The sequence below is a fragment of the Pseudophryne corroboree genome, chromosome 4, assembly GCF_028390025.1.
Source record: "Pseudophryne corroboree isolate aPseCor3 chromosome 4, aPseCor3.hap2, whole genome shotgun sequence".
NCBI lineage: Eukaryota > Metazoa > Chordata > Amphibia > Anura > Myobatrachidae > Pseudophryne > Pseudophryne corroboree.
This window is the reverse complement of record NC_086447.1, coordinates 584909538-585486253: the sequence shown is the minus strand read 5'-3', so window position 1 is coordinate 585486253 and position 576716 is coordinate 584909538. Positions and strand designations below refer to the sequence as shown.

General features: G+C 46.5%; 3 protein-coding genes across 10 annotated transcripts in view; 2 read left to right on the top strand and 1 right to left on the bottom strand.

The window, feature by feature from the left end:
* Window positions 1–110703: 110703 nt before the first annotated feature.
* AGPAT4 (1-acylglycerol-3-phosphate O-acyltransferase 4) lies at window positions 110704–398412 on the top strand. 2 transcript variants are annotated; one of them, XM_063919737.1, is made up of 9 exons: window positions 110704–110835; window positions 154534–154771; window positions 259731–259900; window positions 316795–316956; window positions 338067–338220; window positions 366550–366652; window positions 392292–392367; window positions 394066–394264; window positions 398040–398412. In XM_063919737.1, exons 2-9 carry the CDS (start codon window positions 154594–154596, stop codon window positions 398129–398131), a joined length of 1134 nt encoding a protein of 377 aa, XP_063775807.1. In that variant the 5' UTR covers window positions 110704–110835; window positions 154534–154593; the 3' UTR covers window positions 398132–398412. The 2 variants fall into 2 exon arrangements, with proteins under 2 accessions (XP_063775807.1, XP_063775808.1); XM_063919738.1 differs by lacking the exons at window positions 394066–394264; window positions 398040–398412 and adding an exon at window positions 393001–393604.
* Window positions 398413–465068: 66656 nt separating this feature from the next.
* Window positions 465069–465826, top strand: LOC134910002 (splicing factor 3B subunit 5-like). The gene has a single exon (XM_063917530.1). It carries the CDS (start codon window positions 465381–465383, stop codon window positions 465639–465641), a length of 261 nt encoding a protein of 86 aa, XP_063773600.1. The 5' UTR covers window positions 465069–465380; the 3' UTR covers window positions 465642–465826.
* A 94146-nt stretch (window positions 465827–559972) lies between these two features.
* MAP3K4 (mitogen-activated protein kinase kinase kinase 4) overlaps window positions 559973–576716 on the bottom strand; it is a 219894-nt gene continuing 203150 nt past the window's right edge. For all 7 annotated transcript variants that reach the window (XM_063917525.1, XM_063917526.1, XM_063917523.1 and 4 more), the window contains 6 exons: window positions 572331–572447; window positions 570767–570926; window positions 570165–570287; window positions 569227–569333; window positions 561053–561232; window positions 559973–560528 (listed from right to left, as the gene is read on the bottom strand). In XM_063917525.1, coding sequence (XP_063773595.1) covers window positions 560508–560528; window positions 561053–561232; window positions 569227–569333; window positions 570165–570287; window positions 570767–570926; window positions 572331–572447 — 708 coding nt within the window. In that variant the 3' untranslated portion in view covers window positions 559973–560507. The remainder of the gene's footprint in view (window positions 560529–561052; window positions 561233–569226; window positions 569334–570164; window positions 570288–570766; window positions 570927–572330; window positions 572448–576716) is intronic.

The window sequence follows — 576716 nt, the reverse complement described above, 5'->3', positions numbered from 1 at the left end:
CAGTGCTCTCTACCTGGCGCAATGTGTATAACGTGCTCTGCCTGGCGCAAAGTGTAGAATGTGCTCTGCCTGGCGCAATATGTATAACGTGCTCTACCTGGTGCAATGTGTATAATGTGCTCTACCTGTCGCAGTGTGTATAGGAGGTTCTACCTGGTGCAGTATGTATTAGCTGCACTACTGTGTGGTGTAATGTGAATTTCCACTATTATGTGGCCATGCCCCTTCCCCACGAAAAACAACGCCCCTAAATTTTTGCTGCGCGCCTTTGGTGCGCACTGCCCATTCTTTATCATGTGGGAATGGGAGGACCAAGCATTATAGTATGTACCTAATTTTGCCCTTCTAGCTGAAAAATGTGCCCTCCCGAACGAAAAATGTGCCCTCCCGAATGAAAAATGTGCCCTACCCGTGATCAGCACCCTGCCCTAAAAAAATCCTAGAGTGAACACTAGTATACATACACACCCTTCATATGTAGCTATCCGGCACTCATGTTGAACAGTAGTAGCGTGGTCAGGTGCCTTTCCAAATAGTGGACGGCACTCCAAGTCAGTCATCACAATAATAGACACCAGCATACCTTTATAGCACACCTACAGTACTCCCTCACCCAACAGTGTGTCACAATGTAGATGCTTTGGCGCAGTGGTGTGCCGATATACAGTGTATATATATATATATATATATATATATATATATAAACAACACACAAACGCCTCTTTCACTTAAACACACACACCTCTCACTTACACTCACACCTCTTACTTACACACGCCTCCTTAGTTTAAACACACACATGCCTCCTTCGCTTAAACACACACAATCCTCACTTACACACACGCCTCTCACTTACACACACACCTCTCACACACACGCCTCTCACTTACACAAACGCCTCTCACTTACACATGCTTCCTTCACTTAAAATCACACACACACACGCCTCCTTCATTTAAACTCACACACACACACACTTCCTTCACTTAAACACACAAACATGCCTCTTCCACTTACACACACATGCCTCTCTCACACATACATACACATACACACACACACATCTCCCTTACACGTACACATGCCTCTTTCACTTAAAAACACACACACACACACACACAAAAACAAACACATGCTTCCTTCACTTACACACACACACACACACACACACCTCGCTTAAACCATGCACACATAAAACACAGTGCTGCCAACATTCATTAAAGACCCCCCAGCACCCCTCCCCTTTCCAACTACACACACCCCCACAGTGCAGCTTGAGGCAAGTTCTGCCAGTGCCTACCTGCTGCTATCAGCCCAACGGAAGAACAGAGAGCATCACTTGGCCAGCTCATCTGGAAGGGCCTGGCAGGAGCTGCGTTCTGGAGCTCCCCCTAGCTGTAGCCACAGCCAGCTCTCTGTATATACTAGGACAGGTGTGGCCAACCAGTCAGATGCAAAGAGCCAGAAAAGATCTGTAGTCAAGGGCAAGAGCCAGTATCATGCGCGCGCCGAAGGCGCGTGTGCAAAAATGGGGGCATGGTCTAGTTTTCACAAAGCCACACCCCATTTTGTGCGCACACCTTTCGTTATGACGTTTGTAGGAGTATGACCTTGTGTCATAACTCCGTTTTTAGTCATGTTGTACAGTGCCAAATACATATAATGCCCGGGTGAGGTATGGTATGCCGGCGGCCGGGCTCCAGGCGACCAGCATACCGGCGCCGGAAGCCCGACCGCCGGCATACCGACAGCATGGCGAGCGCAAATGAGCCCTTGCAGGCTCGCTACACGCGCCACGCTATTTATTCTCCCTCCAGGGGGGTCGTGGACCCCCACGAGGGAGAAAAAATGTCGGTATGCCGGCTGTCGGGATTCCGGCGCTGGTATACTGTGTGCCGGGATCCCGACAGTTGGCAACCTGAAGACCACCCATAATGCCCCTGTACAGTGCCACATACATATAAAAATGTCAAAAAATGGGTGCCTCCACACTGCCAGGAACATATGTCCCCACAGTGCCAGATACATATATGCTCCAAAGTGGCAGATACATATATGCCCCACAGTGCCAGATACATATATGCCTCACGGTGCCAGATACATATATGCCTCACAGTGCCAGATACACATGACCCCCCAGTGCCAGATATACATGTCCCCCCAGTGCCAGATATGCCCCCAGTGCCAGATATATATGTCCCCACAGTGCCAGCTATGCCCCTAGTGCCAGATATATATGTCCCCAAAGTGCCAGCTATGCCCCCAATGCAGTGTCCCCACAGTGCCAGATATGCCCCAGTGCCAGATATACATGTCCCCACACAGTGCCAGCTCTGCCCCCAGTGCCAGATATACGTGTCCCCCTAGTGCCAGCTATGCCCCTGTGCCAGATATGCCTCCAGTGCCAGATATATATGCCCCCACAGTGCCAGCTATGCCCCTAGTGCCAGATATATATGTCCCCAAAGTGCCAGCTATGCCCCCAGTGCCAGATATGCCCCCAGTGCCAGATATATATATGTCCCCACAGTGCCAGCTATGCCCCCAATGCCAGTGTTCCCAGTGCCAGATATGCCCCCCAGTGCCAGATATATATGTCCCCACAGTGCAAGCTATGCCCCCAATGCCAGTGTCCCCACAGTGCCAGATATGCCCCCCAGTGCCAGATATATATGTCCCCACAGTGCCAGCTATGCCCCCAATGCCAGTGTCCCCACAGTGCCAGATATGCCCCCCAGTGCCAGATATATATGTCCCCACAGTGCCAGCTATGCCCCCAATGCCAGTGTCCCCACAGTGCCAGATATGACCCCCAGTGCCAGGTATACATGTCCCCACAGTGCCAGCAATGCCCCCAGTGCCAGATATACATGACCCCCCTCCATCCCTTGTGCTGCTCACCGCGCTGCTACTGCTGTATGTGAGGCGGCTGTGTCCCTCTTCAATTATGCACCGGTCCATGAGCCAATCAAAGCTCGCGGATCGGCAGCCTTAGCTGCCGGTCCGCGAGCTCTGATTGGCTCACGGACCGGCGCTGAATTGAAGCGCGCCGCCGCCGGAGAGTGAGGGGCAGGGGAGGCGCACGCTGCGCTCTCCTCCCCTCACAGACAGCAGCAGCAGCGCGGTGAGCAGCAGTGGGAGACAGTGGAGGAGATGTGCCCCCTTGAGGCCAGGAGGCCGGCGGCAGCCGACTCCACTGCCTCCCAGAGTTCCGCCCCTGGTTATTTTCTGTTAATGCATTATTAAGTAAAAGTTACTATTTACATCTGTTTCTTGACTAGACTTTTTTTAATATATCTCCATTTACTCAGGGTTGAAACTAGGATTTATGGCACCTGGGGCAAGGCAGTAACTTGGCAAACCCCGCCCCCCACCTCCCCTCTTCCCCCATGCACGCACACACTTTGGAAATGTGTCAAAAATACAGTAATAAACAGTTGGCAAAGTGACAAACAGCACCATCAGGGTGCATCCAGCACACATTCCCTAGGAGAATAGATAGGAACACAAGAAAACTAACATGCACTTCAGTGACACTATTGTGGGGAACTCTGATTGGCCAACTGCTGTAGGACTACAAAGCCCCGCATGCAAGTTGGGACGTAGGCCCGCTCTTTGGGAGACAGCAGCTGTCCTGGCGTATAGAGACATCACTCAGTGCACAGACTAATTATCTGCTGCTGCTTCCTCTCGCCCTGTCCTCCTCTGGTGGAGCTGCCATGCAGGAAAGGGGAGGCCCTGAGTAACATGGCCAGGGGCAGACATAATTTACACAGGAACAGAAGAGTGTGAATGGCCACCTCCGCCCCATTCATAAGTGTTCTAGTTGCCGGGAGGGTTGATTTCCAAGGAGTCCACATTGGTGGTACTGAGGAGCAGGGACCTGCAGCGAGGGTTCTGGGACCTGGCAGTAGGTAGCCCCTTAGGGCCCTGTCCTCTTCTAGTGGAGCTGTGTGCATGAAGGGGATGGCGCTGGGGAACAGGCCTAGGGGCAGACATCGCTTACACAGGCACAGGAGTGTGCGAGTGGCCATAGACCAGCGCTCGGGAAATGAAAGGGGGCAGCTGGAGAGTCCTTAGTCACCTCCTCTGCCCCATTCAATAGCTTTCTAGTTGCCAGGGAGGGAGGAGTTTCATTGGTGGAGCCTGCAGTTAGGGTTCTTGGACCCGGAAAAAGGTAGCCCCTTAGGGCTGAGAGGAAGGAGGGGTGGCAGAGTACCCATCTCTTTGCCCTCTCAGATTCTGCACCCAGGGTGCATACCCCCTTATTTCCCCCCTAGTTGCGGCCATGATTTACTGTTTATTCAAAAAGCCTGTTAAACTTTGTTAATCATTGTATGAATGCTTGAGTTTATGTGATGTGAGCCAGCTTTCACAGGGTCTGTGTGTGGTAGGTTATCTTCTTGGAGCTTGATTCTGGACAGTTTTCAAGTTCAAGTATCACTTTGGGTAATGTCTGAAGAAGAAATAGATAATTCCAAATTCCCTGAAGAAAAATGCTGGCCTTAGATAGTAGAGTGTGAAACACGTATGAGAGAAGATGGTTGACAGGGGGTAACAAAGGGGTGATTTAACATAAATATTTAACATTTTGAAAAAGAAAAAGTTCTTATCAGATAAGGATCTTATCAGCACCACAGGCAGGGATCATACTAATTAGGATAAGTGGCACAGGAGACAATTCACCACTGCGCAGTATATGGAGTAAGAGAAGCAGTCAGAGATGAAGCTGATTGTACTTTTTGGGGGAACCCACGCTGTTTTTTCCTAAAAATAACCCTTTAATTCACGTAAAACACAAAAGCCTGCATGTATGACACTGATCTGTGCAGGCTTCACAACAAACAATTTTTTTTATAAGTATTTTGTTTAGTGAATTGTGTTGCAATTTTGATGCAAGTTAGATCAATTCTGCAAACACGAATCTTAGCTAGCCATACATCAGACCAACTTTTCTCCAACACTCCAATCTTCCAACCATCCAACTTGTCTGTTCAACTAAAACAGTGCCCCACACATCTCACCAACTTTTTACCAGTGCTCCACACATCTAACCAACTTTTCATCAGACCAACCAACCTTCCAACTTCTGTCCAACTTGTGATGTCACCGAAGTAGGCGGACAGTGCCTGCCTACAGTTCTTCAGTTTTGTTTTGTTTTTTCATTTCAAAACATGCAGAAGTGACTTTTTTTCAGTGAAACTGGGCTTTTCTTTCACCACCATACATTTATTAGATTTACTTATTTTTATACTGAGCTATGGATACCAGCATGGTTGGGCTGCCAAGGCAAATATATATATATATATATATATATATATATATATATATATATATATACCAGATGTAGATATTCGGCACTCCCAATGTAGTAAAATGTAGAGCTTGCCTGGTGCCCTCCTGAGCTTCAAAAAGCAAACATATCACAATCGATAGGCGGCACTCTAGGACTTTTCAAAAATCAAGAACATACGTGACCCTGTTCTGACAGCTTAACGTTTCGGTTTAATGTAACCGTCGTTTTTTGGTAATAGCATATCTATTCATATTAGAAGGGATTAGGTACTTGGTTTGTCTTTTTTGGAGGCACAAGTATTATTTGTATATTTTTAAAAAGATTATTATTATTATTATTTTTATTTTTTTAAATGGAATGGGAAAAACCCGAAAAAAAATTGCGTGGGGTCCCCCCTCCAAAGCATAACCAGCCTCGGGCTCTTCGAGCCGGTCCTGGTTCTAAAAATCCGGGGGGGAAACGGACAGGGGATCCCCCGTATTTTTAAAACCAGCACCGGGCTCTGCGCCTGGTGCTGGTGCAAAAAATACGGGGGACAAAAAGAGTAGGGGTCCCCCGTATTTTTTACACCAGCATCGGGCTCCACTAGCTGGACAGATAATGCCACAGCCGGGGGTCACTTTTATACAGTGCCCTGCGGCCGTGGCATTAAATATCCAACTAGTCACCCCTGGCCGGGGTACCCTGGGGGAGTGGGGACCCCTTCAATCAAGGGGTCCCCCCCCCCAGCCACCCAAGGGCCAGGGGTGAAGCCCGAGGCTGTCCCCCCCATCCAAAGGCTGCGGATGGGGGGCTGATAGCCTTGAGAAAATTTTAAGAATATTGTTTTTTCCAGTAGTACTACAAGTCCCAGCAAGCCTCCCCCGCAAGCTGGTACTTGGAGAACCACAAGTACCAGCATGCGGGAGAAAAAGGGCTCGCTGGTACCTGTAGTTCTAATGGAAAAAAAATACCCAAATAAAAACAGGAGACACACACCGTGACAGTAAAACTTTATTTCACACATGTCGACACAAACATACTTACCTATGTTGACACGAAGCAGTCGGTCCTCTTCTCCAAGTAGAATCCACGGGTACCTGAAAATAAAAGATAATTATACTCACCTGATCCAGGGTCCAGATTATAATCCACGTACTTGGCAAAACAACAAACCGAACACCCGGACCAAACGGACTGAAAGGGGTCCCATGTTTACACATGGGACCCCTTCCCACGAATGCAAAGACACCCCCATGACAGCTGTCACAGAAGTGTCTCTTCAGCCAATCAGGAAGCGCCACTCCGTGGCACTCACCTGATTGGCTCTGTGCGCGTCTGAAGTGACAGAAGCGCATCGCACAGCTCCCTCCATTAGTTTCAATGGTGGGAACTTTCCGGTCAGCGGTGGGGTTACCCGCGGTCAGCCGCTGACCGTGGGTGACCTCACCGCTGACCGGACAGTTCCCACCATTGAATATGTGTGTGTGTGTGTGTGTGTGTGTGTGTGTGTGTGTGTGTGTGTGTGTGTGTCAGTGTATGTGGGTGTGACAGTATGTGTGTATACCAGTGTATATGAGTGTGTCACAGTGTACATACATGTGTATCAAAGTGTATATGTGTGTGTATCACAGTTTACATATGTGTGTATCAGTTATATATGTGTGTGACAGTATACGTGAGAGTGTCCATGTATATAGGTGTGTCTCAGTGTGTGTGTGTGTGTGTGTGTGTGTGTGTGTGACAGTGTGTATATATGTATATGTCAGTATGTGTGTGTATCTCACAGTGTATGAGTGTGTCACAGTGTCTATACAGTACGTGTCTATCACAGTGTATATATGTGTGTCTATCACAGTGTATATATGTGTGTCTATCACACTGTATATATGTGTGTATCAGTGTACATATGTGTCAGTGTATATATATATATATATATATATGTGTGTGTGTGTATATCAGTGTACATATATGTGTCAGTGTGTGTATATATGTGTGTGTCAGTGTATATATGTGTGTCAGTGTGTATGCGTGTCACAGTGTGTATACATGTGCGTGTCACAGTGTGTATTCATGTGCGTGTCACAGTGTGTATACATGTGCGTGTCACAGTGTGTATACATGTGCGTGTCACAGTGTGTGTTTGCATCACAGTGTGCATGTGTGTGCGCGTGCGAGTCACAGTGTGTATGTGTACGTGCGTGTCACAGTGTGTGTGTGTGTGTGTGTGTGTGTGTGTGTGCATGTCACAGTGTGTGTGCGTGTCACAGTGTGTGTGCGTGTCACAGTGTGTGTGCGTGCGTGTCACAGTAGGGGTGTGCACGTGCGTGTCAGTGTGTGCGTGCGTGTCACAGTGTGTGTGTGCTTGTCACAGTGTGCGTGCATGTCACAGTGTGTGTGTGTGCGTGCGTGTCACAGTATGTGTGTGCACGTGCGTGTCAGTGTGTGCGTGCATGTCAGTGTCTGTGCGTGCGTGTCACAGTGTGTGTGCGTGTCACAGTGTGTGTGCGTGCATGTCAGTGTGTCTGTGCGTGCATGCCAGTGTGTGTGCATGTCACAGTGTGTGTCTATCACCATGTGTATATATGTGTCTATCACAGTGTATGTTTGTATCACAGTGTACATGTGTGTCATATATGTGTGTGTCAGTATATGTGTGTATATCACAGTGTATATGTATGTGACAGTATATACGTGTGTGTCAGTGTATATATGTGTGTGTATCAGTGTATGTATGTGTGTGTGTGTGCATATCACAGGAGGATGGAGGCTGTGCCCTCTCTGCGGCCGATGGAGGCTGGAGGCTGGCAGCGCTGTAGCTGGAGCCGGTCCCAGCAACTGAACGCAGCGGCGGGATGGACGAGGCGGCGGTGAGGAGATCCCAAAGCAGGACAGAGGCTGGAGACCAGAGGGGGGAAAATGAACTGTGCGGGAGGCTGGAGGGATAGAGGCTGGCGGACGGTGCGTTGAGGGAGGCTGGAGGGATGGAGCTTGGCAGCGGAACGCGATGGACGAGGCGGCGGTGACGGCTGTGAGACAGAGGCGGCGGTGACGGCGGTGGGACAGGCTGGCGGCAGGAGGAGGATTGAGTCTGGCGGCCAGTGCAGACACGGACGGACGGTGCGGTGGGGCTGGCGGCTGGGCAGTGGCGGGTCACTGTGGCTGAGGCGGGTAAGGTGGCCGGAGAGGTATGGAGCAGAGAGGGTCCTCTGCAGTCCAGAGACAGAAGTAGGCGGACACTAGCAGGCAGTGTCCGCCTACTTATCGTTCAGTTGTGGGGACAGTTCTCCCTACACCTGAACGATTAGTTGGGAAAATCAAACAGGTTTGATTTTCCCAACTAGTTGGACAGACCGTTTCTGGCCGTTTCTAAGCGTGTGAGAGCAAACGGCTGATAATCGTTTGCTCCCACACACTGCCAGATTATCTTTCCAACCAGCCAAAAAGTTGGCTGGTTGGAAAGATATCGTCCTGGTGTATGGCTACCATGTAAATTTGCGATTTGCATTGGAACCAATGTTATTTTGATGACATTTGTTCCAGTGGTGATTTGCCATGATTTAGTCTTCGATGTTGAGTTTGACATATGGGCCCTCATTCCGAGTTGTTCGCTCGCAAGGCGATTTTAGCAGAGTTACACACGCTAAGCCGCCGCCTACTGGGAGTGAATCTTAGCTTCTTAAAATTGCGAACGATGTATTCGCAATATTGCGATTACAAACTACTTAGCAGTTTCAGAGTAGCTTCAGACTTACTCGGCATCTGCGATCAGTTCAGTGCTTGTCGTTCCTGGTTTGACGTCACAAACACACCCAGCGTTCGCACAGACACTCCCCCGTTTCTCCAGCCACTCCCGCGTTTTTTCCGGAAACGGTAGCGTTTTTATCCACACGCCTATAAAACGCCGTGTTTCCGCCCAGTAACACCCATTTCCTGTCAATCACACTACGATCGCCGGAGCGAAGAAAAAGCCGTGAGTAAAAATACTATCTTCATAGCAAAATTACTTGGCGCAGTCGCAGTGCGAACATTGCGCATGCGTACTAAGCAGAAAAACGCTGCGATGCGAAGATTATTTCCGAGCGAACGACTCGGAATGAGGGCCATGATTTCCAATTGAATTGACAATTAGTAAATTAGCAATTTTCTAAATTATGGCTTTATTGCTGAAAAACACCAACTCAACCAAACACGTCTGTTTCATGTTTTGCAAAAAAATCTTTATAGTGTAGCAAAGATTATATTTTTTTTAAATACTAGCGGTTGTTGCATGGAAACACTGACATATGTTTTCAGCTTTTTTTTCTTGATAAAGCAACAATGGGGGTAATTCCAAGTTGATCGCAGCAGGAATTTTGTTAGCAGTTGGGCAAAACCATGTGCACTGCAGGGGAGGCAGATATAACATGTGCAGAGAGAGATAGATTTGGGTGGGTTATTTTATTTCTGTGCAAGGTAAATACTGGCTGCTTTATTTTTACACTGCAAATTAAATTGCAGATTGAACACACCACACCCAAATCTAACTCTCTCTGCACATGTTAAATCTGCCTCCCCTGCAGTGCACATGGGGGGTAATTCCAAGTTGATCGCAGCAGGATTTTTGATAGCAATTGGGCAAAACCATGTGCACTGCAGGGGAGGCAGATATAACATGTGCAGAAAGAGTTAGATTTGGGTGGGTTATTTTATTTCTGTGCAGGGTAAATACTGGCTGCTTTATTTTTACATTGCAAATTAGATTGCAGACTGAACACACCCCACCCAAATCTAACTCTCTCTGCACATGTTATATCTGCCTCCCCTGCAGTGCACATGGTTTTGCCCAATTGCTATCAAAAATCCTGCGCGATCAACTTGGAATTACCCCCAGAGTTTTGCCCAACTGCTAACAAAATTCCTGCTGCGATCAACTTGGAATTACCCCCAATATGCGAAACGTACATTGGCATCTCCATGCTGCACACTGCTCTCATTCCATCCATACTGATGTACTATAATTTAGACTTGCAATAGTAAGAAACTAGGCCTAGCCTTCGATATTTAGCAGTCTCTTTTCTGTTACTCACCTGTAGCCAGGGCAGGAGAGAGCCTGGCTGGGACCAGGTACACTTCATGGGGTGTGGCCTAATCACAGTTTACGTGGTCATGTACCCTTTGAAAAATATACAGAAAAATGTACTTTAGGTGCCTTACTGGCCACACTGCAGCCCAGCACACAGTAGTGTGCGCCACTGGGCCCCACCATCAATCAGACCTGGGCTAGGGTAATTTGTATCCCCCCCCCGCCCCCCACACCCTCTCTCGGCACCACTGCCTGTAGCTCATTATATTTACCTTCCACTTAAACTTTCAGATAGTGTCTATGGTATAACTCACTGCTAAATAAAAGCATACAGCTAAAGTAAGCATAAATGCAGTACAATAACAGAGAATATAATGTAGACATAGTAGTCGCTAATCAATACTGCCGTATTCCTACTAAAATCCTGGATTTATATAATCCATAAGAATTATGCGCACTATGTACCTGATTAAGATGCTAAAGTATACTTGCCTACCCTCCTGGAATGGCCGGGAGGCTCCCAAAAATCGGGTGGCCCTCCTGGCCCCCCGGAAAGGTGGGCAAGCCTCCCGCTTTTCCTGCAGCCCCTCCATGACCCTCCTCGGCGACCCACAGCAGAGAACAAGTGGGCAGTCCGAGGGGGTCCGATGACGTGATTTGTGCTGAATCGCGTCATCATAGCTCCGCCCCCCGCTATATAGCGCCTTTTTTCTCAGCACTGCATAGCGGGGGCGGAGCCACGATGACACAATCTGATGCCACGCCCCCCAGACTGTCCACTTACCTGTCGGCCATGCCCCCAGACCGCCCATCCTGCTGTCAGCCACGCCCCCATGCACCTACAACACTGCCTCCTCCTGGAGGAGGGGGCAGCAAAGTAGCTAAGTGTGTGCTAAAGTGGTATCTTAAGCTGTACCCTTATAACTATGATGATGTGAATGGCTCTTTATACAAGAACAAATTTTATGTGATACTATATAGCATACTCAACTTTTAGGTAGTATGTAAGGTATATTTATTGTAATTCCAAATGACACAGCCCGGAAGTGCTATATACAGTATCCTGTATAAACACAAACACTCTGAAATAATAGAAAAGAGAAGAATTTGTGCAGCTACAGCAATGGCTTATTATCACTGCCATGATTCTATGTTACAATATCGCACTTTATAAAATGTATATGAACAGTACATACAATATACTTGACAATTCTGGGCAATGCTACAGTGGATAAGCTGTACTCCTATAGCCACAATAATACTTGATTATAACAACATAAACCGAATTACAAAACTTGATATGATTTGAGTGGTTCTTGATTCTAGTACGGAAGTCATGTGACATATATATATATATATATATATATATATTATAACACACATAGACATAGCAGCAACGAATTGTTATAATGGCAACTTCCTGCTATGATTCTTTCAGCAAAATCACATATGCAGTGTACAAGGTATATCTAAGAAACCTTAGTAGATTATTCTGATCTTTTTATATACAACTACAATAACCTTTTAATACAAACAGGGCTGGTGCTAAGGTGTTCAGCGCCCCCCTGCAAACTATAAATTTGCGCACTCCCATACTTTAGAAAGAGAAAGCACACATAATGCCCCCAGTAGCAGTGATGCTTATACACACAATGAACCCTGTAGTAGTGTTGCTTATACACAACGCCCTCTGTAGTAGTGCCGCTTATACACAAAATGATCCCTGTAGTAGTGCCACTTATACACACAATGAACCCTGCAGTAGTGCTGCTTATACACAAGGCTTCCTGTAGTAGGGCCGCTTATACACACAATGAACCATGTAGAAGTGCTGCTTATACACACAATGAACCTTGTAGTAGTGCCACTTATACACAATGCCCCGTAGTAGTGGCGCTTATACACACAATGAACCCTGTAGTAGTGCCACTTATACACAACGCCCTCTGTAACAGTGCCGCTTATACACACAGTGAATCCTGTAGTAGTGCCGCTTATACACAACGGCCCCTTTAGTAGTGCCGCTTATATACACAATGAACCCTGTAGTAGTGCTACTTATACACAATGCCCCCTGTACTAGTGGTGCTTATACACACAATGAACACTGTAGTAGTGGCGCTTATACACACAATGAACCCTGTAGTAGGGCCACTTATACACACAATGAACCCTGTAGTAGTGCTGCTTATACACAATGCCCTCTGTACTAGTGGAGCTTATACGCACCATGAACCCTGTAGTAGTGGCGCTTATACACAACGCCCTCTGTGGTAGTGTCGCTTATACACACAATGAACCCTGTAATAGGGACGCTTATACATACAATAAACCCTGTAATAGTACTGCTTATACACAATGCCCCCTGTAGTAGTGCCACTTATACACAATGAATTCTGTAGTAGTGCTGCTTACTGTATACACAACCCCCCTGAAGTAGTGCCGCTTATACACACAATGAACCCTGTAGTAGTGCCACTTATACACAATGCCCCCTGTACTAGTGCTGCTTATACACACAATGAACCCTTTAGTAGTGCCGCTTATACACAACGAGGGATGCTTTCACACATAACACCCACTGTAGTAGTGCCACTTATACACATTATGCTGCACAGTCACACATACATACATACATACATACATACATACATACATACATATATATATACATACACACACAGATACACACACCACATACACATATACATACATACATACATACATACATACATACACACACACATACTGTACTTAAAATACACACAAACACAGTCACACATACATATACACAGATACTGTGGCCCTCATTCCGAGTTGTTCGCTCGCTAGTTGCTTTTAGCAGCAGTGCAAACGCTAAGCCGCCACCCTCTGGGAGTGTATCTTAGCTTAGCAGAAGTGCGACCGAAAGGATCGCAGGACGGCAGCAAAAAATTTTCATGCAGTTTCTGAGTAGCTGCAGACCTACTCCTTCCTTGCGATCACTTCAGTCTGTTTAGTTCCTCTTTTGACATCACAAACACGCCCTGCGTTTGGCCAGCCACTCCCCTGTTTCCCCCGGCATGCCTGCGTTTTATCTGACACACCTGCGTTTTTCAGCACACTCCCGGAAAACGGTCAGTTACCTCCCAGAAGCGCCCCATTCCTGTCAATCACTCACCGATCAGCAGTGCAACTGAAAAGCGCCGCTAGACCTTGTGTGAAACTGCATCAGCTTTTGTGAAAGTACTTCGCGCGTGCGCAGTGCGCACCATACGCATGCGCAAAAGTGCCGATTTTTGCCTGATCGTTGCGCTGCGAACAACGGCAGCTAGCGATCAATTCGGAATGACCCCCTGTGTACATATACATACACACACACTTTCGCTCACTCACTCTCTTTCCATCCACTTACCTAATGAAGTCTGGCAGGCCGGAGCTGTAGCAGCTCATCCTCCTGTGTAGCAGATTTCAGCATGGTCCCATGTAGCTCCACCCCCTTTATAGGTCTTGAATAGTCAATCACACTGCACTGTCACAGGGGAGGAGGAGAGGAGGCTTCATGCTGCGGCGGCGCCGCCTGTAACAGAGTGTGACAGGTGCAGCAGCCAGCAGCAGCAGGGACATCAGCTCAGCACAGGGATGCAGAGCAGGGAGAGTGTCTCTCCAGCCTGGCGACTCCGTGCTTGGCATCCCTTTGCTGAGCGCATAGCGTCGGGCCTGAATATAACTACAGTAAAGTTGTGATAATATAAAATGCTATAATATCTGAGAAACAATAGCTGTAGAGTAAGACTATAGGTATTACGTGATGCTGGGGTCTTATATAGGATGACAAGATAAGATGCAGCATACTAGCTACATCTGAAGTTTTAGAATATATTAGTGATCACTTTGTAAACCAAATGAGAGAGAATCTTTAGCATACCTTTGTGTATATAAATATTATCCTAATTGATCCGATTTGCCCTGATTGCCCTGAGAAATCTCTGAAATGTTTGTCAAGATGCTTGGCATGTTTATCTTTCAATATGAGCAAAGTAATAATGTGAACATACACTTTATTTGAATTCTATGAGACATATTGTATATAAACACCATTAGTGCCAATAGAAAAATTAGCAAACCTCGTCTTGCTAACAAATTGCAATATGTAACAGACCAAACTTGTGTCAATTATCATTGCGTATCCGTTTATAAATATAATACAAGGATTGTGCAACAACATTGTAACAGGATTATAGTACAGAACTGTTCCTTGAATTTCTGCACTGATTGCTGCATAAGAAAATATATATAGACATAGAATCGACACACAGGTTTTATGACACATTGTTTATTTAAATAAATAATTAAGAATACATAAAGATACTGGCTACAAGTGAATATATTTATAGTCATTAAAGTAGCCAAGGGCAGCATGGGTATTTTGAAACACTATTTATAAACTTTCACATGGCCTGCTATATCCAATTTTAATAATTTGTTGACTTTATATTTTGTGCACATCTAGAGGCACACACAAGAAGATTTTGCCTCAATAAAGATAAAGATTTCACTTGAAATGTCTCCAGCAGCAGAATGAACGATATAGAGTATACACACTGAATGATATAGTGAAATATATCGTTCAGTGACGTCATCCCTCCCATTCTTGAACATGCAGTCATAAAAGATACAGTCTAAATTGGACAGCATGTTCAGTTGATAAAGACAAATGGTAAAGACCCACGGGAGCACGCATCCAGGCCCGGCGCTTACCGCTCAGCAAAGGGATGCAAAGCAGGTAGGCGCCAGGCTGGGAGAGGCGTCCTCCCTGCTCTGAACCCCCTGGTGCTGAGTACCCCTGCTGATGCCGGCTGCTGCGCCTGTCACACTCTATGACAGGCAGTGGCGTCGGCATCATGAAGCCTCCTCTCCCCCTCCCTGTCACAGACACACCTCAGGCTCACAGCGCAGTGTGCTGGGTGGATCTAAGGGGGCAGAGCTACATGGGAATAAGGGGCAGAGCTACAAGGGGCCAGGCTGCCTGCAACACAGAAGGACGAGTTGCCAGAGTTCTTTATTTAAGTGGCTGGAATGGAAAGAGTGAGTGAGTGAGTGAGTGAGTGAGTGAGTGAGTGAGTGAGTGAGTGAGTGTATATTATGTATACAGTGTGTGTGTGTGTGTGTGTGTGTGTGTGTGTGTGTGTGTGTGTGTGTGTGTGTGTGTGTGTGTGTGTGTGTGTAATGTATGTACAGTATGTGTGTGTATGTGGTGTATGTGTGACTATGCAGCATAATGTGTGTGTAAGCATCACTGGTACAGGGGGCGCTACGCGTGTAAGCATCACTGGTAGAGTAAGCATTACGTGTGTAAGCATCACTGGTACAGTGGGTGGTACTTGTGTAAGCGTCATTGGTACAGGGGGCGTTACGTGTGCAAGCATCACTGGTACAGGGGGCATTACGTGTGTAAGCATCACTGGTACAGGGGGCGCTACGCGTGTAAGCATCACTGGTACAGTTAGCGTTACGTGTGTAAGCATCACTGGTACAGTGGGCGGTACTTGTGTAAGCGTCATTGGTACAGGGGGGCGTTACTTGTGTAAGCGTCATTGGTACAGGGGGGCGTTACTTGTGTAAGCATCACTGGTACAGGGGGCGCTATGCGTGTAAGCATCACTGGTACAGTAAGCGTTACGTGTGTAAGCATCACTGGTACAGTGGGCGATACTTGTGTAAGCGTCATTGGTACAGGGGGCGTTACTTGTGTAAGCGTAATTGGTACAGGGGGCGTTACTTGTGTAAGCGTCATTGGTACATGGGGCGTTACTTGTGTAAGCATCACTGGTACAGGGGGCGCTACGCGTGTAAGCATCACTGGTACAGGGGGCGCTACGCGTGTAAGCATCACTGGTACAGTAAGCGTTACGTGTGTAAGCGTCACTGGTATAGTGGGCGGTACTTGTGTAAGCGTCATTGGTACAGGGGGCGTTACTTGTGTAAGCATCACTGGTACAGGGGGCGTTACTTGTGTAAGCATCACTGGTACAGGGGGCGTTACTTGTGTAAGCATCACTGGTACAGGGGGCGCTATGCGTGTATGCATCACTGGTACAGTAAGCGTTACGTGTGTAAGCGTCACTGGTACAGTGGGCGGTACTTATGTAAGCGTCATTGGTACAGGGGGCGTTACTTGTGTAAGCATCACTGGTACAGGGGTCGTTACGTATGTAAGTGTCACTGGTACAGGGGTCGTTACGTATGTAAGTGTCACTGGTACAGGAGGCGTTACGTGTGTAAGCATCACTGGTACAGGGGGCGTTACTTGTGTAAGCGTCACTGGTACAGGGGGCGTTACTTGTGTAAGCATCAGTGGTACAGGGGTCGTTACGTGTGTAAGCGTCACTGGTACATGAGGCGTTACGTGTGTAAGTATCACTGGTACAGGGGGCGTTACTCGTGTAAGCATCACTGATACAGGGGGCATTATGTGTGTAAGCGTCACTGGTACAGGAGGCGGTACGTGTGTAAGCGTCACTGATACAGGGGGCATTATGTGTGTAAGTGTCACAGGTACATGGGGCGTGGCGTGTGTAAGTGTCACTGCTGCAGGGGGCGTTACGTGTGTAAGTGTCACTGCTGCAGGGGGCGTTACGTGTGTAAGTGTCACTGCTGCAGGGGGCGTTACGTGTGTAAGTGTCACTGCTGCAGGGGGCGTTACGTGTGTAAGTGTCACTGCTGCAGGGGGCGTTACGTGTGTAAGCATCACTGTTGCAGCTGGCGTTACATGTGTAAGCATCACTGTGTCTTGTATGAGCGTCATTGGTACAGGGGGCGTTACGTGTGTACGCATCACTACTGCAGGGGGTGTTATGTGTAAAAGCATTATGTGTGCTGTCTCTTTGTAAAGTATGGAAGGGGCGCAAATGTATAGTTTGCAGGGGGGCGCTGAACAACCTAGCACCGACCATGTACGCATGGGCAGTATGGATGGTGTAATGGTTAGCATTACTGCCTCACAACACTGATGTCATGGGTTCGATTCCCACCATGGCTCTACCTGTGCGGAGTTTGTAAATTCTCCCTGTACTTGCGTGGGTTTCCTCCTGGTACAATATACTGGTAGGTCAATTAGATCCCAACACAAAGTTACCCTAGTATGAATGTGTGTGCGTGTACATGTGGTAGGGAATATAGACTGTAAGCTCCACTGGGGCAGGGACTGATGTGAATGGCCAAATATTCTTTGCAAAGCGCTGCAGAATATGTGTGTGCTATATAAATAACTGATAATAAATAATCTTTATCTTTATCATGCATACACACTGGACTATATGCACGTCTTTATCTTTATCGTGCATATCATCCACTTTTATCTTCTCGTGTGTATGCCCCTTAAGACTGACAGCTTTTCTCCCTTTGTCCAAATTGCATTGCTAGTTTTGTTGTCATGATAGCACCCCCTAACCTAAGAGAATATATAGGAGGAGACACATTAGCATACTAGGGGATCTCTTTCTGACATTGAGGAATGCTAGAAATTACCAAATATACCTGTTCCTTTTTCTAATTCCTATAAAGGGGACACAAGATTACAATTGTAATAAAGGGTGTATATGGTTACTATTCTGTTAAAGAGGGTACATATTATTAGTAAACTAAAAGAGGCACAGACTATTATAAAATGATGCTGTGTCACTAGTGGGATGGCCACGCCCCTCTAGTTGATGACCACACCTACCCAATGGCTGGTCATGCCACTGCAGGCCCCTTCCTTTGCATTCCATTGGTGGTCCTTTCATAGCCCGGTCCAACATTGCACACATGTGCAGTAACACTGCCAGGTCAAATAAACAGATGGTTAAAACATTAAATTAATCTTGGCTAAAATAAAATATATAGTTAAATTGTGAAAGAAGTATTTCATATAAGAAGTGTATTTCCCAACATTGTCCTCTATACATGTTTAACTTGAGAAGTTTTCTAGTCTTACCCTTTTATAGTCATACTGCTGTCCCTGTTTATGTGGGGCCAATGTTACAAAATATCTTGCTTATTGCCATGAAGGGCCACTTACTAATAATTTAGGCCCACAGATTCTGATGCCGAGTGAGTATTGCACAAGTTGGTCTATGGTAACTTGCGTGAACTTGTCCTGTTCATGCATAAACACACTGGGACACAGTAATTCCGAACACATGTAGATTTGGACAGTGGGCGTGATTTAGAGCTGATCATAGATGTATCTAAAAGGTATATGTGCAGTCCGACACAGGAGAAAGATTGACTCAGTGAGGCTTGGATGTATTATAAAACAATTTATATAGTATCTCTTAAGAAAAACATTTATAACACACAATTCAACAGACAATTAATGACAATTAATACGTTCTCTCATACATACTGTAATGAATGAGAATTAGGATAGCATGCAACATGCAATAAAAATAATTAATATAAACTCTTTCAAGTGGTGATAATAAAAGTCAGAACACTTGCGTCCCAGTGTGTTATTATATATTTGTAGCTCCCGCAATGAAATTTTCACAGTCTCAATTTTTATATGAATAACTGAAGAAAGGATGCAACCTGTAATCAATGCTCCCGCGCTGGTTCCTGTGTTAGTATGCCGTCAGGGTCCTTTATAAAGGTAGAATACACGTGGAGCAGAAATATATCATTCAGTCACTGTTTTAGTAACAACGGATGACTGCCGCCTTTCCCAGAGTAACATTCGTTGGTTTGAATGCAAATAGCACTGTTCATAGAAGGTAAGTGTAGCCGCCGTAAGAGTGGCTCCTGGTAACAGGTGTTAGGCCCCACAGCGGGGGTCAGACGGAACTCACCCGACCAGTATTGAAGAGACGTGCGGCAATGTTGGATCCGGCGTGCGGCAATGGGCTGCGGCTAAGGCTGTCACGGCTGTGCTGAGCCGGAGACTGTGTCAGTACGGCGGGTATCACCAAATGGAGAGCGTAGCAGAGAGTGGGCGTCAACGCGTTTCGTCTCCTAGCAACCGGAGACTTCCTCAAGACGAATACTTCCCCTCTCCATACTCACGAATATATACCTGTCTTAATGACTCTCAGACCAATCAGTTGTGACCTATTTATAATTAATAGTATTCTAACCATTTAAACTCAAAAATAAACATACTAACAATATTATAAGTTAAATAATATATGAATAAAACAATCTTTTAATGCGCAAACCATATACACTGAGTCAATCTTATATGATATAATAAAATGTAGACATAATAATTTAATTTAGATCAATTTGGACTTAATATGTAGAAACCCTCCTAGGTATTTTCCTCACTTAGTATCTAGATACTTTGTATCTCTAACATTAATCCACGGCTTGTATTTAACTGCTTGTTATATAATCGTACAAATGCTACCTAATGATTTTATTTTAAGTAAGACAGCGGCAACAATTAGATCTAATCCAATGGACCAAACGTGAGTTAGTACAGTGAGTAGTAAACGTATATATAGGCATATATCCATAAATATTCAAAGAATATGCATAGATACATAAGAGTATATACAAGAAAAAAATATATATGAACAATATATATATATTAATTAATACTGAACCTAAAACAATATAAATAAAATACATATACTATCTAATTCCCTATAGGTTATTTTCAGGGACATAGTATATATAAATAAAATGCAAATAAGAAAGAGATAATATTGAATAAAATTCGAAAAATTTATAAAGTAACAAAGAAAAATAAAAAGAAATCGTATATAAAATAATAATGCTAAAAAAATAATAAAACACAAGACCAGATAACCAGCATCTAAGGATTATCTAACTTTAATATTCTAAAGGCATTCTATATTACTTAAACTATAATAAATTTCTCAGGACAGACAAGCTGGTCTATTTTGTTTATAATGTATAGATACATATGGTATAATTTGTTTTTTATTTGTTGTAAATAAACATGCACTGATCTCTATACTATTAGAACTAAAAGCAGACCTTTCTGTAGATTTAATCCAGGCAAGAATAATCTAAAGCTTCGTTAAGGCCGTTTGGATAAAGAGTGTCCAATTTAAAAATCCACGAGGATTCCCCCAAGCAGAGTTTCCGAAACCTGTCCCCCCCTCTTTTTGTACTAACAAACTGTTCTAACCCAAGAATAGAGAGGGATGATGGATCACCATTGTGTACTCTAGAGAAATGACGGGACACACTATGAGTCTGGAGTTTTTTAATGATATTAAGCCTATGTTCTCTGAATCTCGATTTAATCGATCTAGTGGTTCTCCCCACATACTGGAGAGAACATGAACATTGTAATAAGTACACACAATATTCTGAGTCACAGTTAATAAATTGTTTAATCTGAAATGTGGTACCATTAGTTTTGGAGGTTACACATGATACTTTATTATTCATATATTTACATGTTAGACACACTTTTTTTATTACATCGAAAACTACCTAACGGTTTCTTTGATAACCAAGTGGGATTTATGTCCGTATCTATTGGTCTCAGGTAGCTAGGAGCCAGCAACTCTTTTAAATTAGTGTTTCTTCTAAAGATAATCAATGGTTTATCCAATAGATTTTTATTCAGGATTGGATCTTGTTTAACTATCTCATAATTATTTTGTATTATCTTTTTTATGGCACTTGATTTGTTGTTAAATTTAGAGATGAATTTAACAGAGTCTCCTGTCGAAAAACTACTCAATTTACTCTTAGATTTTCTTGTTTCATAATTGAAATTCTGAGAATTATCTGACAAATCAGGACTGACCTTCAGAAGTGAATTGGCAAACACCTGTGAATCCTCTAGGAGATGAGGTGGATAGCCTCTTTAGCCAAACTGTTCCAAGAGAACTTTAACTTGAGAGAGAAATGCAGAATCCTCAGAACAATTTCGTCTTATTCTAGTAATTTGGTTTTTTGGAATATTTTTTATCCATGGTTTATAATGACTACTTGAGTAGTGAAGATAATTACCTGTACCTACCGGTTTAATGTAATTGGTGGATATAATTTTGTTATTATCAATTGAAAACGTGATATCCAGGCTATCCACCTCATCTCCTAGAGGATTCACAGGTGTTTGCCAATTCACTTCTGAAGGTCAGTCCTGATTTGTCAGATAATTCTCAGAATTTCAATTTTGAAACAAGAAAATCTAAGAGTAAATTGAGTAGTTTTTCGACAGGAGACTCTGTTAAATTCATCTCTAAATTTAACAACAAATCAAGTGCCATAAAAAAGATAATACAAAATAATTATGAGATAGTTAAACAAGATCCAATCCTGAATAAAAATCTATCGGATAAACCATTGATTATCTTTAGAAGAAACACTCATTTAAAAGAGTTGCTGGCTCCTAGCTACCTGAGACCAATAGATACGGACATAAATCCCACTTGGTTATCAAAGAAACCGTTAGGCAGTTTTCGATGTAATAAAAAAAGTGTGTCTAACATGTAAATATATGAATAATAAAGTATCATGTGTAACCTCCAAAACGAATGGTACCACATTTCAGATTAAACAATTTATTAACTGTGACTCAGAATATTGTGTGTACTTATTGCAATGTTCATGTTCTCTCCAGTATGTGGGGAGAACCACTAGATCGATTAAATCGAGATTCAGAGAACATAGGCTTAATATCATTAAAAAAAACTCCAGATTCGTAGGGGTATATTTACTAAAATTCGTATTTTCCCGATTGAGGTTAAAGTTCAATCACGAATGACATCGAAAGTGTAAAGTTGCAACTTTTTGAATTTATTACGACTAATTTACTAAGCTGTCGTATTCTGCATTTTCGTATTAACCGATGTCGATGTCATTCGTATTTTTTTTCAGTGTTTTACGGGAGTGACTTGTAAAACACTGCCGACTTTAACACAATGAATCTCGGCCGGATCTGTGAGATCCGTGCTGGGCTTCATTGTGCACCTTTATCAAAAAATAAATCATTGTTAAAATCTTGAAAAAAAAATGCGTGGGGTCCCCCCTCCTAAGCAAAACCAGCCTCGGGCTCTTTGAGCCGGTCCTGGTTGTAAAAATATGGGGAAAAAAGTGACAGGGGTTCCCCCATATTTAAACAACCAGCACCGGGCTCTGCGCCCGGTCCTGGTTCCAAAAATACGGGGGACAAAAAGCGTAGGGGTCCCCCGTATTTCTGAAACCAGCACCGGGCTCCACTAGCCACATACATAATGCCACAGCCGGGGGACACTTTTATATTGGTCCCTTCGGCCCTGGCATTACATACCCAACTAGTCACCCCTGGCCGGGGTACCCTGGAGGAGTGGGGACCCCTTCAATCAAGGGGTCCCCCCCTCCAGCCACCCAAGGGCCAGGGGTGAAGCCCGAGGCTGTCCCCCCCCCCCCATCCAAGGGCTGCAGATGGGTGGCTGATAGTCTTTGTCAAAAAATGAATATTGTTTTTAGTAGCAGTACTACAAGTCCCAGCAAGCCTCCCCCGCAAGCTGGTACTTGGAGAACCACAAGTACCAGCATGCGGTGGAAAACCAGGCCCGCTGGTACCTGTAGTACTACTACTAAAAAAATACCCCAATAAAAAACAGAAGACACACACCTTGAAAGTAAAAGTTTAATACATACATCCACACCTCCATACACACATACTTACCTATGTTCACACGAGGGTCGGTCCTCTTCTCCATGTAGAATCCATGGGGTACCTGTTGGAAAAATTATACTGACATAATCCAGGGTAGTTCGGTCCTCTTCTTTTCTATTTGTAATCCACGTACTTTGGAAAATAAAAAAACGGATACACGACCACGAACTTTCGGTTGACCGAAAGTAACCTCACCGCTGACCACAAAGTTCCCACCATTGGCTATAATGGAGCGCATAGGCGCTACATTGTAACACTGCCGTGTGCTGCCTGACATACACTACAGGAGCACACAGCCAATCAGGAGGGTGCCACAACGTGGCGCTCCCTGATTGGCTGAAGGAACCCTCTTAGACAGAAGTCAGGGGGGGGGGGTTCCTGGCAGTCGGGGAAAGGGGTCCCATGTGAAAACATGGGGCCCCTTTCAGTGCGTGGTCGTGTATCCGTTTATTTATTTTCCAAAGTACGTGGATTACAAATAGAAAAGAAGAGGACTGAACTACACTGGATTATGTGAGTATAATTTTTCCAACAGGTACCCCATGGATTCTACATGGAGAAGAGGACCGACCCTCGTGTGAACATAGGTAAGTATGTGTGTATGGAGGTGTGGATGTATGTATTAAACTTTTACTTTCAAGGTGTGTGTCTTCTGTTTTTATTGGGGTATTTTTTTAGTAGTAGTACTACTACAGGTACCAGCGGGCCCGGTTTTCCACCGCATGCTGGTACTTGTGGTTCTCCAAGTACCAGCTTGCGGGGGAGGCTTGCTGGGACTTGAAGTACTGCTACTAAAAACAATATTCAATTTTTGACAAAAAGGCTATCAGTCCCCCATCCGCAGCCCTTGGATGGGGGGGGGCAGCCTCGGGCTTCACCCCTGGCCCTTGGGTGGCTGGAGGGGGGGACCCCTTGATTGAAGGGGTCCCCACTCCTCCAGGGTACCCCGGCCAGGGGTGACTAGTTGGGTATGTAATGCCAGGGCCGCAGGGACCAATATAAAAGTGTCCCCCGGCTGTGGCATTATGTATCTGGCTAGTGGAGCCCGGTGCTGGTTTCAGAAATACGGGGGACCCCTATGCTTTTTGTCCCCCGTATTTTTGGAACCAGGACCGGGCGCAGAGCCTGGTGCTGGTTTTTTAAATATGGGGGAACCCCTGTCACTTTTTTCCCCATATTTTTACAACCAGGGCCGGCTCAAAGAGCCCGAGGCTGGTTTTGCTTAGGAGGGGGGACCCCACGCATTTTTTTTGGAAAAAAATAACACTTTCCCACCCCTTCCCACTGAAAAACATGCACGGATCTCATGGATCCGTGCATGCCTATCTGAACACGGTAAAAAAAAAAGCAGGTCTGGTTTTTTTTAGCACTTTTTCACGATTTGTATTTTATCACGGCAGTGTTTGGCTATTGTCGGCAGTGTTTGTGATTTGCACTTTTTAGTAAATGACCGATTTCTACCAAATTCCAGGCGTATTTGACCGATGGTGTATTCATTCGTAATTTTTTCCTAGGACTTCCAAAAAAATACGAATGCCCTCATCACTGCCGTGATTTGAGTTTAGTAAATTCCCGAGATGACACTTTGAAGAAAAAACACCATCTCGGTCAAAATCGGGACCTTAGTAAATATACCCCATAGTGTGTCCCGTCATTTCTCTAGAGTACACAATGGTGATCCATCATCCCTCTCTATTCTTGGGTTAGAACAGTTTGTTAGTACAAAAAGAGGGGGGGGACAGGTTTCGGAAACTCTGCTTGGAGGAATCCTCGTGGATTTTTAAATTGGACACTCTTTATCCAAACGGCCTTAACGAAGCTTTAGATTATTCTTGCCTGGATTAAATCTACAGAAAGGTCTGCTTTTAGTTCTAATAGTATAGAGATCAGTGCATGTTTATTTACAACAAATAAAAAACAAATTATACCATATGTATCTATACATTATAAACAAAATAGACCAGCTTGTCTGTCCTGAGAAATTTATTATAGTTTAAGTAATATAGAATGCCTTTAGAATATTAAAGTTAGATAATCCTTAGATAGATGCTGGTTATCTGGTCTTGTGTTTTATTATTTTTTTATCATTATTATTTTATATACTATTTCTTTTTCTTTTTCTTTGTTACTTTATATATTTTTCGAATTTTATTCAATATTATCTCTTTCTTATTTGCATTTTATTTTTATATACTATGTCCCTGAAAATAACCTATAGGGAATTAGATAGTATATGTATTTTATTTATATTGTTTTAGGTTCAGTATTAATTAATATATATATATATATTGTTCATATATATTTTTTTCTTGTATATACTCTTATGTATCTATGCATATTCTTTGAATATTTATGGATATATGCCTATATATACGTTTACTACTCACTGTACTAACTCACGTTTGGTCCATTGGATTAGATCTAATTGTTGCCGCTGTCTTACTTAAAATAAAATCATTAGGTAGCATTTGTACGATTATATAACAAGCAGTTAAATACAAGCCGTGGATTAATGTTAGAGATACAAAGTATCTAGATACTAAGTGAGGAAAATACCTAGGAGGGTTTCTACATATTAAGTCCAAATTGATCTAAATTAAATTATTATGTCTACATTTCATTATATCATATAAGATTGACTCAGTGTATATGGTTTGCGCATTAAAAGATTGTTTTATTCATATATTATTTAACTTATAATATTGTTAGTATGTTTATTTTTGAGTTTAAATGGTTAGAATACTATTAATTATAAATAGGTCACAACTGATTGGTCTGAGAGTCATTAAGACAGGTATATATTCGTGAGTATGGAGAGGGGAAGTATTCGTCTTGAGGAAGTCTCCGGTTGCTAGGAGACGAAACGCGTTGACGCCCACTCTCTGCTACGCTCTCCATTTGGTGATACCCGCCGTACTGACACAGTCTCCGGCTCAGCACAGCCGTGACAGCCTTAGCCGCAGCCCATTGCCGCACGCCGGATCCAACATTGCCGCACGTCTCTTCAATACTGGTCGGGTGAGTTCCGTCTGACCCCCGCTGTGGGGCCTAACACCTGTTACCAGGAGCCACTCTTACGGCGGCTACACTTACCTTCTATGAACAGTGCTATTTGCATTCAAACCAACGAATGTTACTCTGGGAAAGGCGGCAGTCATCCGTTGTTACTAAAACAGTGACTGAATGATATATTTCTGCTCCACGTGTATTCTACCTTTATAAAGGACCCTGACGGCATACTAACACAGGAACCAGCGCGGGAGCATTGATTACAGGTTGCATCCTTTCTTCAGTTATTCATATAAAAATTGAGACTGTGAAAATTTCATTGCGGGAGCTACAAATATATAATAACACACTGGGACGCCAGTGTTCTGACTTTTATCATCACCACTTGAAAGAGTTTATATTAATTATTTTTATTGCATGTTGCATGCTATCTTAATTTTCATTCATTACAGTATGTGTGAGAGAACGTATTAATTGTCATTAATTGTCTGTTGAATTGTGTGTTATAAATGTTTTTCTTAAGAGATACTATATAAATTGTTTTATAATACATCCAAGCCTCACTGAGTCAATCTTTCTCCTGTGTCGGACTGCACATATACCTTTTAGATACATTGTTTCAATCGCAGAGTATTTTTCTTTTTTCCTATAGTTTCCAATTGTTGCAACCTGGCAAGTTGTTTTTACTCAGCTGCTGAAGCAATCTTTTTTAATAAATATTATATTAACTATAGCGCCGGTTTATCACAATTGGTAACTTCCTGTACTGATTTGTGATTTTTCTTCTTGCTGATCATAGATGTGCTAAATTTGACAGATCTACAATTAGTTTCACTGACATAAGGGGACATGCCCAGAGCAGGGCTAGTCTGTCCCGCATGTAAGGCCCTGTCCCCCCCCCCCCCCCCCCCCCCCCCCCTGCACGGGAGCAAAATCATCTCATGGCGGCAATGATTTCACACTCGCCAAGTAGCTTCCTAGCTGCGCAGGCGAGTGGCTACCCAATGCATTCTGAATCGCAGCAGCTGCTTGTGACCTTACGCAGCCGCTGCAGCCCACCCCTGCAACGGTACACATCTGTGTTGTCCGGACCACATGCCCCCCCTCAACTGCATTCTAATGCCATTGGTATGCCCCGTACCCGCATCTGCCTGTCAATCAGGCAGAGGTGATCTCACCAGTGAGATGCTTTTGCTTCTCACTGCTTCTTACTGGGTGCACACGCTGCACGTGCGCACTCCAGGAAGGACATCAGGCTACCATCGCTATCGCTGCAGCGATCGGGTCTGAATTAGGCCCAAAGTCACTTATGCACCTCACAAAGACATATTATTTGTGGGTCGTCAGGGAGTCTCGCAAATAATGGTTGATGATAATGATGGTGCGTAACATATCGCATTTTTATTTATTTATTTTAAAGAAAGCTCCACTGATTCTGATTGTTACTATATTCGTCATTCAGGCATTAATTATTCTTCTATATGCATGTTTAAGCAAAATTAATTTTAGTTTTCCTTCACAAGATGAGGAATTGTTTATACCATATTAGAGGTTCTAACCATTTTCTTAATGCCTAATATCGAATGGTTTTGTTGCAAATAAATTAAATTGTTAAAACATGGGCGACACATAAGTGTGACGTATGACTGGCATAAACTAGACGCATATGCTGCTGTTGCAGACCGGCCAGTAGTACAAGTAGAAATTTTTTCTTAGTGGTGCTGATAGTAAAAATGGGCGTGGCCACATGTCATGAGGGGGCGTGGTCAAACAAAACTAGGGGGGGGCTACATTATGCCACACACCATAATGCCCCTTACACATTATGCCAAACACCATAATGCCCATTACACATTATGCCACACACTGTAATGTCATACCCTCCAACATGACCCACCCCACTAGGTACAAAATGCTCTGTTTCTGGACTTCCCTCTTAATTTATTATTGCCATCTAATCATTTAACTAGTACAACACAGGTGATGGAAATCATAAATTAAGACGGAAGTCCAGGAACAGAGCATTTTGTACCTAGTGGGGCGGGTCATGTTGGAGGGTCTGTAATGTTTACTTCACATTATGCCACACACTGTAATGTCCATTACACATTATGCCATACACCGTAATGACTCTTACATATTATGCCATACACTGTAATGCCTTACATATTATACCACACACTGTAATGCCTATTACATATTATGCCACACACAGTTATGCCACTGACACCATTTTATGTCCCACACACAAAAATGCCCCTTATAAATTATGACACAGCTGTGGGCTGGTGGTACTGAGTACCACCACCATACTTCTTAATGGTACTCTGTACCACCCCGTACCACCCTACTTTCAGCACTGAGACTGGTACACATCTTATGATACTGTAGTTGGCATATGGTTGAATTTGTGGCTACTTTTATGAATTCTAAGTGTGCATAGGATTGGGAAGTAAATGCAGACAACACTGCATCAGACCAATGTTATCAGTCTCATTTGCTGTGCTCTATGAAATTTCAAATTAGAATGAAAAAAAAGGATGACCATTTATGTTATTAGCCAGAAGATGGCGCTACAACATTCCAGATAAAATCCAATATTACAACATTACAGATAAAATCAAATATTGAGATTTCTGCTTATTTTCTTGTATACTGTGCTACATTTTACTTTTGGACTTTAGTTCTCTTTGAATGATGTTTCTTTCTATGGCATTCAACTTAAGATATTCAGGGAGGTTTTTTTTTTACAATGTATGTCCAAGTGCTCCATAGAGGTAATAGGCTCTACACACTGGAAAATATGCTGATGAGGTGTCCGACGGCCGATATGGCCGACGGATGCCCCAGTGGTGGGGGTGACCGGGGGGAGTGATCATCCGTCTAAGTATGGCCTCCAATGTCATCGATTCAGTGTCTCTGTACGCAACCACGTTCAGTAACACACCTGCACTACGATACATCTGTGTGCTATTAGCCAAACCCCTGTAACCACCTAGGAATTCCCACACATTTCTAATACATTACTGCATGCGTCTGAATCTGTATTACAGCTCTGCACATCCGGACGCATGCATGGTGAAACGAAGAGACATGTGCAGACAAAAAACTTTGCAAAAAAATAAAGCACGTTGGCTTTATCACACATACCAATGCCTCTATCTCTACTAGTTATACTAGGCATGCCTCTCAGCACACTATTATAGCAAGTCTATACACCATAACATTATTACTTATATGAGTGCAGTCCCTGTGATCTGGGACTTCCCCCGGCCTCCTCTACACAGCCTGCCCCTGCTCCCAGCTAATGGCACCCGACAGGGCCCGATAGCCGGACCCATGACAACTTCTGGTTTGTGTTCCACGGAGTGGACAGCAATTCCCAGAAGTGCGCCAACTGGCCGGGCAGACTAGTTTGTGTACATTCTGACTATAGCTGTAAAAGATGTAGTCAAGTTGGTAATAATAGGTAATATATTTACTGTTTATGATGATACAGGTGCTTTAAAACAATTCCTATCCTTAAATAAACAGGATGGTTTATATAACTTAAGCTGGGCATACACAGGCAGATAAAATACCTATCAGACTGACAGGCATTTCAGCTGACCCTGCAGGGTGAGACTTAGGGTTAGGCTGTGGGTGGTGATGGTTAGGGTAAGGCACTAGGGTTTGGGTTAGGGTTAGGCTGTGGGAAGGAGGGTTATGCTGCAAGAAGGAGAGCTAAGGATTAGGCTGCGGGGGGGGGGGTTCGGGTAAGGCTGCGGGGAGAAGTTAGGGTAAGGCCAGGGCTGTTTGGGTTAGGCACTAGGGGGAGGGTTAGGCTGGGGTGGAGAGGTTAGGGTTAGGCTGTAGGAGGGGAGGTTAGGGTAAGGTGTAAGATTAGTTTTGTTAGATAAAAGTGTTGGGATTACGGCGGTCGGGATGGCTGTGCCGGTATTCTGACTGCCGGCATCCCATACCCAATCCCTCCACCTAGATCTATGTAAAAACACACTGGAAGCAGACATAGCAGGAAACTATCCCTATGTTATACAGGCTATATATGAGAGCACTGAGTGTGAGTGTGAGTGTGAGTGTGGTTATGGTTGTAACCACAGTCTGGGCTTACAGGGCAGGTTCCAGGATGTCTGTCATGGGGAAGACATGCTGAGCCATGTAGTGCTACTTGTCCCATGTTACCTCTCTAGCGGACCTCTCCCTGGTGTGTTCTGACTGCATCCAGGGTGATCCAGTGACCAAGCCTCCACCCGCCATTTACTCCCCTCACACAAACACACACAGTCCATGGTCAGTTCTACCCTCTGGTTACCTGCTCCCAGGAGCCGCCTCCTGCTCTTTTCCTTAGCCGTGTGCACCGTCCTCTGACATTCCCTTAGCAGCAGCACCAAACATACACGATCATCTGGGTTGTTAGCGCAGTCAGAGACGGCCCTAACCAATTTGATACCGTAGGCAAAATTTTGGCTGCTACCCCCTAGTTCCGCCTCTGACCCAGCTCCCCTTTCCATTATGTCACACAGTAGTATCCGTTATTCACAGTACACCGCATCATATCGCTCCTTATACACATTGCACCACACCGTATCACCCCTTATACACATTACACCACACCATATCACTCCTCATTCACATTACACTGCACCGTATTGCTCCATATTCGCATTACACCGCACAGTATCGCTCCATACACATTACACCGCACCGTATTGCTCTTCATACCCATTACACCACACCGTATCACTTCTTATACACATTACACTGCTCCTAGGGGCATAGCCAGAACTTTGTGGGCTCCATAGCAACATATTGAAGGGGCCCTGTCCCATTGCTTGTAGAGAGACACCTCCCTGCAGCAGTTGTTAATTGTATGCCCAATAATAGTGTCCTAGTTTATTTTATGTACCATAGTAGTGCCCTAGTTCATGTTATGTATAGTAGTGCCCTAGTTCATGTAGATATATTGTAGGCCCCAACGCAAAAGTTTGTAAGTGCCCCTAAGTATCACTCAATGGGGAAAAATGTATATAACACATGTATTTTTGACAGGGAAGGTGGGCCCCTCTCAGCTCTGGGACCCATAGCAGCTGCACTCCCTGCCCCTATGGTAGCTACGCCCTTGACTGCACCATATTGCTCCTTATACACATTACACTGCACCATACCGCTCCTCATTCATGTTACAATGCACTGTATTGCTCCTTATTCGCATTACACCGCACCGTATCGCTCCATACACATTACACCGCACCATATCGCTCCTTATACACATTACACCACACCATATCGCTCCTTATACGCATTACACTGCACCGTATTGCTCCTTATACACATTACACCACACCGTATCTCTCTTTTTACATATTACACCGCACCGTATCACCCCTTATACACATTACACTGCACCGTATCGCTCGTTATACACATTGCACCATACTGTATTGCTCCTTATACACATTACAACGCACCATATTGCTCCTTGTTTGCATTACACTGCACCGTATCGCTCCATACTCATTACACCGCACCACCCCTTATTCACATTATACCACACCGTATCACTTCTTATACAAATTACACTGCACCATATTGCTCCTTATACACATTACACAGCACTGCAGTGCTCCTTATTCACATTACACCGCACTCTGGGGGTCATTCTGAGTAGATCGCACTTTGCCGATTCTCGCTGCGCTGCGATCAGGTCTCTACTGCGTATGCACCACAATGAGCATGCGTGTCGTATGGGTACAATATGGATCGTTGCTGAGCTTTGGATTTAATGAAGAATCCATACGCACAGCCGATCGTAAGAAGATTGACAGAAAGAGCGTGTCAACTAACCGTTTTCTGGGAGTGGTAGGGAAAATGCAAGCATGTCCGGGCGTTTGGAGGGTGGGTGTGTGATGTCAATTCCGGCACCAAAAAGACTGAAGTGATCGCAAGGGCTGAGTAAGTTCAGACCTACTCTGAAACTGCACAAAATGTTTTTGCAGAGCTCGGCTGCACAGGCATTCGCACACTTGCAAAGCGAAAATACCTGCCAAGTGTCTTCTCCCAGGTTAGTACCTAAGTCTGATTCCCAATATTGTTCATGGGCCTCCAGAGGCGGAGAGTCATGTATTGGAATGGAATTATAAATATGAGATATGATGGCTTAGTCCAAAAGCCTATATACAGTATGCATAGGCATTCCATCGCCATGCGGTTTTGTAAGGAGTCTGGAGATGAAGTGACAAAGTGTCAAAATTTGAGGTATTGGTAGAAACAAGATTGTGGAAGAGAATGTTTTTACAACAATTCTGAGAAAGATTGTGGTGCAAATCTACCAAGGACGTGGTGAAAACAAGTGATACCAGCCGCTGTTCAAAGAGAGACCATGTAGGGGGAATAGCCGAGGAGGAAGGAGGGATGTAGCCACAGGGGTGTTTGAGGGGATTGGTGATTAGAAAGAGTGAGTTTAAAATCAAGAGGATCCCAAATGGATAAGGTAAGTGTAACTGAGGGGACCAACAAACTGAGGGGGGTCTATGTTTTCAAAGCAGGCACGGGAGGTCTGAGATAGAGGAGACCTTGCTAAGAGTGGACTCAAGGTCAACCCATCATTTGGTACCTTTGGGAGGAATGCCAGGCAACCAGCTGGCTCAATCTAGAGGCTTGGTAATATTTAGCTAACAATAGGAGACCGAGGCCTCCACCAGTAATGCTTGAAGAGAACATCTCTACGTATTCAAGGTCTCCTGTTTTGTCAAATACTGTAAATTTACCATAGAGCGATTGGAGAGGGGAGAGAACATGGGGGGGGGGGGGGGGGAACTGGCACAGGGAGAGTTTGAAAAAGGTTCAAAAGTTTGTGGAGGACATTTATTTTAATCAAATTAATGCAACCAACCCATGAAATAAAAAAGGTCCTCCAATGGGAGATGTCTTGTTTTATCGCCCTAAACAGGGGAGTGTAATTAGCTTTAGGGGGACTGCATTATTTAAACACTTAATATTGCATCACTGCTTAACACTTGGTCCTGATATTGAAGAACACCTGTGGTAAAAAAAATTGTCTGATTGTATTTGCTTAGCTATACCAGGAAGATGGACAGCTGTCATGGGTGTCCGTAGATATGAGTATGTGTGGGGCATAAGCAGCAGGAGGGTTCACATAGTACCCAGTGAGATACCACTTAAGAGTTGAAAAATTTGAGATTCTGCTTTATTAGATTTACCGGCATTGCATGTACTATATGTGTTGTGCAATCATGCTGTGTAATTGACTTGTTTATATTAATCATATTAACTGTTATGATTGCATACTTCTCAACTGTCCTGTTGGGGGAAGCGCACAAATCGCTGCTCTGCATGGCAGAGCAGCAGGAGAGGAGTAGAATTGATGCACACAGTGGCGGAGCAAAGTCATGCTCCTTTCTTGAAGCTCCACTCCCTTTTAGCTACACCCGAAGGGTCCCGAATTACCATATTACAAAGTTGGGAGGTACTGTATGTGATTGGGAGTTTATGCAAAGTGATCATACTGCTAACCAATTGCCTCAGTAGCTATACAGAAGTTGGCCATAGTTATTTAATACCATTTGCTTAAATCCACCAGCATATGTTACCTTTGTGCCCTTATAAATTCACTAGATGACTTTACCCCTAGTCCAGTCTCTGTTTAGTTAGCTTTACAACTGCAGCCCAGAAGCTGGCCCCTTGTAGAAATCAGAAGATTTTATTGCCCTTAGTAAAGCAAGCAAAATCAGGTTAGAGACAGAAGTTAAAAATAATTATATACACAACTGCTAACCTGTAATCCTTGCCGTAGAACACACAGGTTCCAAGGACTGCATATACTGTACATAACATAACTAGCAGAACCCAGTAGGGAAAATACAGAGTGTGTCAAATTGGGGTAGAAGATGGTAAAATGGGTGTGTGATCCTCCAACTTCAGAGCAAAAAGAATGTACTCAACTGTCCATAATTTACAATCCTTGCATCCTCATTTCCCAAATGGTGTAACAGCAACACTTCATACAGCATACACTCTAACTCTAGATATGAGACACATTATATCACAATATACAGTATATTAAACTATATATAATACTTGTGTTTGCCAGATCATCGGTTTCTGGTCCAGCTCATATATTCTACAGATTTCCTGCATCATTTTGACCAGACCCTCATATCACCATATTGTACTACTGGGGTACTGTATTTTTTCCACTGTCAAACAGTCAGTCTGGGACATACCTCAGTTGCACTGCACACATAAAGATATTGCCTCTGTTAGAGGCAGCATTGACTTCAACATAATACATAGCTCGAGTCGAGTGGGCAACTCAATGTCTCATCTGCAGGAAAGTGTGTGCATCTGTGATTCTGTGGATAAGTTCTAAGTTGCTCCTTCCTGCTCACTATAAAACTGTGTAACTGTGAGCAAACAATAGACCATAGTTAAATTCACCTTAGAATACTGTAATGTGAAGTACTTTTTGTTCCCATGGCCATATAACAATTGAGCAAACTTATTATCATGGCCATACCAATGACATTTGTGCATAAAGAGTGTTTTCCTATATTTTATTCCAAGTTGTACAGATAAAATTATACCATTAATTATTCATTGAGCTGATTAATGTTCAAGAACCATTTTTCTCATGCAATTCAGTTATACATCTAGTAAGAACTAAATGTATCATAAAAAGTGCATTGAATTATTAAGGATATCGTTTAAGAAATAAGTATGCAAATCACAATGGAAAGTGTAATTTATTCAAGAGTAATGCAATTCTCTGATGATAATGTCTACTACAGCAAAAGGTAATGAAATGCATTTGACTACTATTTTGTGAGCAGAAATAAAAATCATTTCTGATTAAACATGAATTAATACACAGAAACAACAATTTAATATTTCTTGTAGACACACATATCATACAGCCTGATTACACAAACCACATTGCCAGTTACTTTTACAATAACTCCTTTTACAAGCATTAACACAATCCCATTTTTTTCTGTGTCCCTTTCTCAAATGTACTTGAAGCAGGTATGGATTATTAGATCTACACTAAAGAGATCTACAGTCAATAGGCTTACCACTAATGGTAGACATGCATTAGGTGGAGAGAGTCAAAAGGTCGACAGGGTCAAATTGTCAACATAAAATAGGCAGACAGTAGAAAAGGTCAACAGAGTCAAAGGTCGACATGGAAATGATCAACAAAAAAAGTAGACACAAATTCTTTCTTTATTTTTTGTGTTTTGTTCACTTTTCTGCCACAAACAAGTGCCATTAGTGTACCGCTTCGCTCGTCATGCTTCGGGAAAGTTACTATTCCCAATTGTATTCCATGTGGATGGTAAATCATAAAATAGCTGACATTAAAAAAAAGATGTGTCGACCATATGTGTGACCTTTTGACCCTCTCGACCTATTGATCTCTCTACTTTTTACATGTCGACCTTTTGACCCTGTTGACCTAATGCATGCCTACCGTTAGTTGTTGACCTATTGACTGTAGACCTTTTTAGTGTAGATCTATAGACCGGATACCACTTGAAGCATTGCTGCAGTATACACTGTTTTGAATCCTGCCTAGCTATAACGGCCTAATTCATGTTTGTGTGCAATGTCGATGTTCAAGCAAATGTGCGATTATCAGCAGACTGCACATGTACTGTGATCGCATTGCTCCCACCAAAGTACATTGGTAAGGGTGTGGTATGCAAGGTCGACCACACTTAGGTCAACAGTGTCTAGGTCGACTACTATTGGTCGACAGTAACTAGGTCGACAGGGGTTCTTAGTCGACAAGGTCTCTAGGTCGACAGGTCAAAAGCATACTTGCCTACCTGACCCTCTTCATGAGGGAGAAATTGCTCTGTTCCTGGTAATGTATGATTGCCATCACCTGTGGTGAAACGCCTTTCTTATCAATTATTTCTTATCATACATTACCAGGAAAGTCCAGGAACAGAGCATTTTCTCCCTTATGGAGAGGGTCAGGTAGGCAAGTATGGTCAAAAGTGAACAATTGGTATTTTGTAGCGCTCAGCCTATATGGGTATATAAATGATGGTGCTATGAAACGGGCCGAGGAATCTTTTCACAGCAGCCGAGCGGGGGTCACGTGGCACCCCTACCCGGAAGAAGCTAGCAGCGATGGAGAGAGACCCGAAGGAGACGAGGTAAGCCGGTGGGGTGTTTTGAGCCGATCAGCGGAGGAGGGGGGAGAGACAGGTAAACTAGAGTCTCCGTTCCCGGCGGACGGTAAGCAGTGACGGCTCTGAACAAGCCCACACTAGCTGACCGCCGCCAGACCAATCCCTGTGGTGGCCGGATCTCCCATTGCTGTCCGTACCAGGACAGACACGGGAGTCGTTCCCTTCCCGCAGGGCCAAGTCGGTCCGGAGCTCCCTATCCCTCCCTATCCCCTCACCCTCCCCGCTCACGGCGCACCTTGAACCCCGGGGGAACACCGCAATCACCGTAAGCCGACATTATCATCAGCACGTGTAGATAGTCAGCGGGACGCTGGTTGTGAAAAGTCCAAATAGCAGTAAGGAATAAAATCACTTTCAGGATAGTCAGCGGCATCCCGCTGACTATCCTGAAAGTGACTTTATTCCTTACTGCTATTTGGACTTTTCACAACCAGCTGGGTCACAGCTGAATAGAACTTTTTCTTACATTGAACTGGACTTTTTTACCACCAGAACTATATTTCCAAGCAGGCTTAGTGACCTGCATATGCATCCCGTTATCTCGTTCTAGTATCTCAGTATACATTTACCGTCCCTAACAGCAATTACATCATTACCCAACACATATCCTCAACAGATTAGTTCTTGATCGCCATTTCGTTTATGCATGCATGTAATTTATGCACTTGTCTTTTTAATAATAAAACCAGGTAATTTTCGATATTTCACCTTGTTTCATAGCACCATCATTTATATACCCATATAGGCTGAGCGCTACAAAATACCAATTGTTCACTGTTCTCCATAGGTCAGTCACCCTACTTTGTATGCAGCTCGCCGACCTCATTATAACCCAGTGCGCTGGTATACCCCCCTTGAGTTACGACAGGTCAAACGGTTGACATGAGTTTTTTTATTTATTTTTTGTATCGTTTTCAGTGTACAGTGACTGGGAAACCCAATTAGTGCTCGCCATGCTTCGGGCAAGGTTACCGTTCCCACTCGTAGTCCATGTGTATCATAAAGTATGAAAAAGTTCCAATAAAGAAAAAAAATTGAAAAACTCATGTTGACCTTTTGACCTGTCGACCTAGGACATGTTGACCTAGAGGCCATGTCGACCTAGAAACCCTGTCGACCTAGTTTAGCAGTTCCATAGCCTGAAAATCACAGCATATGCATACAAACATGAATTAGGACCTAAGTTTATTACTATAAACTAACACATGAGGGCACAAAAAGAGGAGATACTGTATGTAAGATGATCTGCAAAATCTGTCAAAGTACAGCCTTTCACCATGAATTGTCTCAATAACAGTGTCAGGCTCACCTGAGGCTGAGGGCTGATTGCCATGAGTGGGCTGACAATGTAGGTGAAGTTACCACCAGTCAGTGGCAGTGTAATACAGCCGCATGGGTAGATATTACTATTACCTGCATGCTGTAAAGACCCTGGAAATTAGATCAAAATCCGTTTCTGTGGTGCCATGATGGCAGGTAGAAAGGTAGAAAGTGGCAAAGGAGAAGGTAGGCATGGCGCAGTTGGGTGGGCATCAATAGCCCGAAGGTCTATTGGTAGTAGGACAGTAGAAGATCCTGAGCACTTATGAAAGCATTAAATGCCATAGCAGCAGATGCCAGACTGAAACACAAATGCAATTCACAACTTAAACCTCTAAAGAAACTAATCCACAAATGGTCAGCCTTCAGTCAAAAATATATATGGTGGCTGAAAGAAAGAACGACCAGTTGATCAGTAAGAGTGATAAAGTGGAGAGAGATAAAGTACCTGCCAACTAGCTCCTAACTGTCATTTTTAAAAGACCGTCTGTAACATGACAGTTAGTAGGTGATTGGCTGGTACTTTATCTCTCCACTTTATCACTCTCCAGGGCTATACTACATCTGCCACTTGTCTTTAGTCAATTTAAAAACTACCCTTCTCAACGGCAAGTTTCCTGAAGTAAAAACCTGAAGAATATGCTGAAGTATAATAGTCAGTCTCCGTACAGCATATTCTCCAAAATAAAAATTTGTCATTAAAGAAAAATAGGAAACAATTATTATAACAGAGGGCAAGTTGTGGTCGCAAATCACACTACTGAACGTAACGTTTGTACATGTCTGACTTCCAACATCCAAGCGTCTTAATCTCAGGCCCGAATAACCTAGTGAAGTAGCAGTACTAGCAGCCGCAATTCTGAAGGAATGCTATACTCACGGAGAGGCAAGTCAAGTGACCAGACGCAATTCTGAAGGAATGAATGCCATACTCACGAGAGGCAAGCCTAAGTGACCACCTGCAATTCTGAAGGAATGAATGCCATACTCTAAGAGAGGCACACCAAGTGACAATAGTAAAATACCCACTTAAGTTGATACATCTTTAATGGACAGCTACATGGTACCAGCTGCATAGCAATATTAATGCCATATATGAATATTTAAATAAAATTAAAAAAAGTGCTCGACACCACCAATGAAATTCTGCATGTACTGTACCTAACAAATTAATTCATGAGCAATTAGTTCATAGGGGGTCATTCCGAGTTGATCGCTCGCTAGCAGTTTTTTTTTTTTTTTTTTAATTAATATTTTTATTAAAGAAAAGTCGAGCATGCAGGAACAGAACATACAAGAGATGACAGCTCCAAGCAGATGCTTAATCATATACAAATTAACCCCTACGGGGGGTAACCAAGTATTACAGAAACAAGGGTATCGCTAGCAGTTTTTAGCAGCATTAGTTCATAGGGGGTCATTCCGAGTTGATCGCTCGCTAGCAGTTTTTAGCAGCCGTGCAAAGGCATAGGCGCCGCCCACGGGGGAATGTATTTTCACTTTGCAGGAGTGCGAACGCCTGTGCAGCAGAGTGCCTGCAAATACATTTTGTGCAAAACAAGACCAGCCCTGTAGTTACTTATCCTGTGCGATGATTGCTGCGATGCGTGACACATTAATGACGTCAGATACCCGCCCAGCAAACGCCCAGCCACGCCTGCATTTCTTCAAACACTCCCAGAAAACAGTCAGTTGCCACCCATAAATGCTCTCTTTCTGTCAATCTCCTTGCATTCAGCTGTGCGATTGGAATCATCGCTAGAACCAGTGCAAAACCACAGTGGACTTCGTACCCGTACGATACGCATGCGCATTGCGGTGCATACGCATGCGCAGATTAGCCATTTTTTTCACTGATCGCTATGCAGCGAACAACGGCAGCTAGCCATCAACTCGGAATGACCCCCATAGTTTGATCAAAACATTGAAGCTTGCAGCCCAGCGTTAAATGTTCCTCGTCTTAGGCAAATTCCTTCAGTGTCATAAATGCTTCAAGCATTAGTAAATTGCAGTAAAAGATAAGTTGATTCAGGACAAAACCTGAAGTACTGTATAGTACTAGCTGCCAATTTACCCTCAGAAAGTGAAAATCCTTCATGTGCAAAACAATAATGCCTTGGATCAATCAGCTGAACATGTTCATTTTCTCATTTAAAGACTGATGAAGTGTTGTATGCCCTTGTACATGTGAATGTGTACACAGAGAATGATACATAGAAGAAAACATGCATATGTTACTGTAAGTTGGATGCTCAATTCGCCCACATCCAATGGCCATTACCAGCATTTATCATCATGCATATTCCTATGGGATTCTCCTTTAACCCCACTCCTATCCCTCCCCTCCTTTCATCTTTCAAAGGACGGGATGTACTAAGCCCTAAAACGCAGTCAACCCGTAATATATAATTCTGTGCATGCACAATAATCTGGCCTTATCTTGGAAAATATGGCACCAACACCATAAAGCAGTGGTTCTCAAACTGTGTGCCGTGGCACCCTGGGGTGCCTCAGGACACTTGCAGGGGTGCCTTGGACTGGAATCCAGACTCTAGGTCGACAGTGTCTAGGTTAAAACCCATTAGGTTGACACCTATTGGTCAACAGTGAGTAGGTCGACCCAGGAAATAGGTCGACATGGAAAAAGGTCGACATGAGTTTTTCACAATTTTTTCCTTTTTTTGAACTCTTTCATGCTTCATGATCCGCGTGGACTACGCATGCCGAACGCAGCGGTAGCGGCACGAGGTACCTTGCCCGAAGCATGGCGAGCGAAGCGAGCCATGTGAGGAGACACGGTGCACTGATTGGGGTTCCCAGCAGTGGCATCAGAAGGTGGATGCGAGGGGTGCTGGACGCACCCGGGTGTCCCCCTCGGAAAGGGTGACAACAAAGTGCCAATTCTTCTGTAGTGACAGAAGCCGAGTGCTGCAGTGAGATAAACCCATGCAGCACTCGGCTCCTGTCACAGATAAGAGCTGGCACAGCACGCTGAGCAGTCTCCAGGGGAAGCCAGCATCTTCGGGGAAGCTGGACATGCCCCTGGAGCAAAGAAAAAAAGATCTGCAAGGCCACGCCCCTTTTTGATTAGGTCATGCCCCCTTTTCAGCCGGTCGTGGCTCCAGCGGGAGGGGGGTGATAATACAGAGGGTACCCCATTCATCAGTGCTTGTGACAGCTCACCCTATTCTGCAGCTGTTGCCTCTGCACTGAGCCCAAGTGCTGTGAGCTGTCACATAGGGAACCCTGCAGGGAGATGTCACAATGTCTGAACCCGCTACTGCTGCTGCTGCTCCAGTAAAAAGGGATAAAAGTAAGAAAAAAGAAAAGAAGAGAAATAAACACGTTTAAAAAAAACTGAGCGTCTTTATGGTGTCTGTCCTCTATAATAAATGTCTATGTATAAATCCCTAGTATTATGTGTCCACTTTTGAATTGATATCAGTGGATTCACTGGGATGTAACAAAATTGTTATAGGCCCTACACACATGCCGATATCACTGCACGATATGAACGATCTTGTTCATTAATGAACGAGTTAACGTTCATATTGTGCAGTGTGGAGTCACCAGCGATCGTTCATCGCTGGTGACATGTCGGCTGTGCATGCAGGCCAATATGGACCAGATCGTCCATATTTGCCTGCACGTCTATGGAGCCGGGTGATGGGGGGAGTGAAGAAACTTCACTCCCCCGTCACTGCCCCCCCCGCCGCTGGGTCGCACCTCGGCGGCACATCGCCTAATGTGTAGGGCGCCTTACTGTTATGCTCTCATTAGAATCTTGGCACATTGCCCAGAGAAATATTTATGTTTCAGTAAGACTATGTAACAAAATAGTCACCAGGATAACCATCATACGTGTTATGGAATATACTGTAGCTGCTTTGTTGCAGTATCTCAGGGGAAACAGTTAAGTTATTAATACAAATCACATTCAAAATCTCAAATGGGATATCATTTAACAGGTGGTCATTGTTCTATAATCTCATGCACAGTGACAGGTGTAGTATTCAGCATATTGTGTAGTATATAATAGTAGTACCATGCAAGGTGCCTTATCTTAACAAGGGAGAGTTTGTTTAATATTTTTTTTATATATATATATTATTGGGAGTACCTCTCACATATAGTGTCAGGAATGGTAATGGGAGACCCCTCATATATAGTTTCGGGTATGTTGGTAAAGTACCTCTCACATATAGGGGGTCATTCCGAGTTGATCGCTCGCTAGCAGTTTTTAGCAGTCGTGCAAACGCTAAGCCAACGCCCTCTGGGAGAGTATTTTAGCTTAGCAGAAGTGCGAACGAAAGGATCGCAGAGCGACTACAATGCAGTTTTAGAGTAGCTCCAGACCTACTCCTAGCTTGCGATCACTTCAGACTGTTCAGTTCCGGATTTGACGTCACAAACACACCCTGCATTCTCCCAGCCACGCCTGCGTTTTTTCTAACACTCCCTGAAAACGGTTGGTTGACACCCAGAAATGCCCATTTCCTGTCAATCACTCTGCGGCCAGCAGTGCGACGGAAAAGCTTCGCTAGACCTTGTGTGAAACTGCATCGGCCGTTGTGAAAGTATGTCGCACTTGCGCATTGCGCCGCATGCGCAGAAGTGCCATTTTTTTGCATCATCGCTGCGCAGCGAACATTTTCAGCTAGCGATCAACTCGGAATGACCCCCATAGTGTCAGGTATATTGGTGGAACACCTCTCAGCCTTTTACATACAGTATGATGTCAGATCTATGAATAGAACACCTCTCACATATAGTGTCAGGTATATAAGCAAAAGATGCCTCTCATATATAGTGTCAGGTGTATGATCATATATAGTCTTAAATATGTTGGTAAGGTACCTCTCACATCATAGGTGTGCGCACTGGGGGGTGCCTGGTGCGCACAGGCACCCCCTAATGTCCGGCACCCCCCGCACTCCACGCCTGCGACAAGCCGCCTGTCTCAGCCTGCTGCACTGACCAACTGTGCTGCTGCGCCTGCTGGCTGCCGCCGCCGCGCACATGCTGCTGTCACTAGTTACTGCCCAGTGGCTGCAGAGGGGGTGATTGAGGTAAAGTTCCGCCTCCCGCCCGCGCTCACCAGTCTCCTCCCACGGCTACGCGAACGCTGGGGGGTTTTCATGAGGCTGGACTGGACGAGTCGGATGCAGCGTCTCCTCTCCTGTCTGCGAGTATGAGACGCATGTCAGGGGTGCCGCGCTAGTGGCGGGTCCGGTGGGGGGGGATCAGTAAGCGGGCAGCTTTAATTAAATATGCTGGCCAGACGAACTCTCGCTGACCCGACAGGGGCTGGCAGCAATTATGGTGGCTGTGTTTAATTTTTTTATGAAAGGTGTGTGTGTGTGTGTGTGTGTGTGTGTGTGTGTGTGTGTGTGTGTGTGTGTGTGTGTACAGTATGTATAGTGTCTGCTGTGTATCTGTATGCTACTCTTTGTCTACTGTATATGCATGTTGTGCACTGTGTATGTTAGTATATCATGTATGTGTATGTATACTATTATATGAGTCTCATATGTGTATGTATGTATGGTGTGTGTGTGTGTGTGTGTGTGTGTGTGTGTGTGTGTGTGTGTGTGTGTGTGTGTATATATATATATATATATATATATTAGTGATATATTAGTGATTTCTCGGAAACCGAACACCCCCGAACTTCACCCTTTTTACACGGGTCCGAGCCATACTCCGATTCTCCCGTATGGCTCGGTTAACCCGAGCGCGCCCGAACGTCATCATCCCGCTGTCGGATTCTCGCGAGATTCGGATTCTATATAAGTAGCCGCGCGTCGCCGCCATTTTCACTCGTGCATTGGAGATGATAGGGAGAGGACGTGGCTAGCGTTCTCTCCGTTTATTGTAGAACACAGTTGACTTGATTGGTTGTTTTTTATTGCTTAATTGTGGGGAGGATTGGGGAGCAGCTGTTAGGAGTACAGTGCAGAGTTTTGCTGATAAGTGACCACCAGATTTTTATCCGTTCTCTGCCTGAAAAAAACGCTCCATACCATATCTGTGCTCAGTGTGCTGCATGATATATCTGTGCTGAGTGCTCACACTGCTTAATTGTGGGGACTGGGGAGCAGCTATAGCAGGAGTACAGTGCAGAGTTTTGCTGACAGTGACCACCAGTATACGTTGTCTGCCTGAAAAACACTCCATATCTGTGCTCACAGTGTGCTGCTTTATTGTGGGGACTGGCGGACACCAGTATAATTAATATTATATAGGAGGAGTACAGGTACGGTAGGCCACTGCTGTACCTACCTCTGTGTCGTCACTCGTCATCCATTAAGTATACTATCCATCTACATTGTATACCTGTGGTGCATTTTAGACTAGTTTAGCAGTTTGCTGACAGTGTCCACCAGTATACTATATATAGCAGTACGGTAGGCCACTGCTGTACCTACCTCTGTGTCGTCACTCGTCATCCATTAAGTATACTATCCATCTACATTGTATACCTGTGGTAGATTTTAGACTAGTTTAGCAGTTTGCTGACAGTGTTCACCAGTATACTATATATAGCAGTACGGTAGGCCACTGCTGTACCTACCTCTGTGTCGTCACTCGTCATCCATTAAGTATACTATCCATCTACATTGTATACCTGTGGTGCATTTTAGACTAGTTTAGCAGTTTGCTGACAGTGTCCACCAGTATACTATATATAGCAGTATGGTAGGCCACTGCTGTACCTACCTCTGTGTCGTCACTCGTCATCCATTAAGTATACTATCCATCTACATTGTATACCTGTGGTGCATTTTAGACTAGTTTAGCAGTTTGCTGACAGTGTCCACCAGTATACTATATATAGCAGTACGGTAGGCCACTGCTGTACCTACCTCTGTGTCGTCACTCGTCATCCATTAAGTATACTATCCATCTACATTGTATACCTGTGGTGCATTTTAGTTGTGCGCAGTATATATAGTAGTAGGCCATTGCTATTGAAACTGGCATATAATTTCACACTATTAAAATATGGAGAACAAAAATGTGGAGGTTAAAAAAATAGGGAAAGATCAAGATCCACTTCCACCTCGTGCTGAAGCTGCTGCCACTAGTCATGGCCGAGACGATGAAATGCCATCAACGTCGTCTGGCAAGGCCGATGCCCAATGTCATAGTAGAGAGCATGTAAAATCCAAAACAGAAAAGTTCAGTAAAATGACCCAAAAATCAAAATTAAAAGCGTCTGAGAAGCGTAAACTTGCCAATATGCCATTTACGACACGGAGTAGCAAGGAATGGCTGAGGCCCTGGCCTATGTTCATGGCTAGTGGTTCAGCTTCAAATGAGGATGGAAGCACTCATCCTCTCGCTAGAAAAAAGAAAAGACTTAAGCTGGCAAAAGCACAGCAAAGAACTGTGCGTTCTTCGAAATCACAAATCCCCAAGGAGAGTCCAATTGTGTCGGTTGCGATGCCTGACCTTCCCAACACTGGACGGGAAGAGCTTGCGCCTTCCACCATTTGCACGCCCCCTGCAAGTGCTGAAAGGAGCACCCACAGTCCAGTTCCTGATAGTCAAATTGAAGATGTCAGTGTTGAAGTACACCAGGATGAGGATATGGGTGTTGCTGGCGCTGGGGAGGAAATTGACAAGGAGGATTCTGATGGTGAGGTGGTTTGTTTAAGTCAGGCACCCGGGTAGACACCTGTTGTCCGTGGGAGGAATATGGCCATTGACATGCCTGGTCAACATACAAAAAAAATCAGCTCTTCGGTGTGGAATTATTTCAACACAAATGCGAACAACAGGTGTCAAGCCGTGTGTTGCCTTTGTCAAGCTGTAATAAGTAGGGGTAAGGACGTTAACCACCTCGGAACATCCTCCCTTATACGTCACCTGCAGCGCATTCATCATAAGTCAGTGACAAGTTCAAAAACTTTGGGTGACAGCGGAAGCAGTCCACTGACCACTAAATCCCTTCCTCTTGTAACCAAGCTCCTGCAAACCACCCCACCAACTCCCTCAGTGTCAATTTCCTCCTTACCCAGGAAAGCCAATAATCCTGCAGGCCATGTCACTGGCAAGTCTGACGAGTCCTCTCCTGCCTGGGATTCCTCCGATGCATCCTTGCGTGTAACGCCTACTGCTGCTGGCGCTGCTGTTGTTGCTGCTGGGAGTCGATCGGCATCCCAGAGGGGAAGTCGGAAGACCACTTGTACTACTTCCAGTAAGCAATTGACTGTACAACAGTCCTTTGCGAGGAAGATGAAATATCACAGCAGTCATCCTGCTGCAAAGCGGATAACTGAGGCCTTGGCAGCCTGGGCGGTGAGAAACGTGGTTCCAGTATCCATCGTTAATTCAGAGCCAACTATAGACTTGATTGAGGTACTGTGTCCCCGGTACCAAATACCATCTAGGTTCCATTTCTCTAGGCAGGCGATACCGAAAATGTACACAGACCTCAGAAAAAGACTCACCAGTGTCCTAAAAAATGCAGTTGTACCCAATGTCCACTTAACCACGGAGATGTGGACAAGTGGAGCAGGACAGACTCAGGACTATATGACTGTGACAGCCCACTGGGTAGATGTATTGCCTCCCGCTGCAAGAACAGCAGCGGCGGCACCAGTAGCAGCATCTCGCAAACGCCAACTCGTTCCTAGGCAGGCTACGCTTTGTATCACCGCTTTCCAGAATAGGCACACAGCTGAAAACCTCTTACGGCAACTGAGGAAGATCATCGCAGAATGGCTTACCCCAATTGGACTCTCCTGGGGATTTGTGACATCAGACAACGCCAGCAATATTGTGCGTGCATTACATCTGGGCAAATTCCAGCACGTCCCATGTTTTGCACATACCTTGAATTTGGTGGTGCAGAATTATTTAAAAAACGACAGGGGCGTGCAAGAGATGCTGTCGGTGGCCCGAAGAATTGCGACCCACTTTCGGCATTCATGCACAGCGTACAGAAGACTGGAGCACCACCAAACATTCCTGAACCTGCCCTGCCATCATCTGAAGCAAGAGGTGGTAACGAGGTGGAATTCAACCCTCTATATGCTTCAGAGGATGGAGGAGCAGCAAAAGGCCATTCACGCCTATACATCTGCCCACGATATAGGCAAAGGAGGGGGAATGCACCTGACTCAAGCGCAGTGGAGAATGATTTCAACATTGTGCAAGGTTCTGCAACCCTTTGAACTTGCCACACGTGAAGTCAGTTCAGACACTGCCAGCCTGAGTCAGATCATTCCCCTCATCAGGCTTTTGCAGAAGAAGCTGGAGACATTGAAGGAGGAGCTAAAACAGAGCGATTCCGCTAGGCATGTGGGACTTGTGGATGGAGCCCTTAATTCGCCTAACCAGGATTCACGGGTGGTCAATCTGTTGAAATCAGAGCACTACATTCTGGCCACTGTGCTCGATCTTAGATTTAAAACCTACGTTGGATCTCTCTTTCCGGCAGACACAAGTCTGCAGAGGTTCAAAGACCTGCTGGTGAGAAAATTGTCAAGTCAAGCGGAACGTGACCCGTCACCATCTCCTCCTTCACATTCTCCCGCAACTGGGGGTGCGAGGAAAAGGCTAAGAATTCCGAGCCCACCCGCTGGCGGTGATGCAGGGCAGTCTGGAGCGAGTGCTGACATCTGGTCCGGACTGAAGGACCTGCCAACGATTACTGACATGTCGTCTACTGTCACTGCATATGATTCTCTCACCATTGAAAGAATGGTGGAGGATTATATGAGTGACCGCATCCAAGTAGGCACGTCAGACAGTCCGTACGTATACTGGCAGGAAAAAGAGGCAATTTGGAGGCCCTTGCAAAAAAACTGGCTTTATTCTACCTAAGTTGCCCTCCCTCCAGTGTGTACTCCGAAAGAGTGTTTAGTGCAGCCGCTCACCTTGTCAGCAATCGGCGTACGAGGTTACTTCCAGAAAATGTGGAGAAGATGATGTTCATTAAAATGAATTATAATCAATTCCTCCGTGGAGACATTCACCAGCAGCAATTGCCTCCAGAAAGTACACGGGGACCTGAGATGGTGGATTCCAGTGGGGACGAATTAATAATCTGTGAGGAGGGGGATGTACACAGTGAAAGGGGTGCGGAATCGGAGGATGATGATGAGGTGGACATCTTGCCTCTGTAGAGCCAGTTTGTGCAAGGAGAGATTGATTGCTTCTTTTTTGGTGGGGGCCCAAACCAACCAGTCATTTCAGTCACAGTCGTGTGGCAGACCCTGTCACTGAAATGATGGGTTCGTTAAAGTGTGCATGTCCTGTTTATACAACATAAGGGTGGGTGGGAGGGCCCAAGGACAATTCCATCTTGCACCTCTTTTTTCTTTCATTTTTCTTTGCATCATGTGCTGTTTGGGGAGTATTTTTTTGAAGGGCCATCCTGCCTGACACTGCAGTGCCACTCCTAGATGGGCCAGGTGTTTGTGTCGGCCACTTGGGTCGCTTAGCTTAGTCACACAGCTACCTCATTGCGCCTCTTTTTTTCTTTGCATCATGTGCTGTTTGGGGACAATTTTTTTGAAGTGCCATCCTGCCTGACACTGCAGTGCCACTCCTAGATGGGCCAGGTGTTTGTGTCGGCCACTTGGGTTGCTTAGCTTAGTCACACAGCTACCTCATTGTGCCTCTTTTTTTCTTTGCATAATGTGCTGTTTGGGGAGTATTTTTTGAAGGGCCATCCTGTCTGACACTGCAGTGCCACTCCTAGAAGGGCCAGGTGTTTGTGTCGGCCACTTGTGTCGCTTAGCTTAGTCACACAGCGACCTTGGTGCGCCTCTTTTTTTCTTTGCATCATGTGCTGTTTGGGGACTATTTTTTTGAAGTGCCATCCTGTCTGACACTGCAGTGCCACTCCTAGATGGGCCAGGTGTTTGTGTCGGCCACTTGGGTCGCTTAGCTTAGTCACACAGCTACCTCATTGCGCCTCTTTTTTTCTTTGCATCATGTGCTGTTTGGGGACAATTTTTTTGAAGTGCCATCCTGCCTGACACTGCAGTGCCACTCCTAGATGGACCAGGTGTTTGTGTCAGACACTTGTGTCGCTTAGCTTTGCCATCCAGCGACCTCGGTGCAAATTTTAGGACTAAAAATAATATTGTGAGGTGTGAGGTGTTCAGAATAGACTGAAAATGAGTGGAAATTATGGTTATTGAGGTTAATAATACTATGGGATCAAAATGACCCCCAAATTCTATGATTTAAGCTGTTTTTTAGGGTTTTTTGAAAAAAACACCCGAATCCAAAACACACCCGAATCCGACAAAAAAATTTCGGTGAGGTTTTGCCAAAACGCGTCCGAATCCAAAACACGGCCGCGGAACCGAACCCAAAACCAAAACACAAAACCCGAAAAATTTCCGGTGCACATCACTAATATATATATATATATATATATGTGTGTGTGTGTGTGTGTGTGTGTGTGTGTGTGTGTGTGTGTGTGTGTGTGTGTGTGTGTGTGTGTGTGTATGTGTGTGTATGCAAATATATATATATATATATATATATGTGTGTGTGTGTATACATACTGTATGTGTATGTGTGTGTATATATACAGTGTGTGTGTGTGTGTGTGTGTGTGTGTGTGTGTGTGTGTGTGTGTGTGTGTGTGTACGGAACCCCCCTCCCCATAAAAATCCTGCAACTGCCCCTGCACCATGTCCTCGCTGTCCTGCAACTCTCAGCCGCAGCCGGAGCGGAGGACACAGCTGAGCGACCCTGAGACAGTTCAGCACTCAGCAGCGAGGGTAAGACACGCTATCTGTCTGTGTCACTGAAACAGCTCTGTTTAATATATGTTAAACTTGGATTTTTTATTACTATGGATTATTTATATCCCTCAAAATATTTATTATTAATAATGTGTTATACTTTCATAATAACGGTGAGCAATACGGGGGTATTATGTGTATCTGGCACTGCTGGGGGCATACTGTGTGCCATAATGTGAATTCCGGGTCATAATGTGTGACATAACATGAGTTTTGGATCATACTGTGTGGTGTAACATTCATTTCAGCTCATACTGTATGTCATAAAGTTAATTTCAGCTCATACTGTGTGGCATAATGTGAGTTTCGTCTCATACTGTGTGGCGTAATGTGAATTTCGACTCATACCGTGTGGCGTAATGTGAATTGCGTCTCATACTATGTGGCATAATGTGAGTTTCTTCTCATACTGTGTGGCGTTATGTGAATTTCGGCTCATACCTTGTGGCGTAATGTGAATTTCGGCTCATACCATGTGGCGTAATGTGAATTTTGTCTCACACTGTGTGGCGTAATGTGAATTTCGGCTCATACTGTTTGGCGTAATGTGAATTTTTACTCATGCTGTGTGGCGTAATGTGAATAAGGGGCACTACTGTCAGTGGCTGGTGAGCATGGGGACATTTGTGACAAATGCTGGTGTCCTGCAGAGGTGGGGTCTGATGGCATAGAAAGAGGCAAATGTCGCTCTGATGGCACAAGTGTGAATTATAAACTTACTTGTGTTATATTAAAATGGAAATGTTCATCCTGGAATACATACAGTACCTCTTACAGGCTGTCATGATCCCGACAGTGGGATACCGGCCACCAGTATGCCGGCAGCGGAGCAAGCGCTAGAAAGCCCCTTGCAGCCTTGCCGGGATCACCACGCTAGAAGGCCCCTTGCGGGCTCACTGCACTGGCCACGCTGTGGGCACGGAGGCTTGCTGCACTCTCCGCAGGATCTATTCTCTCTCTGTGAGTGTCGTGGACACCCACAAAGGGAGAAAAGCCTGTGGCGCCGTTATTCCAACAGGCGGTCTCGTGATTGCCTCCCATTTGGCTCAATAAATCTCCTGTACTTTTCAGAGTGGCCCACTCAAATTTAGGGTGTAGTGCTGGGGGGTGCAAGAGGTGTGTTTGGGGTCGGGGGTGGGGTGGGAAATGCATATGCACCTAGGCCCATCACTCTCTAGTTCCGGCACTGGGTCAGGGATATATTGGGGAAGTGTAAGCAGTGATAGGGTACAGCGGCAGCTAGCACTCAGGGTTATGTCGTAGTAGACCGTCAGTACTGCCTGGTGGTCGCACCATTAATGTTTCTTTTTTTTTCTCTGGGGTGTATTATATCTACTTTATTATTAGGGAGAAATTAGATTAAACCATGTGATTTTACTGAAAGAATGTAAAATAGTTTTAGACATGTCCCTGGGTGCTAGACAGTAGACACGCCCAAAAGGCGGTGCTAGACATGCCCCTCTGGGGGTGCACCCCCTAATAAAATTAGCTGCGCACACCTATGTCTCACATATAGTGTCAGGTATGTAGGTAGAACACCTCTCACAGATATATTAATATGGTACCTCTCACATATGATGTCAGATATATGAATAAAACACCTCTCACATATAGTGTCAGGTATATACGCAAAACACCTCTTATATATAGTGTCAGAAGTATGATCAATTCACCTCTCACATACAGTGTCAGGTGTGTTGTAAATTCACCTCTCACTCATAGGTATCAGGTATGTATGCTATTCAGATGTACCATTCAAGAGTGGATATAATACCTGTATCATCTAAAGATCTAACACATAATAGTGTCAGACCTAGGTGATAATCCATAAAATGGAGTAACACCCATTTACCTAATTCAGTATCCAAGCAGCCTTAGTTTTTAGTCTTAAATGTATAATATGTCTAATGTACAGTTGCATATGTGCAGTATGAACTCATATGTGTAATGTTTGTAATGTATGCTACGTTTTTCCCTCCATGTTGCTGCTTGGCGATGCATTGTACCACAAAGAATTCCTAGTGTACGTGAGTACACCTGGCCAATAAAGCTGATTCTGATTCTGATTCTGATCCAGTGATTTCTTGCCTATAGGTGTCAGACCCTGCCAAATAGTTATTGCATAGGGTGAGTTCTCTTCCTCCCTTAAAAGAGTGGCAGCACTATAATTGCTATGATGGTGTATGGACAATATACTGCGCGTAGAAACCTAAAATGCGGTGTATAGCACAACATACCTGCTGTGCAGGAAAACATATGTGTGCCTGTAGAATACAGAGACTGCATATATATGCAATCCACTATTATCATGCCATTACTGATCTTCTGTGTGTTATTTCTTATAAAGATGGTAGCACTTGTGATGATATCTGATACTGGTCTAATATATGTCCTGATCCGTTATACACCTTTCATATAGGGAGGGTGCACAAAATGTCAGTTTTATTAGTTATTACTATCTTGTTATTACACCCTTCCTTGCATGTTACATTGTACACTTATCACATAAGGTTGATACCCACAGTTTCAATGTGTAGTGAATATGATAATAATCTAGAAAGCTAATGATTATTAACCAATGTGTGCCAAGATTCTATTGAGAGCACAACAGTAACAATTTTGTTACATCCCAGTGTATCCACTGATATCAATTCAAAAGTGGACACTAGGGATTTATACATAGACATTTATTATAGAGGACAGACACCATAAAGACGCTCAGTTTTTTTTTTTTAACATTTGTTTTTATTTCTCTTCTTTTCTTTTTTCTCTTCTATAATTCACAGTGTTGTTATATTCTTACACAATTTAATATATGTTTTTTTAATATTTCGCACTAATCTTCTTGACAGATATGAGATGACAAAACATGTCATCAATTTTTAGTGAACGAATTAAAGGTTATTTTTTACACATATAAAAAAAAAATCTTTGTGCACCACGAAAACAGATCCTTTCCCATCCCTCTTTTCTTGTACAATTCCATGATCTGTGGTAGCACCCCCTATATTTGATCAATCAATGGACACTTGAATAATATTAGGGGCACTTTTAAGTCTATACGATATAGATTTAGATATCCTTTTTCCTGTGCAACAGACTCCCCCTCTCTCCCCCTACCCTTTATTACCCCCAGTAGTTGTGCCTCCAGTAATTTTGCCCTCAGTAGTTGTGCCCCCAGTAGTTTTGCCCCAAGTCCTGTGCCCCCTGTAGCTGTGACCAGTAGCGGATCTTGCCACGGGCAAGCAGTACTTTTGCCCGGGGCGCCGCCTTCCGGAGGGCGCCGGCTCCATCAGGAGGGTGCCGCACCAGGGCAAGATCCGCTGCTGCTGTGCCCCCCGCTGCCCGCTGCCCCTGGCCGCTGTGAAGGGAAACTAGAGTTTCCCTTCGTGGAGAGGTCCTTTAATGTGCGGTGCGGATGACGTCATCGCGCACCGCACAGCAAAGGTCCTCTCCACGAAGGGAAACTAGATGCTACGCGTCTAGTTTCCCTTCGTGGAGAGGACCTTTGCTATGCGGTGCGCGATGACGTCATCGCGCACCGCACATTAAAGGACCTCTCCACGAAGGGCTTCACAGCGGCCAGCGGCCCCTGTATGAAGCCACGCCCCCATTGCCGCCCGGGGCGCGCAAAGCCCCAGAACCGGCCCTGTGCCTCCAGTAGTTTTGCCCCCAGTACTGTGCCCCCATTAGTTTTACCCACCAGTAGTTGTGCCCCCAGTGCTGTGCCCCCTGTAGTTGTGCCCCCTGTATTAATGCCCCTAGTAGTGCCGCTTACCAAAAAATGAAAAAATAAATAAATAAATACTCACCAGCCCCGCTCCTGCTTCCCGACCGCTGCTGTCCTCCATCTCCAGCCGCCAGTGCCGCTTCTCGGATCTATGGGAGAGACGTCATGATATCTCTCCTATAGCACCGCACAAACACTAGTGGTCAATTACGACCTCTAGCATCTATAGCCGCTTCCACAATGCCATGGGGTGTGCCTGATGTCATCGCAACAGCACGGCACCAGTAGTGGATCTTGCCACTCCATTAAATGTACTTGGCATATGCGTACTTACCCCTCCCATCCACCAATAAGCTTCTCCAGGTAAAAAGTGGTTGTAGTAAGATGCTCAAACATCTGTATATGGATGTACAAGGGGTGTGCAATGAGTTTCCAGATGTACAGTACATTGGTAGAGTAGACACAATCTGACTGGTTGTGAAATGTTATCTCTGACTAAAGTTCCTGTAATATGTCAAGGCACAAAACTGCATATAAACAGCACTGCATCAGAAGACGTCAACATGTTCACTTCCTTTACAAACTTGTTATGGAGCTCAACAGAGGCCACTGAAGAGCCATGATCTTCTACGACTTCCAGAGTGGTCTGTGTCATGATTGGACGCCAGAACGTGCATAACTGCAAATAATATTGTATTGATCAATCTCTGCAAATGCCCTGAGTGTGGTTATGTATAAATCCTGTGTGCAAAGGTCATAGGAGACTTTGGCCTGATGTGCCACTGCTCCCATGCTGATCTTTATAAGTGGAGGTGTCATGATCCAGGCTATTTCAAGTAGGAATAGGCCTGTTAATAAGTAGTGTGATATCAATATAGATGATACCAGGATATCCGAGTGACGTATCAATGGATTTGATGCCAATGCATCTGGGTTATATTGAAATGGGCATGATTGAAATTTGTATTATTCCAATTGATGTATCAATGTACCATTGTATTATACCAGTCAAGTGTCTTTGCATATTAAATGGTAGAGACTTAATTGATCTGCTTGTACAGAGCTGTTTACTCACCGGCCAATGTGGGAGAGATGTGTGCTGAGCGAACCGCTCAGCACACATCTCTCCCTCCGCTTAGCACAGAGCGATGTGTGCTGAGCATGCGGGGGGAGCAGGGGGGTGCTCATTTCACCCAGCGGGACAATCTAGCACCAGCGATAGCAATGCACGGGGCTGCGCATCGCTATCGCTGTGAGGGGTACACACGGAGAGATCACTGCTTAAAATCTAAGCAATCTAGTTAGATTGCTTAGATTTGAAGCAGTGATCGCTCCGTGAGTACCCCTCTTTATTTCTGCAGTTGTAAACACTAGCTCAGAGCTTCAAACAAGCAATTAAAAGATACGTCAATTTGGCCTGCTAGTATTTCTAAGAGTCCCCACAGTATAAGTTATAACAGTGCCTTAGTATGATTGACAAATCTGTTTGCCCAGCTTCAAAAGGAATGGGAAATGTAATTAGCCAGCCCCTGCGTATCTGACCAAGAGACCCCATGTTACAGTTGAATTTACACAATTAACTCTGATCTGGAAAGTGTTAAAATGAACTCTCCAGGGGGAGGGGGCTGAAGGGGCAGCCTGAGTTTTAAATAGGAGAAACACAGGCTGCAAAGTGTGCATTATCAAGGAAGCGAGTCAGGAGAGCATCCTGGCTCTGTATTGTCCCGAATATCTGAAGAGGCTTCACTTCAGTCCATCGTTCTACTCTGCATGTGTGCTAGGATCGGTGGGTTTATCTCCCTATTTTTATTTTCTTGAAATTGTCTTTCTGATGTGACTTTGACTTTTTATCATTATATTCTTGTAACTTTCTCTTTTCTATAACATAAGCTTTGAAGTGTTTTACTTGAATTAAATAATCAATTTTAGATCTGGTATCTGTTGTGTATCCAACCCAACTCTCTGAAAGAGGCATTACCAAAATATTAATACTTACAGGTGCAGGCAAAAGCCATAAGTTTGCCTTGGGTCATACCCTAAACGTTTGTACTTTGGCTGGTGGCAGTGATTGTGTTGAAATGAACGCACACACTCAGGTATCCAGTAGCGGTGTCACGTGGCAGGGATTCGCAGATTGGCGTATCTGGGGAATCGCCGTGCCTAGGATTGTGACAATCTGTGACAGCAAGAAAGTTTTCACTGGCTGCAAGCTGTTTCTGGGGAGGTACCACTGTCCCAAACCACTGTGAGTGGTTTGCAGATCTTGGAACCGGCCTGTGTCCGCCATCACCAATGACAATGTTGCTGCCGTGCAGGCCACAGTTGAGAAGGATGCCAGAGTGACCGTTGCCCAGTTAGAGAAGGAGATAGGCATCTCATCCATTGCCCAGTTAGAGAAGGAGATAGGCATCCCATCAGTATCCATCCGCTTGATATTCCATGAAAAAACTTGGCCTTAGCAAGGTTTCTGCATACTGGGTGCCCCATCAGCTCACTCAAGAGCAGAAGGAGGCTCAGGTGACTTTGTGCCACAAGATGCTGGCCAGGTTTGAATGCAGTCACGCAAACTCTGAGATAATCAATGGCAATGAATCTTGGATCTACACATTTAACACAGAGACCAAACAACAATTGGCTCAGTAGACCCCAGTTGGAGGTGTTCCACCACAGAAGTTCTAATGTGAGCATACCATGGCAAAGCAGATGGTGGCTATTTTTGTGGCTAAGATTGGTCATGTAGCTACTACTGTATACCACTCATGCAACAGTGCACCATCACTGGGGACTGGTACGCCAACCAAACCATGCCACAAGTGCTTGAAACTGTTCCCAGGTACCATCCAAGAACTCGCCCTCATGGTGCCATTCTACATCATGACAATGTACCTGCCCACATGTTCAGGAAAGTGGTGGATTTTCTGGCCCATGAATGTATCCAGGAGCTTGGTTATCAGCCTTACAGCCCAGACCTGGCCCCTTGCAACTTTTTTGTGTTCGCACAAACCAAGTACAAGTTGTGTTGGATTCGTTTTGAGTCACCAAAAGCTGCAGAGGAGATCTTCATCAAGCATGTTGAAGACATACCTGCTTCAGAGGAGTCAAGATGCTTTAACAAGTGGTTTGAGTGTATGCAGCTTTGCATAGGCTCCTCTGGTGAGGATGTGATGTTCACTCTTTTTGTAAATACAATACTCTTTTGTAAATATAATACTTTTTGTGCATCCGGAAATTTATTGCAAACCCCTTGTATGCGTATACTTTTTGGTGCGAATGTGTATCTTTAGCGAAGCTAATTTTGCACTGTGGAGGCCAGTGCTGAGCAGTACAGAGAGGGATTCCTGTCAGAGTCTTGTCAAGGGAGGGTGCAGCAATTTCTTTTAGAAAGAGGGCGGGAATACTGTCAAGAGAGAAGGCTGGATTCCTGTCAGAGGGCACATTTATCAATAATCGCATTTGCAATGCAATCTGAGCATGATATTAGCACCCAAAATTGCATATAATAGAAAACAAAAATACAAGGGTGCTGCCTAGTGCAATAACGTGTAAACTCCACCAATACGTGTAATAAACTAAATGGTGGACCCATACCAAAAATAAATAAATACTGGCTTATCTGTCTGCTTGAAAATAATCTCACATGAATCCCAGCAGTACAAGTGTTCGTATTTTGATAAGACTTCAAATGACATAAAAAAACATACATAGGGCAATCCAGTTTACAAAAAAATGAACATTATAAAAGTACATGAATGCTCGTACAATGGGGCTAATTCAGACCTGATCGCAAGGCTACATTTTCGTACAGCAGGCGATCAGGTCTAAACTGCGCATGCACAGTAATGCGTAGGCGCGTCGTATAGGTACAAAGCGGATTGCCGCTCAGCAATAAGGCATTTGTGGGTGTCAACTGACCATTTTCTGGGAGTGTTTGGAAAAACGCATGCGTGCCCAAGGGGTGGTCTTCTGTTTGCCGGCGGTCGGGCTCCCGGCGCTCAGTATACCGGCGCCGGGAGCCCGACAGCCGGCATACCGACAATTATTTTCCCTCGTGGGGGTCCACGACCCCCATAGAGGGAGAATAAAATAGTGTGGCGCGCGTAGCGCGCCACCGTGCCCGTAGCGTGGCGAGCGCAGCGAGCCCGCAAGGGGCTCATTTGCGCTCGCCAAGCTGTCGGTAAGCCGGCGGTCGGGCTCCCGGCGCCGGGATGCTGGTCGCCGGGAGCCCGACCGCCGGCCAGCCGTAGTGAACCCTGCCCAAGCATTGCAGGGAGGTTTCCTGACGTCAATTCCGGTCCCGGACAAGATGAAGTGTTTGCTGCTGCTGAGTAAGTCCTGGGCTGTGCAAAGACTACACAAGATTTGTTTGTACAGCTCTGCTACACATGCGTCCGCACACTTGCAATGCGAAAATACACTCCCCTATGGGCGGCAACTATGCGAACGCAGGACTGCAAAAAAAAACCTAGCGAGCGAACAGGTCTGAATTAGCCACAATGGGCGTAATTCAGAGTTGATAGCAGCAGCAAATTTGTTAGCAGTTGGGCAAAACCATGGGGGTCATTCTGAGTTGATCACACGTAGCAACTTTTTGCTGCCCATGCGATCAACTAGACGCCATCTATGGGGGAGTGTATTTCCTGTAAAAGAAGACCAGGCTAAGAGTTACTTACCCAGTGCGATCGTTCCAGCGATGCAGGTCCTGGAACTGATGTCAGACATCGCCCTCCAAACGCCTGGACACACCTGGTTTGGACTCACCACTCCCCGAAAATGGTGAGTTGCCACCCGGATCCGCCTTCCTCCTGTCAATCTTCTTGCGGTCGCCACTGCGACCGCTTCCTTCACTAGCGGCATCGCTGCCTAGCGACGGCCGTCACCGGGCAATGATGCGCCCGCCACGCATGCAATGTTCCAACCCGATCGCATGGCTGCAAAGAAGCGCAGCGTGCGATCGGGTCGGAATGACCTCCCATGTGCACTGCAGGGGGGACAGATATAACATGTGCAGAGAGAGTTAGATTTGGGTAGGGTGTGTTCAAACTGAAATCTAAATTGCAGTGTAAAAATAAAGCAGCCAGTATTTACCCTGCACAGAAACAAAATAACCCACCCAAATCCAGTGGTGCAAGTAGAAAAAATGTCTTACAGGTACTGTATGCACGTGCCAAAAAATGGGTGTGGGCAAATGCCACATGGGGCATGGCCAATGAAAATGGGGGCGTGATACACATATGGGGGGGGGCAGATACACATATGACCCCAATAGTGCCAGATACACGTTGCCCCACAGTGCCAGAAATACATTTCCCCACAGTGCCAGATATACATTGCCCCACAGTGCCAGATACACATTGCCCGACAGTGCCAGATACACATTGCCCTACAGTGCCAGATACACAAATGCCCCCACTGTGTCAGATATACATTGCCCCCCAGTGCCAGATACAGAAATGCCCCCACAGTGCCAGATATGCCCCCAGTGCCAGATACATATATGCCCCCAGTGCCAGATACAGAAATGCCCCCAGTGCCAGATACACGTCCCCACAGTGCCAGATATGTCCACAGTGCCAGATACAGAAATGCCCCAGTGCCAGATACACATGTTCCCACAGTGCCAGATATGCCCCCAGTGCCAGATACAGAAATGCCCCCACAGTGCTAGATATTCCCCCAGGGCCAGATACAGAGATGCCCCCAGTGCCAGATATGCCCCCAGTGCCAGATACAGAAATGCCCCCAGTGCCAGATACACATGTCCCCCCAGTGCCAGATACAGAAATGCCCCCACAGTGCCAGATATGCCCCCAGTGCCATATAGAGATGCCCCCAGTGCCAGATATGCCCCCAGTGCCAGAGATGCCCCCGCAGTGCCAGAGATGCCCCCAGCGCCAGGTACACATGCCCTCCCCCCTTCCCCTGCTGCTTACCGCGCTCCTGCTGTTATCCTGTTCCTGTGTGTGAGGGGAGGAGAGCGCAGCGTGCGCCTCTCCTGCCCCTCAGTCTCGGGCGGCGGTTGCGGGTGTCACTCTACCTTCAATTAGGCGCCAATCCTGCGCATGCACCCTCATTTCCTGTGGGGGTTGCAGAAAATGCATTTGCCTCTGCCTGTCAATCAGGCCAGGTCGGTCGCGGAGCGGAGGTAAAGGCAGCAACGCTCCTTTTCCTAGGCAGAGACGTCGCATTTCCGGGGGAATGGTGGCCAAATGAAAGCAGCGTCTGTGAAACGGTGGGCATGATGGCGGCAGCTTCGCGACGTCACACAAAGCCGCCGCAATCAGAAACATGGCAGCGAGCCTTCTGCAGGCGCAGCTAACCTTAATTTCTGCTATCAAGCAGAAATTGCAATGTGATCGTAATTTCTGCTTGATCAAGGTGGGGAGGCGGCGGTCAGCATGCTGGGCGGCCTTGCACTGCGATGGGCGGCACCTAGCATGCGTTCAGAAGGATTGCAAATACTGCATATTAGCAGAATTTACAATCCTTACTGAATTAGGCCCATAGCTCCATCTTGACGAAACCAATGTCCAGACGAGGAGTTTGGCCCTATACCTGTATAAATACTCCACACAACATAAGCCACAAGATTCTAAAGACTGGAATACAAGTATAAGTTGCGTATCACTTGGCATCAACCATGTTTGCATGTGTGTGTGTACACATGTGTGTGAGTCGTCCCCTGGTGGAGGATTTGAAATTCACATTCCTACAAGCAGAAAAGACTCAGGTGAGAGTACTACACTCCCCATTTTTCCAAAGAGAGATTATGGGCGGGATATACTAACAGGTAAATGCAGTAAAACTCCTGTTTTCTGAGTTTTACTGCATTTCCCGTATGTACTAAGCCCCGGACACTGTGGCCATGGAGGGTAATGTCAGCTACCCTATAGAGGCCTATGGCTTTTTTTCACATCGGTGCTGTCAAAGGAATTCAATTGGATCTCTCCCAGCATCCCCAGAAGCCGCCACGTCCTTTTGCGCATCGCAAACGAAATCCTTGGTCATAAACCAGGAAGTCCAGGGACCAGCGGCCATCGCAAAGGGCAGCTCTTATCATGAGAGCTGCGCTTTGTGATACTAATAGCATATGTTAGTACTATGTGATTAGTATCAATGCAATGGCGGATATAAAGGGGAGCAGAAAGGGTGATCACCCCTGTACACTTGCCATGCATATTTGAGACCTTATAAGTCTCCGCTGAAGCGCTGGGTCTCACACTTCCGCCGTGCCGCGATGATCTGACTCAGTCCACTGCCTCAGCCCACCATACTCATTAAGCCACATTAGTGAATATGCCAGCACCATAGCCCCTGGCTCTCTGCGTCAAATCTCTGGATCGCCACCATCCCGGGCACCCTGCTTTTCACCCTGGCTCGACACCCTTACTTGCTGTCTCTAATCAACGGTTCCCCAGTCCTACTCTTGCCTGCAGCTCCTCTGCCTCTAATCCTCGGCTCTCCGCCCCATCCATCCATCCACAGTGGCCCAAGCCCACTCCTCCTTCTCCTGTCACAAGATCCTTTCAATCTCAAATCACCGGAGTTTCACCTCCTCCTGTCCCCAGGTCCACTCCACCTCTAATCCTTGGTTCACTTCCCCCTCCAATCACCAGCTCTCCTGCTCCTTCCTCATTTGGGGCGTCGGCTGCGTTCGGGTGTTCTTTCAGTAGGTGGGCTACAGTGGGTGGGTCCCGGGTAGACGGTTTGATGGTTTCATGTTCGAGCGTTATCTGGGAGGTAGGTCCTAGGCTGCCCGGTATCCTGCCCTTGCGGGCATTTCCTTCCGTTCTGGGCTGCGCGAGCTGGTGGACCCCGACTGGTCTTTCGCCCCCTTTCGTGAGCGCTTAAGGGTTGGGCTAGGGTGCGCCCCGCGCCTGCGGATACCCGTAGTCCTGCTACGTGGCAACTTTTGGCGTAATTGCTGGGTGTGCTGCCTCCTGTCGCTGAGTCGGTGTTGGTGGTGGCCCCGGTTTGAGATTAGCCTTTGCTTTAGCTTTCTTCTGGGTTTTGTGGGTAAGCGATTAGTGGCGTGCAGCAGGCATTTTTGGGATTCCGGGGCCTTTTCTGTAATGCGGGTTGCAGGATGGTCGGTTGCTTTGCAGGATGGTGTGATCCAAATCGGATCAAGCAGCTGGGGGTCGCTGGGTGTCCTTGGAGGCCCAGGAGGTGGTGGGTGTCTGCCCGCTGCGCCTGGCGCATGAGTATAGATGGGCCTCCGGGGGGGCGACCAGTTGCTGATACAGGCGCTCGCTGGTCCTCTCACTAATGTACAGTGTTGCTGCTGTGTTGGGTTCGGTACCCATTCCTTGCGGAATGGGGCGGCTGACCATGCGGCAGCCACAGGGTCCGTCACGGCAGCTGTTCAGGAGCGGGGGCGTTGGGGGTATACTTCTTAGGTCCTATTCCTTGCGGATTGGGGTGGCTACCATGCGGCAGCCACAGGGTCCTCCATGGCTGCTGTTCAGGAGCGGGCCCGTTGGCGGTATACTTCTTAGGTCCTATTCCTTGCGGATCGGGGAGGCTGCCATGCGGCAGCCACAGGGGCCTCCGCAGCAGGTATTCAGGAGGTGCGCCGTGGAGGGATGCTTACTATAAGCCTTTGAATGAGGATAATGTTTAGTTGCGCCTGTTGCGCTAACCCAAAAACGTGTTTACCCGTCGGTTTTTGAATGGGTAGCGTTCAGGAATCGAGGGTGTGAAGTGAATTTTTAAATTTTCCTCTGAGGGGGCCTAATTACAATTGGCTCATCAAAGGTCCACGGGAGGTTTTTGAGTTTTCTCCTTCACTTGGGTTAATTCGTTTTTTTTGTCACTTGGTTTTCCTGTGTGATGTATGTCAGTGTGATGGTTTTAGGGTGTTTTTTCTTTTGCAGCCGTCGATGGTTTGAACAGGAATGGCTGGTTTGGCCACTCTTACCTTTTTGGGCGGCAGGGCATTACTTGGCGCGGAGGACAGCTGATGTTCTGGGTTATGGCTTTTAGGTGGTCAGGCATCCGCTTCCTGTATGGCGGCAGCCGCAGTTTCGACAAGGAGGAAGGGGTTCGTCTTCTCCAGCTGGAGTGTTGTAGGTTTTTCTTACCTGGGGTTTTGGTCCTTTCAGTTAGCCTTCTTGTTTTCTTGGTTTTTATTGGTTTGGATGGCGGGGCGGTTTGTTAAACCTTTGTGGCGGGAAGTCGCTACCAGCCAGCGGTCAGATGGGCATAAGTGGTCATTGTGGGGCACCCTCTTTAGAAGGACGGCAGGTGTGTCCTTACCTTGCGGTTGGACATTTAGACGTTCCCCTGCGGGAACCGAACGTTTGCCAGAGAAAAGAGTGGTGAGTCCTGCACAATGCGGGTTATGCAGGGAGGAGGCGGGGTTTGGGTACTCCCCTCCTTGGTGGTTGGATTTCATCCAAGGGACTGGAGCTGGTGTCTGGTAGCGACTTTTCCTTTGCCATCCTCCAATATAAAATCAATTCAATTACAATTATAGTTTAAAGAACAGGTCAGCGATCAATAAATATCGTCTGACCTTTAACTACAGCTAACCGTGTCCGTGTCGTTATTTTAGTGTGTCTCGTTATTTTAGTGATAAGCTAGTTTAAAGAAGTGTTTATGTCAATCGCAATAAAATTATGGGCGCCTTAGATAAACTGAAGGCTGCATAAGCCTGAGGCCATATAAGAGCCCAATTTTTTGTGATTGGTTGTAGGTGACTAAGCAGTTGCTAGGCAGATCAGTGTTTAGTGGGTATTTTTCCTATAGGATTATAGGGCTGTCCATCAAGGGTTTAGGGGTTGGTCTTGGAATAATATATAAGCCATGGTCATGTGCCTCAGACTTCCTCTTGCCATGTTGGAATGCCCTACCGCCTGCCCTGATTATATAATTTTTTTTTTTTCCTGCATCTTGTCTTTCTCGGTGGGCTCTTGACAGCCAGATTGGCGGGAAGTCGCTACCAAACAGTGGTCAGATGGGCATAAGTGGTCATTGTGGGGCACCCTCTTTAGAAGGACGGCGGGTGTGTCCTTACCTTGCGGTTGGACATTTAGACGTTCCCCTGCGGGAACCGAATGTTTGCCAGAGAAAAGAGTGGTGAGTCCTGCACAATGCGGGTTATGCAGGGAGGAGGCGGGGTTTGGGTACTCCCCTCCTTGATGGTTGGATTTCATCCAAGGGACTGGAGCTGGTGTCTGGTAGCGACTTGTCCTTTGCCATCCTCCAATATAAAATCAATTCAATTACAATTATAGTTTAAAGAACAGGTCAGCGATCAATAAATATCGTCTGACCTTTAACTACAGCTAACCGTGTCCGTGTCGTTATTTTAGTGTGTCTCGTTATTTTAGTGATAAGCTAGCTTAAAGAAGTGTTTATGTCAATCGCAATAAAATTATGGGCGCCTTATATGATATATAGGACAATGTGGATAGCAACAACCATCCAACTGTGTGTACCCTTAAATTCACCTGGATGATTTCGGTGGACAAATCGTCTCATTGGATGTGTTACATGTCCAATGGGCCAATTCCATGGCCAACCAATGCAGCATGTAATACATCACTCCGTCATACAGTGGAACGCGCAGTGTGTACGACACCATTATGTATCGTTACATCACATTGCTGGGATGCACAATCGTAAGGTCCAGAGGTGTAACTGTGGGAGGCAATGGAGTTGGCTATCGCTGGGCTCCTGCTCTGTAGGGGGGCACCTCTCCTGCTGTTCTTTGTTTAGCGACACTATTCAATAAAGTCAATTGACGGCCGCCACTATCTCTTCTGTGGCCATCTTTCCCTCACTAGTCCCTGCACCTTACAAGTCACATCCTCTTTATTATAGATACACATTTTACAAGTGTCATACCCAGGATTAGAACCCACGACCTATTACACTGGAAGCAGGCACCTTATTGATGGAGCTATTTACTCCTGTATAGGAAGTATGAGAATTCTAACTAAATTAAGTTACTTCTCTGACAATTACAAGTAACTTCATATAGTTAGAATTCTCACATTTCCTATACAGGAACAAATAGCTCCATCAGTGAGGTGCATGTTTCCAGTGTCATAGGTTGTGGGTTCTAACCCTGGGTATGACACTTGTTAAATAATTGTCAGAGAAATAATCAGCATTGCGAGTGACTAAGCAGATCTATGTAGTGTGTGGCTACACACTACATAGATCTGCCTAGTTGCAATGGGTTCAAATTGACAATTCAAGTAGCTTTATATAATTAGAATCTGCAGGCTTGCTATGCAGTAGCAAATAGCTTGATCCATAAGGTGTCTTCCATGTAACAGGTCATGACTATAGAATGTAAATATACTTTTTTTTTTCAGAACACCACACACACACACACACACACACACAAAATCAAGAGTTTCCCAGTAATCTGAAAATGATTTCTGTAACATCAATATCATTGGTATAAATTGGATGGGTCTGACTCCTTATTAACTAATTGCTGGATTACTGCTATTCATGTCCTAAAATATTGGGGGTCATTCTGAGTTGATCGCACCAAGCAACTTTTTGCTGCTGGTGCGATCAACTAATCTCCGCCTATGGGGGAGTGTATTTTAGCATAGCAGGACTGCGATCGCTTGTGCAGCCCTGCTATGCTAAATAAATTTAATTCAGAACAATACCAGCCCTGGACATACTTACCCTTTGCGATGGATCCAGCGATGATGGGGCGGCTTTGACGTCAGACATCCGCCCTCCGTTCGCCTGACATGCCTGCATTTTCCTTACCACTCCCCGAAAATGGCCGCCAACGGACAGCTGGCGCCCCGAAACGCCTTCCTTCTGTCCATCTTCTTGCAGTCGCCGCTGTGACCGCTTTCTTCATAACCAGCGTCGTTGCCCGGTGACCCCTGTCACCGGGCAATGACGCGCGTGCACAGTGCGCATGCCACTCATGCGCATTCCAGACCCGTTTGCACCACAGTGAAGAACCGCTGCATGCGAACGGGTCAGAATAACCCCCATTGTTCTGATTTTATGGAAAACAAAGCGCCTTGAGTCCTATTGGAGAGAAAAAATAATAATAATTATTATTATTATTATTATTATATAATTATGTATATTCTTTTGATTATAGTTGATGATCTAATTATCTGGTATATGGTGTATAGAAAATCAGTTGATCAATTCTGGTTCTATTAGAGCCCTCTTAAACACTATGGGCCAAATGCAATAGAGTGAAAGTTTCAGAAAGTGAGAGATTTGGTAAGGTTTTTCAGTTTTTTTTAAAGTGGCAATCATTTACATTGCAAAGCCAGGTTGATCTTGCTGTGTAAATGATCGCTACTTAAAAAAAACCTGCAAAACCTTACCAAATCTCTCACTTTCTGAAACTCTCACTCTATTACATTTGGCCCTTTATCTTTGTCTCTATTGTTTGGTCCTTGCTAACAAGGGACCTTGGGGGTCATTACGAGTTAATCGTAGCACTGCAAAATTTTGCAGGGCTACGATCATGTCCCCGCAGAAGTGCATAAGCATCGCACAGCGGCGATGCTTTTGCACTTTAGGAGTAGCTCCCGGCCACCGCAGCTTTAGCATGCTGGCCGGGAGCTATTCGTTGCTCCCCGGCCCACAGCGGCAGCGTGTGACATCATGTGTGATGTCACGCAGCCACTGCGGCCCGCCCCCCGCACGGTCCAGCCACGCCTGCGTTGGCTGGACCGCGCCCCCATAACAGCGACCAAACGCCGCTGTGCCGCCCCCTCCCGCCCAGAGCAGGGAAACGACGGCCTTCGGCCATCCGGCATGCGCCGGTGCACTGTGGAGCCGGCGCATTCGCAATTCTGACCCGATCGCTGCACTACGATAAACTGCAGCGAGCGATCGGGTCGGAATGACCCCCCATATAAGAGGTGCTGCTTACTTGATTACTGGTGCAGGATAAGAGCATTTTGTTTATTCTATATATGGGGGCCACCATTATTTATCATGCCTACGGGCAACTGGGACAAACTTACGTCACTGGTAAGGTGTGTACCCAGCTGAACTGTACCTGATCCTCCAATCTATTTCTATAACTGATTATCTACTCATACTGTACAGTATATTTCCCTACTTCTACTACTTTTGCCTTATATGCAAATCTCTTTTGTTTAATTGTATCAAATCACAAAATACAAATGAATCAGACAATTGCCAAGATCCAGTTTATAACTTACCTTAGCAACTGATCACTTTAGCTTGGCATGGTGGTTCTGTACAGAGGTGCCATGGGAAGAAGGGTGGGTACTATTTACCAAGGCCTGGTAAAGGGTACTGGCGAGGACCCGAATCCGCCACTCACCCCTCCCCCTCGTCCTTACATGTCAGCTGCTTCAGCCTGCTGTCTCCCATGCCCAGTACACAGCATGTGAGCAGAGATGCAGCAGCAGTCTCCTCTAGCTGTGTTGTGGGGGGAGCAATTGCACTGATAGTGCCTCGCCCACCCACCACCACCTTGATCTGCTCCTGGCTAAGGGACACAATAGTGCCCCCCTTTATACCTGGTGGCGTCACTGTGCAACACTGCAAAAGGTGGGGGGGTTTAAGGAGGCATGGCCATGGATCCTTACACTAAGCTACGGCCCCCAAAATGTATCTGAGCCCTGCCAGGCTCTCTACGTCCCTGGTTCTGTTTAAAACCATTTTGATTCTGTTATTAGTTTAAATTAAGGAATATATACTGTATTCAGGGCCGCCAACAGAAATCTTGGGGCCCGGTACAACAGAAATCTTGCATGTCCAGCTCCCCAAAAGCCCAACTCCATGTGGACCAAACCCCCCTTGACCTCCTAGAGAGCTGATATGATGTAACTTTAGCTCAGCCACTTATATTTGTGGTCCAGTCTCCAGAGGATTTTAAGGGTGTGCAAAATAAAAAATAAAAATAAAACCCACTGCAGCACACACACTTACCTTCAACAGCCACCGCTAATCAAGACCTGGCTCCGAGAGTCCGAGTCCCTGCTGCAACAAGCTGCCAGCATGCCTGAGTGTCTACGTTCCGACCTGGCACTCTGTGTAGCCGCAGTCCTGCTCGGCCGCTCCTCACGGAGCAGACACAGGGCTGGGAGGAGAGGACGAGAGTCTTACATATAGCCATGCAACGTCATTACACACAGGGTCTGGCTGCCGGAGCCCCGGAGAGCTGTGGCTGGTGTGGGGGGGTGACCACAGGGGTGCTGCTGCGGCTGAACCACCAAAATTTCCTTGTACTACATAGCTGGCAGGCTGCAGCTGGCGCGGTGCAGCAATGCCGCAATCTGTATAATTATTTAAATCTGGATCCATGACATGCTGCTGTTGTACCTTGGGGCCCCTCACAGCATCGATAAGTGTCCCTTTTGATCCCCCTTTTCGCCGGGCCTGACTGTATTTCTTGTATTCTCTTTGAAAAATCTTCAGCCTCCACTGATGTAATTTCCACTAGTCTTCAATATCCTGAATTTGATATTGATGCCTGTTTAAATATTGGGATCACATCTCCCTTCTCTCAGGTTTGTGTTACCAGTCAAGTTATGTAAGAGTCCACAAATATAAGAAATAATGGTTTCCCTATAACAGAATCATTTCTTCAGCAGACATGAGTTGATACTATCTGGGATAACTGCTCTATCTGGAAAAAGTGCTTTATCAGTTATACATTTTGTTTAGTCAAAAATACTATATACTGCTTCTGCCGCTAGACAAATAATAAGAATTTACTTACCGATAATTCTATTTCTCGGAGTCCGTAGTGGATGCTGGGGTTCCTGAAAGGACCATGGGGAATAGCGGCTCCGCAGGAGACAGGGCACAAAAGTAAAGCTTTCCGATCAGGTGGTGTGCACTGGCTCCTCCCCCTATGACCCTCCTCCAAGCCAGTTAGGTACTGTGCCCGGACGAGCGTACACAATAAGGGAGGAATTTTGAATCCCGGGTAAGACTCATACCAGCCACACCAATCACACCGTACAACTTGTGATCTAAACCCAGTTAACAGTATGATAACAGCGGAGCCTCTGAAAAGATGGCTCACAACAATAATAAGCCGATTTTTGTAACTATGTACAAGTATTGCAGATAATCCGCACTTGGGATGGGCGCCCAGCATCCACTACGGACTCCGAGAAATAGAATTATCGGTAAGTAAATTCTTATTTTCTCTATTGTCCTAGTGGATGCTGGGGTTCCTGAAAGGACCATGGGGATTATACCAAAGCTCCCAAACGGGCGGGAGAGTGCGGATGACTCTGCAGCACCGAATGAGAGAACTCCAGGTCCTCCTTAGTCAGGGTATCAAATTTGTAGAATTTAGCAAACGTGTTTGCCCCTGACCAAGTAGCTGCTCGGCAAAGTTGTAAAGCCGAGACCCCTCGGGCAGCCGCCCAAGATGAGCCCACCTTCCTTGTGGAATGGGCATTTACATATTTTGGCTGTGGCAGGCCTGCCACAGAATGTGCAAGCTGAATTGTATTACACATCCAACTAGCAATAGTCTGCTTAGAAGCAAGAGCACCCAGTTTGTTGGGTGCATACAGGATAACAGCAAGTCAGTTTTCCTGACTCCAGCCGTCCTGGAACATATTTTCAGGGCCCTGACAACATCTAGCAACTTGGAGTCCTCCAAGTCCCTAGTAGGTGCAAGGCACCACAATAAGCTGGTTCAGGTGAAACACTGACACCACCTTAGGGAGAGAACTGGGGACGAGTCCGTAGCTCTGCCCTGTCCGAATGGACAAACAGATATGGGCTTTTTTGAGAAAAAACCACCAATTTGACACTCGCCTGGGCCAGGCCAGGGCCAAGAGCATGGTCACTTTTCATGTGAGATGCTTCAAATCCACAGATTTGACTGGTTTTAAACCAATGTGATTTGAGGAATCCCAGAACTACGCTGAGATCCCACAGTGCCACTGGAGGCACAAAAGGGGGTTGTATATGCAATACTCCCTTGACAAACTTCTGGACTTCAGGAACTGAAGCCAATTCTTTCTGGAAGAAAATCGACAGGGCCGAAATTTGAACCTTAATGGACCCCAATTTGAGGCCCATAGACACTCCTGTTTGCAGGAAATGCAGGAAACGACCGAGTTGAAATTTCTTTGTGGGGCCTTCCTGGCCTCACACCACGCAACATATTTTCGCCACATGTGGTGATAATGTTGTGCGGTCACCTCCTTTCTGGCTTTGACCAGGGTAGGAATGACCTCTTCCGGAATGCCTTTTTCCCTTAGGATCCGGCTTTCCACCGCCATGCCGACAAACGCAGCTGCGGTAAGTCTTGGAACAGACATGGTACTTGCTGAAGCAAGTCGCTTCTTAGCGGCAGAGGCCATAAGACCTCTGTAAGCATCTCTTGAAGTTCCGGGTACCAAGTCCTTCTTGGCCAATCCGGAGCCATGAGTATAGTTCTTACTCCTCTACGTCTTATAATTCTCAGCACCTTAGGTATGAGAAGCAGAGGAGGGAACACATACACCGACTGGTACACCCACGGTGTTACCAGAACGTCCACAGCTATTGCCTGAGGGTCTCTTGACCTGGCGCAATACCTGTCCCGTTTTTTGTTCAGACGGGACGCCATCATGTCCACCTTTGGTATTTCCCAACGGTTTACAATCATGTGGAAAAAACTTCCCGATGAAGTTTCCACTCTCCCGGGTGGAGGTCGTGCCTGCTGAGGAAGTCTGCTTCCCAGTTTCCATTCCCGGGATGAAACACTGCTGACAGTGCTATCACATGATTTTCCGCCCAGCGAAAAGTCCTTGCAGTTTTTGCCATTGCCCTCCTGCTTCTTGTGTCGCCTTGTCTGTTTACGTGAGCGACTGCCGTGATGTTTTTCCCACTGGATCAATACCGGCTGACCTTGAAGCAGAGGACTTGCTAAGGTTAGAGCATTATAAATTTACCCTTAGCTCCAGTATATTTATGTGGAGAAAAGTCTCCAGACTTGATCACACTCCCTGGAAATTTTTTCCTTGTGTGACTGCTCCCCAGCCTCTCGGGCTGGGCTCCGTGGTCACCAGCATCCAATCCTGAATGCCGAATCTGCGGCCCTCTAGAAGATGAGCACTCTATAACCACCACAGGAGAGACACCCTTGTCCTTGGATATAGGGTTATCCGCTGATGCATCTGAAGATGCGATCCGGACCATTTGTCCAGCAGATCCCACTGAAAAGTTCTTGCGTGAAATCTGCCGAATGGAATTGCTTCGTAGGAAGCCACCATTTTTACCAGGACCCTTTTGTGCAATGATGCACTGTTTTTAGGAGGTTCCTGACTAGCTCGGATAACTCCCTGGCTTTCTCTTCCGGGAGAAACACCTTTTTCTGGACTGTGTCCAGAATCATCCCTAGGCACAGCAGACGTGTCGTCGGGATCAGCTGCGATTTTGGAATATTTAGAATCCACCCGTGCTGTTGTAGCAGTATCCGAGATAGTGCTACTCCGACCTCCAACTGTTCCCTGGACTATGCCCTTATCAGGAGATCGTCCAAGTAAGGGATAATTAAGACGCCTTTTCTTCGAAGAAGAATCATCATTTCGGCCATTACCTTGGTAAAGACCCGGGGTGCCGTGGACAATCCAAACGGCAGCGTCTGAAACTGATAGTGACAGTTCTGCACCACGAACCTGAGGTACCCTTAGTGAGAAGGGCAAATTTGGGACATAGAGGTAAGCATCCCTGATGTCCCGGGACACTATATAGTCCCCTTCTTCCTGGTTCGTTATCACTGCTCTGAGTGACTCCATCTTGATTTGAACCTTTGTAAGTGTTCAAAAAATTTTTTAGAATAAGTCTCACCTAGCCTTCTGGCTTCAGTACCACAATATAGTGTGGAATAATACCCCTTTTCTTGTAGTAGGAGGGGTAATTTAATTATCACCTGCTGGGAATACAGCTTGTGAATTTTTTCCCATACTGCCTCCTTGTCGGAGGGAGACTTGGTAAAGCAGACTTCAGGAGCCTGCGAAGGGGAAACGTCTCGACATTCCAATCTGTACCCCTGGGATACTACTTGTAGGATCCAGGGGTCCTGTACGGTCTCAGCGCCATGCTGAGAACTTGTCAGAAGCGGTGGAACGCTTCTGTTCCTGGGAATGGGCTGCCTGCTGCAGTCTTCTTCCCTTTCCTCTATCCCTGGGCAGATATGATCTTATAGGGACGAAAGGACTGAGGCTGAAAAGACGGTGTCTTTTTCTGCAGAGATGTGACTTAGGGTAAAAACGGTGGATTTTCCAGCAGTTGCCGTGGCCACCAGGTCCGATGGACCGACCCCAAATAACTCCTCTTCCTTTATACGGCAATACACCTTTGTGCCGTTTGGAATCTGCATCACCTGACCACTGTCGTGTCCATAACATCTTCTGGCAGTTATGGACATCGCATTTACTCTTGATGCCAGAGTGCAAATATCCCTCTGTGCATCTCGCATATATAGAAATGCATCCTTTAAATGCTCTATAGTCAATAAAATACTGTCCCTGTCAAGGGTATCAATATTTTTAGTCAGGGAATCCGACCAAGCCACCCCAGCTCTGCACATCCAGGCTGAGGCGTTCGCTGGTCGCAGTATAACACCAGTATGTGTGTATATACTTTTTATGATATTTTCCAGCCTCCTGTCAGCTGGTCCTTGAGGACGGCCCTATCTATAGACGGTACCGCCACTTGTTTTGATAAGCGTGTGAGCGCCTTATCCACCATAAGGGGTGTTTCCCAACGCGCCCTAACTTCTGGCGGGAAAGGGTATACCGCCCATAATTTTCTATCGGGGGGAACCCACGCATCATCACACACTTTATTTAATTTATCTGATTCAGGAAAAACTATGGTAGTTTTTTCACATCCCACATAATACCCTCTTTTGTGGTACTTGTAGTATCAGAAATATGTAACACCTCCTTCATTGCCTTTAACGTGTGGCCCTAATAAGGAATACGTTTGTTTATTCACCGTCAACACTGGATTCAGTGTCCCTGTCTGTGTCTGTGTCGACCGACTAAAGTAAACGGGCGTTTTAAAAACCCCTGACGGTGTTTTTGAGACGTCTGGACCGGTACTAATTGTTTGTCGGCCGTCTCATGTCGTCAACCGACCTTGCAGCGTGTTGACATTATCACGTAATTCCCTAAATAAGCCATCCATTCCGGTGTCGACTCCCTAGAGAGTGACATCACCATTACAGGCAATTGCTCCGCCTCCTCACCAACATCGTCCTCCTACATGTCGACACACACGTACCGACACACAGCACACACACAGGGAATGCTCTGATAGAGGACAGGACCCACTAGCCCTTTGGAGAGACAGAGGGAGAGTTTGCCAGCACACACCAAAAACGCTATAATTATATAGGGACAACCTTATATAAGTGTTTTCCCTTATAGCATCTTTTTTATATATATTTCTTACGCCAAATTAGTGCCCCCCCTCTCTGTTTTAACCCTGTTTCTGTAGTGCAGTGCAGGGGAGAGCCTGGGAGCCTTCCCTCCAGCCTTTCTGTGAGGGAAAATGGCGCTGTGTGCTGAGGAGATAGGCCCCGCCCCTTTTTCGGCGGCCTCGTCTCCCGCTCTTAACGGATTCTGGCAGGGGTTAAATATCTCCATATAGCCTCCGGAGGCTATATGTGAGGTATTTTTAGCCAAAATAGGTATTCATTTGCCTCCCAGGGCGCCCCCCTCCCAGCGCCCTGCACCCTCAGTGACTGCCGTGTGAAGTGTGCTGAGAGGAAAATGGCGCACAGCTGCAGTGCTGTGCGCTACCTTTAGAAGACTGAGGAGTCTTCTGCCGCCGATTCTGGACCTCTTCTTACTTCAGCATCTGCAAGGGGGCCGGCGGCAAGGCTCCGGTGACCATCCAGGCTGTACCTGTGATCGTCCCTCTGGAGCTGATGTCCAGTAGCCAAGAAGCCAATCCATCCTGCACGCAGGTGAGTTCACTTCTTCTCCCCTAAGTCCCTCGTTGCAGTGATCCTGTTGCCAGCAGGACTCACTGTAAAATAAAAAACCTAAGCTAAACTTTTCTAAGCAGCTCTTTAGGAGAGCCACCTAGATTGCACCCTTCTCGGCCGGGCACAAAAATCTAACTGGCTTGGAGGAGGGTCATAGGGGGAGGAGCCAGTGCACACCACCTGATCGGAAAGCTTTACTTTTGTGCCCTGTCTCCTGCGGAGCCGCTATTCCCCATGGTCCTTTCAGGAACCCCAGCATCCACTAGGACGATAGAGAAAATGTATTACTGTGTGCATTGGTTATTGCAGAACTGCATATTTCCTAGCACTGTTTCTGTCTCAGTAACACAGATGTAAAGAAAATACTAAATGGCCAATTTATCACCATCTGCATCTGAGGATGTGGATGTGAGGTGATAAAATCGGCCAAACTCGCAATGCGATTATTGATGCCATTGCATGGATATCAGTAATCGCATGCAGGAACAGGAACAGTTTACAAGCAAGCTCTGCCCCTACTATGACACCCTGCAGCACTATCAGGGTATTTTTCATGCCACCCGTCATCACCAACGCTACCGTCGCCAGCACCACCCTCCCCATCGTGACAAGACCCTCCCTCATGCCGTGACCCCCCCTGACCGCTAATCATACTCACCGGTGGTGATTGCTGCTCCGGGGTGCGCTGCCGGTCCTTGGAGATCCCTGGTGCTGTGACCTCCGGTGCTGTAAAGTGAGTTGCCACTTTGCAGCATCACTTTACTGCACCAGAGGTCACAGGAGCAGCAGGGAGCCCAGATGATTTTTTTTTTTTTTACATAGTGATCAGCTTCTGTGTCCATCGGACACACAGAGCTAATCACACTGCCGACTCCCCGCACAGGTTTCTCTGCCTAGGGCCAGAGAAAGCTGTGCAGAAGTACTGAGGGGGTCATTCCGACCTGATCGCACGCTAGGTTTTTTTGCTGCGATCAGGTCAGAACTGCACATGCGTATTCACCGCAATGCGCAGGCACATCGTACGGGTGTAAAACGGATTGTTGCTGAGCGATGGATTTAACGAAGAATCCATTTGCACAACCAATCGCAAGGAGATTGACAGGAAGAGGGCGTTTGTGGGTGTCAACTGACCATTTTCTGGGAGTGTTTGGAAAAACAAAGGCATGTCCAAGCGTTTGTAGGGTGGGTGTCTGACATCAATTCCAGACAAGAACAGGCTGAAGTGATCACAGTGGCTACTCAGAAACGGCAAAAAACTTTTTTGTACTGCTCGGCCGGACAAGCGTTCGCACACTTGCAAAGCAAACATACACTCCCCTATAGGCGGCAACTATCTATTCGCAGCGCTGCAAAAAAATAGCTAGCGAGCGATCAACTCAGAATAGAAACATAGAAACATAGAATTTGACGGCAGATAAGAACCACTTGGCCCATCTTGTCTGCCCGTTTTTTAACCATAGTTTTATCTCAAAACTTATTTGATCCTTATTTCTTTGTAAGGATATACTTATATCTATCCCATGCATGTTTAAATTGCTCTACTGGCTTAGCCTCTACCACCTCTGATGGGAGGCTATTCCACTTGTCCACTACCCTGTGTGTGAAGTAATTTTTCCTCAAATTTCCCCTGAACCTTCCCCCTCCAGTCTCAGTGCATGTCCTCGTGTCCTATTGCTTCTCTTCATTTGAAGAATGTTTCCCTCCTGGACTTTGTTAAAACCCTTGATATATTTGAAAGTTTCTATCATGTCCCCCCCCCCCTTTCCCTTCTCTGCTTCAAGCTATACATATTGAGATTTTTTAGTCTTTCTGGGTATGTTTTGTGATGTAGGCCATGCACCATTTTAGTTGCCCTTCTTTGTACAGTCTCTAATGTATTAATATCCTTTTGAAGATATGGCCTCCAGAATTGAACACAGTATTCTAGATGAGGCCGTACCAATGACCTATATAATGGCATTATTACTTCTTTCTTTCTGCTGCTGATTCCTCTCCCAATGCAACCAAGCATCTGATTAGCCTTCCTCATTGCTTTGTTAAATTGCTTACCTGTCTTTAAGTCACCTGAAATAGTGACTCCTAGATCCCTTTCCTCCTCAGTAGTTTCCAGTATAGTGCCATTAATACTATATTTAGCCTTTGGATTTTTGAGACCCAAGTGTATGATTTAGCATTTTTTGGCATTAAACTGTAATTGCCACACTCTTGACCATTCCTCTAGTCTACCTAGATCCTCAGTCATTTATTTTACCCCACCTGGTGTGTCTACCTTGTTGCATACCTTTGTGCCATCTGCAAAAAGGCATACTTTCCCTAAAAAGCAATTTGCAATGTCACCAATAAAGATATTAAAAAGCACTAGTCCAAGTACAGATTCCTGGGGTACTCCACTGGTAACATTTTGCTCCTGTGAATGCACTCTGTTTACCACAACTCTCTGTTTTCTATCCTGCAACCAAGATCTTATCGATTCAATAATCCCAAATAGATTCAATAATCCCAAATAGTATTCAAATCCCAAATCGATTCAATAATCCCAAATAGTATCCAATCCCAAACTTCTAAATTTATTTAGCAGTCTGCGATGTGGAACAGTGTCAAAAGCCTCACTAAAGTCTAGATAAGCTATATCCACGGCTCCACCTTTATCCATCACTTTAGTCACAAAGTTAAAAAAGTCAATAAGATTTGTTTGACATGATCTTCCCCTAGTGAATCCATGCTGTTTGGGATCCTGTAAATTGCTGGATTTGAGATAATCTACAACTCTTTCTTTTAAGAGTGTTTCCATCAATTTCCCTACTACTGATGTAAGACTCACTGGTCTATAGTTGTTTGCCTCTTCCTTGCTTCCACTTTTGTGCAGTGGGACTACATTTGCTCTATTCCAGTCCTCTGGAATTACTCCTGTAGCTAATGACTGGTTGAATAATTCTCTCAATGGTGCTACCAGCACATCTTTAAGTTCTTTTAGTATCCTTGGATGTATCCCATCTGGCCCCATAGATTTGTCCACTTTCAGCTTTGAGAGTTCTGTTAGGACCTTCTCCACTGTAAATGTTTCATTTTCTTGAATATCCCTGCAACTTAACTGTGGCCCCTTCCCCTCTCTTTCAGTAGTGAATATTGAGCAAAAATAATTATTAAGATGATCTGCTATTACATTGTCTCCCTCAACAAAACTCCCAGTCTCTGTCTTTAGTTTTATAATTCCACCTTTTGTTTTTCTCCTTTTGCTTATTTACCTAAAAAAAGTGTTGCCTCCTTTACCCACTGACTGGGCCATTTTCTCCTCAGCTTGTGCCTTTGCACATCTGATTACCTTCTAATTCCCCCTACAGACTCGGCAATCCATCGCCGAGCTGCCTGACAGCGGATACGGTCGACGAGTGACCCGCCGGCAGGGGGAGTGAAGTTTCTTCACTCCCCCTAGTCACCCAGCGCCATAGCAATGCATGCTAATATGGACGAGATTGTCCATATTGGCCTGCATGCATAAGCGATGGGGCACCAACGATGAACGAATTCGGGGCCGCGCATAAAATGTCTCTACTTCTAGTGCAGTGGCGTGCGGTGAGGTCAGTGGCTGGTGAGGCACTACAGCCATAATGTCTGCTGGATTCCTGCTGATGACCCCTACTACCGCTGAGCCAATGCCCGCTACTGCCTCTGAGCCGAAGTCCGCTGCCACCGCCAATGGCTCACAAACTCGCCCACCATCAATTGACCCAGCCTTCCGCCACTAATTTGCATCTCAGTCCGATGCCGCCAATGCCCGCTGCCTGCCTGCTCATCATACTTGTGATATATTGTACATTTTTATAGAAAAAATATAATAATAATTAATGTTTGGGACTGGGAAGGGAGTGGGAGGAGGACATGAATGCAATTTTGTTGTCCAGGGCTTCCATTAACTTAATGGAGAAGGGTCTGAATGGGTTAAAAAAATGCGTGGGGTCCTCCCTCCTAAGTATAACCAGCCTCGGACTCTTTGAGCCGGTCCTGGTTGTTTAAATACTGGGGGATAAATTGGACAGGGGTTCCCCGTATTTAGACAACCAGCACCGGGTTCTTAGTCCGGTCCTGGTTCCAAAAATATGGGGGACAAAAGATGTAGGGGTCCCCCGTATTTTTAAAACCAGCACCGGGCGCCACTACCCAGAGAGATAATGCTACAGCCGGGGGACACTTTTATCTAGGTCCCACCCAAGGGCCAGGGGTGAAGCCAGAGGCTGTCCCCTGCACCCCTGGGCGGTGGGTGCCAGGCTGATAGCCATGTGTGTAAAAAAAGAATATTGTTTTTTGTTGTGGAACTACAAGGCCCAGCAAGCCTACCCCGCTTGCTGGTACTTGGAGAACCTCAAGTACCAGCATGCGGGGAAATAACGGTCTCGCTGGTACCTGTAGTTCTACAACAACAAAAATACCCAAATAAAAACACAATACACACCGTGAAAGTAAAATTTTATTATAACACACTTACGCACTCACACATACTTACCTACATCCCACGCCGGTCACGTCCACTTGTCCAGTAGAATCCAATAGGGTAGGGGGACCTGTAAAAATGAACATTATACTTACACATCCACAGGGGAGAGAGAGAGAGGCATCTGAGACAGCATAGATCAGATCACAGAAGACGAATGACATCAGAGGAGGGAGAGAAGATGAATGACATCAGAGGAGGCAGACAGAGAAGACGAATGACATCAGAGGAGGAACACGGGAGGGACGGGGAGAGGAGAGAGAGAGAGAGAGAGAGAGAGAGAGAGAGAGCATGTGATCTGTTGATGTAAAATGTATACATCAAATACCGCTAAAAATTAATAAATGCAGCATAACCCAGTAATTAGTCCAACATGATGCACAGAAAACTAGTTTTAGAAAGGAATAAATAGCCTTAACTAATCATTTACCTCCCTTCACCTAAAAGCCACTGCTCAAGAAAATAAACACTGTGTTAATGTAACAATTTAATCAAAAGTACTACAGTTATATTCCAGTACTATAAATATTAAATATGGTGTAATATTGCAAAAATGTTTTAAAGAGTATACATCTTTTATTGATCTATTCGCAATGAATATAAGATGGTGGATTATTTTAGATACTTGAACAATGTTAGACCTTAATGTACACAGTACTTACTGCCAAGGTTTTGCTAAGTGGAATTGAAACAAAAGCTTGTATTGCTGAGAGGATCGAGTTTGGAAAGAGTAATTTTACTCATTGTGGAACATTAAAGAAACTCAACTATATGGATATGTTAGCTAATTATGGGGAGGAGAGGATAGGGGAGAGAGAGAGAGAGAGAGAGAGAGAGAGAGATCTAACCTGCTGCTGCTGGAGGACGGAGCCGCGGAGAAGGACGGTGGGAGAGCCGAACGGATTGCAGTGGCTGTCAGGTGAGCACACCGCTGCTGACTGTGCGGGAGCCGGCATAGGAGGACGGGGGGAGAGCCGCACACACTGCAGGCCCACCGCTGCTTCCAACTACCTCCAAGGCACTCACCGCCGGGACCCGCCGCCTCCAGCGCCACATGTGGGTGATTGGACAAGCGGTTCCAGCCCTGGATCCGCTGTCCAATCACAGGTGCCTCGCTGACATGGGGGTGATGTCCCTGTCAGCGAGGCACTTGTTTAAGTGCCGCTTTTCATATATTTTTTAATGGGCTTTTACAGCCCCGTGCTTGACCCCGCCTCCCGCTCTGTCCCGTTCCCATTATCCACGGGAGGCACTGCTATCAGTGCCTCCCAAAGTACTTGAAGGACCTACAATTATTACAATAAAATAAAGAAGATACTTATGACACAGAATATGTGTCATAAGTATCTTCTTTTTATTATTTTAATAATTAATCACAGGGGAGGCACTGCCTCCCCTGACTGCACGTCCCTGCTCTAGTGGAACAAGCAACAGACACCTCCCAGTTTACATCAGGAAGATTAAAGTCTCCCATGATTATTACCTCTCCTTTTAATGCCATTTTAGTTATGTCCTGCAAAAGGTTCTTGTCCAGTTCTTCCTGTCCTGGTGGCCTGTATATCACGCCAATACGAATAATCGACTTCTCCCTGTTTCTATGGTCACCCAAAGGGCCTCAGTTTTTTCTTCAATACTTTGTATTAAGCTAGTATTTATATTAATTTTTTTACATTCAGGAATGACCCCCTGAATCCGCAGTGAGCCCTGCTGAGGCTAGTGTAATTATCGCTGGGCTCACAACTGTATTATTATTTATTTTATTTTTTAAGTAAATTCGGTAAGATTGCATTTCCCATTATAATTATGGCAAAAGCGATCTGGGTTACTAAAAAATAACAATTAATGGGTTTGAAGCAGTTTTTCATGAAAACTGTTCCAAAAGCCCTTTAATACATTCAGGTGAAACTAAAAAAAATGTGGAAAGGGTGTGAAAACATCCTTTTCACATTATTTTAGTAACAAAAAAAGTTAATAAACAAGTATTATTCTCAATCTTCTAAACTTCACCTTTTTTCGCCAATTTATTTTTTTTGTTAATTTTTTTTTTTGCTTTATATGTAATTGAAATCCATTTTGTAAACAGAGATATCATAGAGATGACCCCTATTTTTCCAAACCTACAGTATATGAATTTGCATGCACTATAATTTACTTACAATGAGTGTTATGCTAGGTACACACTAGGCGACATATCGGCTGTCCAAGCAAATTGGACGATACATCACAAGGAAGTCACAATGTGTGTACACCCAATATGTCTGTGAACAATGGAGGTCATTCCGAGTTGTTCGCTCGCAAGCGGATTTTAGCAGATTTGCTCATGCTAAGCCGCCGCCTACTGGGAGTGAATCTTAGCATCTTAAAATTGCAAACGATGTATTCGCAATATTGCGATTACATACCTCGTAGCAGTTTCTGAGTAGCTTCAGACTTACTCGGCATCTGCAATCATTTCACTGCTTGTCGTTCCTGGTTTGACGTCACAAACACACCCAGCGTTCGCCCAGACACTCCCCCGTTTCTCCAGCCACTCCTGCGTTTTTCCCGGAAATGGTAGCATTTTTTCCCACACGCCCATAAAACGGCCTGTTTCCGCCCATTAACACCCATTTCCTGTCAATCACATTACGATCGCCAGAACGATGAAAATGCCGTGAGTAAAATTCCTAAGTGCATAGCAAATTTACTTAGCGCAGTCGCAGTGCGGACATTGCGCATGTGCATTAAGCGGAAAATCGCTGCGATGCGAAGATTTTTACCAAACGAACAACTCGGAATGACCTCCAATGTTGTTTACAGAGATATTGCGTCGGCTGTGTAGCACAGATGATTGCCAATATATCTTCAGACGGTATCAGTATGATTTACCGATGGATGGGATGCTGGCGGTCAGTATACCGACTGCGGCATCCCATCAATCAAAATACAGAGAGCCCCCCATTAGGGCCCCTAGCCCTCCTCTTCTCCCTAACCTAACCTCCCTTGTGGGTGCCTAACCCTAACCATCCCCAGTGTTGCCTATACCTCCCTGCTTGGTGCCTAACCCTAACCCTCCCTTCCGCACTGCCTAAACCTAACCCTCCCCACTTGATGCCTAACCCTAACCTCCCCTTCTATGTGCCTAGCCCTAACCCTCCCTCCCCGGACCCTAACCCTCCCGGCACTGAAGCCTAACCCTAACCCTCCTTCTGCAGCTTTAAACCTTACCCCCCCCCCCCCACCACCACCCCTTGCGGCAGGATTGCAGTGCGTCCCGCTGTGAGGACAATCGGGATGCCGGCTGTCGGTAATATGATGTTGGCATCCCGACCGGCGTCAGTATCTTGATGCCAGCATTGCATCCTCCCTCGGGATCCCGGCGTCGGTATATTGACCGCCGAGATCCCGTATGTCGGTAAGCTAACTGCTTCCCCTTTAGACATATCGGTGCATCTGTCTGTGTGTACGGACAGTCCGCCGACCACCCATACACTTACTGCAGGGGCTGATGTTTCCATTTTTCAAATTTTCCAAAAAAAGCAAACATATGTAACAGCTGTTAATTATACTACATATTTTTTTTATTAAGTATGCTAAAGGGCCTGATTGATGAGTTCTATGAAAATACTATTTTATTTCTCTTACGTCCTAGAGGATGATGGGGACTCCGTAAGGACCATGGGGATAGACGGGCTCCGCAGGAGACATGGGCACTTTAAGAAAGACTTAAGGTCTGGGTGTGCACTGGCTTCTCCATCTATGCCCCTCCTCCAGACCTCAGTTTTACTACTGTGCCCAGTGGAGACTGGGTGCATTTCAGGGAGCTCTCTTGAGTTTCCTGACAGAAAGTATATTTGTTAGGTTTTTTATTTTCAGGGAGCCTGCTGGCAACAGACTCCCTGCATCGTGGGACTGAGGGGAGAGAAGCACACCTACTTCTGTGAGTTGAAAGGCTCTGCTTCTTAGGCTACTGGACACCATTAGCTCCAGAGGGATCGGTACGCAGGTCTCACCCTCGCCGTCCGTCCGAGAGCCGCGCCGCCGTCCTCCTCGCAGAGCCGGAAGATAGAAGCCGGCTGAGTATGAGAAGAAAAGAAGACTTCAGGCGGCAGAAGACTTCATGATCTTCACTGAGGTAACGCACAGCAGTAACGCTGTGCGCCATTGCTCCCATACACCTCACACACGGCAGTCACTGTAAGGGTGCAGGGCGCAGGGGGGGCGCCCTGGGCAGCATATGAACCTCTTTTTGGCAAAAATATATATGTATACAGCTGGCTACTGTATATATATAAGAGCCCCCGCCAATATTTAGAGTATTTGAGCGGGACAGAAGCCCGCCGCCGAGGGGGCGGGGCTTCTCCCTCAGCACTCACCAGCGCCATGTTCTCCACAGCACAGCTGAGAGGAATCCGCCCCAGTGGGGGCACGTCTTCGAGTTTTCAGCCACATCGGGGTTCACTCGCAGGTGAATCCCTGGGCAATAGAAATTGTTTCTCAGGGTTACAAGCTGGAATTCGAAGAGGTGCCTCATCGCCGGTTTTTCAAATCGGTCCTGCCAGCTTCTCCCCAGGAAGGGGAGATAGTGTTAAATGCAATTCACAAATTTTATCTTCAACAGGTGGTGGTCAAGGTTTCCCTGCTTTAACAAGGAAGGGGATATTACTCAACCATATGTGTAGTCCCGAAACCGGACGGTTCGGTCAGACCCATATTAAATTTAAAATCCCTGAACCTATAATTGAAAAGGTTCAAGTTCAAGATGGAATCGCTAAGAGCGGTCATCGCCAGCCTGGAAGGTGGGGATTTTATGGTATCTCTGGACATAAAGGATGCATACCTTCATGTTCCCATATACCCACCTCATCAGGCGTACCTGAGATTTGCGGTACAGGATTGTCATTACCAATTTCAGACATTGCAGTTTGGCCTTTCCATGGCCCCGAGGATTTTCACCAAGGTAATGGCGGAAATGATGGTGCTCCTGCGCAAGCAAGGTGTCACAATTATCCCGTGCTTGGACGATCTCCTCATAAAAGCGAGATCAAGAGAGCAGTTACTGAACAGCGTATCACTTTCACTGAAGGTGTTACAGCAACAAGGCTGGATTCTCAATATCCCGAAGTCGCAGTTGGTTCCGACGACTCGTCTGACTTTCTTGGGCATGATTCTGGATACAGACCAGAAAAGGGTTTATCTTCCGATAGAAGAAGCTCAGGAACTCATGACTCTAGTCAGGAACCTATTGAAACCAAAACAGGTGTCAGTGCATCACTGCACTCGAGTCCTGGGAAAGATGGTGGCATCATATGAGGCCATTCCCTTCGGCAGACTCCATGCGAGGACTTTCGTGTCCGGGTCACATCTACAGATTCACCAGTTGATCTCCCTGTTCCCCAGGGCCAGGGTATCTCTCCTGTGGTGGCTGCAGAGTGCTCACCTTCTAGAAGGCTGCAGGTTTGGCATTCAGGACTGGATCCTGGTGACTACGGACGCGAGCCTCCGAGGTTGGGAAGCAGTCACGCAGGGAAGAAACTTCCAAGGTCTTTGGTCAAGTCAAGAGACTTTTCTTCACATCAACATCCTGAAACTGAGGGCCATATACAACGCCCTACGTCAAGCGGAGACATTAATGCGCGACCAAACAGTTCTGATCCAGTCAGACAACATCACCACAGTGGCTCATGTAAACCGCCAAGGCGGCACATGGAGCAGAGTGGCAATGGCGGAAGCTACCAGAATTCTTCGCTGGGCGGAAATTCATGTAAGCGCACTGTCAGCAGTGTTCATTCCGGGAGTGGACAACTGGGAAGCAGACTTCCTCAGCAGACACGAAATACATCCAAGAGAGTGGGTACTTCATCCGGAAGTCTTCGCACAGATTGCAAGTCAGTGGGGATTACCACAGATAGACATGATGGCGTCCCGCCTCAACAAAAAGCTACAGAGTTATTGTGCCAGATCAAAAGACCCTCAGGCGGTAGCTGTAGACACCCTAGTGACACCGTGGGTGTTCCAGTCGGTCTAGGTATTTCCTCCTCTTCCTCTCATACCCAAGGTGTTGAAAATAATAAAAGAGAGAGGAGTGAGAACAATTCTCATTGTTCCAGATTGGCCACGAAGAACCTGGTATCCGGATCTGCAGGAAATGCTCACAGAAGATCCGTGGCCTCTTCCTCTAAGACAGGACCTGTTGCAACAGGGGCCCTGTCTGTTCCAAGACTTACCGCGGCTGCGTTTGAAGGCATGGCGGTTGAACGCCGGATCCTAGCGGAAAAAGGCATTACGGATGAGGTCATTCCTACGCTGATAAAGGCTAGGAAGGACGTGACTTTTAAACATTATCACCGTATATGGCGAATATATGTTTCTTGGTGTGAGGCCAGGAATGCTCCTATGGAAGAATTCCATCTGGGCCGTTTCCTTCACTTCCCACAAACTGGAGTGAATTTGGGCCTAAAATTAGGCTCCATTAAGGTGCAGATTTCGGCCTTATCCATTTTCTTTCAAAAAGAATTGGCTTCTCTCCAAGAAGTACAGACTTTTGGAAGGGAGTGTTGCATATTCAGCCTTCTTTTGAAACTCCGGTGGCGCCTTGGGACCTTAACGTGGTGTTGAGTTTCCTTAAGTCGCATTGTTTTAAACCACTTAAAACGGTGGAGTTAAAATATCTCACTTGGAAGGTGGTCATGTTATTAGCCTTGGCTTCGACTAGGCGAGTGTCGGAATTGGCGGCTTTGTCTCATAAAAGCCCCTATCTGGTTTTCAATATGGATAGAGCGGAATTGCGAACTCGTCCTCAATTCTTGCCTAAGGTGGTGTCATTTTTTCATATGAACCAACCTATTATGGTGCCTGTGGCTACACGTGACTTGGAGGATTCAGAGTCCCTTGATGTGGTCAGGGTTTTGAAAATTTACGTAGCCAGAACGGCTAGAGTCAGAAAAACAGAAGCACTGTTGTCCTGTATGCAGCCAACAAGGTTGGTGCCCTGCTTCAAAGCAGACTAATGCTCGCTGGATCTGTAACACGATTCAGCAGGCACATTCTACGGCAGGATTGCCGTTACCAAAATCGGTCAAGGCCCATTCCACTAGGAAGGTGGGCTCGTCTTGGGCGGCTGCCCGAGGGGTCTCGGCACTACAGCTGTGCTGAACTGCTACTTGGTCGGGTTCAAACACCTTTGCAAAGTTCTATAAGTTTGAGACCCTGGCTGAGGAGGACCTCCTGTTTGCTCAATCGGTGCTGCAGAGTCATCCGCACTCTTCCGCCCGTTTGGGAGCTTTGGTATAATCCCCATGGTCCTTACGGAGTCCCCAGCATCCTCTAGGACGTAAGAGAAAATAAGATTTTAAACCTACCGGTGAAATCTTTTTCCCGTAGTCCGTAGAGGATGCTGGGCGCCCGTCCCAAGTGCGGACTAATTCTGCAAGACTTGTATATAGTTTTGCTTACATAAGGGTTATGTTATAGTTTTCATCGGTCTTGGACTGATGCTATGTTGTTTTCATACTGTTAACTGGTTAGTATATCACAAGTTATACGGTGTGATTGGTGTGGCTGGTACGAATCTTGCCCTTGGATTAACAAAAATCCTTTCCTCTTACTGTCCGTCTCCTCTGGGCACAGTTTCTCTAACTGAGGTCTGGAGGAGGGGCATAGAGGGAGGAGCCTGTGCACACCCAGACCTAAAGTCTTTCTAAAAGTGCCCATGTCTCCTGCGGAGCCCGTCTATCCCCATGGTCCTTACGGAGTCCCCAGCATCCTCTACGGACTACGAGAAAAAGATTTACTGGTAGGTTTAAAATCTTATTTTTTTAAGTTGAGCGATTATCAGCCAACTGCACATGCATCTGAGTTGCACTGCACATGTTCCGCAATAGTCTTACAACTGCGTTCACAGACAGGTTTTATTTAAAAAGTTATTGACAGTTAGGGACCATTTGAGGGAGGTAACGGGGAGTGGAAGCTAAAATGCAGGTGTGTCTTGGAGCGTGTCTCAGCATGTGTCTGCAATCCCTTACACAGTAACAGTTGCTACAGTGTCTCACTTCCTGAGGCCATGCTGCATGATAATAGGGCTATTTAGAAACCCGATAATCAATTGATTAGCGAGTGACGCTGTGTCTTTGTACGCAGCCACTGGAACTCGCAAATCCATCAGTGGCCGTCTCAATACAAATCCAGGTGGCTGCAGCATTTGCATATTTTTACATAGTCACTACGTACACATTTGCAGCTGCAAATGCATTTGCGCACATATCTGAATCAGGCCCAATGTTAAATTTTGCAAAACTGATATGACAGGCACAATATATAATACAGGTTGAGTATCCCATAACCAAATATTCCGAAATACGGACTTTTTTGAGTGAGAGTGAGATAGTGAAACCTTTTTTTTTTGATGGCTCAATGTACACAAACTTTGTTTAATACACAAAGTTATTAAAAATATTGTATTAAATGACCTTCAGGCTGTGTGTATAAGGTGTATATGAAACATAAATGCATTCTGTGCTCACACTTAGGTCCCATCACCACGATATCTCATTATGGTATGCAATTATTCCAAAATACGGAAAAATCCCATATCCCAAATACCTCTGGTCCCAAGCATTTTGGATAAGGGATACTCAACCTGTAGATGGAAAATATTGTGTTGTTAGATTTTGTAAGATTTTGGATTAATGGTCTGACTTTTTGGAAAAGAAGAACCAAATATTATTGTTACAAATGGGCCTGATTCAGAATTAGACTCTAGGCTGAAGTTTTCACAACTGAGTCATTATCAGCAGACTGTGCACTGCGCATGTGTAAAGGTATCTTTGCAAGTCCGCTTGAAGTGAGGATTTCCTTGCAGAGTGCTTGACAAGAAGTGACTGTTTAGGGGAGTTAACGAGGAACATGCCACCTGCGTCGGCAAAGAAGAGTCTGCGTAGCCATAGACCTACTGGAGCAGGTTTGGTGGGTGTCTTATTTCATTTCTGGGCGGCAGCTTCACTTGCTAACATTAGCGGCAGGGCCGGTTCTTGCCCTTTTGGGCCCCGGGCAGGAAATATGGGCGTGGCTTCATACAGGGGGTGTGGTAAGTTACGCCCCCTGTACAGTAGAGTAGCGCCGCTGAAAAAAAAAATTAATACTTACTATCCCCGCTCCTGACCGCTGCAGACCTTTTCCGGCGCCGCTCCTCTCCTCGGATTTGCCATAGACAGACACTAGAGGTCAATTATGACCCCTAGCGCCTGTCAGTCCCACAATGCTGTGCGGTGCACAATGACGTCATCGCGCACCGCACAGCAAAGGTCCTTTGCACAAAGGGAAACTAGAAGCGTAGCGCCTAGTTCCCTTCACAGCGGGGAACCAGCGAGGCGGCGGGGGACACGGCGGGCAGCGGGGGGCACAGCAGTAGCGGATCTTGCCAAGGAGCGGCGCCCTCCGGATGGCGCCAGCACCCTCCGAAAGGCGGCGCCCCGGGCAAAAGTCCTGCTTGCCCGTGGCAAGATCCACTACTGATTAGCGGTTCCATAGCCTAGAAAATCTCTATTGCAATGGTATTAGCGTACAACTCTGAATCAGGTCCAATATTTGTAAACTATCCCTTTATTTTATTTTTTAAGTAAGGATTCACATTGTAATTATACTGAAGTGTGAATGTCTCTATCAATGGGACAAAAGATCAATGTGATTAAAATAAAATATAAAAATAAAATATAGCTTTAGAAAGATAATTGCAATATCACGCTTACATTGTAATTGACAGCATTGAGTATCGCATAAAGAGCAGATAAAAGCACTTGGCAAATCACAAAATCAAGGTTTATATCTAGCAAGTGATTTGCTCAGCATATACTGTACATACAGAAAAAAAACTTAACCAGCTAAGCAATACAGAGCTCTATGAACAGTTTTCTTTCATTAGATTCTACAAATGCTCACTTGATCAACTTACAACTTTGCTAAAAAGAGAATTATAGACATTAGCATGCAGGGTCGTTTCTAGATAATATGGCTCCCAGTGCGAACAGTAAAAATGCAATCCTCCCCCCCCCCCCCCGACTATTTAAAAAATGTAGCATACCGAGAAACATTTGTGCAAAAACAGGGTGTAACCTCATTGCAAGGGGCGTGTCCTTGCAGGAAAAGTCTACCTAACATGCCGGTTTTGCACCCTGCACCCACAGACATTGGCCACCACAGGAAAATAAATCCTGATTTATGCCCCTTATACTTTATGTGCCACACTGTAATGCCCCTTTCACAATATTCCACACACTATAATGCCCGTTAAACAATATTCCGCACACTGTAATGACCTTTACATGTTATGAAGCACACTGTAATGCGCCTTACACAATATTCCACACACCATACTGCTCCTTACACAATATTACACACACGGTAATGCCCCCTACACATTATGCACCACACCATAATGACCCTTACACAATATTCCTATTCCACACACCCAGAGCCGGCCATAGGCATAGGCAAACTAGGCAATTGCCTAGGGCATTTGATATGCCTAGGGGCATCAGCAGCTTCTGCTGATTAAAATGATATGTGGCATGCCTATATTCTGTGTGTAGCATTTCATATGCAGATACAGCCACAATCTCACACAGTATATAGGCATGCTGCATTTCATTTTAATCAGCAGAAGCTGCTTGTGCATCCTAGCCACATAGCAATGCAAATAAGATGCATTTTCATTAAAAACGTGCCCATCGTTAGCACTGAGGCAAGATTTATGAGGACACATCTGTATCCAAGCAGAGGCAGAGGTCACAGTGCTAGTGGCAGTGTGAGTGCTGTGTGCATGTGAGTGGGTTGGTTGTGCAGTAGTGTTCGGAATATGTGTAAGGAGCATTATGTGTGTTATGTAAAAATGCATTAAAAATGTGCAACATATGTGTAAGGGGTAGCTGGGGGTGTGCTCTGCGCTCCCTATAATGGTTACTTGTATATTCAGGTATCCGTGCAGCCCAGGTTAGAGTAGGAAACTCTTTTCGGTTGTTTCCTTGTTTTGCAATCTCTAGGGGGAGGGACCAACCTTTGGCGCTACTGGTTAATACTCAGAAATGGTAGTTTATTAAAGAGTGAATAGAATGCAGTTTCGTGCAAAAAAATTGTTAAATTGTTAAAAAATTATTAAAAAAGTCTTGAATGGTGGTTGGTAACAAGAAAATACAGTGAAATTCTGTTATCGATTTGAGGTATGTATAATTATACACAATGTATATATGGGTGTAGTAAATATTAATAAAGAAGGCAATGGGATGTGTCTAAATAACTTGTTTAATAGGCTAATAATTCGTTAAAATGACAATGTTATGTTATACCTTTTTACCTGAGCGCGCTCTTTGCGTTATTACCACTAACATACAGTGGGAGTAAAATGAAATGAAATAAAATAAAATAAATTGCAATAAAACAAATGACACTTTATATATGAATATAAAAAGTAATGGAGACCGGTCTCCTGCTCTTTGAGAAATTGGTGACTTGTTATGCAAGAGTTCTGGCAGGACAATATATGTCCGCAAAGGTCCGTTGTTACTGAGTTCCTGGTGATCCGTAATCCCAGGGTAGAGTAATCACAGTACTTCGGCGTTCAGGTGAAAAAGTTTTTAGTATCGCTTACGTGTCTTCACCCTGTCCGGGGCTGGGGGATCCGTTTGTATCCTTCGGTGCTGCAGGTGTCTTTCTCCGTAGCCGCGGTGTGTTACAGGCGCCTGTAACTCCGGTCCTCTTGGTGCTTTCTCGCCAGCGTCTTCCAGGAGGTCGGGATCTCTGGGTTTCAGGTGAAAGAAGGGGGCGTGGTCCAACGCGTTTCACTTGGCCAATGATGCCGTGCTTCGTCAGGGACAATGTGGTGACGTGTGCCTTGGGCTCCCTCAAGTAGTATTGAGTTTGCTGTGATTGGTCTTGCATAACAAGTACATCTCCTCCTCCCCATGAATCTGAATAAATAATTTAGCCTTTGGCTATTTTGTCAGCAATGATAGTTAACAGGGTTTTAGCGCTTTTGTCCAGCACCTCAACCAAGAAGCCATTACAGTTGAACGAAAAAGTGGACGATTCAATTGTTTAATGGGGCCAAAATTGCATTTTGCCTGCCCATTGTTTTATCGCCCAGAAGTGTCCTGAGTTTTGCTGTGCAAAATGGCTAAACCCAACTAAAGTGCTGGGCACAACACTTATTTTCTAGTACTTTATCTCTCACCACCTCATCTCTTTCCAAGACTTGACTCAATGGTCATTAAAGGAAGTCTAGGAAGTTAGAGCAGGCTTGAGGGACACAGAAAGCTGGGAAATCTGCTGGAGGGACATAGGCATGGAGCTGCTGGAGGGACATGGGCAGTGAGCTGCTGGAGTGACAGAAGAAGAGATGTATATAAGGGTATTACTGTGGACATTATGTGTAAAGGGCACTACTATTGTGGGCATTATGTGTAAGGGGCACTTCTACTGTGGGCATTGTGCATAAGGGACACTACTGAGTGAAGTAACATGAATAAGTGGCACTTCTGTGTGTTGTAATCTGAATAAGGTGCACTACTGTGTGATGTAATGTGAATAAGGGGCACTACTACAGGTATGTGGTGTAATATGAATCAGTGGCACTATGTGCGGTGTAATGTGAATAAGATTGTTCTACAGTGTGGCATAAATTGAATTTGGGTACTATCATGTGAACAAACCCATCATTGTGAGACCACGCTCCGTTTTTTGCAACCAGGGGGGTGCCTAAACCCTAGCACTGGATATGGCTCCGCCTAATGGGAGGGGGGGAAATGAGTTCCACCATCTCTCCAGGACCACTTTAAGCACTGACGGTACACCACTTTGTATTATCTTATAAGGTTGAGGACAAAGTCACTGTTTAGACATCCTGATTTGGATTCTCATTCATGACTAAGGGTGTTAAGATTCTTTTTCAAGATTTACATCCCAACCACCTCACAGGAATTATATATATGACAGACTCTTTGCCATTTACCTATGACATTAATCTAGTTTAGTAAGCACTTGTGATCACATTGTTATCTATTTCTACATATCCCCCTAAAACCCCTTTCAGACAGAAATGTCTGAAAGTCCTGGCAATTACCCTGCATTTCAGTGCCGGGTAGTTTTGCCGGGACCTGCTTGACCCCCCCTTTCACACAGACATGCAAATTACCGGTAATTTGCAGATCAACACGGGTATTTTGTCTGTGTGAAAGGGTCAACTCATGTCATAATTCCTGTGTCTCCAACCCTGGTAAATTCCAGGGTTGAAGTCTTGGGAATTACAACACGGGTTGACCCTTTCACACAGAAAAAGGACCAGCGTGTTACATGAAATTACCGGGTGGAACTGCTTCACCCGGTAATTTCATTTTCTGTCTGAAAGAGGTATAAGAGAGATGGAAGGTAGCACAGTGAGTCAACAGTCAATTTCTTGCTCCAGGAAAGCAACAGCTATTACCGGGCCTAACTCACATGCGGTTGTTCTTGCTGCTGCCGTACACAAGTGTGGTTATATTCTAATATGGGCAGAAGCTAACCTGAGCGTAGGGACGCCCACTGCAGTCACATCATTTCTGTCCAACAGCATATAAATTGCCGATACATTGGTACCATTGTCGCACATCAGAACATGTTGCAGAGTCTAAGTGCCTCTGAAGACGTACAGGCTGAGCTACTCTCCCAGGATGCAGAGAGCTCTCCAAAAGCAAGTACGATCGCAGCTGCTACCATCTGAATGCCAATGACATGCCTGCGTTTGGCCAACCACTCCCCGTTACCACCCCCAAACACTACGCTACAGCAATTCAATCACTGCACATACACATGCGTAGTAGGAACATATTGATCGATTTGAATCCAATAGATGCCTTGCGACTGCATTTGAATCAGGACCATTATCTGCATTAAAAAAGACATTTAACAGCAAAGTACTTACTTTATATATTTTTTCTGTTTTTAAAGTATATTATGGTTGATTCATGTTCTTTACCATCTTTCTGGTGTCAATCGAGGAGTCGAATCTTGTTTTGGAGTCTACATAAGCGCCAATTCTGGCGCCGTTTCACACAGGACCACCAGAGCGGAGGAAGTATTCACAGATTCAAGCGAGGACACTGTTTGATGGGCACACACATGTCCCTAGTGTTTACACTGGATGTAGGTGATAGAGAAAGTTATTAGATAAATGACTTAAGCAGAGATCAAATGAAAACAGCATAACAATTTATTTGTCCGGAATTACATACTTGTATGGGTGTCCTTTCCCCAGGGCCGTCTTTTCGTATGGGCTCATTGGGCTCTTGCCCAAGGGCCCCAGGAGTAAAAGGGCCCTAGGCTGATAGCTGAGGTTCCCCTCTTTCCAGCGGTACCAGGTTTTTGAAAATCGGCCCTGGGGAACCGGAGATATCTGACTTCAAAGCAGTGGTCCCCATCCATGCCTGTTAATTGTTCTTCCCAGCCAGATATCTTGGGTTTTGTCTAACTTAAAGTTTATCTGAGGATATAGACCAAAAGCTGGGACTCTCCCCTTTCAGTAGAGATGAGCGGGTTCGGTTTCTTTGAATCCGAACCCGCACGAACTTCACTTTTTTTTTCACGGGTCCGAGCGACTCGGATCTTCCCGCCTTGCTCGGTTAACCCGAGCGCGCCCGAACGTCATCATGACGCTGTCGGATTCTCGCGAGACTCGGATTCTATATAAGGAGCCGCGCGTCGCCGCCATTTTCACACGTGCATTGAGATTGATAGGGAGAGGACGTGGCTGGCGTCCTCTCCATTAGAATAGATTAGAAGAGAGAGAGAGAGAGAGAGAGAGATTGTGCAGACAGAGTTTACCACAGTGACCAGTGCAGTTGTTGTTAAGTTAACTTTTATTTAATATATCCGTTCTCTGCTATATCCGTTCTCTGCCTGAAAAAAACGATACACAGCAGTCACACAGTGTGACTCAGTCTGTGTGCACTCAGCTCAGCCCAGTGTGCTGCACATCAATGTATAAAAGCTTATAATAATTGTGGGGGAGACTGGGGAGCACTGCAGGTTGTTATAGCAGGAGCCAGGAGTACATAATATTATATTAATTTAAAATTAAACAGTGCACACTTTTGCTGCAGGAGTGCCACTGCCAGTGTGACTAGTGGTGACCAGTGCCTGACCACCAGTATAGTAGTATATTGTTGTATACTATCTCTTTATCAACCAGTCTATATTAGCAGCAGACACAGTACAGTGCGGTAGTTCACGGCTGTGGCTACCTCTGTGTCGGCAGTCGGCACTCGGCAGGCAGTCCGTCCATCCATAATTGTATAATTATATACCACCTAACCGTGGTATTTTTTTTTCTTTCTTTATACCGTCGTCATAGTCATACTAGTTGTTACGAGTATACTACTATCTCTTTATCAACCAGTGTACAGTGCGGTAGTTCACGGCTGTGGCTACCTCTGTGTCGGCAGTCGGCAGGTAGTCCGTCCATCCATAATTGTATTATAATATATACCACCTAACCGTGGTTTTTTTTTCATTCTTTATACCGTCATAGTGTCATACTAGTTGTTACGAGTATACTACTATCTCTTTATCAACCAGTGTACAGTGCGGTAGTTCACGGCTGTGGCTACCTCTGTGTCGGCAGTCGGCAGGCAGTCCGTCCATCCATAATTGTATTATAATATATACCACCTAACCGTGGTTTTTTTTTCATTCTTTATACCGTCATAGTGTCATACTAGTTGTTACGAGTATACTACTATCTCTTTATCAACCAGTGTACAGTGCGGTAGTTCACGGCTGTGGCTACCTCTGTGTCGGCAGTCGGCAGGCAGTCCGTCCATCCATAATTGTATTATAATATATACCACCTAACCGTGGTTTTTTTTTCATTCTTTATACCGTCATAGTGTCATACTAGTTGTTACGAGTATACTACTATCTCTTTATCAACCAGTGTACAGTGCGGTAGTTCACGGCTGTGGCTACCTCTGTGTCGGCAGTCGGCAGGCAGTCCGTCCATCCATAATTGTATTATAATATATACCACCTAACCGTGGTTTTTTTTTCATTCTTTATACCGTCATAGTGTCATACTAGTTGTTACGAGTATACTACTATCTCTTTATCAACCAGTGTACAGTGCGGTAGTTCACGGCTGTGGCTACCTCTGTGTCGGAACTCGGCAGGCAGTCCGTCCATCCATAATTGTATTATTATAATATATACCACCTAACCGTGGTTTTTTTTTCATTCTTTATACCGTCATAGTGTCATACTAGTTGTTACGAGTATACTACTATCTCTTTATCAACCAGTGTACAGTGCGGTAGTTCACGGCTGTGGCTACCTCTGTGTCGGCACTCGGCAGGCAGTCCGTCCAACCATAATTGTATTATATATATACCACCTAACCGTGGTTTTTTTTTCATTCTTTATACCGTCGTCATACTAGTTGTTACGAGTATACTACTATCTCTTTATCAACCAGTGTACAGTGCGGTAGTTCACGGCTGTGGCTACCTCTGTGTCGGCACTCGGCAGGCAGTCCGTCCATCCATAATTGTATTATATACCACCTAACCGTGGTTTTTTTATACCACCTAACCGTGGCAGTCCGTCCATAATTGTATACTAGTATCCAATCCATCCATCTCCATTGTTTACCTGAGGTGCCTTTTAGTTCTGCCTATAAAATATGGAGAACAAAAAAGTTGAGGTTCCAAAATTAGGGAAAGATCAAGATCCACTTCCACCTCGTGCTGAAGCTGCTGCCACTAGTCATGGCCGAGACGATGAAATGCCAGCAACGTCGTCTGCCAAGGCCGATGCCCAATGTCATAGTACAGAGCATGTCAAATCCAAAACACCAAATATCAGAAAAAAAAGGACTCCAAAACCTAAAATAAAATTGTCGGAGGAGAAGCGTAAACTTGCCAATATGCCATTTACCACACGGAGTGGCAAGGAACGGCTGAGGCCCTGGCCTATGTTCATGGCTAGTGGTTCAGCTTCACATGAGGATGGAAGCACTCAGCCTCTCGCTAGAAAACTGAAAAGACTCAAGCTGGCAAAAGCACCGCAAAGAACTGTGCGTTCTTTGAAATCCCAAATCCACAAGGAGAGTCCAATTGTGTCGTTTGCGATGCCTGACCTTCCCAACACTGGACGTGAAGAGCATGCGCCTTCCACTATTTGCATGCCCCCTGCAAGTGCTGGAAGGAGCACCCGCAGTCCAGTTCCTGATAGTCAGATTGAAGATGTCAGTGTTGAAGTACACCAGGATGAGGAGGATATGGGTGTTGCTGGCGCTGGGGAGGAAATTGACCAGGAGGATTCTGATGGTGAGGTGGTTTGTTTAAGTCAGGCACCCGGGGAGACACCTGTTGTCCGTGGGAGGAATATGGCCGTTGACATGCCAGGTGAAAATACCAAAAAAATCAGCTCTTCGGTGTGGAGGTATTTCACCAGAAATGCGGACAACAGGTGTCAAGCCGTGTGTTCCCTTTGTCAAGCTGTAATAAGTAGGGGTAAGGACGTTAACCACCTCGGAACATCCTCCCTTATACGTCACCTGCAGCGCATTCATAATAAGTCAGTGACAAGTTCAAAAACTTTGGGTGACAGCGGAAGCAGTCCACTGACCAGTAAATCCCTTCCTCTTGTAACCAAGCTCACGCAAACCACCCCACCAACTCCCTCAGTGTCAATTTCCTCCTTCCCCAGGAATGCCAATAGTCCTGCAGGCCATGTCACTGGCAAGTCTGACGAGTCCTCTCCTGCCTGGGATTCCTCCGATGCATCCTTGCGTGTAACGCCTACTGCTGCTGGCGCTGCTGTTGTTGCCGCTGGGAGTCGATGGTCATCCCAGAGGGGAAGTCGTAAGCCCACTTGTACTACTTCCAGTAAGCAATTGACTGTTCAACAGTCCTTTGCGAGGAAGATGAAATATCACAGCAGTCATCCTACTGCAAAGCGGATAACTGAGTCCTTGACAACTATGTTGGTGTTAGACGTGCGTCCGGTATCCGCCGTTAGTTCACAGGGAACTAGACAATTTATTGAGGCAGTGTGCCCCCGTTACCAAATACCATCTAGGTTCCACTTCTCTAGGCAGGCGATACCGAGAATGTACACGGACGTCAGAAAAAGACTCACCAGTGTCATAAAAAATGCAGTTGTACCCAATGTCCACTTAACCACGGACATGTGGACAAGTGGAGCAGGGCAGGGTCAGGACTATATGACTGTGACAGCCCACTGGGTAGATGTATGGACTCCCGCCGCAAGAACAGCAGCGGCGGCACCAGTAGCAGCATCTCGCAAACGCCAACTCTTTCCTAGGCAGGCTACGCTTTGTATCACCGCTTTCCAGAATACGCACACAGCTGAAAACCTCTTACGGCAACTGAGGAAGATCATCGCGGAATGGCTTACCCCAATTGGACTCTCCTGTGGATTTGTGGCATCGGACAACGCCAGCAATATTGTGTGTGCATTAAATATGGGCAAATTCCAGCACGTCCCATGTTTTGCACATACCTTGAATTTGGTGGTGCAGAATTTTTTTAAAAACGACAGGGGCGTGCAAGAGATGCTGTCGGTGGCCAGAAAAATTGCGGGACACTTTCGGCGTACAGGCACCACGTACAGAAGACTGGAGCACCACCAAAAACTACTGAACCTGCCCTGCCATCATCTGAAGCAAGAAGTGGTAACGAGGTGGAATTCAACCCTCTATATGCTTCAGAGGTTGGAGGAGCAGCAAAAGGCCATTCAAGCCTATACAATTGAGCACGATATAGGAGATGGAATGCACCTGTCTCAAGTGCAGTGGAGAATGATTTCAACGTTGTGCAAGGTTCTGATGCCCTTTGAACTTGCCACACGTGAAGTCAGTTCAGACACTGCCAGCCTGAGTCAGGTCATTCCCCTCATCAGGCTTTTTCAGAAGAAGCTGGAGGCATTGAAGAAGGAGCTAACACGGAGCGATTCCGCTAGGCATGTGGGACTTGTGGATGCAGCCCTTAATTCGCTTAACAAGGATTCACGGGTGGTCAATCTGTTGAAATCAGAGCACTACATTTTGGCCACCGTGCTCGATCCTAGATTTAAAGCCTACCTTGGATCTCTCTCTCCGGCAGACACAGGTCTGCTGGGGTTGAAAGACCTGCTGGTGACAAAATTGTCAAGTCAAGCGGAACGCGACCTGTCAACATCTCCTCCTTCACATTCTCCCGCAACTGGGGGTGCGAGGAAAAGGCTCAGAATTCCGAGCCCACCCGCTGGCGGTGATGCAGGGCAGTCTGGAGCGACTGCTGATGCTGACATCTGGTCCGGACTGAAGGACCTGACAACGATTACGGACATGTCGTCTACTGTCACTGCATATGATTCTCTCAACATTGATAGAATGGTGGAGGATTATATGAGTGACCGCATCCAAGTAGGCACGTCACACAGTCCATACTTATACTGGCAGGAAAAAGAGGCAATTTGGAGGCCCTTGCACAAACTGGCTTTATTCTACCTAAGTTGCCCTCCCACAAGTGTGTACTCCGAAAGAGTGTTTAGTGCCGCCGCTCACCTTGTCAGCAATCGGCGTACGAGGTTACATCCAGAAAATGTGGAGAAGATGATGTTCATTAAAATGAATTATAATCAATTCCTCCGCGGAGACATTGACCAGCAGCAATTGCCTCCACAAAGTACACAGGGAGCTGAGATGGTGGATTCCAGTGGGGACGAATTGATAATCTGTGAGGAGGGGGATGTACACGGTGATATATCGGAGGGTGAAGATGAGGTGGACATCTTGCCTCTGTAGAGCCAGTTTGTGCAAGGAGAGATTAATTGCTTCTTTTTTGGGGGGGGTCCAAACCAACCCGTCATATCAGTCACAGTCGTGTGGCAGACCCTGTCACTGAAATGATGGGTTGGTTAAAGTGTGCATGTCCTGTTTTGTTTATACAACATAAGGGTGGGTGGGAGGGCCCAAGGATAATTCCATCTTGCACCTCTTTTTTCTTTTCTTTTTCTTTGCATCATGTGCTGATTGGGGAGGGTTTTTTGGAAGGGACATCCTGCGTGACACTGCAGTGCCACTCCTAGATGGGCCCGGTGTTTGTGTCGGCCACTAGGGTCGCTAATCTTACTCACACAGCTACCTCATTGCGCCTCTTTTTTTCTTTGCGTCATGTGCTGTTTGGGGAGGGTTTTTTGGAAGGGACATCCTGCGTGACACTGCAGTGCCACTCCTAGATGTGCCCGGTGTTTGTGTCGGCCACTAGGGTCGCTAATCTTACTCACACAGTCAGCTACCTCATTGCGCCTCTTTTTTTCTTTGCGTCATGTGCTGTTTGGGGAGGGTTTTTTGGAAGGGCCATCCTGCGTGACACTGCAGTGCCACTCCTAGATGGGCCCGGTGTTTGTGTCGGCCACTAGGGTCGCTAATCTTACTCACACAGCTACCTCATTGCGCCTCTTTTTTTCTTTGCGTCATGTGCTGTTTGGGGAGGGTTTTTTGGAAGGGACATCCTGCGTGACACTGCAGTGCCACTCCTAGATGGGCCCGGTGTTTGTGTCGGCCACTAGGGTCGCTTATCTTACTCACACAGCGACCTCGGTGCAAATTTTAGGACTAAAAATAATATTGTGAGGTGTGAGGTATTCAGAATAGACTGAAAATGAGTGTAAATTATGGTTTTTGAGGTTAATAATACTTTGGGATCAAAATGACCCCCAAATTCTATGATTTAAGCTGTTTTTTAGTGTTTTTGGAAAAAAACACCCGAATCCAAAACACACCCGAATCCGACAAAAAAAATTCGGTGAGGTTTTGCCAAAACGCGTTCGAACCCAAAACACGGCCGCGGAACCGAACCCAAAACCAAAACACAAAACCCGAAAAATTTCAGGCGCTCATCTCTACCTTTCAGTGGACACTGGCAGCTTGTCTCTACTATGCCCAGAACCAGAGATATTAGCCTTCAAGCAGCTGGTCCCTGCTCTAGCTCCACACGCCTAATATGCAGTTTTATATTTTTGTTGGTGGATTGCTCTAGCTCCTGAAGTCTGATCCCCAAGTCCCCAGTACCTCCTGAAAGGTGGAACTCTCTAGGTTTTTCTTTATCAGAATCAGAATCAGAATCAGCTTTATTGGCCAGGTATACTTGCGTATACTAGGAATTTGTTTTCGGTTTACAGTGCAGCAGACACAAAGGGAACAAGTAAACAGGAAGGGGGGACATGTGCAGTCTTCAGATAAAGGAACCATAGGGACCAGAGTGATCATCATTACATGCAGATTACATTATCTGTCACAATCCTGACTGTAGGTTTTATATTTGGTGACTTACCCCTGCCATCTGTCCTGGATCCTGTGTCTTTTCACTCACGGAGTTAAACAGCTTGTCAGCACTGAGTTTTCCTGAGTTCTCTGCCTGAGAGGTCATAGTTAATTAGCTCCACCTGTGGTGATCTCCTGTGTGAGGCTGAATTCAGTAATCTGAACTTTAGGTCTAAAAGCCAGCATCCTGTGTTTTGCAGAAGTCCAGGCTTCAGTGTTCTCTCGGCCTGCTAGGCCTCATTCTACATCACAGCCTTGGCTAGAGTAGTCACATGACAGTGACTGTTCACCTGACCCAGAGTTGTTCAATCCTCTGCCAGCCTGAGACTCTCTGCATCACCTAATCCTGCTCACCAATCACCAAGGACCAGGAAGTATAAATCAGGAGGCTGAATTAGAAACGGCGCCAGTTCCTTGTGTCACACACAGCTATGTGTGAGCATTCTAGCTGAGCTCCCTAAGGTTGTGATCTCCAGAGCTCCCGTATCCCAGTACCTCCGTGCCTCAGTACCTCAGTACCTCCGTGCCTCAGTACCTCCGTGCTTCCAGCGCCTCCGTGCTTCAGCACCTCCGTGCCTCAGCACCTCTGTACCTCAGTACCTCCGTGCTTCGGTACCTCCGTGCTTCCAGCACCTCCGTGCCTCAGTATCTCAGCACCTCCGTGCCTCAGCACCTCCGTGCTTTCAGCACCTCCGTGCCTCAGTACCTCCGTGCTTCCAGCACCTCCGTGCCTCTGCACCTCCGTGCCTCAGCACCTCCGTGCTTCCAGCACCTCCGTGCCTCCGTGCTTCAGCACCTCCGTGCTTCCAGCACCTCCGTGCCTCCGTGCCTCAGCACCTCCGTGCTTCCAGCACCTCTGTGCCTCCGTGCCTCAGCACCTCCGTGCCTCAGCATCTCCGTGCTTCTAGCACCTCTGTGCCTCCGTGCCTCAGCACCTCCGTGCCTCTGCACCTCCGTGCCTCAGCACCTCCGTGCTTCCAGCACCTCCGTGCCTCAGCACCTCCGTGCCTCAGCATCTCCGTGCTTCCAGCACCTCCGTGCCTCAGCATCTCCGTGCTTCCAGCACCTCCGTGCCTCAGCACCCCAGTGTCTCTACGCACCCCAGTGTCTCTACGCACCCCAGTGTCTCTACGCACCCCAGTGTCTCCACGCACCTCAGTGTCTCTACGCACCTCAGTGCCTCCAATCACCTCAGTGCCTCCACGCACCTCAGTGCCTCTTCGCACCTCAGTGTCTCTACGCACCTCAGTGCCTCTACGCACCTCAGTGCCTCTACGCACCTCAGTGCCTCTACGCACCTCAGTGTCTCCAAGTACCTCAGTGTCTCCAAGTACCTCAGTGTCTCCAAGTACCTCAGTGTCTCCAAGCACCTCAGTGTCTCCAAGCACCTCAGTGTCTCCAAGCATCTCAGTGTCCCCAAGCACCCCGTGCCCTTTAGCACAGTTGTACCTGTTATTCTTCACTGATTCATCAGCGCCTTTCCAGTTCTGTCTTTCAGGAGACCTTCAGCGCCCACACGTGCTTCCTGTCTGCCGACCTCATCCTGCATGAGGAGAACCTGGATTCGGCCATCTCTGCCGCGGTTCCTCTTCCCAGTCACCGGAAGAGACCCCGAGTCCACAACACTTCCAAACCAGGTCAGTGGTGGTATTCGTGTAGTCCTCCAGTCGCCCGCGCAGACTTCGCTAGCACCGGGTTCACAAAACCTTAGTCATGACAGTAGGAACTGGCCACATGGACCCGGCCGAAAGTGTTTGTCTGACGCAGGACCTCCTAAGCAATATTGCAGGACGCTTGGAAGGTCTGGAGTCGACTCAGCATCAAATGGCACAGTGTCTGCAGCGGAATTCTTTCTCCAGAGATTCTCTGACCTTCTGCTCTAAGACTCCTGACCAACTGCAGATTTTCTACCAGATGTTACTACAGTTACAAGAACTTTTGCCTAGTATTCTCTCTGTGTTGCCTGATCTCCTCAGGAATACTACCAACGTTGTTGATCCTGTTTTGTCCCATCCAGTTAATAGAGTCTCTTCCTCTGCGCAAGGGAAAGTTTTTCATCAGAGCTATCCACGGCCCAAGCTCTCTGAAGCTGAACGTCAGCGGCGTAAGGAGCTACATCTCTGTCTTTACTGTGGAAATTCTGGTCATTTTGTTAAAGACTGCATTCTTCGCAAGCCAGGTAATAGTGACAAATCTCAGTATCATAGTGCTCATGTCTACAAGTCATCCACAGTATCCGATCCTTCTGCTGCTGACGGGGGTATCAAGAAGGCTACTCTTCTGAGAGAGACTCAAATTTATGACTGGGGTCCGGTGGTTAAAAGACCTTATCCCAAGTTGGGTGTCCAGAGAAGAATGTTCAAGCCATTTACAGTCACAGAGGAGTCCGTGTCCACAGCCCCAGGAGGGGCGTCTTCAGAGTGTCCAGCCCCAGGAGGGGCGTCTTCAGAGCGTCCAGCCCCAGGAGGGGCGTCTTCAGAGCGTCCAGCCCCAGGAGGGGCGTCTTCAGAGCGTCCAGCCCCAGTGAGGGGTTTAGAGCGTCCAGCCCCAGAGAGTCTTCAGAGTGCTGCCCAGCCAGAGAGTCTTCAGAGTGCTGCCCAGCCAGAGAGTCTTCAGAGTGCTGCCCAGCCAGAGGGTCTTCAGAGTGCTGCCCAGCCAGAGGGTCTTCAGAGTGCTGCCCAGCCAGAGAGTCTACAGAGTGCTGCCCAGCCAGAGAGTCTACAGAGTGCTGCCCAGCCAGAGAGTCTACAGAGTGCTGCCCAGCCAGAGAGTCTACAGAGTGCTGCCCAGCCAGAGAGTCTACAGAGTGCTGCCCAGCCAGAGAGTCTACAGAGTGCTGCCCAGCCAGAGAGTCTACAGAGTGCTGCCCAGCCAGAGAGTCTACAGAGTGCTGCCCAGCCAGAGAGTCTACAGAGTGCTGCCCAGCCAGAGATTCTACAGAGTGCTGCCCAGCCCCGTGAAGTGGGGGCTCTTTCCTCAGCCCAGCCCCGTGAAGTGGGGGCTCTTGCCTCAGCCCAGCCCCGTGAAGAGGGGGCTCCTGCCTTAGTTCAGCCCCGTGAAGAAAGGGCTCAGTCCATCCCGGTTCCAGCCGGTCCAGCCATACTCCAGGCCCAGCCTGGTCAGTCCGTCCCGGTTCCAGCCGGTCCAGCAATACTCCAGGCCCAGCCTGGTCAGTCCGTCCCGGTTCCAGCCGGTCCAGCAATACTCCAGGCCCTGCCTGGTCAGTCCGTCCCGGTTCCAGCCGGTCCAGCAATATTCCAGGCCCTGCCTGGTCAGTCCGTCCCGGTTCCAGCCGGTCCAGCAATACTCCAGGCCCTGCCTGGTCAGTCCGTCACGGTTCCAGCCGGTCCAGCAATACTCCAGGCTCCGCCTGGTCAGTCCGTCCCGGTTCCAGCCGGTCCAGCAATACTCCAGGACCAGCCTGGTCAGTCTCCTTTGGCTCCAGCCAATTCAAGTATCCTCGGATCCAATCCAGTCCTACTCGTCCAGCCAAAGCTTTCTTCAGTTTCATCCTCTAAGCTTTCGTCTGATGGTTTTCCATCTATTTACTTTGATGGAGATTTATTGCAATATGCCGCTCTGGTTGAACAATTTCTCTCTCGGATGGAGTCTGATCCTTCAGGTGCAGTAACTCCTTCCAACATTACTCGATATCTGTTCCTGGCATTCAGAGGAAGAGCTTTGGAGTGGGACAACATGCTCTTTGAGAGTAATGATCCTGTGTTCCATGACTTACAGACTTTTAGTAACGCTGTAGTTAAAGAATTTAGTCCTAAACCTTTGGAATCTGCATCAACGAAGGTCCTAAATTCTTCTGTATGAATTTCTCAAGTTCCTCTAAGATTCAAGATGGGTGTCCGGAGTCCACCCTTGAAGAGGGGGATACTGTCACAATCCTGACTGTAGGTTTTATATTTGGTGACCCCTGCCATCTGTCCTGGATCCTGTGTCTTTTCACTCACGGAGTTAAACAGCTTGTCAGCACTGAGTTTTCCTGAGTTCTCTGCCTGAGAGGTAATAGTTAATTAGCTCCACCTGTGGTGATCTCCTGTGTGAGGCTGAATTCAGTAATCTGAACTTTAGGTCTAAAAGCCAGCATCCTGTGGTTTGCAGAAGTCCAGGCTTCAGTGTTCTCTCGGCCTGCTAGGCCTCATTCTACATCACAGCCTTGGCTAGAGTAGTCACATGACAGTGACTGTTCACCTGACCCAGAGTTGTTCAATCCTCTGCCAGCCTGAGACTCTCTGCATCACCTAATCCTGCTCACCAATCACCAAGGACCAGGAAGTATAAATCAGGAGGCTGAATTAGAAACGGCGCCAGTTCCTTGTGTCACACACAGCTATGTGTGAGCATTCTAGCTTAGCTCCCTAAGGTTGTGATCTCCAGAGCTCCCGTATCCCAGTACCTCCGTGCCTCAGTACCTCAGTACCTCCGTGCCTCAGTACCTCCGTGCTTCCAGCACCTCCGTGCCTCCGTGCTTCAGCACCTCCGTGCTTCCAGCACCTCCGTGCCTCCGTGCTTCAGCACCTCCGTGCCTCAGTATCTCAGCACCTCCGTGCCTCAGCATCTCCGTGCTTTCAGCACCTCCGTGCCTCAGTACCTCCGTGCTTCCAGCACCTCTGTGCCTCTGCACCTCCGTGCCTCAGCACCTCCGTGCTTCCAGCACCTCCGTGCCTCCGTGCTTCCAGCACCTCCGTGCTTCCAGCACCTCCGTGCCTCCGTGCCTCAGCACCTCCGTGCCTCTGCACCTCCGTGCCTCAGCACCTCCGTGCTTCCAGCACCTCCGTGCCTCAGCACCTCCGTGCTTCCAGCACCTCCGTGCCTCCGTGCCTCAGCACCTCCGTGCCTCTGCACCTCCGTGCCTCAGCACCTCCGTGCTTCCAGCACCTCCGTGCCTCCGTGCCTCAGCACCTCCGTGCCTCCGTGCCTCAGCATCTCCGTGCTTCCAGCACCTCCGTGCCTTAGCATCTCCGTGCTTCCAGCACCTCCGTGCCTCAGCACCCCAGTGTCTCTACGCACCCCAGTGTCTCTACGCACCCCAGTGTCTCCACGCACCTCAGTGTCTCTACGCACCTCAGTGCCTCCAATCACCTCAGTGCCTCCACGCACCTCAGTGCCTCTTCGCACCTCAGTGTCTCTACGCACCTCAGTGTCTCTATGCACCTCAGTGCCTCTACGCACCTCAGTGCCTCTACGCACCTCAGTGTCTCCAAGTACCTCAGTGTCTCCAAGTACCTCAGTGTCTCCAAGTACATCAGTGTCTCCAAGAAGCACCTCAGTGTCTCCAAGTACCTCAGTGTCTCCAAGCACCTCAGTGTCTCCAAGCATCTCAGTGTCCCCAAGCACCCCGTGCCCTTTAGCACAGTTGTACCTGTTATTCTTCACTGATTCATCAGCGCCTTTCCAGTTCTGTCTTTCAGGAGGCCTTCAGCGCCCACACGTGCTTCCTGTCTGCCGCCCTCATCCTGCATGAGGAGAACCTGGATTCGGCCATCTCTGCCGCGGTTCCTCTTCCCAGTCACCGGAAGAGACCCCGAGTCCACAACACTTCCAAACCAGGTCAGTGGTGGTATTCGTGTAGTCCTCCAGTCGCCCGCGCAGACTTCGCTAGCACCGGGTTCACAAAACCTTAGTCATGACATTATCCCATTAAAGCTAAGATATCTATTTCCAGGTACTGGAGATATCTTCAGTAAAGCAAGCTGCCAGACCCCTGGAAAATGATGAATAATAAGCCCACTCCACTATCCACCCCTCCCCTGTTTATTAAACACCCCCTACCACCCTGGAAGTCATGTACCACGGCCCCTATATTCAGCACAATGTCCCCTTCTACAGTTTAGTGTTCTCCTTCCCGCCTTACTTGTGCAGTAAAGGAGTAATTAGCAGAAATGATTTCTCCGGGTCCTACATGCTGAGCGAAAGATAGAACCCCCCGCTGGACATCAAAGCTGCTGCTGATAGCACCCCCCATCCCTACCGCTGATGGGTGGGTGGGGCCCCAGTGCATTGCTGTGCCCAGGGGCCTACACTGCTGTTAAGACGGCTCTGCCTTTCCCTCTTAAAGTCAGAATGAAAGGAGACACTTTTAATCGTAGTACAGTGAGCTTAAATAGGCAAAGTTCCATCCACATATGGTAACAGTTGTGGGTATAACTATCACACATCATACTGTAAGAAGAATTATTACTTATGCTAGGCACATTACTATTTCTACATATGGGTACTAGACCCCATGGACGGTCACACAAGGGCCACATGTCAGGAGGGAGACACTATTCATCATTTCCTATACATCTGACCCCTGAGAAATGTCATGTAAGTCTCCTTTAAAGGAACATTTGCTAGGTACATTTCATATTTGCCTACTTTTGAAAAAGCATTTCAGGGAGATTGTGAAAGTAACAACTAAAAGCATGGGCGCGTACCGCTACATCGGAGAGGCGCGTTATGAAAATCACTTACATCCAAATGTAAATGAGGCCCAAACTTAGTAATATCTATTTGTTGTAGAAAAGACACTGATACTTTGCAGGATGTGTTTGTGTATTGTGTTTTACAAGAGGTTCCATATACTGTAAGTGGCCACAAGAAACCTTATTTAAAATGCATGTAGCCATAGGGATCATTGTGCCTTATAACCAATGCAGGGAAATGGCATTGGATGTTCCCATTTGAATGAATTTATCCCTGATTTCTCCCCCCCCCCCTTCCCCCCCTCAAGAATGTAATAGCTACTAAGGTGAAAACAGGGAGATTGCTGGACTATTCAGGGAGTGAGGGAGATTGCTACTGTTTCAGGGAGTCTCCTGCAGAATTAAGGAGGGTAGGCAACTATGGTACATTTACAGACATAAGTAAAATGATACTATTTGAACATGTGCTGTGGATATTTCTATCCACAGGTCTTATCACTACAATTTAAACAGAGATAAACCTTTACTTCATTCAGCTTCATACCATGAGATCCATATTTCTCTGACATAGGCAGTTAGCAAAACATTATTTTTTATTTTTAGAGTGCAGGAACATTTATATTACTTGAACTTTGGCTAAGCGTGTCACACTGATGCTGTAACCTAACTGCATCATTAACCCTTGGTGCACACTGCTGTTTTTTGTCACTGCCCACAGTGCGGCCCAAAGAACCTAATACAGGGCAGCATTAACCCTTTACTGGTGCTGTAACTGCCCACAGTGCAGTCCAGAGCTCCTAATACAGGGGCAGCTTTAACCCTTGGTGTACACTGGTGTTTTTTTGTCACTGCCCACGGTGCAGCATTAACCCTTTATTGGTGCACACTGGTGTGTGCCATCATTACTATAATATAAGTGCAGTGATTCGCTTATAAAGAAAAAAGCTTGTGTTTTAGTAAATATACCCTTTACGGCAGTGCCACTCTGGATGATATTTTAAACTGTATTGCTCATTTTCACCCTTCTGAGTGACATAGTTTAATATATAGCCCATTGTGGACGTTGCAAACGATGAACGATGCGCGCTCCTGCGGGTCATAAACTAGGTAGTCTGTCGTTTGTCCCTGCAGCTCAGTTCTGGCTATATAATTGAAGAAACGATGCATATCATTCAGTCATTCATGAAATCACTCAGTGTGGCTGCTCTTGTTCATTATCTTTCATCTGGGAGTCCGGAAAATTTAAGGAAATATAATGAACGATATCGTTCATCGTTCACGTCGTCCAGTGTAGCACTGCCTTTAGTGTTAGAAGACATAGGGAGATATGTACTATGCAGTGAAAAAAGTGGAGAAGTGAGCCAGTGGAGAAGTTACCCATGGCAACCAATCAGCACTGATGTAACATTTATAATTTACACACTATAAAGTATACAGTGCAGCTGATTGGTTGCCATGGGCAACTTCTCCGCTGGCTCACTTCTCCACTCTTATCACTGCTTAGTGCACCTCCCCATAGTGATGCAACAGTATTTTTCTGTGAAAGGGATATAAGAGTGGTATTAGGGAACCAACTGGATGCATATTGCACAGAAGCCTACCTCTGCTCTATTCTATAATGCTGTTCAGCTTGAAGACAGAAAGCTTAGGGTCATGAGATGTAACATGAAAAAAATATAATTTTAAGGTTCTCGAAGGAACCTATCTCTATAGTGCCAACAAATCAGTGAATTATATGAGGATAGGGGGTACCACCAATCAGCATTAGCCCAATGCAATTGCAGTACCTGCTCCCCTCTCTGTCATCCCTTTGTGTTTGTCTCTCACCTATTTTGTATGTGTACCTGTTTCACCTTGTTTGTATGTGTATGTTGTCCTCCCATCCCATCTCTTCCTCCTTACCGGTTTTTCCATGTGCTGTCTACATGCATCACCCTATCACCTTCACCTCCCCCTTCTCAGGTATTCATGCCTTTCATTACTCCTCTTCTGCTTTGTTTTGATAAGCAAAGCCAGTGCTGTTAGCTGCCGATGAGAAATAGAGAGGGATTTACTAAAGCTCCAGACTGGGGCTTTGATGCGGTGGGCAATGCAATCTGTAGCTGGTGTTAACCAATAGAAGCCTATGGGCTTCTTTCTGCATATTGCACTGAGAGGAATCCAAACGGATATACCAGTTACCTTCCTGCATGTGCAGCCAGGCTGCGTATGCAAGTGCACCGACGCCATGTTTCCCATCACAGGGATCCCACCCCCTTCACAAACGCCCCCGAATGTCTGGCAGCTGTTTATCATTATGCAATCATTATGCAATTGTAGAGATGTGCCCAGTATCACAGGGCACATCAGAGCGGCAGAATGCAGGGGATTTGTGTCCCCTGCAGTTCCAGGCCATAGACAGCGCGGGGGCACCATGTCTGTCCCCAGCGCTGTCTGTACAGTGGTGGCGGGTGTCCGGTGCCGGGACTGTGCATTGGTTCCCTCCACCAGACCGGTGACGGGCAGTGCCGCGGAAGCAGCGCTTCAAACTTGGGGCCGAATCAGCAGCCAATGAGAAGTGCCGTCCGCGGCATTTGAAATAAGGCGCCATCCGCGAGCCAATCACGGCTTGCGGGGTGCCGGACAATCACAGGCGGGCGCGGCAAGCCAATCGGCGCTCGCCGCATCATAGGCCCCGCCCCCTTGGAGTGATGTCAGATGCCGCCGGGACCCAGGGGAAGGAGGAGACCGTGCTGAAGAGCAGTGAAGAGCCGGACGGGGAGAATAGGCGGCGACGAAGAAGAAGACGGCAGCCATGGGGAGAAGAGCTCTGGTGGCCGCTGAAGAGGCCAGAAGATGCGGCAAACCAGGAGAAGAATGTCCAGCGGCAGATGGATGCAGAAGGACGGCGAAGGCGACGCCGCTGGCCAGGACGGGTCAGCGGCAGAAGAGCACCTCTGGAGCAGTAGAGGCCTCGATGAGGCTCAACCCTCCCCCACCTTCCTCCCTAGACCACCAGGGAACAAGTATTAGGCCCGGAGGCACAGTCAGGCCCTCTCGGCCTGTGGGCATATAGTTGGGCCCTCCCGGCCCGTGGCCACATAGTGTCGGATCCGCTAGGCCCGTGGCCCCATTAACCGGGCTCTCCAGGCCCATGGCCCCATTAACTGGGCTCTCAAGGCCCGTGGCCCCATCAGGTAAATAAGAGTGATCTAGGCGTTAGGCCCAGATTATTCCAACCGCCTGCATGTTAGGCGGAGGCTAGGCCCGTGGGCAAAGTCAGGCCTCCGGCCGAGTTGTAGCTTGGGGGCACTAGGCCCAGCATAGACAGTGTGTGCCCCCAAGGTGAATAAAGGTGGTACTGGGCACTAGGCCCATGACCACTTTGGTGTGTACAGGTAGGCAGGCCCGCTTGGCCTGATCCCCTGGTAAGTTAGTGAAGGGGGAGGTGGGTAGGCTGTGTGGCGCCCACTTCCCAGTAACAGTAAAGTAGATAGGTAATCAAAGGGACAGCGCCGTTGGATATTCTTGCACCGTACTGTTTGGTGATGTGTGTTGTTTCCGTGCAGGGCAAAGTTTGTTAAAGTTGTGCATAGAGTTAGTGTTGCACCACATACACCTGAGCTAGTTTGAGGGCTCTGTTTAATGAAGCTAGTGTAGCGGATGCACACTAGGGTAGCTTGTGGCCCCTGCACAGCTGTTGTTTGTTCTGCCTCCTTACAGAAACCTGTAAGTGGAGAGGAAGATCACAGTGCAAGATTGGCAATGATGAGTAACATTTGTCTCTCTCTATCCCTCCTGTCTGTCCCGAGCGCCGGTTCAGTGGACCTTGCACGGCCATGCAAGGTCCAAGGTGCACCTCAGCGTGAGAGCGCTGATAGGTGAAAGTTGGGTGGCTGTGGCTTTGTGCCTGTGATGACATTTTACCCAATCGGTAAAGGTCACCGCCACCCCTGGGGTATCCTCTTTTCCGGTGGGAGAAGAGTTGATACCCCTTAATTGGTTCACCTCTCTTCCCAGTTCGCCCGTCGTCAGCTTCTGGATGGGGATTGCCGTATCCGGGTCCAGGGGCGGATTGGGAGCAAAAAGCGGCCCTGGAAAAATTTGTACTAGTGGCCCGACATGGGCAGCACCAGAGGTGTAAGGTCTAGCCATGGACCATGGCAGCAGCACCCTCCCCCCAAGACTTTCCAGATAGTGGGCATGTCCAGCATCAAGGGGGAAGTTAAAAAGAAATAAAATTAATTATTATGAGAACATTATATGATACACCTTCAGAATTTAGGAAACGATATCATTCTTTAGAAAGATATATTTTCTTGCTTATTACACCAACCGTATCCCAATCACTATTCACTCAATCTTATATGTCAGCCAAGCAGGCAGACAGAGCATACACTAGATCATCTGCAATCACAGGCTAAGTGGCAAAGTTATTTTCATATATGCAAATTATCTTGCATCTTCATTATGTCTATAAAAAGGACCACATGTCCTCAAACAAAACAGGCCCCACTGGTGCGTCGGCCCACCGGAAATCTTCCCTGTAGACCCTATGGCCAATCCTCCTCTGTCCGGGTCCAACTGAAGGTTCCAGGTCCATCGATGTTTCCGCGACCTGAAGGTGAGAGTGCGACGCGAGGTAAGCAGCAAGACTACACCTGCACGGCAGCAGGCACTGCACCCGCACCATCACTCTTACACAATCGCATCATGCCAGGATGCGATCACATTGTGAAGGTCACATTGAAAGTCGCATTGTGAAAAGTCACAGTGCATGCACAGATGCTCGATAATCAGCCGATCTGTGTTTTCCCAAATTTGTGACTGATGCTGAATAACCCCCAAGTATCCTATGGAACCTTGCCCTTAACTGAATCTCCCCTTTGGCTTGGGGTGCCATGAAAAAATTGCTGATGGCTTAAGGGTGCTGTGAACTGAAAAAGTTCGGCAACCACTGTATTACTCAAAAACAAGGGCAATTAAAAACAAATCAAGGACATCAACAAATATTCAAAATAAAATACTTTTTCTAACACAGCATTTTTTCCTTTTTAATACCACATTTGAGAGCACTTATTAATTAACACAAAACCATGGCTGTACGAAACTGGATGTAGGGGAAATCTGAAACTCTGTTCTAAACAACTAAGGACATAAAAAAAAGTAGATATTTGGCGGAATCAGAGACATTTGAGACTGCTGCAAAAACTGTTAATTTTTGATATTACAGTATATTGCAGATTGGAGGGCGAATCCTAGTGTCACTGTGTGACAACATGGTTAGAACCATGCTATGACTGAAAGCACACAGGCACAATAACAAGAAATCCAAACACACCAGAAAGTAAAGTAGTAGATTAGGGACACTTTGATGAAATGGTTACAGTAGTATTGAGTCATACTATATACACACGAGAGATTTGTTGAGAAGGAAAGTAATATGCTATGAATTGTATCTTTAAAAGGAAGTGACACACAGGGTGGGGAGAGACGTCAGATGAGGACCATTCTTGCCTCCCTTTTTTTTAGTGTTGTAAATACCACCCTATGGGCGGGGTCTGGCTCTCTTCCCTGATGCCTGGCTCCCCTACACCAAAACACAGCAGCATCGGGAAAGTAGTTATACTAAGTAGGGGCTCTGCCTGCCCTCCCTATTGCACGCACATGTCCTGCACTGGAACACAGAGGTACGTGCTCTGATCTATGGGAATAACCCGAGTTATCACTGCCCTGAGGCTAATGGCTGCTTCTGCTTCTTAATGATATTTTCCACCTGTTGAGCGAGGAGTCCGAGCAGCGGAGAAAGAGGCGACTCTCCCCCCAGGGGGTGACCCGGGGGAAGGAGTATGATGTGCCTCTCTCCAGGGGTGTGATGTGGAGATTACACTAGGGTGTCAGACTATGTGCACGCCAAGTCCTCAACCCGGGCTCCCAGCTCTGTGAATGAATAGAGGAAAGTTGTAAAGCTGTAATAGCAATGTTGCAATCTGTTGCTTATCCAGCCCACCCCCTGTGTGAGCCTACCCGCTGGTGTAAGGGGGGTTTTATGTGATCATTTCCCAGCATGTTGGGTGTTTGTCATCAGCCCGTGTTGTGATGCGCTCCAGCAAGCGAGGCCGCCTTTGTGCCACACACAGCATCAGGCTCTCCTGCACATCATCTCCATGGTAACCAGGGGAAATGGCATGGGTATCTATCTTCCCTGTGTTCCACATGTCATGGGGAGGGACAACATGGAGCATGCTGTTGCTTTCTTACATCTGGGGGTCACTGGGCTTGCAGAATAATAGGGGGTGGTGAGAGGCACCTGTGCTGTTTTGTCCACATCTGCTAGGAGGCTGCAGAGGGTGTATGTACAGTATACAGTAATACGCTGTGTGTGCTCTGCCTGCAAATATTTACCATGCTGGGTGCCAGGGGGCAGAGGAGCTGGTTGGGGAATACAGACAGACAGACAGACAGACAGAGCAGGGGCAGCTGCTGGTACAGGAGTGTAGCCAGTGATTCTCAGCCTTGTCCTGAGGGTGTGCTGGCCATACTGTGCTGTACATGTTAGGGAAACCATTTCCCAAGAGCACAGTGGCTCTCACATCAGTGTTATTATGGTCAGTCCGGCTGTGCTGCTGTGGCAGCTCCTCTAAAAGTGACTGTTTGTGTTCTGGAGGACAAAGCCCAGAAGTGCTGCATACTGTATGTTAGGTCTGAGACTGTAATCAGCCCTGTGAGACGAGAGCCTCATTTTCCCTTTGAAAACATGCATGAGATGAGAGCTCTGGCTAGCACCCTTGCTGCTGGTGATAGCAGGAGGTAGGAGTTGTATTATTAGGTTCCTGTCACCTCACAACTTCACATGGTCCTTAAGATTTGACTGCCAGCATGGGTCTATCAATGGGAACGTTAAGGGTGTGAATTGGGCGCAGTCACATATGCTGATGGGTGCAAGCTGCAGCAGAACTAGGTATTACAATTACTCTTGACAGGTATCTATGGAGGCTGCAGTCTGGCCCCTTTCTACCAAGCCCCAAAAAGGGTAGCTTTATAAACGCTTGGTCCTGAAGGCTATCGCCATCCTCAGACAGTAGGTTCTTTGTGCCTGTGGAGTTATTTGGGGGGAAAAGGATCTTCCGTTCCCTCTCCTACAGTCTCTTTTATAGACTTTCAGAAACTGAAACAGAGTACATGCACAGTATCAGAAACTGTGGAGGGGCTTTTTGAAAATGTGAGACTTCCCCGATGTGCTGGGATATATAAATCTGTTACACATAGCAGGGATAATAATGTAAAAAAATATTATTTCTGCATCAGTAGGCACGATTCAATTCGATGATAGTTGAATAGCGCCAGGAATTAGCTCCTGGGGCTATTCAATACAGCGCAGTGGTAAGTTGGAGAATGACCGTTCTCCCGGACTAAACAGGGTGTTTTGTCGGGAGAACTGGCATTCTCCGACTTAAGTGCCTGGCACGACGTTGTTTCTGTCGTTCTAGGGGCAGAAATCAGCATTGCACTGGCACTTTTGTCAGATGTCTGCTTGCACCCCTTGGAGGGTGCGAGAAGAAATCCCAGCGTTGGGTGTCACAGGGCGCTGTATTGAATAGCCCCAGGAGCTAATCCCTGGCACTATTCAACTGTCATCAAATTGAATTGTGCCCAATTTGTGCTGATAATAATCACAGCACTGCTACGATTATATATACCCCATGATCTAACTATAGAGAAAGAGCTGTAAAGCAAAAAACAAATTCTGTCTAAATAACAGCTGAATGATAAGTGATATAATTTGGAACTCATTTCAGTAAATGGTAACTTTTATAGCTTAAGAAAACTGCATGTTTACAGGCGCGTTACATAGGGACAGGTTGTTCAACACTGCTGTAATAAGTGCTGTAGTATATGTCTTAGCTGGAATATGGCTTTTTCTCTAAATAATATATATTCTTATCGCAAAATAAAGTGTACTGTATGTTCACTAGTTTGTGACCGTGAAACTTCCAGCTCATCTCATTGAGCAGAGTTGGTTATCATATACATTAAGGCAGAGGTTCCCAAACTGTGTGCCGTGGCTCCCTGGGGTGCCTCGGGACACTTGCAGGGGTGCCCTGGGTTTGTGGTCCAGGATCAATTCAAATTATTCATGGTCAATATAATAGGCAAAACCAGTGCTGGTGGCTGTCAATCATAAAATATGTGGCCAAACAGAAGCAAATCTTGTCCCTCACCACACAACTGACCCTAAGGATGACATATAAACGCAATCTACTTAATGTAATATTTCTTTCTAAATTTCTCAATAAGAAATTTTTGGACTAGGGGTGCCGTGAAAAAAATTCTGTTATTCTAGGGTGCCGTGATTCCAAAAAGTTTGGAAACCACTGAATTAAGGTGTTGAAGCTGAAATCTCATTGAACATTGTGATTTATTTTTAGAACTTGTTATTTATTTGGGGACCATATGGACAAGTGCTGAGTGGTTGCTGGTGTCTGAGTCTCTCCGAACTATACCCAAAGATTGGCTTTCCATGTCCTTTATCTTAATAATCCCCTTTCTCAGCAGCAGTGCCCACCAGGAGGTAAATTTACTAAGATGGGAGTTCTATTTAAAATGGGATGTTGCCCATAGCAACCAATCAGCTTCTACTTCTCATTTATCTAGCACCTTCTAGAAGATAATGCCTGGAATCTGATTGGTTGTTATGGGCAACATCCCATCTTAAATAGAACTCCCATTTTAGTAAATTTACCCCCAGTTGTCTAATAACATTGTGAATGAGTTAGAGATTGGATGGAGGAGAATATGATGAGGTGACTTGGAAGGTTTGGTGTGGGCTCAGGGAAGAGAACCACATCGGAGGATTTCATTCTCAGGGACAAATTAATTTAGCTATGAGCACCCCCGGAATGGGTTCCTGTGGCTTTGCTGGATATGTTTCCGATGCTGATTTCTGCTTACAGGCGATGGAGGTGCAAGCAGAGCTCAGTAATCTGTACTGGCATTTATATGCAAAGCGGGATTATTGTTCTCGTCTTCAGTGTCCTTTACTGAATGAACAATGGGCGGTCTCTAAAGTATCTTTATTTCATTTTAAAAACGTGCATGATTGTAATTACCGTTAGGATTTTGTGTGTTAAGATCTGTGAAGAATTTTTTCTCATAGGCTAAGCATTCTCAGCTTTAAAAGTAGAGGTAGCTGCTTTTAAGTAAATAGGAGAATAAGAATAAAATAACAGCTAGAATGAAATCGGCATATCTGTCTAATTAAAGCTCAGTTCTGTACAACATATTTAACAAATGTATCTTGATGGTTTTTTTAAACTTTTTTTGCTATGAAGTCTTTGAGCCGATGATGTCACAGCAACTACAGACAGGCAAGAGGTGGTAATTCCCATTAATAAGATTGTTACCAATTGAAGGTGAGATCTGAAAAGAAAAATATACCAGTGTGCAGTGTATATGTTGCACATTTGTGCATGCAGTAAGCAGGAAACAGACAAGTGCTCAAATGCCTAAAATGTATTGAGAAAACATGTGCTAGCTTTTTCCAGTGTTGCTCTGCAAAGTAATAAGCTCAGTGATGTCACAAAAGAACATGACATGGGATTTGTGGGGAATGAACCATCCTTTACTACTATAGGGCTAAAATTCCTAAAAACGCTCATGGCGTACGCTTTACACAAAGCAGAAATTTGGAAAAGTGATGGCCGTTCCTGGGCAGTGACTGGGAGGTGGCTGGAAGTATGTGCAAAAAGGGTCTGTTCAGTGTGCATTATGGGAGTGTCATAAGCATGTCATTAAAAGCAGCTGCTTACACAGACACACAGCCACATGCATAGGAGGCCATAGTCAGATGGAAAAACAGCACCTACAACACAAGTCTGGGGCATATTTTGATGATGCAACCAATGGTGTTATCTAAGAACACACCAGCCAGTATTACTGCGCATACAAATGCTGAAAGTGGGCGGCGTCTCAGCCCATTAACATTCGGCCGCATAAATGTACACTAGGGAAGGAGTTTGTAGCATCATTTGTATAAACTTGCAGATGGGTGACCGCTAATAGACACTGTGCATGAATCTCAGAATCAGGCCCTTAATGTGCTATGGAAATGTCTATGACCTTGCAGTGTAAAAGGGAGATGTACAGAGTTGAGTAGAAAAAGAAAATAGTGTCAGAACTGGAAATACTTATTCTTCAGGAAATGTGGAGATGACTAGGCTACTATACTTCTAGCATGAAATATGTTTTTAAAGATTTACTGTCCCTGATCTCTTCACTTTGGGAAAAGGGGGATTTATTAATGATAAATGTGGGGTAAGGGGAGGTATTTATTAATAACAACGGTTATGGGGGGGGGGGGGGGGGGGCTGTAAGCTCTTTTGCAAAGCCGTCATCCCTAGCAGGACTTCTGGTGTCTTCACCTGGAGGGCGGCAGCCTTTAGGCCTCATGCCGTCGTCCACCAGGGCTTCTCCAGCATCTTCAGGATCTCTTGTCAGTTCCTCCTCTGCCATCAGACTGTCTGCCCTACCCTCGTGCTGGATAATATTAGCCAGCACAAGGGGGTGGGGCGATGAAATGACGTACCAATTAAGCCCATCTTAAATAAAAAAAATGCCACTGCAACATCATTTTTGAAACAGGAATACAGTACGCCTACTGCAGAACTCTTCCCTTCCAGATCCGGTACGCTGATGGTGTGCTGGGCTGCGTGGACTGGAGATCAATCGCCAGCTATGGTCTCAGCAGCCTACACACAACAACATTGGCGTAACTGCTGATGGGGAGGGTAGTTCACATGTGGATGTTCCTGATCTTTTGGAGGCTATTAAGTTCATTTTACAGATTACGGATGATCCCGAGCCATCCGACCCTCCTAAGAAACCAGATAGGTTCAAGCGACAGAAGGTGGTTAAACATGTTTTACCTCACTCTGACCACCTAGTGGATATACGTCAGGAACCCTGGGGAAACCCGGGTAAGAAGTTTTTGCCTCAAAAGAAGATGCTGGCTTGCTATCCCCTCGCGCCAGAGCTGTCTAAAAATTGGGAAACGCCTCCTCCAGTTGACTCACATGTGGCTAGGATGGTGGTTTCCTCAGCTCTACCTGTCACTACCGTCACGTCTCTAAAAGAGCCTACGGATAAACTGTGGAGGGTTGTCTGAAAGCGATTTACACCCTCACGGGTGCTGCACAAAGGCCCACTATTGCAGCAACATGGGCTGCTGGGGCTATTGAAGCATGGGCCCTAGAGTTAGAAGCTGAAATCGCTTCTGACAATGCTAGACAATGCTTGTCATATATTGTCACAGCTTCTCACTATATTAAAGAGGCGGCTTCTGATGCCGGTATCCTGGCAGCCAAGGCCTTTACTACATCAGTCCTGGCTCGCCGGATATTGTGGCTGAGATCCTGGTCTGTGGATCTGGACTCTAGAAAAACCCTGGAGGCATTCCCTTTCAAGGGAGATATTCTGTTTGGGGAGGACTTAAATAAGATTGTGGCTGACTTGGCTACTGCCAAAACTGCCTGTCTGCCAAGTACCGCTCCTTCTGTGTCGAAGGCTAAAGGTACTTCCTTTCGCCCCTTTTGTCCTTCAGGTAAAACGAAAGGTCAGGCGTACAACAAGCAGGCCCGCACTTCCAAACCTGGTAAGCCGAAGCCCAAAAGAGCCTGGGCTGCCCGTCAGCCAGCTTCCAAGACTGATAAGCCTGCCGCATGACGGGGCGGGCCTCCCCCTGGGGGATCCCATGGTGGGGGGCCGGCTTCTAGGGTATACCCAGGAATGGTTGAAGACCACTTCAGATGCCTGGGTACGGGAAGTCGTCACTCGAGGTTACGCCATAGCCTTCAAAAACCGACCCCCTTATCGATTTTGCCGGATAGACGTCCCGTTGGACCAGACAAAGGCAAACACTCTACATTTGGTGGTAGAGACCCTCCTGGATACAGGAGTCGTAGTACAGGTGCCTCTTGCTCAGAGGGGCCGGGGGTACTATTCTCCACTGTTTCTAGTCCCGAAACCGAATGGGTCCTCCCGGCCCATTCTCAACCTCAAGGCATTGAACAGGTTTGTGAAAGTTTCCAAGTTCCGTATGGAAACCCTTCGCTCTATAGTTCTGGCCTTGGAACCTGGGGACTACATGGTCTCTCTGGACATACAGGATGCTTACCTGCATATTCCTATAGCAGTGTCACATCAGCAATACCTGAGGTTTGCGATTGGCAACCTCCATTACCAGTTTCGGGCGTTACCTTTTGGTTTAACTACGGCTCCGCGAGTCTTCACCAAAGTTATGGTGGTGATGACGGTGGTACTCCGCCATCAAGGGGTCAGGATACTGCCATATCTGGACGACTTGTTAATCCTGGCAAATTCCCCAGAACTTCTCCTTCGTCATCTGGATATGACTGTCCAGTTTCTACAAGCCCACGGGTGGCTCATCAACTGGAAGAAATCCTCCCTGGTCCCTGCTCGGAGCATGGTGCACCTGGGAGCGCTATTGGACACTCACAACCAGCGGTTGTTCTTGTCCCAGGAGAAAGTCCTGAAGCTTCAGGACAGGATTCGTTGCTTCCTTTCTCGTCCGCAAGTGTCGATACATTCGGCAATGCAGGTGCTGGGCCTCATGGTATCAGCATTCAACATGGTGGAGTATGCTCAATTCCATTCTTGCCCCCTCCAGAGGCTGATTCTAGCCAAGTGGGACGGCCTGCCTCACCGGATCAGGTCTCACATGATCTCATTGACTCCGGAGGTCCGTCTGTCGCTGCACAAATTTTTCGGGTTTTGTGTTTTGGTTTTGGATTTGATTCCGCGGGCGTGTTTTGGATTCGGACGCGTTTTGGCAAAACCTCACTGAAAATTTTTTGTCGGATTCGGGTGTGTTTTGGATGCGGGTGTTTTTTTACAAAAAAAACTCAAAAACAGCTTAAATCATAGAATTTGTGGGTCATTTTGATCCCATAGTATTATTAACCTCAATAACCATAATTTCCACTCATTTTCAGTCTATTCTGAACACCTCACACCTCACAATATTATTTTTAGTCCTAAAATTTGCACCGAGGTCGCTGGATGGCAAAGCTAAGCGACACAAGTGGCCGACACAAACACCTGGCCCATCTAGGAGTGGCACTGCAGTGTCAGACAGGATGGCAGATTTAAAAAATAGTCCCCAAACAGCACATGATGCAAAGAAAAAAAGAGGTGCACCAAGGTCGCTGTGTGACTAAGCTAAGCGACCCAAGTGGCCGACACAAACACCTGGCCCATCTAGGAGTGGCACTGCAGTTTTCAGACAGGATGGCAGATTTAAAAAATAGTCCCCAAACAGCACATGATGCAAAGAAAAAAAGAGGTGCACCAAGGTGACTAAGCTAAGCGACATAAGTGGCCGACACAAACACCTGGCCCATCTAGGAGTTGCACTGCAGTGTCAGACAGGATGGTAGATTTAAAAAATAGTCCCCAAACAGCACATGATGCAAAGAAAAAAAGAGGTGCACCAAGGTCGCTGTGTGACTAAGCTAAGCGACACAAGTGGCCGACACAAACACCTGGTCCATCTAGGAGTGGTACTGCAGTGTCAGACAGGATGGCACTTCCAAAAAATTGTCCCCAAACAGCACATGATGCAAAGAAAAAAAGAGGTGCACCAAGGTCGCTGGATGGCTAAGCTAAGCGACCCAAGTGGCCGACACAATTGGACTCTCCTTGGGGATTTGTGATTTAGAAGAACGCACAGTTCTTTGCTGTGCTTTTGCCATCTTAACTCTTTTAAGTTTTCTAGCAGGAGGATGAGTGCTTCCATCCTCATGTGAAGCTGAACCACTAGCCATGAACATAGGCCAGGCCCTCAGCCGTTCCTTGCCACTACGTGTCGTAAATGGCACATTGGCAAGTTTACACTTCTCCTCAGACGATTTTGATTTAGATTTTTGGGTCATTTTACTGAGCTTTATTTTTTGGGATTTTACATGCTCTCCACTATGAAATTGGGCATAGGCCTTGGCAGACGACGTTGACGGCATTTCATGGTCTCGGCCATGACTAGTAGCAGCAGCTTCAGCACGAGGTGGAAGTGGATCTTGATCTTTCCCTATTTTCCCCTCCACATTTTTGTTCTTCATTTTTTAATGTGTGGAAATATATGCCAGTAATATATCAATAGCAATGTCCTACTACTATATATATATATATATATATACTGCGCACAAAAACCTTAAATGCACCACAGGTATGGATGGGTAGTATACTTGACGACACAGAGGTAGGTAGAGCAGTGGCCTACTGTACTGTACTGCTATATATTATATACTGGTGGTCAGCAAACTGTGCAAAACTGAAATGCACCACAGGTATGGATGGATAGTATACTTGACGACACAGAGGTAGGTAGAGCAGTGGCCTTCTGTACCGTACTGCTATATATTATATACTGGTCGTCAGCAAACTGTGCAAAACTGAAATGCACCACAGGTATGGATGGATAGCATACTTGACGACACAGAGGTAGGTAGAGCAGTGGCCTTCTGTACCGTACTGCTATATATTATATACTGGTGGTCAGCAAACTGTGCAAATCTGAAATGCACCACAGGTATGGATGGATAGTATACTTGACGACACAGAGGTAGGTAGAGCAGTGGTCTACTGTACCGTACTTCTATATATTATATACTGGCGGTCAGCAAAATTATGCACTGTACTCCTAGTATATAAGTATATATACTATAATGCAGCACAGATATGGAGCGTTTTTCAGGCAGAGAACGTATAATACTGGTGGTCACTGGTCAGCAAAACTCTGCACTGTACTCCTCCTATATAATACTGGTGATCCCCAGTCCCCACAATAAAGCAGTGTGAGCACAGATATTTGCAGCACACTGAGCACAGATATGGAGCGTTTTTCAGGCAGAGAACGTATAATACTGGCGGTCACTGGTCATCAAAACTCTTCACTGTACTCCTTCTATATAATACTGGTGGTCCCCAGTCCCCACAATAAAGCAGTGTGAGCACAGATATTTGCAGCACACTGAGCACAGATATGGAGCGTTTTTCAGGCAGAGAACGTAGATATTTGCAGCACACTGAGCACAGATATTTGCAGCACACTGAGCACAGATATTTGCAGCACACTGAACATAGAAACTGAGAGGACGCCAGCCACGTCCTCTCACGATCATTTCCAATGCACGAGTGAAAAATGGCAGCGACGCGCGGCTCCTTATATAGAATCTGAATCTTGCGAGAATCCGACAGTGGGATGATGACGTTCGGGCGCGCTCGGGTTAACCGAGCAAGGCGGGAGGATCCGAGTTGCTCGGACCCGTGCAAAAAAAGGTGCAGTTCGGGCGGGTTCGGATTCCGACGAACCGAACCCGCTCATCACTAGACGCTTCCAAGTTTAGTACAGTTAAGTTGTTGGCCTTTCTTCAGCAGGGCCTGGACTTAGGCCTGCGTCTGGCCTCTGTGATGTTAGTGTATTAGAATGCTTAATATTTGTAGACACTCCCTTACTAATCTGTGTAAGCCTGAATCTTCAGTGATGGTCCCTGGGACCAGGGGGATGCTGTGAAGTGGGTGGTCCAGTGTGCAGTGTGTCTGGAGTTGGTGATGGAATAAACAGCACAGCAGTGAACTCACATGTCTCTGTGTCCTGATGACTGGATTTACAAACGTATGAACAAAACATGGTCTCAGAAGAAGTGTAACTTGGCCTGCTAGTGCTCTCAGAGTGTGAAAGATTCCTGCAGAAGTCTGTAAGGCTGTGATAATGAGTGTCTGCAAAGCCTGCCGTGTGCTCCTATCTTCAAACAGTGAGTAACCATGGATAAACTAGCTACTCCAACCGGCATGCTGATGTCTGGTAACTTGTCTGAAAACTGGAAAAGATTTAAGCAAAGGTTTAATATATATCTTGCTGCATGTGGAGCTGATTCAGAGGCTGACAATACGAAGGCATCCATTTTCCTCCATGTGATAGGAGAGGATGTGCAGGACATTTATAATAGTTTTCAGTTTGCTGAGGGGCAGAATATGGTGCTATCTTCTATAATGCAAAAGTTTGAAGATTACTTTGTGCCAAGGAAAAATGTGACATATGAAAGTCTGTATATTGATTTGATCAGTATGTTACAGAGCTGCAATCACTCAGTAAAACCTGAGAATTTGGTGATTTAAAGGATTCACTGATTAGAGATCGTATTGTCTGTGGAATACCTGATAATGGACTCAGAGAGAGACTGCTGAGAGAGCAAGACCTAACACTAGAAAAGGCAGTGACTATGTGTAGATCTGCAGAAATAACTAGATTTCAAGCCAAAAAGTTACACAAGGACACTGATGCTGCTGTATATGTAGTGCAGACAACAGAGCCAAGCAAACCTCCATTCTCAAGAATGAAGCAGTCTAAGCCACAGTCTAATAAGGAAATGTGTAGTAGATGTGGAAATGCTCACAATCCTAAAATGTGCCCTGCTTATGGTAAAACCTGCATTAAAATGTGGTAGACTTCATCACTTTGCCAAATGCTGTAAAATTAAAAGTAAAACAACCAAAGTGCATGCTGTTAAACAAATAGATGAATTCTTTGTGGATTGCATTGAACTTTGCAGTGCAGATAAGAAAGTATGGATTGTCCCTTTAACTGTGAACGAGATTGTCATTCAATTTAAGCTTGATACTAGCGCGCAGGTGAATTTAATATCGTTTCAAGACTATAAGACTTTTAGAGTGAAACCTAAAATTCATCCAGCCAAAGTGAAAGTTACAGGGTACACTGGGGAGAAAATTCCTGTGAAAGGTACATGCTTAGTCAGAGGCGTCACCGGGTGTGGTGACACCCGGTGCACGCCCCTGATCTCCTGTCGCGATCGCGTCAAAAAGGGGGCGCGGCCTTGTACTTGGGGGCGTGGCTTCGTGGGGATCCCGGAATCGTCACTCTGGGGGCGTGCCCAGCATCTCCGGAGATGCTGGGCTTCCCCCAGAGCCAGTCTCCGTCCGCTGTCGGCTCCTCTTCTGTGACAGGAGCCGGGTGCTGTAGGAGACTTTCTCACTGCAGCTCCTGGTTCCTGTCAGTGCGGAGGAGCTGACATTTGGTGTCACCCTCCTCCAGGCGTCACACCCAGGTGCGGGCCGCACCCCCCACACCCGCCTTGTGACGCCACTGTGCTTAGTGACACTGAAATATAAGGGACAACAGTTTAAAACATCTCTACTGATTGTGGATAAAAGTGTGCAACCGATTCTAGGATTAAGTTCCTGTGAGAAACTAAGCTTGCTAAAGAAAGTTTTTATGGTGACATCACAAGTAGAAGATGACTGCAAATCGATGTTTACAGAATACAGAGACTTGAAGGTCTAGGTTGTTTGCCTGGAGAGCATAAAATAAATATAGACACGCAAGTTTCTTCAGTGATACACCCCTGTAGAAAAGTGCCGTTTGCGCTGAGAGAAAAACGGAAACAAGAGTTAAATCGCATGGAAGCCTTGGGTGTGATACAGAAAGTTGATGAGCCTACTGAATGGGTAAGCTCCTTAGTAATTGTTGAAAAGAAAAATGGACAACTCAGAATATGTCTAGACCCCAGAGATTTAAAACAAAGCTATTAAACGAGAACATTTCAAACTACCAACCAGAGATGAAATCATGTCGCAATTTGCGGGAGCAAAATGGTTCAGTAAATTGGACGCATCTTCAGGATTCTGGCAAATGAAGCTAGATGAGGCCAGCTCAAAGCTTTGTACATTTAATACACCAGAAGATAGATACAGATTTCTTCGACTACCATATGGAATATTGTCTGCTCCAGAAGTATATCACAAAAAGATACACATGATTTTTGAACATATTCCAGGTGTTGAAACAATGATGGATGACATTATTGTCTGGGGATCTACAAAGGAAGAACATGATTCTAGATTGAGACAAGTAATGGAACTTGTCAAGAAAGTGAATCTAAAGCTAAACAAGGACAAATGTGAATTTGGCATGAATACACTTACCTTTATGGGCGACGTGGTCTCGGATCAAGGTGTAAAACCAGATCCAAGGAAAATATCAGCCATAGTGAACATGAAATGTCCTAACAACACAGACGACGTCAGAAGATTCCTAGGAATGATTACTTAGGAAAGTTTATTTCTCAACTCTCTGAACGAACAGCATCTCTTAGATGGTTGTTGGACAAAGATAACGAGTGGATGTGGTAACATGAACAAGAAGAAAGTTGGCAAAACTTGAAACAGATCATTACAGAGCAACCAGTGCTAAAATTCTTTGATCCTGCGAAAAGAATAAGAATTTCAGCAGATGCTTCGCAATTTGGCCTAGGCTCAGTGCTGTTACAAGAACATGAGGATACATGGCAACCAGTAATCTATGCATCAAGAGCACTGACAAGTGCTGAAACAAGGTATGCTCAGATAGAAAAAGAACTTCTAGCGATCACATATGCATGTGAGCGATTTCATCAGTTTGTGTATGGTCAAACATTTACAGTGGAAACTGACCACAAGCCATTGGTAGCTATCATGACTAAATCATTATATGACTGTCCCATGAGAATTCAACGAATGCTTATCAGACTACAGAAATATGATGTACACTTGCTGTACTGTCCCGGCAAATACATGTACATTGCTGATACACTTTCTCGTGCTGTGGACAAAAGTGAAGGTTCCAAAAGTCTGATGGATGAAGAGATAGAAGCCTATGTTAATTTGATCGTAGCTTCTCTACCAGTGTCTCTTGCAAGACAAGAACAGATTAGGAAAGAAACTGAGACAGATGACACAATGAAAGTGTTGAAAGATATCATTCTGAAAGGTTGGCCAGCAGAAAAACATGCGTGCCCGCTGTCTATCCATGATTATTGGATGTACCGCAGTGACCTTACAGTTGTCGATGGTATTATTTACAAAGGCAATAGGTTTGTCATACCTGCACGACTAAGAAAAACTATGCTGTGCAAGATACATGAAGGCCACTTAGGAGAAGAAAAATGTAAGCGGAGAGCGCGTGAAGTTATGTATTGGCCAAGAATGAACCAAAACATAGCACAGACTACAGCTACATGTGAATTATGTCTTACGTATAGACCGAAACAACTAGTCGAGCCACTGAGTCCTCACGCAGTGCCAGAGAGACCGTACCAGAAAGTTGGCGCAGATTTGTTTGATTGTAATGGGAAAACGTACATTGTCGTGACTGATTATTACTCTAACTACCCTGAGGTGAAGACACTACATACAACTACTAGTAAAGCCGTAATCAATTGCATGAAGTCAATCTTTGCAAGGCATGGTGTTCCTATGGAAGTGTTCACTGACAATGGTCCTCAGTTTTTCAGTGCTGAATTTAGACAATTTGCTGATGAGTGGGAATTTGTCCATACTACGTCAAGTCCCCACTATCCACGCTCAAATGGGTTGGTGGAAAGTTCAGTAAAAACTGTAAAGAGTCTCATGAAAAAAGCTCAAGAAGGTAAAAAAGATTTCTGCAAAAGTCTTTTAATCTACCGCAGTACACCCATACAGAATGGACTTTCTCCTGCACAAATGCTGATGGGAAGGATGATTAGAGCAAATCTCCCGATACATGATGAACTGCTTAATACACATAACTCAGCGTTGGTCAGACTGAGTAAGGAATGTCAACAGGCGAAACAGAAACTGTTCCATGACAGGCGAGCAAAAAGCTTATCTGATCTAAAATCGGGTGACCAAGTCCGTCTCAGAGATCACGAGAAAGGTATTTGGGTGCAGAAAGGTATTGTGCAAGCACAAGTAGCACCAAGATCTTATACTATACGTGCAGAGCGTGGAACGGAAGTAAGAAGAAATCGGGTGGATTTAAGATCTCAACCTAACCATGAAGACAACATGACTGAAGAATACCCTTCATCTGACATGTATGATGATCCTGATAATGGTGAACAAACCACGATTCTAGAAAGGTCCAATATGGTTGATGAAACGCAGACTGTGTATGAAAGACTCAAAAGGGAAATACGCAGACCTGAGAGACTCATTGAAACGTGTTAGAGGATGTTCTTAATGTGACGTTGTTAATTGTTGCATTGAAGCGTACAGGGCTTATCTTTAAAGAAAAGAGGATGTGATGTTAGTATATTAGAATGCTTAATATTTGTAGACACTCCCTTACTAATCTGTGTAAGCCTGAATCTTCAGTGATGGTCCCTGGGACCAGGGGGATACTGGGAAGTGGGTGGTCCAGTGTGCAGTGTGTCTGGAGTTGGTGATGGAATAAACAGCACAGCAGTGAACTCACATGTCTCTGTGTCCTGATGACTGGATTTACAAACGTATGAACAAAACCTCAAGGTTCAAACATCTGCCTTATCGGTATAGTTTCACAGAAAGATTGCGACCTTACCTGATGTGCATACCTTTACTCAGGGTGTGTTGCGTATCCAACCTCCTTATGTCCCGCCTGTGGCTCCTTGGGACTTGTCGGTGGTTTTGGAGGCGTTACAAGAGTCTCCGTTTGAACCTCTTGGTTCAGCTGATGTTAAATGGCTTTCCCTTAAGGTGGTGTTTCTGCTGGCTTTTGCTTCAGCTAGACGAGTGTCGGATTTGGGTGCCTTGTCTTGTAGTTCCCCATATCTGATATTTCACCGTGACCGGGCGGTTCTTAGGACTCGTCCCGCATATTTACCTAAGGTGGTTTCTTCGTTCCACCTTAACCAGGAGATCATGGTTCCGGCACTTGTTTCTCCTGATCTGTCTCCCAAAGAGCGGTCTTTGGATGTGGTACGGGCTCTCCATATCTCTGTGAAGAGAACTGCTTCTATTAGGAAATCTGATTCTCTCTTTGTGCTGTTTGGATTTCACAAACGGGGCTAGCCTGCTCACAAGCAAACTTTGGCCAGATGGATTAGAATGGTGATTGCACATGCTTATGTGAGGGCTGGTCTATCAGCTCCTGCTCACATTACAGCCCATTCTACTCGGTCTGTTGGACCTTCTTGAGCGGCCCGCCGTGGTGCGACCCTTGAACAATTGTGCAAGGCGGCTACGTGGTCTTCAGTGAACACGTTCATAAGGTTCTATGCCTTCGATACTGCTGCTTCCCAGGATGCTTCCTTTGGACGCCGGGTTCTTGTGCCCGCCACAGTGCGTCCCCTCCCATAAGGAACTGCTTTAGGACATCCCCTATGTCTTTCCTTGTGGAGTCCAGTGTACCCCGCAGCAGAAAACGAGTTTTATGGTAAGAACTTACCTTTGTTAAAACTCTTTCTGCGAGGTACACTGGGCTCCACAAGGCGCCCACCCTGACGCACTTTGCTTCTTTGGGTTGGTATGGCATTAGCCGCTGACACTTCTCCTGTCGTGAGAGTATGGTGTATGTGGCTACTAGCCGTTGTCGTCTCTTTTCCTGCTACTGCATTGGGCTGGTTAACTAAAAACTGAGCTCCTGTGCAGGGAGGCGTGGTTATAGAGGAGGCGGCGCTATGCATTCTGGGAACAGTCAAAGCTTTTGAGCCTGTTGGTGCCTCGGATCAAGATCCTACTCTACACCCCTATGTCTTTCCTTGTGGAGCCCAGTGTACCTCGCAGAAAGAGTTTTAACAAAGGTAAGTTCTTACCATAAAACTCGTTTGTTTTTTTTATGTTTATTAATTGTGTATATATTGTAAAAAACTAACACCCCCTTCTTGGTACTCCTGCAAATAACTGTTCTCTCCTTCATTAATAAACAAATCTTTGTAGATGGTGTTCTTTTATCTTTTGTACTTGGCTTTAATAAATTATGTTGGCTAGAATTCATCAGCTCAGACTTAGTGTACTGAGGATAAAGTGCTCCTGGGTGAAAAGATATTTTCTTGGACGTATTGAATTATGGCCCTCATTCCGAGTTGTTCGCTCGTTGCCGAGTTTCGCTATATTGCGATTAGTCGCTTACTGCGCATGCGCAAGGGTCGCAGAGCGCATGCGCTTAGTTATTTTACTCAAAAGTTAGGTATTTTACTCACGGCATAACAAGGATTTTTCATCGTTCTGGTGATCGGAGTGTGATTGACAGGAAGTGGGTGTTTCTGGGCGGAAACTGGCCGTTTTATGGGTGTGTGCGGAAAAACGCTGCCGTTTCTGGGAAAAACGCGGGAGTGGCTGGAGAAACGGGGGAGTGTCTGGGCGAACGCTGGGTGTGTTTGTGACGTCAAACCAGGAACGAAACTGACTGAACTGATCGCACTGGCTGAGTAAGTCCCGAGCTACACAGGAACTGCAAAGAAATTTCTATTCGCAATTATGCGAATCTTTCGTTCGCAATTCTGCAAAGCTAAGATTCACTCCCAGTAGGCGGCGGCTTAGCGGGTGCAAAGCTGCTAAAAGCAGCTAGCGAGCGAACAACTCGGAATGAGGGCCTATGTGCATATGAACACATCATTTAAAAAAGATAAAGTTACAGTATGATCAAATTTACTTTAGAGTACACTCTGATAAATAATGAATGCACTTATTTTTTTGTTGTATCTATAAGTTTGGAGTAAGAGTGTGGTTAAGCTTGCTTGCATCACCTCTCACCAGTATAGGCAATTTGTTCAGATGTTGAGACTTACCGTTGTTGAATGTAGGGGTGTAGTAGGCATCTCGACATTGAAGATGCCGGCGGTCAGTACACCGGTGTCGGAATCCCAAACATAAGTATGCCGGTTAGGGTTAGGCTGCAGGGTGGGTTAGGGTTAGGCACTACGGGGAGTGTTAGGTTTAGGATGTGGGGAGGGAGGGTTAGGGTTAGGCTGCAAGAGGGGAGGGTAAGGGGTAGGGTTAGCTTACCTTCAAAAAAGTGTTGGGATGCCACTGTTGGTATTCTGACCATTGCCATACACTTTCATTTGTGTTCTATCACATACCTCTGCATGATCCTACCCTTCTTCCCTTCCTACTCTGCATATCATAACACATGCTCTCGGACCTTGGAGACTGCAGGTCATCTACCCTATCACATACACAGATACACGCGCACACAGATCTTGCAGAAGGTCTCGTATTGAGGACTACAGTTATTGGCAGCTTTCTTACATGCCCCAGGGCCTAGATCATTCCTGTTCCAGCAAGAACAGCTGTATCTTAGAAACTGGTTTCTGCATCCCTGGAAATGGAGCAATACTGCATATAACATTGAAAACTAGGAGAATATATCTTGGAAAAGGGCCCAAAATATTGCCTATTCGCACTTAAATTAAACCCGGTTTTACTCAAGTAGTGATTTAGCAATGATGCTGATTTCTTTTTTTGTAACACTACTATGTTTTTAGTAAATTGTGTTACAACTTTGTGTTTAGTATCCTTTCTGAACATGAGTCCATTTGACCACTAAACTAGCTAATTTTCTTTTTAAACTCCACTCAGATTTTATAAATGTTTTATTTAAACTTAGAACATAGGTGGTCATTCCGAGCTGTTCGCTCGTTGCTGATTTTCGCTATGCTGCGATTTGTTGCTAAATACGCATGCGCATGGTACGCAGAGCGCATGCGCTAAGTTATTTAACACAAAACTTAGTAGATTTGCTAATGTTCTTGCGGCGCTTTTCAGTCGCACTGCTGATCGGTGAATGATTGACAGGAAAGAGGCGTTTCTGGGTGGTAACTGAGCGTTTTCTGGGAGTGTGCTAAAAACACGCAGGCGTGTCAGGGAAAAACGCTGGAGTGTCTGGAGAAACGGGGGAGTGGCTGGCTGAATGCAGGGCGTGTTTGTGACGTCAAACCAGCAACTAAACGGACTGTGCTGATCGCAATCTAGGAGTAGGTCTGGAGCTACTCAGAAACTGCAAGGAAATATTTAGTAGCAGTTCTGCTACTCTTTCGTTAGCTATTCTGCTATGCTAAGATACACTCCCAGAGGGCGGCGGCCTAGCGTGTGCAATGCTGCTAAAAGCAGCTAGCGAGCGAACAACTCGGATTGACCACCATAGTTTCTCTTACGCCCTAGAGGATGCTGGGGACTCCAAAAGGACCATGGGGTATAGACGGGATCCGCAGGAGCTTAGGCACACTATAAAGACTTAAAGCGGGTGTGAACTGGCTCCTCCCTCTATGCCCCTCCTCCAGACCTCAGTTAGACTTTGTGCCCAGGAGTAGCTGGACACACACTAGGGGAGCTCTACAGAGTTTCTCTAAAATATTTTTTGTTAGGTTTTTTATTTTCAGGGAGACCTACTGGCTACAGGCTCCCTGCATCGTGGGACTGAGGGGAGAGAAGTCAGACCTACTTCTTCTTAGTTAAGGGCTCTGCTTCTTAGGCTACTGGACACCATTAGCTCCAGAGGGTTCGATCACTTGGTTCGCCTAGCTGCTTGTTCCCGGAGCCGCGCTGTCAACCCCCTCACAGAAGCCAGAAGAAAGAAGCCGGGTGAGTATGAGAAGAACCAAAGACTTCAGTGACGGCAGAAGACTTCAGTAACGGAGGTACAGCGCGGCGGTATCGCTGCACTCCATGCTCCCACACACTTCACCAACGGCACTCACAGGGTGCAGGACGCTGGGGAGGAGCACCCTGGGCAGCAGTTACTGAGGTTTTGGCTGGCAAAAGAAGGGCTATACAGTGTCCGATCACTGTATAGAGTACCCACGCCAGTTTTCAGATTCAAATTTTAGCGGGCTACGGGCTACAGGGGGCGGGGCTTAGCCGCACATTGCTCACCAGCGCCATTTTCTCCTATCTCTACAGCGCTGCCGTACCTCCAAGCTCCCGCAAGTACATGGGGAGGAAAAACAGGGGGGGGCACATAAAATTGGTGTTTTTCCATATATATGGCCGGCGCTGAGCATATTACTAGCTTCGGTTACTGTATGGGCGCTGGGGGTGTGAGCTGGCATACTCTCTCTGTGCTCTCCCTAAGGGCTTCTCTGTGAGTCTGTCCCCGGGTTTGTGGACTGTGTAAGTGTGAGTGTGTCGGCACAAGGTGTCGACATGTCTGAGCCTGGGTGTTCCTCCCCGGAGGAAGTTATGGGGGCTGCAGAAAAAGATTTAAGTATGTGTCTGTTGGCACAGCCGACGGCTGATTGGATGACTATGCTGAGTACACTGAATACAAATGTGGCTTTATTGTCAAAGAGACTGCATAAATCTGATTCTCAGACACAAACACGGAGACAGTCCGTGGAGGACGCATTGTCTCAGGTACAAACAGTCTCAGGGTCACAGAAGCATGCTTTTAACCAGATGGCAGATACAGGTACCGACACGGACTCTGACTCCGATGTCAATTTAAATGAGGCTTCTTTGCATCCGCGGGTTGTCAAGAGTATTCAGTACATGATTATAGCCATTAAAGAGGTTTTACGTATATCTGTCAAGAGTATTCAGTACATGATTATAGCCATTAAAGAGGTTTTACGTATATCTGAGGAACCTGCCGTTCCTGACACAAGAGTTTGTTTATTTAAGGGGAAAAGACCTGAGGTAAACTTCCCCCCCTCTCATGAAATTAATGCGCTTTGTGAAAAGGCTTGGGAGTCGCCTAAAAAAAGGTGGCAGATTCCCAAGCGATTTTTGATGGCATATCCTTTTCCCTCTGACGATAGGGAAAAATGGGAGTCGTCTCCAAATGTGGACAAGGCTCTATCCCGATTGTCCAAGAAGGTGGCGCTTCCGTCTCCGGACACGGCTGCCCTCAAGGATCCGGCAGATCGCAAGCTGGAGACGACTTTGAAGTCCATTTTCGTCAATACTGGTGCATTGCTCAGACCTGCTGTGGCGTCGGTATGGGTGAGTAGTGCTATTGCACAGTGGGCTGAAAATTTAGCTTCTGATATGGATGCTCTTGATAAAGATAATATTCTTCTGACTCTTGGTTATATTAAGGACGCTGCAGATTACCTAAAGGATGCGGCGAGGGACGTTGGTCTCTTGGGATCAAGAGCCAATGCCATGGCGATTTCGGCTCGGAGGGCGCTGTGGATTCACCAATGGAATGCTGATGCCGACTCCAAGAGAATATGGAAGCTCTTCCTTTTAAAGGTAGTGTCTTGTTCGGTGACGGCCTGGCTGACCTGGTGTAGACCGCTACGGCGGGTAAGTCATCTTTTCTTCCTTATGTTCCCACACAACAGAAGAAGGCACCCCATCAGCAGATGCAGTCCTTTCGGCCTAATAAATACAAAAGAGGTAAGGGCTCGTCCTTCCTCGCTTCAAAAGGTAGAGGTAGGGGAAGGAAGTCGCCTGCAGTACCAGGCACCCAGGACCAAAAGTCCTCCCCTGCCTCTACCAAGTCCACCGCATGACGCTGGGGCTCCCCTGGGGGAGTCCCTACCGGTGGGGGGCCGTCTCCGATCCTTCAGTCAGGTCTGGGTTCGTTCGGCTCTGGATCCTTGGGTCTTAGACATAGTGTCCCAAGGGTACAGGCTGGAGTTTCAGGAGATGCCCCCCAACCGGTTTTTCGTGTCGGCCTTGCCAACTTCTCTTCCCGAAAGAGAGGTGGTAAGAGATGCGATACAAAAGTTATGTCAACGGAGGGTCGTGGTGCTGGTTCTCCCGTCAGATCGGGGGAAATAGTTCTATTCGAGCCTCTTTGTGGTGCCGAAGCCGGATGGTTCGGTCAGACCGATTCTGAACCTAAAATCCCTCAATCCATACTTGAAAACTTTCAAGTTCAAGATGGAGTCTCTTCGAGCGGTGATCTCCAGCCTCGAAGGGGGAGATTTTATGGCGTCAGTCGACATAAAGGATGCTTACTTACACATCCCGATATTCCCTCCTCATCAAGCCTTCCTGAGGTTCGCGGTACAGGATTGTCATTACCAATTTCAGGCGTTGCCGTTTGGGCTTTCCACGGCCCCGAGAGTTTTCACCAAGGTTATGGCAGAGATGATGGTCCTCCTGCGCAAGCAAGGGGTCACAATTATTCCGTACTTGGACGATCTCCTGATAAAGGCGAGGTCCAAGGAGCAGTTGTTAAGAAATGTGGATCTCTCCCTGTCGGTTCTGCGACATCACGGTTGGATACTAAATTTGCCAAAGTCTCAGTTGATCCCAGCCACTCGGCTGCCCTTCCTGGGCATGGTCCTGGACACGGAGATACAGAGAGTGTTTCTTCCGGGGGTCAAAGCTCTGGAAATCCAGACCATGGTCAGGGAGCTCCTGAGGCCGACAAGTGTGTCGATTCATCAATGCACTCGGGTACTAGGGAAGATGGTTGCGGCTTACGAAGCCATTCCGTTTGGCAGGTTTTATGCCCGGGTGTTTCAGTGGGATCTGCTGAAAAAAATGGTCCGGGTCTCACCTGCGCATGCACCGGAAAATAACTCTATCTTCCAGAGCCAGGATTTTTCTCCTGTGGTGGCTGCAAGGCTCTCACCTTCTAGAGGGACACCGATTCGGAATCCAGGACTGGGTCCTCCTGACAACAGATGCAAGTCTCCGAGGCTGGGGGCAGTCACGCAAGGAAGAAATTTCCAGGGAAAATGGTCAAGCCAGGAATCTTGTCTCCACATAAATGTTCTCGAGTTGAGAGCCATTTACAATGGCCTACTGCAAGCAAAGAACCTTCTTCAGGGTCTCCCTGTCCTAATCCAGTCGGACAACGTAACAGCAGTGGCGTACGTAAACCGCCAAGGCGGAACAAGGAGCAGGGTGGCTATGGAGGAGGCCACAAGAATCCTACGCTGGGCGGAACAGCACATGAGCGCTCTGTCAGCAGTCTTCCTCCCGGGAGTAGACAACTGGGAAGCAGACTTCCTCAGCAGACACGATCTCCATCCGGGAGAGTGGGCTCTTCATCAAGAGGTGTTTACAGAAGTGGCAAAGTGTTGTGGACTTCCTCTGATAGATATGATGGCATCTCGCCTCAACCAGAAGCTTCCGAGGTATTGTTCCAGGTCGAGGGACCCCCAGGCCAGCGCAGTGGACGCCCTGGTGTCTCTGTGGGTGTTTCCGTCGGTGTATGTGTTCCCTCCGCTCCCTCTTATTCCGAAGGTGCTGAGGATCGTTCGACGTACAGGGGTTCAGGTGATACTCGTCGTTCCAGATTGGCCACGGAGGGCCTGGTATCCGGATCTTCAAGAATTGCTAGTGGAAGATCCCTGGCCGCTTCCTCTACCAGAGGACCTGTTGTTGCAGGGGCCCTGTGTGTTTCCGGACTTACCGCGGCTGCGTTTGTGACGGCGTAGAAGTTGAGCGCCAAATCTTAGCTCAGAAGGGTATTCCAGGGGAAGTCATCCCCACTCTCCTTAAAGCTAGGAAGGAGGTTACGGCAAAACATTATCACCGTATTTGGAGGAAATATGTTTCATGGTGTGAGACCAAAGCAGCTCCTGCGGAGGTGTTTCACTTGGGTCGGTTTCTCCATTTTTTGCAGGCTGGCGTAGATGCAGGCCTGAAATTGGGTTCCATAAAAGTGCAGATCTCGGCTTTATCTATTTTCTTTCAGAAAGAATTGGCCGTCCTTCCCAAGGTTCAGACTTTTGTGAAGGGAGTGTTACATATCCACCCTCCTTTTGTGCCGCCGGTGGCGCCGTGGGATCTTGAAGTGGTCTTGCAGCTCCTTATGTCTCACTGGTTTGAACCTTTGCGTAAGGTTGAGTTAAAGTTCCTCACTTGGAAAGTGGTCATGCTTTTGGCTCTGGCGTCGGCCAGGCGAGTTGGCGGCCTTGTCTCACGAGAGCCCGTATTTGATTTTCCATTCGGATAGAGCGGAATTGAGGACTCATCAACAATTCTGCTGAAGGTGGTTTCTTCGTTCCACATTAACCAACCTATTGTGGTGCCTGTGGCTATGGATGCTGTGACGGTTCCAAAGTATCTTGATGTTGTAAGAGCTTTGAAAATTTATGTCGCCAGAACGGCTCGTACCAGGAAAACAGAAGCTTTGTTTGTCCTGTATGCTTCCAACAAGATTGGAAATCCTGCTTCTAAACAAACTATTGCTCGCTGCATTTGTAATACGATTCAGCAGGCTCATTCTTCGGCTGGGCTACCATTGCCGAAGTCGGTAAAGGCCCATTCTACTAGGAAGGTGGGCTCTTCTTGGGCGGCTGCTCGAGGGGTCTCGGCACTTCAGCTTTGCCGAGCAGCTACGGGGTCGGGTTCAAACACATTTGCTAAGTTTTACAAGTTTGATACCATGGCTGATGAGGACCTCATGTTTGCTCAATCGGTGCTGCAGAGTCGTCCGCACTCTCCCGCCCGGTCTGGAGCTTTGGTATAGACCCCATGGTCCTTTTGGAGTCCCCAGCATCCTCTAGGACGTAAGAGAAAATAGGATTTTAATACTATCAGTAAATCCTTATCTCCTAGTCCGTAGAGGATGCTGGGCGCCCATCCCAGCGCGGACTGTTACTTGCAGTTGTAGTATTGCTGGTTGTATTTGTTTACACATGGGTTGTGTATTAGTTTATTCAGCTTGTTGCTGTTGTTAATTCAAACGGTTATCTGGTTTTATACTACTCCAGTTGTACGGTATGTTGTGGTGTGGGCTGGTAGGTTTCTCGCCCTTAGTTTAAACAAAAATCCTTTCCTTGAAATGTCCGTCTCTCCTGGGCACAGTTCCTATAACTGAGGTCTGGAGGAGGGGCATAGAGGGAGGAGCCAGTTCACACCCAGTTTAAGTCTTTATAGTGTGCCCAAGCTCCTGCGGATCCCGTCTATACCCCATGGTCCTTTTGGAGTCCCCAGCATCCTCTATGGCAGGGGTGGGGAACCTTTTTTCTAGCGAGGGCCATTTGGATATTTATAAAATCCTTCGGGGGCCATACAAAAATTCTCAATTAAAAAAAATGACCCTGCCCCCCAGTAGGTCCGCCCCTTCGAAGTACTGTGTGTGCGCGCCGGAGGCGCGCGCCCAAAAAAATGGGTATGGCCAGTTAAAATGGGACGTGATACACATATGCCCCCAATAGTGCAGTGCCAGATCCACAATTGCCCCCACAGTGCCAGGTATACAAATGCCCCTCACAGTGCCAAGTATACAAATGTCCCTCACCGTGCCAGGTATACAAATGTCCCTCACCGTGCCAGGTATACATATGCCCTTCACCGTGCCAGGTATACAGATGCCCCCACAGTGCCAGGTATACATATGCCCCCCACAGTGCCAGGTATACAAATGCCCCCCACCGTGCCAGGTATACAAATTCCCCTCACCGTGCCAGGTATACAAATTCCCCTCACCGTGCCAGGTATACAAATGCCCCTCACCGTGCCAGGTATACATATGCCCCTCACCGTGCCAGGTATACATATGCCCCCACAGTGCCAGGTATACATATGCCCCCACAGTGCCAGGTATACAGATGCCCCCCACAGCGCCAGCTATACAGATGCCCCCACAGTGCCAGCTATACAGATGCCCCCACAGTGCCAGCTATACAGATGCCCCCACAGTGCCAGGTACACAGATGCCCCCACAGTGCCAGGTACACAGATACCCCTACAGTGCCAGCTATACAGATGTCCCCACAGTGCCAGCTATACAGATGCCCCCACAGTGCCAGCTATACAGATGCCCCCACAGTGCCAGGTACACAGATGCCCCCACAGTGCCAGGTACACAGATGTCCCCACAGTGCCAGCTATACAGATGCCCCCACAGTGCCAGGTATACAGATGCCCCCACAGTGCCAGGTATACAGATGCCCCCACAGTGCCAGCTATACAGATGCCCCCACAGTGCCAGCTATACAGATGTCCCCACAGTGCCAGGTATACAGATGCCCCCACAGTGCCAGCTATACAGATGTCCCCACAGTGCCAGGTATACAGATGCCCCCACAGTGCCAGGTATACAGATGCCCCCCCCCCCCCGTGCTGCTTACCGCTGCTTGCTGACAGGGAGGAGAGCGCGGCTATGTCGGGTGGTGGCGGCGGCGGCGTGTAGGACTTCAAACCAGCCGCCGGTGCGAGAGCCAATCAGAGCTCGCGGGCCGGCAGCCGCGGCTCCTGATTGGCTCACGAAGCGGCGGCTAGTTTGAAGTCCTACACGCCGCCGCCGTCATCCAACATCGCCGCGCTCTCCTCCCTGTCCTGACAGCTGAGACACGCTGCCGCCGTACTGAGCGGCGGCGTCTCACTGACAGAAGCAGGTGGGCCGGAGCAAACGGCTTTGCGGGCCTTATACGGCCCGCGGGCCGGAGGTTCCCCGCCCCTGCTCTATGGACTAGGAGAAAAGGATTTACCGGTAGGTATTAAAATCCTATTTTTTTAATTATATATATCTATATGTATATGTATGTATATATATATATATATATATATATATATATATATATATATATATAGAGAGAGAGAGAGAGAGAGAGAGAGAGAGAGAGAGAGAGAGAGAGAGAGAGAGAGAGAGAGAGAGAGAGAGAGAGAGAGAGAGAGTTTGCTGATAATATGTTGTCCTGACGACGGAGTGTGTTGCTCCGAAACAATTGTTGACATTGGAACATAAAATCAACTTTAAACATTGCTGTCTCTGAGTGCCGTGCTCTATTGGACTCTCTCTATTGTTATGATTCTGGCACCTGAGCACGTTGTACAGACCATAGGAGTGCCGGCTGCTGCTGTGTATATATACACTGCTCAAAAAAATAAAGGGAACACTAAAACAACACATCCTAGATATGAATTAATGAAATATTCTTATTAAATACTTTGTTCTTTACGTAGTTGAATGTGCGGACAACAAAATCACACAAAAATGATCAATGGAAATCAAGTTTATTAACCCATGGAGGTCTGGATTTGGAGTCACCCTCAAAATTAAAGTGGAAAAACACACTACAGGCTGATCCAACTTTGATGTAATGTCCTTAAAACAAGTCAAAATGAGGCTCAGTAGTGTGTGGCCTCCACGTGCCTGTATGACCTCCCTACAACGCCTGGGCATGCTCTTTCTCCCCTCTCTATCTTTCTCTCTTCCTCCCTCTGATAGGGTTGGGATTTATTTGCCAGTTGCTGGGATGCCGGCAGTCAGAATACCGACCACAGCATCCCAATAGTTAGAATCCGACCCTATCCGCAGCCTAAACCTCCCCTCACCCCCCTCCTCAGCCTTCCAGTAGCCTTCCCACCTCCCCTCCACCACCTTCCCACGGCTTAACCCTAACCCTCCCTGGGTGGTGGCTAAACCTAACCCCCCTTCCATGTAGTGTAGAGACAGCGGCAGGAGGTTATGTGTGGGTGAGGGGTTGAGGTGTGCATGGGGAGTTTGCACAGAGATATATCGTCCCCACTGGTGCTGCCTCATTAGTACTACCTCTTCCTCACCGCTGGCTTCACCCCCAGGGGCGCCAAAATGAGGATCTTCCTCACCCCCCAACCTATAAATGTTCTGACGCCCCTGCCCCCAGCCACCAATGCCCACCCCCTTACCCGTACCATGTGTCCCTATATGTATAGTACCCCCCCCCCCCCCCCTTCCCTCCCCTCAGGGCAAATAACCCACCACCTGCCCTGCCTGTGGCAATAGATCTCATTCCCCTCCCTCTCTTCCATGGTATTAATACCCCCTTCCCCTGTGGCATTACCTCTTTCCCATCAAACAGAGCGTGATGATCAGCCCCCCTGCTGCAGCTGCCAAAATCAGCCTTACAGTGCTTGAGGGAGACCTACTGTAAGTTCCCCTTGCACTTTGTTAGAGGACTATGCATCCTAGAGTGCCTTCTGGGATGCGACTTTGGCAGTGGTGTCAGTGGTCAGAAGCCACTGCTGGATTTCCTCAGTAACAGTCGGGGGACAAACATAGAAGGTATGGTCGCATGTCAGTGAAAGCCCAGCTTTCATGTGGCTTTGCCAGTTAACTGATTAAAAGGCCAAAGCCTACCACTTTCATGAAGAAAGGGCCTTTTATTTTTTTTTTCTCTAACGTCCTAAATGGATGCTGGGGACTTCGTAAGGACCATGGGGATTAGCGGCTCCGCAGGAGACTGGGCACATCTAAAGAAAGCTTTAGGACTATCTGGTGTGCACTGGCTCCTCCCCCTATGACCCTCCTCCAAGCCTTAGTTAGATCTCTGTGCCCGAACGAGAAGGGTGCACACTAGGGGCTCTCCTGAGCTTCTTAGTGAAAGTTTTAGTTTAGGTTTTTTATTTTCAGTGAGACCTGCTGGCAACAGGCTCACTGCATCGAGGGACTAAGGGGAGAAGAAGCGAACTCACCTGCGTGCAGAGTGGATTGGGCTTCTTAGGCTACTGGACATTAGCTCCAGAGGGACGATCACAGGCCCAGCTTGGATGGGTCCCAGAGCCGCGCCGCCGGCCCCCTTACAGAGCCAGAAGGCAGAAGAGGTCCGGAAAATCGGCGGCAGAAGACGTCCTGTCTTCAACAAGGTAGCGCACAGCACTGCAGCTGTGCGCCATTGCTCTCAGCACACTTCACACTCCGGTCACTGAGGGTGCAGGGCGCTGGGGGGGGCGCCCTGAGACGCAATAAAAACACCTTGGATGGCAAAAAATGCATCACATATAGCTCCTGGGCTATATGGATGCATTTAACCCCTGCCAGAATACATAGAAAAACGGGAGATAAGGCCGCCGATAAGGGGGCGGAGCCTATCTCCTCAGCACACTGGCGCCATTTTCCCTCACAGCTCCGTTGGAGGGAAGCTCCCTGGCTCTCCCCTGCAGTCACTACACTACAGAAAGGGTTAAAAAAGAGAGGGGGGCACAAATTAGGCGCAGTATTAACTATACAGCAGCTATAAGGGGAAAAACACTTATATAAGGTTATCCCTGTATATATATATAGCGCTCTGGTGTGTGCTGGCAAACTCTCCCTCTGTCTCCCGAAAGGGCTAGTGGGGTCCTGTCCTCTATCAGAGCATTCCCTGTGTGTGTGCTGTATGTCGGTACTTTTGTGTCGACATGTATGAGGAGAAAAATGATGTGGAGACGGAGCAGATTGCCTGTAATAGTGATGTCACCCCCTAGGGGGTCGACACCTGAGTGGATGAACTGTTGGAAATTACGTGACAGTGTCAGCTCTGTATAAAAGACAGTGGTTGACATGAGACAGCCGGCTACTCAGCTTGTGCCTGTCCAGACGTCTCATAGGCCGTCAGGGGCTCTAAAGCGCCCGTTACCTCAGATGGCAGATATAGACGCCGACACGGATACTGACTCCAGTGTCGACGGTGAAGAGACGAATGTGACTTCCAGTAGGGCCACACGTTACATGATTGAGGCAATGAAAAATGTTTTACACATTTCTGATAATACGAGTACCACCAAAAAAGGGGTATTATGTTCGGTGAGGAAAAACTACCTGTAGTTTTCCTGAATCTGAGAAATTAAATGAGGTGTGTGATGATGCGTGGGTTTCCCCCGATAACAACTGATAATTTCTAAAATGTTATTGGCATTATATCCTTTCCCGCCAGAGGTTAGGGTGCGTTGGGAAACACCCCCTAGGGTGGATAAAGCGCTCACACGCTTGTAAGGGCTCTACCTTCGCCTGAGATGGCCGCCCTTAAGGATCCTGCTGATAGAAAGCAGGAGGGTATCCTAAAAGGTATTCACACACATACTGGTGTTATACTGCGACCAGCAATCGCCTCAGCCTGGATGTGCAGTGCTGGGTTGGCGTGGTCGGATTCCCTGACTGAAAATATTGATACCCTAGATAGGGACAGTATATTTTTGCCTATAGAGCATTTAAAAGATGCATTTCTATATATGCGTGATGCACAGCGGAATATTTGCCGACTGGCATCAAGTCTAAGCGCGTTGTCCATTTCTACCAGTAGAGGGTTATGGACACGTCAGTGGTCAGGTGATGTGTATTCCAAACGGCATTTGGAAGTATTGCTTTATTAAGGGGAGGAGTTATTTGGGGTCGGTCTTTCAGACCTGGTGGCCATGGCAACAGCTGGGAATTCCACGTTTGTACCCCAGGTCGCCTCTCAACATGAGAAGACGCCGTATTGTCAGGCGCAGTCTTTTCGTGGACAAGCGGGCAAAAGGTTCCTCATTTCTGCCCCGTGACAGAGGAAGAGGAAAAAGGCTGCAGAAATCAGCCAGTTCCCAGGAACAGAAACCCTCTCCCGCCTCTGCCAAGCCCTCAGTATACGCTGGGGCTTTACAAGCAGAATCAGGCACGGTGGGGGGCCCGTCTCAATGAATTTCAGCGCGCAGTGGGCTCACTCGCAAGTAGACCCCTGGATCCTTCAGGTGATATCTCAGGGGTACAAATTAGAATTCGAGACGTCTCCCCCTCGCCGTTTCCTAAAGTCGGCTTTACCGATGTCTCCTTCTGACAGGGAGACAGTTTTGGAAGCCATTCACAAGCTGTATTCCCAGCAGGTGATAATCAAGATACCCCTCCTGCAACAGGGAACGGGGTATTATTCCACACTGTTGTGGTACCGAAGCCGGACGGCTCGGTGAGACCGATTCTAAATCTAAAATCTTTGAACACTTACATACAGAGGTTCAAATTCAAGATTGAGTCACTCAGAGCAGTGATTGCGAACCTGGAAGAAGGGGACTACATGATGTCTCGGGACATCAAGGATGCTTACCTTCATGTCAAAATTTACCCTTCTCACCAAGGGTACCTCAGGTTTATGGTACAGAACTGTCACTATCAGTTCAGACGCTGCCGTATGGATGGTCCACGGCACCCCGGGTCTTTACCAAGGTAATTGCCGAAATTATGATATTCCTTCGAAGGAAGTGAATTTTAGTTATCCCTTACTTGGACAATTCCCTGATAAGGGTAAGATCCAGGGAACAGTTGGAGGTCGGTGTAGCACTATCTCAGGTAGTGTTGCGGCAGCACGATTGGATTCTCAATATTCCAAAATCGCACCTGGTTCCGACGACGTGTCTTCTGTTCCTAGGGATGATCCTGGACACAGTCCAGAAAAAGGTGTTTCTCCCGGAGGAGAAAGCCAGGGAGTTATCCGAGCTAGTCAGGAACCTCCTAAAACCGAGCCAAGTCTCAGTGCATCAATGCACAAGGGTTCTGGGTAAAATGGTGGCTTCCTACGAAGCAATCCCATTCGGCAGATTCCACGCAAGAACTTTCCAGTGGGACCTGCTGGACAAATGGTCCGGGTCGCATCTTCAGATGCATCAGCGGATAACCCTGTCACCAAGGACAAGGGTGTCCCTCCTGTGGTGGTTGCAGAGTGCTCATCTTCTAGAGGGCCGCAGATTAGGCATTCAGGACTGGGTCCTGGTGACCACGGATGCCAGCCTGCGAGGCTGGGGAGCAGTCACACAGGGAAGGAATATCCAGGGCTTATGGTCAAGCCTGGAGACATCACTTCACATAAATATCCTGAAGCTAAGGGACATTTACAATGCTCTAAGCTTAGCAAGACCTCTGCTTCAAGGTCAGCCGGTGTTGATCCAGTCGGACAACATCACGGCAGTCACCCACGTAAACAGACAGGGTGGCACAAGAAGCAGGAGGGCAATGGCAGAAGCTGCAAGGATTCTTCGCTGGGCGGAAAATCATGTGATAGCACTGTCAGCAGTATTCATTCCGGGAGTGGACAACTGGGAAGCAGACTTCCTCAGCACGACCTCCACCCGGGAGAGTGGGGACTTCACCCAGAAGTCTTCCACATGATTAAAAACTCGACAGGTATTGCGCCAGGTCCAGGGACCCTCAGGCAATAAGCTGTAGACGCTCTGGTAACACCGTGGGTGTACCAGTCAGGGTATGTGTTCCCTCCTCTGCCTCTCATACCCAAGGTACTGAGATTGATAAGATGGAGAGGAGTAAGCACTATATTCGTGGTTCCGGATTGGCCAAGAAGGACTTGGTAACCGGAACTTCAAGAGATGCTCACGGAGGATCCGTGGCCTCTACCTCTAAGAAGGGACCTGCTCCAGCAAGGACCCTGTCTGTTCCAAGACTTACCGCGGCTGCGTTTGACGGCATGGCGGTTGAACGCCGGATCCTGAAGGAAAAAAGGCATTCCGGATGAAGTCATCCCTATCCTGATCAAAGCCAGGAAGGATGTAACCGCAAAAACATTATCACCGCAATTGGCGAAAATATGTTGCGTGGTGCGAGGCCAGTAAGGCCCGACGGAGGAAATTCAACTGGGTCGATTCCTACATTTCCTGCAAACAGGAGTGTCTATGGGCCTGAAATTGGGGTCCATTAAGGTTCAAATTTCGGCCCTGTCAATTTTCTTCCAAAAAGAACTAGCTTCAGTCCCTGAAGTTCAGACGTTTGTAAAAGGGGTACTGCATATACAGCCTCCTTTTGTGCCTCCAGTGGCACTTTGGGATCTCAATGTAGTTTTGGGTTCCAAAAGTCACATTGGTTTGAACCACTTAAATCTGTGGAGTTAAAATATCTCACATGAAAAGTGGTCATGCTGTTGGCCCTGGCCTGGGCCAGGCGCGTGTCAGAATTGGCGGCTTTATCCTGAAAAAGCCCTTATCTGATTTTCCATTCGGACAGGGCGGAATTGAGGACTCGTCCTCAGTTTCTCCCCAAGGTGGTTTCAGCTTTTCACCTGAACCAACCTATTTGTGGTGCCTGCGGCTACTAGGGACTTGGAGGCCTCCAAGTTGCTAGACGTTGTCAGTGCCCTGAAAATATATGTTTCCAGGACGGCTGGAGTCAGGAAATCTGACTCGCTGTTTATCCTGTATGCACCCAACAAGCTGGGTGCTCCTGCTTCTAAGCAGACTATTGCTCGTTGGATTTGTAGTACAATTCAGCTTGCACATTCTGTGGCAGGCCTGCCACAGCCAAAAATCTGTAAATGCCCACTCCACAAGGAAGGTGGGCTCATCTTGGGCGGCTGCCCGAGGGGTCTCGGCTTTACAACTTTGCCGAGCAGCTACTTGGTCAGGAGCAAATACGTTGTAAAATTCTACAAAATTGATATCCTGGCTGAGGAGGACCTGGAGTTCTCTCATTTGGTGCTGCAGAGTCATCCGCACTTTCCCGCCCGTTTGGGAGCTTTGGTATAATCCCCATGGTCCTTACGGAGTCCCCAGCATCCACTTAGGACGTTAGAGAAAATAAGAATTTACTTAGCGATAATTCTATTTCTCATAGTCCGTAGTGGATGCTGGGCGCCCATCCCAAGTGCGGATTGTCTGCAATACTTGTACATAGTTATTGTTACAAAAATCGGGTTATTATTGTTGTGAGCCATCTTTCAGAGGCTCCTCTGTTATCATGCTGTTAACTGGGTTCAGATCACAGGTTATACGGTGTGATTGGTGTGGCTGGTATGAGTCTTACCCGGGATTCAAAATCCTTCCTTATTGTGTACGCTCGTCCGGGCACAGTATCCTAACTGAGGCTTGGAGGAGGGTCATAGGGGGAGGAGCCAGTGCACACCAGATAGTCCTAAAGCTTTCTTTAGATGTGCCCAGTCTCCTGCGGAGCCGCTAATCCCCATGGTCCTTACGGAGTCCCCAGCATCCACTACGGACTATGAGAAATAGAATTATCGGTAAGTAAATTCTTATTATTTGTTTACAGTTCACTTTATTAATGCTTATAAGCAAATGCATATGTTGGATCAGCAATGGTAGCAGTTCTCTAGCGTAGTTGAAGCCTACATAATATTTGCTGTACCTATTTTGCAATCTCAAACAGCGACTGAAGCATCCATTCATATTGCAAAGGTTTTAGTAAAACATAAATATTTTTTAAAGATTAAAGATGACCTTGTACAAGCAATGTAAGACATGTCTCTATATTGCTAATCTACAATGAGACAGGGAGTAGTAATACTGAAGGTGAGGATTTTGCAGGAGGAGTTTTTAGCTATCATGCATACTTGCCTACTCTCTTGGACCAGTCCGAAGGTACCTGTATTTCAGGTGGTGCACCTGGAAGAGCATTTAAGTCTCCTAGAGTTGCACCGCGGCCGCCCACTTCCTGAGTAAAGTGGGCAGGCCATCTGCCGATTGCGTGATTCACACTGAAGAACATCATTGTAGCCATGACCCTTGCTTTCTAATACTGGTAATATCGGCACTGCCCACTTACACCCCCCAGCACCATCCACTGTGCCAACCTATATAAAGTCGGCAAGTATGCTATCATCCCAATGAAAGGAAAAGCTATTGATGGAGACTGTTTCCAAAGCCTTGTCAGTTTTGCTAAAAAAGGAAGAAAAAAAAAGAAGAAGAAGCTTTCTTTGTGTTGCTACAGATGTGGTCACAGTCATGGGTTATAGAACAGGTTTAACTTTCCTAGTTATACAGCAATCCCTTATGTTATCCATCAGACTGTAATGCGTTCTAAAGTTTTAAACAATGCAAATGTGATGGATATTACTGCCAACATAGTTAACTTAGTTCACACAAGCAGTTTATGAAAACTACTTTTCCAAACTCAGCTGGAGTTAATGAGGTTGAGTATGATGACTAGCTGTTGTGTAGTGATGTCAGTGGACTTAGGTGGTTATTCAGAGATGAACACAGATTGCTGCGCACACAGCCGGATCAGCGTTCATCTCTGCACATGCTGAGGGCGGCCCAGCACAGGGCAAGGCCACCCAGCATGCGAGGGGCCACCTCCCTATGCATCCGCAATCTAATTGCGGACGCATTGGAACTAGAGTTGATGCCTGGCAGCACAGCCTGGCTGCACTGTCAGGCAGTCAGTGGCCATTTTTATCGGAGCGCCTGCGTGTGACGTCACGCAGCTGCCCTGAAAACGGTTCCGTCCCACCCCAGTTTTGTGCGGCCCGCCCAAGCAACGCTTGGTTGCCTCCCCTGCCCGCCCCCCAACCTTCCTGAACTATCATTCAAAGTGCTGCCGCATCCTTCAATGATGCGGTCGCAGTGTGAACGATTGCACACGCGCACTACGGAAAGTGCGCATGCGTAGATCCCCCGAATGCAGTTGCTGCGTAGGAATGCGCTGTTGCGTTCAGTTCTGAATAGACAGACCCCTTAGTCGGGGATTGTTCTTAGAAGTATTCCTGTCCCTGTTGACTGAAATAATTCTGTTCTTGGATCATTTGGAAAAAGAACATGCATCATGGTTGAAAAAGTTAGCATTTTCACAGATTTAGCAGCTCACTGCAATGCATTCAACCTTAACTGCAGGGTGAAGATAAAATCCAATTAGTTTGTTCTTTAATTCTATCAGGTCAAAATTCCTGTTTCTAAAATTGCTGGTTGGAATGGGAGTTTTTAAGTTTTTCCTAATTTAGAAAAATGACAGAAAACTATGATGAAAGCAACTGCACATCTGTGCTAAAGTCCTAACTCTTTGGCAAAAAACTTTATTTTAGTATATTTCCAACTTAAGCCAATATTAGTTTGTCATTTTTATTTACCAAAGTTAATATTGAATCTCATCCACATTATATATAAATGTGTCTAAATTAGAGGCAGAAAAAAATTCTGGAATCTACTCCGTGAAGTACAGAACCCCATCTTGAAATTAAGAACTGTCTGACAACAATTTTGGGGATCAGCCATCATCCTATCTTAAGTTATCAATTCCAGTTTTTGCTTCTGATTGCAGTGTAGTCCTTTCCACAAACTCTCCCTCTCAAATAAATAAGTAAAATAAAAATGAGGTTTATTATAAAAGTACTTCATGTTTAAGTGAGCTTTCCGTTATAACCACCTTATGTAGTTACTGATAACATTTGAATAATGTAATTGTTCTGCATGAATGAGTTAGCTACCAAATGTGTATTTGGTAATGTAAACTTGCAGGGTTCTACCCACCACCCAACCCTTGTTAATTGAGGCTGTAGTCTTTACCGTAGTTTCCATCGCATGTACTGTACTTTTGTTAGGGTCTCCTGCCCTGTGCTGCCACGTCGTCATGGCAACCGGGAGACAAGTGCTAGCGGAGTGGCCTGAGCGCAGCTGATACTCCGGTTCGGGTCTTTTGCTGTGCAGTGGTTACAGGCTTTGTGCACGGCAGGGGATCCGGTGCTGGTTTTTGTGCTCACAGTCTGTGAGGTCTGAGTGGGGCGTGGACAACACCTGCTATATAAGGCCTCTTCTCAGGTTAAGCAGATGCTGCTGAATCTTTGTTGGTTAGTCAGTTACTGAAAGTTAGCCAGTACTGTGTAGCTTTGTATTTGTTGTTGCTTACTGCAAATAGGCCTTGGGGTTTGGTACTACACTCTGCCAATCCAGACCTAGCAGTAAAACTGGAGTCAGTCGTTTAACTTGCTGGGGTTCTTTTGCTACTCTGTGAACTTAGCAAGTTTGCGGCTGTATTCTCAGACTTGCCTGCCTAAATCCTTTCTCACTGTGCAAAGGTGTTCAGGTGTCAGTTTAGTGGCAGTAAGCTGAACCTGTGCACTGCAAGTGAGGATTAGGATTGTGGAGACTCTCCTTGTGTCTATCATTCCATCTCTGACCAAGGAGTTTACTGCCACACCCGTTGGTAACCCTTTAGGGTTTTGCTGTTGCCCTTAGCAACAGCATTTCGGGTTCTCTACGTATTAAAACACAACATCTTGCTTTTTCCATCTGAGCATTCCTAATACTAGGGAGACACCCAGTTTCTTAGCCTCTGGGCTTATCTGTTCACTTTGTGTTTATTTTGTTACCCTAACACCTTCTGTGTACGTAATGTCATATTCCCCAGTCTGTCTGTGAGTTCATTTGTTTTGCATCCCTATCCGTTCAGACACCAGTACATTCCTGCAGGCACTGGTGTGCATAACAGTTCAGACACCAGTACATTCCTGCAGGCACTGGTGTGCATAACAGTTCAGACACCAGTACATTCCTGCAGGCACTGGTGTGCATAACAACTTTACAATGTTTCTTGATTGAAGATCTGATCCAAAATTGTACAACTGGGAAAACAAAATTCCCTAAAAATTCATTTTTTTTTAAATCTGCTATAGTCACTGTATAAAATCTAAATTAAAGTAGGGACATTTCAAATTTGTTTCCCACACTATGCTTAGTTTCTGGTTGAAGCTTCAACCAATCTGAACTTGAACCTTAAGGGCCCCATACACTAGGATGATACTGTCCGATTACATCCGATTTCGGGCATTCGGCCTGATATATCGGATGAATCGGGCATTTTGGAGGCGTTTCCGATCCGATCCGATGCACATTCCGGTGAGCATCGGATCCTCCAGATTGAGTGTGCTGCACATTCAATCTGGTCCGACCCCGCAGGCATGGCTGGGATCGCCCAAGATACATTGTATGCAAAAGGTCAGCATACGATGTATCTTGGGCGATCCTGCCCCCCGGGAGGCTGCCTGGGGTGATTGCCGTGACATGTCAGACGGACATGTCGCGTTAGTGTATAGAAAAAACATAATAAAATAAATACTTTTTACTATAAAATTATATATAGAATGCCTATTCTAAACTGATTCAGTATAATTTTTAGCTATTTTAGATTTAATAAATAAATGCATTTAATAAAGTCAATACATTTTGGAGACATATTTGTAAATAGTTGTTTTACAGTTAAAATTGTGTGTGTTTGTATAATATAATTAATTATTCAGTTAAGTAAGGTTTGCTTTCGTGCCCGACTTTGCATGTGGTCATATCTAATGCAACCGCACCAGGCAAGAGGTTAACTACCACATGAAGGTTGTCAGAAAGATCCCTTTCACTTTGTCAGTGCTGAGACTTGTTCTAAGTACAGTAGTAGACAGGAGACTGCCCCCGCATGCCTTCAGCTCTATCAAAAGTAGTCCAGCCCTGATAAACCCAATAGCATTGGTTTCATTGGTAATATACTAGACAGATACAAACAAATTGCTAATGTTAATCAAGCCCATGTTGTGCTATTCTAAGTGCACAATAATGCACTGTTCTTTTGGGTTGATATGCCGGGGGTTTGGGATGCCGTGGTCAGAATACCGCCTGCGGCTTCCCGATGGTTAGAATCCCGACAGGGGATGGGTAAGTATGTCAATCCTCCCATCCCTCTCCCCTAACCCTCCCTTGCCGCAGCCTTAACTTAACCCTCCCCGTTGGTGCCTAAACCTAACCCCCCCCCTTTCCCTGCAGCCTAAACCTAACCCTCCCTACCACGCAGCCTAACCCTAACCCCAGGGGTGCCTAAACCTAAGTCCCCGTCCCCACAGTCTAACCCTTATCCTCCCCCCAACGCCTAAATTTAACCCCCCCACACACCTCCGTCGGCCCAGCAACAGTCACTCAGGATGCCGACGCCGGCATTCTGGGCTGTGTTGGGATTCTGACGTCGGTATTCTGACTGCCGGGATCCTGGCTGGATTCTTTTTACTACGTAATATTAGTATGATTGGATTAATCAAAATGATTGTAACTATGCCATAGGTGTTTTGTGGTGTAACTGCTCAATGATGTAATGTTGTAAATGTGTATGGCATTATCAGTCTACGTATTATCGGTAATGTTAGTTACTGATTTTTGGGAGCACTTTCACAAAATCTTGGTGTTTGTGTAAGAAGTACAGTAGATGGACAACTATATGGAAACACGAGACAATATAGGGATTGAAATTCTTTATGATGGCTACACGGCAGGAGCATTGTGCTGGGTGGAAGATCGACACTCAATAGGTCGATACCAGATAGTCCACAGGGTCAAAAAGTCGACAGTTGATACTAATTGGGTACTACTTCACTGTTTCTGGGTCCCATCACAATTTATGCCTTTGAGCTTCCCATAAGCCTCCTCACAAAGCATCAGGACACCCCACTTGCCCTACACATACAACATGGCAAGTCACACTCATATTTGCAGTACTGAACATTCTTGTATATACACATTGCCTTGATCTCTCATAGCCAACAAGTGCAGTAGTGGGGACAGAAAGGGGGTAAGGGTATCTAGCATTGGGGTAGTACTTGAGGTAAGGAGGGAGTTAGGGGCAGGTGGTACTGGGGCCAGTGCTAGGGTTAGGTAGGGATTATCCCAAACTGTGCTGTTACCAGACCCTATACGCCAATATTGTCAGACCAGGGCTCATGGAATAAGTACTTCAATATTGCCATACTTTATGTCCAGGTGTTAGGTACCCCAATATTGTCAGACCAGGGGGCTGGTCATAAGTACTACAATATGACTATTTATCCCTGGGGTGTGTGCGTATGATGGACACTGTGTGGTTATGGGAGTTTTTTATAATGGGTACGGTCAGTGGAGGTTTTAGGTGCGGGCTGGCAGGGTGGCTGCCAGGGGGAGCGGGCTGCACCCCGCACCTCTTCTCGCTGCCTGCTCCAACTACTTTTTTTTGCTTACCTGAGCAGACATGCCTGGGTTCTCTTCTAGCATCCAGCCTTCCATCCCCTCAGGAGAGAAGCTCCCGCACCGCACCAACTGCAGCACCCTGAACTAACTTGGGCCACTCCCTGCACCCGGAAGCATTGACTGGGACCCGCCGCCACCATCTACCCACACTGACCACCCTCACGTGCCTGGGGCCTCTAGCCACTGCTGCTGATGGGGCCCAATTGGAGCAGAGGATCTTTGGGACCAAGACCCATGCAAGGACCAGCGCCTGTCTGCAAGCTGCCAGCCTGTATAACTCCGGTCTCCCCAATGGAGTGGAGCGATCGGGGACCTCTGGGATCTGCCCGCGGTCACCATCTAGCCACCTCCACGTGGGGACTCCTGCTTGGTTCACCATGCGGCATCTTGCTATACTTCCCCGGGAACATTCTTCCTTGTCACTACCGCGCTGCCCTCCTGCTGCTGCCGAGAGCTGCCCGCTTTCCTGCTGGATCTTACGGTGGCTGCACCAGGCCCGGGAGGAATAGTCACTAACATTGGCTCACCATCGTGCCTCCCAACTCCCTGCTTTGGGGCTGCATCACCCACTGGGACTCCATTCCTGCACTGCCTAAGGCTGCCTGCTTTGTCAGCAGCGCCTGTGTACAAGGCTGCTGGACTCTCCCCTGATGGATCCATCATGGGTGTCCTTCCTGCAGCGGTGGCTGCAGGCTGCTAAGTCACTCAGCTGCCTAACTTACTTGGACTCCTTCCTTTGATGACCCTGTTGCTGCCTGGCAGCTGAGAGGCTTCATTCCAGCTCCCAGCCTCAGTATGTATAAGAGGCTGTACCTGGGGTAATGTGTATAAGAGGCTGTACCTTGGGTATTGTGTATAAGAGGCTGTATCTGGCATTACATGGATAAAATGGGTTCTTCCGGGCATAACGTGTATAAAAGGGGCTCTACCTGGCGCAATGTGTATAAGAGGCTCTACCTGGTGTAACATATATATAAGGGGCTCTACTAAGCATAACGTGTATAAAAGAGGCTCTACGTTTGTTGCTTACTTACATGAATCCTCGAGTTCAGGGGCTGCTATTGAAGTCCAGCCATGTACAGGCGACTCTTCTTCTCAGCTTCTGTATGTGCCAGGTGCTGGAGTAGCCTTCATAGTGGCCGGGTTCTGGGTCTGCCTTCTCATACAACATGTGCTAGAGCCGTCTTCCATGTATATGGCGGGTGCTGCAGCCAATGGCTGGTTCCTCTTCCACTCCTTATAGTACTCCCTGCAGCCCAGCTATTAGATGGACTTGAGAAACATCACACGAGAAACGGGATTGGCCACTGTAGAGTGCAACCCAGAGGACCCAGCCATTCTGTAAAAGTGAGACCCCGGTCCTTTATTGTAAGATACATATTTGTGATCACTGGTCAGCGAAACATGCACAAATGCAATCAGCAGTGGCTGTCAGCCATTGATTTCTTGATAAAGGTTAATATTATAAAGTTAAAATCTCTGTTCTCCAATCACTTTTTGACCTGTGTTTTTTCAACTCTTCATTAATAACCTACAATACATTATTTTAAAATGGTCTGGGGACATTAGGACAATAACATTTTCATTCCTTGGAAATATTTTATTAAGTAGAACAATTAAAAGCATAGCTACCACTGACAAAATGAATGGCACACGTTGATTTTTGTAATGATATTTTTTTTATGTGCTTCCAGACATTAGAGGTCATTTAGCTCATTTTGTATTTATGTGAAAGTGCTGTTACGCTAGATTCACATTCACAATATATCAGATACACAGACACATCGCAATTATAGTTCATTTAGTTATACATAAAGTCACATTATTTCAGTCTTGTGCACTGGGGCCTGTTCTCATTATGCTGTGTAAGTTTGTTCATATATTTGCTCTGTCAGACAGGTGTTTTTGTTTTGTTCTTTCTTTTCTGGAATCCTTTATCTGGAAGGTCCAAAAAAGCAAAACATACATAGCTGTTGCATACCTCCCAACATGACCCGATCCAGGAGGGACACAATGCTCTGCTTCTGGACTTTCCTCTTAATGTATGATTGCCGACACCTGTGCTGAACAGCTTAATGGATAAGAAAGGTGTTTCAGCACAGGTGATGGCAATCATGCAGTAAGAGGGAAGTCCAGAAGCAGAGCATTCTGTCCCTCCTGGAGAGGGTCATGTTGGGAGGTATGCTGTTGTGTATTTATAATTATTGTACATACTTATTACAGGTGGAAACAGAATAACTGTGTAAATAGTAAAACCAGCAGCCTACAATACCACATTAACAAGTACCATCAAAATGTGTATATACGGGTTGAGTATCCCTTATCCAAAATCCCACATTTTTGGGTCCCCTACCGAGATAATGACATATACTGTATATTATGTGTATATATAGATATATTATAGAGATATATAATATATATGCATAAGTGTCATTATCTCAGTAGGGGAACCAAAAATGTGTGATTTTGAACTTTGGATAAGGAAGTGTGTGTGTGTGTGTGTGTGTGTGTGTGTGTGTGTGTGTGTGTGTGTGTGTGTGTGTGTGTGTGTGTAAAAAAACAATAGTCTAGTGCTATTTGTGACCACACCATTTAAATAACAAAATCATACAAATTCAGCACTCACCTAATATTAACACTTCATACTGTAATTCATCTGAATTCAGGGAATGTTAGTTCCACAATCATACTTGCCTACCTGACCCTCTCTATGAGGGAGAAAATGCTCTGTTCCTGGACTTTCCTGGTAATGTACGATTGCCATCACCTGTAGGGAGCTAGTTAATTGATTAAGAAAGGTGTTTCACCACAGGTGATGGCAATCATACATTACCAGGAAAGTCCAGGAACAGAGCATTTTCTTCCCCCTGGAGAGGGTCAGGTAGGCAAGTATGTCCAAAATATTGCAATAGTTTGTTAAGCTGCGCAGCCACTTCACGGCCATTCCCATTTGGTCAGTCCCTACATTGACTTTCAAAAATCTGAGCATTGCTCTCAGGCATCTTTTGGATTTTAGATACACAGTATGCTTCTATCATGGGTTTAGGCCCTGTCTCACTCTTTTAAAGAGACAGGAACCACACCCAAGCATAACGAGTACCATCAAAATGTGTATATACAGGTTGAGTATCCCTTATCCAAAATTCAAAATCCCAGATTTCTGGGTCATATATATATATATATATATATATATATATATATATATATTTATTCCTTCCAGTGATTAGAATATTGATCCTGCAATGGCAATTGGCATGAAACAAAATAATAAACTTTGGATATAAGATAGTGTAGTATTATTGAAAGGTCACTGTGTAACTACAGTACCTTGTGTTAACGCGGTACACAGGGTGATCAAGGGTCTCCACCTTTGAAACAGCACCTGTTGCCACCCCAACTGTGAAGCCTTACTTTATAAAGGAATTAGTCGCACATCTTGATATGATTCTCTCAGGTTTTCTTTTATTAAAACCTAGAAAATGGAGGTAAAAGAAAAGAAAACTTAGGACCTTATTCATGTTTGTTAGCAAACAAAACAAGGCACGCTACTGGGAAAACCATGCTGCACTGCAGGTGGGGCAGATGTAACATGTCTGAGAGATTTAGATTTGGGTGGGGTGTGTTCAAAATGAAATCTTAATTGCAGTATAAAAATAAATCAGCCAGTATTTACCATGCACAGAAACCATATAAACCGATTATCTAACAAATCTAACTCTCTCTGCAGATGTTACATCTGCCACACCTGCAGTGCAACATGGTTTTGCCCATTAGTGTGCTTTTTTTGTTTGCTAACATACCTGAAATACCCCCTTGGTGCATTACCATTTAACCACTTAACCTACATTTCTTTTCTAAAGTGTCATTTTTATTTAGGGGTCTATGTACTAAGCCTTGGAGAGACTAAAGTAGCTGGAGATAAAGCTCCTGTTATTTTTCAAACACAGGGGCAAATGTATTAAGCCTGGAGAAGTGATAAAGCAGTAATAAGTGCAAAGTGATAACACACCAGCCAATCAGCTCCAATATGTAAATTAATAGCTAGGAGCTGATTGGCTGGTGCATTATCACCTTGCACTAATCAAATCACCCCTTTATCACTTCTTTATGCCTTCTCCAGGCTTAATACATCTGCCCCACAGCCTGTAACATGACAGTTAGGAGTTGATTGGCTGATACATTTATCTTCAATCACTTTATCTGTCTCCAAGGCTCAGCACGGGTGTGGTATTGAAAGTCGACAGTAACTAGATCGACAATGTCTAGGTCGACCACTATTGGTCAACAGTAACTAGGTCGACAGGGTGTCTAGGTCGACAGGGTCTTTAGGTCGACATGTTCTAAGTCGACAGGTCAAAAGGTCGACATGAGTTTTTAATGTTATTTTGGTGTCGTTTTCTTCGTAGAGTGACCGGGAACCCCAATTAGTGCACCGCGTCCCCTCGCATGGCTCGCTTCGCTCGCCATGCTTCGGGCATGGTGCCTTTGCTCCGCTAACGCTGCGCTCGGCACAGATTACCCTTCCAATCGTTGTCCATGTGGATCGTTAAGTATGAAAAGGTTCAAAAAAGAAGAAAATTGTGAACAACTCATGTCGACCTTTTGACCTGTCGACCTAGAACATGTCCTAAAGACCCTGTCGACTTAGTTACTGTCGACCAATAGTGGTCGACCTAGACATTTTCGACCTAGTTACTGTCGACTTTCAATCCGGATCCCGCTCAGCACATAGACTCCTTAATGTAGTTATAAACATTTAAATATATTAGTCTAGCATTACCCCCCCCAGTATCCGTGAGTTGCTATCATATTACGCCTAAAGGATCCAGTAGCAACTGATCCTCTGATCCTCTCTAGCAAATTATAACACCCCCCTGTCTGTTGCTGAATAACTTAATAAAAATAAATACAAAAGGGCCAATTAGATGGATTATTTTAGTTCTTTTCAACCATTAAACTCTGTTTTTATGTAATGATAGTTCAATTTGTAAAGTGAAGGGAGTGTCAGTGGTTCTTTTATACCTATTTCCTCCATGTTATCTTCTGTCTTCATATAGAGGGTGGGTTGTACTAAGCCGTGAAAAGTGATAATTTCACTGTGATAAAGTACCAGCCAATCAGCTTCTAACTGCCATTTTTCAGCATGTGACATGGCAATGAGGAGCTGATTGGCTGGTACTTTTTCATCCTGCCCAGTATATCTAGTATTTGGCTTTATAACATTTTTTTATGTTTATTTATTTTTTACATAGGTCTCATTCTGTCTACCTGAATGGTTTTGGGAAACGTCTCTCATCAGTTCCTGGTGAAAAATGACCATCATTGGCTTCCTCAAGTCCCAGTTCCTTTGTCATCTTTTTATCAGCTATGTGTTTATTGGAACTGGACTTATCATTAATTTTATTCAACTTTTTACTCTTCTCATTTGGCCTTTTAACAAGAAACTCTACAGGAAGATCAACTGCAGACTGGCATACTGCGTATCAAGCCGTAAGCAACTTTTTATATACTGTATGTCTTAGTAAATATATTGTAGTTTTGATTTAATGCACAGTTTATGCAATCATGTATGTAAGAATGTTTACACTTGAACAGCGTCGGGCATAAATGTTTACATTGTGTATACTAAGCATGTCCTTGTATACCTTAACATCATTTAGACTTCCAAAAGAAAATTATCTTTGTGAGTGTACTGATCAGCAAGGCATAAAGGACCTGGTTCATATATCCCAGGCAAATTGAGTATATGTGGTATCAATGTATTCAATATATTCGTAATTTTACTTATTGTTCTGCTTATTTGCATTTCTGAGTGGGTGTGATGACTATGGCCGGACATCCTCCTCTGACTTCAGTGGAACAGTGCTTGTCGGTTGTAAAGTCATTATAAAAAGTAGCGTAATGGAAAGGCATTTGTTTGCAAACAATGCATTCTGTTGCAAATCTATAACACAAGTAATTGCTGGTTAGTTGCTGCAATTATTGTGCATATTAACACAAAAAAAACATCTTTAGCATCTACAGTAAATGATATTTCTAGGGATTATATGCTGATTTGCCACTGCATATCCATACAAGATGCAGAGGTACTCGTTCATACTGTAGGTGTAACTACAAACTGCTCCGCCTTATAACTCCATGGTACTGCTTACATTTTGTTATCTCCCTTCCATATTAGGTAGTTGGAAATGCCCCATATGGTAATATATAAGGGTGCTTCGTCTCCTCACTGTCTCTAGATTAGACAGGCAGGTAGTGCGACTGATTCTGCGTTGCACACTGCTGCAAGAGCTTTAACGTCTATTGCTGTAGTCGTATCTGGGACTGTTAGCAGCCCTTCCCCTGGTGTACAAGCATGCGTCTGCATGTACAAGGACTGGTAAGCCCACTTTGAGTGTCTTTAGATGCAACCATCGGTCTCACCATCAAAACTCTCATCAGCCACATGCTGGTGCAGAACCTCTGTCCCAGTATGGCATCTAATGGGAGTGCTTAAGTTTACCAGTTCAGAGACACATCTATTAGACAGTGCACCTCTGTCCATTTGGATACATCCAGTCACTGCCTGATTCGTTTCCAATACATTTTACACACCGTGCACCTCAATTGCTATTGTGTGCACCATAGGAGTTTTCTGGGATATTTCCACATGTGCATTAGAAAAGATCGCTAAACATTGGCATTGTGTTTGACCCAGAATCAGGCCCAGTGTATGTCATTTTCTCATACGTCCTAGAGGATGCTGGGGTCACATCAAGAACCACGGGGTATAGACGGGATCCGCAGGAGACATGGGCACTTTAAGACTTTCAAAGGGGTGTGAACTGGCTCCTCCCTCTATGCCCCTCCTTCAGACTCCAGTTTAGAATTGTGCCCAGGGAGACTGGATGCACTCTGAGGAGCTCTACTGAGTTTCTCTGAAAAGACTTATGTTAGGTTTTTTATTTTCAGGGAGAACTGCTGGCAACAGTCTCCCTGCTTCGTGGGACTTAGGGGAGAGAAGTTAGACCTACTTCTAGTAAGTTTAAAGGCTCTGCTTCTTGGCTACAGGACACCATTAGCTCCTTAGGGTCTGATCGCTAGGTACGCCTAGATGCTCGTTCCCAGAGCCGGCCGTCACCCCCCTTGCAGAGCCAGAAGTCAGAAGACAGGTGAGTAGAAGAAGCAAAGAAGACTTCAGTGACGACTTCTGAGGTACCGCACAGCGTTCGCGCTGCGTGCCATGCTCCCACACACAGCGGCACTACAGGGTGCAGGGCGTGAGGGGGGGGGGCACCCTGGGCAGCATATAAACCTCTATATGACACTGGCAACAGGGGACATAGTGCCAGGGCACAGTGGCGTAACTTCATCCCAGTTGCCCGGAGGCAAGATAAATGTTGGTGCCCCCCGCCAATTTTTTGTTTACCAGTATATTTTAGGATTGTGGGAGGAATGTATATAGAAGGCAGATACGAGGGCACTCCATTTATTTTGGTAGAACTGGAGGCGTACCTAATCTATCATACAGACATTATTACACTGTCTTACTCTTTAATTATATGACTCCCGTAATATGTGTTTAAAGAGCAAGAAACTGTAAAGATGGTGTAATAATGTCTTTATGAGAGATTAGGTACACCTTCAGTGCTACCAAAATAAATGTGTTTTTATATATATATATATATATATATATATATATGCACACAAAACATAATTTGGTTTTCCACAAATGACCAGGAATATGGAATGCACCTGGACACTACCCCCCCCCCCCCTTTCTCCCTGGGCATGATGACTTTCCCTCTGAATTTCAGGCTCCGGTAGTTGCAATTAACACTTTGGGTGGCACTATTAAACATAAAACAAGTAAAGGATCTAAGTAGATGTGAGGAGGACATACTGGAGATATAAATACTGTGTTTATATACGTATTTTGTTTTTTTTATTCAAAAGTGACCAGAACTATGAAATGCATGCCAGCCCCAGCAGCCCAGCCACCCAACATGCCCCCCACGGACTTGCACTTACTAGGAAAATATTGTATTTGTCACTGCTTTTTTCAGCCATCGCCGGCTGCTGCTGCTCTCCCACCCTCTCTGTCACACACTGATAGACGCGCAGCCCTCCTCTGCATGCGCGCTGTCTCCCGGCTCCTGTGTCATGGTTAGGCCAGGGTCGCACTCCTATGTTAGGTTACATCCGCATACCGCGACCTAAGCGCTTGGTCCAGGTCACGGGGGAGGTGCGCCGCTGATGATCATCAGCGCTCGGCGGATCCAGGTGGAAAGACACGGGACGGGGACAATGGAGAAAGTGCCCCCTTCTGGGCTGGAGCCCGGCGGCTGCTGACTCCATTGACTCCGGGAGTTCCGCCCCTGCCAGGGCACTGTCCTAACCCCCGCCAGTATAAAAGTTTTGGAAAAATAGCGGGACTGAAGCGCGCCATTACGGGGGCGGAGCTTAGCCCTCACAGCTCACACAGCCAGCGCCATTTTCTCTACACAGGCTGCAGAGACGCTGGTCCTTCCTCTCACTGCTGCATAAGTATCAGGGTGAAAATGGGGGGGGGGGGGGGGGGGGCACAGTAAATTTGGTGCAATATATGTTGATTATAAAAGCGCTGCAGGTCTGGGGCATTATTTAGTGTTTTCAGAACCGTTGGTGAAGCGCTGGGTTGTGAGCTGGCAAACTCCCTCTGTGTCTCTCTGACAGACTTTAGGTGGGTCTGTCCACTATATGCCCAGTGTGTCTGTGAGTGGTGAATACACGTTTGTCGGCATGTCTGAGGCGGAGTGCTCTTCCCAGGAGGAGACTGTATTAGGGACACAAATGGCTGTGGGAGTGACCCTGTCGGCACCGCCGACTCCTGATTGGGTAAATGTGTTGAATGCTTTGAATGCTAATGTGGCTCTTATTAATAAGAGATTGGATAAATCTGAGTCTCAGAATCAGGCATGGAAGAAATCTGTGGAGGATGTATTGTTACAAGTCCAGACACCCTCAGGGTCACAAAAGAGATCATTTGCCCAGTTGGCAGACACAGATACCGACACGGACTCTGACTCCAGTGTCGACTATAGTGATACCAGATTAGATCCGAAATTGACAAAGAGCATTCGGTACATGATTGTGGCGATAAAAGACGTATTACATATCTCTGAGGACCCTCTTGTACCTGACAAAAGGGTCTGTATGTATAAGGGGAAGAAGCCTGAGGTAACGTTTCCTCCCTCTCATGAACTGAACACTCTATTTGAAAAGGTTTGGGAAAATCCTGACAAAAAGGTTTCAGATTCCCAAAAGGATTCTGGTGACGTATCCGTTTCCCTCTGGGGATAGAGAAAAGTGGGACTCACCACCCATTGTGGACAAGGCTCTATCACAGCTGTCCAAAAAGGTGGCTCTTCCGTCCCCTGACACGGCAGCCCTTAAGAATCCTGTGGATCGTAGGCAGGAAACTACATTGAAATTCATTTATGTCACCACAGGTACGCTGCTCAAGCCAGCCATTGCATGTGCGTGGGTGAGTAGTGCTATCGAAAAAAAAATGGGCAGATAACTTGTCATCTGATATAGATACCCTGGATAGGGATAGCGTTCTATTGACACTAGGTTATATCCGGGACACTGCAGCCTACCTAAAGGAAGCTGCGAGGGATATTGGCCTTTTGGGTGCAAAGGCCAATGCTGTGGCAGTCTCAGCTAGGCGAGCATTGTGGATTCATCAATGGAATGCTGATGCTGACTCTAAGAAAAATATGGAATCTCTACAATATAGAGGTGGTGTCTTGTTTGGTGACGGCCTCGTCGATTTGGTATCTACGGCTACCGCGGGTAAGTCGTCCTTTTTACCTTATGTTCCTGCACAACACAAGAAAACATATCAGATGCAGTCCTTTCGGCCCAATAAATACAAGAAAGGCCGAGGTTCTTCCTTCCTTGCTACTAGAGGAAGGGGGAAAGGAGAAAAGTCACCGGCAATGGCAGGTTCCCAGGAGCAGAAGTCCTCCCCGGCTTCTGCTAAATCCACCGCATGACGCTGGGGCTCCTCTGCGGGAGTCCGCACCGGTGGGGGCGCGTCTCAAACTGTTCAGTCAGTTCTGGGTTCGTTCGGCCCTGGACCCATGGGTTTGAAAATAGTGTCCCAGGGGTACAAACTAGAGTTTCAAGACGTTCCCCCTCGCCGATTTTTCATATCGGCCTTACCAGCTTCTCTTCTGGACAGGGAGGTTGTATGCGACGCAATACAAAAGTTGTGTCAAAATCAGGTCATTATCAAGGTTCCCCCGTCACAACAGGGAGAAGGATTTTATTCGAGCCTGTTCGTGGTCCCGAAACCGGACGGCTCGGTCAGACCAATCCTGAATCTAAAATCCCTCAATTTCTACCTAAGAAAATTCAAATTCAAGATGGAATCTCTCCGGGCGGTGATCTCCACTCTGGAGCAAGGGGATTTTATGGTGTCGGTAGACATAAAGGATGCCTACTTGCATGTTCCCATTTATCCTCTGCATCAGGCTTACCTGAGGTTTGCAGTTCAGGAGTGTCATTACCAATTTCAGACGTTGCCGTTGGTCTGTCCACGGCTCCGAGGGTTTTCACCAAAGTAATGGCGGAAATGATGGTTCTCCTGCACAAGCAGGGAGTCACAATTATCCCGTACTTGGACGATCTCCTGATAAAGGCGAGATCCAGGGACCAGTTCCTGCAGAGCATTACGCTCTCCCTGACAGTTCTGCAAGAACATGGTTGGCTCCTAAACTTGCCGAAATAACAGTTGGTGCCGACGACACGGCTGTCGCTTTTGGGAATGATTCTGGACACAGAATTACAGAGAGTTTTTCTTCCAGTGGAAATAGCTCTGGAAATTCAGAACCTGGTCAAACAAATTCTGAAACCGACAAGAGTGTCATTCCATCAATGCACTCGGTTACTGGGGAAAATGGTGGCGGCCTCCGAGGCCATTCAGTTTGGAGGATTCCATGCCAGAGTGTTTCAGTGGGACCTGTTGGACAAGTGGTCTGGATCCCACCTGCACATGCACCAAAGAATAATCCTGTCTTCCAGGACCATAATCTCTCTCCTGTGGTGGCTGAACAGCTCTCACCTCCTAGAGGGGCGCAGGTTCGGGATCCAGGACTGGATCCTGGTAACCACGGATGCGAGTCTCCGAGGCTGGGGTGCAGTCACACAGGGGGAAAACTTCCAGGGAAGATGGTCAAGCCAAGAAACTTGTCTACACATAAACGTTCTGGAGTTAAGGGCCGTTTACAATGGCCTTCTTCAAGCAGAGGTGACAAGTCGTTGGGGAATTCCTCAAATAGACATGATGGCGTCTCGTCTCAACAAGAAACTGCAGAGATATTGTTCCAGGTCGAGGGATCCTCAAGCAATAGCAGTGGACGCACTAGTAACACCTTGGGTGTTTCAGTCGGTGTATGTATTCCCTCCGTTTCCTCTCATTCCAAAAGTGTTAAAGATCATAAGAACAAAGGTTCAGGCGATCCTCATTGTTCCAGACTGGCCAAGGAGGGCTTGGTATCCTGATCTTCAGGAATTACTCATAGGAGATCCCTGGCCTCTCCCTCTACGAGAGGATCTGTTACAGCGGGGGCCGTGCGTGTATCAAGACTTACCGCGGCTACGTTTGACGGCTTGGCGGTTGAACGCCGGATCCTAGCCCGAAAGGGTATCCCCTGTGAAGTCATTCCCACACTTCTTCAGGCTAGAAAAGGGGTAACGTCTAAACGTTACCACCGTATTTGGAGGAAATATGTGTCTTGGTGTGAATCCAAGAAGGCTCCTACGGAAGAGTTTCAGTTAGGACGTTTTCTCCATTTTCTACAAGCAGGTGTGGATGCGGGCCTAAAGTTGGGCTCAATTAAAGTACAAATTTCAGCCTTATCGGTTTTCTTTCAAAAACAATTGGCCTCCCTTCCAGAAGTTCAGACTTTCGTGAAAGGCATGTTGCACATCCAACCTCCCTTTGTGCCCCCAGTGGCTCCATGGGATCTTACCGTGGCATTGCAGTTCCTTCAATCACATTGGTTTGAACCTTTACAGAAGGTAGAGTTGAAATTCGTCACTTGGAAAGTGGTTATGTTGTTGGCCTTGGCATCCGCGAGGCGGGAGTCTGAATTGGCGGCTTTGTCTTACAAGAGCCCTTTTTGATTTTCCATGAGGATAGAGCGGAGTTGAGGACTCGTTAGCAATTTCTGCCGAAAGTGGTTTCATCATTCCACATGAACCAACCTATTGTGGTGCCAGTGGCTACTGACGCCTTAGTGGAATCGAAGTCTCTCGATGTAGTCAGAGCTTTGAAATTTTATGTCGCCAGAACAGCTCGGATTAGGAAAACGGAGGCTGTTTGTCCTGTTTGCTCCCAACAAGATTGGGGCTCCTGCTTCCAAGCAAACTATTGCGCGCTGGATCTGTAATACTATTCAGCATGCCCATTCTACGGCTGGATTGCCGTTACCGACTTCGGTGAAGGCCCATTCTACCAGAGAAGTGAGCTCGTCCTGGGCGGCTGCCTGGGGGGTCTCGGCATTACAACTTTGCCGAGCAGCTACTTGGTCGGGTTCAAACACCTTTGCGAAGTTTACAAGTTTGATACCCTGGCCGAGGAAGACCTTTTGTTTGGTCAATCGGTGCTGCAGAGTCGTCCGCACTCTCCCGCCCGTTTTAGAGCTTTGGTATAACCCCATGGTTCTTGATGTGACCCGAGCATCCTCTAGGACGTATGAGAAAATAGGATTTTAATACCTTCCGGTAAATCCTTTTCTCTTAGTCCGTAGAGGATGCTGGGCGCCCGTCCCAGTGCGTACTGTATCTGCAGTTATTAGTTGTGGTTACACACATGTTGTGTTACGTTTATAGTCAGCCTGTTGCTGATATTGTTCATGCCGTTGACTTGCGTTATGTTAAATGCCACTTTGTACGGCGTACTTGTGGTGTGAGCTGGTATGTATCTCACCTTAGTTAAAACTTAAATCCTTTTCCTCAAAATGTCCGTCTCCCTGGGCACAGTTCCTATAACTGGAGTCTGGAGGAGGGGCATAGAGGGAGGAGCCAGTTCACACCTCTTTGAAAGTCTTAAAGTGCCCATGTCTCCTGCGGATCCCGTCTATACCCCATGGTTCTTGATGTGACCCCAGCATCCTCTACGGACTAAGAGAAAAGGATTTACCGGTAGGTATTAAAATCCTATTTTTCTGCTGTAAGCAGGAGCTTATCTTCTCAGCGTGCTTTTAGGATGCACCATTCCTGCTGAACCACAAACAGGCCTGCACTCCAGTCTGCTTCTGCATTAGCAGTTTCTGGAAGCAAAACTCAAGCAAAACTCATATATTAAATTCCTACCTAGATATCGATGCATCAGCACATACACATTCATAATATGACCTTTCAATCCAGACACAGCCTTTTTTCTTCCTGTGTAAAACATCTGAAAAATGGAATCACAGCCAGAACCAGAGCCTAAACATAAGAAAAAGGTTCCACACTTGGTAAAAGACCCTAAGTAGAGGGAACTCTTTATTCATGTTCAGAATAAATATATTAATAGGTAATTTCTACAGAATTGTTGCAGGATTTCCAGAAAGAAAGATACCTTAACATAGAATATGTGCTGCATGTAACATGTTTTTTTAGTAAAAAATAAATAAAAAATATGAAGCATTGGGGCAGATGTATTAACCTGGAGACGGCATAAGGAAGTGAAAAACCAGTGATAAATGCAAGGTGATAAATGCACCAGCCAATCAGCTCCTAACTGGTAATATACATATTGGAGCCGATTGGCTGGTGTGTTATCACCTTGCATTTATCACTGGTTTATCACTTCCTTATGCCGTCTCCAGGTTAATACATCTGCCCCTGTATACTCAAAATATACAATTGGTGTAATGATTAGCATTACTGCCTCACAGCACCGAGGTCATGGGTTCAATTCCCACCATGGCCCTAACTGTGTGGAGTTTGTATATTCTCTACGTGCTTGCGTGGGTTTCTGGGTACTCCAGTTTCCTCCCACAATGCAAAAATATACTGGTAGGTTATTTGGCTCCCAACAAAATAGACCCTAGCATGAATGTGTGTGCGTGTACATGTGGTAGGGAATATAGATTGTAAGCTCCACTGGGGCAGGGACTGATGTAAATGACCAAATATTCTCTGTAAAGCGCTGTGTAATATGTGTGCACTATATAAATAACTGGTAATAAAATAATAACTCAATCTGAGGATATCGTCAACTACAGCATACTCCTGGATGCTGTCCTCTTTTGCAAGATTGCATAGTGTGTATGCACCATATCGTTTGTCCGGCAGTTTAAGGGAAATCGTTGATGAAATTGCATTGTTTGCTGGTCGTCTAATGTGTTACCAGCTTATGGTGATGGGGTGGAAGATAAAATAAGCAGTATTTCATGGGACTGGCAGAAAACTCATCTTGCATACAGTAACAAAATGATGGGAAGAAGAAGGAAATCACTCAGGATAAAATAACAGTTTATAGTAATAAAGAAAAAAATTCCAAATAATAAGACTCCTACTTCTTTGTCTGCATTCAGGTTTCCAGAAAATAATCTTCCATAATAAACAGATCAGCTACTTTTAATGGCTTGGAAATTTATCAAGAATTGATCAAAAGCGAAGAAGGTTTCATACTCATTCATTAAAACTCTAATGTGGTCAAGGGAAAATGCATCTTCAATAATTTATTATAGAGTTTGTAAAAGCTTTTTCCATGGTGTGGATCTACTTCTATTACAACTAAAGTCACTATTCCACAAATTCTTAACTTGCTATAGGATAGAATGGTATTCTTTGAGCAAATAAAATAATTTGCTTCAGAAAAGAATCTGCCCATATATCAGCTCATTCCTGGCTCTATGGGATCTCTCTTTAATACTTAAAAGCATTACTGGGTCCACCATTTGTACCTATATCTGAAGTTCCTCTGAGATGGATTTTGCTGGTGGTAATAACCTCTGCTGGAAGAGTCGGAGAATTACAGGCACTATGCTACAAAGTAGTCTTAAGTGCCAATACAAGTTTCTTAATTAAAGTAGTATCAAAATTTACAATTAATATGGAAATTGTGTTGCCATATTTTTATCCTCATGGGGCTACTTGGTGTATTGGTACACTCTGGACACTGAAAAAAGCTCCCGGATTTCTCACAGAGAAGCACAAATTATATTAAAAAGACCTGTTTATTCTTAAAATTTCACAATAAAATTTGATCACAATAAATCTGTTAAAAAACATGAAAAAATTACTGTATGAAATAATGACAAAAAAGCATATGAAAGCACAGTGGAAATCAATTCGTGGGAACCATATGTGATGAATGAAATTCCATACAGATGATATCGCACTACTGAGTATGGCTATGGACTGAGGGTGTTCCTGTAGTATAGGATGAGTCTCACCATGCATTGGTGCTGCGGTGTACTGGCTGGCCCAGGCTGGAATGCTCGGCACCACTGCCGACTGCTTATCCAGACCATCCAATAGGAACCGCTCCTCCTTCATCCCAGCAAATGAGAGTACAATGTCCAAATGATGCGTTTCGGGTGTCAAGCACCTTTTTCCACAGCAGCACCAATGCATGGTGAGACTTTTTTATCGTTATTTCGTACAATCATTTTGCATGTATTTGAACAGATTTATTGTGATCGAATTTTATTGTGAAATTTAGGAATAAACAGGTCTTTTTAATATAATTTGTGCTTCTCTGCGAGAAATCCAGGAGCTTTTGTCAGTGCCCAGAGTGTACCAATACACCAAGTAGCTCCATGTTCAAAGGGAAACACAGTGCTCGTTTCCAAGGTGCACGAGGGCTGTGATAAAACTCCTAACTGCGCAGTAATTGGTGTATTTACCATTTTTTAGAGATATTTTTATCCTCAACCAGTGATTGAGAAGGAGAAGAACCTGCACTCACTATTTTAAGTGCAAGCACTCACTATAGGTCTTTCTAGACCTAAAATCTTAAGAAAGCTGAACAATTATTTATCATTCTTGCAGGATCTAGAAAGGGTCTTGCTTTATTAAATCAAGCATATCTACATGGATAAGAGAAGTATTAACTAAAGTATATATGATAAATTAATTTAAGGTACCAGAATTTCTAAAAGCACACTCTACCCCAGCAGTGGAGACCTCATCTGCAAATAAGGGGCCCTACACACTTGGTGATTTGGGCGATGTTACCAACCAATGATATTATTGCTGGGCGATTTTTCATCACCTATTTTTAGCATACTCACTGGACAATATCTATGGGCGATTTGGACGATATGCCATTACATACACCAATATTGTCCAAATTGGCTTGCATGTTTAAATGATGATCGATCAACGATGAACGATTGTGGAGACCCGCATCATTCATTGTGGTTGCATACACACTGAAAGATATGAACAATTTATCATTCATTTTGAACAATATCTTTCAAAGATTCAAAGTGTGTAGGGCCCATAAGGCTTTGGCTTCTGTGACAGAACTCTGCAAGGCAGCAGGCTATACCTCTTAGTACTTTCTTTAGTCACACAGCCAATTAGATAAATGTGTGATTATGCAGTATACAGTATACATCTTCTATTCACTACCTTTTGTCTTAAAAATGGGTACATCTAATTGTAAGGTTGGGCACAAAGTATTTAAGAGGAAAATAACAGATTATTCTTACCAATAATTAATTTTTTACTAAATACTCCATGGCAGTCCAGTCTTCTAAGGTTTGGTTTTTACATTCAGTATGGAAAGTCACTGAAAGACGTTAGGAAAGAGATCACTTATTTACCATCACTTGGAGTTTTTTCAAGTACCTGTCTCTGCCTAAATTGGTAGGGAGCCATTGTAAGGACCCCCAAGAAGTATTTCAAAGAAAATATACAGTATGATCCATTATTTCTAAAGGGTCGATCTAGCATTAAACCACTAAGTACACCTTTTAACATGAAATGGTTATGTATTTCAAGCATTCATATCCTATTAATAAAATTCCATTTCAAAATCTGGTTGTGTCTGTATCACACAAGCTCTTTAAATACTTGTGCTTTTCTCGCTAGAAAAGCACTAGCATTCATAATAGTAACTCTCCTCCCAGGTGACGGATGAGGGGGAGCTGGAGTGCACTTTCATTTTTATTCAAGACTGATAAAGCAAAGAATAGGTAACATACAGCATCTTCAGGCATTAATAACTTGTCTCTGATAGAAGAGGAGCACTCTCATTTCATTCTGTAACCAGAGGCACAAATCGGCGCTATGAACTCTACGGGGTATATTTACTAAAATTCATATTTTTCTGAATTAGGTTAAAGTTCAAACACGAATGACATCGAATGTGTGAATTTGCAACTTTTTGAATTTTGTACGCCTCATTTACTATGCTGTCGTATTCTGCATTTTCGTTTTTTCCGATGTCGATGTCATTCGTATTTTCGGCTAGTGTTTTACGGGAGTGAATAGTAAAACACTGCCGAAATTAACACAATGAATCTCAGCCGGATCTGTGAGATCCATGCAGGGCTTCATTGTGCACCTTTAAAAGAAAAATGTAAGTATTAAAAATCAAGAAAAAAATTGCGTGGGGTCCCCCCTCCTAAGCATAACCAGCCTCGGGCTCTTTGAGCCGGTCCTGGTTGTAAAAATACGGGGGGAAAATTGACTGGGGATCCCCCATATTTTAACAACCAGCACCGGGCTCTGCGCCTTGTCCTGGTGCAAAAAATACGGGGGACAAAAAGCGTAGGGGTCCCCCGTATTTTTTGAACCAGCAGCGGGCTCCACTAGTCAGAGAGATAATGCCACAGCCGGGGGACACTTTTATCTTGGTCCCTGCGGCCCTGGCATTAAATCACTAACTAGTCACCCCTGGCCGGGGTACCCTGGAGGAGCGGGAACCCCTTAAATCAAGGGGTCCCCCCCTCCAGTTACCCAAGGGCCAGGGGTGAAGCCAGAGGCTGTCCCCCCCCCCCCTCCCATCCAAGTGCGGCGGATGGGGGGCTGATAGCCATAGTTTTTAAAAAAAGTATTGGTTTTTGTAGCAGTACTACAAGTCCCAGCAAGCCTCCCCCGCAAGCTGGTACTTGGAGAACCACAAGTTTAAGCATGCGGTGGAAAAATGGGCCTGCTGGTACCTACTACAAAAAAAATACCCAAAAAAACAGTACACACACACACCGTGACAGTAAAACTTTATTACATACATGCACACCTACATACACACATACTTACCTATGTTCATACGAGGCTCGGTCCACTTCTCCACGTAGAATCCCGGGGTACCTGTAAATAAAATTATACTCACACAATCCAGAGTAGCTCCGTCCTCTTTGTAATCCACGTACTTGGCAAAAAAACAAACCGAAAAATCCGATCCACGCACTGAAAGGGGTCCCATGTTTACACATGGGACCCCTTTCCCCGACTGCCGGGACACCCCCGTGACTCCTGTCAAAGAGGGTCTCTTCAGCCAATCAGGGAGCGCCACGTCATGGCACTCTCCTGATTGGCTGTGCGCTCCTGAGCTGTCAGTCAGGCAGCGCACGGCAGAGATACAATGTAGCACATAGGCGCTACATTGTATCCAATGGTGGGAACTTTGCGGTCAGTGGTTGACCGCGAGTAACCTCAACCGCTGACCGCAGAGTTCCCACCATTGGATACAATGTAGCGCCTATGCGCTACATTGTATCTCTGCCGTGCGCTGCCTGACTGACAGCTCAGGAGCGCACAGCCAATCAGGAGAGTGCCATGACGTGATTTAGTAAATTACCGAGTTGTATCAAATAACAGGCGTATTTGACCGATGGTGTATTCATTCGTATTTTTTTTCTTTGCCTTCCAAAAAAATACGAATTCCCTCATCACTGCCGAGATTTGTGTTTAGTAAATTCCCGAGATGACACTTTGAAGAAAAAACACCAAATCGGTCAAAATCGGGACTTTAGTAAATATACCCCTACATCTATTCTACCTGCAAAAGAACAAGCGTTTCAAAAGTATGTTTGCTGTAAGGATATCAGGGAAATGTTTTGCTCTTTCTGTACTTGCCAGACAACTGGTCTGCATGTAGGTCTGCCTTATGAGTCGCCTCTGGCTTACCCTGTACCTATTGTGCATCCGGAAAGTATTCACATCGCTTCACTTTTTCCACATTTTGTTATGTTACAGCCTTATTCCAAAATGTAATAAATAATTTTTTCCCCTCAAAATTCTACACACAATACCCCATAATGACAACGTGAAAAAAGTTTTTTTTGAGATTTTTGCAAATTTATTAAAAATAAAAACTAAGAAATCACATGTACATAAGTATTCACAGCCTTTGCCATGAAGCTTAAAATTGAGCCCAGGTGCATCCTGTTTCCACTGATCATCCTTGAGATGTTCCTACAGCCTATTTGGAGTCCACCTGTCATAAATTCAGTTCATTGCACATGATTTGTAAAGGCACACACCTGTCTATATAAGGTCCCACACTTGACAGTGCATGTTTAAGCACAAACCAAGCATGACGTCAAAGGAATTGTCCGTAGACCTCCTAGACAGGATTGTCTCAAGCACAAATCTGGGGAAGGGTACAGAAAAATATCTGCTGCTTTGAAGGTCCCAATGAGCACAGTGGCCTCCATCATCCGTAAATGGAAGTAGTTCGGATCCACCAGGACTCTACCCAGAGCTGGTAGGCCGTCTAAACTAAGCGATCGTGGGAGAAGGGCCTTAGGCAGGGAGGTGACCAAGAACCCGATGGTCACAGCAGAGCTACAGCATTCCTCTGTGGAGAGAGGAGAACCTTCCAGAAGGATAACCATCTCTGCAGCAATCCACCAATCAGGCCTGTATGGTAGAGTGCCCAGGTGGATGCCACTCCTTAGTAAAAAGCACATGGCAGCCCACCTGGAGTTTGCCAAAATGCACCTGAAGGACTCTCAGACCATGAGAAACAAAATTCTCCGGTTTGATGAGACAAAGATTGAACTCTTTGTCGTGAATGCCAGGCGTCATATTTGGAGGAAACCAGGCACCGCTCATCACCAGGCCAATACCATCCCTACAGTGAAGCATGGTGGTGACAGCATCAAGCTGTGGGGAAGTATTAAAAATCAAGAAAAAAATTGCGTGGGGGTCCCCCCTCCTAAGCATAACCAACCTCGGGCTCTTTGAGCCGGTCCTGGTTGTAAAAATACGGGGGGAAAATTGACTGGGGATCCCCCATATTTTAACAACCAGCACCGGGCTCTGCGCCTTGTCCTGGTGCAAAAAATACGGGGGACAAAAAGCGTAGGGGTCCCCCGTATTTTTTGAACCAGCAGCGGGCTCCACTAGTCAGAGAGATAATGCCACAGCCGGGGGACACTTTTATCTTGGTCCATGCGGCCCTGGCATTAAATCACTAACTAGTCACCCCTGGCCGGGGTACCCTGGAGGAGTGGGAACCCCTTAAATCAAGGGGTCCCCCACTCCAGCCACCCAAGGGCCAGGGGTGAAGCCAGAGGCTGCCCCCCCCCCCCATCCAAGTGCGGCGGATGGGGGGCTGATATCCATAGTTTTAAAAAAAAGTATTATTTTTTGTAGCAGTACTACAAGTCCCAGCAAGCCTCCCCCGCAAGCTGGTACTTGGAGAACCACAAGTACCAGCATGCGATGGAAAAATGGGCCCGCTGGTACCTGTAGTTCTACTACAAAAAAATACCCCAAAAAAACAGTACACACACACCGTGACAGTAAAACTTTATTACATACATGCACACCTACATACACACATACTTACCTATGTTCACACGAGGCTCGGTCCACTTCTCCACGTAGAATCCCGGGGTACCTGTAAATAAAATTATACTCACACAATCCAGAGTAGCTCCGTCCTCTTTGTAATCCACGTACTTGGCAAAAAAACAAACCGAAAAACCCGATCCACGCACTGAAAGGGGTCCCATGTTTACACATGGGACCCCTTTCCCCGACTGCCAGGACCCCCCGTGACTCCTGTCAAAGATGGTCCCTTCAGGGGGGAGGGGGGGGGGGCTTGACTGGAGAAGAGAGCAGACGTGTATCTGCTGGCCTCCTCTCTCCAGTGTACTATCTTCTTTATTTTTACAAGCTTACCCTTTGTTAATCCTCCCCGGGGGCTCCCCTTCCCTCCCTGCAGGCCTCCTAAGCCCTGCAGTGACTGCCGCAGAGCCGGGGAGCAGTTTTCACTGCTCTCGCAGGTTGCGGCCTATACATCCCCGGAAGCCGGGGACTCGCGTACTCCCGGCGCCCGCGATTCAAGCTCCACGGCGGAGACGCGGCGCCGGGAAGCGGCGCGGACCCCCCACAGGAGCCCCGGACCATCAAGGAGCCTTCCCCTGACCCCCTGGGTGGATACCCCCTGGGGCAGCAGGTTGGGGAGACGCCTGGCAGCAAAAGAGAGCAGTGGATCCGAGGCCCAGGGAGAAGCGGTGCCCATCTTGGATTCAACTAAAGAAGCTTAACCTGAGGTAGCTGTGTGCCTGTGTATCTGTGGGGGTCTCTGGATTAGGGCTACACCAGGATTGGTGGCCCTCTGGCACTGTTCTCCCCCTGCTCCCACTCTGGGGCCCCTGTTGAGGGATTTGTGCATACACCTGTGAGGGGAGAAATAGCCTTTTACTTGGCACTAATATTTTATACTGCAACTGCACCATCTAGTGGCCTCTGGGTGTAATAGCACACATTTCTCATACAGTGTGCTGGATATAAAATACATATTGCTCTGCAGAATTTATAGGACCGCAGATATCCCGTCACCCGCCGAGACGATCGGCCGTGATGTCCTTATGGTTGAATAGCCAAGATATTATGAAGTGATCGCTCTGAGATAACTCTGCCTACACCCGAATGCTCCTATGACATGATATGACAACTTGACTTTTGCGTGGACCCCTCCTCGATTGATACCCCAGAAGCCGTGTGCCTCCCGTTCCTCTACTTCTGTCATTCAGCGCTGCCATGCCTCCCAAGAAATATAAGGCCGCTAAAACTGTCTCCCAGGTGGCGTTCTTTAAACCTTCTCCTCAGGCCGCTAAAGCAAAGCATGCACGGGGTGGTACCTCTAAACCTGCTGTCCCGGTGCCCTCGCCATCTAGAGACATGTCTGCCCCTACCACAGCACATCCCCGCTCCATCAATGATGGTGACTCGCTTACGGTGGGTGCTATGAAACATCTCCTGACACAATTTAAGGATGAAGTCGCGTCAGAATTCAGAGCGACTATGAAGGAATGTCAGAGATCTATCGACGAGATAGGTGGCCGCACCGATCACCTAGAAACGAAAATGGGTGAGGTGGTGTCGTCGCACAACTACCTGATCTCTTCTCATGATCTGCTCCAAAATGAGGTCACGGCACTCAGGGACAAATTCTCGGATATTGAAGACAGAGCGAGACGTAACAACATAAAGCTACGTGGTGTCCCGGAAGCCGTCGCTAATAGCGCTTTAAAAGATTTTGCAGTTGACCTCTTCAGCAAACTCCTTCCTTCGTTCCGTTCAGCGGACTTTCTACTTGACCGTATCCATAGGCTCCCTAAAGCCAGGAACGCTCCTGACGGGGTCCCCCGGGATGTCCTTATGAGGTTACACTACTTCCACGTGAAGGAGGTGATCTTGAAAGCTGCTAGACCCTCGGATACTGCATCGGAGGCTTTGGGCTCACTTCAGATATTCGGAGACCTGTCCCCCGCAACTTTAGCGAAACGGCGCTCTCTTTACCCCATCACATCAGTGCTACGTAAAGAGAACATTCTATACAGATGGGGATATCCCACTAAGTTGCTTATCTCCAGAGAAGGTTCTACTGTTGTCATAACGAATGTCGAGGAGGGTAAAAAGATCCTAGCATCATGGAACTCTGCAAGTTCTTCTACACACACCTCTCCCGAGCGGGGCCTTCAGCGGGACTGGGCCTCTTCGGCTGCAGAACTTTGAGTATTGTTTGATTTACTACACTTGCATTGATTTCATGTCTTCTGATTGGATTGTAGTGTCGTATTTCCTACGTTGCATCAGTTCCTTGGCAACTGTTTGATGAGGGTGTCTATGTGATAGCTGTGTGTTATTAGCATGTTTTTCAGTGATGCCTTCTCTCTGCCGATTTACTGTTAGTTGCCTGTCTCTGCTGCCCCGTCTGCCGCCCGCATTTCGCTGTCGGCTAGGAACTCTACCCGAGTCTCCTTTAATTCCGGTGGCGGTTGGGGGGACCAGAGATGGAGTGCCGAGGAACTACAATTTGTTTAATCTTGGTTCGGGTGCGGGCAGATTGACCACTACCCCCCACAGTTAAACTCTGAGTCGCCATGGTTAGGTGTCCACATGTGCCCCCGAGAGGGGTTATTGTTCTGTTTCTTCTTCCTGTCATCCTTCATCTTTTGTGTCCTTTCTCTCCCTTTCCCTCTTTATTTTTCCGGAAACGTTACATACACTTTTTACTTGCCAGTTGGTTGTCGATAGTTATGCAATCCCCGACAGTTCTACAAAATGGTTAACATTGTTTCTATAAATGCAAAGGGTCTTAATTCCCCACACAAGAGGAGATTAGCACTTAATTATTTCCATAAACTTAAAGCTTAAATCATAGCCGTCCAGGAGACTCACTTTATTAAATCAGCCCCTCCTAGGTTTACTAATGGGAGATTTCCCCATTGCTACCTAGCCAACGGGCCAGCAAAGAAGGCGGGGGTGGCAATCTTGATATCTCAGCACTGCGCGTTTTCCCTCACTTCGCAATACTGCGACCCTGAGGGGAGAATTCTAATTTTGGTTGGCACACTTGAAAATAAAGAGGTGACGTTAGTTTCTTGCTACGCTCCCAACAACAAGCAACTAGCATTTTGCAGGAAACTTTGCGCTAAGGTGCAACAATTGGCTAAGGGCGCTTTACTCCTAATGGGGGACTTTAACTTGACCCTGGACCCTCTAGTTGATAACTCTAGCAAGCGGCCCTCGCTCTCCAGTCAGCTCCATAGGAATGCAAAGGGCTTTAGCCAGCTACTGGCGGAATATAATCTCTTAGACCTCTGGCGCGTTAAACATCCAATGGACAGAGATTACACGTTTTTCTCCCCGGTGCACGACTCCTATTCTAGAATAGATCTAGCATTAGCAGACAAGTGGACTCTACAGTCCATCCGTAAAATCTCCATCCTCCCCATGTCCTGGTCGGATCATTTCCCACTATACATCGAATGGGACATAAATAGTAGAAGGGTTTCCCCGGCCCCCTGGCGCTTAGGTAAACTCAGTCTTCTTCAGCCAGAGACCACGCAGGCGATCCAAACCAACTTGGATCATTATCTCTCTGAGAACTCTCCTCGGGAGACATCTATTTTCACATTCTGGTGCGCCCTCAAAGCAGTAACACGAGGGACGGCGATTCAAACTGCGGCTAAGCTTAAAAGGGCATATCGTAAGAAATTAGAACAAGCTGAGCTCACGGTCGCTTCCCTGGAGAGTTCTCACAAGGCACATCCGCACGATAAAGCCCTCCTTAAGTCATTGAAAGAAGCAAGGGAGGCGGTAAATGTTTTCTATCTAGCGGAGGTCCAACGCAACCTACATAGACTGAACCAAAAATTTTATGTTTATGGCAACAGAGCTGGTAGATTACTGGCGAGGAAGCTGAGGGGTAAGAGGGCGAAAGAAAAAATCCATATTGTCCACTCAGATAGGGGTAAGAGAGTCTACGATCCTGACGAAATTGCAAATGTTTTTGCATCCTATTACTCTAAATTATACAACCTAAGGGGGGATCCTTCTACTTTTCAACCTACAGGCATCGATGTTCAGAATTTTCTGAGTAACTTTCCTCTCCCCTCGCTGTCGTCAGAGTCATGTAGCTCACTCAGTGCGCCTTGGACTTTAGCCGAAGTTGAAAAGGCTATTGACTCCCTTCCAGCAGATAGGGCCCTGGGACCTGATGGTTACCCCTCCGGTTTCTATAAATCCTTTAAGGAGAACTTGGCCCCGGTGCTCTTGACAGTGTTTAATGAAGCCTCAGAGGCTGGCCACTTCCCCAAAGAGATGCTGGAAGCTCAAATCATCACCATTCCCAAACCGGGAAAAAGCCCTACCTCAGTCCAAAATTTTAGACCAATTGCTTTATTAAATACGGATCTAAAAATCTATGCCAAATTAATTGCTAACCGTATCAGTCCCCTTCTCCCTTCCCTTATCAACCCTGATCAAGTGGGCTTCGTTTTAAACCGACAGGCCCCGGATAATACGCGTAGGGTGATTAATGTCATTGAGCACTCTGCCTGTAGAGGAGAACCCCTCCTAGTTTTGTCTCTGGACGCCGAAAAGGCGTTCGATAGGTTGAACTGGGATTTTATGAGATTAACCCTGGACAAATTTGGCTTTTCTGGAAGGATCTTAGACTCTATCCTGGCTCTCTACTCCACACCCAGTGCGCGGGTCTTTGTTAACGGATGCCTTTCTTCACCCTTCAATATTTCTAATGGCACGCGACAGGGCTGTCCGCTATCTCCTCTTATTTTTGCATTGGCGATAGAACCCTTGGCTGCCTGCATTAGATCCCGGGACTCGATTAGAGGCCCGGTTATAGGGGGCATTTCCCACAAAATTAGCTTGTTTGCGGACGATATTCTGCTATGTCTTTCTGACCCCGAGGCTTCCTTGCCAGTTCTTCATGACGTCCTACAAACTTACTCGGATGTTTCCTTTTATAAATTAAATACGAATAAGACTGAAGCCCTCCCACTCAATATAACCCCGACTGTGGTCTCTAGGTTGAAGGACTCGTACAAATATGCCTGGAAGTCCTACTCTTTGAGATATCTAGGAATTAATTTAACCAGAGAAGATAATTTGATTGAGTGTAATTATGCCCCGTTATTAAAAGCATTTACGGAGCTGACTGGGGAGTGGATGCTACAGGAGGTGTCTTGGTTGGGCAGGATTGCTGCTGCCAAAATGGTCCTGTTGCCGAAATTAATGTACCTGTTTCGCGCTATACCAAGGCCCCTTCCCAGACTCTTCTATAATAAATTTAATCAGGTCCTGACCAGATATGTGTGGGGAGGCTCTAGACCAAAAATTGCAAAAAAAACTCTCATTCTGCCCAAACTGTCTGGTGGGGTAGCTTTCCCAGATATAGAAAAATACCATGCTGCATGTCTGATGAGTCCGTCTAGAGACTGGTTCGACACCTCGAGCCCGAAACCTTGGGTTATCCTGGAAGCTTCATGCTTAGACGCTGTTTCTCTCCCTGATCTGTTTTGGTTACCACTGTCTGCTGCTCGAGGTAGGGCCGGATCCTGCAAGTCTATTAAAACGACCCTAGATTCATGGCATAAACTAGTGCTCTCTTCGGAAGAGATTAATTTACCTGCCCCCTGCCTGTCGTTATCTGCTCTTATGTCATCGATTCCTAACGTCTCCCTAGAGGAGTGGATTCGAAAGGGGCTCTTTACTGTGGGCGATTTATTTGTAGGCGACGTCTTGATGTCCTTCTCTCAACTGCAAGAGAGATTTGGGATTCGGACTCAAGATTTCTTCAAATACCTGCAGGTGAGAAGTTGGTTACACTCATTTACTCCCCCACATCTCCACAAACCTTCTCTTCCGGCTTATATTATAAGCCGATTTAAATCGTCCTCGCATAAATATGGGATTACGTGGTGGTACCAATTTCAATTAACTAATGGCCCACAGACAAAACTAAAAGCTCAGACTTTATGGGAAAAAGATTTGAACAGGTCCTTTGTTGATGCAGAGTGGGACAGTATATTTAGATCCTGTTTTAAAGTCTCCAAATGTGTAAACCACTCTGAAATGTTCTACAAGCTTATACAGAGGGCCTACTTTACCCCTGCAAAACAACACAGGATCTGGCCTTCACAATCTAAATCATGTTGGAGGAAATGCGGCTCTACGGGGGATATCTTTCATATCTTCTGGGCATGCCCAAATGTACAGCCTCTTTGGAGAGAGGTTTTACATATGACTAGTATAGTGTTAGGGCTCAACATCCCCATGGACCCAGCTCTAGCGCTATTCCATTTATGCGTTGATCGCCTCTCCGTAAGTGATCGTTACGCCTTGGGACATATCTTGATAGCCACTAAAGCTGCTATAGCACAATTGTGGAAGTCTGAGAATATTCCTACCTTAGAGTTTATTCAAAATAAAATTCACAAACATTTCATTTTCGAAACAGCGGAGGCTAAATACTCTTCCTCGGCTAACTCTATTCACCTGAAATGGTTAGGATGGTCTGACTATAGGAGTAGAGAGGGTAGGCTAACTGTTTATAGCTCTCCAATTGATGTGTCTGTGCTTTACTCATCCTAGACTGACCTCTACAAGAATGTTGTGCTATCAGGTATTCTATGTGTTATGCACTTTAATCCACATTGTTCTTTTTTTCTCTCTTCTTCCATCTCTTTTCTCAATGCTTTCTCCTCCTCACGTATCTGAAAGCTTAATGTAGCCAATTGTATATTCATCCAACTGTGCACTGTTTATATTCTGTATATGGTAACCATTCCGGACTTCCCCTGTGTTTCCCTTACCCCTTTTTTTTTTCTGTTCCCCATTTCTGTGTGTAAACCCTTCAATAAAAATTTAATGTTTAAAAAAAAAAAAAAAGATGGTCCCTTCAGCCAATCAGGGAGCGCCACGTCATGGCACTCTCCTGATTGGCTGTGCGCTCCTGAGCTTTCAGTCAGGCAGCGCACGGCAGAGATACAATGTAGCGCATAGGCGCTACATTGTATCCAATGGTGGGAACTTTGCGGTCAGTGGTTGACCGCGAGTAACCTCAACCGCTGACCGCAGAGTTCCCACCATTGGATACAATGTAGCGCCTATGCGCTACATTGTATCTCTGCCGTGCGCTGCCTGACTGACAGCTCAGGAGTGCACAGCCAATCAGGAGAGTGCCATGACGTGATTTAGTAAACTACCGAGTTGTATCAAATAACAGGCGTATTTGACCGATGGTGTATTCATTCGTATTTTTTTCTTTGCCTTCCAAAAAAATACGAATTCCCTCATCACTGCCGAGATTTGTGTTTAGTAAATTCCCGAGATGACACTTTGAAGAAAAAACACCAAATCGGTCAAAATCGGGACTTTAGTAAATATACCCCTACATCTATTCTACCTGCAAAAGAACAAGCGTTTAAAAAGTATGTTTGCTGTAAGGATATCAGGGAAATGTTTTGCTCTTTCTGTACTTGCCAGACAACTGGTCTGCATGTAGGTCTGCCTTATGAGTCGCCTCTGGCTTACCCTGTACCTATTGTGCATCCGGAAAGTATTCACATCGCTTCACTTTTTCCACATTTTGTTATGTTACAGCCTTATTCCAAAATGTAATAAATAATTTTTTCCCCTCAAAATTCTACACACAATACCCCATAATGACAACGTGAAAAAAGTTTTTTTTTAGATTTTTGCAAATTTATTAAAAATAAAAAACTAAGAAATCACATGTACTGTACATAAGTATTCACAGCCTTTGCCATGAAGCTTAAAATTGAGCCCAGGTGCATCCTGTTTCCACTGATCATCCTTGAGATGTTCCTACAGCCTAATTGGAGTCCACCTGTCATAAATTCAGTTCATTGCACATGATTTGTAAAGGCACACACCTGTCTATATAAGGTCCCACACTTGACAGTGCATGTTTAAGCACAAACCAAGCATGACGTCAAAGGAATTGTCCGTAGACCTCCTAGACAGGATTGTCTCAAGCACAAATCTGGGGAAGGGTACAGAAAAATATCTGCTGCTTTGAAGGTCCCAATGAGCACAGTGGCCTCCATCATCCGTAAATGGAAGAAGTTCGGATCCACCAGGACTACCCAGAGCTGGTAGGCCGTCTAAACTTAGCGATCGTGGGAGAAGGGCCTTAGGCAGGGAGGTGACCAAGAACCCGATGGTCACAGCAGAGCTACAGCATTCCTCTGTGGAGAGAGGAGAACCTTCCAGAAGGACAACCATCTCTGCAGCAATCCACCAATCAGGCCTGTATGGTAGAGTGCCCAGATGGAAGCCACTCCTTAGTAAAAAGCACATGGCAGCCCACCTGGAGTTTGCCAAAATGCACCTGAAGGACTCTCAGACCATGAGAAACAAAATTCTCCGGTCTGATGAGACAAAGATTGAACTCTTTGTCGTGAATGCCAGGCGTCATATTTGGAGGAAACCAGGCACCGCTCATCACCAGGCCAATACCATCCCTACAGTGAAGCATGGTGGTGACAGCATCAAGCTGTGGGGATGTTTTTCAGCGGCAGGAACTGGGAGACTAGTCAGTATAGAGGGAATTATGAGTGCAGCAATGTACAGAGACATCCTGGATGAAAACCTGTTCCAGAGCGTTCCTGACCCCGGACTGGGGCGACAGTTCATCTTTCAACAGGACAACGACCCTAAGCACACAGCCAAGATATCAAAGGAGTGACTTAAGGACAACTCTGTGAATGTCCTTGAGTCGCCCAGCCAGAGCCCAGATATGAATCCGATTGAACATCTCTGGAGAGATCTGAAAATGGCTGTGCACCGACGCTACCCATTCAACCTAATGGAGCTTGAGAGGTGCTGCAAAGAGGAATGGGCGAAATTGCCCAAAGAGAGGTGTGTCAAGCATGTGGCATCATATTAAAAAAGACTTTAGCCTGTAATTGCTGCCAAAGGTGCATCAACAAAGTATTGAGCAAAGGCTGTGAATACTTATGTACATGTGACTTCTTAGGTTTTTATTTTTAATAAATTTCCCAAAATCTCCCCAAATTTTTTTTAACGTTGTCATTATGGGGTATTGTGTGTAGAATTTTGAGGGAAAAAATAAATGTATTCCATTTTGGAATAAGGCTGTAATATAACAAAATGTGGAAAAAGTGAAGCTGGGTTGGCTTGGTCGAATTCCCTGACTAAAAATATTTTATTGATATAGAGCATTTAATAGGATGCATTCTATATATATACTGTATGCGAGATGCACAGAGGGATATTTGCACTCTGGCATCAAGATAAGTGCGTTGTCCATATCTCCCAGAAGATGTCATGGACACGACAGTGGTCAGGTGATACAGATCCCATACGGCACATGGAAGTATTGCCGTATAAAGGGAAGGAGTTATTTGGGGTCGGTCCATCGGACCTGGGGGCCACGGCTACAGCTGGGAAATCCAACCTTTTTACCCCAAGTTACATCTCAGCAGAAAAAGACACTGTCTTTTCAGCCTCAATCCTTCCGTTCCCATGTGGGCAAGCGGGCAAAAGGCCAGTCATATCTGCCCAGACATAGAGGAAAGGGAAGTAGACTGCAGCAGGCAGCCCCTTCCCAGGAAAAGAAGCCCTCCACCAGTGGGGGGGTAGTCTCAAGAGTCTCAGCGCGCAGTGGGATCACTCGCAAGTTGACCCCTAGATCGTACAAGTATTATCCCAGGGGTACAGATTGGAGAGTCGAGACATTTTTTCCTCGCAGGTTCCTGAAGCCTGCTTTACCAACGGCTCCCTCCGACAGGGAGGCAGTATTGGAAAAAAATTCACAAGCTGTATTTCCAGCAGGTGATAATCAAAGTACCCCTCCTACAACAAGGAAAAGGGTATTAGTCTTCCACACTATATTGTGGTACTGAAGCCAGAAGGCTTGGTGAGACATAGTCTAAATCTGAAATCTTTGAACACTTACATAAAAAGGTTCAAATCAAGATGGAGTCACTCAAAGCAGTGATAGAGAACCGGAAAAAAGGGGACTATATGGTGTCCCTGGACATCAAGGATTACCTCCATGTCCAAATTTGCCCTTCTCAACAAGGGTACCTCTGGTTCGTGATACAGAACTGTCAATATCAGTTTCAGACGCTGCCGTTGAATTATCCACGGCACCCCGGGCCTTTACCAAGGTAATGGCCGAAAAGATGATTCTTAAAAGAAGAAAGGCATCTTAATTATCCCTTACTTGGACGATATCCTGAAAGGGGCAAGTTTCCAGAGAACAGTTGGAGGTCGGAAAAGAACTATCTAAAGTAGTTCTACGACAGCACGAGTGGATTCTAAATATTCCAAAAATCGCAGCTGTTTTCCGATGATACGTCTGCTGTTCCTAGGAATGATTCTGGGCATAGTCCAGAAAGAGGTATTTCTCCTGGAGGGGAAAGCCAGGGAGTTATCCGACCTAGTCAGAAACCTCCTAAAACCAGGCCAAGTATCAGTGCATCAATGCACAGGAGTCCTGGGAAAAATGGTGGCTTCTTACGAAGCGATTCCATTCGGCAGATCTCACGCAAAAACTTTTCAGGGGGATTTGCTGGACGAATGGTCCGGATCGCATCTTCAGATGCATCAACGGATAACCCTGTCTCCAAGGACAAGGGTGTCTCTTCTGTGGGGGCTGCAGAGTGCTCATCTTCTAGAGGACAGCACATTCAGCATTCAGGACTGTGTTCTGGTGACCACGGATGCCAGCCTGAGAGGCTGGGGAACAGTCACACAGGGAAGAAATTTCCAAGGAAGTGTGGTCAAGTCTGGAGATTTCTCTCCACATGAATATACTGGAGCTAAGGGCAATGTACGATGCTCTGAGCCTAGGAAGAACTCTGCTTCAAAGTCAACCGGTGCTGATCCAGTAGGACATCATCACGGCAGTCGCCCACGTAAACAGACGGGGCGGCACAAGAAGCAGGAGGGCAATGACAGCAAGGATTCTTCGCTGGGCGAAAGATCATGTGATAACACTGTCAGCAGTGTTCATTCCGGGAGTGGACAACTAGGAAGATTTCCTCAGCATGAATGAATTCCACCCGGAAAAGTGGGAACTTCATCTGGAAGTTTCCACATGTTTGTAAACCGTTGGGAAAGACCAAAGGTGGTTATGATGGCGTCTCACATGAAGCGCCAGGTCTAGAGACCCTCAGGCAATAGCTGGGACGCTCTGGTAACACCGTGGGTGTACCAGTCGGTGTATGTGTTCCCTCCTCTGCCTTTCATACCCAGTGTATGGAGAATGATAGGAAGGAGAGGAGTAAGAACTATACTCGTGGCTCCGGTTTGGCCAAGAAGAACTTGGTACCCGGAACTTCAAGAGATACTAGAAAGGATCTTGATTCAACAAGAATCATGTCTGTTCCATGACTTACCGCAGCTGCGTTGACGCCAGGGCGGGTGAACGCCGGATCCTAAGGGAAAAAGGCATTCCGGAAGAGGTCATCCCTACCCTGGTCAGAACCAGGAAGGAGGTGACCGCACAACATTATCACCGCTTAGGTGAAAATATGTTCCATGGTGTGAGGCCAGGAAGGCTCCACGGAAGAATTTCAACTAGGTTAATTCCTACATTTCCTGCAAACAGGAGTGTATATGGGTCTCAAATTGGGGTCCATTAAGGTTCAAATTTCGACCGGTCGATTTTCTTCCAGAAAGAAATTGGCTTCAGTTCCTGAAGTCCAGAAGTTGTTAAGGGAGTACTGCATATACAACCCCCTTTTGATGTCTCCAGTGGCACTGGGCGATCTCAACGTAGTTTGGGATTCCTAAAATCACATTGGTTTAAACAACTCAAATCTGTGGATTTGATATATCTCACATGGAAAGTGACCATGCTGTTGGTCCTGGCCTCGGCCAGGCGAGTGTCAGAATTGGCGGCTTTATCTCATAAAGCCATATCTGATTGTCCATTCGGACAGAGCAAAGCTGTGGACTCGTCCCCAGTTTCTCCCTAAGGTGGTGTCAGCGTTTCACCTGAACCAGCTTATTGTGGTACCTGCGGCTACTAGGGACTTGGAGGACTCCAAGTTGCTGGATGTTGTCAGGGCCTTGAAAATATAGTTTCCAGGTCGGCTGGAGTCAGGAAATCTGACTTGCTGTTTATCCTGTGTGCACCCAACAAGCTGGGTGCTCCTGCTTCTAAGCAGACTATTGCTCGTTGGATTTGTAGTACAATTCAGCTTGCACATTCTGTGGCAGGCTTGCCACAGCAAAAAATATGTAAATGCCCATTCCACAAGGAAGGTGGGCTCATCTTGGGCGGCTGCCCGAGGGGTCTCGGCATTACAACTCTGCCGAGCAGCTACGTGGTCAGGGGAGAACACGTTTGTAAAATTCTACAAATTTGATACCCTGGCAAAAGAGGACCTGGAGTTCTCTCATTCGGTGCTGCAGAGTCATCCGCACTCTCCCGCCCGTTTGGGAGCTTTGGTATAATCCCCATGGTCCTTTCAGGAACCCCAGCATCCACTAGGACGATAGAGAAAATAAGAATTTACTTACCGATAATTCTATTTCTCGGAGTCCGTAGTGGATGCTGGGCGCCCATCCCAAGTGCGGATTATCTGCAATACTTGTACATAGTTATTGCTAACTAAATCGGGTTAGTGTTATTGTGAGCCATCTTTTCAGAGGCTCCCCTGTTATCATACTGTTAACTGGGTTCAGATCACAGGTTGTACAGTGTGATTGGTGTGGCTGGTATGAGTCTTACCCGGGATTCAAAATTCCTCCCTTATTGTGTACGCTCGTCCGGGCACAGTATCTGGCTGGGGTCTGGAGGGGGGTCATAGGGGGAGGAGCCAGTGCACACCACCTGATCGGAAAGCTTTACTTTTGTGCCCTGTCTCCTGCGGAGCCGCTATTCCCCATGGTCCTTTCAGGAACCCCAGCATCCACTACGGACTCCGAGAAATAGAATTATCGGTAAGTAAATTCTTATTTTTTATTTCTGCTGCGGGGTACACTGGGCTCCACAGGGAATGACATTGGGTTGTAGAGTAGGATCTTGATCGGAGGCACCAACAGGCTCAAAGCTTTGACTGTTCCCAGAATGCCTAGCGCCGCCTGCTCTATAACCCAGCCTCCGTGCATAGGAGCTCAGTTTTGTAGTTGGTGCCATGCAGTAAGCAGGCACTTAACAGAGGGGCTGCTCCAGCAGCCCTGAGAGAAGCTTTTAAAGAATATTGAAGACTTCAAGGGCTGCAGCAGAGACACTGACTGTGTTAGATGTCAGTCAGACGACATCTGCTGCAGTTCCATCACCTTCCCCAGCGGCGCTATACACTCCCGCGCCCTGGTTGCCGGGTACCTACAGCGGAGGCTCCGGTTTTCTTCCATGTTAGTCACACACACGACCGCTGCTCTCCCGGATCGCGTGGCCTTACTCAGGGAGGAGGTAAGGGGTCCCCTCGACAGGACCCGCTGTAAATCGCGATCCCGTGCGGCTGGTGGGAAGCGGGCCACGCGCGCTGGCGTGGACACTGTGGTAGTACAAGGACCCCACTAGACCACCGGGTCATGGGCACAGGTCGGTTTTCTCTCATAAAACAATTTTATTAAGCCCCCAGTACCCGGTGGTGAAGTCCAGCACGGGGATAAGGCTTTGACCTGTAGCCCCTCCCCAGGCCCCAGGGTGCCATTTAGAGTAAATGTTCCCGCCCTGGAGCTGCATATCTCTCTCTCCCTCACTCCCTGTCAGCGTTTGGGTGCCATTATAGCAAGCAGAGCTGATCCTGGGACTGTTTGGGCAAACCCTCCTCTGTAAAGCCGCCTGCCTGTCAGCGCTGTGCATTTTACAGGACACTTAAGTATTCTACATGTCTGCTGACAGTGTTAGTTAAGAAAAAGTGCATTTAGTCAGGGTTATTTAGTACAAGTACCCTGTGATATACATCCAGTCTTTACTGTGCATTGTTATATCCATTAAGTGTATAGCTATACATAGTACTACGCTGTATTGCTAGTCCAGTGCAATTTTATTGCATATCATAATTTCTGCATTTGACAAACTGTGACTCTGTGTGTGTGCATATTATTTATTATTTATTTATTAGCAGTTTCTTATATAGCGCAGCATATTCCGTTGCGCTTTACAATTAGAACAACAATTATAGAACAAAACTGGGCAAAGACAGACAGACAGACATACAGAGGTAGGAAGTCCCTGCTCGCAAGCTTACAATCTATAGGGAAATAGGCATTGATACACAAGGATAGATGCTACCTGTTACATAATGGTTCCCTAGGTTGCTAGGTTCTTAATGGGTTGTATATGATATGATCACCTAGCAATGTTGGAAGACAAAATGTGAGTTTATGTGGACTGTACAGAGGGGATGTAACTTGATAGGGAAGCTGTTAAGGTTATGTGTGTGAGTCTGAAATTTGGTAGGCTTGTCTGAAGAGATGAGTTTTCAGAGAACGTTTAAAGGTTTGGAGACTAGAGGAGAGTCTTATTGTGCGTGGGAGTGCATTCCACAGAGTGGGTGAAGCCCGGGTAAAGTCCTGTAATTTTGAGTGGGAACAGGTAATACATGTGGATGAGAGACGCAGATCTTGTAGGGAGATATTTTGAGATGAGTGAGGAGATGTATGATGGTGCAGTTTGGTTAATAGCCTTGTATGTAAGTAAAAGTATTTTATATTTGACACGGTAGAAAACCGGTAACCAATGGAGGGACTGACAGAGCGGATCAGCAGATGAAGAACGTCTGGCGAGGAAGATTAGCCTCGCAGCTGCATTTAAAATGGATTGAAGTGGTGATAGCCTATGTTTGGGAAGACCAGTAAGAAGACTATTACAATAATCAATGCGGGAGATGATGAGTGCATGGATTAGAGTTTTTGCAGTGTCTTGTGTAAGATAAGGGTGTATTTTGGATATGTTTTTAAGGTGCATGTAAAATGATTTAGGTGCATGTAACATGATTTAGAGACAGATTGAATTGCATATAGCTGCTGTGTGACCTACATTTCGTGTCTCTCACTCAGATTGCTATCCCTATATTCTATAACCTGAGGGGGCTAAGTGTGTCAGGTTTATTATAATATAGGCAGTTCACAGGATATTCTCAGGGTGTATTTTTCTCTGTGATTTGAAGTCACCATATACCTCTTGATTTCCCTGTTTGTGCTGATACACTACACAGGGGGTTCTTGTCAGGTATTGTGCTGATGATATCGTACTGTGTTGCCTTGCATTGAACTTTTGATTGTCAGCTACAAAGGGCAATGGAGCTGGGGCTGATCCCACATTGCGTGGTGTTGACGCTACAGACACATCTGAGGATAACATAGCAGCTGAGGGTTCTGGTTCTGGGGGTTCCTTGCCCCCCAGTGGGACTGTAGCAATGGGGGTGCAAAATGACCCACCTTGGGCTACCTTCTCCACGCTATTAAATACGCTGGTTACTAGACTAACGCCCCCTATGGGACCTCCTGTGCCGGTACAGCCGCTTATGGTCCCCGTGGTTAACCCGCCATGGGCAGATCAACTGTCCAATCAGTTACAGCAATTGAACCAATCACTGACTGCTCAAAAGTCTAACCCTCTCCCGCCTAAGACCAAGGGGACCTCTAAGCGGGCAGTTACTTCCTCACAATCCACCAATGTCCCAGACACCTCGTCTGATGAGGATGGCGTTTATACGGACTTGTTAGAGGCTATCAGGCTCATTCTTCAGGTTGATGATGAACCGGAACCTGACACTGCCCCTAAGAAACAGGACAGGTTTAAATGTCAGAAGGTGGTTAAACAAGTTTTACCTCACTCTGAACATTTAGTTGACATATGTCAGGAGTCCTGGGAAAATCCAGGAAAGAAGTTCATGCCTCACAAGAAGATGCTGGCTCGCTACCCCCTTGCTGTGGAGCTTAGTAAAAATTGGGAAACACCCCCGCCAGTGTATTCGCAAGTGGCGTGGTTGGTAGTATCCTCAGCTCTGCCTGTAACTACCGTCACGTCCTTGAGAGAGCCGACGGACAAGCGTGTGGAGGGTTGTTTGAAGGCAATCTACACCCTTAACGGTGCGGTACATAGGCCCACTATTGCAGCGACATGGGCTGTGGAAGCGTCAGCTCAGGAGCTGGAGGCGGAGTTGCCTTCCAATGCTTCGGATCATGCTAGACAATGCCTGTCGTATATTGTTATAGCTTCTCATTACATTAAAGAGGCGGCTTCTGATGCCAGTATTCTGGCAGCCAAGGCTTCTACTACGTCCATTTTGGCTCGCCAAATTCTCTGGTTACGGTCCTGGTCTGTGGACATGGACTCTAGAAAACCCTGGAGGTACTCCCCTTCAAAGGAGACATTCTTTTCGGAGAAGACCTCAACAAGATAGTGGCTGACTTAGCGTCTGCTAAAACAGCATGTCTTCCTAGTACAGCTCCTTTGGTGCCGAAGGCTAAGAGTACTTCCTTTCGCTCATTTTGTCCTTCAGGGAAAGCAAAAGGTCAGGCGTACCCAAAGCAGGTTCGCACTTCCAAACCCAATAAGCCCAAACCCAAACGGGCCTGGGCTGCCCGTCAGCCTGCTTCCAAAACTGACAAGCCTGCTGCATGATGGGGCGGGCCTCGCTCTGGGGGATCCCAGAGTGGGGGGCCGACTTCTAGGGTTTACCCAGGAATGGTTGAAGACCACTTCCGATGCCTGGGTACGGGAAGTCGTCACTCGAGGTTACGCCGTATCCTTCAAGAATCGTCCCACTCATCGATTTTGCCTGACAAACGTCCCTTCGAATCAGGTGAAGGCAAAGACTCTTCAATCGGTGATACAGTCCCTCCTGGACACAGGAGCAGGGACGTGCAGTCAGGGGAGACAGTGCCTCCCCGGTCAGTTATGATTAAAATAATATAAAAGATACTTATGACACAGATTCTGTGTCATAAGTATCTGCTTTTGATTTTATATTATTTAAGTCATTTGTAGCATGAAAAAATAATAATTCACTATGCCTGGAGGCACTGCACTTGGTGCCTCCGGCTGCCTATAAGGGATGGCCAGAAATGGGGGGTGGGGCCAAACATCGGGCAGGAAAAGCCCATTGAAAAAAGGACCATATGCGGCACCTAATAGCAGTGCCTCTGTGACAGGGGCGTGCATTAAGCCCATACGAAAGCACGCCCCTGTCACTATGGCTGGTGTGATTGGGCAGTGGGTAGGGCAACAAAGCACCTATCTCCCGGGGCTGGCTGAAGCGAGCATTAGCTGGCCGGGCGCCGCCGCTCCCCCCCCCTCCCTCCGCGAGCTTATACCAGCCGACAATGCATACCCCCTGCTGGAGTCTACAGCCGCAGACACGGTGGGCACATCATACGGCGGGAGGGAAGTCATATAGCAGAGGTCCCCCCTCTGCTACCCTGTGCTGCTGGGTCCACCAATGTTACTGCCGCTGCACTTGTCAAACTGACAGGCAGCGGCGCGGGCAATGTGAACAGCGGCGGGTTTCAGCGCCGGGGTATGTCATGTGGTGTTTAGCAAGCTGCAGCTGCAGGGTTTCCAGAGGCAGAGCCCCGAGCAGCATTAAAGAAGACTGGGATGGGTGAGGAGACTTGCAGTCCGCCGGCTGCGGAGACTCTATTGCGGGATGTTGTAACTGCCATGGCCTGGAGGGACTCTGCTGGAGCTTATGCTGCATGTGACAGAGGATGAACTAAAGTACCCGGGCTTCAGGCTGAAGGTGGACTCCAGATAGCAGCAGCCAGAAGGTAATGTAGTGTAACTCTAATCCTACCCCCCCACACCTAGCCTAACCCCAACTCCCCCGAAGGCCTAACCCTAACCCAACCAGCCCCGCAGCCTAACCCTCCCCGCAGCTTAACCCTCCCATTCTGCAGCCAGACCCTAACCCTCCCCTCCCGCTGCCAGACCCTAACCCTCCCCTACTGCAGCCAGACCCTAACCTTCCCCTCCCGCAGACTGACCCTAACCTCCCCCTCCCGCAGCCTGACCCTAACCTTCCCCTCCCTCAGACTGACCCTAACCTCCCCCTCCCGAAGCCTGACCCTAACCCTCCCCTCCCGCAGCCTGACCCTTACCCTCCCCTCCCGCAGCCTGACCCTAAAGGTCCATACACACTTAACGATAAAATGAGCGACGTCGCTCATTTTCCCCCTCCTTGAGCGACGTCGCTCATTTTATCGTCAAGTGTGTATGCCGCCAGCGACGACCGATGCGCGGCCCCGCGGGTCGGCAACGATCGTCGCGGTCGGTAGGGCATGCATGAAGGATGTGGACTGTCGTCCACGTCCTTCATGCAGGGCTGGCGGGGGCGTTACGTCACTGAGCGATATGAGCGGTCATATCGCTCAGTGCGTACAGGCGGCCGCCGACCGGCCGGACCGGGAGGGGGAAACGTTAGACGATGTCGCTCACAGAGCGACATCGTCTAATGTGTATGGGCCTTAACCCTCCCCTTCCGCAGCCTGACCCTAACCTCCCCTCCCACCACCTGACCCTAACCTCCCCCTACCCTCGCGCAGCCTGACCCTAAGCTCCCCTCCTGCAGCCTGACCCTACCCACACCCTCCCGCAGCCTGACCCTACCCTCGCCCACCCGCAGCCTGACCCTACCCTCGCCCTCCCACAGCCTAACACTAACCTCCCACTCCCGCAGCCTAACCCTAACCTCCCCCTCCCACAGCCTAACCCTTCCCCTCTCCCCCTTCCCCTTAACAGCCTAACCCTCCTCAGCATACTTACGTTCAGGATTCCGGTTCCGGCATTCTGACAGGTGTCAGGATTCCGGCGTTGGTCTCCTGATGGCTAGCATTCATACGTTGGGATGCCAACTACATCCCGTTGATATGATGTTTGTCCTTACTACTACCCCCAACCAGTACCTACCGCTACTATGATTATATATAGATTATTTCTGTTGAAGTGTTGGTAGGGGCAGCGGCAGTAACGGGGATTAAGTAGGCGGTAGTAGGAGTCATTGTCGGTACTCAAATGACATTTTGACTGCAGTGCCTCACCAGCCACTGAACTCACCGCACGCCACTGCACAGGAGTGGTAGTACAGGTGCCTCTGGCTCAGAGAGGCAAGGAGTTCTATTCACCGCTGTTCCTAGTCCTGAAACCAAATGGGTCTTCCCAGCCCATTCTCAATCTCAAGTCCTTGAACAAATTTGTGAAGGTCTCCAAGTTTCGTATGGAAACTCTTCGCTCTATTGTTCTGGCCTTGGAGCCTGGGGACTATGTGGTCTCACTGGACATACAGGATGCTTATCTGCATATTCCCATTGCAGTGTTGAATCAGCAGTACCTGAGGTTTGTGGTTGGCAACCTCCATTACCAGTTTTGAGCGTTACCTTTTGGTTTGACCACGGCTCCGCGAGTCTGCACCGAGGTCATGGCGGTAAGGACGGCTGTACTCCGCCGTCAAGGGGTCAGGATCCTACCGTACTTGGACGACTTGTTGACCCTGGCAAATTCCCCAGAGATTCTCCTACGTCATCTGGATCTGACTATCTAGAGTCTGCAAGCCCACGGGTGGCTCATCAACTGGAAGAAATCCTCCCTGGTCCCTGCTTAAAACTTGGTGCACCTGGGAGCGTTGTTGGACACTCACAACTAGCGGTTGTTCTTGTCTCAGGAGAAAGTCCTGAAGCTTCAGGACAGGATTCGATGCTTCCTATCTCGTCCGCAAGTGTCGATACATTCGGCAATGCAAGTGCTAGGTCTCATGGTGTCGGCTTTCGACATGGTGGAGTACACCCAATTCCATTCCCGCCCTCTCCAGAGGCTTATTCTTGCCAAGTGGGACAGCCTGCCTCACCGGATCAGGTCTCAAATGATCTCATTGTCTCCGGAGGTCCGTCTGTCACTGAGCTGGTGGCTTCAGGACCAACGATTGAGCAGGGGTCGTCCCTTCTGGATCTCCAACTGGGTCCTTCTGACGACGGACGCCAGTCTGAGGGGTTGGGGCACGGTGTTGGAGCAACACTCCCTTCAGGGTCGGTGGACCAAGGAGGAGTCTCTCCTCCCGATAATTTAAACAAGAAACGGTTGCGCTGTATGCCAGGAGATAATAAAAAGATGAGAGCCGACGTGTACAATATATAAATTTATTAACAATGCATTAAAGAATTAAAAAACAATTATGAGAATATCATAAGTAAAATGGATAAGCACACCTTATGTATCTTATCGGTCTGATGTATCTGGCCGGAGCGGCGTGAGAAGCGGCAGCAGCCAGCAGCAATAAGCGGTTCAGATGGAGATCACGCTGGATCAGTGCGGATGGCTACAGATGGAGACCTGTACAAAGGTGCACTAGGAGGCGGGATCCTAGGATCAGCCTATTGCTGCTGGCTGCTGCCGCTTCTCACGCCGCTCCGGCCAGATACATCAGACCGGCGGCCTCTTCATTTCATCTCTCCACCGCTGCTTAGCGTTTGTGGGCATTGCAGGACACTTGACCGAGGACGCTCGGTTCATGACCAGCCCACGAAGAGAGGTAAATACTACATTACATACCTAGCATGGTGATGCCAATTATTTGAAATTCCGGGACTGTAGCAACTGTTCTTTGACTATTAGCTACCATCTTCAATATCACCAGCACTTTGTGATTGCGGATTTCTGTAAAAGGAACTTATATCAGCTTCTGTTTACATATGCTGAAAGAGATACCTGATACATGAGATAAATAAGGTGTGCTTATCCATTTTACTTATGAAATTCTCATAATTGTTTTTTTAATTCTTTAATGCATTGTTAATAAATTTATATATCATACACGTCGGCTCTCATCTTTTTATTATCTCCTGGCATACAGCGCAACCGTTTCTTGTTTAAATTATATTCTATACATCTCTCACATAGTGTGTACGGCTGTGCAGTCTCTCAGGAGAGCTTTTTATTAATATTAATTTCCATTTATATTGTTTTTGAGGCGCTTTTAAGCAGCTAATTGTTTCTCCTCCCGATAAACATTCTGGAATTGCAGGTGGTGTTCAACTCATTGAACTTGGCCCAGCGTTTAATACAGAACAGATCTGTTCAAGTACAGTCAGACAACGCCACCACGGTGGCGTACATCAATCATCAAGGCGGCACTCGAAGCCGCGTGGCAATGAGGGAAGTATCACGGATTCTTCAGTAGGCAGAACGCCATCTGCCAGCCATATCGGCAGTGTTCATTCCAGGGGTCCTAAACTGGGAAGCTGACTTTCTCAGTCGTCAGGACATACACGCTGGAGAGTGGAGCCTCCATCCAGAAGTGTTTCAACTCCTCGTGGACAGGTGGGGCCTTCCAGATGTGGACCTGATGGCGTCTCGACACAATCACAAGGTTCCGGTCTTCGGAGCAAGGACAAGGGATCCTCAAGCAGCGTTTGTGGTCACACTGGCAATTCCATGGAACTTTCGGCTGCCATACGTGTTCCCTCTGGTATCACTCCTGCCCAGAGTAATAAGGAAGTTCAAGCAAGAAGGAGGAATCCTACTTCTGATCGCTCCAGCCTGGCCCAGACGGCATTGGTTCTCAGACCTTCAGGGTCTCTCGATAGAGCGTCTCCTTCTACTTCCGCAGCGCCCAGATCTCCTCGTTCAGGGCTCCTGTGTATATCAGGGTTTAGCCCAAATTGCTTTGACGGCGTGGCTCTTGAAGCTTCCGTCTTAAGGGCCAAAGGATTTTCCGAGGCAGTTATTCAAACCATGTTGAAGTCCCGGAAACCGGCTTCTGCTCGGATTTATCATGGGGTTTGGAATTCTTACTTTGCTTGTTGCGCATCTAACAATCATGACGCTTACAAGTTTAGTAGGGTCAAACTTTTGGACTTTCTACAACAAGGCCTGGACTTGGGCCTTCATCTGGCCTCCATCAAGGTTCAAAAATTGCGAACTTACCTGATGTGCATACATTCACTCAGGGTGCGGATATAACTTCCTTATGTCCCGCCGGTGACTCCTTGGGACTTGTCAGTTGTTCTGGAGGCTTTGCAAAGGACACCTAAGGTGGTGTCTTCTTTCCACCTTTCCACCTTAATCAGGAGATAGTGGTTTCGGCCTTTGCCTCTCCTGATTTGTCTTCCAAAGAACGGTCTTTAGATGTGGTACGGGCTCTCCGTATCTACGTGAAGAGAACTGCCTCCATCAGGAAGTCGGATTCTCTCTTTGTTCTGTTTTGGTTTTCACAAACGTGGCTGGCCTGCTCACAAGCAGACCCTGGCCAGATGGATTAGAATGGTGATTGCACATGCTTATGTACAGGCTGGTCTTCCAGCTCCTGCTACCATCAAGGCCCATTCTACTCGGTCTGTTGGACCTTCTTGGGTGGCCCGCCATGGTGCGACCCTTGAACAATTGTGCAAGGTGGCTGCGTGGTCCTCAGTGAATACTTTCATAAGGTTCTATGCCTTTGATACTTCCGCCTCCCAGGATCCTTCCTTTGGACGCCGGGTTCTTGTGCCCGCTACAGTGCCTCCCTTCCCATAAGGAACTGCTTTAGGACATCCCCAATGTCATTCCCTGTGGAACCCAGTGTACCCCGCAGCAGAAAACGCGATTTATGGTAAGAACTTACCGTTGTTAAATCTCTTTCTGCAAGGTACACTGGGCTCCACAAGGCGCCCACCCGTGACGCACTTAGCTTCTTTGGGTTGGTATGGCATTAGCCGCTGACACCATCTCATGTCGTGAGTGTGTGGAGTTTGTGGCTACTAACAGTTGTCATCTCTTTTACCTGCTACTGCATTGGACTGGTTAACAAAAACTGAGCTCCTGTGCACGGAGGCAGGGTTATAGAGGAGGCGGTGCTAGGCATTCTGGGAAGAAGGTCAAAGCTTTGAGCCTGTTGGTGCCTCGGATCAAGATCCTACTTTACACCCCAATGTCATTCCCTGTGGAGCCCAGTGTACCTCGTAGAAAGAGATTTAACAACGGTTAATTCTTACCATTATTCTCGGGTTTTTTTTCACTAAAATCATGTGGGATAGGGTTAAATTCATGTTCTTCACCTAATTCAATCATAAAAAAAATCCGACAATTTCGGAGCGGGTTTTGGTGAAATAAATCATCAGTTAAGTGGTTAATGTGCACATTCTTTATTTTCTTTTTTTAATGTATGGAACCACCGTTGTTTGTTATATAAGATACCTACCTGGTTTGCTGTTATTTTGTTATTTGCTTTCCTAATTAGAGGATACATTTTTAACCCTGTATTACTTAGTTGAAATATTTTATATCACAGTTGCAACTCAAAGAGAGCGAGCCCAGCATATACTCAAATTCCACACAGGGGACCCTTAATCAAGTAAATAAAACATTCCCGTCGTAATGCAAAAACTGCTTTGGCTCCTTGTTTTTTTTTTTTTTTTTTGAGACAGCACCAAAGATTCTGACAAAGTGCATAGTTTGTGGAGCTAGATGACAGGGCATGTAGTTGTCATCCTGATGGACGGGATACCGGTGATCAGAAGACCGTCATCATAATACCGACACCTGTCAAAATGCCTACGTCGGAATCCTGACAGCCAGAATCCCAACATAAGTATGCCGGAGAGGCTTAGGCAGCGGGAGAGGAGGGTTAGAGTTGGGCAGTGGGAAGGGAGGTTTAGCGTTAAGGTGTGTATACGGTGCGATATGCTATATAGTCAAAATCGTATGGAAAGTTAGTGCATATTGCACCGTGTGTACACAGCTTACGATGCCGATGCGCGGTCCCGCCGGATCGACATCGCAAGCAAAAATAGACTGTGCAGACCAGTCAATGTTGACTATCATGTAAAAGATAGTCAAAATTGTCACTTAGCCAAAATCGGTATCGCAAGCACAGTCATCTTTGCTTGCCATACCGACCACAGTCCATGTCGCATAGTGAGACTCGGGCATAGCCCGGATCTCACCGTGTGTATGGACCTTTATGCTGCTTTCACATCGCAAAACCTGCTTTTGAAATGGTTCTTTAAACCGTTCTTAAAACGGGTCTGAGCAGTTAAACCCCCTTCACATCGCATGTTGTAATAACCAGTATATTACCATTTCATTACCGTTTTGGTACCTTTCACACTGAACCCGTTTCACCCATACAAAACAGTGGTTGTCATTTTAAATGTTTATTTCCTGCTTCTGCCTGGTGACATCACACATGGAGACAGCCTATCACCTTCTGGGGCTTGCAAATACCGTTTCAGACCCTTTCACACTGCACAATGAAACGGGTCTGAAACGGGTAGGACCCTGCTTTTTTACCGTTTCAAAATACCGGTATTTTGAAAACGGTAAATTGAAGGTGACCCTTTCATATCGCAGCTCGGACCGTTTAGTAAGCCTTAAAAATCGGCAGTTTACCGGGTTCAAGCTGCGGTGTGAAAGGGGTATATGTTTAGTTGCTCTCACCTGTATGGATTTTGGTAGTCGGGATGCCGGTGGCGTTTTTCTGACCTCTGGCATCCTCACTTCTGGTATCCTGTACCCAACCTGATGACAGAGTTTGTGGAGGAGCATAAGTTGCACTATCTGATGGGGGGAGTTGTATAGAATGGTGGTGTTTCTTGCAAAGTATGGCAGGTTTCTGTTCTTTACAAACTGTTTATTATCTCTGAGGTTTGAGCATCTGCAAATTGATATATTACCTCATGCTTTTTGGACCTTGAAATTCCAAATGTAAATGCATTCTAAATAAACAATGTAGTTAAAACACATTATTCAGTGGCAAATTGACCCTGATTCTATTAAACAGCTTAAGTGTCCCGACATGTTTTTCCTGACAGGATGTCATGTAAATCCAAGCTGAGAGAATGCAGTTACTGTGACTTGTGTGCCTCTATGTATTGATTACATGTAACAAATCCACACAGTGCATTTCTGCCAAGTTATGCTGCTTTCACATCGCAAAACCTGCTTTTGAAAGGGTTCTTTAAACGGTTCTTAAAACGGGTCTGAGCAGTTAAACCCCCTTCACATCGCATGTTGTAACCAGTATATTACCATTTCATTACCGTTTTGGTACCTTTCACACTGAACCCGTTTCACCCATAGAAAACAGTGGTTGTCATTATAAATGGACTTTTCTGGCCCACACATTATTAATAATTATTAATTAATTATTAATAATTTGGATAGTCGTACGATGGAACCCAGCAGCTTCAAGCATCTTTACCATGTTTTTATATATTATACCTCCCAACATGACCCTCTCCAGGAGGGACACAATGCTCTGCTCCTGGACTTCTCTTAATTTATGATTGCCAGCACCTGTGCTGAAACACCTTTCTTATCCATTAACCTGTTCAAAACAAGTGCAGACAATCATACATTAACCACTTGCCTGGCATGGTTGCATCAGATGCGACCATGCCGGCAAGTGCTCTATCTGACCTGGTCGCACGGGATGCGACCAGTCAGATAGAGAGTGTTAGCAGCGGCAGGGAAGAGAAACTTCCCTCCTCTGCTGCTGGCAGAGGGACTGGAAGCTCCCTCTGCCTCCCTGCACTCTCCCCGTATCTGCCGTGCTGCTGATCACTGCTGATCGGTCAGCATGGCAGGATCTGTCCCCTCCAGCGGCTGCAGACAATGACAGCCGCTGGGGAGTGTAAATAAACCCTCCCTAGCTGCCCCCAGACCCCTCCTGCATACCTCAAGGCTGTTTCGGCTTTCAAAATGAAAGCCGTGATGTTCCGATGGTCGCGATGTTCCCGATCGATGTTTCAATGTTTGGGGGATTTTTTGCAAAAAATAAAATAAAAAAATGTCCTTTTTTTTTTTTTTACTAAAATCATTTGGGATAGGGTTATATTCATGTTCTTCACCTAATTCACTCATAAAAAAAACCCGACAATTTTGGAGCGTTTTTTTTGCGAAATAAATCGTCAGTTAAGTGGTTAAGAGAAAAGTCCAGAAGCAGAGCATTCTGTCCTTCCTGGAGGGGGTCATGTTGGGAGGTATGATATATGAGTGCATCCTTGACTGTCCCAGTTATTTGTCTGCAGATTTCCTCATCCCCTCTGATTCTTAGCAGCTCCCTCACCTCTTCATCATTCCAAGTTGCCATTGTATAATATATTTGCAGTAAGAAAACGCTTCTAAACCCACTCTCATGTGTCTGATGTGTTTTTCCTCCAGCTTCCTGCTTCTTCCTGGTGACATCACGCATGGAGACAGCCTATCACCTTCTGTGGCTTGGAAATACCGTTTCTGAGCCTTTCACACTGCACAGTGAAACGGGTCTGAACCGGGTAGGACCCTGCTTTTTACCCGTTTCAAAATACCAGTATTTTGAAAACGGTAAATTCAAGGTGGGCCTTTCACACCGCAGCTAGAACCGTTTAGGAAGGCTGAAAAATCGGCAATTTACCGGGTTATAGCTGCGGTGTGAAAGGGGTATTACTCTGCTTATCCATTTAGAAAAATTCCCACCTTTTAACATGGTGCACCAGAGGGAAAAAACATGACTTCTTTTGTTAAATGTAATCACACTAGTTATCTCATCTGTGCTGTTCAATGAGGTAATAATCTGCTGCGGATTTATACACGTGTATTTCAAATAGAATATTTAAATAATTGTGAAATGTGTCAGATGTTCATGAAAAAAATAATAATTCCATATTCTTACACAAGAACATTTGGAATTCAAGCTTTAGCTTTCATCAAAATACACATTTTTAATGCATGTTCTAGAAGTACTTCATATGGTAAGCGGTCATCGTCGGGTTCCTTGCGGTCACAATACAGATGCCGGGATCCCGACGGGGGCACCATACTGCCGCCGGTATACTGGCGATGTAGGTGATTCCCCCTCTATGGGTGCAACCCGACACCCATAGAGGGAGAATAGAACCTGTGGCGAGTGAGCCCACAAGGGGCTTAGTTGCGCTCGCACCCCTGTGGCATTCTACCGCTCAGGATGCCGATGTCGGTATGATGACATTCGACATCCTGTGCGGCGGGATATCATATCTATCTCCTACATATGTAGTTTACAGGTTGTCTTTAGATTTAAATCAGTAAGTCTGCACTTATCACTGGCACTTGCCAATAATAAAGAAGAGGTAAGGGGTTCGCTTGTCTCACATGCTTATGACTTCCCCATATTGTCATTGGGTATTTAGGGGGTTATTCAGGTTTGTTAGCAAACCAAAATAGCAAGCAACTGGACAAAACCATGTGCACTGCAGGTGTGGCAGATATAACGTGCAGAGAGATTTAGATTTGGGTGGGTTATATTGTTTCTGTGCAGGGTATTTACTGGCTGCTTTATTTTTACACTGCAATTTAGATTTCAGTTTGAACACACCCCACCCAAATCTAACTCTCTCAGCACATGTTACACCTGCCCCCCCCCCCCCCCCACACACACACACACACACCCTGCAGTGCAACATAGTTTTGCCCAGTTTCTTCCTTTTTTTAATTTGCTTACAAACCTGTATAAGGCCCTTAGTCATTTTTTAAAATTGTGAATTTTTATTGACTATGCAAAAAATATAAACATAGGGTTACAGAAATAAGAAGGGGGATACTATGGAAAATGGTGGTGGTGGGGGGAGGGGGGGAAGTTAAGACAAGACACTCAAGGATAGTCAAGGCAAATGACTGCAATATACAGTATTAAAACAACGTTTTAAGATAAGGTAGAGCAGGCACAAATGTGGGAGGATACTAAGATGTTGTGTCCACAGAGGCAAGAAGTTGAGGTCAGGATGGCATCAAGTTGATGCATGCAAAAAAATAGTTTGACAGGTAGACCATGCAGGTTCTTTGCTTTTTTATGGTGTTGCAATGCGCTATATTGCTTACACATTTTAGTGAAATCTGTACTACTGTTGACAGCCTGCAACTGTTAGTAGCCTTTAAATACCCCGAGTGTAAAGATATATATGCTGGGCAACTGTGTGCATGATACATACTTGCAGCAGGTTGGTAATAAAAGCAACCCTTGATGGTAAACCCAAGTAAGTTTGAGATTACAGTAGAGATATTGGGTTATTGTATATACAAGCAAGGTTTTGCTGCAATGATAAACCATGTACTATTAGGAACTTCACGGCTAATTGAATCTGTCTCTTTGACGTGACGTCACGTTTATACATAAGCTTTACAATGATGGTTAATATTTGCAGATCGCCAACCTTCCGTTGGAAAAACTGTGTTACTGGTAAACACCTGTCAATGAATGCTGTGACTGTTGATGTAGGTAATCATTAGTTCTTGCTGAGTGTGATGCCTGACTGAAAGTTAGAGGAAATCCTGCGTAAGACAAATACTTATTTTAGACTACTGGAATGAGAATATGAAGTACCTAAAATTACTAATTCCTGTTAAACAAAAAAAAAAAGAGGGCACAGATGTTTCCTGAAAATGGTGCACCAAAGAGTCACTAACACTATTTGTTTTTGTTTTTATATTGTTATTTATAGCCTTTATGTAACGTGTGTTGTATATCAAATTCAACAGTAAAGTATACACAGCATACATTTTAACAGGCTTCTATTATTTACAAGATTATGTAAATATAATGGTAACACTTTCAGAAAGTGTTGCCACCTTGATGGCTCATGGCTCACTTGAAGAGGCATCTGCCTATCTTAGGGGAGCAACTTATATTTAACCTCTTCAGTGGTATGCACGGAAATCTTCCTGGGTAGTCAGCGCTGGCTATCCCATAAGATTTCCAGGCATGCTACTGACTGATTCCCTGGGGACAGCCATGCAGCGTGACAGCTCCGGGTAATCAGCAAAAGCTATTATGGAGTTAAGCCCCCCCCCCCCGGACTCCTATTGGCTGGGGGGCGGGCTTAATTGTATAATAGCTTATGCTGATTCCCGGGTTACGCAAAGCGGCCGGTAATTAGCGATGGTGATGACACTGGCGATGCGCGCGCCACCACGGGTTCTTCCTGTGCGGGAGATCGCCCCTCGGCACTCCCACCCACCCCCCTGCACTTAAACCCTCCACTCCCTGAATATAAAAACACCATGGAAGGTGTGTATTTTTTTTTATACAAAACTAATTGGTTTATGCTGATTGGAATGGACGCTGGCGATGCCCGCAGGTGTTCACCTACAGGCGATTGCCCCACAGCACTCTTCCCCTGCACTTTAACCCTTGCACTACCTAATTTTAAAAACACACCATGGGAGGTGTGTATTTAAAAAAAAAAAAAAAAAACGCCACTGAAGGGGTTGATGGTTGGTTTCAAGGGTGGGAATTTGTCATAATGAACATATTTTAATTACTTCGCTTTTGATTTGCTGCTGATGCCCTTATGGAAATTTTTGGGCTGGTAACATTCCAACGTCAGTATCGGTAATTAATTTTGCTATACCCACACACATTTATTTTCTTTAAAGAAGACTTGGAGTTTCCAGAAAATAGCATTCATTTGCTATCTGTCCAAATTGTCCAAAAAAGTAGCCATTTTTCTAACCATCACCAAGAAATACTTTGAGGTTCTTACCTTGGCATTAATCCACCTTCCAAAAACAGCAAAAAAAAAAAAATGGTTGTGGGCCTAGGTGGTCATTCCGAGTTGTTCGCTCGTTGCCGCTTTTCGCAACGCAGCGATTAGGTGGAAAATGCGCATGCGCATGGTACGCAGCGCGCAAGCGCTAAGTAATTTAACACAAAACTTTGTAGCTTTACACAAGCTCGAGCAACGTTTTTTCATCGCTCGAGTGATCGTAGTGTGATTGACAGGAAGTGGGTGTTTCTGGGCGGAAACTGGCCGTTTTCAGGGAGTGTGCTAAAAAACGCAGGCGTGCCAGGTAAAAAGGCAGGAGTAGCTGGAGAAACGGGGGAGTGGCTGGCCGAACGCAGGGCGTGTTTGTGTCGTCAAAGCAGGAACTAAACGGACTGAGGTGATCGCAATCTGTGAGTAGGTCTGGAGCTACTCAGAAACTGCAAGGAATTATTTAGTAGTTCTGCTAATCTTTCGTTCGCTATTCTGCTAAGATAAGATACACTCCCAGAGGGCGGCGGCCTAGCGCGTGCAATGCTGCTAAAAGCAGCTTACGAGTGATCAACTCGGAATGAGGGCCCTAATTCAGTAAGGATTGCAAATTCTACTAATTAGCAGAATTTGCAATCCTTTTCCTAGCATGCCGGGGGCCGCCCATCGCAGGGCAAGGCCGCCTAGCATGCTGACCGCCGCCTCCCCCCCTTGATGAAGTAGAAATTACGATCGCCTCGCAAATTTTATACTTCATCGTAGAAATTAGTGAAGCCTCCTGCCGGCACAGGTTAGCTGTGCTCATGCCCCCGTTCACGCCACACCGCCCCGGCAATGCTCCGTCTCCAACCTGGAAACGGAGCGTTGCAGCCACGCGACCGCCTCTGCCTGATTGACAAGCAGAGGCGATCGCATTTTCTGCGCCCCCCCCCCCCCCACAGAAAGCGCGGACGCATGCGCAGGGAAGCGCCCGCGGGGCGATCGTAATAATTCCGATTGGATTGCGATTTGCGATCCAACCTGAATTAGCCCCTGTGTATAGAGTCTCTACTAAAAACTGCACTTGAAAATGTTAAATTTTTTTGTCTACTTTTTTGAATGTAACACACATAGGGGCATATTCAATTAGGGTCCAAAACTGCCATCTGTCGAAAAGATGGCAGTTTTCGACTTTTTAAGGTCGAATAGTGATTCGACTTATTCAGTCCCTGCAGTTTTTATTCGTGGAATTCGACTTGTCGAATAGTACGTGAATCGGCGGTATAGCTGCCGATTCACGTACTTTTGAGTGAATCAGGGCCAAATTCGACAGGATTTGGCCCCGTTTCCGACCATCTCAGTCCGATATAAAAAAATGTTGGACTGAGATGTGGGACCCAGAGGAGGATAGGTGGGGGAGCTGTGGGGAGACGAGGGACAGCCACAGGGCATACAGGGGAGAGAAGCGCTACAGCACAGCGCAACAGCATTATGTCTCACAGCCGCGCCGCTCACGGCAGCATCCACCCGGCTCCAGCAAGTGAGGTCACGCTTGCTGGAGCCAGGTGGACACTGCCGTGAGGTCTGGTGGCTGTGAGATTTCCTTCTGCAGCGCTGCTGTAGCGCTGCTCTCCTCCGTCTGCCCGCGGCTGTCCCCGCTGGTCTCCCCCCTCTCCTCCCTCTCCAGTCCGTCATCTCAATTCGACTTTTTAAAAGTCGAATTGAGATGAGATTGAATAGGGGTTGTCGAATCCATTCCGACAATGCATGTCGGAATGGATCCGACCCTAATTGAATACACCCCATAATGTGTAGGAATAATATGGTAACCCAACAATTCATACCATTTTGACATTACTATATTTTTTGGTGTTATTGTGTAGTGATCACTAAGGGGGCACGTTGTTTAAAAGAGGGGACTATCTTCTTTCAAATGAGGGTACCCCCGAGTATGTTTGTGCCAGAATGAGGGAGGGTCGGCACAATAAGTGCTCTTACCCATCCTCCCATTTCAGCTAGTAGTGTATGTTGAAATTGCCTGGTGATTACCAGAAAATATCCACAAATGGGCCACACTATTTGTGAGAGGGGATTTTACTCTTTCACATGAGGAGTGCCACTAAATTTATTACAGCTAGGATGGGCGAAATGCTCCCCTGTTCATGGGCTTCAAAACGACTTCTGCAGTGTATTGTTCTGTGGTGAACATACATTATCACTAAAAAATACATTAGGGGTCTCTTCATTTGAAAGAGTGCCTCTCTTCTTTCGAAGCTCTCCGGAGTCGGTGGGGGCCAGAATGGGAAAGTGAGAGCACTTTTAATAATAATGATAATAATAATAATAATGTTATTTATATAGCACTCCTTTTCCAATAGGAATATGGTCTGCTCTATTTTCAGGCCAGTGGCGTAACTACAGAGGGTGCAGCTGCTATGGGGCAATGGCTGCTTCCAGGGTCCGCAGCTCCCCCTGCCACTGGGTACCTCTGAGGCCCGGCCGCAGCTCCCCTTCACCCCCGGCCGTTCTGCCCCACCCCCAACCTGGCCGTCAGCAGGGACTGCAGTGCCGCGATTCTCTGGTTTTTAGGAGGCGGGGACTAATGCAGTGAAGTGTCAGTCCCCATCAGTGGCCTGTGCAGCAACCAGGTAATGTCTCCTGCTAATTCCCACTCGCTCTCTCTCTCTCTCCCTCCCCTCTCTCTGCTGCTCACTCCCCCTCCTTCTCCCCCTTCTCTCCTGCTCACTCCCACTCTTTCTTTCTCTCTCCCCCTCTTTCTCTTCTGCTCACTCCCCCACCCTCTCTCTCTCTCCTGCTCACTCCCCCTCCCTCTCCCCCTCTCTCTTCTGCTCACTCCCTCTCTCTCCTGCTCACTCCTCCCTATATCTCTCTTTCTCCTGCTCACTTCCCCCTCTCTCCCTCTCCTGCTCATTTCCACTTCCTCTCTCTCCCTCCTGCTCAATCCCTCTCTCCTGCTCACTTCCCCTTCCTCTCCTGCTCACTCCCCCTTCATCTCTGTCTCTCTCTCGCATTCTCTCTTCTGCTTACTCCCCCTCCCTCTTTCTCTCCCTCTCTCTCCTGCTCATTCCCCCTCCTTCTCTCTCTCTCTGACACTGTCTCTCTCCTCTCCACGATGTTGCCTCTCTCTCTGACACTCTCTCTCTCTCTCTCTCTCTCTCTCTCTCTCTCCCTGACACACACACTGTCTGCCTGATCCCCCCCAATCCTCTCTCTCTCCCTAACACTCTCTCTCTCTCTTGTTCCCATCTCTTTCTCTCCATTCCTAACACTCTGTCTCTCCCGCTCGCTCTCCTCCCTCTCTCTCTCTTGCTCCACCTTCTCTCTCTCTCTACCCCTGACACTATCTCTCCATCTCTCTGTACCTGACACTGTCTCTCCCTCTCTCTCCTCCTAACACTGTATTTCTCTCTCACGCACACTATTTCTCTCTCCCTGACACTGTAATTTCATCTCTCTCTGACACTGTATCTCACTCTCTCTCCCGGACACTGTCATTTCATCTCTCTCTCTCTCTCTCTGACACTGTTACTATCTCTCTGACAATTTCTCTCTCTCCCTGACACGCTCTCTGCCTGACAGCCCCCCCTCTCTCTCTCGTTCTCTCTTGACACCCTTTAATTCTCCCACTCTTTCTCTCAATGACGCTCTCACTTTCTCATTACCCTCTTTTCCTCCCTCCCTAACACACTCTCTCAGTCCACTCGCTCCCCTCCCTCTCTCTCTTAGTCCTCCAGCCTCTCTCTCTCTCTCTCTCTCTCTCTCTCTCTCACACACACACACACCCTTTCATACCATTTTTTCTCTTTCTCCCTGACAACCTCTCTCTATCTTGCTCCTTTCTCTTTCTCCCATTCTCTCTTTTTCCTGAAACCCTCCTCTCTCTCTCTCTCTCTCTCTCTCCCGCTCCTCTATCTCTTTCTCTCCCTGATACCCTCCTTGTCTATCTCATTCCCCTCCCTCTCGTTCCCTTTCTCCCCTAAGCGGTATTGTAGTGTCGGGGGGGGGGGGGGGGGGGGGGCTTTCAAGATTTTGCTATGGGGACCCGACAGTTCTAGTTACGCCCCTGTGTCAGGCTTTTGAAAATTTCTGTATTGAAGTGCATGGACAGTGAGGAGCTTGATTACAGTACATCCTTGCATGCCCCGGCATGATGATATGAACCTTCCCATTTTCCAGCGAAATCGGCTATTCCTTATAGTGCTTAAGACGAGTCCCACTCATACTTAGCAGTGAAGGGATTAATCCTTTAACAGCAGTAGCACTAGAAGTATTTATACTTACCTTGACCCATTTTTCATAAATTAGCATTTGTTGCAGTTGTTTTAGGAATAACTACTCGCAGATTTTGGACATTTCTGTATGTATCCTGATTTTCCAGGTATAGCCCTTCCAAATTCCATTTGAGGTTTTCAAGGGACTAAAAAAATTGGCAGAGTTTAAAAGAAGCAAACAAATCTCCAAAGTAAGATAAATGCATGTCAGTTTGCAGTTGACCAAAGTGTTTTATTGTGTTAAACCATTTGTCCCATTGTGAAAAATGCGTACATGTAGTTCTTCTAATACTTTGTAACCTAAACCATTATGGACAGTCCATGAAAATGCAGGGCGCTCTCATGTAAGGATTTCAAGGGTTTCTTGGGCACTTGACTTTAGAGTGCCCCGTATCTTTCAGCTTCCTTTTTTAATACGATGAGACAATATAATACAGATCTGAGTCTTCTTGTTTGATTTCACACTGTGTGTATACATTAAATGGCTGAAACTCTCTGGACTGGAAAGACTGAGAATATGTTGCTTGATTTATGTTATGCTTTCAGGGCATCAGTAATAAATGCCGCCGGCCGGAATCCCGGCGGTCGAAATACAGACGCCGGAATCCCGACCACACAATCCCGACAGGGGTGGCGAGCGGAACGCAGCCCCTTGCGGGCACGGTGCCTCTCTACGCTCGGCACACTATTATATTCTCCCTCTATGCAATTATTTGCCCCAGCCCCATGTACACCCACCTGTGCCATAAATTGGAGCACCTTTCCCCTTTATATTTCTGTGAAACACATGCTTTGTTGGTCGTTGTACAATTAAATATTCTCAGGCACCAATCAAAATTAGTAGCAACAAAAACCCCCACACACCTGCGTGCTGATCCTAGGTGGCACAAACTCAAACTGGAATAACCTGCAGCTTCCAAACAGAGGAACTGTTGAACCCCTCTAACTGTTACAAAAGAAAGAAATGTGGGAAATAGATTCCCATTGGAAGCACGGTTTTCCTAGATGAAACTTTTTATAACACAATTAAATTCAGCAATATTACATTGATCATAAAAACTTATAGCCGTAGTATATAAAAACAGTAACTTCTTAGTTTTCATACTAATTATCATTACTGTAAATGTTATGTATACGGTATTGATTATGAGGATATGTTCTTAGAATTCTTATGTGGCTATAGTCCTTATATTGTATAATCAAGGTGATATTTAGCAATATTTTGCTTGGCTGAATCCGAAGTGTTATAATTGGTTATTCCCAAAAAATTATTTGGTTAGACGCATGATATTATAAAGTCCAAATAATTATTATAGTTAGTATGTCCATATAGTTATTATAATATGTATGTCTAGTTGAGTAATTCCACATTCACTTACCGTGCTCTGATGATAACAGTAATTATTGCACTGCCTGGGATAAACCAGTACAGAGCCACACAAGTGGAGTATGTTTGTGCCAGAATGAGGGAGGGTCGGCACAATAAGTGCTCTTACCCATCCTCCCATTTCAGCTAGTAGTGTATGTTGAAATTGCCTGGTGATTACCAGAAAATATCCACAAATGGGCCACACTATTTGTGAGAGGGGATTTTACTCTTTCACATGAGGAGTGCCACTAAATTTATTACAGCTAGGATGGGCGAAATGCTCCCCTGTTCATGGGCTTCAAAACGACTTCTGCAGTGTATTGTTCTGTGGTGAACATACATTATCACTAAAAAATACATTAGGGGTCTCTTCATTTGAAAGAGTGCCTCTCTTCTTTCGAAGCTCTCCGGAGTCGGTGGGGGCCAGAATGGGAAAGTGAGAGCACTTTTAATAATAATGATAATAATAATAATAATGTTATTTATATAGCACTCCTTTTCCAATAGGAATATGGTCTGCTCTATTTTCAGGCCAGTGGCGTAACTACAGAGGGTGCAGCTGCTATGGGGCAATGGCTGCTTCCAGGGTCCGCAGCTCCCCCTGCCACTGGGTACCTCTGAGGCCCGGCCGCAGCTCCCCTTCACCCCCGGCCGTTCTGCCCCACCCCCAACCTGGCCGTCAGCAGGGACTGCAGTGCCGCGATTCTCTGGTTTTTAGGAGGCGGGGACTAATGCAGTGAAGTGTCAGTCCCCATCAGTGGCCTGTGCAGCAACCAGGTAATGTCTCCTGCTAATTCCCACTCGCTCTCTCTCTCTCTCCCTCCCCTCTCTCTGCTGCTCACTCCCCCTCCTTCTCCCCCTTCTCTCCTGCTCACTCCCACTCTTTCTTTCTCTCTCCCCCTCTTTCTCTTCTGCTCACTCCCCCACCCTCTCTCTCTCTCCTGCTCACTCCCCCTCCCTCTCCCCCTCTCTCTTCTGCTCACTCCCTCTCTCTCCTGCTCACTCCTCCCTATATCTCTCTTTCTCCTGCTCACTTCCCCCTCTCTCCCTCTCCTGCTCATTTCCACTTCCTCTCTCTCCCTCCTGCTCAATCCCTCTCTCCTGCTCACTTCCCCTTCCTCTCCTGCTCACTCCCCCTTCATCTCTGTCTCTCTCTCGCATTCTCTCTTCTGCTTACTCCCCCTCCCTCTTTCTCTCCCTCTCTCTCCTGCTCATTCCCCCTCCTTCTCTCTCTCTCTGACACTGTCTCTCTCCTCTCCACGATGTTGCCTCTCTCTCTGACACTCTGACATTTTTTCTCTTTCTCCCTGACAACCTCTCTCTATCTTGCTCCTTTCTCTTTCTCCCATTCTCTCTTTTTCCTGAAACCCTCCTCTCTCTCTCTCTCTCTCTCCCGCTCCTCTATCTCTTTCTCTCCCTGATACCCTCCTTGTCTATCTCATTCCCCTCCCTCTCGTTCCCTTTCTCCCCTAAGCGGTATTGTAGTGTCGGGGGGGGGGGGGGGGGGGGGGGCTTTCAAGATTTTGCTATGGGGACCCGACAGTTCTAGTTACGCCCCTGTGTCAGGCTTTTGAAAATTTCTGTATTGAAGTGCATGGACAGTGAGGAGCTTGATTACAGTACATCCTTGCATGCCCCGGCATGATGATATGAACCTTCCCATTTTCCAGCGAAATCGGCTATTCCTTATAGTGCTTAAGACGAGTCCCACTCATACTTAGCAGTGAAGGGATTAATCCTTTAACAGCAGTAGCACTAGAAGTATTTATACTTACCTTGACCCATTTTTCATAAATTAGCATTTGTTGCAGTTGTTTTAGGAATAACTACTCGCAGATTTTGGACATTTCTGTATGTATCCTGATTTTCCAGGTATAGCCCTTCCAAATTCCATTTGAGGTTTTCAAGGGACTAAAAAAATTGGCAGAGTTTAAAAGAAGCAAACAAATCTCCAAAGTAAGATAAATGCATGTCAGTTTGCAGTTGACCAAAGTGTTTTATTGTGTTAAACCATTTGTCCCATTGTGAAAAATGCGTACATGTAGTTCTTCTAATACTTTGTAACCTAAACCATTATGGACAGTCCATGAAAATGCAGGGCGCTCTCATGTAAGGATTTCAAGGGTTTCTTGGGCACTTGACTTTAGAGTGCCCCGTATCTTTCAGCTTCCTTTTTTAATACGATGAGACAATATAATACAGATCTGAGTCTTCTTGTTTGATTTCACACTGTGTGTATACATTAAATGGCTGAAACTCTCTGGACTGGAAAGACTGAGAATATGTTGCTTGATTTATGTTATGCTTTCAGGGCATCAGTAATAAATGCCGCCGGCCGGAATCCCGGCGGTCGAATTACAGACGCCGGAATCCCGACCACACAATCCCGACAGGGGTGGCGAGCGGAACGCAGCCCCTTGCGGGCACGGTGCCTCTCTACGCTCGGCACACTATTATATTCTCCCTCTATGGGTGTCGTGGACACCCACGGAGGGAGAATATGTCGGGATTGTGGCGGTCGGGATTCCGGCGTCGGTATTTCGACCGCCGGGATTCCGGCCGGCGGCATCTTGACCGCATCCCGCTTTCAGTTCTAATAACATATTAACTATACTTTTTTTAAATGGTAGAGCTATGGGAAATAATAGGTATTAGCCATTATGCGTTGCCTACTTATTAATGCTTAAGGTTATAATTAATTAAACTGCTGCACTGGAAAATCCAGCTACTAATAAGTAGGGATGAAGTTTTCATTTTAATGTATTAGTCAACAGGTCCATAGTTGCCAGCACCTTAACCCTTGAGTGTTAAGGACAAGTATGACAAGTATGTACATCAAAAATTCTGAAAACAAGTATCACTCATCCTCAGCACTGCAGGACTGTTGTGTTATACATACTTTACAGGCCCCCACCACTAATTACTACTGTTGCAGAGCTGGAGAGGAGGCTGCACAATCATGGCGTCATTGTACTGATCCATGATTATATCACAAGGGGCAGGGAAGTGCATGCTATACGGCTGGGAATCTAAAAGTTTTCTAACGGTCCCATCCTGGCGCCTTCAAAATCAGGGAGGTATCCTTCTTTGAAATAAGAGAGTTCCCCCTCCAAGTTGTGACCACTACATTACAGAAAACATGAAGAAATCCCGTAGTGGGAATAGATTTCCCCATCCAGCCTTCATTAACTTAGGGGCTGCTACATTTGAAAGAAGATAGTAACTTCTTTTAACGTTCTGGCATATTAGTAATCCTATACCATAAAATATTTATACTGTGCCTCTAATAATGTAATGTGTAAGCAGCTCCAATAAAAACTATAGGTAACGCTTGTTATTGGGATGTCGCTTTTTATACTTAAACATTATTGAAAACTTAATTAAAAACAGGAAGTTTTTTATATCCATGTTAAAACACATGGTTACCGCTTTTTTAGGAAACATCCTGTTTCCTCACTTTCTGTTTTTAATTAAGTTTTCAATAAAGTTTAAGTATAAAAAGCGACATCCCAGCAACAAGCATTACCCTTGACAAAGGGCATCAATGCCCAAAACGCGTTGGAACTAGCGCTTTCACTCTGTATAGAGAGCGCACTGTTGAACAGACAAAGTGCGGAGCACGGGGAATGGAGGTGACGTCAGCGCAAAACACTGACTGAAGCCGCAAGCCAAGCCGTGTGGGAAACCAAGCCGGACTGCATTGAGGTGATGGGAATGACCAAGAGGTAGGGACAATAGGGACAGTCAGACAGTCAGACTTTGAAAGATAGAACCCTATTCACAGTTATTCCTTACTCTTTACAAACTCCAACATCATTTCACTGAAAGGAGCTGTAAACATTGCGTTAACCATTTTATCTCCACAGGTATGGACGTTACACACATAACATAAAGCGCTCCCCTATTATTTTATATTTTAGTAATCCTAGTCTGGTGGTCATTAGACAGTAACACCGAGCACTGCAGAAAACATTTTTTTTTTCCAGAGCTGGGATAGGGCACTAAAAGAGCCCAACTTCCGCCATAATGACATTTGCACACGCAGAGGCACCCTTCAAACAATCCCCTCTTTCAAACAATATTCCACCTCTGTAGTTCTTGTACAGAAAACGGCACTACAGAAAACAAAGTTTTCTAGAGATGGAGAGAATCTAAAGGGCAGGTTTACCCCATCATTTGTCATATAAAAATAGGCGTCCCCTTTGATGGGAAAAATAAATGTAAAAATTTGCATTATCAATAGAGATGTGCGGCGGGCACTTTTCGTGTTTTGGTTTTGGTTCTGGTTCCATGCTCATGTTTTCAATCTGGATTGGTTTTGCCAAAACTACCCTTTCATGTTTTGGTTTTGGTTTTGGATCTGGAAGATTTTTGGAAAAAAAACCTAAAAACAGCTAAAATCACATAAATTGGGGGTAATTTTGATCCTACAGCATTATTAACCTCAATAACATTCATTTCCACTCATTTCCAGTCTATTCTAAACACCTCAAATCTCACAATATTGTTTTTAGGCCAAAAGGTTGCACCGAGGTGGCTGTATGACTAAGCTAAGCGACACAAGTGTGTGGCACAAACACCTGGCCCATCTAGGAGTGGCACTGCAGTTGCAGACAACATGGCACTTAAAATAACTAGGCCCCAAACAGCACATCATGCAAATAAGTAAAAGAGGTGCAATGAGGTAGCTGTATGAGTAAGCTAAGTGACACAAATGTGCGGCACAAACACCTGACCCATCTAGGAGTGGCACTGCAGTTGCAGACAGGATGGCACTTAAAAAAAGTAGTCCCCAAACAGCACATCATGCAAAGAAGTAAAAGAGGTGCAATGAGGTAGCTGTATGACTAAGCTAAGCGACACAAGTGTGCGGCACAAACACCTGGCCCATCTAGGAGTGGCACTGCAGTCCCACTGCACTAATGTCAGAAACCGGACGCACGTCTAACACCAGCATAGTTGTTATGGCCTCAGTAATCCGCTTTGCAACAGAGTGACTTCTTTCATATTTTATCTTCCTCGCAAAGGACTGTTGGACAGTCAATTGCTTAGTTGAAGTAGTACAAGTGGTCTTCCGACTTCCCCTCTGGGATGACTCTCGATTCCCAGCAGCAACAACAGCAGCAGCAGCAGTAGGAGGAAGTGAAGTGGTTCTTGATCTTTCCCTATTTTATCCTTCACAGGAGAGCGTACCTCTACACCACACAGGGTAAACCCTGTAATAATTATTTGGATTAAATATTAATAACCCCTTTATTTGGAGTAAATAATATACAGCACAGGACAGCACCACTGGACATATACGGCAGTACCACTGGATTTATACGGTAGTACCACTGGACATATAAGGCAGTATCACTGGACTTATACGGCAGTAACACTGGACTGGATTTATACGCCAGTACCACTGGATTTATACGGCAGAACCACTGGACATATACGGCAGTATCACTGGACTTATACGGGAGTATCACTGGACTGGATTTATATGCCAGTACCTCTGGATTTATACGGCAGTATCACTGGATTTATACGGCAGTACCACTGGATTTATACGGCAGTACCACTGGACATATATGGCAGTATCAGTGGACTGGATTTATACGGCAGTCCCACTGGACATATACGGCAGTATCACTGGATTTATACGGTAGTACCACTGGATTTATATGGCAGTACCGTTGGACATATACGGCAGTATCACTATACTTATACTGCAGTATCACTGGACTGGATTTATACGGCAGTACCACTGGATTTATACAGCAGTACCACTGGACATATACGGCAGAATCACTGGACTTATACGGCAGTATCACTGGACTGGATTTATATGGCAGTACCACTGGACATATATGGCAGTACCACTGGAATTATACGGCAGTATATAGGACTTATACGGCAGTACCACTGGACAGCACCACTGCAATGGACTGGACTTATACAGCAGCACTGGACATATGGCAGCAGAGGACACTACCACAGTGACTGGACTGATGCAGCGTAAGACATTACACTGGATTGAGCAGCACAAGACAGCACTGGAATCGCCACCCCACTTTCCCTCCCGCACAGACAGTGAGGACGGAGACACGTCCTCTTGTAACACTCTACGGGACTGAAGTGAAAATGGCGGCGACGTGCGGCTCCTTATATGGAATCCAAAACCTGCGAGAATCCGACAGCGGAATGGTGACGTTTTGCCTCGTTGTGGTTTCCGAGTCAGACGGGAAAACCCGAGCCGGCTCGGATCCAGGCTCGGGTGGTGAAGTTCGGGGGGGTTCGGTTCTCATCTCTAATTATCAATCATAGTGGGCATTTTATTGTGAAACCCTTATGTATAGATTTCTGCGCTTTGCTGATTTGGAAAGTTGGAATAATGGTGAAGCAATAACCACAAAGTGTTTCTTGAGTATTGTTCATTTATATCTTGGTCTTAACAAAAAATATTTTTTGCTTACTTTATAGAACAGAATAAATTGGGTCAAGGACTGATAGCACTGTTTCATGCACGTCTATTGCATACCTCCCAACTTTTCATCCTCACAAAGAGGGGCACATGTGCGGCGAAGCCGCGTGGCCTAAGAAAGGGGGTGTGGCTTTGTGGAAGACCAGCTATCACGAGCCACGCCCCGTTTTCGTCAGTGAGGTGGCATGCCCAGCGCTCTGTGAGCCGCTGGCATGCCCCCTCTCCCTCTGACTCCAGTGAATAGACGCTGTGCGCATGCGCACAGCGTCTATTCACCGCTGCTCTGCTAAGCAGGGCAGCGAGAGACAGAGCCTCCCAACTGCCCCCCTCCACCGCAGGTCACTGCTGCCCGCGGGTGTGACAGTGGGACAGTCCCCAAAAAACGGGACTGTCCCGCGAAAATCGGGACAGTTGGGAGGTATGCTATTGCAAGCCACTGCGTGTATGTGTGTGTGAGGGTGTAACAAATGTGACCTTCTAGTATACTGCCATATACAGTAGTAAAATATCCCAGTATATCCAGTATGCCAATATGCCTGTCAAAATAAATTAAGTTTTAGTTTTTTTGTTTCTTGAGCTGACAAATCAACTTAAGGCAGTTGGCTATCTAAAACAAACATGCTAAAAGATGTTTACAGTCTACTTGTTTTTTTCAGTGATAAAGCATTATTTTTTATTTGAAGGAAAAAAATCAGCTTGGCCCTGTTACTGTATTGTATTTTTCTAGTATGCTGACGTATTCAGGGCACTGCAAGAGCCGGCTGATAAGGTGTCATTGTGATTTGTGAGATTCATAGCATTGTACTGCTCCTGTTTTCTGGAGAAGATCTGACTTGTAGCTCTGCGGGAGATGAATATCTTTCCCCAGCGTAAGAGAAATATTTCTTTTCATCCATAATCTTGTGGGCGGGCTGCTGCCACATGAAAACCATTAAACCAGTGGACTGAATTTTTTGCTGCTTATATTATACTTTGCTTATATTCTTCTAATATTTACTGGAATAATGGACATGGCATATACCAAAAGGAATGCTTATAGTGTAAAGATAACATTTGCACAATGAAAACATAATCAAAACTCAGTTACAGAAGTTCTTCGCACAATGCTCCAGATTCTGAGTTAGGAGCAAAGCAAAAAAGAGCAACTAACTATGCACCTGGACAAACCAGGGTGCGCTGCAAGGTGTGTAAATGCATTTTCTCTTACGTCCTAGAGGATGCTGGTGTCCACATTAGTACCATGGGGTATAGCAGGTCCACTAGGAGCCACTGGCACTCTAAGAGTTTGAGAGTGTGGGATGGCTTCTCCCTCTATTCCCCTCCTACCAGACTCAGTTTAGAAAATGTGCCCGGAGGAGCCGGTCACAGCTAGGGGAGCTCTCCAGAGTTTCTCTAGTAAAAGTTTTTTTTAGAGTTTATTAATTTACAGGGAGGCTGCTGGTAACAGCCTTCCTGCTTCGTGGGACTAAGGTGGGGAGTAGTGTCTTCCCTGCGGGGTCTGAGCCACTGTCTCCGCTGACAGGACACTGAGCTCCTGAAGGGATTGAACTTTCGCCGCCACAGGGGATCGCTCGCCCCAGCAGCATGCGGCCACCCCCTTACAAAGCCAGAAGATCAGTGGGGAGTTTGTCACCGGCCACCCTGGCAAGCGGGGAGCCGGTGTGAAGATGGCGGCAACAGTGTAGGAAGCGCAGTATTAACTGCACTCCGGGGCTCAGCGGTACATGGTGTGGCGCTGTGAGTGGCGCCCTGAGCCAGCGCCTACACCCTACACTGTCTAGCAAGCCTGTCAGAGTCCCAGGATCGCTGCATGCACAATTCCTCAGGCCAGTATAATCTTCAGAAGAGCGGGAAGACAGCGCCATGAAAGGATGGACCCAGCAGCATTCAGCGCCATTCTCCTGCCTGCAGAAGCGCGGCAGTGTGAGAGCTGTCCCTCCAGATCAAGTCCAGCTGCCTTGTACGGTACCAGGGGGTTGTGGAAGGGGCGGAGGCTGTGTAAAGTCTGTGTAGCCTATTAAGGTACACAGACAGCACTGGTAGTTTTCAGGACCGGCTCCGGGCCTACTAGCACCCTGAGCGAGAAATTTCAAAAGCGCCCCCCCATCCATCCCTATGCACGCGCCCAAGGCGCGCTCCTGGAAAAGTGGGCGTGGCCTCCTGGAACAGTGGGCATGGCCTCTTAACTTCATATCATCAAACTATAAATAAATATATTTTCACACCCCCTCTACGCACACAATTAGCAGCCTTACACATAACAGCCACAGTAGTGTTCCTTACAAACAATGTCTCCAGTATAGTGCCAGATACACATAATGTGCAGTGCCAGATAGACATGATATGCCCCCCAGCAGTGCCAGCTACACATGACATGCCCCGCAGCAGTGCCAGCTACACATGACATTCCCTGCAGCAATGCCCGCTACACATGACATGCCCCGCAGCAGTGCCAGCTACACATGACATTCCCTGCAGCAATGCCCGCTACACATGACATGCCCCGCAGCAGTGTCAGCTACACATGACATGTCCCGCAGCAGTGCCAGCTACACACAATATGCCCCCAAGCAGTACCAGCTACACACAATATGCCCCCAAGCAGTGCCAGCTACACATGATAGTGTTCACTTTTTAGGGCAGGTGCTGATTACAGGGAGGGCACATTTTTAAGTTAGGAGGGCAAAACGATGTATATACTGTAATGCTTGGTGCTCCCCTACCTACACGCTGAAGCAAAAAAATTAGGGGTGATGCTTCGTGGGAAAGGTGCGTGGCCACATAATAGTGGCAATTCGCATTACACCACACAGTAGTGCAGCTAATACACATTGCACCAGGTAGAACCTCCTAGACACATTGCGCCAGGCAAAGCACATTAGACACTTTGCACCAGGCACAGCACGTTAGACACATTGCCTAGCCACAGACGCCTAGCGGCAGTGGCGGATTTAGCGGGGGGCGATTAGGGCGAACGCCCCCCCTACACATACCGGCACCGGGATGGATGGCCGGGTCCCGCCATGGTGCCGGACTGGAGAGCGGTGCAGCGCGGCGGGGGAAGGGGAGACGAAGAGTGACAGTGTAGGCGTGCGCACGGGGGATGCCTGGTGCACACAGGCATCCCCGCACACACGCCTGCTGTTGCCGCCGATTCCCGTCTCCTTGACGCTGAAGGGAGGAGAGCGCTGCGTGCGCCTCTCCTGCCCACTGTGTCCCCGTCTACAGCAGTCATTTTAAATGTCTGTGGCTTTTAGCCAATCAGAGCTCACGGACTAGCTCTTGATTGGCTGCCGGCCCGTGAGCTTTGATTTGCTCACAAGCCGGCGCTATATTTCAAATGGCTGCCGGAGACATGGCGGGTCATTCCTAGTTGTTCGCTCGCAAGCGGATTTTAGCAGATTTGCTCATGCTAAGCCGCCGCCTACTGGGAGTGAATCTTTGCATCTTAAAATTGCGAACGATGTATTCGCAATATTGCGATTACACACCTCGTAGCAGTTTCTGAGTAGCTCCAGACTTACTCGGCATCTGCGATCATTTCACTGCTTGTCGTTCCTGGTTTGACTTCACAAACACACCCAGCGTTCGCCCAGACACTCCTCCGTTTCTTCGGCCACTCCTGCGTTTTTTCCGGAAACGGTAGCGTTTTTTCCCACACGCCCATAAAACGGCCTGTTTCCGCCCAGTATTTCCTGTCAATCACATTACGATCGCCAGAACGATGAAAAAGCCGTGAGTAAAAATCCTAACTGCATAGCAAATTTACTTGGCGCAGTCGCAGTGCGGACATTGCGCATGCGCATTAAGCGGAAAATCGCTGCGATGCGAAGATTTTTACCGAGCGAACAACTCGGAATGACCCCCATGGACTTAGTGAAAGGAGGCGCAGTAGAGACACGCGGTGCGCTCGCTCCCCCTCAGCATCAGAGACAGGAATCGGCAGCAGTGGCACTGGCAGCAGGAGGGGTAAGCACCACTGGGGGAATATGTATCTGGCACCACTGGGGGCATTTGTATCTGGCACCACTGGGGGCATTTGTATCTTGCACCACTGGGGGCATTTGTATTCTGGCACCACTGGCTGGGGTCATTTGTATTCTGGCACCACTGGGAGCATTTGTATTCTGGCATCACTGGGAGCATTTCTGTATCTGGCACCACTGGGGGCATTTGTGTATCTGGCACCGCTGGGGGGCATTTGTGTATCTGGCACCGCTTGGGGCATATGTATCTGGCACCACTGGGGGAATATGTATCTGGCACCACTGGGGGCATATGTATCTGGCACCACTGGGGACATATGTATCTGGCACCACTGGGGGCATATGTATCTGGCATCACTGGTGGCGTGTGTATCTGGCACCACTGGGGGCATGTGTATCTGGCACCGCTGGGGGCATTTGTGTATCTGGCACCATGGGTGGCATTTGAGTATCTGGCACCGCTGGGGTCATTTGTGGATCTGATGTGAATTTCAGCTCATTCTATGTGCTATAATGTAAATTTCGGCTCATTTTGTGTGCTATAATGTGAATTTCGGCTCATTTTGTGTGCTTTACTGTGAATTTCGGCTCATGTTGTGTGCTATAATGTAAATTTCGGCTCATTTTGTGTGCTATAATGTGAATTTCGGCTCATTTTGTGTGTTATAATGTGTATGTCGGCTCATGTTGTGTGCTATAATGTGAATTTCGGCTCATTTTGTGTGCTATAATGTGAATTTCGGCTCATTCTGTGTGCTATAATGTGAATTTCGGCTCATACCGTGTTGTATAATGTGAATTTCGGCTCATTCTGTGTGCTATGCAGGAATGGTGATTCGCCAGTCTGTATCACCAGTGCGCAGGATTCTCTCCACTAACTGGCAACATTTTATTAGTAATGGCAACATTAGGAAAATTTTAGAAGCGAACGGGAAGGGCATCTCTAAGTGGGAGGAGCTATGATTAGGGGGGGGTCATAATTCTTAAACCGCCCCCCCTAAAAGTGAAGTCTAGATCCGCCACTGCCTAGCGGGAACACTACATGATATGCTCCCCACCAGTGCTAGCTACACGTGACATGCCCCCCACCAGTGCCAGCTACACATGACATGCCCCCCACCAGTGCCAGCTACACTTGACATGCCCCCCCACCAGTGCCAGCTACACGTGACATGCCCCCCACCAGTGCCAGCTACACGTGACATGCCCCCACCAGTGCCAGCTACACGTGACATGCCCCCCAGCAGTGCCAGCTACACGTGACATGCCCCTCAGCAGTGCCAGCTACACGTGACATGCCCCCAGCAGTGCCTGCTACACGTGACATGCCCCCCAGCAGTGCCAGCTACACGTAACATGCCCCACAGCAGTGCCAGCTACATGTGACATGCCCCCCAGCAGTGCCAGCTACACGTAACATGCCCCAAAGCAGTGCCATATACACGTAACATGCCCCCCAGTAGTGCCAGATACACATAACATGCTCCCCAGCAGTGCTAGATGCATATGACATGCCCCCCAGCAGTGCCAGATACATAAATGCCCCCATAGTGCAGATATGCCTCCACAGTGCCAGATACATAAATGCCCCCACAGTGCAGATATGCCCCCACAGTTCCAGATACATAAATGACCCCACAGTTCCAGATACATAAATGCCCCCACAGTGCCAGATACATAAATGCCCCCACAGTGCCAAATACACGTAACATGCCCCCCAGCAGTGCCAGCTACACGTGACATGCCCCCCAGCAGTGCCAGATACACGTAACATGCCCCCCAGCAGTGCCAGATACACATAACATGCCCCCCAGCAGTGCCAGATACATGTGACATGCCCCCCAGCAGTGCCAGATACATAAATGCCCCCATAGTGCAGATATGCCCCCACAGTGCCAGATACATAAATGCCCCCACAGTGCAGATATGCCCCCACAGTTCCAGATACATAAATGACCCCACAGTTCCAGATATATAAATGCCCCCACAGTGCCAGATACATAAGTGCCCCCAGTGCCAGATACATAAGTGCCCCCAGTGCCAGATACATAAATGCCCCCAGTGCCAGATACATAAATGTCCCCAGTGCCAGATACATAAATGCCCCCACAGTGCAAGATACATAAATGCCCCACAGTGCAGATATGCCCCCACAGTGCCAGATACATAAGTGCCCCCACAGTGCCAGATACATAAGTACCCCCACAGTGCCAGATACATAAGTGCCCCCACAGTGCCAGATACATAAATACCCCCAGTGCCAGATACATAAATGTCCCCAGTCCCAGATACATAAATGCCCCCAGTCCCAGATACATAAATGCCCCCAGTGCCAGATACATAAATGTCCCCAGTGCCAGATACATAAATGCCCCAGTGCCAGATACATAAATGCCCCCACAATGCAGATATGTCCCCACAGTGACTGATACATAAATACAACCACAGTGCAGATATGACCCACAGTGCCCGATCCTCAATGCCCTCACAGGTCACAATACCTGCGCTGCGGTGGGATCCGGAAGGGGTAGTCCTGCTGAGGGCACGGGCGGACTGTTCAAAAGTCTTGTGTGCGCGCTGCGCTATGCACGCTTCGCTGTGCGGCGTCTGACGTCAGACGCTGGCGCCGCACAGCGCGCCGCATAGCATGCTCACAAGAGGCCGGGGCCGGGACACTGCAGGCTGTCTCCAGGCACGAATATGGCGGCGCTCATTAAGGGTGGCGCCCCGTGCGGCCTCTCTATTCGAACATGCCTGGGGCCGGCCCTGGTAGTGTTATTAGTTCTACCTTAAAAAGCGCTGTGTGTTGGTTGGCTCCAATCTCTGTGTCTCTCTGGCATACTTGGGGGGGAAACTGTGCCTGACATTTGTGTGTGTGTGTGTGTGTGTGTGTGTGTGTGTGTGTGTGTGTGTGTGTAGGTGTTTACTATCTCACATAGCCATGTCTAGGAACTCTGTGTCATATGCTTTAGAAGATGTTTATTCTCAGGAGGGATCCATTCCATGTACACAGGATTGTAATGCTTTGTCTCAGATCCCCATTGTTGAAGCTAATAGTGAGACTGAAACTCAGGTGTTGAAGAAGTCTATGGCAGTTTGGTCAGGCTCTGGTGGTCATTCCGAGATGATCGCTAGCTGCATTCGGTCACTGTGCAGCGATGAGGGGGGAAAAAAACGTCACTTCTGTGCATGCGTATGTGGGTGCTATGCGCACGCGCAACTTACTATTACAATGGGGGTCATTCCGACCCGATCGCTCGCTGCAGTTTGTCGCAGCGCAGCGATCGGGTCGGAAATGCGCATGCGGGCACATGGCAGCTTTCGTTGCCTAGTGATCGCCTCTGAGACAGAGGCGGTCGCTGGGCGGGAGAGGGCTGAACGGCGGCGTTAAGCCGCCGTTTAGGGGGAGCGGTCCAGCCAATGCAGGCGTGGCTGGATTGTTGGGGGGGGCGGGCCGCGGCGGCTGCGTGACATCTCACGCAGCCACTGCGGCCAGTGGCAGTGACAATTAACACCTGGTCAGCCGCAGGAGCTGAGCTGGCCGGGAGTTACTCCTCAAAAACAAAGGCATCGCCGCTGTGCGATGCTTTTGTATTTGTGCAGGGGGGGTAGAGGGGCCGGCACTGACATGCAGGGCGGAATAGCCCTCTGCTGGGCGTCCCTTCGCATGTCTGGGAACATGATCGTAGCTGTGCTAAATTTAGCACAGCTACGAACAACTCGGAATGACCCCCAATGTACTTTCACACAGGGTCTAGCGAAGCTTTTCAGTCGCACTGCTGACCGTAGAGTGATTGACATGAAGTGGGCGTTTCTGGGTGTTATCTGACCGTTTTCAGGGGGTGTTCAGAAAAACGCAGGCCTGCCAGGAAAAACGCAGGCGTGGCTGGGCGAACGCAGGGCGTGTTTGTGACGTCAAAACAGGAACTGAACAGTCTGAAGTGATCACAAGTGCTGAGTAGGTTTTGAGCTACTCTGAAACGGCACAAAAAAACTTTGTAGCCGCTCTGCGATCCTTTCGTTCGCACTTCTGCTCAGCTAAAATACACTCCCAGTGGGCGGCAGCATAGCGTTTGCACGGCTGCTAAAAACTGCTAGCGAGTAATCAACTCGGAATGACCACCTTTGTCCCTATTCCTGCAAAATCTCCTAGCATGTTCCCACAGAAACGTGCACTTGCTCAAATCATACAAGATGACACGGATACCGATTCTGATACTGCAGACGGTAATGGGGAGGTGCTGAGTGCGGCAACATCCCTTACTAAGGGGGTGTGCTCGTGATTGAGGCTATTAAAGATGTGTTAAATATTAATGACACCACACCTGAGCAGGTTGAGGCTTACTTCACTGACAATAAGAAAGCCTCGCTAACCTTCCCTGTGTCTAAAGAATTAAATGCTATATTTGAAAAATCCTGGGGAAACCCGGAGAAAAAATTCCAGATCCCAAAAAGGCTTCTGGTTGCTTTTCCCTTCCCTGAGGAAGATAGGAAAAATGGGTTAACCCACCCATTGTGGACGGATCTGTCTCCAGACATTTTAAAAAGGTGGTTTTACCTGTCCCTGGATCTACCGTGTTAAAAGAACTGGCTGATCGTAAAATTGACACTACACTCAAATCCATTTACACTTTTTCAGGAGTGGCGTTAAGACCCACTATTGCCTGTGCATGCCTTTAAAGCCATATTAAAGTGGTCAGGCACATTACTAGAGGATTTGGATACAATGGATAGAAGTGACATTGAATTGTTTTTACATAACATACAGGATTCTGCTGGGTTCATGGTGGAATCCATGAAGGACCTGGGGATGCTTACTGCACTGATATCTTCCATGTCGGTCTCAGCCCACAGGGGACTCTGGCTACGCCAATGGTCTGCAGATGCGGAATCCAGGAAAAGTGTGGAGAACCTACCCTACACAGGTCAGGCTCTATTTTGGGAAGCGTTGGATGCGTGGATTTCCACGGCAACCGCGGGTAAGTCACCTTTCCTTCCATCTGCTACACCTTCTACGAAGAATCTATTTTCTTCAGCTATGACGCAGTCCTTTCGGACTACTAAGCTAAAAATGTCCAAGCCTCCTACCACTTTCTTTAGAGGTGGTCGGGCAAAATCTGAAAAAAGCCTGCACCCGCAGTCTCCCAGGACCAGAGACCTACTTCTGGTTCCTCAAAATCCTCAGCATGACGGTGGACCTCAAAGCCTGGAGGACTGGCTGATGGGTGCGAGACTCAGACATTTCAGAAGAACTCCTGCCTCACCGATTCTTCAAATCAGGCTTGTCAGCTTTGCTGACAGACAGGGCTATCCTACAGGAAGCCATCCTAAAATTGGAAAAGTCACAGGTCATTGTCCCAGTTCCACATCATATGCGAAACAAGGGTTATTATTTAAACCTTTTAGTGGTATCGAAACCGGATTTGAATTTGAAATCGCTGAACCCTTACCTGAGGGTGTTCAAATTCAAAATGTAGTCTCTCAGAGCAGTGATTTCATGTCTGGAGGAGGGAGAATTTCTGGTATCCCTGGATATCAAGGATGCGTACCTCCACATTCCGATTTGGCTGACGCACCAGGCTAATCTCAGATTTGCACTGTTGGACAGTCACTATCAATTTCAGGCACAGCCATTCGGCCTCTCCACAGCACCGAGGGTGTTCACCAAGGTGATGGCGGAGATGATGGTTCTCCTCCGCAGACAAGGGGTGAACATAATCCCATATCTGGACGATCTGCTGATAAAGGCATCGTCCAGGGAGAAGTTGTTGCAGTCCATTGTTCTCACGACTCATCTCAGGGAACACGGATCATGAACCTTCCAAAATCACATTTGGAGCCGACCAGGAGGTTGTCTTTTCTGGGAATGATCCTCGACACGGAAGTGAAGAGGGTGTTTCTACCAGAGGAGAAAGCATTGGTGATATAAACAATGGTCCGGGATGTCCTGAAACCAGCCCGGGTTTCGGTTCATCAGTGCATTCGCCTTCTGGGGAAAATGGTGGCCTCTTACGAGGCTCTACAGTACCGAAGATTTCATGTTCGGCCCTTCCAACTGGATCTCCTGGACAAGTGGTCGGGATCTCATCTACACATGCACCAGAGAATACGTCTGTCGCCGAAAGCCAGGTTTCACTCCTCTGGTGGCTACTACTACCTCACCTTCTGGGGGGCCGCAGGTTCGGGATTCAGGACTGGATCCTTCTAACCACGGATGCGAGTCTCCGTGGCTGGGGCGCAGTCACTCAGGGGCTAACCTTCCAAGGAAGGTGGTCAAGCCTGAAATCCAGCCTTCCTTAAACATTCTGGAACTAAGAACCGTCTACAACGGTCTTCTCCAAGTGGCCCATCTTCTGTGAGATCAAGCCATTCAGGTGCAGTCGGACAATATAACGACGGTGGCTTACATAAACCAACAGGTCGGAACGAAGAGCAGAGCTGCAATGTCAGAGGTAACAAGAATCATCCTATGGGCAGAAAAACACGCGTTGGCGATGTCAGCAATCTTCATTCCGGGAGTAGACAACTGGGAAGTGGACTTCCCCAGCAAACACGATCTCCATCCAGGAGAGTGGGGACTCCATCCGGAGGTGTTCACGGAGGAAACAGATCTTTGGGGTGTACCTCAAATAGACATGATGGCCTCTCGTCTCAACAAGAAGCTTCGGCGGTATTGTTCCAGGTCGAGAGACCCGCAAGCCGTGGCGGTGGATGCCCTAGTGACTCCGCGGGTGTTCCAGTCGGTGTACGTGTTTCTTTCACTTCCACTCATTCAAAGACTTCTAAAACTCGTAAGGAGAACAAGAGTTCAGGCAATCCTCATTGCTCCAGACTGGCCAAGAAGGGGAGGACCTGCTGCAGCAGGGGCCGTTCGCTTATCAAGACTCACCAAGGCTACGTTTGACGACATGGAGGTTGAACGCCAGATATTAGCTCGGAAGGGCATTCCGAACAAGGTTATTCCTACCCTGATACAGGCTAGGAATGGAGTAACGTCTAAACATTACCATTGTATTTGGAAAAAAATATGTATCTTGGTGTGAGTCCAAGAAGTTTCCAATGGTGGAGTTTCAACTGGGACGGTTTCTCCTCTTCCTGCAAGCAGGTGGGGATAGGGGCCTGAGGTTGGGATTCGCCTGAGGTTGGGATCCGTAATGGTCCAGTTTTTGGCCCTATCCATTTTCTTCCTGAAACAGTTGGCTTCCCTCCCTGAGGTTCAGGCTTTTCTGAAAGGGGTTCTGCACATCCAGCCTCCCTTTGTGCTGCCTACGGCGCCTTGGGATCTTAACGTGGTGTTACAGTTCCTCCAATTGGATTGGTTCGAGCCTCTACCAGAGGTTGGGGTCAAATTTCTCACGTGGAAGGCTGTCACTTTGTTGGCCTTAGCTTCAGCTAGACGTGTGTCGGAGCTGGGGGCTTTGTCTTGTATGAGCCCCTACTTGATCTTCAATGAAGATAGAGCTGAGCTCCGGACACGTCAGCAGTTCCTTCCAAAGGATGTGTTGGCATTTCATATCAACCAACCTCTTGTGGTGCCAGTTGCTACTGACTCCTCAATTTCATCAAAGTCCTTGGATGTTGTAAGGGCTCTGAAAATCTATGTGAAGAGGACTGCTCGTCACAGAAAATCGAACTCTCTGTTTATCCTGTATGATCCCAAGAAACTTGGGTGTCCTGCTTCTAAGCAGACGATCCCTTGCTGGATCAAGTTCACTATTCAGCATGCGTATTCTACGGCAGGATTGCCGTTTCCTAAGTCTGTTAAGGCCCACTCTACTCGTAAGGTGGGTTCTTCTTGGGCGGCTGCCGGGGTGTCTCAGCTTTACAGCTTTGCCGAGCAGCTACTTGGTCTGTGTCGAACACGTTTGCAAGGTTCCGCAAGTTCAATACTTTGGCCGCTGAGGACCTGAAATTTGGTCAATCAGTTCTGCAGGAGCCTCCGCACTCTCCCTCCCGTTCTGGGAGCTTTGGTACATTCCCATGGTACTAATGTGGACCCCAGCATCCTCTAGGACGTAAGAGAAAATAGGATTTTAATTACCTAGCGGTAAATCCTTTTCTCGTAGTCCATAGAGGATGCCGGGCGCCCGCCCAGCGCTTTGTGATCCTGCAGTGGTTACTTAGTTCAGTACTGCTTAGTTCTTGGTTAAGTACTGTTTTGTTACTTGGTAAGTAATATTGTTCAGCCGTTGCTGATGTTTCAAGCTGGTTAGCTTGGTTTGCCTTGTGTGTGAGCTGGTGTGAATCTCGCCACTATCTGTGTAAAATCCTTCTCTCAAAGTTGTCCGTCTCCTCAGGCACAGTTTCTAGATTGAGTCTGGTAGGAGGGGCATAGAGGGAGGAGACAGCCCACACTCTCAAACTCTTAAAGTGCCAGTGGCTCCTAGTGGACCCATCTATACCCCATGGTACTAATGTGGACCCCAGCATCCTTTACGGACTACGAGAAAAGATTTACCGGTAGGTAATTAAAATCCTATTTATTATTGTGCTTGCAGGGTAAATACTGGCTGCTTTTACATGTAGTCTACATACACTGGACAGCTTTATTTTTAGACTGCAGTTTAGTCACACATCTGTCAAATCAGTTTATCTGCACGTTACATCTGCCCCACCTGCAGTGCAACATGGTTTTGCCCAGGTGTGGTTACTTGCTGTTTTTTGCCTCAGAAACCAGCCCGATGTCCTCCTCTGGCCATGGTGTTGAATACTGAAATTCTAGAAATACGTGCAAGGGTGGATCCAGACAAAATGAATGGGGAAGGCACCACAATAAGGGGAGGGGCCTCAGGTGTGTGCTCCTGATAAGGGGGCGTGATCCCACTGCAATGGGTGTGACCTCACAGGATAAGCTGTCCGCAAAATGGTAACAAGGAGAGGCAGTGGGTGACAGAGGGAGGGTAACGGGGAGAGGCAGACGGTGATGGGGAGAGGCAGACGGTGACAGGGACCCACTCACCACTAATTTAATCTCCCCTTAGAGATACCTATAACTGTTGTGTAGTATTGTAGTGTGCGCAACTTGTCTGTTGAAGTGGATAGCGTGTCAGTTTATGGTGTAATGGTGCAGTGCACTTAGGGTCAGTTTGTTGTGTAGTGTGTGCATGGTTATTCTGTAGTGTAGTGTAGTGTGGTGTAGTGAGCAAAGGGTCAGCCTGTGGTGTAATACAGTGTGTGCATGGTTAGTATATGATGTGGTGCAGTATGTACAGGGTCAGTCTATGATCTATTGTGTACAAAGTCAATCTGTAGTGTAGTACAGTCTGTCTATGGTCAGTATATGATGTAGTGCAGTATATATAGTCTGGGGGTAGTGCACAGTGCACATGTTCACCCTATGATATGGTTTAGGTAGGGTCAATTAGTAGTGTAGTGAGTAGGGTGGCAAATATCGGGATCGGTGGGATCCCTAAAATTGGCCGGGATTCAATCCCGGGGATTTCGGGATTGGCAAGCAACTTAGATTTTTATATGCCGGGCAGTGTTGAGTGTCCTCAGGAGGCTCAGACGCTACCCGGCTCCCTCTGCTCACCTCCCGCTGGCTCCGGCTGGGCACACCATGCAGCGTGATATAAAGTCAGTGGTCATGCTGCGCAGCCAGCCGCCCGCCCACACGCCGGACCTCACCGCTGCCCTCCACTTCCCGCCCGCCGGTTCTCACAGGAAGTGGAACCACCATCCCTCCCGTCCAGATTGCGGTGAGTTACCTGGGCTGGTCAGGGCAGAGGAGGTGGGACACATTGAAAAGCAGCCAATCCCGGGCATCAGTGAGCTCATGGTGAGTCTGCTGTACAGTGAGCAGTGTCCCTCCTCCAAGCAGGCTTAAGGTGCACACACACTGTGCGATGCGGGAAATGCCCGACAATGACTATGCGGTGTGGCCGCAGTCAATGTTGGGCTGCCTGCCTTAGGTGTGCGCAGGGGGGGGTGCCTGGTGCACACAGGCACCCCGAATGTCTGGCACCCCAATCTCACATGCCTGATGCAGCGATTGCCGAGCAGGCTGATTACTGTCCCCTCTGCGCTGCACCCTGACAGGACTGCATTACTGACCAGACGCCTGGGTTAATCAAGGGTGCCACTGCCACCGGCTTTCAAACTCTCGGCTCCACCTCCATGTACAAAAACAGCGAGATGTGATTACGTCATGCTGCTCGCATGACCACCCGTCACACCCGCCACATGCCCACCTCTCTCCTTCTATGCTATGCCAACGCCAGCCACTGATGAGGCTCAGCATGCAGCTAGCGTTCCTCTTAGGAAGACAAATTCAATACTGGCAGGCGGTCGGCAGCAGCATTGACACGTAACACGTTTTTCCAGCAGCAGCAGCAGTAGTACTAGTCTGTGACTGTCAGTGTCAGTGAGTGAGTGACTTGTAAGTAAGCTGCTGCACTTTGCAGAGAAAAGTGAGGGGGAGCCAGACCAGGCTGAGGAGGAGCAGGGGTGTTTGTTTGGTGCACACCACAACATCTGACAATGTATCTGCTTTATTAGGATTGGTACAAGGGTGGATATTTTATATTGCGTTGACCGTCAATAGATTGTGCTAAACACACCCAAAAGGCGGTGCTAGACCCACCCCTCCGACGGTGCACCCCCTAATAAAATGTGCTGCGCACGCCTATGTTAGCTGCACAGTTTATTTTTTCTTCCGATGCCGACCCCGCCGGTGCAATGTACCAAGGCCCACCACAATAAAGGGGCCCATTATAATGAGTCAGCCTGACTCATTAAACGCTGCCCAGTACTGCATCCTTAGCCACTCCAGCGGTGACAGAGGGGGCTCGCCAGCGGAGGGCAAGTCGCAATCAGCCCACCAGCGTGGTAATTCTGACTGTGTCCGGCCACCACAGCACCATATTGGTCCCTCCCCCAGTGTCCCACAATGCTGGGTGGTGGTTGCTACATTGCCGTAGTACAGGGCGCACAGTGTACGGAGCAGTCAGCATTTCAAACACCGGTGTGCTACAGCCTGGCTTCCATCCTTGCCAACTGTTATCTGTGTGCTGCCAGCCCAGGTCAGTCCATGCAGGGCATAGTGGGGTCAGGAATGTAGTGTAGTCTGTAGTGGGGTCAGTGATGTAGTGTAGGGTATATTGGGGTTAGGGTAGGGGGCGGGGTAAATAAATTTTCTCTTACGTCCTAGAGGATGCTGGGGACTCCGTAAGGACCATGGGGATAGACGGGCTCCGCAGGAGACATGGGCACTTCAAGAAAGACTTTAGGATTTGGGTGTGCACTGGCTCCTCCCTCTATGCCCCTCCTCCAGACCTCAGTTGATTACTGTGCCCAGAGGAGACTGGGTGCTTTTCAGAGAGCTCTCCTGAGTTTCTGACAGAAAGTATTTTGTTAGGTTTTTTATTTTCAGGGAGCCTGCTGGCAACAGACTCCCTGCATCGAGGGACTGAGGGGAGAGAAGCAGACCTACTTCTGTGAGTTGAAAGGCTCTGCTTCTTAGGCTACTGCAGTGGCGTCACAAGACGGGTGCGGGGGGTGCGGCCTGCACCCGGGTGTGACGCCTGGAGGAGGGTGACACCAAATATCAGCTCCTCCGCACTGACAGGAACCAGGTGCTGCAGTGAGAAAGTCTCCTACAGCACCCGGCTCCTGTCACAGAAGAGGAGCCGACAGCGGACGGAGACTGGCTCTGGGGGAAGCCCAGCATCTCCGGAGATGCTGTGCATGCCCCCAGAGTGACGATTCTGGGATCCACGCGAAGCCACGCCCCCTAAATACAAGACCACACCCCTTTTTACCGCGATCGCGGCAGGAGATCAGGGGCGCGCACCGGGTGTCACCACACCCGGTGACGCCTCTGGGCTACTGGACACCATTAGCTCCAGAGGGATCGGTACGCAGGTCTCATCCTCGCCGTCCGTCCCGGAGCCGCGCCGCCGTCCTCCTCACAGAGCCTGAAGGTAGAAGCCACGTGAGTATGAGAAGTTAGAAGACATCAGAGGCGGCAGAAGACTTCACTGTTCTTCACTGAGGTAACGCACAGCACTGCAGCTGTGCGCCATTGCTCCCATTCACCTCACATACTGTGTCACTGTAAGGGTGCAGGGCGCAGGGGGGGGCGCCCTGGGCAGCAAATAAACCTCTCCTGGCAAAAGATGGGTATATACAGCTGGCCACTGTATATACCTACGAGCCCCCCGCAAAAGTTTTGTATTTTAGAGCGGGACAGAAGCCCACCGCCATTTTTTCTCCACAGCACCGCTGAGAGGAAGCTCCCCGGACTCTCCCCTGCTTAGATCACGGTGACAAGAGGGTTTTAAAGTAGAGGGATGGCACATAATTGGCGCATTGAGTATAAAAGCGCTATCTGGGTAAACATAAATATTGTGTTTTTGTCCTGGATTATTATAGCGCTGGGTGTGTGCTGGCATACTCTCTCTCTGTCTCTCCTACGGGCCTTGTGGGGGAACTGTCCTCAGATAAGAGGGTTCCCTGAGTGTGTGGTGTGTCGGTACGTGTGTGTCGACATGTCTGGGGTAGAAGGCTTTTCGAGGGAGGAGGAGGAGCAAATGAATGTGGTGTCGCCGTCGCCGACACCTGACTGGATGGATATGTGGAATGTTTTAAGTGCCAATGTAAATTTATTGCACAAAAGATTGGATAAAGCTGAAGCTAGGGAACAGTCAGGGAGTCAACCCATGCCTGTACCTATGTCGCTGGGACCTTCGGGGTCCCAAAAGCGCCCACTATCCCAAATAGTTGACACGGATACCGACACGGATTCTGACTCCAGTGTCGAATATGATGATGCAAAATTACAGCCAAAGGTGGCTAAATGTGTTCGATATATGATTATTGCAATCAAAGATGTTTTGCATATCACAGAGGAACCCCCTGTCCCTGACACGCGGGTACACATGTATAAGGGAAAGAAAACTGAGAGAAACTTTTCCCCCCTCACATGAGCTGAACAAGTTATGTGAGAAAGCTTGGGAATCTCCAGACAAGAAACTGCAGATTCCCAAAAGGATTCTTATGGCGTATCCTTTCCCACCAACGGACATGATACGGTGGGAATCATCCCCTAGGGTGGACAAAGCTTTGACACGCTTATCCAAAAAGGTAGCGCTGCCTTCCCAAGATACGGCTACCCTCAGGGATCCTGCTGATCGCAAGCAGGAGGTTACCCTGAAGTCCATTTATACACATTCAGGTACCTTACTCAGACCGGCTATTGCGTCGGCATGGGTGTGTAGTGCTGTAGCAGCATGGACAGATACCTTATCAGCGGAAATTGATACCCTGGATAAGGATACCATCCTATTGACCCTAGGACATATAAAAGATGCTGTCTAATATATGAGAGATGCACAAAGAGACATTGGTCTATTGGGTTCGATAATCAACGCTATGTCGATCTCGGCTAGGAGAGTCCTTTGGACCCGACAATGGACAGGTGATGCCGACTCAAAAAGGCATATGGAGGTTTTACCTTACAGGGGTGAGGAATTGTTTGGGGAAGGTCTCTCGGACCTGGTCTCCACTGCTACGGCAGGCAAATCTAAATGTTTACCTTATATTCCCTCACAACCTAAAAAAGCACCACATTATCAAATGCAGTCCTTTCGATCAAATAGAAATAAGAAAGGCCGTGGATCGTCCTTTCTTGCCAGAGGTAAGGGCAGAGGAAAAAAGCTGTACAACACAGCTAGTTCCCAGGAGCAGAAGTCCTCCCCGGCCTCTGCAAAATCCACCGCATGTCGCTGGGGCTCCACTAAGGGAGTCCGCCCCAGTGGGGGCACGTCTTCGAATTTTCAGCCACATCTGGGCCCACTCACAGGTGGATCCCTGGGCAATTGAAATTGTTTCCCTAGGTTACAAACTGGAATTCGAAGAGGTGCCTCCTCGCCGGTTTTTCAAATCGGCTCTGCCAACGTCTCCCCAAGAACGGAAGATAGTGTTAAATGCAATCGACAAATTGTATCTTCAACAGGTGGTGGTCAAGGTTCCCCCGCTTCAACAGGGCAGGGGATATTACTCAACCCTGTTTGTGGTCCCGAAACCGGACGGTTCGGTCAGACCCATTTTAAATTTAAAATCCCTGAACCTATACTTGAAAAGGTTCAAATTCAAGATGGAATCGCTCAGGGCGGTCATTGCCAGCCTGGAAGAGGGAGATTTTATGGTATCTCTGGACATAAAGGATGCATACCTTCATGTTCCCATATTTCCACCTCATCAGGCGTACCTGAGATTTGCGGTACAGGATTGTCATTACCAATTTCAGACGTTGCCGTTTGGGCTTTCCACGGCCCCGAGAATTTTTACCAAGGTAATGGCGGAAATGATGGTGCTCCTGCGCAAGCAAGGTGTCACAATTATCCCATACTTGGACGATCTCCTCATAAAAGCGAGATCAAGAGAACAATTACTGAACAGCGTGTCACTTTCACTGAAGGTGTTACAGCAACACAGCTGGATTCTCAATATCCCGAAGTCGCAGCTGGTTCCTATGACTCGTCTACCCTTCTTGGGCATGATTCTGGATACGGACCAGAAAAGGGTGTATCTGCCGATAGAAAAGGCTCAAGAACTTGTGACTTTAGTCAGGAACCTATTGAAACCAAAACAGGTGTCAGTGCATCACTGCACGCGAGTCCTGGGAAAGATGGTGGCATCTTACGAGGCCATTCCATTCGGCAGGTTCCATGCACGGACCTTCCAATGGGACCTACTGGACAAATGGTCCGGGTTGCATCTACAAATGCATCGGTTGATCACCCTGTCCCCCAGGGCCAGGGTGTCTCTCCTGTGGTGACTGCAGAGTGCTCACCTTCTAGAGGGCCGCAGGTTCGTCATTCAGGCTGGGTCCTGGTGACCACGGACGCGAGCCTCCGAGGTTGGGGTGCAGTCACACAAGGAAGGAACTTCCAGGGTCTTTGGTCAAGTCAGGAGACTTGTCTTCACATCAACGTCCTGGAGCTAAGGGCCATATTCAACGCCCTTCGTCAAGCGGAAACTTTGCTTCGCGACTTACCAGTTCTGATCCAGTCAGATAACATCACTGCAGTAGCTCATGTAAACCGCCAGGGCGGCACAAGGAGCAGAGTGGCAATGGCGGAAGCCACAAGGATTCTGCGCTGGGCGGAAAACCATGTAAGCGCCCTATCAGCAGTGTTCATTCCGGGAGTGGACAACTGGGAAGCAGACTTCCTCAGCAGGCACGACCTGCATCCAGGAGAGTGGGGACTTCATCAGGAAGTCTTCACACAGATTGCAAGCCAGTGGGGCCTGCCCCAGATAGACATGATGGCGTCCCGCCTAAACAAAAAACTGCAAAGGTATTGCGCCAGGTCAAGAGACCCTCAGGCGGTAGCGGTGGACGCACTAGTGACACCGTGGGTGTTCCACTCAGTATATGTGTTTCCTCCTCTTCCTCTCATCCCAAAGGTGTTGAGAATAATAAGAAAAGGAGGAGTTCGGACAATTCTCATTGTTCCAGATTGGCCACGAAGGGCCTGGTACCCGGAATTGCAGGAGATGCTCACAGAAGATCCATGGCCTCTTCCTCTAAGACAGGACCTGTTGCAACAGGGGCCCTGTCTGTTCCAAGACTTACCGCGGCTGCGTTTGACGGCATGGCGGTTGAACGCCGAATCCTAGCGGAAAAGGGCATTCCGGATGAGGTCATTCCTACTCTGATAAAGGCTAGGAAGGATGTGACAGCTAAACATTATCACTGTATATGGTGTAAATCTGTTGCTTGGTGTGAGGACAGGAATGCTCCTACGAAATAATTCCATCTGGGCCGTTTCCTTCACTTTCTACAAACTGGAGTGAATTTGGGCCTAAAATTAGGCTCCATTAAGGTTCAGATTTCGGCATTATCCATTTTCTTTCAAAAAGAATTGGCTTCGCTTCCAGAAATACAAACTTTTGTAAAGGGAGTGCTTCATATTCAGCCTCCTTTTGTACCTCCGGTGGCGCCTTGGGACCTTAACGTGGTTTTGAGTTTCCTTAAGTCGCACTGGTTTGAACCACTTCAGACAGTAGAGTTAAAATATCTCACTTGGAAGGTGGTCATGTTGTTGGCCTTAGCTTCGGCTAGGCGAGTGTCAGAATTGGCGGCTTTGTCTCACAAAAGCCCCTATCTAGTTTTCCATATGGGTAGGGCGGAATTGCGGACCCGTCCTCAATTCTTGCCTAAGGTGGTGTCATCCTTTCATATGAACCAACCTATTGTGGTGCCGGTGGCTACACGAGACTTGGAGGATTCCGAGTATCCGGATGTAGTCAGGGCTTTGAAAATTTACGTGGCCAGGATGGCCAAAGTCAGAAAAACAGAAGCGCTGTTTATCCTGTATGCAGCCAACAAGGTTGGCGCTCCTGCTTCAAAGCAGACTATTGCTCGCTGGATCTGTACCACGATTCAGCAGGCGCATACGACAGCTGGATTGCCGTTACCTAAATCAGTCAAGGCCCATTCCACTAGGAAAGTGGGCTCTTCTTGGGCGGCTGCCTGAGGGGTCTCGGCACTACAGCTGTGCCGAGCGGCTACTTGGTCAAGGGCAAACACATTTGCAAAATTCTACAAATTTGATACCCTGGCTGAGGAGGACCTCCTGTTTGCTCAATCGGTGCTGCAGAGTCATCCGCACTCTCCCGCCCGTTTGGGAGCTTTGGTATAATCCCCATGGTCCTTACGGAGTCCCAGCATCCTCTAGGACGTAAGAGAAAATAAGATTTTAAACCTACCGGTAAATCTTTTTCTCGTAGTCCGTAGAGGATGCTGGGCGCCCGTCCCAAGTGCGGACTACTTCTGCAAGACTTGTATATAGTTTTGCTTACATAAGGGTTATGTTATGGTTGCTTTCAGTTTCCGACTGAAGCTATGTTGAATTTCATACTGTTATACGGTGTGATTGGTGTGGGCTGGTATGAATCTTGCCCTTGGTTTAACAAAAATCCTTTCCTTGTACTGTCCGTCTCCTCTGGGCACAGTTTCTCTAACTGAGGTCTGGAGGAGGGGCATAGAGGGAGGAGCCAGTGCACACCCAAATCCTAAAGTCTTTCTTAAAGTACCCATGTCTCCTGCGGAGCCCGTCTATCCCCATGGTCCTTATGGAGTCCCCAGCATCCTCTACGGACTACGAGAAAAAGATTTACCGGTTGGTTTAAAATCTTATTATCCCGTCCCTTGTCATTATTCTTAAAGTCGGGATGCTGCGGTCGGTTATGTGACCACCGGCATTTACTATTACGCCCAGATATACAGTAGATTTATACTTCCCAGTTAGCTGCTTAAATAATTCTTTACCTATAAATGGTACAGTGCAACCACAGCCAACACATAAATCTGTGTCCGGCGTCGGTATGCGTGACCGGCAGTCTCCTGATTCTGCCAAGAAACTCACTGTGGCTGCATACTAAAACTGTATTTTAGCTGCAGAAAACAAGTCAGGATTGCATATAGATAGAAGTCCCCAGAGATCTACTGTTCAGTTTCAGCAGTAGGAGGCGGTGCTTACCAGTCACACTGGGGATTTGTATCTCCGTCACATGTGCAACTTGTTATTGCATGGTAATTAATTTGATCATAATCTATCCACTTAGAAAATAAGCTAGCTTTCTGTTATTGCATTCAATATCACATTGACTTTATGCTCTTATTTTCTGATTCATGTCCATAAAGATTTTGGAAACAGAAGCTCTTTTAATTAATTTTTAGTTTAACTTAGGCCTTCTACAAATGGAAAGCTAAGAAATTCACTATATAATCAAATGTATATATTATGTATAGAATTATACAGGGTGATTCAAAAGTCGCAGTACACCCTTTTGTTTCAAAAACTGTGCAGGAAATGGGAAACCTGAATACTCCAGTAAGGTATGGGTGAGGTTGGCTATCTTGTAGGGTATGTACCGAACATGGGCGCCATCTTGAAATTGGCCTTCTTGAATCTAAGTCCGTTTTTTCAAATGGAAAGGGGGTCGTGTAACATGTCAAACAACATCAGAATTTGAGAGAAAGAAGTTTTTTCCGCACCAGATATGATATTGTCTCAGGGAATAGTGGTCTTTCTATCAGGACAAGTATATCTTTTTATTATTTCTTGACCACCAGAATGGGTGCTACCCTCCAATTATCAAACAGATAAACTTTATACAAGAAGAGAAAGAATTGGACTAGATGCGTGCACTCTGTCCCTTTTATTCGTATTATTGATTAAAATACAATTTTATTTATTTAATTAAAAACAGATATCGACATTCCACCCCATCGTAACAGCCTGTGGAGCTTTTAATATTTTAGTAATCACTGATTGGCCTACTTGTAGGCTCAAATACAGCGAAGTATAAGAGAAAAAATAGAAAAGAAAGAAGTGATAGAAAATTTATATATTTGTGAATAAAGTAATAAAATTATTCTGTGTCCTGTCCTTTCTTGTGGATGTCACTCACAAAATAACTTTCCTTAATAATGGTTAGTTATACATTTAATGTGCTGTTGAAAACAGTGTCCAATTATTCTCCTAGCTGCTAGGGATATTATCTTGCATGCAGAACATTTAATTGCTACTTTGTAACATTTATAACCACAAACAATTCTGAGGCATGTAGCAAAATCACCAGTGAGTGAAAGAAGTTATTCATGCTGAAATGAGTGTTACATACGTCCTCTGCATGTATATATCAGATACCATATAATTGTCATGGCTGCAAAATAATTACTCATGTACAACATAAAGAGTGTGGTCCAGCATTTAACTTGTTAAAATTCAAGATACACAATTATATGGTATCTGATATATACATATCATATGAATTTCATCGATGGGCATGAAGGAGTCATACGATCGATGACTGGCTGATTCCCCATTCTGCTGACAAATGTTATGTGCTGCGTTGTGGGCTCTTCACGAAGGATGCCAAAACCATTGCTGAGGTTGTGTCAGTAGCACTTTTTGGGCGACCACTCCGTGACTTGTCAGCCACAGTCCCAGTTTCTCGGAATTTGGAAATTAGGCACCTGACAGTGTTATGTAAAATTGGAGGTCTTTCTGGGTGCCGGCTGTTTAAATCTGCAGCTATGACACGGAAATTTCATTCTCCAGACATCAAAATGACCTCAATTCTTTCCTCTTTTGTCAAATCTATCTTCAGTTACCAGCACCAATAAAAGTGTTGTCACTTTTGAACCCTAACATCTATTTCAAAACTGTTTGCAGCAATAAACTTTTCAGCAAATTCTGATGTTGTTTGACATGTTACACGACCCCCTCCATTTGAAAAAATGGACTTAGATTCAAGATGGCCGATTTCAAGATAGCGCCCATGTTCGGTACATACTCTAAAAGGTAGCCCACCTCACCTATACCTTACTGTAGTATTCAGTTTCCCCATTCCCTGCACAGTTTTTGAAACAAGAGGGTATACTGCGACTTTTGAATCACCCTGTGCTATATACATCTAGCCTCAATATGGCATGCAGCACGAGATGCCTCCTAATGTTGTCTTTTTAAAAAAAGTTTTTGCTGAAAATACGTCTTGGTTGCAATTCAATGCGACTAGGACAAACGAGGAGGCTGTGCTGATTAATTTTATATGTCACTTGTATATTATGTGTGACTAAGTCTATATGGAACAGAACATGTATTGGAAAACAGCTGTAGATGCTACATAACATACTTGCCTACCTTGCTACCCTCTCCTCCTGGAGGTGGTGGGCACATGGGGGCGTGGTCGGTGGGCTGCCTGAGGGCATGGCCAGCAGCAACGTGGGCTGTCCAGGGGTATGGCCAGCAAGAAGATGGGCAGTCCGGGGGCATGGTGTCACAGTCACGTCATTGTGGCTCCGCCCCCTACTATACAGTGCAGAGAAAACAGGCACTGTATAGCGAGGGCAGACCAACGATGACGCATTGAATCCCCTCAGACCGCGCCACTTGTTCTCTCCTGTGGGCAGCAGGGGGGGGGGGGTGATGGGGGCTGCCAGGAAAAGCGGAAGACTTGCCCACCTTTCTGGAGGGGCCAGGAGGTCCACCCGATTTTTGGGGCCTCCCGGCCTTTGCGTGAGGGTAGTATTAAAGAAAGGAAAAGGAAAAGTGGATGTCTTCTGCACTAGTCGATCATTAATTAACAAATGAATATATTTATAATGTGAGATCCCCAATATTTTGTGTTTAGATCAATTTTCAATTATATACTGGCGGTGCTGCCATAGACAATAGGAGTAACAGATAAAAAATGTGAAGAAAAGGATTGTCTCTTTGTTGGCGCACTATAGAAAGAGAGTAAATCTAAAATGTAACTTTTAATGTTATTGCTTAAAATTCCTCACGATGTGAAAAATATAAGACAAAAATTCATTTAATAAAAATACTTATATTGGATTCACTGTGTGTCATTCAATTCTGAATTATAGTTGTTTTTCTCTTACGTCCTAGAGAATGCTGGGGTCCATTTTAGTACCATGGGGTATAGACGGTTCCGCAGGAGCCTTCGGCACTTTAAGACTTTTCAACAGTGTGAACTGGCTCTTCCCTCTATGCCCCTCCTCCAGACCTCAGTTTAGAAAATGTGCCCAGGAGACTCGATGCACACTGGTGGAGCTCTACATAGCTTTGCTGGAAAAATACTTTCTTAGGTTTTTTATTTTACAGGGAAGCTGCTGGCAACAGCTTCCCTGCTTCGTGGGACTTAGGGGGGGAAGTAGGAACCAACTTCTCAATTAGTTAATGGTTCTGCTTCCGCTGACAGGACACCATTAGCTCCTGAAGGGTACTGAACAAGCCTGCCCAGCGTTCACTCCCGCAGCACTGCCGCCACACCCTAACAGAGCCAGAAGTCAAAAGGCTGGTGAGTATATTACCGAAGTCCTGCAGAGAGGGGATCCTCCGGTCATCGTTGGCGGCATACAGGTACATGCGCTTGCTGCGCGCCATGTCTCTAAGCACAAGGGTGCAGAGCGGGGGAAGGGGGGGGTGCGCACTCTGATGGCATGTTTTAAAATCTTACTCTCACTGGCAAAAAGGGTGCATACATGTACAGCCGCTGATGTGCCATCCCCAGCCAGTATAAATATTACATTGCTGAGGCTGAAGGGCGGGGCTTCTCCTCAGACTTGCCAGAACACTCACTGGGTGCCATTTTCTCCTGCAGAAACTCCAGTGTGAAGCTCCTGAACGCTGTTTCTCCTCATGACAACGCTGATACAAGTACAGGGTGTTATAGAAGGGGCAGAGAGTGTTCATTATAATTAGGTATGTGAGCCTATTATTGGTATATGCGCTGTAAGTGGGTAATATTTTCACAATTCACAATAAGGCGCAGTGTGTGGACCATACTTGCCTACTTTTGAAAAACTAGTTTCAGGGAGATTGTAGGTGTGACCAAAATGCACTGCGCGAAGTGCCATTTTGAGGGGGCAAGTCATGTTCCGCCCAAAGGGCGTGTCTAGCTCCACTTATGCGCATATCTATTGCCACTCATTTTAGTGACTGGCAGACAATACGGAGAGCATTTTAGTGACCACCAGTCAATGTGGAAAGCATTTCAGTGATCAACAGATAATACGGAGAGCATTTTAGTGACTGCCAGTCAATACGGAGAGAATTTTAGTGACCACCAGACCACATGGAGAGCATTTTAGTGACTGCCGGACAATACTGAGAGCATTTTAGTGACCACTGAACAAAACAGAGCATTTTAGTGACCACAAGACAATACGGAGAACATTTTAGTGACCACTAGACAATACGGAGAGCATTTTAGTGACCACAAGACAATACAGAGAGCATTTTAGTGACCACCAGACTATACTGAGAGCATTTTAATTACCACCAGACATTATGGAGAGCATGTTAATGATGCCAGATAATATGAAGAGCATTTTAGTGACTACCATACAATACTGAGAGCATTTTAATGACCACCATACAATATCTAGAGAATTTTAGTGACTACCATACAATACTGAGAGTACTTTTGTGCCCACCAGGCAATATGGAAAGCATTTTAGTGATCGCTAAACACCACAGCATTTTTAGGAATACATTTCTATATATACATATATATATATATAATATACATTTATATATATACATTACATATATATATATATATATATATATATATACACAATGTGACACCCCACTTCTATAATTGAGATCCCTAATAACCCCCAATATGGACCCCATGCTGGATGTAGTGGCGATAAGTGAGGGCGCAATTGCTGGTGTATATAAATATATGCTGTCCCTTATGCTATGCCAGAGACTCATTGGTGGCAGTGGACACTGTGGGATAGAAGTATGACCCGGCAATATGGGAGGAAGTGCATTCTGTGCACTGATACCGCTTCCACCCCCATGTATTACAGTGGCTATGTGTGCCAGGTGACACGGGCGGGATGCACTAAAAGACGGTACTAATTGCATATGCACTAACATCACAGTGCTACTATTTGCATATGCACTAACATATGCGATTAGTACGGCAGAGGACAGCTCTTTCAATAAGAGCTGTCCTTTGCGATGAGCATCTGTCACTGGACTTCCGGGTATCGGCCCCAGGAGTCCGTTTGCATATGTGCTGTAGCTGCGGGGAATGCTGGGAGGGATCCAACTGGATCCGTCTCACAGCACAGTGAGGAAAGAAACCCATTAGGATTCAATAAGAAGCCTGGGGATAGAGGGCTTAGCACATAAGGGAAATGCTGTAAAAACCCAGACAACTGGGTTTTTACCACAGTGTTCCTTTAATGCATACCACTCTGAGGTGAGGGGAAAAAAGGCTTTATTGTTGTATCAGTTTGCCCAGCTAGTATGGACTGCCCTATCCATCATGCAGCCGCAGCAGCATGCAGCACCATCCACAATGCAGCATGCAGCCCCATGATGCGGTTTAATTACTTTACATTTTAGTTGTAACAGGCTACCGTTGTGGGGGGAGAAAGAAGAGACTACCAATGCTGCCACCCGCGCTGGTGACACTGCTGCTTAGAAATTCTCTCCTCCTCCGACGATACTATGAGGAAGATCCTTCTATGCGGCCACCGCTATCCACAATCCCGCGGTGAACCACATTATGACATCATCCGTGCAGGCCCTGCCTCCGGCATTCTAGATTCGACGATAATGCAAACTGCGCATGCGTGAACCCGGAATGTCAGGGGCGGGGCCTGCATGGGTGATGTCATAATGTGGGTGTCATGTTATTTAAATGTAGGCTACCGCGGCTGTGGGTAGCGGTAGCGGCTGTCGTTTAAATAACATGATGCCCACTTCATGACGTCGCCATGCAGGTCCCGCCCCCTGGAATGTCGAACTCGTGCATGCGCAGTTCGTATAATCGGCAGGCAACACAGAAAACCGGGAGTACCCGGAGGTTTTGCGGGGCAGCGGGAGGCTCATGTAAAAAACGGGAGCCTCCCGCTGAATGCGGGAGGGTAGGCAACCCTGGTGTGGACTGGCAAATCCCTCTGTGTCTCTCTGACAGACTTTAGTGTGGGTCTGTCCCCAATAGCTCCCCTGTGTAATAGGTGTGTGTGTGTGTGTGTGTGTGTGTGTGTGTGTGTGTGTGTGTGTGTGTGTGTGTGTATACAAGTAGGTAACATGTCAGACATTGGGGAGGGTTCTTCCCAGGAAGAACCCATTTTAGATGCACAAGAGGGTAATGTGGTGGCCCTTCCCTCTCAGAAGGAGCCGGAGTGGGTGAGAATGTTGCAAAAGAATATGTCAATGCTTGCAAAGAAATTCTCTGAGTCTGAACAACAGACTAAATATTGGAGGCAGTCTGTGGAGGATGCACTGTTTACTGACCCCTCCATATCATCCACTCGGGTCCCATCCAGTTCCCAGAAAAGGTCTCTGGCCCGGATAATGCAAAGGGACACAGACACAGATTCCGACTCTGACGTCGACACTGGGGATTTGAGAGGGGTAGATCCCAAATTAGCCAAAAGCATACAGTGTATGATAGTAGCTATAAAGGAAGTGTTGGAGTTTCCTGAAACAACACTGGTCCCCGAGGAAAAGGATTATTTTAAATTAAATAAAAAGCAGGTTGTGACTTTTCCTCCTTCAAAGGATTTGAATGTGTTCTTTGAAGAATCCTGGGCTAACCCTGAGAAGAAATGTACCCTTCCCAGAAGGATATGTGTAGCGTACCCTTTCCCTGAAGAAGACAGGCACAAATGGGAGGCACCCCCAATGATAGACACCTCAGTTTCTCGGCTGTCTAAGAAAATAGTTTTGCCTGCCCCTGGTTCAGCCGCTTTAAAAGATCCAGCTGACCGTAAATTAGAAACAACCCTAAAATCCATATATACGGCTAACGGAATGGTGCTCAGGCCCACCATTGCTTGTGCGTGGGTAGGTTACACTGTGGAAAAATGGTCTGACAACTTGCTTGTTAACATAGACACAGTTGACATATCACCGGCCATATCAAAGATGCTGCAGGTTACTTAGTTGAAGCTATGAAGGATATTGGGTTGCTGAGTTCAAGATCCTCCGCTATGGCGATTTCAGCCCGCAGGGCGCTGTGGATCTGGATCCTTGGGTATTGCAGATAGTATCCCAAGGGTACAAATTGGAATTTCAGGACCTTCCACCATGCCGATTTTTCAAATCAGCCTTACCAGCTTCTGTTCAGGACAGAGCAAAAGTGCTGAACGCAATACAGAAATTTTGTCAAGAAAATGTAATTTCTTTAGTTCCTGTGTCACAACAGGAAAAAGGGTTTTATTCAAGCCTGTTTGTAGTGCCGAAACCGGATGGTCAGACTGATTTTAAACCTAAAGACTCTGAACCTTTATTTGAAAAGGTTCAAATTCAAGATGGATCCCTGAGAGCGGTGATCTCCAGCTTGGAGGAAAAATAATTTCTGGTATCGATGGACATCAAAGATGCTTATTTACATGTTCCCATCTACCCGCCGCATCAGGCATACGTGAGATTTGCGGTGCAGGACTGCCACTACCAGTTCCAAACGTTGCCTTTCAGGCTCTCCACGGCTTTGAGAATATTCACCATGGTGATGGCGGAGATGATGGTTCTTCTTCGCAAGAAAGGAGTCAAAGTCATCCCATACTTGGACGATTTCCTCATAAAAACGAGATCCAGGGAGAAACTAGTGCAGAACATTGCACTTTCCCTGACGGTGATTCAACAGCACGGTTGTATCATAAACCTTCCAAAATCACAATTGGAACCCACAATGAGGTTAACATTTCTGGGAATGATATTGAACACGGAAGCACAGAAAGTATTCCTACCGGTGGAAAAGGCTCTGGAGATCCAGAGTATGGTCAAAGAATTTTTAAAACCAGCACGCGTATCGATTCATCAGTGCCTCCTCCTGCTGGGGAAGATGGTAGCGGCCTACGAGGCTCTACAATTTGGCCGATTCCACGCCAGGGTGTTCCAATGGGACCTACTGGACAAGTGGTCCGGATCGCACCTACACATGCTTCGGAGGATAATCCTGTCAACAAAAGCCAGTATTTCACTCTTGTGGTGGCTTCAAAGTTCTCACCTCCTGGAGTGACGCAGGTTCGGGATTCAGACTTGGATCGTGGTGACCACAGATGCAAGCCTCCGAGGTTGGGGAGCAGTCACGCAAAGGGAAAGCTTCCAAGGACGAGGGTCAAGTCAAGAAGTACTCCTTCACATAAACATTCTGGAATTGAGAGCTGTGTACAACAGCCTTCATCAAGCGGCACACCTTCTTCAAGGTCATCCCATACAGATCCAGTCAGACAATGTAACGGCAGTAGCTTACATAAACCGCCAGGGTGGAACAAAAAGCAGAGCGGCAATGGCAGAGGTGACAAAGATACTCCTCTGGGCAGAAAGACATACAAAAGCTCTGTCTGCAATTTTCATTCCGGGAGTGGAAAACTGGGAAGCAGACTTCCTCAGCAGACACGATCTCCATCCAGGAGAATGGGGCCTCCACCAAGAAGTCTTTGAAGAGGTAGCAGATCATTGGGGCGTTCCTCAAGTAGATATGATGGCATCACATCTCAACAAGAAGCTTCAGAAATATTGTTCCAGGTCGAGAGACCCACAAGCAATAGCAGTGGATGCACTGATGACCCAGTGGGTGTTTCAGTTGGTGTATCTGTTCCCTCCACTTCCACTAATACCAAAAGTTCTCAAGATCATCAGAAGATCAAGGGTTCAAGCAATTCTCACTGCTCCAGACTGGCCAAGGAGTGCTTTGTATCCAGATCTTCAGGAGTTATTACTGGAAGATCCTCAGCCTCTTCCTCTACGCGAGGACCTGCTTCAGCAGGGGTCGTTTGTTTATCAAGACTTACCGTGGCTGCGTTTGACGGCATGGCTGTTGAGCGCCAGATCCTAGCCCATAAGGGTATTCCCATGAAGTCATTCCCACACTAATTCTGGCCAGGAAAAGGGTAACGTCCAAACATTACCATCGTATTTGGAGAAAATATGTATCTTGGTGTGAATCCAAGAAGTCTCCTGCGGTGGAGTCTAAATTAGGACGTCTTCTCCTATTTCTACAGGCGGGTGTGTATGCTGGCTTGAGATTAGGGTCTATCAAGGTCCAATTTTTGGCCTTGTCCATTTTCTTTCAGAAACAGTTGGCTTCCCTTCCTGAGGTCCAGACGTTCATGAAGGGGGTTCTGCGCATCCAACCTTCCTTTGTGCCTCCTGCGGCGCCATGGGATCTTAATGTGGTGTTGCAGTTCCTTAAATCGGACTGGTTTGAGCCTCTACAAGAGGTAGAGTTGAAGTTTCTCACTTGGAAAGTGGTCAAGCTGTTGGACTTGGCCTCAGGCATACGAGTGTCTGAATTAGGGGCTCTGTCACACAAGAGTCCTTATTTGATTTTTCATGAAGATAGAGCTGAACTGTGGACGCATCAGCATTTTCTTCCAAAGGTTGTGTCTTATTTCCATATCAACCAACTGGTGGTGGTGCCAGTGGCTTCTGACACCTCAGCCGTTTCAAAGTCCTTGGATGTCGTCAGAGCGTTGAGGACTTATGTTGCAAGAACAGCTTGGATAAGGAAAACAGAATCTTTGTTTGTCATCTATGACCCCAACAAGATTGGGGGTCTTGCTTCTAAGCAGACTATTGTGCGCTGGATCAGAGGTACCATTCAGCACGCTTATTCCATGGCAGGATTGCCGTTACCGAGTTCGGTAAAGGCCCACTCTACAAGGAAGGTGGGTATTACCTGGGCGGCAGCCCGGGGTGTCTCGGCGTTGCAAATTTGCCGAGCAGCTACTTGGTCAGGGGCAAACACGTTTGCTAAGTTTTACAGGTTTGACACCTTGGCTGCTGACGACCTTCAGTTTGGTCAGTCAGTTCTGCAGGAACATTAGCACTTTCCCGACCGTACTGAGAGCTTTGGTACATCCTCATGGTACTAAAATGGAACCCAGCATCCTCTAGGACGTAAGAGAAAATAGGATTTTAATTACCTACCGGTAAATCCTTTTCTCGTAGTCCGTAGAGGATGCTGGGCGCCCGCCCAGTGCTCATTTTTCCTGCAAATTACGTTTTGTCTTTTTACACAGGTTCTCATGTGTTAAGATGTTTTACAGCAGTTGCTGTTACGTTATGCATGCACGTTAGCATGGGTTATGTTAAAGGCCATGTTAAGCGACATGTTTTTGGTGTGGTGTGAGCTGGTGTGAATCTTGCCACTAGTTTAATGTAAATTCTTCTCTCTAAGTTGTCCGTCTCCTCGGGCACAGTTCCTATACAGAGGTCTGGAGGAGGGGCATAGAGGGAGGAGCCAGTTCACACTGTTGAAAAGTCTTAAAGTGCCGAAGGCTCCTGCGGAACCATCTATACCCCATGGTACTAAAATGGACCCCAGCATCCTCTACGGACTACGAGAAAAGGATTTACCGGTAGGTAATTAAAATCCTATTTTATGTGTGTAAACACTCAATGGGTCCAAAAATTTGATGAGTGGTTGCTAATAAGAATTGCTGGTTAATTGTTCACTATAATTAGTGGAATAGGTGTCCTCGAAAAATCATGCTCCAGATTCACAATATAAATATTAAAGAAATGATATCTGCTATAGACATATCCCAAGTTCTACAGTATGTCTCCTGGGAAATTATGGAGAGTGTGCATCAATTAGTCCTAAATGTATTTAGAGATCCATTGAGGACAGTGTCCTTAAAATTTTTATTTTGCAGGTAATTTCCCCTGTATTTTAATTAGAGATGAGCGGGTTCGGCTTTACTCGGTTTTACGTGGTTCTCAAAACGGCATCTTATTGACTCACGGATGTGTTTTGTTTTGGAAAGCCAATAAGATGCCGTTTTGAGAACCGAGTAAATCCGAGTAAAAGCCGAACCCGCTCATCTCTAATTTTAATTAAACCTATGTATAGCAGATTATGGGAGGATATATCACAGCTGGTATAAGGGCCCTCATTCCGAGTTGTTCGCTCGCAAGTGAATTTTAGCAGATTTGCTCATGCTAAGCCGCCGCCTACTGGGAGTGAATCTTAGCATCTTAAAATTGCGAACGATGTATTCGCAATATTGCGATTACACACCTCGTAGCAGTTTCTGAGTAGCTCCAGACTTACTCGGCATCTGCGATCAGTTCAGTGCTTGTCGCTCCTGGTTTGACGTCACAAACACTCCCAGCGTTCGCCCAGACACTCCCCCGTTTCTCCAGCCACTCCTGCGTTTTTTCCGGAAACGGTAGCGTTTTTTCCCACACGCCCATAAAACGGCCTGTTTCCGCCCAGTAACACCCATTTCCTGTCAATCACATTACGATCGCCAGACCGATGAAAAAGCCGTGAGTAAAATTCCTAACTGCATAGCAAATTTACTTGGCGCAGTCGCAGTGCGGACATTGCGCATGCGCATTAAGCGGAAAATCGCTGCGATGCGAAGATTTTTACCGAGCGAACAACTCGGAATGAGGGCCAAGGTTCTATTGCTGGGTTAGTGCCATTAACTGTAATTAATTATTCCCATATCCTTTATCTGTAACAGTTTACATATCAATATAGGACAGATCTACTGTGCAATTCTAATATAAACTGCACAGTGTGTTGTGTTGGTACCCAGTAATTGGAAACTTATCAAGCTTTTTAAAGCATCTTAGTGTGCAATGGCTATGCTGATTAATCCTCCTCAGTACATATCAAATTACTGCTGTTTATTTATAGTGATCTTCCCTAATAACCTGCCAACTGTAATATTGGGCGTTAGGATAGTTTAACATAAATTTTCATCTCGAGACATATCATATCTGTTATGGATTTACCAGGTCACTTAAGCTGCTCACTGTTATTCAGTAACACTGAAATTGGTAAGTATCGACGTTACCGAAGCACCAGGAACACACATTCCTTTTTAGTTGTTACTTGTTTCCAGTTTTAGTCAGCTGTATTGTAGCACAGTACTTTAAACAATGTTGATATTTAGTTCTCAGCCAGCGTGTCATAATCCTTGGCTGTTACAGCTTGTCTGTTCCCTTTGTAATAAACTAGTATTCACCGCTTACCATATTGGTTTATCACATTTGTTATGTCAATCTGATATAGTAGGAAAACGTTGGAGCGTGAATAGTCTGCTATAAAAGTAGGTTTAATGCCTATTATCACTTGTAATAACAGTTCACAAGAGGGAATATCCAGCAAGCTTTATGCTGTGTAGCTGATCAAATCAGCACTAATGCATTTGTGTTTAGTATTATCAATAACACTGTATTGGTTTCTCCGTATATTAATCAATCATATATCCCCAATTACAACACTTTTCAAATACTTGATATGCACCCATTTCAAATCATTGGGGTTTTATAGTCAAATGTGTAATTAACTATGAGGTCCTGACATGAGAGGGTAGGCAATTGTGCTACATAATGTGCGATAAGTGCCGGTATCGGGGGGAGGAGCCCGCCACATTGTGGTTACTAGGATAGCCCCCGGAGACACAATTGGATACCTCCGTATATATACTTGTGAGTCTAATAACTAAAAACTTATCAGAGCCAGTAATGCAATTCATTCCCTATGAAGTTTTGAGTATATATATATATATATATATAAATGCTAAAGCCCTCACTCACTCACTCACTCACTCACTGACTGGCTCACTCATCACTAATTCTTTTACTTCCCGATATGTTAGGAAGCTGAAATTTAACATAGGTATTCTGCAGGTAGGAAACAGAAAAACAACATAATTAGAGTTTTAAAAAACCTCTCACAAGGGGATGAAAAGGGTGTTGACATAATGACGTTATTTCCGATGCGTAGCTTGCGCTGCGGGAATGATAACGCCCAAACGGACAATCGGATCAAAATTTGGATTGCACCTCCAATGTGTAGAACTTATTAAACTACAAAAATAGTCCTGTTACTTTTAACCGTATCTGCTGTGGGTGCTCCTCGGGTGCAAGAAGCATTGATTAATATTTACTTACTGTACATTAAGACGTCTCGAATTTACAGCTCTATAGATTTACCAAATTTTTTACTTTTATTTAAATTTACTTACAACCGTGAAAATCAGAAACTCCCATGCGAAGAATGGGTAGAACAGCTAGTGTATATATATATATATATATATATATATACACACTGCTCAAAAAAATAAAGGGAACACTTAAACAACACAATGTAACTCCAAGTCAATCACACTTCTGTGAAATCAAACTGTCCACTTAGGAAGCAACACTGATTGACAATCAATTTCACATGCTGTTGTGCAAATGGAATAGACAACAGGTGGAAATTATAGGCAATTAGCAAGACACCCCCAATAAGGAGTTGTTCTGCAGGTGGTGACCACAGACCACTTATCAGCTCCTATGCTTTCTGGGTGATGTTTTGGTCACTTTTGAAAGCTGGCGGTGCTTTCACTCTAGTGGTAGCATGAGACGGAGTCTACAACCCACACAAGTGGCTCAGGTAGTGCAGCTCATCCAGGATGGCACATCAATGTGCGAGCTGTGGCAAGAAGGTTTGCTGTGTCTGTCAGCGTAGTGTCCAGAGCATGGAGGCGCTACCAGGAGACAGGCCAGTACATCAGGAGACGTAGAGGAGGCCGTAGGAGGGCAACAACCCAGCAGCAGGACCGCTACCTCTGCCTTTGTGCAAGGAGGAACAGGAGGAGCACTGCCAGAGCCCTGCAAAATGACCTCCAGCAAGCCACAAATGTGCATGTGTCTACTCAAACAATCAGAAACAGACTCCATGAGGGCGGTATGAGGGCCCAACGTCCACAGGTGGGGGTTGTGCTTACAGCCCAACACCGTGCAGGACGTTTAGCATTTGCCAGAGAACACCAAGATTGGCAAATTCGCCACTGGCGCCCTGTGCTCTTCACAGATGAAAGCAGGTTCTCACTGAGCACATGTGACAGACGTGACAGAGTCTGGAGACACCAAGGAGAACGTTCTGCTGCCTGCAACATCCTCCAGCATGACCGGTTTGGCAGTGGGTCAGTAATGGTGTGGGGTGGCATTTCTTTGGGGGGGCCGCACAGCACTCCATGTGCTCGCCAGAGGTAGCCTGACTGCCATTAGGTACCGAGATGAGATCCTCAGACCCCTTGTGAGACCATATGCTGGTGCGGTTGGCCCTGGGTTCCTCCTAATGCAAGACAATGCTAGACCTCATGTGGCTGGAGTGTGTCAGCAGTTCCTGCAAGACGAAGGCATTGATGCTATGGACTGGCCCGCCCGTTCCCCAGACCTGAATCCAATTAAGCACATCTGGGACATCATGTCTCGCTCCATCCACCATCCATTGCACCACAGACTGTCCAGGAGTTGGCGGATGCTTTAGTCCAGGTCTGGGAGGAGATCCCTCAGGAGACCATCCGCCACCTCATCAGGAGCATGCCCAGGCAATGTAGGGAGGTCATACAGGCACGTGGAGGCCACAGACACTACTGAGCCTCATTTTGACTTGTTTTAAGGACATTACATCAAAGTTGGATCAGCCTGTAGTGTGTTTTTCCACTTTAATTTTGAGTGTGACTCCAAATCCAGACCTCCATGGGTTAATAAATTTGATTTCCATTGATAATTTTTGTGTGATTTTGTTGTCAGCACATTCAACTATGTAAAGAACAAAGTATTTAATAAGAATATTTCATTCATTCAGATGTAGGATGTGTTGTTTAAGTGTTACCTTTATTTTTTTGAGCAGTGTATATATAAGTGAAGTGCAGAAATACAGTATATGTAGGCCTTTCAATAACAATGCAAGCTTTTTTTGTCTTGATAAAGAAATAAAAGAGGAAAACACTGTATGCAGAAAGGAAAGGTAGAAGAGACAGAGGGCTCAGCAGTTATATACAGTCAGAGTCTGGTTTATAATATTACGAGCTGACGGCAAGGTACATGGAAGGGATGGTGGCAGGATGATACAGCCATTTCCATTCCAACTTCAGTGTCAGACATGCAGCTGGTACAGTACTCTACCTCCTCTCCTACTGCAACAGTGCATCTGCTGTAGGTGGGAATACTGGGAAAAATGGGCCCCAGGATGTTCTTCAGGATCACTGGCACTGGACTAATTTCTTCCTCTTTCTGATGATGGTCCAGCAATTTATCTTCCCGATGGTGGTGCCGTTATTCCTGATGATAGGCCAGCTCTTCCTCTTCCAGATGATGATCCAGGTGTTCCTCTTTCTGATAATGGTCCACCATTGGATGGTCTGCAGCGTCCTGACCTCAGCCATGTCTCACTAATGTTATGGTTTGTTCCTCTATGTCCAAGCAGCTGGGCTAACTCCCTTCAGCTCATTGTAGCTGGTGACAGTAGCTGTAAAAAAAAAAAAAAGAGAGAGAGAGTAAGAAAAAACACTGATGTGATTGTGCATTAAGATCGGGTCACTGGTGAATCGCTGGCAGCAAATACTGATGAGCGAACGTGATCTCTCTTGGGAGGCTCCTCCTCCTGCGTCAGCAACAGCTTCAACTCCAGAAATGCCAGTGATATTGCTGTGCACTGGGGTTTTATGCCATGGAGAATTTAAATGTGGCATGCGGGCGGCAGTTGGTGGTGGCAGTTACTGATGTCCGTGCTTCACATCAGCATCATCTTCCCGCTGATATTACAAAGTGGTACATGTGGGAAATTAGTGGGACATCAGTGGGAAATGACATGTTAATGCCGAGGAGTCATTACACCAAGAACGGGGTGATTTGGGGCATCTACTGAAATCATCTCAGTTCTGCTGCTGAACCCAGTGAGTTCAACTGTCATTACTGCAGCCAACCCTACTCCTCCATTGGCTATCTCTGCGGCCTCTGTTGTGACAGCTGCCAACATTATATATATATATATATATATATATAATTATATGTGTGTGTTCCCCATATTATATAATAGCACAGAAAAATTATATTACCATGTGCAGAGTTAATCCAATATGCATGCTAGTAGAATAATCTGTAATGCAATATTGGCATATAATGGGGGTCATTCAGTCACTGTCGGAGTTGCTGTTGCTGCTGCTTACATAGAAGAAGCAGTGATAGCAATATGGTAACACAGCTGGAGTCGTCACAACTCCTGTATGCATTACTGATCCGAGCTGCATCCTACGATGTAGTATCAGATCATCTCCAACACCAGTGGCGGAACTAGCGAGCGGTGGGCCCATGTGCGACAAAATGCTTTGGGCCCCCCCCCCCCCCATCTAAGTCCACCGCCTCACCCCTAGAGAGGATCTGGTGAGGGGGACCTGCTCAGGGCCAGGGAAATGGATACCTAGCAACAGTGCCGTAATTAGTCATTTTAGTGTTGTGTGCAAGAAATGGCATCGGAGCCCCGCCCCCCTATGTAAAACAGGGGCAGTGCGCACAAAAAAAAGAGGGGCGTGGCTTTGTGGGGAAGGGGTGTGTCCACAAAATAATACCAATTCATATAACGGTGCACAGTAGTCTCCATTATTCAAATTACGCCGCACGGTAGTACCACTACACCAGGTAGAGACCCTTTTACACATTATGGCGGACAGCTTCCCCTTTTTTACACATTACGGCAGACAGCATCCCCTTTTTACACATTACGGCACACAGCGTCCCTTTTTTACACATTACAACAGACAGCGTTCCATTTTTACACATTACGCCAGACAGCGTCCCATTTTTTGCACATTACGGCAGACAGCGTCCCATTTATTACACATTACGCCAGACAGCGTCCCATTTATTGGGGACACTTGCCTGCCACAGTGTAAATTGGGGACACTTGCCTGCCACACTGTGTAAATTGGGGACACTTGCCTGCCACACTGTGTAAATTGGGGATACTTGCCTGCCACACTGTATAAATTGGGGACACTTGCCTGCCACACTGTAAATTGGGAACACTTGCCTGCCGCACTGTAAATTGGGGACATTTGCCTGCCACACTGTGTAAATTGGGGACACTTGCCTGCCGTACTGTGTAAATTGGGGACACTTGCCTGCCACACTGTGTAAATTGAAGACACTTGCCTGCCACACTGTATAAAATGGGGACACTTGCCTGCCACACTGTGTAAATTGGGGACACTTGCCTGCCACACTGTGTAAATTGGGGACACTTGCCTGCCACACTGTGTAAATTGGGGACACTTGCCTGCCGTACTGTGTAAATTGGGGACTCTTGCTGCCGTACTGTGTAAAATTGGGACTCTTGCCTGCGTAATGTGTAAAATGGGGACACTTACCTGCCGTAATGTGTAAAATGGGGACACTTGCCTGCGTAATGTGTAAAATGGGGACTCTTGCCTGCCGTACTGTGTAAAATGGGGACTCTTGCCTGCTGTACTTTGTAAAATGGGGACACGTGCCTGCCGCAATGTGATAAATGGGGACACGTGCCTGCCGCAATGTGTAAAATGGGGACTCTTGCCTGCCGTAATGTGTAAAATGGGGACTTTTTATTTATTTTATATTTTTTCCTATGGTGGCCGTGATGATGAGATCAGATGAGGTCACGCCCATTTTAATGAGACCACGCCCATTTTAACGAGGCCACACATATCCATGGGGGGCGCATTTTTTTATGTCAATGGGGGGGGGGGGGGGGGGCATTTTGAAATCTCGCACTGGGAGCCAAATTGGCTCCAAACAGCCCTGTGGTGATAGCTAGTAGTCACAGGAAATAAGTACATACAACGTCTTGAGGCAGGGTGATACAATGTTTTTAAAATCACAGACTCATCCTAGTAGATGGTGTTAGGAATATCACAGCATACAGTTATTTTTGAAACTACAGATAAAACGAGCAACACTATTTTAAAGACAGCATACACATTTCAGAGCCACAGAAGTTCTTATTATCCAGCTTTTTAACACACGTGTTGCAACCCTTGCCTCTGTAAACCAGTTTAGACTAGTGTGGCCATCAACGATCGATGATTAGAAATCATCGATGATTTATGGCTAGTGTCAAATGCTTTTACCATCGATGGTGGAGAAGCAGATGGTTTTCCACCATCGGTGGTGGAGGGCGATGGTAATGTTTTTTTTTCCATATTCTTGTGCCCACAGCTCCACAAAACACTCACTCAGTCATCCACTGTCACTGCTCGTGCTACTGCCACCTGCCATTGCACTGCTGACAGCGGGTCTTCTACCTGGGACTGGCCGGCAGCAAACATGCCGCTGCTCAGCTCAACTTAGCGCCGGCTGTCTGTCACTCTTCCTGCCAAGCCTCTCCCCGCCCACTGTATGTATCTTCAATAGACAGGAAATGCGCTATTTGCAGCTTGCCCTGCCTATGCGGGCGTATATCTCAGTGTGACTGTTCTAGTTCTTTTGCAGTGCTACTTTGTCTCTGTCTCTGTGTGGCGTGTTCTGCTCTGCTGCTGATCAGTTAAGGGGCTCCACTGTGGCTGTAATACACTGCAGTGAAGAGACTCAGTCAGTATGTGACTTGTGGTGCTCTGCCTCTGCTATGGGATGCCTGGCCTACTACATAGTTCACAGCACACAGGTGAGGCCACACAGTGACAGCAGCATGGACCATTGTAGCATAGTTTCTAGCCATCGATGGTTCCAGCTAAAACACCCATCGATGGTTGTACTACCCATGACCATCCCTTATTTAGTCTCGTTCACATTTATCTTGTTTCATCAGGACATGGGGGGTCATTCCGAGTTGTTTGCTAGCTGCCGTTGTTCGCTGCGCAGCGATCAGTGAAAAAAACGGCTAATCTGCGCATGCATATGCACCGCAATGCGCATGCGCGTCGTATGAGTACAAAGTCCTTTGTGATTTTGCACTGGTTCTAGCGACGATTCCAATCGCACAGCCGAACGCAAGGAGATTGACAGGAAGTAGGAGTTTCTGGGAGTGTTTGGAAAAATGCAGGCGTGGCCGGGCGTTTGCTGGGCGGGTATCTGACGTCATTACCGTGTCACTCGTCGCAGCAATCATCGCACAGTATAAGTAACTACAGGGCTGGTCTTGTTTTGCACAAAATGTGTTTGCAGGCGCTCTGCTGCACAGGCATTCACACTCCTGCAAAGCGAAAATACACTCCCCCGTGGGCGACGACTATGCATTTGCACAGCTGCAAAAAACTGCTAGTGAGCAATCAACTCGGAATGACCACCAAGATGCCTACAGGAGCGTTTTTAGAGAGGAGGAGGTCCGTGTGCTGCCTCCTACATCCAGGCCCCTCCTCTCTGCCGGCAGCACTGTAGAGTCTCAGCACTAGGGGCTCAGACTGTAATATGCATGTGTGGATGCCCGCTAAAATTGGACTCAAATTCGAGTGCAGAAATTTGTCATTTAGGTTCATCCTCAATATTTACCACTCAGAATAAAATTATCTAAATGGATTTAATAGAACTGACAGCAATTTGACATAATAGATACAGTAACTGACTCTTTCCTTATTTAAGATTTCTTTATAAAAGCCAAATACAAAAATACCAAAAGGCAAAGGCATCACCGCCTGTGAGCAAATTGTTAATAAATTGTTGTGTCTCTGTGACACAATAGGTTTTTCTTCTCAGGATATTTTCCCTGTAAACACACTTCACAAGGGTCACCCAGATTATTAAATAGAGTACATTAAAAATAAGTTTATACAATTCTACAACTGTGCACAGAGCTGGAACTAACGCTATTGCAGCAGTGACAACAATGAAATAAGAAAACCTGTTATTAAACATGTGCATATACTTTGCACATTTGTTATATATACTGTATTCAGTACAGTACTGATATTTCCCCTTGATGCAGAGATTGCATCAAGTTTGTAATTATATTGTTCACCATTTAAACTATTTGGGATCCCATTTTACAGTTTCTTGGTCCCATCATAACCAATTTGTTTTGTTTTGGCTTCTCTACATGCCCTCAGGACTCCCCATCTGCCCCTTAAATGCCAATCATACCTCTCCACATACCTTTTTTATATTGGAGTTATGAATGAACTGTGTTGTATTCTGTTTGTAAATCTGTTTGAATTGATGCAGAGCTAGGAGCATCCAGGTAGAAAGGAAGGGGTACTCTGAGCCCCTTAACATTTAGGGCTAGATTTATCAAAGCTTGGAGGGAGATAGAAGCTGATTGGTTGGTACTTTATCTCTCTCCAAGCTTTGATAAATATGGGCCTTAGGATCTCATTCAGCATCAGTTGCAGTTTTGCGGCCCAGCATGCTATTCGGCGCCAGGCGATCACATCGCTGAGGTTGGAATTAAGGTTGACCTCTGCATATGCAGCTAGGCTGCAGTCGGACCGCCGCTATTTTTCTGTTGGCAATAAGTGGCTGCCCTGAAAACGCCCCCTGCCTGCTGCTGACAATCATAGTGCAATCTCATCCTTCAGTGATGCAATTGCACTGTGAAAGTTCACGCACACGCTGTGTGGCCACTGCACATGCTCAAATGCCCGACAATCACCCATTTGTGATTTTTCGGGCATTTGCAATCCAACCTGAATAAGGCTCTTAGAATCCACTTTCTGGTTTTACGTGGTCTGTATATGCATTGGTTGAATTTTCTTTTTTTTTCTATTGGTTTATTTTAGAGGCCCAGGGTACATTTTCTTACTGACATATTTAAGCCCAAATTTTTAAAGGAAAATGCTTTTACTAGCAAAATATTGACGCTCCAGGCATGCATACTGCAACCTGTACAATCTCTGATGATGCTTCGGCCAATGCTGCTCTTCCCAGCGCCTAGTGGCCACCCCCTCTGCATGATGTCAAGCACTCAGGGGGTGTGGGCAAAGGGCACTGTAAGCCCTTTTATGGTGCTTTTTAGCTTTTACCTTTGTGCCATTTCAGGTTATTGTGAACTTAAACTGCTTACATTTCAATAAAAACTGGAAGAATGGGGTTGTTCTACTTTTAATTAGTAGTATATATACTATTACTCTATCCAGCGGGAAAAATTAATGACTTGCTGTTATGTGTATTTATAACACAATTTCTCTATCGTCCTAGTGGATGCTGGGGTTCCTGAAAGGACCATGGGGAATAGCGGCTCCGCAGGAGACAGGGCACAAAAGTAAAGCTTTCCGATCAGGTGGTGTGCACTGGCTCCTCCCCCTATGACCCTCCTCCAAGCCAGTTAGATTTTTGTGCCCGGCCGAGAAGGGTGCAATCTAGGTGGCTCTCCTAAAGAGCTGCTTAGAGAAAGTTTAGCTTAGGTTTTTTATTTTACAGTGAGTCCTGCTGGCAACAGGATCACTGCAACGAGGGACTTGGGGGAGAAGAAGTGAACTCACCTGCGTGCAGGATGGATTGGCTTCTTGGCTACTGGACATCAGCTCCAGAGGGACGATCACAGGTACAGCCTGGATGGTCACCGGAGCCTCGCCGCCGGCCCCCTTGCAGATGCTGAAACATGAAGAGGTCCAGAATCGGCGGCAGAAGACTCCTCAGTCTTCTAAAGGTAGCGCACAGCACTGCAGCTGTGCGCCATTTTCCTCTCAGCACACTTCACACGGCAGTCACTGAGGGTGCAGGGCGCTGGGAGGGGAGCGCCCTGGGAGGCAAATGAAAACCTATTTGGCTAAAAAATACCTCACATATAGCCTCCGGGGCTATATGGAGATATTTAACCCCTGCCAGAATACACTAAAGAGCGGGAGACGAGCCCGCCGGAAAAAGGGCGGGGCCTATCTCCTCAGCACACAGCGCCATTTTCCTTACACAGCTCCGCTGGTCAGGACGGCTCCCAGGTCTCTCCCCTGCACTGCACTACAGAAACAGGGTAAAACAAGAGAGGGGGGGCAAAATAGTGGCAAAAATTATATTATAAAAGCAGCTATACAGGGAGCACTTATTATAAGGCTATCCCTGTCATATATAGCGCTTTTGGTGTGTGCTGGCAAACTCTCCCTCTGTCTCCCCAAAGGGCTAGTGGGGTCCTGTCTTCGTTAAGAGCATTCCCTGTGTGTCTGCTGTGTGTCGGTACGTGTGTGTCGACATGTATGAGGACGATATTGGTGTGGAGGCGGAGCAATTGCCAAATATGGGGATGTCACCTCCTAGGGGGTCGACACCAGAATGGATGCCTTTATTTATGGAATTACGGGATAGTGTCAACACGCTAAAGCAGTCGTTTGTCGACATGAGACGGCCGGACAATCAGTTAGTGCCTGTCCAGGCGCCTCAAACACCGTCAGGGGCTGTAAAACGCCCTTTGCCTCAGTCGGTCGACACAGACCCAGACACAGGCACTGATTCCAGTGGCGACGGTGACGAATCAACCGTATTTTCCAGTAGGGCCACACGTTATATGATTTTGGCAATGAAGGAGGCGTTACATTTAGCTGATACTACTGGTACCACTAAACAGGGTATTATGTGGGGTGTGAAAAAACTACCTATAGTTTTTCCTGAATCAGAAGAACTAAATGATGTATGTGATGAAGCGTGGGTTGCCCCCGATAAAAAGATGCTAATTTCAAAGAAGTTATTAGCTTTATACCCTTTCCCGTCAGAGGTTAGGGCGCGCTGGGAAACACCTCCTAGGGTGGATAAGGCGCTCACACGCTTATCTAAACAAGTGGCGTTACCCTCTCCTGAGACGGCCGCACTTAAAGATCCAACAGATAGGAGGATGGAAAATATCCAAAAAAGTATATACACACATACAGGTGTTATACTACGACCAGCTATAGCGTCAGCCTGGATGTGCAGTGCTGGAGTAGTTTGGTCAGAGTCCCTGATTGAAAATATTGATACCCTGGATAGGGACAATGTTTTACTGTCGTTAGAGCAAATAAAGGATGCATTTCTTTATATGCGTGATGCACAGAGGGATATCTGCACACTGGCATCACGGGTAAGTGCTATGTCCATTTCGGCCAGAAGAAGTTTATGGACGCGACAGTGGTCAGGCGATGCGGACTCAAAACGGCATATGGAAGTTTTGCCGTATAAAGGGGAGGAGTTATTTGGAGTCGGTCTATCAGATTTGGTGGCCACGGCTACAGCCGGGAAATCCACCTTTTTACCTCAAGCTACTCCCCAACAGAAAAAGACACCGACTTTTCAACCGCAGCCCTTTCGTTCCTTTAAAAACAAGAGAGCAAAGGGATATTCATATCTGCCACGAGGCAGAGGAAGGGGGAAGAGAGACCAACAGGCAGCTCCTTCCCAGGAACAGAAGCCCTCCCCCGCTTCTACAAAAGCCTCAGCATGACGCTGGGGCTTCTCAAGCGGACTCGGGGGCGGTGGGCGGTCGTCTCAAGAATTTCAGCGCGCAGTGGGCTCACTCGCAGGTAGATCCCTGGATCCTGCAGATAATATCTCAGGGGTACAGGTTGGAACTAGAGACAGATCCGCCTCGCCGTTTCCTGAAGTCTGCTTTACCAACGTCCCCCTCCGAAAGGGAGACGGTTTTGGAAGCCATTCACAAGCTGTACTCTCAGCAGGTGATAGTCAAGGTACCTCTTCTACAACAGGGAAAGGGGTATTATTCCACTCTATTTGTGGTACCGAAGCCGGACGGCTCGGTAAGACCTATTCTAAATCTGAAGTCCTTGAACCTGTACATAAAGAAGTTCAAGTTCAAAATGGAGTCACTCAGAGCAGTGATAGCGAACCTGGAAGAAGGGGACTTTATGGTGTCCTTGGACATCAAGGATGCGTACCTCCACGTTCCAATTTACCCCTCACACCAGGGGTACCTCAGGTTCGTTGTACAAAACTGTCACTATCAGTTTCAGACGCTGCCGTTCGGATTGTCCACGGCACCTCGGGTCTTTACAAAGGTAATGGCCGAGATGATGACTCTTCTTCGAAGAAAAGGCGTATTAATTATCCCATACTTGGACGATCTCCTAATAAGGGCAAGGTCCAGAGAACAGCTAGAGAGGGGATTAGCACTGTCTCAAGAAGTGCTAAAACAGCACGGCTGGATTCTGAATATTCCAAAATCCCAGTTAATGCCGACAACTCGTCTGCTGTTCCTAGGGATGATTCTGGACACGGTTCAGAAAAAGGTTTTTCTCCCGGAGGAAAAAGCCAAGGAGTTGTCCGAGCTTGTCAGGAACCTCCTAAAACCAGGAAAGGTGTCTGTACATCAATGCACAAGAGTCCTGGGAAAAATGGTGGCTTCTTACGAAGCAATTCCATTCGGCAGATTCCATGCACGAATTTTCCAGAGGGATCTGTTAGACAAATGGTCAGGGTCGCATCTTCAGATGCACCAGCGGATAACCCTGTCTCCAAGGACAAGGGTATCTCTTCTGTGGTGGTTGCAGAGTGCTCATCTATTGGAGGGCCGCAGATTCGGCATACAGGATTGGATCCTGGTGACCACGGACGCCAGCCTGAGAGGCTGGGGAGCAGTCACACAAGGAAGAAACTTCCAGGGAGTGTGGACGAGCCTGGAAACGTCTCTTCACATAAACATTCTGGAACTAAGAGCAATCTACAATGCTCTAAGCCAGGCAGAACCTCTGCTTCAAGGAAAACCGGTGTTGATCCAGTCGGACAACATCACGGCAGTCGCCCATGTAAACAGACAGGGCGGCACAAGAAGCAGGAGTGCAATGGCAGAAGCTGCAAGGATTCTTCGCTGGGCAGAGAATCATGTGATAGCACTGTCAGCAGTGTTCATCCCGGGAGTGGACAACTGGGAAGCAGACTTCCTCAGCAGACACGACCTTCACCCGGGAGAGTGGGGACTTCATCCGGAAGTCTTCCACATGCTGGTAACCCGTTGGGAAAGACCAATGGTGGACATGATGGCGTCTCGCCTCAACAAAAAACTGGACAGGTATTGCGCCAGGTCAAGAGATCCGCAGGCAATAGCTGTGGACGCGCTGGTAACGCCTTGGGCGTACCAGTCGGTGTATGTGTTTCCTCCTCTGCCTCTCATACCAAAAGTATTGAGAATTATACGGCAAAGAGGCGTAAGAACGATACTAGTGGTTCCGGATTGGCCAAGAAGGACTTGGTACCCGGAACTTCAAGAGATGATCACGGAAGATCCGTGGCCTCTACCTCTAAGGAGGGACTTGCTTCAGCAGGGTCCCTGTCTGTTTCAAGACTTACCGCGGCTGCGTTTGACGGCATGGCGGTTGAACGCCGGATCCTAAAGGAAAAAGGCATGCCGGAAGAAGTCATTCCTACTTTGATTAAAGCAAGGAAGGAAGTAACCGTGCAACACTATCACCGCATTTGGCGAAGATATGTTGCGTGGTGCGAGGATCGGAGTGCTCCGACGGAGGAATTTCAACTGGGTCGATTCCTACATTTCCTGCAATCAGGATTGTCTATGGGTCTCAAATTGGAATCTATTAAGGTTCAAATTTCGGCCCTGTCGATTTTCTTTCAAAAAGAATTGGCTTCAGTTCCTGAAGTCCAGACTTTTGTTAAGGGAGTGCTGCATATACAGCCTCCTGTGGTGCCTCCAGTGGCACCGTGGGATCTCAATGTGGTTTTGGAATTTCTAAAATCTCATTGGTTTGAACCACTAAAAAAGGTGGATTTAAAATATCTCACATGGAAAGTGACCATGTTACTAGCCCTGGCTTCGGCCAGGAGAGTGTCAGAACTGGCAGCTTTATCTTACAAAAGCCCATATCTGATTTTCCATTCGGACAGGGCAGAACTGCGGACTCGTCCGCATTTTCTCCCTAAGGTGGTGTCAGCATTTCATCTGAACCAGCCTATTGTAGTGCCTGCGGCTACAAGTGACTTGGAGGACTCCAAGTTACTGGACGTTGTCAGAGCATTAAAAATATATATTGCAAGGACAGCTGGAGTCAGAAAATCTGACTCGTTGTTTATATTGTATGCACCCAACAAGATGGGTGCTCCTGCGTCTAAGCAGACGATTGCTCGTTGGATCTGTAGCACAATCCAACTTGCACATTCTGTGGCAGGCCTGCCACAGCCTAAATCTGTAAAGGCCCACTCCACAAGGAAGGTGGGCTCATCTTGGGCGGCTGCCCGAGGGGTCTCGGCATTACAACTTTGCCGAGCAGCTACGTGGTCAGGGGAGAACACGTTTGTAAAATTTTACAAATTTGATACTCTGGCTAAGGAGGACCTGGAGTTCTCTCATTCGGTGCTGCAGAGTCATCCGCACTCTCCCGCCCGTTTGGGAGCTTTGGTATAATCCCCATGGTCCTTTCAGGAACCCCAGCATCCACTAGGACGATAGAGAAAATAAGAATTCACTTACCGATAATTCTATTTCTCGGAGTCCGTAGTGGATGCTGGGCGCCCATCCCAAGTGCGGATTATCTGCAATAATTGTACATAGTTATTGTTAACTAATTCGGGTTATTGTTTAGGAAGCCATCTTTCAGAGGCTCCTCTGTTATCATACTGTTAACTGGATTTGATCACAAGTTGTACGGTGTGATTGGTGTGGCTGGTATGAGTCTTACCCGGGATTCAAAATTCCTCCCTTATTGTGTACGCTCGTCCGGGCACAGTACCTAACTGGCTTGGAGGAGGGTCATAGGGGGAGGAGCCAGTGCACACCACCTGATCGGAAAGCTTTACTTTTGTGCCCTGTCTCCTGCGGAGCCGCTATTCCCCATGGTCCTTTCAGGAACCCCAGCATCCACTACGGACTCCGAGAAATAGAATTATCGGTAAGTAAATTCTTATTATCGATCACTAGTGTATAAAATAATAGTGCAGAGTTTAGTACATTGGTGTTTGTAATTCACTTTTTAAACAGTATTTGAAATAAATACGTTAATTCATCTAAATTGGTATTTTGCTAAATGGTCATATCATTATAACATGTAACCTATTATGGTGTTTGTTATGTATTTCAGAATTGGTGATGTTATTGGAGTGGTGGTCAGCCACTGATTGCACGCTGTATACTGATACTGAAGCCTACACCAAATATGGCAATGAGAACGCTATAGTAATTCTCAATCATAACTTTGAAATTGACTTTCTATGTGGTTGGAAGTTTTGTGAGAGATTTGGTGTCCTTGGGGTGAGTAGAAGATTAATTTTCCTTCTTCAAAGTCGGAGCTCCTACTAGTATCTGTATATTTTTATATCCGTTTCCATCTAATCTTAAAATACACAACCTTTAGTATGTAATTGGTATCTGTTGATTATTAAAAAAATAAAACATAAGAAAGGGAAAAAATATATAATTGATTTAACATACAGTTATTACAAAGATAAAAGCATACAAAAGTGTGAACCTTCCAGGTTTTCATCAAGATATTTACTATTTAAGAGCTTGCCAATGCATCTTTTTTCCCATGAAGGTAATGTTCATTCTGTGGCTTTTAAGAGCCCATAGAATGCTTTTAGATCGCTGATGGAATATGTTTTCTAAAGGACTGTGACTAAATCGTACAGAGGCAGATTATACTTGTATTTATTTTCCAAGTGATTACTGTCAAGTTTTGCTGTTCTTTATATCTCCTGCTGCTAAGTGGATGCTTAGTTGCATTATCATTTCAGACTGGTGTTCAAGTTCTTGGTGAGTGTAAATATTTAGGCACACTGCAATGCATGCAGTATTGGCTTATTCTGCTATTGTGCATGTACATTCACCTCTAACACCCACAGTTGCAGGTCATTATTCAATTCTCTAAAACCATCTTGTCAAAAACATAGTGCATGTATTTTATTCATGTCAATAAGGGACCCTTCATCTGCAAATTCACAGAGATCTCAGTCAGTAGAACTGTTTCGCTTCGCTGGGAAGGTATGGTGAACAACAAAGGATGGTCATTTTTAAGGAACCTTCTCTTTTTCCCCTTTTATCACTGTACACTTGAAACCTACTTCATACCTCTCCAGATACTATAATAAAAAGACAATAGCCTACAGTATAATGAAATTATTGATTTAATATACTATGACAGTTGCTAGCCTGCAACTTTTTCATACCTTAGAGCTTGGAATCCGCTACAACACCCAGTATTGAAAAGGTGTTCAGTAGAAAAAGTGTAGAACTGTATTGTGTCCAGTCCACTTGGATGCAAGATACCTTGGAGAGAAAATGCTGGCAGGACGGCTAAGAGCGGCCACGGCCTGGTACTGAGGGGGACTTGGCCAAATCCAGGTTGGCATCACTACGTCCCCTCAAAAAAATGAAAGTTTTCCTGCGAAGCGGCTCCAGTGACCACATAGGGGGCACCGGCAGCCACACCTTAGCAGTTGACCTGGGCTGGCCCCTCCCAACAAGCCCAGGCCCTGGGTAGTTACTACTCATCTCCCCCTTTCTTGGTGGCCCAGATTTGTGACCAGATAATTAGTACATACAGCACAAAGGGACAGATGTATTGACCTGGGGAAGGGATAAAGTAGTGATAAAGAGTGATAAGCGCAAGATACACATAAATGAGGCTGCATTGGGACAAACAAGATAACAAGCCACAAGTTGCATGACCATTGTTTCATTGTCCTTCAGAACACTTTCGTCAGAGTGCTTTACACTTAAAAGAACAACTTACCAACTTTATGTACCTTCACCAGAGATCCCAATGGTGGGGACACCTCATGAATTCCCCATACAGCCAAGAGGTTGACGCCTCACAAGACGTGGCGTTATGTAGGCCATCATCTGTGAATTAGCATTAATAAACCGGGCTGTCAGAATATGAGAAGATTATCTATCTTACTAGCTAGTGGGACCTCCAAACTAATCCCCTTAGTGTGTCTCCAGCTTCATTCCTCCCCTGTGTCTCTTATGCATTATGCTCCTACTGTTTCTACTGTAGACACATGTGACTCCTGTGCCTATATAGCCTCATGCTTCCTCTGTGTCTCTCCAGAATCATTACCCTGATGTCTCTCCAACCTCAAGCCACCTGTGTCTTTCATTTTTGTCCTCCTCCTCCACCCTCTCTGCTCTCCCCCCCCACCCGCCTCACCTTGTCTCTCCTCCCCCATCTCATTCTGTCTCTCTGATCTTAAATAGGGGAAAGGAGTATGTGGTGGGATATGGAGGGGGCGTTGTGTTTGGGGGAGTGGTGGGGACACACGCTCCAAGCGCTGCAGTCTCTATGCCCATCTTCCCATCTCTCTCCCCCCCACCCACACATCCCTCTCTCTATCATCTTACCCCCACTCGCTCTCTCTATCATCTCTTACCACCACTATATCTCTCATCTTGGGGCAGAGGTTGCCCTCCAAGCTCTGACAGCGATGGCTGGAAGAGAAGTGAGGCTGTGACTGTGTCTAGAAGGAAGCCCCTTTCTCTGCTGCTATGACTGTCATACCCCTGTCTGTCCTGCCCCCTCTATGCTATACTTAGCCTTTCCCAGCGCAGAGCATATATTATAGATAGAAGTGTGTGTGTGTGTGTGTGTGTGTGTGTGTGTGTGTGTGTCTAAACACTGATATATACAGTGTATATATATATATATATATATATATATATAGAAAGACAGCATAAAGGGGCACTCACCAGAATTTTGCACGTAAAAAGCATTGAATATTTTATTTATACTTATCAAGGTAATTTCACAAGGAGAGTTCTTTCAACGTTTCGATCCATCAGGATCATCATCAGGAAAATACAGCATAGGCAGCATGTACAAAAAGTTGCATCCGTTCATGTACACCAGTAGATACTGGTGTACATGAACGGATGCAACTTTTTGTACATGCTGCCTATGCTGTATTTTCCTGATGATGATCCTGATGGATCGAAACGTTGAAAGAACTCTCCTTGTGAAATTACCTTGATAAGTATAAATAAAATATTCAATGCTTTTTACGTGCAAAATTCTGGTGAGTGCCCCTTTATGCTGTCTTTCTATACGTTGACGTCTGGACTAACACTCTGCACCTCTTGGGAGCCACCCCAGTCGATGTTATACTCCTTTGTGTGAGTGCGACCACATTTGGATATATATATATATATATATAAAAGCAAATCCAGTCTATGTCGGCACTTCCCTCACAGTAATAGCTATGGAGCACGCTTAATATAAAATACATACAGATTCCACAGGCAGTGGCACTCTCTGGATTTGAAAGAGATCAATCCAGCATACTCCTTAATTTATCAACGTTTCGACTTTATTACAAACCGTCATCAGGATACAAAAGATGACAGGTTTGTATCCTGATGATGGGTTTGTAATAAGCTTAAAACATTGATTAATTAAGGAGTATTCTGTACTGATCTTTTCAAGTCCAGAGATAGATAGATAGATAGATAGATAGATAGATAGACACTGCTCAAAAAAATAAAGGGAACATTAAAATAACACATCCTAGATCTGAATGAATGAAATATTCTTATTAAATACTTTGCTCTTTACATAGTTGAATGGGCTGACAAAAAAATCACACAAAAATTATCAATGGAAATCAAATTTATTAACTCATGGAGGTCTGGATTTGGAGTCACCCTCAAAACTAAAGTGGAAAAACACACTACAGGCTGATCCAACTTTGATGTAATGTCCTTAAAACAAGTCAAAATGAGGCTCAGTAGTGTCTGTGGCCTCCTCGTGCCTATATGACCTCCCTACAACGCCTGGGCATGCTCCTGATGATGTGGCGGATGGTCTCCTGAGGGATATCCTCCCAGACCTGGACTAAAGCATCCTCCAACTCCTGGACAGTCTGTGGTGCAACGTGGCATTGGTGGATGGAGCGAGACATGATGTCCCAGATGTGCTCAATTGGATTCAGGTCTGGGGAACGGGCGGGCCAGTCCATAGCATCAATGCCTTCATCTTGCAGGAACTGCTGACACACTCCAGTCACATGAGGTCTAGCATTGTCTTGCATTAGGAGGAACCCAGGGCCAACCGCACCAGCATATGGTCTCACAAGGGGTCTGAGGATATCATCTCGGTACCTAATGGCAGTCAGGCTACCTCTGGCGAGCACATGGAGGGCTGTGCGGCCCCCCAAAGAAATGCCACCCAACACCATTACTGACCCACTGCCAAACCAGTCATGCTGGAGGATGTTGCAGGCAGCAGAACGTTCTCCTTGGCGTCTCCAGACTCTGTCACATCTTTCACATGTGCTCAGTGAGAACCTGCTTTCATCTGTGAAGAGCACAGGGCGCCAGTGGCGAATTTGCCAATCTTGGTGTTCTCTGGCAAATGCCAAACGTCCTGCACGGTGTTGGGCTGTAAGCACAACCCCCACCTGTGGGCGTCGGGCCCTCATACCACCCTCATGGAGTCTGTTTCTGATTGTTTGAGTAGACACATGCACATTTGTGGCTTTCTGGAGGTCATTTTGCTGGGCTCTGGCAGTGCTCCTCCTTGCACAAAGGCGGAGGTAGCGGTCCTGCTGCTGGGTTGTTGCCCTCCTACGGCCTCCTCCATATCTCCTGATGTACTGGCCTGTCTCCTGGTAGCGCCTCTATGCTCTGGACACTACGCTGACAGACACAGCAAACCTTCTTGCCACAGCTAGCATTGATGTGCTATCGTTGATGAGCTGCACTACCTGAGCCACTTGTGTGGGTTGTAGGGAGGTCATACAGGCACGTGGAGGCCACACACACTACTGAGCCTCATTTTGACTTGTTTTAAGGACATTACATCAAAGTTGGATCAGCCTGTAGTGTGTTTTTCCACTTTAATTTTGAGGGTGACTCCAAATGCAGACCTCCATGGGTTAATAAATTTGATTTCCATTGACAATTTTTGTGTGATTTTGTTGTCAGCACATTCAACTATGTAAAGAACAAAGTATTTAATAAGAATATTTCATTCATTCAGATCTAGGATGTGTTATTTTAGTGTTCCCTTTATTTTTTTGAGCAGTATATACATATATATATATATATATATATATATATATATATATATATATATATACAGGTTGAGTATCCCTTATCCAAAATGCTCGGGACCAGAAGTTTTTTTGAATATGGGATTTTTCCGTATTTTGGAATAATTGCATACCATAATGAGATATCATGGTGATAGGACCCAAGTCTAAGCACAAAATGTAATTATGTCTCATATACACCTTGGCCCTCATTCCGAGTTGATCGGTCGCAAGGCGAATTTAGCAGAGTTACACACGCTAAGGCTACGCCTACTGGGAGTGTATCTTAGCTTCTTAAAATTGCGACCGACGTAATCGCAATATTGCGATTACAAACTACTTAGCAGTTTCTGAGTAACTTCAACCTTACTCTGCCAGTGCGATCAGTTCAGTGCTTGTCGTTCCTGGTTTGACGTCACAAACACACCCAGCGTTCGCCCAGACACTCCCCCGTTTCTCCAGCCACTCCTGCGTTTTTTCCGGAAACGGTAGCGTTTTCAACCACACGCCCATAAAACGCCGTGTTTCCGCCCAGTAACACCCATTTCCTGTCAATCACATTACGATCGCCGGAGCGATGAAAAAGCCGTGAGTAAAAATACTATCTTCATTGGTAAATTACTTGGCGCAGTCGCAGTGCGAATATTGCGCATGCGTACTAAGCGGATTTTCATTGCGATGCGATGAAAAATACCGAGCGAACGACTCGGAATGAGGGCCCTTATACACACAGCCTGAAGGTCATTTTAGCCATTATTTTAATAACTTTGTGCATTAAACAAAGTGTGTGTACATTCACACAATTCATTTATGTTTCATATACACCTTATACGCACAGCCTGAAGGCCATTTTATACAATATATTTAATAATTTTGTGTATTAAACAAAGTTTGTGTACATTGAGTCATCAGAAAACAAAGGTTTCACTATCTCACTCTCACTCAAAAAAGTCCGTATTTCGGAATATTCCGTATTTCGGAATATTTGGATATGGGATACTCAACCTGTGTGTGTGTATATATATATATATATATATATATATATATATATATATATATAAAATATATAAAGTGTGTAGAGCCCGGCACTCAAACATTAATAATAACTGCCCCGGTGCCTTCCATAATGATTAGACATCCATATAAACAGAGGTGGCACTCAGCGGTCTTCCAATGAATTAAAGACACTGCACACACCAGTTATGCAGTATGTTTATAGATATATATATATATTGTGCAAGGCCCATAATGAATAATAAATAACACTCACTTTTTCCAAACAGAAAAAAGTTTAACAAAAAGCACTCGCGTTTCAGTAGCAGCAATGTTTACTTAAAAAAAAAATCCATACAGTCAGATAGTAAAGACAGCAACATCCCAACAGCTGTTTTAACCACAGTCAGTTGGTTTTCCTCAGGATGTTTTTTTTTTTTTACATCCTGTGGATGGCCTGGTGCGTTTGCGTCATTTACCTGTGGAAAAGATTGCACCACGATGCACTATGGGAAGAAGACAAGCTGGTGGAGGCAGTGTAATGCTATGAGCAATGTTTTGCTAAGAATTCTTGGGTCCTGCCATTCATGTCGATGTTACTTTGACACGTGCCACCTACTGAATCAAGTACACCCCTTCATGGCAACGGTATTCCCTGATGGCAGTGGCCTCGCCTCTTTCAGCAGGATAATGCACCCTGCCACACTGCAAATATTGGGAGTAATTCAGAGTTGATCGCAGCAGCACATTTGTTAGCAGTTGGGCAAAGCCATGTGCACTGCAGGGTGGGGGGGGCAGATTATAACATGTGCAGAGAGAGTTAGATTTGGGTGGGGTGTGTTCAAACTGAAACCTAAATTGCAGTGTAAAAATAAAGCAGCCAGTATTTACCCTGCACAGAAACAATATAACCCGCCCAAATCTAACTGTCTCTGCAAATGTTATATCTGCCACACTTGCAGTGCACATGGGCCCTCATTCCGAGTTGTTCGCTCGCTGCTATTTTTAGCAGAATTGCTAATAGGCTAAAATCCGGCAGTTCTGCGCATGCGTATGCACAGCAGGGCGCACGCGCTAAGTATTTTTACACAACACTATGCTATTTTACTCACGGGCGAACAAAGCTTTTCAATCGCTCTGCTGATCGTAGTGTGATTGACAGGAAGTGGGTGTTTCTGGGTGGTAACTGAGCGTTTTCCGGGAGTGTGCTTAAAAACGCCAGCGTGCCAGCAGAAAATGCAGGAGTGGCTGGAGTAACGGGGGAGTGGCTGGGCGTGTTTGTGACGTCAAACCAGTAACTAAACGGACTGAGGTGATCGCAATCTAGGAGTAGGTCTGGAGCTACTCAGAAACTGCAAGGAAATACTTAATAGCAGAATTGCTAATCTTTCGTTAGCAATTATGCTATGCTAAGATACACTCCCAGAGGGCGGCGGCTTTGTGTTTGCATTTCTGCTAAAAGTAGCTAGCGAGCGAACAACTCGGAATGAGGACCATGGTTTTGCCCAACTGCTAACAAATTTGCTGCTGCGATCAACTCTGAATTACCCCCATTGTTCAGCAATGGTTTGAGGAACATGACAAAGTTCAGGGTGTTTTCCTCCAAATTTGCCAGATCTCAATCTGATAGATCATAACTAGAGTGTGCTGGAAAAACAAGTGCAAGCCATGGAGGCCCGACCTCGCGACTTACAGGACTTAAAGGATCTGCTAGTAATGCCTTGGTGCCAGATACCACAGGATGCCTTCAGAGGTCTTATGGAATCCATGCCTCGATGGTTCAGAGCTGTTTAATGTTATGGCTGATCAGTTTATGTTAGCTACATTCCTGGAGAAATTATTTTGGGGTAAACTGTATGCTGAGCACCTCAAGTGTCTTCTCTAGTATAAATTGGCCAGGTGGCCTGATTGGTAACTGTATGGGCAGCTTCATAGTGTTGGTAAACCCTGGGCTAATTGGATTCACTCTGGGAATTTGCACTTTTGCAATTGTTTCTGTGAGTTACTACTATTTTGCACATTGATATTAAATAATCCCCATTGAGTCTCTTCAGCTGGCATTTTTTGACCATGTCTCCTGAAAATAGTAAAATTAACTGAATGATTTTGTTTAATAGGGGACCCACTCTTTCTGAACATAGGGTGGGTACACACTAGGCGATGTGATCTAAGAGCGACGTCGCCTAGTGTGTTCTCTTCCCTACCGGGGCGGTCGGCGGCAGTGCATACACACTGAGCTGTATGCAAACCATATCGCTCAGTGACGTCACGCCATGGCCGGGCCTGCATGCAGTTTTTGGATGACAGTCTAAATTGAGCTGCATGTACGGCCGACAGCAAGGGTCGTTAACGACATGCTGGGCCGCACATCACTCATCGGCGGCGACATACACACTTAGTGATAAACTAAACAACGTCACTCAGGGAGGGTCAAAATGAGCAACGTTGTTTCATTTATCGCTAAGTGTGTACCCACCTATAGAGTATTTTGTTTTTGTTTTTTTGTTTGTTTTGTGAAAAGCCAGTTTGCTTTATTCAAGTTGTTGTTCAGTGAGGAATACATCCCATTTCAGTGTTTGTTAGTGAAACATACAACATAATGTACAGCATACTTCATTTGCATATATATTTATTAGGAGATGGCAGAGCAAAGAGAAAAGTAGCTTAATATGTGTAAACTGATTTTGCTTCTAAATTATTTAAAAATAATTATCCTGCACTTTTGCTTAGAGTTGCCAAAAAGTGTACCAAAATACCCACTATAGTGCGCGTATATCCTCTTCCTGCAGTAATATAAGAAGTGATCTGATCGATGTTCTGTTTTTTATGGTTACTAAACTTTTACTTTCGATTCTGGTGTAATGAATTTTCATAGTAGCTTCAAAGGTACAGATGTGTCCTCTTGCATCTTTGCTCCACGCGTTATGAGTTGCGTTATAAGTAATGTGTGAGTGCTGTATGACTTGGTAGCGCCAGTCATCTTTTTTGCCTTTTTATTCCACGGAAATACGTTTTAGGTGAGTATTCAATCACAGTTCACTATTCAATGTGGGCCGTGTCCGCCCGTTTCCCCCTCCCATTCCGACCATTAGTTTCCACCCTCTCTTATGGGCGGAAATGAATGGTCGAAAACGGCCCGTTTTCGACAGCGGCGGGGTTGAGATTCCGCTCATCCATGTGTTTTTCGACTTGTCGGAATTTCCGACAGCGTGGAAAAACGGCACTTCAATTGAATATTGAAGTGTCGGAAAGTTCCGATTATCGGCGGAAAGTGCCGTCTTTCCGTCCTGTCTGAACTTCCGACTGTGATTGAATACTCGCCTTAGTCGCAAAGTAATGTAATAGGACACACAACTGACTGTGACTGTATTTGCATTCAAAATGCTTTGCTGCAGTGTTTTCCTGGAAAAAACTGTAACGTGGCATTCCGGATGCAGATACATCCACAATTACACACAGAATATAGGCATGCTGCATATCCTGCTTGTGCATCCTATTGCATTACTTTGCGACTAAGATGCATTTTTGCGGGGGAAAATGCAAAAAAAAGACGTTGAGTGCTGCTGAGTACCGCCATGGCATGACGTGACTTCAGGGGCTGTTTAGCATGGCTGCAGAGAGGATGTAAGAGGACACATCTGTTCCTTACTGAAATTGCCCTACTAACTTTTAGATTATTTTCATTTAATGCTTTCTGCATGCAGTTTTCAGGAAATACATTGCTTTCCTTTCTGGCTTTCTCTTCTGTTTTTTTACATCAATCATTTTTATTAAAGTTTTGTTCCGTTAACCATGGAAAAGAATGAAGGGGTACAGAAGATAAAAAAGGAAGAGAGACAGTATCCATGACATCAAATCCAATAACACACCCAGATGATAAAACTAAAAAGAACATATAAGGCAGACAACAAGGTAGTTAATACATACATGTCAATGAGGGGGCAACTCCCGGTGAGATTACTCTGTTTCAAGAAGCAACCTTTCACCTTCCCCAGTTGTAGTGAACTCATGCCATCTAAACTATTTGGTCTGGGGGAAGGAATTCTTAAAGGAGTAGGGTATTCCAAAGGTCTCCAATTGAAAAGGATAATGTATTTTGCAGATTATTTTATGGAGGGTTGGGGGAGAAGGACATTTCCAACATTGCGCAATGGCCGCCCTAGTAGCATTAAAAATATGCATGTATATATGGAGTGAAGCCAGTGAGGGTGACTCTTGAAAGTTAATGTGTAGAACTTTGCGGGATAAATCAAACACTTCCTTCCATAGCATGCGGATCTTAAGACAAGCCCAAAACACATGGAAAATGTCACTTATCTTCATACAGTTCCCCCAACAAAATTTTGATTGAGAGGGCCAAATTGTATGTACTGTAGTTTACCTGGCGTGAAATAAAGCCAATGTAACAATTTAAATTGCATTTCCAGATGGTTATAACAATGTTACGGTGAGATTGAGATCTTCTTTCCGAGTCCAGCGTGGTTCGTAGATCTTCAGGCAGTGACCCTTGTACACCCGGGCTCGAGACTCCTAGAACGCACACAGCAGGTCTTATAAGAGCCACTTTTCCCATAAGGCTGTATGCGTCTACCGATACTGGGATGCCCACCAGCACTTATTCCACTGGCGGTAGTATGAGCTCAACCCCAAGGTGACAAGAATCAAAGCCGGCAGGAAAAGAAATCCTAAGATGACTAAGTGGGCAGCAAGGATGTACAGGGAGAAGGGAAGGTAAACTATGGCTGAGAGGACTGGGTTCTGCCAGGCAGGGCGAGGTTAACACTAAACAGAATGAACACAAAAGACACCTGGGAAGAACAGTACTGTTATTACATCTAGTACTAAACAAATACTAAAGAAATACTAACAGGGAGGTACACACATACCGTTGTGTGCTGAGCGATCTAGCACAGACTGCTCAGCACACATATCTCCCCCCGCACAGCACACACCGCGATGTGTACTGAGCGAGGAGGGGGGGCGGGCGGTGACGCTCACTTCACCCGGCTGTGAAGTAGCGATCTTACTAGGCCAATCTAGAACCGGCAATAACGACATGCGGGGACGCGCATCGCTGCCGCTATGGGGCATACACACGGAGAGATGTGTGCTTTATTTCTAAGCAATCTAGACAGATTGCTTACAATTTAAGCACACATCGCTACGTGTGTATGCCCCTTAAGGTATATTATTAACAATATAATTCTATGAATAGGGCTGGTACAGAGCAGAGGCTGGAAACCAGACCTGACACTATAAATGACCACTGGAAAGCGGGCGAGAATTCTGTAGACTGGAACTGGAGCACAGTGACGAGGGCTCCCACAGCAGGCAGGAACTATGACCAGCACAGCACAACGGGCAGACTGAGAATATATAGGAAGTAGTAACTAGTGAACTAGCTCCATGCAACCAAGCCTCCTTAATTACTAACTCTGTGCAGCCTGTGCACTGCACGTCCACACCCAGCCCTAAGAACTCCCGTGCAGCTTGAACACTGCACGTACCAAAGCTCCCCTCGCGGCGTCCCTGGTCGCTAAGCAACCGCAGGAAGCCGCCGGCGTAAGCTCCTCAGCGTCCCGGTAACCTTGCAACAGGCGGGATGCTGGGTAGAGCAGGCCGGCGGCTCGTCATCTGAACGAGCCGCCGTCTCGTAGCAAACATTTAGAGAAACTATGGGCCATACTATAAATCGACTCCCATTCCTGAGGTGTGAACATTGACTGCAAATCTGTCTCCCATTGTAGTTGCATGTGTTATTTACCCTCCGTCTCAGAGTCCCGAGGCATAATGTACCAAAACTTTATAGCGCCTCTGACATTGTCAGATTTATTTCTTAACAGTTTCTTATATAGCGCAGCAAATTCTGTTGCACTTTACAATTGTACACAATGATAAAATAAAACTGGGTAATAAACAGTCATACAGGTAGGAGGGCCCTGCTTGCAAGCTTACAATCTATAGGGAAATAAACATTGATACACAAGGAAAGGCGCTATCTATTGCATATTTGTCCACCCGATTGCAAAGGTTCTAGGTGGGTTGCATGATATCACATCCCCATGGTCAGAAAGAAAAGAAAGTGAAGAAAGAGAAAATATGTGGAGGATATGTACGGACTGTACAGTGGGGATATAATCGGATAGGAAAGCTTATGATGGTTGAGTGAGCGGTTCTGGAATGTGATAAGCTAGCCTGAAGAGGTGAGTTTTCAGGGAACGCTTGAAGGTTTGGAGACTAGGGGAGAGTCTTATTGTGCGTGGTAGGGCATTCCACAGAGTGGGTGCAGCCTGAAGAAAGTCCTGCAAATGTGCATAGGAGTAAGTAATGAGTGTGGATGAGAGACGTAGATCTTGTGGAGAGCGGAGAGGTCGAGTTGGGAGATATTTTGAGATGAGCGAAGAGATGTACATTGGTGTAGTATGGTTAATGGCCTTATGTGTGAATAAAAGTATTTTATACTTTATACGGTAGAATACAGGTAACCAATAGAGGGACTGACAGAGTGGATCTGCAGACGATGAACGTCTAGCAAGGAAGATTAGCCTCGTAGCTGCATTCAGAATGGATTGTAGGGGTGAGAGTCTCTTTTTGGTAAGACAAGTAAGAAGACTATTGCAATAATCAATGTAGGAGATAATGAGAGCATGGATTAGAGTTTTTGCAGTGTCTTGTGTAAGGTATGGTCGTATTTTGGATATGTTTTTTAGATGCATGTAACATGATTTTGAGACAGATGGAATGTGGGGAGCAAAGGACAGTCTTCTGAGTCAAGTATGACACCTAGGCAGCGAGCTTGTGGGGTAGGATTGATTGTTGAGTTCTCAACAGTGATAGAGATATCAAGTTGGTAACTAAAATTGGCCGGTGGAAATGTAAGTAGCTCTGTTTTGAAAATACTAAGTTTGAGGTGACGAGATGAAATCCAAGATGAAACAGAAGGAAGGCATTCAGTGACCCTGACCAATACAAATAGGTAGATTTGAGTATCATCTGCGTACAGACGATACTGAAATCCAAAAGAGCTGATTAGTTTCCCAAGAGATGAGGTATAGATTGAGAAAAGCAGAGATGATAATCAGATGATAATTTTGCAAGGATATTAGGTGGCAGAAGATACAGTGATCCAAAGGATCAGAGCATACTAGATATCCAGTGGCTTATGTGATTATATGTAAATAATTCCCTATAGGAAAGATTGTATTGTCTTTGTAGGGAGGAAAATAAGATTTTAAACCTACCGGTAAATCTTTTTCTCCTAGTCCGTAGAGGATGCTGGGGACTCCGTAAGGACCATGGGATAGACGGGCTCCGCAGGAGACATGGGCACTAAAAAAAGAACTTTAGGTATGGGTGTGCACTGGCTCCTCCCTCTATGCCCCTCCTCCAGACCCCAGTTAGAGAAACTGTGCCCAGAGGAGACGGACAGTACGAGTAAAGGATTTTTGTTAATCTAAGGGCAAGATTCATACCAGCCCACACCATCCACACCGTATAACTTGGGAAATACGAACCAGTTAACAGTATGAAACAACACAGCATCAGTCCGAGACTGATCTTAACTGTAACATAACCCTTATGTAAGCAAAAACTATATACAAGTCTTGCAGATGTAGTCCGCACCGGGACGGGCGCCCAGCATCCTCTATGGACTAGGAGAAAAAGATTTACCGGTAGGTTTAAAATCTTATTTTCTCTTACGTCCTAGAGGATGCTGGGGACTCCGTAAAGACCATGGGGATTATACCAAAGCCCCCAAACGGGCGGGAGAGTGCGGATGACTCTGCAGCACCGAATGAGCAAACAGGAGGTCCTCCTCAGCCAGGGTATCAAACTTGTAGAACTTTACAAAGGTGTTTGAACCCGACCAAGTAGCAGCTCGGCACAGCTGTAATGCAGAGACCCCTCGGGCAGCCGCCCAAGAAGAGCCAACCTTCCTAGTGGAATGGGCCTTTACCGATTTTGGTAACGGCAATCCAGCCGTAGAATGAGCCTGCTGAATCGTGTTACAGATCCAGCGAGCAATAGTCTGCTTCGAAGCAGGAGCGCCCACCTTGTTGGCTGCATACAGGACAAACAGTGCCTCTGTTTTTCTGACCCGAGCCCTTCTGGCCACATACATTTTCAAAGCCCTGACCACATCAAGGGACTCTGAATCCTACAAGTCTCGCGTAGCCACAGGCACCACAATAGGTTGGTTCATATGAAAAGATGAAACCACCTTAGGCAAGAATTGAGGACGGGTTGGCAATTCCGCTCTATCCACATGGAAAACTAGATAGGGGCTTTTGTGAGACAAAGCCGCCAATTCCGACACTCGCCTAGCCGAAGCCAAGGCTAACAACATGACCACTTTCCAAGTGAGATATTTTAATTCCACCGTTTTAAGTGGTTCAAACCAGTGAGACTTAAGGAACCGCAACACCACGTTAAGGTGCCACTGGAGGTACAAAAGGAGGCTGAATATGCAGCACTCCCTTCACAAAAGTCTGTACTTCTGGGTCCGCTAGGATCCGGCGTTCAACCGCCATGCCATCAAACGCAGCCGCGGTAAGTCTTGGAACAGACAGGGCCCCTGTTGTAACAGGTCCTGTCTTAGAGGAAGAGGCCACGGATCTTCTGTGAGCATTTCCTGCAGATCCGGATACCAGGCCCTTCGCGGCCAATCTGGAACAATGAGAATTGTCTGTACTCCTCTTTTTCTTATTATTCTCAACACCTTGGGGATGAGAGGAAGAGGAGGAAACACATAGACCGACTGGAACACCCACGGTGTCACCAGGGCGTCCACTGCCACCGCCTGAGGGTCTCTTGACCTGGCGCAATACCTCTGTAGTTTCTTGTTGAGGCGGGACGCCATCATGTCTATCTGGGGCAGTCCCCACTGACTTGCAATCTGTGCAAAGACTTCCTGAAGAAGTCCCCACTCTCCTGGATGCAGATCGTGTCTGCTGAGGAAGTCTGCTTCCCAGTTGTCCACACCTGGAATGAACACTGCTGTCAGTGCGCTTACATGATTTTCCGCCCAGCGAAGAATCCTGGTGGCTTCCGCCATTGCCACTCTGCTCTTTGTGCCGCCTTGGCGGTTTACATGAGCCACTGCGGTGATGTTGTCTGACTGAATCAGAACTGGTAGGTCGCGAAGCAAATTCTCCGCTTGACGAAGGGCGTTGTATATGGCCCTCAGCTCCAGGACGTTGATGTGAAGACAAGCCTCCTGGCTTGACCAGAGACCTTGGAAGTTTCTTCCCTGTGTGACTGCTCCCCAACCTCGGAGGCTCGCGTCCGTGGTTACCAGAATCCAGTCCTGAATGCCGAACCTGCGACCCTCTAGAAGGTGAGCACTCTGCAGCCACCACAGGAGAGATACCATGGCCCTGGGACCACTTGTGCAGTAGGTCCCATTGGAAAGTCCTCGCATGGAACCTGCTGAAGGGAATGGCCTCGTAAGACGCCACCATCTTCCCCAGGACTCGAGTGCAGTGATGCACTGACACCCTTTTTGGCTTCAATAGGTCCCTGACCAGAGCCATGAGTTCCTGGGCCTTTTCTATCGGAAGATAAACCCTTTTCTGGTCCGTATCCAGAATCATGCCTAAGAAGGTCAAACGAGTCGTAGGAACCAACTGTGACTTCGGGATATTGAGAATCCAGCCGTGTTGTTGTAACACCTTCAGTGAAAGTGATACGCTGTTCAGCAACTGCTCTCGTAATCTCGCTTTTATGAGGAGATCGTCCAAGTACGGGTTAATTGTGACACCCCGCTTGCACAGGAGCACCATCATTTCCGCCATTACCTTAGTGAAAATCCTCGGGGCCGTGGAAAGCCCAAACGGCAATGTCTGAAATTGGTAATGACAATCCTGTACCGCAAATCTCAGGTATGCCTGATGAGATGGATATATGGGAACATGAAGGTATGCATCCTTTATGTCCAGGGATACCATAAAATCCCCCCCTTCTAGGCTGGCGATGACCGCTGAGCGATTCCATCTTGAACTTGAACCTTTTCAAGTACAGGTTTAAGGATTTTAAATTTAAAATGGGTCTAACCGAACCGTCCGGTTTCGGGACTACAAACAGGGTTGAGTAATACCCCTCCCTTGTTGAAGCAGGGGAACTTTGACCACCACTTGTTAAAGACACAATTTTTGAATTGCATTTAAAACTATCTCCCTCTCTGGGGGAGAAGCTGGTAGGGCCGATTTGAAAAAGCGGCGAGGAGGCACCTCTTCAAATTCCAGCTTGTAACCCTGGGAAACAATTTCTATTGCCCAGGGATCCACCTGTGAGTGAACCCAGATGTGGCTGAAAAGTCGAAGACGTGCCCTCACTGGGGCGGACTCCCTCAGCGGAGCCCCAGCGTTATGCGGTGGATTTTGTAGAGGCCGGGGGGGACTTCTGCTCCTGGGAACTAGCTGTGGTTGGCAGCTTTTTCCCCCTGCCCTTACCTCTGGCAAGAAAGGATGATCCCCATACTCTCTTGTTTCTATGTGACCGAAAGGACCTCATCTGATAATGTGGCGCTTTCTTAGGCTGTGAGGAAATATAAGGCAAAAAAGTTGATTTACCTGCCGTTGCTGTGGAAACTAGGTCCGAGAGACCTTCCCCAAACAATTCCTCACCCTTTTAAGGTAAAACCTCCATATGCCTCTTTGAGTTGGCATCACCCGTCCATTGTCGGGTCCATAGGACTCGTCTAGCAGAAATCGCCATAGCGTTGACTCTAGAACCCAGTAGGCCAATGTCTCTTTGAGCATCTCTCATATATAAGACAGCATCTTTAATATGACCCAGGGTCAATAAAATGGTATCCTTATCCAGGGTATCAATTTCCGCCGATAAGGTATCTGTCCACGCTGCTATAGTGCTACAAACCCAAGCCGACGCTATCGCCGGTCTGAGTAAGGTACCAGAATGTGTGTAAATGGACTTCAAGGTAGCCTCCTGCTTGCGATCAGCAGGATCCCTGAGGGTTGCCGTATCTTGGGATGGCAGCGCTACCTTTTTGGATAAGTGTGTCAACGCTTTGTTCACCTTTGGGGAGGTTTCCCACCGTATCCTGTCCTTAGTCGGGAAAGGATACGCCATAAGAATCCTTTTGGGAATCTGCAGTTTCTTGTCTGGAGATTCCCAAGCCTTTTCAAATAACTCGTTCAGCTCATGAAATGGGGGAAAGGTTACCTCAGGTTTCTTTTCCTTAAACATGTGTACCCTCGTGTCAGGGACAGAGGGGTCATATGTGATATGCAATACATTCTTTATTGCAATAATCATATATTGAATACTTTTAGCCAATTTTGGCTGTAACTTTGCATCATCGTAGTCGACACTGGAGTCAGAATCCGTGTCGGTATTAGTGTCTACTATTTGGGATAGTGGGCGCTTTTGAGACCCCGAAGGTCCCTGCGACATAGGGGCAGGCAGGGCTTGACTCCCTGTACACTCCCTGGACTCGGCTTTGTCCAACCTTTTGTGCAATAAATTTACATTAGCACTTAAAACATTCCACATATCCAACCAGTCGGTACGCGTGTGTCGGCATGTCTGAGGTAGAAGGCTTTCCTAGGGAGGAGGTGGAGCAAATGACTGTGGTGTCTCCATCGGCAACACAGACACCACAGTCATTTGCTCCACCTCCTCCCTAGGAGAGCCTTCTACCTCAGACATGCCGACACACGCGTACCGACACACCACACACTCAGGGAATCCTCTTATCTGAAGACAGTTCCCCCCACAAGGCCCTTTGGAGAGACAGAGAGAGAGTATGCCAGCACACACCCAGCGCCAATTTGACCCAGGGAAAAAACAATATTTTTTTACCCAGATAGCGCTATTATATATATCTGCGCCAAATTATGTGCCGCCGCCCCCCTTCTTTCCAACCCTCTTTCACCGTGTTCAGCAGGGGAGAGTCCGGGGAGCTTCCTCTCAGCGGTGTGCTGTGGAGAAAATGGCGCTGGTGAGTGCTGAGGAACAAGCTCTGCCCCATCAGCGGCGGGCTTCGGTCCCGCTGAAATCATTAAAAAAACTGGCGGGGGATCTCTTATATACAGTGTAGAGCCTGTATATACTCATTTTAGCCAGATCGAAGGTTTAAATTGCAGCCCAGGGCGCCCCCCCTGCGCCCTGCACCCTTACAGTGCCTGCCGTGTGTTGTGTGGGAGCAATGGCGCGCAGCGTTACCGCTGCGCGTTACCTCAGTGAAGATCCGAAGTCTTCTGCCGCCTCTGAAGTCTTCTTTCTTCTCATACTCACCCGGCTTCTATCTTCCGGCTCTGTGAGGAGGACGGCGTTGCGGCTCCGGGACAAACAGCAAGGGTGAGACCTGCGTTCCGTTCCCTCTGGAGCTAATGGTGTTCAGTAGCCTAAGAAGCAGAGCCTAGCATTAAAGTAGGTCTGCTTGTCTCCCCTCAGTCCCTTGATGCAGGGAGTCTGTTGCCAGCAGGATCCCTGAAAATAAAAAACCTAACAAAATTTCTTTCTTTCAGGAAACTCAGGAGAGCTCCCTGTAATGCACCCAGTCTCCTCTGGGCACTGTATCAAACTGGTGTCTGGAGGAGGGGCATAGAGGGAGGAGCCAGTGCACACCCATACCTAAAGTTATTTTCTCTGACGTCCTAGTGGATGCTGGGGACTCCGTCAGGACCATGGGGATATAGCGGCTCCGCAGGAGACAGGGCACAATAATAAAAGCTTTAGGATCAGGTGGTGTGCACTGGCTCCTCCCCCCATGACCCTCCTCCAAGCCTCAGTTAGATTTTTGTGCCCGACGAGAAGGGTGCAATCTAGGTGGCTCTCCTGAGCTGCTTAGAATAAAAGTTTAAGTTAGGTTTTTTATTTTCAGTGAGTCCTGCTGGCAACAGGCTCACTGCTACGAGGGACTTAGGGGAGAGAAGAAAACTCACCTGCGTGCAGGATGGATTTGCTTCTTAGGCTACTGGACACCATTAGCTCCAGAGGGAGTCGGAACACAGGTCTCACCCTGGGGTTCGTCCCGGAGCCGTGCCGCCGACCCCCCTTACAGATGCCGAAGTTGAAGAGGTCCAGAGATCCAGAAACAGGCGGCAGAAGACTTTCAGTCTTCATAAGGTAGCGCACAGCACTGCAGCTGTGCGCCATTGTTGTCAGCACACTTCACCAACAGTCACCAACTGTCACTGAGGGTGCAGGGCGCTGGGGGGGGCGCCCTGGGCAGCAATGTATAATACCTTTTTATGGCTAAAATACATCACATATAGCCCTTGAGGCTATATGGATGTATTTAACCCCTGCCTGATCTCACAAACTCCGGGAGAAGAGCCCGCCGAAAAGGGGGCGGGGCCTATTCTCCTCAGCACACGGCGCCATTTTCCTGCTCAGCTCTGCTGTGAGGAAGGCTCCCAGGCTCTCCCCTGCACTGCACTACAGAAACAGGGTTAAAACAGAGAGGGGGGGCACTTATTTGGCGATATGATTACATATATAAAAATGCTATAAGGGAAAACACTTGTATAAGGGGTTGTCCCTGTATAATTATAGCGTTTTAGGTGTGTGCTGGCAAACTCTCCCTCTGTCTCCCCAAAGGGCTAGTGGGGTCCTGTCCTCTGTCAGAGCATTCCCTGTGTGTGTCGGTACGTGTGTGTCGACATGTAGGAGGACGATGTTGGTGAGGAGGCGGAGCAAATTGCCTGTATTGGTGATGTCACTCTCTAGGGAGTCGACACTGGAATGGATGGCTTATTTAGGAATTACGTGATAATGTCAACACGCTGCAAGGACGGTTGACGACATGAGACGGCCGGCAAACAAATTAGTACCTGTCCAGGCGTCTCAGACACCGTCAGGGGCTTGTAAAAACGCCCATTTACCTCAGTCGGTCGACACAGACACAGACACGGACACTGACTCCAGTGTCGACGGTGAAGAAACAAACGTATTTTCCTTTAGGGCCACACGTTTCATGTTAAGGGCAATGAAGGAGGTGTTACATATTTCTGATACTACAAGTACCACAAATAAGGGTATTATGTAGGGTGTGAATAAACTACTTGTAGTTTTTCCTGAATCAGATAAATTAAATGAAGTGTGTGATGATACGTGGGTTTCCTCCGATAGAAAATTATTGGCGGTATACCCTTTCCCGCCAGAAGTTAGGGCGAGTTGGGAAACACACCTTAGGGTGAATAAGGCGCTCACACGCTTATAAAAACAAGTGGCGTTACCGTCTCCAGATACGGCAGCCCTCAAGGAGCCAGCTGATAGGAAGCTGAAAAATATCCTAAAAGTATATACACATATACTGGTGTTATACTACGACCAGCAATCGCCTCAGCCTGGATGTGCAGCGCTGAGGGGGCTTGGTCGGATTTCCTGACTGAAAATATTGATACCCTTGACAGGGACAAGATTTTATTGACTATAGAGCATTTTAAGGATGCATTTCTATATATGCGAGATGCGCAGAGGGATATTTGCATTCTGGCATCAAGAGTAAATGTGATGTCCATATCTGCCAGACGACAGTGGTCAGGTGATGCAGATTCCAGACGGCACATGGAAGTATTGCCGTATAAAGGGGCGGTCCATCGGACCTGGTGGCCATGGCAACAGCTGAAAAATCCACCTTTTGTTACCCCAAGTCACATCTCAGCAGAAAAGGACACAGTCTTTTCAGTCTCAGTCCTTTCGTCCCCATAAGGGCAGGCGGGCAAAAGGGCCAGTCATATCTGCCCAGGGGTAGAGGAAAGGGAAGAAGACTGCAGCAGGCAGCCCATTCCCAGGAACAGAAGCCCTCCACAGCTTCTGCCAAGTCCGCAGCATGACGCTGGGGCCGTACAAGCGGACTCAGGTGCGGTAGGGGGTCATCTCAAGAGTTTCAGCACGCAGTGGGCTCACTCACAAGTGGACTCCTGGATCCTACACGTAGTATCCCAGGTGTACATTGGAAATTCGAGACGTCTCCCCCTCACAAGTTCCTGAAGTCTGCTTTACCAACGTCTTCCTCCGACAGGGAGGCAGTATTGGGAACAATTCACAGGCTGTATTCCCAGCTGGTGATAATCAAAGTACCCCTTCTACAACAAGGGAAGGGGTATTATTCCACACTATATTGTGGTACTGAAGCCAGACGGCTAGGTGAGATCTGAAATATTTGAACACTTACATACAAGCGTTCAAATCAAGATGGAGTCACTCAGAGCAGTGATAGCGAACCAGGAAGAAGGGGACGATATGGTGTCACTGGATATCAGGGACGCTTACCTACATGTCCAAATTTGCCCTTCTCACCAAGGGTACCTCAGGTTCGTGGTACAGAACTGTCACTATCAGTTCAGACGCTGCCGTTTGGATTGTCCACGGCACCCCGGGTCTTTACCAAGGTAATGGCCGAAATGATGATTCTTCTTAAAAGAAATATGGACGCTTTCCTGATAAGGGCAAGGTCCAGAGAACAGTTGGAGGTCGGAGTAGCACTATCTTAAGTAGTTCTACGACAGCACGAGTGGATTCTAAATATTCCAAAATCGCATTTTTTTCCGACGACACGTCTACTGTTCCTAGGGATGATTCTGGACACAGTCCAAAAAAGGATGTTTTCTCCCGGAGAAGAAAGCCAGGGAGTTATCCGAGCTAGTCAGGAACCTCCTAAAACCAGGAAAAGTATCAGTGCATCATTGCACAAGGATCCTGTGAAAAATGGTGGTTTCTTACAAAGCGATCCCATTCGGTAGATTTCACGCAAGAACCTTTACGTGGGATCTGCTGGAAAAATGGTCCGGATCGCATCTTCAGATGCATCAGCGGATAACCCTGTCTCCAAGGACAAGGGTGTTTCTTCTGCGGTGGCTGCAGAGTGCTCATCTATGAAAGGGCCGCAGATTCGGCATTCAGGACTGGGTCCTGGTGACCACGGATGCCAGCCTGAGTGGCTGGGGAGCAGTCACACAAGGAAAAAATTTCCAGAGAGTGTGATCGAGTCTGGAGACTTCTCTCCACATAAATATACTGGAGCTAAGGGCAATTTACAATGCTCTAAGCTTAGCAAGACCTCTGCTTCAAGGTCAGCCGGTATTGATCCAGTGGGACAACATCACGGCAGTCGCCCACGTAAACAGACAGGGCGGCACAAGAAGCAGGAGGGAAATGGCAGAAACTGCAAGGATTCTTCGCTGGGCGAAAAATCATGTGATAACACTCTCAGCAGTGTTCATTCCGGGAGTGGAAAACTGGGAAGCAGACTTCCTCAGCAGGCATGACCTCCACCCGGGAGAGTGGGGACTTCATCGGGAAGTCTTCCACATGATTGTAAACCGTTGTGAAAAACCAAAGGTGGACATGATGGCGTCCCGCCTGAACAAAAAACTAGATATTGCGCCAGGTCAAGGGACCCTCAGGCAATAGCGGTGGACGCTCTGGTAACACTGTGGATGTACCAGTCAGAGTATGTGTTCCCTCCTATGCCTCTCATACAAAAAGTACTGAGAATCATAAGAGGGAGATGAGTAAGAATGATACTCGTGGTTCCGGATTGGCCAAGAAGGACTTGGTACCCGAAACTTCAAGAGATGTTCACGGAAGACCCGTGGCCTCTACCTTTAAGAAAGGACCTGCTCCAGCAGGGGCCTTGTCTGTTCCAAGACTTACCGCGGCCGCGTTTGACGGCATGGCGGTTGAACGCCGGATCCTGAAAGGGCATTCCAGATGAAGTCATCCCTACCCTGGTCGAAGACAGGAAGGATGTAACCGCAAAACATTTTCACCGCATTGGCGAAGATATGTTGCGTGGTGTGAGGCCAAGAAGGCCCCTACAGAGGAATTCCAACTGGGTCGTTTCCTACATTTCCTGAAAACAGGACTGTCTATGGGCCTAAAATTAGGGTCCATTAAGGTTCAAATTTCGGCCCTGTCGAATTTCTTCCAGAAAGAACTGGCTTTAGTGCCTGACGTTCAGATGTTTGTAAAAGGGGTACTGCATATACAGCCTCCTTTTGTGCCCCAGTGGCACCTTGGGATCTCAATGTTGTTTTGAGTTTCCTAAAGTCACATTGGTTTGAACCACTCACCACTGTGGACTTAAAATATCTCACATGGAAGGTGACGATGCTATTAGCCCTGGCTTCAGCCAGGCGTGTGTCAGAATTGGCGGCTTTATCATATATAAAGCCCTTACTTAATTTTTCATTCTGACAGGGCAGAATTGAGGACTCGTCCTCAATTTCTCCTTAAGGTGTTTTCTGTTTTTCACATGAACCAACCTATTGTGGTACCTGCGGGTACTAGGGACTTGGAGGACTCCAAGTTACTTGACGTTGTCAGGGCCCTGAAAAATATGTTTCCAGGAAGGCTGGAGTCAGAAAATCTGACTCGCTGTTTAGCCTGTATGCACCCAACAAGATGGGTGCTCCTGCTTCTAAGCAGACGATTGCTCGCTGGATTTGTAATACAATTCAGTTTACACATTCTGTGGCAGGCCTGCCACAGCCAAAATCGGTAAAAGCCCATTCCAAAAGGAAGGGGGCTCATCTTGGGCGACTGCCCGAGGGGTCTCGGCTTTACAACTTTGCAGAGCAGTTACTTGGTCAGGGGAAAACACGTTTGCTAAATTCTACAAATTTGATACCCTGGCTGAGGAGGACATGGAGTTCTCTCATTCGGTGCTGCAGGGTCATCCGCACTCTCCCGCCCGTTTGGGAGCTTTGGTATAATCCCCATGGTCCTGACGGAGTCCCCAGCATCCACTAGGACGTCAGAGAAAATAAGATTTTACTTACCGATAAATCTATTTCTCGTAGTCCGTAGTGGATGCTGGGCGCCCATCCCAAGTGCGGATTGTCGGCAATACTTGTACATAGTTATTGTTACAAAAATCGGGTTATTCTTGTTGTGAGCCATCTTTTCAGAGGCTCCTTCGTTGTTATCATACTGTTAACTGGGTTCAGATCACAGGTTGTACGGTGTGATTGGTGTGGCTGGTATGAGTCTTACCCGGGATTCAATATCCTTCCTTATTATGCACGCTCGTCCGGGCACAGTATCCTAACTGAGGCTTGGAGGAGGGTCATGGGGGGAGGAGCCAGTGCACACCACCTGATCCTAAAGCTTTTATTATTGTGCCCTGTCTCCTGCGGAGCCGCTATATCCCCATGGTCCTGACGGAGTCCCCAGCATCCACTACGGACTACGAGAAATAGATTTATCGGTAAGTAAAATCTTATTTTTTTAGTGCCCATGTCTCCTGCGGAGCCCGTCTATCCCATGGTCCTTACGGAGTCCCCAGCATCCTCTAGGACGTAAGAGAAAATGGAGTGATAGAGGAGACGTCCACGACATTAGCAATGGTAACGAGTCCACATGACAGCCATACTGAAACATTCAAATCAGGAATCAGCAGAGAAAAGGCATTCAGGGACAGATTACGAATAGGTAGAGAGAGGCATTTAGTAGAAATCACAGCAGTATCCCATGCTCTGAGTCTGAGGTAGTCATATATTGCTCGGGGAGTATCTGATAATAAGGGCCTTAGTTAAAGAGGAGTCCATACTATGTCCAGCCAGGGGAAATGGGGAAATAATGCTATCTCCAAATCAACACAGGAGATAAAAGACCAGTCGCTAATCTATGCTACTAAACAGGCATATTGATACGCCTTTAGATCTGGTACCTCAAGGTCACCCACATGTCTAGCCCAGGTCAAGCAGCTATAAATGATCCCTGGGGGTTTGTTTTTCCAAATATAATGTAATATTAAGGTGTGGACTTGACTAAGAAACTTCTGGGAAACCAAATAGGCGATTGTGCGAAATAAAAACTTCAATTTCAGCAAGATAGACATGTTAAACGCAGCTAGTCGACCTAACCAGGAAACCTCAAAACCCATCCAACTCTGCAACAAAGCATCCACCTGAGCGAATAGAGGCGTATAGTTAATCTCAGCAAATTTAGATAAGGCATTGGGAATGTTGATACCTAAATATAGAGTCCTTCTTCCTGATATATTTATATTGCAGTTTAAGTCGGACCAAAGTCTCAGGATTCAGATGAAAGGGTAATGCCTCAGTTTTGGAGGTGTTTAGTTTATAAAAGGAAGCCCCGCTATAACGATCTATAAATCATGGAGTACGGGTAGGGAGGAGTCAGGATCCGTAATGAATAGAAGCACAACCTCTGCAAATTTTGGGCCTAATTCAGTAAGGATTGCAGTTTCTGCTAAAAAGCTTTCTGCAATCAAATAGTTGCCGCCCAGAAATAGACAAAAAAACGCCCATCATAAAAATTGCGAATGCATCGCAATATGTGGGCTGATCACAATATTATACACAATTAACGAAACATCGAAGATTTTTCCTATCTGCGACAGGCAAGGTCGTCCACAATTTTTGCTAAACAAGAGGCTGGAAGTGGTCATCGCTGACGTCAGAGATCCTCCTTAAAAACACCTGGACACGCATGCGTTTTTTCAGACACACCCAGAAAACGGCGGGTTTCCACCCAGAAATGCCGGCTTCCTGTCAGTCAAACAGCGGCTACATTGAGATCACAATGTGTACGCATTTTTAGTCGCTGTTTTTGCTAGCACATGTGCAATGCGAACGCTGCACATGCGCAATCGTTCGATAATTGGGCGAATTGCGATTAGCAAATTTTGCAACCCTTACTGAATTAGGCCCTTTATGCGAAGACGAGCCAACTTGAATCCCCGGAAAAAATAGGGACTGCTGAATAATGGTAGCAAAGGTTCAATAGCAAGGACATTCATGAGTGGGGAAAAGGGACAGCCTTGCCACTTCTCTTCTTTTTTTTAACCATATATCTATATAAATAAATGTAATTTTATTTGATTTATGTATTTTTGGTTGTTCTTAATTACAGGACTAGTCTCTTGTTTTTAATGAAAGGTGTTTACACATGGTGAGATAAATCTGAAAGATTTTGACTAATTGAAAATTGGCACTTAGTCAGAATCGTACATAGACAAAATCTCAAGCACAGGTAGTCAAAATTGGTGCTATCTGGGCTCCGGGGGAGTTCAAGGGAAATTGCATAGTCAACATTGGGCATAGCAAGGATCTCACCGTGTTTACACACCTTTATTTCGCAAAGCAAAAAAATAAATAGACAACTCCAAATAAAGCTGCATACACACTAGAGCAGGGGTGGCCAACCAGTCAGAGACAAAGAGCCCCAAAAAATGTGTTAGGTACGTCAAAGAGCCGACATCGAGCCAAAGGCGCACATGCAGAAATGGGGTGTGGCCTTGTGCCTTCTAGGTCACGCCCCTGGTATAAAATACATTGAAAAAGCCAGATCCAACATAAAATACATTGAAAAAGCCACTTCCACATAAAATAATTGTAAAAGCCAGATCCACATAAAATATATAGAAAAATCCAGATTCACATAATACACTTCAACTCCCCCATGTGTCACTCCAACCAGCACCCTCTTGTCACTCCAACCAGCACCCTCCTTTAAACGTCGGTTTACATACAGGACTAAAAGCAACACTTTAAAAAGACATTCAATACACTTTAAATGGAGCCTCTGCGGCCGCTGTAATCAATCCTTAGCCTACGTACTTTTTACACCATTAGCATACAGAGCCCCGTACCGTGTACGTACTGGCCGTACAAAATACACGCAGTGCGTACACACCCAAAGATACTCCGTAAGCACTAGCAGCTACACGTGTGACTGAAATACACTTATAACCTTAGCAGGGAAAGGAGACACAACACCAGATTGTATTAAAATGCCGGGTTCCGACACACCAACATATAATTACTGAAAGGGGGTTACAATAACAATACAATACAATAGAATAATGGCTACAGTCAATGGTACATACGTTTTTGGTTTCGCCTGCGCTTCCCGGACGGTCCTCAGTCATCAAGGGAGATGACCTTCAAAGTCTGTGTGTGACCGGGCATGCAGCTGGTCTTTTATACAAAACCTAACACAATGGATACTGTAATCTCTTTGTCCATTGGACACAGGGATGGTCATTTACAGTACAGGAGAGGTCATAGGTCGGTTTGAATAGGTGGGCGATGTCTGTTCCAGGTGCACTTGCAGGTGGTCTCCTCTGGGTTCCCGCCGCATACCAAATGTACAGTAAATACAGTTAATATTTATATTCTGCTCCTGCCCATAACTATTCGTAGGAGCGTGCGATCTTCTGCAAACCAACACCGGAATATTTCCCTTAATATACCCTACAGCTGGATACCAAACACCACCTTAGAACCTAGTTCTGTCCCCTCCTATCTTGTAAAGGTGAATCCCTTTGTTCTGATACCATTTAAACTAGTGTAACTTGCTGGTGTGATGCAGAGAGACTATGTGTACATTGTGCACTATTTGGATTAAATATGTAATGTGTTTTCTCTAACGTCCTAAGTGGATGCTGGGGACTCCGTCAGGACCATGGGGAATAGCGGCTCCGCAGGAGACAGGGCACAAAAAGTAAGCTTTTAGGATCACATGGTGTGTACTGGCTCCTCCCCCTATGACCCTCCTCCAAGCCTTAGTTAGGTTTTTGTGCCCGTCCGAGCAGGGTGCAATCTAGGTGGCTCTCCTAAAGAGCTGCTTAGAAAAAGTTTTTTAGGTTTCTTTATTTTCAGTGAGTCCTGCTGGCAACAGGCTCACTGCATCGAGGGACTTAGGGGAGAGAATTTCAACTCACCTGCGTGCAGGATGGATTGGATTCTTAGGCTACTGGACACCATTAGCTCCAGAGGGAGTCGGAACACAGGTCTCACCCTGGGGTTCGTCCCGGAGCCGCGCCGCCGACCCCCCTTACAGATGCTGAAGATTGAAGGTCCGGAAACAGGCGGCAGAAGGCTCTTCAGTCTTCATGAAGGTAGCGCACAGCACTGCAGCTGTGCGCCATTGTTGTCACACACTTCACACCAAGCGGTCACGGAGGGTGCAGGGCGCTGCTGGGGGCGCCCTGGGCAGCAATATTTTAATACCTTATGGCAAAAGAATACATCACATATAGCCATTGAGGCTATATGTATGTATTTAACCCATGCCAGTTATCTGAAACTACGGGAGGAAAGCCCGCCGAAATAGGGGGCGGGGCTTATTCTCCTCAGCACACAGCGCCATTTTCCTGCTCAGCTCCGCTGTGAGGAAGGCTCCCAGGACTCTCCCCTGCACTGCACTACAGAAACAGGGTAAAACAGAGAGGGGGGGCATTTTTTGGCGATATATTGGATATATTTAAGCTGCTATAAGGAACAACACTTATAAAAGGTTGTTCCCATATATATTATAGCGCTTGGGTGTGTGCTGGCAAACTCTCCCTCTGTCTCCCCAAAGGGCTAGTGGGGTCCTGTCTTCGATAAGAGCATTCCCTGTGTGTCTGCTGTGTGTCGGTACGTGTGTGTCGACATGTATGAGGACGATGTTGGTGTGGAGGCAGAGCAATTGCCGATAATGGTGATGTCACCCCCCAGGGAGTCGACACCGGAATGGATGGCTTTGTTTATGGAATTACGTGATAATGTCAGCACATTACAAAAATCAGTTGACGACATGAGACGGCCGGCAAACCAGTTAGTACCTGCCCAGGCGTCTCAGACACCGTCAGGGGCTGTAAAGCGCCCTTTACCTCAGTCGGTCGACACAGACCCAGACACAGACACTGAATCTAGTGTCGACGGTGATGAAACAAACGTATTTTCAAGTAGGGCCACACGTTATATGATCACGGCAATGAAGGAGGCTTTGCATATCTCTGATACTGCAAGTACCACAAAAAGGGGTATTATGTGGGGGGTGAAAAAACTACCTGTAGTTTTTCCTGAATCAGAGGAATTAAATGATGTATGTGATGAAGCGTGGGTTAACCCAGATAGAAAAATGCTAATTTCAAAAAAGTTATTAGCATTATACCCTTTCCCGCCAGAGGTTAGGGCGCGCTGGGAAACACCCCCTAGGGTGGATAAGGCGCTCACACGCTTATCAAAACAAGTGGCGTTACCGTCTCCTGATACGGCCGCCCTCAGGGATCCAGCGGATAGGAGACTGGAAACTACCCTAAAAAGTATATACACACATACTGGTGTTATACTGCGACCAGCCATCGCCTCAGCCTGGATGTGCAGTGCTGGGGTCGTCTGGTTGGATTCCCTGACTGAAAATATTGATACCCTGGATAGGGACAGTATTTTATTGACTATAGAGCAATTAAAGGATGCTTTCCTTTATATGCGAGATGCTCAGAGGGATATTTGCACTCTGGCATCGAGAGTAAATGCGATGTCCATATCTGCCAGAAGGAGTTTATGGACGCGACAGTGGTCAGGTGATGCGGATTCCAAACGACATATGGAAGTATTGCCGTATAAAGGGGAGGAATTATTTGGCGTCGGTCTATCGGATCTGGTGGCCACGGCAACTGCCGGAAAATCCACCTTTTTACCTCAGACCCCCTCCCAACAGAAAAAGACACCGTCTTTTCAGCCGCAGTCCTTTCGGTCCTATAAGAACAAGCGGACAAAGGGACAGTCATATCTGCCTCGGGGCAGAGGAAGGGGTAAGAGAGGGCAGCAAGCAGCCCCTGCCCAAGAACAGAAGCCCTCCCAGGGTTCTGCAAAGCCCTCAGCATGACGCTGGGGCCTTACAAGCGGACTCAGGAGCGGTGGGGGGTCGACTCAAGAATTTCAGCGCACAGTGGGCTTGCTCACAGGTGGACCCCTGGATTCTGCAGGTAGTATCTCAGGGTTACAGGTTGGAATTCGAGAAGTCTCCCCCTCGCCGGTTCCTAAAGTCTGCTTTGCCAACGTCTCCCTCAGACAGGGCGACGGTATTGGAAGCCATTCACAAGCTGTTTTCTCAGCAGGTGATAGTCAAGGTACCCCTCCTACAACAGGGAAAGGGGTATTACTCCACGCTATTTGTGGTACCGAAGCCGGACGGCTCGGTAAGACCTATTCTAAATCTGAAATCTTTGAACCTGTACATACAAAAATTCAAGTTCAAGATGGAGTCACTCAGAGCAGTGATAGCGAATCTGGAAGAAGGGGACTTTATGGTGTCCCTGGACATAAAGGATGCTTACCTGCATGTCCCAATTTGCCCTTCACATCAAGGGTACCTCAGGTTCGTGGTGCAAAACTGTCATTATCAGTTTCAGACGCTGCCGTTTGGATTGTCCACGGCACCTCGGGTCTTTACCAAGGTAATGGCCGAAATGATGATTCTTCTGCGAAGAAGAGGCGTATTAATTATCCCTTACTTGGACGATCTCCTGATAAGGGCAAGGTCCAGAGAACAGCTGGAGGACGGAGTAGCACTAACCCAACTAGTGCTGCAACAACACGGGTGGATTCTGAATTTTCCAAAATCTCAGTTGACCCCGACGACACGTCTGCTGTTCCTGGGAATGATTCTGGACACGGTTCAGAAAAAGGTGTTTCTTCCGGAGGAGAAAGCCAGGGACTTATCCGAACTTGTCAGGAACCTCCTAAAACCAGGGACAGTGTCTGTGCATCAATGCACAAGAGTCCTGGGAAAGATGGTGGCTTCTTACGAAGCGATTCCATTCGGCAGATTCCACGCACGAACTTTTCAGTGGGATCTGCTGGACAAATGGTCCGGATCGCATCTGCAGATGCATCAGCGGATAACCTTATCGCCACGGACAAGGGTGTCTCTTCTGTGGTGGTTGCAGAGTGCTCATCTGTTAGAGGGCCGCAGATTCGGCATACAGGACTGGGTCCTGGTGACCACGGATGCCAGTCTGAGAGGCTGGGGAGCGGTCACACAGGGAAGAAACTTCCAGGGAGTATGGTCAAGCCTGGAGATGTCTCTTCACATAAATATACTGGAGCTAAGAGCGATTTACAATGCTCTAAGTCTGGCAAAACCCCTGCTTCAGGGTCAGCCGGTGTTGATCCAGTCGGACAACATCACGGCAGTCGCCCACGTAAACAGACAGGGCGGCACAAGAAGCAGGACAGCAATGGCAGAAGCTGCAAGGATTCTTCGCTGGGCGGAAGATCATGTGATAGCACTGTCAGCAGTATTCATTCCGGGAGTGGACAACTGGGAAGCAGACTTCCTCAGCAGACACGATCTACACCCGGGAGAGTGGGGACTTCATCCAGAAGTCTTCCACATGATTGTGAACCGTTGGGAAAAACCAATGGTGGATATGATGGCGTCCCGCCTCAACAAAAAACTGGACAGGTATTGCGCCAGGTCAAGAGACCCTCAGGCAATAGCTGTGGACGCTCTGGTAACACCGTGGGTGTTCCAGTCAGTGTATGTGTTCCCTCCTCTGCCTCTCATACCAAAAGTACTGAGAATTATACGGCAAAAGGGAATAAGAACGATACTAGTGGCTCCGGATTGGCCAAGAAGAACTTGGTACCCGGAACTTCAAGAGATGCTCACGGAGGATCCGTGGCCTCTACCTCTAAGACGGGACCTGCTTCAGCAGGGACCGTGTCTATTCCAAGACTTACCGCGGCTGCGTTTGACGGCATGGCGGTTGAACGCCGAATTCTAAGGGAAAAAGGCATTCCGGAAGAGGTCATTCCTACACTGGTAAAAGCCAGGAAGGAGGTGACTGCACAACATTATCACCGCATTTGGAGAAAATATGTTGCGTGGTGTGAGGCCAGGAAGGCCCCCACGGAGCAATTTCAACTGGGTCGATTCCTACATTTCCTGCAAACAGGATTGTCTATGGGCCTCAAATTGGGGTCCATTAAGGTTCAAATTTCGGCCCTGTCGATTTTCTTCCAGAAAGAATTGGCTTCAGTTCCTGAAGTCCAGACTTTTGTAAAAGGAGTACTACATATACAGCCCCCGGTTGTGCCCCCAGTGGCACCGTGGGATCTTAATGTAGTCTTGGATTTTCTCAAATCCCATTGGTTTGAGCCGCTCAAATCGGTGGAGTTGAAGTATCTTACATGGAAAGTAACCATGCTACTGGCCCTGGCTTCAGCCAGGAGAGTATCAGAATTGGTGGCTTTATCATATAAGAGCCCATATCTGATTTTCCATACGGACAGGGCAGAACTGCGGACGCGTCCTCATTTTCTGCCTAAGGTGGTGTCAGCGTTTCACCTGAACCAGCCTATTGTGGTGCCTGCGGCTACTAACGATTTGGAGGATTCCAAGTTGTTGGACGTGGTCCGGGCATTGAAAATATATATTTCAAGAACGGCGGGAGTCAGAAAGTCTGACTCACTGTTTATATTGTATGCACCCAACAAGATGGGTGCTCCTGCTTCTAAGCAGACGATTGCTCGTTGGATTTGTAGCACAATTCAACTTGCACATTCTGTGGCAGGCTTGCCACAACCTAAATCTGTCAAGGCCCATTCCACAAGGAAAGTGGGCTCATCCTGGGCGGCTGCCCGGGGGGTCTCGGCATTACAACTCTGCCGAGCTGCTACTTGGTCAGGGGCAAACACGTTTGCAAAATTCTACAAATTTGATACCCTGGCTGAGGAGGACCTTGAGTTCTCTCATTCGGTGCTGCAGAGTCATCCGCACTCTCCCGCCCGTTTGGGAGCTTTGATATAATCCCCATGGTCCTGACGGAGTCCCCAGCATCCACTTAGGACGTTAGAGAAAATAAGAATTTACTTACCGATAATTCTATTTCTCGTAGTCCGTAGTGGATGCTGGGCGCCCATCCCAAGTGCGGATTGTCTGCAATACTTGTACATAGTTATTGTTACAAAAATCGGGTTATTATTGTTGTGAGCCATCTTTTCAGAGGCTCCGCTGTTATCATGCTGTTAACTGGGTTCAGATCACAAGTTGTACGGTGTGATTGGTGTGGCTGGTATGAGTCTTACCCGGGATTCAAGATCCTTCCTTATTGTGTACGCTCGTCCGGGCACAGTACCTAACTGAGGCTTGGAGGAGGGTCATAGGGGGAGGAGCCAGTACACACCATGTGATCCTAAAAGCTTACTTTTTGTGCCCTGTCTCCTGCGGAGCCGCTATTCCCCATGGTCCTGACGGAGTCCCCAGCATCCACTACGGACTACGAGAAATAGAATTATCGGTAAGTAAATTCTTATTTTTATGGCTTTCCCATGCGATCACAAACTCTACCGTAATTACCCATACCACGCGCTAATACGCAGGACCGCGGGAGCGACCATACGCAAATTGCGAATATGTGCACGCACGGCAGAACAAGTACGTGCACGGAGGCCATCTGTGTGTAGTTTGTACGTGATGTGTGTACTGCAATATTTTTTGACTTCGACAGTCCACTCTTTGGCAGTCACCAATAACTGCCACTAACTAATCAATAAACAGAAAAATATCTATACGATATAAACAGAAGCTTGGATGATTGGGAAGAGTTGTAGGTGGGAAATGTATGACCTAGTGGGATAGTAAAAAGCCTGTATGTATGAATCAATGTCTGAGGGGCATGTATCATCGTGCCATATATGTTCTAAATAAGCTTCGAGGTATTGCGAAGTATACATTAAATCCTTCTCATCCCGTATTAAGGGTCTGTAAATGTGTCAACAAACACTACCGAGCTCTTTTCGGCTTCTTGTTCCAACAAATGGGGTGCACATTTAGTTGATGATACATGGAGGGGGAACATATGTGAGTGCTAGTATATGTGGATATCACCTGTCGACTATGTGTGCCATTAACTGGAGGTTGCAGAGATGAAGATAAGACACATATATAAAAATACATTCACATAAACATTTTGGGTAGGGCTGACGTCTTTTCCGGTTAGATGTATCTGGGCAGAGGGGGAGACAAAGAAAAACGGGTGAAAGAAACAGACCATGATATTCATTTTCAATCCTTATCATAACGCTGTCTCTATGAATGGATCATAAATTAAATCTGCTGCTGTAACAGTGCCCTCGCTCCTTAGACTCATCAATTTTGTGCCATGCTTGCGCCGCATTAGAATTTGAACAAACCAATAATTATGATGACTCCCAGGATACAAAGGAGAAACTTCCCCACACTCATAATGACATTTTGAGCCCACTCTCCTAAACCTGAGAACCATTTGCGTGGGTTCAACCATGAGACCCAGCCGGTCAGTTCATTACCCACAGTCGCTAAGGTAAGGTTGTGCTTCCTCCTGAACTCCCACTTCAACTGCAATATCTCGTCCATCTTCTGATCGATGATCTCCGTGGGGTCGTCAGTGCTGTTCGTAATATACGTACAGCACTTCACACCATATTGAGTTGCCAGAGTAACACAGTACCCACCTGTCACGGCTGTAACATAATTAAGGACCATCCTGTGCTGGATCAGTTCCTTCTTGTAAGCTTGTAACTCCCTTCCCGTATACCTGAAGGTGTCATCATACATCTCAGTGATATTATCTATCAAGTTCGCTAGCGCATGGATATACCTATAATTTATAGTTCCTCTGGCAGTACGGGTGATGTCTAATGCGAGAAGGAACTGAATACCGGTGGATTCGTGGATCAAATCAGAGGCTGCGTGCTCTGCCCTATCTATGAGGTGTCATTTGATGATGTGTTCATAGTGAGTATGCGTATAAGGAGCCTGAGCACTGCGGTGAACGTCTTTCATTTTATCGGGGGTTATGGTGATGACCTCCGGTAGTACTCTCCCAATATAACACAATCCCTGAGAGCTCGGGGCAAACCACTTGCACGCTTTCCTCCCACATATGAAATAGGCATCATCTGGGAGAACATAGGGGACAAAATGTAACATCACGATATTGCAAACTTTCCAAGTAAAGAAACCAATCCCTAGTTCTCCCATTTTCTCAGTACAAGTATTGGGCTGGATGATATGGGCACAATACCGTGACGATACTTTTCCAACCCACATGGTCTTGCTTCCACGTGTATACCTATACCGAAAATACCTCCCACTGTTGGCTATTTGGCGTACAAGTTCAGAGTCTATGGGTATCTTATCAGCTCTGTGTGAAAAAGTCATTGTCTGGTTATTCCACGTCACTTCCCAATTTCCTGGTTTTCGGTAATTGGAAATATTAAAACACATTAAGGACCTGTATACATGATATTGGTGGAGCTTCAAGCTAGGGGGCCTAGAGATATTGAACTTCTTGTCCACCGGTCTCCCACCCCGTAATTCGAGTACCTCATCTATTGCTAAAGGGTATGGTACTAATCCTGACTTACTCTGACCTTGAGGTACCTGTGAGCACACCCAGCATTCAGTCTGGTTTAAGACCTTACCCACTAGTGAGTGGTAATCACTCAACGGATGGCGGTCCATGTCGATATTAAGGTTGGACTGACATCTCTGGATGCACCCATCCTCGACTATATTCTCACAATTCCTACAAATACAATATTCATCAGACAATAACCCTTCACAGTGCCTCCGAGCTCCATGACTACCAGAGTGCTTACTGATACCAGCCTTTACACGAGTAATGTGCTGCTCCTGAGATCCTACATATTCGTACTCGCCATCAGAACCCATTCCAGATCCCTGCTCGACCTCTCTGGGACCCTCACCAAAACAAATTGTCCTGTTCAAAAACAGAATTACTAGCAGAACCCGAAAAGCAGTTTCTTTTGATAGATCCATTTCGTTAGGGGAAAGAAGGAAAATAAGGAGGAGAAAAGGAAGGAAAACGCAGGGGGGGGGAAAAAAAGAAAATGGTGCGACAACCGTCCTAGATCTTGTTGCTCTCCGTGCTCAGATGCCTTTCAACAGTCCTGCCTCTCAACTTTCCCGGAACAAACACTCCAGTGATACGAGGTTCTCCACACCCTGCTCTTTGTCACGAGTTCTCTCCGGGTCAGCGACCTTCTTGCAGTGGGACGAGTGGACCCAAGTCTCTCTTTCGGCGACCTTTAGTGCTGTCGTGCTAGTTAACAAGACTTGGTGTGATCCTTCCCACCTGTCTATAAAGCAACCTGAGCGTAAGAAATTTCGAATCATCACATAATCCCCAGGCTCAATGTCATGACAATTACTGTTCGGTAGGTCAGGAATCACCAGCTGTAGATTTCTTTGTTGATTTCTCAGCTGCTGGCTCATCCCAACCAAATATTTCACAGTCACTTCATTATTGCGTTTCAAATCATCCTGGGGGTCTATCATTACATGAGGTTGTCGACCAAAAAGAATTTCAAAGGGTGATAAGTTAAGTGGAGACCTGGGAGTGGTTCTGATGCTGTACAACACTAGTGGCAAAGCTTCTGGCCACAACAATCCAGTTTCAGCCATCACTTTGCTCAGCTTGTTCTTAATAGTGCTGTTCACTCTCTCTACCTTTGCACTCGCCTGTGGCCGGTACGGAGTATGCAGCTTGCTATTAATTCCCATCGTTTGCACATGACCTGAAAGACTTCACCTGTAAAATGGGTACCCCTATCACTTTCAATCATTCTAGGGATACCATATCTACACACAAATTCCTGCACAATTTTCTTTGCAGTGAACGTAGCAGTATTTGTGGCAGCAGGGAACGCTTCTACCCAGTTGGAAAATACATCAATACAAACTAACACATATTTCAAATTCCTACAGGGTTGTAACTGTATGAAGTCGATTTGTATTACCTGAAAAGGTCCGTCTGTCGGAGGGATATGGGATGGCTCTGTTGGTATTGTCTTACCAATATTCTTCCTCAAGCAAGTAAAACATGTCATTGCTCTCTTACCTGCATGAGAAGAGAATCCTGGCGCACACCAGTAGGCTCTTACCAGCTTGCACATACCTTCTTTGCCCAGATGAGTCAGACCGTGTGCCGCCTCAGCAAGACTTGGAAGATATGCTCTGGGGGCCACCGGCTTACCGTGTCCATTTGTCCAAAGTCCTGAGGACTCCTGGCCATATCCCTTTGACCTCCAGACTGCCTTTTCCTGTAGGGAACACAAATTTAGCATTTCAGTTAGCTGTTGTGTGTTGACCGTGTTAAATGTCATCAGTGATGTGATGTTCGTCTGTATGGGGGTGCTTGCTGCTGATTTAGCAGCTTCGTCTGCCCGGCTGTTACCAAGTGAAATTGGGTCTTGGTTGTAAGTGTGTGCTTTGCACTTGATAACAGCCACTCTGTCTGGTTCCTGTATTGCTGTCAAAAGCCTTTTGATGTGGGACGCATGCGCTACAGGTGTGCCAGCTGCCGTCATGAAATTTCTGAGGCGCCATAGGGCCCCAAAATCATGCACCACTCCAAAGGCGTACCTATAATCTGTGTATATATTATCTGACTTACCCTTGGCCAATTCACACACTCTGGTTAGGGCGACCAACTCAGCAACTTGTGCTGAGTGCGGTGGGCCAAGGGGTTCAGCTTCTATGATACCTTCATCATCTACAACTGCATATCCAGTGCACAAGTCTCCCGATTCTGTCTGTCTGTGGCAACTACCGTCAGTGTAGAAGGTAAAGTCTACTCCTTCCAGTGGATTGTCACTGATGTCAGGTCTCGCAGTGAAAGTTTGATTCAGGTATTCCATACAATCATGCGTATCAGTATCTGCACTAAATCCTCCTTCACCATCATTCTCATCCTCCACCCTTTGTGCCTGTCCAGGCACACTTGGCAAGTAGGTTGCAGGATTTAGTGAGCTGCATCTCTTAATGGTGATGTTTACCAGGGCCATCAGTGATAATACAGAGAAAAACAGAAAGCACCTGCGCTCTGTTGCTATAAGGGGTATATCCCCCAACTTAATTGTGTAGATGAACTAAAAATTAATAATCAATATAAAGGACGGTAGGTTAGGTTGAATTAATGTATATATTCAATTTAATCAAAACAATATCTAAAAACAAGATGTCTTTCAAACATAAAAACATTTCAATAAAATGAATTCATAGGTCATGACACATTCACAAATCCCCTCAGGAGAAGTATATCATACCCCAGGCTAGGATTCCCTCCGGAATTGAATCCACACTGACAGATAGAAGGATTAATAGATGATGGAGTTCATTAGGTCCCTTTTAAGCACAAAGTGCAAGCTTTTCCATGCAGGTAGGGATATCTCCAATTTCACCGCAGGTGGTAGTGTCCAGAGGAAAGAGTCCAATTGATGCCATCCGGGTAAAGTTTTGAAGAGAATTCTCCAATCTCATGGAGGGGATAATAGTGAAGTGTCCAGCAATGTCGCAGGTGCTTTCTGTTTTTCCCTGTATTTTTACTCCCTTGGGGATATACCACTCCCAGCACCAGCGGCTATTGACAGCGCTCTCCATCAAATTCTTTTCCATCAGTGATAATTCCCACTTTGTAAACCGAGCAGATGAGACATGTCTGGTTTGGGCAGAGTTTAGTAAAGCTGATACTGTATGAGGTGTATGGATGGTCAGGTCGTGTCCTAACACTACATCCTCGCTTTTACTTACCAGCAAAGTTATCGCTGCAACACTTCGCAAGCAAGTGGGGAGAGAACGCGCTACAGTGTCCAACTGTGCAATGTAGTAAGCTACCTGTCTGCTGGCATCACCATGTCTCTGTGTTAAGACACCTGCCGCGCACCCAGCACTTTCAGTACCGTACAATTCGAAGGGCTTCTCATAATCTGGCATACCAAATGCAGGTGCCTGTGATAGACACTGTTTGAGTCTCTCAAACGCCAGTTCGGACTCATCTGTGTGAGAGATCCGTTCCGGTTTGTTCGAAGAGACCATTTCTTGCAATGGTAAAGCCAGTATAGAGAACCCTGGAATCCAGTTTCGACAGTACCCACACATTCCAAGGAAAGTGCGGATCTGTTGCTGTTATGATTCCAGCACTCTGGTCAGAGGAGATCTTATGGCAAGGACCGGAGCACTGGAACGGAATGCTGGGGAAGGGAGCAGGACAGGAAAATAGCCCCTGGCGCCCTAACTCTGTTGTCTCACCCGTGTTGTCAGAAATCCCCTGCGAGACTATGGTTTCTTGAGCCCTTGGCAGCCGCGTTTGAAGGGCGGATTATGTCTGCCCAACTTCGATGCCCCCCGGTCTTAATGAGAGACAAAGGGAAACCCGAGACAGGGTGATAACAAGAGGCCCTCTAACTAAACAACCAGGCCAGGGGCTAAGCAAACTCAAAACTATAATATGTGCGGAGAAACCGCCAAGGAAAAGGACAACCAAAATATCCACTTGTCCAATTCTCCTACCCGGCACCGCCGAGTACCAGAGAGGACTTGTGGAAGCGGAACCCTCCGCAAATGCTCCAAACACAAAATAGAAAAGGTAAAGCGGCTGAGCCGCAACACACGGCAGAGCCGCAACTCACGAACACCACTGGATATAAAACGGTGATCAGTCAGGACTCCAGGGACGAGATGGTAACTCCCGAGTACAGGACTTCTGAGGACTGGAATGACCGGATACAGCAGGACTGGAAACAGACTCTCAGCAAACAAAGGCAGCATGCAGGAAGCTATTACCGGCGTCTGTGAGAAGCCCTGGGAGTGTACTTAACAGGGAGTCCTCCAATCAGCTGTTTAGAGGCTGATTGGACTAAATGCCGTGCAGCTGCCTTGCTGCACGGCCAGAGAACAGGTGAACGCATTAAATCCTAAAACCCAGCAACGGGGAACGCGGTCCGCCAGTGGCGTCCCCGTTGCTAGGGTTCGTGCGGCTTCAGCGCGCCCGGCGTCTAGCGTTGCTAGGGAGCCGGCGGCTGTACGTGCACGGCGTCCTTAGTTGCTAGGCGCCGGGTCGCGCGGACAAGCGGACCCCGGCGCCTAACAGTTGCTGAGTTTGAGTCATGTCGCGAATCGCCTGTATTCTATCAGCGGTGAGGTGTCTAAGTCCTTGAGTTAAGCAGTGTCCCAAATATTTGACCCTGGTCTGGCACAACTGCAACTTATCCTTTGAAACCTTGTGTCCTGTATGGGAAAGATGAAACAGAAGCTGTTTCGTGTCTTTCAAGGACGATTCGAGTGAGTCAGAACACAACAATAAGTCATCGACATACTGTATTAGTACCGATCCACTCTCAGGTTGAAAGGATTGTAAACAGTCATGCAAGGCCTGGGAGAAAATACTCGGGCTGTCAATGAAACCTTGGGGGAGACGAGTCCAGGTGTACTGTACACCCCTGTATGTAAAGGCAAAAAGGTATTGGCTGTCAGGGTGAAGAGGGACAGAAAAGAAAGCAGAACAGAGGTCAATGACAGTGAAGAATTTTGCAGTAGAGGGAATTTGCATGAGGATGACAGCTGGATTGGGCACCACGGGGAATTGGCTCTCAACTATCTTGTTTATCCCCCTTAGATCCTGCACTAGCCTGTAACCCCTCCCCCCACTCTTTTTCACAGGGAAGATGGGACTATTGGCGGTGCTGGACGTCCTGACCTGGATGCCCTGCTGTAACAGCCGCTCTATGACAGGGTACACTCCTAACTCTACCTCTGGCTTCAGAGGATACTGAGGGATTTTTGGAGCTATCCTACCATCTTTTACTTGTACTGCTACTGGAGCTACATTCGCCATCAATCCAGTGTCCTGTCCATCTTTGGTCCAAAGGGAACTCGGTATTTGCGAGATCATTTCCTCTACCTTTGATGGACACTTGTCTATAACAGTAGAATGCGACATTAGCCTTTGAGGGGTGTCTAGTATATCTTGTACTTCTTGAGCATGGTTCTCAGGTATATCTAAAAAGACACCCTCAGGAGTACAGTATATGACACACCGCATTTTACACTAGATCTCTGCTGAGTAGATTAGTCGGAGCCGATGCAGCCAGCAGAAAAGAATGTTTGGTTTGCAAGGGCCCTATCGTAATCTCTGCAGGTCTACTCAAAGGGTATTGTTGCACCGTTCCTGTTACTCCCATTGCCGAAATCATTTTTCCCGTGGTCTTTACACCTGATGTGGAATTCAACACTGACCTGGCCGCCCCTGTATCTACAAGAAAAGGTAATGGTACACCAGCTACATCAACCGTGACCTCAGGTTCACTACCAAGGCTAGCAATCAACTTCACTGGCTGCAGACTACAGGTGTGGCCCAACCCCTATTGTGTAGTGGGACTATCCCGCAGCGCATTGGCAGCTACGATATGTGAGGGGGGGTAACTGAGAATTTTCGGAGATCTGCCAGTCTCTCCTTGGTGGGTACCTCCTTGTTTCCCCATGTATGTGGCTCGTAATTTCTCCTATGTGGTCCCTGATCCCAATTATGTGAATTGTAGTGTGGTTCGTATCCTGGTCTAGGGGGTCGGTATACATTATGTGTCCCTTTATTCCTACATTCCCTTGAGTAATGTCCTTCCTTCTGACAATTATAGCATACTACTACACGTGACTTACCATCAGGGGTCTGGGGTTTTGGCTGATGTGGTTTTATTGTAAGAGCCTGTATACTTACTGTCATCAGCTTATCCCCCTGAGACTCCCTGTGCTTACTGATGTTCCAGTCGTGCTCGATAGCGGACTCTCTCAATGCAGCCACCGAGATACCTCTCCAGTTAGGTAGAGAGGTTTAGTGCCTCCTTTAACCCGTCCATTAATACAGAAACAGCTACCTCCCTATGGTGTGCATTATCTTTAATGTCCTCGATCCCAGTGTATCTAGCTATTTCCTGCAGTGCTCGATGGAAATATTCGGATGCCATTTCACCTTCCTTTTGTCTTATGGAGAAGATTTTATTCCATTTGACAACAGTATGGAAATATACTCCTAATTGCAGATTGATTTGCCGTACATTCTCCTGATTGTATTCATCAGTGAGAGGTACCTCTGCGTCTAACTTACAATCTGTTATGAATTTCGTGGTGTCAATATTTGAGGGTAAACACACCTGTAGCACTGTTCGACAATCTTTATTTGTGGGCTCATGGGCGTTACCTAACTCTTTAACAAACTTCTGGCATCCGACTAGATCTTTTCTGGGATCGGGAAATTCTGACATAATTGACCTTAACTCTGCTCGGGACCAAGGACAATGCATGGCAATGTTCCTGATGGGAGTTACTCCCTGAGCGTCAGTCTTCCCATTGGGGACTGCGATCACCCTGACAGGATTTAATTCAATTACATCATTCTGGTTTGACTCTATAATGTGAGGAGCTATTGTTTCTGCATAGTGTATGGTGCCGTACTTACCTGTGGACACAACCTCACTTATCCCTCCGTTAGGGGGCCTTGCTACAACCCTTAGTGGTTGGGCCGTGCCCACCTGAGTATACCGTATGGTGGCTGCTAGAGAGAGTGCCGATATCGTGTTGGGCTCATCTTCCTGCTCACAATCCTGTGGAAAATTTAAAACGGGATACAGCTGGCAAGGGTTAGCGTTAGTACATTTATCAATCACTTTCCTATCCTGTACCAATGCACCATTGCTTGTAGCCACTTTCTCCCCATCAATATATGGTGATGGTGGTGCGGTCGCCATTGTTTTCCCGCTAGATTTGAAACCTCCTGCGCGAGCTAATTCCCTTTGCACATCCCCCTCTTGCTGCAATAGATTTAAGCAATCTGTATGTCTAATCCTTTGTTTTCTGGATTTTATCAGACATATCCTTATCCTTAAGTTCTGTAATACCTCTGGCTCAAAGCTGCCCACCCTAGGGAATGATACCCTATCTTTGTCAGTCATACGTACCCATTCAGACAAAAAGTCTTCAGCGTGTGGACCATATTTTCCACACATAATAAACCTCGCTGACCCATTGGGCTGCGGCTCTTCAACCTGAACCCTGGCTACCATACGTCCACCGCTTGTGCAATTGGATCCCATCGCGGACTTTTTCCTTTTACGCAATCCCCAATGCACGACACGAATAAACGGTGAAAGTTCTTAGATCGCTTTCACCCACTCCTTCTCCGCTGAGTACCACGACTCACTCCAATAGTGACCACCGCGTACCCAGTGAGGTCCCTAATCGGGTTCTATTTACTGGAAGTGTTAGGAGTGACTTACCTTTTCCAGCAAATATCCACCGCTGGAGATTTTCCTGAGAGAGACCAGCGAAAACTCACTATGCACTTATACACAAATCACGCTTGCGTATGCTCTACACGGCGCTAATGATACCGCGATTTTACGCAAAAGCTCATAAAAGGGGCATCAAGTTGCGCTACGTATCGCACCCACAAACATGCGGTCCAATCGCACAGCGTATAGGTACTTGTTACCCAGCTGCCGTACGACTACGAGTCGATGTACAAACTGCGACCCTCAGCCGGAGCGTAACAAAAAACCTTTTTACTTCAATACTACACAATGCACAATTCCCTATTACGCTCCTCTGCAAATCTCCTCACGATTTGCGTAATTCAATCTATAATAACGTGAGTCAGCCGCCTCACGCCGCCAAGCTTCCACTTACTTGGTGTACCAAATGACGGGATCCCGAATCCCACGGGGTTCAACCCACTCACTCCTGCTTTCACTCACTCAAATACGCTTTGTTTTTCTGTACAGAAAATTTCTACTCGTTCTGATCGGCAGCTTTTCCCCCAGAGGCAACACAGTTTAAACAAAAATTTCTACTAATCTGCTTTTGAAACCGGATAGTTATGTGCTATTGTAGCATGGCTACTGTCCCACCTTTTAATTGAACAAAACTATTGTGTAAATTGTACTTAGCGTCCGCACGCTTACGCACTTTGCGTAAACACGCAACCGTGTCTTTTACGCTGCGTGCGCGGTCCTGTACTTTGTCCGAGCCACATGTACAAAACCGCGCGTCCGCAATAAAACAAATCCCACAACCTCTATAAATGTGAGCAATGCTTACTATAATCACTCACAAACACAATCCCCGCTTGTTCTGTGTAACCCTTTACGACTGGGCCAGACCTGCGTGTTGTGCTTTATATTTACTTCCTCAAATACTTTTATTTCAAATTTAACTATATAGCAACAAATGTATCCAATTTCACACAGACCTAAACAAATCTAGCAATCTAAATCTTGCGGCAACAATGTGAGAGAGTATGCAAAGTATCGGTGCCGTTTGTGTACGCTTTTGGTGCCAAAAAAAAAAATTCACAGATTTTTAAATAGCTTTTTTTCCTGTTTTACGGGTTCTATCAGCACCTCTGCAGACCAGACAGAACAGACGCAATCTAACAGCACACAAATAGGGTTTTCAGAACATCCACCAACCAGGAAAAGGTTACGTAAGATAACTTTCCACCCTTTGCTGATAGATTAAGTCTGCTATGACCTGTTAGGCTGTGAGCATGTGAAAACCGGATCGAGCCCCCAATTGTAAACGTCGGTTTACATACAGGATTAAAAGCAACACTTTAAAAAGACATTCAATACACTTTAAATGGAGCCTCTGCGGCCGCTGTAATCAATCCTTAGCCTACGTACTTTTTACACCATTAGCGTACAGAGCCCCGTACCGTGTACGTACTTTGTGTACAAACGCCGCACTGGCCGTTCAAAGTACACGCAGTGCGTACACACCCAAAGATACTCCGTGAGCACTAGCAGCTACACGTGTGACTGAAATACACTTATAACCTTAGCAGGGAAAGGAGACACAACACCAGATTGTATTAAAAATGCCGGGTTCCGACACACCAACATATAATTACTGAAAGGGGGTTACAATAACAATACAATACAATAGAATAATGGCTACAGTCAATGGTACATACGTTTTTAGTTTCGCCTGCACTTCCCGGCCAGTCCTCAGTCATCAAGGGAGATGACCTTCAGAGTCTGTGTGTGACCGGGCATGCAGCTGGCCTTTTATACAATAGTCCAAAACCTAACACAATGGATACTGTAATCTCTTTGTCCATTGGACACAGGGATGGTCATTTACAGTACAGGAGAGGTCATAGGTCGGTTTGAATAGGTGGGCGATGTCTGTTCCAGGTGCACTTGCAGGTGGTCTCCTCTGGGTTCCCGCCGCATACCAAATGTACAGTAAATACAGTTAATATTTATATTCTGCTCCTGCCCATAACTATTCGTAGGAGCGTGCGATCTTCTGCAAACCAACACCGGAATATTTCCCTTAATATACCCTACAGCTGGATATCAAACACCACCTTATAACCTAGTTCTGTCCCCTCCTATCCTGTAAAGGTGAATCCCTTTGTTCTGATACCATTTAAACTAGTGTAACTTGCTGGTGTGATGCAGAGAGACTATGTGTACATTGTGCACTATTTGGATTAAATATGTAATGTGTTTTTATGGCTTTTGCATGCGATCACAAACTCTACCGTAATTACCCATACCACGCGCTAATACGCAGGACCGCGGGAGCGATCATACGCAAATTGCGTATATGTGCACGCACGGCAGAACAAGTACGCGCACGGAGGCCATCTGTGTGTAGTTTGTATGTGATGTGTGTACTGCAATATTTTTCGACTTCGACACTCCTGTCACTTCAGCCAGCATCCTCATGTGTCACTTCAGCTTCCCCCAATTCATGCCACTGCAGCAGCCCATTATGTGTCCTGTGTTTGCTGGTGGGTGTCTCATCTCTAGTATCTGGCTCCCTCAGGTCTAAGTCCCCGTAGTGCTGCTGCGTGTTTTTCTGCAGAGCAGTGGTTACCGGATCTGTTGTGGTCATGTGACTTTGTGTGTTAGGAGCCACATTTGAAGAAAGAAAGAGCCGCATGTGGCTCAAGAGCCACAGGTTGACCCCCGCTGCAGTAGAGCGACGTTGTCTAATGTTTCCCCTCCCGTACCGGGTGGTCTGCGGCCGCACGTACACACTGAGCGATATAACCGCACATATCAGTCCAGATTAAGCATGCATGCACTGCCGACAACGAGGGTTGTTAACGACCCAAGGTGCTGCGCATCGGCCGTCATCTCCGGCATACAAAGTTACCGCAAAAGTGAACGACGTCGCTCATGAAGGGAGAAAATTAGCAACTTTGTTCATTTTATCGTAAAGTGTGTATGCACCTTAAGGAAAGAAGCCAGAGAGATAAACCATTCTTGTAGGAGTTGTAGAAGGGTATTACTACATTAAAACTGATTCAAGATTAAAAAAAAAAAAAGCATGCATGCCTATGTTTACCTGTGAATATGCAGAGCAAACCTATTGTAATCATTCGCAGATATTTAAGTGCAAAAGAATTGTTTTGGATGGAGTCGAATGAGTTCATTAAAGAAACAAAATTGTACGGACTACAGGTGCATTGTTTGTTAGATTCTCTGGGGTCCCTGGTGGCTGGTCCACGACTCATCCTTTGTGCAGAGGAGTTCGGTATGAGTTACCAGCAGCCGGGATGCCGGCCGTCAATATATAGACAGCGGCATCCCGGCCGCCAGTATGCCGGCAGTGGGGTGACCGCAAAGACCCAAGTTGCTCTCGCCACAGGTTCTATTCCCACTCTATGGGTGTCGTGGACAGCCACGTGTGGGAATAGCCCCTGTGCGCTGGGATTCCAGCTGCCGGCATTGCCAGCTGTCGGGATTCCGGTGTCGGTATCCTTAGCGCCGGGATTCTGGCAACTGGTAAATTAAACATATACTGTGCAGAGAGGGACTCTGTACACCTGTTGCAATCCTCAGTGGCTCCAATGAACGGAGCATCCGTAGTAAGTACAGGTATGTTTCTTCTACTATATTATCTTGTTGAACTCCAACACACTGTTATTTGTTTTCTGTAGAGTTATCCTTTATCAGCTTCTATTTACAAATAAATTGGTGTACAGATTGCGCAAATTCTGTCCTAAATGATTACATAAAATAAAAGAGCGTTACTTCCCTTTTGTTTCTTTATGGGAAGGACAATAACTTCTCGGGTATCACCATATATTGAATTGTCTGAACTGTAAAAAATAATAACACAATAGTGCAGACATCCAATTCAAAAACACCAAAAGGTTTTTTATATATACACCACACTCACAATGTGTCAATGGGTTGAAGGCATATAATGAGACTTTAACTTGAAGGAAAATGTTTCTATTGAATTCTTCTGATATCCACCTGGGCTTTAGGCTCTGCCATCTGTCCTGGATCCTGTGTCTTCCCTGCTCACTGGGATAAACAGCTTGCCAGTACCATGAGTTTCCTGAGTGCTGAGTTCTCTGCCTTATTTGCATAGTTAATCTTAAAAGTCAGCTCCTAACTGTCATTTTTCAAACCCAGTCTGTGACATGGCAGTTAGGAGCTGATTGGCTGGTACTTTATCACCGTGCAATTTATCACTTTTCAAAGCTTAGTACATCTCCCCTTGGGCCTCGTATTGAAGTGGGAGTAAAGCCTTCTAGCAGGTGCTGTTATGCAGCTTGGCAAAACAATGTTAAACTGCAAAGGTAACAAATTGAAATGTGTTGGGAGATGGAGTGTTCTAGTTCTGCTTTAATTGCAAAAGCTAAAGCTGTGTATTATTTGAGGTTGGGATAGGGTGGTCGGCGGTCGGGATCCTGGCGGTCAGCATACCAAGACCGGGGTCCCAGCCACCAGAATGCCGACGGGGGGAAGTGCAACAAAGACCCTTGCAGGCTTGGTGGCTTGCTGCTCTCGCCACAGGTTCTATTCCCATTCTGTGGGTGTCGTGTTGTTTCTAACCCTAAATGAGGCCCTTTGAAAAACCTCCAGTCGAGTATGTATTGAGCCAAGAGCAAGGTAAAGGACCAATATATCCAAAACGAAAATGAACATGAATGTAAAATACATTTTATACTACATTCAGCTGCATTCTGCGGCAGCTCTGTTCAAAAAGTATTCCCTTACAGTCTTTTAAAGACAGTATATGCGGACTTCCGGTTCCGGCACCGCATGGAGTGACACGCTGCTTAGAAGCTCCGGTGCCCGCGGCCACTGACCTCTAACATATCGCCCATTTTGGGCGTCCATTGAGCGGTCACTCACACCGGCCCGCTCCCCGCACATCCGGCCCCCCTCTATGGACCGATTCCTAGCTCCTACGATGCAGGGAAAGCCTCCACGGGCCAAATCTGAAAGCCGCGGCTCGGCTTCCAAGATGGCCGCCGCAGCTTCTCTGGAGACCGGAGCTCGAACGGCGGGTACCTCAGCTCCTCCCTCGGCCCCTGTGCCCAGCGTCTCTCCATCCCTTGCTGGGTCCGCTGCCCTAGGCACGTTACTGCCCTCCTCTACCCCGGGGCATTCCTTGTCCTATGAGGACATTGTTAGAGCGGTGAAAGAGACCGTCCAGCCGTTATTTCAAGAACAAGCACAGCTGCATGCTGCTGCACTACAGCAAGCTGTCCTGGATATTAAAAGCCAGTATAAACAACTGTCCAAGCGTGTTTTACAAGTGGAACATACTGCTGGTGAAAATTTTCAGCAAATCGCTGAACTCTCCGACATCTCCGCTAAACTGCAGAAATCAGAAAACCTGGTATGGTCTAAGATCGACGATCTAGAAAATAGATCGCGCAGAAACAATCTCAGGCTCATTGGGCTCCCAGAGACGATTAAGGGCCAAGCTCTTTATCACTTCCTTCGACACACACTTCCTGATCTTCTTGGAATTCAAGATATTTGCTCGGATCTCGTGGTAGAACGTGCACACAGAACAGGCCCTGGTCGCTCCGCTGCATCCAACCGACCACGAGCTGTGCTATTTCGGTGTCTCAACTACCTCCATAAAGAGGCCCTGTGGTCTGCTTCCCGCCGTATAAGAGACCTTGTTTGGGAAGATGCCAAATTATTAATTTTCCAGGACTTCTCCCCGGAGCTTACCAGGCTACGAAAGGCGTTCTCCCCCACATGCTCAAAATTAGCCCAAGAGGGCCGAAAGTTTGCTCTACTCTACCCTGCACGCCTGAGGATTTTCGATGGCACGTCTTTTAAGGACTTCCACACCCCGGAGAATGCTGCCGCTTATCTTTCGGAGACCGAAGCCTCCGACCAAGTGCCGAAATAGCCGTCTTTTACAGACACTGCTCTGTAACTATCCTGCTTCATTGTTGCCTGGACTTAGTCACCCTCGACATACATTTATTTCTTATCCCCACCCCGTGGACTATAAGTTCCTCTGTTAGTCTTATTTGGACCTTCTCGCTAATCCCTCAGTGGTCTTCTGGGTGATGTATATATAATCTTAAAGTGACATAAGCTTCCTCTAAGCAATGTATACCTATATGCCTGTTTCTAGTTTTATATAGTTCTATATGCTTGGATGCCTGTTTTGCCCATCCATTTAGGGGTAGGCTGATGTCATCCTGACCGCTCACTCATATCCCCTATCCCTCTCCCCCCCCCCTCCCCCCTTCCACTCCCTATTTCTCCCTCCCCTATACCCCACTCCCCTTACCCTTCTCCCTCTCTCTCTCCCCCCCCCCCCCCCATCCCCTATGCTGCTCATTATAGTGGTCGCTGGCTAGGAGCACTGCCCTCCTTGCTGCCCTTGGTTATTACTTTAATTATAATACCGTGAAGTTGTTTACACGAATATTGTTGTGGGACCCCCCGGTGGGTCTAATATTTTCTTCTCATCTCTATGTCTCTACTATCCTTGTGTCTTCCCCCTCCCCTCCTTCCTCTTGTGTCTTTTCCCACCCTACACTGCTTATGGGTTTGTAAGATGTCTTCCTGTATGATTACTCACTACTCAAAGCCCCATGTCTTCTATTAAGGTGGGCACATGGAATGTTGGGGGTATCCACTCCCCTATCAAGAGGAAGAAGATTCTACTCTATTTAAATAGATTACATATGGATTTGGTGTTTATACAGGAGACGCACCTTCTCACCCCAGAGGCCCAAAAATTGGGTGTTCTGGGCTGGCAGGTACTCTTAGACGCTCCCTATTCTTCTAAGGCTAGGGGTGTATTGATCCTCGCTAAAAGTAGCTTGCATATTGAAGTCATTACTTCCCTGTGCGATCCTGCTGGTAGATTCCTAATACTTGAAATTTTACTTCATAATACCAAGTATGTTTTATGTTCTGTGTATGCTCCAAACTCTTATTCAAAAGGTTTTTTTAAGAGTCTCATAACAACACTGTGCCCGTTTATGCCATGTCCAATGATTGTGGGCGGAGACTTCAATATTGTGGCCTCCGCTTATATGGATTCGAACTCCTCCGCTCGTGCACGCTCCCCTCCTACCCTAGGTGTCACCTTTTTTGCACAACAACTGCATCTGACTGATGCTTGGAGATTTCTTCATCCCACTGACAGGGAGTACTCGTGTCTCTCGGCTGCTCACGGCACACTGTCCAGAATAGACTTCTTATTGCTCTCAGATTCCCTGATTCCCCAAAATGCTGAAGCACAGATGGAAACAATTTCTCTTTCTGATCACGCCCTAGTTTGGGTTTCCCTTACCACCTCATTAGACTATGGCTCCTTTAAATGCTGGCGTTTCCCCACTTCCTTTACCTCTTCCCTACAATTTCGGAACAGGTTGGAGGCATTTTGGGAGGAGTTCAGACTGGATAATGCAGCTATTGCTGAAACCGATCCCTTATTGTTCTGGCAGACCTCAAAGGCGGTTATACGCGGTAGGCTTGTGGAATATACCTCCACAAGAAAGAAACAATTTCTTTCTGAATTTAAAACCTCACAACGCTGCCTAACTGATGCCTACCAACACTTCAAACAGTCCCCGTCTCCTGCCTCAAAGAAGGTATATTTAGATTGCAAGTCTCAGTTTGGTGCTGTACTGGCATTAATGGGCGACCGCCATACATTTAGCAGAAATCACCGTTTTCATAGGTACGGCAATAAAACGGGCCGTCTCCTTTCAAATCTTCTGCGGGGTTCAGTGCCGTCCTCGGTGATCCAGACATTGAAACGAGACGATGGCTCGTTGGCTACCAGATCTGTGGACATGGCGCAGATCCTCTCAGAATTTTATACTGATATTTACTCCCCCCCTCCCCTCGATCAAGCAGCTAAAACTTCTTTCTGGGACTCTGTTTCCTTGCCTCAAATACCAACATCGGTGAAGGGGGATCTTTGCTTGCCGATTACTACCCAGGAGGTGGAAGCGGCAATTAAACATCTTAAGCCCATGAAGGCACCTGGACCCGATGGTTTCTCTGGGGAATTCTACAAAATGCTCATACTTAAATTGCTGGATCCTTTGACCCTGGTATTTAATAGCATTTTATCCTCCCATTCCCTCCCTCTGTACTTTAACGAAGCCCTGATACGTCTCCTTCCCAAACCGGGAAGGGATCCCCATCTCCCCGGTTCATACCGCCCCATCTCCTTGCTCAACGTCGACTATAAACTCTTTACGAAAATTATTGCAGATAGGTTAAAAGGATTACTCCCCTCCATTATCCATCCTGACCAAACTGGTTTCATCTCAGGCCGACACTCCACTAACAATATCCGTAAAGTTCTTGCCGCGGCCACCTGGTTACACTCCAGCGGAGACCCTGACCCTCAATACATCCTCTCCCTGGACGCGGAGAAAGCGTTTGATCTTGTCAGTTGGGATCACCTATACACGACGCTGGATAAGTTTGGGTTTCCGCTGGACCTGATCAACATGATACGTAATTTGTATTCCCCCTCCTCATCTCGCATCATGTGTAATGGCTACCTGTCGGCTCCTATTCCTCTTCACCGAGGCACAAGGCAGGGCTGCCCCCTTTCCCCACTATTATTTGCTATCGCCATAGAGCCCCTGGCTATTAAACTGCGGCATCTCCCAGAATACTCCGGAGTATTGGTTCATGGCCATGAGCTCCGTGTGAGTTTGTTTGCAGATGACATGCTCCTCTTTATTTCACGACCTGAGACCTCTGTCCCGTCGATCATGCTGGCTATTTCTGAGTTTGGTGCTTTTGCGGGATATCGTGTTAATGCCTCTAAGTCTGAACTCTTCCCACTCAACTCGATTGCCTGTCAGCGCCCCCCGGTGCCAGTTCTCACTCAATTTAAGAGAAACACCTTAGGCCTTAAATACTTGGGTATATATATCCCTGTGAATATCTTAGACCTATACTCAGTCAACTATACCGCTGTTTTTAACAAAGTTTCCCAATTGCTATCCACCTGGTCATCTCTTCCTGTGTCCCTACTAGGAAGAGTAGCTATTTTGAAGAGTATTGTATTCCCCAAGATCTCTTATCTACTCCAGATGATTCCTATCCAGCCCCCTACTAAAGACTTAAAAGAATGTGATAGAATGTTCTCCAAATTCCTGTGGAATCACAAGAGGTCTCGGATTTCTTTACCTAAACTTAAACTCCCCCGTGCCCAGGGTGGCTTGGCTGTACCAGACCTCTTGGCTTTCTTCCAGGCCGCGAACTTTAGGTATATCTCGGATTGGCTAAGGGGCACCTCCTCATATGTTAATTATGACATGGAACAGAGCCTTGTACACCCTTACGACTTAAGGGCTTTGCTACATACCCCGAAAGCTTTGCTCCCACCAATGGTACGCCCTAATATTCTTTTCTGGGACGCCTATCGTTCCTGGTGGGCCATTAACAAGGCCCTACAGCGCAACCCAGAATACTCTCCTTTCATCCCATTGTGCGGAAACCCCTGCTTCACTCCTCCCCTTGACAATACCAAATTCCTCACATGGAAATCTAGGGGCATAGCCCTCATTCGTGATGTGTTCGACCCGGGTGGCCATGTATTGTCATTCGCGGATCTAGCCGAGAGACACGGTGTGCCCTCATCTGATTTCTTCATGTTCCTACAAGTACGCCATTTTGTACAAACTCTCCCCATCCCTCCTGTGCACGAGCGGAGAAAGGATCCCTTGTCCGCCCTGCTGGTCACGTTACCTACCTTTTCATATAAGATATGCTGGTTATACCGGGACTTGTTGCCCGGCAAGCCGGAGGTATTCTGGCCCCCCATGTTGTCAAAATGGTCGAGTGAGTGGTCCTGGGACCCATCGGTGGAGTGCTTCCTCTCCCCCCTTCCTGCTATACTGAAAGCCCTGCATTCTGCCCAGCTTCAGGAAATCCACTTCAAATTTTTACATCGGGCATATATTGCCCCGGGACAACGCAAATATATGGTCTCTACAGACTCTGGTCGTTGCCCCAAATGCAAAGCACCAAATGCTCTCTTTATGCATAACTTTTGGCATTGTCCGAAAATTAAACGATTCTGGAATAAAGTAGTATGGTATATAAAATCCACCTTCCGGATCTCTCTCCCTATGGACCCAGCGGCACTCCTCGGCCTTAATACTACAACCTGGCGTTTACATCCATCCCAGACATACTGCATTCCGTTTTTATATGTACTATTGACCCTGGGGAAAAAGTTAATTCTGAATCATTGGATATATCGAACCTCCCCCTCCCTAGGTAACCTCAAGTCTTTACTTACTAATACACTATACTTTGAACGCCAATCAACTCTCCCAGACCTTGACCGCAACGCTTTGCGCTTTTATAAGAAATGGGGACTATACATTGACTCTCTTCTACCCCCACAACGAACTCATATACTGAAATTGTTTGATTCCCTTAGTTGGGATTCTTACCGCAGACTAGGTATCCCTATTGGTGATGATCCACCTTCGGCATCAGGGTGATGCTCGCTTTCGTACCTTGATACTGAGCGATTTGATCCCCACAGTCCCTAGGAATGTGCCTTATCATGTACGATGAATATTTGTTAGGCATCTGCAACCCCCCCCCCCCCCCCCTCCTCCCTCACACTTCTTATCCATGTCTTTGTTGTCTTTCTTTCTTCTTTCTTTTTCTCTATGATTGTCTAGTTGATTTTGGTTTGGCACATATGTGACAATGTGCAGTTTTTCTTCAATAATATATTATAGGCCTAAAATGCTGTTTATAATCATCACTGCTGATGCTTTGATATGGTCCTCTGCACTGCTCGCTCCTATACACACCACCAGGGGTAGTGGTGATGTTTGATACTATGCCACACCTTTGTTGCCTATTATGTAATCCATAAGTATAAGCATTTTACATGCACTTTGTACTGCATTGTTTCTCTGCCTTTTTCTCTCTTTATGTCTCTATGTGGAAAAACTAATAAACATATTTTCAAAAAAAAAAAAAAGACAGTATATGCTCAACCTCCATAGTTAGGACAAGTTTTAATTGACCCTGATACTGGTTTGAAATCTAAGAATAGTGTTTTGAGTTACGGTAACATTCTCGCCCCATCACTGTATGAATCAACCAATCTACAGCAAATTGAATTTCTGCAAAGGAAGTCTAACAATCATAGCCTCTATGTGTCTCTGTAGCTGAGGACACACAGCAGCTACAGGCAAGTCATAGGTGTACACATCTTAGCCACATATCCAGATGCAGCTGAGTGGGTAAAAATGGGCATCACATGTAGGATAAGTTCTGGGGGCGTGTTGTTGGCATGTAGGCAAATGTGTTCTAGTTGATGGTGTACCAAGATCCTTCTGATTCCTGACAAATCCATTGCACCAAGTATAGTAATCAAGGGCGGATTGGTCATATGGTTCCCAGGGAAGAGCCTCGGTGGGCCGATGTGCATGTGGGGCCTGTTGTGTTTGTTGACATGTGAGGGGTGGTGCTGCCGCCGTGGTTACACTGTACAGTATACCTCATGTGCTGCCCATGTGAGGCCATTTCCAGGACCACGTTCAGTTCCCAATCCGCCCCTGCCCGACTTTGAAAGAGAGTGCAATGGAATATGCTAGCACCATATAAATGTAAATAAATTAATTAATATATAGATACAGCCAAGAATTATAAAAATACCGGTGTCACTGAGCCTTTCAAACAGCAGTGGAAATTTGAAACAAATTATAATACCAAAAGCTATATTATACATTTGTTTATTTTCCCTGTGGGTCCAATTTGTTTTATTGTTTTCTGTGGGGGTCAATATGTTTGTTTGTTTTTCCCCAGCCAATATGTTTTCATTGGCACCTGTGTCTGAGTTGCATCGTGCATGCATGCACCGCAGTGGTGTTCGTACAGAGTTGCAGTACAGAGTCAGACACAAGCACCAAGAAGTGTATTAGAAATATGATGGGCATTCCTGTGTAGTTACAGGGGGTTGGCTAATCAGACGCAGATATAACGTACTATGGGTGTGTTGCTAAAAGTGGTTACGTATAGAGACATTAAATTGCTCACATTAGAGGCCATACTCAGACGGATAATCTGCACCTAGCATAGGGCTGGTGAAAGTTACAAAGGTGCGACCAATGGTGGCATCTAAAGACGCACAAAGCATGATTGCAGCACCTGTAGACACTGAAAGTGGACATCTCTATCCTTACATATTTGGATGCACGGATGTACACCAGGGAAGGGCACATTAGCGTCATTAGCATAAAGTCACAGACGCAACTGCAGCAATAGACATAAGGTAGGCTGCAACTGTGCCCAACTCAGAATCAGACCCTATAAGGAGGAATCCTGCTGCCTCAACAGACTCCACCCTCATAACAGACACCGCCCCATTAGGACTGCTTCCATAAATTTCCCGGATTGGATTTTCATCCCTATCAGCTCCTTATAGTAATGATAGCTAATTTCACCAGTATCTGCATAGGGATGATACAGCATCATAGATGCCGTCACCTTTGAATACGGACAGAGATTCGCATTCATTTCCGAGCATGCAATGTGGCTGCATTTGCTGCAGACTTGTCTGCAGCTCTGAGACAGTCATGTTAAAGAAGCACCCCATCCCATGTGTATGAGACGTGATGATTATATAGAAACTGTTTTTTGGGGGAGTTTTTATAATGAAGCGGCCATTGTTATATATTAATGGTAAACAGTGGTTTCTGGCACTGATATAGATTTTGCTGTGTTTTATTTCCATTGTTTGACAATGTGTGTGGCATGCTGCAATAACTAACTTTGAACTTTGGGACAGTTATTTGAGCCTTTAAATTATTACATACTGATTTCAGTTTGCATTTATGTCTTACTTATGCTTAATTCCCGCTACTTACTGTACATTGTACTTGGTGCTTATGTTTTCTTGGGGTCATGCCACATCTCTTTGGGTTGGGCCTGGTGCTTCAGAAGTATGAGCCTAGCCCTAATTGTCCTCCTCACCCCCAAATTCACTGCTAGATTGCCTTACTATTCATACCTACATACATTCCAAAAATGTCCCCCCGAAATTAGGACACTTAGGAAGTATGGTTTCTGGTTCCTCTTGTCTCATATGAGGCTAGTGAAAAATGATTTTACTGGCTAGTAGGACTGTTGTACCAGTCTTAAGCTGAAAACTTTACTCTTATAGCACCACCTCTAGGTTGTGAATGCGCTATATTGTTTCTTAAATTAATATTGGCAAGGCAAACAGTCCACTTTTAAGCTAACCTGCAAGTTATGTTTGCAAGAAGAGGATGCGTTCAGCTTCCCAGTTGTCAGGATGCCAGAGGTCATGTGATTGATGGGTCGGGGGAAGGGGGGGGGGGGGAAGGGTTAGCCACTGGGTGGGGGGATTAGTGTTAGGCACTAGGGCTACAGCCATCGGTTAGCTGTAGCGACACCCCCAAAGGGGTATCTATAGCCAACACCCCCCGAGGGTTAGGGTAGGGGACGGGGCAGGCATAGGAATAATTACCCCCTCCGATGTCTGGATCTACAGTGTTAGGATGACGTGTGGCCTCCGGCATCCCGACCGTCAGGATTTTGTATGTATTCCACAAGAAGAGCCTGTTTCACAGTGTAGCTGCATATTGTAATAGAGGGCCTAGTCACGGGATCCGGTCTGAAGATCGACACTGTCTAGGTTGACAATGTTTAGGTCAACCACTATAGGTTGACAGTCACTATGTCAACAGGGTTGGAAGGTCAACAGGGTTTCTAGGTCGACATGAGTTTTTTTTTTATTATTATTTTTTTGAACTTTGTCATACTTAACGATCCACGTGGGCATACGATTGGAATGGTAATCTGTGCCGAGCGAAGCGAGGCACCTTGCACGAAGCATGGCGAGCGAAGCGAGCCATGCAAGGGGACACGGTGCACTAATTTGGGTTCCCGGTCATTCTACGAAGAAAACGACACCAAAAAAAACAAAACACCTCATGTCGACCTTTTGACCTGTCGACCTAGCACATGTCGACCTAGAAACCCTGTCAACCTTCCAACCCTGTCGACCTAGTGACTGACGACCTATAGTGGTCGAAGTAAACATTGTCGACCTAGACACTGTCGATCTAATGATCCACACCCTTAGTCACTATCCAATGCTAATATATGTAGGTTTTTTTTTATTCTTCTTGAGTCTAAAATATACATTTTTAGTGACTTAATTTCAGTAAATGGCCAAGGGAAATGCTCTGCAGACAAACAATGTTGTAAATTGAAATGTACATGACTTATTTGCTTTTCCTTTTCTCTTTGCTAGAGCTCAAAAGTGCTAGCAAAAAAGGAACTCTCCTATGTGCCTGTAATTGGCTGGATGTGGTACTTCTTGGAGATGGTGTTCTGTAAACGAAAATGGGAAGAAGATCGGAAAACAGTTATGCAAGGCTTACAAAATCTTAGAGACTACCCTGAACATTTTTGGGTAAGTTAAATCAGAATACAATATTGATGTATGAATTTAGGTCTTTCCTTAGATGAAAACGCAAAAACCTCCTTTAAATAAGAAGTCTTTCATATGCTCATACCCTATAGTAAATGGCAAGCAATCCATTTACTATACAAAGGAATTAAAGAATTAGTGGTGTATTTACTAAGCCTTGGTCGGAGGTAAAGTGGACGGAGATAAAGCACCAGCCAATCAGCTTGTAACTGTCATTTTTCAAACTCAGCCTGTGACAGATTCAATGTGTGAATCAAAACGTCGACATCTGTGAAGCCACCATACTACCAATAAAAATCATTGAACCATTCGTGAAGAATTGTTGCTTGGAGAGTGCCCCTCCCTCGATGGAATTGGTTAATATATATGTGGACCCACTTTTCTAGTGGCTATCTGCTGGTGGGAGCCCCCCCCCCCCCGATGGTTTATATTTGATGAGAGTGCAGGATGTACGTGGATATATATATATATATTGTTAAGAAAGTGGAGAGCGCACTCATAAGTGTATAAAAATAACAACTTTACTTATAACATATGCTCACATACATTGAGGTTAAAATTCATCGGCAATAGTATTGCATTAGACTTAGCCACTCCGATATTCAAGTCCGCGGCTCGTCTCTGCACCGGCTCTGTTTCCGGAGGATGACGTCACAACGTCCACGTCAAGATTAGCCACGCCCAACGCGTTTCGTACTGAAGGTACTTCGTCAGGGGGTGTGGTTTACCCAGTTCATATCACCTATATATACCCAATCTGGGTGTCGATCTTCATTAAAGTGCAATTAGCCATAAACATAAACAATTTCAGGATATCATCATCTAAATAGTTAAAACATCGTAGAAATAACGTAAAATAAGTGGGAGCCATAAAATCACTATAAGTTATACACTCGTAACATTATATTCATTACTCTATTAAGATCTCTCTATTTTATTACAATTACAGATCCAGCTGATCCACATGATATGCTTAAAATTTAATTGTCGTCACCAGGATATTAACTCCAAGTTAATTAAACATGTATAGTATGGAATGAGTCACATCAGATACAAGGCCGAACACATTCACTCCTACACGCCGCCCCTTCATCGTCACCTGCCATATGTATGCACCAAGAGTTTGCCGGTCGGGACGTAGCCGCTGCCACCGGCAGTTCTGCAACACATACTGACAGGGTTATCGATTCAGGAACGGCACGATATCACATCCTTCATTCAGGCCGTGTGGTGTGAATGTGTTCAGCGTGTAGATCCAAAATGTTTCTCTCTTTGAGAGTAGATTCAATAAATCTCCTTTTCTTTCATCGAGTTGTACCCGTTCTATTGCTTTAAAAGAAAAGCCCTGAAGTTTTGACTCACAACAGCTAGCAAAATGTCGTGGTACGCTATGATTTTCCACCTTATTGGTGATATTTCGTGTATGTTCCAGTATTCTCAGTTTTAGAACCCGTTTAGTTTTACCCACATAGCGTTTCCCACATTTACATTCTAGTAAATATATAACATATGTACTTAAACAACTCATTTTCCCTTTAATTTTCCATGATTTTTCATTATTATAGTTATAGAATTGTTTATGATTTTTGTTAACATATTGGCACACTTTACACTTCGTGCAGGCATAAAAACCTTCAATGCCACCTGAATGTAGAGTGTTTTCTTTCTTCAAGTTACTTGGAGCCAATCTATTTTTTAATGAACATGATTTTCTAAATACCACTTGTGGATATTTTGGAATGACTTTATGTAGTATCGGATCTAAACATAAAATGTCCCAATGTTTCTGTAAAATATTTTTAATTGCTCCACCTTTGGTATTATACCTAGTAATAAACGGAACAGAGTAGTTGCCATTATCCAGTTCTTTTTGTTTGTATACCATTAATTCAGATCTGGATCTTTCCCTCGCTTTATTATAAGATTCTTCAATCACTCGCTTAGGGTATTGTTTATTTGTAAAGCGTTGTTTATAAATATCTGCCTGCTCATCAAATTTAGATAATTTTGAACAGTTACGCTTCAGTCTTACAAACTGTGAGTAGGGGATATTATTTACCCATTTTTTATAATGGCAACTCTGATAGTGCACATAACTATTACGATCTGTTTCTTTAATATGTGTATAGGTATTCACTTTTTCTCCCTCCCTCCACTCTGTGTTGTCCAATACCAGGTCTAAAAATTCAATTTTATTTTTTTGAAAATTGGAAGTAAATTTAAGATTAAACATATTCATATTTAAATACTCCATAAATTCATTAAAGATTAGCTCACTACCAGACCATACCATAAGAATGTCATCTATAAATCTTTTATATAGATGAATATAGGATGAAAAAGGGTTGTTATTTTCAATAATTTGCTCCTCCCACCTACCCAGATACAAATTAGCCAGACTTGGTGCGTACGGTGTTCCCATCGCCACACCGCACTCTTGATTAAAGAATGACTCCTGGAATTTAAAATAATTATTCTCTAATATATATTTTATACACTCCAGAATAAAAAGTTTTTTATTATCGTTTATAGTTCCATCTGCGTCTAAAAATGATTTCACGGCGTCCAACCCCCCCCTATGGGGTATGCTCGTGTATAACGCTTCCACGTCAATTGTAACCCATGAGAATGTAGTATTCCAATCAAATTTATCTATTTCATTTAGGATTTGGGTAGAGTCCTTTACATATGATTTTAATGATGTAACATATTTTTTAATATGTACATCTACAAACTCTGAGATATGTGAACTTACTGATCCAATCCCCGATATGATTGGACGGCCCGGGGGTTTCTGTAACCGTTTATGGACCTTGGGTAAACTATAAAAAATTGGAATTCTGGGTTGTGGGATAAACAAATAGTTAAATTCTTCTTGAGATATACTGGAATTTCTAATACCCTTCTCCAATAATAATCTTATTTCTTCAATTATCCTGTCCGTGGGGTCCTTTTCCAATTTTTTATAGGTATCGATGTTACTCAGTAACCTATTACATTCATCCACATAATCTCTTCTATTTAATACCACAATACCCCCCCCTTTATCGGCCATCTTAATGACCAAATTGGGGTTATCTTCTAGGGTTTTTAATGCAGTTCTTTCACCAAGGGATAAATTGTCTCTTGATTTATTTCCCTTTAAACATAATTCATCCAGATCTTTTTTTACCAATGATGAAAAGGTATCAATATAACTTCCCCTAGATTCTATAGGGTAATATGTAGATTTCCTTCTAAATCTCTTTTCCTGTATATTAACAGATTCTGAATCCCCTATCTTGTTTTTAGCAAAATGGCGTTTCAGTGTTAGCACCCTCACGAATTTATTAACATCAATAAACAATTCAAAACCATTTGGTGCCATATTTGGGGCAAAGGATAATCCCTTGGTTAGCAATTGTGTTTCTGTTTCACTTAAAGTATGGTCCGACAGGTTGAAAACATTTAATTCTAGCGGGGGTTCTGTCTTCTCATTTTTGTTCCTTTTTCCTCCTCGTTTCCCTCTTTTGTATCGTCTTTCTTTCTTTTGGTACTGGTCCCTGGACTGGATTCTATTTCTATCCCTCCCAGTTGTCTCCTGTCCTCCCACATCTGTCCCCTGGGAAAAAAATGTTTTGCTTGTTTGTTAAACCCGGGAGAGGCTAGTGTTTCATATCTATTTTTCAATGGAATATTATTTGACCTTTTTTCATTACCTCTATATGGTCTCTTGTTTACTACTTTCTGCCATTTAGAGTCTCTAGACTGATCCCTCTGTCTCCATTCCTGTCTCTGTCTCGGCCAGCTTTTAATATTCCCATTTTTATAATCCAGGGTGTCTCGTTTGAATTTAGACACTTTAGTATTGATGATCTCACTCTCTAGCTTTTTAATTCTTAAATCACTAGCCGATCTTAACTCAATAATTTCCTCTAAATCTTTAACGGGTTCCATTTCTTTTTCTAATTCACTTAGTTCCCTATCCACATCAATAAGTTCTTTCTTTCTCTCTTTAATTAATAACCGCATTAATTCAAATGAACTGTTTTCTAAAATTCTATCCCATTCCATTATAAAAGCTGGTCTATCGTTTCCAAATGTCGGTTTTTTATTCAACCTTAATCCGCGTGGTATTAACTTGGCTTCCACATATTTTTCTAAGGTAGTAATTTCCCAGTTTAATTTCATTTCCCTAGTAAACAATTTTTCTGATTTTTCACACAGGGAATCTAAATCCCTACCTTCAGCAGTATTTACTTTCTGTTTAAATGAGATATCCAAATGATCATTAAAAATTCTATGACATTCCTCATTTTTTCTACACCATCTTTCTGGTCTCATATGAGCCATAGTAACAAAGGTAAATCACAAGCTGATCACAACGTGTATAAAATCACATACAAGTAGGTAATATACCTCTTTTCTAAAATACAACGATTAGTCCAATGCAGCACCTGAAAAGCAATTCAATTCTCCACAAAGATTCAGTGTTGCGCACCAGGATCTAATAGTATCCAGAGTTAATGTCCAATTAAGTGCAGCTTCAAAATCCTCTCCGTGCCAAGGAGTGTTTGTACAAACTGTTAAGAAAGTGGAGAGCGCACTCATAAGTGTATAAAAATAACAACTTTACTTATAACATATGCTCACATACATTGAGGTTAAAATTCATCGGCAATAGTATTGCATTAGACTTAGCCACTCCGATATTCAAGTCCGCGGCTCGTCTCTGCACCGGCTCTGTTTCCGGAGGATGACGTCACAACGTCCACGTCAAGATTAGCCACGCCCAACGCGTTTCGTACTGAAGGTACTTCGTCAGGGGGTGTGGTTTACCCAGTTCATATCACCTATATATACCCAATCTGGGTGTCGATCTTCATTAAAGTGCAATTAGCCATAAACATAAACAATTTCAGGATATCATCATCTAAATAGTGAGTCAAAACTTCAGGGCTTTTCTTTTAAAGCAATAGAACGGGTACAACTCGATGAAAGAAAAGGAGATTTATTGAATCTACTCTCAAAGAGAGAAACATTTTGGATCTACACGCTGAACACATTCACACCACACGGCCTGAATGAAGGATGTGATATCGTGCCGTTCCTGAATCGATAACCCTGTCAGTATGTGTTGCAGAACTGCCGGTGGCAGCGGCTACGTCCCGACCGGCAAACTCTTGGTGCATACATATGGCAGGTGACGATGAAGGGGCGGCGTGTAGGAGTGAATGTGTTCGGCCTTGTATCTGATGTGACTCATTCCATACTATACATGTTTAATTAACTTGGAGTTAATATCCTGGTGACGACAATTAAATTTTAAGCATATCATGTGGATCAGCTGGATCTGTAATTGTAATAAAATAGAGAGATCTTAATAGAGTAATGAATATAATGTTACGAGTGTATAACTTATAGTGATTTTATGGCTCCCACTTATTTTACGTTATTTCTACGATGTTTTAACTATTTAGATGATGATATCCTGAAATTGTTTATGTTTATGGCTAATTGCACTTTAATGAAGATCGACACCCAGATTGGGTATATATAGGTGATATGAACTGGGTAAACCACACCCCCTGACGAAGTACCTTCAGTACGAAACGCGTTGGGCGTGGCTAATCTTGACGTGGACGTTGTGACGTCATCCTCCGGAAACAGAGCCGGTGCAGAGACGAGCCGCGGACTTGAATATCGGAGTGGCTAAGTCTAATGCAATACTATTGCCGATGAATTTTAACCTCAATGTATGTGAGCATATGTTATAAGTAAAGTTGTTATTTTTATACACTTATGAGTGCGCTCTCCACTTTCTTAACAGTTTGTACAAACACTCCTTGGCACGGAGAGGATTTTGAAGCTGCACTTAATTGGACATTAACTCTGGATACTATTAGATCCTGGTGCGCAACACTGAATCTTTGTGGAGAATTGAATTGCTTTTCAGGTGCTGCATTGGACTAATCGTTGTATTTTAGAAAAGAGGTATATTACCTACTTGTATGTGATTTTATACACGTTGTGATCAGCTTGTGATTTACCTTTGTTACTATGGCTCATATGAGACCAGAAAGATGGTGTAGAAAAAATGAGGAATGTCATAGAATTTTTAATGATCATTTGGATATCTCATTTAAACAGAAAGTAAATACTGCTGAAGGTAGGGATTTAGATTCCCTGTGTGAAAAATCAGAAAAATTGTTTACTAGGGAAATGAAATTAAACTGGGAAATTACTACCTTAGAAAAATATGTGGAAGCCAAGTTAATACCACGCGGATTAAGGTTGAATAAAAAACCGACATTTGGAAACGATAGACCAGCTTTTATAATGGAATGGGATAGAATTTTAGAAAACAGTTCATTTGAATTAATGCGGTTATTAATTAAAGAGAGAAAGAAAGAACTTATTGATGTGGATAGGGAACTAAGTGAATTAGAAAAAGAAATGGAACCCGTTAAAGATTTAGAGGAAATTATTGAGTTAAGATCGGCTAGTGATTTAAGAATTAAAAAGCTAGAGAGTGAGATCATCAATACTAAAGTGTCTAAATTCAAACGAGACACCCTGGATTATAAAAATGGGAATATTAAAAGCTGGCCGAGACAGAGACAGGAATGGAGACAGAGGGATCAGTCTAGAGACTCTAAATGGCAGAAAGTAGTAAACAAGAGACCATATAGAGGTAATGAAAAAAGGTCAAATAATATTCCATTGAAAAATAGATATGAAACACTAGCCTCTCCCGGGTTTAACAAACAAGCAAAACATTTTTTTCCCAGGGGACAGATGTGGGAGGACAGGAGACAACTGGGAGGGATAGAAATAGAATCCAGTCCAGGGACCAGTACCAAAAGAAAGAAAGACGATACAAAAGAGGGAAACGAGGAGGAAAAAGGAACAAAAATGAGAAGACAGAACCCCCGCTAGAATTAAATGTTTTCAACCTGTCGGACCATACTTTAAGTGAAACAGAAACACAATTGCTAACCAAGGGATTATCCTTTGCCCCAAATATGGCACCAAATGGTTTTGAATTGTTTATTGATGTTAATAAATTCGTGAGGGTGCTAACACTGAAACGCCATTTTGCTAAAAACAAGATAGGGGATTCAGAATCTGTTAATATACAGGAAAAGAGATTTAGAAGGAAATCTACATATTACCCTATAGAATCTAGGGGAAGTTATATTGATACCTTTTCATCATTGGTAAAAAAAGATCTGGATGAATTATGTTTAAAGGGAAATAAATCAAGAGACAATTTATCCCTTGGTGAAAGAACTGCATTAAAAACCCTAGAAGATAACCCCAATTTGGTCATTAAGATGGCCGATAAAGGGGGGGGGTATTGTGGTATTAAATAGAAGAGATTATGTGGATGAATGTAATAGGTTACTGAGTAACATCGATACCTATAAAAAATTGGAAAAGGACCCCACGGACAGGATAATTGAAGAAATAAGATTATTATTGGAGAAGGGTATTAGAAATTCCAGTATATATCAAGAAGAATTTAACTATTTGTTTATCCCACAACCCAGAATTCCAATTTTTTATAGTTTACCCAAGGTCCATAAACGGTTACAGAAACCCCCGGGCCGTCCAATCATATCGGGGATTGGATCAGTAAGTTCACATATCTCAGAGTTTGTAGATGTACATATTAAAAAATATGTTACATCATTAAAATCATATGTAAAGGACTCTACCCAAATCCTAAATGAAATAGATAAATTTGATTGGAATACTACATTCTCATGGGTTACAATTGACGTGGAAGCGTTATACACGAGCATACCCCATAGGGGGGGGTTGGACGCCGTGAAATCATTTTTAGACGCAGATGGAACTATAAACGATAATAAAAAACTTTTTATTCTGGAGTGTATAAAATATATATTAGAGAATAATTATTTTAAATTCCAGGAGTCATTCTTTAATCAAGAGTGCGGTGTGGCGATGGGAACACCGTACGCACCAAGTCTGGCTAATTTGTATCTGGGTAGGTGGGAGGAGCAAATTATTGAAAATAACAACCCTTTTTCATCCTATATTCATCTATATAAAAGATTTATAGATGACATTCTTATGGTATGGTCTGGTAGTGAGCTAATCTTTAATGAATTTATGGAGTATTTAAATATGAATATGTTTAATCTTAAATTTACTTCCAATTTTCAAAAAAATAAAATTGAATTTTTAGACCTGGTATTGGACAACACAGAGTGGAGGGAGGGAGAAAAAGTGAATACCTATACACATATTAAAGAAACAGATCGTAATAGTTATGTGCACTATCAGAGTTGCCATTATAAAAAATGGGTAAATAATATCCCCTACTCACAGTTTGTAAGACTGAAGCGTAACTGTTCAAAATTATCTAAATTTGATGAGCAGGCAGATATTTATAAACAACGCTTTACAAATAAACAATACCCTAAGCGAGTGATTGAAGAATCTTATAATAAAGCGAGGGAAAGATCCAGATCTGAATTAATGGTATACAAACAAAAAGAACTGGATAATGGCAACTACTCTGTTCCGTTTATTACTAGGTATAATACCAAAGGTGGAGCAATTAAAAATATTTTACAGAAACATTGGGACATTTTATGTTTAGATCCGATACTACATAAAGTCATTCCAAAATATCCACAAGTGGTATTTAGAAAATCATGTTCATTAAAAAATAGATTGGCTCCAAGTAACTTGAAGAAAGAAAACACTCTACATTCAGGTGGCATTGAAGGTTTTTATGCCTGCACGAAGTGTAAAGTGTGCCAATATGTTAACAAAAATCATAAACAATTCTATAACTATAATAATGAAAAATCATGGAAAATTAAAGGGAAAATGAGTTGTTTAAGTACATATGTTATATATTTACTAGAATGTAAATGTGGGAAACGCTATGTGGGTAAAACTAAACGGGTTCTAAAACTGAGAATACTGGAACATACACGAAATATCACCAATAAGGTGGAAAATCATAGCGTACCACGACATTTTGCTAGCTGTTGTGAGTCAAAACTTCAGGGCTTTTCTTTTAAAGCAATAGAACGGGTACAACTCGATGAAAGAAAAGGAGATTTATTGAATCTACTCTCAAAGAGAGAAACATTTTGGATCTACACGCTGAACACATTCACACCACACGGCCTGAATGAAGGATGTGATATCGTGCCGTTCCTGAATCGATAACCCTGTCAGTATGTGTTGCAGAACTGCCGGTGGCAGCGGCTACGTCCCGACCGGCAAACTCTTGGTGCATACATATGGCAGGTGACGATGAAGGGGCGGCGTGTAGGAGTGAATGTGTTCGGCCTTGTATCTGATGTGACTCATTCCATACTATACATGTTTAATTAACTTGGAGTTAATATCCTGGTGACGACAATTAAATTTTAAGCATATCATGTGGATCAGCTGGATCTGTAATTGTAATAAAATAGAGAGATCTTAATAGAGTAATGAATATAATGTTACGAGTGTATAACTTATAGTGATTTTATGGCTCCCACTTATTTTACGTTATTTCTACGATGTTTTAACTATTTAGATGATGATATCCTGAAATTGTTTATGTTTATGGCTAATTGCACTTTAATGAAGATCGACACCCAGATTGGGTATATATAGGTGATATGAACTGGGTAAACCACACCCCCTGACGAAGTACCTTCAGTACGAAACGCGTTGGGCGTGGCTAATCTTGACGTGGACGTTGTGACGTCATCCTCCGGAAACAGAGCCGGTGCAGAGACGAGCCGCGGACTTGAATATCGGAGTGGCTAAGTCTAATGCAATACTATTGCCGATGAATTTTAACCTCAATGTATGTGAGCATATGTTATAAGTAAAGTTGTTATTTTTATACACTTATGAGTGCGCTCTCCACTTTCTTAACAGTTTGTACAAACACTCCTTGGCACGGAGAGGATTTTGAAGCTGCACTTAATTGGACATTAACTCTGGATACTATTAGATCCTGGTGCGCAACACTGAATCTTTGTGGATATATATATATATATATATATATAAAGAGAGAGAGATATATATATAAAAAGAGATATATATATATATATATATATATATATATATATATAAAAAGAGAGAGAGAGTGTGTGTGTGTGTGTGTGTGTGTGTGTGTGTGTGTGTGTGTGTGTGTGTGTGTGTGTGTGTGTGGTGCATCCGGAAAGTAATCACAGCGCTTCACTTTTTCCACATTTTGTTATGTTGTAGCCTTATTCCAAAATGGAATAAATTCATTTTTGTCATCAAAATTCTACACACAATACCCCATAATGACAACGTGAAAAACATTTGTTTTTGTTTTTTTTCAATTCAATATTTTTTATTGATTTTCAGTTTTTTAACAGAACCAACAGACAGAACACCAAAACAAAAACATTTCCTAGACTAGGGAATGCGCAGATTCCTGGCTCAAAAATAACTACAATAACAGTAGAGAAGTGCAAGCTTGGATTTCCGGACACATATCTTTAAAATTGGAAACAATGTCACGAGTCATCGCAGATCCTTCAGACATTATATACAAAGTCGCCTATGGCAACAGGACATAGTTAGGCAATAAATCACATAACAAAAGGTACTGGCAGAGGGGTGGCCGGTCGCAGGCACCAGAAAACATCAAAATGGAAGGCGAGGCAACTCTCCCGCATTAGAGCTAATGTCACAATCCCACTCCAACCCTCCGGCATATGTCTAATCCTCCACACACCCAGACAAGGAGCTTACAATGGCTAGTGCTCAGCTACTCCGGTTCTGTGAGTATGGGGACTCAAGCCATCTACCCCACAAATCTTGATATTTTTTCCTTGCCTTCCTAGCTAAGTATACGTATTTTTCATGAGAGGCTGTATCATTAACAAGCGAAACCCAGGACCGTACTGTGGGCGTATCTTTGGCCAGCCAGAGTCTGGCAATACACACCTTGGCCAGGCCACAAAGGTTAATTACATATCGTCTGGCGGGGGGGTCCAAGGCTTCATCCTCTATAGCTGATAACACACACGTCAACGGGGAGCATACAGATGATGGAATACCAGTCGACACCAGGGCGTTAATAACACCAGACCAAAATACAGCAATCTTGGAGCAGAGCCAGATAATATGCCAGAAATCTGCGTTCAGACTGCCACACTTAGGACATCTGGTAGAATGAGTACCCCTTATGTGGCACAATCGCACTGGTGTCATATATACTCTGTGTATAATAAACAGTTGGATTTGTTGATATCTAGTGGTGGTGGTAGATAATCGTGGAGAGCATAGAGCACACTCCCATAGCTCATCAGAGATGAAGCCCAGATCAGATTCCTACTTATTCCTAAGAAGGGATAACGGGTCAGAGTAGTGAGACCGGAGTACACATGTATAAATATTGGATACCAGGTGTCTATTCCCCAGGGTCAGTAGGAGAGACTTAACTGGGGAGTCGGTAATCATTGGAGGAGTATCAGGAAACTGGGCGTTAATCGCATGTCTCAATTGCAGGTAGCGGTAGAAATGAGAAGAGGGTATATTGTATTCACGTTGGAGTTGCAGGAAGGATTTCAATATACCATCGTTATACAAGTGTCCCAGGGACGTCACACCCCACCTCCCCCACACCGTCCCAGGCTGCAGCTGGGCCAATTCTGGAAAACCGAGGACATTGTCCAACGGAGTATCTGGGTCTATACCTGTGCCCAACAAGATAACATGTACCCGTTTCCATATTAGAATGGCCTGTTTTATTATAGGGATCTTGGACAGTTTAGGGTTCCCACAGAGAAGCAACTGTAATGGAGAGCTCCTGTAGAAGCACTTGCGTGTGTATAGAGAGGGTATCGGAATCAGTCACCCATTCCCATACGTTTGCCAACTGTGCTGCATAGTAATAAAATCTAAAGATAGGGAGAGCTAGGCCACCCAGCAATTTTGGTCTAGATAAGATGTCAAGCCTCAACCGCGCTCTCCTACTGGCCCAGATCAAGGAAGATAGCAAACTGTCAATCTGTCGGAATATTTTTAAGCATATATATATAGGGGACTGCTGAAGAACATAAAGAAGCTTAGGCAAATACACCATTTTCACCAAATTGACCCTACTAGTAACAGTCAGAGGCAGAGTCCCTCAAACCTTGACCTTTGAACGAAGATACACAATCAGTGGCTTAACATTAAGGGATACGTAGGTACAAGGGTCATTTTATTTATTTATTTATTAGCAGTTTCTTATATAGCGCAGTATATTCCGTTGCGCTTTACAATTAGAACAACAGTTATAGAACAAAACAGGGCAAAGACAGACATAGCGGTAGGAAGGCCCTGCTTGCAAGCTTACAATATATAGGGTATTTGATACCCATATGCCCAGGTACTTGAAAGAATCTACCCACTTAAGCGGGATATGGATCAATGGGGCAATCGGGATCGGGCCTTTAAGCGGAGTAATGGTGGACTTATCCCAGTTAATTTTGAGCCCAGAGAAGTGACCATAATTAGTTATCAAATCGAGGATTTTAGGTATAGAGGATACATAATTATTAACGAATAACAAAAGGTCATCAGCGTATAATGCTATTCTGTCCTCTCTCGCACCCACCCGAATACCCACGATATCTTGAGTAGCTCTAATCAAACATGCCAGTGGCTCAATAGCAATGGCAAACAGAGTCGGGGACAGAGGGCAGCCTTGTCTCGTCCCCCTGGACAGGGGGAAGGAGTGCGACACAAACCCGTTCACCGAGACTCTGGCCATGGCCTTAAAATACAGTAGTTTAACATAGCTGATAAAGTTGGGACCCATGCCAAACCGACTCATAGCCTCCCAGAGGAAGGCCCACTCCAGCGAGTCAAAGGCCTTCGCGGCATCGAAAGAGGCTACAACGGCAGAGCAGGCCTCCCCCCGAGAAACCTGGAAATGAGTGAACAGGCGTCTCAAGTTAACAGCAGTAGACTTACCAGGCATAAAGCCCGTTTGGTTGGGGTGAATGATTTTAGTGACAACCCGATTAAGTCTGGAAGCCAGAACCTTGGCTACTATTTTAATATCCGTGGGCAGTAGGGAGATAGGACGGTATGATTCAACTCTCCTGGGGTCTTTATCTGGCTTAGGAAGCACTATAATTAATGCCTCCGCCATAGACGGGGGAAGCACGTTTTGGGCAAAAATTGTATTGAACAAGCTAAGCAATTGAGGGGCGAAAAATTTAGCATGCTTCTTGTACAATTCTGGTGGAATGCCATCGAGGCCAGAGGCCTTACCATTAGGGGAAGCAGAGATCGCCATTTCAATTTCCTCCAATGAAAATGGGGCATCAAGAAGGGCTCTGGCTTCACTAGAGATACAGGGCAGTGGAATGTCATCTAAGTAATCACACAGTTCTAGCGGGGAACAGGTCAATTTGGAACTATATAATGCTTGATAGTACGAAACAAATTCCGCCATGATCTGGGGGGTGCGGTCCTGTACTGTCCCAGCCGAATTCAAAACCTCAACTACTGTATGAGAGGATCGGTCCCCTCTTGCAAGATTAGCCAAATAAAAACTCGGTCTATCTCCTGTAGCATATTGGACATGCGAGGAGAAGAGAAGTCTGTGTTGGGTTTTCCCCCACAGATATTCCTTCCATTCACCCTGAGCACGGAGCTAATCCAGCTTGGAGGCATCCAAGCCGTCTCGCATATATACCGCCTCTGAAGCAACAGTCCGGGCTTCTAAGTCAGCTTCACGTTTTCTAAAGGAGGATTTAAGACTACCAACCCTTTTGATTAAAGTACCTCTCAGAAAAGCCTTAAAAGTGTCCCAGAGCAGAGACACATCGGTGGTGTCTCCATGCATAACAAAGAATTCTAGCCAGCCAGCCTCCAACTCAGATCCCTTCCCCATATGCGTCAGCCAGAAAGGGTTACATTTCCACACTGCTTGTCCCCGCTGGCAGTCTAAGTCAATATGTAGCGATATAGGGGAGTGATCCGAAATACCCCTAGTTTCATATCTGACACTTTCAACTTTAGGCAGGAGCTCTCGAGAAAGGAGAGCCAAATCTATCCTAGAGAAGGAAGAGTGAGAGTGCGAAAAACAGGAATATTGCCTCAAATCGGGATATTTCAATCTCCAGGGATCAACCAAACCCAGCTCCGAGACAGTGTCTGCAAACGGAGATCGCTTCGGCTGTGGGTTGGGGGATGCCGCAGACAACCTATCCTTCTCCTGGTTTAACACATTGTTAAAGTCACCCATACAGATAACAGCCACTCCAGGGGATGCAGCCATAAAAGCGGACGCCTTTTTAAGCACGTTATGCGAGTATGGAGGGGGCACATATACAGCCAGCAGTAATAGGGGGACGGAGTTAATTCTACACTTTAGAAACACATATCTACCCCATTGATCCGTTTGCACACTATCAAGCAAGAAGGGGACAGATTTTTTAATTAGGATCGACACTCCCCGTGACGCAGCGGTATGCATGGAATGGAAAGCCCAGCCCACCCAAGGCTTTTTAAGAGACATAACCTTAGAGCCCACTAAGTGGGTTTCCATCAGGCAGGTTATATCTGATGCATAATGCTTAATCTGTCGAAGTACGAGGGAGTGCTTGATTTTGTCATTGATGCCCCGCACGTTCCAGGACAGAAACTTAACCAAAGCCATAGCACAGCATCCATTTAATAAAGCAGACTACCCGCGACCAGCCACCTCCAGCAAACATCAAGGAAAATGCGCCCGCGGTCAGTTGCGACAGAAGCATAACAGAAACAAACGCAATGCACAGCAGGAAATGAAAACAAACAAACAATATTATCCTAAGGTAACCCCCACCCCCACCCCGTATACCACTTAAAACTTGCAGCATACCTGGTTCCCTAACAAACAAAAATCCCTAAATATGAACAGTAACAGCTAAGGCAGAAAATACCGTGACATACTCTGCCAACACTTAAAACCAAAATCCAATTTCCAAAAGGGGGCCAAGAATTTAATGACCTTGAGACAGGGGAATCTCCCAGCTAAACTGAAATCCCCCCCTAGGCCACTACAACCACCCCAACTGAAGAAAACTTCTCCCCCCGTGGACTATATAGTGGGACAGACATCTATAATATAGAGCATAAAAACAGTATGGAAGTATCAACTGGTAGTTACCTCGTCCCCCCACAGCTACACAAACCCGGTGAAGGCCTACAATAAGCCGCAGAGAGCCTTTGCCATGAAGCTCAAAATTTTGCACGGGTGCATCCTGTTTCCACTGATCATCCTTGAGATGTTCCTACAGCTTAATTGGAGTTCACCTGTGGTAAATTCAGTTGATTGGACATGCACACACCTGTCTATATAAGGTCCCACACTTGACAGTGCATGAAGTCAAAGGAATTGTCTGTAGACCTCTGAGACAGGATTATCTCGAAGCACAAATCTGGGGAAGGGTACAGAAAAATATCTGCTGCTTTGAAAGTCCCAATGAGCACAGTGGCCTCCATCATCCTTAAATAGAAGAAGTTCGTAACCACTAGGACTCTTCCTAGAGCTGGCAGTCTCTGCACACCCCAGGACTTACTCTTCCAGTGCGATGATCAGGGCCGAAGCTGACGTTAGAAACCCTCCCTTCAAAAGCCTAGTCTCTCCTGCGTTTCTCCGGACACTCCTTAAAAACGGTCAGTTGCCACCCACAAATGGCCTCTTCCTGTCAGTCACCTTGAGATCATCCGTGCGATCGCTTTTCTTGCACCATCCCGTCGCTGCCCAGTGCTCCTCGTCGCTGCGGACCAGCGCGCCTGCGCATTGTGGTGCATACGCATGCGCACTTCAAACCTGATCGATTGAACTCTTTGGCGTGAATGCTAGGCGTCATGTTTGGAGGGAACCAGGCACCGCTCATCACCAGGCCAATACCATCCCTACAGTGAAGCATGGTGGTGGCAGCATCAGGCTGTGGGAATGTTTTTCAGCGGCAGGAACTGGGAGACTAGTCAGGATAGAGGGAAAGATGAATGCAGCAACATACAGAGACATCCTGCTCCAGAGTGCTCTTGGCCTCAGATTGGGGCAACAGTTTATCTTTCAGCAGGACAACGACCCTAAGCACACAGCCAGGACAGCTCAGGACAACTCTGTGAATGTCCTTGAGTGACCCAGCCAGAGCCCAGACTTGAATCAGATTGAACATCTCTGGAGAGATCTGAAAATGGCTGTGCACCGACGCTTCCCATCCAACCTGATGGAGCTTGAGAGGTGCTGCAAAGAGGAATGGGCAAACCTGCCCAAGGATAGATGTGCCAAGCTTGTGGCATCATATTCAAAAAGACTTGAGGCTGTAATTGCTGCCAAAGATGCAAAAGGCTGTGAATTCTTATGTACATGTGATTTCTTAGTTTTTTATTTGTAATAAATTTGCAAAAATCTAAAAAAAATTTTTTATTTTTATTCCATTTTGGAATAAGGTTGTAACATAACAAAACGGACAATAAAGAAAGCGCTTAGTTGGAGAGTGTGTTAGTTACTGCATCTAATTAAAAACTTTTACTACCCTCTAACAGGGACTGCTGCTTTCAAAAGTGAGGTGCTGACCCTCAGTACATAGAAATACAAAAAGCAGAAAAAAGAAAGCGCTGTCCCAACGTTGAGGGTTTTTTATTTACAGAAATTTATCAACACATAAAATTATCATAAAATCACATGGATATTTCCAAAAATTAATACCATAAAATAATTATATAGCACATAGACGTGTTAGTATGGCGGCAAAGCAGATCTTTTGATATTAATATTAATTCTTAGATAGAACACAGTCCTATTCAGCTGAATGCAATAAGAATGTTATTCCGTTATATAGCTGTTTTATAGGGCACAGTTCAAATCTGCAGCATATTTATCACCCATACACATCAAGAATAGCGCCAAAGCATCGAAGGAGCTCCTGTGGATTTGATCACACTGGTCTTCAAGGCACTGGTCAGCGGTGATTCCGGACTCACCCACGTTTTTCCTCAACTCAGTTGATAAATGTGCCACATATCTGCCAGCTCCGGTCTCCTTACCCAGATGCAGATGGGTATTTAGCACTACTGTGTTTAGCTGTCCCGCTGCTCTGATCGTCTCAAGCTGCTGGAGGAACGTTCCCGTCCCGCATTCACTGTTTAGTCCGGGACCCGGCGTGCAGGGACTCAGGCGCTATGTGTGCTGCTGCTTCCGCCTACGTCACTCGGCTGTAGTACAGGGGCGGACCTAACACGTTTCTCAGCCAATCAACCACGGCTGTCAATCAACCACGTTCGCCCAGCAGCTTGAGACGATCAGAGCAGCGGGACAGCTTAACACAGTAGCGCTAAATACCCATCTGCATCTGGGTAAGGAGACCGGAGCTGGCAGATACGTGGCACATTTATCAACTGAGTTGAGGAAAAACATGGGTGAGTCCAGAATCACCGCTGACCAGTGCCTTGAAGACCAGTGTGATCAAATCTACAGGAGCTCCTTCGATACTTTGGCGCTATTCTTGATGTGTATGGGTGATAAATATGCTGCAGATTTGAACTGTGCCCTATAAAACAGCTATATAACGGAATAACATTCTTATTTCATTCAGCTGAATAGGACTGTGTTCTATCTAAGAATTAATATTAATATCAAAAGATCTGCTTTGCCGCCATACTAACATGTCTATGTGCTATATAATTATTCTTATGGTATTAGTTTTTGGAAATATCCATGTGATTTTATGATAATTTTATGTGTTGATAAATTTCTGTAAATAAAAAACCCTCAACGTTGTAACATAACAAAATGTGAAAAAAGTGAAGCGCTGTGAATACTTTCTGGATGCACTGTATGTATATTTATGTGTTGTTTTTGCTGGAAAAAAAAAGAGTTTCCAAAGGCTGTTTGCTCACTGCCTATGCTTAGTTTTCCTGATCTGGGTAGATCTGGAAGATCATTCACTATTCTATACTATTCGGTGTGGGGTTTTATTCCTTCGTAAGTGTATGTGGTGGATTGCATTGATGAAATATACTGCACTATGGGGCCTATTTACTAAGCCTTGGATGGAGGGAAAGTGGACGGAGATAAAGTACCAGCCAACCAGCTCCTAACTGCCATTTTTGCAAAGCCATCCCGTAACATGGCAGTTAGAAGCTGATTGGCTGGTACTTAGGGGTCTATTTACTAAACCTTGGTTGGAGGGAAAGTGGCTGGAGATAAAGTACCAGCCAATCAGCTCCTAACTGCCATGTCACAGACTGGGTTTGAAAAATGACAGTTAGGAGCTGATTGTCTGGTACTTTATCTCCATCTAAAGGCCCGTACACACTGGTCGATATATCGGCCGTTCTCTTGAACGGCCGATATATCGCGGGTCCGTCGGCCAGTGTGTACGGCCGATACGTCTGTGAACTCCGTCGTTCACAGACGTATCGCGTCGGCCGCGCAGCACAGCCGACTGCCAATATATCTACCGATATATTGGCGCGTCGCTGTGTGACCGCCCGTACACATGCTGCGGCGGCCGGCGGTGATTGACAGCTGAACTGGGCGGGCGTGTGTACACGCCCGCCCAGTTCATGACGTCAGTCCCCGACGGATCGGACAGTGTGTATGCACAGCACACTGCCCGATCCGTCCATAGATATATCTGCAGATCAATTGATCTGCAGATATATCTATTAGTGTGTACCCACCTTAAGGCTTGGTGAATAGACCTCTTTATTCACAGGTTGTAGAGAAAAACAAGAGGGTCACGATTTGATTAAGAATGATCTTCAATTTGGCAAAATAACATGTATTTTTATGCGCAAAACTGTAAGATTGTGGAAGAGAAGTATTTTAGAAGTATTGCACAGATTTAAATAGTGATATATGGTAAAAGGCAGGTTAATTTGCATTTAGGGTGCAGTCTCAGTGAATTTAGGGCATTTTTTTGTGGGGAGCAGCTGCACTGATGTTTTGGCTTTGCTTCCCTCAAAGGATCTATCTATGTGGGATTTGTATGTTCTCCTGTGCTTGTGTGAGTTTCCTCCAACAATCTAAAAACTTACTGTACTGAAAGGTTAACTGGCTTCTGACAAAACATTAACCCTAGGGTTTATGTGTGTTGGTAGGAAATATAAGGGGTCATTCCGAGTTGATCGTAGCTGTGCTAAATTTAGCACAGCTACGATCAGACACTCAGACATGCGGGGGGACGCCCAGCACAGGGCTAGTCCACCCCGCATGTCAGTGCCGGATGCCCCCCCACCGCAGAAATGCAAAAGCATCGCACAGCGGCGATGCTTTTGCATCTCAGGAGTTACTCCCGGCCAGCGCAGCTCCTGTGGCTGGCCAGGAGAACCTCTTCGCTGCCCCGGGTCACAGCGGCTGCGTGACGCAGCCACCGCAGCCCGCCCCCCAACGATCCGGCCACGCCTGCATTGGGCGGACCGCGCCCCCTAAATGGCGGCTTAACGCCACCTTCCATCTCCCTCCCGCCCAGCGACCGCCTCTGCCTAAGAGGCGATCATTAGGCAACGACGGCTGGCATGCGCCCGCGCCCTGAGGCGCCAGCGCATGTGCAGTTCCGACCCGATCGCTGCGATAAACTGCAGCGAACGATCGGGTCTGAATGACCCCCCTTAGGCTCTAAGTTTCATTGGTGCAGGGTCTACTTTGATTGACTAAATATTCTCTTTAAGGCATTGTGGAATATGTGTGCACCATATAAATAAGAAATATGTCCTAAATTAGGATTGTTGGGATTCATGTCTTATTTTTAAATGAATCCAACCAGTTTTATCACTGTTCTTCCTTACCACATGCAAAATTTCAGCTAACATAAATGTTTGCTGATGACTAGAATGTTGCCAGATCTTTCACACTAGGGACCGAATTCAATTAGCTGCGAAATCAGAGTAGTTTACCGCAGTTGTAATTTCCGCAGCTTTCGCTGCCTTTTTGGCATGAAAACTGACTTTCCGCGGGTATGCACGCTCCCGTGATTCACCTATTCAATTGCATATCCGCAAAAATGGGATTACTGCAAAAAATTTTGCCGAAAGTGAAAAAATGGGTAAATTTGCCTTTATCCCCCAAAAAAGCTAACATTGGATAAGAATATAAAAGTTTATTATTGGTTATAATAAACGGATTTCTGGAACTTAAATTGGGTCAAATTGCTGTTTATATGCTCTTTTGAAAAAAAAAAGAAGTAAAACTTATAGAAAGCTATTTTTTTTTCATCAGAATTTGTGCTAAAATTAAATTCAGGGTACCTAAAATGGGTATAAGTATATATTTGCGTCATTTTAGGGGACTTCTAAAAAAAAAAGTTGAAACAGACCGATCACTCCAACCTGCAAGTCTAAAACCACTTGCCCCACTCTAAGCACCCCAATATACCTTGTACCCCAGTTTCCATCATTTTGCAGTTTTTCACCCCAAAAATCATATGTCATTATTGGGCAGTTAAAAATATTTAAAAACATATAAGTGCCTAATTAGTCAGTCAGGGGGGTGTCCCATGGGTTCTGAACCAAATCCCAACCATTTCAACTCAACATACAGATTTTCCCAACTTTTCATCTGCTCAGAGGTGGTGAATTGAAATTCACAGTAAAATTACCGCAAATTCACTTTTGCCTACAGTTGAATAGCCACTTTTCGCAATTTGCAGTAAAATCGTGGTTTTTATCGTGAAAACGGCTTTTAGCTGCCAATTGAATTCAGCCCTAGGGCTATTTGAATGTATATTAATGTTCAATTTTAAGCAACTTTGAGTGGTTTACTAGTTATTGTTCTAGAATACACATATGCCCAACTTTACAAGGAAGGCAGTATATAGGTTCCCAGGGTAGAATGATACACTTATATATGCGGCTGGGTGATATACATTATTAAAACTTTATGTATTTTTACTTCATCTATATTGATCTTCTCATTTGTATTGTGTGTACTTTTGCATGTAAATGTAATAACTATGTAACTGTTCTAACTTGTCTGGAATGTTTCTCTATACAGAGATGTGGGAATTGTTCGCCTTCAAAAATACAAAAAGTAAAGTGAAATAATTTGCTAAATTACCATTTCATATATAAATAAAATGCCACATTTTTGTTTTCAGTTTCTAATTCATTGTGAGGGCACACGCTTCACAGAGAAGAAGCATGAAATCAGCATGCAAGTTGCAGAATCAAAGGGTCTTCCTAAGCTGAAGTATCATCTCTTGCCCAGAACAAAAGGATTCGCTGTCACTGTAAAAAGTTTGAGAAATGTAGGTAAGGAAAGCAACTGCTCTTGTAGCGAGCGAGAGAAATTCACTGGAATTTGTCTTTTGCCTATTTTTTTTTTCTTTTTAAATAGCTACCAAAATAATATAAGGAATGATAGTGTTAACTTTTTAAGTCCTAGTTATATATATATATATATATATATATGTCTATCTATCTATCTATATATATGTATATGTATATTTCTCTTACGTCCTAGAGGATAATGGGGTTCCATTTAGTACCATGGGGTTTAGACGGGTCCCTTGGTAGCCATGGGCACTTTAAGAGTTTAATAGTGTGGACTGGCTCCTCCCTCTATGCCCCTCCTACCAGACTCAGTTAAGAAAATGGTCACAGCTAGGGGAGCTCCTAGGAGTTATTTTAGTTTTATTGTTTTTTTAAAGAGTTAGGCACAGGGAGGCTGCTGGCAACAGCCTCCCTGCTTCGTGGGACTTAGGGGGGGGGGGGGGGAGTAGGAACCAACCTATTATTAACCTATTATTAAGGTTAATGGTTCTATATCCCCGCTGACAGGACACTGAGCTCCTGAGGGTGATGATCGCAAGCCTCCGAGGCGACCGCTCACTCCCGCAGCACGACCGCCACCCCCTAACAGAGCCAGAAGATAAAAGAGTGGTGAGTATGACGCCGGCACCCCAGGAAGCGGGTTGCCGGCGGGAATGGCGGCACAAGGGTAGGAGCGCAGTTCTGACAGGCTGCGCTCCGAAGGGCTCAGAGGCACAGTGTGTGCGGCGCTGTGTACGGCGCTGTGAGGGGCAAATACCCTCCACTGGTCACATAAGGCTACCAGGGGCTGATCCCACTGTTACCTGTAAATTACCTCAGGTCAATATAATACAATAAGGGCGGGAAGACGTGCCATTACAGGGGCGGGGCTTCTCCTCAGAGCGGATCCAGCACTCACCAGCGCCATTTTCTCCCTGTAGACACACGATGACAGGGAGCACTGTCCTCCACATAACTACACTGCGGTGACAAGGTGTTATAAACAAGGGGGGAGAGTGAATTATGTATTAGCTACCCTGTTAAGGTTAAGCTAGTCAGCGGGGTTTTATATCATAATAAATACCTATAAGGGCGCACTGTAGCTGGCTTCTTGTACTCTGTGACTCAGGGACGTGCGGTGAGGTAAATGGCTCAGGAGGCACTGGCTAGCACCAGAGCCTGATTTACATGCAATATATGAGCCAAAGCGTACATCTGGGCATTATACACAGGTACAGCAGTATAAACTCCTGAAATTTCGTGAGTTTTGATCAGAGATGTGCGGAAAAGTTAACCAGGTGAGGCACTGCCTCACCTGCAATAGACTTTTTACTCCAGAGTTTTGGCTATAAAAATAAAAATTATTAGAATAATGCAAAGAAGATATTTTAAACATACGGGTGGTCTTCTGTATGCCGAATGTCGGGATCCCGGTGCACAGTATACCGGCGCCGGAATCCCGACACCCGGCATACCGACAACTATTCTCCCTCGTGGGGGTCCACGACCCCCCTGGAGGGAGAATAAAATAGTGTAGCGCGCCACCGTGCCCGCAGCGTGGCGAGCGCAGCGAGCCCGCAAGGGGCTCCTTTGCGCTCGCCACACTGTCGGTATGCCGGCGGTCGGGCTCCCGGCGCCGGTATGCTGGTCGCCAGGAGCCCGAGCGCCGGCATACCGTACTACACCCCAAACATACAGTATTCTTTGTATTTTTCATATACTTGATACAGTCAAAACTCTCGCACAAACGTTAGTATGACAGGAAAGGCTCTGCCTCACCCCACCGCCCGTCACTGCAGTGTGACTCTCTGAAGATATTCTGGGGGAAAACTGTGTTAACATTTTCCTGTGTGTGTGTAACCCACTTTACCATGTTTAAGGGACTTTGTCCTGTACTGCAGAATGTATATCTTCTCCTGGGGAGTCTATACCATGCTCAAAACTGTACAAATTCTCAGGCTTTGTGGCAGATCTCCCTGAGTGGTCTCCATAGGGTGTACTTTAAAGTATTTTCTTCAAATATATCCCATACTGGGAAGAAGCTGCAGTTTTGAGTAGTCTGGGAATTAAAATCACACAACTGTGCCTCTCACCCCAATTACGTACCCCAACAAGCGTACACTGTCCCATATAAATTATATATGAGGGGGGCTATATATGTTTGAGGCTATTAGAGATGAGGAATATTATTTAGATATATATATATATATATATATATATATATATATATATGTAATATACATATATAATGTTTTCCACTGTTAAGGGCGTTAAACTCCTTATTTGGGAAAACCTGAGTACACCCAGAGATATTATCCACATCCCTAAAGAGTGTCTAAATTGTCAAAGGTTGTTACCTGTCCCTGGTACAACCTCCATAAAGGCTGATCGCAGATTGAGACTAATCTCTAATACTGTACACTGCTGCAGTGACTCGGAGACCCACTATTGCGTAGATCTCTGGGGCTATTGTAACGTGGTCAGGCTTCTTACTTGATGATTTAGATTCTATGTAAAGGATTGACATGTACTTGTTTCTATGTCACATATAGGATTCTACAGGCTTCACGGCTGGACGCCATGAAGGAGATTGGCTTGCATAACGCATGGCAGTTTCGACACACAGGGGAAGGTGGCTACACCAATGGACTTCGAATACAGAATCCAAGAAAGGTATGGTGAGTCAGCCCTTCAAGGGTGAGGCCCTGTTGAGACGCTCGAGTTACGTGAATATCCGAGCCAACTGCGGGTAAGTGGACATATCTTCCTTCCGCAGCTGCACAGACAGGAAATTAGATCCTACACCTATACTGCAACCCCTTCAAACCGCAAGGTTTACACATGATTACTCCACTTCCTTTAGAGGTCATTGGGGAAATTCCAGAAAACCTTCACCGCTAGGTTCCTAGGAACGGATTTCGGGTTCGGTATTCTCAAAACATTAGTTTTGACGGTGGACCTCACTGCCTGGGGATAAAGTAGGTGGGAGAGAGACTAAACAGATTTCAGTAATAGGCGATATCCTGCCTAGTCCCCTGGGAAATGTTAGGCTGCCCAGGGGTGCAGGCTGGAGTTTCTAGTACTCCCGCCTCACAGATTCTTCAAATCAGGTTTACTTGCTTCTCAGACTGAAAGTATAATACGCTGGAAGCTATTCTAACATTTGACAAACACTTGTCATTATTCCAGTTTCACCTCATTTACGTAACAGGGGTTGCTATTCGAACCTAGGGTCATCGAACCCCTACTGGTGGGTGTTCAATTCAGGATGGAGTCTGAGAGCGGTGATCTCTGGTCAAGATATTGGGGAATTCCTGGTATCCCGGGATATCAGGGGTGCGTACCTTCACATTCCAATTGGGCCGCCTCTCTAGGCCTATCTAGGGTTGCACTACAACTATGTCACTTCCAGTTCCAAACACTGCACTTGGCTACTACGCAACACCGGGGGTGTTCATCAAGGCCATGGCAGCATATATCCTCCTACTACACAGACCAGGAGTGGACATAGTTCCATATCTGGAAGACCTTAACATCCTCCAGGGAGTTGTTGTTACAGAGTGTTGCTCTCTCACATCAACTGTACCGGGATCTTGGGTAGATCCTGAAGCTTCCAATTTCACATTTGGAGCCGACAAGGGGCGTTCCTTCCTGGGGATAATTCTCGACACGGAAGTGCAGAGGGTGTTTCTACCGGTGGAGAAAGCGTTGGTGATCCGATCAATGGTCCGGGATGTCCTGAAGCCAGCCCGGGTATCGGTTCATCAGTGCATTCGCCTTCTGGGGAAGATGGTAGCCTCCTATGGGGCTCGACAGTACGGAAGATTCCTTGCACGGTCTTTCCAACTGGATCTTCTGGTCAATTGGTCGGGATCTCATTTTCACATGCACCAGCGTATATGCCTGTCGCCGATAACCAGAATTTAACTCATCTGGTGGCTGTAAACTTCTCACCTTCTCGAGAGCTGCGGGTTCGGGATTCGGAATTGGATCTTTCTAACCATGGATGCCAGGCTCAGCGATTGGGGAGCTGTCACCCAAAGTGAAAAACTTCTAAGGAAAGTGGTCAAGTCTGGAATCCATCCTTTCGATAAACATTCTGGAGATAATGGCCGGGTACAACGCCCTTCTACAAGCGACACATCTTCTTCAAGATCAGGCCATTCAGGTTTAGTCGAACAATGTAACGGCGGTGTCCTATATACACCGACAGATTGGAACGAAGAGCAGACCTGCAATATCAGAGGTAACAAGAATCCTCCTCTGGGCAGAAAATCACGCGATGGCGCTGTCAGCAATCTTCATTCTGGGAGTGGCCAACTGGGAAGCGGACTTCCTCAGCGGACACGATCTCCTTCCAGGAGAATGGGACCTCCATCCGTAGGTATTCATAGAGGTCACAAGCCGAAGAGGTGTACCTCAGCTAGGCGTGATGGCCTCTCGCCTCAAAAAGAAGCTTCGGAGGTACTGTTCCAGGTCCAGAGACCCACATGCAGTGACGGTGGTCACCCTGGTAACTCTGTGGTGTTCTAGTCAGTATATGTGTACCCTCCTCTTCCACTCATCCCAAGGATTCTCAAGCTCGTAAAACATGAGTTCAGGCGTCCCTCATTGTTCCGGACTAGCCAAGAAGGGCTTGGTATGAGGATCTTCTGGACTTCCTGCTGGAAGATCCGAGGCCTTTTCCTCTTCGCGAGGACCTTCTGCAACAAGGGGCCGTTCACCTATCAAGACTTACCGCAGCTTGTTTGACGGCATGGAGGTTGACTACTTGATGTTAGCTCGGAAGGGCATTCCGAAAAAGGTCATTCCTACTCTGCTCCAGGCTAGGAAGGGAGTAACGTCTCAGCATTACCATCGGAATTGTAAAATGTGTGTCTCTTGGTGTGGATCCAAGAAGTTTCCTACGATGGAGTTTCAACTTGGACGGTTTCTCCTCTTTCTACAAGTAGGTGTGGATGTGGGTCTACACTTGGGGCTCCATAATAGTCCATGTTTTGGCCTTGTTCATTTTCTTCCAGAAACAATTGGCTGCTCTCCCTGAGGTTCAGACTTTCTTGAACGGAGTTCTGCACATCCAACCACTTTTGTGGCTCCTGGGATCTTCATGTGGTGCTGCAGATCCTGCAATCGAATTCGTTCGAGCCTTTCCAGGAGGTAGAGGTCAAGTTTCTTACTTGGAAGGCGGTCACACTGTTAGCATTGGCTTTGCTAAGTGTGTGTCGGAATTGGGGGCTTTGTCCTACAAGAGCCCCTACTTAATTTTCCATGAGGATAGAGCTGAGCTCACTACGCGTCAGCAATTTCTTCCAAAGGTTGTGTCGGCTTTTCATATCGACCAACTATTGTGGTGCTAGTGGCTACTGACTCCTCAATTCCCTCAAAGTCCTTGGCTGTTGTGGGGGCTTTGATGACTTATGTGAAGAAAACTTCTCGTCACAGAGGGTCGGACGCTTTGTTTGTCCTTTGTTATCCCAACAAGAATACTTATAAGCAGACGGTTTCTTGCTGGATCAGGTTTACTATCCAGCATGCTTTTCTATGGCAGGCTTGCATTGTCCAATTCTGTTAAGGCTCACTCTACCTGTAAAGTGGGTTCTTCCTGGTCGGCTGTTTGGGGTGTCTTGGCTTTGTAGCTTTGCCGGGCAGCTACTTGGTCAGGGTCGAACATGTTGGCTAAGTTCTACAAGTTCGATACTTTGGCCTCTTAGGACCTTAAGTTTGGTCAATTTGTTCTGCAGGAGCCTCTGCACTCTCCCTCCCGTACTGGGAGCTTTGGTACATCCCCATGGTACTAAATGGAACCCCAGCATCCTCTAGAACGTAAGAGAAAATAGGATTTTAATTACCTACTGGTAAATCCTTTTCTCGTAGTCCGTAGAGGATGCTGGGCGCCCGCCCAGCGCTTCGTTTCCTGCATTGTTACTTGGCTAAGTATTGGTTCAGCTGTTGCTGTTCTTCTTTCCTGCTGATTAGCAGGGTTTCTTCTAGTTCCTGCTGGTTAGCATGGTTTTCTTCATGTTGCATGCTGCTTAGCATAGTTTCTTCATGCTGCATGCTGGTTAACATGGTTTCTCCATGTTCCTGCTGGTTAGCATGGTTTCTTTCATGTTGCATGCCGGTTGGCATGGTATCTTCATGTTTCATGCTGGTTTACTTGATTTCTTCAAGTTGCATGCTGTTTTGCATGGTTTCTGCATGTTGCATGCTGGTCAGCATAGTTTTTCGTTTCGGTGTGAGCTGGTGTGAATCTTACCACTATCTGTGTATTTCCTTCTTTCGAAGTATGTCCGTCTCCTCAGGCACAGTTTCTAGACTGAGTCTGGTAGGAGGGGCATAGGGGGAGGAGCCAGCCCACACTATTAAACTCTTAAACTGCCCATGGCTCCAAGGGACCCATCTATACCCCATGGTACTAAATGGAACCCCAGCATCCTCTACGGTCTACGAGAAAAGGATTTACCGGTAGGTAATTAAAATCCTATTATTATACCTTGGTGCCTCATTTGGAAGTAGGTTAGCTAGGTTAAAAAAAAAATACAAATCATCCAGATTATATCACTAACAAACCCATACATTGTCATTGAAATAGATATGTCCAATTCCTACAGTAGTATATTAGTATATGGATACCAATTTTGTACTTCAGTTTTTTCTTCTTTTGTTTTCAAGGAGATGATACTTTTTAGGGATCCTAGAAATTGTGTATTGTGCTCTCCTTTACACTTACCCTTGCTTACCAACACAAAAAGTGTAATCATTACATTACTGTATGTGCCATTGTTTTTAGAACGCCACCATGTCACTGTCACAAAATCACTCATTTTGGTTTGTGTTTTAAAACTGATAATAAAGCTGCATGTAGCAGCCCCAGCACTCTTTCCTTGTGATTGTGCAGCTTTAAGCAGTGACATCATGAGATGCCTGGGACAGTTGGGATAGCTCTAGAGCAGAGGTTCTCAAACTCGGCCCTCAGGAACCCACACAGTGCATGTTTTGCAGGTCTCCTCACAAAATCGCAAGTGAAATAATTAGCTCCACCTGTGGACCTTTTAAAATGTGTCAGTGAGTAATTAATACACCTGTGCACCTGCTGGGTTACCTGCAAAACATGCACTGTGTGGGCCCACGAGGACCAAGTTTGAGAACCTCTGCTCTAGAGTGATTACATTTTGCAGAAAGCATTCATTTTGAAAAAGTTTATACGCATTGCAAGGTCAGTAACCTAACGTAATGGTTCTTAATTCAATCACTGCATACTGCTGTAAGTGTAAGCCACATTTGGAAGATGGGTGTCCTACGACTAATTAAATCTCAAATTTGTCAGTCTGCTACAGCGGCGGATTGAGATGAAAAATCAGCCTCAGTCCTAAATGGGGGTTGGTCTACTGGCATATATGGTGCATCTACATGGGTCTGATGGTATATAAGTGGCATGTGGATTAATACAGTGCATCCGGAAAGTATTCACAGCGCTTCACTTTTTCCACATTTTGTTATGTTACAGCCTTATTCCAAAACGGAATAATTATTTTTTTCCCTCAAAATTCTACACACAATGCACCATATAATGACAACGTGAAAAAAGTTTTTTTGAGATTTTTGCAAATTTATTAAAAATAAAAACTAAGAAATCACATGTACATAAGTATTCACAGCCTTTGCTCAATACTTTATTGATGCGCCTTTGGCAGCAATTACAGCCTCAAGTCTTTTTGATTATGATGCCACAAGCTTGACACACCTATCTGTGGACAGTTTCACCCATTCCTCTTTGCAGTACCTTTCAAGCTCCATCAGGTTGGATGGGAAGCGTCAGTGCACAGCCATTTTCAGATCTCTCCACAGATGTTCAATCAGATTCAAGGTTCTCATCTCTCCACAGAGGAATGCTGTAGCTCTGACAGAGTGACCATCAGGTTCCTGGTCACCTCCCTGACTAGGGCCCTTCTCCCCTGATCGCTCAGTTTAGACAGCCGGCCAGCTCTAGGAAGAGCCCTAGTGGTTACGAACTTCTTCCATTTACGTATGATGGAGGCCACTGTGCTCATTAGGACCTTCAAAGCACCAGATATTTTTCTGTACCTTTCCCCAGATTTGAGCCTCGAGGCAGTCTCGGAGGTCTACAGACAATTCCTTTGACTTCATGCACTGTCAAGTGTGGGACCTTATATAGACAGGTGTGTACCTTTCCAAATCATGTCCAATCAACTGAATTTACCACAGGTGGACTCCAATTATCCTGTAAGAACATCTTAAGGACGATCAGTGGAAACAGGATGCATCTGAGCTCAATTTTGAGCTTCATGGCAAAGGCTGTGAATACTTATGTACATGTGATTTCTTAGTTTTTTTATTTTAATAAATTTGCAAAAATCTCAAAAAAAACTTTTTTCACGTTGTCATTATAGGGTATTGGCCCTCATTCCGAGTTGTTCGCTCGCAAGCTGCTTTTAGCAGCTTTGCACACGCTAAGCCGCCGCCTACTGGGAGTGAATCTTAGCTTATCAAAATTGCGAATGAAAGATTCGCAATATTGCGAAAAGACTTCTCTGTGCAGTTTCTGAGTAGCTCGAGACTTACTCTTCCAGTGCGATCAGTTCAGTGCTTGTCGTTCCTGGTTTGACGTCACAAACACACCCAGCGTTCGCCCAGACACTCCTCCGTTTCTCCAGCCACTCCCGCGTTTTTCCCAGAAACGGTAGCGTTTTTTCACACACACCCATAAAACGGCCTGTTTCCGCCCAGAAACACCCACTTCCTGTCAATCACATTACGATCACCAGAACGAAGAAAAAACCTTGTAATGCCGTGAGTAAAATTCCTAACTGCATAGCAAATTTACTTGGCGCAGTCGCACTGCGGACACTGCGCATGCGCATTAGCGACTAATCGCTCCGTTGCGGAAAAAAATAACGAGCGAACAACTCGGAATGACCCCCCATTGTGTGTAGAATTTGGAGGACAAAAATGAATTTAATATTCATTAACAGAACAAAATATGTTATGTGGCTGTAACATAACAAAATGTGGAAAAAGTGAAGCGCTGTGAATACTTTGCGGATGCACTGTATGATGGCATAGAAGGGACATCTGGAAGGATCTGATGGCATTGTTGAACAGAGGTGAGTCAACGTGCTGGGGCAAAAATTGTTTCTTATTGCAGTAAATTATTCAGTGCTATAAGTAGCTAGAATAATGCTGAAGTAAGAGGCTACAGTAAGTGTCCTACTCCTAACAATACAATGAACCCTATAGTCCTACGACCCACATACCACCCCCTTTATTGCCATCTACCCCAAAACACCAGCTTTTAAAAACAATGCAGCACCATACTTATTATTATTACTATTAACTGTGCAACATAAATCTCCATGCTACTGTATGCAGTCTGCGTCTTCTGTACATACCCAGGAACTGCTCCCTCTCAGCTCCTGTACACTGATATCTACCAATACCATGTTATAATGCCTGGAGGAGCTGGGTACATCTCAAAATTATCAATGATTGCTCAGGGTATGCCCAAATAGGGTGGGTTGGCAAACCAACCATGCAATGGTACCGTAGGCTGCAGCTTTATCCACCTAGTGGTTCACCAGTTATTGATCTTCCTCCATTCCTCACACTCTGGCCCTATCCTCTCCTCCATCACCCTCCTCCCTCCATCACACCCTGGCCATTTCCCCTCCTCCATCACTCTGCTGTTTCCCTGACACCCTCTCCACATCCTCTCCTCCATCACCCTCATCCTTCCCTCACACTCCGGACCCCTCCTCTTCATCATCCTATTTCCCTCATACTCCAGACACATCCTCTCATCCATCACCCTCCCCGTTCTTTCACACTTCAAGCCACATCCTCTCCTCCATCACTATGCTGCTTCCCTCACAGCCTGGCCACATCCTCTCTTCCATCACCCTCATCCTTCCCTCACACTCAGGACCCCTCCTCCTCTTCATCATCCTATTTCCCTCATACTCCAGCCACATCCTCTCATCCATCACCCTCCCGTTCCTTCACACTCCGAGCCACATCTTCCATCACCCTGCTGTTTCCCTCACACCCTGTCCACATCCTCTCTTCCATCACCCTCATCCTTCCCTCACACTCCGTAACCCTCCTCTTCATCATCCTATTTCCCTTATACTCCAGCCACATCCTCTCATCCATCACCCTCCCTGTTCCTTCACACTCCGAGCCACATCCTCTCCTCCATCACCCTGCTGTGTCCCTCACACCCTGGCCACATCCTCTCCTCCATCACCCTCATCCTCCCCTCCTCTTCTTCATCATCCTATTTCCCTCATACTCCAGCCACATCCTCTCATCCATCACCCTCCCCGTTCCTTCACACTCCCAGCCACACCCTCTCCTCCATCACCCTGCTGTTTCCCTCACACTCTGGCCACATCCTCTCTTCCATCACCCTCATCCTTCCCTCACACTCCGGACCCCTCCTATTCATAATCCTATTTCCCTCATACTCCAGCCACATCCTCTCATCCGTCACCCTCCCCGTTCCTTCACACTCCAAGCCACATCCTCTCCTCCATCACTCTGCTGCTTCCCTCGCAGCCTGGCCACATCCTCTCTTCCATCACCCTCAACCTTCCCTCACACTCCGGACCCCTCCTCCTCTTCATCATCCTATTTCCCTCATACTCCAGCCACATCCCCTCATCCATCACCCTCCCCGTTCCTTCACACTCCGAGCCACATCCTCTCCTCCATCACCCTGCTGTTTCCCTCACACCCTGGCCACATCCTCTCTTCCATCACCCTCATCCTTTCCCCACACTCCGGACCCCTCCTCTTCATCATCCTATTTCCCTCATACTCCAGCCACATCCTCTCCTCCATCACCCTGCTTTGTCCCTCACACCCTGGCCACATCCTCTCCTCCATCACTCGCATCCTTCCCTCACACTCCGGGCCCCTTCTCTTCTTCATCATCCTATTTCCCTCATACTCCAGCCACATCCTCTCATACATCACCCTCCCTGTTCCTTCACACTCCCAGCCACATCCTCTCCTCCATCACCCTGCTGTGTCCCTCACACCCTGGCCACATCCTCTCCTCCATCACCCTCATCCTTCCCTCACACTCCGGACCCCTCCTCTTCTTCATCATCCTATTTCCCTCATACTCCAGCCACATCCTCTCATCCATCACCCTCCCCGTTCCTTCACACTCCGAGCCACATCCTCTCCTCCATCACTCTCCTTTTCTCACAGTGGTAGCTCAGTGATTGTCAGTATCAGCAAGCTGGTCTGCAGTATCACTGCTGCTCCTCTACACCCAACTCCTCCCATGCAGGCTGCACGGCCACTATGTGTAGTACACTGAGACCATGTAGGCTGCTTGTCACTGCTGCAATGATTGGTCACAGACATAGCTGAAAGAGCAGTGCACTGAGCATGGTCGTGCATTGTCAGTGACACTGTGTGACAGCCACTGCTGATCTGAGGACTGGCAGGTGGCCCTGTGGGAGAAGTGGTCACAAGCCCTATCTTCCCCTCGTGCTGTTGGTGGCCCAATCCTCCCCTGGTCTGTTGCATAGCTTCACTAGAGCTGATGCTGTAAGTGTCACTGTGAAGTAGATGGGAGTTAGAAACATTCACTAGGTATCCAAAGGTACCTTATGTTTCAAAATTGCAAAGACAAGACTACAAGCAAGATACATTATATACAATATATTATATATCAAGGTATTCATAAAATATATCAATATTATAGTAAATGGTAACTTAAACAATTGCCAGGTAAATTACCAAAACCCCTAAAGCAATTTTTTCCCCACACAGTGTTCCTGGGAAGAGACAGCACTCCACACCACAAGGCCTTAACAATATAAATCACCCCTATCTCTCCCATGCTGTTCTGTCTCTCAGTAGATACCCTTTTACTGTATACCCTGTGGTAGTCCCCAAGAGGGTTGTATAGGATGTGTGTAGATGATCCAGTCTTTTTCTATATTCTTCTGGGGATGGTATCCGGATCCCGGTGCTTGGGATGCCAGCAGTCATAATACTGACATTGGCACCCCAATGCTCAGGATCCCGACATGTACTAGTGAGTATACTATATCTAATCCCCAAACCCCCTAAAACTAACCCTCCTTTTCTGTAGCCTGACCCCAACCCCCTCCCTTCAGCCTAACCCTAACCAATTCCCAGTGGTGTTTAACCCTAACCTCCCATTCTCACAGCCTCACCCTCCCTCCCCCACAGCCTTACCCTCCCCAGGGGTGCCTAGCCCTAAGTCCCCCTCCCTGTAGCCTAATACCCCCAGACTATCTCTAACCTCCATGGCTTACCTCTCCGCTTACCCGGCAATTCCTCATTTGGGAACCCAGCACCAGGCTAGTGATCAATTTTCGGATCCCGGCGACAGCATTCAAAGTAGTGTCAGGATTTCGGCGTCGGTATTTCGACTGCTGGGCCACGCATAGTGGCCAAGTGGGTCCAGTTCACTTGCTGGAAGGAGGGTTTTGTGTTCACACGGATCCTATTCTGCCAGTTGCCGCAGAACAGGATCCGACCAGTGCCACGACGGGATTTCAATAGAACACAGTGCGACACAGCTGCACTGTGTGAACACATACATTCAAATGTATACATTCAAGTTGAAATCCCGTTGGCCTGTCATCCGGCTCAACGGCAGCATGCTGCAGTTGGTTCCGGTGGCTGCGGCACCACCGCATATGTGTGGGTGGCTGCATAGGAGCCCATGTGCAGGCTCCTTCCGGCCAAGCGGACCTGCTTGGCTGCTATGTAAGGCCCTAGCTTTACGCCGGGACCCTGACTGGATATCTACTCCGTTGTACAAGTTCCACTAGGTATTTTTTTGGAACAATAGTTATTGAACAATGTTAATGAAGGGGAATGGGTATGTTAATACTTTCCAAGCTTATGTGATTGAAATTAGGATTGTAAAACCACTGCCTTTCAGTTTCTCATATTCCCTTGAGACCGTCAACACTTTCCCATATATGTTTGGGGTATATTTACTAGAGATCTCCTGGTGACATTTCACATACAAACATGACAGTATAGCTTCACACAAAGCACCCTAATTTACTACTATCCCCATGGGATGTTTATGTTGAAAATCAGTGAGCCAAGGGAAGCACAGGTGGCATAGTGTTTACCATTACTAGCTCCCAGCACTGAGGTCTTTCTGTTCGATTCCCATATGTGTGGTGCTTGTATGTCATCTCGGTTTTCTCAGGTACGCCAGTTTCCTCCCACAACCCAAAAACATACTGATAAGCTAATTGGTTTATGTCAAAATGTGTATATGCGTGTGTGTACATGTGAGAGGGAATATAGATTGTGAGGGTCTGTAGAAAGCGTTGAGAAAATGTGTGCTCTATATAAATAACTGTTAATATAGAAATAAGTCCATTGTTACATTTCCCTACCTTGTCATATCATTTTCCATATAGCCACAGTTTATGTTTTTTTACCTACAGTATGCAGCATATTTAATAACTGTATAGTCCGTGATACGTCCATGGCAAACAGAGGAGGTTTGTTAGTCAGTACGTGTAGAGGCATTCAGAACTGGAACTTTTTTGTAGCTAAATAAAATACCTATGCATGCATTAAATCATATCTAATTTATACTAGCTGGTGAGGTATGATTGTATTGCTAAGCTTGTAATCAAATATCTCTTCTCAGTCCCTGCTGTGTGGTTGATGTTGCCTTCACATTTAAACTCCATCAAAATATGTCTCTTCTTGGCCAGTTATGAGGCTGAGCTATACAGGCAATGAAGACTTGCGGTATTTAGTGTCATGTTGACGTATTCCTACTATTGCTCTGTGTCAGCTTCAGTGTCCAGTGACAATCGTGAACCTGAGACTTCATATTTGTAAACCTCATCAAATGGAAACTAAGAAGATCAGTGGGTGAGAAGGGTCCTTGACACAAGAGTAACCAGATAATTTCCCTCCATGAACTCCACAGATTAGGCCAGTGCCAACCACAATGGTGTCAGTGCTGCTCTTGCTTCAGTAGTGGTACAAACAGGGCACATCTCAGCGCCACTTACTGTAGCACCAGGTGTACCAAAAGCTCATTGGTGATAAGGAGCTGTTTTAGGTGTTTTCCTTATGTTCTAATTGGAATTATTTTTTTGCGTTACTTCAAGCAATTTGATGTAATGATGTTCATTGTGTAATACAGGTTGAGTATCCCATATCCATATATTCCGAAATACGGAATATTCCGAAATACGGACTTTTTTGAGTGAGAGTGAGATAGTGAAACCTTTGTTTTCTGATGGCTCAATGTACACAAACTTTGTTTAATACACAAAGTTATTAAAAATATTGTATTAAATGACCTTCAGGCTGTGTGTATAAGGTGTATATGAAACATAAATGAATTGTGTGAATGTATACACACTTTGTTTAATGCACAAAGTTATAAAAAATATTGTATTAAATGACCTTCAGGCTGTGTGTATAAGGTGTATATGTAACATAAATGCATTCTGTGCTTAGATTTAGGTCCCATCACCATGATATCTCATTATGGTATGCAATTATTCCAAAATACGGAAAAATCCGATATCCAAAATACCTCTGGTCCCAAGCATTTTGGATAAGGGAGACTCAACCTGTACTAATAACCTGAAAGTCATGTTATAGCAGGGACGTGCACTCAGGTAAACAGCTCAAGAGGCACTGGCTAATACCAGAGCCAGATTTACACACAATATATGAGCCAAAGGGCTCATGTGGGCATTATATAACAGGTACAGCAGTATTTACTGCTGGAAATTTGGTGAGTTTTGATCAGAGATCTGCGGAAAAGGAGATGTAGTTGTGTGACCGGCGGTCAGGAGAGCACCGGTCACAATACCAATGCCTACATCCCGCTCCCTCACAATCCTGACATTTGGCATGCCAACTAGCAGTGACTATTCCCACTTGTGGGTATCCACGACACCCATAGAGTGGGAATTGCGCCCCCCAGGGGTTAAAGTGGGCTGGAACGGGGCGGAACTGCGTTCTGTCAGTTGTAATTGGGGATGGAACTACACCCAGCCACAGCAACTAAGTGCAACATTATAAGCATGCTTCTCTCTTTGCTGCCCCGCCTCCGCCCACCCTCAACAAATACAGGCAGCTGCCTATTTATAAAGCACTGGACATCTGGGAGGCTCTGCACGCATGTGTATCTAGCTGCCCCGCCTCTGCCCTCCCACCTTAAACACACTGCTGCGCTTGCTGCGGCTGCCTAATACATTATACATAATACATGAAGCAGGACTGAGATTGGAGGCCTCCCTATGGCTGTCCCGCTGTGAGACGCCCACCTACACTGCCCATATCAATAGATGCTGCACTATGGACAGGGATGGATATGGCCCGCCCCACAACCTCCCGTCCCTCTTCTCTGGCAGTGGCTGCAGGAATAACACAACGCAGTGACGTTAATGTGCGTCAGTGTATTCTGCCGTGTAAAGAGGAGATGCTGTGTGAGAGGACCCACGCGGACACCGGGAGCACTGGTTACGGTGGTCCTTCCTGGTGCTGGTATGAGTACTGAGTCTGCAGTAGTGCAGTTACATGTTATTGCTTGTCCTGTAGTTACTTTTAAGTTTTATGAGAGCATTCTGCTTCTGCTAACATGCTAAACACTGTTTATTGTGACTGTCAGTGACCCTAGGTGCTGCTCCCACTGCACTCCCCCCACTGCTTGTCATCACCCTTCGCCCACTGCCCCCCCCCACACCCACCATTGCTTGTCATCACCCTGCTCCCACTGCCCCTACTGCATGTCATCACCTTACTCCCACAGCCCTCCCACTGCATGTCATCACCCTGCTCCCACTGCCCCCCCCACTGTATATCATCACCCTGCTCCCACTGCCCCACCCCACCGCATGTCAGCATGTCATCACCCTGCTCCCACTGGCCCCACTGCATGTCATCACCCTAATCCCGCATCCCTCACTGCTTGTCATTACCTGCTCCCACTGCCCCCCCACACCCACCACTGCATGTCATCACCCTGCTCACACTGCTCCCCCACTGCCTGTCATCACCCTACTCCCACATCCCTCACTGCATGTCATTACCCTGCTCAAACTGCTCCCCCACACCCACCACTGCATGTCATCACCCTGCTCGCATTGCTCCCCCACTGCATGTCATCACCCTTCTCCCACTGCCCCCACACACGCCACTGCATGTCATCACCCTGCTCTCACTTCCCCCACACACGCCATTGAATGTCATCACCCTGCTCCCCCACTCCATGTCATCACCCTGCTTCCACTGCCCGCCCACAACCCCCACTGTATGTCATCACCCTGCTCCCACTGCCCCCCCTCCCCACACTGCTTGTCATCACTGTGCTCCCACTGCTCCCCTACTGCATGTCATCGCCCTGCTCCCACTGCTCCCCCAACACCCCCCCCCCCCCCCCACTGCATGTCATCACCCTGCTCGCACTGCATGTCATCACCGGGTTGGGTATGCTTTACCGGCGGTTAGTACACCGCTGGTCACCATACCAGCTACCACCACCTTTTAAAACGGCTATTCTCTAACGTCCTAGTGGATGCTGGGGACTCCGTAAGGACCATGGGGAATAGACGGGCTCCGCAGGAGACATGGGCACTTTAAGAAAGAATTTAGATTCTGGTGTGCTCTGGCTCCTCCCTCTATGACCCTCCTCCAGACCTCAGTTTGAATCTGTGCCCGGACGAGCTGGGTGCTGTTCAGTGAGCTCTCCTGAGCTTGCTGTAAGAAAGTATTTTGTTAGGTTTTTTATTTTCAGGGAGCTCTGCTGGCAACAGACTCCCTGCATCGTGGGACTGAGGGGAGAGAAGCAGCCCTACTCTCTGCAGATAGGTCCTGCTTCTTAGGCTACTGGACACCATTAGCTCCAGAGGGATCGTACACAGGATCTCACCCTCGTCGCCCGATCCCGGAGCCGCGCCGCCGTCCCCCTCGCAGAGCCGGAAGACAGAAGCCGGGTGACAGAAGCAAGAAGACTTCGAAATCGGCGGCAGAAGACTCCAGTCTTCACTGAGGTAGCGCACAGCACTGCAGCTGTGCGCCATTGCTCCCACATACACCCACATACTCCGGTCACTGTAAGGGTGCAGGGCGCAGGGGGGGCGCCCTGGGCAGCAATTTAGAACCTCTTTGGCAAAAGTTTGCATATATACAGTTGGGCACTGTATATATGTATGAGCCCCCGCCAAAAATTGTATATAAAAGCGGGACAGAAGCCCGCCGTCGAGGGGGCGGGGCTTCTTCCTCAGCACTCACCAGCGCCATTTTTTCTCCACAGCTCCGCTGAGAGGAAGCTCCCCAGGCTCTCCCCTGCAGATACACGGTAGAAGAGGGTAAAAAGAGAGGGGGGGGCACATAATTTGGCGCAAAAAGCAATATAACAGCGGCTACTGGGTTAACATTAAGTTGCTGTGTTATTCCTGGGTTATATAGCGCTGGGGTGTGTGCTGGCATACTCTCTCTCTGTCTCTCCAAAGGGCCTTGTGGGGGAACTGTCTTCGAAAAGAGCATTCCCTGTGTGTGTGGTGTGTCGGTACGCTTGTGTCGACATGTTTGACGAGGAAGGCTATGTGGAAACAGAGCGGGAGCAAATGAATGTGGTGTCTCCGCCGACGGCGCCGACACCTGATTGGATGGATATGTGGAAGGTTTTAAATGATAATGTTAATTCCTTGCATAAAAGGTTGGATAAAGCTGAAACCTTAGGACAGTCAGGGTCTCAGCCCGTGCCTGATCCTATGTCGCAGAGGCCGTCAGGGTCTCAGAAGCGCCCACTATCCCAAATTGTTGACACAGATACCGACATGGATTCTGACTCCAGTGTCGATTACGATTATGCAAAGTTACAGCCTAAATTGGCTAAATCCATCCGTTATATGATTATAGCAATTAAGGATGTGTTGCACATCACAGAGGAAACCCCAGTCCCTGACAAGAGGGTTCATATGTATGGGGAAAAAAGGCAGGTGGTGACCTTCCCCCCCTCACACGAGCTAAATGAGTTATGTGAAAAGGCTTGGGAATCTCCAGATAAAAAACTGCAGATTTCCAAACGGATGCTTATGGCGTATCCCTTCCCGCCAACGGACAGGTTACGCTGGGAATCCTCCCCTAGGGTGGACAAAGCTTTAACACGCTTATCCAAGAGGGTAGCCCTGCTGTCACAGGATACGGCCACCCTAAAAGATGCTGCGGATAGAAAGCAAGAGGGTACCCTGAAGTCCATTTATACACATTCAGGTACCTTACTAAGGCCGGCAATTGCGTCGGCCTGGGTGTGTACTGTGTAGTGCTGTAGCAGCATGGACGGATACCTTATCTGAGGAGCTTGATACCTTAGACAAGGATACTATATTAATGACCCTGGGGCATATAAAAGACGCTGTCCTATATATGAGAGATGCTAAAAGAGACATTAGCCTACTGGGCTCTAGAATAAATGCAATGTCGATTTCTGCCAGAAGGGTCCTGTGGACTCGGCAATGGACAGGTGATGCCGACTCAAAAAGGCACATGGAGGTTTTACCTTACAAGGGTGAGGAATTGTTTGGGGAGGGTCTCTCGGACCTGGTCTCCACAGCTACTGCTGGAAAGTCAAATTTTTTGCCATATGTTTCCTCACAGCCTAAGAAAGCACCGTATTACCAAATGCAGTCCTTTCGATCACAAAAAGGCAAGAAAGTCCGAGGTGCGTCCTTTCTTGCCAGAGGCAGGGGCAGAGGAAGGAAGCTGCACAACACAGCTAGTTCCCAGGAACAGAAGTCCTCCCCGGCTTCCACTAAATCCACCGCATGACGCTGGGGCTCCACAGGCGGAGCCAGGCCCGGTGGGGGCGCCTCTCCGAAATTTCAGCCACAAGTGGGTTCACTCACATGTGGATCCCTGGGCAATAGATATTGTGTCTCAGGGATACAAGCTGTAATTCGAAGAGATGCCCCCTCACCGATACCTCAAATCGGCCCTGCCAGCTTCCCCCTTAGAGCGGGAAATAGTGTTAGCTGCAATTCACAAATTGTATCTTCAACAGGTGGTGGTCAAGGTTCCCCTCCTTCAACGAGGAAAGGGTTATTATTCGACCATGTTTGTGGTACCGAAACCGGACGGTTCGGTCAGACCCATATTGAATTTAAAATACCTGAACATATACCTGAAATGGTTCAAGTTCAAGATGGAATCGCTCAGAGCGGTCATCGCAAGCCTGGAAGGGGGGGATTTTATGGTGTCTCTGGACATAAAGGATGCATACCTTCATGTCCCCATTTATCCACCTCATCAGACGTACCTCAGATTTGTGGTACAGGATTGTCATTACCAATTTCAGACGTTGCCGTTTGGTCTCTCCACGGCACCGAGAATATTTACCAAGGTAATGGCAGAAATGATGGTACTCCTGCGGAAACAAGGGGTCACAATTATCCCATACTTGGACGATCTCCTCATAAAGGCGAGGTCCAGAGAGCAGTTGCTGATCAGCGTGGCACGCTCTATGGAAGTGTTACGACAACACGGCTGGATTCTAAATATTCCAAAGTCGCAGTTGATTCCTACGACTCGTCTGCCCTTCCTGGGCATGATTCTGGACACAGACCAGAAGAGGGTTTATCTCCCGATGGAGAAGGCTCAAGAGCTCATGACACTGGTCAGAAACCTATTGAAACCAAAACAGGTGTCGGTGCATCACTGCACGCGAGTCCTGGGAAAGATGGTGGCATCATACGAGGCCATTCCCTTTGGCAGGTTCCATGCGAGGACCTTTCAAAGGGATCTACTGGACAAATGGTCCGGATCACATCTTCAGATGCATCGGTTAATCACCCTATCCCCCAGGGCCAGGGTGTCTCTTCTGTGGTGGCTGCAGAGTGTTCACCTCCTCGAGGGCCGCAGATTCGGCATTCAGGACTGGGTCCTGGTGACCACGGATGCAAGCCTCCGAGGGTGGGGGGCAGTCACACAGGGAAGAAATTTCCAAGGTCTGTGGTCAAGTCAGGAGACTTGCCTCTACATCAACATTCGGGAACTAAGGGCCATATACAACGCCCTACGCCAAGCGGAGTCCCTACTTCGCGACCACCCGGTTCTGATTCAGTCAGACAACATCACCGCAGTGGCTCATGTAAACCGCCAAGGCGGCACAAGGAGCAGGGTGGCGATGGTAGAAGCCACCAGAATTCTTCGCTGGGCGGAGAATCACGTAAGCGCACTGTCAGCAGTGTTCATTCCGGGAGTAGACAACTGGGAAGCAGACTTCCTCAGCAGGCACGACCTCCACCCGGGAGAATGGGGACTTCATCAAGAAGTCTTCGCGCAGGTTGCAAGTCGGTGGGAGCTGCCACAGGTGGACATGATGGCATCCCGCCTCAACAAAAAGCTACAGAAGTATTGCGCCAGGTCAAGAGACCCTCAGGCGATAGCTGTGGACACACTGGTGACACCGTGGGTGTTCCAGTCGGTCTATGTATTTCCTCCTCTTCCTCTCATACCCAAGGTGCTGAGAATCATAAGAAAAAGAGGAGTGAGAACAATACTCATTGTTCCGGATTGGCCGAGAAGGACTTGGTATCCAGATCTGCAAGAAATGCTCACAGAGGACCCGTGGCCTCTGCCTCTAAGACAGGACTTGTTGCAACAAGGGCCCTGTCTGTTCCAAGACTTACCGCGGCTGCGTTTGACGGCATGGCGGTTGAACGCCGGATCCTAGCAGAAAAAGGCATTCCAGATGAGGTCATTCCTACGCTGATAAAGGCTAGGAAGGACGTGACGGCTCACCATTATCACCGTATATGGCGAAAATATGTTTCTTGGTGTGAGGCAAGGAATGCCCCTACGGAGGAATTCCAGCTGGGCAGTTTCCTTCACTTCCTACAGTCGGGAGTGACTTTGGGTCTAAATTTGGGTTCCATTAAGGTCCAGATTTCGGCCCTATCCATTTTCTTTCAAAAAGAACTGGCTTCTCTGCCTGAAGTTCAGACGTTTGTAAAGGGAGTGCTGCATATTCAGCCCCCTTTTGTGCCTCCAGTGGCACCTTGGGATCTTAACGTGGTGTTGAGTTTCCTGAAATCACACTGGTTTGAACCGCTCAAGACGGTGGAATTGAAATATCTCACCTGGAAGGTGGTCATGCTACTAGCCTTGGCTTCGGCTAGGCGTGTGTCAGAATTGGCGGCTTTGTCACATCAAAGCCCTTATCTGGTTTTTCATGCGGATAGAGCAGAATTGCGGACCCGCCCACAATTTCTGCCAAAAGTGATTTCATCCTTTCATATAAACCAACCTATTGTGGTGCCTGTGGCTACTAATGACTTGGAGGATTCCGAGTTACTGGATGTGGTCAGGGCTTTGAAGGTTTATGTAGCCAGAACGGCTAGGGTCAGGAAAACAGAATCTTTGTTTATCCTGTATGCTTCCAAAAAGCTTGGGGCGCCTGCTTCATAGCAGACTATTGCTCGCTGGATCTGTAACACGATTCAGCAGGCTCATTCTGCGGCTGGATTGCCGCTGCCTAAATCAGTTAAGGCCCATTCCACAAGGAAGGTGGGCTCTTCTTGGGCGGCTGCCCGAGGGGTCTCGGCATTACAGCTTTGCCGAGCGGCTACTTGGTCAGGTTCAAACTCCTTTGCAAAGTTCTACAAGTTTGATACCCTGGCTGAGGAGGACCTTGTGTTTGCTCATTCGGTGCTGCAGAGTCATTCGCACTCTCCCGCCTGTTTGGGAGCTTTGGTATAATCCCCATGGTCCTTACGGAGTCCCCAGCATCCACTAGGACGTTAGAGAAAATAAGATTTTACTTACCGGTAAATCTATTTCTCGTAGTCCGTAGTGGATGCTGGGCGCCCGTCCCCAGTGCGGACTTCTTCTGCAATGCTTGTAAATAGTTATTGCTTCAATAAGGGTTATATTATAGTTGCATCAGGGTTGATCTGATGCTCTGTTGTTGTTCATACTGTTAACTGGGTAAAGTTATCAAAAGTTATACGGTGTGATTGGTGTGGCTGGTATGTATCTTGCCCTGGATTCCCAAAATCCTTTCCTTGTACTGTCAGCTCTTCCGGGCACAGTTTCTCTAACTGAGGTCTGGAGGAGGGTCATAGAGGGAGGAGCCAAAGCACACCAGAATCTAAATTCTTTCTTAAAGTGCCCATGTCTCCTGCGGAGCCCGTCTATTCCCCATGGTCCTTACGGAGTCCCCAGCATCCACTACAGACTACGAGAAATAGATTTACCGGTAAGTAAAATCTTATTTTTGCTGGGGGAGGGATGGCGAGCGCACCAAAGTCCCTTGCGGGCTCAGTGGTGAGCTGCGTTCGCCACATGTTATATTCCCACTCTATTGGTGTCGTGAACACCCACAAGTGGGAATAGTCCCTGTTAGTCGGCATGCCGACTGTCAGGACTGTAAAGAGGCGGGATTCTAGCGTTGGTATTTTGAGACCGCAGGTCTTATAGAGAGCGCTGTTCTCTGCGATACTAATGGCATATGTTAGTACATTTGCAATTAGTACCAGTGCAATGTGTGGTTTTATGTACCGCAAAAGCTTATTACATCCCGCACACTGGATGGTTGTACTTTCAAGTCCAACAGCAAATTCACAAAGAATGAATATACATGAAGGGGAGGGGCTGAGTATGTGGTATCTTCTAGGTGGGAGGGGCTATTGATGTGGCACCCACGGGAGGGGGGATCATAGGGGGGTGAGTTCCATTATAATCCCTGGGATTCCGGCGTTGGTATGGTGACCAGTGGGATCCAATACCCAACCCATGGAAAAGGTAGGTAGGGGAGGCACTGCCTCACCTACCATAAACGTTTTACTCCAGAGTTTTAACTATAACAATTATTAGAATAATACAAAGTAGATATTCATAATTTATTCTTGGTATCTTTCATATACTTTATATGATCAAAACTCTGGCATATACGTTAGTATGACAGGAAAGGCTCTGGCTCACCTCACTGCCCTTTGCTGTGTTATAGCTTAATTTAAAAAAATTAAATAACATGAATACTTGGAATAAAATTAAAAACTTTAGTGAATTTTCTCCTAACCCCAGGGTTTAAATCATTTTTCATACGGAACAACTTATAAATAACCAAAGCCATACAATGCCTTCTAGTAATAACAATAAGTTTTTATACAATATTTATTTGTACACGTTTACTACAAATGTAATATTTATGGGTTTTTGTTTGTAAATAAATAATACACTATTATATTCACTGCTCATCAGGTACAATTTGTATGGGGGAAAATATTTTTGTGAGGATGCCAAACACAGTTTATAGAGAAAATGTTTTTAGCAGAATTCCAGCTTTGTCTAAACTGCAATATGACCAGCTGCCGCAATCACATGTGCAAGATAATTAACACTCTGAAGGATTGGCTTCTAATCTTGTACATTGAATTAACAGTGAACGTAATCGTTAAGATAATAAAATAATTGAATAAAGGAATGCTTCATGATGCAGTCCTGAACAATCCTATTAGAAGATGAGATGGAGCCTATTAGGATTATCCCTGCATGACTGCTATTTGTAATACAATGTAGCCACACAGGCTAAGCCAATGCTGAACAAGGGTGTGTAAAACTGTGTTAAAATGATGTCTGGAACACACTGCATAGCAGTAATTAAAGTGAAGGTTTCTTTTGTGGGATAAATTCATATAATACAGCAGAGGTTCCCAAACACGGTCCTCAAGGCACCCCAACAGTCCAGGATTTAGGCATATCCATGGCTCAGTACAGATGGTTAAATCAAATTGACTTAGGTGCTAATTAAGTCACCTGTGGCCAAGCATGAATACATTTAAAACCTGGACCGTTGGGGTGCCTTGAGGACCGTGTTTGTGAACCTCTGTATACAGTATAATAAAGGAATTGTGAAGGACTATTTATGGTATGTTCTGTGTGCGTGGTTGGGGTCTGTGCCTCATTTTTACACCTTCACTGATTTAATGAGTAACATTTTTGCATCATTTAGTTCCATGTGACATCATAAAAAAAATGTTCACAAAAATTACACATGTAATAAAGTGAGTCCATTTAAGCTAAACCAAGCAGTATTTGTGGAGCCAAGAGTAAACGTTTAAGTTAACGAAGGGGGTGATCATTAAGAGTCAATAGGTTTGACTTTGAAGCAACATTTTCACTCTTTCCATAATGCACATACTCAGGAGCACATGTGATGTCATGTCATGTGATGAGGAACATGGTCTGTTCCTACTTTAAAGTGACTAGAGCTATTCAATTACAGACCCATGATCAGCCCGCGAGTAGCCTCAAGAGAGCAGTTTGTGCCCCGTTCTGCTCATACCTCTGGCCTCAACCAGAAGCTAATTGAATCTGAGAACTTGTGTTATTTGTATTGTTAGCATTTTTGGAACGAGCGTTAACTATCATTTAACCGTAATGTTAATCATAATTTAAAAACTATAACTAAAAATAGCTATAATGAATACTGCATCTTTTCTGTAAAAAATAAGGTAATTTTGTATTAGAGTCATGTTTCTCTTTTCCCACTATTATACTTCTCCTAGACCTCAGACCACTAGATCCTTTGTTGGGTTTCTTAATGCTTTACTAACTAGTCTGATCTACTGTATGTTCTCTCCTCAGCAAGCTTCCTCCAGCTCATACAACAGGAAAGCTCTGACTGTACAGGAAGTCATCCCAGAGCTGAGCATAGTGCAGTCTGAAAGCTCAGCTGGGAAGGCCAGTCGAGCTCACTTCTAGTCTTCTCACTTCTCTACTGGTGAGAATAGCACAAAAACAAATGGTTTGACTACAATGCTCTCACGCGAATAAATGGGGCTCTGAGTAAATACCTCATTATTATTTTATCTAACTACATAATGCATTAGGTACAATAAAGTACAGCAAACATAAAAAAACACCAGAGAAGTTAAATGTCAGTGTGACCAAATGACCTTACTACATAAGGCAATATATATTAGAGTAGGGACACTCTACTCCTTGAATGACCATGAGTTAGAGCCTACTTTATGTCACCACTCCTTGTTATTGAGATCCCTCTCGCTGTCTGTAACTGCCTGTTTTGACTCCTCCCACTGTGTGGTGGTTGGATCATTTAGCTGCCACCACCAGGCTCCCACACTGGCACCTGGAACAGCTTACATTAGAATGCATGGTCACGCGTCTGCAACACCTCCTGCTTGGTGTCAGCTAATTCTCCACTGGCCAATTACTATGAAAGGGAATGAGTGCTGCTGTAATGAAACTGATTCCTTTTCTTTTGCTGGTGTGATATATTTTTTTTTATCAGCTACCATTGATACCATTTGTACGTGTTTATGTGGATACATTTTCATTATTAATACCAATTATAACGTAGTACATTTCCTAGAGATCACCAGTATATCAGCCATTTTCTAGTGCGGGAGCCCCCCCGAATATAAAATACTAGACCATTATACAGAGCAGCTGATTGGTTGCCATTGGCAACTTCTCCACTGGCTCACTTCTCCACTCTTATCACTGCTGCATACATTTACCCCATGATTTGATGTATTCCAAAGCTGCCAATCTGAAGTGACTAGCTTCAGATTCTTTGCCACTATTGCAACTGGAGAATTATGAAGGTGGCAACATACAAAAGAGAGAAGAGAGAGAAGGCAAGGAGTGCTGGAATGGCAAATCAGAGATGGAAGGAAGGGAATGGGGGAAGACGACATAAGAACAAAACACTTTTTGTGTGTGTGTGTGTGGGGGGGGGGGATTCAATTGTTTTAGCACCCCCTGTCACACCTGATTCCCCTTCACTTTAGATAGGGCAATATTCAGTTGTTGTTCTATGCTAAGCACCCATTTCTATATTCGTTCACTATAGGGCATGACAAGGAAAGTGTGCGAAAAGCTTTATAATAATAATAATAATAATAATAATAAAGAGGCTAGGTCACCAGGTAGATTTAATGTCCGGCATCAACAGGAAAGCATTGGGAGGATGGAGCAGAATGCCATGTGCAAGACAAGGAAAGGCTGCTGGAGATACAGCCAAGCATTTACACAGGAGCCACGCAGCCAGCCACACCAATAAAACAGGCTTGAAGGTCCAAAGCATGACCAGAGAAAATCCATCACCACAGCGTTTCAACTACAGGATACCTTGGTGAAGCAAGTAAATGACATCCATCTCAGGACATCGAATGAACAGGGACCTGACACCTCACTCGCAGCTGCGGCAGAGCAAGCTTCAGAAGAAAGATGGTCTACGCACCACTTTCACCATGGGGGAGATTAATCAAACCTTGGCGAGAGATAAAGTACTAACCAATCACTTGTCATTTTACAGGCTGTGTTTGAAAAATGGCAGGACCTGATTGGTTGATAACTTCTTTCTCTCCACTTTCTCTCTCTCCAGGCTTTGATAACATTTGTAGATTTACTTCTGAGCATGCGCTGTGTGATTTGCGTGCGTGAAGAGATGTGTCCTACTCTGCTCCATGGAGTGTATGCCTGTTGGTACCTGAAACACAAGCATGTTTAAGTGTTAAAATTAAAGTGAATAATTATTTAAAATGATGAGCAGTATATCATGCCATGTTTCTTTATAATCTGTTGCTAATGCCTTATTTTGGTCCATGCAGTTGTATCCAAGTCCACAATGTGTAATTTGATCTTAGTTGGATGCTTGGCAGAATGCAAATGTATGTACAGTATTATTATTACTAGAGTACACTTGTGTTTATATGTAACAACTGCCACCTAGTGGAAGTTGTATCATTCTAGAATTTGTGCATTTATGGATTTTTCTAAATACAGGTTGAGTATCCCATATCCAAATATTCCGAAATACGGAATATTCCGAAATACGGACTTTTTTGAGTGAGTGTGAGATAGTGAAACCTTTGTTTTTTGATGGCTCAATGTACACAAACTTTGTTTAATACACAAAGTTATTAAAAATATTGTATTAAATGACCCTCAGGCTGTGTGTATAAGGTGTATATGAAACATAAATGAATTGTGTGAATATAGACACACTTTGTTTAATGCACAAAGTTATAAAAAATATTGGCTAAAATGACCTTCAGGCTGTGTGTATAAGGTGTATATGTAACATAAATGCAATCTGTGCTTAGATTTAGGTCCCATCACCATGATATCTCATTATGGTATGCAATTATTCCAAAATACGGAAAAATCCGATATCCAAAATACCTCTGGTCCCAAGCATTTTGGATAAGGGATACTCAACCTGTATTAAAACCTGTGGACTATGTCCATTGGTTTATATGCTTACAAATATGAGTTTCATTAAAGAGTATGCATAGTGTTGTCACAGTGATTTTATATAGTATGCCTTCTATGTCCTGATAAAAACAATAATTTGATGATAAAGCATAAGCACATATTTATAGAATGCATATTTGTCCAATTACCCTAATTTCCAGAGTAAGTCTCAGTTCTAGAATCTGTCTTTATAAATCCTTTTCAAATTAAAAAAATGTTAAATAGACACGAGAAACCTCATTTTAAAATGCATGAAGCCATATGGATCACCGGGGCAGATGTATTAACCTGAAGAAGGGATAAAGAAGTGATAAACCAGTGATAGGCACAAGGTGATAACGCACCAGCCAATCATTTACGGATTTGAAAAATGACAGGAGCTGACTGGCTGATGCAATATCACCTTGCGCTTATCCCTTCACCGGGCATAATACATCTGCCCTATAGCCAATGCAGGGAAATGGCATGGATGATCCCTATTTGAATGTATGTATCTTTGATTTCTCCCCCCCCCCCCCCAAAGAAAAAAAGATGGTAACAGCTACATAATGGGGACAAGGTGCAATACGGGAGATTACTGGCCTATTCAGGGAGTCAGTGAGATTGCTGCTATTTCAGGGAGTCTCCTGCAGAATGGGGAAGGGGAGGCAACTATGATATGACTAGATTTGTTTATGATGTATGTTTACGTACAGATCATTTTGCTGACTTTGGGAATCAAAGTTTCACATAATGAATGCTAAACTGTTGCTCAGGAAAGTCTGGGTGCAGAGAAGGGAACCTGATCAGTCTACCATAGGTAGTCTGTATTTAGTTGAAGCAAAATAAATATAAAGCAAATAAGCTCAAGTAAAAGGTATCCATGTGAAAGTATAATGCCCGTCATACATTACATCCTTTCAGTAACAAAAATAAACCCCTAGCATTGAGATCATGGTGTGTGATTTCTAGATACACGCCTAGTCTAATATTCCTAGAAACGGTATTGAAATGTAGCCTCTATGCTATGTATTGTGCCTGATTCATTCTTTTTGTACACAGTGTCTGCAGTGTATGACTCCACGCTCAATTTTAGAAATAATGAAAATCCAACCTTACTTGGAGTATTAAACGGGAAGAAGTACCATGCAGATATGTATGTGAGGTGAGAATTTTACAGTGCATAATAAAACATTTAATGGATAGTGAAATTAAAGTTTTTTTTTTTTTTTTTTTCATTTAACTTTTTTAAACTAGACTAGTTAAAGGCCATGGGTCATGAGTGTGATTTTGGCAAAGGCACCACCTGTGTAGCGTTTGTACAGTACATAGTCAAATGTATGTGGACACCTTTTTAATTAGTATGTTTGCCAATTTCAGCCAAACCCATTGTAAACAGGTGCATAATATCAAACACACAGCCATGCAGTCTCCATATTCAAGCAGCAGTAATTAATGTATCTCTCTGGAGATAATTGAATTTCCACTGTCATAGGATGCCACCCTTTCAATAAGAAAGCTTCTACAATTTTTTCACTGTTTTATCTGCCTAGTAAGTGTCATTATTGTAGAGTGGAAATATCTGGTAGCAACAACAGGTCAGCCGTATTGTGGTAGGTCACACAAGCTCTCAGCACACGATCACAGAATGCTGAATGTGTATTGCATAAAATTTTCTGTCCTTAGTTGCAACTCACTCACTAGAGTTTCATGTTACCTCTGGAATCAACGTCTGCACAAGACTTGGGTGCCAAGAGCTTCATCTATTGGGTTTCCATGGCCAAGCAGCTACAGACAAGCCTAAGATCACCCTGCTCAATACCCAGACTCTGGAGTGATGAATCAAGCACCACCATCTGGCAATCTAACGTACAGATCTGGTTTAAGTAGATATCAGAATAATGCTGTGGGGTCTATTCAATGTATGTCGGATCCTTTCCGATGGAAAGTATCCGACAATGCAGTATTCAATTTGTGGCCAAATCCAACAGGTTTTGGGCCGTTCTCAACAATGTCAATCTGACTTTTTTTAAAGTCGGATTGACATTGTCGAAAACGGGACTAAAAACTGTCAAAACACCTGGATCCGTGGCTAAACCGCTGATCCACGTGTTTTCCGGCAAGTCGGAATTGCCGACCTGTCGGAAAAACGGCAGCCCCATTGAATAGGTCGAATCACGATTCAACCTAAAAAAGTCGGAAACTGCCATCTTTCCTAAAATGCACCCTTCAGTATCTGAAAACTAAAATTTGTGGCGGAATAATGATCTGGGTTATCTACAATAGCTTTCTAGAGAATTATGCGCTTCAAAGTTTGATGCAAAAATTTTTGAAAGGCCCTTTCCTGCTTTCACTTGGCATAGCCTCATGCTCAAAACAAGGTTCATCAAAAATGGATATCAGAGTCTGTTGTATGGATTTGGATATCCCTCTCAAAGGAGTGGAGGCTAGTATACAGTAGCAGCAAGTGGGGACTTACTTCATATTAATGCCCATTGTTTTGAAATGCGAGGTTCAACAAGCACATGTACCAATCAGCCATAACATTAAAATCGCCGACAGAGAGGTGGGGGGGGGTGCTTTCCCCCCTTCCTGGTATTCCCCGAGCACACTGACAATTACCTGTTACAATACCTGAACCTATCTGGTATTAGAATTTCAGAGAAATTGGTCACATGCGTTTGCAAAGACATGTTTAGCTGCTGAGCCGCATCAAGGCTTCTCCGATATCAGCAGTCCTAACACTACATAATAGCAGTGCCCACATAGGGCCATGTGATTTGTGTACAGTAAGGCCTCATGATAAAGGCTCATACAGAAACGCATCCAGACAGATGGTGTCTGCTGTTTGTTTGTGACACCTCCCCTTTTCTAGCACCTGATATATAATTATCTCCAGGAATGATTGGGCAGCTACCACTGTTTGTCTGCATAACATTAAAATCCCCTGTACTATATTGTGTAGGTCCCACTTGTGCTGCTAAATAGCTCTGACCTATTTAGGCATGTACTCCACAAGTCCTCTGAAGGTGTTCTGTGGTGTCTGTCACCAAGACATTAGTAGCAGATCCCCTATGTCCTGTAAGTTGCGAGATGGGACCATTTATGACTGACGTTTTTTTCCCCAGCACATCCCACAGATGCTCAATCGAGATTGAGATCTGAGAATCTGAAGGCCAAGTCAATACCTTGAATTCTATGTCATGTTCATCAAACAATTCCTGAACAATTTTTGAAGTGTTGCAGGGCACCTTATCCTGCTGAAAGAGGCCACTGCTATCAGGGAATACAGTTGTCATTAAGGGGTGTACTTGATCTGCCACAATGTCAAAGTAACATCCACATGAATGCCAGGACCAAAGGTTTTACGGCAGTACATTGCCCAGAGGATCACGCTGCTTCTGCCAGCGTGCCTTCTTCCTATAGTTTATTCTAATGTTGTTTCTTCCCCGGGTAAGGGAAGCCCACACACCATGCCATCCACATGATGTAATAAAACCTGATTCAAAAGCCGCCTTTTTCTATTGCTCCATGGTCCAATTCTGATGCTCACATGCCCATTGTATGTGCTTTTGTTGGTGGACAGGGGTTTTGGTGGTGGACAGCGGTCAACATGGGCACTCTGACTAGTCTGCAACTGTGCAGCCCCATATGTAGCAAGCTACAATGCACAGTGTGTTTTGGTACCTTTCTATTATAGACTTTATTTTTTTTCAACAATTTGTGCTACAGTAGCTCTTCTGTGGGATCAGACCATATGGGATAACCTTTGTTCTCCACACACGTCAATGAGCCTTGCTACTGGTTCACTGGTTGTCCTTCCTTGGGCCATTTTTGGTAGGTACTAACGACTGCAACACCCCACAAGACCTGCCACTTTGGAGATGCTCCGACTCAGACTTCAGGCCATCACAGTTTGGTCCTTGTCAAAGTCACTCAGATCTTTATGCTTTCTCATTTTTACTGTTTAAAACACATCAATTTCAAGAACTGGGTGTTCATTTGCTGCCTAATATATCCCATCCCTTGACAGGTGCCATTGTAACAAGAAAATTCATGTTATTCCATGTGGGCATCTAGACCAGGGCTCTGTGTGTCCACATATTTCACCATGTAGTATAAGTTCTCCTAATGTTTGCATGGGTTATTTCTGGCTTCCTGAAAAAATGGACAGAGAAGGTATGGTATTTAGAATTGTAAGCTACACTGAAGCAAGGACTTTTGTAAACGATTACATAAGCATTGAGTAATATGATTGCCACTTTATACAATAACAGTAATTGCAGGAAACTGTGTTACAATGGTGGCTGTGTTGAAGTTATTTAGAACATGTTCGCATATCATCTTTTGTAACAGGAAAATGTTGGATTATGGGCATTTTCTCTGCATTACGGTCTATCTGATTTTGTGCAAGGCAGAATAGTTCATGCATAAAGAAGATTGCATTTCAGCAGTGTATTCCAACTTTTGGAGATAGAGTTATAATGTGCATGTCTCCCACCAGGCTTTTAAGTCTCTGACATCCCAGCATTTAACCATTTCCAACATACAGTTGTCCCGTACTTTCTTACAGTCCCGGAAACTGCAGGAGACTCACGATTTTTTGGGTAGTCCCTGTACCCCCACAAGAGTAGGCAGATCACCCGCTTCCTTGTGGTTTTACATGTTTTTCGATTCAATGGGTCCTTCATCAGAAGGGGCGTCTCAAAAATGTAAAGCTATTGATAACTGACCCCTGTATGAATTGACTGCATGGACTTCTGCTTGCCTATACCCTATGTGATCTGTTGGTGTCAGGGGTCATGGTGATCTGCATGTCCATTACCAACTGGATGGGTAGGCATGTTGTGTGGTGAAGTGAGCTGTCTCCATGGGAATACCACAAATGTAGTTTATACAGATGTGTCCTCCTACATCCTTTCTGCAGTCACGTTAAACAGCCCTTCTAGTCATGTCATGCCGAGACTTGGGAGTGCCGAGTGTCTTTATGTGCGACTTTTTACATTAAAATGTGTCGTATTCGTATAGCTATTCAAATGTGACGCACAAGCAGCTTATGCTGATTAAAATGATATGCGGCATGCCTATATCCTGTGTGTGTGTGTGTGTGTGTGTGTGTGTGTGTGTGTGTGTGTGTGTGTGTGCGCGTTCAGCTGTATCTGCATACGAAATGCTGCTTGTGCGTCCTGTTCACATAGCGATGCACATAAGATGCTTTGCGGCAAAAAAACTTCAACAGAGTTGCATGGGACCTGTGAGCTCACTCACGCCAGGCATCTCCCACTGCGTGGCTTATTGAAGCAAGATGTATGAGGACACATATGTATTCTGTTTTTTATGTACAAAATATTATGAAAACTTATGGGGAATGTGGAACTCATAAGCACTTATTCTGTACCAATCCGGGTTGAGAGACTCATACAGAGAAAAAGGTTTATCCTATGTCCACACTTGGACTGGACTTGTGTATTAATCAACTATCACCAAACACTAGAGTAAGAGACTTATTCTGTTGTTTTAACTTACCATTGTGTTTTTATATGTTGGTGTTATTGATACTGTATGTAAAAAATATTAGCGCCATCCTGAGGTCATTCAGCCAATGAACAAAATTGAATTGATAATTGGGTTTCATTTCACTCCAGATCACTAAAATGTGCCTTATGGAATGCACACTCTGTTTGTAATAAAATAACATCCATCCATGACCACTTCATCTCTAACAGCCTCAGTCTGCTGGCTATAACTGAAACCTGGCTTACACAATCAGACACAGCCTCCCCTGTATCACTGTCACATGGTGGTCTCCACTTTACACACACTTCCAGGCCTGGTAACAGTAAAAGAGGTGTGGTTGAGGTGTGGTTGGAATACTACTTTCCCAGTCTTTCACATACACAAGGTGACTTTGGTGAACAAGCCTAATAGGGGAAATGCGCGTCCGACCACCTACCTACAAGGACCCACTACATACTTGAGGACCACCTGATCTTAGTGCACAAGACTGAATCCCAAGGCACCCACACTCTGATAAGTATAATACTAAAACTATATATTCATTTTGCTGGATACCTATTCTCTAGGTGATATACTGTCCTCTAGCATTCTTATACAGACTGTATACCCTCCTGTGTGGAAATTGCAGCATACAGCCATTAAATTGCATATACAGAGCCACTGGCTCTCCTTTCTTTGCTCTTGTTTGTTACTACTGTTGTGGGCACTATACTACAGATAGTGCTCCCTAGCAAATTTGCATAAAAGCTGTTTTACCTATACTGTGTGACTGGAACATATAGCCACAAATTATATGTGTAGAGATATTCTGCTCCATGTACATCACTTCAGGGACTCTCATTACGTGGAGAGCCCTAGAACCTCTTGCACTGGCATAGCCATTAGGAAGGGCATCGTGGATCTCAATGTAAAAGCAGATCCCTCATCTACTTCCTTCACTCATCCCTGTCCTACCCCTCCTAGAGTCTCACTCCGCTGTTCACTGTCTGAACTTAGACAGCTGCGAAGCAGAACTAGGGAGATGGACATATGAGATCTTTGCTGTTTTCTTGTTACACACCACTGGATTAATCATGGGCTGCTATGTATGATTTAATTACCTAGAGACTACTACCAATTACACCTAAATCATATGTGGTAGAGACTTATTGTGGTAGTGATAAATTACAGGGTGTGACTAACTATTCAATTACCCTGAGATTGTTACCTATTTCCAGTATCTATTGAGCATTTATATATTATGTAGAGACGTAATCTCTTCTCTGCAAAATTACCCATTTACTGTCTACCGTACCAGCAATACAGAGTGTGAAACCAGACCTAATGAGTTTTATACTATGTGCAGTGAATTGAATATTTTTTCGCCTCATCAAATTATGCAGCAAATCTAATTAATATATGCATACTAATTAAACACAGCCAAGTTACAGTGTGATTGCCAGGATACTAAACCATCCATATATGATACTTACTCTAACCACAGGCTGATACAAATATAATTTTTACAGAACATATATTTTATATATATACAGGTTGAGTCTCCCTTATCCAAAATGCTTGGGACCAGAGGTATTTTGGATATGGGATTTTTCCGTATTTTGGAATAATTGCATACTATAATGAGATATCATGGTGATGGGACCCAAGTCTAAGCACAGAATGCATTTATGTTTCATATACACCTTATACACACAGCCTGAAGGTCATTTTAGCCAATATTTTTTATAAACTTGTGCATTAAACAAAGTGTGTGTACATTCACTCAATTCATTTATGTTTCATATACACCTTATACACACAGCCTAAAGGTCATTTAATACAATATTTTTAACAACTTTGTGTATTAAACAAAGTTTGTATTCATTGAGCCATCAGAAAACAAAGGTTTCATTATCTCACTCTCACTCAAAAAATTCCGTATTTCGGAATATTCCGTATTTCGGAATATTCCGTATTTCGGAATATTTGGATATGGGATACTCAACCTGTATATATATATAAAATATTTGTTATGTCATTATTTTTGTGTTGTTTGCTGGGTTACATATAATCCTGAATATGTTCTTGCAAAAACTTTTTCATATGTAAAGTAGAATGTCAGTGGCGTATATCTTGTAGTCCTAGGGACTTCCTCACATATAAGACTATCTACCAGTCTTATCATAATGCACTGGACACTCCCAAGCAAACATTTCCAATCACTCATATGTGCTCAAGCCACTAACCCAGTGGTTCCCAAACTGTGTGCAGCGGCACCCTGGGGTGCCTCAGGATACCTGTAGGGGTGCCCTGGGTTGGTGGTCCAGGACAAATTAAAATTATTTATGGTGAATGTAATAGGCAAAAACAGTGCTTATGGCTTCCAATCAGGAAATCTTCTAAACCCTCCCTCACCCAACCCACCAGCCATTATCCATGCACAAGATCTTGCTTCCTACTTCAAAGACAAGATTGATAAGATCTGAAATAAATGGTTTGCTCTTCCTCAGCCAATGACCTACTTGTTTTGCTACCAGAACCCTCTGGCACCATCTCTTCATTTAATCCCACAAATGAAGATGAAGTATCCACACTCTTCTCATCCTCCTACTCTACTACCTCTCTTCCTGATCCTATATCTGCACAAATCAGTAAAGCTCTGTCTCCTGTGCTCATTCCAACCTTAACTAAAGTCTGTACTCAACTTGTATCTTTCCATCACTGTTGAAGCATGCAGTGATTACTCCCAGTCTGAAAAAATACAATTATGACCATACTGTAATTCTCTCTATAACTACCGTCCCAGCTCCAATGTCCCTCCAAGCTACTCGCCTAACACACTTTCTGAACTCGCACAACTTTATGGACCTACTTCAGTCAGGTTTTTGTTCCCAACACTCCACAGAGACAGCACTGACCTAAAGTAGTGAATGATCTGGTTACTGCTAAGTCTAAAGGTAATTACTCACTTCTTCAGGACACAGCCCTTTCTTGTTTCTCATCCTGCCTATCTAATCGCTCTTTTAGTGTTCGCTCCTCTGATTCCACCTCCTCTTCACTACCTCTGTCAGTTGGAGTACCGCAAGGCTCAGTCTTAGGTCCTCTGCTTTTCTCAATCTATAAAAACATCTCTTGGCAAACTAATCAGCTCTTTCAGATTTCAGTATCGTCTGTACGTGGATGATACTCAAATCTGCCTATCCACCACTGATTTGTCACCATCGTTATTGGTTTCTTTCTGCTGTTTCATCTTGGTTTCCATCTCGGTTGTCATCTCGCCACCTCAAACTTAATATTTCCCAAATCAGAATTCATTATATTTCCACTGGCAAATAGTAACATAGAAACATAGAATTTGACGGCAGATAAGAACCACTTGGCCCATCTAGTCTGCCCTCTTTTTTTTCTATCCTTTAGGTAATCTCAACCCTTTCTGAACCTTAATTCTTTGTAAGGATATTCATATGCCTATCCCAAGCATGTTTAAATTGCTCCACAGTCTTAGGCCCTCATTCCGAGTTGTTCGCTCGCTAGCTGCTTTTTGCAGCCGTGCAAACGCTAAGCCGCCGCCCTCTGGGAGTGTATCTTAGCTTAGCGGAAGTGCGAACGAAAGGTTCGCAGCGGTGCTGCAGAAAAAGTTTGTGCAGTTTCTGAGCAGCTCGAGACTTACTCCTAGCTTGCGATCACTTCAGACTGTTTAGTTCCCGTTTTGACGTCACGAACACGCCCTGCGTTTGGCCAGCCACGCCTGCGTTTCCCAAGGCACGCCCGCGTTTATAACTGACACGCCTGCGTTTTTACACACACTCCCCGAAAACGGTCAGATTCCACCCAGAAACACCCACTTCCTGTCAATCACTCTGCGGCGAGCAGTGCGATTGAAAACGTCGCTAGACCTTGTGTGAAACTGCATCAGCTTTTGTGAAAGTACGTCGCGCGTGCGCATTGAGCCGCATACGCATGCGCAGAAGTGCCATTTTTTAGCCTGATCACTGCGCTGTGAACAACGGCAGCTAGCGATCAACTCGGAATGACACCCTTAGCCTCTACCACCTCTGATGGGAGACTATTCCACTTATCCACTACCCTTTCTGTGAAGTAATTTTTCCTTAAATTTCACCTGATCCTGCCTTCCTCCAGTTTCAGTGTATATCCTCGAGTTCTAATACTTATTTTCCTTTGAAGAATGTTTCCCTCCTGAACTTTGTTAAAACCTTTGGTATATTTGAAAGTTTCTATCATGTCCCCCCTTTCCCTTCTCTCCTCCATACTATACATGTGAAGATCTTTTAGCCTTTCCGGGTAAGTTTTGTGATGTAGGCCATGCACCATTTTAGTTGCCCTTCTTTGTACACTCTCTAATGTATTTATATCCTTCTGGAGATATGGTCTCCAGAACTGGACACAGTATTCCAGATGAGGCCGTACCAATGACCTATACAGTGGCATTATTACTTCTTTTTTCCTGCTACTGATTCCTCTCCCTATGCAACCAAGCATCTACTTGCCTTTCTCATTGCTTTGTTGCGTTGCTTTCCTGCCTTTAAGTCACTTGAAATAGAGACTCCTAAATCCCTTTCCTCCTCAGTAGTTTCCATTATAGTACCCTTGATACTATACTTAGCCTTTGGGTTTTTGAGACCCAAGTGCATGATTTTGCATTTTTTAGCATTAAACTGTAGTTGCCACGTTCTTGACCATTTTTCAAGCCTAGCTAGGTTATCAATCATTTGTTTTACCCCTCCTGGTGTGTTTACCCTGTTGCATATCTTTGTATCATCTGCAAAAAGGCATACTTTCCCTTCAATACCATTTGCAATGTCACCAACAAAGATATTAAATAGAACTGGTCCCCGAGTACAGATCCCTGGGGTACTCCACTGGTAACATTTCCCTCCATAGATTGCACTCCATTTACTACAACTGTCTGTTTCCTATCCTGCAGCCAGGTTCTTATCCATTTAACTATTTTATAATCCACCCCCACGCTTTCAAGTTTATTTAGCAGTCTGCGATGTGAGGCAGTGTCAAATGCTTTACTAAAGTCTAGATATGCTACATCTACAGCTCCCCTTTGATATATTATTTTCATTACAGAGTCAAAAATGTCAATAAGATTTGTTTGGCATGATCTCCCACCAGTAAATCCATGCTGTTTTGGATCCTGTAAATTGTTTGATTTAATATATTCCACAACTGTTTCTTTTAATAGTTTTTCCATTACTTTCCCTACTACTGATGTAAGGCTTACTGGTCTGTAGTTACTTGCTTCTTCCTTGCTTCCACTTTTGTACAGTGAAACTATATTCGCTCTTTTCCAGTCCTCTGGAATGGCACCTGTATTTAGTGACTGGTTAAATAATTCTGTTAATGGTGCCACCAGCACATCTTTTAGCTCTTTTAGTATCCTTGGGTGTATCCCATCTGGCCCCATTGATTTATCCACTTTTAGTTTTGAAAGTTCAGTTAGGACCTTCTCCTCTGTAAATGTACTTTCATCTACCTTATTTTTATGATTGTCCTTGCAACTTAACTGTGGCCCCTTCCCTTCTCCTTCTGTAGTAAATACTGAGCAAAAATAAAAAAAATTATTATCTGCTATCGCCTTGTCTCCCTCCACCAAATTCTCACTCTCTATCTTAAATCTTATTATTCCTCCATTTGATTTTCTCCTTTCATTTATATACTTAAAAAAAGTTTTGCCCCCTTTATCTACTAACTGGGCCATTTTCTCCTCAGCTTCTGCCTTTGCACGTCTGATCATTTTCTTAGCATCCTTCCATCTGTCAAGATACACCTCTTTGTCATTATTATTTTGAGTCTGTTTGTGTTTCCTAAAAGCCATCTTTTTTGCTTTCACACTAGTTAATACTTATTTTGTGAACCACACTGGCTTCCTTTTCCTGGTGCTTTTCCTAACCCTTTTGATACAAAGGTCTGTTGCCCTTAGTATTGCACTTTTCAGTTTTTACCACCTCTCCTGCACCTCTTCCAAGTTCCTCCAGTCCGCCAATGAATCACTTAAACAGCTCCCCATTTTTGCAAAGTCAGCATTTCTAAAATCCAACACCTTTGTTTTTGTGTGACAGGACTTGGATCCTGTCTTTATACTAAACCATACTGCTTGATGATCACTGGATCCCCGGTGCTCACCCACATATATGTCTGATATCCTGTCACCATTTGTAAGAATTAAATTTTAATATTGAGTCTTTGCGAGTGGGCTCCCTCACCAATTGCTTGAGAGATGCTCCCTGTAAGGAATTCAGAAATTTGCCAGTTGTAGCTTCCAATTTACATCAGGTAAATTAAAGTCTCCCATGATTATGACTTCTCCCTTTAAAGCCATTTTAGAGATGTCCAACAATAGGTTCCTGTCCAAATCCTGCACCTGGCCTGGTGGTCTATAGATCACCCCAATGCGAATAATGTCCTTCTCCCCGGTTTTTGTGGTGACCCAAAGGGCCTCAGTTTTGTCTTCAACATTTTGTATTAAAGTAGCATTTATGCTTTTTTTCACATACATTGCTACCCCTCCTCCTATTCTTCCCATTCTGTACTTCCTAAATAAATTGTATCCTGGTATAGCTATGTCCCAGTCATGATTCTCATTGCACCATGACTCTGTAATTGCCACAATATCCAGGTTATCCCTTGTCATTATCGCAATTAGCTCTGGAATTTTATCTCCTAAGCGCCTAGCATTTGCACACATAGCTTTAAGAATTTTGTTTGTGCATCTGTTATTAGTAGCCATGTCCAGACAGTACAAAATAAATGACAAGTTTAAAGTTGAAATTACCTGTTTGGTGATGTGCTCAGTGTTTTGTATTTGTTTTGTTTTTTTACTAATCCGGAATCACACTCTGTCCTTTACACCAGTACTACACCTCACTAAATGTAAAGATATAGTACACCTGACCACAAATGGCCAAGTGATCAAAGGAGGTAAACACCAGACAGCATGCAGTAATAAACTGTCTCACTGAACAACTTCCCCACACATGCAATGCCAATTACAAGCAAATCATTACATCAAAAACATACATGAGTTTGCACAAGAGAGAACTGTAGAGAGCAGATTGGGGATGTCTTTTCTTAGTTTAAAAGACAGATAATATGCATAAGATGAATTACATACTTTTGAGGCATTAAGGCAGTCCTTATGTCATAGTTTTGGTGTGCTGTTGTTTCCCTTCTGTTTATCTTTGGTTTAACGCAGGTATAACGCTAATATTATAACTCTTTTATGTCAGCACTTCTATGGAAGCACTACCAGCCGACGGCTACCAGCCTTATACTAGACTTTAAATAGGAGCTGTTGCCATGTGAATGCAATGATTGCAAACTCCTCCCAATACAATCCCCCTTTAAAGCTAAGGCCATAAATTAGCTTAGACAAACAGGCATTACATACCAATAAGGCAGCCAACTAAATCTTTACAAAGAAGAAAAAAAAACTTTTTCAATGTACCTATGTAATACAACACAGCTATGCCATACAATCCTATTTCATTTGCATTCGATGGTAGTAATGATAGTTCAATGGGGGTGATTCCGAGTTGTTCGCACGCTAGCTGCTTTTAGCAGCATTGCACACCCTAAGCCGCCGCCTACTGGGAGTGTACAGTATCTTAGCATAGCAGAAATGCGAACGAAAGCTTCGCTAATTTTCTCGTAACGATTAACCCGCAGTTTCTGAGTAGCTCCAGACTTACTCTGCCATTGCGACCAGCTCAGTCCTTTTCGTCCCTGGTTTGACGTCACAAACACACCCAGCGTTCGCCCAACCACTCCCCCGTTTCTCCAGCCACTCCTGCGTTTTCACGTAGAACACCTGCGTTTTTTCGCACACTCCCATAAAACGGCCAGTTTCCGCCCAGAAACACCCACTTCCTGTCAATCACACTACGATCAGCACAGCGATGGTAAAGCTTCGTTATGCCGTGAGTAAAATACCTAACTTTTGTGTAAAATAACTAAGCGCATGCACTCTGCGAACCTTGCGCATGCGCAGTAAGCGACTAATTGTAGTATAGCGAAAATCGGCAACGAGCGAACAACTCGGAATGACCCCCTATGTACCTATGTAATACAACACAGATATGCCATACAATCCTATTTCATTTGCATTCGATGGTAGTAATGATAGTTCAGTGTACCTATGTAATACAACACAGCTATGCCATACAATCCTATTTCATTTGCATTCGATGGTACCTGATATTTCTGTCACTGGTGATAACTCAACAATCATCCCTACCCCACAAGCTCGCTGCCTAGGTGTCATCATTAACTGTAAACTGTCCTTTGTTCCCCACATTCAGTCTGTCTATAAATCATGTTACATACATCTAAAAAACAAATTCAAAATACGACCAAACCTTGCACAAGACACTTATTGCAATAGTCTCATTAAGGTGCATACACACTAGGAGATACGCTCTATGAGCAATATCGTCTTGTGTTTTCCCTTCCCTCTCGGGCAACCGATATAGTTTGTACGCACTGAACGATATCTCTAACAATATCGATTAGTGACGTCACCCAGCCTGGACATGCAGTTTCTGACGATATTGTCAGATTTAGCTGCATGTATGGGTGACAGAATACCTCGTAAACTACCCCCTGGAGCGCGCATCGTTCGTACCATACACACTGGGCGATATTACAAACAATATATATTTACTTGTCTTACCAAAAGCAGACTCTCACTTATACAATCCATTTTGAATAAAGCTGTGAGGCTGATTTTCCCCGCCAACCGTTCATTATCTGCTGATCTGCTCTGTCAGTCCATCCATTGGTTGTCTGTATTGTACTGTATTCATGATAAAATACTTTTGTTTACGTATAAGGCTATTAACCAAATGACAGCAACATTTATCATTAACAGTTTCTTATATAGTGCAGCAAATTCCGTTGCGCTTTACAATTGGAAATAACAATGATATAACAAACTGGGTGATAACAAACAGTCATAGAGGTAGGAAGGCCCTGCTCGCAAGCTTACAATCTATAGACATAGATCTCTTTGCTTATCTCAAAATATCTCCCAACTCAAACTCTGCACAAAATCTGTGTCTCTCATCCACACATATTATACCCCTTTTACACTCGCACTCCCGGGTCACTCCCGGGTTGCTTCCCGGGATGCGTCCCAGGATGCCTTCCCGGGACTGACCCCTTTCACACTGCACTAAGACCTGGGATCGACCCGGGACAGCCCCATTTACACTGATCCCGGGATATCCCTGCAAATGCACATGTATGTCATTAGAAATGGCCTTTTCTGGCTCACATTGATGAGGTCACACTAGTCAACAAAGGGAGGGGTGGTGCCTGCTCACACCATTGCTGCAGTCATGGCCGACGGAGTACCAGTGTGTATGCCTGAGCTCATGATTCTTTCTGCTTTGCAGATGTTTCATACAGCCAGTGACAGCATGATGCAGCTTGTCACACTGTGCAGTATACTGCACATATATTTTATGAGGAGGAGGAGGGCGCAATTTATGCTGGATAGGGCTGCTAGTCGCCGCCAATATTTGCGCAGGAGGAGAGCCCTCATATCATCCAGGATGAGTACCATACTGAGCGTGAGTATGGGCCCTAACCGCTCATTTTGGTCCAGAGATCGCCGGCACGGAGAAGCCTTTATGAGGACCGTGGAAGCTTACCAGGATGAGGAGTGGATGGCTAACTTCCGTGTGTCTCGTGCAACCTTTAACTACATCCTGGAATTACTTACCCCAGCACTTGACATGCAGACCACCAGGCTTAGGAGACCCATAGAGGCACGCAGGAGATTAGCTATTGCATTGTGGTGGTATGCTACCCCAGGAGAGTACCGCTCAGTCTCATGCTTGTTCGGTGTTGCGATCTCCACCTGCTGTGTCATAGTCCACCAGGTGACTAAAGCAATTGTATCTACCTTATACAAGCGCTTCATATCTCTACCACAAGGACAGCGCTTACAGGATACCATCAAAGGATTTGTGAAGCGAGGCTATCCGCAGTGTGGAGGAGCGATTGATGGGACACACATCCCCATTATTGCCCCATGTGACAACCATGCTGACTATTTTAATAGGAAGGGCTGGCACTCCATCATATTACAGGCTGTTGTGGACCACAAATATTGGTAAGTGTTTATTTTTGGGGTGGTGGGATGAGTTGCATGTGTGAGTTTTACATTCTAACTTTTTTCAATTTTACTGTTCTTTAGTTTCCTAGATGTGTTTATTGGCTGGCCCGGCCGATCTCATGACTCCCGAGTTCTTGCCAATTCTGACCTGTACGACATCGTAGAGGAGAAGCAGGGAGGCTGGCTGTACCCCAAAGAGTGTGCAAAGATTGTGAATGGGGTGGAGATCCCTGTCCACATCATCGGGGATGCTGCATACCCTTTACGCCCCTGGATTATGAAAGGCTACACCCAACAGGTCCAGTTAACCCCAGAGCAACAAACCTATACTCACACCCTGAGTTCAGCAAGGATGGTGGTTGAGAACGCCTTTGGCAGGTTAAAAGGAAGATGGCGTTGTTTGATGAAGCGCAATGATGTGGACCTAAAGAATATGCCTAATGTAGTAGCTGCGTGCTGTATACTGCACAACATCTGTGAACTGAAAAATGAGCTATTCCTTCCTGAGTGGACTGTGCAGGACCCTGAGGTTATAAACCCACATGTGGAAGGTGCTTTGTTTGGGACTGCCTCAAACTCCGCTGCAGAACAAATACGCCACACTATTACGTCCAACCTTGCAGCACTGGTACAATAGTGTTTAAGAATCAGCACAACATGTTTGGTGAATTACATTTTTTTTATTTTGTATTCCACCTTTGATCTTTGGTTTCAATATTTATGTTTTTCCAAAAAAAACACATTGCCACAAACTTTGTATATATGCAGAAACAATGTAGAAAACACTGCAAACATGGTCTACTGTTACGCACAAATGGGAATGTTATGCATAGATTTGCAAACAAGTTTTGTTTGGCATAAAAAAAAAAAAAAAACAACACTGGTAGGCTTGTAGATACAACACCATAAACCACAGTGTCCCTGCAGTATATTATTACTGTGTAAAAAATAAATAAAAAGTGCTTTAATGTAGACACTATACAAAACAGAACATAAAAAAAAAGTTAGAAGGCACAGTTGTGCATAAACAATGACCACACTGTGGTTATTTAACAACAAATAACAACAAAACAAAGAAATTCACTGTGTTTCACGGCAAATTGCGCAATACAGTAAACTCTGGGTTTTGCGCACTAGATGGTGCAGTATTTGGGGCATAGTATGGACCAGGAGTAAATGATGAAAAACCCTGCTCAGGGGGGTATTGTGAGTTGTGGTGTTGGATTGGTGCTCTTGAGGTATTGGTCATACGCTCATAGAACGCCATGTTCATTTGGTGCAATTCCCTGTGGCGGTCATACTGCTCTCTACTCATGCGTTCCTGCATTGTCATGACTTGGGAAAGGAATGCATCATGCATTTGGCGTTCTGCCTCTAGAAACCTGTCGAGCCTTGCATCCTCCTGTGCGGACATTGTAGCGTCCATCTCTCGGAGTTGGTCGACAAGGACATTTGACATGGCTTTAGCCACTTGCTCCGCTCTGTTCAATTTCTTCCTTCTAGGCGGTACGGTGTAAACTGTGAAGAGAAGAAATACAAAATGAGCGTATATAAAAATAGCAGCGTTAGCAAACATGTGTTTGTGGCATTATAATCCACCTACACACTAGCTACTCTGCAACATTGAACTATTTATAAAAATGCAAAGCCCCCCTGGGTGGAGGCAGAAATTGCAAAGCGTGCCACCGTGCCAGCAGCGTGCTGAGCGCAGTGATCCTGCAATGGGCTCATTTGCGCTCGCCACGCTGCCGCCACACTGGCCACTCATACTACACACATAACCGGATGATTAACAATTGTGGATTTGTGCTATGAGTAAACATGTACTTACTGTTTTTCTGTAAAGTTGGGGTGACGGTGACGGCACTTTGTACAGTCCCACTGTCACTGGTCTGAGCTTCCACGACGTCTTCAATGGTTGCAGTTATGCTGTCGTCCAGTGGCGGATCCAGGGGGGGGGCACCCAGGCACGTGCCCCCCCTGTCATTTTTTTTTTTTTAACGAGGAGAAGCTTGTTAAGCTGCTTACACTGTCCGAGTGACAGTGAGAACCTGGCTGCTGCTGCTGCTGCCGCTGGTGGCTGCCTGTAGGGGGAGCTGCAGCGGAAGCGCAGCTCCTCTCAGGCAGTTCAAGGGGCCATGAGACAGAGCTACGTGAGGCAGTGGCTGCTGTCTTCGGCTCCCACTGTAGTGTAAGGTGAGGAGGGGGTTCTGTTTACTGTTAATGAGTGTGTGTATTGCTATGTAAATGTATAGTGTGTGTGTGTGTAACTATGTATATATGCTGTATGCATGTGTACTGTGTGTGCATATATGCTGTGTGTGTGTGTGTAGGTATGTACAGTATGCTGTGTGCATGTATAGAGTGTGTGTATGCTGTGTGCATATATACTGTGTATATGTATGTGCAGCGTGTGTATGTATAGTATGCTGTGTGCACGTATACTATGTATGTGCATGCATACTATGTATGTATGTTTGCATGTATACCGTGTTAGTATGTATGTATGTATACTGTGTGCATGTATACTGTGTGTGTGTGTGTGTGTGTGTGTGTGTGTATGATGTGTGCATGTAAACTGTGTACGCATGTATGCTGTGTACAGTATGTGTGTGTATGTCTATGTACAGATGTTCTGTGTGTGTGTGTGTATATATATATATATATATATACTTAACACAATCAGCAGCGGCGGCACTCACGGGTCTTACTCACAGTCAATAAAGTGCAAAAAGTGCTTTTATTTCATCACTTTGTGTCCAACGTTTCGGGGCCACAACGCCCCTTTTTCGAGGTGATATATCACCTCGATAAAGGGGCGTTGTGGCCCCGAAACGTCGGACACAAAGTGATGAAATAAAAGCACTTTTTGCACTTTATTGACTGTGAGTAAGACCCGTGAGTGCCGCCGCTGCTGGATGTGTTAAGTATTGGATTGTTCCGGATGGCACCAGGGCAATAATCCATGATAGGAGAGAGTGCCGATTCAATTTTGTTTGTTTATATATATATATTATATATATATATATATATATATATATATATACATACACACGCACACACACAGCTTGTGCAGTGTGCTGGCTGCTCAATTACAAACACACACGTACGGAAACCCCCCCCCCCATGAAAATCCTGCGTTTGCCACTGATACCATACAGTAACAGGGTGCGTAGTCAGCTGCGTTAGCGTGCATTGCCTCCGTGTCCCTTACAGCAGCACCAGTCCCGGCTCCCGGCAACGTCGCACATCTGCTGTAATTAGGATGCGACACTGCCACAGCCTGACAGGGGAGCCGGGAGAAGAAAGCAGGCTTTGCTGCTGTGAGGTGGGTGAACGTCAGGGGACAGGTAGATGCTGAAAACAGGACAGGGGACAGAGGGCATAGGCGTAGGAACAGGGGGGGGGGCAGCTTGACACCCCCCCCCCCCCCCCCCCCCACAAACATGATGCGTCGCCCCTTTCTGTACTAGCCGGCTGTCTGTGGTGCCCCCCCTGTCATTTTGTTCTGGATCCGCCCCTGCTGTCGTCGTTTCTGGATGTGTTTATGGACGGCTGGGAGGATCAGGGCTGGATTAACAATGGGGCAGATGGAGCTGCAGCTCCAGGCCCGTCCATACAAACAGGCCCACAGGATCCCCCTGCAGTGTTGTGCAGCCAGTGGTGACAGGAGGAGTATTTTCCTCCTGTCACCACCATCAGCAACAGCCCACTCATCTCCTGGCCCCTCCCCTCCCTATCCCTCACCACCTCCTCACCCAGGCTCTCACCGCCTACGATCAGCAGAGGTTCCATACCCACTGGGCAGTCTGAAGCTCCACCCCCTGTTCGCCCAAAACTCTGCCCATTTGTCTGAAGCTCTGACCCTCAGTCAGATGAAGCCCATTCACTGCCCCCACCATTCCTCAGCATCTGATTTTAGTTGGCAGGAAGGCAGTAAATGTACAAGTCAGAGCTGCTGTGAGTGGATCACTGAAGTCTGAGCTGCCCAGCATAGGAGGAAATGCAGCTGGCGCTAGATGTTTGGAGGAAACAGCAGGCATGCCCAAAGAACCTTCCCACAGGTCAGTTTAAAGTGTGGCCCATGCCCTGTATTTGTATGTATCAGTTTCAAGACAGGTCATCAGTGCGCCTTGGGCAGCCACCCCATCAGCGACACTAAATCTGTGCCCCATGGGGATGGTGGGCAAGTGCTTCTTTACCGCATATCTAGGGTGCACGGGTTGCGGCGGAAGGTGAGTATGGCTGGCTCCACACTACCCTTATTAAAAGGGTATGTAGTTATGTGACCGGCGGTCAGAGACCAACAGTCACATTACTGATGGCTACATCCCGCACCCTCTAAAACCCGACAGTTGGCATGTTGACTAGAAGGGACTTTTCCCACTCGTGGGTGTCCATGGCACCCATAGAGTGAGAATAGAACCTGTGGCGGGTGCAGCGAGTCCGCAAGGGACTTGTTGCACTCGCCCCCCACCCACATACCGCTGCAGGGATCCCCCGGTCGGTATGCTGACCGCCGGGAACCCCAGCGGTGGTAAAGCATACCCAACCCATTAAAAGCACTGGTGTATATATACAGTGTGTGTATATTGAGAGATATATACAGTTAATATGTGTGTATTATTTTGGGCCCCATTTAATGACAAAAATTAACAGCTGCATTTTTGTTTTTTTATCACTGTGATATAGACGAAATGCAGCTAGTATTCAGCAATAGTTAACTGTCCTTTGAGGTCCGGTGCAGTCTCTCCCGTCAGTGGTGTCCTCCGTTCTGCTGGCAGCTTAATGCTGCTGGTGATGGGCTTCTGTGTCATGTGCATGCACGACCTTCAATCTGCACATATACATGAGAGTTTCACCCGGCGGGTACCCGACAATGCCCGGAAGGCTTAGCTGAAGCAAGCAAGGCAGCGCTGGGTCCCCATTGCTGACATCTATAGTTAGCGAGACCGGTACAGGGGCAAACAGCGGTAAACTTAGTCTACCGCTGTTTGCTGAATACTGAAAGAATGACATAACACCTTTAGCGAGTGCTAAAGGAGTTATGCATCGTTGATAAATGGGGCCTCTAATATGTGTATGTATATGTGTGTGTGTATATATATATATATATATATATATATATATATATACAGACCAAAACTAGACCCTTCAGAGTTTTTCAACACTGCTTGCATAAGCTTCCATGGGGCGGGTGGCACTCAGAGACTTGGACATCAGATAAGTGAACAGGCCCCGCAGGGCAACTTTTATTGTGACGTTTCAGGGATTCTCCCCTTCCTCAGACAAGGATAACAGATCAGAATGAGACTGTAGGAAGACTGAGACTAATTAGTTGTCTGAGGAAGGGGAGAATCCCCAAAACGTCACAATAAAAGGTTGCCCTGCGGGGCCTGTTCACTTATCTGATGTCCAAGTCTATGAGTGCCGCCCGCCCCATTGAAGCATATATATATATATATATGTGTATGTAACCTCATCTGCGCTATGATGTCACACCCCACTGAGACAATGTCAGCACACAGAGGCAGAGCTGAGATTGAGGTAAATAATCTGATTTTTAGTTTTTTTATTATCAATTATAATGTGTGGAGTCTGGAGGGTATATTTACAGTATGTATTTATATGTTTGTTGCATTTCTCATATGTTTGTGTATATATGTATGCTGGGGCGTAGTGGATGGTTGGGGTATGAGGACAGTGTTGCTGGGACTGCCGTGATGAATGAAGGGTGATGATGATCAATAATCATCACTCCTCTGCTGTGCCGTGGACCGAGGTTGATCCTGCCTTGGCTCCACTTAACTATAGCACTGCCGATTCAATTGTTTTTCTCACTGGCAGCCACTAGACGGCGCCCACAAGAACAATTCAAATGTTGCTCCATTCAGGCACGATCGGCTGTCGGTGCTGACATTCAAATCTACCTATCCTCCCCTGATTTGTCACCATCTGTATTGGGCCGTGTCACTAAATGCCTTTCTGCCATTTCATCTTGGATGACATCTCACCACCTCAAACTTAATATTTCCAAAACAGAATTAATTATATTTCCACCGGCCAATAGTAGTTTCCAACCTGATATCTCTATCACTGTTGAGAACTCAGCAATCATCCCTACCCCACAAGCTCGCTGCCTAGGTGTCATTCTTGACTCTGAACTGACCTTTGTTCCCCACATTCAATCTGTCTCAAGATCATGTTACATACATCTAAGAAACATAACCAAAATACAACCATATCTTACACAAGACACAGCAAAAACTCTAATCCATGCTCTCATTATCTCCCGCACTGATTATTGTAATAGTTCCCTGACCGATCTTCCCAAACATAGGCTCTCACCACTACAATCCATTTTGAATGCAGCTGTGAGGCTAATCTTCCTCACTAGACGTTCATCGTCTGCAGATCCGCTCCGTCAGTCCCTCCATTGGTTACCGGTATTCTACCGTATTAAATATAAAATACTTTTACTGACATACAAGGCTATTAACCAAACTGCACCAACATACATCTCTTCACTCATCTCAAAATATCTCCCTACCCGACCTCTCCACTCTGCACAAGATCTGCGTCTCTCATCCACACGCATTACTTGTTCACACTCAAAATTACAGGACTTTATACGGGCTTCACCCACTCTGTGGAATGCCCTCCCACGCACAATAAGACTCGCCTCTAGTCTTCAAACCTTTAAACGTTCCCTGAAAACTCACCTCTTTAGACAAGCCTATCAAATTCCAGACCCACCCACATAACCTTCAGTGCTTCCCTATCTAATTACATCCTCTCTGTACAGTATACATAACATCACATATTTTGTCTTTCTTTACTGTCACACCCTCCTGACACTTGGCCAACATTGCGGGGTAGCATCATACAACCCATTAAGAACCTAGCAATCTGGTGGACCATTATGCGATAGCATCTATCCTTGTGTATCTATGCCTATTTCCCTGTTTTATATGTGACGTCTTCGTATTGTATGGAGGTCACTGGGATGCTTGGTGTATAATGTGATGGGCACTACGATGCACTCTGCTTTATCAGGGGCCACTGATACTCTATCTATAAGATGAATATCGCTGTAATGCGCTCTGTATTATATGGCATTCACTGCAATGCTCTTTGTATTATATGGCTACAACTGCAATGCTCTCTGTATTATATGGCATCACTGCAATAATCTCTGCACCCCCTAGATAGACTACTCCCCCACATCACTAGTCATACCACCATAGCGCTTGTCACGCCCCCTGCAGCAGCACACAATAGGCCCTTCCTGATTTTCAGCTCCAGGCCCATGTGGACCTTAATCTGGCACTGGGGAGGATGTGTCGCTGTCCTCAGGTGTGTCGTCAATTAACAACGGGGATGACGGACAGACGTCACTGCTTGTCTGTGTCTCTTCTGGAGTGCCTTCTGTAGCAGTGTACTGTGAACTGGAAGACAGACTCACCGGACTGCATATAGCTGTGTTTCCAAAGATATTGGCACAGATGTCATAGTACTGCCAGTCGATACGGCCAACACCGCTCTTTTTCCTGTTGTTGTCATGCACCTTCAGAAACTGCTTTTTAAGAGTTTTCATTTTGTTTAACACTTGCTGCTGTGTGCGGATGATTCCCCTGGCTTCCAGCATCTTGGAGATGTTTTTATAAATGACTGCATCTTTAACTGTGCCTGTGATCTGCCTCATTATTTCCTCCTCTCCCCTAATGCTCAGCAACTCTCTAACCTCCTGGTCTGTCCAGGTCGCCATGCTGCCTTCCTCACACGCATCAAGGACGCTCCCCAGGGCTCTGAAAGATGACATCATCTTTTCTGAGCCCATGAAAGCTCCAATCGGAGGCCTTTTAACAGTCCCGGGTAGTGAATCCCGGGATGGGCCCTTTCACACTACCCAGCTTCCCGGGACGGTCCCGGGTTCAACCCTGCTTTAGACCTGGGATGAAATCCCGGGATGCTCGACCCGGGAAATTGTCCCTGTACCCTTTCACACTGAATGAAATCCCGGGATGATGCGCGTTCACGTGCAATATCCCGGGTTTTTCATGCGAGTGTAAAAGGGGTATAACTTGCTCCCATTCACGACTTCCTATGGGCTCTACCCACTCTGTGGAATGCGCTCCCACGCACAATAAGACTCTCCTCTAGTTTCCAAACCTTCAGTCGTTCCCTGAAAACTCACCTCTTCAGGCAAGTTATTCTAATTCTGGGACCGCAATACTTTCATAAACATTCATCTGTTTATGACATCTGTACAGTCCACACATATCCTCACATATTTTCTTTTTCGTCAAATTGACATCCTCCTGACCCCAGGCTAACATTGCTGTGTGACTATATCATACAGCCCACCAAGAAACTTTGCAGTCTGGCTGGACAATTATGCAATAGATAGCACCTGTCTGTCTGTCTGTCTGCTGTTACCTAGTTTTGTTATATCACAGTTGTTTCCACTTGTAAAGTGCATTGGGATATGCTGCTCTTTATACAAAACTGTTAATAAATAATATATAATTAGACTAGCCACAATTAGACTTGACTGATACAAGTCCTGTTGAATCTAAACATCACTTAAATAGAAATTTTCCAGCAGTATATCTAATGGAAACAGTCACATTTTCTACTTTGTCCACAAAATGTTGTTGTCAATTGAACATAGATCCAGTGTGTGAGCACCAAGTAATTGTCTTTTGGGTTTCTTTTTTGTTGGAGGAAGGGGCGGGATTGTGGACTTCTTTCTACACTGAAACAAACAAACTTTTAACTGGACAAGATCAATAATACTGGGGGAGTTGCAGTATATGCAAAAATCTGGTTGAACTGAAGTTGCTTAAAATATTTTGTCTATACTTTTATTTATTGTGAAAGAAATAGACTATGGGGTCTATTTACTAAGCCTTGGATGGAGATAAAGTTGCTGGAGGTAAAGTACCAGCTAGTCGGCTCCTAACTGCTATGCCACAGGTTGTGTTTGAAAAATGACAGGAGCCGATTGGCTGGTACTTTGGGGCTGATTCAGACCTGATCGGTGCTGTGTGTTTTCGCACAGCAGTGATCAGGTCTGAACTGCGCATGCGCCGTCGTATGCCAGACATCCGACAGCTGTCGTAGCTCAGCAATCGCTTCTGCCTGATTGACAGGCAGAGGTGGTCGCTGGGCGGGAGGGGGGTAGGTCCACGGCGTTTGGCTGCCGTTTAGGGGGGCGCGGTGCAGGCAACACAGGCGTGCCCGGGCCGTTGGGGGAGGCGGGCCACGGCAGCTGCGTGACATCACACACAGCCGCTGCAACCCGGGCATCGACGAGTAGCTCCCTGCCAGCGCGCAGGAGCTGCGCTGGCTGGGAGCTGCGCTAGCTGGGAGCTACTACTGAAGTACAAAAGCATCGCCGCTGTGCGATGCTTTTGTACTTGTCAACGGGGCAGGGACTGACATGCGGGGTGAACTAGCCCTGTGCTGGGCGTCCCCCTGCATGTCAGGGAAGTTGATCGTAGATGCTACGATCAGGTCGAAATCACCCCCTTTCTCTCCATCCAAGGCTTAGTAAATAGACCCCTATATATAGTATTGCATGAAATTGTAAGTGCTACACAGCAATAAAAAATAATATACAAGCTAGGGGCCTAATTCAGACCCGATCGCAGCAGCAAAATCTTTCTCTAATGGGCAAAACCATGTGCACTGCAGGTGGGGCAGATATAACATTTGCAGAGAGAGTTAAGGTGCATACACACGTTGAGATATTCTCTTTGCCCGATTTTGGCTATGCAATTTCCCTTGAACTTCCCCAGAGTCCAGAAGCACCGATATTGTCTATACACACGGTGTGATTTTGACTAGTGCATACTTTGAACTAGATAGCCAAGATTGACTTGCCTGCACAGTCTATTTTCTCTTTCGATACCGATCCAGCGGGGCCACGCATCAGTATCGCAAGCTGTGTACACACGGTGGGATTTGCACTAACTTTCCTTGTGGTTTTGGCTATATAGTCAAAATTGTGAGGTTACATCGCACCATGGGGGTCATTCCGAGTCGTTCGCTCGGTAATTTTCATCGCATCGCAGCGTTTTTCTGCTTAGTACGCATGCGCAATGTTCGCACTGCGACTGCGCCAAGTTTTTTTGCTATGAAGATAGTTTTTTTACTCACGGCTTTTTCTTCGCTCCGACGATCGTAATGTGATTGACAGGAAATGGGTTTTACTGGGCGGAAACACGGCGTTTTATGGGCGTGTGGATAAAAACGCTACCGTTTCCGGAAAAAACGCGGGAGTGGCTGGAGAAACGGGGGAGTGTCTGGGCGAACGCTGGGTGTGTTTGTGACGTCAAACCAGGAACGACAAGCACTGAACTGATCGCAGATGCCGAGTAAGTCTGAAGCTACTCTGAAACTGCTAAGTAGTTTGTAATCGCAATATTGCGAATACATCGTTCGCAATTTTAAGATGCTAAGATTCACTCCCAGTAGGCGGAGGCTTAGCGTGAGCAACTCTGCTAAAATCGCCTTGCGAGCGATCAACTCGGAATGAGGGCCCATGTGTATGCACCTTTAGATTTGGGTGGGTTATATTGTCTCTCTGCAAGGTACACACTGGCTGCATATTTGTACACTGCAATTTAGATTTCAGTTAGAACACACCCCACCCAAATGTAACTCTTTCTGCACATGTTATATCTGCCCCCTCTGCGGTGCACGTGGTTTTGGCCATTACAAAAAAAATGTTGCTGCTGCGATCAGGTCTGAATTAGGCTTTATGGGGGTAATTCAGAGTTGATCGCAGCAGGAAATTTTTTAGCAGTTGGGCAAAACCATGTGCAGTGCAGGGGGTGGCAGATATAACATTTGCAGAGAGAGTTAGATTTGGGTGGGTTATTTTGTTTCTGTGCAGGGTAAATACTGGCTGCTTTATTTTTACACTGCAATTTAGATTGCAGATTGAACTCACCACCACCAAATCTATCTCTCTCTGCACGTTATATCTGCCTCCCCTGCAGTGCACATGGTTTTGCCCAACTGCTAACAAAGTTCCTGCTGCGATCAACTCAGAATTACCCCCTTAATGTGAAATGTTCTTTTTAAAATAGGCTCTTAAATTTGTAGTTATTTTAAATATCTGGCAAAAACTTACATTCTGTAAATTCCCCAGACGAATTCCATTGGAAGAAATACCTGAAGAGGAACAGGAATGTGCCAGATGGCTTCACAAACTGTACCAGGAAAAAGTAAGTATAGTACAGATGACTCCCCATTGTCTACAAACTCATTTAAAAAAAATAGCCCAACTTCTACTGCATGCCCATTGGAAATTTATGTGATGGTTAGAAACACTTATTTATTTATTTATTATTTATTACCAGTTATTTATATAGCGCACACATATTCCGCAGTGCTTACAGAGAATATTTGGCCATTCACATCAGTCCCTGCCCCAGTGGAGCTTACAATCTATATTCCCTATCACATGTACACACAGACACATTCACATTAGAGTTAATTTTTGTTGGGAGCCAATTAACCTACCAGTATATTTTTGGATTGTGGGAGGAAACCGGAGTACCCAGAGGAAACCCACGCAAGTACGGAGAGAATATACAAACTCCACACAGTTAGGGCCATGGTGGGAATCAAACCCATGACCTCAGTGATGTGCGGCAGTAATGCTAACCATTACACCATCTGTACTTCCCAAACTTATAAACCCTCAAGGGTTAGAAGCACACTCTGGCCTACTCCTGTAACAAAATTACTCTGTACACATTATAAAATGATCGTAATCTCATCGAATTATAATCATTGCAACTAGCAAACTCAGAATAAAAACTTTCCTACTTTATTCTTATTATTCTTGCTTTCAGAATGTTATCTATAGTTACCCACATGCCACAAGAAGTCATCTATTGTTTGGTACTTCTGAGAACAGTGAAGATCAATTTAAATTGAAGAAGAAAATATATGTAGATGAGTACAGTTGCCTCACATAAATATGAATCACAGGCAGTTGTAATAATGATTTGTTTTAAATTAATTGTAAGCTAGAATTAATTATGAATTTGGAATGTAAAAGAAATTAGAATTTAAACTAGCAAAGTATTTAATATAAAATGTTAAGATGAAAATGTTATTTAAAGAAAGAAGTGGTTCCAAAGTGATAGGAGATTGGACTTTTGCACAGTGAACGTCTTTCCATTTCTCACATTGGTGCACTACTAGTGTGTACCTAATTTGTGCTGTGAGTGGACCATAAGGGTGAATAGTTGCAAAACCAATGGGTTTACATACTGCACATTTTGTGCACATTATTTAGGATCCGGTCGGCATACCGGCAATTGAGATGCCGACAGATGGAAGACCGACGTGGGGATGCTGACATGGATCACAATCCCGGCGTCGGATTCCTGACTGCCAGCATTCCAATCGTAAGTATGGCGGGGAGGAGAGATTAGGTTTAGACTGCGGTAGGAGGGTTAGGGTTTGGCTGGACGGGGGGGGGGGGGGGCAGGGAGATTAAGTTTAGGCACTAGGAAGGGGGGTTAGGGTTAGGCTGCGGGGAGGGTTAGGCACCAGCACGGAGGGTTAGGGTTAGGCTGTGCGGGTAAGGAGGTTAGGGTCAGGCTACGGAACAGGAGGGTTAGGGGGGTAAGTGGGGAGCGTCGGAATGACGCTGTCTGTATTATGACTGCTGGCATCCTAAGTGCCAGGATCCCTACACCATCCCCATCATTTTTATTTGTTTGTCTTGCGCTACAATTATAACCTACTATAATTCTGTTTTTTTTCCTGTTAAAGGTAAAAGCAAAAAATTACTTTCAAGCATGAAACATGAAAAGAGGAAGAAAGAAACATTTACATGACAATGCCCTTTTAATGTATGTTCATGCTCCATTGTTTGAATGTAAAGATGTTAATTTTGATTTTCTTAGGATGCTATTCAGGAAGAGTACTATAAAACAGGAGTCTATCCTGACACTGCTATTGTGCCTCCCCGTAGACCATGGACTCTCTTGAACTGGCTGTTTTGGGCCTCTCTGCTATCTTATCCTCTATGCAAAATGCTTGCTAACATGATCAGCAGCGGATCATACCTCACACTGGCCCTGTTTTCACTGCTCATGGTAGTAGGTAAGTGTAAACATGTTTTGTAGTCCTATGTATGTGTAAAGCTAATATTGAAGCAAGAATTCTTGTCAGCATTGCAAAGTGCTGATATCATATAAAGTGCTGTACAAGATCCAGACATTACCTCTCATAATCATCTTGTAAATATGTATGAACTGCTGTTTTTGAAAGCATGCAATCTTTAGGAAGAGTAGAAAAGGTACAGTAGACCAGTAGGCAGATTTATAGAAGATAGGTAAGGCTGGATGGGCCTTGCGCATAGAGGGGGTCATTCCGAGTTGATCGCTCGCTAGCAGTTTTTAGCAGCCGTGCAAACGGTTGGATTGCAGAGCGCCTGCAAAAAAAATTTGTGTAGTTTCAGAGTAGCTCAAAACCTTCTCAGCGCTAGCGATCACTTCAGACTATTCAGTTTCTGATTTGACGTCACACATCCATCCAGCGTTCGCCCAGCCACATCTGCGTTTTCCCTGGCACACCTGCGTTTTTCCGAACACTCCCTGAAAACGGTCAGTTGCCACCCAGAAACGCCCACTTCATGTCAATCACTTTGCAGCAACCAGTGCGACTGAAATGCATTACTAGACCCTGTGCAAAACTGCATTGTTCGTTGTGCCCGTACGTCGCGTGTGCGCATTGCGCCGCATATGCATGCGCAGAACTGCCGTTTTTTAGCTTGATCGCTGCGCTGCAAACAAATGCAGCTACTGTGGACAAAACAAAAATTGGATAAACTTATGCGCCCAACATTTGATAGGAAATAAACAGATACTTATTCATAAGAGAGTTCTCAAGTCGCAATATCAAAACTGACGGTTCTTCTACGTCTTTCCTTTAAGTTGGAAGATCCAAGTCTTTTCCTCCAAACGTGAAAACCGTAGAAGGCAATGGAGGGGGGATAAAAAAACAAAGAAAAATCCAATGTGTAATACAGTCTCTTTTACTGATCAGAGATATAAAACAGTTCTGAAGGGATAGGGTCCTTTGAAGTGAATTCCCACTCTGTGTGCGATCTGTATTAGAGGACCACCCAAATCAACGTGATGGTATATGTTATGCTCACTTTGTGGCTTACATAAAGCAAGTGTTCTCATGCACATAAAGGTATCTTTTTCTTTATATATTACTTCTCCCAGTTAATTCCCATATGGTGCTCAAATGGTCAGTTAGAAGGTCCGCTTACACGTTGCTTACTTGTAATGAGTAGATGTAATCATATAAAGGTATCTTTTAGTTATATTTCTCCAGAAGGAATGGTATTTTCATAGACTTCCCTCCAATGGATATTCAATATAACATGCAAAATAAATATGCAAATATCATGTGTAGACAATTCTTATCTCTATATTACTGCGTAAGGGTGGGATGTTGTTTCACCTCTCCCACTTGATGAATATATATTTTCTTTAAGGATCACCACACAAGTGTTTGAAATGGATTAAGGCTCACTCGTGAATGGAGACAATGGTAACCAGTGTTAAAGATAATCAAGAGAAGCGATTGCTAGTAGGCTTACACTTCAGCTTACTTGTGACAATTCGATACAATCATGTAGCGTTTTCTTTTCCTCTCTGCTCGGAAACAGCCAAACTCCAAATAAAATTTCACCGTGGACAATTATTCAACGATGACTGAAATTCACTATGGCAGTAAATTAGCAAGGCCTTGCTAATTTACTGCCATAGTGAATTTCAGTGTAAGCCTACTAGCAATCGCTTCTCTTGATTATCTTTAACACTGGTTACCATTGTCTCCATTCACGAGAGAGCCTTAATCCATTTCAAACACTTGTGTGGTGATCCTTAAAGAAAATATATATTCATCAAGTGGGAGAGGTGAAACAACATCCCACCCTTACGCAGTAATATAGAGATAAGAATTGTCTACACATGATATTTGCATATTTATTTTGCATGTAATATTGAATATCCATTGGAGGGAAGTCTATGAAAATACCATTCCTTCTGGAGAAATATAACTAAAAGATACCTTTATATGATTACATCTACTCGTTACAAGTAAGCAACGTGTAAGCGGACCTTCTAACTGACCATTTGAGCACCATATGGGAATTAACTGGGAGAAGTAATATATAAAGAAAAAGATACCTTTATGTGCATGAGAACACTTGCTTTATGTAAGCCACAAAGTGAGCATAACATATACCATCACGTTGATTTGGGTGGTCCTCTAATACAGATCGCACACAGAGTGGGAATTCACTTCAAAGGACCCTATCCCTTCAGAACTGTTTTATATCTCTGATCAGTAAAAGAGACTGTATTACACATTGGATTTTTCTTTGTTTTTTTATCCCCCCTCCATTGCCTTCTACGGTTTTCACGTTTGGAGGAAAAGACTTGGATCTTCCAACTTAAAGGAAAGACGTAGAAGAACCGTCAGTTTTGATATTGCGACTTGAGAACTCTCTTATGAATAAGTATCTGTTTATTTCCTATCAAATGTTGGGCGCATAAGTTTATCCAATTTTTGTTTTGTCCATATTGCCTTTCCAGTTTTGATAACACTGGTAGATATCCTATTGCTGCCTACATTATCCAGCGCAGGGGTCCACTCAACTGTCTTTTGCCAAATGCAGCTACTGTAGCAATGAACTCAGAATGACCACCAGAGTCCTTTTGTATTGTCTGCCATGCTGCTAGCATATATGAGAATATCAGGCCTCACTGGATTGAGTACAAGGATGATTGGTTATGCAGCGCTCAGATTTGTATCTATGTGACTTGCTTTATGGTCAGTGCTTTATAGATATATACATAATAGGTACTGTATTTGTGTGACAGGAATTTATTTAGGTGCAATGAAACATCAAAAGTTTACACAGTAACACAGAGTTATATGGTGTGGTAAGCAACGAAAAAAGAAAAGTAAAAAGAAAAAACGGCAAAAGAAAAAAATAATTTGGTCAAACCTGACATTGTAACTTTTCTTGCTTAGCACACCATTTACCTGTGTAAACTTTTGATGTTTTATTGCACCCAAATAAATTCCTGACACGCACATACCTATTGCGTGCGTGTGTGTATATATATATATATGCTGGATAACCAATCATCCTTGTACTCATATTTATAAAAGAGATGATGCTGCTCACTTTGCAAATGGAAGCTGCTACAATATGAGCTGTGCTTTTACTGTCCAGTCATGACCAAGACATAACGAGAGAAAAAAAATAACAACAGTGCTCGAGATTAAAGAAGTTCAATTATAGAAAAGGAAGCCACTTACAATCAGAAGATGAAAGAAGCACTTCTTGATCAGAGTACCGTTGTCCGAAGCTGCTAATCTCTGATGAGCAGGATGCTCTGCTCGTGTTCTGCCAAATACCAGGAACAGGAAGCTCACATTGAATTTTTAAGTAGGTTACACAACCATGTCCCACAATAAACAAGCTTCATCAATGGCGTTATGGGTACTTCAATTCAATAGCCCTGTCTATGTGACGTAGAAGTGCCTGTAATTGCCATTTAGCATCAGCGCAGCATGAAGACAGGAGTGCCATTTACTGCCCATAGTGGCTATGATTTCTCTCTAGTTCTTTCTAGTACAGTGCTCTAGACTTCTACAAAATGAGGTTATATTGTATTGCATTGTTTTACTTGATACGTATATAAGCTTTTTACTTAAAATCTAGTCTATTTAATCTATTTCTGATGATTCAGATAACCTAAGTGTTCAGTGGCTTGACACATACTGTAGGATTGAATCTCTCTGTGTATGTTCTGCAGTATAATATTAACATGATTATTCCTTTTCACAGCTTCTGTTGGAGTGCGTCGGATGATTGGAGTCACTGAAATAGACAGGGGCTCCACTTATGGGAACAATGATAACAAAAGAAAGCAATCTTAACAGTATTGGATGCTTCTTAGACTACACAAAGGGAAACCTGTTGAACATTGACCCAGGACCATTTGGAATGGGAGGTCCCTGCATATCCTTGCAGATCATTCTAGCACTCACAAAGATGAAATCCATATCATTCTACATGTGAAACAGGACAGGGAAACCCCACTAGTGTGTTTTATTTTTAAACTGTGACAGCTCTGTCCTGTGGATCTGCAGTGAAAACACTGGAAGGAAGAAATTACGTTTGTGGCCTAGCTTATATAATAAAATGTTACTAAACCGTGTGTGCTTTCTCAGTATTGTGTTTCATTTACTACAGGTATAAAATCTATTAAAGTGAATGCCTGTGGCTTAGGGGTTTATTTTTCATATAGAGCGTTCTCAAAATTGCCAATTTTCTGTGATTTGTGCCAGCATTTTCCCCAGAAAAAAAACATTTGAATTATATATTTAAATGTATCATTATATTAGCTGTTAATATATATTCTGCAACCCAACACGTCAGGTTTTCTCCTTAAATAAAAGGCAAAAATATATAATTCTTGATAAATAGAAAACTGTGATTTGTGCCAGCATTTTCCCCAGAAAAAAAACATTTGAATTATATATTTAAATGTGTCATTATATATAGCTGTTAATATATATTCTGCAACCCAACACGTCAGGTTTTCTCCTTAAATAAAAGGCAAAAATATATAATTTTTGATAAATAGAAAACTGTGATTTGTGCCAGCATTTTCCCCAGAAAAAAAAAACATTTGAATTATATATTTAAATGTGTCATTATATATAGCTGTTAATATATATTCTGCAACCCAACACGTCAGGTTTTCTCCTTAAATAAAAGGCAAAAATATATAATTCTTGATAAATGGAAAATTGCTAAATTAATACCCACATTTTTTTGAATTAACAAGTTTTTGTGTGATTTAGAAAACATTGCATAAATTACCAAATACACCTGAAACAAATGACATGTCTCTTTTCCCCAACTGGCCCTACATTACACTTCTCAGTATTGCTACATACACTCACTGTGTGAATGGCATTACCAAGAATCAGCAATTATTTATTTTTCTAAGGTTGTTGGGTGTTTGGTTTCCAGGATATAGATTCCAAACCTAAACACACACACACACACACACACACACACACACACACACACACACGTGTGTGTGTATATATAAGTGCATAATAATACAAGATCAATATGACAAGGCGCTGCCTGGCTTTTGAGATACACAGTAGGACCTAATTCAGACTGGACCGCTTCAGCGGCAGCGATCGCAGTCTGAAGCCCTTTGGGGAGTGACAACGGCGTTAGAACACCGTTGGTGGGGCGCGGTTCGAACAGCGCAGGCATTTCCGGACCGTTGTGGGGGAGGGCCGCAGTGACTGCATGACATCACATGCAGCCGCTGCAACCAGGGACATGGCAGTTAGCTGTCTGCCATTGCAGCTATGCTGCGCAGTCAGGGAGCTACTTGGCGGGTGCAAAAGCATCGCTGTCATGCAATGTTTTTGCACTCGTGCGGGAGGGGGGGCAGGGCCTGACATGCGGGGAGGACTAGCCCTGTGCTGGTCGTCCCCCCGCATGTCTGAATAACTGATCGTAGATGTGCTAAATTTAGCACATCTACGATCATATCTGAATCACCCCCATAGATAGATTGGTAGAGGTTCGCAGCAGGATTTAACCCCTGAAAACAGGCAATCATTTTGTCTGCATTACAGGTGTCTCTTACACTGATTATTCCAGACAGTAGGCGTGACATATATTATTTATACATTATACATAGTGCTCATTTTCTTTTTTTTTGCAAGTAGGCGGGATGTAATGCGGTGCAATTTTTATACCCATTCCAACTTGCACCTTCTCGCAAATTAAGAAGTTGCGAGTTGACAGCGCAACTCGCAAATGTAATGCAGTGCGAGTTTTTAGTAAAAAAAACTCTACCTGCTTGCGAGGTCTGGCGAAAAAACAGACCTGAAACCTAGTGGTTCAATTTGCACCTTGTGAGATCTGTGCATGCTTCTGTGTGTAAAAATAAAGAAAGTGTTAAAAATAAAAAAAAACATGCAGGTCACCCCCGCAAGCATAACAAAAAAATGTGTATTTTAACAACCAGCTTCGGGGTCTTGGACCAGTCCTGGTTACAAACATATGGGGGGGGGGGGGGCGTGGAGAAGTAGGGGTTCCCTGTATTTTTGCAACCAGCACCAGGCTCTACTGGCCAGGGAGGGTAATGCCGCATCCGGGGGACACTTCTATATAGGTCGCTGCGGCCACAGCATCACTCCCCCAACTAGTCACCCCTGGCTGGGTGTTCCCTGGGACAGTGGGGACTCCTATAATAAAGGGGCCCCACATCTTCTAGGCACCCAAGGGCCAGGGATGAAGCAAGAGGGGGGACCCCTTTATTATAAGGGTCTCCACTCCCTCAGGGAACCCCCGGCCAGAGGTGAGTAGTTGGGGAGGGGGGTGATGCTGCGGCTGCAGGGACCTATATAAAAGTTGTATTGGAAAACATCTGGATGTGAGTTGTCATGTGCAAGTTTTTAGTAAGGTCAGAAATGTGCACGTTTACTCACATTCGCACTCACTATTACATTGTTCGAGTTTCGCACATTTGGCCAAGTATTTTTATTGCAAACCAATATGCGCCTAAAAAAAAATTCACACTCACAATTCATTATTTGTCTGCAGATTTATTAAAAAAATGCTGTTTGCATAAGTATTCAACCCCATCTTCTGTGGAAGCTCCAAGTTTACACAGATGAAAGATATAACTCTTAACAGTTGGCTTTCAATTAGCTTCTACCTGTGAATCATTGGACAAGGTCAGCTTTTATCAACGGAAGACCCCCTAATTCAAATAAAATTGATCATACTGTGAATCTGAAGGAAAGCTATGAAAATAGGAAAAGGCTACAAAATAATATTCAAATGCTTGTATAATACAGTGCGCACTGTTGGATCAATTCTTTTCAGTCATTGCTTAAGGAAGGCCGTCCCTCAAAACGTCACTTCAGAGCAAGAATGAGATTTGAGGGAGAAGCCACTGAGAGGCCAAATATCACTTTAAAAAAGCTACAGAGTTCAGTGGCTGAGACTGGAGTGAAGGTGCACAGGTCAACAGTATCAAGAGCTCTGCAAACAACTTGCCTGCATTGGAGGGTGGCTACAAAGAAGCCATTACTAAATTAAAACCCCATCAAAACACGTTCAGAGTTTGCCAGAAAACATTGTAGGGCCCAGTTAAACTGTTGATTAAGGTTTTGTCATCAGATGAGACAGACAAAAATTTGGCTTTCTAGTATTCTAAAGGCTGTGTGTGGCTCAAACCAAACATAGCCCATTCCCCAGCAAACACCATCCTAACAGTCGAAATTGGAGGTTGCAGCATCATGTTATGGAGATGCTTTTCCTCAGAGGGACTCGGTATCTTGTTAAAATGAAGACCCGTTAAATGGTGCAAAATATAGGGAGATAATGCAAGAAACTTGGCTTCAATCTGCTAGAAAACTAAAGCTTTGGGGAAAGCCCACTTTTAATAATACCAGGTACAAAGACAAAGCAACACTGGTGTAATTGAACCTCAAAAAGTGAAATGTTCTACAATGGCCAGATCTCAATCTAATTGACCATCTGTGACACTATTTTCAGTCTACAAGCATCATCTGAACAACCTGGAGCAAATCTGCAAGAAAGAATGGGTAAAAAAACATTCTCAAGCAGAGCAAACCTGGCAGAAACTTAACTAAACAGGCTTAAAACTGTTATTGCAATAAAAAGTGGTTTAACCAAGTACTAGTCTGCAGTGGTTAAATAGTTATGAAAGTGGAAGTTATATGTTTAAAAAATAAATAAACTGCAGACAAATAATTAGGAGTTTGAAAATATACTATAAAATCCTAGTGCTTTGCAGTAAAATTACTGTCTGGCTCCGCTACCCCTACAGAGTCCATTTAGAAGTCCTCAATCTAGCCTATAAAGCCCAAACCCCTAACTCTCTGACTTCATCTCCCTCCACGCTCCTATCCATCCACTTTGCTCCACCGACTGCAATCTATCTTCCCACTCCCGCCTCCAGGATTTCGCCTGTGCTGCTCCTCATCACTGGAATATACTTCCTCTCCCTATCAGACATTACTGGGCAAAGGATCTCAAAACTTTTTCTATACCAAAACAGAAATCATCCCAAGGCACCTCTTTCTTTTCTAGCACATCACAGTGTCACTCTTGTCTGTCAATAGATTGTAAGTTCTTATGAGCAGTACCCTCTTTCCTTGTACACAATTCATTCCCTCACTTTGCCGTTGTCTCCTCCTCCGTACTTACAGGGGCCCTGAGCCTGTTGCATGCATCTCTCAGGGTCCAGCAGCTTTAACTTTGTTACTATTATGACTTGAAATTGAGACTTGGTTGTGAAGTCTATAGTTTGTCTGTATTATACTGATTTGCACTCTTATGGGCGGCATTCAAATGATATATCACGCCCAATCTCCTTTCTAAAGTGATCCCCATTATCGTGCATATTGTGTCTATGGTAATCAGGCTTAGCTGGGTGCCCGCGCTACTACAGGGGTAGCGAGCTGAAATGATTATACCATGCCCGTCAGCAGAAATAGAACGGGTGTGGAAGAGGGTGAAAAGAATTGAATACTGCCCATATATGTACTCTGTACACTGTTTGTTGGTCCGTATAAATAATGTTTAAGTAGTCAGAATCTCAGAAACGTCTCTACTGTATACTGTGGATTTGTTGAGGTGTTATTGGCCCAACTGTGAACCTTACGTTCTTGATAAATTGTGCTTACAGTATACAGTTTATCTCTTTTAAATGTAAAAAGTTCTCGTTTATACACGTCTATTTGTGTGTTGAACTTTTAATCAAATCCATCCAATCTGTGGATAGATATGTTTTGTGGCTATCCAATGTATTGCTTGAAATGTAGACATTTTATTTTTGACAATAGACAGCACCCATGCAGATCTCTCTATTACGAGCAGAATTAAATCAAAACTACATTTATTTAGCACAGCTACCCACTTTCTACAGATTGTATCTGCCATGCAGGGAATAAGCAGCCTCCCTATATTTCAATTTAACAAACGGTAGATAGTTATTCTGAAGTTTCCTTGCCACCAGTGATGAGATTTTCTTTAAACAGAATGTTTTCTCATGTATATCTGAAAAGTTTAATGTTTTCCGTAAAGGTAAATTGACTTTAAAAAATCCACCTGTGTCCTGAGAATCTGCAGTATGTCACAGAACTCTCAAAAAAAACACTGAAATGAGATGAAACTACAAAGAAATTCAACAAAAAAGTCCACATGCAATATTACTTGCAGAAATCCAACACTTCCCTTAACTAATAGGTGACAATAAAATATCTGGGTCCTGATATATCTTTTTTAAAAATGTTAAATTAATTTTTAACAGAAATTACTTTTTTTGTAGGTAATTCTTTAATCAACTCAGAAGATGCATAGTACCCCCATTTGCAAATTCCTTATTGACGTTTGGCATATAAAAAATAGGATTTTTATTACTCACATCAGCAGTGCAAAGACATAGTACTGTAAGTCGACTCTTCTGTTATCTTAACGTAACCTTCAAGAAAACATATCCAGAGTGTAGAAGAGACAGAGACAATCTGTGAGCTTCCCTGAGACTACCTATATACCCACCTGAATCAATTAATCAGCCCCTCCCTTCTCTCAAGCAAACTGGTAGAAAACACAGTACAGCAGCATACTTATAAATACCAGGAACTAGCCTCCACACATCAATAGCAAACCTTGCTTTCATTATAGATTTCAATCTTGCAGTCAAACATACTGAAAAACCTTAATTACTAACCAGCGCCGCTGGACTTCTGGTATGCGCTCCACCGCACCTGAAGTAACCCGCTAGACGCTAGTGCATTCTACTGTCTGGAAGTGCCAGCGGAGCGCTCACCGAGCACTACACACAATTCACAGCCCAAGTAGCTTGAGAAACACCTTCCATAGGAACCAAAACTCACCAACTATAGTTCCCACAATGTGGTCAATCACTCAGGGGGCATATTATGAGAGTCTCAAAGCTCTACACAGATACATACAGAGTAACAACCAATCAATCTAAAAAACATATATCACACAGTGCACAAAAATCTAATACCATATTCTAAGGCATTAATAAAGATGTACATATTTTTTATATAAAAACACATGAATATTCCATTGTCAAAAAAAGACTTTATAAAAAATGATATGCAGCTGTCACCTAGTACAAACAACATTTGGGTAAGTCAACCCATTCTGGTTTTTCACGAAAATATTTAAACTGCATGACCAACTACAGACCGGTATCAAACCTTCCTTTTCTAGGAAAGGTTATTGAGAAAGTGGTTGCAAATCAACTGGAAACCCGCCTGACAACCCATGATATCTATGATCCATTCCAATCAGGATTCAGGAGAAGACATAGCACTGAAACAGCCCTGGTGTCTGTGTTAAATGATCTTCTGATGGCAAGAGACAGAGGTGACTGTTCAATCTTAATCCTTCTGGATCTCTCTGCAGCATTTGATACCGTGGACCATGGGCTTCTAATTCAGCGACTGATACGTTTTTGTGGACTGGATGGCACAGTCCTAAGCTGGTTTAAATAATTTCTCACAGGCAGGTCACAGAGAGTATCGTCTGGAGTATACTGATCACCATCAGTGCCATTTCCATGTGGTGTCCCACAAGGTTCTATACTATCCCTCATGCTTTTTGCAGTATACATGCTCCCAGTGGGTGAAATAATCAGGCACCATGGCTTGGTCTATCACTGCTATGCAGATGATACACAACTGTACTTGTCCTTCGCTCCGGGCACTGATAACCCAATAGCAACCCTAAATAGCTGTCTAGCTGAGCTCCAGGAGTGGATGAGTGCCAGTTGGCTGGGACTGAACCCGAACAAAACAGAGGTCCTTATGATAGAACCGCAACATCAAAGGACAAGACTTCAGCATAGCCAACCAACTGGACTTACACTTGGGGATTCAGAATTACAAACCACTAATCATGTGCGGAATCTTGGTGTTGTCCTGGATGGTGGCTTGACACTTAAACATCAGATATCAGCCACAATTAAATCCTCATTCTTTCACCTGAGGAACATAGCCAGAATCAAGCACTTAATTCCCTAAAATGATCTGCCAAAAGTCATACATGCATTTGTATCATAGTAGCATAGACTACTGTAATGCCCTCTACCTTGGTCTCCCAGCAAAAGAATTGCACCGCTTACAGCTGGTGCAAAACACAGCTGCCAGGCTGCTAACCATCCTGCCCCATTCTAGCCACATAACACCCATCCTCTACTCCCTTCACTGGCTGCCTGTAAGATGACGAATCATCTTCAAGATTGGCTTACTGAGTTTCATAGCCCTACATGACCAGGGCCCAAGGTACCTGAAGTAGCTTCTGATTCCATACTGCCCCACTCGATTACTGCGATATGTAGATGAAGGACTTTTAGCAGTACCTAGAATCTCCTGTAATTCATCTGGGGGTCGAGCTTTTAGTCATGCGGCTCCGACTCTATGGAACTCACTTCCCCACACAGTGCGAGAGGCTCCAACTATAGAATCCTTCAAAAATAGACTCAATACTTTCCTCTTTACTCAAGCATTTCCATAATGTCCCTTTAGTATCTACATGCTTCTGTAGTTTATGAAAAGCTGTACTGTACTTCATTGTTTCTGTACTATATTATGCTATGTATCTTTTAAGCACCTTGAGTCCTATTGGCAAAAGAGCGCTATATATAAATAAAATTATTATTATTATTATTATTAAACAAAATTGAAAAAACATACCCTCCAAGATATAATCTTGGGAGTATACCAAGAGCGCTGTTTCCACCACAATTCCTACTATATTATTTCACAACCGGTTTAGATTCAATACTTTTTTATTTTAAAAAGAATGTTTATATAAACATAGTACTTTAAATAGACACAAAGAAATTCATCACATACAATACATGCTGCAGCATAACAATTAATATTTAAAAAAAACAAAACAAAAAGACCTAAGAGGCTTATTTGTATCCAAATGAGGCTTGTAATAAAATCAATTTAGCTGGGTAATATCTACATTAAATCAATATGTCCCAGTAGAATGTAGAAACTTTTCATTTCATAGTGATCCAAGATTTGATTAAGTTGATACGTGTATTATCTTCAAAAGTGTCCCAATTTACTTGGATTCCTAATAATGTGTGCACACATACAGTTCTTTATATTCACTGGTGTTTACCATACAGCTGTTGATTTCACCTCCAATACTGGACTCCTTGCTGTTACGGCTCTTTTGGTAGTCGCAAACCATCAGTCATCATCTGTTTCTACTCACAGTGCTCAGGCTCCCTCCGCTGGTATAAGCCCGTATTGCAATTTGCACTGTATGATGCTGTTGCCGACCCCGTATTTCAGCGTTCCGGAGGTAGAAATCAGTTACCAGTAAGGTAATCCAGCGCCCTTTCTTTGTATACACCGGAGTCCTTGTGCAATATCGGGGAATACGGTGTGTGCAAATATATGTTATTATTAAACAGTTGTATTCATTCAAGTCTTTTGGGGATACAGTCTCCAGCTGGTGAAGCCACCTAGCTTCTTTCTTAAGCAGTAGGAGTCCTTTATCACCCCCTCGTCTCAACGGGGGGAACCCAATTGATGATCATATATTTTAAGGTGGATAATTGGTGACCAGTATTTAGAAAATGCGATGCTACAGGCTTGTCGGTTACACCTTTCTCAAGATCTAATTTAATATCCGATCTATGCTGTGTCATTCTGCCCCTAAAGGTATTGGTGGTTTTACCCACATATTTAAGTCCACAAGGGCATATCAAAAAATATATAACATGATCATACAAACATGTCAGATGGTGTTTGAGAAAAAGTCTTCTGCCACTCTATGGATGTGGGAATGACTGTCCAGTAATCAAGGAACGGCAAGTTGTGCATCCCAGGAACTACCTGTTCAAGGGAGTCCCAAGTAGGGTGAAGAGGCTCCACCAGAGGAGGGGTGGGAGCAAGAGGATGCCCAAGAGGCAGAAGTGGCAATGTGAGGAACTAATTTTTAACCTTTCAAGTAATGTTTTGTCTGAGGCAGAAAGTAAATTGTTGTCGAGAGGTCTGAGCTTTGTTCTCACGTATAGATTTGATTCTTTTGATTGGTCAGTACATCAATATAAAATGGGTAGAAAGCTCAGGCTTCGTGAATACTTTAAGGACAAGACTGATGGCACTATGATCTCAACTGATGTGTTTAAGAAACCTGGGCAGTTTGATCCACCTGAGGACATTTTTACGCATGGTTGATGTATATGTGAGAATGGAGAATAATGGTAATGCTATTAATTTTGAGAATTTAATTTCTGCTGAGAAAGCAGCACTCTCTTCCCTGCATAAAAATGACTATTGTTATCAGAAAGGCTGATAAAGGCAGGGCTGTGGTCCTGCAAGACCTGTCAAACTATGATATAGAAATCCGGAGGCAATTGGATGATGTCATGACATATTAAAAAAAATGACAAACAACCCTATGCCTAAGATCAAATGTAAGGTTGACCAGATGATTGACTTGGCATTAATAAATGGGTGGATAGATGTAACCCTAAATAATTTTTTGACAGTGGAATATCCCATCTGCCCAGTATTGTATGTGTTACCAAAAGTCAAGACATTAGTGGACCCTCCCAGGCAGCCGATCATTTCTGCCAGGGGATGGGTTCTTCAACCCTTGGCACAGTTTGTGGATTTTTATCTACAAGACTGTGTCAAGATGATTAACAGTTATATTCAGGATACCAGTGACTTTTTGAAGGGTACTCGTGCACTGAATGATGGAGGGTTGAGATTAGACAGCTGTTTATTAGTAACCCTAGATGTGTGTTCACTATACACAGTTATACCACATTCGGATGGTATTATAGCAGTGTGGGAGTCACTCTTGAAGGGTCAATATGCAGGACCACCAATTGAATTTATCATTTAATTATTGGAATTTGTCCTTGAACAGAACCATTTTATGTATACCAACGAGTTTTACATGCAGCTGCCTGGCACCTCCATGGGTTTCAATTTGGCCCCGGCCTATGCCAATATTTTTATGGATAGGTTTGAGAACAAATATATCCTACTGAAGTATGGGGTAAATAACATATAGAGGAGTACTGGGTTTGCACCACAGGCAGATTATATTTTGGAAGTGTGTGTGCCAACCTGATCGATGGACTATACATATACAGGTGTGTGTATGTATATAGATAGATAGATAGATAGATAGATAGATAGATAGATAAAACAAGAGATATGACAGAAGCGCCTCCTAGTGCAATAGTATATTTGTACAATTATAGGTGGACCCGTACCATATAGAAAATATAAAACAGCTTATCTCCAGTTTTTAACTGGTCCCCACGTGTTTCTCAATTTTGAAGGGTTATTTTTTAGATAGCAAATCTTTCAAATATGAAAAATAGGATTGACAAAAGCGCCTCCTAGAGCAATAATATATGATTCACCCAACGTGTTTCATCTGGGGAGAGCTATGTCTAATCCTACTGACTTCCTCAGGGGTAAAAAACGTCTATGTTCCCAAACACATAGCTGCAACTCATGTGTCGATGGCACGCATGATACAGCTTGCAGGTGCAGGCATCTACACCAGAGGAAGTCTGAAACTAGCATTTTGTATATTATTGTGAAGCAGCATCCACCTCTGAATCAGGATAAAATGTGAAAAAAAAATAATTTTTTTCTTCTTATAAAAGCTGTCATGTCTGACATGTAACCAAAACAATATTCTACTCAATTTACCTTTGAGTTTACTTCAGCCTCTTCACCTCATTACAAGAGAGAAAGTTATAAGTGTTGTCCTGTTGTGATGCACTTATAAAACCTAACCTTTATTGTATTTAAATAAAATGTTACAGAATAACAATTTCAGAAATTCTTAAAAATGGTTATAATACTTGGTTCTAAATCCGAGTGGGGTAAGGGACCTTTGACGTCACCAGGGGGAGGATCCACGGCTGAACAGTGTACCCGAAAAGTACCCTCGCGGGCTCGCTTCGCTCGCCACGCTTCGGGCTCGCCACCAGGTTACTAAAGGTAGTAGTTGGTGGCGTGGATAGTAGAAGAACTATCCCGCTATCCTAGCTTCTCCCCCTTGTGATGTGGCTACTCCCCCTGACATCATAGGTCCCTTAGGTCACTTGGATCTAGCATCTACCCACGCAGGTGACCCGTCGTGGTTGTAAGTGTGTGTGACTACTTGTCCCCCATGGTTGCAGCTGTGACTCTCTCTGCCTTGAGGATAAGCAGACACCACGGATATCAGGCTCCCACTGCTCGGCTGTGCCACAGCCATACTGCCCCATGTTCTCCGCTCCTCCTGGCTGCAGAGGTAAGTGGTGGGGGCAGGGCTGCTGAGGGAAATATCATGATATATAATGTTCACATCCTTTTTTAAGAGGGAGCCCTGGTGACCCTCTCCTGCAGGGGTGCTGGACGCTGCTGACTTGGGCACTCTACATTTCCCTTCACCCCACCTTACACATCATTCACAGCATGCATACCCCATCAGGGGGCTCCTGGAGTCCTGTGTGAGGAGGGTGCAAACAGATCATGGCAAAGCCCCCAACCTGCACCTTTGCCCTCAATCATGGGTGGCACTTGTCTCCTGACTTCTCTGACGCCCTTCATCAGTTATATTACCCAGATCCAGCTCTGTCTGTGCTGATTGATCCTTGTGTGGTTCCTTGCAATAACAGATCATCATTATATTCCTGTTAATGGTGTTGCCTGCTTAGTACTTGGAAAAGATGTGAAAGGGGAAGGAAGGCACCAAGTAATGAATATTATTAGTACACTTCCCCACTTCCTGCTCCTCCCTGTCCCATTTGCAACCCTCATGCTCTGTTCCGCCTGCCAATCCTTACCCCCACTCCATCCAAACCCTACGCTCCTTTTCTGCAATGCTAGGTCTGTCCCATCTCCCTCTCACCTTCACAGCGGGAGCTGTTGGATTAGCAGCATGTACCCTATCTTTCACAAGGCGGGCATTGTGGAGCCTCGAAAGACCTTAGAAAATTATTTACATACAGTGCTATTTTTGGGCTGAGACACCCTGGACTGCCATTCCTGAAGGCTTTATTAAAATGACATCATCAGGAACGTTGTTCCGGAACGTATGTGGCCCACAGCGGCAATGTCCAGATGAACGGGGTGCATGGCCATTTAAAATGTGGCTCCGGCCATCAGCCAATCAGAGCTGCCGGCACGCAAGCTTTGATTGGCTCACAAGCCAGCGCCATATTTCAAATGGCTACCGGAGACGGGACAGGACACAGTGTAAATGGCACTACTGGGGGCATTATGTGTATCTGCCACTACTGGAGGCATGCCTGTATTCTGTGTGTGACCACAGCTGTATCTGCATACTAAATGCTATGTTACAGTGTCAGTGGCTGCTTTCCTAGATAACACTTTAACGTACAATTTCATAAGCACAGAGAATTTAGGCGTATCACTGTAATCAGCAGAATCTGCTTGTGTGTCCTATTCACATAGCAATGCGAATAAAACGCATTTTCAGCAAAAGAAAACCCAATGTAACAGAGATGCACAGGATTTGTCAGTTCACTCACGCTAGGCATCTCCCATTGTGTGGCATATTGAGTCAAGATGTACGAGGACAAGTCTGTATTTGCTGAAACTTACAAATGTTTTGTACAGTAGTTGACAGTCAGAATCGTTTTCTGTTAATTAGTGCCGGACAGCCAAGGAGTTTGTTTTGATGTTTTATTTTATTTTTCTGCTTAAAAAAACTGGATGATGTTAGTTGACAAGAAACTATGGACTTCTGTGATCTCTTGGCTGCTGTTCACGACCATCTACCCCAGCAGATGGTACCTGTTCCCCTAACACTGTTACACCATGGGGGTCATTCCGAGTTGATCGCTCGCTGACGATTGTCGCAGCGCAACGATCAGGTAAAATAACGGCAAAATTGCGTATGCACCGCAATGCCCAGGCGTGTCATATGGGTACAAAGAGGATCGGTGCTGGGCGATGGATTTAACGAAGAATCCATTCGCACAGCCGATCACAAGGTGATTGACAGAAAGAGAGCGTTTATGGGTGTCGACTGACCGTTTTCTGGGAGTGTTTGGGAAAACGCAGGCGTGTCCAAGTGTTTGCGGGGCGATTGTCTGACGTCAATTCCGGGACCAGACAGGCTGAAGTGATCGCAAGGGCTGAGTAAGTCCAGAGCTACTCAAACTGCACAAAATGTTATTGCAGAGCTCAGCTGCACAGGCGCTCGTACACTTGCAAAGCGAAAATACACTCCCCTGTGGGCGGCGACTATGTGATCGCAGCGCTGCAAAAAGTAGCTATCGAGCGATCAACTCGGAATGACCCCCATATACAGTACTAAAGGGGTTATGGAAGGTGATATTGGTAGCCTATAACAGCATTAAGGTGGAGTATCATGTTCTGGTTAACCGTAGCAATGATAAAAGGCTCTATTCTTAGTGCAAAGCATTATTTTTAATGTAGGATTTTTTAAATTATTATTTTTAAAATGAAAATTAAATTTACTTGTTATTTATATGATCTAAGGTGTAGCTCCCCAGCACTGCGCGAAAACTTCCATTGGAATCACTGTTTTCAAATCCCTGTCTCTTATCTGAACATCTCTATGTTCCCCATGTCTCTGGTCTGCATGTCTCATGTATGGCTCTCATGCTATTGTCTGCAGATCTCACAAAAATATATAGGGGCGTGGCTTCGTGGGGAAGGGGCGTGGCCACAAAATAATACCAATTCATACTACGGTGCACAGTAGTCTCCCATTATTCAAATTATGCCGCACAGTAGCCCCACTACACCAGGTAGAGCCCCTTTTACAAATTACAGCAGACAGCGTCCCCTTTTTACACATTACGGCAGACAGCGTCCCCTTTTTACACATTACGGCAGACAGCGTCCCCTTTTTATACATTGCGGCAGACACCGTTCCCCTTTTTACACATTACGGCAGACAGCATCCCCCTTTTTACACATTACGGCAGACAGCGTACCCCTTTTTACACATTACGGCAGACAGCGTCCCCCTTTTTACACATTGCGGCAGACAGCGTCCCCCTTTTTACACATTACGGCAGACAGCATCCCCCTTTTTACACATTATGGCAGACAGCGTCCCCTTTTTACACATTACAGCAGACAGCGTCCCCCTTTTTACACATTACGGCAGACAACGTCCCCTTTTTACACATTACGGCAGACAGCGTCCCCTTTTTACACATTACGGCAGACAGCGTCCCCCTTTTTACACATTACGGCAGACAGCGTAGAGTGCACAGTAGGGAGCAATGTTGGTGGGTGAGTGAGGGTAACAGAGAGAGTGGGTGTAGGGATCAGTGAGGGTGAGAGTAGGGAGCAATATTGGTGGGTGAGTGAGGGTAACAGAGAGAGTGGGTGTAGGGATCAGTGAGGGTGAGAGTAGGGAGCAAAGTTGGTGGGTGAGTGAGTGTAACAGAGAGAGTGGGTGTAGGGATCAGTGAGAGTGAGAGTAGGGAGTAGTGAGGGGTTTTTAATTCATAGCTCCATTTAGTTTAATTTTTTTTCGATTCAATCACTATTACCTTTCCTCTCCAGTGGGGTTCTGGTAACTGTATGGGGCCATAGCCATATAGAGATGACCCTGTGGCGCTGACAGCTTTCTCATGCAGAACGGGCAGCCGGAGTGAGTGTGACTGGAAAGCTGCCATAGATAACCAGCTCCTCCGGCTCCCATCTACACTGCAGCCTTTCTCCTGACTGTGCGGTGTGGAGGTGGTACCGTGGGGCTGCTGGAGTCGGAGAGCTAAATGAGTAAACCATGCGGTCAGGAGAGAGGCTGCTGTGTAGATGGGAGCCAGAGGAGAGGTGCAGATGAGACCGGCTCAGGGAGAAGTCTTCCGTCAGGCAGCATCGCGGGCGGCACAGGGCCATGCACCTCCACTGGCGGGGACAGGCGCCTCCGGGGGTGGGTATAGGCACTTCCGCCTGCAGTGAGAGAAACCTCCGCCAGCGGGGTCAGTCAGCATCGTGGGCGGCCACAGGGCCATGCACCTCCGCTGGCGGGGACAGGCACCTCCGCTGGTAAGGGCAGGTAACATTCTTGGGCGGCATCCAGCATCATGGTTGGCGACTCGCATGCGGCAGCGACGGGGGACGGCGGCGCCTACAGGGTAAATACTAGTACCCTGCTTGCCCGCTTCCTGTGTGTGCTAGCGGATGCGCCCCCAGTGCACATGCGCTGTGTGCAACGCACCGCTAGCACACACCTAGTTACGGCACTGGGCTATAAACAATTACACTTGAAGAAACATGTTTACAGGATAACTAAATACTTATCTGAAATCATGTTCTTTTTCTTAGTCCATCGTAATCCATATGAAAACAAAACAATTAATGTGTATATGTGACACACTGCTGACGAGGAACTACTGATACCACTTCAGTTAATCTTTGATAAACCCACCTAATTTATAGCTTGGCAGCCATTTAAGAATGGTATTTTCATTTGTGTTGGAGTGCTCCCGATTGGTTGTCCGGGCTGGAGGTGACCATAACTACTTAGCAGATGTATTGGGCTGGGCATCTCTAGGAACAATGCGAGATTGCTTGTGCAGCCCCTCTAGATGACAAAGCCCAATGCCGATTAGTACAAGCTGTTAAAGATGGAGAAAAGAGTGTTTTGTTAATATATTCTTTATCTGCTAACATACTGACAGGCAAAATAGGACAAACATCATATGGTTTTAGGGGGTTATTCAGGTTAGCAAACCAAAAAAGCAAGCAGCTGGGCAAAAATAAGATTTTACTTACCGATAAATCTATTTCTCGTAGTCCGTAGTGGATGCTGGGGACTCCGTCAGGACCATGGGGATTAGCGGCTCCGCAGGAGACAGGGCACAAAACTAAAGCTTTAGGATCAGGTGGTGTGTACTGGCTCCTCCCCCTATGACCCTCCTCCAAGCCTCAGTTAGGATACTGTGCCCGGACGAGCGTACACAATAAGGAAGGATATTGAATCCCGGGTAAGACTCATACCAGCCACACCAATCACACCGTATAACTTGTGATCTAAACCCAGTTAACAGTATGACAAACGTAGGAGCCTCTGAACAGACGGCTCACAACAAATAACAACCCGATTTTTTTGTAACAATAACTATGTACAATTATTGCAGACAATCCGCACTTGGGATGGGCGCCCAGCATCCACTACGGACTACGAGAAATAGATTTATCGGTAAGTAAAATCTTATTTTCTCTGACGTCCTAAGTGGATGCTGGGGACTCCGTCAGGACCATGGGGATTATACCAAAGCTCCCAAACGGGCGGGAGAGTGCGGATGACTCTGCAGCACCGAATGAGAGAACTCCAGGTCCTCTTTAGCCAGGGTATCAAATTTGTAGAATTTTACAAACGTGTTCTCCCCCGACCACGTAGCTGCTCGGCAGAGTTGTAATGCCGAGACCCCTCGGGCAGCCGCCCAGGATGAGCCCACCTTCCTTGTGGAATGGGCCTTGACAGATTTAGGCTGTGGCAGGCCTGCCACAGAATGTGCAAGTTGAATTGTGCTACAAATCCAACGAGCAATCGTCTGCTTAGAAGCAGGAGCACCCAGCTTGTTGGGTGCATACAGTATAAACAGCGAGTCAGATTTTCTGACTCCAGCCGTCCTTGAAATGTATATTTTCAATGCCCTGACAACGTCCAGCAACTTGGAATCTTCCAAATCGCTAGTAGCCGCAGGCACCACAATAGGCTGGTTCAGGTGAAACGCTGACACCACCTTAGGCAGAAACTGAGGACGCGTCCGCAGTTCTGCCCTGTCCGAATGGAAAATCAGATATGGTCTCTCATACGATAAAGCCGCCAATTCTGACACTCTCCTGGCTGAAGCCAGGGCCAGTAGCATGGTTACTTTCCATGTAAGATACTTCAAATCCACCGATTTGAGTGGCTCAAACCAATGGGATTTGAGAAAATCCAAAACTACATTCAGGTCCCACGGAGCCACTGGGGGCACAACCGGGGGCTGTATATGTAGTACTCCTTTTACAAAAGTCTGGACTTCAGGAACTGAAGCCAATTCTTTCTGGAAGAAAATCGACAGGGCCGAAATTTGAACCTTAATGGACCCCAATTTGAGGCCCATAGACAATCCTGTTTGCAGGAAATGTAGGAATCGACCCAGTTGAAATTCCTCCGTGGGGGCCTTCCTGGCCTCACACCACGCAACATATTTTCTCCAAATGCGGTTATAATGTTGTGCAGTCACCTCCTTCCTGGCTTTAACCAGTGTAGGAATGACCTCTTCTGGAATGCCTTTTTCCTTTAGAATTCGGCGTTCAACCGCCATGCCGTCAAACGCAGCCGCGGTAAGTCTTGGAATAGACACGGTCCCTGCTGAATCAGGTCCCGTCTTAGAGGTAGAGGCCACGGATTTTCCGTGAGCATCTCCTGAAGTTCCGGGTACCAAGTTCTTCTTGGCCAATCCGGAGCCACGAGTATCGTTCTTACTCCCCTTTGCCGTATAATTCTCAGTACTTTGGGTATGAGAGGCAGAGGAGGAAACACATACACTGACTGGTACACCCACGGTGTTACCAGAGCGTCCACAGCTATTGCCTGAGGGTCTCTTGACCTGGCGCAATACCTGTCCAGTTTTTTGTTGATGCGAGACGCCATCATATCCACCTTTGGTTTTTCCCAACGGTTCACAATCATGTGGAAGACTTCTGGATGAAGTCCCCACTCTCCCGGGTGTAGATCGTGTCTGCTGAGGAAGTCTGCTTCCCAGTTGTCTACTCCCGGAATGAACACTGCTGACAGTGCTATCACATGATCTTCCGCCCAGCGAAGGATCCTTGCAGCTTCTGCCATTGCTCTCCTGCTTCTTGTGCCGCCCTGTCTGTTTACGTGGGCGACTGCCGTGATGTTGTCCAACTGGATCAACACCGGCTGACCCTGAAGCAGGGGTTTTGCCAGGCTTAGAGCATTGTAAATTGCTCTTAGCTCCAGTATATTTATATGAAGAGACATCTCCAGGCTTGACCATACTCCCTGGAAGTTTCTTCCCTGTGTGACCGCTCCCCAGCCTCTCAGACTGGCATCCGTGGTCACCAGGACCCAGTCCTGTATGCCGAATCTGCGGCCCTCTAACAGATGAGCACTCTGCAACCACCACAGAAGAGACACCCTTGTCCGTGGCGATAAGGTTATCCGCTGATGCATCTGCAGATGCGATCCGGACCATTTGTCCAGCAGATCCCACTGAAAAGTTCGTGCGTGGAATCTGCCGAATGGAATTGCTTCGTAAGAAGCCACCATCTTTCCCAGGACTCTTGTGCATTGATGCACAGACACTTTTCCTGGTTTTAGGAGGTTCCTGACAAGTTCGGATAACTCCTTGGCTTTCTCCTCCGGAAGAAACACCTTTTTCTGAACCGTGTCCAGAATCATTCCCAGGAACAGCAGACGTGTTGTCGGGGTCAACTGAGATTTTGGAAAATTCAGAATCCACCCGTGTTGTTGCAGCACTACTTGGGTTAGTGCTACTCTGTCCTCCAGCTGTTCTCTGGACCTTGCCCTTATCAGGAGATCGTCCAAGTAAGGGATAATTAATACGCCTCTTCTTCGCAGAAGAATCATCATTTCGGCCATTACCTTGGTAAAGACCCGAGGTGCCGTGGACAATCCAAACGGCAGCGTCTGAAACTGATAATGACAGTTTTGCACCACGAACCTGAGGTACCCTTGATGTGAAGGGCAAATTGGGACATGCAGGTAAGAATCCTTTATGTCCAGGGACACCATAAAGTCCCCTTCTTCCAGATTCGCTATCACTGCTCTGAGTGATTCCATCTTGAACTTGAATTTTTGTATGTACAGGTTCAAAGATTTCAGATTTAGAATAGGTCTTACCGAGCCGTCCGGCTTCGGTACCACAAATAGCGTGGAGTAATACCCCTTTCCCTGTTGTAGGAGGGGTACCTTGACTATCACCTGCTGAGAAAACAGCTTGTGAATGGCTTCCAATACCGTCGCCCTGTCTGGGGAGACGTTGGCAAAGCAGACTTTAGGAACCGGCGAGGGGGAGACTTCTCGAATTCCAACCTGTAACCCTGAGATACTACCTGCAGGATCCAAGGGTCCACCTGTGAGCAAGCCCACTGTGCGCTGAAATTCCTGAGTCGACCCCCCACCGCTCCTGAGTCCGCTTGTACAGCCCCAGCGTCATGCTGAGGGCTTTGCAGAACCCTGGGAGGGCTTCTGTTCCTGGGCAGGGGCTGCTTGCTGCCCTCTCTTACCCCTTCCTCTGCCCCGGGGCAGATATGACTGTCCTTTTGCCCTCTTGTTCTTATAGGACCGAAAGGACTGCGGCTGAAAAGACGGTGTCTTTTTCTGTTGGGAGGGGGTCTGAGGTAAAAAGGTGGATTTTCCGGCAGTTGCCGTGGCCACCAGATCCGATAGACTTACGCCAAATAATTCTTCCCCTTTATACAGCAATACTTCCATATGTCGTTTGGAATCCGCATCACCTGACCACTGTCGCGTCCATAAACTTCTTCTGGCAGATATGGACATCGCACTTACTCTCGATGCCAGAGTGCAAATATCCCTCTGAGCATCTCGCATATAAAGAAAAGCATCCTTTAATTGCTCTATAGTCAATAAAATACTGTCCCTATCCAGGGTATCAATATTTTCAGTCAGGGAATCCGACCAGACCACCCCAGCACTGCACATCCAGGCTGAGGCGATGGCTGGTCGCAGTATAACACCAGTATGTGTGTACAGGGCCGGCTCCAGGCCTACTAGCACCCTGAGCGAGAAAATTTAAAAGTGCCCCCCCCCCTCCCCCATGCGCGCGCCGAAGGCGCGCGCTCCTGAAAAAGTGGGTGTGGCCTCCTGAAAAAGTGGGCGTGGTCTCGCCCCCCAGCAGTGCCAGCTACACATGACATGCCCTCCGGCAGTGCCAGCTACACGTGACATGACTCCCAGCAGTGCCAGCTACACATGATAGTGTTCACTTTTTAGGGCAGGTTGCTGATCACAGGGAGGGCACATTTTTAAGTTAGGTGGGCAAAATGATGTACATATTGTAATGCTTGTTGTACCCATTTCCACACGCTAAAGCATGGACAGTGCGCGCCGAAGGCGCGCAGCAAAAATTTAGGGGAGTTACTTCGTGGGGAAGGTGCGTAGCCACATTATAGTGGCAATTCACATTACACCACACAGTAGTGCAGCTAATACACATTGCACCAGGTAGAACCTCCTATAAGAGCACGTTAGACACATTGCGCCAGGTAGAGCACTGAGACACACTGCCCAGCCACAGACGCCTAGCGGGAACACTACATGATATGCCCCCCAGCAGTGCCAGCTACACATGACATGCCCCCCAGCAGTGGCAGCTACACGTGACATGCCCCCCATCAGTGCCAGCTACATAAATGGCCACACAGTTCCAGATGGATAAATGCCCCCACAGCGCAGATATGCCCCCACAGTGCCAGATACATTAATGCCCTCACAGTGCAAGATATGCCCCCACAGTGCAAGAAATGCCCCCACAGTGCAAGAAATGCCCCCACAGTGCAAGAAATGCCCCCACGGTGCCAGATACATAATTGCCCCCACGGTGCCAGATACATAATTGCCCCCACGGTGCCAGATACATAAATGCCCCCACGGTGCCAGATACATAAATGCCCCCACGGTGCCAGATACATAAATGCCCCCACGGTGCCAGATACATAAATGCCCCCACAGTGCCTGATACATAAATGCCCCCACAGAGCCAGATATGCCCCCACAGAGCCAGATAAATGCCCCCACAGTGCCAGATAAATGCCCCCACAGTGCCAGATAAATGCCCCCACAGTGCCAGATAAATGCCCCCACAGTGCCAGATAAATGCCCCCACAGTGCCAGATAAATACCCCCACAGTGCCAGATAAATACCCCCACAGTGCCAGATATGCCCCCACAGTGCCAGATATGCCCCCACAGTGCCAGAAATGCCCCCACAGTGCCAGAAATGCCACCCACAGTGCCAGAAATGCCACCCACAGTGCCAGATATGCCACCCACAGTGCCAGATATGCCACCCACAGTGCCAGATATGCCCCCACAGTGCCAGATATGCCCCCACAGTGCCAGAAATGCCACCCACAGTGCCAGAAATGCCCCGCACAGTGCCAGATATGCCACCCACAGAGCCAGAAATGCCCCCCACAGTGCCAGATATGCCCCCACAGTGCCAGAAATGCCCCCACAGTGCCAGAAATGCCACCCACAGTGCCAGAAATGCCACCCACAGTGCCAGATATGCCACCCACAGTGCCAGATATGCCACCCACAGTGCCAGATATGCCCCCACAGTGCCAGATATGCCCCCACAGTGCCAGAAATGCCCCCACAGTGCCAGAAATGCCCCCCACAGTGCCAGATATGCCACCCACAGAGCCAGATATGCCCCCACAGTGCCAGATATGCCACCCACAGTGCCAGATATGCCACCCACAGTGCCAGATATGCCACCCACAGTGCCAGATATGCCCCCACAGAGCCAGATATGCCCCCACAGTGCCAGATATGCCCCCACAGTGCCAGATATGCCCCCACAGTGCCAGAAATGCCCCCCACAGTGCCAGATATGCCACCCACAGAGCCAGATATGCCCCCACAGTGCCAGATATGCCCGCACAGTGCCAGATATGCCACCCACAGTGCCAGATATGCCACCCACAGTGCCAGATATGCCCCCACAGAACCAGATATGCCCCCACAGAGCCAGATATGCAATGCCCCCCACAGTGCCAGAAATGCCCCCCCCATAGCCAGAAATGCCCCCACAGTGCGGATCCCCCCAATACCTGCGGCGCTGCTGGGGAGGAGTACTGCTGCTGTCCGCCTGTCCGAGTGTGCTGGCGAGCGGGCGGGAGTGCTGGCGGGCGGGCGGGCGGGCGGCCGGCGAGTCAGAGTGAGCCTGGGTCCGGGTGGCCACTTGTGTGCACTATGGCGCCGGCGTCTGACGTCAGACACCGGCGCCGCGCAGCGCGCATAGCGCACAGTGCACACGGGCCAATGCTGCACACACAGGGCCGGCTCCAGCATCGAATATGGCGGCGCCAGCGCGCGGCGCCCATTAAGGGTGGCGCCCTGTGCGGCCGCTCTATTCGAACATGCCTAGAGCCGGCCCTGTGTGTGTATATACTCTTTAGGGTAGTTTCCAGCCTCCTATCAGCTGGATCCTTGAGGGCGGCCGTATCAGGAGACGGTAACGCCACTTGTTTTGATAAGCGTGTGAGCGCCTTATCCACCCTAGGGGGTGTTTCCCAGCGCGCCCTAACCTCTGGCGGGAAAGGGTATAATGCCAATAACTTTTTTGAAATTAGCACTTTTCTATCTGGGTTAACCCACGCTTCATCACATCATTCAATTCCTCTGATTCAGGAAAAACTACAGGTAGTTTTTTCACCCCCCACATAATACCCCTTTTTGTGGTACTTGCAGTATCAGAGATATGCAAAGCCTCCTTCATTGCCGTGATCATATAACGTGTGGCTCTACTTGAAAATACGTTTGTTTCTTCACCGTCGACACTAGATTCAGTGTCCGTGTCTGGGTCTGTGTCGACCGACTGAGGTAAAGGGCGTTTTACAGCCCCTGACGGTGTCTGAGACGCCTGGGCAGGTACCAACTGGTTTTCCGGCCGTCTCATGTCGTCAACTGATTTTTGTAATGTGCTGACATTATCACGTAATTCCATAAACAAAGCCATCCATTCCGGTGTCGACTCCCTGGGGGGTGACATCACCATTACCGGCAATTGCTCTGCCTCCACACCAACATCGTCCTCATACATGTCGACACACACGTACCGACACACAGCAGACACACAGGGAATGCTCTTTTCGAAGACAGGACCCCACTAGCCCTTTGGGGAGACAGAGGGAGAGTTTGCCAGCACACACCCAAGCGCTATAATATATATGGGAACAACCTTATATAAGTGTTGTATCCTTATAGCAGCTTAAATATATAAAATATCGCCATAAAAAGTGCCCCCCCTCTCTGTTTTACCCTGTTTCTGTAGTGCAGTGCAGGGGAGAGTCCTGGGAGCCTTCCTCACAGCGGAGCTGAGCAGGAAAATGGCGCTGTGTGCTGAGGAGAATAAGCCCCGCCCCCTATTCCGGCGGGCTTTTCTCCCGTAGTTTGTAATATCTGGCAGGGGTTAAATACATCCATATAGCCTCAAGGGCTATATGTGATGTATTTTTTAGCCATAAAAGGTATTTACATTGCTGCCCAGGGCGCCCCCAGCAGCGCCCTGCACCCTCCGTGACCGTTGGTGAGAAGTGTGTGACAAACAATGGCGCACAGCTGCAGTGCTGTGCGCTACCTTCAAGAAGACTGAAGAGCCTTCTGCCGCCGGTTTCTGGACCTTCAATCTTCAGCATCTGCAAGGGGGGTCGGCGGCGCGGCTCCGGGACGAACCCCAGGGTGAGACCTGTGTTCCGACTCCCTCTGGAGCTAATGGTGTCCAGTAGCCTAAGAAGCCAATCCATCCTGCACGCAGGTGAGTTGAACTTCTCTCCCCTAAGTCCCTCGATGCAGTGAGCCTGTTGCCAGCAGGACTCACTGAAAATAATAAACCTAAAAACTTTTTCTAAGCAGCTCCTTAAGAGAGCCACCTAGATTGCACCCTGCTCGGACGGGCACAAAAACCTAACTGAGGCTTGGAGGAGGGTCATAGGGGGAGGAGCCAGTACACACCACCTGATCCTAAAGCTTTAGTTTTGTGCCCTGTCTCCTGCGGAGCCGCTAATCCCCATGGTCCTGACGGAGTCCCCAGCATCCACTTAGGACGTCAGAGAAACCATGTTGCAATGCAGGTGGGGCAGATGTAACATGTGCAGAGAGATTTAGATTTGGGAGGGTTATATTGTTTCTGTTCAGGGTAAGTACTGGCTGCTTAATCTTTACACTGCAATTTAGATTTCAGTTTGAACACGCCCTTACATAGCCTGCCGTCGATTGCATTTGCAAAGCAGCTGCGAGCAGCTTTGCAATTGCAGCCCTTACTTAGGGCCTAATTCAGACCCGATCGCAATGGCAAAATGTTTCTCTAATGGGCAAAACCATGTGCAGTGTAGGTGGGGCAGATATAACATGTGCAAAGAGAGTTGGACTTGGGTGGGGTGTGTTTAAACTGAAATCTAGATTGCAGTGTAAAAATAAAGCAGCCAGTATTTACCCTGCACAGAAACAATATAACCCACCCAAACCTAACTCTCTCTGCACATGTTATATCTGTCTCGCTCCCCCCCCCCCTCCTCCCCCTGCAGTGCACATGGTTTTGCCCATTAGAGAAAGATTTTGCTCTTGCGATCAGGTCTGAATTAGGCCCATAATACAATTTTAGCTATCTTGTTTGACAGTACCAAGCCAAAACATTTATTTTTCCTTTTGCAAACCAAACATTGTAAAACAGTTTGTGTACCTGCCATTTCAAATATTTGGAATGGAGGGGAAAAAGCAAGCTATTTTATTCTCTTAAGTAAATTTCATGGTTTACCGTATATCCAAAATCTGCATGTTTTGCAAACGCACACAATTTAGTAAATTTCCTCATTCAGTTTTTCTTTTATTGGGGACTTTATTTCTGGCTGCTATTCATATATCACAGTTAGTTTATAATGACAACCTTAGTCACATGACATCAAATAGTGAGCACACAGAGTGTTCATGGCTTAGCCCTGCCCTTTCCCATAAGTACCACTAGAGAGACCATGCAACTGTCTGCTGAAGACTTTGGGGTATATTCAGGGCCGGTGCTAGGGTGTTCGGCGCTCCCCTGCAAACTATAAATTTGCACCCTCCCATATTTTACAAAGGGACAGCAAGCGTAAAAAAGGGTGTGGTCTCACAAGGAAGGGGCGTGGCCACACAATAGTATACCCATTTCAAATTACGCCACACAGTAGCACAATCTTATTCACTTCATCCCACGCATATTAGTGCTGTTTATACACATAATGTCCCCGGTAGTGGTGCTGCTTATACACATAATACCCCCATGTAGTAGCGCCGCTTATACACATAATGTCCCCAGTAGTAGTGCTGGTTACATATAATGCCCACAGAAGTGCCACTTATACACATTATGCCCCCACACACATACATACACACAGATACACACACACAGATACACACACATACATACACCAGTGGCGGAACTTGTGAATGGTGGGACCAGGTGCAAAAATTTACTTTGGGCCCCCTTCTTCCGTCCTTTCCCAAGTTCACAATATGCCACATGGCTATCTGTGACAGGTGAGGGAGTGGGTGACTGAAAGGAGGATAAGGTGACAGGGACAGGCAGAAAATGATGGGGAGGGGGTGACAGATATAGGGAGAGGGTGACATGGAACGGCAGTGGATGATGGAAAGAGTGACATAGGCAGTAGGAAATAGGGAGAGGGTGACAAGGACTGGCAGTGGGTGACAGGGATAGGCAGAGGATGATGGGGAGGAGGTGACAGGTATAGGCAGTGGGTGACAAGCAGTAGGTGAAAGGTAGAGGGTGAGAGGAAGAGGGATGTAGTTACCATCCTGGCGGTCGGGATCCCGGTAGTCAGCATACCAACGCCAGGATTCCGACCAGCAGAATGCCGACAGGGGGTCGAGGGCTATTCCTACTCATGGGTGTCCACGCCAAACCCATAGAGTGGGAATAGAACCTGTGGTGAGCGCATTGAGCCACCGAGCTCGCAAGGGGCTTTATTGCGCTCGCCCCCCTGCCGGGATTACGGCGTCGGTATGCTGACCACCAGGATACCAGCCGCTGGTCAGCCATACCCAATGTGAGAAAGAGGGTGACAGGAAGAGGCAGTGGATGATGGAGAGAGTGACATAGGCAGTAGGAAACAGGGAGAGGGTGCGGGTGACAGGGAGAGGGTTACAGGTATAGACAATGGGAGACAGGGAGAGGGTGACAGGTATATGCAGTGGGTGACAGGAAGAGGGTGACAGGTATAGACAATGGGAGACAGGGAGAGGGTGACAGGTATAGACAATGGGAGACAGGGAGAGGGTGACAGGTATAGGCAGTGGGTGACAGGAAGAGGGTGACAGGTACAGTACATGGTAGTTGGTGACAGTTATAGGCAAAGGGACACAGGGAGAGGGTGACAGGTAAACTACACACCTGTGATGGCTTCAGCAACCAGCTCCTGACAGTTGTCCTCTATGGCTCCGCCCTCTGCGATGTCAGTGGTGGGCAGTGAAAACGATACTGTCACAGCCTGACCCCGTTCTCTGCATTAGCTCTATATGTGGCTGGATGCTCTCGGTGGTGGGTAAGGGGGCGGGGTGGCGGAGGCAGCTTCAACTGCTCTTTCGGCTTCCGCTACTCACAGGGAAACCACTGCTCCAGAAGCCTGACAGGCACTGGGCTCTCTGCAGCAGGTGGCTGCTCCACCTCTTCCCGGCTCTGTCGCTCCTTACCTCCAAAGACCGTAGCGCCCACTCTTAGGGCTCCTACCTCCCCTGTGGCAGCAAGTCTCAGATAGGAAGAGCCGGACTGGTCGGGAGGAAAGGGGAGGAGTGGGGAAGAGAGGGGATTGGCGCCCTTCCGCCTCTGGGCAGACTGCAGACCTCATCTTTCCACAGAAGCAGGCTCAATCTATACTAGGACCGGGACGGACAGGAAGCGCGATGCAGCAACGGCAGCTTATAATGATGACTCATTGTAATGGTGGCGGCTTCAGGTCCCTTTATTGCTGTGGGCCCCTGTGCTATGCAGTGGGTGCACCGGCGGAAATTCTGCCTCTGACATACACATAGATACACACACATACTGTAGAAACACACACACACACACACACACACACACACACACACACACACACATAGATACACACACACACAGATACACATACACACATACATACATATAGAGACACACACACACACACTCACACACACACACACACACACACACACACACACACACACACATAGATACACACATACATACACATAGATACACACACATACACATAGATACACACACACACACACATAGATACACACACATGCACAGATACACACACAAACACACACATAGATACACACACACAGATATACACACACACACACACACACACACACACACACTTTCTCACTCACTCTCCCCCAACTTACCATCTGGCTGGCCGGATCTGTAGCAGTTTCTTTCAGTCCTCCTCTGCAGCCTGGTCCGGTGTAGCCCCGCCCCTCGGTGTCATGTAGCTCCGCCCCCTTTTCGGGCTGGGCAGTGGACTGTGACATGGACATGTAAGATGATGCTGTCAGGGGGAGGAGGAGGTTTCATCATGCTGCCGGCGCTGCTGCCTGTCAGTGTGACAGGCACAACAGCTGGCAGCAGGCCAGGTGCAGCAGCGGGGATGCAGAGCAGGGAGACTGCCTCTACTACCTGGCGCCTACCTGCTTTGCGGGTAGCGCTGGGCCTGGGTATATTCAACAAGAGCTGAATCCATTCCGACATGTATTTGGCGGAAACGATTTGACAACCCCTATTCAAAGAGTGGCCAAATCCGACTGTCGGATTTGGCCGGTGTCTGTGTGGCTGTCAGCAGCTCCCCATGTGTGAGAACACAGGGATCTGCTGGAGCCGCACAACACACCCAGTGCCGCACTGCAGGGAGAGAGGTACCTGGCCTGGGGATGGCCTTTAAAGTACCTCACCGCTGACCGCAAAGTTCCCACCATTGAATATAATGGAGGGGCTGTGCGATGCGCTGTCTGACAGCTCAGACGCACATAGGCAATCAGGAGAGTGCCACAACGTGGCGCTCCCTGATTGCCTGAAGGGACCCTCAGTGACAGGAGTCACAGGGGGTCTCAGCATTAGGGGAAAGGGGTCCCATGTGTAAACATGGGACCCCTTTCAGTCCGTGTGGATCTGGTATGCGTTTTTTTTTGTGCCAAGTACGAGGATTACAAATAATAACAGGACCCTGGATTTAGGTGAGTATAATTTTATTTTCAGGTACCCCGGATTCTACTTGGACAAGTGGACAGAGGTCGGCGTGTGAACATAGGTAAGTATGTGTGTGTCGGCATGTGTGTAATAAAGTTGTACTTGTCAAGGTGTGCGTGTCCTGTTTTTATTTGGGTATTATTTTTGCAGAAGAACTACAGGTACCAGCGGGCCCATTTCCCCTCCCCGCATGCTGGTACTTGTGGTTCTCCAAGTACCAGATTGCGGGGAGGCTTGCTGGGACTTGTAGTTCTTCTGCAAAAAACAATATTCTTTCATTTTACTCAAGGCTATTAGCCCCCCTCCGCCGCCCTTGGATGGGGGGGACAGCCTCGGGCTTCACCCCTGGCCGTTGGGTGGCTGGAGGGGGGGACCCCTTGATTTAAGGGGTCCCCACTCCTCCAGGGTACCCCGGCCAGGGGTGACTAGTTGGGGTTTTAATGCCACGGCCGCAGGGACCGGTATAAAAGTGTCCCCCGGCTGTGGCATTATCTCCCCAGCTAGTGGAGCCCGGTGCTGGTGTAAGAAATACGGGGGACCCCTACGCTTTTTGTCCCCCGTATTTTTTGCACCAGGACCGGACGCAGAGCCCGGTGCTGGTTCTAAAAATACGGGGGATCCCCTGTCCGTTTCCCCCCCGTATTTTTACAACCAGGACCGGCTCAAAGAGCCCGAGGCTGGTTATGCTTTGGAGGGGGTACCCCACGCATTTTTATTTCTTGATTTTAACCCATTCCCACCCCTTCCCACTAAAAACCAATGCTCTCTCTATTTTAGTCAGTTAAAAAAAAAATATTCTTTTAAAAAATATATAAATAATACTTGTGTCCCTCTAATAAACAAACCAAGTACATAATCCCTTCTAATATAAATAGATATGCTATTAGCAATAAAAAAAACAAAAACAAAAAACATGTTTTACATTTTTTTTATTAGATTCCGCCAGCAAAGTGAGGCGGAAGGAAATTGACGATATTACTGTCGAAAAGCACTAAAGTCGAATCAACATTCTTCAATTGAATATATTTTTGTCGAATTGCCACATTTTAACCACTGCAGACATGTTCAATTTTCAAAATGTCGAATTGCAAAAAGTCGAATCTGAAACGTCCGTTTTTTTGTCGAAAAGTACTGTATTGCATTGTCAATTTTTTGTGTGTATCGAAAATGCCCCGTTTTTCGACATTTTCGGGAATTTGACCGCAATTGCATATACCCCTATGTACGGTTTTGCAAACTGCATATTCTTAAATAATGTGGTGGTATACTTGGCAATTACAAAATTGGCAATCATGTATGTTCATTCTGGCCTTTAGTAGATCACAAACTGAACATAAAATTACAAAAAAAAACTATTACATTTCTCCCAGTGGAGTTTTTATTTTCTAGACTTTTATCTCTATTTGCTCTTCTTGATATACGTTGTTTTTTTTACAATAAAACATAATATATACATAATATATAAACCAGCATATAGTGGCATACAATGCAAGAAAGAATGAGCCAGGCTCTCCTACATTAGGAGCCGTGTTTGGATGCACCCGTGGTAGTGATATCATAGTGACGAGTGCTGCCTGCATGAAGTGGTCAATATAGAAACACACACACACCCACCAAGACCACGAAATACAGGTCACAGATGGGGCCCGGGTACATCATGTTATCATACTCTAACCCCTCGCTACGTGATTTGTGGGTATTTAAAAAGGAAGTGAGGCTAAATGCCAAAAGGGGCATTGCTAAACTGATGATGCAGTAGGTGACTCCGTTAAAAGAGAAAAAAAAAAGATCTGCCAGAGGGGTTTCTGGGTAAACAAAAGCTCTTCTCCTGTGTGCACCACTGCATTTTATTGCATGCTGACCTTCTAGACCTCCCCTACAGAGGCACGTACAAGAGGAACAACGCTGCAAATCAAGTCATTGGTCTACCCATGGCTGAAAAGTCTGCCTTGCACCCTACACCCATCCTGCCAGTGTACCAAGCATGTAAGTGTCACAGCATGTCAGTGATCCCAGTGCCCTACTCACAGCCTGCCAGTGTGCCTAATGTCCTACCCACAGCCTTGCAGTGTACAAGCATCCCACTCTCAGCATTCCAGTGTGACCTGCACCCTACACATGGCATCCTTTGTGAACAAAACAGTCTCTAGTCCTGACTTACTTGTACAGAAAAGTTGGACCTCTGGTGGTACTGCAACAAGGGTTCTGCTAATGCATTTGCTGAGCAACACTTCTTCCCAATTGTTACACGACTGTGGTCCAAAAGGATTGCCTGTGGTTGAAGGCTGAACTGAAAAACAAGTTAACTAAAGTAAGAGAATTTTCTGCCAGTCCTATTACATGACACTCCATGCCACCCACTGAGACATGTTACAGTGACATACGCAGCCACACACTGCTTACTGACACATTGCTAACTGACATGGATGCAGTCACATATCGCTTACTGACATACAGACTGACACACCACGCTTACACGGACAGTGTCACATGGGTAAGGTACATGAACACTGTCAGACAAAGCTTATGGACACACAACCACTACAAACGTCTTTATTCTGCACACTATTTGACTCATTCATCTTTCAGCAGCCTTGTGTGAATCCACGCAGCATTCCCTATCATATAACATAATATGGCATTATACTGTAAGGTGCATATGCATTTGTGATGAGGGCTGCATGTTTCCAAAGAAGCAGGCACACCAATATTACATTCAGCCCGCATTACAATGACCTCTCTATTACCTGTCCAGTAGCAATAGACGCTATGCAAAGTAGCATCGTTCTCACTCTACATCAGCCACGACATGGTTGTTGGTTGGAACAACCAGAAGAGCTTTCGCTGCTCTTGCAAGAGTAGCAAACATTTCTGACACAAATGACAACATACTCAACAAAATGAATATGAAAGCCAAGGACCAACTGGATTGTTGGAATCTTCAAGCCAATGTAAGTATACCTGTAAATCAATATTTAGTACGTTTTTTCAGGAATCAGTTAGCTTCCTGGCGGTAGATATACCGACGCCGGGATCCTGAAGGAGGACGCAATCCCGGCGTCTAGATACCAACGATGCACGGGATACCGGCATCACAATACTGACAGCCGGCAATCCCGATTGTCCTGACAGTGGGATCCGCTAGCATCCTGCAGCAGGGGGGGAGAGGTTAGGTTTAGACAGGAGAAGGGGGGTTAGGGTTAGGGCGCAGGACCGGGAAAGTTAGGGTTAGGGACCAGGGAGGGAGGGTTAGGTTTCGGCACACAGAAGGGGAGATTAGGGTTAGGCATCAGGCGGGGAGGGTTAGATTTAGGCAGTGGGGAAGGGAGGGTTAGGGTTAGGCACCACCCATGAGGGTTGAGTTTAGGCACCCACAAGGGAGGGTTAGGGTCTGGGCAGCAGAGGGTTAGTGGACTGTAGAGGGGGCTGTCGTCTTCTGATGGATGGGATGCTGCTGTCGGGATTCTAATCACTGGCAACCCTCTATTGGTAAATCATACTGAACCCGTTTTTTCTTATTATGTTCATCTTACTTTATGACATTTGAAGTAAAATCATTGTTTACAGGAAGAAAAGTTATGATATCATCTTACAGAAGGGCCCAGACGTTATGGAGATGAAGACATACATTTTGACCTATGGTAAGGGTAAGTGTTTAAATCCAAGTCAGTATACTGTATCCCCCTCTTGTTTTAAACTATTCCAATCCGTCTGAAAGATCTGGGTGCATTTGCCCAGGGAAACACGTTAAGGCCTTTACACTGCTCTATTCTTGGACCACTGCATCAACTGGACACTGTTTGGATCCAGTGTTTTTTTAAGGAAAGTTGTGTTTTAAAGTGAAAGAGGCATGTGTGTGTGTGAGTGGCATGTGTGTGTGGTGTGTGTGTAAGTGAGTGGCACGTGTGTAAGTGAGGGGCATGTGTGTAAGCAGTGCCGTTTCTTGCGGCGGGCGAGCCGTGCAACCGCACGGGGCGCCCGCCGCGGCACTTTTTGAGGACTTTGAAACCCTCCTCCCCTCTCCTCCCGAGTGCCCAGCTCGGGGGCCGAGGTCTCGCGGAATGACGCGTTTGCGTCGTGATGTCACGACGCAATCGCGTCATTCCGCAAAACCCCGCCCCCCGAGCTGGGCACTCGGGAGGAGGGAGAAGGGGGAGCCAAGCCGGCCGGCGGTGGCGCCGCGCAGACGAGGGAGAGTTGGCTGAAGAGCGGGAAAAACCGCTTGAAATGTAAGTCAGCCCCTCTCCCTCCCTCCCCCCCACCACCACCTGCCGTACTGTGTAAAATGGGGACACCTGTCTGCCGGAATGTGTTAAATGGGGACTCTTGCCTGCCTTAATGTGTAAAATAGGGACACCTGTCTGCCGGAATGTGTAAAATGGGGACACTTGCCTGCCGGAATGTGTAAAATGGGGACACTTGCCTGCCGGAATGTGTAAAATGGGGACACTTGCCTGCCGGAATGTGTAAAATGGGGACGCAGTCTGCCGGAATGTGTAAAATGGGGGCACGTGCCTGCCGCTATGTGTAAAATGGGGACACTTTCCTGCCGCAATGTGTAAAATGGGGACACTTTCCTGTCGCAATGTGTAAAATGGGGGCATGTGCCTGCCGCAATGTGTAAAATGGGGGCACGTGCCTGCCGCAATGTGTAAAATGGGGGCACATGCCTGCCGCAATGTGTAAAATGGGGACACTTGCCTGTTGTACTGTGTAAAATGGGGGCACATGCCTGCCGCAATGTGTAAAATGGGGACAAAAAATCTACAAAGAAATATAAGTAGGCGCTGGTGTACTGGCTATGAGACACTGATGATATTAATACTGACTGCAGCTTCACTTATTTGAGGTGCTGAGCCTCAAAAAACAAAAATCAATAAAAACCACAGAGAGAAGCGCTGTCACTAAAGTATTAATATATTTTATTAAAAATTACCTTATTCATATATAAAAATTGTGAGAAAACCTAAACATCCTGTGACTTTAAAAAATCTTTTAGCAGCAACACATCAAAACATGTAACAATTTGTATTCCTCACTAAGGTCTCCTTTGGAACAATGGGGTAAATTTACTAAGATTCGTGTTTTCCCGTTTGAGGTCAAAGTTCAATCACGAATGACATCGAAAGTGTAAAACTGCAACTTTTTGAATTTATTACGCCTAATTTACTAAGCTGTTGTATTCGGGTTTTTCTTTTGTTCCGATGTCGATGTCATTCGTGTTTTTTTTTTATTTTTTACGGCAGTGATTAGCAAAACACTGCCGACTTTTTAAAAATGAATCTCGGCCGGATCTGTGTGATCCGTGCTGGGGTTCATTTTTTTTTTTTTTTTAAATTAAACAGTGTAAAATAAAAAAAAAATTGCGTGGGGTCCCCCCTCCTAAGCATAACCAGCCTCGGGCTCTTTGAGCCGATCCTGGTTGCAGAAATATGGGGGGAAAAATGACAGGGGTTCCCCCATATTTAAGCAACCAGCATCGGGCTCTGCGCCTGGTCCTGGTTCCAAAAATACGGGGGACAAAAAGAGTAGGGGTCCCCCGTATTTTTAAAACCAGCACCGGGCTCCACTAGCTGGACAGATAATGCCACAGCCGGGGGTCACTTTTATATAGTGCCCTGCGGCCGTGGCATCAAATATCCAACTAGTCACCCCTGGCCGGGGTACCCTGGGGGAGTGGGGACCCCTTCAATCAAGGGGTCCCCCCCCCCAGCCACCCAAGGGCCAGGGGTGAAGCCCGAGGCTGTCCCCCCCATCCAATTGGCTGCGGATGGGGGGCTGATAGCCTTTTTTGAAAATGAAAAGATATTGTTTTTAGTAGCAGTACTACAAGGCCCAGCAAGCCTCCCCCGCATGCTGGTACTTGGAGAACCACAAGTACCAGCATGCGGCGGAAAAACGGGCCCGCTGGTACCTGTAGTACCATTACTAAAAAAATACCCAAAAAAAGACAAGACACACACACCGTGAAAGTAAAGATTTATTACATACATGCACACAAACATACATACATACTTACCTTATGTTCACACGCAGGTCGGTCCTCTTCTCCAGTAGAATCCAAGGGGTACCTGTTGAATAAATTCTACTCACCAGATCCAGGGTCCCAGGGTCCTCGGGGCAACCATTTGTAATCCAGGTACTTGAATAAAATAACAAAACGGATACCCGAGCCACGAACTGAAAGGGGCCCCATGTTTTCACATGGGACTCCTTTCCCCGAATGCCAGAAACCCACTCTGACTTCTGTCTAAGTGGGTTTCTTCAGCCAATCAGGGAGCGCCACGTTGTAGCACTCTCCTGATCGGCTGTGTGCTCCTGTACTGAGTGACAGGCGGCACACGGCAGTGTTACAATGTAGCGCCTATGCGCTCCATTGTAACCAATGGTGGGAACTTTCTGCTCAACGGTGACGTCACTTTAGGTCAACCGCAGGGCAGAAAGTTCCCACCATTGGTTACAATGGAGCGCATAGGCGCTACATTGTAACACTGCCGTGTGCCGCCTGTCACTCAGTACAGGAGCACACAGCCGATCAGGAGAGTGCTACAACGTGGCGCTCCCTGATTGGCTGAAGAAACCCACTTAGACAGAAGTCAGAGTGGGTTTCTGGCATTCGGGGAAAGGAGTCCCATGTGAAAACATGGGGCCCCTTTCAGTTCGTGGCTCGGGTATCCGTTTTGTTATTTTATTCAAGTACCTGGATTACAAATGGTTGCCCCGAGGACCCTGGGACCCTGGATCTGGTGAGTAGAATTTATTCAACAGGTACCCCTTGGATTCTACTGGAGAAGAGGACCGACCTGCGTGTGAACATAAGGTAAGTATGTATGTATGTTTGTGTGCATGTATGTAATAAATCTTTACTTTCACGGTGTGTGTGTCTTGTCTTTTTTGGGGTATTTTTTTAGTAGTAGTACTACAGCTACCAGCGGGCCCGTTTTTCCACCGCATGCTGGTACTTGTGGTTCTCCAAGTACCAGCATGCGGGGGAGGCTTGCTGGGACTTGTAGTACTGCTACTAAAAACAATATCTTTTCATTTTCACAAAAGGCTATCAGCCCCCCATCCGCAGCCAATTGGATGGGGGGGACAGCCTCGGGCTTCACCCCTGGCCCTTGGGTGGCTGGGGGGGGGACCCCTTGATTGAAGGGGTCCCCACTCCCCCAGGGTACCCCGGCCAGGGGTGACTAGTTGGATATTTGATGCCACGGCCGCAGGGCACTATATAAAAGTGACCCCCGGCTGTGGCATTATCTGTCCAGCTAGTGGAGCCCGGTGCTGGTTTTAAAAATACGGGGGACCCCTACTCTTTTTGTCCCCCGTATTTTTGGAACCAGGACCAGGCGCAGAGCCCGATGCTGGTTGCTTAAATATGGGGGAACCCCTGTCAATTTTTTCCCCATATTTCTGCAACCAGGATCGGCTCAAATAGCCCGAGGCTGGTTATGCTTAGGAGGGGGGACCCCACGCAATTTTTTTTGAGAAAATAATCACTTTCCCACCCCTTCCCACTGATATACATGCACGGATCTCATGGATCCCTGCATGCCTATACAATCACGGTAAAAAAAAGCAGGTCTGTTTTTTTTAAGCACTTTTTTACGAGTTGTAATTTTTCACGGCAGTGTTTGGGTTTTTTTTGCTTTGCACTTCTTAGTAAATTACCGAGATTCATAGTTAAACAGCCGCGTTTTGACCGATGGTGTATTCATTCGTAATTTTTTTGTTGGACTTCCAAAAAATTACGAATGCCCTCATCACTGCCGTGATTATTGCTTAGTAAATTACCGAGATGACACTTTGATGAAAAAACGGCATCTCGGTCAAAATCGGGACCTTAGTAAATTTACCCCAATGTATCAATCTACCCTTTATATAATGTATGGTAACTCTTGTGATTAACAGGAATTCCTTAGAGTAAGCTCCACGCGTGGGCTGATTGAAACACTTGAAACCATATATTGGTAGAGGGTTTAAAAGTTCTTCCGTGATGTATATAGGGATTATTCACATTGATGTCATCCGCTCCATTATTTGTGCAATCCCTATTTAGCTCTTATTTCTCAATAATGCCGTCCAGAATTGATCAGCTTTTCTTATGAAGCTTATAATTGCACAATAACAGATTAAGCATGTGACGCTATTTTGGAGTCTGTTATTATACTTGGTTAAGTATAATAACAGACTCCAAAATAGCGTCACATGCTTAATCTGTTATTGTGCAATTATAAGCTTCATAAGAAAAGCTGATCAATTCTGGACGGCATTATTGAGAAATAAGAGCTAAATAGGGATTTCACAAATAATGGAGCGGATGACATCAATGTGAATAATCCCTATATACATCACGGAAGAACTTTTAAACCCTCTACCAATATATGGTTTCAAGTGTTTCAATCAGCCCACGCGTGGAGCTTACTCTAAGGAATTCCTGTTAATCACAAGAGTTACCATACATTATATAAAGGGTAGATTGATACATTGTTCCAAAGGAGACCTTAGTGAGGAATACAAATTGTTACATGTTTTGATGTGTTGCTGCTAAAAGATTTTTTAAAGTCACAGGATGTTTAGGTTTTCTCACAATTTTTATATATGAATAAGGTCATTTTTAATAAAATATATTAATACTTTAGTGACAGCGCTTCTCTCTGTGGTTTTTAGTAAAATGGGGACACTTGCCTGTTGTACTGTGTAAAATGGGGGCACGTGCCTGCCGCAATGTGTAAAATGGGGACACTTTCCTGCCGCAATGTGTAAAATGGGGGCACGTGCCTGCCGCAATGTGAAAATGGGGACACTTTCCTGCCGCAATGTGTAAAATGGGGGCACGTGCCTGCCGCAATGTGTAAAATGGGGACACTTTCCTGCCACAATGTGTAAAATGGGGGCACGTGCCTGCCGCAATGTGTAAAATGGGGACACTTGCCTGCCGTGCTGTGTAAAATGGGGTCGCGTGCCTGCTGTAATGTGTAAAATGAGGCCTTTTTTCTTTTTTTTATCCTGTGGCCGTGATGATGAGATCAGATGAGGTCATGCCCATTTTAACGAGGCCACGCCCCCTTGCCGGGAGCGCGCATGCTTTTACTCTTTATATCTATGGGGGGCGCGCATTTTTTAAAATGTGAATGGGGGGGTGGGGGGGGCGCATTTTTAAATCTCGCACTGGGAGCCAAATTGGCTAGAAACGGCCCTGTGTGTAAGTGAGGGGCATGTGTGTGTGTGTGTGTGTGTGTGTGTGTGTGTGTGTGTGTGTGTGTGTGTGTGTGTAAGTGAGAGGCATCTGTGTGTTTTTAAGTGAGAGGCATGTGTGTGTGTTTAAGAGAAAGAGGTGTTTGTGTGTGTTTAAGAGAAAGGTGTTTGTGTGTGTTTAAGAGAAAGAGGCGTTTGTGTGTGTTTAAGTGAGAGAGGCACGTGTGTTTTTAAGTGAAAGAGGCGTGTGTGTTTTTAAGTGAAAGACGTGTGTGTGTTTTTAAGTGAAGGAGGCATGTGTGTGTGAGTAAAAGAGGCATGTGTGAGAGGTGTGTGTGCGTGTTTTTAAGTGAAAGATTTGTGTGCCTTTAAGTGAAAGAGGCGTTTGTGTGCATTTAAACGAATAAGACATTTGTGTGTTTTTAGTATGTATTGGCACACCACTGCGCCAAAGCATCTCCATCGAGACCCGCTGGCGGTTGAGGGAGCACTGTAGGTGTACTGTAAAGGTATTCTGGTGTCTGTTTTATTCTGAAGACTTGGAGTGGCGTCCACTTTGCTTGTGTATCTATATTACTGTTGGGAAAGGCTACTGTTCACCCTGAGTGGCAGATAGCTACGTGTGTGTGTGTGTGTGTGTGTGTGTGTGTGTGTGTGTGTGTGTGTGTGTGTGTATGTACCAACATTTATCATGCCTCCAGGCGACTGAGGCGAAATTATGCCACTGACAGGAACTGTGCCGCACATTTATGTTGCATAAACAGGCTTACCATACAATCCCTTTAAACCGGGACACTAATGAATTACACAGGTTCTGTGGCTGGTTGACTTCAAGCCTGAATTTCAGCTGGTTTTAATCAGCCACAGAACCTGTGTAATCCATAAGTGTCCCAGTTTAATGTATAGTATGGTAAGCCTATGCATAGGTATATTTTTAAATAACAATAAACGTTCACTCTGCACTCATTAAGGTCTATTCACATGCCTTTCAGCAGTCCCCACACAGCTGTCACTGCCATTATCCTGTCCCTTTCTTCCATACATCATTTTAAACACCTCTCTCCAACAAACATCAACTAAGCTAACAGCACACGTGTAAGAGGAGGGTAGTGTCTAGTTCCCCTTCCATAAATTTAAGCCGGTGATGTCACAGGTCATGTGAGCAGACCAGGTGACTCTCATACTGCAGCTTTTCTCAATCCGTCTTACGCGTGCAGTTTGAACAGGCGTTAGCTCTGTTATGACAGGTAAGAAAATAGGATTTTAATACCTACCGCTAAATCCTTTTCTCTTAGTCCGTAGAGGATGCTGGGGACTCCAAAAGGACCATGGGGTATAGACAGGATCCGCAGGAGACATGGGCACACTATAAGACTTTGAATGGGTGTGAACTGGCTCCTCCCTCTATGCCCCTCCTCCAGACCTCAGTTATAGGAACTGTGCCCAGAGGAGACGGACATTTCGAGGAAAAGGATTTTGTTAAACTAAGGGTGAGATACATACCAGCTCACACCACACCACACCACACCGTACAACATGGCATTTAACTAAACCCAGTTAACAGTGTGAACCAAAACAGATCAGCAACAGTCTGACCCTTACCAACACAACCTTTGTGTAACACAAGCAATAACTATATACAAGTACTGTAGATAGAGTCCGCACTGGGACGGGTGCCCAGCATCCTCTACGGACTAAGAGAAAAGGATTTACCGGTAGGTATTAAAATCCTATTTTCTCCTTCGTCCTAGAGGATGCTGGGGACTCCAAAAGGACCATGGGGTTTATACCAAAGCTCCAAACCGGGCGGGAGAGTGCGGATGACTCTGCAGCACCGATTGAGCAAACATGAGGTCCTCATCAGCCAGGGTATCAAACTTGTAGAACTTTGCAAAAGTGTTAGACCCCGACCAAGTAGCTGCTCGGCAAAGCTGTAATGCCGAGACGCCCCGGGCAGCCGCCCAAGATGAGCCCACCTTCCTAGTGGAATGGGCTATCACCGATTTCGGTAACGGCAATCCAGCCGTAGAATGAGCCTGCTGAATTGTATTACAGATCCAGCGTGCAATAGTCTGCTTAGAAGCAAGAGCGCCAACCTTGTTGGCCGCATACAGGACAAACAGCTCCTCTGTTTTCCTCACCCGACCCGTTCTGGCTACATAAATTTTCAACGCCCTGACCACATCTAGAGACTGTGAATCAGCCAAGGCTTCCGTAGCCACAGGCACCACAATAGGTTGGTTCATGTGAAACGAAGAAACCACCTTAGGTAGAAAGTGTTGACGAGTTCTCAACTCCGCTCTATCCTCATGGAAAATCATATAGGGGCTTTTGTGAGACAAAGCCGCCAATTTGGACACCCGCCTTGCGGATGCCAAGGCCAATAGCATGACCACTTTCCAAGTGAGAAATTTCAACTCAACCTTTTGTAAAGGTTCAAACCAATGTGACGTAAGGAACTGTAACACCACGTTAAGGTCCCACGGTGCCACTGGGGGCACAAATGGAGGTTGGATGTGTAGCACGCCCTTCACGAAAGTCTGTACTTCTGGAAGCGAGGCTAATTCCCTTTGAAAGAAAACTGATAAGGCCGAAACCTGCACTTTAATGGAGCCTAACTTCAGGCCCGTATCCACACCTGCTTGCAAAAAGTGGAGAAAACGCCCCAGCTGAAATTCTTCCGTAGGAGCCTGCTTGGATTCACACCAAGACACATATTTTCTCCAAATACGGTGATAATGCTTCGCCGTTACCTCCTTTCTAGCTTTAAGTAGAGTGGGGATGACTTCCCCGGGAATACCCTTCCTAGCTAGGATTTGGCGTTCAACCGCCATGCCGTCAAATGCAACCGCGGTAAGTCCTGGAACACGCACGGCCCTTGTTGTAACAGATCCTTTCTTAGAGGAAGAGGCCAGTGATCTCCGGTGAGTAATTCCTGAAGATCCGGATACCAGGCCCTCCGTTGCCAATCTGGAACCACGAGAATCGCCTGAACCCTTGTTCTTCTTATGATCCTTATTACCTTTGGAATGAGTGGAAGTGGAGGGAACACATAGACCGACCGAAACACCCACGGCGTCACTAGTGCGTCCACTGCTATTGCTTGCGGGTCCCTTGACCTGGAACAATATGTCTGAAGCTTCTTGTTGAGGCGAGACGCCATCATGTCTATTTGAGGAAGTCCCCAACGACTTGTCACTTCTGCAAAGACCTCTTGATGAAGACCCCACTGTCCTGGATGGAGATCGTGTCTGCGGAGGAAATCTGCTTCCCAGTTGTCCACTCCTGGAATGAAGACCGTTGACAGAGCGCTCGCATGTTTTTCCGCCCAGCAAAGAATCTTGGTGGCCTCCGCCATCGCCGCTCTGCTCTTCGTTCTGCCCTGGCGGTTTATGTGCGCCACGGCTGTGATGTTGTCCGACTGAATCAGGACGGGAAGAAGCTGTTCCGCCTGCCGCAGGCCGTTGTAGATGGCCCTTAACTCCAGCACGTTTATGTGCAGACAAGCTTCCTGGCTTGACCATTTTCCCTGGAAATTTTTTCCTTGTGTGACTGCTCCCCAACCTCGGAGACTCGCGTCCGTGGTCACCAGAATCCAATCTTGGATGCCGAACCTGCGACCCTCTAGAAGGTGAGAACTTTGGAGCCACCACAGGAGAGAAACCCTGGCCCTGGGGGACAGACTTATCTTCCGGTGCATCTGCAGATGGGACCCTGACCACTTGTCCAGCAGGTCCCACTGAAACGTTCTTGCATGGAACCTGCCAAACGGAATTGCCTCGTAGGCCACCACCATTTTCCCCAGCACTCAAGTGCAGTGATGAATCGACACTCTTGGCGGTTTCAGAAGTTCCTTGACCATGTTCTGGATTTCCTGAGCTTTTTCCAACGGGAGGAAGATCCTCTGCAGTTCGGTATCCAGAATCATACCCAAAAAGGACAGACGAGTTGTTGGAATCAACTGCGACTTTGGCAAATTTAGGAGCCAGCCATGCTGTTGCAGCACCTGCAGGGAGAGCGCAATGCTTTTTAGTAACTGCTCCCTTGATCTCGCCTTTATCAGGAGATCGTCCAAGTATGGGATAATTGTGACCCCTTGCTTGCGCAGGAGCACCATCATTTCCGCCATCACCTTGGTGAAAATCCTCGGGGCCGTGGAAAGACCAAACGGCAACGTCTGAAATTGGTAGTGACAATCTTGAACAGCGAACCTCAGATACATCTGATGAGGAGGATATATGGGGACATGTAGGTAAGCATCCTTTATGTCGACTGACATCATAAAATACCACCCCTACAGACTGGAGATTACCGCTTGGAGAGATTCCATCTTGAATTTGAAACTTTTCAAATACACATTGAGGGATTTTAAGTTCAGAATCAGCCTGACTGAGCCATCCGGCTTCGGGACCACAAGCAGGCTTGAATAAAACCCTTCTCCCCGTTGTGACAGGGGTACCTCGACAATGACTCGCTGCTGACACAGCTTTTGTATTGCCGTACATACTACCTCTCTTTCCGGAAGAGAAGCTGGCAAGGCTGATTTGAAAAATTGGTGTGGGGGCACGTCTTGAAACTCCAGCTTGTATCCTTGGGTCACAATTTCCAGCACCCAAGGATCCAGGCCCGAGAGAACCCAGACCTGACTGAAGAGCTGAAGACACGCTCCCACCGGTGCGGACTCCCGCAGGGGAGCCCCAGCGTCATGCGGTGGATTTGGCAGAAGCCGGGGAGGACTTCTGCTCCTGGGAGCCTGCCACAGCTGGCGATCTTTTTCCTCTTCCCTTACCTCTTGCCGCTAGGAAGGATGACCCACGTCTTTTCCGGAATTTCTGCGACCGAAAGGACTGCATCTGATATGGGGGCGTTTTCTTTTGCTGTGGAGGAACAAAAGGCAGAAAAGAGGACTTACCCGTGGTAGCTGTAGACACCAGGTCCGCGAGGCCTTCACCAAACAAAACTCCACCCTTATAGGGCAGAGCCTTCATAGCCTTCTAAGAATCAGCATCACCATTCCATTGATGAGTCCACAACGCCCTCGTAGCCGAGACTGCCATGGCATTGGCCCTTGATCCTGATATGACCCAGAGTCAAAAGCACGCTATCCCTATCCAGGGTGTCTATTTCCGATGACAAGTTATCTGCCCACTTTTCAATCACGTTACTCACCCACGCCGAAGCCACAGCCGGCCTGAGCAGCGTACCTGTCGTGACATAAATAGATTTCAAGGTAGCCCCCTGCCTATGATCAGCAGGATCCTTAAGGGTCGCCATTTCAGTAGACGGTAACGCCACCTTCTTGGACAATCGCGCCAGAGCTTTGTCCACCGTGGGTGTTGTCTCCCACCCAACCCTATCCTGAGAAGGAAACGGGAATGCCAGAGCAATTCTCCTGGGAATGTGCCACCTCTTGTCTGGCGTTTCCCAGGCTCTTTCCAAAAGGGCATTCAGTTCATGAGAGGAAGGAAACGTTACCTCCGGTTTCTTCCCCTTATACATACAGACCCTTGTCTCAGGGACAGCGGGGTCTTCCGTGATATGTAACACGTCCTTTATCGCCACAATCATGTACTGAATACTCTTAGCCACCTTAGGATGCAACTTTTCATCATTATAGTCGACACTGGAATTGGAATCCGTGTCGGTATCAGTGTCAGCTATCTAGGTACATGAACATTTTTGGGACCCCGAGGGGGCCTGAGTGAGTGGTACCACGTCTCCCATGGATTGTCTCCATGCTTGGTTCTGAGACACAGATTTGTCTAACCTCTTATGCAATAAAGCCACACTGTTATTCAACACACTCCACATCTCAACCCAATCAGCAGTCGGCGGTGCCGACAGAGTCACTCCTTCATTCTGTTCAGCTCTCACACTAACCTCCTCCTGGGAAGAGCATTCAGTTTCTGCCATGTCGACACACACGTACCAACACCCCCAAACACACTGGGCTAAAGGGGACAGACCCACAGTAAGGCCTTTCAGAGAGACAGAGAAGGAGTTTGCCAGCTCACACCCAGCGCGCCATTGGTCTGAAAAAAGCACAATGCCCCAGACCTATAAGCGCTTGTTTATATAAACTACCAACACCAATTTTATGTTGTTTTTAGCATGCTGTTACTTGTGACAGCAGTGAAGGGCTGGGAGCAGCGTCTCTGCAGCAAGCTGTGGAGAGAAAATGGCGCTGGTCAGAGCTGAAGGACAAAGCCCTGCCCCCTACATGGCGCGCTTTGGTCCCGCTTTAATTTTTCACTGGCGGGGGTCTCCTAACAGTGCCTATGCACTGATACACTGTGCCAGTACCTTAAAATGAGGTTTATATTGCTGCCCAGGGCGCCCCCCCTGCGCCCTGCACCCATGAGGGCGCCCCCCCCCCCCCCCCCCTGCGCCCTGCACCCATGTAGTGCCTGTGTGTGCGGGAGCAATGGCGCGGTACCTCAGGAAGACTGAAGTCTTCTGCCGCCTTCCGACGTCTTCTTTGCTTCGGTTACTCATCTGTCTTCAATCTTCTGGCTCTGTGAGGGGGAAGGCGGCGCGGCTCCGGGAACGAGCAGCTAGGCGACCCAAGTGATCTGACCCTCTGGAGCTAATGGTGTCCAGTAGCCTAAGAAGCAGAGCCTATCAACTCACAGAAGTAGGTCTGCTTCCCTCCCCTCAGTCCCACGAAGCAGGGAGCCTGTTGCCAGCAGTGCTCCCTGAAAATAAAAAACCTAACAAAAGTCTTTTTAGAGAAACTCTGTAGAGCTCCCCTAGTGTGTGACCAGTCTCCTCTGGGCACAGAATATAACTGTGGTCTGGAGGAGGGGCATAGAGGGAGGAGCCAGTTCACACCCATTTAAAGTCTTATAGTGTGCCCATGTCTCCTGCGGATCCCGTCTATACCCCATGGTCCTTTTGGAGTCCCCAGCATCCTCTAGGACGAAGGAGAAATTCATATTAACAAACTATGTCATTTAGATCTGTGGAGCAAATTGGGCACATGGAGGGAGCAGGCTGCAGGGGGGGACGAGGAGCCCTTGTAGAGCAGGCTGCAGAGGGAGGGGGCCATGAAGCACATGGGGAGCAGCCTGCAGGGGGGGGGCAGGGAGCAGGCTGAAGCCCCCCCTTCAGCCTGCTCCCCACAGAGCACTTGGGAGCAGGCTGCAGGGGGAGGGGGGCACGGAGCACATGGGAAGCGGGGGGGGGGGGGGGCAGGGTGCAGGCAGCAGGGGGGCATGGAGCACTTGGGGAGCAGGCTGGGGGAGGGGGCATGGAGAACATGGGGAGCAGCAGGGACCGGGTGCAGGCAGCAGGGGAGCACGGAACACTTGGGGAGCAGAGGGGGCACGGAGCACATGGGGAGCAGGCTGCAGTGGGGGGACAGGGAGCAGGCTGCAGGGGGGGGCAGGGAGCAGGCTGTAGGGGGGCACACAGCACATGTGGAGGAGGGTACGGAGCACTTGAGGAGCAGGCTGCATGGGGGCACGGAGCACGGGGAGTGGGGCACAGAGCACTTGGGGAGCAGGGGAGGGTGACACAGAGCACTTGGGGAGCAGGGGAGGGGGCACGAAGCACTTGGGGAGCAGGCTGCAGAGGGGCATGGAGCACTTGGGGAGCAGGGGAGGGGAACACGGAGCACTTGGGGAGCAGGGGAGGGGGGACACAGAGCACTTGGGGAGCAGGGGAGGGGGACACTGAGCACTTGGGGAGCAGGCTGCAGGGGGCACGGAGCACTTGGGGAGCAGGGGAGGGGGCACTGAGCACTTGGGGAGCAGGCTGCAGGGGGGCACAAAGCACTTGGGGAGCAGGGGAGGGGGGCACGGAGCAATAGGGGAGCAGACTGCAGGGGGGCATGGGGCACTTGGGGAGCAGGCTGCAGGGGGCACGGAGCCCTTGGAGAGCAGGGGAGGGGGGCATGGAGCAATAGGGGCGCAGGCTGCAGGGGGGTATGGGGCACTTGGGGAGCAGTCTGCAGGGGGGGCATGGTGAACTTGGGGAGCAGGGGAGGGGGCACTGAGCACTTGGGGAGCAGTCTGCAGGGGGGCACAGAGCACTTGGGGAGCAGGCTGCAGGGGGGCACGGAACACTTGGGGAGCAAGCTGCAGGGGGGCACAGAGCACTTGGGGAGCAGGCTGCAGGGGGGCACGGAACACTTGGGGAGCAGGGGATGGGGCACGGAGCACTAGGGGAGCAGGCTGCAGGGGGGCACGGAGCACTTGGTGAGCAGGCTGCAGGGGGGGCAGGGAGCAGGCTGTAGGGGGGCACACAGCACATGGGGAGCAGTCTGCAGGGGGGGGCACGGTGTACTTGGGGAGCGGGACACGGAGCACTTGAGGAGCAGGCTGCAGGGGGGCATGGAATACTTGAGGAGCAGGGAGAGTGAGGAATGGAGCACTAGGGGAGCAGGCTGCAGGGGGCACAGAGCACTTGGGGAGCAGGGGAGGGGGACACGGAGCACTTGGGGAGCAGGGGAGGGGGCACAGAGCACTTGGGGAGCAGGCTGCAGGGGGGCACGGAGCACTTGGGGAGCAGGGGAGGGGGCACGGAGCACTTGGGGAGCAGGCTGCAGGGTGGGACAGGGAGCAGACTGTAGGGGGGGCACGGAGAACATTGCGGAGCAGTCTGCAGGGTGCACGGAGCACATGGGGAGCAGGCTGCGGGGGGGGGGGGGCAGATCAGCTGTATTTTATTTACTTACCCCTTTGACACCAGTGGATGGACCCGCATTATTCCGGTGTCATCTACAGATGTGTCCTCTTACATTATTGCTGTAGTCGTGCTGAACAGCCCTCCAAGTTGCGCATGCTGTGGCGGGACTCTGTAGCGTCAAGCATCATCTTTTGTGATTATTGCCGCGAATATGTGTCTTAGACGCAATGTAATGCAACATGTCACACAAGCAGATCCTGAAATGTACGTTACAGTATTTTCCAAGAAAAATCTGTAACATAGAATTTCAGATGCAGATAGACCCGCAACTATACACAGAACATAGGCATGCTGCATATCAAATTAAACAGCAGAATTTGCGTGTGCGACATATTACATCGCGTCTAAGACTCTTATTCATGGCAATAATTACAAAAGCAGTCGCTCAGCACTACCGAGCTATATGCCACTAGCTTTATATGTAGCGTGACTTCTAGTGCACACAGCAACGATGTAAGAGGACACATCTGTATGTTCACACTTTACCTTTGACCTTGGTCTTCCATCAGATCTGATGATGTCATCTGAAAGCGGCCAAACTTCCATTTTTGCACCCAAAAGAGTAACATTGCCCGCTACCCATGCTTCGGGCACACTGGCTTGCTTTGCTCCCAACAGGTTCTATTCCCCTCCATGTCCATGTGGATGTTAAGAAATTATGGTTTATAATTACTTTTCACAATTTGTTTACAAAAACGCAAGGGAATCTAGCCACAACCTCTTCCATTCAGCTACTTTTGTGCATGATAAGGGACATGCCCTTAAACAGCAGGCAACCTGTGTATAACCATGTTAGCTTCCAGGTTTGAAGCCCCGTCATTTTCTACTCGGGTTGACCCTTTTGCACAGAAAATGGATATTTTTCCCTTGGGATTTATTAGGGTGTCCAATCCCTGGATTTCTGCATAAAAATGGCCGGGATTCAAAGATTGGAAGGTTACAATTGCGAGATTGTCCACACTATTGTTTTTTTAGTGCCGGCCAACGTCTGAGCACCTTCAGTAGGCAGCTCTGACGCTCCCCTGCTCACTGCCATGCTTGTGTGCGTTGCGCCCCGGTTTCACTGCTTGACCTCCGAAGGGATCACGCATCAATGTGATATGTTCCCTCCCGCCCTTCCGTAGGCAGAAGGTGAGTTTTACAGATGCCGCCCACCCACAGGAACGGGGCGGGAACCATGCATAATTCGTTTTTTTTTGTTAAACCAGTGACCGGCCAATCGCGAGATACCTGGACTAAGCATATTTCAATCCCAATTTCCAGGATTTAAAAAACGAGTTTTATGATAAGAACTTACCTTTGTTAAAACTCTTTCTGCAAGGTACACTGGGCTCCACAAGGATAGATATTGGGGTGTAGAGTAGGATCTTGATCCGAAGCACCAACAGGCTCAAAAGCTTTGACCTTCTTCCCAAGATGCACAGCGCCGCCTCCTATATCACCCCGCCTCTGTGCACAGGAGCTCAGTTTTGTTAACCAGCACAATGCAGTAGCAAGTAAAAGAGACGACAACTGCAAGTTGCCACAAACACCACACTCTCCCAACAGGAGAAGTGTCAGCGGCTAATGCCATACCAACCCAAAGAAGCTAAGTGCGTCAGTGTGGGCGCCTTATGGAGCCCAGTGTACCTTGCAGAAAGAGTTTTAACAAAGGTAAGTTCTTACCATAAAACTCGTTTTCTGCTGCGGGGTACACTGGGCTCCACAAGGATAGACATTGGGTATGTCCTAAAGCAGTTCCTTATGGGAGGGGACGCACTGTAGCGGGCACAAGAACCCGGCGTCCGAAGGAAGCATCCTGGGAAGCGGCAGTATCGAAGGCATAGAACCTTATGAACGTGTTCACTGAGGACCACGCAGCCGCCTTGCACAATTGTTCAAGGGCCGCACCACGGCGGGCCGCCCAAGAAGGTCCCACGGACCGAGTAGAATGGGCAGTAATGTGAGCAGGAGCTGATAGACCAGCCTTTACATAAGCATGTGCAATCACCATTCTAATCCATCTGGCCAAAGTCTGCTTGAGCAGGCCAGCCCCGTTTGTGAAACCCAAACAGAATAAAGAGAGAATCAGATTTCCTAACAGAAGCAGTTCTCTTCACATAGATACGGAGAGCCACATCCAAAGACCGCTCTTTGGGAGACAGATCAGGAGAGACAAAGGCCGGTACCACAATCTCCTGATTAAGGTGGAACCACCTTAGGCAAATAACCGGGACGAGTCCTAAGAACCGCCCGGTCACGGTGAAATATCAGATATGGGGAACTACAAGACAAGGCACCCAAATCCGACACTCTTCTAGCTGAAGCAATAGCCAGCAGAAATACCACCTTAAGGGAAAGCCACTTAAGATCGGCTGAACCAAGAGGTTCAAACGGAGACTCTTGTAACGCCTCCAAAACCACGACAAGTCCCAAGGAGCCACAGGCGGGACATAGGGAGGTTGGATACGCAACACACCCTGAGTGAAGGTATGCACATCAGGTAAGGTCGCAATCTTTCTCTGAAACCACACCGACAAGGCAGATATTTGAACCTTGAGGGAGGCCAGACGCAGGCCTAAGTCCAGGCCCTGCTGAAGAAAGGCCAACAACTTGGCTGTACTAAACTTGGAAGCGTCATAATTTTTAGATGCGCACCAAACAAAGTAAGAATGCCAGACCCTATGGCAAGTCCGGGCAGAAGCCGGTTTCCGGGCCAGCAACATAGTTTGAATGACCGCTTCAGAAAACCCTTCAGCCCTCAAGACGGAAGCTTCAAGAGCCACGCCGTCAAAGACACCCGGGCCAGGTCCTGGTAGACACAGGGGCCCTGAACGAGGAGGTCTGGGCGTTGTGGAAGTAGAATTGGACGCTCTGACGATAGGCCCTGCAGGTCTGAGAACCAGTGCCGTCTGGGCCACGCTGGAGCTATGAGAAGCAGAATTCCTCTTTCTTGCTTGAACTTCCGAATTACTCTGGGCAGGAGTGACACCGGAGGGAACACGTACGGCAGTCGAAACCTCCACGGCACCGCCAGCGCATCCACGAATGCTGCTTGAGGATCCCTCGTCCTTGCTCCAAAGACCGGAACCTTGTGATTGTGTCGAGACGCCATCAGATCTACGTCTGGAAGGCCCCACTTTTCCACTAGGAGTTGAAACACTTCTGGATGGAGGCCCCACTCTCCGGCGTGTACGTCCTGACGACTGAGAAAGTCCGCTTCCCAATTCAGGACTCCCGGAATGAATATTGCCGATATGGCCGGTAGATGGCGTTCCGCCCAATGTAGAATCCGTGAGACTTCCTTCATTGCCAAACGGCTTCGAGTGCCGCCTTGATGATTTATGTAAGCCACTGTGGTGGTGTTGTCCAACTGTACTTGAACAGGACGGTTCTGAATTAAATGCTGGGCCAGGTTCAACGCATTGAAGACCGCCCGCAATTCCAGAATGTTGATCGAGAGGAGAGATTCCTCCTTGGTCCACCGACCCTGAAGGGAGCGTTGCTCCAGCACCGCTTCCCAACCTCTGAGATTGGCATCTGTTGTCAACAGGACCCAGTCGGATATCTAGAAGGGACGGCCCCTGCACAATCGTTGGTCCCGAAGCCACCAGTGCAGCGACAGACGGACCTCCGGAGTCAATGAGATCATGTGAGATCTGATCTGGTGAGGCAGGCCGTCCCACTTGGCTAGAATCAGCCTCTGGAGGGGGCGAGAATGGAATTGAGCATACTCCACCATGTCGAACGCTGAGACCATGAGGCCCAGCACCTGCATTGCCGAATGTATCGACACTTGCGGATGAGAAAGGAAGCAATGAATCCTGTTCTGAAGCTTCAGGACTTTCTCCTGAGACAAGAACAACCGCTGGTTGTGAGTGTCCAATAGCGCTCCCAGGTGCACCATGCTCTGAGCAGGGACCAGGGAGGATTTCTTCCAGTTGATGAGCCACCCGTGGGCTTGTAGAAACTGGACAGTCATATCCAGATGACGTAGGAGAAGTTCTGGGGAATTTGCCAGGATTAACAAGTCGTCCAGATACGGCAGAATCCTGACCCCTTGACAGCGGAGTACCACCGTCATCACCGCCATAACTTTGGTGAAGACTCGCCGAGCCGTAGTTAAACCAAAAGGTAACGCCCGAAACTGGTAATGGAGGTTGCCAATCGCAAACCTCAGGTTTTGCTGATGTGACACTGCTATAGGAATATGCAGGTAAGCATCCTGTATGTCCAGGGAGACCATGTAATCCCCAGGTTCCAAGGCCAGAACTATAGAGCGAAGGGCTTTCATACGGAACTTGGAAACTTTCACAAACCTGTTAAATGCCTTGAGATTGAGAATGGGCCGAGAGGACCCGTTCGGTTTCGGGACTAGAAACAGCGGAGAATAGTACCCCCAGCCCCTCAGAGCAAGAGGCACCTGCACTACGACTCCTGTATCCAGGTGGGTCTGTACCACCGAATGTAGAGTGTGTGCCTTTGTCTGGTCCAACAGGACGTCTGTCAGGCAAAATCGATGAGGGGGGTGGTTTTTGAAGGCTATGGCGTAACCTTGAGTGACGACTTCCCGTACCCAGGCATCTGAAGTGGTCTTCAACCATTCCTGGGTATACCCTAGAAGCCGGCCCCCCACCCTGGGATCCCCCAGGGGGAGGCCCACCCCGTCATGCGGCAGGCTTATCCGTCTTGGATGCTGGCTGACGGGCATCCCAGGCTCTTTTGGGCTTCGGCTTACCAGGTTTGGAAGTGTGGGTCTGCTTGTTGTACCCCTGACCTTTTGATTTACCTGAAGGACGAAAGGGGCGAAAGGAAGTACCTTTAGCCTTCGACACAGAAGGAGCGGTACTTGGCAGACAGGCAGTTTTGGCAGTAGCCAAGTCAGCCGCTATCTTATTTAAGTCTTCCCCAAACAGAATATCTCCCTTGAAAGGGAGTACCTCCAGGGTTTTTCTAGAGTCCAGATCCACAGACCAGGATCTCAGCCACAATATCCGGCGAACCAGGACTGATGTAGTAGAGGCCTTGGCTGCTAGAATACCGGCATCAGAAGCCGCCTCTTTAATATAGTGAGAAGCTGTGACTGTCACAATCCTGACTGTAGGTTTCATATTTGGTGACTTACCCCTGCCATCTGTCCCGGATCCTGTGTCTTTTTACTCACTGAGTTAAACAGCTTGTCAGCACTATGAGTTTTCCTGAGTTCTCTGCCTGAAAGGTAATAGTTAATTAGCTCCACCTGTGGTGAGCTCCTGTGTGAGGCTGAATTCAGTCATCTGAAGTTTAGGCCTAAAAGCCAGCATCTTATGTTTTGCAGAAGTTCAGGCTTCAGTGTTCTCTCGGCCTGCTAGGCCTCATTCTACATCACAGCCTAGTCTAGAGTAGTCACATGACAGTGACTGTTCACCTGACCCAGAGTTGTCCAATCCTCTGCCAGCCTGAGACTCCCTGCATCACCTAATCCTGCTCACCAATCACCAAGGACCAGGAAGTATAAGTCAGGAGGCTGAGTTAGAAACTGGGCCAGTTCCTCGTGTCACACACAGCTCTGTTTGAGCCTTAAAGCTGAGCTCCCTAAAGGTAACCTTTGTACTTAAGTTCCTGTGGAAACTCTGTTCCCTTGTTACCCTGTTTGGTTTACTTTTGTGTTGCCACTGATATTCACTATTTCCATGAGTCTCAATGTAAAGGCACAGCTGCAGTGGTTCATCTTAAAGGCACAGTACTGTATTCCATAGTCTCAACTGAAAACCACAGCTGCCGTGTTTCATCTTTACTGCTGTTGTAGTTGTGATCTCCAGAGCTCCCGTATCCCTGCGGCTTCTGTGCCTCCAAGAACCTCCGAGCCTCAGCACCTCCGTGCCTCAGCACCTCTGTGTCTCGGCACCTCCGTGCCTCAGCATCTCCGTGCCTCAGCACTTCCGTGCCTCCAGCACTTCCGTACCTCCAAGCACTTCCGTGCCTCAGCACCACCGTACCTCAGCACCTCCGTGCCTCCAGCACTTCCGTGCCTCCCAGCACTTCCGTGCCTCCCAGCACTTCCGTGCCTCCAAGCACTTCCGTGCCTCAGCACCACCGTGTCTCAGCACCTCCGTGTTTTCAGCACTTCCGTGCCTCCAGCACCTCCGTGCCTCCAAGCACCTCCATGCCTCCAAGCACACCTCCGTGCCTCCAAGCACACCTCAGTGCCTCCAAACACCTCAGTGCCTCCAGGCACTTCTGCACCTCAGTGCCTCCAAGCACCTCAGTGCCTCCAAGCACCTCAGTGTCTCCTAGCACCTCAGTGCCTCCAAGCACCTCAGTGCCTCCAAACACCCAGTGCTCACAAGCGTAGTTTGTGTCTCCAGCATCCGGTACTCCTTAATTCTTTCCTCAGCACCTTTTCAAGTTCTGTCTTTCAGGAGACCTCCAGCATCCATACCTGCTTCCTGTCTGCCGACCAAATCCTGCATGAGGGAAACCTAGATTTGGTCATCTCTGCTGCGGTTCCTCTTCCCGGTCACCGGCAGAAACCCCGAGCCCACAACACTCCCAAACCAGGTCAGTGAAAGTATTCACATAGTCCTCCAGTCGCCCGCACAGACTTCACTAACACCGGGTTCACAAAACCTCAGTCATGACAGTGACAATATATGACAAGCATTGTCTAGCATGGTCAGAAGAGATTTCAGCTTCCAACTCTATGGCCCATGCTTCAATAGCCTCTGCAGCCCATGTTGCTGCAATAGTGGGCCTTTGTGCAGCACCCGTGAGGGTGTAAATCGCTTTCAGACAACCCTCCATACGTTTATCCGTAGGCTCTTTTAGAGACGTGATGGTAGTGACAGGTAGAGCTGAAGAAACCACCATCCTAGCCACATGTGAGTCTATTGGAGGAGGCGTTTCCCAATTTTTAGACCGCTCTGGCACGAGGGGATAGCGAGCCAGCATCTTCTTTTGAGGCACAAACTTCTTTCCGGGTTTCCCCAGGGTTCCTGACGTATATCCACTAGGTGGTCAGAGTCAGGTAAAACTTGCTTAACCACCTTCTGACGCTTGAACCTATCTGGTTTCTTAGGAGGGACGGATGGCTCGGGATCATCCGTAATCTGTAAAATCAACTTAATAGCCTCCAAAAGATCAGGAACATCCACATGTGAACTACCCTCCCCATCAGCAGTATCTGTGTCAGAATCTATGGGGTCAGTGTAAAAACCATCTTCATCAGACGAGGTGTCAGTGACAGCAGTGGATTGTGAGGAGATAAGAGTTTGCTTAGAGGACCCCTTGGTCTTAGGCGAGCGAGGGTCAGACTTTTTAGTAGTCAAGGACTGGTTCAACTTCTTCAATTGAGCAGACAAATGATCCGCCCACGGCGGGTTAGCTGCGGGGAACACATACGGTTGCACCGGCATAGGAGGTCCCATAGGGGGTGTTAGTTTAGTAACTAGCGTATGTAGAAGCGTGGAGAAAGTAGCCCACGGTGGGTCATTATGTACCCCCGTTGCTACAGTCCCACTGGGGGGCAAGGAGCCCCCAGAACCAGAGCCCACAGCTGCTATAGTCCTCTCATAGGGATCTGTGGCTTCAGCAACACCAGCAATGTGTTCAGCCCCAGAACCGTTACCTTCAGAAGCAGACATGATATAACTTGCAGTATCAGGTAACACAGTACAATTGTCAGCAGCACAATACCTCTTGCCCAAACCCCTGCGCAGTGTAGTCAGCACAAGCAGAGATACAGGTATGGAGATATGGTGACTAAAATCACAAAGAAAAATATGTATTAAAGTATATCTTGTGAAAATCCTATATATTATAAGACCTGACGCACCAAGCCCCCTCAGGTTATAGAATATAGGGATAGCAAGTTGAGTGAGAGACACGAAATGGAAACTACTCAGCAAGCTAATGCACACACATATAGTCACAGTTATACAATGCAGAGGTTATTACTAACAATAATACTGCACTGGACCAGCTTATATATATAGCTATGAAGTCAATAGATATAACACTGCACAGTAAGAACTGGATGTATATCACAGGGTACTTGTACCAGAGAACCCTGACTAAATGCACTCTTTCTTAACTAACACTGTCTAATTGACATGTAGAATACTAAAGTGTCATGTAAAGTCACAGCACTGACAACCAGGCGGCTTTACAAAGGAGGAATTGCCCAAGCAGTCCCAGGAACAGTGTAGCTGAGAGAAATGGCGCCCAAACACTGACAGGGAGTGAGGGAGAGACAGATATGCAGCTCCAGGGCAGGAACATTTGCTGGAAATGTCGCCCTGGGGCTGGGGGAGGGGCTCCAGGTCTAAGCCTTATCCCCTCTGCTGGCAAAACCACCGGGTACTGCGGGCTACTTGTAAAAAGGTTTAGAGAGAAAACCTGACCTGCACCCATGCCCTGGTGATCTAGTGGGATCGCCTGTACTGCCACAGTGTCCACCGCCAGCGCGCGAGGCCCGCCTCCCACCGGCCGCGCCGGATCGCGATAAAGAGCGGGTCCCGCGAGCTGGACCCACTTACCTCCTCCCGAAGTGCGGCCACGCGATCCCGGAGAGCCCCAGCCGTGTGTGACTAACTTGGAAGAAAACCGGAGCCTCCTGCTGTAGGTACCCGGCAACCAGGGTGCGGGAGTGTACAGCGACGCTGGGGGAGAGATGGAGCTGCAGCAGGCAATGTCTACTGACATCCAACACAATCTGTGCCTCTGCTGCAGCCCTTGTAGTCTTCTTTTTTCCTCAGAAAAAGCTTTTTCTAGAGCTGCTGTGAGCAGCTCTTTCTGTCACATGCTTGCACTGCAAGCACCAACTACAAACTGAGCTCCTGTGCACGGAGGCGGGGTGATATAGGAGGCGGCGCTGTGCATCTTGGGAAGAAGGTCAAAGCTTTTGAGCCTGTTGGTGCTTCGGATCAAGATCCTACTCTACACCCCAATGTCTATCCTTGTGGAGCCCAGTGTACCCCGCAGCAGAAAATGCCCGAGATTGGCCTCCCTTGAATTTACTAAAAGAGTTATGAGTGATTCATATTGTCCACTCGCAGAACGAAGGTGTTTGAGTTTTACTAGTCTCTTAGCCTGATTTAGAGATTGATGCTGAACCCATCACTTTATGGTATATGGACACAGCAGCAATGTGTTAATGCATTGGATCCCCATGGCGACCATTGTTTGCAATGTTACCAGCATGAACCTTACTCACACTGGTTGCGTCCTGACTGTTTGCCAGGCAAGGAAATCTTCTTCCTCCTATGCAGACCCTGGCTTGTGCACTCACAGGAAACTGAGTTGACATGCAACCATTTCCATGAATGGAGGATGGCACCACCCCATCCCAGACTCAAAACCCAATCATCATTTTAGTCATGCTACAGTTTTTGGTCACTTCGTGCAGTCACGACAGTCTCCTTCTGCACATGTGCAGAATGTCTCTAAAGTGAAAGCACTCCACAATGGAAAATGTTGTTTAACTATTGAGTTTTGGTACATTTATCAATCTCTGTGCAATGTGGGTTTGAGGCAGAAGGATATAATCATGTTGCACTCAATATACAATATAAAATATATACAAGTGCTGCGCTTGAAGTGAGCTTAGTGAATAGATACTAAAAAATTTAAATATAAATAAAGGTGTCTGCTCCAATTATATTTAAATTTTTTAGTATCTATTCACTAAGCTCACTTCAAGCGCAGCACTTGTATATATTTTCTATCTCTGTTTTTTGGGGGAATCAGCAGTCCCCCAGTGCGTGCAGCCGTTGTGTAGCCTTTCAATTTGTTCAATCAAGGTGCGCCAGGAGTGGGAGTGTTTCTACACCCCCAAACAATTCTTTTGCACTCAATATACAAATCAGCATACAAAGAAAGAAAAAAAATAAGATTTTAAACCTACTGGTAAATCTTTTTCTCCTAGTCCGTAAGAGGATGCTGGGGACTCCGTAAGGACCATGGGGTATAGACGGGCTCCGCAGGAGACATGGGCACTATAAAGTACTTTAGAATGGGTGTGCACTGGCTCCTCCCTCTATGCCCCTCCTCCAGACCTCAGTTAGAGGAAACGGACAGTACGAGGAAAGGATTTTGGTAATCTAAGGGCAATTTTCATACCAGCCCACACCATCCACACCGTATAACCTGGAATATACGAACCAGTTAACAGTATGAACAAAACAGCATCAGCCAAAGACTGATCTCAACTGTAACATAACCCTTATGTAAGCAAGAACTATATACAAGTCCTGCAGAAATATGTCCGCACTGGGACGGGTGCCCAGCATCCTCTACGGACTAGGAGAAAAAGATTTACCGGTAGGTTTAAAATCTTATTTTCTCTTACGTCCTAGAGGATGCTGGGGACTCCGTAAGGACCATGGGGATTATACCAAAGCTCCAAACCGAGCGGGAGAGTGCGGATGACTCTGCAGCACCGATTGAGCAAACATGAGGTCCTCATCAGCCAGGGTATCAAACTTGTAGAATTTAGCAAAAGTGTTTGAACCCGACCAAGTAGCTGCTCGGCAAAGCTGTAAAGCCGAGAATTCTCGGGCAGCCGTCCAAGAAGAGCCCACCTTCCTAGTGGAATGGGCCTTTACCGAATTTGGTACCGACAATCCAGCCGTAGAATGAGCCTGCTGAATCGTGTTGCAGATCCAGCGAGCAATAGTCTGCTTAGAAGCAGGAGCGCCAACCTTGTTAGCTGCATACAGGACAGACAGAGCTTCTGTTTTCCTAATTCGAGCCATCCTGGCTACGTAAATTTTTAAGGCCCTGACTACATCAAGGGATTTGGAATCCTCCAAATCTCCCGTAGCCACAGGCACCACAATAGGTTGGTTCATATGAAACGATGACACCACCTTAGGCAAAAAATGAGGACAAGTCCTCAACTCTGCTCTATCCACATGGAAAATGAGATAGGGGCTCTTATGAGACAAGGCCGCCAATTCTGACACCCGCCTTGCAGATGCCAAGGCCAACAACATGACCACCTTCCAAGTGAGAAATTTTAACTCAACAGTTTGAAGAGGCTCAAACCAGTGAGATTTAAGGAACTGTAACACCACGTTAAGGTCCCATGGTGCCACTGGGGGCACAAAAGCAGGCTGAATGTGCAGCACTCCCTTTACAAAAGTCTGGACTTCTGGGAGAGAAGCCAATTCTTTCTGGAAGAATATAGAAAGGGCCGAAATCTGTACCTTAATGTAGCCTAACTTTAGTCCCATATCCACTCCAGTCTGTAGAAAGTGGAGAAACCGGCCCAAGTGGAAGTCTTCCGTAGGAGCATTCTTGGCTTCACACCAAGAAACATACTTCCTCCCGATACGGTGATAATGTTTCGCCGTCACCTCCTTCCTAGCCTTTATCAGAGTAGGGATGACTTCCTCCGGAATACCCTTCCCAGCTAGGATTTGGTGTTCAACCGTCATGCCGTCAAACGTAACCGCGGTCAGTCTTGGAACACGCAGGGCCACTGCTGTAACAGGTCCTCCCTGAGAGGAAGAGGCCATGGATCTTCTGTGAGCAGCTCCTGAAGATCTGAATACCAGGCCCTTCGAGGCCAATCTGGAACAATGAGTATTGTCTGCACTCTTTTTCGCCTTATGATTCTCAGTATCTTTGAGATGAGAGGAAGAGGAGGGAACACATAGACCGACTGAAACACCCATGGTGTCACGAGAGCGTCCACCGCTACTGCCTGAGGGTCCCTTGACCTGGCACAATACCTCTGAAGCTTCTTGTTGAGGCGTCACGCCATCATGTCTATTTGAGGAAGGCCCCAAAGACTTGTTATCTCTGCAAAAACCTCTTAATGAAGTCCCCACTCTCCCGGATTTAGATCGTGTCTGCTGAGGAAGTCTGCTTCCCAGTTGTCCACTCCCGGAATGAATACCGCTGACAGAGCGCTTACGTGATTTTCTGCCCAGCGCAGAATCCTGGTGGCTTCCGCCATTGCCACTCTGCTCCTTGTCCCGCCTTCGTGGTTTACATGAGCCACGGCTGTGACGTTGTCTGATTGAATCAGAACCGGTAGGTCGCGAAGAATATTCTCTGCTTGTCATAGGCCGTTGTATATGGCCCTCAATTCCAGTATGTTTATGTGTAGACAAGCCTCCTGGCTTAACCACAGTCCCTGAAAATTCCTTCCTTGTGTGACTGCTCCCCATCCTCGGAGGCTCGCGTCCATGGTCATCAGAACCCAGTCCTGAATGCCGAACCTGCGACCCTCTAGAAGGTGAGCACTCTGGAACCACCACAGGAGAGACACCCCGGCCCTGGGGGACAGAGTTATTTTCTGATTTATTTGAAGGTGGGACCCGGACCACTTGTCCAGAAGGTCCCACTGAAACGTCCTCGCATGAAACCTGCCGAAGGGGATGGCCTCGTAGGTCGCCACCATTTTCCCCAGTACTCGAGTGCACTGATGGACTGACACTCTTTTCGGTTTTAACAGGTCTCTTACCATGTTCTGGAGTTCCTGGGCTTTTTCCCTCGGGAGAAAAACCCTCTTCTGTTCTGTGTCCAGAATCATGCTTAAGAAAGAAAGCCGAGTCGTTGGAACCAACTGCGACTTTGGTAGATTTAGAATCCATCCATGTTGCTGTAGCACTCCCAGGGAGAGCGACATGCTTTTCTGCAACTGTTCCTTTGATCTCGCTTTAATCAGGAGATCGTCCAAGTACGGGATAATTGTCACTCCTTGCCTGCGTAGGAGCACCATCATTTCCGCCATTACCTTGGTGAACACCCTCGGGGCCGCGGAAAGCCCAAACGGCAACGTCTGAAACTGGTAATGACAGTCCTGTACAGCGAATCTCAGGTATGCCTGATGAGGATATATGGGGAAGGTATGCATCCTTTATGTCTAATGACACCATAAAATCCCCCCCTTCCAGGCTGGAGATGACTGCCCTGAGCGATTCCATCTTGAACTTGAACCTTTTTAAAAACAGGTTCAGGGATTTTAGATTTAGAATGGGTCTGACCGAGCCATCCAGTTTCGGGACCACAAATAAGGTTGAATAGTACCCTTTCCCCTGTTGCGTTAGGGGAACCTTGATAATCACTTGCTGTTGACACAGCTTTTGAATTGCAGCTAAAATTATCTCCCTCTCTGGGGGAGAAGCTGGTAAAGCCGATTTGAAGAATCGACGAGGAGGCACGTCTTCGAATTCCAGCTTGTAGCCCTGGGATACAATTTCCATCGCCCAAGGATCCACGTCCGACTGAACCCAGACGTGGCTGAAGAGTCGAAGACGTGCCCCCACCGGTGCGGCCTCCCTCAGTGGAGCCCCAGCGTCATGCGGTGGATTTAGTAGAAGCCGGGGAGGACTTCTGTTCCTGGGAACTGGCCGTAGCAGGCATTCTCTTCCCTCTACCCTTACCTCTGGCGAGGAAGGAAGAGCCCCGACCTCTTCTGGACTTATGTGACCGAAAGGACTGCATCTGATACTGAGGAGTTTTCTTTTGCTGTGGGGGAACATAAGACAAAAAGGTAGATTTACCCGCGGTAGCTGTGGAAACTAGGTCCGCGAGACCTTCCCCAAATAAAACCTCACCCTTGTAAGGTAAAACGTCTATATGCCTCTTTGAGTCGGCATCACCCGTCCATTGGCGGGTCCACAGTGCTCGCCTAGCCGAGAACGCCATCGCGTTGGCCCTTGAATCTAGTAGTCCGAAGTCTCTCTGAGCGTCTCTCATATATAAGACTGCGTCTTTGATGTGACCTAAGGTCAACAAAATGGTATCCCTATCTAGGGTATCAAGATCAGCTGACAAGGTATCTGTCCAAGCTGCTACCCCGCTACAGACCCAAGCCGATGCTATAGCCGGTCTGAGTAAAGCACCAGTATGTGTATAAATTGATTTTAAAGTCGTTTCCTGTCTGCGATCAACAGGATCTTTGAGAGCTGCCGTGTCTGGGGACGGTAGCGCCACCTTTTTGGATAAGCGCGTCAAAGCTTTGTCCACCCTGGGCGAGGATTCCCATTGTACCCTGTCCTGTGCCGGGAAAGGATACGCCATAAGAACTCTTTTGGGAATCTGCAGTTTTTTGTCTGGAGTTTCCAAAGCTTTTTCAAATAACGCATTCAGCTCATGAGATGGGGGAAATGTTACCTCAGGTTTCTTTTCCTTAAACATGTGTACCCTCGTGTCAGGGACAGAGGGGTCATCTGTGATATTTAAAACATCTTTTATTGCAATAATCATATAATTAATACTTTGGGCCACCCTTGGGTGTAGCCTTGCATCATCGTAGTCGACACTGGAGTCAGAATCCGTGTCGGTATCAGTGTCTGCTATTTGGGATAGGGTACGTTTTTGAGACCCTGAAGGGCCCTGTGACACCGTCAAAGCCATTGATTGTCTCCCCGTATTATCCCTGGACTCTGCTTTGTCCAATCTCTTATGTAACAAGGTCACATTTGCAGTTAAAAAATTCCACATGTCCAACCAATCAGGTGTCGGCGTTGCTGACGGAGACACCACAATCATCTGCTCCACCTCCTCTCTAGAAGAGCCTTCCGCCTCAGACATACCGACACCCCTCACACACACAGGGATTGTATATATATATATATATATATATATGGAGACAGTTCCCCCGATAAGGCCCTTTGGAGAGAAAGAGAGAGAGTATGCCAGCACACACCCAGCGCCAATAACACTGGAAACAAAATTCCCAGATAAACAGCGCTTTTATATAATCATATAGATAAATCTATACACTCACTGCACCTTACAAGTGCCCCCCCCCCTCTTTTTTGCCCTCTGTCACCGTGTTCAGCAGGGGAGAGTCCGGGGAGCCAGCTTCTGCAGTGTGTTGTGGATAAAATGGCGCTGGTTAGTGCTGTGAGATCAAGCTCCGCCCCCTCAGCGGCGGGCTTCGGTCCCGCTCAAATTTATTTATACTGGCGGGGGATTATAAAATATACTGCCTCCGCAGCCTATGTATTCATATGAGCCAGTCCTAGAGGTTTATTGCTGCCCATGGCGCCTCCCCTGCGCCCTGCACCCATCCGTGCCTGCAGTGTGTGTAGTGTGTGGGAGCAATGGCAATGTGCGTTACCTCATAGAAGATCTGAAGTCGTCAGCCGCCTTTGAAGTCTTCTTTCTTCGTATACTCACCCGGCATCTATCTTCCGGCTCTGCGAGGAGGACGGCGGCGCGGCTCCGGGACGAACGGCGAGGGTGAGACCTGCGTTCCGACTCCCTCTGGAGCTAATGGTGTCCAGTAGCCTAAGAAGCAGAGCCTATCATTTAAGTAGGTCTGCTTCTCTCTCCTCAGTCCCACGATGCAGGGAGCCTGTTGCCAGCAGTGCTCCCTGAAAATAAAAAACCTAACAAAATTCTTTTTCAGAGAAACTCAGGAGAGCTCCCCTGTAATGCACCCAGTCTCCTCTGGGCACAGGATCTAACTGAGGTCTGGAGGAGGGGCATAGAGGGAGGAGCCAGTGCACACCCATTCGAAAGTTCTTTATAGTGCCCATGTCTCCTGCGGAGCCCGTCTATACCCCATGGTCCTTACGGAGTCTCCAGCATCCTCTAGGATGTAAGAGAAATAATTTATTAGACAAAAAATAACTCCCGTGAGTGAAATATATATAAATATGAACACATACCGACACTCAATAACTGAATGCATTAACAAAACAGTTAATTGCTGAATATTAAAAGTATCCTAAATAGCTGCACTTAATTTGTAAGCAATATCCATATAACAACTTCTAATGGTGCATCCACAACCAGCGACGTGGGGCCAACAATCAAAATGTAACCACACTAATTGCAATAAATAATTTATTAAAGTAAGACCATTTCACAAAATAAAAACAAGAATAAGTCTTTACACCTAGCCAGTCTAGAGTCACATCTATGATACTTTGATCATGGAATTTGGACTGGCTGCAATAGCCTGTTGGATGAGCTACCACTGGCAGAATTACAGTTGGGCAAGGTATTGCTCATAGAGATGAGGGCGGGATTCAATTCTTTTCACCCCTTTCCACACCCGTTCTGTTTCTGCCCTCAGTTGTGTGGTATCATTATTTCAGCTCGCTACCCCCGGAGTAAGGAAGCACCCAACCCTTTACACAGCTAAACCTGATCACTATGGGTGCGATATGCGCGATAACGGAGATCATTTTAAAAAGGAAATTGGGCGTGATATATCATTTGAATCTCACCCTCAGTGTCATACGCCTCACCAGAACTGTATTCTCCATTTTCTGAACACTCTGGCCGATGACAGCGATCTTGTGGGCTCTGCTTATGGGGTGTAGTACGGGTGACCGGCGGTCTCCTGACCGCCGGTCACCTTACCGACGCCGGGATCCCGGCAGCATACCGACGCCGGGATCCCGGCGGGGAGGGGCGAGTGCAGCAAGCCCCTTGCGGGCTCGCTGCACTCGCCACGCTGCAGGCTCGGTGGCGACCTGCGGTCGCCACGGGTTCTATTCCCACTCTATGGGTGTCGTGGACACCCACGAGTGGAAATAGTCCCTGTTGGTTGGCATGCCGACCATCGGGATAGTGAGCCGTCGGGCTCACAGAGGAGGTCATGTGACTGTCGGTCAGCCGACCGGCGGTCACATGACTACCACCCCTGCTTATGTGTGCATCATCAGCATGGTAGGGTGTTCATGAAATTCAACCATGCTCCTGCATGTATACCAATAGATGCGTGTGGACATCACCTGATGAAGCATATGCTTTTGGAGATAACTATGTTGCCTAGCTGTCTTCAGAGACTAAGGTAAGCTGCCTAAATATCTGACGGTAGCACTTACTGTGAGCCTGTCAGGATCCGCAGTCTCCTGAACCAGTGCACTCCCTTGTGCTATGAGAATTTAAAAAAAAAAGATTGTTCAGCCCTTCTTTATCTAGCAGTTCAGTGCCTGGATTGGATTGTGATTTCCAGGATGTAAAATTATCCTGTGCATCATTTTATTCCTGCATGGTCTTGTGCCTAAGAGTGTGCATGCAACTTATAGGCCCTACACACTGGCCGATATCACTCAAAGATATGAACGATCTCGTTCATTAAGGAACGAGATATCGTTCATATCTTTGAGTGTGGAGGCACCAGCGATGAACGATGCGCGGGCCCGCGCTCGTTCATCGCTGGTGCCCCGTCGGCTGTGCATGCAGACTAATATGGACGATCTCGTCCATATTTGCCTGCACTTCTATGGAGCCGGGTGATGGGGGGAGTGAAGAAACTTCACTCTCCCCGTCACTGCCCCCCCGCCGCCGGGTCGCCCGTATCCGCCGTCGGGCAGCTCGGCGGCGGATCGGCCAATGTGTAAGGCCCTTTACTGTTTCCCATAGATTGCGGGCAGGCTGTGGCATGCCTCAAGAGCTCGCTTGAGCTAAGATTAATTTTCTGCTCAACAAGATTCAATAAAGAAACTTGAGCAACTTCCCCATTTTGTATAAAATATATATATATATATATATATATATATTACAGGGGACTGACACCTGCTGTTGTCCTTTCAACTATGCTGTGCAGGCAGCATTAAATTCTCAGATCTAACTATCTCACTTCATACCAACTTAACTCATGCAGACTTTCCTTCTCTTCCCAGATAACTGCGGCTCTAAGAATTGAAAACCTTGTGTGCTACACGTACCCCTGAAAGGCTTTGACTGAATGTCTGGACACTGTAACTGCAAGACCTTTAATAAAGCTCACCAATTGCTGCAACTTGTGATCGGACTTATTTTTTTAAATGATTTTTGTAATTTGGCAATTATGCACAAGAAAGGCCATTTTTTATTTTTAGAAGTGGTTTTAATCCTTTAAGGCCACAATGTATCCTGTGATTATATTACAGTCCAATAACCATACTTACCTACTTTCCTGCCTCCTCCTCCGGGAGGAGGCAGCGTTGTAGGTGAAAGGGGGCGTGGCCGGCAGCAGGACGGGTGGTTCGGAGGCGTGGCCGGCAGCAGGATGGGCGGTCCGGGGGCGTTGCATACGGGTCGCGTCATCGTAACTCCACCCCCCGCTGTGCTGTGCCGAGAAACGAGGCGCTGCATAGCGGGGGGCGGGGCTACGATGACGCGATTCAGCGCGAATCGCGTCATCGGACCCCCTCGGCCCGCCTACTTGTTCACTGCTGCGGGAGGCTTGCCCACCTTTCCGGGGGGCCGGGAGGGTCACCCGATTTTCGGGAGCCTTCCGGCCATTCCGGGAGGGTAGGCAAGTATGCCAATAACTTCAGAAATGTTGGATTCCCATAATGTTATGAATTTAGGCAACTTTCAAACTGCATGTTATAACACCATAAAAGAATGTCTCCTCTTCTGTACAGTAAATGGATAATTTATTTTGTCTTTATTTTAAGCTGAATCAACATTCTCTTTTATGGGTGATCACGCACCATAATGATTGGCTCACAAACAATATAGTCAACTAGGATTCTCTGGTATCTCCTGCAGCTACTGTAAAAATTATGTGTTCAGAGTGCCTAACGATTTCCACCAAACACCCAGACTGATTGTCAAATCTTGACTGCAGCATATAAGATCAGAGGATCCATCTAACGACAGGCGGGACCGCGCACTGGCCCGTTACTGGATGTGAACACAACAATTTGCACAAAATAGATAAGATGTATCGTCCGTTACATCGTTATTGTTAGATTGGTGCTCTAATTGGTCTGGTGATTACCCAACATAAGGGTTGTTTTCTGAGCCAACAGACCTGGGGAAAAAAAAGAGTATCATCTGTCAAGTTTTCCCCTTGGAAAATAATTCATTGATATGGACAATCAGTTACATGAGTTCATGAGGACTTCATTCCATTTTCTCTTATGTCCTAGAGGATGCTGGGGTCCATTTTAGTACCATGGGGTATAGACGGTTCTGCAGGAGCCTTCGGCACTTTAATACTTTTCAACAGTGTGAACTGGCTCCTCCCTCTATGCCCCTCCGCCAGACCCCAGTTTAGAAAATGTGCCTAGGAGAATGGATGCACACTAGTGGAGCTCTACATAGCTTTGCTGGAAAAATACTTTTTTAGGTTTTTTATTTTACAGGGAAGCTGCTGGCAACAGCTTCCCTGCTTCATGGGACTTAAGGGGGGGGGGGGGGGGGGGGAGTAGGAACCAACTTCTCAATTAGTTAATGGTTCTGCTTCCGCTGACAGGACACCATTAGCTCCTGAAGGGTACTGAACACAGCCCAAAGCCTGGCCAGCGTTCACTCCCACTGCACTGCCGCCACCCCCTAACAGAGCCAGAAGTCAGAAGGCTGGTGAGTATATTACCGGAGTCCTGCAGAGAGGGGATCCTCCGGGCATCGTTGGCGGCATACAGGTACACGCACAGCGTGCGCCATGTCTCTCAGCACAAGGGTGCAGAGCGCGCGGGGGAGGGGGGGGGGTGCGCTCTGAGGGCATGTTTTAAAACCTTACTCTCACTGCCAAAAAGGGTACATACATGTACAGCCGCTGATGTGCCATCCCCAGCCAGTGTAAATATTACATTGCTGAGGCTGATACTCAGACTTGCCAGAACACTCAGTGGGTGCCATTTTCTCCTGCAGAAACTCTAGTGTGAAGCTCCTGAACGCTGTTTCTCCTCATGACAACGCTGATACAAGTACAGGGTGTCTACCTTCAATTCAGCGCCGGCCCATGAGCCAATCAGAGCTCGCGGTCCGGCAGCCAGGGCTCCTGATTGGCTCACGGATCAGCACTGAATTAAAGGTAGACACCCGCACCGCCGCCGGCCGAGAGGGGCAGGAGAGGTGCAGGCTGCGCTCCCCTCACACACAGGATCAAGACAGCAGCAGGAGATGGGGGGGGCATGTGTACCTGGCACTGGGGGGGACATGTGTATCTGGCACTGGGGGCATATCTGGCACTGTGGAGGCATTTCTGTATCTGGCACTGGGGGCATATCTGGCACTCTGGAGGCATTTCTGTATCTGGCACTGGGAACATATCTCGCACTGTGGGGGCATTTCTGTATCCGGCACTGGGGGCATATCTGGCACTGGGCGGACATGTGTATCTGGCACTGGGGGCATATCTGGCACTGCGGGGACAAGTGTTTCTGGCACTGGGAGCATATCTGGCACTGTGGGTGCATTTCTGTATCTGGCACTGGGAGCATATCTGGCACTGGGGGGACATGTGTATCTGGCACTGGGGGCATATCTGGCACTGTGGGTGTATTTCTGTATCTGGCACTGGGGGCATATCTGGCACTGGGGGGCAATGTATATCTGACACAGTGGGGGCGTTTGTGTATCTGGCACTGTGAGGCAATGTATATCTGGCACTCTGGGGGCATTTGTGTATCTGGCACTGTGGGGCAATGTGTATCTGGCACTGTGGGGTAATGCGTATCTGGCACTGTGAGGCAATGTATATCTGGCACTGTGAGGCAATGTGTATCTGGCACTCTGGGGGCATTTGTGTATCTGGCACTGTGGGGCAATGCGTATCTGGCACTGTGGGGTAATGCGTATCTGGCACTGTGAGACAATGTATATCTGGCACTCTGGGGGCATTTCTGTATCTGGCACAGTGAGGCAATGTGTATCTGGCACTCTGGGGGCATTTGTGTATCTGGCACTGTGGGGCAATGTGTATCTGGCACTGTGGGGTAATGCGTATCTGGCACTGTGAGGCAATGTATATCTGGCACTCTGGGGGCATTTCTGTATCTGGCACAGTGAGGCAATGTGTATCTGGCACTGTGAGGCAATGCATATTCGGCACTCGGGGGGCATTTCTGTATCTGGCACAGTGAGGCAATGTGTATCTGGCACTCTGGGGCAATGACTAGGTACGTCAGAAGGTCCCTTCTCCCACTCCAATATAGAACCAACCCTACAGACACTGCACGCACTCTCACATGGAGGACGCCGAACGTGTGGCGTCACTGGCGTGGTGGTCGCGGCGATAGGGATCAGTCAGTGTGGACCAGTGTGCAGGAACATCTCTACTCCCATAATGCTTAGCGCTTACCCAGCTCTCCTCGTATAGGTAACGGGGTCACGCAACGTCCGGGTGAATACGAAAAGAGTTCCAGCCAGGTCGCGCATGCACAGAAGGAACCGGCAGTACTGTGGGATCTCACGTGCACACACGAAAACAGCAGCAGCAGTGAGCGCCAGGCAGGCAGGTGAGAGCGGCCGCCGCGTGTGAGCATCACCCCCTCTTCCCCCGCAGTAGCCGCTCCCAGCGGACAGACTGAGACGCCGCCATGACGGACCGATACACCATCCACAGCCAGCTGGAGCACCTGCAGTCCAAGTACATCGGCACCGGCCATGCGGACACCAGTAAGTGGGAGTGGCTGGTGAACCAGCACCGGGACTCGTACTGCTCCTACATGGGCCACTTCGATCTCCTCAACTACTTCGCCGTGGCCGAGAACGAGAGCAGGGCCCGGGTGCGCTTCAACCTGATGGAGAAGATGCTGCAGCCGTGCGGGCCGCCCGTGGACAAGCCCGACGACTCCTGAGATATTGCCGGAAGCGGCGACCGGCTGTGTGTGCGCCAGTCTCCCCGGAACTCCCTGCCGGAGCCGTGACACACCCGGGGGGGCCCTAGCTGTGCGGCTCACCTTTCTCTCACGTTGTTTAGTAATGAGGGCGCGTGTGCTGTGTATGCCGATATAACATGTCAACTAAAAACTGATTTACCAGCTCCCAATGCCTGCCGGCTGTTATTTCTGTGTTCATACCCTGTAATGCGCTGTGCTGCCTGCGTCCCTCTAGCGCATTGCCTTCCCACACCTAAACCCCAGTTAGGCCAGATGTACTAATCCTTAAAAAGTGATAAGGTATCAACCAGCTCCCAACTCATTTTTCTAACACCATGTGACAGGGCAGTTAGGAAGCTGATTGGCTGCTACTTCATCACTTTTTAAGGCTTGATACATCTTCCCCAGAATTCCAAGCCATTTACACTTCAGCTCCGATCCAGATTATTTCGGCGTTGTTCATACTGTCCACGGGTGCAGCGTTAGCTCCTCTAAGTGCCAGCGAGCCAGCTCTCCATGGGGTAAATTTACTAAGATGGGAGTTCTATTTCAGATGGGATGTTGCCCATAGCAACCAATCAGCTTCTACTTCTCATTTATCTAGCACCATCTAGAAGATAATACCTGAAATCTGACTGGTTGCTATGGGCAACATCCCATCTTAACTAGAATTCCCATCTTAGTAAATTTACACCCATGTCTTCAGCAGCACCTGGGTTACCTGTTTACATTGCCTTGTAACCGGGGTCCTTCCGGTGTTCAACCCGGGGTGAGATGCTGGGTCAATGAACCCAAGTTTTTTGACAGGGGTTCTTTTACCGCAATAACCAGAGTCAAAGCGGCAATGTGAAAGGGATATAGTGTCTCCGAGCATCCATGCACCTGTGCAGCTGGCTGATCCTCTGCACCGCTTTCTGTGTGTAGCTGCAGTGTAACTGTAAATGGAGCAAACTTCCAATATCTACATTTCTGTCTACAGGTGCCCACACACTAGTGCGATTTGGGTGCTTTTCAACTGATTCCGATAAATCGGATGAAAAGTGTCAAATCGCATGTGTGTTTCTGCTCTGATTCCGATTCGATGCTAGTTCCCGTGTACATTGGAGCCGGAGATCGCAAGTACTGCATTATAGATATATCTGATACCGCATGCCCTTGCTGTGATCGCATGCGATACATTTTATGTAAAAGGACCGCATACGATGCATCTTATGCGATCCTGCTGCCAGACCGTTCAAGGGAAATCTTATGTGACTTCTCCCTTAGATCGCTCCCCAGGCTCTCCCCTGCAGTTCCAGACTACATAGGGTAAAAAAGAGAGGGGGGGCACTAAATTTAGGCGCAATCTGTGATATAAGAAACAGACAGTTGTGAGGATCCGCGACAAGAAAAAACCCTTTCTTCCTATAGATATAGTTGAAAGGTATATAAGAAGGGTTGACAAACCAATTACCTATATTTGCTGTGGAAGTCCGTCACAGGCAAAGGTTGGTGTTGCTCCCCAGAGTCAGAAAGTCAAAATAGAAAATAGAAGGAAAGAAGACTCTATTTTGGGGGCACTCTTAAAAGTCCAAGACAGGTTTATTAATGTCCATAGTACTCATAAAACATAACTTTTACTTTGTATCATTTAAAAGATGAAAATATATAACAAACATAATATTTAGAAATACACACTAATCTAAAAATTAGTACAACATAGCTATACCTATGTGTTGATCACCAAATCATATAGGTCAGTAACTCAATATCCTCTGTAAATATGCCACCATAATTTATGTTGTAAACATCACAAATTGAGGCTGCATCCAGGATTATTGTAATAAAGGTATATTCCACACTATACCTAAAAGTGGGTTGATTTTTTCGTCTCAGTAAACACAAAATTTTCTTATATATATATCTCTCTGCAAACAGTTTTGTTTAACGAGTTCAGCACATTCATTATCTAGCTCAAACAATGATAACAATCAAGGAAAATTCTGGTCCCTAATTCCCCAAACAATTGCAATCAAACAATTAGTATCCTTGTAAGATTCATTACAATAATTACATTGAATAAAGATGAAAATGAAAGATCAGCCACTCATAACCAATTACTTCTGCTGTCTATCCGTCATGAGTTAGGACAAGATAGTCGACACAGCGGCCGGTAGATGAGAGAGCAGCGGTTAGAGTTTCTAGCTGATTTGAAGAAAGATAGAGACCGTACTGCTTTTCCCGTTAGAATGTTTCACAGTGTCCTGATATCAAAAGACATTGCAGAACACTATGTCATAATTCAGGAATGAGTGTTAGCCGAAAGAATGTTACATCACAGTAATTGCTGATTGATGTATGATATTAATTAGGTCCACTGATTAGCATGCTCAGCATAAGCATTTCTTACCATAACATTACAGCACAGAATAAAGCCCTTGGTACACAAATCAAAATCTTCATCAATCACTAGAGAGAAGCTGTCTAAGTCTCAATAAGTTATTTAATTGTTTAAATGGAACCAATTAGGGTAAATCATATCATTTTAGTTAGTTTATTGCTTACAATTTTGTTGCAGTTTTTTATCATAATGATTGTATCAAATCTAGATACAAAGTTTTTAAACTGTCATAAAGATTTGTTTGTAGGAACTCGTATATAATAAGAATATAGACAAATAGTTACAGTAAACCTGACCTCTCCTTAACAGCTACTTTCCCGTCATGAATTAAGGTCCCTGGACCGATACAGCGGACGGTGAATGAGTGTATAGGGGTGGACCAGGTTTTGTCTGCAGAAAGAAGATAACAGTGGCCGTACTGCTGTCCACGTTAGTGCGGTTGCAGCTCCCTGATATCAGAAGACATTGCAGGGACGCTGCATCGCAATCGTGGATGAGAGCTGGCCGAGGTGTTTACCGTATATGTAATTAGGACGAACGGTCCCCGGTGGAGCAGAGGGTATTACTTGAGCCAGTGGTTGTACAGATCTTTGTGGCGGAATTGCCGTGTTTCAGTTCTTACGGCAGAATTGCCGTTATGATGACGCGTTTCACCCGTAGGGCTTGCTCACATCACTGCACCGTCTGACACCTGTTTCTGGAGTGAAATAACAGCCCTTATATTGACTGGTTCCTCCTATCATAATCAGAGTAAATTGATTGACATTGGTTTCAACCAGTGCAATTTGCGGGGGAGGTGATGGATACATGTTGTTTGATTCTCACAACTTGTCCATCAAGGTTAAGCAGCTTACACCTGTAGTAAGGGATCAGAATTAACCCCATAGAGGACAACTTAAATGCTAATTGCCAGTTTAAAATCTCTCTATTATAGGGATTTAGGATAAGACTGCCAATTTTTAATAGGGAGAACCATAACACATATCAGATATTAACTATTAATAAACAAAATCTGTTATAAATATCATATGTGCAGTAGTTATTTATTGAAATGTCTCATTACCAGTAATTATACTGAAAGACAACTGCTAAAAAGGGTAGAAATTACAATAATAAAAACATCATTTGTTATTAATTAAATGCCATTATCTAAAAATTGACTCAAATCAAACAATTGTTATATGCACATCTAACATCATTTTATACTTGCAACAATATGGCCATTCCGGACCAATAGGGTATAATTGAAAGATGATTGTTATTGTTATTAATAACAAATTATGTTCTTAGCAGCCACTAATACGTGTCTCGTAACTGAGTACAGGTTGAGTAACTTCAAATTAATTAAGCCTTATTTAATAGAGTTTAAATTTAATTTTGTGCTTACCATAAGGGAAACAATTCCAATGCAACATTTCAGATACATATAATTATTTATGTCCGCTTGTGTGTGCGCGTGTGTGTGCGCGCATAGATTGCATCCCCACACTCGGACATTGTGTGTAGCCGCACATCAACTCATAGCACAAACAGTTATATAGGTAAATGCTAATGGATAAGAAAAACCACTTCAGAGACCTTATGGAATATTATTTTTCACTAGCTAGGATCAAAAGCCGCTATGCATATGTACCTCAAATCTAGATATGAATATAGGTGTAGGTCACAATTAGTATGTTCTTAGAGAGAGGGATAGTGGGAAGAAGCACATAAATCTGAAAGCAGCAAAAACAGCAAAACCGCAAAAATAGTCCAGAGAAACGTCAACTAAATCAATCAAAATGTGATTGATAAAGAGTTTCTATGTGTTCTAAAAAACTGCCCCCACTGGGGATTTTTATTTTGTATGTCAATAATAATTTATTTCAGTGTCTAAGCACTGTCCACTTATTTGCGCATTATAAACACATAACTAAGAAAGGGTAGATCAATAAGGGATGATATTCTAGGTGATATCAAAACAGGCCAGGTCAGAGACTCATTAGTGGGACATGTTGCTCAAGATTACTCAAATAAACGCACTATAGTTTATGTAATCATAAACGATTATGGTACAGGTGATCAAATTCTTGCGACACAAGATTGGTGAAAACCTTCACCTCCGGGCAGATTGCCTCCGGGGGAAAAAATGTGGATTTTTTCTTACATAATGGTTTTTTACTATCCACATATTCTGTGCCTTCAGTTTCATCATAGAGCTCTTCAAGAGCGGCTAGCGCTTCCTGCTCTTGCTGTGTGATTTCTTCTTCAACCGGTTTAGGCACATCTGTTTTCTTTGTTGCAAAGAATTTTTTAAGTAATAATTTACGTTCAAAGAGCTTAAGAGATCATCTAGTAAAAAGCCACTTTGTACGCACAGCTCCTAAACCACCGACGATAGCTGGATCTTTTCCCTGTGGTGCATGTAAGGCTTGTCAATACATGTCTAGAACAAAAGAAGTGGTGGATAAATATGGCAACAATAATAAGATTAGGGCTTACATCAATTGCCGTACAACTGGAGTGGTTTATTGTATTTCCTGTGAATGTGGTATGCGATACGTGGGTATGACCACGAGGATGGTGAAACAGCGTATCCTGGAACATGTCGGTACCATTAGGAATGCCGCTCTAGATATAAGTAGGGGCAGGCAACTCACCACGGTGGCCAGACATTTCCATTATACACATAAAGGAGATCTCAGGAATTTTAAGGCCTTTGGTTTAGAGAGGATACAACTTGGCATTAGGGGTGGAGATCTGACCAATGAATTGTTGAAGCGAGAAAGCTTTTGGACTTTCAAATTGGGTGCTTTGACACCTGAAGGTCTGAATGATTACATAAACTATAGTGCGTTTATTTGAGTAATCTTGAGCAACATGTCCCACTAATGAGTCTCTGACCTGGCCTGTTTTGATATCACCTAGAATATCATCCCTTATTGATCTACCCTTTCTTAGTTATGTGTTTATAATGCGCAAATAAGTGGACAGTGCTTAGACACTGAAATAAATTATTATTGACATACAAAATAAAAATCCCCAGTGGGGGCAGTTTTTTAGAACACATAGAAACTCTTTATCAATCACATTTTGATTGATTTAGTTGACGTTTCTCTGGACTATTTTTGCGGTTTTGCTGTTTTTGCTGCTTTCAGATTTATGTGCTTCTTCCCACTATCCCTCTCTCTAAGAACATACTAATTGTGACCTACACCTATATTCATATCTAGATTTGAGGTACATATGCATAGCGGCTTTTGATCCTAGCTAGTGAAAAATAATATTCCATAAGGTCTCTGAAGTGGTTTTTCTTATCCATTAGCATTTACCTATATAACTGTTTGTGCTATGAGTTGATGTGCGGCTACACACAATGTCCGAGTGTGGGGATGCAGTCTATGCGCGCACACACACGCGCACACACAAGCGGACATAAATAATTATATGTATCTGAAATGTTGCATTGGAATTGTTTCCCTTATGGTAAGCACAAAATTAAATTTAAACTCTATTAAATAAGGCTTAATTAATTTGAAGTTACTCAACCTGTACTCAGTTACGAGACACGTATTAGTGGCTGCTAAGAACATAATTTGTTATTAATAACAATAACAATCATCTTTCAATTATACCCTATTGGTCCGGAATGGCCATATTGTTGCAAGTATAAAATGATGTTAGATGTGCATATAACAATTGTTTGATTTGAGTCAATTTTTAGATAATGGCATTTAATTAATAACAAATGATGTTTTTATTATTGTAATTTCTACCCTTTTTAGCAGTTGTCTTTCAGTATAATTACTGGTAATGAGACATTTCAATAAATAACTACTGCACATATGATATTTATAACAGATTTTGTTTATTAATAGTTAATATCTGATATGTGTTATGGTTCTCCCTATTAAAAATTGGCAGTCTTATCCTAAATCCCTATAATAGAGAGATTTTAAACTGGCAATTAGCATTTAAGTTGTCCTCTATGGGGTTAATTCTGATCCCTTACTACAGGTGTAAGCTGCTTAACCTTGATGGACAAGTTGTGAGAATCAAACAACATGTATCCATCACCTCCCCCGCAAATTGCACTGGTTGAAACCAATGTCAATCAATTTACTCTGATTATGATAGGAGGAACCAGTCAATATAAGGGCTGTTATTTCACTCCAGAAACAGGTGTCAGACGGTGCAGTGATGTGAGCAAGCCCTACGGGTGAAACGCGTCATCATAACGGCAATTCTGCCGTAAGAACTGAAACACGGCAATTCCGCCACAAAGATCTGTACAACCACTGGCTCAAGTAATACCCTCTGCTCCACCGGGGACCGTTCGTCCTAATTACATATACGGTAAACACCTCGGCCAGCTCTCATCCACGATTGCGATGCAGCGTCCCTGCAATGTCTTCTGATATCAGGGAGCTGCAACCGCACTAACGTGGACAGCAGTACGGCCACTGTTATCTTCTTTCTGCAGACAAAACCTGGTCCACCCCTATACACTCATTCACCGTCCGCTGTATCGGTCCAGGGACCTTAATTCATGACGGGAAAGTAGCTGTTAAGGAGAGGTCAGGTTTACTGTAACTATTTGTCTATATTCTTATTATATACGAGTTCCTACAAACAAATCTTTATGACAGTTTAAAAACTTTGTATCTAGATTTGATACAATCATTATGATAAAAAACTGCAACAAAATTGTAAGCAATAAACTAACTAAAATGATATGATTTACCCTAATTGGTTCCATTTAAACAATTAAATAACTTATTGAGACTTAGACAGCTTCTCTCTAGTGATTGATGAAGATTTTGATTTGTGTACCAAGGGCTTTATTCTGTGCTGTAATGTTATGGTAAGAAATGCTTATGCTGAGCATGCTAATCAGTGGACCTAATTAATATCATACATCAATCAGCAATTACTGTGATGTAACATTCTTTCGGCTAACACTCATTCCTGAATTATGACATAGTGTTCTGCAATGTCTTTTGATATCAGGACACTGTGAAACATTCTAACGGGAAAAGCAGTACGGTCTCTATCTTTCTTCAAATCAGCTAGAAACTCTAACCGCTGCTCTCTCATCTACCGGCCGCTGTGTCGACTATCTTGTCCTAACTCATGACAGATAGACAGCAGAAGTAATTGGTTATGAGTGGCTGATCTTTCATTTTCATCTTTATTCAATGTAATTATTGTAATGAATCTTACAAGGATACTAATTGTTTGATTGCAATTGTTTGGGGAATTAGGGACCAGAATTTTCCTTGATTGTTATCATTGTTTGAGCTAGATAATGAATGTGCTGAACTCGTTAAACAAAACTGTTTGCAGAGAGATATATATATAAGAAAATTTTGTGTTTACTGAGACGAAAAAATCAACCCACTTTTAGGTATAGTGTGGAATATACCTTTAATGCAATCTGTGATATATAAGCAGCTATAAGGGGTAAAATCACTGTGTAGTGTGTATCCCTGTTTTATATAGCGCTCTGGTGTGTGCTGGCATACTCTCTCTCTGTCTCACCAAAGGGCTTTGTGGGGTCCTGTCCTCAGTCAGAGCATTCCCTGTGTGTGTGCGGTGTCGGTACGGCTGTGTCGACATGTTTGATGAGGAGGCTTATGTGGAGGCGGAGCAGGTGCCGATAAATGTGATGTCACCCCCTGCTGGGTCGACACCTGAGTGGATGGATATGTGGAAGGAATTACGCGACAGTGTCAACTCCTTACATAAAAGGTTTGACGACATATCAGATGTGGGACAGCCGGCTTCTCAGCCCGTACCTGCCCAGACGTCTCAAAAGCCATCAGGGGCTCTAAAACGCCCGCTACCTCAGATGGCAGACACAGATGTCGACACAGATACTGACTCCAGTGTCGACGATGATGAGACCAGTGTACATTCCAATAGAGCCACACGTTACATGATTACGGCAATGAAAAATGTGTTGCACATTTCTGATATTACCCCAGGTACCACAAAAAAGGGTATTATGTTTGGGGAGAAAAAACTACCAGTGGTTTTTCCCCCTTCTGATGAATTAAATGAAGTGTGTGAAGAAGCGTGGGCTTCCCCCGATAAGAAACTAGTAATTTCTCTAACGTCCTAAGTGGATGCTGGGGACTCCGTAAGGTCCATGGGGAATAGCGGCTCCGCAGGAGACTGGGCACATCTAAAGAAAGCTTTAGGACTATCTGGTGTGCACTGGCTCCTCCCCCTATGACCCTCCTCCAAGCCTTAGTTAGATCTCTGTGCCCGAACGAGACGGGTGCACACTAGGGGCTCTCCTGAGCTTCTTAGTGAAAGTTTTAGTTTAGGTTTTTTATTTTCAGTGAGACCTGCTGGCAACAGGCTCACTGCATCGAGGGACTAAGGGGAGAAGAAGCGAACTCACCTGCGTGCAGAGTGGATTGGGCTTCTTAGGCTACTGGACATTAGCTCCAGAGGGACGATCACAGGCCCAGCTTGGATGGGTCCCAGAGCCGCGCCGCCGGCCCCCTTACAGAGCCAGAAGGCAGAAGAGGTCCGGAAAATCGGCGGCAGAAGACGTCCTGTCTTCAACAAGGTAGCGCACAGCACTGCAGCTGTGCGCCATTGCTCTCAGCACACTTCACACTCCGGTCACTGAGGGTGCAGGGCGCTGGGGGGGGGGGGCGCCCTGAGACGCAATAAAAACACCTTGGATGGCAAAAAAATGCATCACATATAGCTCCTGGGCTATATGGATGCATTTAACCCCTGCCAGAATACATAGAAAAATGGGAGATAAGGCCGCCGATAAGGGGGCGGAGCCTATCTCCTCAGCACACTGGCGCCATTTTCCCTCACAGCTCCGTTGGAGGGAAGCTCGCTGGCTCTCCCCTGCAGTCACTACACTACAGAAAGGGTTAAAAAAGAGAGGGGGGCACTAATTAGGCGCAGTATTAACTATACAGCAGCTATAAGGGGAAAAACACTTATATAAGGTTATCCCTGTATATATATAGCGCTCTGGTGTGTGCTGGCAAACTCTCCCTCTGTCTCCCCAAAGGGCTAGTGGGGTCCTGTCCTCTATCAGAGCATTCCCTGTGTGTGTGCTGTATGTCGGTACTTTTGTGTCGACATGTATGAGGAGAAAAATGATGTGGAGACGGAGCAGATTGCCTGTAATAGTGATGCACCCCCTAGGGGGTCGACACCTGAGTGGATGAACCGTTGGAAGAAATTACGTGACAGTGTCAGCTCTGTATAAAAGACAGTGGTTGACATGAGACAGCCGGCTACTCAGCTTGTGCCTGTCCAGACGTCTCATAGGCCGTCAGGGGCTCTAAAGCGCCCGTTACCTCAGATGGCAGATATAGACGCTGACACGGATACTGACTCCAGTGTCGACGGTGAAGAGACAAATGTGACTTCCAGTAGGGCCACACGTTACATGATTGAGGCAATGAAAAATGTTTTACAAATTTCTGATAATACGAGTACCACCAAAAAGGGGTATTATGTTCGGTGAGGAAAAACTACCTGTAGTTTTCCTGAATCTGAGAAATTAAATGAGGTGTGTGATGATGCGTGGTTTTCCCCCGATAACAACTGATAATTTCTGAAATGTTATTGGCATTATATCCTTTCCCGCCAGAGGTTAGGGTGCGTTGGGAAACACCCCCTAGGGTGGATAAAGCGGTCACACGCTTGCAAGGGCTCTACCCTCTCCTGAGATGGCCGCCCTTAAGGATCCTGCTGATAGAAAGCAGGAGGGTATCCTAAAATGTATTTACACACATACTGGTGTTATACTGCGACCAGCAATCGCCTCAGCCTGGATGTGCAGTGCTGGGTTGGCGTGGTCGGATTCCCTGACTGAAAATATTGATACCCTAGATAGGGACAGTATATTTTTGCCTATAGAGCATTTAAAAGATGCATTTCTATATATGCGTGATGCACAGCGGAATATTTGCCGACTGGCATCAAGTCTAAGTGCGTTGTCCATTTCTACCAGTAGAGGGTTATGGACACGTCAGTGGTCAGGTGATGCGTATTCCAAACGGCATTTGGAAGTATTGCCTTATTAAGGGGAGGAGTTATTTGGGGTCGGTTTTTCAGACCTGGTGGCCACGGCAACAGCTGGGAAATCCACGTTTGTACCCCAGGTCGCCTCTCAACATGAGAAGACGCCGTATTATCAGGCGCAGTCTTTTCGTGGACAAGCGGGCAAAAGGTTCCTCATTTCTGCCCCGTGACAGAGGGAGAGGAAAAAGGCTGCAGAAATCAGCCAGTTCCCAGGAACAGAAACCCTCTCCCGCCTCTGCCAAGCCCTCAGTATACGCTGGGGCTTTACAAGCAGAATCAGGCACGGTGGGGGGCCCATCTCAATGAATTTCAGCGCGCAGTGGGCTCACTCGCAAGTAGACCCCTGGATCCTTCAGGTGATATCTCAGGGGTACAAATTAGAATTCGAGACGTCTCCCCCTCGCCGTTTCCTAAAGTCGGCTTTACCGATGTCTCCTTCTGACAGGGAGACAGTTTTGGAAGCCATTCACAAGCTGTATTCCCAGCAGGTGATAATCAAGATACCCCTCCTGCAACAGGGAACGGGGTATTATTCCACACTGTTGTGGTACCGAAGCGGACGGCTCAGTGAGACCGATTCTAAATCTAAAATCTTTGAACACTTACATACAGAGGTTCAAATTCAAGATTGAGTCACTCAGAGCAGTGATTGCGAACCTGGAAGAAGGGGACTACATGATGTCTCGGGACATCAAGGATGCTTACCTTCATGTCAAAATTTACCCTTCTCACCAAGGGTACCTCAGGTTTATGGTACAGAACTGTCACTATCGGTTCAGACGCTACCGTATGGATGGTCCACGGCACCCCGGGTCTTTACCAAGGTAATGGCCGAAATTATGATATTCCTTCGAAGGAAGGGAATTTTAGTTATCCCTTACTTGGACAATTCCCTGATAAGGGTAAGATCCAGGGAACAGTTGGAGGTCGGTGTAGCACTATCTCAGGTAGTGTTGCGGCAGCACGATTGGATTCTCAATATTCCAAAATCGCAGCTGGTTCCGACGACTTGTCTTCTGTTCCTAGGGATGATCCTGGACACAGTCCAGAAAAAGGTGTTTCTCCCGGAGGGGAAAGACAGGGAGTTATCCGAGCTAGTCAGGAACCTCCTAAAACCGAGCCAAGTCTCAGTGCATCAATGCACAAGGGTTCTGGGTAAAATGGTGGCTTCCTACGAAGCAATCCCATTCGGCAGATTCCACGCAAGAACTTTCCAGTGGGACCTGCTGGACAAATGGTCCGGGTCGCATCTTCAGATGCATCAGCGGATAACCCTGTCACCAAGGACAAGGGTGTCCCTCCTGTGGTGGTTGCAGAGTGCTCATTTTCTAGAGGGCCGCAGATTCGGCATTCAGGACTGGGTCCTGGTGACCACGGATGCCAGCCTGCGAGGCTGGGGAGCAGTCACACAGGGAAGGAATATCCAGGGCTTATGGTCAAGCCTGGAGACATCACTTCACATAAATATCCTGAAGCTAAGGGACATTTACAATGCTCTAAGCTTAGCAAGACCTCTGCTTCAAGGTCAGCCGGTGTTGATCCAGTCGGACAACATCACGGCAGTCACCCACGTAAACAGACAGGGTGGCACAAGAAGCAGGAGGGCAATGGCAGAAGCTGCAAGGATTCTTCGCTGGGCGGAAAATCATGTGATAGCACTGTCGGCAGTATTCATTCCGGGAGTGGACAACTGGGAAGCAGACTTCCTCAGCACGACCTCCACCCGGGAGAGTGGGGACTTCATCCAGAAGTCTTCCACATGATTATAAACCGTTGGAAAAACTCGACAGGTATTGCGCCAGGTCCAGGGACCCTCAGGCAATAGCTGTAGACGCTCTGGTAACACCGTGGGTGTACCAGTCAGGGTATGTGTTCCCTCCTCTGCCTCTCATACCCAAGGTACTGAGATTGATAAGATGGAGAGGAGTAAGCACTATATTCGTGGCTCCGGATTGGCCAAGAAGGACTTGGTAACCGGAACTTCAAGAGATGCTCACGGAGGATCCGTGGCCTCTACCTCTAAGAAGGGACCTGCTCCAGCAAGGACCCTGTCTGTTCCAAGACTTACCGCGGCTGCGTTTGACGGCATGGCGGTTGAACGCCGGATCCTGAAGGAAAAAAGGCATTCCGGATGAAGTCATCCCTATCCTGATCAAAGCCAGGAAGGATGTAACCGCAAAAACATTATCACCGCAATTGGCGAAAATATGTTGCGTGGTGCGAGGCCAGTAAGGCCCGACGGAGGAAATTCAACTGGGTCGATTCCTACATTTCCTGCAAACAGGAGTGTCTATGGGCCTGAAATTGGGGTCCATTAAGGTTCAAATTTCGGCCCTGTCAATTTTCTTCCAAAAAGAACTAGCTTCAGTCCCTGAAGTTCAGACGTTGTAAAAGGGGTACTGCATATACAGCCTCCTTTTGTGCCTCCAGTGGCACTTTGGGATCTCAATGTAGTTTTGGGTTCCAAAAGTCACATTGGTTTGAACCACTTAAATCTGTGGAGTTAAAATATCTCACATGGAAAGTGGTCATGCTGTTGGCCCTGGCCTGGGCCAGGCGCGTGTCAGAATTGGCGGCTTTATCCTGAAAAAGCCCTTATCTGATTTTCCATTCGGACAGGGCGGAATTGAGGACTCGTCCTCAGTTTTCTCCCTAAGGTGGTTTTCAGCGTTTCACCTGAACCAACCTATTTGTGGTGCCTGCGGCTACTAGGGACTTGGAGGACTCCAAGTTGCTAGACGTTGTCAGGGCCCTGAAAATATGTTTCCAGGACGGCTGGAGTCAGGAAATCTGACTCGCTGTTTATCCTGTATGCACCCAACAAGCTGGGTGCTCCTGCTTCTAAGCAGACTATTGCTCGTTGGATTTGTAGTACAATTCAGCTTGCACATTCTGTGGCAGGCCTGCCACAGCCAAAAATCTGTAAATGCCCACTCCACAAGGAAGGTGGGCTCATCTTGGGCGGCTGCCCGAGGGGTCTCGGCTTTACAACTTTGCCGAGCAGCTACTTGGTTAGGAGCAAATACGTTTGTAAAATTCTACAAATTGATATCCTGGCTGAGGAGGACCTGGAGTTCTCTCATTTGGTGCTGCAGAGTCATCCGCACTCTCCCGCCCGTTTGGGAGCTTTGGTATAATCCCCATGGTCCTTACGGAGTCCCCAGCATCTACTTAGGACGTTAGAGAAAATAAGAATTTACTTACCGATAATTCTATTTCTCATAGTCCGTAGTGGATGCTGGGCGCCCATCCCAAGTGCGGATTGTCTGCAATACTGGTACATAGTTATTGTTACCAAAAAATCGGGTTATTGCTGTAGTGAGCCATCTTTTCTAGAGGCTCCTCTGTTATCATGCTGTTAACTGGGTTCAGATCACAAGTTGTACGGTGTGATTGGTGTGGCTGGTATGAGTCTTACCCGGGATTAAAAATCCTTCCTTATTGTGTACGCTCGTCCGGGCACAGTATCCTAACTGAGGCTTGGAGGAGGGTCATAGGGGGAGGAGCCAGTGCACACCAGATAGTCCTAAAGCTTTCTTTAGATGTGCCCAGTCTCCTGCGGAGCCGCTATTCCCCATGGTCCTTACGGAGTCCCCAGCATCCACTACGGACTATGAGAAATAGAATTATCGGTAAGTAAATTCTTATTTTCTAAATAGTTTGTAATGGTGTACCCTTTTCCGCCAGAGGATAGGTCACGTTGGGAGACATCCCCTAGGGTAGATAAAGCGCTCACACGCCTGTCAAAGAAGGTGGCACTACCGTCTCCGGACACGGCCGCCCTAAAGGAGCCTGCTGATAGGAAGCAGGAGGCTATCCTGAAGTCTGTTTATACACACTCAGGTATTATACTGAGACCAGCTATTGCTTCAGCATGGATGTGCAGTGCTGCAGCTGCGTGGTCAGATTCCCTGTCAGAAAATATTGATACCTTAGACAGGGACACTATATTGCTAACCATAGAGCATATTAAAGACGCAGTCTTATACATGAGAGATGCACAGAGGGATATTTGCCGGCTGGCATCTAAAATAAGTGCAATATCCATTTCTGCCAGGAGGGGTTTATGGACTCTGCAGTGGACAGGGGATGCAGATTTTAAAAGGCACATGGAAGTTTTGCCTTACAAGGGTGAGGAGTTGTTTGGGGATGGTCTCTCGGACCTCGTTTCCACAGCGACAGCTGGGAAGTCAGCATTTTTACCCCATGTTCCCTCACAGCCAAAGAAAGCACCGTATTATCAGGTACAGTCCTTTCGGCCCCAGAAAGGCAAGCGGGTTAAAGGCGCGTCCTTTCTGCCCAGAAGCAGAGGTAGAGGAAAAAAGCTGCAGCATACGGCCAGTTCCCAGGAACAAAAGCCCTCCCCCGCTTCCTCTAAGTCCACCGCATGACGCTGGGGCTCCACAGGCGGAGCCAGGTATGGCGGGGGCCCGTCTCAAGAACTTCAGCGACCAGTGGGCTCGCTCACGGGTGGATCCCTGGATTCTACAAGTTGTATCTCAGGGGTACAAGCTGGAATTCGAGACGTTTCCCCCTCGCCGTTTCCTCAAATCTGCCTTGCCAACAGCTCCCCCGGACAGGGAGGCAGTGCTGGAGGCAATTCACAAGCTGTATTCGCAGCAGGTGATAGTCAAGGTACCCCTCCTTCAACAAGGAAGGGGTTACTATGCCACAATGTTTGTGGTACCGAAACCGGACGGTTCGGTGAGACCCATTTTAAATTTGAAATCCTTGAACACCTATATAAAAAGATTCAAGTTCAAGATGGAATTGCTCAGGGCGGTTATTTCAAGCCTGGAGGAAGGAGATTACATGGTATCACTGGACATCAAGGATGCTTACCTACATGTCCCCATTTACCTTCCTCACCAGGAGTACCTCAGATTTGTGGTACAGGACTGTCATTACCAATTCCAGACGTTGCTGTTTGGTCTGTCCACGGCACCGAGGGTTTTTACCAAGGTAATGGCCGAAATGATGATACTCCTTCGAAAAAAGGGAGTTTTAATTCTCCCATACTTGGACGATCTCCTTATAAAGGCGAGGTCCAGGGAGCAGTTGTTGGTCGGGGTAGCACTATCTCGGGAGGTGCTACAACAGCACGGTTGGATTCTGAATATTCCAAAGTCACAGCTGGTTCCTACGACACGTCTACTGTTTCTGGGGATGGTTCTGGACACAGACCAGAAAAAGGGTGTTTCTCCCGGAGGAGAAAGCCAAGGAGTTGTCGTCTCTAGTCAGAGATCTCCTGAAACTAAAACAGGTCTCGGTGCATCACTGCACGCGAGTCCTGGGAAAAATGGTAGCTTCCTACGAAGCAATTCCATTCGGCAGGTTCCATGCAAGAATCTTTCAGTGGGATCTGTTGGACAAGGGGTCCGGATCCCATCTTCAGATGCATAGGCTGATAACCCTGTCTCCAAGGACCAGGGTGTCTCTGCTGTGGTGGCTGCATAGTGCTCATCTTCTGGAGGGCCGCAGATTCGGCATACAGGACTGGGTCCTGGTGACCACGGATGCCAGCCTTCGAGGCTGGGGGGCAGTCACACAGGGAAGAAACTTCCAAGGGCTATGGTCAAGCCAGGAGATTTCCCTACACATAAATATTCTGGAACTAAGGGCCATCTACAATGCCCTAAGTCAGGCAAGACCCCTGCTTCAAAACCAGCCGGTACTGATCCAGTCAGACAACATCACGGCGGTCGCCCATGTAAACCGACAGGGCGGCACGAGAAGCAGGACGGCGATGGCAGAAGCCACAAGGATTCTCCGATGGGCGGAAAATCACGTGTTAGCACTGTCAGCAGTGTTCATTCCGGGAGTGGACAACTGGGAAGCAGACTTCCTCAGCAGGCACGACCTCCACCCGGGAGAGTGGGGACTTCATCCAGAAGTCTAACAAATGCTGGTAAACCGGTGGGAAAGACCACAGGTGGACATGATGGCGTCCCGCCTCAACAAAAAGCTAAAAAGATATTGCGCCAGGTCAAGGGACCCTCAGGCGATCGCTGTGGACGCTCTAGTAACACCGTGGGTGTACCAGTCGGTTTATGTGTTTCCTCCTCTGCCTCTCATTCCCAAGGTACTGAGAATAATACGAAGGCGAGGAGTGAAAACTATACTCGTGGTTCAGGATTGGCCAAGAAGAGCTTGGTACCCGGAACTTCAAGAGATGCTTTCAGAGGACCCTTGGCCTCTGCCGCTCAGACAGGACCTGCTGCAGCAGGGGCCCTGTCTGTTCCAAGACTTACCGCGGCTACGTTTGACGGCATGGCGGTTGAACACCGGATCCTGAAGGAAAAGGACATTCCGGAGGAAGTCATCCCTACCCTGATCAAAGCCAGGAAGGATGTCACCGTAAAACATTATCACCGCATTTGGCGGAAATATGTTGCTTGGTGTGAGGCCAGGAAGGCCCCAACGGAGGAACTTCAACTGGGTCGATTCCTGCATTTCCTGCAAGCAGGGGTGACGTTGGGCCTCAAATTGGGGTCCATTAAGGTCCAGATTTCGGCCCTGTCGATTTTCTTCCTGAAAGAACTGGCTTCTCTGCCTGAAGTTCAGACTTTTGTCAAAGGAGTTCTGCGTATTCAGCCTCCTTTTGTGCCCCCAGTGGCACCTTGGGATCTCAATGTGGTTTTGGAGTTCCTGAAATCACATTGGTTTGAACCACTTAAGACTGTGGATTTTAAATATCTCACGTGGAAAGGGGTCATGCTGTTGGCTCTGGCTTCGGCCAGGCGTGTGTCAGAATTGGCGGCTTTGTCCTATAAAAGCCCTTATCTGATTTTCCATATGGATAGGGCAGAGTTGAGGACTCGTCCTCAGTTTCTCCTGAAGGTGGTATCAGCGTTTCACTTGAACCAGCCTATTGTGGTGCCTGCGGCTACTAGGAACTTGGAGGATTCCACGTTACTGGACGTAGTCAGGGCCCTGAAAATTTGTTTCCAGGACGGCTGGAGTCAGGAAAACTGACTCGCTGTTTATCCTGTATGCACCCAACAAACTGGGTGCTCCTGCTTCTAAGCAGACTATCGCGCGCTGGATTTGTAGCACTATTCAGCTGGCGCATTCTGCGGTGGGACTACCGCAGCCTAAATCTGTAAAAGCCCATTCCACAAGGAAGGTGGGCTCATCTTGGGCGGCTGCCCGAGGGGTCTCGGCTTTACAACTTTGCCGAGCTGCTACTTGGTCAGGGGCAAACACGTTTGCAAAATTCTACAAATTTGATACCCTGGCTGAGGAGGACCTGGAGTTCTCTCATTCGGTGTTGCAGAGTCGTCCGCACTCTCCCGCCCGTTTGGGAGCTTTGGTATAATCCCCATGGTCCTTACGGAGTCCCCAGCATCCACTAGGACGTCAGAGAAAATAAGAATTTACTCACCGGTAATTCTATTTCTCGTAGTCCGTAGTGGATGCTGGGCGCCCATCCCAAGTGCGGATTGTCTGCAATACTTGTAAATATTTATTGTTACACAAATCGGGTTGTTATTGCAAGCCATCTGTTCAGAGGCTCCGTTGTTATCATACTGTTAACCGGGGTTCCTATCACGAGTTATATGGTGTGATTGGTGTGGCTGGTATGAGTCTTACCCGGGATTCAAAATCCTTCCTTATTGTGTCAGCTCTTCCGGGCACAGTGTCCTAACTGAGGCTTGGAGGAGGGTCATAGGGGGAGGAGCCAGTGCACACCAGATAGACCTAAATCTTTCTTTAGATGTGCCCAGTCTCCTGCGGAGCCGTCTATTCCCCATGGTCCTTACGGAGTCCCCAGCATCCACTACGGACTACGAGAAATAGAATTACCGGTGAGTAAATTCTTATTTTCTCTGACGTCCTAGTGGATGCTGGGAACTCCGTAAGGACCATGGGGAATAGCGGCTCCGCAGGAGACTGGGCACAACTAAAAGAAAGCTTTTAGACTACCTGGTGTGCACTGGCTCCTCCCACTATGACCCTCCTCCAAGCCTCAGTTAGATTTCTGTGCCCGGCCGAGCTGGGTGCACATTAGGGGCTCTCCTGAGCTCCTAGAAAGAAAGTTTATTTTAGGTTTTTTATTTTACAGTGAGACCTGCTGGCAACAGGCTCACTGCATCGAGGGACTAAGGGGAGAAGAAGCGAACCTACCTGCTTGCAGCTAGCTTGGGCTTCTTAGGCTACTGGACACCATTAGCTCCAGAGGGATCGACCGCATGGAACTGGCCTTGGTGTTCGTTCCCGGAGCCGCGCCGCCGTCCCCCTTACAGAGCCAGAAGCAAGAAGAGGTCCGGAAAATCGGCGGCAGAAGACATCAGTCTTCACCAAGGTAGCGCACAGCACTGCAGCTGTGCGCCATTGCTCCTCATGCACACTTCACACACCGGTCACTGAGGGTGCAGGGCGCTGGGGGGGGGGGGGGCGCCCCAGCAGCAATAAAAACACCTTGGCTGGCAAATATATCACAATATATAGCCCCAGAGGCTATATATGTGATAAATACCCCTGCCAGAATCCATAAAAAAGCGGGAGAAAAGTCCGCGAAAAAGGGGCGGAGCTATCTCTCTCAGCACACTGGCGCCATTTTCTCTTCACAGTGCAGCTGGAAGACAGCTCCCCAGGCTCTCCCCTGTAGTTTGCAGGCTCAAAGGGTTAAAAAGAGAGGGGGGGCACTAAATTTAGGCGCAATATTGTATATACAAGCAGCTATTGGGAAAAATTCACTCAATATAGTGTTAATCCCTAAATTATATAGCGCTCTGGTGTGTGCTGGCATACTCTCTCTCTGTCTCCCCAAAGGGCTGTGTGGGGTCCTGTCCTCAGTCAGAGAATTCCCTGTGTGTGTGCGGTGTGTCGGTACGGCTGTGTCGACACGTTTGATGAGGAGGCTTATGTGATGGCAGAGCAGATGCAGATAAATGTGATGTCGCCCCCTGTGGGGCCGACACCAGAGTGGATGGATAGGTGGAAGGCATAAACCGACAGTGTCAACTCCTTACATAAAAGGCTGGATGACGTAACAGCTATGGGACAGCCGGCTTCTCAGCCCGCGCCTGCCCAGGCGTCTCAAAGGCCATCAGGGGCTCAAAAACGCCTGCTCCCTCAGATGGCAGACACAGATGTCGACACGGAGTCTGACTCCAGTGTCGACGAGGTTGAGACATATACACAATCCACTAGGAACATCCGTTACATGATCCCGGCAATAAAAAATGTGTTACACATTTCTGACATTAACCCAAGCACCTCTAAAAATGGGTTTTAGGTTTGGGGAGAAAAAACAGGCAGTGTTTTGTTCCCCCATCAGATGAATAAATGAAGTGTGTGAAAGCGTGGGTTCCCCCGTTAAGAAACTGGTAATTTATAAAAAGTTACTGATGGCGTACCCTTTCCCGCCAGGTGGATAAGTTACGCTGGGAGATATCCCCTAGGGTGGATAAGGCGCTCACACGTTTTTGTCAAAAAAGGTGGCACTGCCGTCTTAGGATACGGCCACTTTAATAGGTACCTGTTGATAAAAAACAGGAGGCTATCCTGAAGTCTGTATTTACACACTCAGGTACTAGACTGAGACCTGCAGATAGTGCTGCTGCAGCGTGGTCTGTAACCCTGTCAAACAGGGATACTATTTTGCGAACATAAGACGTCGTCTTATATATGAGGGATGCACAGAGGGATATTTTGCCGGCTGGCATCCAAGATTAATGCAATGTCCATTCTGTCAGGAGGGTATTAGAGACCCGACACTGGACAGGTGATGCTGACTTTAAAAGGCACATAGAGCCTTATAAGGGTGAGGAATTGTTTGGGGAGGGTCTCTGGGACCTCGTATCCACAGCAACAGCTGGGAAGAAATTTTTTTACCTCAGGTTTCCTCACAGCCTAAGAAAGCACTGTATTATCAGGTACAGTCCTTTCGGCTTCAGAAAAGCAAGCGGGTCAAAGGCGCTTCCTTTCTGCACAGAGACGAGGGAAGAGGGAAAAAGCTGCACCAGTCAGCCAGTTCCCAGAATCAAAATTCTTCCCCCGCTTCCTCTGAGTCCACCGCATGACGCGGGGGCTCCACAGGCGTAGCCAGGTACGGTGGGGGGCCGCCTCAAAAATTTCAGCGATCAGTGGGCTCGCTCACAGGTGGATCCCTGGATCCTTCAAGTAGTATCTCAGGGGTACAAGCTGGAATTCGAGGCGTCTCCCCCCCGCCGTTTTCCTCAAATCTGCCTTGCCGACAACACCCTCAGGCAGGGAGGCTGTGCTAGAGGCAATTCACAAGCTGTATTCCCAGCAGGTGATAGTCAAGGTGCCCCTACTTCAACAAGGACGGGGTTACTATTCCACACTGTTTGTGGTACCGAAACCGGACGGTTCGGTGAGACCCATTTTAAATTTGAAATCCTTGAACACATACATAAAAAAATTCAAGTTCAAGATGGAATCGCTCAGGGCGGTTATTGCGAGCCTGGAGGAGGGGGATTACATGGTATCCCTGGACATCATGGATGCTTACCTACATGTCCCCATTTACCATCCTCACCAGGAGTACCTCTGATTTGGGGTACAGGATTGCCATTACCAATTCCAAACACTGCCGTTTGGACTGACCACGGCACCGAGGGTCTTTACCAAGGTAATGGCAGAAATGATGATACTCCTTCGAAAAAAGGGAGTTTTAATTATCCCGTACTTGGACGATCTCCTTATAAAGGCGAGGTCCAAGGAGCAGTTGTTGGTCGGAGTAGCACTATCTCGGGAAGTGCTACAACAGCACGGATGGATTCTATACATTCCAAAGTCACAGCTGGTTCCTACCACACGCCTACTGTTTCTGGGGATGGTTCTAGACACAGACACAGAACAGAAAAAAGTGTTTCTCCCGCAGGAGAAAGCCAAGGAGCTGTCATCTCTAGTCAGAGACCTCCTGAAACCAAAACAGGTATCGGTGCATCACTGCACACGAGTCCTGGGAAAAATGGTAGCTTCTTACGAAGCAAAATTCCATTCGGCAGGTTCCATGCAAGAACCTTTCAGTGGGACCTCTTGGACAAGTGGTCGGGATCGCATCTTCAGATGCATCGGCTGATTTCCCTGTCTCCAAGGACCAGGATATCTCTACTGTGGTGGCTGCCGAGTACTCATCTTCAAGAGGGCCGCAGATTCGGCATACAGGACTGGGTCCTGGTAACCACGGATGCCAGCCTTTGAGGCTGGGGGGCAGTCACACAGGGAAGAAATTTCCAAGGACTTTGGTCAAGTCAGGAGTCGTCCCTACACATAAATATTCTGGAACTGAGGGCCATTTACAATGCCCTAAGTCTGGCAAGGCCTCTGCTTCAAAACCAGCCGGTACCGATCCAATCAGACAACATCACGGCAGTCGCCCTTGTAAACCGACAGGGCGGCACAAGAATCAGGATGGTGATGGCAGAAGCCACAAGGATTCTCCGATGGGCGGAGAATCACGTCTTAGCACTGTCAGCAGTGTTCATTCCGGGAGTGGACAACTGGGAAGCAGACTTCCTCAGCAGACACGACCTACACCCGGGAGAGTGGGGACTTCATCCAGAAGTCTTCCAACTGTTGGTAAACCGTTGGGAAAGGCCACAGGTAGACATGATGGCGTCCCGCCTAAACAAAAAAACTAGATATTGCGCCAGGTCAAGGGACCCTCAGGCAATAGCTGTGGACGCTCTAGTGACACCGTAGGTGTACCAGTCGGTTTATGTATTCCCTCCTCTGCCTCTCATACCAAAGGTACTGAGAATAATAAGAAAACGAGGAGTAAGAATGATACTCGTGGTTCCGGATGGGCCAAGAAGAGCTTGGTACCCAGAACTTCAAGAAATTATATCAGAGGACCCATGGCCTCTACCGCTCAGACAGGATCTGCTACAGCAGGGGCCCTGTCTGTTCCAAGACTTACCGCGGCAGCGTTTGACGGCATGGCGGTTGAATTCCGGATCCTAAAGGAAAAAGGCATGCCGGAGGAAGTCATTCCTACGCTGATAAAAGCCAGGAAAGAAGTAACCGCAAACCATTATCACCGTATTTGGCGAAAATATGTTGCGTGGTGTGAGGCCAGGAAGGCCCCAACAGAGGAATTTCAGCTGGGTCGTTTTCTGCACTTCCTACAGTCTGGAGTGACTATGGGCCTAAACTTGGATTCCATTAAGGTCCAGATTTCGGCTCTGTCGATTTTCTTCCAGAAAGAACTGGCTTCACTGCCTGGAGTTCAGACATTTGTAAAGGGAGTGCTACATATTCAGCCCCCTTTTGTGCCTCCTGTGGCACCTTGGGATCTCAACGTGGTGTTGAGTTTCCTAAAATCACATTGGTTTGAGCCACTTAAAACTGTGGATTTGAAATATCTCACGTGGAAAGTGGTCATGTTATTGGCCTTGGCTTCGGCAAGGCGTGTGTCAGAATTGGCGGCTTTGTCATGTAAAAGCCCTTATCTGATTTTCCATATGGATAGGGCAGAATTGAGGACTCGTCCCCAGTTTCTCCCTAAGGTGGTATCAGCTTTTCACTTAAACCAACCTATTGTAGTGCCTGCGGCTACTAGGGACTTGGAAGATTCCAAGTTACTGGACGTAGTCAGGGCCTTAAAAATTTATATTTCCAGGACGGCTGGAGTCAGGAAAACTGACTCGCTTTTTATCCTGTAGGCACCCAACAAAATAGGTGCTCCTGCTTCTAAGCAGACTATTGCTCGCTGAATTTGTAGCACAATTCAGCTGGAGCATTCTGCGGCTGGATTGCCGCATCCTAAATCAGTAAAAGCCCATTCCACGAGGAAAGTGGGCTCATCTTGGGCGGCTGCCCGAGGGGTCCCGGCTTTATAACTTTGCCGAGCTGCAACTTGGTCAGGGGCAAACTCGTTTGCAAAATTCTACAAAATTGATACCCTGGCTGAGGAGGACCTTGAGTTCTCTCATTCGGTGCTGCAGAGTCATCCGCACTCTCCCGCCCGTTTGGGAGCTTTGGTATAATCCCCATGGTCCTTATGGAGTTCCCAGCATCCACTAGGACGTCAGAGAAAATAAGATTTTACTCACCGGTAAATCTATTTCTCGTAGTCCGTAGTGGATGCTGGGCGCCCATCCCAAGTGCGGATTGTCTGCAATACTTGTATGTAGTTATTGCCTAACTAAGGGTTATTGTTGAGCCATCTGTTGAGAGGCTCCGTTATATTTCATACTGTTAACTGGGTATAGTATCACAAGTTATACCTTGTGATTGGTGTGGCTGGTATGAGTCTTACCCGGGATTCAAAATCCTTCCTTATTGTGTCAGCTCTTCCGGGCACAGTATCCTAACTGAGGCTTGGAGGAGGGTCATAGTGGGAGGAGCCAGTGCACACCAGGTAGTCTAAAAGCTTTCTTTTAGTTGTGCCCAGTCTCCTGCGGAACCGCTATTCCCCATGGTCCTTACGGAGTCCCCAGCATCCACTACGGACTACGAGAAATAGATTTACCGGTGAGTAAAATCTTATTATTACATACATGCACACCGACAAACACATACTTACCTATGTTGACACGCCGACTCTGTCCCCTTCTCCACGTAGAATCCACGGGTTACGGCATAGTGCTATGTGCCGCCTGACAGCTCAGACACGCACAGCCAATCAGGAGAGTGCCACGACGTGGCGCTCCCTGATTGGCTGAAGGGACCCTCTGTGACAGGAGTCAAGGGGGGTCTCAGCAGTCGGGGAAAGGGGTCCCATGTGTAAACATGGGACCCCTTTCAGTGCGTGGTCCAAGTTTTGCGTTTTATTATTTTGCCAAGTACGTGGATTACAAAGAGGACAGATCAACACAGGATATTTGTGAGTATCATTTTATTTACAGGTAACCCATGGATTCTACTGGTGAAGGGGACCGAGTCGGCGTGTCAACATAGGTAAGTATGTGTGTGTCGGTGTGCATGTATGTAATAAAGTTTTACGATCACGGTGTCTGTGTACTGTTTTTATTTGGGTATTTTTTTTTTGCAGTAGAACTACAGGTACAAGCGGGCCCATTTCCCCCCCGCATGCTGGTACTTGTGGTTTTCCAAGAACCAGCTTGCGGGGGAGGCTTGCTGGGACTTGTAGTTCGGCTACAAAAAACAGTATTCTTTATTTCTCTGACGTCCTAGTAGATGCTGGGAACTCCGTAATGACCATGGGGAATAGCGGCTCCGCAGGAGACTGGGCACAAAAGTAAAGCTTTAGGACTACCTGGTGTGCACTGGCTCCTTCCCCTATGACCCTCCTCCAAGCCTCAGTTAGATTTTTGTGCCCGGCCGAGAAGGGTGCACACTAGGGGCTCTCCTGAGCTTCTTAGTGAAAAGTTTAGTTTTAGGTTTTTTATTTTCAGTGAGACCTGCTGGCAACAGGCTCACTGCATCGAGGGACTAAGGGGAGAAGAAGCGAACTCACCTGCGTGCAGAGTGGATTGGGCTTCTTAGGCTACTGGACACCATTAGCTCCAGAGGGACCGAACACAGGCCCAGCCTCGGAGCTCGGTCCCGGAGCCGCGCCGCCGGCCCCCTTACAGAGCCAGAAGCAAGAAAAGGTCCGGAAAAATCGGCGGCAGAAGACATCAGTCTTCAACAAGGTAGCGCACAGCACTGCAGCTGTGCGCCATTGTTACTCAGGCACACTTCACACTCCGGTCACTGAGGGTGCAGGGCGCTAGGGGGGGGCGCCCTGAGCAGCAATGTAAAACACCTTGGCTGGCATAAATACACCACATATAACCCCCAGGGCTATATGGGTGTATTTTAACCCCTGCCAGAACTCACCTAAAAAGCGGGAGAAAAGGCCGCCGAGAAGGGGGCGGAGCCTATCTCCTCAGCACACGGGCGCCATTTTCTCTCACAGCTCCGTTGGAGGGAAGCTCCCTGGCTCTCCCCTGCAGTTACTACACTACAGAAAGGGGTTAAAAAAGAGAGGGGGGCACTAATTAGGCGCAGTATTAACTATACAGCAGCTATAAGGGGAAAAACACTTATATAAGGTTATCCCTGTATATATATATATAGCGCTCTGGTGTGTGCTGGCATACTCTCCCTCTGTCTCCCCAAAGGGCTAGTGGGGTCCTGTCCTCTATCAGAGCATTCCCTGTGTGTGTGCTGTGTGTCGGTACGTTGTGTCGACATGTATGAGGAGGAAAATGAGGTGGAGGCGGAGCAATTGCCTGTAACAGAGATGTCACCCCCTAGGGAGTCGACACCTGAGTGGATGAGCTTATGGAAGGAATTATGTGACAGTGTCAGCTCTTTACAAAAGATTGATGACATGAGACAGCCGGCGACTCAGTCTGTGCCTGTCCAGGTGTCTCAAAAGCCATCTGGGGCTCTAAAACGCCCGTTACCGCAGATGGCAGATACAGACGCCGACACGGATACTGACTCCAGTGTCGACGATTTAGAGACGAATGTGACTTCCAGTAGGGCCACACGTTACATGATTGAGGCTATGGAAAATGTTTTTACACATTTCTGATAATACCAGTACCACTAAAAAGGGTATTATGTTGGGTGAGAAAAAACTGCCTGTAGTTTTTCCTGCATCTGAGGAATTAAATGAAGTGTGTGATGATGCGTGGGTTTCCCCCGATAAAAAACTGATAATTCCTAAAAAGTTATTGGCATCATACCCCTTCCCGCCAGAGGATAGGGCACGTTGGGAAACACCCCTTAGGGTGAATAAAGCGCTCACACGCTTGTCTAAACAGGTGGCACTACCGTCCCCGGATACGGCTGCCCTTAAGGAACCTACTGACAGAAAGCAGTAAAATATCCTAAAATGTATATACACTCACACGGGTGTGATACTGCGACCAGCAATCGCCTCAGCCTGGATGTGCAGTGCTGGGGTGGCTTGGTCGGATTCCCTGACTGACAATATTGATACCCTAGATAGGGACAGTATATTACTAACTATAGAGCATTTAAAAGATGCATTTCTATATATGCGTGATGCACAGAGGGATATTTGCCGACTGGCATCAAGAGTAAGTGCGCTGTCCATTTCTGCCAGAAGAAGGTTATGGACAAGACAGTGGTCAGGTGATGCTGATTCCAAAAGGCATATGGAAGTATCGCCTTATAAAAGGGAGGAGTTATTTGGGGTAGTTCTAACAGACCTGGTGGCCACGGCAACGGCTGGAAAATCCACATTTTTACCCCAGGTAGCTTCTCAACCTAAGAAGACGCCGTATTATCAGGCGCAGTCCTTTCGGCCCCATAAAGCGGGCAAAAGGCGCCTAATTTCTGCCCCGTGGCAGAGGGAGAGGAAAAAGGCTGCAGCAAACAGCCAATTCCCAAAAAAGCCCTCTCCCGCCTCCGCAAAGTCCTCAGCATGACGCTGGGGCTTTACAAGCGGTCTCAGGCACGGTGGGGGCCCGTCTCAAGAAATTCGAGACGTCTTCCCCTCGCCGTTTCATAAAGTCTGCTTTACCGACGTCTCCCTCAGACAGGGAGACAGTATTGCAAGCCATTCACAGGCTGTATTCCCAGCAGGTGATAATCAAGGTACCCCTCCTGCAACAGGGAAAGGGGTACTATTCCACACTATTTGTGGTACCGAAGCCGGACGGCTCGGTGAGACCAATTTTAAATCTAAAATCCTTGAACACTTACATACAAAGGTTCAAATTCAAGATGGAGTCACTCAGAGCAGTGATTGCAAACCTGGAAGAAGGGGACTATATGGTCTCTCTGGACATCAAAGATGCTTACCTACATGTCCCAATTTACCCTTCTCCAAGAGTACCTCAGGTTTGTGGTACAGAACTGTCACTATCAGTTTCAAACGCGGCCGTTTGGATTGTCCACGGCACCACGGGTCTTTACCAAGGTAATGGCCGAAATGATGATACTCCTTCGAAAGAAGGGAGTTTTTAGTTATCCCTTACTTGGACGATCTCCTGATAAGGGCAAGATCCAGGGAACAGTTGGAAGTCGGGGTAGCACTATCTCAGATAGTGCTGCGGTAGCACGGTTGGATTCTCAATATTCCAAAATCGCAGCTGATCCTGACGACACGCCTTCTATTCCTAGGGATGATCCTGGACACAGTCCAGAAAAAGGTGTTTTCTCCCGGAGGAGAAAGCCAGGGAGTTATCCGAACTAGTCAGAAACCTCCTAAAACCAGGCCAAGTGTCAGTGCATCAGTGCACAAGGGTCCTGGGGAAAATGGTGGCTTCCTACGAAGCAATTCCATTCGGCAGATTCCACGCAAGAACTTTCCAGTGGGACCTGCTGGACAAATGGTCCGGATCGCATCTTCAGATGCATCAGCAGATAACCCTGTCACCAAAGACAAGGGTGTCTCTCCTGTGGTGGTTGCAGAGTGCTCATCTTCTAGAGGGCCGCAGATTCGGCATTCAGGACTGGGTCCTGGTGACCACGGATGCCAGCCTGCGAGGCTGGAGAGCAGTCACACAGGGAAGAAATTTCCAGGGCTTGTGGTCAAGCTTGGAGACATCACTTCACATAAATATTCTGGAGCTAAGGGCCATTTACAATGCCCTAAGCCAAGCAAGACCTCTGCTTCAAGGTCAGCCGGTGCTGATCCAGTCGGACAACATCACGGCAGTCGCCCGCGTAAACAGACAGGGCGGCACAAGAAGCAGGAGGGCAATGGCAGAAGCTGCAAGGATTTTTCGCTGGGCGGAAAATCATGTGATAGCACTGTCGGCAGTGTTCATTCCGGGAGTGGACAACTGGGAAGCAGACTTCCTCAGCAGGCACGACCTCCACCCGGGAGAGTGGGGACTTCACCCAGAAGTCTTCCACATGATTGTAAACCATTGGGAAAAACCAAAGGTGGACATGATGGCATCCCGCCTAAACAAAAAATTGGACAGGTATTGCGCCAGGTCAAGGGACCCTCAGGCAATAGCTGTGGACGCTCTGGTAACATCGTGGGTGTACCAGTCAGTGTATGTGTTCCCTCCTCTTCCTCTCATACCAAAAGTACTGAGAATTATAAGACGGAGGGGAGTAAGAACTATACTCGTGGCTCCGGATTGGCCAAGAAGGACTTGGTACCCGGAACTTCAAGAGATACTCACGGAGGACCCGTGGCCTCTACCTCTGAGAGGGGACCTGCTCCAGCAGGGATCCTGTCTATTCCAAGACTTACTGCGGCTGCGTTTGACGGCAGGGCGGTTGAACGCCGGATCCTGAAGGAAAAAGGCATTCCGGATGAAGTCATCCCTACCCTGATCAAGCCAGGAAGGATGTAACCGCAAAGCATTATCACCGCTTTGGCGAAAATATGTTGCGGGGTGCGAGGCCAGTAAGGCTCCGATGGAGGAATTTTCAACTAGGTCAATTCCTGCATTTCCTGTAAACAGGAGTGTCTATGGGCCTAAAATTGGGGTCCATTAAGGTTCAAATTTCGGCCCTGTCAATTTTCTTCCATAAAGAACTAGCTTCAGTTCCTGAAGTTCAGACGTTTGTAAAAGGGGTACTGCATATACAGCCTCCTTTTGTGCCTCCAGTGGCACCTTGGGATCTCAATGTAGTTTTGGGGTCCCTAAAGTCACATTGGTTGAACCACTTGAATCTGTGGAGTTAAAATATCTCACATGGAAAGTGGTCATGTTGTTGGCCCTGGCCTCGGCCAGGCGCGTGTCAGAATTGGCGAGCTTTATCCTGTAAAAGCCCTTATCTGATCTTCCATTCAGACAGGGCGGAATTGAGGACTCGTCCTCATTTTCTCCCTAAGGTGGTTTCAGTGTTTCATCTGAACCAGCCTATTGTGGTACCTGCGGCTACTAGTGACTTGGAGGACTCCAAGTTGTTGGACGTAGTCAGGGCCTTGAAAATATATGTTTCCAGGACGGCTGGAGTCAGAAAATCTGACTCGCTGTTTATCCTGTATGCACCCAACAAGCTGGGTGCTCCTGCTTCTAAGCAGACTGTTGCTCGTTGGATTTGTAGTACAATTCAGCTTGCACATTCTGTGGCAGGCCTGCCACAGCCAAAATCTGTAAAAGCCCATTCCACAAGGAAGGTGGGCTCATCTTGGGCGGCTGCCCGAGGGGTCTCGGCGTTACAACTTTGCCGAGCAGCTACTTGGTCAGGGGCAAACACGTTTGCTAAATTCTACAAATTTGATACCCTGGCTGAGGAGGACCTGGAGTTCTCTCATTCGATGCTGCAGAGTCATCCGCACTCTCCCGCCCGTTTGGGAGCTTTGGTATAATCCCCATGGTCCTTACGGAGTTCCCAGCATCCACTAGGACGTCAGAGAAAATAAGAATTTACTTACCGATAATTCTATTTCTCGTAGTCCGTAGTGGATGCTGGGCGCCCATCCCAAGTGCGGATTGTCTGCAATACTTGTACATAGTTATTGTTACAAAAATCGGGTTATTATTGTTGTGAGCCATCTTTTCAGAGGCTCCTCTGTTATCATGCTGTTAACTGGGTTCAGATCACAGGTTGTACGGTGTGATTGGTGTGGCTGGTATGAGTCTTACCGGGGATTCAAAATCCTTCCTTATTGTGTACGCTCGTCCGGGCACAGTATCCTAACTGAGGCTTGGAGGAGGGTCATAGGGGGAGGAGCCAGTGCACACCAGGTAGTCCTAAAGCTTTACTTTTGTGCCCAGTCTCCTGCGGAGCCGCTATTCCCCATGGTCCTTACGGAGTTCCCAGCATCCACTACGGACTACGAGAAATAGAATTATCGGTAAGTAAATTCTTATTTTCTCTAACATCCTAGTGGATGCTGGGGACTCCGTAAGGACCATGGAGAATAGCGGGCTCCGCAGGAGACTGGGCACTAAAGAAAGATTTAGTACTATCTGGTGTGCACTGGCTCCTCCCTCTATGCCCCTCCTCCAGACCTCAGTTAGAATCTGTGCCCGGCCGAGCTGGGTGCTCCTAGTGGGCTCTCCTGAGCTTGCTAGAAAAGAAAGTATTTTGTTAGGTTTTTTATTTTCAGAGAGCTTCTGCTGGCAACAGACTCTCTGCTACGAGGGACTGAGGGGAGAGAAGCAAACCTACTCACGGCAGCTAGGTAGCGCTTCTTAGGCTACTGGACACCATTGGCTCCAGAGGGATCGAACACAGGTACCTAACCTTGATCGTTCCCGGAGCCGCACCGCCGTCCCCCTCGCAGAGCCAGAAGAACAGAAGCAGCAGAAGCATGAAGACATCGAAATCGGCGGCTGAAGACTCCTGTCTTCACTTAAGGTAGCGCACAGCACTGCAGCTGTGCGCCATTGCTCCCACAGCACACCGCACACTCCGGTCACTGTAGGGCGCAGGGGGGGGGGGCGCCCTGGGCAGCAATTAAGTACCTTTTTGGCAAAAAGAGACATATATACAGTCTGGGACTGTATATATGCCCGAGGCCCCGCCATGTTTTACACATTAAAGCGGGACAGAAGCCCGCCGCTGAGGGGGCGGGGCCTTCTTCCTCAGCACACCAGCGCCATTTTCTCTTCACAGCTCCGCTGGAAGGACGCTCCCCAGGCTCTCCCCTGCAGTATACAGGTGCATTAAAGGGTAAAAAAGAGAGGGGGGGGGGGGCACTTAAATTTAGGCACAGTATATATATATATATATATATATATATATATATATATATATTTCTCTGACGTCCTAGTGGATGCTGGGGACTCCGTAAGGACCATGGGGAATAGCGGCTCCGCAGGAGACTGGGCACAGCTAAGAAAGATTTAGGACTACCTGGTGTGCACTGGCTCCTCCCACTATGACCCTCCTCCAGACTTCAGTTAGAATCCTGTGCCCGGCTGAGCTGGATGCACACTAGGGGCTCTCCTGAGCTCCTAGAGAGAAAGTATATTTTAGTTTTTTTATTTTACAGTGAGATCTGCTGGCAACAGACTCACTGCAGCGAGGGACTAAGGGGAGAAGAAGCGAACCTACCTAACTGGTGGTAGCTTGGGCTTCTTGGGCTACTGGACACCATTAGCTCCAGAGGGATCGACCGCATGGAACCGGCCATTGGTGTTCGGTCCCGGAGCCGCGCCGCCGGCCCCCTTACAGAGCCAGAAGCAAGAAGAATCCGGAAAATCGGCGGCAGAAGACATCAGTCTTCACCAAGGTAGCGCACAGCACTGCAGCTGTGCGCCATTGCTCCTCATACACACTTCACACTCCGGTCACTGAGGGTGCAGGGCGCTGGGGGGGGGGGCGCCCTGAGAAGCAATAAATACACCTTGGCTGGCAAATATATCACAATATATAGCCCCAGAGGCTATATATGTGATAAATACCCCTGCCAGAATCCATAAAAAAGCGGGAGAAAAGTCCGCCGAAAAAGGGGCGGAGCTATCTCCCTCAGCACACTGGCGCCATTTCTCCCTCACAGCTCCGCTGGAAGGAAGCTCCCTGGCTCTCCCCTGCAGTCTACACTACAGAAAAGGGTAAAAAAAGAGAGGGGGGGGCACTAAATTTAGGCGCAATATACATATAGCAGCTATAAGGGGATATAATTTAGTTAATCCCTGATTTATATAGCGCTCTGGTGTGTGCTGGCATACTCTCTCTCTGTCTCCCCAAAGGGCTTTGTGGGGTCCTGTCTTCTGTCAGAGCATTCCCTGTGTGTGTGCGGTGTGTCGGTACGGCTGTGTCGACATGTTTGATGAGGAGACTTATGTGGAGGAGGAGCAGGTGCCTATAAATGTGTTGTCACCCCCTGCGGGGCAGACACCGGAGTGGATGGACTTGTGGAAGGAATTACGCGAAAGTGTCGACTCCTTACATAAAAAATTTGACGGCATGCCAAATGCGGGGCAGCCGGCTTCTCAGCCCGTGCCTGCCCAGACGTCTCAAAAGTCATCAGGGGCTCTAAAACGCCCGCTACCTCAGATGGCAGACACAGATGTCGTCACGGATACTGATACCAGTGTCGACGACGAAGAGACTAATGTAATGTCCAATAGGGCCACTCGTTATATGATTGAGGCAATGAAAAATGTTTTACACATTTCTGAGGTGACCCCAGGTACCACAAAAAAGGGTATTATGTTTGGGGAGAAAAAACTACCAGTAGTTTTTCCCCCTTCTGAAGAATTGAATGAAGTGTGTGAACTAGCGTGGGCTTCCCCCGATAAAAAATTGGTAATTTTAAAAAAATTACTAATGGCGTACCCTTTCCCGCCAGAGGATAGGTCACGTTGGGAAACACCCCCTAGGGTGGATAAAGCACTTACGCGCTTATCAAAAAGGTGGCACTGCCGTCCCAGGATACGGCCGCCCTAAAGGAACCTGCTGACAGAAAGCAGGAGGCTCTCCAAAAAGCTATATATACACACACTGGTATTATACTGAGACCAGCTATTGCCTCAGCATGGATGTGCAGTGCTGCAGCTGCATGGTCAGACTCCTTGTCAGAAAACATTGACACCCTAGACAGGGACACTATATTGCTAAACGTAGAGCATATTAAAGACGCTGTCTTCTACATAAGAGATGCACAGAGGGATATTTGCCGGCTGGCATCAAAAATAAGTGCACTGTCCATTTGTGCCAGGAGAGGGTTATGGACCCGGCAGTGGACAGGTGATGCAGATTCTAAAAGGCACATGGAAGTTTTGCCTTATAAGGGTGAGGAGTTGTTCGGGGATGGTCTTTCAGACTTAGTGTCCACAGCAACAGCTGGGAAGTCAGCATTTTTGCCACATGTCCCCTCACAACCAAAGAGAGCACCGGATTATCAGGTGCAGTCCTTTCGCCCCCAAAAGAGCAGACGGGGTAGAGGCGCGTCCTTTCTGCCCAGAGGCAGAGGTAGGGGAAAAAAGCTGCAGCATACAGCCACTTCCCAGGAACAAAAGTCCTCCCCCGCTTCTTCTGCTAAGTCCGCCGCATGACGCTGGGGCTCAGCAGGCGGAGCCAGGTACGGTGGGGGGCCGTCTCAAAAACTTCAGCAATCAGTGGGCTTGCTCACAGGTAGATCCCTGGATCCTTCAAGTGGTATCTCAGGGGTACAGGCTGGAATTCGAGACATCCCCCCCCGCCGTTTCCTCAAATCTGCCTTACCAACGACTCCTTCAGAAAGGGAGGCTGTGTTAGAGGCAATTCACAAGCTGTATTCCCAGCAGGTGATAGTCAAGGTGCCCCTACTTCAACAAGGATGGGGTTACTATTCCACAATGTTTGTGGTACCGAAACCGGACGGTTCGGTGAGACCCATTTTAAATTTGAAATCCTTGAACACATATTTAAGAAAATTCAAGTTCAAGATGGAATCGCTCAGGGCGGTTATTGCAAGCCTGGAAGAGGGAGATTACATGGTAGCTCTGGACATCAAGGATGCTTACCTGCATGTCCCCATTTACCATCCTCACCAGGAGTACCTCAGATTTGTGGTACAGGATTGTCATTACCAATTCCAGACGTTGCTGTTCGGCCTGTCCACGGCACCGAGGGTATTTACCAAGGTAATGGCCGAAATGATGATACTCCTTCGGAAAAAGGGAGTTTTAATTATCCCATACTTGGACGATCTCCTGATAAGGGCGAGGTCCAGAGAGCAGTTGTTGGTCGGCGTAGCATTATCTCAGGAGGTGCTACACCAGCACGGTTGGATTCTGAATATTCCAAAGTCTCAGCTGGTTCCGGCGACACGTCTACTGTTCCGGGGGATGATTCTGGACACAGTCCAGAAAAAAGTGTTTCTCCCAGAGGAGAAAGCCAAGGAGCTGTCGTCTCTAGTGAGAGGCCTCCTGAAACCAAAACAGGTGTCGGTGCATCATTGCACGCGAGTCCTGGGAAAGATGGTAGCTTCCTACGAAGCGATTCCATTCGGCAGGTTCCATGCCAGAACCTTTCAGTGGGACCTGTTGGACCAATGGTCCGGATCGCATCTTCAAATGCATCAGTTGATAACCCTGTCTCCAAGGACCAGGGTGTGTCTGCTGTGGTGGCTGCAGAGTGCTCATCTCAGAGAGGGACGCAGATTCGGCATACAGGACTGGGTCCTGGTGACCACGGATGCCAGCCTTCGGGGCTGGGGTGCAGTCACACGGGGAAGAAACTTCCAAGGACTTTGGTCAAGTCAGGAGACTTCCCTACACATAAATGTTCTGGAACTGAGGGCCATTTACAATGCCCTAAGTCAAGCAAAGCCCCTGCTTCAAAACCAGCCGGTTCTGATCCAGTCAGACAACATCACGGCTGTTGCCCATGTAAATCGACAGGGCGGCAAAAGAAGCAGGACGGCGATGGCAGAAGCCACAAGGATTCTCCGAGGGGCGGAAAATCACGTGTTAGCACTGTCAGCAGTGTTCATTCCGGGAGTGGACAACTGGGAAGCAGACTTCCTCAGCAGACACGACCTCCACCCGGGAGAGTGGGGACTTCATCCAGAAGTCTTCCAACTGATTGTAAACCGTTGGGAAAAGCCACAGGTGGACATGATGGCGTCCCGCTTAAACAAAAAGCTAGAAAAATATTGCGCCAGGTCAAGAGACCCTCAGGCGATAGCTCTGGACGCTCTAGTGACACCGTGGGTGTACCGGTCGGTTTATGTGTTCCCTCCTCTTCCTCTCATACCCAAGGTACTGAGGATAATAAAGAAAAAAGGAGTAAGAACTATTCTCATTGTTCCAGATTGGCCAAGAAGGTCTTGGTACCCGGAACTTCAAGAATTAATCTCAGAGGACCCATGGCCTCTGCCGCTCAGACAGGACCTGCTGCTGCAGGGGCCCTGTCTGTTCCAAGACTTACCGCGGCTGCGTTTAACGGCATGGCGGTTGAACACCGGATCCTAAAAGAAAAGGGTATTCCGGAGGAAGTCATTCCTACGCTTATTAAAGCTAGAAAAGATGTAACCGTACAACATTATCACCGCATATGGCGAAAATATGTTGCGTGGTGTGAGGCCAGGAAGGCCCCAACGGAGGAATTCCAGCTAGGTCGATTTCTGCACTACCTACAGTCAGGGGTGACTATGGGCCTAAAACTGGGTTCCATTAAGGTCCAGATTTCGGCTCTGTCGGTTTTCTTCCAAAAAGAACTGGCTTCACTGCCTGAAGTTCAGACATTTGTCAAGGGAGTGCTGCATATTCAGCCTCCTTTTGTGCCTCCAGTGGCACCGTGGGACCTCAACGTGGTGTTGGGTTTCCTAAAGTCACATTGGTTTGAGCCACTCAAAACCGTGGATTTAAAATATCTCACGTGGAAAGTGGTCATGCTTTTGGCCTTGGCTTCGGCAAGGCGTGTGTCAGAATTGGCGGCTTTGTCATGTAAAAGCCCCTATTTGATTTTCCATATGGATAGGGCAGAATTGAGGACTCGTCCCCAGTTTCTTTCTAAGGTGGTATCAGCTTTTCACTTGAACCAACCTATCGTGGTGCCTGCGGCTACTAGGGACTTGGAGGACTCCAAGTTACTGGACGTAGTCAGGGCCTTGAAAATTTATGTTTCCAGGACGGCTGGAGTCAGGAAGACTGACTCGCTATTTATCCTGTATGCACCAAACAAGATGGGTGCTCCTGCTTCAAAGCAGACTATTGCTCGCTGGATTTGTAGCACAATTCAGCTTGCGCATTCTGTGGCTGGCCTGCCGCAGCCTAAATCTGTCAAGGCCCATTCCACGAGGAAAGTGGGCTCTTCTTGGGCGGCTGCCCGAGGGGTCTCGGCTTTACAACTTTGCCGAGCTGCTACTTGGTCAGGGGCAAACACGTTTGCAAAATTCTACAAATTTGATACCCTGGCTGAGAAGGACCTTGAGTTCTCTCATTCGGTGCTGCAGAGTCATCCGCACTCTCCCGCCCGTTTGGGAGCTTTGGTATAATCCCCATGGTCCTTACGGAGTCCCCAGCATCCACTAGGACGTCAGAGAAAATAAGATTTTACTCACCGGTAAATCTATTTCTCGTAGTCCGTAGTGGATGCTGGGCGCCCGTCCCAAGTGCGGACTGTCTGCAATACTTGTATATAGTTATTGTTAACTACAAGGGTTATTGTTGAGCCATCTTTTGAGAGGCTCTGTTGTGTTCATACTGTTAACTGGGTATATTATCACGAGTTATACGGTGTGATTGGTGTGGCTGGTATGAGTCTTACCCGGGATTCAAAATCCTTCCTTATTGTGTCAGCTCTTCCGGGCACAGTATCCTTACTGAAGTCTGGAGGAGGGTCATAGTGGGAGGAGCCAGTGCACACCAGGTAGTCCTAAATCTTTCTTAGCTGTGCCCAGTCTCCTGCGGAGCCGCTATTCCCCATGGTCCTTACGGAGTCCCCAGCATCCACTACGGACTACGAGAAATAGATTTACCGGTGAGTAAAATCTTATTATTAACAGCAGCTACAGGGTAAACACTAAGGTGCAGTGTAATCCCTGGGTTATATAGCACTGGGGTGTGTGCTAGCATACTCTCTGTCTCCCCCAAAAGCCTTTGTGGGGTCCTGTTCTCAGTCAGAGCATTCCCTGTGTGTGTGCTGTGTGTCGGTACGCCTGTGTCGACATGTTTGATGAGGAAGGATACGTGGAGGCAGAACAAGTGCAGCTGAGTGTGGTGTCGCCACCGACGGTGCCGACACCTGATTGGATGGATATGTGGAAGGTGTTAAATGATAATGTAAACTCCTTGCATAACAGATTGGATAAAACTGTAACCGGGGGACAGTCAGGGTCTCAACCCATGCCTGATCCTACAGCGCAGAGGCCGTCAGGGTCTCAAAAGCGCACACTATCCCAGATAGTTGGCACAGATGTCGACACGGAATCTGACTCCAGTGTCGATGATGATGAGGCAAAGTTGCAGCCTAAAATGACTAAAGCCATCCGCTACATGATTGTAGCTATGAAGGATGTATTACACATTTCTGAGGAAAATCATGTCCCTGACAAGAGGATTTATATGTATGGGGAGAAAAAGCATGAAGTGACTTTTCCCCCTTCACATGAATTAAATGAATTATGTGAAAAAGCGTGGGATTCCCCTGACAGGAAGGTGATAGTTTCCAAGAGATTACTTATGGCGTATCCTTTCCCGCCAACGGACAGGTTACGCTGGGAATCCTCCCCTAGGGTAAACAAGGCGTTGACACGCTTGTCCAAGAAGGTGGCCCTGCCGTCTCCGGATACGGCCACCCTAAAGGATCCTGCAGATAGAAAGCAGGAAGCTATCCTGAAGTCTGTTTATACACATTCTGGCACACTGCTGAGGCCAGCAATTGCTTCGGCCTGGATGTGTAGTGCGGTAGCTGCATGGACGGATTCTCTGTCTGAGGAGTTAAATACCCTGGACAGGGACACTGTTCTACTGACCCTGGCACATATCAAGGACGCGGTCCTATATATGCGGGATGCCCAGAGGGACATTTGCCTGCTGGGCTCTAGAGTTGACACAATGGCCATTTCTGCCAGAAGGGTCTTATGGACTCGGCAATGGACAGGGGATACCGACTCTAAAAATCACATGGAGGTTTTACCTTATAAGGGTGAGGAATTGTTTGGGGACGGTCTCTCGGACCTAGTTTCCACAGCTACGACTGGGAAGTCAAATTTCTTGCCTTATGTCCCTCCACAACCTAAGAAAGCATCGTATTGCCAAATGCAGTCCTTTCGTTCTCAGAGGAGCAAGAAGGTCAGAGGTGCGTCCTTTCTTGCCAGAGGCAGGGGTAGAGGAAAAAAGCTGCACCAGGCAGCTAGTTCCCAGGAACAAAAGTCTTCCCCGGCTTCCACTAAATCCACCGCATGACGCTGGGGCTCCACAGGCGGAGCCAGGAGCAGTGGGGGCGCGTCTCCGACATTTCAGCCACCAGTGGGTACGCTCACAGGTGGATCCTTGGGCTATACAAATTGTGTCTCAGGGATACAAGCTGGAATTCAAGGTGATGCCCCCTCACCGTTGCCTAAAATCGGCCTTGCCAACTTCCCCCATGGAAGGGGAGATAGTGTTGGAGGCAATCCACAAACTTTTTCTCCAGAAAGTGGTGGTAGAGGTCCCCCCCCCTTCAACGGGGAAGGGGCTACTATTCCACTATGTTTGTGGTACCGAAACCGGACGGTTTGGTCAGACCCATTTTAAATTTAAAATCCCTGAACATTTATCTGAAGAAATTCAAGTTCAAAATGGAATCGCTCAGAGCGGTCATTGCACGCCTGGAGGAAGGGGATTTTATGGTGTCTCTGGACATCAAGGATGCTTACTTGCATGTCCCCATTTATCCGCCTCATCAGGAGTACCTCAGGTTTGTGGTACGGGACTGTCATTACCAATTCCAGACGTTGCCGTTTGGCCTGTCCACGGCACCGAGAGTTTTTACCAAGGTGATGGCGGAAATGATGGTGCTCCTTCGGAAGCAAGGGGTTACAATTATCCCATACTCGGACGATCTCCTCATAAAGGCGAGGTCCAGGGAGCATTTGATGATCAGCTTAGCACACTCTCAGGAAGTGTTGCGTCAACACGGCTGGATTCTGAACATTCCAAAGTCGCAGCTGATTCCTGCGACGCGTCTGCCCTTCCTGGGCATGATTCTGGACACAGACCAGAAGAAGGTGTTTCTCCCGGAGGAGAAGGCTCAGGAGCTCGTGACTCTGGTCAGAGACCTCCTAAAGCCGAGACAGGTGTCGGTGCATCGCTGCACGCGAGTCCTGGGAAAGATGGTGGCGTCATATGAAGCCATTCCCTTCGGCAGGTTCCATGCGAGGATCTTTCAGTGGGATCTGCTGGACAAGTGGTCCGGATCGCATCTTCAGATGCATCGGATGATCACCCTGTCCCCAAGGGCCAGGGTGTCTCTTCTATGGTGGCTACAAAGTGCTCACCTCCTCGAGGGCCGCAGATTCGGCATACAGGACTGGGTCTTGGTGACCACGGATGCAAGCCTCCGAGGGTGGGGGGCAGTCACACAAGGAAGAAACTCACAAGGGTTGTGGTCAAGTCAGGAGACTTGTCTGCACATCAATATCCTGGAACTAAGGGCCATATACAACGCCCTGAGTCAAGCGGAGCCTCTGCTTCGAAACCAACCAGTGCTGATTCAGTCAGACAACATCACGGCAGTGACCCATGTAAACCGCCAGGGCGGCACAAGAAGCAGGGTGGCAATGGCAGAAGCCACCAGGATTCTTCGGTGGGCGGAGAATCATGTACTAGCACTGTCAGCAGTGTTCATTCCGGGAGTGGACAACTGGGAAGCAGACTTCCTCAGCAGACACGACCTCCACCCGGGAGAGTGGGGACTTCATCAAGAAGTCTTCACGCAGATTGCAAATCGATGGGAACTGCCACAGGTGGACATGATGGCGTCCCGTCTCAACAAAAAGCTAAAAAGATATTGCGCCAGGTCAAGGGACCCTCAGGCGATAGCTGTGGACGCACTAGTAACACCGTGGGTGTTCCAGTCGGTCTATGTGTTTCCTCCTCTTCCTCTCATACCAAAGGTGCTGAGAATTGTAAGGAATAGGGGAGTGAGAACAATACTCATTGTTCCGGATTTGCCAAGAAGGACTTGGTACCCGGAATTGCAAGAAATGCGCACAGAGGACCCATGGCCTCTGCCTCTCAGACAGGACCTGTTACAACAAGGGCCCTGTCTGTTCCAAGACTTACCGCGGCTGCGTTTGACGACATGGCGGTTGAACACCGGATCCTAGCAGAAAAGGGCATTCCGGAAGCAGTTATTCCTACGCTGATAAAGGCTAGGAAGGACGTGACAGCAAAACATTATCACCGTATATGGCGAAAATATGTTGCTTGGTGCGAGGCCTGGAAGGCCCCTACAGAGGAATTCCAGCTGGGTAGATTCCTGCACTTCCTACAGTCAGGTGTGACTATGGGCCTAAAATTAGGGTACATAAAGGTCCAGATTTCGGCCCTATCCATTTTCTTTCAAAAAGAACTGGCTTCACTGCCTGAGGTTCAGACGTTTGTTAAGGGAGTGCTGCATATTTAGCCTCCTTTTGTGCCACCAGTGGCACCTTGGGATCTTAACGTGGTATTGGCTTTCCTGAAATCCCACTGGTTTGAGCCACTTAAGACGGTGGAGCTAAAGTATTACATGGAAAGTGGTCATGCTGTTGGCCCTAGCCTCAGCTAGGCGTGTGTCAGAATTGGCGGCTTTGTCATGTAAAAGCCCCTATCTGGTTTTCCATATGGACAGGGCAGAATTGCGAACTCGTCCGCAGTTTCTGCCAAAGGTGGTGTCATCTTTTCATCTGAACCAACCCATTGTGGTGCCTGCGGCTACTCGTGACTTGGAGGATTCCAAGTTGCTTGATGTAGTCAGGGCTTTGAAGATCTATGTTGTCAGGACGGCTGGAGTCAGGAAGACTGACTCGCTGTTTATCCTGTATGCATCCAACAAGCTGGGTGCTCCTGCTTCAAAGCAAACCATTGCTCGCTGGATCTGTAACACGATTCAGCATGCTCATTCTGCAGCTGGATTGCCGCATCCAAAATCAGTGAAAGCCCATTCCACAAGGAAGGTGGGCTCTTCTTGGGCGGCTGCTCGAGGGGTCTCGGCATTACAGCTTTGCCGAGTTGCTACTTGGTCGGGTTCAAACACATTTGCAAAGTTCTACAAGTTTGATACCCTGGCTGAGGAGGACCTGGTGTTTGCCCATTTGGTGCTGCAGAGTCATCCGCACTCTCCCGCCCGTTTGGGAGCTTTGGTATAATCCCCATGGTCCTTACGGAGTCCCCAGCATCCACTAGGACGTTAGAGAAAATAAGAATTTACTCACCGGTAATTCTATTTCTCGTAGTCCGTAGTGGATGCTGGGCGCCCGTCCCAAGTGCGGACTTTCTGCAATACGTGTATATAGTTATTGCTTAATAAAGGGTTATGTTATGTTGGCATCCATTGGTTGATGCGCTGTTGTTTGTTCATACTGTTAACTGGGTAAGTTTATCACAAGTTATACGGTGTGATTGGTGTGGCTGGTATGAGTCTTACCCTGGATTCCAAAATCCTTTCCTTGTAATGTCAGCTCTTCCGGGCACAGTTTCCTTAACTGAGGTCTGGAGGAGGGGCATAGAGGGAGGAGCCAGTGCACACCAGATAGTACTAAATCTTTTTTTTTAGAGTGCCCAGTCTCCTGCGGAGCCTGCTATTCCCCATGGTCCTTACGGAGTCCCCAGCATCCACTACGGACTACGAGAAATAGAATTACCGGTGAGTAAATTCTTATTTTTGCCACTTGGCTATCAGCCTCCCATCCGCAGCCCTCGGATGGGGGGGACAGCCTCGGGCTTCACCCCTGGCCCTTGGGTGGCTGGAGGGGGGGGACCCCTTAGTAAGGGGTCCCACTCCTCCAGGGTACCCTGGTCCGGGGTGACTAGTTGGAGATTTAATGCCACGGCCGCAGGGACTGGTATAAAAGTGGAGCCTGGTGCTGGTGTGAAAAATACGGGGGACCCCTACGTCTTTTGTCCCCCGTATTTTTTGCACCAGGACCGGACACAGAGCCCAGTGTTGGTTGTGAAAATACGGGGTATCCCCTGTCACTTCCCCCCCCCCCCGTATTTTTACAACCAGGACCAACTCAAAGAGCCCGAGGCTGGTTATGCGTAGGAGGGGGGACCCCATGCATATTTTTTTTTCATGATTTTTAACCCATTCCCACCCCTTCCCACTGAAAAACATGCTCTGATCTCTCCATATTATTTTAGTCAGTAAAAAAAAATATATATTCTTTTAAAAAATATATTAAATAATACTTGTGGCTCCTAAATAGACAAACCCTTCTAAAATAAATAGATATGCTATTAGCAATAAATAAATAAAAAAAAAGTTTTTACATTTTTTTATTGGATCCCGCCAGCAAAATGAGGCGGACTGAAATTGACGAAATGACTGTCGAAAAGCGCTGTTGTCGAATCGACATTCTTCAATTGAATATACTTTTGTCGAAAAGCCGCATTTTTACCATTGCAGACATGTCGAATTTGACAACTGTCGAATTGCAAAAAGTTGAATTTGAAACCGCCGTTTTTTTGTCAAAGTACTGTATTGCATTGTCGAATCATTTTTTTGTGTCGAAAATGCTCCGTTTTTCGACATTTGCGGCAATTCGACCATAATTGCATATACCCCTGAGACGGTAGAGCAATTTAAACATGCTTGGGATAGGCATACTAATATCCTTACAAAGAATTAAGGTTCAAAAAGGGTTGAGATTACCTAAAGGATAAAAAAATAAGGGGCAGACTAGATGGGCCAAGTGGTTCTTATCTGCTGTCAAATTCTATGTTTCTATTCCCACTCTATGGGTGTTGTGGACACCCACGAATGGAAATAGTCCCTGTTAGTCGGCATGCCGACCGTCGGGATAGTGAGGGGGCGGGATTTTGGGGGAGGTCATGCAACCATCGGTCTGCTGACCGCCGATCACATGAAGACCGCCCATCTAGCTGATCTGTAGCCTATTGGTGGATTACCCAGATATTGTCACGACCGACCACTACTTATTGGTCATGCTGAAATTGTGAATGTACTGCCTCAGCCAACCACCTAATATTTCTCCTATTCTTTTAAAGTGGAGGGACAGGGAAACAATTATTTCCCTGTGATGGAACGCAGATATCATGGCCAAACATTGTGATATCTCCGCATATGGTCACGATATCTGATGGTGTCAGATAAAATGTGTGTTGGTCTGATGGGCATTTAATCTAGCCATGCATGCCCAACATAACTGCTTGTGCTAGGAGCCTCTCATCGTTTCAGTTTGGTGACCCAAAGGGAATCCTGCCACACAGGTGGGAGTAATTGGCCTGTTTCCAGTTTTTTTTTTTTTTTTTTTTTTAAGTCCCATAAAATGACCCAAATATATGCTTTTACCCATTTTTATGTACCCTAAATTTAATGAGTGCACTTATTTTGCTGAAAAAATTATCTATATTTTTTTCACATTAAAAAAAAAATCATAACAGCCATTTGACATAATTTAATTACACCAAATAGTTTTATTATGGCCACTAATAGACTTCTATAATGTTTTCCAAATTTATTAGACTTTCTCTGACGTCCTAGTGGATGCTGGGAACTCCGTAAGGACCATGGGGAATAGACGGGCTCCGCAGTAGACTGGGCACTCTAAAGAAAATATTAGGTGCTATCTGGTGTGCACTGGCCCCTCCCTCTATGCCCCTCCTCCAGACCTTAGTTAGAATTTGTGCCCCGCCAGAGCTGGGTGCTCCTAGTGGGCTCTCCTGAGCTTACTAGTAAAGAAAGTATTTATTAGGTTTTTTATTTTCAGTGAGCTTCGGCTGGCAACAGACTCACTGCTACGTGGGACTAAGGGGAGAGAAGCAAACCTACCTGCTTGCAGCTAGCTTGTGCTTCTGAGGCTACTGGACACCATTAGCTCCAGAGGGTTCGAACACAGGCACCTGTCCTCGATCGTCCGGAGCCGCGCCGCCGTCCCCCTTGCAGAGCCAGAAGAACAGAAACTAGAAGACGACGAAATCGGCGGCTGAAGACTCCTGTCTTCATTAAGGTAGCGCACAGCACCGCAGCTGTGCGCCATTGCTCCCAGCACACTTACACACTCCGGTTACTGTAGGGTGCAGGGCGCTGGGGGGTGGGCGCCCTGGGCTGCAATTGAAGTACCTTTGGCATAAAAATACATATATACAGTCTAGCACTGTATATATGTAAAAACCCCCGCTATTATTTTACACTGAAAGCGGGACAGAAGCCCGCCACTGAGGGGGCGGGGCCTTCTTCCTCAGCACACCAGCGCCATTTTTTCTTCACAGCTCCGCTGGAAGCAGCTCCCCAGGCTCTCCCCTGCAGTATCCAGGTACAAGACGGGTTAAAAAGAGAGGGGGGGCACATAAATTTAGGCGCAAAGAATACAAAAAAAAAAAAGCAGCTATTGGGTATATCACTTATTAGCACTAAGGTGCAGTGTAATCCCTGGGTTATATAGCGCTGTGGTGTGTGCTGGCATACTCTCTCTCTGTCTCCCCAAAGGACTTTGTGGGGTCCTGTCCTCAGTCTGAGCATTCCCTGTGTGTGTGTGTGTGTGTGTGTGTGTGTGTGTGTGTGCGCGTGTGTGCGCGCGCAGCGCGCGGTGTATCGGTACAGCTGTGTCGATATGTTTGATGAGGAAGGTTACGTGGAGGCGGAGCAAGGGCAGATAAGTTTGGTATCGCCCCCGTCGGGGCCGACACCTGATTGGATGGATATGTGGAAGGTCTTAAATGACAATGTAAACTCCTTACCTAAAAGGTTTGATGACGCTGCAGCCTTGGGACAGCCGGGGTCTCAGCCCGCGCTAGGAAGGTGGGCTCATCCTGGGCGGCTGCCCGGGGTTGTCTCAGCATTACAACTTTGCCGAGCGGCTACTTGGTCAGGGTCAAACACATTTGCTAAGTTCTACAAGTTTGACACCTTGGCCGATGAGGACCTCAAGTTTGGTCAATCGGTGCTGCAGGGTCATCCGCACTCTCCCGCCCGTCCTGGAGCTTTGGTATAGACCCCATGGTCTTGATGTCATCCCCAGCATCCTCTAGGACTTATAATAAAATAGGATTTCTCTAACGTCCTAAGTGGATGCTGGGGACTCCGTCAGGACCATGGGGGATAGCGGCTCCGCAGGAGACAGGGCACAAAAATAAAGCTTTAGGATTAGGTGGTGTGTACTGGCTCCTCCCCCTATGACCCTCCTCCAAGCCTCAGTTAGGTTTTTGTGCCCGTCCGAGCAGGGTGCAATCTAGGTGGCTCTCCTAAAGAGCTGCTTAGAAAAAGTTTTTAGGTTTTTTATTTTCAGTGAGTCCTGCTGGCAACAGGCTCACTGCATCGAGGGACTTAGGGGAGAGAATTTCAACTCACTTGCGTGCAGGATGGATTGGATTCTTAGGCTACTGGACACCATTAGCTCCAGAGGGAGTCGGAACACAGGTCTCACCCTGGGGTTCGTCCCGGAGCCGCGCCGCCGACCCCCCTTACAGATGCTGAAGATTGAAGGTCCGGAAACAGGCAGCAGAAGGCTCTTCAGTCTTCATGAAGGTAGCGCACAGCACTGCAGCTGTGCGCCATTGTTGTCACACACTTCACACCAAGCGGTCACGGACGGTGCAGGGCGCTGCTGGGGGCGCCCTGGGCAGCAATATTTAATACCTTTATGGCAAAAGAATACATCACATATAGCCATTGAGGCTATATGTATGTATTTAACCCATGCCAGATATCTAAAACTCCGGGAGAAAAGCCCGCCGAAAAGGGGGCGGGGCTTATTCTCCTCAGCACACAGCGCCATTTTCCTGCTCAGCTCCGCTGTGAGGAAGGCTCCCAGGACTCTCCCCTGCACTGCACTACAGAAACAGGGTAAAACAGAGAGGGGGGGCATTTTTTGGCGATATTTTGATATATTTAAGCTGCTATAAGGAACAACACTTTTATAAGGTTGTTCCCATATATATTATAGCGCTTGGGTGTGTGCTGGCAAACTCTCCCTCTGTCTCCCCAAAGGGCTAGTGGGGTCCTGTCTTCGATAAGAGCATTCCCTGTGTGTCTGCTGTGTGTCGGTACGTGTGTGTCGACATGTATGAGGACGATGTTGGTGTGGAGGCAGAGCAATTGCCGATAATGGTGATGTCACCCCCCAGGGAGTCGACACCGGAATGGATGGCTTTGTTTATGGAATTACGTGATAATGTCAGCACATTACAAAAATCAGTTGACGACATGAGACGGCCGGCAAACCAGTTAGTACCTGCCCAGGCGTCTCAGACACCGTCAGGGGCTGTAAAGCGCCCTTTACCTCAGTCGGTCGACACAGACCCAGACACAGACACTGAATCTAGTGTCGACGGTGATGAAACAAACGTATTTTCAAGTAGGGCCACACGTTATATGATCACGGCAATGAAGGAGGCTTTGCATATCTCTGATACTGCAAGTACCACAAAAAGGGGTATTATGTGGGGGGTGAAAAAACTGCCTGTAGTTTTTCCTGAATCAGAGGAATTAAATGATGTATGTGATGAAGCGTGGGTTAACCCAGATAGAAAAGTGCTAATTTCAAAAAAGTTTTCTCTAACGTCCTAGTGGATGCTGGGGACTCCGTCAGGACCATGGGGAATAGCGGCTCCGCAGGAGACAGGGCACAAAAGCAAGCTTTTAGGATCACATGGTGTGTACTGGCTCCTCCCCCTATGACCCTCCTCCAAGCCTCAGTTAGGTTTTTGTGCCCGGCCGAGAAGGGTGCAATCTGGGTGGCTCTCTTAAAGAGTTACTTAGAAAAAGTTTTTAGGTTCTTTATTTTCAGTGAGTCCTGCTGGCAACAGGCTCACTGCATCGAGGGACTTAGGGGAGAGATTTTCAACTCACCTGCGTGCAGGATGGATTGGATTCTTAGGCTACTGGACATAGCTCCAGAGGGAGTCGGAACACAGGGCTCGCCCTGGGGTTCGTCCCGGAGCCGCGCCGCCGACCCCCCTTGCAGACGCTGAAGATGAAGAGGTCCGGAACCAGGCGGCAGAAGACTCTCAGTCTTCATCAGGTAGCGCACAGCACTGCAGCTGTGCGCCATTGTTGTCAGCACACTTCACACAGCGGTCACGGAGGGTGCAGGGCGCTGGGGGGGGGCGCCCTGGGCAGCAATGTATAATACCTGTATGGCGAAAAATACATCACATATAGCCCTTGAGGCTATATGGATGTATTTAACCCCTGCCAGATATCTAAAACTCCGGAGAAGAAGCCCGCCGAAAAGGGGGCGGGGCCTATTCTCCTCAGCACACAGCGCCATTTTCCCTCACAGAAAGGCTGGTGGGAAGGCTCCCATGCTCTCCCCTGCACTGCACTACAGAAACAGGGTTAAAACAGAGAGGGGGGGCACTGATTTGGCGATATGTATATATATTAAAATGCTATAAGGGAGGAACACTTATATAAAGGTTGTCCCTGGATAATTATAGCGTTTTGGTGTGTGCTGGCAAACTCTCCCTCTGTCTCCCCAAAGGGCTAGTGGGTCCTGTCCTCTATCAGAGCATTCCCTATGTGTGTGCTGTATGTCGGTACGTGTGTGTCGACATGTATGAGGAAAATATTGGTGAGGAGGCGGAGCAAATTGCCTGTAATGGTGATGTCACTCTCTAGGGAGTCGACACCGGAATGGATGGCTTATTTATGGAAATTACGTGACAATGTCAACACGCTGCAAGCCGGTTGACGACATGAGAGGGCCGGCGAACAAATTAGTATCTGTCCAGGCGTCTCAAACACCGTCAGGGGCTGTAAAATGCCCATTTACCTCACCGTCTTTTCAGCCTCAGTCCTTTCGTCCCTATAAGAGTCATATCTGCCCAGGGATAGAGGAAAGGGAAGAAGACTGCAGCAGGCAGCCCATTCCCAGGAACAGAAGCCCTCCACCGCTTCTACCAAGTTCTCAGCATGACGCTGGGACCGTACAGGACCCCTGGATCCTACAAGTAGTATCCAAGGGGTACAGATTGGAATGTCGAGAGGTTTCCCCCCTCGCAAGTTCCTGTAGTGTGCTGTACCAATGTCTCCCTCCGACAGGGAGGCAGTATTGAAAACAATTCACAAGCTGTATTCCCAGCAGGTGATAATAAAATTACCCCTCCGACAACAAGGAAAGGGGTATTACTCCACACTATATGGTGGTACTGAAGGCTAGGTGAGACCTATTCTAAATCTGAAAAATTTGAACACTTACAAGGGTTCAAATCCAGATGGAGTCACTCAGAGCAGTGATAGCAAAGAACAAGGGGACTATATGGTGTCCCGGGACATCAGGGATGCTTACCTCCATGTCCCAAAATTTGCCTTTTCTCACCAAGGGTACCTCAGGTTCGTGGTACAGAACTTTCTCTATCGTCCTAGTGGATGCTGGGGTTCCTGAAAGGACCATGGGGGGGGGGGGGGAAATAGCGGCTCCGCAGGAGACAGGGCACAAAAAGTAAAGCTTTAGGATCAGGTGGTGTGCACTGGCTCCTCCCCCTATGACCCTCCTCCAAGCCAGTTAGATTTTTGTGCCCGGCCGAGAAGGGTGCAATCTAGGTGGCTCTCCTAAAGAGCTGCTTAGAAAAGTTTAGCTTAGGTTTTTTATTTTACAGTGAGTCCTGCTGGCAACAGGATCACTGCAACGAGGGACTTAGGGGAGAAGAAGTGAACTCACCTGCGTGCAGGATGGATTGGCTTCTTGGCTACTGGACATCAGCTCCAGAGGGACGATCACAGGTACAGCCTGGATGGTCACCGGAGCCTTGCCGCCGGCCCCCTTGCAGATGCTGAAGTAAGAAGAGGTCCAGAATCGGCGGCAGAAGACTCCTCAGTCTTCTAAAGGTAGCGCACAGCACTGCAGCTGTGCGCCATTTTCCTCTCAGCACACTTCACACGGCAGTCACTGAGGGTGCAGGGCGCTGGGAGGGGGGCGCCCTGGGAGGCAAATGAAAACCTGTTTTGGCTAAAAATACCTCACATATAGCCTCCGGAGGCTATATGGAGATATTTAACCCCTGCCAGAATCCGTTAAAAGCGGGAGACGAGGCCGCCGAAAAAGGGGCGGGGCCTATCTCCTCAGCACACAGCGCCATTTTCCCTCACAGAAAGGCTGGAGGGAAGGCTCCCAGGCTCTCCCCTGCACTGCACTACAGAAACAGGGTTAAAACAGAGAGGGGGGGCACTAATTTGGCGTTAGAAATATATAAAAAAGATGCTATAAGGGAAAACACTTATATAAGGTTGTCCCTATATAATTATAGCGTTTTTGGTGTGTGCTGGCAAACTCTCCCTCTGTCTCTCCAAAGGGCTAGTGGGTCCTGTCCTCTATCAGAGCATTCCCTGTGTGTGTGCTGTGTGTCGGTACGTGTGTGTCGACATGTATGAGGACGATGTTGGTGAGGAGGCGGAGCAATTGCCTGTAATGGTGATGTCACTCTCTAGGGAGTCGACACCGGAATGGATGGCTTATTTAGGGAATTACGTGATAATGTCAACACGCTGCAAGGTCGGTTGACGACATGAGACGGCCGACAAACAATTAGTACCGGTCCAGACGTCTCAAAAACACCGTCAGGGGTTTTTAAAACGCCCGTTTACTTTAGTCGGTCGACACAGACACAGACAGGGACACTGAATCCAGTGTCGACGGTGAATAAACAAACGTATTCCTTATTAGGGCCACACGTTAAAGGCAATGAAGGAGGTGTTACATATTTCTGATACTACAAGTACCACAAAAGAGGGTATTATGTGGGATGTGAAAAAACTACAGTAGTTTTTCCTGAATCAGATAAATTAAAAAATTATGGGCGGTATACCCTTTCCCGCCAGAAGTTAGGGCGCGTTGGGAAACACCCCTTAGGGTGGATAAGGCGCTCACACGCTTATCAAAACAAGTGGCGGTACCGTCTATAGATAGGGCCGTCCTCAAGGACCAGCTGACAGGAGGCTGGAAAATATCATAAAAAGTATATACACACATACTGGTGTTATACTGCGACCAGCGATCGCCTCAGCCTGGATGTGCAGAGCTGGGGTGGCTTGGTTGGATTCCCTGACTAAAAATATTGATACCCTTGACAGGGACAGTATTTTATTGACTATAGAGCATTTAAAGGATGCATTTCTATATATGCGAGATGCACAGAGGGATATTTGCACTCTGGCATCAAGAGTAAATGCGATGTCCATATCTGCCAGAAGATGTTATGGACACGACAGTGGTCAGGTGATGCAGATTCCAAACGGCAAAAAGGTGTATTGCCGTATAAAGGAAGAGGAGTTTTTTGGGGTCGGTCCATCGGACCTGGTGGCCACGGCAACTGCTGGAAAATCCACCGTTTTTACCCCAAGTCACATCTCTGCAGAAAAAGACACCGTCTTTTCAGCCTCAGTCCTTTCGTCCCTATAAGATCATATCTGCCCAGGGATAGAGGAAAGGGAAGAAGACTGCAGCAGGCAGCCCATTCCCAGGAACAGAAGCGTTCCACCGCTTCTGACAAGTTCTCAGCATGGCGCTGAGACCGTACAGGACCCCTGGATCCTACAAGTAGTATCCCAGGGGTACAGATTGGAATGTAGAGACGTTTCCTCTTCGCAGGCTCCTGAAGTCTGCTTTACCAAGGTCTCCCTCCGACAAGGAGGCAGTATGGGAAAAAATTCACAAGCTGTATTCCCAGCAGGTGATAATTAAATTACCCCTCCTACTACAAGAAAAGGGGTATTATTCCACACTATATTGTGGTACTGAAGCCAGAAGGCTAGGTGAGACTTATTCTAAAAAAAAAAATTTTTTGAACACTTACAAAGGTTCAAATCAAGATGGAGTCACTCAGAGCAGTGATAACGAACCAGGAAGAAGGGGACTATATAGTGTCCGGGGACATCAGGGATGCTTACCTCTATGTCCCAAATTTGCCCTTCTCACTAAGGGTACCTCAGGTTCGTGGTGCAGAACTGTCACTATCAGTTTTAGACGCTGCCGTTTGGATTGTCCACGGCACCCCGGGTCTTTACCAAGGTAATGGCCGAAATGATGATTCTTCTTCGAAGAAAAGGCGTCTTAATTATCCCTTACTTGGACGATCTCCTGATAAGGGCATAGTCCAGGGAACAGTTGGAGGTCGGAGTAGCACTATCTCGGATACTGCTACAACAGCACGGGTGGATTCTAAATATTCCAAAATCGCAGCTGATCCCGACGACACGTCTGCTGTGCCTAGGGATGATTCTGGACACAGTCCAGAAAAAGGTGTTTCTCCCGGAAGAGAAAGCCAGGGAGTTATCCGAGCTAGTCAGGAACCTCCTAAAAACAGTGCATCATTGCACAAGGGTCCTGGTAAAAATGGTGGCTTCCTACGAAGAAATTCCATTCGGCAGATTTCACGCAAGAACTTTTCAGTGGGATCTGCTGGACAAATGGTCCGGATCGCATCTTCAGATGCATCAGCGGATAACCCTATATCCAAGGACAAGGGTGTCTCTCCTGTGGTGGTTATAGAGTGCCCATCTTCTAGAGGGCCGCAGATTTGGCATTCAGGATTGGATGCTGGTGACCACGGAGCCCAGCCCGAGAGGCTGGGGAGCAGTCACACAAGGAAAAAATTTCCAGGGAGTGTGATCAAGTCTGGAGACTTTTCTCCACATAAATATACTGGAGCTAAGGGTAAATTTATAATGCTCTAAGCTTAGCAAGACCTCTGCTTCAAGGTCAGCCGGTATTGATCCAGTGGGAAAAACATCACGGCAGTCGCCCACGTAAACAGACAGGGCGACACAAGAAGCAGGAGGGCAATGGCAAAAACTGCAAGGACTTTTCGCTGGGCGGAAAATCATGTGATAGCACTGTCAGCAGTGTTTCATCCCGGGAATGGAAACTGGGAAGCAGACTTCCTCAGCAGGCACGACCTCCACCCGGGAGAGTGGAAACTTCATCGGGAAGTTTTTTCCACATGATTGTAAACCGTTGGGAAATACCAAAGGTGGACATGATGGCGTCCCGTCTGAACAAAAAACGGGACAGGTATTGCGCCAGGTCAAGAGACCCTCAGGCAATAGCTGTGGACGTTCTGGTAACACCGTGGGTGTACCAGTCGGTGTATGTGTTCCCTCCTCTGCTTCTCATACCTAAGGTGCTGTGAATTATAAGACGTAGAGGAGTAAGAACTATACTCATGGCTCCAGATTGGCCAAGAAGGACTTGGTACCCGGAACTTCAAGAGATGCTTACAGAGGTTTTATGGCCTCTGCCGCTAAGAAGGGACTTGCTTCAGCAAGTACCATGTCTGTTCCAAGACTTACCGCAGCTGCGTTTGTCGGCATGGCGGTGGAACGCCGGATCCTAAGGGAAAAAGGCATTCCGGAAGAGGTCATTCCTACCCTGGTCAAAGCCAGAAAGGAGGTGACCGCACAACATTATCACCACATGTGGCGAAAATATGTTGCGTGGTGTGAGGCCAGGAAGGCCCCACAAAGAAATTTCAACTCGGTCGTTTCCTGCATTTCCTGCAAACAGGAGTGTCTATGGGCCTCAAATTGGGGTCCATTAAGGTTCAAATTTGGGCCCTGTTGAATTTTCTTCCAGAAAGAATTGGCTTCAGTTCCTGAAGTCCAGAAGTTTGTCAAGGGAGTATTGCATATACAACCCCCTTTTGTGCCTCCAGTGGCACTGTGGGATCTCAACGTAGTTCTGGGATTCCTCAAAACACATTGGTTTAAAACCAGTCAAATCTGTGGATTTGAAGCATCTCACATGAAAAGTGAACATGCTCTTGGACCTGGCCTGGACCAGGCGAGTGTCAAATTGGTGGTTTTTTTCTCAAAAAAGCCCATATCTGTTTGTCCATTCGGACAGGGCAGAGCTGCGGACTCGTCCCCAGTTCTCTCCCTAAGGTGGTGTCAGTGTTTCACCTGAACCAGCTTATTGTGGTGTCTTGCGCCTACTAGGGACTTGGAGGACTCCAAGTTGCTAGATGTGGTCAGGGCCCTGAAAATATAGGTTCCAGGACGGCTGGAGTCAGGAAAACTGACTTGCTGTTATCCTGTATACACCCAACAAACTGGGTGCTCTTGCTTCTAAGCAGACTTTTGCTAGTTGGATGTGTAATACAATTCAGCTTGCACATTCTGTGGCAGGCCTGCCACAGCCAAAATATGTAAATGCCCATTCCACAAGGAAGGTGGGCTCATCTTGGGCGGCTGCCCGAGGGGTCTCGGCTTTACAACTTTGCCGAGCAGCTACTTGGTCAGGGGCAAACACGTTTGCTAAATTCTACAAATTTGATACCCTGGCTGAGGAGGACCTGGAGTTCTCTCATTCGGTGCTGCAGAGTCATCCGCACTCTCCCGCCCGTTTGGGAGCTTTGGTATAATCCCCATGGTCCTGACGGAGTCCCCAGCATCCACTAGGACGTTAGAGAAAATAAGATTTTACTTACCGATAAATCTATTTCTCATAGTCCGTAGTGGATGCTGGGCGCCCATCCCAAGTGCGGATTGTCTGCATTACTTGTACATAGTTATTGTTACAAAAAAATTGGGTTATTATTGTTGTGAGCCATCTTTTTTAGAGGCTACTTCATTGTTATCATACTGTTAACTGGGTTCAAATCACAAGTTGTACGGTGTGATTGGTGTGGCTGGTATGAGTCTTACCCGGGATTCAAGATCCTTCCTTATTGTGTACGCTCGTCCGGGCACAGTACCTAACTGAGGCTTGGAGGAGGGTCATAGGGGGAGGAGCCAGTACACACCATGTGATCCTAAAAGCTTGCTTTTGTGCCCTGTCTCCTGCGGAGCCGCTATTCCCCATGGTCCTGACGGAGTCCCCAGCATCCACTACGGACTATGAGAAATAGATTTATCGGTAAGTAAAATCTTATTATTAGCATTATACCCTTTCCCGCCAGAGGTTAGGGCGCGCTGGGAAACACCCCCTAGGGTGGATAAAGCGCTCACACACTTATCAAAACAAGTGGCGTTACCGTCTCCTGATACGGCCGCCCTCAGGGATCCAGCTGATAGGAGACTGGAAACTACCCTAAAAAGTATATACACACATACTGGTGTTATACTGCGACCAGCCATCGCCTCAGCCTGGATGTGCAGTGCTGGGGTCGTCTGGTTGGATTCCCTGACTGAAAATATTGATACCCTGGATAGGGACAGTATTTTATTGACTATAGAGCAATTAAAGGATGCTTTCCTTTATATGCGAGATGCTCAGAGAGATATTTGCACTCTGGCATTGAGAGTAAATGCGATGTCCATATCTGCCAGAAGGAGTTTATGGACGCGACAGTGGTCAGGTGACGTCGGTCTATCGGATCTGGTGGCCACGGCAACTGCCGGAAAATCCACCTTTTTACCTCAGACCCCCTCCCAACAGAAAAAGACACCGTCTTTTCAGCCGCAGTCCTTTCGGTCCTATAAGAACAAGCGGACAAAAGGACAGTCATATCTGCCTCGGGGCAGAGGAAGGGGTAAGAGAGGGCAGCAAGCAGCCCCTGCCCAGGAACAGAAGCCCTCTCAGGGTTCTGCAAAGCCCTCAGCATGACGCTGGGGCCTTACAAGCGGACTCAGGAGCGGTGGGGGGTCGACTCAAGAATTTCAGCGCACAGTGGGCTTGCTCACAGGTGGACCCCTGGATCCTGCAGGTAGTATCTCAGGGTTACAGGTTGGAATTCGAGAAGTCTCCCCCTCGCAGGTTCCTAAAGTCTGCTTTGCCAACGTCTCCCTCAGACAGGGCGACGGTATTGGAAGCCATTCACAAGCTGTTTTCTCAGCAGGTGATAGTCAAGGTACCCCTCCTACAACAGGGAAAGGGGTATTACTCCACGCTATTTGTGGTACCGAAGCCGGACGGCTCGGCAAGACCTATTCTAAATCTGAAATCTTTGAACCTGTACATACAAAAATTCAAGTTCAAGATGGAGTCACTCAGAGCAGTGATAGCGAATCTGGAAGAAGGGGACTTTATGGTGTCCCTGGACATAAAGGATGCTTACCTGCATGTCCCAATTTGCCCTTCACATCAAGGGTACCTCAGGTTCGTGGTGCAAAACTGTCATTATCAGTTTCAGACGCTGCCGTTTGGATTGTCCACGGCACCTCGGGTCTTTACCAAGGTAATGGCCGAAATGATGATTCTTCTGCGAAGAAGAGGCGTATTAATTATCCCTTACTTGGACGATCTCCTGATAAGGGCAAGGTCCAGAGAACAGCTGGAGGACGGAGTAGCACTAACCCGACTAGTGCTGCAACAACACGGGTGGATTCTGAATTTTCCAAAATCTCAGTTGACCCCGACGACACGTCTGCTGTTCCTGGGAATGATTCTGGACACGGTTCAGAAAAAGGTCTTTCTTCCGGAGGAGAAAGCCAGGGAGTTATCCGAACTTGTCAGGAACCTCCTAAAACCAGGGAAAGTGTCTGTGCATCAATGCACAAGAGTCCTGGGAAAGATGGTGGCTTCTTACGCAGCGATTCCATTCGGCAGATTCCACGCACAAACTTTTCAGTGGGATCTGCTGGACAAATGGTCCGGATCACATCTGCAGATGCATCAGCGGATAACCTTATCGCCACGGACAAGGGTGTCTCTTCTGTGGTGGTTGCAGAGTGCCTATCTGTTAGAGGGCCGCAGATTCGGCATACAGGACTGGGTCCTGGTGACCACGGATGCCAGTCTGAGAGGCTGGGGAGCGGTCACACAAGGAAGAAACTTCCAGGGAGTATGGTCAAGCCTGGAGATGTCTCTTCACATAACTATACTGGAGCTAAGAGCGATTTACAATGCTCTAAGTCTGGCAAAACCCCTGCTTCAGGGTCAGCCGGTGTTGATCCAGTCGGACAACATCACGGCAGTCGCCCACGTAAACAGACAGGGCGGCACAAGAAGCAGGACAGCAATGGCAGAAGCTGCAAGGATTCTTCGCTGGGCGGAAGATCATGTGATAGCACTGTCAGCAGTATTCATTCCGGGAGTGGACAACTGGGAAGCAGACTTCCTCAGCAGACACGATCTACACCCGGGAGAGTGGGGACTTCATCCAGAAGTCTTCCACATGATTGTGAACCGTTGGGAAAAACCAATGGTGGATATGATGGCGTCCCGCCTCAACAAAAAACTGGACAGGTATTGCGCCAGGTCAAGAGACCCTCAGGCAATAGCTGTGGACGCTCTGGTAACACCGTGGGTGTTCCAGTCAGTGTATGTGTTCCCTCCTCTGCCTCTCATACCAAAAGTACTGAGAATTATACGGCAAAAGGGAGTAAGAACGATACTAGTGGCTCCGGATTGGCCAAGAAGAACTTGGTACCCGGAACTTCAAGAGATGCTCACGGAGGATCCGTGGCCTCTACCTCTAAGACGGGACCTGCTTCAGCAGGGACCGTGTCTATTCCAAGACTTACCGCGGCTGCGTTTGACGGCATGGCGGTTGAACGCCGAATTCTAAGGGAAAAAGGCATTCCGGAAGAGGTCATTCCTACACTGGTAAAAGCCAGGAAGGAGGTGACTGCACAACATTATCACCGCATTTGGAGAAAATATGTTGCGTGGTGTGAGGCCAGGAAGGCCCCCACGGAGGAATTTCAACTGGGTCGATTCCTACATTTCCTGCAAACAGGATTGTCTATGGGCCTCAAATTGGGGTCCATTAAGGTTCAAATTTCGGCCCTGTCGATTTTCTTCCAGAAAGAATTGGCTTCAGTTCCTGAAGTCCAGACTTTTGTAAAAGGAGTACTACATATACAGCCCCCGGTTGTGCCCCCAGTGGCACCGTGGGATCTTAATGTAGTCTTGGATTTTCTCAAATCCCATTGGTTTGAGCCGCTCAAATCGGTGGAGTTGAAGTATCTTACATGGAAAGTAACCATGCTACTGGCCCTGGCTTCAGCCAGGAGAGTATCAGAATTGGCGGCTTTATCATATAAGAGCCCATATCTGATTTTCCATACGGACAGGGCAGAACTGCGGACGCGTCCTCATTTTCTGCCTAAGGTGGTGTCAGCGTTTCACCTGAACCAGCCTATTGTGGTGCCTGCGGCTACTAACGATTTGGAGGATTCCAAGTTGTTGGACGTGGTCCGGGCATTGAAAATATATATTTCAAGAACGGCGGGAGTCAGAAAGTCTGACTCACTGTTTATATTGTATACACCCAACAAGATGGGTGCTCCTGCTTCTAAGCAGACGATTGCTCGTTGGATTTGTAGCACAATTCAACTTGCACATTCTGTGGCAGGCTTGCCACAACCTAAATCTGTCAAGGCCCATTCCACAAGGAAAGTGGGCTCATCCTGGGCGGCTGCCCGGGGGGTCTCGGCATTACAACTCTGCCGAGCTGCTACTTGGTCAGGGGCAAACACGTTTGCAAAATTCTACAAATTTGATACCCTGGCTGAGGAGGACCTTGAGTTCTCTCATTCGGTGCTGCAGAGTCATCCGCACTCTCCCGCCCGTTTGGGAGCTTTGGTATAATCCCCATGGTCCTGACGGAGTCCCCAGCATCCACTTAGGACGTTAGAGAAAATAAGAATTTACTTACCGATAATTCTATTTCTCGTAGTCCGTAGTGGATGCTGGGCGCCCATCCCAAGTGCGGATTGTCTGCAATACTTGTACATAGTTATTGTTACAAACAAATTCGGGTTGTTATTGTTGTGAGCCGTCTGTTCAGAGGCTCCTACGTTTGTCATACTGTTGACTGGGTTCAGATCACAAGTTATACGGTGTGATTGGTGTGGCTGGTATGAGTCTTACCCGGGATTCAATATCCTTCCTTATTGTGTACGCTCGTCCGGGCACAGTATCCTAACTGAGGCTTGGAGGAGGGTCATAGGGGGAGGAGCCAGTACACACCACCTAATCCTAAAGCTTTATTTTTGTGCCCTGTCTCCTGCGGAGCCGCTATCCCCCATGGTCCTGACGGAGTCCCCAGCATCCACTACGGACTACGAGAAATAGAATTATCGGTAAGTAAATTCTTATTTTTTTATAACCTACCGGTAAATCCTTTTCTCCTAGTTCGTAGAGGATGCTGGGTGCCCGTCCCAGTGCGTTTTTTTACCTGCAATTCAGTTATTACAGTTACACAAGTTGTGTTATCTTAGTTTCAGCATGTTGCTGCATTTGGTTCATGCCTGTTGGCGTATGTTATGTTGAATGCCATGTGTGCGGCATGGTTGAGGGTGTGAGTTGGTAAATGTCTCACCACTAGTTAAGTAATTCCTTTCCTCGAAATGTCAGTCTCCCTGGGCAAAGTTCCTACAACTGAACTCTGGAGGAGGGGCATAGAGGGAGGAGCCAGTTCACACCCAATGAAAAGTCTTTAGAGTGCCCATGTCTCCTGCGTATCCCGTCTATACCCCATGGTCTTGATGTCATCCCCGGCATCCTCTACGGACTAGGAGAAAAGGATTTACCGGTAGGTTATCAAAATACTATTTTCTTTTATCTGCTAAGCATGGACATTGGGATGAAGACTATATACAGTAATTGGGACAGCTGCAATTTTGTGTTATGCATTTCTAAATGGAGTAATGTCCGATTTCTGTAATATAACCACGTGAATGATGTATTCAACTTTATTATATACAATTACAGTTTGAATCAATATACATGTTACTGGGAAGTTGGTGTCTTATACCCCTTTTCCACTAGCTCAAAAAACACGGGTAAATGCACGGGGGCGCGCATTTACCCGTGTTTTTTGCAAGTGGAAAAGGGTAAACCCGGATCAAGTGACCCGTGAATCCTACCCGGCTATTTACCTGGGTAGGACACGGGACTGATCCGGGTAGGGTTGTAGTGTAAACGGGAGCTGCGTCGATGCGACACGGCTCCCATTTACACTGTATGGAAGGGCAGCGCTGGGAGATCATGTGATCTCCCTGCGCCGCCCCTGCCGCGTCACTAGAAGCGTCACCAACCCGGCATATGCCGGGTTGTGACTGCTGATGGGAAAGGGGCCGAGCACGGGTCGCAGCAGGGGGCAGCTCCCGTGTCAGGCTCCCGGCTGCGACCCGTGCTCGTAAGTGGAAAAGGGGTATTATCTGTCTATAGCAACAGAACACTGTCTGCAACTAATCAGTGCGAACTCCTGACATTGTACACTAGAGGGTGCAAAGTGCTTAGAAATGATCCTGTTCTGCATCCTCACAGAATTGCAGCTTTTAGGATTTGTCATCTACCACTTGTTCCTTTTGCTGTGTCTTCCACCAGGATACAAATCTAATCAGAGTGCAGACTGAATATTCATTAAGACAGAGCTTTGGAACAGATCCTTGGGGGATCCCTGATGCTTTTGGCATAATGTCTGAGTGCTAAACTTGCAGTATTCTTGAAGCTTTCACTCTTGACTTTCCTTGTTGTCTAACATTTTGCAGTTGGAGGTTAATATGATGTATATATCATTTCTTCAGGTTTCATAGGGCTCCACAGGGAGAACATCTGGGCTGTAGGTGGTGGATGAGAGTCCAGGTACCAAACAGTGTTAAGCTTTCAGGCTTCCCAGAATGCTCAGCTCCTCTCCCTTTTAACCCTGCCTCCATGGTTGGTTCTAAATCGGAGTGGGAGAAGGGACCTTCTGATGTCACTAGGAGAGGAGTCACGTCACCATGTGGAGGAGCTACGGCCGAACAGGGTACCCGAAAAGTACCCTTGCGGGCATTGCTTTGCTTGCCACGCTTCAAGCTCGGTGGCTCGCTTCTCTCGCCACCTGATTACTAAAGGTAATAGTTGGTGGTATGGATAGTAGAGGAACTATCCCGCTGGCCTAGCTCCTCCCCCTTGTGTCGTGCCTCCTCCCCCTGAGGTCCCTTAGGCCACTTGAATCTAGCATCTACACTGCCTCCATGCTCAGGCAGATCAGTTTTTCGCTGGTGACAGCGGGAAAGCTGGTTTCACCTTTAAAGGAGGCTGCTATAGCAGCCCTATGCTTTCAAATTTGAATTTTTTTTCCCGCCTCCCGTTTTTTGAGCTTGTCAGCGCTGTAAGTTGTTAGACTTCAGCACTATAGCTCCATCACCCCCCTGCTGGCCCTGAAACTACAGCACGGCCAATGCCAAGACAGGTAATATTGGCAGGGGCCGCACACAGCGTCGCTCAATTTGGGGACCCCAGGACTGCGTGGTTGGCATATTGGGGGCAGGTAAGAGGGTCATCTTGAAAGGACCTGCATTTAAAACATGGTTTGCCGCGTGTCCCTGGAGAAGGACTGTGGCGCTGGCGTGGACACTGGCTCCAGTCAGGGATTCTACTAGTCCACCAGGGCATATAAGGCACAGGTTTTTAGTGTATACACTAAATTTATAAAGGCCTTTAGTACCTGTGGTGAAAGACCAGCAAAGGGAGGTGGAGCTTAACCTGGAGCTCCTCCCCCAGCTTTGGGTGTCAGTCTACTGCAGATTTCCCACCCTTCAGCTGTATAAGGGATATTGGAGACACATTAGTACGGTGGGGTATAGACGGGGTCCAAAGGAGCCAATGCACTTTAAATTTCTTTAACCGTGTGTGCTGGCTCCTCCCCTCTATGCCCCCTCCCACAGGCAGTTTAGAAAAAAGTGCCCTCAGGAGAGGATGCACATCTCTGCAGCTCCAGAGAGTTTTCCTTCAGTTTATTTTCAATCTTTGTTATTTTCGGTATGCTGTTTGGGCAATGGCATACCTGCACCGTGGGAGTTAGGGTGGGGAACGGTCACCGGCCTTGCGAGGTTTCAGAGCCGATTCCCTGCTGCAGGATACACCGCCCTGAAAGGTTGATTGTTCAGCGGGGTACTGCGCCTTGGCTGTCTCAACCGCAGCAAACGCACACCCCTAACATTAGCTTGAAGGTGACGTCGGTGGTGATTACAAACCTGGGGCTCCGCTAGGGTTGCCACCACCGCTGGATCTTTGGCCCCTGAGAAGACACTGTTACTCCATTATTTTAAAGCTTTTATCAATAAAGATTCATACTCGGTCAGGAAACATCATTTTACATTGGAACCATTTTTGAGCCAATCAGGATTTCTTCCAATAAACAATGACAGTTTGTCAAAGTCATCAAATCATGGATTGCATGTTACTGAGCCTCTTTTTCAATCTTTCATTTCTTATCTAGTACTAGTAGGAAAAGCTCAGCCCACCAGTGCCACTCAAAAAATGAAAATCTTTTAAGGAGATGAGCCATTAATCCAACCCAAAACTATGCATAAACACAATACCTAAGCATTATATGCACTGTAAGGCCACATTTTAACAATGTGTAGGCCTGGGACATCATTCTAGAGCTTCAGGAAATATCAGTGTATTATCCTGCCTGCCTTACTCAGATTCTGAGGAAGAAATACAAGAGGATCGGGAGGACGTGGACCCCATTGGTGGGGATCCCCCTTCAGCACAGGGTATTGAACCCCTCATTCTGGCTATACGGGATGTGTTAAAACTCCCTCTAGAGGACGCTGCAACACAGCAGTCATTTTTCCTCACGCAAGACAAACTAAGTGTCACTTTCCCTGATTCTACTGAATTAGAGGACCTATTTAAGTTAGCCTGGAAAAATACGGACAAAAAATACCAGGTGTCCAAACATTTTTTTTCACACTTTTCCATTTGCTCATGAAGGCAGGAAGTTCTGGGAAGTACCCCCAGCTGTGGACGTATCGGCCTCTCGCCTCTATAAGAAGGCGGTACTGCCTACCCCGGGCTCCTTTATAAAGGACCCTGGGGATAGAAAAATTGAGACTACACTGAAGTATATCTACACTGCAGCAGGTGTATCTCAGAGACCGGTCATTGCAGGTTGCTAGATGACCCATGCCATTCATACGTGGGCTACTCAGATTCAGGAGTGCCTCTCAGGATATGTCCCTGGTTACTACGGTAACTCTCCTAAAACACATTCAGGACACTGCACGCATCCTGTGTGACTCTCTCAAGGAGATAGGCAATATCAATGCTAGGGCCACTGCTATGGCAGTGTCAGCGCGCAGGACCTTGTGGTTGTGTCAGTGGGTTGCGGATGCAGAATCCATGCGCAATGTGGAGACTCTTCCCTTTTCAGGGAATTGCTCTTCAGGCGAGAACTGACTGCGTGGATCTCTAAAGTTACTGCTGGGAAATCCACATTTCTCCCCTCTGGGGCCCTGCTAGAAGGACCTATCTGGGGCCGTCTACTCTGTCCTTTCGGTCCACCAGATTTCGATCTAGGGCCAGAGGTGCCTCCAATGCGGCTAGAGGCACCAGAGGTAAGCCTTAGAAACCAGCTATTGCCGGCTCTCACGAACAGAACATCAGTTCAGCTTCCACTAAAACCTCAGCATGACGGTGCACGTCCATATATCCTGCCCCCTGGCTCAGGCAAATCAGTTTTTTGGTGAGGCAGGAGCCGGACCATGGTCAGAGGGCTGCTGTTTCACTAGCAGTCCAAGCTTTCTTATTTTATTTTTATAGTCTTATGTTTTTTTTTTTTGAGTGATCTTTCCAAACAGCGTCTTATACGCATATTGGAAAGAGTCGCTCCAACAACTCTCCGCCGGGTCGCGTCAACGCTTACCCGCGAGTAGAGTGCTGTTTCGGCGGGCGTCTGTGTCGGATATACTAGGAGGTCCATCAGACGTTACCAGACTGTGGCCGGAGCACAGAGGGAAGGTAAGGCATCGATTCCGCTTAGATGGAATACGGACACAGCCACACTGCTTTGGGAGACTACCAAACAGTAGCTGACGCGCCGCCACCATGGGTGCTCCAGCGCTAGGCCTTAGGGATCAGAGGCACAAGGAATAGCATGAGGCCGCGATCCCTGGGGTTGATGTCAGCTGTGGGGAGTCAGATGCTCTCCTGGTCGCCCCTCCCCCCGGTTCATGACCAGTTTCCATCGAGTCTCCCGCCATGAACTGTTTCCTCGCTTCCGTCTCAGATGCTACCAGAAGGGACTCGGTCGCAGCATAGGCCGCTGCGTCAGTGTTCACTAAGCTCTTCCATGGGAGAGCCGGTCGCATCATAGGCGGCTATGTGATCACTGCGTCTGTGTTCACCGAACGTTACCATAAGACCGGTGCATCTGTGTCCGCTATAGGTTCCTGGAGCGGCAGTGTACACAAGTAGCGTCTGGATCCACTCAGCGTTTGCTAACGTATTGATCGATCACTGGAAGCGAGGCGAGTCTCCCTGTATCTCACTCTAATGAGTACGGGCTATACAGCACTAAATTTCTATCTACTTTGTCAAGTATGAATAGTTAAGTTAAGTGCCTATTGCATATGAGTCTATACATTTACTGTGGTTTTCTGCGCATTGCGTCTGAATACGTTACATCTGTTTATACAGGATTCAGTAAATGTTCGTCTACATACTTTAAAAGTGTTTGTAGTTGATGATATGCTCATATGACGAACATATAACGTGACTGACTGCTAGTGTGATTACTGACTTTAATACATGTTTGTCAGTTGGTTTCTTCTGATCCTCAATGCTGGTAGGGTCAGATTGATATCACTTTAGAAGGTTAAAGTGATTACAGTCACAAATTGTGTAGTACACTGTGAAAGTGCTGATTATTTATCATGTCTAAGCAGCAAAGGTGACGAGGGTACACTCACAGCAACACTCAAATCATGTTTATCTTGCAAAACTGTATTAGCCTCTCAGGATCTGATTCAGGATAGGTTATGTGCAAATTGTTTTGCTTTTCAGCAGAACACAAGGCAGATCCCTGTACATCAGGTACAGATGGATCCACCTTGGGCTATGTTTGTACAGACTTTGTCCAGTATAGCTGAACGGATAATTCCTACAGCTTCGGTACCAGGTATAGGGTACCCATACATGCAGCTCCCTACCTACGGTATATAATTTTCCCCAGCAACATCTCAAATGAAACAAGCTGATAAACCGATGGTAAGTAAATATTCACTTTCACAGGCTACACATGATGATTCAGCGGATGATGAAAGCTCTATTTACTCTACTTCAGTATACAAAGAGGAGGAAGAAGCTCTCAGCTCAGTGGATGCAGCTGAATTAATTAGAGCAATGAAGGTCATTCTGTCCTTAAAAGATTCAGCAGAGCTTGTGTTAAAAACCAAGGCACCTGTGTTTAAACGTCCCAAGACAGTTAAGACTAAGTTTCCAGGGTCAGACCAACTGACGGAAATTATGGAAGAGGCTTGGGCAACACCCAACAAAAAAATAAGAATTTACTCACCGGTAATTCTATTTCTCGTAGTCCGTAGTGGATTCTGGGGACTCCGTAAGGACCATGGGGAATAGCGGGCTCCGCAGGAGACTGGGCACTCTAAAGAAAGATTTAGTACTATCTGGTGTGCACTGGCGCCTCCCTCTATGCCCCTCCTCCAGACCTCAGTTAAGGAAACTGTGCCCGGAAGAGCTGACATTACAAGGAAAGGATTTTGGAATCCAGGGTAAGACTCATACCAGCCACACCAATCACACTGTACAACTTGTGATAAACTTACCCAGTTAACAGTATGAACAACAACTGAGCATCACTCAACCGATGCTACGTAACCATAACCCTTTGTTAAGCAATAACTATATACACGTATTGCAGAAAGTCCGCACTTGGGACGGGCGCCCAGCATCCACTACGGACTACGAGAAATAGAATTACCGGTGAGTAAATTCTTATTTTCTCTAACATCCTAGTGGATGCTGGTGACTCCGTAAGGACCATGGGGATTATACCAAAGCTCCCAAACGGGCGGGAGAGTGCGGATGACTCTGCAGCACCGAATGGGCAAACACCAGGTCCTCCTCAGCCAGGGTATCAAACTTGTAGAACTTTGCAAATGTGTTTGAACTTGACCAAGTAGCAGCTCGGCAAAGCTGTAATGCCGAGACCCCTCGGGCAGCCGCCCAAGAAGAGCCCACATTCCTTGTGGAATGGGCTTTCACTGATTTTGGATGCGGCAATCCAGCCGCAGAATGAGCCTGCTGAATTGTGTTACAGTGGAGGAATGGAATTAACAAGTAAAACCTTTGGCGCTCGTAGTGAGTGGTCTTTCTTAGAGCAGCTAATATAACAGGGTTAGTTAGACCCTAAAACTGAAACAAATAAACAAGAAAAAGCGCTAGGAAACTGGATGAGAAATTTCTGACAATTTTAATATAAAATAAGAATTACTGTTGCAACAGATAGGTAAAAAATTCATTAGAATCAATTAAAAAATAGGGCCTAATATAGCACTGCAAGATTTTTAGAAAGTCCCATATGCTGTATATGGTGTATATAATTAGCTGGTACTCAAATGGAACAGTACATCCCAAAAGCTTGTTTGCCACAGTCCAGGAACAATATTGCGAATGGAAAGAAGATTACTGCAATTAGTGACCTTACGTAGCTAGGTTCAAGACGCTGCTTGGTCCAGTTATTTTTGCTCCGGTCCAATGATGCAGTTATCCAAATCGCTGATGTAAAAAGTTCCTTTATCCGACTTCTAGGCGTTTGTATGGGGATGTATGGTCAGAGTCCAGCTGCTGCACCGACGCGTTTCGCTGTTTTCGCTGACTTCGCCTAGAAGTCGGATAAAGGAACTTTTTACATCAGCGATTTGGATAACTGCATCATTGGACCGGAGCAAAAATAACTGGACCAAGCAGCGTCTTGAACCTAGCTACGTAAGGTCACTAATTGCAGTAATCTTCTTTCCATTTGCAATATTGTTCCTGGACTGTGGCAAACAAGCTTTTGGGATGTACTGTTCCATTTGAGTACCAGCTAATTATATACACCATATACAGCATATGGGACTTTCTAAAAATCTTGCAGTGCTATATTAGGACCTATTTTTTAATTGATTCTAATGAATTTTTACCTATCTGTTGCAACAGTAATTCTTATTTTATATTAAAATTGTCAGAAATTTCTCATCCAGTTTCCTAGCGCTTTTTCTTGTTTATTTGAATTGTGTTACAGATCCAGCGAGCAATGGTTTGCTTTGAAGCAGGAGCACCCAGCTTTTTGGATGCATACAGGACAAACAGCGAGTCAGTTTTCCTGACTCCAGCCGCCCTGGCAACATAGATCTTCAAACCCCTGACTACATCAAGCAACTTGGAATCCTCCAAGTCACGAGTAGCCGCAGGCACCACAATGGGTTGGTTCAGATGAAAAGATGACACCACCTTTGGCAGAAACTGCGGACGAGTTCGCAATTCTGCCCTGTCCATATGGAAAACCAGATAGGGGCTTTTACATGACAAAGCCGCCAATTCTGACACACGCCTAGCTGAGGCTAGGGCCAACAGCATGACCACTTTCCACGTGAGATAATTTAGCTCCACTGTCTTAAGTGGCTCAAACCAGTGGGATTTCAGGAAAGCCAAGACCATGTTAAGATCCCAAGGTGCCACTGGTGGCACAAAAGGAGGCTGAATATGCAGCACTCCCTTAACAAACGTCTGAACCTCCGGCAGTGAAGCCAGTTCTTTTTGAAAGACAATGGATAGGGCCGAAATCTGGACCTTTATGGACCCTAATTTTAGGCCCATAGTCACACCTGACTGTAGGAAGTGCAGGAATCGACCCAGCTGGAATTCCTCTGTAGGGGCCTTCCTGGCCTCACACCAAGCAACATATTTTCGCCATATACGGTGATAATGTTTTGCCGTCACGTCCTTCCTAGCCTTTATCAGCGTAGGAATAACTGCTTCCGGAATGCCCTTTTCTGCTAGGATCCGGCGTTCAACCGCCATGCTGTCAAACGCAGCCGCGGTAAGTCTTGGAACAGACAGGGCCCCTGTTGCAACAGGTCCTGTCTGAGAGGCAGAGGCCATGGGTCCTCTGTGAGCATTTCTTGCAGTTCCGGGTACCAAGTCCTTCTTGGCCAATCCGGAACAATGAGTATTGTTCTAACTCCTCTTTTTCTTACGATTCTCAGTACCCTGGGTATGAGAGGAAGAGGAGGAAACACATAGACCGACTGGAATACCCAGGGTGTCACCAGTGCGTCCACAGCTATCGCCTGAGGGTCCCTTGACCTGGCGCAATACCCATTTAATTTTTTTGTTGAGGCGGGACGCCATCATGTCCACCTGTGGCAGCTCCCATCGATTTACAATCTGCGTGAAGACTTCTTGATGAAGTCCCCACTCTCCCGGATGGAGGTCGTTTCTGCTGAGGAAGTCTGCTTCCCAGTTGTCCACTCCCGGAATGAACACTGCTGACAGTGCTTGCACGTGATTCTCCGCCCAACGAAGAATCCTGGTGGCTTCCGCCATTGCCACCCTGCTTCTTGTGCCGCCCTGGCGGTTTACATGAGCGACTGCCGTGATGTTGTCTGACTGAATCAGCACTGGTTGGTCTCGAAGCAGAGGCTCCGCTTGACTCAGGGCGTTGTATATGGCCCGTAGCTCCAGGATATTTATGTGCAGACAAGTCTCCTGACTTGACCACAACCCTTGGAAGTTTCTTCCTTGAGTGACTGCCCCCCACCCTCGGAGGCTTGCATCCGTGGTCCCCAGGACCCAGTCCTGTATGCCGAATCTGCGGCCCTCGAGGAGGTGAGCACCTTGTAGCCACCACAGAAGAGACACCCTGGCCCTGGGGGACAGGGTGATCATCCGATGCATCTGAAGATGCGATCCGGACCACTTGTCCAGCAGATCCCACTGAAAGATCCTCGCATAGAACCTGCCGAAGGGAATGGCTTCGTATGACGCCACCATCTTTCCCAGGACTCGTGTGCAGTGATGCACCGACACCTGTTTTGGCTTTAGGAGGTCTCTGACCAGAGTCACGAGCTCCTGAGCCTTCTCCTCCAGGAGAAACACCTTCTTCTGGACTGTGTCCAGAATCATGCCCAGGAAGGGCAGACGCGTCGCAGGAATCAGCTACGACTTTGGAATGTTCAGAATCCAGCCGTGCTGACGCAACACTTCCTGAGAGTGTGCTACGCTGATCAGCAACTGCTCCCTGGACCTCGCCTTTATGAGGAGATTGTCCAAGTATGGGATAATTGTAACCCCTTGCTTCCGAAGGAGCACAATCACTTCCGCCATCACCTTGGTAAATATTCTCGGTGCCGTGGACAGGCCAAACGGCAACGTCTGGAATTGGTAATGACAGTCCCATACCACAAACCTGAGGTACTCCTGATGAGGCGGATTTCCATGGGGGAAGTTGGTAAGGCCGATTTTAGGTAACAGTGAAGTGGCCTCACCTCGAATTCCAGCTTGTATCCCTGAGACACAATTTGTATAGCCCAATGATCCACCTGTGAGCGAACCCACTGGTGGCTGAAACGTCGGAGACACGCCCCCACGGTTCCTGGCTCCGCCTGTGGAGCCCCAGCGTCATGCGGTGGATTTAGTGGAAGCCGGGGAAGACTTTTGTTACTGGGAACTAGCTGCATGGTGCAGCTTTTTTCCTCTACCCCTGCCTCTGGCAAGAAAGGACGCACCTCTGACCTTCTTGCTCTTCTGAGAACGAAAGGACTGCATTTGGTAATACGGTGCTTTCTTAGGTTGTGGAGGGTCATAAGGCAAGAAATTTGACTTCCCAGCCGTAGCTGTGGAAACTAGGTCCGAGAGACCGTCCCCAAACAATTCCTCACCCTTATAAGGTAAAACCTCAATGTGTTTTTTAGAGTCGGTATCCCCTGTCCATTGCCGAGTCCATAAGACCCTTCTGGCAGAAATGGACATTGCGTTAACTCTAGAGCCCAGCAGGCAAATGTCCCACTGGGCATCCCGCATATATAGGACCGCGTCCCTGATATGTGCCAGGGTCAGTAGAACAGTGTCCCTGTCCAGGGTATCTATCTCCTCAGACAGAGTATCCGTCCATGCAGCTACCGCACTACACATCCAGGCCGAAGCAATTGCTGGCCTCAGCAGTGTGCCAGAATGTGTATAAACAGACTTCAGGATAGCTTCCTGCTTTCTATCTGCAGGATCCTTTAGGGCGGCCGTATCCGGAGACGGCAGGGCCACCTTCTTAGACAAGCGTGTCAACGCCTTGTCTACCCTAGGGGAGGATTCCCAGCGTAACCTGTCCGTTGGCGGGAAAGGATACGCCATAAGTAATCTCTTGGAAACTATCACCTTCCTGTCAGGGGAATACCATGCTTTTTCACATAATTCATGTGAAGGGGGAAAAGTCACTTCATGCTTTTTCTCCCCATACATATAAATCCTCTTGTCAGGGACAGGATTTTCCTCAGAAATGTGTAATACATCCTTCATTGCTACAATCATGTAGCGGATGGCTTTAGTCATTTTAGGCTGCAACTTTGCCTCATCGTCATCGACACTGGAGTCAGATTCAGTGTCGACATCTGTGTCAACTATCTGGGATAGTGTGCGCTTTTGAGACCCTGACGGCCTCTGCACTGTAGGATCAGGCATGGGTTGATACCCTGACTGTCCCACGGTTCCAGTTTTATCCAATCTGTTATGCAAGGAGTTTACATTATCATTTAACACCTTCCACATATCCATCCAATCAGGTGTCGGCACCGTCGGCGGCGACACCACACTCAGCTGCACTTGTTCTGCCTCCACGTATCCTTCCTCATCAAACATGTCGACACAAGCGTACCGACACACAGCACACACACAGGGAATGCTCTGACTGAGGACAGGACCCCACAAAGGCTTTTGGGGAGACAGAGAGAGAGTATGCCAGCACACACCCCAGCGCTATATAACCCAGGGATTACACTGTACCTTAGTGTTTACCCTGTAGCTGCTGTTAATATATCTCTGCGCCTAAATTTATGTGCCCCCCCTCTCTTTTTTACCCTCTAATGCACCTGTGTACTGCAGGGGAGAGCCTGGGGAGCGTCCTTCCAGCGGAGCTGTGAAGAGAAAATGGCGCTGGTGTGCTGAGGAAGAAGGCCCCGCCCCCTCAGCGGCGGGTTTCTGTCCCGCTTTAATGTGTAAAAAATGGCGGGGGTTCGGGCATATATACAGTCCCAGACTGTATATATGTCTCTTTTTGCCAAAAATGTACTTAATTGCTGCCCAGGAACCCCCCCCCCCCTGCACCCTACAGTGACCGAAGTGTGCGGTGTGCTGTGGGAGCAATGGCGCACAGCTGCAGTGCTGTGCGCTACCTTAAGTGAAGACAGGAGTCTTCAGCCGCCGATTTCGATGTCTTCATACTTCTGCTGCTTCTGTTTTTCTGGCTCTGCGAGGGGGACGGCGGCGCGGCTCCGGGAACGGACGATCAAGGTTAGGTACCTGTGTTCGATCCCTCTGGAGCTAATGGTGTCCAGTAGCCTAAGAAGCGCTACCTAGCTGCCGTGAGTAGGTTTGCTTCTCTCCCCTCAGTCCCTCGTAGCAGAGAGTCTGTTGCCAGCAGAAGCTCTCTGAAAATAAAAAACCTGACAAAATACTTTCTTTCTAGCAAGCTCAGGAGAGCCCACCAGGAGCACCCAGCTCTGGCCGGGCATAGATTCTAACTGAGGTCTGGAGGAGGGGCATAGAGGGAGGAGCCAGTGCACACCAGATAGTACTAAATCTTTCTTTAGAGTGCCCAGTCTCCTGCGGAGCCCGCTATTCCCCATGGTCCTTACAGCGTCCCCAGCATCCACTAGGACGTTAGAGAAATATAGAATTTCTAAAAAATGGGATTCTAATTACCCTTTTCCAGCCGGGGTCTGTTTAAAAAGGGAGGTAGCTCCTAAGGTAGATACGCACGTGGTTCGATTAGTGCAAAAATCTATACTGCCTTTGCCATCAACATATTTAAATGGTGTCACAGATAGGAGAGTGGATGGTTTTCTAAAAAACACATTTTCCCTGTCTGGAGCAGTCATAAGGCCAGCCATGGTTTCTGCTTGGATATCAAAGGCAGTGGCTGCCTGGGCTGAAGCATTGGAAGGTGATTTTTCAGCAGCTGCTAGAGAGCAAAAATCTTATATAGCCCATATTAAACAAGCAGCAGTATTCTTGGAAGAAGCTGCACTAGATATGGGTACTATTGCTTCTAGGGCATCAGCCTCAACGACAGCTGCTCGCAGAGCAGTTTGGTTACGTACTTGGAAAGCTGATTCAGAATCCAAGAAAGATTTGGAATCTGCCTTTTTTGTGAAATATTCTGTTTGGTAAAGAATTGACAGATATTCTGGAGTCAGCGGTGAATAATACCCCTTCCCTCTCTGAGCCAGAGGCACCGGCACTACCAATCCTGTGTCCAGGAGGGACTGTACAACCAAATGAAGAGTTTTTGCCTTCACTTGATCCGAAGGGATGTTTGTCAAGCAAAATTGATGAGGGGGACGTTTCTTGAAAGATATAGCGTATCCGTGAGTGACGACTTCCCTTACTCAGGCGTCTGAAGTGGTCTTCAACCATACCTGGGTAAACCTTTGAAGTCGGCCTCCCACCCTGGGATCCCCCTGTCATGCAGCAGTCTTGTCTGGTTTGGAAGCAGGTTGACGGGCAGCCCAGGCATGTTTAGGTTTGGGCTTAGTGATTTTGGAAGTGTGAGCCTGTTTTGGGTACGCCTGACTCTTTGCTTTACCTGGAGGTCGAAAGGAATGAAAGGAAGGACACTTAACCTCCGGAGCCGAAGGAGCAGTACTAGGTAGAAATGCCGTCTTAGCGGAAGCTAAGTCAGCAACTATCTTGTTGAGATCCTCACCAAAAAGGATGTTCCCCTTTAAAAGGGAGCACCTCCAGGGTCTTCTTAGAGTCCAGATCCACAGACCAGGACCGCAACCAGAGAATCCGGCGAGCCAAAATGGATGTAGTAGAGGCCTTGGCCGCCAGAACACCGGCATCAGAAGCCGCCTCCTTAATGTAATGAGAGGCTGTGACAATATACGAAAGACATTGTCTAGCATTATCCGAAAAATTGGATGGCAGCTCTGCTTCCACCTCCTGAGCCCACGGTTCAATAGCTTCTGAAGCCCAAGTAGCCGCAATAGTGGGGTGATGCACAGCTCCCACAAAGGTATAAATGGACTTTAAGCAACCCTCCACACGCTTATCCATCGGTTCCTTCAGAGAGGTGATGGTAGTGACAGGCAGAGCAGAGGACACCACCAGCCGAGCGACTTGCGAGTCGCCCGGCGGCGGCGTTTCCCAATTTTTACTTAACTCCGCAGCGAGGGGATAGCGAGCCAGCATCTTCTTGTGAGGTGTGAATTTCTTTCCTGGATTCTCACAGGATTTCTGACGTATATCAACTAAGTGGTCAGAATGAGGCAAAATTAATTTGGTAACCTTCTGACGTTTGAATCTATCAGGTTTCTAAGAGGCAACAACAGGTTCTGGGGTCATCATCAATTTGAAGAATCAGCCTGATAGCCTCCAATAGGTCAGGAACATCCACCTGCGAAACAGACTCCCCATCAGAAGCATCTGGATCAGTGTCTGAGGGGTCAGTATACACGCCATCCTCATCGGACGAAGTATCCGTAACATGAGTGGATTGTGAGGAAGTAATGGCCCGCTTAGAGGACCCCTTGGTCTTAGGCGGGCGAGGGTTAGGTTTTTGTTTGGTCAATGAGTGATTCAATTGCTGTAACTGAGTGTACAGGAGATCTGCCCATGGTGGATTAACCGCAGGGACGATATGTGGCTGTAAAGGCACGTGAAGTCCCATAGGGAGAGTATGTCTAGTTACCAGCGTAGTCAGTAAATTAGAGAAAGTAGCCCAAGGCGGGTCGTGATGTGCCCCCCATTGCTACAAACTAGCTGGGGAGTAGGGAACCCCCAGAACCTGAACCCTCCGCTGCTAAAAACCCTGTGTGCAGCGTGACGGCACAAACAGAGGATTCAGGAGGTATATGGTGACTGAGAATCACAGAGAAAAATACTAAATAAGTATATCCTGTGAAACTCCTATATCAATTAATAACCCTGATGCACTTAGCCCCCCTCAGGGTACAGAATATAGGGATAGCAGTATGAGTGAGATATACGAAGATATCACACAGCAGCTATATGCACACACAGAGAAACAGCAGCTATATGCACACACAGAGAAACAGCTGCTTTAACAGCGCCTCTAGATTAACCACATATAAATTAATAAAGTTACCCTGGTACTATGCGCTGCCGTACTAAACACTGTGTGTGTTTAAACAATTGAGATAGAAATTAAAGTATAAACGACTGCGCAAAGTAACAGGGAAAATTATGATAACAGAGAGCCGACGTGTATAAAAAGGGGTTTATTAAACAAAGAAAATAAAAACATTTATACACAAAATGATTAGTAAAACTTAGATACCGTGAAATAATGATATTGCTTTGCACCCTGATGGTATAAAGGCAAGACTTATCTACCAATAATAGTAACTGAGTAGCAGCAAGAGACCATATAGCACTGATTGTACTCTGAATAGGGATAGTGAATAATAGATAAGTATGAGTCCACAATCAAAGTGAATGGGTACAGTTCAGTTTGCCACTAATTAGCAGTAAAGAAATGTTGCAGTTCCGTGATAAAATGTAATTGCCATATTGGAGATGGGCTGAATGTGTTATGCTGTTAAAATACCTCTCATGTGGGCTGGTACAACCGAGCATCCTCGATTGAAAGTCCTGCAGTGCCCACAGCGTGGCTGCTTGGTGAGAGGGATATATTCCGTTCAGTGATAGCGGGAGGCTGGATGCCGTGTGTTGGTAAGAGGCAAATCTGCCAGAAGTGTGGTGTCCGTGCCAGAGCCGGCCATAACCAATATGATGCCCTAGGCAAGATTTTGGCTGGTGCCCCCTAGCACCACCGCTGGTTCCGCCTCTGACCTTGCACCTCTTTCCCAGCACCATCACCCCTCATACATAGCAGCCCTCATTTTGGTGTTTGTACCCCCTATATTTTAAATAGGAACAGTTCGCACATTTGGCGCACAGCCCCAAAAGGGGGGTGTTTTTGCTGGCAAGGGGCATGGCCACACAATAGTAACTCCAATTTCAATTACACCACACAGTACTGCAACTTTATTCACATTTGATCACGCGATAGTGTCCATAATTCATATTACATCCCACAGAAGTATCACTTTACCTTATAAACGTTAATCCTCACAGTAGAGCCCCTTATTCACATTACATCACACTGAATTGCTCCTTATTCACATTACACCACACCCTATTGCTCTTTATTCACAATAGACGACACAGTAGTACCCTTTCTATACGCAATGCCACATAGTAGAGCACCTTATACACATAATGCCACACAGTAATGCCCCTTACACATATGAGACACATTATTAATGTCCTTAGAAACATAATGTGCCTTACACATTATGACAACCTTTATTAATGCCCTTTTACACATAATGTCCCTTACACATTATTAATGCCCTTATACACATACTGACACACATAGTGCCCCCTACACATTTGCTGCACATTATTAGTGCCCCTATACACATAATGACACACATACAGTAGTACCTTGTTACACATATGCCGCACATTATTAATGCCCTTATACACATAATGACACACATAGTGCCCCTTACACATATGTTGCACATTATTAATGCATTTTTACATGACACACATAATGCTTCTTACACATATGCCGAACACTACTGCACAACCAACCCACTCACATGCATACAGCACTCACACTGCTACTAACACTGTGACCTCTGCCTCTGCTTGGATACAGATGTGTCCTCAGAAATCTTGCCTCAATGCTAATGTTGGGCACATTTTTTTAATGAAAATGCATCTTATTTGCATTGCTATGTGGCTAGGATGCACAAGCAGCTTCTGCTGATTAAAATGATATGCTGCATGCCTATATACTGTGTGAGACTGTGGCTGTATCTGCATATGAAATGCTACACACAGAATATAGGCATGCTGCATATCATTTTAATCAGCAGAAGCTGCTGATGCCCCTAGGCATATCAAATGCCCTAGGCAATTGCCTAGTTTGCCTATGCCTATGGCCGGCTCTGGTCCGTGCAGTGCCTTACCAGGGTACGGTACTGCTGTGGCTTGTTCCCGTTCGGCAGTTGCGGGAGGCTAGTTGGCCGCGTGCTGTGAGGAAGCGGCTTAAGGCGGTCACAGTGCAGGGATGAATGGGTCTGCTCAGAGACAAGTACTGTTAAGCTGGTGCAAAGTTCAGGGTATCGCCAGATAGCAAAGTCCTAACGCGTTTAGTCACGTGACCCGTGACTTTCTCAAAGGTGCATACTCTGGTCTGGAGGTCTCAGTATTTAAAGCCTGTAATCAGGCAATAGCAGGTGAAACCAATAATTAATTAGGTAAAATCACTACACATCGGCTCTCAGGAAACACACACACATAGAATTCATACATATAGATAAAACGGCAGTAATGGAATCCTAAAAATAAAAAATGAAAAAGAAATGTGAAAATAAACATACATGTATAAAGAAGAGGCTAATACTTTAGTATATTGATGGCAAAAATATTTATAGTAACAAAGATGTTTATAGAAAGACCAAGCTTGATTGAATTAGCAGATAAAAAATAAAAACAATGAGAGAAACAGTGATCTGAATTAATAGAACTCTGTCAGATCATAGGAAAGATCATACATATATAGCATATATTATTTTATTATTATTACTCTATGTTAAATTATAATTAGAAGATAATACATAAAGAACTAGTGCATGGATAGAGGGAAAGGTAACGAATAAATATATCCTACTAAATTAATAAAAAAAAATAAAGGAAGTATATAATTGGTAAACAATTAAGGGGAGTGTATATCAAAAAACAGAAATAGAAAATATAAAGGAACTTGGCAAATATTGCCATACTGGGAATAGAACCAGGGTTTTCTTGTGTGGCAGATCAGTGTCTAAAGCAAGTATGCCACTGAGCTCACCAGAGGAATATAAGCAATTCTCTGTGTATGTGTTTCCTGAGAGCCGATGTGTAGTCATTTTACCTAATTAATTCTTGGTTTCACCTGCTATTGCCTGATTACAGGCTTTAAATACTGAGACCTCCAGACCAGAGTATGCACCTTTGAGAAAGTCACAGGACACGTGACGAAACGCGTTAGCACTCTGCTATCTGGCGATACCCTGAGCAGCCCCATTCATCTCTGCACTGTGACCACATTAAGCTGCTTCCTCACAGCACGCGGCCAACTAGCCTCCCGCAACTGCCGAACGGGAGCAAGCCACAGCAGTACCGTACCCTGAAGAGGCACTGCACTTCTGGCAGATTTGCCTCTTACCAACACGCAGCATCCAGCCTCCCGCGATCACTGAACGGAATATATCCCTCTCACCAAGCAGCCACACTGTGGGCACTGCTGGACTTTCAATCAAGGACGCTCGGTTATACCAGCCCACATGAGAGGTATTTTAACAGCATAATACATTCAGCCCATCTCCAATATGGCAATTACATTTTATCACGGAACTGCAACATTTCTATACTGCTAATTAGTGGCAAACTGAACTGTACCCATTCAATTTGATTGTGGACTCATACTTATCCATTATTCACTATCCCTATTCAGAGTGCAATCAGTGCTATATGGTCTCTTGCTGCTACTCAGTTACTATTATTGGTAGATAAGTCTTGCCTTTATACCATCAGGGTGCAAAGCAATATCATTATTTCACGGTATCTAAGTTTTACTAATCATTTTGTGTATACATGTTTTCTCATACGTCCTAGAGGATGCTGGGGTTACTATAAGAACCATGGGGTATAGATGGGATCCGCAGGAGACATGGGCACACTATAAGACTCTGAATGGGTGTGAACTGGCTCCTCCTTCTATGCCCCTTCTCCAGACTCCAGTTAGACTCTGTGCCCAGTGAGACTGGATGCACACTGAGGAGCTCTCCAGAGTTTCTCTGAAAAAGACTTTATTAGGTTTGTTATTTTCAGGGAGACCTGCTGGCTACAGGCTCCCTGCATTTTGGGAGTGAGGGGAGAGAAGCAGACCTACTTCTTAAGAGTTCAAGGGCTCTGCTTCTTAGGCTACTGGACACCATTAGCTACAGAGGGTTCGATCACTACGGTACGCCTAGCTGCTTGTTCCCGGAGCCGCGCCGTCACCCCCCTCACAAAGCCAGAAGATAGAAGCCGGGTGAGTATGGGAAGATCTGAAGACTTCAGTGACGGCAGAAGAGGTACCGCGCAGCGGCCGCGCTGTGCGCCATGCTCCCACACATGACAGGGCGGGCGCCCTGGGCAGCATGAACACCTCAAATCAGACTGGCATGAGTTATAACAGTGCCCCGGGCACTAGTTAAGGGACCCCCGCCAGTATAAACATAATTTTAAGCGGGACTGAAGCGCGCCATATAGTGGGCGGGGCTTATCCCACACAGCTCTGACCAGTGCAGTCACAGGTCCAGACCCCTTCGGGGTCACAGAAACGTGCATTTACCCAGATAGTAGATACAGATACCGACACGGATTCTGATTCCAGTGTCGACTATAGTGATGCCAGATTACATCCAAAGCTGGCCAAGAGTATTCAGAACATGATTGTGGCGATAAAAGACGTATTACATATCACTGAGGACCCTGCTGTCCCTGATACAGACCCTTGTATGTATAAAGGAAAGAAACCTGAGGTAACGTTTCCTCCCTCTCATGAACTGAACGCGCTTTTTGAAAAGGCTTGGGAAAATCCTGACAAAAAAATAAAGGTTCCCAAAAGAATTCCAGTGGCATATCCGTTCCCCTCTGGGGACAGGGAAAGGTGGGAGTCAATCCCCACGGTAGACAAAGCTTTATTGCGTCTATCCAAAAAGGTGGCGCTTCCGTCCCCTGACACGGCAGCCCTAAAGGATCCTGCGGATCGTAAGCAGGAAAATACATTAAAATCCATTTATGTCGCTACTCAGGCCTGCCGTTGCTGCGGCATGGGTGAGTAGCGCTATTGAAAGGTGGGCAGATAACTTGTCATCTGAGGTAGATACCCTAGACAGGGATAGTGTGCTTTTGACTCTGGGTCACATCAGGGATACTGCAGCATATTTAAAAGAGGTTGTAAGGGATATTGGCCTTTTGGGTTCAAGGGCCAATGCCATGGCGGTCTCAGCAAGAAGAGCGTTGTGGATACATCAATGGAATGCTGATGCTGACTCTAAGAAGGCGATGGAGTCTCTACCGTTTAACGGTAGGGTATGTTTGGCGACGGCCTCACTGACCTGGTGTCTCAAGGCTACCGCGGGTAAGTCTTCATTTTTACCTTATGTCCCTGCACAGCAGAAGAAATCGCCTCACTATCAGATGCAGTCCTTTCGGCCCAAAAAATTAAAAAAAGGACGTGGGTCCTCCTTCCTTGCTGCGAGTCCTCTCCGGCTTCTACCAAATCCACCGCATGACGCTGGGGCTCCTCTGCAGGAGTCCGCACCAGTGGGGGCACGTCTCAAACTCTTCAGTCAGGTCTGGGTGCAATCGGACCTGGATCCTTGGATAGTAGACATAGTAACCAAGGGGTACAAGTAAGAGTTTCAAGACGTGCCCCCTCACCGATTTTTCAAATCGGCCTTGCCAGCTTCTCTTCCAGAAAGGGAGATAGTAAGTGCTGCGATACTAAAGTTGTGTCAAAATCAAGTGATTGTCACGGTACCCCCATCTCAACAGGGAAAAGGTTTTTATTCGAGCCTGTTCGTGGTCCCGAAGCCGGATGGCTCAGTCAGACCGATTCTAAACCTAAAATCCCTCAATTTCTTTCTGAAAAAAATTCAAGTTCAAGATGGAGTCTCTACGAGCAGTGATCTCCAGTCTGGAGGAGGGGGATTTTATGGTGTCGGTCGACAAAGGTGATAAAAATTATAAGAAGAACAAGGGTTCAGGCGATCCTCATTGTTCCGGATTGGCCAAAAAGGGCCTGGTATCCAGATCTTCAGGAGTTGCTCATAGAAGATCCCTGGCCTCTTCCTCTTCGGGAGGACCTGTTACAACAGGGGCCGTGCGTGTATCAGGACTTACCACGGCTGCGTTGACAGCGTGGCGGTTGAACGCCAAATCCTAGCCCAGTGAAGTAATTCCTACACTTCTTCAGGCTAGAAAAGAAGTTATGGCAAAACATTACCACCGTATTTGGAGAAAATATGCGTCTTGGTGTGAATCCAAGAAGGCTCCTACGGAAGAATTTCACCTGGGGCGTTTGCTCCATTTCCTACAAGCAGGTGTGTATGCCTTGGCGGAGTCAGTCTCTCGAGGTGGTCAGAGCTTTGAAGAGCTATGTCGCCAGAACGGTGCAGATTAGGAAAACAGAGGCTCTGTTTGTCCTGTGTGCTCCCAACAAGATTGGGGCTCCTGCTGCTAAGCAGACTATTGCGCGCTGGATCTGTAATACGATTCAGCGGGCTCATTCTACGGCTGGATTGCCGTTACCGAAGTCGGTGAAAGCCCATTCTACAAAAAAGGTGGGCTCATCCTGGGCGGATGCCCGAGGGGTCTCGGCATTACAGCTTTGCCGAGCTGCTACTTGGTCGGGATCAAACACCTTTGCGAAGTTCTACAAGTTTGATACCCTGGCTGAGGAGGACCTCTTGTTTGGTCAATAAGTGCTGCAGAGTCACCTGCACTCTCCCGCCCGTTCTAGAGCTTTGGTATAAACCCCATGGTTCTTGAAGCATCCCCAGCATCCTCTAGGATGTTTGAGAAAATAGGATTTTAATACCTACCGGTAAATCCTTTTCTCTTAGTCCGTAGAGGATGCAAGGCGCCCGTCCCAGTGAGGGCTGTATCTGCAGTTTGGTTATAGTTACGCTCATGTTGCGTCGAGTTCAGTCAATCTGTGACTGTTGTTGCTCATGCCGTTGCATGCGTTGTTGTTGAATGCCATGTTGTACGGCGTGTTAGTGGTGTGAGCTGGTATGTATCTCACCTTAGTTTAAAATTAAATAAAATAAATCCTTTTCCTCAAAATGTCTGTCTCCCTGGGCACAGTTCCTATAACTGGAGTCTGGAGGAGGGGCATAGAGGGAGGAGCCAGTTCACACCCATTCAAAGTCTTATAGTGTGCCCATGTCTCCTGCGGATCCCGTCTATACCCCATGGTTCTTGAAGCATCCACAGCATCCTCTACGGACTAAGAGAAAAGGATTTACCGGTAGGTATTAAAATCCTATTTTTATTTTCTTTGTTTAATAAACCCCTTTTTATACACGTCGGCTCTCTGTTATCATAATTTTCCGTTACTTTGCGCAGCCGTTTCTACTTTAATTTCTATATGCACACACACAGTCACATGTAGAATGCAGAAATTATGATAAACAATAAAACTGCACTGGACCAGCAATACTAAGTAGTACTAAATAAAGCTATATAGGCTTATAGATATAGCAATGCACAGTAAAGACTGGATGTATATCACAGGGTACGTGTACTAAATAGCCCTGTAGTAATGCATTGTTTCTTAACTAACACTGTCAAAAGACATGTAGAATACTTAAGTGTCCTGTAAAATGCACAGCGCTGATTATGCAGGCGGCTTTACAGAGGAGACTTTGCCCATGCAGTCCCAGAATCAGCGCAGCATGTACTGATGGCGCCCAAACGCTGACAGGGAGTGAGGGAGAGAGAGATGCAGCTCCAGGGTGGGAACATTTACTGTAAATGGCGCCCTGGGGCTGGGACTACAGGTCAGAGCCTTATCCCCTTGCTGGACTTCACCACCGGGTACTGCGGGCATCAAAAAATAAGAATTTACTCACCGGTAATTCTATTTCTCGTAGTCCGTAGTGGATGCTGGGCACTCCGTAAGGACCATGGGGAATAGCGGGCTCCGAAGGAGGCTGGGCACTCTAGAAAGATCTTAGACTACCTGGTGTGCACTGGCTCCTCCCACTATGACCCTCCTCCAAGCCTCAGTTAGGTACTGTGCCCGGACGAGCGTACACAATAAGGAAGGATTTTGAATCCCGGGTAAGACTCATACCAGCCACACCAATCACACCGTACAACTCGTGATATGAAACACAGTTAACAGTATGAAACAATAGAGCCTCTCAACAGATGGCTCAACAATAACCCGATTTAGTTAACAATAACTATGTACAAGTATTGCAGATAAACCGCACTTGGGATGGGCGCCCAGCATCCACTACGGACTACGAGAAATAGAATTACCGGTGAGTAAATTCTTATTTTCTCTAACGTCCTAGTGGATGCTGGGAACTCCGTAAGGACCATGGGGATTATACCAAAGCTCCCAAACGGGCGGGAGAGTGCGGATGACTCTGCAGCACTGAATGAGAGAACTCCAGGTCCTCCTCAGCCAGGGTATCAAATTTGTAGAATTTTGCAAACGTGTTTGCCCCTGACCAAGTAGCTGCTCGGCAAAGTTGTAAAGCCGAGACCCCTCGGGCAGCCGCCCAAGATGAGCCCACCTTCCTTGTGGAATGGGCATTGACAGATTTTGGCTGTGGCAGGCCTGCCACAGTATGTGCAAGCTGAATTGTACTACAAATCCAACGAGCAATAGTCTGCTTAGAAGCAGGAGCACCCAGCTTGTTAGGAGCATATAGGATAAACAGCGAGTCAGATTTTCTGACTCTAGCCGTTCTGGAAACATATATTTTCAGTGCCCTGACAACGTCTAGCAACTTGGAGTCCTCCAAGTCCCTAGTAGCCTAGGCACCACAATAGGCTGGTTCAGGTGAAACGCTGACACCACCTTTGGGAGAAACTGGGGACGAGTCCTCAATTCTGCCCTATCCATATGGAAAATCAAATAAGGGCTTTTACAAGACAAAGCCGCCAACTTTGATACTCGCCTGGCAGAAGCCAAGGCCAATAACATAACCACCTTCCACGTGAGATATTTCAGATCCACGGTTTTTAGTGGTTCAAACCAATGTGATTTTAAGAAACTCAACACCACGTTGAGATCCCAAGGTGCCACAGGAGGCACAAACGGGGGCTGACTCTGCAGCACTCCTTTTATAAATGTCTGAACTTCAGGTACTGAAGCTAGTTCTTTTTGAAAGAAAATCGACAGAGCCGAGATCTGTACCTTAATGGAACCCAATTTAAGGCCCATAGTCACTCCTGCTTGCAGGAAATGCAGAAATTGACCTAGTTGAAATTCCTCTGTTGGGGCCCTTTCGGCCTCACACCATGCAACATATTTTCGCCATATGCGGTGATAATGAGTTGCTGTAACCTCTTTCCTGGCTTTAGTAAGCGTAGGAATGACTTCCTCCGGAATGCCCTTTTCCTTCAGGATCCGGCGTTCAACCGCCATGCCGACAAACGCAGCCGCGGTAAGTCTTGGAACAGACAGGGCCCCTGCTGCCGCAGGTCCTGTCTGAGTGGCAGAGGCCATGGGTCCTCTGATATAAATTCTTGAAGTTCTGGGTACCAAGCTCTTCTTGGCCATCCACGAGTATCGTTCTTACTCCTCGCCTTCTTATTATTCTCAGTACCTTTGGTATGAGAGGCAGAGGGGAGAACACATAAACCGACTGGTACACCCACGGTGTTACCAGAGCGTCCATAGCTATCGCCTGAGGGTCCCTTGACCCGGTGCAATATCTTTTATAGCTTTTTGTTGAGGCGGGACGCCATCATGTCCACCTGTGGCCTTTCCCAATGGTGTACAATCCTATTGGAAGACTTCTGGAGGAAGTCCCCATTCTCCCGGGTGGAGGTCGTGTCTGTTGAGAAGATCTGCTTCCCAGTTGTCCACTCCGGGAATGAACACTGCTGACAGTGCTAACACATGATTTTCCGCCTATCGGAGAATCCTTGTGGCTTCTGCCATCGCCATCCTGCTTCTTGTGCCACCCTGTTGGTTTACATGGGCGACTGCCGTGATGTTGTCTGATTGGATCAGTACCGGCTGGTTTTGAAGCAGAGGCCTTGCCGGCCTCAGGGCATTGTAAATGGCCCTCAGGTCCAGAATATTTATGTGTAGGGAAATAACCTGACTTGACCAAAGTCCTTGGAAATTTCTTCCCTGTGTGACTGCCTCCCAGCCTCAAAGGCTGGAATCCATGGTCACTAGGACCTAGTCCTGTATGCCGAACCTGCGGCCCTCTTGAAGATGGGCACTCTGCAGCCACCACAGTAGAGATACCCTGGTCCTTGGAGACAGGGTTATCAGCCTATGCATCGGAAGATGCGATCCGGACCACTTGTCCAACAGGTCCCTCTGAAAAGTTCTTGTATGGAACCTGCCTAATGGGATTGCTTCGTAGGAAGCTACCATTTTTCCCAGGACTCGCGTGCAATGATGCACCGCTACCTATTTTGGCTTCAGGAGGTCTCTGACTAGAGATGACAACTCCTTGGCTTTCTCCTCCGGGAGAAACACTATTTCTGGTTTATGTCCAGAACCATCCCCAGGAACAGTAGACGTGTCATAGGAACCAGCTGTGACTTTGGACTGTTTAGAATCCAACCATGCTGTTGTAGCACTTTCCAAAATAGTGCTACCCCGACTACCAACTGCTCCTTGGACCTCGCCCTTATAACGAGATTGTCCAAGTACGGGATAATTACAACTCCCTTTTTTTTGAAGGAGTATCAACATTTCGGCCATTACCTTGATAAAACACCCTCGGTGCCATGTACAGTCCAAACGGCAGTGTCTGGACTTGGTAATGGTAATCCTGTACCACAAATCTGAGGTACTCCTGGCGAGGATGGTAAATGGGGACATGCAGGTAAGCATCCTTGATGTCCCAGGATACCATGTAATCCCCCTCGTCCAGGCTTGGAATAACCGCCCTGAGCGATTCCATCTTGAACTTGAATTTTTGTGTTCAAGGATTTTAAATATAAAATGGGTCACACCGAACCATGCGGTTTCGGTACCCCAACCCGTGTGGAATAGTAACCCCGTCCTTGTTGAAGTAGGGGCACCTTGAGTATTACCTGCTGGGAATACCGCTTATTAATTGCCTCTAGCACAGCCTCCCTGCCTGAGGGAGTTGTCAGCAAGGCATATTTTAGGAAACGGCTGGGGGGAGACATCTCGAATTCCAGCTTGTACCCCTGAAATACTACTTGAAAGAAACAGGGATCCACCTGTGAGCGAGCCCACTAATTGCTGAAATTTTTGAGACGGCCCCCCACCGTACCTGGCTACACCTGTGGAGCACCCGCGTCATGGTGTGGCCTCACAGGAGGCGGGGGAAGAATCTTGATTCTGGGAACAGGCTGACTGGTGCAGCTTTTTTCCCTCTACCATTGTCTCTGTACAGAAAGGAAGCGCCATTTGTTTCTGAAGCCGAAAGGACTGTACCTTTGTCTGTGAGGAAACCTGAGGTAAAATTATTTCTTCCCAGCAGTTGCTGTGGATACGAGGTCCCAGAGACCATCCCCAAATAATTCCTCACCCTTATAAGGCTCTCTATGCGCTTTTTAAGTCAGCATCACCTGTCCAGCGACAGGTCTCTAATACCCTCCTGACAGAATGGACATTACATTTATTTTGGATGCCAGCCGGCAAAATATCCCTCTGTGCATCCCCCATATATAAGACGACGTCTTTAATATGTTTTTATGTTTGCCAACTAGTATCCCTGTTTGACAGGGTCACCGACCACGCTGCAGCAGCACTATCTGCAGGTCTCAGTCTAGTACCTGAGTGTGTAAATACAGACTTCAGGATAGCCTCCTGTTTTTTATCAACAGGTACCTATTAAAGTGGCCGTATCCTAAGACGGCAGTGCCACCTTTTTTGACAAAAACGTGTGAGCGCCTTATCCACCCTAGGGGATATCTCCCAGCGTAACTTATCCACCTGGCGGGAAAGGGTACGCCATCAGTAACTTTTTATAAATTACCAGTTTCTTAACGGGGGAACCCACGCTTTCACACACTTCATTTATTCATCTGATGGGGGAACAAAACACTGCCTGTTTTTTCTCCCCAAACCTAAAACCCATTTTTAGAGGTGCTTGGGTTAAAGTCAGAAATGTATAACACATTTTTTATTGCCGGGATCACGTCACGGATGTTCCTAGTGGATTGTGTATATGTCTCCACCTTGTCGACACTGGAGTCAGACTCCGTGTCGACATCTGTGTCTGCCATCTGAGAGAGCGGGCGTTTTTGAGCCCCTGATGGCCTTTGAGACGCCTGGGCAGGCGCGGGCTGCGAAGCCGGCTGTCCCACAGCTGTTACGTCATCCACCCTTTTATGTAAGGAGTTGACACTGTCGGTTAATACCTTTCACCTATCCATCCACTCTGGTGTCGGCCCCACAGGGGGCGACATCACATATATCGGCCTCTGTTCTGTCACCATATAAGCCTCCTCATTCAACATGTCGACACAGCCGTACCGACACACCGCAGACACACAGGGAATGCTCTAAACGAGGACAGGACCCACAAAAGCCCTTTGGGGGGACAGAGTAAGAGTATGCCAGCACACACCAGAGCGCTATATATATATATATATATATATATATATATATATACAGGGACTAACTGAGTTATGTCCCTAATAGCTGCTTTTTATATAATATACTGTATACAGTGCCAATTTTAATGCCCCCCCTCTCTTTTCCCTCTTACTGTACTGTAGAATTGCAGGGAAGAGCCAGGGAGCTTCCCTCCAGCCGAGCTGTGAGGGAAAAATGGCGCCAGTGTGCTGAGGAGATAGGCTCCGCCCCTTTTTCGCGGCCTATTCTCCCGTTTTTTATGGAATTCTGGCAGGGGTATTTACCTCATATATAGCCCCTGGGGCCATATATTGAGGTATTTTAGCCAGCCAAGGTGTTTTTATTGCTGCCTCAGGGCGCCCCCCCCAGCGCCCCGCACCCTCAGTGACCGGAGTGTGAAGTGTGTGAGAGGAGCAATGGCGCACAGCTGCAGTGCTGTGCGCTACCTTGGTGAAGACAGTCTTCATGCCGCCGATTTTCCGGACCATCTTCTTGCTTCTGGCTCTGTAAGGGGGACGGCGGCGCGGCTCCGGGACCGAACATCAAGGCTGGGCCTGCGGTCGATCCCTCTGGAGCTAATGGTGTCCAGTAGCCTAAGAAGCCCAATCCGGCTGCAAGCAGGCGAGTTCGCTTCTTCTCCCCTTAGTCCCTCGCTGCAGTGAGCCTGTTGCCAGCAGGTCTCACTGAAAATAACAAATTCTAAGACTATAACTTTCTAAGAGCTCAGGAGAGCCCCTAGTGTGCATCCAACCTCGGCCGGGCACGAAATCTAACTGAGGCTTGGAGGAGGGTCATAGTGGGAGGAGCCAGTGCACACCAGGTAGTCTAAGATCTTTCTAGAGTGCCCAGCCTCCTTCGGAGCCCGCTATTCCCCATGGTCCTTACGGAGTTCCCAGCATCCACTAGGACGTTAGAGAAAAAGGATTAGAGAAGAATCTGACCTGTGCCCCTGCCCTGGTGGTCTAGTGGGGTCCCTGTACTACCACAGTGTCCACACCAGCGCGCGCAGTCCATCTCTTAATGGCCGCGCCGGATTGCGAATTGCAGCGGGTCCCGCCTGGGGGACCCTCTTACCTCCTCTTTTAATGTGGCCACGTGATCCTGGAGAGCTGCGGGGAGTGTGTGTGCCTGATGTGAAAAACCGGAGCCCTCCTCTGTAAGTACCCGGCAACCAGGCAACAGCGCCGCCGGGGGAGGTGATGGAGCAGCAGCATGAGATGTCAAAATTACATCTAGCACTAGGAGTGCCTATACTGCAGCCCTTGAAGTCTTCTACTTATAAAAGCTCTTTTCGTGTCCTGCCTGCAGGGCACCAACTAACAAACTGAGCTCCTGTGCACAGAGGCGGTGTTATAGAGGAGGTGGCACTGAGCATCTTGGGAACAGTCAAAGCTTTTAGCTGTTGGTGCCTCGGATCAAGATCCAACTCTACACCCTGATGTTATCCCTGTGGAACCCAGTGTACCCTGCTGCAGAAAATTAAATTTTAAAACAATCCAGGTATTAATAGTTTTTTCAATCCCAAATCCCAGGATTGGCTTCCCTAATCAGGACTTCTTCATGGAATAATTTATCCACATTTGTGTAAGTTATAAAGAAAACCTACTGAAAACTGCTAGTTTAATACAAGGTAGCAATCTGAATGTTGAGTACTAAAGTGTTCCGAGTGTAGAAAAGCATTAACAAATTTAGTCAAAAAAGGTCAGAGGTCAGAAACTTAAAAGCACAATACCAATATACTGGAGTAGCAAACCACAACTGAGACTGAAGCCATCGTCAGCAATGACGCCTCAAAGACCTAGTTAGCCGACAGCTGAAGACTAACTATGAGCTGTGGGGACTCAGACAAAAATTGGTCAGGAGGGAGTATGGAGAGAATGGAATCAAGAGGATAGATTGATGGGAGAAGAGGGAAAGGCTTGTACTTAGTAATGGGAGAAAAAACTTCATATGAACAGGGGACTGGAGTAGAAAGTGGATATGTGATGATGGATCAGAAAAGATTTGACAGATGGCAGGAATTTTGCCTTTGAAGTAGATGGCAAAATTGTGAGCAGTGTGAGTAATAGTGTAGAATTTAGGGGGTTGGAAAATAGTGAGATAAAAGCGGTAAACACAATATTTGCAAAGACATGGCGTTATAATAAGAATTTACTTACCGATAATTCTATTTCTCATAGTCCGTAGTGGATGCTGGGGACTCCGTCAGGACCATGGGGAATAGCGGCTCCGCAGGAGACAGGGCACAAAAGCAAGCTTTTAGGATCACATGGTGTGTACTGGCTCCTCCCCCTATGACCCTCCTCCAAGCCTCAGGTACTGTGCCCGGACGAGCGTACACAATAAGGAAGGATCTTGAATCCCGGGTAAGACTCATACCAGCCACACCAATCACACCGTACAACTTGTGATCTGAACCCAGTTAACAGTATGATAACAAAGAAGTAGCCTCTAAAAAAAGATGGCTCACAACAATAATAACCCGATTTTTGTAACAATAACTATGTACAAGTATTGCAGACAATCCGCACTTGGGATGGGCGCCCAGCATCCACTACGGACTATGAGAAATAGAATTATCGGTAAGTAAATTCTTATTTTCTCTAACGTCCTAGTGGATGCTGGGGACTCCGTCAGGACCATGGGGATTATACCAAAGCTCCCAAACGGGCGGGAGAGTGCGGATGACTCTGCAGCACCGAATGAGAGAACTCCAAGTCCTCTTTAGCCAGAGTATCAAATTTGTAAAATTTTACAAACGTGTTCTCCCCTGACCACGTAGCTGCTCGGCAAAGTTGTAATGCCGAGACCCCTCGGGCAGCCGCCCAAAATGAGCCCACCTTCCTTGTGGAGTGGGCTTTAACAGTTTTAGGCTGTGGCAGGCCTGCCACAGAATGTGCAAGTTGGATTGTGCTACAGATCCAACGAGCAATCGTCTGCTTAGACGCAGGAGCACCCATCTTGTTGGGTGCATACAAGATAAACAACGAGTCAGATTTTCTGACTCCAGCTGTCCTTGAAATATATATTTTCAATGCTCTGACAACGTCCAGTAACTTGGAGTCCTCCAAGTCGCTAGTAGCCGCAGGCACCACAATAGGCTGGTTCAAGTGAAAAGCCGAAACCACCTTAGGGAGAAAATGAGGACGTGTCCGCAGTTCTGCCCTGTCCGAATGGAAAATCAGATATGGGCTTTTGTACGATAAAGCCGCCAACTCTGAAACTCTCCTGGCTGAAGCCAGGGCCAGTAGCATGGTTACTTTCCATGTAAGATACTTCAAATCTACCGATTTGAGAGGCTCAAACCAATGAGATTTGAGAAAATCCAAAACTACGTTTAGATCCCACGGTGCCACTGGAGGCACAATTGGGGGCTGTATATGTCGTACACCCTTGGCAAAAGTTTGTACTTCAGGCACTGAAGCCAATTCTTTCTGGAAGAAGATTGATAAGGCCGAAATTTGAACTTTAATAGACCCCAATTTTAGGCCCATAGACAATCCTGCCTGCAGGAAATGTAGGAATCGACCCAATTGAAATTCTTCCGTTGGGGCCTTCTTGGCTTCACACCACGCAACATATTTTCTCCAAATGCGGTGATAATGTTGTGCGGTCACTTCCTTCCTAGCTTTAATCAAGGTAGGAATAACTTCCTCTGGAATGCCCTTTTCTTTTAGAATCCGGCGTTCAACCGCCATGCCGTCAAACGCAGTCGCGGTAAGTCTTGGAACATACAAGGTCCCTGCTGAAGCAGATCCCTTCTTAGAGGTAGAGGCCACGGATCTTCCGTGAGCATCTCTTGAAGTTCCGGGTACCAAGTTCTTCTTGGCCAATCCGGAGCCACTAGTATTGTTCTTACTCCCCTTTTCCGTATAATTCTCAGTACCTTTGGTATGAGAGGCAGAGGAGGGAACACATACACTGACTGGTACACCCACGGTGTTACCAGAGCGTCCACAGCTATTGCCTGAGGGTCTCTTGACCTGGCGCAATATCTGTCCAGTTTTTTGTTGAGGCGAGACGCCATCATGTCCACCTTTGGTTTTTCCCAATGGTTCACAATCATGTGGAAAACTTCCGGATGAAGTCCCCACTCTCCCGGGTGAAGGTCGTGTCTGCTGAGGAAGTCTGCTTCCCAGTTGTCCACTCCCGGGATGAACACTGCTGACAGTGCTATGACATGATTTTCCGCCCAGCGAAGAATCCTTGCAGCTTCTGTCATTGCTCTTCTGCTTCTCGTGCCGCCTTGTCTGTTTACGTGGGCGACTGCTGTGATGTTGTCCGACTGGATCAACACCGGCTGACCCTGAAGCAGCGGTTTCGCCAGGCTTAGAGCATTGTAGATCGCTCTTAGCTCCAGTATATTTATATGAAGAGACGTCTCCAGGTTTGACCATACACCCTGGAAGTTTCTTCCCTGTGTGACTGCTCCCCAGCCTCGTAGGCTGGCATCCGTAGTCACCAGGACCCAGTCCTGTATGCCGAACCTGCGGCCCTCTAACAGATGGGCACTCTGCAACCACCACAGGAGAGACAACCTTGTTCTTGGTGACAGTGTTATCCGCTGATGCATGTGCAGATGCGATCCGGACCATTTGTCCAGCAGATCCCACTGAAATATTCGTGCGTGGAATCTGCCGAATGGAATTGCTTCGTAAGAAGCCACCATCTTTCCCAGGACTCTTGTGCATTGATGTACTGACACATTTCCTGGTTTTAGGAGGTTCCTGACAAGTTCGGATAACTCCCTTGCTTTCTCCTCCGGGAGAAACACCTTTTTCTGAACAGTGTCCAGAATCATTCCCAGGAACAGCAGACGAGTTGTCGGTGTCAATTGAGATTTTGGAAGATTCAGAATCCACCCGTGTTGTTGAAGCACTACTTGGGTTAGTGCTACCCCGACTTCCAGCTGTTCTCTGGACCTTGCCCTTATCAGATCGTCCAAGTAAGGGATAATTAATACGCCTTTTCTTCGTAGAAGAACCATCATTTCGGTCATTACCTTGGTAAAGACCCGAGGTGCCGTGGACAAACCAAACGGCAGCGTTTGAAACTGATAATGACAGTCTTGTATCACGAACCTGAGATACCCTTGGTGTGAGGGGTAAATTGGGACATGCAGATAAGCATCTTTTATGTCCAGGGACACCATGAAGTCCCCTTCTTCCAGATTCGCTATCACTGCTCTTAGTGACTCCATCTTGAACTTGAATTTCTGTATGTACAGGTTCAAGGATTTCAGATTTAGAATAGGTCTTACCGAACCGTCCGGCTTCGGTACCACAAATAGTGTGGAATAATACCCCTTTCCCTGTTGTAGGAGGGGTACCTTGATTATCACCTGCTGAGAATACAGCTTGTGAATGGCTTCCAATACCGTCGCCCTTTCTAAGGGAGACGTTGGTAAAGCAGACTTTAGGAACCGGCGAGGGGGAGACCTTTCGAATTCCAACATGTAACCCTGAGATACTATCTGCAGGATCCACGGGTCCACCTGTGAGCGAGCCCACTGATTGCTGAAAATCTTTAGTCGACCCCCCACCGCTCCTGAGTCCGCTAGTAAAGCCCCAGCGTCATGCTGATGGCTTTGTAGAACCCGGGGCGGGCTTCTGTTCCTGGGCAGGGGCTGCTTGCTGCCCTCTCTTACCCTTTCCTCTGCCTCGGGCAGATAAGACTGTCCTTTTGCCCGCTTGTTTTTATAGGAGCGAAAGGACTGCGGCTGAAAAGACGGTGTCTTTTTCTGTTGGGAGGGGGTCTGAGGTAAAAAAGTGGATTTGCCGGCAGTTGCCGTGGCCACCAGATCCGATAGACCGACCCCAAATAATTCCTCTCCTTTATATGGCAATACTTCCATATGCCTTTTGGAATCCGCCTCACCTGACCACTGTCGCGTCCATAAACTTCTTCTGGCAGATATGGACATCGCATTTACTCTCGATGCCAGAGTGCAAATATCCCTCTGAGCATCTCGCATATAAAGAAACGCATCCTTTAATTGCTCTAAAGTCAATAAAATACTGTCCCTATCCAGGGTATCAATATTTTCAGTCAGGGAATCCAACCACACTACCCCAGCACTGCACATCCAGGCTGAGGCTATTGCTGGTCGGAGTATAACACCAGTATGTGTGTAAATACTCTTCAGTGTAGTTTCCAGCCTCCTATCTGCTGGATCCTTGAGGGCGGCCGTATCAGGAGACGGCAACGCCACTTGTTTTGATAAACGTGTGAGCGCTTTATCCACCCTAGGGGGTGTTTTCCAGCGCGCCCTAACCTCTGGTGGGAAAGGGTATAATGCCAATAACTTCTTTGAAATTAGCAGTTTTCTATCGGGGTTAACCCACGCTTCATCACACACGTCATTCAATTCCTCTGATTCTGGAAAAGCTACAGGTAGTTTTTTCACCCCCCACATAATACCCCTTTTTGAGGTACCTGCAGTATCAGAGATCTGCAAAGCCTCCTTCATTGCCGTGATCATATAACGTGTGGCCCTATTGGAAAATACGTTTGTTTCTTCACCGTCGACACTAGATTCATCTGTGTCGGTACCTGTGTCGACTGACTGAGGTAAGGGACGTTTTACAGCCCCTGACGGTGTCTGAGACGCCTGAGCAGGTACCAACTGGTTTTCCGGCCGTCTCATTTCGTCAACTGACTTTTGTAATGTACTAACATTATCACGTAATTCCATAATTAAAGCCATCCATTCCGGTGTCGACTCCCTAGGGGGTGACATCACCATTACCGGCAATTGCTCCGCCTCCATACCAACATTGTCCTCATACATGTCGACACACACGTACCGACACACAGCAGACACACAGGGAATGCTCTTATCGAAGACAGGACCCCACTAGCCCTTTGGGGAGACAGAGGGAGAGTTTGCCAGCACACACCAAAAGCGCTATAAAATGTATATAAACAACCCTAAAAGGTGTTGTTTCTGTTATATGCGCTTTAAATATATAAATATCGCCAAAATATGCCCCCCTTCTCTTTGTTACCCTGTTTCTGTAGTGCAGTGCAGGGGAGAGTCCTGGGAGCCTTCCTCACAGCGGAGCTGAGCAGGAAAATGGCGCTGTGTGCTGAAGAGAATAAGCCCCGCCCCCTTTTCGGCGGGCTTTTCTCCCGGGTTTTGAGATATCTGGCCTGGGTTAAATACATACATATAGCCTCAATGGCTATATGTGATGTATTCCTTTGCCATAAAAGGTATTAAATATTGCTGCCCAGGGCGCCCCCAGCAGCGCCCTGCACCCTCCGTGACTGGTCAGTGTGAAGTGTGTAGCAACAATGGCGCACAGCTGCAGTGCTGTGCGCTACCTTCATGAAGACTGAAGAGCCTTCTGCCGCCTGTTTCCGGACCCTCGATCTTCAGCATCTGTAAGGGGGATCGGCGGCGCGGCTCCGGGACGAACCCCAGGGTGACCTGTGTTCCGACTCCCTCTGGAGCTATGTCCAGTAGCCTAAGACTCCAATCCATCCTGCACGCAGGTGAGTTCAAAATCTCTCCCCTAAGTCCCTCGATGCAGTGAGCCTGTTGCCAGCAGGACTCACTGAAAATAAAAAACCTAAAAACTTTTTCTAAGCAGCTCTTTAGGAGAGCCACCTAGATTGCACCCTGCTCGGACGGGCACAAAAACCTAACTGAGGCTTGGAGGAGGGTCATAGGGGGAGGAGCCAGTACACACCATGTGATCCTAAAAGCTTGCTTTTGTGCCCTGTCTCCTGCGGAGCCGCTATTCCCCATGGTCCTGACGGAGTCCCCAGCATCCACTAGGACGTTAGAGAAATTAGGAAGACAAGATACATTTGTAGTGAAGAAGGTATGGAAGATTTCCATTGGCACCCGGGTACCAGGTACAGAGAGTGGATCTGTTTGGAGTGCTTGGGTAGTTGTACGGATTCACTGATATGGTATGGCTTGAGTTGCCTTTTCTATGTCTGCAATGAGTGATATTTTTTAAAAAAATGAATAAATCGTGACTATCACATCAGAGCAGGGCAGGTAGGGTAGAAATAGAACTGAGCATTGCTTTAAATCAGGATGAGTGTTGTGTCAAGAGCATTTGAGGGTCACTGTATGTGCACAGAGTTAAGTGCAGTTGGTGTTATAGCTTGTTAGATAAGGCATAAAGACAAATGGTTGTGGACAGGGGTTCGAAGGCAAAGCAGAGATTGGTAAATTTAAGGCCCTTGGGTGTCCATTGTGAGAAGTGGGAACTGATGCCTGCTAGGACATACCACAGGAGAATGCAGGAGGCGTTTGTAGGTGGTTCAGTGCCAGTAAGGCTGTCAATAAGGATATTGAAATCCAATAGAATAAGGAAGATATGTCAATCGGAAACAAATCAGCAAAGTTGTCAAGGAATGAGAAGACCATGAGAGAGCCAATGAATGACAGCAACACACAGGAACGGTGAATATACAGATGGTATGGACTTCAAAGGATGGGAGGCAGGGTTCTGGAGATGAGGGAACCCATCTTACTTGTCATTATGTAGGCAAAAGCATTATTACAGTGGTTCAAGGCATAGGTAGACTTGGATAATGATATGCCTACTACTACCTGAAGTGTTCTTCAAATGGTTGGATGTTGTGAAGAGGTTTTTCTTTGCCATCGAAAAAGATCCTGCATTCATCCACCACTGTTGACGCCGATGTATGTCCAGGTCTCTTGTCTTGCCAAGCTCACCAGTGCTTTTTTCCCCCAGAATGTACCAAGCTGTTGATTTAGCCACTCCTAAGGTTCCTGCAATCTCTCTGATGTCTTGTGTAGCCTAATGATAGCCTGTATCACTTACATTGAGGCCGCATTTTGGGTTCACAGCAACAGCTTCCAAATACAAATACCACATTTGGATTTAACTCCAGACATTTTGCCTGCTTAATTAAAGAAATAACAAAGGAATAGCCCATATTTATTCATGAAATGGATTTTGAATCATATGTCCAGTTACTGTCAGTACCTTGAAAAAGAGGGACCTGCATATTAAACAGTTGTAATTCCTAAACCCTTCCTCCAATTTGTATGTGAATGTCACAGGATTTAAAATGCTTTTCACACAAGTCATAGAAAGGTGTAATGTTCTGAAATGTGGACCCACCTAAATTTTCTCCCACCTTCTCAAATTCTCCTTAAGTTTCTCTCCTTCCCTTTCCCTTTCTAACACTAGCAGTTCATCAGATTGTGAAACAGGAAATAAAACACTTACACATCCTAAAATAAACCATTTATTAAGAAAATGTTCTTTGAATTTCATTAATTAACTTTTTTCTTGCATAACAAATTCAAAGCTGGCCATAAAATGACAGGATCACAGTGCACTGAACAGGGAAAGTAAAAACATTTACAAGGTCCAGAATGCTTGGTAATACTACAACTTGCGTCAGAGCCTGAAGAGTTTAAAACAGTACTATGTTTTATTACAGTTCTCAATCATATGAGAAATAAAAAGCTGGAGAACAAATGAAAACACAATGGTCCATATACAGTAGTAATGGCACTTCACTGATACATGCAGTTTTTACATAAAAAAAAAATAAAGAAAAAAAAACGTGCAGGACATTGTCACATGGAGAACATGTAAAAGAGCAGCAGGAGGAGAAGTGACGGCTGTCATGTGCAGTCTTAAGTCACGGTAATACACAATGTCGCACTGCGTGCCTCAGCTTAGTCTTTATGTAAATATTACATACAGTAGTGATTAAGAGATGACTTGCTGAAATACATTAGGCCATATTTTCTCAACAGCTTCATTCTTCATCTGTGCAAACCTGTACACAGGGAGAAAAGACATAGTTAAACCCAAGGCTGTTTATGCTACCTGAACGCATGGACCAACACCAATATTCTCACATATTTCAGGAACATTTTATTTTTATAAAGTTTGATGGAATATTTAACCATTCAGAGCATCACACAGATACTGTACTTTACAATATGTAGCAAAATCAATACTAAATTTCACCATGGTTAGCTTATAAAGCTTCCTATCTAAATTGCAGAGTTATTATTGCTGTTCATTTGGTCAATAACATGAATAGAATTTTCTGAACCTTAACAAGTTCTTAGGAAAGGAAATAAATTATCCTACTGGATCTTAAATTTTATACATGGGTTTAATAAGGATTACTGTACCACATATGCATATTTAGTCAACAGAATTATTTAAACAAGCCCTTACCCAGAGATGGAAATGAATGAAATGACATAAATAACGACATAAACGATAGCAGAAATGGCAAGACACTGATATATATGGCCCGATAGCTGAATGAAAATGTTAAATTTTGCAAACCTTGACAAACGGATGGTCCAGGAGCTGGCTAGCCGTCCATCGCTTCTTTGGGTCACTTTCCATGCAATGAGAAAGAAAATCTTTTCCTTCTGGGCTTATTCGATCTGGAATGGGGGGCTTGTGTCCCATCCCTACTTTGTACATGATCTGGAAGTTGTGTTCGTATTCATGCCATGGTCTCTGTAACATGGAAATAGCACTATTAACAGAGTATTTACAGTATTAATTCAAGCATTACATGCAGTAATTCAGCATTTCTGCAAATAACATTGTAAAATATATAACAAAAGTTCATAATATTACATTCACTTAATCAAAAGACTAAAAAAAAAAAAAAAAAGGAAAAACCTCTAATACGACATGACAAAGTTTGGAAACATTCCCAGCTGGCTGATAATAGAGTGATCCTTATATGTACTTTAAAAAATGCTGTAAGATCAAAAAATAAGAATTTACTTACCGATAATTCTATTTCTCGTAGTCCGTAGTGGATGCTGGGAACTCCGTAAGGACCATGGGGAATAGCGGCTCCGCAGGAGACATGGCACATCTAAAGAAAGCTTTAGGATCACCTGGTGTGCACTGGCTCCTCCCCCTATGACCCTCCTCCAAGCCTCAGTTAGGATACTGTGCCCGGACGAGCGTACACAATAAGGAAGGATTTTGAATCCCGGGTAAGACTCATACCAGCCACACCAATCACACTGTACAACTTGTGATCTGAACCCAGTTAACAGCATGATAATAGAGAAGCCTCTATAAAAGATGGCTCACTACAACAATAACCCGAATTTTTTGGTAACAATAATTATGTACCAGTATTGCAGACAATCCGCACTTGGGATGGGCGCCCAGCATCCACTACGGACTACGAGAAATAGAATTATCGGTAAGTAAATTCTTATTTTCTCTGACGTCCTAGTGGATGCTGGGAACTCCGTAAGGACCATGGGGATTATACCAAAGCTCCCAAACGGGCGGGAGAGTGCGGATGACTCTGCAGCACCGAATAAGAGAACTCCAGGTCCTCCTCAGCCAGGGTATCAAATTTGTAGAAGTTTACAAACGTATTTGCTCCTGACCAAGTAACTGCTCGGGAAAGTTGTAAAGCCGAGACCCCTCGGGCAGCTGCCCAAGATGAGCCCACCTTCCTTGTGGAGTGGGCATTTTAAGATTTTTGGCTGTGGCAAGCCTGCCACAGAATGTGCAAGCTGAATTGTACTACAAATCCAACGAGCAATCGTCTGCTTAGAAGCAGGAGCACCCAGTTTGTTGGGTGCATACAGGATAAACAGCGAGTCAGATTTTCTGACTCCAGCCGTCCTGGAAACATATATTTTCAGGGCCCTGACCACGTCAAGCAACTTGGAATCCTCCAAGTCCTTAGTAGCCGCAGGTACCACAATAGGTTGCTTCATGTGAAATGCAGAAACCACCTTAGGTAGAAATTGAGGACAAGTCCTCAATTCTGCCCTGTCAGAATGAAATATTAAATAAGGGCTTTTATATGATAAAGCCGCCAGTTCTGACACACGCCTGGCTGAAGCCAGGGCTAACAGCATCGTCACCTTCCATGTGAGATATTTTAAGTCCACAGTGGTGAGTGGTTCAAACCAATGTGACTTTAGGAAACTCAACACCACATTGAGATCCCAAGGTGCCACTGGAGGCACAAAAGGAGGCTGTATATGCAGTACCCCTTTTACAAATGTCTGAACTTCAGGCACTGAAGCCAGTTCCTTTTGGAAGAAAATCGACAGGGCCGAAATTTGAACCTTAATGGGCCCTAATTTTAGGCCCATAGACAGTCCTGTTTGCAGGAAATGGAGGAAACGACCCAGTTGAAATTCCTCTGTAGGGGCCTTCTTGGCCTCCCACCACGCAACATATTTTCGCCAAATGCGGTGATAATGTTTTGCGGTTACGTCCTTCCTGGCCTTGACCAGGGTAGGGATGACTTCATCTGGAATGCCTTTTTCCTTCAGGATCCGGCGTTCAACCGCCAAGCCGTCAAACGCAGCCGCGGTAAGTCTTGGAACAGACAAGGCCCCTGCTGGAGCAGGTCCTTTCTTAGAGGTAGAGGCCACGGTTCGTCCGTGAGCATCTCTTGAAGTTCCGGATACCAAGTCCTTCTTGGCCAATCCGGAACCACGAGTATAGTTCTTACTCCTCTCCTTCTTATGATTCTCAGTACTTTTGGTATGAGAGGCAGAGGAGGGAACACATACACTGACTGGTACACCCACGGTGTTACCAGAGCGTCCACCGCTATTGCCTGAGGGTCCCCTGACCTGGCGCAATATCTGTCTAGTTTTTTGTTTAGACGGGACGCCATTATGTCCACCTTTGGTTTTTCCCAACGGTTTACAATCAGGTGGAAGACTTCTGGGTGAAGTCCCCACTCTCCCGGGTGAAGGTCGTGTCTGCTGAGGAAGTCTGCTTCCCAGTTGTCCACTCCCGGAATGAACACTGCTGACAGTGCTATCACATGATTTTCCGCCCAGCGAAGAATCCTTGCAGCTTCTGCCATTGCCCCCCTGCTTCCCGTGCCGCCCTGTCTGTTTACGTGGGCGACTGACGTGATGTTGTCCGATTGGATCAATACCGCCTGACCCTGAAGCAGGGGTTTCGCTTGACTTAGGGCATTGTAAATGGCCCTTAGTTCCAGAATGTTTATATGAAGAGATGTCTCCAGGCTTGACCATAAGCCCTGGAAATTCCTTCCCTGTGTGACTGCTCCCCAGCCTCGCAGGCTGGCATCCGTGGCCACCAGGACCCAGTCCCGAATGCCGAATCTGCGGCCCTCTAGAAGATGAGCACTCTGCAACCACCACAGGAGGGATACCCTTGTCCCCGGTGACAGGGTTATCCGCTGAAGCATCTGAAGATGCGACCCGGACCATTTGTCCAGTAGGTTCCACTGGAAAGTCTTGCGTGGAATCTGCCGAATGGGATTGCTTCGTAGGAAGCCACCATTTTTACCCAGAACCCTTGTGCATTGATGCACTGAGACTTGGTTCGGTTTTAGGAGGTTCCTGACTAGCTCGGATAACTCCCTGGCTTTCTCCTCCGGGAGAAACACCTTCTTTCTGGACTGTGTCCAGGATCATCCCTAGGAACAGAAGACAAGTCGTCGGAACCAGCTGCGATTTTGGAATATTGAGAGTCCAATCGTGCTGCCGCAACACTACCTGATATAGTGTTACACCGATCTCCAACTGTTCCCTGGATCTTACCCTTATCAGGGAATCGTCCAAGTAACGGATAACTAAAATTCCCTTCCTTCGAAGGAATATCATCATTACGGTCATTACTTCAGTAAAGACCCGGGGTGCCGTGGACCATCCCTACGGCAGCGTCCGAACTGATAGTGACAGTTCTGTACCATAACCTGAAATACCCTTGGTGAGAAGGGTAAATTTTGACATGAAGGTAAGCATCCTTGATGTCCCGAGACATCATGTAGTCCCCTTCTTCCAGGTTTGCAATCACTGCTCTGAGTGACTCAATTTTGAATTTGAACCTCTGTATGCAAGTGTTCAAAGATTTTAGATTTTAAAATCGGTCTCCCCGAGCCGTCTGGCTTCGGTACCACAATAGTGTGGAATAATACCCCGTTCCCTGTTGCAGGAGGGGTACCTTGATTATCACCTGCTGGGAATACAGCTTGTGAATGGTTTCCAAAACTGCCTCCCTGTCAGCGGGAGTCGTCGGTAAAACAGACCTTTGGAAACGGCGAGGGGGATACGTCTCGAATTCCAATTTGTACCCCTGAAATATTACCAGAAGGATCCAGGGGTCTACTTGCGAGTGAGCCCACTGCGCACTGAAATTCATTGAGAACGGGACCCCACCGTGCCTGAACTTGCGTCATACTGAGGGCTTGGCAGAGGCGGAAAAGAGTTTCTGTTCCTTGGAACTGGCTGATCTCTGCAGCCATTTTCCTCTCCCTCTGTCACGAGCAGAAAAGAGGAACCCTTTTGTCCGCTTGCCAACCAGGCCTGCGCCTGATAATATGGCGTCTTATTTTGAGAGGCGACCTGGGGTACATCCCCTCTTTTAAGGCAATACTTCCAAATGCCGTTTGGAATCCGCATCACCTGACCACTTTACTGGTATAATTGGACAACGCACTTATACTTGATGCCAGTCGGCAAATATTCCGCTGTGCATCATGCATATATAGAAATGCATCTTTTAATTGCTCTATAGGCAATAATATACTGTCCTTATCTAGGATATCATATTTCCAGTCAGGGAATCCGACCACGCCAACCCAGCACTGCACATCCAGGCTGAGGCGATTGCTGGTCGCAGTATAACACCAGTATGTGTGTAAATACATTTTAGGATACCCTCCTGCTTTCTATCAGCAGGATCCTTAAGGGCGGCCATCTCAAGAGAGGGTAGAGCCCTTGTTCTTACAAGCGTGTGAGCGCCTTATCCCCCCTAGGGGGTGTTTCCCAACGCACCCTAACCTCTGGCGGGAAAAGGTATACTGCCAATAACTTTTTAGAAATTATCAATTGTTATCGGGGGGAAACCCACGCATTTTATTTCTCAGATTCAGGAAAACTACAGGAAGTTTTTCCTCACCAACATAATACCCCTTTTTTTTTTTGGTGGTATTCATATTATCAGAAAAGTGTAAACTTTTTTCATTGCCTCAATCATGCAATGTGTGGCCCTATTTGGAAATCACGGTTGTCTCTTCACCGTCGACACAGGAGTCAGTATCCGTGTCGGCGTCTGTATCTGAGGTAACGGGCGCTTTAGAGCCCCTATATGAGACGTCTGGACATGCACAAGCTGAGTAGCCGGCTGTCTCATGTCAACCACTGTCTTTTATACAAAGCTGACACTGTCACGCAATTTCCACAGTACATCCACTCAGGTGTCGACCCCCCAGGGGGTGACAACACTATTACAGACACTCTACTCCGTCTCCTCATCATTTTTCTCCTCATACATGTCGACACAAACGTACCGACACACAGCACACACACAGGGAATGCTCTGATAGAGGACAGGACCCCACTAGCCCTTTGGGGAGACAGAGGGAGAGTTTGCCAGCACACACCAGAGCGCTATATATATATATACAGGGATAACCTTATATAAGTGTTTTTCCCTTTATAGCTGCTGTATTGTTTATACTGCGCCTAATTTGTGCCCCCCTCTCTTTTTTAACCCCTTTCTGTAGTGTAGTGACTGCAGGGGAGAGCCAGGGAGCTTCCCTCCAACTGAGCTGTGAGGGAAAATGGCGCCAGTGTGCTGAGGAGATAGGCTCCGCCCCTTTCTCGGCGTCCTTATCATCCGTTTTCTTGTATGTTTTGGCAGGGGTTAAATGCATCCATATAGCCCAGGAGTTATATGTGATGCATTTATTTTAGCCATAAAAGGTTTTCTAACGATTTATTGCGTCTCAGGGCGCTGCCCCCCCAGCGCCCTGCACCCTCAGTGACCGGAGTGTGAAGTGTGCTGAGAGCAATGGCGCACAGCTGCGGTGCTGTGCGCCTACCTTTATCTGAAGACAGGAAAGTCTTCTGCCGCCGATTTTTCCGGACCTCTTCGCTCTTCTGGCTCTGTAAGGGGGCCGGCGGCGCGGCTCCGGTGACCCATCCAGGCTGAACCTGTGATCGTCCCTCTGGAGCTAATGTCCAGTAGCCTAAGAAGCCCAATCCACTCTGCACGCAGGTGAGTTCGCTTCTTCTCCCCTTAGTCCCTCGATGCAGTGAGCCTGTTGCCAGCAGGTCTCACTGAAAATAATAAACCTAAACTAAAACTTTCACAAAGAGCTCAGGAGAGCCCCTAGTGTGCACCCTTCTCGTCGGGCACAGAAATCTAACTGAGGCTTGGAGGAGGGTCATAGGGGGAGGAGCCAGTGCACACCAGGTGATCCTAAAGCTTTCTTTAGATGTGCCCTGTCTCCTGCGGAGCCGCTATTCCCCATGGTCCTTACGGAGTTCCCAGCATCCACTAGGACGTCAGAGAAATCATATTTGTCTTATTATTGTTCCCTTTTATTAGGAAGGTGACGACTATTACGTTATTGTGATAACACATGCAGAAACCTGGTCTTGTGCTGTTTTACCGCTGAATTACTGGATCACCTAGAACTTTGGGCAAATCTGGATGGCTGAATTATACTGGAACGCTAATTTAGACTTCAGCGTGAAAATCTGTATTACATATCAAAGCAAACATAGATATGCTTGAGGTCAAATAATGACGCTACAGTACATGTTCATCTCAGACATCATTCCTGTGTTTGTATTTAGAGACCAATGGTCAGACAGGCAATTCTCCGTGATGCACGGGACAGCTACACAAATTCAAATGGCATCCTTCTCTAAATTGCCAAGATTTTAGTGGGTCTTAAGTTATAGGGCAAGGCATCGCTACTAAGCAATTACGTTTTCATGTAACAACAATTTCTTAACAGACCAGTTTAAAAGGAAAAAAAAAAAAGCGAGCGTGCGTATGTTCACTTTCTGGAGAATCACCCAGATAAGTGTGTCAAAAATGACCACGCTGACCAACAATATGCATATGCATGGTTAAAGGAGAGAAAAAAAAAAAAAAAAGGATAAAAGTACAAGCACTATAAACATTAATGCATATAGTTATCATATCCAAAATGCTAGGAGGAGAGATAGTCAAAGTGGGGAAAGGATGAACATGTAAGGAAAAATGGTCCTTCTTATGAGATCTTACAAGCTTTAAGATAGCCATTACAGAACCAAGGTCATGAGTTCAAATCCCAACCACGGCAGTATTTGTGTAGAGGTTGTATGATTTATCCATGTTTACATGGGCTTCCTCCCACACTCCAAAAACATACTGAAGGTAACCCTAGTGTGTATGAATCTCCATGTGGTAGGGAATATAGATTGTGAGCTCAACTGTGCAACAGTCTGATCTCCAAATAGCGCAAGAGTCTGATGACCAAATATTCCCTGTAAAGCACCAAGAAATGTGTGTGCGTAATATAAATAACAGTTCATAAATACTTACTCTGCAGCCCCATCCTGTAGAGAAATCAATTATGCTGTTTTATAACAGAGCCACACAGGACAGTAATAAAGAGGTACAAAATCCAGGAAAACATAATTATCTTTGCATAAAACATTTAACTATTTCTAACAGTTAATAGGAGAAATAGAGCTTCAATTCTTGGGAAGCTCATGGTCCCTTTAATAGATTCATAGCAAACGATTTAACAGACGTAAAATTATTGTTTTCTCATTCTTCCTTTGGGGGACACTGGACCAAGGTGATGTCCTTTAAATGGGGATGCTCACAGAGTAGTGTGCGGCATCTTTGGACCAAATCTGGTGTCCTTGAATACAGAAAAAATTAACCTGTAAAATTTTGGAAAAATAAGTACCAAAGACCATGTGGCAGCTTACCACAGCTGCTCAACCCAAGTTCTGTGCTAGCTCCACCCATACAGTGCTCAATAAACTGCTAGAAAGAGCTTTCATATAAGGAACAGGTTTCCACATTTCCGTTTGTGACAATTCATAGAAATGATCCATTTAGCTACAGTCTGTCAGGCAATCTCCATTAGAAGCATTATAGAGGTACAGAAGAGTCTCCATCTCCCTACAGTCTAGTTTTTTCCTGACCTATACCTTTACAGTTTATATGACAAGCTCCAGAAGGACAGATTAAAATACTATTCCTAGTGGGTGAAAATTGGTCCTATGTGTTACAGCCAGAAAAAAAAAATTCCCTGCTTGAATTCAAAGTCTCAAATCATGACTAAATATGTAAATTTAGACAATCATGTGAGTATACACTGTATATAAATTTAGGGAGAGAAGATGTGAATATAAAATCACCAATGAAAGGTGATTTTAGTGCTTTGAAAGGTGCAATATGCTTCCACTTTGTGACTATACCATATATTATGGAGCGCCTTCTAGAGTGCTGGTCCAATAGATTTACATAAAAGAATATACAAAACACTGAGTTCCAAAAGCACAGTGGGGATACGGATACAGTGGAGGGATGTTTTTAAGAAGTTTGATATTTACAGCTCCAATATATTCCCATGGTCAGGGGTCCCCAAAGAATGAATGAGAAATTAAAAAGGACTGAAGAACAATCTGGTTGCTTTACTGATTAGAGTATTATTAGTAGCTGAACAGGACAGAGATTTGTCTTACTTTTCCAGTAACCATTTCAATTAGGACACAGCCAAGACTCCAAATGTCTGCTGCTCGTCCATGTCCTTCTCCTTTAGCTCTGGTGATCACTTCTGGGGCCATGTATGCTGTAGAAAGATGAACAAGGATTGTTCATTTATCATCTGGTAATAAATAACTCTTAACTCAGTTAAAAACCATTGTCATTTTTCTATTCTTGGTTTTAAATTGGTCCTTGGTTTGACATTAGAGCTTTGCCATTTATGAAATAAGCATTTTTGCAGTAATCCTGCCTAAATGGCAAATGACCATGAAAACAGAACATATACAGGAAATGCAGATGGCTCCCTCCCACAATCAGCTGCTTAATTGTAACATAAAATGAAAACACATATAGATGGGCACTGTTTATTGAGTCTACATAAGGATGGCACAAGTACAAAAGGCTTAAACCTAATAATACCAGCTATCTGGGTGCACAATTCTTAAAAATCCTAAGGAAGGGGGGGGGGGGGGGCGGAGGAGGGGTGAGTTGTCAATTAAGCGCTGTTTTTTCAACTGGTCAAAAAAAACAGCACTAATTCGACACAGGGTATTCAATTGCGGGCATTTTCACCCATTTTTTCATCCATTTTCGCCCATGCCATTTCACTTTTTTTTTGTTGAATCCGCATGTGCAAAAATTGCGCCAAAAATGGGTGAAAACACCCACAAATTAGCCAAAACACGTGTATCAGTGGCAAATTCACCAATACACTGTTTTCAACAGTGCAGGATTTTTCAACCAGTCGAAAGAATGGCATGGGCATTGAATAGGTTGAATTTACATTATAAACTAACGAAAAGTGCAGTTTTTTCGACTGGTCGAAAAAATGGCACTGATTGAAACCTACCCTCCCGCGCCTAGACTGCTTAAAATGGGAGGAAACTATAAAAGATTTGCAAGTATTATCTCTTACCTGCTGTTCCCAATGTGCTGTTTACTTCACCAGGCATGGTCTGCACATTGTTCTTCAGTTTCACTGAACAGCCAAAGTCTCCCAATTTTATTAAGCCAGAAGATGTAAGAAATATGTTTGCTCCTAGGAAATGAGAACATACAGAATTACACTGGGGTTAGAAGAGGGATGAACTAATAACAGGGTTATATTAGAAAAAGCGGACACACACCCTCGTAACATCTCCTCTTACTTTGTACAAGTTATTAAAAACCTTCAAGACCTACTGTATACCACAAATGTTTCCAGGCACAGGACAGCCACTCTGTTGTCCTACACCAGCTTTGTACAAAGAGCAAGGGGAGGGCAGTGGTCATGATTACCATCATCATCAGGCTATTTACAATGCTTGCTAAGTCATATAGCATGCTGGAAGGACTGATAATTACTAGAAGCATCACCTTCTCTTTCAAAATGAGCGATGTGACACAAGTGACAAGAGAACCTAAGAGAGAAACATTACTACTACTGTACATCTACCTGGATATTATACACCCAGCCAGGTACATCATGTAATTCTAGCATAAACTTGGCATGGAACATTAAAATACTATTTGTTTTACCTTTAATATCTCGATGAACAATACCATGTTCATGGAGCACATTTATTGCAATGGTGATCTGCTTTGTGTAAAGTCTTATAACATGTTCCTGAAGACCAAGCCTAGAAACTTCCTCCAAAGTACCTTCATCACAGTATTCCATGAAAATGTACATTTCTTCCTGAATTTGGGACAAATCAAACCATAAGGTTACACTTTACACAAAGACAATCTGCACAACAATAATTTGTAAACACAACAATAAAACAAAGTTAAAATAGGATGAAATGCTGTATATTAATGCAGAACACAATACATTACCAGCCTTGCTCATTTTCTGTGACCCTTCATCTTGTATCCTTTTCAGCTGACCCCTTCCGCTTAGTATGTAAGCTCTTGCATGCAAAGCTTTCTACTCTTATTCTCCACCTAGCATTATTCATGTCACCAGTGCTCCACACCCTTGTTTCTTACTCCATAACCTACAGCGCGCGTTGCTTTAACCTCACTCCTATTATTTGTCCTACTGAGTTTGTAATGTTCTGTAAATACACTATGTACTTACACTGTGAGTGGCTATTGGACTTAAAATAAAAGCTTATAATAATTAATCTTCGGACAAAGTTATCTTTCAGTAAAACAAGCTTTCATATAACAGTAAGTTGCAGGTTTACTTAAATGCAATTTAACCACTAATGACCAGGTACTTTGTAACATCATGACCAGACACGTGCTGGTTAAATAACTGTTCTTTATTACAGTAAACCTTTTTTTTTTTTTTTTTATTCATTTTTTTTTTTTTTTTTTTTTTTTTTTTTAAGTATTAACGTTTTGTTTTTTAAATCAATATAATATTTAAAATAGAAAATTTTACAAGACACTAACAACAAATAAAGTAGCACAGCAAAAATTACTTTATGGTAAGAAAAGATAACAACAACAATGTTCAACAAAAATAATAAAGTAATTAGTGAGCCACTAGAAATATTTACTTACATGCTTTCTCCCAATTCTCCTATTTATTTTGAAACCTAATGTGGGCAATTTTCTTTACCCTGTGGAAAGTTTTAGGGGATAGATTGTCCTTCATATTTACATGTATATACATTCTAATTTATTTTTACATATATTACTCTTTCTTTTTAGGGGTGGGGGATAAAAATGTTCTTTGGGGTCACTACATTTCTATGTTAAGCTTTAAAACACTGATGAAAGAGGAGCATACCAGCTGGAATTAATAAAAAATGTTAAATACATTTTTTAAACGAAATTCTCAGATCCAGGAGCACATTTTGCTACAGGGTACCATATTGTTATGTGGACAGGAATTAACACATCCTGTACACAATGCACATCATTGTAATTACTCTGTACAGAAATGAGAAATCAAGTCAGGAACCATAATTTATGCTAAATAGCAGGAATCTGTAGCCATGGAAGAACAGACACAGGAGCGGGGGTCGTACAAAATGTAACATGCTCAACAGTATGCATAGGCATCATAGAAAACTTTTTAGTTTGTGTGTTTATACAACCAATACCAAAGTGACCATTTTTCTTTAAGCTTGTCTTTAACTACACTTACTCTGTGAAGTTCTACACCAAAATAACGGACAAGATTTGAGTGCTTGATGCCTTCAAAGATTTTCAGTTCATCAGCAGTTTCCTTTATGGTCTTATGGTCATTTGGCTGAAAGCGGATCTGGAAGGAAGAAAATAATTCAAGAAAACTGCTTGCAAATTTTTAATAAGCAGAAACTGGAAAACAATATACCAAAGTAGAAATGTAAATGCATAAATACTCACGGTGCAATTTGAGTTACTATCGATTAAAACTGACCTACATGGTAGATTTGTGTTTATAGAATGTAAATTGAGCTCTTATGATGTTTTGCAACAGGCCGTCTCTTTCATTGCTTCCTCCCCTCATACTCCTGTCATTTGTTTGGGGGATTTTAATAATGTTCTAAATGTTTCTTTGGATAGATGGAAGTCTCCTCCTGTCCCCTTGGTGGGTGGTGGCTCCACTAAATTTGCTGATTTTTTTAAGTAGTTTACAGTGGATAGATGCTTGGAGAACTTGGCACCCTACGCTCCGCCAGTTTTCCTGTATTTCCAGCACGCATGGTTCTTTTTATAGAATTGACCTGGTCCTAATTTCTCCCGCACTGCTGACTAAAATCACAGATGTCCATTATGAGGCCCGGGGTATATCTGATCATTCACCTTTGTTGTTTGTCACTTAATGTGGAGTGCCAGAGGGGACAGTCCTACTGAAAGCTATATCCTTCCTGGCTGGCCCAGTTGGGTGACTGTCATGATCTAGAGACACAGTGGGAGGGATACTTAGCCGATAATACGGTTCGGCCTCGGTAACCGTGGTCTGGGATTCATTTAAGGCTTTCTAACATGGTATGCTTATTGAACGAATAGCAGCCCATAAAATGTCTTGCAGGGAAAAGGAGAGGGCCCTTGAAACAGACTTTAGGAATCTTGAGACTCATTGAAAGATGGTACCCCTGCACTTAAAACGCGCTGGTTGATAGCTCGGTTAGCCCACTATTCAGATAAAAACTCGCGTTCTCTTCTGTTTCGTGCTACTAATATTTATATGCAAGCAGATAGACCTGGCAGCTTGCTGGCCCACTTTGTGCATTACGACCGCCCTGGGACCACTGTTACTCAAATGTCTGGTCGTGATGGCACCCTTGTTGACACCACGCTGGATATTGCGCAGTTATTTCTGTCTTATTACGATGATGTTTATAAGTCTCGGCTGGTATGCTCCAATGTGGACCTTTGTCTTTACCTGAGGAATATTGCTCTACCTACACTCTCCTCTGAGGTTTGTGATTTTTTTAGAGGCACCCATGACGTTAGATGAGGGGACTGCGGCCATTGGCCTATCTCCAAACGGTAAGGCACCGGGTTGTGACGGAATCCCCACTGAAGTCTACAAAACCCACACTTGATTTTATGGCCCCAGGTTACTTTCCCTATATTTGGATATATTCGCTAACAATCAATTTCCCCCTTCTATGTCTGAGGCTGTCATCGTAGGGATATCGAAACCCAGCAAGGACCTTAGGTTTCCGGATTCCTATAGACCAATTTCCCAGATTCCCACTGATGCTAAGATCCTAGCAAAAATTTTGGCATTACGGTTTAACACAATTATTACCTCCATCATTCACCCGGACCAAACCAGCTTTATGCCTGGGATGTCCACTTCTATTAACCTGCGTAGATTGCATACCATTCTACAGGTCCCACATGCCCTTCCCTCTGATTCGGTCGTGGTCTCTCTGGACGCAGCCAAGGCGTTTGACAGTGTTGAATGGTCTTATCTATGGGAGGTCATGAAATGTATGGGCTTCGGGCCTAACTATGGGGGTAATTCAGAGTTGATCGCAGCAGCAAATTTGTCAGCAGTTGGGAAAAACCATGTGCACTGCAGGTGTGGCAGATATAACATTTGCAGAGAGAGTTAGATTTGGGTGGGTTATTTTGTTTCTGTGCAGGGTAAATACTGGCTGCTTTATTTTTACACTGCAATTTAGATTTCAGTTTGAACACACCCCACACAAATGTAACTCTCTCTGCATATGTTAAATCTGCCCCCCTGCAGTGCACATGATTTTGCCCAACTGCTAACAAATTTGCTGCTGCGATCAACTCCTGATTAAGCCCTATATACGGTGGACTAAATTGCTATACCAACAACAGAGTGCCAGGATCTCGGTAAATGGTTATGTTTCTTCCTCCTTTACATTATCCCGTGGTACTAGGCAGGGCTGCCCCCTTTCCCCCATGTTGTTTGCCCTGGCCATTGGGCCTTTGGCCTCTCTAATTAGATTGCACCCGGGTATCAAGGGAATCTCTACAGGCCCTCGCACAGATAAGATTGCCCTTTATGCAGATGACCTGTTGTTATTTTTGCAGGACTATGCCACGTCTATGCCTATTTTGTTGCAGGTGATTGAGGAATTCGGTGGTTATTCTAGTCTCCATATTAACTGGACTAAATCATTTATAATGCCAGTTATTGGTACTCCTCCTACAGTTCCTAAAATTTCTTTGCCGCTTTGCTGGGACAGCACAATTTAAAGTACCTTGGTGTCCAAATTACAAATGACCCTTCTGACTTCATACCTTTGAACCTCGACCCGCTCATGCAACAAATTACGCGTAAATCCAAAACTTGGTGCAAGCTTCCGTTAGCGATAGGGTCAGCATCATCAAAATGTTATTACTTCCTAAAATTATGTATATTATTCTGCAATCCCCTGTTTATATCTTTCCAGTATATTTTAGGAAATTGAACAGTATTTTATTATCTTTAATAAGGGCTAACAAAAGACCCAGCATACTGCTGAATACTCTCACCAGGCTGCGATGTGATGGCGGATTGGCACTACCTAATTTTCAAATGTATTACTATGCCGCTCAGTTGGCGCACCGTAGTGCTTGGGTGCTAGATGCTAGTGTCGATTCTCTACACTGGGTGTTTATCCAATGCTACTTTCCTGGCCTCTCTCCCACGCAGGTTTTATTGAGTTGAAACATATCTCAGTTTTCTCCTCCTATTGTCTTTCAGGCTACGAAAATCTGTCAGGCCCTGAGGGTTCTTCTCAAATTTGATAGCTTGGATCCGGATACTCCCCTCTGGTACTCTAGTTGGCTCCCTGAATTAAATACTCTTGCAGGGCGGGAGGTTTGGGCTCCTAGATCCATTGTTTCCATATCCCACCTACTGTATACACAGATGACACATTAAAATCTTTCCAGCAACTGAAAGACTATTCAATTTACCTAATTCATATTTCTATAGATATGTACATCTTCGGCATGCTCTACAGACTCCGTTCATGGAATCCCCCCCCTACTATCCTCCCATTTCCCATTAAGACCTTTGTAAGTAAATTGGGTCGAGTTAAGGCGATTTCCTTAGCCTATGTATATCTCCTAGCTAAACTTCATACGGACCCTCTATCTAGTCTTCGTGAGAAATTGGAGGGAGATTTAGGCCCTATAGATGAAGACTGGGCTCTTGCCTTGGAGTAACCTGGTGCAGTCACTAAGTCCCTTAGATTCCAACAGATTGTTTTTTATTTTACATAGAACATACATGACACCGGTTCGACTGGCTAAATTTGGGACTGATCATTCAGACGTCTGCCCTAAATGTGGTGTTGATGTGGGTTCCTTCTGGCATCTCGTGTGGGATTGTCCGTCGGTGCGTGTGTTTTGGTCTGGGATCAGGTTGATTGTGGAGGGAACAGGAATATCTGGGGACTCTCTCACCCCCGCAGTTTTGTCTTTTGGGGATGTTCCTTAGCTAAGGTATGTCTTGCGAGACCATGGATGGCTCCTAAAAGTCCTTCAATTTCTGCATTCAAGACCCTGGTGAATAATACTCTTTCCAAAGACCGCTACATCTATATGAAACATAATACAACCTCTAAATTTTGAAAAAATCTGGTCTTCCTGGCTAGATTCTCCATACTCCTCCCACGATCTTCTCTTATAGTGGATAATAGGTTGATGGGTCTTGATGGGCCCAGGGTGGATGCCGTGCTATGAGTGTTTTGTAATGGTGCTTTCACTTCTCGCTCTTTTTTTCTTAATTTTTGTTTTCTATATATTTTTTTTTTTATAGGTTAGCTAGTTGTTTGCAAATGCAAATTACTATGTAAAAGTTTAATGATGGCTATTATACTGCTTACGGATTTCGCAAATTTATTTGGTATGAGTATTTGCCTGTTCCCATGTGCACTTATAATACTGGGGTTTACTGATACCTGTATGTACTTATGATTTAGGCACTTCACAATGTATTGTATGTGGTGCTTTCTTTTCCATACGCTCTTTCCATGGTTTATTATGCTATGGTGCATATGTGTGATGCACATGTTCCATGTGAGCTATGCGATATCTGTATCTGACATCCTATTTTGAATAAAAATATTCT

What these genes read in the sequence shown, in the direction of transcription:
- LOC134910002 (XM_063917530.1), top strand. Translation starts at nt 465,381, where the DNA reads ATGACGGACCGATACACCATCCACAGCCAGCTGGAGCACCTGCAGTCC.
- AGPAT4 (XM_063919737.1), top strand. Translation starts at nt 154,594, where the DNA reads ATGACCATCATTGGCTTCCTCAAGTCCCAGTTCCTTTGTCATCTTTTT. An exon ending in GGCATACTGCGTATCAAGCC is followed by an intron (nt 154,772 to 259,730) that starts GTAAGCAACTTT and finishes TATGTATTTCAG; the next exon opens with AATTGGTGATGTTATTGGAG. An exon ending in AAAAAGTTTGAGAAATGTAG is followed by an intron (nt 338,221 to 366,549) that starts GTAAGGAAAGCA and finishes TTTTGTACACAG; the next exon opens with TGTCTGCAGTGTATGACTCC.